Raw genomic sequence first — 576,716 nt, 5'->3', positions numbered from 1 at the left:
GTGGCCGCACCAGACACCAACCAGTCTCTCCACCAGTTGCTCCCAGGAGGCAGACCACCAGAGCTGCTGCCTGGCCTCAGGGAGTGGGGGTGCTATGTGACCCCAATACATCACCCTGTTGGTCAGCTTTAGGTCTGTCCTCTGGTCGGGGGTGATGTGCCATTCCCATACCATCTGCAGCAGGTGGTCCAGGACTGTGACCCCAGCCTCTGCTTCTGCTCTGCTCTTTGCCCCCACCCACCTTGCTCAGGCCAGTCCTGGAATCACAAACACACCTCCCCAGGGCCTTGCCCCTGCTGTCCCTTCAGTTCTTTGCTCCTTCTGGTCGCCTCCTCAGTGAGACCCTCCCTGACCTGCTGGATGCTGTCTCTTCCTCCCTTACCTCTGCCACAACGTGAAATTATCTATCTGTGGCATCTCCTAAGATCTGATTTCTTTATTTTGCTTTCCATGAAATCCAAAGCAAGGGAGCTGAGGAGAGAGAGGTGAAATCACAGGGACCCTGTGAGGCCAGCAACTCGTGAACGGCACCCTGCTCTCCGGCAGAGCGTCTGCCAGTGCCCTGTGCCCAAGTAGGATGACCAGGGGCCCCTGGCAAGTGACAGGGCAGGTGGAGGGCCGCTGTGCCCCACGCTTTCAGTCAGCCTCCCGTCATCAGACACATCCCAACAGCCAAGCCACACATCCCTGCTTGGCCACCGTGGGGACAAGCTCCTGTCTGGGCAGGTGCCATAGGAGGGCAGACGAGGCCAACAAAGCAAGCTGGAGGCCGAGCCCTCGGACCCTGGAGAGGTAAAAGGGAGGCAGCCTCCCCACTAGAGGCCTCGCCGGCTGCACCTCTGCCTCCTCAGCTGTCAGGCCTGGCACGCACCAGGCACAGTATGCTTTCCTTCCACGGAAATGTCCTGCGTTCCAAGAGAGCTGGAAAGGCATCAGGAACATGTTGGGGGTTCAAAGCACAGCTGTGCACAACAGCGTGGATGCACTCAGCACCACTGAACTATACACTTACAGACCATCCAAGAGACAAATTTGTGTTACATGCATTTTGCCACACTTAAAAAAAATAAAATATGATAGGGCAAAAACAGAAACATTTACCTAACCTTAAGTGACATAGAATGGAAATGTAAAAAAGTATGACAAGCGATTTTATTTTCTTTATACAATAATGTATTTTCTAGAAAAAAATACCAGTTTAACGTTAGAAAAGTTATAAACACACACTGGTATCAGAATTCTTTAGGACTTCCTTAAGAGCAAAATTCTGTGCAGCACCTATAAATCTTCAGTTGATAATACAAAACTCTAAAAAGTAAGAACATAAACTAACATTGATTCAGTAACCCCCCCCAGCATAGCACTGTAGGAAGCGCTTTTCATTCACTCATGCCTGCTGGACTCCTTGAGCACCTGTTAGGAGCTAGTTCTAGGCACAGCGTAACCGCAGTGACCAAGTTGAGGTCCAGGCCTTCCTGGGGCTTCCTTCCCACAGATAAGCAAACCAGAGGGCATAACCAGAAAGTGTTATGCAGAGCAAGAATGCAGGTTGAGGGGGTCAGGACATGCCAGGGACAGGGTGGGGGTATTATTTTAGATATAGTTCTGGAGATACGCTCTTTGATATGGTGGCGGTCGAGCTGAGACCCAAGGGAAATGAAGAACCAGCCATGAGGCTAGCTGAGGGTGAGGCATCCCAGACAGCGGGAACAGCACATGCCAAGATCCTGAGGCAGGAGCCACAAGGGACCCAGGGGGCTGGAGGAGAGGGGGAAGGCTGGAGACAAAGTCAGGAGCCAGTTCACACAGGCTCTTAGGGGCCAAGACCAGGATGTCAGGCTTCATTCTGTGAGATGGGAAGCCATCAGAAGTGTGGGGCAAAGGGGTAGCACAATCTCACACATTTTAGAAAGCATACTTCTGGCTGTTGTACGGCAGAACAGTGGGCAAGACGGGGCATACCCTCAATCACCTCACTCTCACCCTATCAGGGGTCAGCCTTGTGCACATGGCCGCTGACCTGACCAGTCCCAGCCCCACTACCAGTGGACAGTGAGCTGGGAGCTGAACCTCGACGGCCTGACCCCAGTGCTTCCCTAGCAGTTCAAAGTGGGGGCTCTGAAGACCCAGGTTCAAGTCTCAGCTCTGTCACTTCCTATCACGAGAATTTGGACAAGTCAGTCAAGGGCTTTGGGCCACAGCTTCCTCGGCTGCTAAATGGGTCCAAGAAGAGCTGCCACATGATTTTGAGGCATCATTTGAGCTGTCAATAAAGACCATTATCAACATGAATAGGCTCCCCTGGGATTAAATATGCAGCCACGCAGTGAAGTCCTAAAGGCTACATGTGCCCAGACTTACTGAATCTTGTCACTAAAGCCCACAGCAGCAGTTTCGCGAGCACCTACTAAGTGCATGTCCTGTGCCACAAGCTGGGTTAGAGAAGTGACCCTCAGGACGACAGAAATGACAGTCCACTGTCTGCAGCTGTTCACGACTGATCCCATTTAGTGATTTAAAACAGGCCTTTCTTCCCTTTTTTTTTTTTTTTGGTTAGTAGAAGTATTGTGAAAATGTATTATTACCCCCAGACATCCAATGACATATCTAAGTTGCATGTTCTAATTAAATTTTCCTAATGTCACATCTGCTTTGCCCACTGCTATTAATTATTAAATAAGACTGTCCTGTGAAGCCAGGTTTCGTTTAGTCGGCTTTTCCTCTCCCAAATCCCCTCCGCCCCCCCCCCCCGCCCTCTCCAGCCACTGTTTCTGCCAAGCTCATGCTTGGCTCCCTGGGCCCTAATGGCTCCCTGAGGATGGATCCCCTTTGAGAGAAGGCCCTCACTATGGAGGAGTAGCCTTGGACAGAGGGGGCGTCAGTCACCACAGGAGAGAAAGCAAGCATGGCCGAATAAACCTGCTGACTATGGTCATTCTAACAGGGCAGTGCTCCAGAATGCCGGGACACTGCCCTGCAAGGCCTCCTCAAGGGGCCCTTCCCACGTGATGTTGTGGCTGTGGTGCGGAGACTATGCCCAGTGGGCATTACAGCTCAATGAAAGCAAGTTCCACATGTGTGGGATACAGGTGTATCAGTAGCCGTAATCTGGGCTGAGACACTGTGTGGTGTGGCCGTCAGAGCACAGGCTGAAGCCAAGATGCTTGCCTTTGAATCCTGGCTATTGTTAGTCTGTGACCTTGGACAAGTTCATTTACCTCTCGGCACCTCAGTTTCCCTATCTGCAAACTATAGGTAGCACACTAGCTGTGTCATAGGGTTATCACAAAGATTAAGAAGGCTAGCATGCGAAGTGCTTTGGTGAGTAGCTGGCACATTAGCAAGGTCTTTCTTTCTAAGTGTCTGCTTTTCCTATTCCTCAGGGAAATCCTCACTGAAGACCCACTTTCAAGCTGAGACCAGGCAGCAGAGAGGCAAGAGTTGGCCAGACGAGGGGGAGGATGCTCAGGGCAGAGGGTACAGGGTGTGTGAGGGCTGTGTTCAAGGAGGCATGGCATCTGGGAAGAAATGGAAGAAGACAAGGAGACTGGGTTAGGGAGGTGGGGAAGAAGTTGGTGAGGACCAGACCTCGGAGGGCCTTGGGCCATGTGAGGACCTTGAACTTTGACCTAAAAAGCCATGGAGGGTTTTTTTTTTTTTTTAAGATTTTATTTATTTATTTGAGAGAGAGAGAATGAGAGACAGAGAGCACGAGAGGGAAGAGGGTCAGAGGGAGAAGCAGACTCCCTGCTGAGCAGGGAGCCCGATGTGGGACTCGATCCCGGGACTCCAGGGTCATGACCTGAGCCGAAGGCCGTCGCTTAACCAACTGAGCCGCCCAGGCGCCCGCCATGGAGGGTTTTAAGTAGGCATTGACTAGATGCCATTCTGACTACTACATGGAGAATGGGTTGACAGGGAACCAGTTAGGAGACTGTTGTAGCTGTCAACATGAGATGGCCCTAAGACAACATGCAAGGCCCTAAGAACTGATGGTGGAGATGGAGAGAAGTTCACAGATTTAAGAGACAGGGAGGACATAGAAGAGGCAGTGCTTGGTAAACAAGTAAGTATGTGGAGTAAAGGAGAATAGAAGTAAAAAATGATGCCAGGGTGCCATACTTGCTTGGGAGATTGGGTAGTGGTGCCATTCATTGTCTTCACATGAAGCATCCTTGAGAGGACATTATCTGTCCTGGTCATGGGGCATCCAAAGGTAGAAACAGAGCAGGGAGTTTAGATAGGGGGATTTTTGAACTCACAGGGGTTGACAACACAATGCATGAGCTGTTGAAACTCTACACAGAAAGATTCTTTATTAAATTAGGAAATGGCCATCATGGCACTAGCGCCTGCTAGATACCAAGCCCTATGAAAAGCACCAGGATTTCAGAGATGAATAAACATTGGGGTCACAATCTCATTGGCCCTGCAGTCATTCTCAATCTGCCTTCATGGTGCAGAATAGCTGAGGTTCTTGAGGAACTTACCAGAAAACCCATGACTCAAGCCCCAAGCTTGCCCGTAGAGTGCTAAGAGACTTTCTCCACTTCCTTATCATGACAGACAGATTCCATTAAAGTACCCACAGCCCTGAAGCTCTGCTTCTCCCCCACTGCCTCCCCGCAAGAGGCAAAAGAGGATGATTAAAAATTACAAGTGCTATCCTCCACACTCCATCTCCCAAACTTCATTTCACAATGGCTGCTGACATCAATAATGTCAGACAGGATAATCAAGTTTGCATAATGTAGCAGCTCTCCAGGCCCCTCTGCACAAACACCCCTCCCAGCATTAATGCTGGGTAACAGACAGACCTTAGATTCAAGAAGAGAGGCCCTTAGACTGCAAGACCCAAGAGTCCTTCACCATCATGCCCATACGTGATTTTACAGGCATAAGCCTCAGTTGGAAAAGCTGGCTTCTCATCCCAACTTGACCCCTTATTAGTAGGGAGGCCACAGACAAATCATGTGATCATCCTGTGCCTCCATTTTCCCTGCTTTAATATGGAGATAACTGGGGAATTCTAGAAGAATCTAGATGTTGGATGTCATATTATATTCTTGTTGAAAGAATAAATTTAAGGAGACAGTTAAATAAATTATTTCATTGATTTGTCTGTTAACATGTCATTATCAATTGTTCATCTGAGAAATAACTAATCTTCAGAAAACTAGAGCAACACAGAATTGCTGGGCTCTGGTATATCCTGACATGGACTCTAGATAAAACATCATTAAGAATTCAAAAATTGGTGACACTCATGGGAAAATTAGGTTTAAATTGTTGCCTTTTGGTAAATTGTACTTATAAGATGTAATTATCTGTGATTTATTACAGATCAATAGGTTGGGCTCCATGCCACTGACATGCAGTTTAAGATACGGAACAGAAAATGATAAGCCTGCCTAACTGAGCAGATCTCTGCAAACTCTGTGCTTCCCCTAGCCAGGCTTTGTGTGACACACTAGATGCCTTCCCCCTTGCTTGTTTCCTTCTCCCCACCTCCCAGCTGTTCTAATAGTGAATTCCTGTTCATCTTTCTGGAGGCTCCAGGATGGCTTCCTCCAGAAGCTCTGCCTGACCATGTTTGCTGGCCTAACACAGTGTCTGGCCCAGGGTAAATGCTTATATAATTCCTTAAGCCAATGAATAAATGAAATGATTGATGCAATAATAAAACTTGACATTCAGTGAATGGCCAAAGCTTAGCATTTATGACAGGGGACCCAGAATCCTCCTCTTGTGGCAGTCAGGTAAGGCACAGCCCTGAGGATGCACACATATGAAATTCCACACCGTGCCTTTTTCATAGTGCTTGGGAGAGACTCGGAGGAGAAAATGCTTGTAAAAGCACTCCGTGAACTATAAAACACTGCCTACCCCATGGGGAAATAGCCATCCCCCAGAGGAAGTTCCAGAACACCTTTGCAATACACGCTAATACACACCAGTGCCCCACGTGGCCCAGACTTTGCATGGAATCACATTCGAGGAAGCACATCCCAACAAGTAAAAATGATTACAAATTGCAATCTTTTCTTGCTTCTCTCCGCAAACATCCTATTAGTAACCCAAAAGTGTCCCTTCTCCAAATTCCCTTTCTTCTCCAATTAGTTCGTACCTTCCAGATTTCTCACCTGCCAAACCCCAAAATACACGTCCTGACACCCCAGAATAATCTTCTCTTGCTCTCCTCTGCCTCACCCTCCTTATATAGGTTCCCCAGCCCCTGGGACACTGTCCAGACTCCTGTGTGTGTTACCTACAACCCAGATTCTGCATAACAGGGGAGCCTGGAGACTGCCCCTTTTCTGGGTCCTGATTTTTCAACCCTGGATCCCAAGTTGTGGGGAGGGGAATAATTTGGGTGAGCAAAAGCTAAGTCATCTTGAGTGGGTGGAGGATGCAGGGAAGGGGAGGTCTGGGAAGGCCTGAGCCCCAGGCCCTCATATCCCGTGCCAGCCCTGCTTCCAGCTGCTGTGAGGAAGCGCCTTCCATCATCTGTGTGTGTCCGGACCAAACCTGTGAGGTAAGGCCCCCTCTGCCCCATCTTCTTATTTTTAATTACAGTTTCTTTTCCAGGTGAGGAAGATACAGGAAGCAACCACACAAGAGTCACAGCAAGTGGGGACAGAGCTGGATTCGACCACGCAGCCTCTGACCTGGGCCCTGCTTGTTACCCATTTCCAGCAATCTGACACTGTTCACCCGGTGAGTTGATGCTGCTCAATCAGCCGCACTTTAAAGATGAGTAAACTCAGGCTTAGAAAGGGAACGGAGCCTGCATGAGGTCTCACAGCCAAGGACTGACTAACCATCAGGCCTGTGTTCTTGACCTCTGTGACATCTCCTTCTGTTCTTCTCCTGTGATATATGTATGACTGAGAATTAGTGCTACCTGATTCATTTCTCTGTTCTCTGCTTTGGGTATAGAGCTCACCCTTGAAATATTAATGAAGGGGGAAAAAAAGTGTGTCCTTCTCAGAGCTTCCTTCCATCCATGTACCCCCTGGACAGTGGCCTCGCACCTCTTCTTGCACACCTATCACTCTGCTCTGGAGGCCACAGTCACCCGGAGCTCCTCGTTCAGAGCTCACCACCCTCAGGCTGTCGGGGTGGGACCCGGTGCTAGCAGCGGGGAGCCGTGGGCTTCTCCACCACCACCAACACCAGGTGAAGTTCAAGACCTGGAGCATTCCCAGAGGGCTTAATTGTATTTGTATGGCCTCAGATGTGTCCCTAGGTCTTCGGGGACTTCTGTTTGATTAGACAAGAAGCACAAGCAAGGTTGATTTTCCTCTTGACCTCAGCAGCAGGACAACTTAATGAGGTTACCCTTGGATTCAGACAGACGCGGATTCAAATCTCCGCTCCTTCCCTCGCACCCCGGAGGACCTTGGGCAGCTGCACACCCTCCCACACTTCGGGTCCCTCTGCAGGGACGCAGAGATGGAGCAGGGAAGCAGGTGAGGGGCCAAGATGGGCCTCCCCGTGTGGCAGGAGAGCACACATGATCCCCACAGGGTCGGGGGCTGAGTCCAATCAAACAGAATCCTTTCTGTGTGCAACAAACCGCGTACACATCCCTCCCACTCCTACACCCCAGCCCCAAGGACTGAGACTCTTCGGCATCTCTAGCCTCTCCCCTTCCTCCGCCCTTCCTCCTTCCCAGTTCCCATTGTGCTACTAATGCTCGGAAGTGTCCAGAAAGTCTTTTCTTCCCCATCAAATGGGGAGAATTCTAACATCTTAAGTCTGATGCTGCCTGGCAAGGTCACCTGGTGTACACCCCAGGCTTCAGATAACCGTCACTTTCAACTGATCCAGACAAATGGGAGCTTTCTTGACACATTTGCTTAAAAAGGACGTTCCTTTCTCTTCTTGTGGTTTAGGAGGAGGCTAATTTTAACACATCAGAAGAGATATTTAAAGGACCGAGCAATCTGCAGTCAAATGTGCCAATTACGCCCGTGCACATTCGCAGGTAATGGCATAATGAGCAGGCCACCTTCCCAGGCCCAGCCCGCGAGGGGCAGCCTCTCTGGGTCTTGATTTTGTAAAGCAGATGTACCTATGCTGCATGTGCACAGAGGGGCCTGGAGGCATGATGACTAAATGGTGACAGATTAGATTGATCTCTATACGGTAATTCTAAAAGAGAGCCCGGCCATTGTAGCTTTCTGCTCAGAGGCACGTCAGCTGGTCAGCCTCCTGAATCGTGAGCACCACTTTCCACAGACAACGGCCTCAACTCTCCTGTATCTTTATCTTATCATGGGAACACCTCAGAAGACACAAAACAATGAGGAGAAGGAAATAACATCTGGGTTTCCCACCCTGGAAGAGAGAAGCTTTTCCCGAGGTCCGGCGCCTGCCTCTCAGGGAACCCTCTGACCCTGAGCTGAGGGCCCCCCGGGAACCCAGAAGCACGCCGAGCCCATAAGGCCAGAGCACAGGGAAGAAAGACGGGGGTCTGTGTCTGAAGCCAGAGCCCGGCATCAGAAAACCCGGCTCGGGAAGGAGCCTTTCAGGGGACAGTGGCTCAGGGGCCAAGATGAGGCTTCTCCTGCTGCCGGCCCCCGCCCGCCCCCCTTCCCCGGAGCAGGACCTGGGTGGAGCTCACACCTCTGATGGGAGGTGAGCCAGGCCCTGAATAAAGGCCCCCTCCTTTGCTGGAGTTCTGTAGGTCTTTGTTCATGCTCTGAATGGTCTGGTCCTGGTCTGCATCTCACTGTCTCTGAATGGGTCTCAACTCAGGGCAGTTTTGATTTCTGGGGACGTTTGTCTTTGTCTGCAGGCATCTCTTGGTGTCACATGTAGGGGGTGGTGTGTTACTGGCACCCAGTGGGTAGAGTCCAAGGATGCTACCAAACATCCTAGAGGCACAGGGCCTCCCCACAGCAGAGAATGATCCAGTCCCAAATACCCATATGGTTGAGAAATCCCGACCTGGAGTCTTTCTTGAGATACTTAAAATGACTCATGCTGGCCCTTCAAAGTGCTGACAAGGCACCACTTTTGGAAAATGTGCCTGGGAAGTTGCCCCTTCCCTGGCTCCCAGCCAGCCGTCCCACAGGTCAGAGGCCAGTGACGGGGAGGGAGGCCAGGAGGTTGGCGCCAGCTGGAAATGGACAGAGCTGTGCAAAGAGAGAGGGAGATGGCCAGGCGCTCCTGCTCCCAGCATACGAGGCCCGACACCACACGGTGCAGCAAGGCCAAGGCCACGTGGAACCACCATAGCTGGACATGCTGTCCTCCACAACAGAGGCTGCGGGGATAGCATTCTGTCTCCCTGTGTTGTTGCTCTGAAATGGAATGAAAGTGGATGAATGTGACTGGGGGAGTGTGGGAAGCAGAGCAGGGGCGATGCATATATAATTGAGGCAGGCGGGGAGCTCTCCCAGACACACAATTGTTTGATTAAACCAAGTCACCACCGGCGGGTGCTGACAGAACTGATGGGCCTTGTTCCAGCACGAGAGGCCGGGAAAGTGAGCGCTGGACTGCTCGGGCCTCGAACAGTCAAACACACTTCCTCTGGGCTTCAGCTGCAGGGTGTTCCGCCAGTGCCACCAGGCCCACCATGGTCTGAAACATGGCGTCGGGGCACAGGATTGCAAAAACATTCGTGTAAGGAGAAGAGAAGTGTGTGAAGAGCAGCTCCGTCAATCTGCTCTCCTCTGCCAGGCGCGAGCCCCTGGCCTGCTGGCTGCCTTGTGCCGTGGGCCCTGGGGAGGACAGGGGAGGAACGAGCCCTACAGGGGTGAGGTCTCTGCCTGAGGAACACGCTGAAATCTGGACATCTTTCCTTAGAATTTATGAGCATTTGCATTCTACTCTGTACTGTTTGAAGACAGTAGTTTCCAAAACCTGAAATTGCTCACTCTGGAGGAAACTGGTGCTCTGGGGCAGCACACCAGTCTTCTCCGGTAGCTTTACCCAGCCTCTGACCTCAGCCCTGCGCCCCCAGTTGGAGAAGCTCGGCTGCGGGATTTAATGCCCACGCAGCAAGAAGGAGCTTGCCTGGCTCCAGCAAGAGGAAGCATAACTGCACCCCTCTGGCCCCGAATGGTATTATTCTGATAATCATTAATGAATGAATCAATAATGAATGTTTACTAGCCACTTAATAAATGCAGTGAGCATTCTACATGCTTTTATCACATCTGATGCTCCTACGATCGGGGTAAGTAGTGTTGTTATGCCCCCTTTGCAGATGAGGAAACTGAGGCCCAGGGAAGTTAAAGGGCTGAACCAGGATCATGTTGCCAAACCCCAGGTGTACACAGGCACGGTCAAGTTCATAGCCCAAGATGGCATTAGCTCTCACAGTGCTCATGAGCTCCTTGAAGGAGGAAGACTGTGCATGAATCTCCTTCACTCATTCATTCAGAACCCGTCCACTGGGGGCCCATCCACACAGACTTGTGCACTAGATGCTGGAAAAGTGGAGACAGTGAGGCGCCATCCTTGGCTGCAGGACATGCTCTCTAACTGGGGCTAAACAGAAGCTTACACTATATGCAACAGAAGAAAGAAGGCAAGACCCATGGGTTGGGGCCACCCCGAGGCTTCAGGCAAAAGTGAGCCTTGAGGGGAATCCAGGGGTTGAGAAGCAGGAAGAACATTTCAGCCCAGTGGTTCTCCACGTGTGTTACTGGGACCAGCATCAGCATCACTAGGAACTTGTCTGAAATGCAGACTGTGAACCTGAAACCCAAGTCCTCTGGGTGATTAAGCTGCACACTCAGGTTGCAGAACCTCTATTTTAGGAAAATAAATTAAAAAGCATGGAGGGAGCACAACATTTGGCAGATCTGGAAAATAGGGAGGAGGTCCTGGCTGCAGAGCCCGCTGCTTGTCTTCCTGCTTTTGGAACTCTCGTGTGTGTGAGCACCAAGATGCGTAGGAAGGGTGGATGGATCCTGCCTGGTCTAAGCCAGCATCTGCCTTCGAGGGCTAAGGGGAAGGAAATCAGCTGCGGGTTTCCAGGGAAAATTGTGCAGTTCTGGGGTGTTGAACAGTGGCCTCCTGAAACATATGTCCACATCCTAATCTCTGGAACCTGGGAATGTGACCTTGTGTGGAAAAAAGAGCCTGGTCTTTGCAGACATAATTAAGTTAAGGATCCTGAGATGAGACCGTCCTGGATTTTCCAGACCAGCCCTACATTCGATGACAAGTGTCCTTCTAAGAGACGAAAGGAGAGGAGACACGGACACAGAGGGGCTGCAACCACCCACACAGCTTCATACCAGGGCACGTGGCACAGACAACTGAGGGGGACGAGTATAGAGCCAGAGTGGCGAGAAGGAGACGATGACATCATCTGGCATTTATTGAACACCTACGGCGCACAGAGCCCTGTGTTACCCAACTCCGAGCAGCCCAAAGAATAACAGCCAACACTATCTGGCGTCGCCTCCAACTCTAAAAAGAGGATAAATAGGAAAAACGAGTGTAAACACGATAGGACACTGAAAAACCCTTCTCCATCTTTAATTGAGAAACCAGGTAAAAATGAAGAAAGGCAGCAGAGAAGGAAAAACCATAAATGGTGTGTTGTTAATCTAACAGGTACCCCCTTCCCACCACTCGGCTTTGTAAGATGTCACGGGTTTTCTTATTTACAGCAGACCGTTTCGGTTTAATGAATAAAATAAAACCAAGACATTTGAGCGACCATTTCCATTCCTCTTCCTCCTCTCCTGTGGAAACCCAGATTCTTAAAGGTGATGAATATTCTTCCCTTTGGATAATATACGTGCATCCAAAAATCCTACATGGCATTGTTTCTGTGTTATTTTTACACAGATTGCATCAAAATGGACTTTTTTTTTTTTCATTTTCTTCTCCCTCCCCTGATACTTAGTTTTTGAGAATTTTCCAGCCTGATGTGGGGAGAACTAATCTAATCACTTCAACTGCCACAGATTAGTCTTTGCATAAACTACCTCCGGTCCCCCCATGAAAAGCACTTAGGTCATTTCCAATTTGTTAGCCAAACCAACACTGCGGTGGAAATCCTGGTACATATTTCTGTGCTCACAAGAGTGTTTCTCTAGGGTACAGATACTGAGTGCACTTGTGGAGTTATAAGGTATAAATGTTTTAGACTTAACTGGATATTAACAAATTACTGTCCAAAGTGGCTGAAACAATTTACACTCTCAATAGTGAGTTATGAGTTGCTGCTTGCCAGAGTCTTATTTTCCCAAACCTTCAAGGAGCTGATCATTCCTACACTCTTTAAACAATTCCAGCACATGGGGAAAGACAAAAGTCACTTGACAGTTCTGATGAAGACAGCATTAGCTGGATGCCAGGGCCTGATATAGAATATCATAGGAAAGGTACTTTAGAGGAGGTTCAGGCAGAAAGCTTGAATAAAGTCTTAGCAAATAGAAGTAAATAATACATTGTGACAATGAGTAACTGATGCACACAGTCCAGGAACTATTTAGTTTAAGAAACTTCTAAAAACACTTTTACCATGTTAATAGAACAAAGGAAAAAGAAGCATACAATCATTTATTTTCTTAAATACCATAAAGACATTTCATAAAATCCACTTCTGATACTTGAAATTGAAATGGTGGATACCTTCTTCTGAAGATTTTTAAAAACACACATTTCAATCCAAAAATTACCATCATTGAGAAAATACTAGAAGCATTCCATTTGTGTCCAAAAAAAAAGTTCTGAGTCCCCTTTATCACTACAATTGTGTAACACTGTTCTGAAAGTACTGAGCAGAATTAGACAAAAATATAAAAGCAGTCATGATCACGAGAAGGGGCAAAACCAACCATGATTTTTTTTAATTTTATTTAAATTCAATTTAATTAACATATAGTGTATTATTAGTTTCAGAAGTAGAATTTAGTGATTCTTCAGTTGCATATAACACCCACTGCTCATCACATTACGTGCCCTCCTTAATGTCCATCACCCGGTTACCCCATCTCCTACCTACCTTCCCTCCAGCAGCCCTCTGTTTCCTAGAGCTAAGAGTCTCTTATGGTTTGCCTCCCTCTCTGTTTTCATCTTATTTTATTTTCCCCTCCCTTCCCCTATATTCATCAGAGGTAAAGCCAACCATAATTTGTAACTAATGAGGGTATGCTTCTGGGAAAACCCAAAATAATAGAAAAAATATTAAAATAATAAAAACACAGTAGTATGATCAATTATACAGCAATCAGTATAATTTACAATTTCATATGTAAATTATAACAAGTTAGGAAATACATGATTTAGAAAATCATTTGGAATAGAACCTAAGCCCTATAACACCTAGAAATAAATTTAACAATAACTGTGGCAGACAGATATGAAGCAAAACTAAGTTTCTAATGAAGATCATTTAAAATAATTCAATAAATGGAGAGTCATATCTTGTTTTATTGAATAAGAAGACGTGCAATAAGGATGTAATTTTTCCTAAGGTAGTCTTTAAATTCAATATGATCCCAATGTGGGATATATTTTAGCTTGGAAAAAAAAAGTAATTCTAAAATTTATCTGGGAGTGTTTTATAAGATGTTATGTAAGGTAAATTATGTTTATCTTATAACAGCCAGGAAAATTCTTTAAAAGAGTGGTATTGAGGAACTTGTCTTGCCAGATATTAAAAATGTATTCTGTGACCACAGTGAGTAAAGCAGTGTGGTTTGGCAAAGGGATCAAAAGACAGCTCAAAAGAACAGAAACCAAGATCATAGTTATAGTCCCAAGTATGTAGAGATTTTAATGCATGGGACAGTGGTCATTTCTAACAAGGGAGAAGATGGAATAGCTGAATAGCCATTTGGGAAACATAAAGCTGGACCCCAAATTCATTCCTTACTGTAAAGTGAATTCCTAAAAGACGAAAGGTTTAAAGGAAAAGAAAAACAGAGACCAAAAAAAGCTAGAAGTAAATATGAGAGAATATTTACATAATCATAAGGCCATTCTAAACATGTTATGAGATCAGAAAACACAAAATAAAACAATTTAATTTAACAACATAAACATTACAACATCTAAATGGCTTAAAATATCATAAACCAAACCAAAAGACAGCAATAATTTTTATCACAAATATCCCCCATATACAAAAGAGCTCTTGAAAATCAGTAAGAAAACTGGGCACCTGGGTGGCTCAGTTGGTTAAGCGACTGCTTTCGGCCCAGGTCATGATCCTGGAGTCCCGGGATCAAGTCCCACATCGGGCTCCCTGCTCGGCAGGGAGTCTGCTTCTCCCTCTGACCCTCTCCCCTCTCATGCTCTCTCTCTATCTCATTCTGTCTCTCAAATAAGTAAAAAATCTTAAAATAAATAAATAAATAAATAAATACCTATAAAAAAAAAAGAAAATCAGTAAGAAAACAAATCAATATATCAGTAGAAAAACTGGCAAAGGATTTGAACAGCATTTCATAAAAGAAGAAATACAAAAGGCTAATAGGCATGTTCAAGGTCATTATCAATCAAATAAATAAAAATCTCATTTTTCCCCCTTTCAGATTGGCATCTGCAGTGTAGATAAAAACCAGTCATAGGAGTCCCTTGGGAAAACAGGCACTCTCGTGCAGTCTTAGAGAGAATGGAAGGTCATGCCTGGCCGCTGAGGCAGTTTAGCAGGATTGGATGACGTTGTAAAATGCTCACAACTTCGGACCCAACAATCTGATTTCCAGGAATTTATCATCAGGAGACTATTTCAAAAGTGAGAAAAATGCACCCACAAGAAACCTTCCTAAGCGCTGTAAACTGAGTATTTGTGTCCCCCCGCCAAATTCAGATGTTGAAACCCATTTCCCCAGTGTGATGGTGTCGGGAGGTAGGGCCTTTGGAGGAGATTACGTAACAAGGGCAGAGCCCTCATGGATGGGATGGGTGCCCTTATAAAAGAGAGCCCAGAGCTCCCTTGACCTTTCTGCCATGTGAGGACACAGCAGGAAGACAGGTGTCTATGAACCAGGAGGAGAGCTCTCACTGGACCCTGGATCTGCCGGCACCTGACCTTAAACTCCTCCATCTCCAGAGCTGTGACAAACACAAGCCACCCAGTCTAGGCTATTTCTGTCACAGCAGCCTGAACAGACCAAAACGCGGAGTTTCCACCAGCAGGTGATTGGTTAAGAAAATGCTCAACAGTTGTTAAACATGACAATAGTGAAATACATTCATTGACTAGAAATGTCATCTCTGACATTTTAATTGAGTGGAAAAGGCAAGTGTCAACATACAATGTGATATCAGTATATAAAATTACATACCCACATCTTCATCTTTATTTATAGAGGCCAAAAGGTTTTCACTACAGCTCTTCCCCGAAACCAGCATGTTTCCCTTGGCTCTTTGGGTCTCGTTCTTGAGAGGCCTTCTGCACAAACAGGCGCCTTGTGGACCTCTTCTTTTCATGGTGGCCATGGTCAGCATCTGAAAGTACCTGTGTGTGTCTTCATTTTCTTGTTCACTTGTGTGCTGCCATGCCCACCAGAAGGTGGGCACCAGGGGAGAAGAGTTTGCCTCCTTCATCCCTGGGCCTCCAGAGCCTAAACAGCACAGACCTGGTAAATACCTGTTGGCTGGGGGCAGTCCTGTATGGCAGCATTTTCCAGGGCACGCTCTCTGGAGAGAAGGCAAACCTTATTATGGGATAAGGCATTCCATGCACAAGTTGGTTTGGGAAACATGACACTGGACCAAGCCAAAGGGTTTATTTACTGCAGAATTTCTCAGACCCTCCACGTGTTTCCCAACCAACATGACTTCAGAGCCCCTTTTTTCTTGGAGCATCTTTGGAGTGACCTGCATCTTTTTTTTTATTATTAACATATAATGTATTATTTGTTTCAGGGGTACAGGTCTGTGATTCATCAGTCTTACACAATTCACAGTGCTCACCATAGCACATACCTGCATCTTGAGACATCTGGGATGGAGCATGTCCAGGAGAATATGCAGCAAAGCATGAAATTGGGGGAATGAGATTCAGGCGGCCCCTAATTTATACTCTTTGTGTTCGAAATATTTACAGCAAGTGAACATTTATCATTTTGTAAACACATAGTTACTTGCAGGATAAAAGAATAAATAATTTTTTCTTTTTGCTGAGATCATACAGGATTTATTTTCTGTATTTTCTGGATTTCTTAAACATCAACAAAAAAGCAAGATTATAGTCGGAGAGAAAGGTAGCTCCACCTTGAGAAAACATTTTTAGGAAAAAAATTGGAGAAAAATATATGTAACTATATATTTAGTTTTATAATCAATGCAATTTCTTTGGTTTATAAAGAAGACACTCAAAAGTTTTATGAATGGAATCATTAATTTTGTTTTCTGAAAATGTTTTCTGTGTACAAGATTGATATACGTTCACTGATACAAAATATAGAACATCATGCAGAAAAAACTAAAACCATCCCTAATTGTACCACGCAGATAAATAAACTATTACATTTGTGGTGTGTTCCCTTCCAGGCTTTTTACCTTGGGGAAAACATTGCAGAATGTGTACCAGGGTGTGTGCACACAAATATTTTTAAATGCACTCATTTGCCGATCTCAAAACCAACTTTGTTTTACAAAACCATGAGTTCAGTGAAAGTTGTTTTGAAAGATCAAAGGCCAACTCAAACCAAAGTAGAACATTTTGTAAAATAATAGTAGAACCAGCTCTTCTGGACTCAGATTCGACCTTCACCGTATACTTATTGAGGGACTTTGGGGAAATGACTTCACCTGTGAATCTCAGTCAGTAACAGGAGCTACCTCATAGTGTCATGGGGGCTCGGGGCAAGAGCACGCACTAACATTCCCAATAAACACTAGCTATTTCCACTGTTATTAATATTGACGGACCCAAAATAAATTGTAACATCTACATATGTCTGAGTGAAACGTATTCAATCTGCTCAAGGGCACCCTCTCCACACCCAGACCCCTTAAGACCCAGGGCTGCCCCTCACTTGCTGGAAAGCCCGCAGACACAGGCTTCAGATGGGTCCTGGGTTTAGTCCCACAGACATTCAGCAAGTTCTGTGCTGGTCTCCCTTCCGGTTATGTGGTTGTGTCCACAGTGGGGGCTGCCGGGAGGGGACGGGGACACCGAGCAGCATTCAGGACCCCAGCCCAGGAAAAGCCTTGGGGGCACACGAATGCTGAGGAGTCAGTTCCTACAGCTGGGTATTCTGTTTGTTTATGGAGCGGTTTTATTACCATAACATCTGGATTCCTTCGATGATACCCAGGAAAAGCAAAGATTAGGTTTAGCTGTCTGGTGTATTTTAAGGGATGTAGCTTTTATTCTGCATGATTAAGAAGTAATTAACAGCTTAAACTTGATGCCTTCACTCAGAGTTGATTCCATGAGTCTCTCCCACTGTGGGAAGAAGAAAGTGGTAGAATTTTTTTATTAATAATTTCCCATTGTCTACCCCAAATCCTTAGGTTCGGTGCAGCAGAGCTTTCTGTCCTTCTGTTGAATAATTGATCACGTGAGCTGGCTTCTTCCTGGGGCCCCTTGATTCTTGGAGAGGTAAAATGGAAATCATCACAGCCCGAGACGGTGTCCGGTGGCCTGATCTATAGTCTGTGGCCAGACACCAGCACAGCCACCCTCCAACAAGCACGACAGGGAGGTACTTGGAATGAATAAAGGAAGCAGGAAGAAAAACTGAAGTCCGAGAATAGCGTGGGACAGACAGGGTCACGCTCACAGCTGGGCTGATCTGTTTGGATCCCATTTCAGAGCCATGCTGTCCTCGTCTGCAGAGTGAGGGAGTGTGCCAGCACTGGCCGCCACCGTGCTCCCCGCGGAGGCCACGAAACAGTTCCCGTCAAGGGCTTTGCACCGAGCCGGACACACCGTCACCCTCGTCTTGCCGCTGCCTTCTTGACGATGATGGCACACAACATTTCCTCCCCGCAGGTAAGAAAAGACTTGGCGAGTGATGGGCTCTGGGAGGGGCGTGCCTGGGGAGGGATGCCCAGTGGCTGCCCAGCTGGCTGAAGGCTGTGCTCGTTCTTTATCCGAGTGTGGGTCACAGCTGTTCACCTTGTGAGTATTCATGACGCAGGGCCTTCACACACGCCTTTCTCCGTGTGTATAACGGTCCGACAGCCTTAAAGCTTAAAAGATGTTTAAAGAACAAAGTTCAGGGAGATAAAGCGACATGACCAAGGTCACCCAGAGAACTGGGAATAAATGTGGATTTGGAACCCATTTCTCCTGAGGTGACGTCACCAACACGGCCCTGACTCCCACTTCCAGCAGCAGCCACACATGCGGGCCCCTCCGGCATCTGGAATTCTCCAAGCTCACCCACGTCATTTTCCTTCCACATGCGTGTGCACACACATGGGCCCATGCCTGTGTGCACGCATGCACACCAGCGCACGCACGCACACACAAATGCTTAGCACACAGTAAGAGCTTAAAACGGCAGCACTGATTTCATTGCTGACATAATGGCATGACAACGTTCTTAATGGAATCGCTTCGAATGAGGAAGTCTGCCGTGCTGTCTGTGTCATGCAGACTGAGCACAGGCCCAGGCGCATCTGTGTCGCCCGCCTCCTCTGTGTGATGGGGTTAAAGCGGGGGACCCCCTGCAGGACTTCCGGGAAGGCCGGATGGCAGCAAGCACGCACCCACGGCATGTGGATGAGGGCCAGGACTGTCACACAAGCTCTCATTTAGGTCATTACTGTTATTGGTGTTCTTGCATTAATCTGGTGTTTACTTACAAAACCAACGAGTGTCAAACTCTCCCCATCTCACCCTTTGGAATGTGCCCGTTTGCTTTCAGCCAAGAATAAGTTTTGCCAAGAAATGCTCTTGCTCTATGTCTGTAGAAAACCCAGCCATGACCTACCCTTGGCTTTGCACCACAGGCCAAGCTCTGCCTCACAGTGCACCCACAGCCCTCCCCACGGGAGAGCCGCTGGCCCCTACCGAGAAACCCCGAATTCTAGAGGTGGATTCTCCCAATCTTCGCCAGATAGAAAGGATTTTAATTTTTTTAACTGAAGCTCATCCGTTTAAAACCCTTAAGTGTGATTCTGCTTGCTTCCCTGGCATTCTTGCGAGAGAATGAGATCAGGAAAAATATAATTCTCCTTCTTGAGGAAAGTCAAATTACACATGCACCAACTTTCTTCAGGTGACACAGCCTCAGCCCCATAATTAATATCACCACCATCCACAGCCTCATAATGAAACATGAGATGCACGGGCCTGGTGGGGAGTCCCAGGAAGGTGGGAGGTAAATCACCAGGCTGGTTTCTGCCACCCGGTTCCCGGGAGCCCACCAGGAGGGAGGGGGGCCTTCAGGGAACAGGAGCGGCCGCCAAGGGAGCTGGAGGTTACAGGGGCCCCGTGGATCATTTATTTCCCAGGGTGGCCTGTTTCCAAGGTACTTACGGAGCATTCGGCAAGCAGTACCTGCTAATGGTGGCTGTGTCTTTGTCCACCTCTTCACGCATATGCCGCTTGCAGCAGACACAGCCACTCCGTCCCCGGGGCTGGCGCCAATACAGAGGAAGTGGAGGATTTGCCCTGAGTCCTTGCCTGCATTCAGTGTGGACATTAGTTTCTACAAGTTCACACACAAGGAAAATCCAGCAGAAACCGCAGAGCTTGGGTCTGTGGGCGCGACCCCTCCCACTCTGGGCTCTGGGCCGAACAGATCTCCCTACCCCCACCACTCGCCCCCACCCCCTTAGCATCCTGTCAGCCTCTGTCTCCCAGACCGCCTGCAGTGAGGTGAAGCCAGTGACTGGTTGGGGCAAATGGACCATGAACACAGGCAACACCTGTGAATTCCAGGCCGTTCAAAGCCACATGCCTCATTTTTCTCTCAACTCCTCTTCTTTGGCAAATCTTTTGGGCTACGTTGTTCAGATCGGGAGGCTACAAAGTGGCAGGGCCCCCTTGGGGCTGGAGTGTGGAGAGCAGAGGTCCACACCCATCCACACTGGGTGAGTCATATGATCAAGAAGTAAACCTTTCTGAGATAAGCCCCTGAGGTTTTTAGGGTGAGATGCTGCTGTAGCTAGTAGTAATCACTCCAGCTAAAATGAGCACCGACTATGTGCCAGGCACTGCATGGGACATTCAGCAGCAGAGTAGGGGAAACAGGAAAAATAAGCAAGTAAATATATATTAAGAAGCATGACCAGTTCTGTGTAGGGCATGAACAGAGTGATGGCACGGACGATAATAGAAGCAACCTACCAATGTATTTTGCCGAAAGAAGGACTTTTTAAAGAGTAACAATAGGTGAGATCATGAATTTCAAGGAAGAAGCCATGGCAAGTGTGAGGCCAAGAGCAGGGCATTGCAGGGGGTGGGCCCAGCTTGTGCAAAGGCCCTGTGCTAGAAGAGAGTTGGGAACTCTTTGAGGAATAGAAAGCAAGCCGGTGTGGCTGCCAGTGGGTATTGTGAGTGGACCAAGTGAGACGGAGGGACAGGTGGGGACCTATCACAAGGACTCATATTTTTCATGGTGTAGTGGGAACCCATTGGAGGATTTTATGCAAGGGAAAGACATGACATGACTAACTTTTGAAAGGATCAACCTGGTTTCTGGGAGGAGTGGGGGGCTGCAGAGAGGCAAGAGAAGCAGCAGGGACATGAGAGCGGAGTCATGGCTTTCACCCCACCAAGGCGTGACAGTGGCCCCAGGCCATGGCCAGGGAGAAAGGGAACAGGGCCGATTTGAGAAGCTGTCACAGTGAATTACTCATGTGCCACCAGACACATCCACACGATCACAGCCCCATCTGATAAAAGGTTCGGGGCTGAGGTTCCAGCCCCCAGCCCAGTTCCCTGAGATCCAAAATATGCATCCCAGCAGAGGACACTGGTGTCTTGACCCTACAGAGAAACTCCAGGTCCCGTGAGTCAGGAGAGAACACATTAGAGGCAAGAAGTCTCTCAAGTGGCCACCATATCATAGCCCATTTCAGGTGATGTGTGGCTTTCAAGCTGCACCTTCCCAGAGACAGATCTTAACGTGATCTGCCCACCAGCACTTAACTTTCTATCTACCGCCCCTTTGTTCCCTTCTGTTTGAACGTTGGCACATGGCCTCCTGCATTTTCTCTTCTTTCAAGCTGATTTTTTCTGCTTGGAACACGTGCTTGGCTTCCTGAGAAAATGATTCTCAAATATGATTCTGCCTCGGAACCACCTGTGAAAGCTTTGTAAACATGTCCATTCCAGGCTCCCGTTGCAGGCTCATCAAATCAGACATGCTCTGGAAGGGGCCCGGGCAGCTCTTGTTTTTAAAAGCCCCTTAGGTGGGGCAGTGGGTTTAGAAAGCCACTGAACTGAAGTGCAGACGTGTGGAGATGCCTTCCTTCCCTCCTCCCCTGACCTGGCTTGGAGGGACTGCCCACAGCGCACACTTCACAGGGTGGGGCAGAGTCCCCAGTGCTTGGGGGTTCCTGGGACAACTGCACTTCTGACCATCTGGTTATACATCTGAGGGTCCCCCAACCCTCTCAGGTGCAATCATTGGCCACAAGGACTCACAGAACTCAGGGAGGTGCTATGTTGATGAAAACAGTGTTATTATAGAGGATACGATTGAGGACCAGCCAAACAGAGGGGCCAGGGCCACGTCTGGAAGGGTCCCGAACTCAGAGCATCTCCCTTCTAGCATGTTGCTGTGCATCACCAGCTAGGAAGCTCAACTGTGCCTCGGGGCCCAGAGCTTTCCACAGAGGCAGGATGGATTGAATTGAACCTCCGCCACCATCCCCCGGGGGTCTGATGTCCTGTGGGTCTGAGCCCCAGCCCTCTGATCACAGGCTTGGTCTTTCCAGCAGGACCAGCCCCCATCCTGAGTCACCTCCTCAGTATAAATCCAGGGAAGGCCCCAGGGGCCCACCGTGCGCAACAAAGATAGTCCTATCAGCCAGGAAACTCCAAGGATTTAGAGGCTCCCTCCCAGAAAGCAGGGACAAAGGCCAGAAATCCTTTATTATACCATGGGGACATTAGGGCTGGACTCATGCTGGTTACTGAAGGACAGCCATGTATGGATTCAGAACTCCAGCAGAATCAGTTGGGAATGGCTCTCTGGCATCTGAGGATCCCCCCCGGCCTCCTTATCAGTGGCCCAAGATGCCAGGAGCAAAACAAAGACAATAATGGGTCTGGCCTCTTATCAAGGGGTGTTGGTTGCTATGGAGACAGAGGGAGTTGAACTGGGAGAGGATTTGGAGAAGATTCTGGAAGGAGACTATAGGCGGTATATGTGAGTTTCGGGGAAAGCCAGCGTGCCCAGGTGCTCTCCTGGGTTCCTGCAGGGCAGGCCAGGCTCTGTGGTCTCCGTGTGGCTCCAAGACCGCAGGCAGGCAGGGCTCAAAGGTGAAGGAGTAGAGGATTGGCTGGGTCTCTATTCAAGCCTTGGGCTGATGTGTGGAGTTCCAGGCCGTGTTTCCATAGCAACTCCAAGCCCCTGCCCCATCCCAGCCCCATCCCAGCCCCACCGAATAAGGCTTTAAATGGGCAAGTGGAGAAGAGAGGATAAAATTTGGTTTTTTTGTGCACTAGGGCCATGATCTGGAATTAAATTGTTGCTCTTGAAGGCCATACTCTTGCAGCCCCATGGGGAGAGGCACTCTCACAAATTAGTCTAAGCCCCCAGAATGAGATAACTCCTCGGAAGCAAGAGTCCAGCTCCCTCCCCAGCACAAGGCCTGGGCCTGCACATTGAAGATGCTTTCTGCTGCCCCAGATTCAGAGCACGCCCCTCCCTCTGGGCCTTTCCACATCACTCCCAACTTCTCTCAAAGGAGAAAATTCTTCGCAGTCTGTCCCGAGATGCTGCGAGATCCATAGAGCCGTCAGCTTTCAGAGCAGCTGCTTGGGCCAGAAAACATGGAAAAGGGGGAGTTCTCTGTGTGACTAATGGATTCCAGATATAGCCATTCCCCAGTCACTGCCACCACGTTGAAGTGAATTTCCAGGGGACAGTAGTCATCAAACTCTAGAGAGCTGGATGCAGGGACAGCCGACAGGCTGAGCTCACAGACGCCTGGGTCAGCAAGTTCCAAGACAGCTACTCAGCAATTCTCCAGTCTTCCAAGAAAATCTGGGCCTCTCCTCCCATCTCCCTGCCCCAGGAATGAATCTGGGGCTACAGGTGAGGGTGCCCCCCCCCCCCACCGCTGCGTCCCTGCTCTGCCTCCGGGCACCCAGCTGAGTAAATTCAGTAAATCTATTTGAGCTCATTTGAGGCGTGCGGGTTTTCCTGGTCGGCCTGACCTCTGTGAGCACCTCCAAAATAAGATTTCTATTAGGGAAAGTGACTTCAGAGTTTTTAACTTCTTTCCTGCCCCCAAGTGCCACGGTTTTAATTAAGAATCTCACCGAGCGGCTGTCCCTGGCAGACGGTGGTGATGCAGGCCCAGGGAGGCCCGAGGAGGAAGGAGCTGAGCGTGAATCCCACTAGCACAGAAGCTGCATCTCAGGGTAGAGGGACTACAAGATGAGCTTTCAGGCCATGAACATACTCTGCCAGAATCCAGGGGTCTTTCAGCTGCCAGGCACCGCAGGCAGGCATGGCTCGCCGTGATGGACAGGCAAGCACCAGTTTGCTGCAGGAAAGTCTGCAGCCGGCTCCCAGGCGGGCCGGGCAGCACTGCGGCACAGCAGACACACCAGGCCTCTGGCTGAGAGGGCCAGCCTCGAGAAGATCAGTCGGCTGTGGCTCTGATCCATGACAAGGGCTGCTCACCCACGACAGGCACTGTGAGGGGCCGAGCTCTGCACGCCGGCTCCGTGGTGTCCTCGGTCATGACCAGCCTCCTGCCGCAGCCTGGCTGCAAAGTGCCCGCCCATGGCCTCCCAGGGCTCCTGCCCGACAGGTCGCAGGGGGGTCCCTAAGAGAGGGTTTCCAAAAGCCACAGCCAGCAGGGTTCTTTGGGGGCATTTGTGGGGTTTTTTTTTTCCTGTTAATCACAAAAGAAGGCAGGGATTTATCATGTCAGGTGTCAAGCGGCACCTGCTTTCTCCCGGCTTGACCTGGCCCACTCACATGAGAATGACACCCAGCAGGTGAGAGCCAGTCAGATGCAGGTACACCACATTGTCCATACATCATCAATTCCTGGAAACACTTTGGAGAGTAAATTTGCAGGCATCAGAAGCTCATATCCCATTAGGGGAAGGGGAAAGAAAAGAGCACATTCGCAGACCATCCAAAACCCCCCAAACCAATGTTCCAAACAACACTAAACCATTCTTAACCACCTAAGAGCAAAACACTGAGGATGTTTGTGTAGGGCGGGCATGGGAGATCCCCACTTTCTGATTAGCCCACACCAAATGAACTTACAACGGGGGGTGTCTGTCTGCAGACCTTCATAGAATCAGATCTGAATGCCGGCTCCCTTCTGCACTGTGGGGAGCACGGCCCACAGAAGAAGAGGTTCAAACGGGGTCTGAGTTGGATTCAGGTGGGGAGAGCCTGCAGCCCCTGGCAGGAGCAAATAGCAAACTTTCTGTGTGGCAGCCTCACGTTTTAACACCCGTGCCTCCCGGGGCTCCTCACCCACAGGCCCCCATGTGTGTGGCAACTTGTCGCAGCTGAGCATGTGTCACAAACATCTTCTTTACAACTAGGGAACGTGTCCCATTACATTTCCTGAGGACCGCTCATTGCTCTGTGCTGGTCTCATTTCCAGGTCCCCACGCTGCCCTCCCCTGGTTCTCAGTCTGCCTCTCCCGGCCCTCAGCTCCTGCTGCGTGGGCTCCTGCTTCCCCAGAGGCTGTCGGGGGGGCCTCTGGTGGCTCCCCCCTCATGTCAGGTGACACAGGAGGCCCAGATAGCGAAGGAAAGGCCGAGGAACAAAGCCCCCACACACAGCCACTTGGTGGCAGAAGGAGAGCCTCCGGAAGGATGTGAAATCCCCCCTCACTTAACAGCTTAATAAGGATTTGAACCTGAGTCTGCGAGGAATTGTCAGTTTAACTCTTTTGTCAGATGTGAAGAGCACATCTCATCTCGGCTTTCTAGCACACCCCACGGGGACCGCAACCTGCTGGAGATGCGGGGAGGGAGGCTTGTCGCAGGCTCTATCTGGCCTGAGCTTCCCCGAAAGGCCCCAGGAAACGGCAAAGGGCCTGGCTAGGCCTGGGGGGCTGGGGGGCCAGGCAGGGAGCCAGATATGCAGGAGAGGCGGGCAGCTACCCACGAGAGCCCACGCCTGCAGGAGAAACGATGTCCGGGAGACAGTGGGCTTGGGGACCTTTGCAGCTGCACTGGGCAACCTGATCCACCTGGAGGGAGGGGCTTCCGGAATCCCAGGGTCTGTGAAGCTCAAGAACCAAACCCCAGTGACCTCGCTAAGTGGTCAGGTTGAACCATGTGAAATTGCTGCGTTTGGCCATTTGGGCAGTTCCACACTCTCTATGGAGCAGAATCCTGACCCCTGACCCTGTGTACAGGGGACCAGACCCCTGCCACCCCCTGCCCGCCCCTCCCCCTCATGTATTCAGCTCAGCCGCGCTGGCCTCCTTTCTAGTTCTGACCCGTGGGAAGCCCATCCCACCCCCAGGGTTTGCCCTGTCACCCCCATCTGGACTGCCCCCGCCAGGCCTTCCCTGACCACCCTCCTAACCTCGTCGCTCGGATCCCACTGCCCCTCGCTTCCTGTTCTCCTGTGCGCTTACCTTTCTCATACCTGGCTCAATCCCACTTTATCCTAACTCCTTCCCAGGTATTTTCTGTCTCTCCCGCTGGAACGTGAGCTCCCTGTTAGTCATGGATCTAGTGCGAGCTTCTCACTGCCAGCCGGAACCCTGGACGGGGGCCAGGCACACAGTCGGGGCTCCATAAATACTCATGAAATGACTGACTGAGGAATCACGCCCACCAGAACCGGCCCTGCGGAGTTCCGTGGTGGTCGACAACCCCCAATCTAATGACAGGGACACGCGGCCACCACTTCCATCCCCAGGCCTTGGTGCACCAGCAACGTCTCTGCGGCCAGGGAGCAGAGAGAAGTGGCCGATCCTCTGCAAGAGGCTGACACGTGGGAACGGGAGGGCATCAGTGCCCGCTGGGAGCAAACGGGAGCCCCTGGGTCCTCCCTGCGTGCCAGCCACAAGGCCAGTGCCCCGTTTGTTTAGAATCCTGCTCAGAATAAAGGAGGGCTCTCACACTGGAGATCTCTTCATACAACCACGGAGCACCACGGGATTTTCAGCGGCCAAGGCTACCCGCCCACGGGTGGGCCACAGGCTCCCGTCCCTAGCTTGCTCCTGCCATCTGCTGGCCACTCAGGAAAATGCATCCGAGAAAAGGGGTTCCAGTCTCACGGATGCGCTTGTTTCCTTCAGGGAGGAATTCATTGCCAACTTTCTCTCCTGGCAAGAGCCAGGAGCCTGGCTGACCCATCCCTTGAGTAGGGCAGACTCTAGGTGGGTGGGGGAAATCACCTGGCCCCGGTCCCATGACTTTTCTGCGTTTTACATATATTAATTCTATTAAAATGTCAAACCTCTGAGTAAGGGGCATTATTTACAGCTGGTGGGAGAGTTGGGTGAATGCACACCCCTGCCCCAGGACCCCCACCCCCAGTGCACTGGAGGGAGGGCTGTGGGGGAGTGGAGGACAGAGGAGAGGAGTCCTGCCCTCTCCCACTCACAGAGCTAGAGAAGCCTCCATCTTCTGATCTGGAAAATGGGAGCCCTGGACTACATGGTTTCAAGGTTGCACACAGGGCTCTCTGGACAGGACAGAGAGGCAGCACAGCTTCTGTGGTCAGACCCGAGCTGAAGACTGGTGCTTCTGCTCACAGGCCCTGTGAACAGAAGAGCAATTGTCTGTGATCGCTCCACCCCAGCTACTCCTCTGTGCCTGCTGATGAAGACAAGTGAGGTCACACGCAAAGCCTCCAGCCCTGGGGTGGCTCAGGGCGAGTGCTTACTAAATGTTACCCGTCATTACAACTCTACTGAAGGCTCTGGGAAGTCCTGCAGCAAGAAGCCTACTTAGCTTAGCTCAGCCTGTACCCAAGCTGGCTGCCTGCAAGCCACCGCGGGGCTCTGGAAGATCGTCACTCCACATACCCCGTTTGCCCTCATCAGTTCAGACTGCTTCCTTAGCGGGATGAGAGCCTCAGGCCCCACTGAGAGCACAACCAGGTGGGAACCCAGGCCCATGGCTCCCAGCTCGCCACTCTCCTTCCCACAGCACCTCTCCACCCAAACAGCAGTCCTCACGGCAGTAAACAAAAGAACCACGAGCCATTCTACCAGGCTCCCAAAACTGTTTCACATTTGTCAGCTTTACAGATCAGAGGCAATTAAAAGCATAAGGCCAGGAAGGCTGTTCTTAATAATTCTATCATTATTCGCAATTTTCAGCACCGCCACACGTGAAAAACCCATTTCTAATTTCTTTAAAGGTGCTAAATGGCTTTTGCACTGCATTGTGAAAGCTTACCATCAGCCAAGCAGCTGCAAAGCAGGCTCAGGCTTTCCAGCCCCAGGGCCATAATAGCAACTGGGTTTGGCTTGACCCACCGGGGCAATGCTCTTTCTTTCAGTGTTTCATGCCCAGGGCAGGTGACTTGGACACTGTGGACTTCTGGGCATACTCTGCGTTGTTGGGTATTGCTGTCCACTGGGGTTTCACAAGGCCTCGGGCGCAGTGGCTCAGCCTGCTGAGGCACAGCAGGAAGTGAACAGGAAACCCTGCTTTCCTTCTGGACCAACACCCCGGAAACCGATGGAGAAACCTAGTGACCAGCCTCGCTGACAGTGAGCAGAGGCGAGAAGGGGGAAGTGAGTCAGCATCGGAGGCAGGGTCTGCCCGCTGAGGAAAGAAAGGGTGCTGGGACCCACTGCAGGGGAGGGGGTGCGTTTTCTTGTCAGGGCACTGAAGTGCTTAGAATCAAAAGCCAGAGGTTTTATGAGAAGTGACAGGCCTGGCTGCAGAAGGCAAGAGACCCTGCCCTTAACAATGACCATAATAGCACCACCAGGTGACCGGTAGGGAGCGCTTACTGTACACTGGCGGCCATTCTAAGCATTTGCATATGGTGACTCTTTCCTTTTAGTGAGGCCCTTATGAAGTACCGCTATTAATGCACCCCCATCTTACAAGTGAGGAAACAGATACAGAGAGGCTAGTAACTCGCCAGCATCACACAGGGAGGGCATGGCCCTTGGATGCTGTAGTGAGCAGCATTAACAGGGTCCCTGCCCTGATGTTGCTTACACCCTGCTGGGAGCTCCAAACATTAAGCAGATAAGTCACGGACGCCCTTGTGAGACACATGATAGAACAGAAGTGTGCCGCATTGAAGAGAGAATGCAGGGACCTCGCCTGGCTGGTCGGGGAGTGAGGGTCCTACTTATCCAGCAAGGGGCCTAGAAGCACCTGTGTTGTATACATAACAGTAGGGTCCCCACATGTGCCCCAGCAGCTACGTGGTGGGGCAGATCGAAGACCACAAGTGTGGGTGGAAGTCCCCCCCTCAGACACACAGCCACTCTTCATGGAGAGCAGCCCAGCTGATTGTGTGTGTGTGTGTGTGTGTTCTGCATAATGTTTAACTTAGTTAAAGGATCTCCAAGCTCCCTTCCAGCATGGGTGCTTCATAATCTAGTACAATGAGTGTGGTGATAAGCATACAATGGCTAGTCAATAAATGTTCATCAAGATGTACTGATGAGACAAAAGTGGGATAAGATACCTAGGCTGCAAATGAAACATCCAAGAGATAAAGCCAGCCCCCTACCACCCCAAATTCAGACAGATAATCAAGGAAACAAAGCTTATTAGTATGAAATGACCAAGGACACTTACCAAGTAGTATTGGACTCCCTGAGGACACAGCTGCTGCTGGAATACATGTGGGGGGGGGGGTGTGTACTGAAGAAATAATCTAGCAAATTCTGCATGCCTGAAGCAAATTTAAGTACTTTCCCTAATGTTTTGGCTTAGTTAGAGGTAATATCCTCAGGGCATATTTTACTATATTTCTTTCTAGTCATTTATCTATGCTCATACAGATATTTTGTTGTTTTTACAAAACTGGGATAATGTTTAAAAAGCATATTCTGATTTTCCTTCAAAATATCATTGTTCGTATTCTATCATAATGATAAAATATTTAACATTTTTAATGACAGCATATTATTCCACTCTCATGGATATACTATAATGCCTCTTTTATTGGGGTTAAGTTGCTTCCGGTTTTTCCATGTATATAATTTAGAACGGTGGAGTGCTCCTTCCAGCAGGCTAAGGTCTTTGAACCAATCCTCTTACTTAAAATACAAGAAAATAGGGACAAAAATTTTTAAATACCTGCTTGAAGTTAACAAAACAGTGAGACTGTGTGGAGCCAAATCTGGGAGAAAAAGAAACCCATGATATGGGAACTGAGCATCTGATACCTCATTTCCCCTAAAGGTGATTGCCAATTCCAAAAGCAACAATCGAAAGGCTGAGAAGTTGAATAGAGTTTACAACACTCCCATAAGGCTAGGGGACAAGTGTTAGAATTCAAGGGCTGCTGAGGAGGACAGATTCTAATACTCCTGAGTTTGGGGCTGGGATTTGGACAGGCTCTGCCTTAAGGGGCAGTGTTGACTGGACAGCAGTCCTGCCCAGGAGAAACTAAAGTCAGCTTCAAGTCACATCAAACCATAATCATGTAAGGTGTGGTCCTCTGGAATGGCTGCTTGCCAAAAATGAAATCAATGCCTTTCTGAAGGAAGATAACATCTTTCAGAAAAACTGCATGTGAACTCAAGAATTTTTTATTTAACAATGTCCAACACTGGGGCGCCTGAGTGGCTCAGTTGGTTAAACATCTGACTCTTGGTTTCGGCTCATGTCATGATCTCACAGTTGTGGAATCAAGCCCCACATCAAACTCTGCACTCAGCATGGAGTCTGCTTCAAATTCTCTCTCCCTCTCCTTCCCTCTCTCTCTCTTTCTCTCAAATAAATAAACAAATCTTTAAAAAAAAATGTTCAACACTCAATCAAAAATAACCAGGCATTTGAAAGGTTTTGTGACCAAAAATAAAGGGGAAACAGAAACAAAAATCAGATCCTAGGGAGATCCAGATAATGGAGATATGTTTTAATAATATGATCAATGTCTTGAAAGAATTAAAAGACAAGATCAATCATTTTGGTGTAGAACTGGAACCTATAAAAAAGGAAGCAAAGGAAATCACGGAACTAAAAAATACATTAAGTAAGTTTAAGAGTGCGTGAGATGAGTTTAACAACCAAAGACAGAATTTGTGAACTGGAATATAAATCAGAAGAGTTATCCAGACCGAAGAATCAAGGCAAAAAGAAGTCAAAAATAAAAATCATAAGTGATATATGGGCCATGGTAGAAAAGTAATGTAAATGTTATCGAAGATCTGGCAGTATGAGGAAACAGGAAGATGCAATATTTGAAGAGTCAAAACCTGAGATTTTTATCATTGATGAAATAGATCAAACCATAAATCCAAGAATCAGTTTGAATCCCATACAAGACAAATGCAATGAAAACAAAACTGAGGCATGTCATGGTAATACTGTTGAGAGCCAAAGCCCAAGAGTAAATCTTAAAAGCAGCCAGAGGAACAGTCCTATTACCTTCAAAGGAGCAACAGTAAAAGTACAGATGAACTCAAGGAAGGCAAGTGAAGCCAGAAGATAATGGAATAATACCTTCTGAAAGGAGACAAATGCCAACCCGGAATTCCATACCCAGCCAAAATATCCTTCAAAGGTGAAAGTCAAACCAATACCTTGCTGACAGGATCAATCACCCACTTCTTGGCATGGGGGCCTCCAAGCACCCCGATTGCCATTCCCCCCAGGATCATAGATGGACACCCAACCACATATCCATGGTGTGATACCAAAAGTGGAGGAATGGACGCAGAGAAGACAAAAAGAACACATGTATATTGGGAGTCTCAAGAGAGTGAGCAAAGAGAAATGAGATTCTGTGGCGAAGACACTTACCACACACCAGATATCCATTTGCACCCCTACCTCCCCAGCCCCCGTTTCAGTTAGCACCCTAAAGTTTGTTCTGGTCAGTGTGCTGCAGGCAGAATTGATGGAGCCAAAGCATGGAAGAGTCAGGATGGGAAATGATGCTCCAGGTCTCTCTTCCTTTGTAACAGCAACTAGAGAGACCCCATGTCCCGGGTGGTGCAGGTACAAGATGGTGGCTCCTTCATCAGTCCATGTATCCAGTTGACTAAAGTAGAGCCTCCCTGCATACGTGCATACATGTGTTGTGCTCATTCCATGAGCTAGAAATAAACTTTACATTAAGCAATTATGATTTACAGTTAATGTGTTACTATAGCACGGCCTAGCATCAGTCTGACTGGAACAGATAGAATAGTAAAGGGACAAATAGACATGAGTCAACACACTTCAAGTTAAGGGAAACTAGCATGAGAACATATCCTGAATTCTGGATCACAAGCCACAGTGCAGACATTGCCAAGGCTTCTGGTATGATGTCTCTAATTCACAAAGAACTCAGTCATCGGCTGCTCATTTGTTGGACCTATTCTGAGCTCAGTCATGCAGAGGGGGGTATGGAGAAGGAACAACATAGAGCCCTGCCCTCAAGATACCTGCATCCCAGGTGGAAAGCAGACAAGCATTGTGGAAAGAGAACAAGGCTGAGGGCATATCTAAATGGTCTGACAACAGGTGCAACAGAAATTAGGACACAGAGAAGGTGAGCTGGGCTGAAGAAGGTGGGGTGCTATGGGGCAGCTACCTTTAGACAGGCCTGGGGGGCTGGGTAGAGCAGAGATTTCCCAAATAATGGGATTTCAGCCTTGGAGAAATGATTCTTTCAATTTTATACAGTTCTTGTGGCTTCTCTGACTCCAGGCTGTTAAACACCTTTTGTGCACACCACTTAGCTCTTTGCTGGGCTGACATCTTCATTTCTTTATTTGTACATGTCTCCCAGGGAAATGAGGGTCTTCTTACTGCCCCCTCCCAGAGTCACCTGTAGCTGGCACACTGCATGGTTCCTGGTCCGCCCTACCTCCCCTGCATGTAAGCTCCTTGGAGGCAAGGTCCCTGCCCCCCACCCCCACAGAAGTTCTCACTAAAGGAAGGAAGGAATGAACAAACGAACAATCTAACAAAGAAGGAGCAAATGGACTGAACTTGCAGGGCCTTTTGGCCGAATCCTGCTCTGCCTCCTGGAGCATTTGCATCTCTCGCCAGGTGACCCCTCGTTCATCCTGCTCTTTTAGAAGCCGTGTGCAGGAAGCAGGTGCTTGTTGGTGCTGGCTCGGTGTGTTTGCATTTAGATCACAGAGTTTACTCAATCAGGAAATAGAGAGCAAAGGAGACTATCTGGCCGACAAAACAAAGCAAGGAGAGGGAAGGAGGCCTAGGGCAGCTTCTTCCTACTCTTAGTCTTAAAGAAATCACCAGCTTCCCTATGACAGGTTTCCCCCTTCAGGCTCATCGGTCTGCACACACAGGACAGTCTGACCTCTGGCTGCGAGCTTCCTGCGAGATCCCAGTGGCTACAAGGATGGCCCACGTGAGTCTGTGTGGACATGTCTGTAGTTCACCTTGTTGAATGTTAGGTAAGTAGTTATTTAATCCTTACAAGCCCAGTAGGTAGGTAGGAATTGCTACTGCTTGCATCACGCAGACGGGGAGGCTGAGAGCCAGAGAGATGATGCCTCTTGCTCAAAGTCACACAGCCACAGGGGCCAGAGCCCGGATTTAAACCCCTGCAGCCTAATTCCATAGCCTCCGTCCTTGATCAGCAGCTGGTCCTCATACACCAATAAGCTGATTTCTAAGGAAATCCCAGTACATTTCTGCCATATTTAATCTGCCTACCATTCCCAGCGAATGTATGTGCTGTGGGCTTCATTTAATGAAAACTACTGTTGGAAAGATACACCACGATGATCCATTCTTTAAACAGTGGGGATGAGGCTGCAGTTGCATCATGTTGTTTTGAATCAGGGTGGCCCTGGAAGAGGGGTGCCAGTGAGGGGCAGCCCCTGAAGAGAATTCGCTGAGGGGCATGGCAGTTTGGAGGCTGTATTGGGCCTCGGCGGGCATAGAAGGTGTGCAGGTGTGTGGGTGTCAGACCTGGTGGGGTTCCAAGACCACCCTGGATAGAGGGCTGGGCTAAATCTCTCTGAGACCCACCCCCTGCTCGGAGGTGATAAGCCCAACCCAGGATCTCTCCTGGAGCTGGTGGCAGGGAGAGAGCAAGGGCGAGCCCCTGACACCCTCCTCGGGCTGGGACTTCTGGCTACGGGTGTGGGATGGAAGGCAGGCCTTCTGGCCTGGAGCAGGCAAACAGTAGGTGCTGCAGGTAACTTCCGCTAGTTTGGGCCTCCCTGTCTTTGATGACAGCACCCTGATTTCCTGTTAGGGAACAGCCCCTCCTCTATTATGGGAGGTCGTACTGGGGCCATCCCAACAAGGAGCCCACCTTGCCCAGGGGGTGGGCCCGTGACCTGAGCAGGACCATTGGACCCTCTAGGTCCAGGCCCCCACCCTTGAGCAGACAGACCCCAGGATGGAAGAAAGGGCCAGGTGCCCATTCATTCTGGCAGCCACGCTCTGAGGTCTCCCCAACACCGGGGACTCCTGTGTTCCGGTTCTCTAGGTCCATTTCTCCAGCCACCACTCTGAACCTATGCCCTGGGCAGGCCCCTCCAGGAAACTCCCTTTCTGTCACACTAGTCAGCGCCATGCCTGCTGCTCGCCACTCCAGGACCCCAACCATGCAGAGGCCGCACGACCAACTGCTGAAGCAGTGGACAGATCATATCTGAGAGCTTGTGCTCCCAGCCAAGGTGACCCTGGGCAAGTCTCTGACTCAGTGGGCCTCAGCATCCCCCCTCGGAGTGATGTCAGCCCACAGCACTCCAGGACGAAGTCTCCATTCTGAACGTCCTTGCTGGGCAACCTTTTTGAGGTGCGTTGCTTCAACTCTGAAATGGGCACAGTGCCAAACTTGAGGGGTTAGACACGAAGCAGGTGAGACAAATCAGCACCCCCAATGCATGGGACACACAGCTCTGAGCACTGGAGATGATTTTTTGAGGTTCAACGACAGCAACATGGCGAAAGGTGACTTTCTTTTTCTGAGGCCCTCTTCTGTGCCTCTGGTGACATAAATCAGGCAAGTCTCACTCACATCAGTACCTGCATCTTTAACACATCCCGAACACTTGCTAAATATCCTTGTAATAAAAAGAGTACAGGGCTCAGCTCAAAGCCCTGGGCAGGCAACACTATCAACCATCATTCAGTTATATATTATATATTATATATATATACGCACACACACATATATATATATTAAGATTTATTTATTTTAGAGAGAGAGAGAGTGCAAGCAGAGGGAAGGGGCAGGGGCAGAGGGAGAGGGAGAGAAGCAGACTCCCCACTGAGCACGGAGCCTATGTGGGGCTCAATCTCAGTACCCTGAGATCATGACCTGAGCTGAAATCAACATTTGGACACTTCACTGACTGAGCCATTCAGGCACCCCCTGTGTATTTTTTAAGTAGACCTTATTTTTTAGAGCAGTTTTAAGTTCACAGCAAAATTGAGTGTAAAGTAGGATGGAACAGATTTCCCACATACCTGCTGCCCCACCCCCCCCACACACACACACCCTCCCCATTATCAGTATCCCCATAGCCAGGTCCATTTGTTCGGAGTGATGAACCTACATTGACTTGTCCTCACCATCCAAAGGCCATAGTTCACATGAGGGTCATGTTAGGCGTTGTACATCCTATGGGTTTGGACAAATATATGATGACATGTGTCTACAACTACAGTATCCTACAAAGTAATGTCACTGCCCTTAAAATCCTCTTTGCTCCACCTGCTCATCCCTCCCTGCACCTAATTTCTGGCAACCACTGATCTCTTTACCGTGTCCATAGTTTTGCCTTTTCTGGAAGTCGCATGGTTATCATACATACTGTCTTACAATATGTAGACTTTTCTGATTGGCTTCTTTCACTCCTTTCACATAGTAATATGCATCCAAGATTCCTGCATGTGTTTTCATGGTGTTATAGCTTGTTTCTTTTTAGCCCTGAATCATATTCCATTCTCTGGATGGACCACAGTTTAGCCATCACCCATGGGAGGACGTCTTGGTTGCTTCCAAGTTTTAGCAATTATGAATCAAGCTACAATAAGCATCACAGGCAGGTTTCTGTGTGAACTTAAGTGTTAACTCCTTTGGATAAATACCAAGGATAGTTGCTGCTGGATCATATGGTAAGAATATACTGAGTTTTGAAAGAAACTGCCAAAGTGTCTGCGCCATTTTGCATTCCCGGTGGCATGAGTGAGCTCTTCCTGCTCCACATCCTCGCCAGCATCTGGTGTTGATGGTGCTCCAGATTTTGGCCCTTCCCAGAGCTGTGTGGTGCTATCTCATAGACAACATAGATTTGGGTCATGTTTCTTGATCCACTTTGATAATCTCTGTCTTATAATTGCTGTAGTTAGACCATTGATATTTAAAGTGATCACTGATATAGTTGGACTTGTTACTTTTCTATTTGTCACCCTGTTCATTGCTCCTGTTTCTGTGTTCCTTCTGCCTTTTGTGGTTTTAACTGAACATGGCACATGATTCCATTTCTCTCTTAACATATCAGTTATACCTCTTTGTTTTACTTTTTTAAGTAGCTGCCCTAGAATGTGCAGTGTCCATTTACAACTAATGCAAGGTCACTTTCCACAGGTAGCGCTATACCTCATAGCTACAGAAACACCTCACGCCTCTCTCCCATCCCTCGCGTCATACTGTTACTCACATCACTCACACAAGGAGATATGTGCATGTAGACACGTAATTGAACATGGCTGCTGCTACTGTTTTTTGAAGAAACTATTATCCGTTAGATCAATTAAGAATAAGAAAAATAGGGGCAACTGGGTGGCTCAGTCGCTAAGCATCTGCCTTCAGCTCATGTCATGATCCCAGGGTCGTGGGATCGAGCCCTGCATCAGGGTCCCTGCTCGGCGGGAAGCCTGCTTCTCCCTCTCCCACTCCCCCTGCTTGTGTTCCCTCTCTCGCTGTCTCTCTTTCTGTCAAATAAATAAATAAAATCTTTAAAAAAAAGAATAAGAAGGAACAAGTGAAGATCAAATAAAAATATTTTTCTTATTCTTCCTTTGTTTCTGCACATCCGAGTATCTGACCTACGTTATTTCCCTTCTCTCTAAAGACCTGCAAGGCAGGTCTACTGGCAACAAATCCCCTCAATCTTTGTTTGACTTTCACTTTTGAAAGATATTTTCACAGGGTGCAGAATTCTACCTTGGAGTTTTGTTTTTTCTCCTATCAACACTTCAAATACTCCACTCTCCTGTTTGCATAGTTTTTTGAGAAGAAGCAGGACATTAATTCCTATCTTTGCTTATCTACAGGCATTGTGTTTTTTGCCTTTGGCTTCTTTTTTCTTTACCTTTGATTTTCTGTGATTTGAAAATGATATGACTAGATTTATTTTTTTTAAGGCAGCTTATTGTGCTGAGTGTTTTTGAGCTCTTCCTGGATCTGTGGTTCCGTATCTGACACGAATTTGGGGGAAATTCGGAGTCATTATTGTTTTAGATAATTCTTCTGTTCCTTTCTTCTCCTTCCCAAATTCCCATTATGTGTATGTTATACCTTATGTAGTTGTCCCTTAGTCTTTGGATAGTCTGGAGTTTTCTTCTTTTGTTTTTGGTTTTGTTTTTGCTTGGTTTGCTTTGCTTTGCTTTTAAGTTTGGCTATTTCTGTGGAGATATCCTCTAGCTCGGAGATTCTTTCCTTACTTTTCCTTAGTGTCCACTCTACTAATAAGCCCATCAAAGGCATTCATTGTTTCTGTTACAGTGTTTTTTATCTCTAGCATTTTTTTTAATTTTTTATTGTTATGTTAATCACCATATATTACATCATTAGTTCTTGATGTAGTGTTCCATGATTCATTGTTTGTGCATAACACCCAGTGCTCCACGCAGAATGTGCCCTCTTTAATACCCATCACCAGGCTAACCCATCCCCCCACCCCCCTCCCCTCTAGAACCCTCAGTTTGTTTTTCAGAGTCCATCGTCTCTCATGCTTCTTCTCCCACTCTGACTTACTCCCCTTCATTCTTCCCCTCCTGCTATCTTCTGCTTTTTCTTTTTTCTTAACATATGTTGCATTATTTCTTTCAGAAGTACAGATCTGTGATTCAACAGTCTTGCACAATTCACAGCGCTCACCGTAGCACATACCCTCCCCAATGTCTATCACCCAGCCACCCCATCCCTCCCACCCCCCACCACCCCAGCAACACTCAGTTTGTGTCCTGAGATTAAGAATTCCTCATATCAGTGAGGTCATATGATACATGTCTTTCTCTGATTCACATATTTCACTCAGCATAACACCCTCCAGTTCCATCCACGTCGTTGCGAATGGCAAGATCTCATTCATTTTGATGGCTGCATAATATTCCATTGTGTATATATACCACTTCTTCTTTATCCATTCATCTCTCGATGGACATCTTGGCTCTTTCCACAGTTTGGCTATTGTGGACATTGCTGCTATAAACATCGGGGTGCACGTACCCCTTTGGATCCCTACATTTGTATCTTTGGGGTAAATACCCAGTAGTACAATTGTTGGATCGCATGGTATCTCTATTTTCAACTGTTTGAGGAACCTCCATACTGTTTTCCAGAGGGGTTGCACCAGCTTGCATTCCCACCAACAGTGTAGGAGGGTTCCCCTTTCTCCGCATCCCCGCCAACATCTGTCCTTTCCTGACTTGTTAATTCTAGCCATTCTGACGGGTGTAAGGTGGTATCTCATTGAGGTTTTGATTTGGATTTCCCTGATGCCGAGCGATGTTGAGCACTTTTTCATGTGTCTGTTGGCCATTTGGATGTCGTCTTTGGAAAAATGTCTGTTCGTGTCTTCTGCCCATTTCTTGATTGGATTATTTGTTCTTTGGGTGTTGAGTTTGATAAGTTCTTTATAGCTTTTGGATACTAGCCCTTTATGTGATAGGTCATTTGCAAATATTTTCTCCCATTCTGTCGGTTGTCTTTTGGTTTTGTGGACTGTTTCTTTTGCTGTGCAAAAGCTTTTTAACTTGATGAAATCCCAAGAGTTCATTTTTGCCCTGGCTTCCCTTGCCTTTGGCGATGTTTCTAGGAAGAAGTTGCTGCAGCTGAGGTCGAAGACGTTGCTACCTGTGTTCTCCTTTAGGATTTTGATGGACTCCTGCCTCACGTTTAGGTCTTTCAACCATTTGGAGTCTATTTTTGTGTGTGGTGTAAGGAAATGGTCCAGTTTCATTCTTCTGCATGTGGCTGTCCAATTTTCCCAATACCATTTGTTGAAGAGACTGTCTATTTTCCAATGGACAGTCTTTCCTGCTTTGTCAAAGATAAGTTGACCATAGAGTTGAGGGTCCATTTCTGGGCTCTCTATTCTGTCCCATTGATCTATGTGTCTGTTTTTGTGCCAATACTATATTGTCTTGATGATCACAGCTTTGTAATAGAGCTGGAAGTCTGGAATTGTGATTCCACCAGCTTTGCTTTTCTTTTTCAATATTCCTCTGGCTATTGGGGGTCTCTTCTGGTTCCATACAAATTTTGGGATTATTTGTTCCATTTCTTTGGAAAAAGTGGATGGTATTTTGATGGGGATTGCATTGAATGTGTAGATTGCTCTAGGTAGCATTGACATCTTCACAATGTTGGTTCTCCCAATCCATGAGCATGGAACGTTTTTCCATTACTTTGTGTCTTCCTCAATTTCTTTCATGAGTATTTTATAGTTTTCTGAGTACAGATCCTTTGCCTCTTTGGTTAAATTTATTCCTCGGTATCTTATGGTTTTGGGTGCAATTGTAAATGGGATCGACTCCTTGATTTGTCTCTCTTCTGTCTTGTTGTTGGTATATAGGAATGCCACTGATTTCTGTGCATTGATTTTATATCCTGCTACTTTACTGAATTCCTGTATGAGTTCTAGTAGTTTTGGGGTGGAGTCTTTTGGGTTTTCCACATACAGTATCATATCATCTGCAGAAAGTGAGAGTTTGACTTCCTCTTTGCCGATTTGGATGCCTTTGATTTCTTTTTGTTGTCTGATTGCTGTGGCTAGGACTTCTAATACTATGTTGAATAGCAGTGGTGAGAGTGGACATCCCTGCCGCGTTCCTGACCTTAGGGGCAAAGCTCTCAGCTTTTCCCCATTGAGAATGATATTCGCTGTAGGTTTTTCATAGATGGCTTTTATGATATTGAGGTATGTACCCTCTATCCCTATACTCTGAAGAGTTTCGATCAAGAAAGGATGCTGTACTTTGTCAAATGCTTTTTCTGCATCTATTGAGAGGATCATATGATTCTTGTTCTTTCTTTTGTTAATGTATTGTATCACGTTGATTGAATTGTGGATGTTGAACCAACCTTGCAGCCCAGGGATAAATCCCACTTGGTTTTGGTGAATAATCCTTTTAATGTACTGTTGGATCCTATTGGCTAGTATTTTGGTGAGAATTTTTGCATCCATGTTCATCAAGGATATTGGTCTGTAATTCTCCTTTTTGATGGGGTCTTTGTCTGGTTTTGGGATCAAGGTAATGGTGGCCTCATAAAATGAGTTTGGAAGTTTTCCTTCCATTTTTATTTTCTGGAACAGTTTCAGGAGAATAGGTATTAATTCTTCTTTAAATGTCTGATAGAATTCCCCTGGGAAGCCATCTGGCCCTGGGCTTTTGTTTGTTGGGAGATTTTTGATGACTACTTCAATTTCCTTAGTGGTTATAGGTCTGTTCAGGTTTTCTATTTCTTCCTGGTTCAATTTTGGTAGTTGATACATCTCTAGGAATGCACACATTTCTTCCAGGTTATCTAATTTGCTGGCATAGAGTTGCTTATAATATGTTCTTATAATTGTCTGTATTTCTGTGGTGTTGGTTGTGATCTCTCCTCTTTCATTCATGATTTTGTTGATTTGGGTCATTTCTCTTTTCTTTTTGAGAAGTCTGGCCAGGGGTTTATCAATCTTGTTCATTCTTTCAAAGAACCAGCTCCTAGTTTCGTTGATCTGTTCTACTGTTGTTTTGGTTGCTATTTCATTGATTTATGCTCTGATCTTTATTATTTCTCTTCTCCTGCTGGGTTTAGGCTTTCTTTGCTGTTCTTTCTCTAGCTCCTTTAGGTGTAGGGTTAGGTTGTGTATTTGAGACCTTTCTTGTTTCTTGAGAAAGGCTTGTATTGCTCTATACTTTCCTCTCAGGACTGCCTTTGCTGTATCCCAAAGATTTTGCACAGTTGTGGTTTCATTTTCATTGGTTTCCATGAATTTTTTTAATTCTTCTTTAATTTCCTGGTTGACCCATTCATTCTTTAGTAGGATGCTCTTTAGCCTCCATGTATTTGAGTTCTTTCCGACTTTCCTCTTGTGATTGACTTCTAGTTTCAAAGCATTGTGGTCTGAAAATATGCAGGGAATAATCCCAATCTTTTCGTACCAGTTAAGACCTGATTTGTGACCTAGGATGTGATCTATTCTGGAGAATGTTCCATGGGCACTAGAGAAGCATGTGTATTCCGTTGCTTTGGGATGGAATGTTCTGAATATGTCTGTGAAGTCCATTTGGTCCAGTGTGTCGTTTAAAGTCTTTATTTCCTTGTTGATCTTTTGCTTAGAAGATCTGTCCATTTCAGTGAGGGGGGTGTTAACGTCCCCCATTATTATTGTATTGTTGTCAATGTGTTTCTTCGCTTTTGTTATTAATTGCCTTATATAATTGGCTGCTTCCACGTTAGGGGCATAGATATTTACAATTGTTAGATCTTCTTGTTGGATAGACCCTTTAAGTACGATATAGCGTCCTTCCTCATCTCTTATTACAGTCTTTGTTTTAAAATCTAATTTGTCTGATATAAGGATTGCCACCCCAGCTTTCTTTTGGTGTCCATTAGCATGGTAAATGGTTTTCCACCTCCTCACTTTCAATCCGGGGGTGTCTTTGGGTCTAAAATGAGTCTCTTGCAGACAGCATATAGATGGGTCTTGTTTTTTAATCCAATCTGATAGCCTGTGTCTTTTGATTGGGGCATTTAGCCCATTTACATTCAGGGTAACGATTAAAAGGTATGAATTTAGTGCCATTGTATTGCCTGTAAGGTGACTGTGACTGTATATTGTCTGTGTTCCCCTCTGATCTATGCTGCTTTGAGGCTCTCTCTTTACTTAGAGGACCCCTTTCAATATTTCTTGGAGGGCTGGTTTCGTGTTTGCAAATTCCTTTAGTTTTTGTTTGTCCTGGAAGCTTTTTATGTCTCCTTCTATTTTCAATGACAGCCTAGCTGGATATAGTATTCTTGGCTGCATATTTTTCTCGTTTAGTGCTCTGAAGATATCTTGCCAGTCCTTTCTGGCCTGCCAGGTCTCTGTGGATAGGTCTGTTGCCAATCTAATATTTCTACCATTGTAGGTTACATATCTCTTCGCCCGAGCTGCTTTCAGGATTTTCTCTTTGTCTCTGAGACTCGTAAGTTTTACTATTAGATGTCGGGGTGTTGACTGATTTTTATTGATTTCAAGAGGGGTTCTCTGTGCCTCCTGGATTTTGATGCCTGTTTCCTTCCTCACATTAGGGAAGTTCTCTGCTATTATTTGCTCCAATATACCTTCTGCCCCTCTCTCTCTTTCTTCTTCTTCTGGGATCACAATTATTCTAATGTTGTTGCGTCTTATCGTATCGCTTATCTCTCGAATTCTGCCCTCGTGATCCTTAGTTGTTTATCTCTCTTTTTCTCAGCCTCTTTGTTTTCCATCATTTGGTCTTCTATATCGCTGATTCTCTCTTGTGCCTCCTTTATCCTAGCAGTTAGTGCCCCCATTTTTTATTGCACCTCATCAGTAACCTTTTTGATTTCAACTTGGTTAGATTTTAGTTCTTTTATTTCTCCAGAAAGGGTTTCTCTAATAACTTCTGTGCTTTTTTCAAGCCCAGCTAGTATCTTTAAAGTCATGATTCTGAACTCTAGGTCAGACATCGTACTAATGTCCGTATTGAGTAGGTCCCTGGCTGACGGTACTACCTCTTGTTCTTTTTGCTGAGGTGTTTTTTTTCGTCTTGTCATTTTGTCCAGAGGAGAAAAGATGAATGAGAGAACAAAATGCTAACAGGTTAACAACGTCCCCAGCAAATACACTGTATACAAATCAGAAAAGACCTGAAACCAGGGGAAAAGAAAGGGAAAGAAAGAAAAAAGAAAGAGAAAAATAAAGATAAGAACAAAAACAGAACAATACAAAAAAAGCAGAATATGATCAAATATGATCAGGCTAGTGCATAGATCAGTGCCACACACCAGATTTTGGGTGTATTCTGGCCTGTTAGATAAAAGTGCCTCCTCAAATTTCAAAGGAAGAAAGACATATATGTACAAAATAAGGGTTGGTACAATGAAGGGATGGAAGATGACTGTAAAGATGAAAGTTATAAAAGATTTTATAAAAGAAATTGATAAGATAAGTTCTTTGAAAAAAGAAAGAAGATTTAAAAAAAATAAAGAAAAAAGGGAGAGAATGTGATCAGGCAGGAGACTAGAACAAAGCCATACACTAGTGATTTAGGGTATATTTTGATCTGTTAGAAGAAACTGTATCTCAAAATTTTAAAGAGAGAACAACTTATATATATATGCCAAAAATAAGGGTAACTACTATGAAGGGATAAAATATGACTCTAAAAATGAAAAATAAAAAATGTTTTTTTTAAAAAGGGATTGATAAGATGTTGGTTGAAAAAGGGAAAAAGAAAAATAAAAAAAAAACAGTTAAAAAAATTAACTTTGATGAACTAATGAATCATGGTAAAAAAAAAAAAGCCATGAATTCTATGTGCAGTATTCCCCTAGCGCTGGCATCCTCCCGTTCTCCTTGATCGGTAAACTTGGTCTTGGCTTGCTGGCTGTTCGTGCTGATCTTCTGGGGGAGGGCCTGTTGCCGTGGTTCCCAAATGTCTTTGCCGGAGGCGGAATTGCCCCGCCCTTGTCGGTCCGGGCTAAGCAAGCTGCTCGGGTTTGCTCTCAGGAGCTTTTGTTCCCTGCAAGCTCTCGGTACAGCTCTGGAGGACCAGAGTGAAAATGGTGGCCTCCCAATCTCCACCCGGAGGAGCTGAGAACTCGGGGCCCCGCTCCTCAGTGCGCCCCCAGAGAAAAGCAGTCACCCCCGTCTCCCTGGTCTCCGGCCGCACTCCGTGCTCACCCGGCCTGTGACCGAGCATTTCTATCTCTGGCACCTGACCTCGTGTGGGGTCTCCAAACCATCAGATCCCTGCGGTGCGCTCCCGCGCCTCTCTTCCCAGGGGAGAATGGGGAGTCTCCCCGGCTCTGCCGCTTGTTGGGTCCCTGCTGGTGGAGCAGTGGCCCGACTGGGCCGCGGATCACAGTTTATGGCAACCCCGAGCTGAGAGCCCGCGCCTTGGCTCCGTCTCTGCAGCCGGCTTCCCCGCTCCGATACCTGGGAGCTCTGCTGCACTCAGGCACCCCCGGTCTTTCTGTGACCCCGAGGGTCCTGAGACCACACTGTCCCGCGAGGGTTCCACCCCCCGCTTAGCCACTGGAGCGACGTCCCTCCGCGGAGCCGACTTCTAAAAGGTCCGATTTTGTGCTCCGCGGCTCTAGCACTTGCCAGAAGCGGCCGGCGGAGGCCCCTCCCCCGCCGTCTATCCTCCCAAATATCACCTCGGATTCACTTCTCCACACGTCCTACCTTCCAGTAAGTGGTCGCTTCTCTGTTCAGAGAGTTGTTGCTACTCTCCTGTTCGATCTCCTGTTGAGTTCGTAGGTGTTCAGAATAGTTTGATCCCTATTCAGCTGACTTCCTGAAACCAGACGAAATCCAGGTCTCCTACCCCTCCGCCATCTTGCTCCGCCCCCTCCTATCTCTAGCATTTCTTTGTGGTTCTTTCTTAGGATTTCCATCTCTGCTCACGTTGCCCATCTGTTCTTGCGTGCTGTCTACTTTATCCTTTAGCACTCTTAGCATGTTAACCATAGTTGTTTTAAATTCCTGGTTTCGTAATTCGAACATCCCTGCCGTGTCTGAGTCTTGTTCCGATCTGTCTTTTCTAATTGTGTTGGTTGTTTTTGTTTTTTGTTTTTTGTTTTTTGTTTTTAGCCTTCAAATATGTCTTACAATTTTTTCTTGATGTACTGGATGAAAGGCATTGCACAAATAGGTCTTTAGCAATGCCGCAGTCAGGTGTGGGGAAGGGAAGCGTTCTGTAGCCTGCGATTAGGTCTCAATCTTTTAGTGAGCCTGTGCCTCTGGACCATGAGCTTCACAAGTGTTTCTTAGGTTTTTCCTCTCCCTTTAGGTGGGACAGGATGAGTACTATGGGCTGGAGTTGGGCATTTCTCTTCCCGCAGGTCAGTTAGGTTCTGATAAAACCCCAGCAGATTAGGCTCTGGTTCACTAGTTTCTCCTAAGGGCAGACCTTGTTAAGAAGAACAGAATGCTTTGGTGTATTTCAGCATGGTTCTTCTTCCCCTTCCCCTGCCAGAAACAAGGGGATATTTCTGATATTCACTGTGAAAACCTGGTCAAGCTCCTATAGGTGAAATTCACAAAAGTGTTTTGGGCCCTGATGACTGGGTTGTCCTGGAGTTTTGATGTCTCAGACTTTTCCACACTGAGCCTCCAGCAGTTTCTCAATTAAAGTTCACGTGCCCCACGCTGGCTCAGGTGGCTGTGCCTGTGGGTTTCAGCTTGTTTTCAGTAGTTGTCGGGGAAGCCCTGTTTCAGTAGTTGCCTGTCAGTGTCTCCAATTTAGGGGGCAGGCCTTTGCCCTGTAACTTCACTTCTCTGATGGATCTGAGAAGAGCTATTGATTTTCCAATTTGTTCAGCATTTTACTTGTTAGGACGGAGCGCCGTCTTCCAGCAGCTTACATGCCAGACCGGAAACGACAGGTCTCCACATTTTTTACATCTTATTTTTTATGGTTTCCTCCCATTCGTAGCAAACGTTACTAGTTTTCCATTTAGAAGAGATTTGTGAGGTTTACTTTTCAAGTACATCTATTTTAAGGGAAAAATTAGTTGGATTAAAAAAAAAAAGAAAACGTGTTGCACAAACATGGCAGAGATCTTGAAGGTGGTATTTGAACCAGAGAATCTGGGGAGGCCAGAGGTAATGGATGTAGCACAGCAGGACCACAGTGAGCGTGGTGTAACCCAGAGCTGTTGCCGTTGTAATTATTAGGCCAGTGAGCCATTCCGGGGTGAGCAGAGGCCACTGTACTGACCCACTTCTGGCAGCACCCTTTGGAGGAGGGATTGGCTGAGAGCAGTGGGGATAATTGCACAGGGACCCATGCCACCGTGCCTGGTGACTAATTGCCTGCTCTCCCCAAAGCTTGCAAACCACCCTGCTGATGGTTGTAATCAAGCCCCTCGACTCAGGTCTTCCCTCCAGCCATGAAAAGTGCCCCTTCTGCCTCAAACAGATGCTCCTCATGTTTGAGACCACAAGAAAATGAATGGACTAATTCGTCCTCGCTCCTCTGATGAACAATATTTCAGTTCTGTCAAAATTCACCAACTCCCCACTGGCTGATGAGACTGCCCACTGCTCAGGAGACCCCAGGAGGCACATAACATCCTTTTTCCTGTGATTGTTCAGTGGAGCCCTGGGGTGCCAGACCCAGAGACAGGACAGCAGGCAGCGCTCATGCTCAGCCCTGTCCCCACGGTGGCACTTCTTACCAGACAGGCTGCACCCCCCCACCCCCCACCGTGCCGGGGAAGCCCTGCAGCCCTCAGCCACATCGGCCATGAGCTGGAGCTGGAGACAACATTCAAAACACACCTGGATAGGGGAATCCACACAGGCTGGTCCTCGCGATACATGAAAACAAGATGGTTTCATTTACATGAAAACAAAATGAGGCAGAAGCCGGTGAAGTGTGGCATGGACTGGAGCTCAGGGATATCAGCCTCCTGACCCAAGTGTTGACACCACTGCCCAGCACTCTCCTAAGAAAACCATGTGCCTGGGCATCCCGAAAGGGGCTTCTGATTATAATTTGTAAATGTCCAGGAGTATCCCAGTTATATGAGGACGCCGTTGAAGCAGTGAATGGATGAGGACAAACGTGGGATCCAGGTGAGGAAGTAAGAGACGTGGGGACTCACAGGGAGAGGAGAAGAAAGGGAGTCAGATGGGGAGAAGGGAAGGAGAAAAGAAAGAGATAAACAATGTTTTAGTCAGGACCCTTTTGATTGCAAGTGGCAACAACCAAAATGAACTGCATTAACAAGAATTACAGGACTGTTGACTCGTGAAATGGGAAAACCAAAGGTGTGTAGGCTTCGGGCAAAGCTGGATGCAGGAGTCTGAGCAATGTGATCAGCACACAGCCTCTCTCCATGTCCTGGCTCAGCTGCCATGTGCATCTCTAGTGGCCCCCGTGGCCAGCCTTGCTCCACCCACCCGATGGGTGTCCATCACCCTACAGCCCAGGACCCTGGGAAGGAGAGGGACAGCATCCCTATCAGCCCTCTCAAAAGACTCCCACAGGCTCACTTGGGTCACATGCCCACCCCTGGACCAAGCACGGGGTCGGAGAACAATGGGGTACTCTGGCCAGGCTGGGGCCAGTCCGACTAACAACCCCACCAGAAACATGGACAGAAGAGGAGGGAAGTTTCGGAAATGAACAATAAGTGCTTGGAAATATTTTTTTTTCACCAAGTTCATCCTCATCTTAATCCTGCAAGGTAGGCATTTTTATCCTTATTTTACTGATGAGAAAATTACAGCAACACCCAACTTCTCCACCTTCAGTTGTGCAGATGTGTCAGGTACTAAGTTGGGGCAGTGGTGGGTGGGCTCCTGAAGCCCTGGCCTCCAGCCCACCACCCAGGAATAGTCCCCTTCATGAGCCCCAGTTACACCCCAGTGCCTGCCTGGCCCGGTGGGTCAGGCAAAACCCAGACTCAAATGCAGCCCTTAGAATCTTCACAGGTCTTCTATCCCAAGCAGCCACTGAGCCATTAGCAAAAATCCCTTCTGAGCCCTACCATATGCAATGCACTGTGCCCGGTGCTGGGGACATGCAGTGAGCAGAGGCACTTCCAGTCCTTGGGGAAAGTTAGAAACAAACGTTTGTAAAAATATTTTAGAGAGACAAATCTGGGAAGGCCTCAACTGCAAGGAACCTGCCAAAAAATTTAGCTAATCCAGGAAGTCAGACTGCTCTGGATAGCTAAGGTCTTACCTCTTTAAGAATGAAATAGGGCAGGGAGGAGAGGGGTGCTCTTTGTCATAGCTTTAGCCTTCGCCAGTGGGAATATCTTCACGGCAGTGCACACACTTCATGACTACCTGAACAGCATCTGCTGCTTCACAGCTGAAGCCTCCTTGCTGGTTCAGGGTCATCATGATCAAACGTGAGTGGGGACATAATGAATCAAATGGCTTCACAGCTGACCTGGCAGCTCAGGAGTAAGCACTGGAACAGTAGTGAAGGTTCTCAACATGTGGGGGAGATCTTACAGGTAGATTGAAAAGACTGGGGGATTCTGCAGGGATCTCAGTAGGGGGCGATTCTAGCCCCCAGGGGACATTCGGGAATGTCAACGGACATCTGTGGTTGCAACCAGGGGCTAGGGGGCTGCTACTGGCATTTAGCAGGTAGAGGCCAGGGATGCTGCTAACTAACACCCTACAGTGCACAGCACAGCCCCCACGACAAGGAATTATTCTATATACCTGAAACTTACACAACATCATATGCCAATAATCTCACTAAAGCCAGAAAGATGTAAGATGATCAAGTGTTCATGAAAATGTTGAATGCACAGTTGGGTAACAAGTAATAATGGGATAAACCAGCTTTGTAGATTTGTACTTGCATATAGGTATGCAATAAGAGTTGTCACTAGACAATTAAGGATGATCGTGTTTGTCTGGACAAAACAATGAATCATATGTTGAATCAAAATAGGCCATTTTTCCTTAAAACAAAAAAAAAGGAATTACTCTGCTCCAAATGTCAGTAGTGCCAAGGTTTAAAATCTCTGGGCAGATGGAAATTGGTTTGTGGACAGTCCAGACAAATAATCCACGTAGGAGCTGTTGGATGTATTCAACATATGTGGTGCTGTCATCCCCATCATTATCGTGACACCATCCCCACCACTATCACCATCTTCACCATGACCTCCATCCTCACCAGAACCTCCATGGTCACAACCTCCGTGATCCCACTACCTACATCCTCACCAGGACCACCATCATCACCATGACCTCCATCATCACCATGACTTCCATCATCACCACAACCACCATCATCACATGACCTCCATCATCACCATGACCTCCATCACCACCATGACCACCATCATCACCATGACCTCCATCATCACCACGACCACCATCATCACATGACCATCACCACCATGACCACCATCATCACATGACCTCCATCATCACTATGACCTCCATCACCACCATGACCACCATCATCACATGACCTCCATCACCACCATGACCTCCATCATCACCACGACCACCATCATCACATGACCTCCATCACCACCATGACCACCATCATCACCATAACCTCCATCATCACCACGACCACCATCATCACATGACCTCCATCACCACCATGACCACCATCATCACCATGACCTCCATCATCACCACGACCACCATCATCACATGACCACCATCATCACATGACCTCCATCATCACCACGACCACCATCATCACATGACCTCCATCATCACTATGACCTCCATCACCACCATGACCACCATCATCACCATGATCTCCATCATCACCACGACCACCATCATCACATGACCTCCATCACCACCATGACCTCCATCATCACTATGACCTCCATCACCACCATGACCACCATCATCATCACGACCACCATCATCACATGACCTCCATCATCACTATGACCTCCATCACCACCACGACCACCATCATCACCAAGATCTCCATCATCACCACGACCACCATCATCACATGACCTCCATCACCACCATGACCTCCATCATCACTATGACCTCCATCATCACCATGACCACCATCATCACCATGACCACCATCATCACCATGACCTCCATCATCACTACGACCACCATCATCACATGACCTCCATCACCACCATGACCACCATCATCACCATGACCTCCATCATCACCACGACCACCATCATCACATGACCTCTATCATCACCACGACCACCATCATCACATGACCTCCATCATCACATGACCTCCATCATCACCATGACCTCCATCACCACCACGACCACCATCATCACATGACCTCCATCACCACCATGACCACCATCATCACCACTATTTCTACTTCCATCATCATAGTTGGGTTTTTTGGTTTTTTAGTTTTTGTTTTTGTTTTTACTTTTAAGGACACTTTGAACCTTCAAATCCTGTAATTTTTTATTTCCTATCTCTGTACCATCTCGGGCATTCTGACGCGCCGGTTGATCTGGGTCAGACCTTTATCATCATGCCATCTCTGACTCCTGAGACCCCCTTCAGGAGCTGAAGAGTCCCAGCTGTAACATGGATGCCCAAATGCCTATCCTTTTCAGGATGTCCTTTCATGATGGGGGCAGGGCTGTGTGTACAACAGGTTTTTTGCTCTGAATTGCTTTTAACTTCACAGTGAAAAACCAGGATACACATTCAAGTAATTCCCATGTTCCTCCACGGTCATTAGTTCCACTGCTGGAAAACCACAGTCGTGACCCTGATTAAGCTTCAGCTGCAGTCCCTCCTGTGTAGTCTTCCAGCCCCTGGACTCACCTTGTCCTTCAGTGCCCAGGCAAAATTACGTACTTCTGCACATCACACATCTCCCTGGTGCATTCAGGCCTCTCCAGAATATTTCTGAGTATTCTAAGAAACAAAGGAAGGTAGGGGGGGAAGAGGGCACATATTTTCCAACAGTGGCCTGTCCTCTCATCTTGCCTTTCTCCATGACCCTGAATATCTTGTCTTTGTTGTGGCTGCGACCCATGCATAACTCCATTTTGCCCCAAACATGAACATGGCCTCTTTCCTTCTCTCCTCAGTCTATCACCCTCCTAAGGTTCAGTGAAATTAGTGGGTATAAAATAGCATGATGGTTTTGGGGTGGGAGGGGTGTGATGAAAGCATATTCCAGCCTAGGGCTGAAAACAAAACCAGGCATCAGATAATACCCGCATAGTGCATCAGCTATGTACAGCCCAGCAGAGGAGCCTCTAACTGCTCTCTCCCCAGCCCCCACTGGCTCTGCCACCCACACCCACACGGGGCCCTGTTCTCCAGCTTCCCTGGTGCGCCATGGCCTGCTTCAAACCTCTTTTCTCTGGGGCCTACCAAATGAATTGAATTCAGGAGCCACTGCTTAGAGGAGCAGGAAGTGTAAATTGCAGTGGGGACTATGTCCAACCCAGAGTGAGAACCATTTCACATTGGAATGTGGAGGACTCACATTTATCTCATTATGCAAACTAATGTGACTTTCTTTGCGAAGATGTCCCCATTCCTGGCCACACCATGTACTTTGCCGGCCGTGACAAATAGGTCCAACAAAGTGTTCTCTTAGGCAGAAGAGCCATTATATCAGGCGATGAATTTTCCTTCCACTTCCTAATGCAACCTAATGCATGGATTATGTGCACTTTGGAACAGGACTTCTCCTGGTCCTGCTATGCTCTCTTTCAGAGCAAATGGCTGTGGCTGTCCACTTCCATGTTGGGAGTGGTTCAGATGACCTCGGGCCGGCCTTTCTTCTGGAAGCTGCCCAAGAAGCTGCTAATCCCCTTGATCTTGGTCACAAATCCGTCATCTCCCAGATTGTCCTTCTTGGCAGATGTTCAAAATGTGCTAAATTTTAAAACCACTTTCCCTTTGGTGTCAACACCTTGTGGGTTTGATAGGGCCTCTTCAGAAATCAGTAGGGGGAGTTTGTTTCCTTTCTCATCTGCTCTCCAAATCCTACTTTGAAGTCTGTCCCTCAAATAGAGATAAAACTCATGTGTGAGTCACGCTTCTGACCTGGAATGGTGTGGCTGGGTGCCATAGCCTCAAAATTTACCAGATCGCCACTGCAGGAAGAGAAAGCTCAAAAAACAGCAATTCTCTTGCACTACTGGGTGTTTACCCCAAAGATACAAAGGTAGTGATCCGAAGGGGCACCTGCATGCCAATGTTTATATTAACAGTGTCCACAATAGCCAAACTATCAAAAAAGCCTAGATGTCCATCAACAGATGAATTAATAAAGAAGATATGGTATATATATACAATGGAATATTATGCAGCCATCAAAAAATGAAATCTTGCCATTTGTAACAACGTGGATGGAACTAGAGGGTATTATGCTAAGTGAAATAAGTCAGTCAAAGAAAGAATTATATGATCTCACTGATATGAGGAATTTGAGAAACAAGGCAGATGATCATAGAAAAATGAAACGACGAAACCAGAGAGGGAGACAAACCATAAGAGACTCTTAATCTCAGGAAGCAAACTGAGGGTTGCTGGAGGGGAGGGAGGTGGGGGCGATGGGGTGGCTGGGTGATAGACATTGGGGAGGGTATGTGCTACGGTGAGTGCTGTGAATTATGTAAGACTGACGAATCACAGACCTGTACCCCTGAAACAAATAATACGTTATATGTTAATAAAGAGAAAAAAAGAAAAAGAAAAGACAGCAATTCTCAGATTTAAGCACGGTGAGCCAGGCTCTGCCCTTCAAGTAGAGGAGCACTGGTTTCCCAGAGTGAAGGTCACGTCCTCATCTCCCTGCAAAGTCAATATCCGGAGGCCACAGGCCTTGCACTTGAGGGGAAAGAAGGGAAAGAAAGAGGGACGCTGGGCGCCTGGGGGGCTCAGTTGTGAAGCATCTGCCTTCAGCTCAGGTCATGATTCCAGGGTCCTGGGATCGAGTCTCACATCGGGCTCCTTGCTCAGCGGGGAGTCGGTTCTCCCTCTCCCTCTGCCCCTGCTTGTGTTCCCTCTCTCGCTGTGTCTCTCTCTGTCGAATAAATAACTAAAATCTTAAAAAAAAAAAAAAGTGGGACGCTGCTTCCGTCTGGGCTCTGCCTGTGGATGAAGCATCAGTCACTGAAGCACAGTCGTAACCATTTAGTTATAAAAACTAAAATGGTTTTGGGGCGCCTGGGTGGCTCAGTCGGTTAAGCGGCTGCCTTCGGCTCAGGTCATGATCCTGGGGTCCTGGGATCAAGCCCCGCGTCAGGCTCCCTGCTCAGCAGAGAGCCTGCTTCTCCCTCTCTGCCTGCCTCTCTGCTTACTTGTGCTCTCTATCTCTCTGTCAAATAAAATAAAAAATCTTTAAAAAAAAAAAAAACTAAAATGGTTTTGTTTCCCAGCAGCTGCTACTGTGCTGCCCACACCCTTTTCCACAAGTAACAGATCAGTCGGGTTTGCTTTTCAGTCACTTTCAGCTATTCCTCCAACTGTACTTTGCTTTGGAAAACTCCATCCCCCTTCTTTTAAACATTCCCTTTCTGAAGTCAGTCAAAGCTCCCCACCTTGCCCGGCACTGGGTGGCAGGGTGCCGGGACCACTGCTGTCGAAGTGCATCTTCTTGGGACTGCCGATCCTAACCTCTGGGAAGGGTCAGGGAAACCTGCCTGCCCAGGCCACTTGACTGGGGTAAACCAGCGCCTGCCTCCTTTCAACGAGCTGGAACCACCAGGTGCGCTTGTTAAAATACTGATCACTGGGCCCCACTCCCAGAATTCCTAATTCAGGGGGCCTGCGGTTAGGGCCTGAGAATTTAGGTTTCTAACAGTTTCCCAGGTGATGCTGATGTTGCTGGTCCTGGGGCCATAGACAACAAGCTTTGTCAATAGCTCTAAAGTAGCTCAGTGGTTTTCAGACTTTAGAACATATATGAGCCACCAGTGAGAACTTCTGAATAGTGAAGATTCTAGAATAGCAATCCAGGAGAAAATGTGAGCCCTGTGATTTTACTGAATTCATTTATCAGTTCCAGCGGTTTTTTGGTGAAGTCTTTAGGGTTTTCTCTATAGAGTATCGTGTCATCTGCAAATAGTGGAAGTTTTACTTCTTGCTTGCCAATTTGGATGCCTTTATTCCTTTCTCTTGTCTGATTGCTATGGCTAGGACTTCCGGTACTCTGTTGAATAAGAGTGGTGAGAGATGACAGTGGGCATCCTTGTCTTGTTCCTGATCCTAAGGGAAAAGCTCTGTTTTTCCCCACTGAGGATGCTCTTAGCTGTGCATTTTTCATACATGGCCCTTACTGTTCCCTCTAAACCTACTTTGTTGAGAATTTTTATCATGAATGCATATTGTGCTTTGTCAAATGCTTTTTCTGCATCTGTTAAGATGATTATATGGTTTTTATCCATAATTCTAAGTTTTCTAATAGCTGTGTATTTTACTACAATTAAAAAATTGTAATAGCCACATTTTAAAACGTAAAGGTCAATAGGGAGATTAATTTTTAAGACTTACTTTATCCCAATATATCCAACATGTTCTGCATGTTTCATTTCAACATATGACCAGTATACAAATGACTAATGAAATCCTCTCTTCTCTTTTGCTTATTCCAAGTCTTCCAAATCAAGTGTGTATGTTACATGGCAGCACATCCAATGCAGTCCCTCACATTTCAGGTGCTCAAAGACCATCTAGTGGGATCTCGAGACTCCCATTCTGCAGTTCTAGAGCCTTCCCTTTGAAAACTCGGAAGCTTCCCTTCCTGCCCCCTCCTGCCTTGAGCCACTTCCCTCCAGCACCAAAGTCCATCCCTACTTTCTCTAATCCAGTGCTGGCTGCACATTGCAATCAGCTAAGAGGCTTTAAAACATCCTGACACTGGGATCTCCCCCCTCCATCCCCCAATGTTCTAATGTCCAGGGTCTGTGTGCAGCCTGCACAGAGCGGGATTTTAATCTCTCTGGGTGCTCCTAGCATCCAGTTCCACCCATCTGCGGGGGCTCATGGTCCCCTGCAGGACTGTCCACACTGAAAGACCACAGCTCAGCACCTGCTCTAGAACCCACATTGGCCACCACCAGCTGGGATCTGGTTAGAAATTCAAAATGTCGGAATCCCATCCAGACCTGCCAAATGAGAACCAGTGATTTAATAGGATGCCCAGGGGTTCCTAAGGATAGTGAAGTGTGAGAAGGGTGTACCCTCTGGCCTGGGGTACACCTGGTGCAGCTCCTCAAAAAGGAGGGGGAGGCTGTACACAGGCTACCTCACTGGACGTCATGGGGCTTGCTCCAGCTGGCTGTTAACACCTTCTGCCCTATGCCTGAGGAACTCACTTACCCTCACTGAGCCACAATTCCCACAGCCAAAAAAGAGGGACAGTGGCATGGTCGGAAAAGGAAATCTCTTGACCTGCCAAAGCATTTTGTTTGGTTAACAGCTTTCAAATATTGGATTTGTTCCTAACACGCAAAAAAGGGAATTTTGACCTAAAATACCAAAATTCTAGTTTCTCCTGAAAAATTAAGAGACTCTGCTTTTCTTTTTTTTTAATAATTTTTATTGTTATGTTTAATCACCATACATTACATCATTAGTTGTATTTTTTTTGTGGTGACCTGTTCTTTTTTAATGTTTTTTTAATAATTTTTATTGTTATGTTAATCACCATACATTACATGATTAGTTTTTGATGTAGTGTTCCATGATTCATTGTTTGTGCATAACACCCAGTGCTCCACGCAGGATGTGCCCTCTTTAATACCCATCACCAGGCTAACCCATCCCCCCACTCCCCTCCCCTCTAGAACCCTCAGTTTGTTTTTCAGAGTCCATCATCTCTCATGGTTCGTCTCCCCCTCTGACTTACTCCCCTTCATTCTTCCCCTCCTGCTATCTTCTTCTTTTTCTTTTCCTTAACATATATTGCATTATTTGTTTCAGAAGTACAGATCTGTGATTCAACAGTCTTGCACAATTCACAGCGCCCACCATAGCACATACCCTCCCCAATGTCTATCACCCAGCCACCCAATCCCTCCCACCCCCCACCACTCCAGCAACCCTCAGTTTGTTTCCTGAGATTAAGAATTCCTCATATCAGTGAGGTCATAGGATACTTGTATTTATCTGATTGACTTATTTCACTCAGCATAACACCCTCCAGTTCCATCCACGTCGTTGCAAATGGCAAGATCTCATTCCTTTTGATGGCTGCATAATATTCCATTGTGTATATATACCACATCTCCTTTATCCATTCCTCTATCGAGGGACATCTTGGCTCTTTCCACAGTTTGGCTATTGTGGACATTGCTGCTATAAACATTGGGGTGCACATACCCCTTCAGATCCCTGCATTTGTATCTTTGGGGTAAATACCCAGTAGTGCAATTGCTGGATCGTATGGTAGCTCTATTTTCAACTGTTTGAGGAACCTCCATACTGTTTTCCAGAGTGGCTGCACCAGCTTGCATTCCCACCAACAGTGTAGGAGGGTTCCCCTTTCGCCACATCCCCCCCGCCAACACCTGTCATTCCTGACTTGTTAATTTTAGCCATTCTGACTGGTATGAGGTGGTATCTCATTGAGACTCTGCTTTTCTAACAGGCTCCTGGTTGATGCCAGTGCTGCTGGTCCAGGGACACACTTTGAGGAGCCAAGTGTCAGAGTGGTCACGAGCTCTGCGTGAGACCTCCACAGTCTCTCTTAAGTCTAATGGGCAGGAGTTTGCCCAAAGTTGCACCCATTGTGAGAGACCCCTAAGTCTGAAAGAGTCTCAGCAAGTTCCACTAAAACGCCATGAATTTCCATGCCAACCACGTACAAAGCCACAGTGAGAAAGGCTGCAGGTGATCCCATTGGGTGGTGTGACCACCACCAGACTGCTCATCCACTTTGGCCAACAAGGCTTTGCTGGTGGTCACAGGTGGCCCAGCTACTGCAGAGTTGATGCTTGCCTGCCCTGGGCAGGAAGCAAGTTCAGGTAGAGACCTTGGCAATGTGAACTCCACTCCCCACCACCCATGTACAGTGGATCAAGGGCTTCACCTTCTTCACCTTCCCAGCAGACCCAGAGCCCCCCAGACTGTGATCTGGGCATTCCCACTCACCCCTTCCCCCCCGCACCTGATGCCGCCTGATACACATGCTGAATGGGTGAACAAATGTGCAGTTTTCACAACACATCATCTTAAGTTGGTCTCCCTTGACCATCCAGACCTTCTAGGGCTCCCTGTTATCCCTCCCACTGTTTACTTGTGAGTGTGCAAGGACCACGACCCACGTCACCAGTGTACTCAACACAATCTTGTTAGAAAAGAGCCTGTTGCTCAAAAGCCACAGGCATGGCTTTTTGAGGCAAAGAAGGAAGGGGAAGGGCAGAGGTTCTCAAGTTCCAGCAGGCATGTTAAATGCGGAGACCCAGGGCTTCAGCTTAGACCCCAGCATCTGCATTTTAACACACTACCCATGACATTCTGGTGCATGGGAGCTTAGGTTTCCTCTGTCACTACTATCTATCTCTCTGCCTTCCTTTGTTAGTGTGAACCAGCAAGGGGCTTTGTTCACTCATCTGTTACTTCAGCCCACACTGATGAAACACCTACTTCATGCCAGGTGCCAAGTTATGTATGGAGGCCATGCAAGAGGATAAGACACAGCACGTGTCCCCAGAGGGCTTGCCTACAGCAGAGAGGGGAGAGTGGACAATCCAGAAAGAGGTTTATGTCCCCAGTGCCACGTGAAGGGCTGGCATGAGGAGCTGTGGGTCAGAGGAGAAGTTGGCCCGGGACATTGGCCAAGACCATCCCCACCAGCAATGGCAGTTTGAGAAGGGTGCAGCCAGGAAAAGCCCAGTGTGGCCAGGATCTTGGATTTCAGCCGGGAACACAGCATGTGAAGTCTGCAGCAAGTGTGAACTGCCCACATTCCGTGAATACAGGGTAAGATGCCCTGGGAAGCTTTGGAATATCACCCACTCTTTAGAACCTAAATGAGTATCGCCCATCTGAAGACAGTTGGCAATAAAATAGTCTTTACAGTTATTGAGAGTTTGCCCTGATCCTGCCAACCCCCATGCTTGATTTAAAATCCCTCTATCCAGAATTATTAGTTAAGGGCAGTTTATCAAAGTAAAGATGGATGGTGTAAGCAGATTTTGCTGCTGGCATTCAGGAAAACGTGTTATCCCCTCTGCCGTTCAGCAGAAGTTCTTTAATCATGGTTGATTGAAGGTTACCAGCCTTGAATTATTAGTTAATGGCATCACTGCAAAGGAGTGATTCATTGGACAAGTAAACTTTGCAAATGAACAGATCCTGAGTTGCTGGATTTTTCATCCAAAGCTGAAATGCGCATTATTTTGACTATCTGTCTTCACAGTGCAAACAAAATCCAGAGCAGAGGCTAACATTTAGCCGTGATCTCAGCTCTCTCTGTGCACTGGAGATGTTGAGAAGACAGAACCCAAGGTGCAGTAGAGTCCCCAAATGTTCTGGCTCACCTGTGCCTAGAGAGCTCCCTCATAGATGGCCTTGCCCTGTGGGGTAGCCTGCCTGTGCAGATTCACCTTCTGGGTGGAAGGAAGCATGATTTCAGACACTGTAGCTCAGTCACCCTTCACTCAGCACCTATCCCAAAACACCAGCCCAGCCTGGGCAACACCACTGACCATCCCTGGGGGATCCGGCTGCCATTTCCTTGGTACATTTGCTTGAAAGCAAATTATGTTTGTTCCAAAGGAAAAGACTATTCATTTTATCACCTGCTACTGGGGGACATCCTCCCCCTTTTCCCTCACAGGGAGTCTGGTTCATCCTCAAATCCTCTGAAAGGCAAGGTCAGGGGAAGCAAGATTGCTGTGGACTCCTCAGCCCATTCCCCAGCCTCATGGACCCGCCTGCCTCCTGCCATGCTGCTCCCTCAGCCTGTGGCACTGCCTCCCTCCTGGTCACTGCTCAACTCAGCAGCACATACTGGGGCTTCCCCACCCCCCAGATTAGGCCAAACCCCCTGTCATCACAGCCTCCCTTCTATAGCAAGGACCACAGCCGTGTGTATGTGTGTGTGTGTGTGGTCGTCTGATTAATTCTTGTCTTTCCCTCAAGTTGTTCTGCTCCACTAGAACAGACATCATTGTTTCTGCTCCCTTTGACATCCCAGGTATCCAGTGTTGGGGTTTTAGTGGGTTACTAAGAACCACCAGAGAGAGGCATGAGGGAGGTGGGCAGGTGGGGAGCAAAGTGTCAGCTTTATGTCCACAAGGAGGGAGGCTGCCACCCAATGGGCTCGCCAGCCCGCCCTGTGTGCTATATGGCCTGCAGACTAGACCCTGGGCAGCCCACCCTAGGCAAAATCAGGCTCTGCTTGCCCTGGCCTGCTGCCTCCTGAGTGGAGAGAAGAGAACAGAGAATGCCCAGGGCCCTAGGCATTCGGGAAATAGAAAATACAGGTTGACTGCAGCCATAGATCATTCCTCCCATGGAGAGTGCAGGCAAGGTGTGGTTAGCTGTGCCAAATTAGTAGTGGTCCCCCTTATGGGAAAGTGAGGAGCTGGGGAAAAGGGTCCCCCCCAAGACCTAGCACAGGGCTTGGCACAGAGCAAGAGGTGAGTGGATGGAGGAATGAATGGATTTGATGGATAGGTGGGGTAGATGACTGGGTGGATGGTTGGATGGACAGACAGGTGGGTAGATGGGTAGGTGAGTGGGTGGTTGGATGGGTGAATGGATAAATGTGTGGATAAACAAGTGGATGGGTGCATGAGTGCATGGGTGGATGGACGGATGGACAGACAGGTGGGTAAATGGCTGGGTGGATGGATGGATGGATGGATGGATGGATGGATGGATGGATGGACGGACAAGTGGGTGGAGTAGATGGGTGGATGCATGGGTGGGTGAACAGATGGGTGGGTACTTGGGTAGGTGGATGGAGGGATGGACAGGTAGGTGGGTAATTGGCTGGGTGGATGGAGGGATGGACAGATGGGTAGGTGGTTGGGTGGATGCATGGGTAGATGGCTACGTGGGTGAGTGTGTGGGTGGATGGATAGGTGAGTGGGTGGGTGGATAGATGGATAGATGGACAGATGGACAAGTGAGTGAGTGAATAACCCAGGAAAGGACAGAAGAAAAAGGTATGGTACTCAGTAGACACAGTACAGACAAAGTCAAGGCATGGGGACAGCCCTTCCTATGCTGGGAATTATGAGCAGCTGGACAGTGACCTTCAAATAAGTTCTGAAGAAGCAGCTAGGGAGGGATCACTTAGGGCCCTATAGGTCAAGTCTGAAACTCTGGGCCTATGAAACCTAAACCATACTGTCATTTCTCTACCTAAAATCTTCAAGTAGTTTTCCATGCCCAGAGAAATCAGCCCCCATCAACCTCTCCACCCCCTCTGCCCTGGCCAGTGGCCTCCAGCCTCTATCCTCCCTCCCAGTCTGTTCCTTGAGCCAGGGTACCCCTTTCAGCCAAGCCTCACTGCTGCTCCTCTGCCCAGGGGGTGCCCTGCCCCGGCTGGCTCCCACAGGCCTCTGCTCAGCGTCACCCCTCAACCCACACAGAGCACTCCTACACACAAGTGGCTCGTGCATCTGTGCATGTCGTTTGCTGTCTTTGGCCCTTAGACCTTGGCCCCTGAGTGCAAGAATGTTCTGCTCTGGCCAGGGAACCAGATAGAGCGCCGCATAGAGGACGCTCGTCATTGCCAGGGCAACAAATAGGAACCCCAGAGACCACAGAGTACCACTGGCCATCAGGGAGATATAGCCAAACTTCTGCCTGGAGGAGAGTGTAAGTACTGAGAGCCTAGAGGATCAGAGCCTACAGGTGACCAGGGGAAGAAGAGAAGGCTTCCATAGAGATGGCTATGGAGGCCGGAGAGTTCCACAGGTAGGATGGGTGACAGGACTCCAGGAGAAGGGAACAGCATGAACAAAGGCCTAGAGGGGGCCAGGGAGGTATTTGGTGTAATGACCGCTAACTGGGAGTTGCTGGAGTTTCCGAGAGGGGGAGATCAGGGTCAGGATTTGAAAACCGTTGAATGGAAATCCGTAGGCGCTGGGGAGCCACTGAAGGTTTTCGATCCAGAGAGAGTGTGATGGGGATGTTAGCACCCGATGGACCAGAGATACTGGAAGCAGGGAGACATTTCAGGGAGGAACATGGCAGAGGGGCCAGGCTCTGTGATGCTACATTCATCACAGTGTGGCAGCTTAATGTCTGGAGAGAGAAGGAGGAAACAGTGACGGTGACCAAGGATCAGCGATGGGCAGTCTCAGTCCCTCCAGCTGCTCTAATGAAACGCCACAGACGGGGGGGCTTATAAACAACAGAGGTTTAATTCCCACAGCTCTGAAGCCTGGGAGTCCACCATCAAAACACCAGCAGATTCAGTGTCTGGTAAGGGCCAGCCTCCCTTTGTTCTCCATGTCTTCCACATGGGGAAGGAGCCTCTTTTATAAGGGGCCCATCCATGAGGTCTCCACCCTTGTGACCTAGAGCTTCTCGAGGGCTCCGCTCACAGCTGCTATCACATCGGGAATTAAGATTTCACATCTGAATCCGAGGGAAACACATTCAGTTGGTAGCACAAAAGATCAGTCATATGCGTGTAAAATTTGTGGCCAGTAGGGGAGGACGTCTTGTAAGGCCAAGTTCAGTTTGGCCAAGAGCAGGAAGCTCTTCTCATCCCCTTTTAGACCCCACTCAGAAATCAATGTCCTTCTAAAGCCATAAAGGAAAAGACTGATCTATTTGGCTACATGGTGCTTTACATTTTTTTTATTTATTTATTTATTTATTTATTTATTTATTTATTTTTATTCATTCATTCATTCATTCATTCATTCATTCATTCATTCATTTATTATATTAAGTTAGCCACCATACAGTACATCATTAGTTTTTGATGTAGCGTTCAATGATTGATTAGTTGTGTATAACACCCAGGGCTCATCACCACATGTACCCCATTCCCCCACCCCCAGGCCCCTCTGAAACCCTCAGATTTTTTCCTGGAGTCCGTAGTCTCTCATGGTTCATCTCCCCTTCTGACTCCCCCGCACTTCAGTTTTCCCTTCCTTCCCCTGATGTCCTCTGTGCTGTTCCTTATGTTCCACAAATGAGTGAAATATGTGATAATTGACTTTCTCTGCTTGACTTATTTCACTTAGCATAATCTCCTCCAGTTCCATCCATGCAGATGTAAATGGTGGGTATTCATCCTTTCTGATGGCTGAGTAATCTTCCCTTGTATATATGGACCACGTCATCTTTATCCATTCATCTGTTGAAGGGCATCTCAGCTTCTTCCACAGTTTGGCTATTGTAGACATTGCTGCTATGAACGTTGGGGTGCATGTGGCCCTTCTTTTCACTACATCTGTATCTTTGGAGTAAATACCCAGTAGCACAATTGCTGGGTTATAGGGTAGTCCTATTTTTAACGTCTTGAGGAACCGCCATACTGTTTTCCAGGGTGGTTGTACCAGCTTGCATTCCCACCAATAGTGTAGGAGGGTTCCTCATTCTCTGCATCCTTGCCAACATTTGTTGTTTCCTGCCTTGTTAATTTTAGCCATTCTCACTGCACCAAAGACCATAAGATACCTAGGAATAAACCTAACCAAAGAGGTAAAGGATCTATACTCTAGAAACTATGGAACACTTATGAAAGAAGTTGAGGAAGACACAAAAAGATAGAAAAACATTCCATGCTCATGGATTGGAAGAATAAACGTTGTTAAAATGTCTGCTGCCCAGAGAATCTATACTTTCAATGTCATCCCTATTAAAATACCATTGGCATTTTTCAAAGAGCTGGAGCAAACAATCCTAAAATTTGTATGGAACCAGAAAAGATCCCAAATTGCCAGGGGAATGTTGAAAAACAAAGCTGGGGGCATCATGTTGCCTGACTTCAAGCTATATTACAAAGCTGTGATCACCAAGACAGCATAGTATTGGCACAAAAACAGACACATAGATCAATGGAACAGAATAGAGTCTCCAGAAATGGACCCTCAACTCTATGGTCAACTAATCTTTGACAAATCAGGAAAAAATATCCAATGGAAAAAAGACAGTCTCTTTAATAAATGGTGCTGGGAAAATTGGACAGCCATATGCAAAAGAATGAAACGACCATTCTCTTACACCATAAACAAAGATAAACTCAAAGTGGATGAAAGACCTCAATATGTGAGACAGGAATCCATCAAAATCCTAAAGGCGAACATAGGCAATAACCTCTTTGACATCAGCCACAGTAACTTCTTTCAAGATGCTTTGAATTTCCACATGGAAAAAAATACCAACACATGACACATTGGGAAAATATTTGTAACACATGAGTGACAGAGTTAATAACCTCGTATATAAAGAACTATTACAAATAAATAAAAAGGACCACCAACTCATTAGAAAAATGGGCAAAGAAAAAAACCAGGAAGTTCATAGGAAAATCCATGGCTCATAAATATTTTCATATGCTCAACTCATTTCAGTTATAATGAAAGACATGAAAATTAAAAGTACAATTACAAACATTTTTTAAAAATTTTACTCAGACTAATAAAGATTAAAAATTAATGGTTAACACTATTGATGGGAGTGTTGGAGGACAATTTGCCAACAGGTATTAAAATTTAAAAGTGTACAGCCCATTAATCTAGGAATTTCACTTTGCGCATTTTACCTGAACAATCTATTTGTACATGTGTATAAAGAAATGTGAGTAAGAATACTCTTGACAGTATGGTTTGTTGTAGCAGAAGGCTGGAAATCACCTGAATAATCTCAGCAGGGAAGTGCTTATGTAAATTACAATATAATCATACAAAAGAGCAGTATGAAACCTACCTCTAAAAAGTTAGATAACAATGCATGTGTTGATAAGGTGCAATCCTTGAGGTGGACAGTTATGTGAATAAATAAAGGTTTTGGACAGTTTTCGTACTTATTAAAATTAAAGAATTGATATACATACCTATTCAGAAGATACAGTGAATCATAATCACTTCTGGGAAGGAGGACCAAGGGACTGGAATCTTGGAGGGAAAGAAACAGCCTCTTTACAGATTGCTCTTTCAGACTGTTTAAGTTTGACTATGCCCTTATTACACCTCCTTTTAGTCATTGGCATTTCCTTCCCTCCTGGTGCTTAGGGCCCCAATCAGCCTTCCATCCAACTTCTAACTGCATCAAACTTTACTCTCAGCAGCCATGACTTAGAAATACTGTTGAAAAATCTATTTCATACTAAAGTGTTGATGACTTCCACAAAGATGCCACGCTGTAACAGGAATAACGGCAGGATTTCAGGCACTGGGATCTTGCCAGAGAGAACTGTCAAGGGATAGAAGGAAGCTGTCTACAGTTCTCAAATCTCGCTACCTGCCTTGTTCCTCTATGAGCAGGACAGCCAGGCAGGTGTTGAGAGCTTCAAGAGACCCATCTTTCAGCACTGTTGGGGTTGGAAAAAGACAGCCTGCTCCAGAGAAGGGAGGGACCCCCTGGTTGTCTAGAACGGAGCTATTTGAGTAGCTTTCTCAAGGGTTGCCTCCTGGCACGGGGCTTAGCTGCACACACTGGGCACCTGACCCAAGCCCCAGCCCCTCCCTTCCCGTGAGGAATGCCTCACCACCAGGAGCCCCTCGCTGGCCCACCTCAACCCTGACTGTCAGTGCAGCTGTTCTCGGGGGAGGTGGAACAGGACATGAGGGGGACCTGTCATCTCCCTCGGCCACAGTTCTCAGCTTTCCTGAGCATCCAAACCCTCAGGGGGACTTCCTGAGACAGCACGCTGGTCTCCACCCACAGTTTCTGATTCTGCAGCTCTGGGGCTGAGCCCGAGAATGTGCATTCCAGTGAGCTCCCAGGCAAGGCTGATGTTGCTGGTCCAGGGCACCCCACTTTGAGAACTGCTGCTCTGGTGGGTGAATGCAGGTTCTGTTCTAGGACAAAGGTCACCAGGAGCCCTGGCTAACACCCCAGGGGGATCAAAAGTATGGTTTCTATTTCAGCCACAGGATCCTGGCCAAATCCTACCTCAAAAATAACCGCTCCCAGGATCATGGCCCGGAGAGCTGGTGCCATGAAACTCAGTCCCACTGGGCAAGGGCTACCTGCATGCTCAGCCCTGGGAGGACGAGCCCAGGCAGGTGAGTGGAGTGTCTGAGGAGTCCAGGGCCAAATGCCCACTGTCCCGTGACCAGCCAGCTGGGTTAGCCTAGGCAGCCTGCCGTGGCCCCAAGCTTCAGCATCCTCGCGAGTGGAACAGAGGCAGTAGTGGCCCTGCGGGGGGCACTTGCTTTAGTAAGTCCTTTCGTAAGGATGAAACAAGACCACACCTGGTGCCCAGCCCGGGCCAAGTACTCAGAGTAGCTGCGGTGAAGAATCCTATTCAAGGGACGCTTGACCCAGTTCTGCCCCTCGCAACTTACTGTCACTCAAAGAGACAGGACTTGTGGGTGGATTAGTTACGGGACGGTTGTGCGTGTCTGTGTGGTTTCCCAGAGCCCGGTGCCTTCCTTGCTCATGGCTGTGGCATTCATCAGCCCCCACCGCAAGGCTGATGAGGAGGTGGAGCAGAATCTGCCCACAGCCCCCTCCCCAAAAGAAGTGATTCAGTTCCTGCCCACGTCTGTCCCTCCTCAGAAGCCCAGACAGGAGAGCCTGAGGCCACATCCCAGGCTTGAGTTCTACTTGTGGCTTGCAGTGATTGGAAGGGGAGCCGGCCCAGAGCTGCTGCAGGAGCGTTTCAGAGGTGCCTCGGGTTAAAGCCCCGCCTCTTCATTCCCAGCCACCCCAGCACAGACTTGCTGTTAAGATAGTAAAAACAGGGAGGTCTTTGGCTGCATGGCTCTGAAAATCTCTTAAGCAAAGGAACTGAAAGTGGTATTTCATTTGAGCCCAAGCACTAAGAAAGACCTGGCAGAAGCTCAGATCTGCAAGTGTCCCAGGGGCTAGCTGACCTTTGCAGCCGGGCGGCCCGCCTGGTGCCCGAGTTATGGTCGGCTCTTACCCGAGGCCGCCTCTGGAAAGCAATTTTCTAAATGTAATCTTGTAGGCCCATCACCAAGGTATTTTTAACCACTCTCTGTGGTGGCCGCAGCTGAGGCTGTAAGCAGGGACTTCAAGGCCAGGGCCAGAGAACATTCTTGTATCATGGGTCCCTGCTCTGGGCTGGGCCAGTTCCCATGACTAATTTAGAACTTGCATGGTTTCCCTCGTGACCCTTCCCCCAGAGGACACAGCTCTTCCCAAGCAGTCGCAGGACAGAATGTGGCCCTGCGGTGGCTAATATTTGCAGCATGTGATCTTGTCCGTCTCACGGCAGCAGAGGGACACCGTTGACCCCGCTTGGAATGGGCAGCTTTACCGACAAACGGAGCCATTCACACGCAGATGGACGTGAAGAGTAGAGCTTCTAGGCTGGAACAGACAGACACGCGCTCTGGCCCTGGAGTTCCGGATCCTCAGCTCCCCTGGGCTTGCGGCCTTCACCATGTTCACACTTCCTCTTATACTCTGCGAGGTCACGTACACGGATTCACTTTCTCGGCCTATGCATTCACTGCAGCTGCATCCTAACAATACCATATGTTACGTCATGAGCTTGACAGACCACTCATTCTTTTTCTGGTATGCCTCAGAGGAAATTCTCTTAAAGTTTGCAGAAGAAAGGAGGAGGTAAAGAAACTCTTTTGTGTACCTTTGGTAAGCTGCAATGAAACTAGCCGAGAGGACATCACACTTGAGGTGTGTCGGGCCAGGGCCAGTCACAACCAGCAAGGAACTGTGTACTGCCAGGCCAATGCACATGTCATGCCTTATGCCACGTTCTCCGTTCTCTCCCTCCCTTTCTCGCCCCCCCGACACACACATACCCTTTGTCCTCCTAGATGACTGACTTGACCTCCGGGGAGATCTTTCCCAGGCCCTAGCCGCCGAGCCTCCAAGAACAAGCACGTACCCCCCACCCCATAGCCCTGACATGGCTCCACCGCTGTGGCCACCTGCGTGCTGTCCTCCGTCAGCTCCTGGAAAAGACCCTTTTTTGTAAAGGGGTGTTAGGAGTGTGAGCTCTGGACCCTCTTCCCAGCTGTGACCTTGGACAGGTCACTTGTGCGCTTTCCCCAAGCTCCATCGTCCTCCTCTACAGAATGGGGTGATGGCATGAGAATCAGATACAGTGGCAAAAGACCTAACATGGCCTGGAGCTCCATAAATGCTCAATAAATACTCGGTGTGCGCATGAATGAATGCAGTCAGTATACAAGACTGCGCTTACACAATAATGCACGGCTTGTTTAAGAGCCACTGAAAATCTTACTAAAAATACAGGTCGTCAGATGCCAGCCCGACTTCCCACGTCAGGCCTGCACCTGTACTCATGCAAATTCTCCACGTGATTGTTCGGGAACTTCCACAGGGACAGTGCTGGGCCATTAATGACCCCCAAGAACCCACAGACGTCTGCACAAATACGAAGTCGTATCAGCCAGTAACTTCACAAGCTTATGCACCGTGCAAACGCAGAGCCGGCTTCTCTCTGAAACCAGGGCAATAGGAGGGGGCAGTTAGCATTCAGAGACCATTCCACGGGAATGTGGTTAGGCTGTTCAGGACCCTAAAAAGCCAGGTGTGTTGACATCGTTGCTGCTGCTGGTGGCCCTGCTGATGATAGCGATGGGGGGAGGAGGGAAATGCTGATGATTTCTCAGAAAACCTGTGAGAGAGGCATTACTCTCCTCCTCACTTCACAGACGAAGCAAGCAACAGAGGCTCGAGGTGGAGGCCCACGCGCAGGAGGAATATGGTGGAGACGTAAGTCCTGGCTCCCTCCCAAAGCAAAGCTGGTGTTCTGAACACCTATGTGCATCTTCACACGCTGTGTTCCCATGGTCTGTGGGACCCTGGGGCTGGAGACAGCACTCTAGGTTAGGGCCACATTCAAGTCTTCATAATCCCACCGTCTAAATCAGAATCTCGACTTTAATTTCTGACTAAGGAGCGCAACAGCAGAAACCCATCCGGGGTGGTAAAGGGGCTTTACTATCAGCATGCCCTCCTCCACCCACCAACCTCCCACAAAGACAGATCGTGGCCATGGGGCCAGTTCTGGCCGACAGAATTCAAGAGCCACTGTGCCTCCTTCTCTTTTCTTCCACCGTGAACTTGGGGGTCCGCTTTGTTCAGTGACCAGCCTTTACCTTCATGAGAAATAGGCCTTTACTAGTTAAGAGAATTTGCGGATGTATCTGTTAAAGCTACCCACATTAACTTCCCTGACTAATACAGAGATTAATTTCAGGGTTAATTTCTCCAACTTCTGCCACCCATTGCAAAGCTCAGAGCTTTATGGTGGCATTTTAATAATTATGGGTATTGAATTATAATACTGTTTATTATTATTATCACTATTATTATCATTATTATTATTATTATTTCCAGCCTGTTTGGCTCTGGAGGAAGAACTCAGTCTTGTTCCATATTAAAAACTGACTTTTGGAAAGAGGCAGGTTTACACTCAACGTCACCAAGGCTACTGAAGCTAAGAAAAGCAGACAGCTCCTGTTGGGGTCTTGATTTACAAATCACATGATAGATTAAGTCAATATGCTTCTAAAATGGATAAAACCTTCAAAACTCAAATCCAGAAAGTGAAAAAACAAAGACCATGGTCACCAGCCAGCTCCGGATAAACACCCAGCAAAAGCTCAGAGCAAGGGTGGTGTAAGTAGCCCTCTCCCTGGGGCCCCTTCCCACTCTGTCCGCCTTTCTTACAAAGAACCTTCATGCGCCATAAAGCTGCTCAAAGAATGCAGCAGAATCATATCAACTGCTGGAAATTACAAACAAAATTTCATGAATATGATACTCCTTTCATCTAAAGAACCTGAAGAAGTTTTTACAAATAATTTAATTCAATTAATCCTCAAGTATTAAATTTCAGATGCTGGAATCTATAATTGGATCTCTTTAAGGAGGAGAAATCTATTACATGCATACATATAGAGAGTCAAACCTTCATGGTCATCAAGAACTTTCTCAAAAGGGGGAGCTTGAGTGGAAGCTGGGGTTTCCACCTCCCCAGCCCGTGTGGCTCTGGACTTCACCACTGACTCAGAGATATTCCCCTGCGGCCCCTGCCCAGCCGGCCCCCTCACCAGCGTGGTCTCTGAGGATGCACAAAGCAGGGACAGCTGCTCCCGGGAAGGGTTCTCTGGGAAAGCTTGGCTCCCAGTTAAAACTTCTAAAGAAAATCATCTCATGAAAGGGAATGTTTTCACTCAGGCTGGCTTCTAGAAACCAGAATCAAGCACACAGGGAAATGCACTGTGGTGCGGGTAACTCTGCCCAAGGGGGTGGCTTCACAAGCACTGTCATGAGGACCCAGCCTCCGTGCCCCCCTCATCTCAGCAGCCCTCCACGCTGCCCTCATCCCGTGCCTCTGCCCACGCAGCTCCACGCCTTCCCCTCATGGTCCCTGCAAAGTGGCTTTATCTGCCCCTGCACCTAACACCTTCCCAGCTTCCCATCCCAAAGTGTTGAGTAGAACTCCAGGGCCTGACCCTCACTGGCTCTGCTTGGGTGATAGACTCCTTTCTGAGCCAATCACGGCGGCCGGGGGGAGGGGCTAAGCATTTTGGCCCTTCAGGGTCCTGCACCCTGGTGCCCACAGGGGCTTCCACAGGGGCTTTCTCAGAAGAAGGGTGAAGAGCTGCTGGTGGGAAGGCAGACAGACAGACCCCTGCCAGATCAACACACCAAAGCTCCTCTGCCGTAGTTGATTCCGGAGCAGGATGACGTCCCAGGAACACTGAGGCTGCCGAATCCATGAAAGGAACCCTCAATCTTACACCTTGATGCTGAGGCCCCGGCCTGGGAAGTGCCAGCAACGGGGAGGCAGAGCCCCACCTAGCTGTGAGCTGGACCCTCTTGTGGGCCTTGTGTCTCCTTGCGGTCCTGTGCCTGGCACTGGGCTCTGCTAGCACCAGTTTCCATGTCCACCTCCTGCTAACCATGGTGTTGAGTGGTGGGAGTTCATTTTGCCGGATTGAGAGCGTTCAACCTATTCTGGCTACTCCGGTTTGGTCTGGATCAGGGGCAAGCAGCTCCTGTCTAATTATCTTTGTTCTATTTTCAGCCCCCAGTGAGCTCAAGAGTGCTTCCATAAAGAGACAGTGTCAGCCCAGAGGAAGTGGCTGAGGGGCCAGGCACCTGGGGAGAGTGGCAGTCCGGCCCCGAGTTAGCACTCTGGATACACATTTCACTCCGTGGCTTAATAGTCCCTCTCCCAGCCCATCTGAGAGAGCATGTGAGTTTTGTTTTGTTTTAAACTGAGATCATCAGCTTCTTGGCCTCTGAACCGTATTTCACAGGGGGCTGTGTGGGTCTGTGGCTGGGTCTCTCCACCCCAGCACTACCGACATTGTCTGTGGTGGGGCTGCCCTGTGCACAGTGGGATGTTCAGCCCCATGCCTGGCCTGGCCAGCGCACCCTCCTCCCCACCCTCCCCCACCATTGTAACAACCGAAAGTGTCTGCAGACATCACCTCATGTCCCTGGAGGCACGGTCGCCCTGGCTGGAACCACGGACCTACGGAACAGCCCCTGGAGCTCTCAGCAGAGGCCAACTCAAACATTCTCCAAACCGAGCTTCTCCCCCGGACACTGGCTGGTGTAGAGTAGATCTGAACTGTCGGGTGGGGGGGTGCACTAAGGCAACGTGAATAAGCATAGCAACAAAACCATTCTTTCTTTTCCCTCAATTGGGTCATGATTTAGTTAAAACGGAGCCTGCAGGGTCTGGGAACGGGAACAGTGGCCCCAGCGGTGTGGTTCCTAAAACCTGGGATCTACTCACCGACCTTCCCCAGGGAGGGCCTCCTTCCTGGGCTCAGATTCACATGTGGCGTTTTATGTCTCCACCTGCGTGACCTCACATCCTCGAGAAATTTCCTCTTGGTTAAAGCAAAGACCCAGTAACATCGGCTCGCTGGGTCCATGCACTCCTTCAGCCGCGGGAGCCAAGGGATCTGACTGTGAGCATCACAAGGTGACAAGTGTAGAATGAAGCTGGTGGCCTTAACATAGACATAGCGAGAACTCAGAGGGCAGGTGAGCATGGTCAGCCCACCCCGTGGCACTGCCCAGGGATGCCCAAGGCTCCAATATCTGACAGGACCTAGGTTCTGCCTGGTCCGGCCACCTTCACACCTACTCCCAGCTCAAAACAGAATCACTGAGGCCCATCACTCACCTGCTTACCGAAAAGTGTCCTGAATGACTTTTGGCAGTCAAAAATCAAATCCAATATCAAAAGGATACGGTGTAGCCAGAGAAAAGGATATTTTTAAAGGATCTGCCACAGGATAGTGACATTTGTAAAAAAAACTTCAAAAACATATTAAGCAAAAATGTAGCACCTTATAAATCCAAAACAGTCATTGTACAAAAATTTGTTTGAACATAATGGAGAAAAAAATCTGTTTAGTGAATCGAATGAATGAACCAAGGTAACTACCCTAAAGCGTCACACACATTAGTATGCCATGGTTTTTTTCTATGTATAGGTTGGTTTGTTAGGTCATTTAATTTGGGTTGCTTAATATTCAATTTGGCTGTAAGTTCCAGACACAGTCCCCCAAGAAACAGTGACCTGTGTTTATTTTTCTCTCTTGTTAAAGTGCGCCGACCCAGGCTCTCACTGTCTACCAGCGTGAGGGACCAGGCTCTTCCTAACACATGCTGCACAGGGGGAAGCATCCATCCCTGTGTCCACCCGAAAGTCCACCTTTACATTTGCACTCCAGGACTGGGTCACCTGGTCACATCTAGTTCAAGGAGGGGCTGGGAAATGTTTTCAGTTGGGGAAGCTATACTCTAGGTAAAACTCAGGGACTTGATTTCCTAGGAGGGAGGAAAGAAGGGGCAGGGGTGGGGGAGTAGTCTCGGCTACCGTCCACACTTTAGCCACCCACGTACCCGTGCACAGCTGTGCGATTTGTTTCTTGGCCTTCATGTTGGTGGTTCCAGGGATTGCTCTGGGGTTGGACAATCACAGACTCTTCCAGACCAGGCTGCGGTTTCTTTGGCAGAGCATTTATTCAAAAACGTATAGACTTGTTTCCATACAGCTCTGTCGAGGCAGTTTCTATCCCTAAAGCATCCAGCCTTGGCTTGTTGGCCTCCACACTGGGCTGAGCCCTCCTGTCTCCCAGCACAATGTCCTGCCCATCCTGAGCTGCTGAAGCAATGGGCTTTGGCTGCAAGCTTCACAAATTGGTAGGATGGGGCACTAGTTTTATTTTCCGCTAAGCATGCTGCTTGGCAGAAAACCATCTCGGTTACTAATGTCATCTGAGAGACACAGCAGTTACTTTTTTAACCCTGCAAGGCTCCAAATTACCAAGCCCTCGGTCAACTGCAATTACAGACTACAGGCAGAGCACATCTCCATTAGCACAGCTGCATCCAGCTCATTCCGCTCCTCCAGCCGCCCGCAGCCACGGTCCCTGTCTCTCTTGTAAAGCTCTGCTAACAGCAGCAAGAAGCAGCTACCACACTTCTACATTATGGGTTTCTCCTGTCATTTCCTACCTCAATCCTTCACAGAACATGGGCTGCTTTTCAAAAACCAATAGGGACCTGCTGCTATGAAATGCTTCATTTCTCCGCAGTCACCGCCGCCAGGACTGCAGCCCACAATATCTGAGTCCCTGCCACCTGACCCCATCATTAAGCCAGTGCCAAATGCTTCAGCTCTGCTTCTATAGCTCACTGCTGTGGGTCCTTCATTTTGTCATCAGTTAAGATTAGATTTGCCCGTGAGCGATAGACGCAGAAAATCCAAAGGAGCAGTGGCTTAAAGAAGACATTTATCCTCCCTCCTTTTGAGCCCAGAGGAAGGTGGTCCATGGATGGGTCCAGTGGGGCTCCGTGGCAGCAGGGACCCACATGTGTCCTATCCTGTTGATGTACCGGGTACCACCTCTGATGGCAATGTCCAGGATGGCTGCCCCAGCACCAGCCATCCTATCCTCATCCCAGCCAGTAGAAGAAGAGGGGGAAGAGGGGCGGAGCAAGATGGCGGAGGAGTAGGAGACCTGGATTTCGTCTGGTCTCAGGAATTCAGCTGAATAGGGATCAAACCATTCTGAACACCTACGAACTCAACAGGAGATCGAAGAAGAGAGTAGCAACAACTCTCTGAACAGAGAAGCAACCATTTTCTGGAAGGTAGGACGTGCGGAGAAGTGAATCCGAGGCGATATTCGGGAGGATAGACGGCAGGGGAGGGGGCCTCCGTCGGCCGATTCTGGCAAGTGATAGAGCCGCGGAGCACAAAATCGGAACTTTTAGAAGCCAGCTCCGCTGAGGGACGTCGCTCAGGTGGCTAACCGGGGGGTGGAACCCTCGCGGGACAGTGTGGTCTCAGGACCCTTGGAGTCACTGAAAGACCGGGGGTGCCTGAGTGCGCCAGAGCTCCCAGGTATCGCAGTGGGGAAGCCGGCTGCAGAGACGGAGCCGAGGCGCGGGCTCTCAGCTCGGGGTGGCCATAAACTGTGATCCGCGGCCCAGTCGGGCCGCTGCTCCTCCAGCAGGGACCCAACAAGCGGCAGAGCCGGGGAGACTCCCCTTCCTCCCCCGGGAGGAGCGGCGCGGGAGCGCACCGCAGGGATCTGCTGGGTTTGGAGACTCCACACGGGGTCGGGTGCCAGAGATAGAAACACTCGGTCACAGGCCGGGTGAGCACGGAGTGCGGCCGGAGACCGGGGACACGGGAGTGACTGCTTTTCTCTGGGGGCGCACTGAGGAGCGGGGCCCCGACTTCTCAGCTCCTCCGGGCAGAGAGTGGGAGGCCACCATTTTCACCCTGGTCCTCCAAAGCTGTACCGAGAGCTTGCAGGGAACAAAACCTCCTGAGAGCAAACCCCAGCAGCTTGCTGTGCCCGGACCGACAAGGGCGGGGCAATTCCGCCTCCGGCAAAGACATTTGGGAACCACGGCAACAGGCCCCTCCCCCAGAAGATCAGCACGAACAGCCAGCAAGCCAAGACCAAGTTTACCCATCAAGGAGAACGGGAGAACTCCAGCGCTAGGGGAATACTGCACATAGAATTCATGGCTTTTTTACCATGATTCATTAGTTTTTCAGAGTTAATTTTTTAACTGTTTTTTGTTTTTTTTTTGAATTTTTCTTTTTCCCTTTTTCAACCAACATCTTATCAATCCCTTTTTTAAAAAAACATTTTTTATTTTTCATTTCTAGAGTCATATTTAATCCCTTCATAGTAGTTACCTTTATTTTTGGCATATATATATAAGTTCTTCTCTCTTTAAAATTTTGAGATACAGTTTCTTCTAACAGATCAAAATATACCCTAAATCACTAGTGTATGGCTTTGTTCTACTCTCCGCCTGATCACAGTCTCTCACATTTTTTTCTTTTTTTTAAATCTTCTTCTTTCTTCTTTCAAACAACTTCTTATCAATTCCGTTTATAAAACCTTTTATAAGTTTCATCTTTACAGTCATCTTCTATCCCTTCGTTGTATCAACCCTTATTTTGTACATATATAAGTCTTTCTTCCTTTAAAATTTTAGGAGGCACTTTCTTCTAACAGACCAAAATACACCCAAAATCTAGTGTGTGGCATTGATCTATGCACTAGCCTGATCATATTTGATCATATTCTGGTTTTTTTGTTTTGTTTTGTTCTGTTTTTGTTTGTTTTTATCTCTTTCTTTATCATTTTCTTTTTTTTTCTCTTTCTTTTTTCTTTCTTTCCCTTTCTTTTCCCCTGGTTTCAGGTCTTTTCTGATTTGTATAAAGTATATTTGCTGGGGACATTGTTAGCCTGTTAGCATTTTGTTCTCTCATTTATCTGTTCTCCTCTGGACAAAATGACAAGACGAAAAAAATCACCTCAGCAAAAAGAACAAGAGGTAGTACCGTCTGCCAGGGACCTACTCAATACGGACATTAGTACGATGTCGGACCTAGAGTTCAGAATCATGTTATTAAAGATACTGGCTGGGCTTGAAAAAAGCATGGAAGGTATTAGAGAAACCCTTTCTAGAGAAATGAAAGAACTAAAATCTAACCAAGTCGAAATCAAAAAGGCTATTAATGAGGTGCAATCAAAAATGGGGGCACTAACTGCTAGGATAAAGGAGGCACAAGAGAGAATCAGCGATATAGAAGACCAAATGATGGAAAATAAAGAGGCTGAGAAAAAGAGAGATAAACAACTACAGGATCACAAGGGCAGAATTCGAGAGATAAGCGATACGATAAGATGAAACAACATTAGAATAATTGGGATCCCAGAAGAAGAAGAGAGAGAGAGAGGGGCAGAAGGTATATTGGAGCAAATTATAGCAGAGAACTTCCCTAATGTGGAGAAGAAAACAGGCATCAAAATCCAGGAGGCACAGAGAACCCCACTCAAAATCAATAAAAATAGGTCAACACCCCATCTAATAGTAAAACTTATGAGTCTCAGAAACAAAGAGAAAATCCTGAAAGCAGCTTGGGAGAAGAGATCTGTAACCCTTAATGGTAGAAACATTAGATTGGCAACAGACCTATTCACAGAGACCTGGCAGGCCAGAAAGGACTGGCATAATATCTTCAGAGCACTAAACGAGAAAAATATGCAGCCAAGAATACTATGTCCAGCTAGGCTGTCATTGAAAATAGAAGGAGACATAAAAAGCTTCCAGGACAAACAAAAACTAAAGGAATTTCCAAACACGAAACCAGCCCTCGAAGAAATATGGAAAGGGGTCCTCTAAGCAAAGAGAGAGCCTAAGAGCAGCAAAGATCAGAAAGGAACACAGACAACATACAGTAACAGTCACCTTACAGGCAATACAATGGCACTAAATTCATACCTTTCAATAGTTACCCTGAATGTAAATGGGCTCAATGCCCCAATCAAAAGACACAGGCTATCAGATTGGATTAAAAAACAAGACCCATCATGTGCTGTCTGCAAGAGACTCATTTTAGACGCAAAGACACCCCCAGATTGAAAGTGAGGGGGTGGAAAACCATTTACCATGCTAATGGACACCAAAAGAAAGCTGGGGTGGCAATCCTTATATCAGACAAACTAGATTTTAAAACAAAGACTGTAATAAGAGATGAGGAAGGACACTATATCCTACTTAAAGGGTCTATCCAACAAGAAGATCTAACAATTGTAAATATCTATGCCCCGAACATGGGAGCAGCCACTTTTATAAGGCAATTAATAACAAAAGCAAAGAAACACATTGACAACAATACAATAATAGTGGGGGACTTTAACACCCCCCTGACTGAAATGGACAGATCATCTAAGCAAAAGATCAACAAGGAAATAAAGACTTTAAATGACACACTGGACCAAATGGACTTCACAGACATATTCAGAACATTCCATCCCAAAGCAACGGAATACACATTCTTCTCTAATGCCCATGGAACATTCTCCAGAATTGATCACATCAGGTCACAAATCAGGTCTCAACCGATACCAAAAGATTGGGATTATTCCCTGCATATTTTCAGACCACAATGCTTTGAAACTAGAACTCAATCACAAGAGGAAAGTCAGAAAGAACTCAAATACATGGAGGCCAAAGAGCATCCTACTAAAGAATGAATGGGTCAACCAGGAAATTAAAGAACAATTAAAAAAAATCATGGAAACCAATGAAAATGAAAACACAACTGTTCAAAATCTTTGGGATACAGCAAAGGCAGTCCTGAGAGGAAAGTATATAGCAATACAAGCCTTTCTCAAGAAACAAGAAAGGTCTCAAATACACAACCTAACCCTACACCTAAAGGAGCTAGAGAAAGAACAGCAAATAAAGCCTAAACCCAGCAGGAGAAGAGAAATAATAAAGATCAGAGCAGAAATCAATGAACTAGAAACCAAAAGAACAGTAGAACAGATCAACGAAACGAGGAGCTGGTTCCTTGAAAGAATGAACAAGATTGATAAACCCCTGGCCAGACTCATCAAAAAGAAAAGAGAAATGACCCAAATCAACAATATCATGAATGAAAGAGGAGAGATCACAACCAACACCAAAGAAATACAAACAATTATAAGAACATATTATCAGCAACTCTATGCCAGCAAATTAGATAACCTGGAAGAAATGGGTGAATTCCTAGAGATGTATCAAATACCAAAAATGAACCAGGAAGAAATAGAAAACCTGAACAGACCTATAACCACTAAGGAAATTGAAGCAGTCATCAAAAATCTCCCAACAAACAAAAGCCCAGGGCCAGATGGCTTCCCAGGGGAATTCTATCAGACATTTAAAGAAAAATTAATACCTATTCTCCTGAAACTGTTCCAGAAAATAGAAATGGAAGGAAAACTTCCAAACTCATTTTTTGAAGCCACCATTACCTTGATCCCAAAACCAGACAAAGACCCCATCAAAAAGGAGAATTACAGACCAATATCCTTGATGAACATGGATGCAAAAATTCTCACCAAAATACTAGCCAATAGGATCCAACAGTACATTAAAAGGATTATTCACCAGGACCAAGTGGGATTTATCCCTGGGCTGCAAGGTTGGTTCAACATCTGCAAATCAATCAACGTGATACAATACATTAAAAAAAGAAAGAACAAGAATCATATGATCCTCTCAATAGATGCAGAAAAAGCATTTGACAAAGTACAGCATCCTTTCTTGATCAAAACTCTTCAGAGTATAGGGATAGAGGGTACATACCTCAATATCCTAAAAGCCATCTATGAAAAACCTACAGCGAATATCATTCTCAATGGGAAAAAGCTGAGAGCTTTGCCTCTAAGGTCAGCAACACGGCAGGGATGTCCACTCTCACCACTGCTATTCAACATAGTATTAGAAGTCCTAGCCACAGCAATCAGACAACAGAAAGAAATCAAAGGCATCCAAATTGGCAAAGAAGAAGTCAAACTCTCACTTTCTGCAGATGATATTATACTGTATGTGGAAAACCCAAAAGACTCCACCCCAAAACTACTAGAACTCATACAGGAATTCAGTAAAGTAGCAGGATATAAAATCAATGCACAGAAATCAGTGGCATTCCTATACACCAACAACAAGACAGAAGAGAGACAAATCAAGGAGTCGATCCCATTTACAATTGCACCCAAAACCATAAAATACCTAGGAATAAATTTAACCAAAGAGGCAAAGGATCTGTACTCAGAAAACTATAAAATACTCATGAAAGAAATTGAGGAAGACACAAAGAAATGGAAAAACGTTCCATGCTCATGGATTGGAAGAACTAACATTGTGAAGATGTCAATGCTACCTAGAGCAATCTACACATTCAATGCAATCCCCATCAAAATACCATCCACTTTTTTCAAAGAAATGGAACAAATAATCCTAAAATTTGTATGGAACCAGGCGAGACCCCGAATAGCCAGAGGAATATTGAAAAAGAAAAGCAAAGCTGGCGGCATCACAATTCCGGACTTCCAGCTCTATTACAAAGCTGTCATCATCAAGACAGTATGGTACTGGCACAAAAACAGACACATAGATCAACGGAACAGAATAGAGAGCCCAGGAATGGACCCTCAACTCTATGGTCAACTCATCTTTGACAAAGCAGGAAAGAATGTCCAATGGAAAAAAGACAGTCTCTTCAACAAATGGTGCTGGGAAAATTGGACAGCCACCTGCAGAAGAATGAAACTGGACCATTTCCTTACACCACTCACAAAAATAAACTCCAAATGGTTGAAAGACCTAAACGTGAGACAGGAGTCCATCAAAATCCTAAAGGAGAACAGAGGTAGCAACCTCTTCGACCTCAGCCGCAGCAACTTCTTCCTAGAAACATCGCCAAAAGCAAGGGAAGCCAGGGCAAAAATGAACTGTTGGGATTTCATCAAGATAAAAAGCTTTTGCACAGCAAAAGAAACAGTCCACAAAACCCAAAGACAACCGACAGAATGGGAGAAAATATTTGCAAATGACATATCAGACAAAGGCTAGTATCCAAAATCTATAAAGAACTTATCAAACTCAACACCCAAAGAACAAATAATCCAATTAAGAAATGGGCAAAAGACATGAACAGACATTTTTCCAAAGAAGACATCCAAATGGCCAACAGACACATGAAACAAGTGCTCAACATCGCTCGGCATCAGGGAAATCCAAATCAATACCTCAATGAGATACCACCTCACACCCGTCAGAATGGCTAGAATTAACAATTCAGGAAACAACAGATGTTGGCGGGGATGTGGGGAAAGGGGAACCCTCCTACACTGTTGGTGGGAATGCAAGCTGGTGCAACCACTCTGGAAAACAGTATGGAGGTTCCTCAAACAGTTGAAAATAGAGCTACCATAGGATCCAGCAATTGCACTATTGGGTATTTACCGCAAAGATACTAATGTAGGGATCCGAAGGGGTACGTGCACTCCAATGTTTATAGCAGCCATGTGCACAATAGCCAAACTGTGGAAAGAGCCAAGATGTCCATCGACAGAGGAATGGATAAAGAAGAGGTGGTATATATACACAATGGAATATTATGCAGCCATCAAAAGGAATGAGATCTTGCCATTCGCAATGACGTGGATGAAACTGGAGGGTGTTATGCTGAGTGAAATAAGTCAATCAGAGAAAGACATGTATCATATGACCTCGCTGATATGAGGAATTTTTAACCTCAGGAAACAAACTGAGGGTTGCTGGAGTGGTAGGGGGTGGGAGGGATGGGGTGGCTGGGTGACAGACATTGGGGAGGGTATGTGCTATGGTGAGCGCTGTGAATTGTGCAAGACTGTTGAATCACAGATCAGTACTTCTGAAACAAATAATGCAATATATGTTAAGAAAATAGAAGAAGTTAGCAGGAGGGGAAGAATGAAGCGTAAGTCGGAGGGGGAGACGAACCATGAGAGACGATGGACTCTGAAAAACAAACTGAGGGTTCTAGAGGGGAGGGGGTGGGGGGATGGGTTAGCCTGGTGATGGGTATTAAAGAGGGCACGTTCTGCGTGGAGCATTGGGTGTTATGCACAAACAATGAGTCATGGAACACTACATCAAAAACTAATGATGTATGGTGATTAACATAACAATAAAAAATTTAAAAAACAAAGAAGAGGGGGAAGAGGCAGGCACATCTCCCCTCATCAAGGACACTTCCTGGAAGTTGCTTCCGTTGGCCAGAATTGAGTCACATAGCCGGAACTGGCTCAATGGAAGATGGAAAATCACTCCCATTCTGGATGGCAGAAAATTCAAGATTCTTTCATTACAGAAGGAGAGGTAATGGATATTTCAGTGCCAGTATTTCTCCTGTTCCCCTAGCTCCAGGGTTCTCGCTCCTCCTCCTCCTTTTTTATGGCAGTTTTTTGGCCTCTGACACACACATTTTCGAGGAGACAATGAGCAGACAAGGTGTGCAGTCTTCCAGCCCCGTGTCTTCCTTGAGGAGGGAGCTGTTGGTACACCTACTTCACAGGGACATAGAGTGAGAGTTCTTTGGCTAGTGTTTCAGTTGGGGAAGTTCTAACAACTGAGAGAGTTTCTGTGTTCAGTATATCATAAAAGTAAGCAAAACAAACACCTCCGATGAAAAGCACCATAAAACCGATGAGATTGTTAATGCAAATGGGAAACCAAAATTGATGAAATGCAAAATAAATATTTAACTTCTCAGAGGGCAGCTATCTTTAGACTGCTAAGTAATTCGGAGGCTAATGTTCTTAATACAATCACATTTTCCCTGAAAATATTTACTATTTCTGTTTTATTGCCTTCTTCATTGCCATTAATAAGACTTGATTTAGGTCACAAATATATGTCAGTTCCACTAGAGGCAACATTTTCACCAAAATCTCCTGAGGCTGACATATCTAATGGAAACTTTTTAAAGCATGTCCATAGACTTGAGAATGAACTTGGGAGAACATCCATGAACACTCCCTGTAGATGTCAGTTGGGGAAAGTGATGATATGTAATATAGATGAACATCCTAAAGGGAAATGCTGTATGCCAGGTGTTTTCATAAACATACCAATGGGGCCATTTTCTCCACTGGACAGTATACCCCCAAAGCCTGAGACCTATGAAAATGGTCAAGATCTGAAAAAATACATATATACTGGCTTCAAAATTCACTAATGGAGAAGCAAAATTAATAAATGTCTAATTAAGTATCTACAAAATAGAATACTTTGTTCTTGTTAATTGTTAAATTCAGCATTCATGAATTTTTCATCAGTATTTTATTACTCTTGAAAACAATTAGTTGCGCAGCATCTCATAATGCAAGAATTCACAAATATTCACAACTGCCAAGATTTCATAATCAGTAGTAAATGAAACAAGCTGCCCATAGCCGAAAGCAAACTCACTTAAAACCTTTCAAAATTTGTATGACAGTGTGTCTGTTTTTAACCCAGGGTGTAGATACATCTCCGTATGTTTGATGTGATATGGAGTTTCAAAAAAAATAAATAAATAAACAAAAGCCTTAAACAAGGGGTTGGCATATTTTTTTCTGTAGAGGGCCAGAAAGTCACTATGTTTGGCTCTGGGGGCCATACGGCTCTGCTGCGACAGCACCAAAGCAGTCATTGATGACACATAGACAATGTAAGAGCAGAGCTGTGTCCCAATAAAACTTTATTTACAAAATCAGATGGTGGGCCATATCTGCAGCACTGCCGTGGTTTTCTGACCGTTGCTTCAGATCTAGAAAGGTCTAATGACCACCTACTGATCCCTGTCAACAATTCAGTCTCAAAAAGTATGGTTCTCTAAAAATTGACTTTTATCCCGAATTACCCAGAAAATGCCCTAGACTCTCCTCCAAATCATTCCAGCATTACACACTCCCCTGTCCTGTTGATGTCCCAATGCTTCAGAGATGATTTTTCTTCTTTTTCAGTTACCCAGAACACTTGGTGATGAGTGAAGTAACCATGTACAAACACTTGTGATTTCTTTAAAGTAAATATCTGCTCAGCTTCTTCAGAAAGAAAGGGAAGTTGTAACCCTGAGTCAGCTCAAACTGCTTAATGTAATACTTCACTGATTGGACAGAAAAGGTGTGTTTCCCCTGATTGATCCTGGGGTGTGAGAGGGCACTCACCAAAGATGATGCCCATCAATTATATAATTTTTTTAGAATTTGGCCATGGAGTTTTAGATATCCAATGTATTTGTTCAAGTGTCCTGATAGCAAAATTTACAATTTTGCTTAGCTATTGACTAAGTAAAATTAGACAAGAAAACCCTCTTATTTTTATTACGATCTATTACCATCATTATCATTACATCACTGTTACTATCGGGTCACTCGTGGCCTTCTCCGGGTGGTCCTTTCTTTCGGATCCGTTAAGATTAGATTTGCCCGTGTGTGGGAGAAAATCCGAAAGAGCAGTGGCTTAAACAAGACGTATTTAAACCTCCCTGATCTTGAGTCCAGAATAACGTGGTCAGGGGAGCGGACCTGCGGGGCTTCATGGTATCAGGGACTTGCACCCCCTTTGTCCTGCGTCATACATCTTTTACTCAGACAAGAAAACTCTTTATAGGACACATATCCCGCTATTTAAATTTTTTTTAAAAGAATTTTAAAAGAAGCTCCTCTCCCCAACACACACACTTAAACTAGCAGTAAGTGGACAAGTAATAACCCAGTTAACATTTGGGTTTTGTTTAAAGATAAAATCTAATTGGAATTTACTCATTCACTGGCTACTAAATTCTTTCACGTCCTTAATACATGCAGATTACATTGTGTCCATTCATGTGTTAGAGCGTGTACTGCTTTTTAAAATGTTTTAAAAGTGTTACGCATTATCCTTTGTCTTAGAAGATATTTATTTACTCAAAAAGTGAAAAAGAATCTATTTATTTCTTGGCAACCACTAAAAATACTGATCACAAATATTACAAAAGACATTCCCCTATGCATCTATTTTATTACTTAAACTGAAGCAGAATCATAATTATAGAAAGGTACATAGTTACTAAAAGCAATCCATTTTCATTTTTCCCCAGTATTACCTGTTGTTACCAAATTGCTATATAATCTATAAGTTATCATTTCATTTCCCCTCAGAGCAGGGCTGCTAATAGAAACAAGGTATTACACAATTAAGATTTCTGTAAAAATTCACATTAAAAAAAGCGCATGACCTGTTGTTTTGCTTTGGTTCAAGACTCCTGCTCTGAAAATATCAGAGCATTTAATCCAGGCTTGTAGTTACCCTCGTGTTAAGGAGAGGAGGGTTTTAAGGAGGAGGAAGGGGGGGGGAGAAGAATGTCCTTGAATGGTGATTACCCTCCATGAATGATTCCACTTCTCCAAAATGTGCTTTTTTAGGAAAGAACACTTGACTTAGAATATATTTCTTCAAGTGGAGCAGCCTTTGAAGCCCACAGGTCCGGCTCTGAGAAGGTAAGAGAACTGAGGCTCTCTGCCCTTTCACACTCTCCCTCCTCCACGTAGACGTGCGGCGGGTCCCCAGTGTCACCTGTGAGCACGTCCGTGCCACAGCGCTTCTGGAGAAAAGCCAGGGAAGGAGAAGGTAAGCACTGGGTCCTTCCACCCCTGGCCCGCCCTCTCCAGGCTCCCCTGGAGGGACCCCTCAATGCCGTGCAAATGGCAGGCTATTCTCTGCCCCCCGCTGTCACAGACTCAGAAACGGCAGCCCAGCCGAGGGGAAAGAGAGCCCCTGCCCACTTCCCAGCTGCTTTCTGGGAGGGAGCTGAGGCAATTTCATCCTGGCTTCCCACCCCCTCCTGCCTTCTCCGTCTTGACCCCTCCGTCACCCGGGCCCTGATGTCGCCCCTCCTGGCATTTGCACCTGCTGTCCCTTCCCCTTGAATGACCACCCCCACCTGCCAACCTCCACTGAGCAAACTCCAGCTCATCCTTCAGGACCCAAGTCATCTCCCCGTGAAGATTTTTGTGGCTTTTTCTGGTCTGAGGGACTCAGTAAACGTTTGTTGGATGGACATACCAGATTAAAGGGCTTTCACCTGCTTACTTTTGAACACCTGGAGAAGAATGCAGTCTGAACCTGAACCACGCATCAGCCCAGGTGGGAGAGGGCATGGCCAGAGTGTTCTAGGCTGTCACTCACTTCTGAGGGGAGGAGCTCACAGAGGGCGTGAGGACGTGCAGAGCCGAAGGGCTCAGGGTGCGAGGGGGCGGGAGGTGGGGGAAAGTCGGAAAAAGGAAGTGCTGGAGCCCTGGGGACCACCCACGTCCCCGAGCTCCCAGCCAGCTGTCCCCAACTTCCTCGGGCTCCAGGAGCCCCTCCTAAGCTCTGTTTTCCAGCCCTGCGTCTACAGGTGGCACAGGTAGGCCCCCGCATGCGTCTGCGATCGCTTTGTTAATGGGTGTATATTATAAATGTCACTGTGCTCAAAATGGGTACTAATAAGAAGCTGCTCTTATCTGTTTTTCTTATAATGACGTTCTTCCCACGATCTCATTTGAACAGAAGAATTTTGCTCCTGAAAAGGTTTAGGAACAAAATCAACCAGAGGGCCTCTGTGACCCCCTTAGCTCAGAACTTCTGTAAGCCTACAGAGAACACAGAGGAACATTCAGGCCTTGGCCAAGTTCTTAGCAACTCAGCAGCAAAAAGAATCTGCCAGGGACTGAAAAACTCTACGCTTCCGAGTCTAGATGTGTGTTTTTTAATTACTTCTAATTCATTTTTCCACACAGACCTCTCCTTTTATTTTTATGTTGGGTATATTTTTTCACATTTCTAATTTTCAGGGCTTCTCACAGCGGTTAGCAAGGTAAGGTAACCCTTTCCATAGTGACACCTTCACCTGTACTTACAGGAGTAGAATATTCATTTCTTACTCCTCTTGGCTCAAAAAGCATGTCATAACCCTTAAATTTAAAAAGGATGAAAAATACATAAATAAGTAAAACAAAAGTAACAAGGATGAGAATGTTACTGGTTTCATATAAATTACCCAAGGATGCAGACATATGACTAGAAATTCTTGCAATCATATTGCTTTTAATTTCTGCACTAAAGGTACCATAATTTTCATGAGCATAGCTATCCGTAGCAAAAATCCATGGGCAAGCTTTTTGGTTGCTTGGTGGGGATGGAGTATGAAAATTTGAGATTTTCAAGTCCCATCTTTGGTCCACAAAAGCCCAGTAAGCCCCACGTTGTGCCATGGGCATGGCCTCAACATTTGTGAATGAGGTAAATTCATTCCTAGGACCCAAAAATGGCTACATAATTTGCAGTAACCAGTGCAAAATTAAAAATGTGGGACCATTTGTCCAAATATTAAAACTTTCAAGATGGTGACCATAGAGCTTTAAACCAAGCATGGGGACCCGTGTGACTGCCCAGGTCCATCCATGCCCATGAAGCCAGCCCTGCCAGGGCCAAAGGGACACATTTATGAATGCATAAGCCCTTTCAAGGGTGGGTTCACAGCATCATCTTTGTGCAAAAAAGAACAGCATGTTTTTATTTTAGCTCAAACACAGCCCAAGGAAAGGTAATGAAATTATAGAGATCTTGAATTCTTTTTTAGAAGCTTTCCATCACAAAAATTGTAGCTTTTTGAACCTTGAATATCTCTTTTAGTAACTGTCAAAAAATTTTACATTTTTTTGTTAAATTAGTACCTATTTATACTGGGGGAGTCCAAATAAGGTCTCTATCTGAGACCTCTATTAATAGTGTTACACCAAAGTCAGTTTTCTAGTTTTGATAAAGTATTATGGTTATCCTCGGGGAAAGCTGTGTGAAGGGTACACAGGAACTCTCTGACCTATTTTTACTTCTTATGAGCCAAATTATTTCAGAAAAATCATTTCATTTTTTTAAAGATGTTACTATTTAAAGTAAGAGCCATGCCCAATGTGGAAATTGAACTCATGACCCCGAGGATCAAGAGTCACATGCTCTACCAACTGAGCCAGACAGTCACCCCCAGAAAAATAATTTTAAAAATCAGAGCAATAGTTCTAGAATTTGTCATAGAGTATATGAAGACATGATGCAGGAGGATGTTAGGGCTTAGTTGGCAGGAGGGCTGAAATTTGATTGGGGCCAAAGCCATGCACTTGTAACCTTACAGATGATCTCAGGTCCCCTCAGATGGACATGAGAAAATGTATTTATTTGTGGGTGTTCTAAAAAGCATCATATTTGATCAGAACTATCAAATAACAACTCTTTAACAACCAACAATAACCTTAGCTAGGTACATAAGTGAGAAGGTTTTCATTGACTTGTGTTTGTTCTACTGGTATCACAGAATCTTCTAGAAGGGCCACCCCTCAAGGGAACCAACTGTCAATCATTAGGGGACTTACCACAACAGGTAGTGAACTTCTGTAATGCACCGAAGTCCCCGAGACAAAGTATTCCTTGTCCAGTGCTCTTGCTGCAGGTGGTAACATGTCCTGTAGATCCTAGGGGGAGACACTGATTTACTCAGAAGATATGTGTCCTTACCACACCTTTCCCTTGCTCTGTGCTCATATGCACATAAAAGCTAGCATTTTGATGAGAGGGAGAATGGGAGTGGAAGAGGGAAGGTGGACAGATGCAAGAGAAGACTCGAAACAGAGCACGTGGCCGGCCATGACTGTAGGCGGGGACTCTAATATTCCATCTGTAATGCCGTAGAGCCGCGAACATGGAGTATGTGCATGCATAAGACCTAGCCAGTGACGCAGACAAATGAAACTGTCTAGATTTAGGGATGAGGCTGTCAGCAATTTCTGCTTTGGGTGTCTATTATTTTATGAGTTCCTTCAATAATGAAACAAAATTTCAAAGAGAAAAAAGCTGGCAATGGATCTTAACAATGGTTAAAGATAGTCCATGCTTTGCAGCATGGATTTTAAAATATCAGGTTACCCAATAAATCATGTGACAACTTAACTTAGGGAAGGTGTGTAAATGGTAGCACAGTTAACCAGGTACCATAGGTGCAATTTCTATCCGCGAGGTGCAGTGAAGGGAACACAGAGACACATGGAGAAATAGGAACCAGAGACCTTGGCTTCCTCCCCGGTAGATGGGGAAAGGCAATTACCCTCTCCCAGGGGTTCTGGTGAAGTGTCCGTGAGATGGTGCTTGCAGGGTGCACACCCCAGGGTACGGTCAGTAAATCAGAGCTGTTTTTGTGTTATCGGGAGCGATTCTTTTGGCTTCTGGGAGCTAACAGACCAGTCAGGGAGGAAGTACCACCAGCCCAGCTCACACAGTGTCCATGTGCAGGAGAAAGGGCAGTCCTCCCCCAGGAGCATGGATTGGTGGGCGGAATGCCCGCTGGGCCTGCCCCTGCTCACCCGCAGCCAGGCACCTGCTCAATGATTTATGGCAGCCCTGGATTAACTCACTGTTTTTGAAGTGGGGTCATCTACCCCGTAGAGAAGGGAGGGTTTAACCAGTTTGGGAACACGGGCTTAAATGACGTTGAATTGCATGGTGAGAAAATTATTCCCCTTCTGACTCCTCATCCATACTCCTAATGATGGAGGTCTCCGTCTGGTACCAGCATGGCTTTCCCATCTCTGCCTTCCTCACAGACCCTGTGCCTTTGGCAGGTGGCGTTTTCTACCCAGAATTATTGGGCTCTATTTCTGTTGTGTCTATTTCCCACTTCCTAGCTCTGCACGGTGGCAGTATCGTAGCCAATGAGGTTTATCCGAGGCGCGATTATTGCTATTTTCCACTTCCTTCTCTGTTCTTCATACCAGTAAAACTGTTTTTTTGTTTGTTTGTTTGCTGCTGAAATATAGAATACACTGTTTAAAGAAAGGTACTTCATTTGGACAGAAGTCCATTTAGAGAAAGAAATACGGTAGAAAGTGCACTAGCATCCGTGGCATATGCACGCGGCAGAAAGTCGTGACAGTGGCACTGGCCAGGCTGAAATTTGGGCCCGGGGTCATCAGATGCTGTTGACCTGTTGGGTTGTGTGGCGTCATGGGGCTTTGCAGGTGAGGCTGGGGTGCAGGCAGGCGTGGAGCCGGCTTGCACAGGGACCTCATGGATGTGGGGGCAGGGTCGTGTTCACTGCCATGGAAACCCTCCGCAAATCCACCTCTCTGTCCAGACCCAAGCAGCAAATAGGCTGCGCTTACCTCAGGACCCAGCTCAGCCCCGGCCTCAGCTATGTTGAGCAATAGGACTGGCACCTGAGCCCTGACATCTGGCCTTTCCTGTGGGACACACATGGAGAGAAATACGATGGGGTTGAAATTACAGACAGCAGAAATAAAAGCACAGAGCAAGGAATGACATCCCAAACACGTATCAGTGTCATCACAGAAAACATCCAGACCCTGGAAAATACACCTATCCCATAAATCCAGAGGACTCCTTTGGAATTGCTGGTGGGGAGGTGGAGTTTCTTGTGGATCTGTGTCTCATGGGGAGTGATGGTAAAAGAACTCCTATTTTGATAGGGTCTCAGAATCTAAAGCTCATTATCTTCCAAGCCTGGTGGCAATGTTCTCGAGGTCCCCAGGGTTGGGTGGTGCCATGTGTTCATTCTTCAGTGAACACACATCTACCAAGGGCCCAAATGTTGCTGGGGCTGGATTTCTCTTCTCAGAGGGGAGCATCTGTGCAATTTTGCAGACATGACAAGGTGGTAGAATCATCAGTAGCATCTTGGATGAAGTGAGTCCTCCCAAGAGCACAGAATGTCCCTGGGTGTGCGCATATGCATGGAATAGTCACATAAGATGGATGACTGAGGAGAAGTGTGTTCGCTTTGAAATGGCCTGACTTACCAATGGTTACAAAGACATAATTAGTAATTACTGTTAATAATACTAATATTGGCAGCCACTTTTATTGCATGCCTGCCAATGCCCTAGCCTGTGCTAAAGATTTCAGATGTTGATTAAATCGTGCAATAAACCTGAGAGAGAGAGAGCATTATTAAGCTCTCTTTATATATGAAAGCCAAGGATTTGTTAGCTTCTGTGTTGGATAAGCCACAGTTTTGGGATCCAAACCCAGATTTGCTGGATCCCAGGCGCAGAGCCTCGAGGATATGATGGTAGAAGCAAAGGCATGTCCCGAGCTGTGAGTAGGAGACAAGGGGAAAACATCTTGGGACAAGAAGGGTACAGAGGAAGGCTCTCTCGTCCCTCTGACAGCTGGTCCTTGACCGGTGCCATCTTGCCACCAGAAGCCCCCCCAACCTGCCTGGCCCCAGCCCTGCAACGACCAAGCCACCCTTCCACACCCTCTGCTTCTCTAGCTGCTTCCTTCTCCCCAAGACACAACCACTGAGCCACTGGCCAATAAGAAGAGCACCCGAGCCCATCACCACCTCTTCCACCTTGGCTATGCCCGCAGACGCTGCTAGGGGAGGCAACTTCCCCACTGGTCTCCTCTAAGCTCAGCTGCCTCAGCCCCGTCCCGTCCCCACACGGGAGGCTGAGCTCAGCCCCTGGGCCCAGGAGCCATGTCCATTTTCCTGGATGACTAAGCATCAGAGCAGAGTGAAACTGCCCAAGGCAAGGGATCCTGTCTGCCTCACGGAGCACTGCTATTTGTTAAGATGGTTTCCTTCTCAAAATTACACAAACGAAACAGTGAAGTGCGGCTGTCATTGCTGGGGTGGGGGAATTTTTCTGGGGGTCCAGTGTCTGGAGAGTTTGGACTGTACCTCCTGCCTTCTGGACCCCACACCAGGAAGGGCTCAAAGCAGGCCCGCCTGCATGCACACCCCTACCATTGCCCAAGGCTGTCACTTCCCCCTTCCATCATGCTAGGAAGGAAGAGAAAATGTGAGAAGGACCCAAGGGGTCTTAGCCGGCCCCCAGCTTCTCCAATCACCAATCACTTTTTAGAATATCTCCCTATCTACTCCAACATAATGCCAAAGTTAATTGGACTGTCTTTTCTCAAAGTCATCTTACTTGCTGTAACATGTCTCATCCTTTCAGGAGAAAATCGTGGGTGGAGATCTAAGACAACAGGATGGGGCCACCTGTATCCTCCGTGCAGGAAAGACTGTGTTCCCTTTGGACATTTCTTTGGCTTTCAGTTTCTAGACCAAGCACCCTTAGTTCCAGGTGAAGACAGACTAGAGAGCTCACAGTGCCTTCATCTGGTTGCCCGGCTAACCCCAGCCCAGGACTGTTGTGAGGATACACGGCAAGGTCAGCATCAGCAGGAGCAGCTTTGAAAATCCATCAGTTACCTGCTGATTACCTTGTGTCTGGGGAAGGGTGAGAGGTTTTCATGGGCACGTCGTCTTTGATCAACAGCCGATCTGTTAGGTGGGTTTTTATCCTCCTTGGTTCACAGGGGAGGATGTGGGGCTGAATGACATGCTCAATGAGGTGAAGCTAATGAGAAGCAAAGCCCAGGTCTTGTCCCTGCCAGACCAGCGAGTTCTGTGCCCAGCCTCAGCCGGGCAAGGTTAGAGGGGCGGGCGCTGCCTCACCACCACCCCAGGCATTTCATTAGTGAGCCTGACACACTGCCATCTAGAGAAAGCCCCCTGGTGAACAACATCTCCCCCTAAGCAAGGCTTCTCCACCTCAGCATTGCTGGCGCGTTGGGCCAGACCCTTTGTGCTGGGGCCGTGGCCTCTCTGCATCCACTGGAAGCCAAAACCATGTCTTCCCACCCCAACCAAGTTGCCACCATCAAAACTGTCTCTAGACATTGCCAAACATCCCCTGGGGGGCAAAATCGCCCCCAATTGAGAATTACTGGCCTAAAATAATCATTCAATTTAGTTGAGTTGGACAGTTTTCATAGGAATCTTTTTCCCATTTGCTACTCAAATATAAGTGAGCGTGAAGAAGTGACAGGGGACTCGATGGGTGGAAAAACATGTGCATGGACTACAGACATCACTGTCAGGAAACAGGAAGCATTAGTCTCCACTACCTGGGTTGAAATGGCTTTGCTCTCATCGTTATACATGTTCAGAGTCTGCAGGCCTTCCTCAGAGTTTCTGAGCCTGACTTCGGATACAAAATAGTATCGCAGCAGGAACAGCAGAGTGGCTATAATGAGACAGAGCAGGGAAATGAGTTGGGCAGCTCATCGTCATCAGAGGTTTCAACAGGATCTTGTTCTGATGACTGGTAACTCAGCCATGAACAGACATGGTCAGCTGTGTCTTGATCATCTCCATAGCTATATAATGAGTGTGGCTTGGGGCACAAGTCGGTGCTAGATAATTATTGGTTGAATTGATCAATACCATGTGACCAATAACATTGTATTGTTTATTTGAAAATTGAGCTTGCTTATTCGTGTTCTGCAAGCCCAGGAGCCTAGATATCTGCACATTGCTGCCCCCAGTGTTACTGCATGCAAACCACAGTGTTCCTCTATGGGGTCCATTGCTATAAATTGCTGTCCAATGAATTTCTAGTAGCTGCTTTTGCCAGACAGGTAGCATGTCTGAGTCTCTGAGACTCTGATGAGCCTAAGGGTCATTCTCAAGGCACCCCACTGATCTCTGCCATCTTCTGCTCCCTGGCCCAGAGGACTCCACACTGCTAGCTTACAGCCTGGGAAGAGGAGCCACATCCCCAGGACAGCCGCTGCAGACCACTGACCTGCCAGAATCATGAATGCTGCACAGAGAGGGGCCAGGGTGCCCACGAGGAGCCCAGTTCCTGTGACTGCGACTGATGCCTCCACACACGAGACTCCACCGGGACAGAAACAGACCCTTACATGGACAGTCTGCTTCTGGGAAAGTCCCTGTTTGTCTCTGATGACCAGTGGCACCGAGTAATTACCCAGTGGGAGGCTTCTCAACATTAAAAGTTCAACTGACCGACCTGCAAAAGAGAAACAGACTTTGCATGTGTTGACTTGCTCATTTGCCCATCTACTCAACAGAGATTTACTAAGTCCCTCCCATGCACCACGGCTCTGTACAAAAGTTAGCCAATTTTGGACTTAGAGGGAACAGTCACCAAGACCACGCTCACTTCTATCTGACACCAGCTGTGTGTCCAGGGGTTCTCAAGACCGTGCTCAGGTTTGAAAGTTCCCTAGAAGGACCCATAGAACTCACTGAAGGCTGTGCACTCATCATTATGGTTCATTGCAGCAAGAGGTTATGGATTAAAATCAGCCAAGGGAAGAAGCACAGGGAGCAGAATTCAGAGAAGCACCAAACACAGAGCTCCCAGTTCTCTAGCAGAGTCACGATAGTGTCACTTCCCACATCAGTAAGTGACATAATGCTTAGAGTGCTGTCAGCCAGGGAAGGTCCCCTGAGCCTTGTGTCCAGGATCTTTATCAAGACTCAGTCATGTGAATCTGGTTGGCCATCCAATGGCTGACCTTGGTCTCCAGTGTTGCTGGATGCCCAACGGATGCCCACGTGACCCAAAGCCCCCACCCTAAACCACATCTGTATCTGGCTGGCACAAGACCAAGGTAAACAAAGACATTCCTTTCAGGCAAGACATCCCGAAGGCCTAAAGCTCACCTCCCAGAAGCCAAGGGCAAAGGCCAGAGCTCTTTTGGGGCAATGTTCAATGGCTTACTACATACTCTGGGGCTGGGAACTGTAAACATGAGCTCATAGTTTCATCCAAAAAATATGCTACATTCTACAGACACACTGATAGAAGCTCAAAGGAGAATGTTGACAGCAGATGCCAGTGACTTCCTGGTAACAGCGCCCCAGTTTTCCTTTGGGAGAGCCCCCACCTCCTGAACCAGCCCATTCAGATCAGGAAATGTGAAGCCCAGACCCCAACAAGGCCCAGCATGGGCTCCGAACCAGCCAGTCAGCATATCTGTCCTCCCAGTTCCCATCCACAATAATTCATGGGGCAGCTGACCAAAGCCACACAGTGATATAAATCTTCTCGCCAGGTGCTAGGATGAGTCCTGGGGATGCCCAGCAGCCACCCTGCTACCCCGGAGGAGAGCCTGCCTGAAAATGAAGGAACTCAGGGAAAGAGAGAGCCACAGTACGAACATCTTCTAGGGATATCCCTTGAGCACCTAGACCCAGCTCTGCTATAACACAGGCTTACTGGCATCTTTTCAGTTACAAAAACCAATAAATAATAATAATTATTATTATAGGATACTTATTAATAATAATTATAGGATAATAATAATTATTATAGGATGATTATTATTATTTTGCCTGGGTCGGTTAGAGTCAGGTCATTTTCAGTCCTTTATCCCTGCCCAATACCAAAACTCACCCCGATTTTCCCCCAATTTCCATGTGTCTCCTGCACTTTCCCACGAATTGTCCAACTCAAATGTAAAGGGGTCTGCATAGGGCTCCAGGTCACCATCCTCCGCTTGGAGGAGGAGGGTCTCATTCAGTGCAGACTCACAGACTTCCACATATCGAGAATGGGGATGGAGAGCGGGGGCGTTGTCGTTGACGTCGGACAGGAAAAGCATCAGGGTCCCCGTCCCAGTCTGTGGCGGGAGGCCTGGAAATGGGGGAGTTCCAGGAAGGATTGCTTGTTAATTAAAGAGCCTGCTGGATGCACACAAACCCCCGGAGAATGAGCAGTATCATCCCCCGAGGAAAGGAGTCATTGTGCTGAAACCATTTCCCTTTGAAGGTCCTAGGCTTTCCTCTAGGTGCTTGCTCTGTTCTGCTTTTTTGAAAATTCAGAATATCTGGGAAGGGTAAGTTAACAAAACACTTACCACCTCAAGTCATTTGTAGAACCAGGTAGAATATGGAATCATTCGTTTTTCCCGGTGTGAGCCATGCCAGGTGTAAAGAAGGGGGTGGGGCAGGAGTGAAATGGGTGTGACGTGGTGATGGAGATGTTCGGCCTCTTGGCTGTGTCCACGTCGGAATCCAGGTTGTCACCAGGCACTACAGTCTTGCAAGATGTTCACCAGTAGGGGACACTAGGCAGTGGGTACTCTGGACCTCACCACATTGTTCCTTCAGGTCCCTGGAAGTTGGACCCCCACCTTGCTCTCTCCCCACTTAAGACTGATTAGGAACACAGATTTAACATCTTCCTAACCAACATTCTACTAGTTAGTCATACAAATGGGACATACACCTACATTTCCCTTAAAACCTGGGCTTTAACTCACAGATTTCCTTAAACACAATTATTAAAGTTGAGAGTTGTTATTTATTCATCTCTGTGTTTTTGCAGGTTTCAAAGTCCAGCCTTGGGAGATCATAGAGAAAAGTGTTGTATCGTGCTCAGAGCGCTGCTCACCCTGGTTTATCACAAATTTGTCCCACGCAATCATGTTCACCAGAGCCGATAAGCCATTCCAAGTACAGGGAAACTGTGCTAAATATTTATCACACACCGCCAGCTTTGAGGAAGAGCTAGAGTTGTTTTATGGAGGGATGAAACAGACACTGGGTCTGATGGCAGCTTCCTCATTGGCTCAATCGTCTCTTCTGAATGAATACCGCCTCTCTTCCCATGGCACTGGTCCTTGGTTTGCCATTTCAAAAATTATCGTGAAAAAATAGTTGCCAGGATGGATGCATAGTGCTGAAAAGGTTTATTTTATGTATTTTTCCCAGTTGTGCTGACTCTCACTAGTGTTATTTTCCCTCAGGAAACAAGGAAATACACTCCTCCCCCCCCCAATTTTGGGTAAACACTTACCATCATCAACAGCATGCGCGATGATTATGTAAAAGCTATCATTTACATAAGGGGATTCTCGGTCAATTTGCTGCCTGGTGGTCACTGTTCCTGAGAGTTCATCTATGGTCACCCAATTTGCCAGATCATAAGCCAGTTTATATCTTGTAGAAGGAAACACAGGCAATTTTTAAAATTAAAATTTACATCAAAAGGCAAATCAAAATATATCATAGCAGACACAGATCCTATCACAAGTAGTATGGGAAATTGTAAGTGGAATCATATGGAATTTGTCTTTTTGTGACTGACATATTTCACTTAGCATAATGTCTGCAGGTTCATCCACGTTATAGCATACTGAAGAATATCCTTGGTTTTTAAGGCTGAATAACATTCTGTTACGTATATATACCATGTTGTGCTTATCCGCTCATCCTTCAGTGGACACTTGGGTTGCTTTGTCATTTTAGTTATCATGAACAATGCAGCTTTGAACGTGGGTGTACAAATACGAGATCCTGCTTTCAATTCTTTGCATAGATATCCAGCAGTGGAACACTATGGATCATATGGTGCTCTACTTTGAATTTTTTTGAGGAACCATCATCCTGTTTCCCTCAGTGGCTGCACCAACTTATATTCCCACCAACCACGCACAAAGGTTCCAATTCCTCCACATCCTTGCCAACACTCGTTTTCTGGTTTTTTGATAGTTGCCATCCTTATAGGTGTGAGGTGTAGTTTTGATTTGCATTTCCCTGATGATTAGGAATGTTGCGTATCTTTCATGTGCTGATTGGCCATTTGTGGATCTCTTTTGGGGAAATGTCTGTTCAAGTCCTATATCTGCTTTTGGATCAGGTTGTTTGTATTTTTCTCATGTTGTGTCTTAGGAGTTCTCTATATATTCTGGAATTAGTCCCTTATCAGTTATAGGACTTGCAAATATTCTCTCCCATCCTGTGGGTCACCTTTGTACTCTGTGAATAGTGTCTTTTCATGCACAAAATGTTTTGATTTTCATGAGGTCCAATTTGACTATTTTCTCGTTTGTTATCTGCGTCTTTGGTGTCACATCCAAGAAATCATTGCCAAATCCAGTGTCATGATGCTTTTGTCCTACACTTTCTTCAAAGAGTTTTATTGTTTTTGGTCTTACATGTAGGTCCTGATCCATTTCTAGTTAATTTTTGCATATGGTGTCAGGTGACCTGTTTGCACATTCAGATCTCCAAGTGAGTCTCCTGTAGAGGGCATGGACCATGTGTTTTATACATTCTGCCAGTCTCTGTCTTTTGATTAAAGAGTTTAATCCATTTATGTATGAAGCAATTCTGACAGTAAGTCCTTCATCAGCCTTCTCCTTCCTTGTTAGGTTTTCTGTCTCCTTATTGGCATTTCCATTTTGTTCACACACTGTTTCTGGTCTTCCTCCACATCCTCCTTTAGGTCTTGGAGCATTTGTAAGACTGTTGTTGGGAAAGACTTCATCTAACCGATCTGCCATCAGGTATTTTTCAGGGGCAGTTTCTGTTGATCTTTTGTTTTGAATGGGCCTCACTTTCCTGTTTCTTTGTATGCCTTGTGATTTTCTTCTTGAACGCTGGGCATTTGGATCTAACCATGCGGGAACGCTGGAGATCAGATTCTCCCCCTTCCCAGGGTTTTCTGTTTTTCCTTATTGTTTTTGTTTTTGTTTTTTATTTTTGTTCATTTGTTGGACTGTCATGGGCTGTCTCTGTGCTGAGGATCAGCTTCTCAACTTAATGCCCTCTCAGGCCTTTCCTGACCTTTTCCCTGGGCACACCGGCCACTTTCTGATTTTCCTCCTACAGGTGGTTGTTGTGGAATTGTCCTAGCCTTTAATGTCTGGCTCCCGAAATAGGGAAAAGCAAACAATGAAGAGGGGAAAATGCAGGCACCAGTCCATCCAATCCCCGGAAGCCACTTCAGCTGGCGGGGGAGGGGGTCTGCCACATCAACGGAAGGGCAAAACCAATGGCTGCCTTCCTCTTTGGCTGCACCTCCGGGAGTGAAAGCAGCAATCAGCGAGCAGAGCACTGACCCCTGATATTTGGGGGACAGAGATTTTTTTTTGCCCACTCTGACTCCTGCAAACTCTGTTTGGCCATTCCAGGAACAGGTGCACAGCTGCTGGCCACCGGCCGGGGATAGGGAGCAGTTGCTGCTACTGTGCTAAGAGCCATAATTGACCAAAATTAACTGCAGTTTACCATCCAAGCCTTTCTCTGGCAGTTGCAAGCCTTCAACAGAATCCGGAGTTCCAAAACAGGTACGTGAGACAGATTCTTCCCGTGCAATTGTCTGGGTGGGGAGAGATTCCTGATGCTTCCCACTCTGCCATCTTCCTAGGGATTATGGCAACTCTATGGCAAAACACTGAGCAACCCAAGTGGACGCCCACAGGTGGATGGAAGAACACAGTGTGGTCTGTACGGACAGTGGAATATTATTCAGCCTTGAAAAGGAAGGAAGGTCTGCAACCTGCTACCACATGGATGAACCCAGAGGACGTCATGCCAAATAAGCAAACTAAGGCAGTCACAAAAAGACAAATACTGTACAATCCCACTTCTATGAAGCACCTTGAGTAATCAAATTCACAGAGACAGAAAGTAGCGTGGTGGTTGCCAGTCGGAAGGAAGAGAAATGGGGATCTTCTTTCATGGGGACAGACTTTCAGTTTTATAAGATCGAAAAGTTCTGGAGATGGACAGTGGGGATGAATGTGCAACAACATGAATATACTTAATGCCCCTGAACTGAACACTTAAAAATGGTTAAAATGGTAAACTTTGTGTTAGATATATTTTACCACAATTAAATTTAAAAAACCCCACTTCTGTTGCCCAGAAGCCAGAGGGCTGCCGGTTTACAACTTTTAGTAAAAAGGGACATAGAAACACATAACAAATTATTTTAATATAAGAAAAACGGTATAAAAGCGATGTGTGCTAAGTGCAAGGGGAAAAGAGCAGGTGTGCTTCCCCGGGGGGAGGGGGTCAGAGGCAGCTCTGGAAGGAAGAAGGCACTGAACGTGGGCCAGCGGGCCTTGTCCTGGTGGCTTCTGGTATTTTCATAACTGAGCTGGAGTCAACCTCACCTGCCCGCCAAAGGGCAGGTTTCCACCAGGAACACCCATGGGTAGGGGGCTGGTTCTGTTTAAATGACCACACTCCCCATTCCTCTCTTCTCACCTTATCCGGCCAGCAGCTCTGTCTGGATCTGTAGCATTGAAAATTCCCAGCTGAATTCCAGGCCTGGCACCGTCGACCTCACTGACGACAAAGCTCCTGGGGTGAAAGGCTGGTGGGTCATTGACGTCCATCACCTGCACACTCACAGTGGTGCTCACCACCGCCCCCCGGGGCCCCTGGACCTGGCCCCCGTCACAGAGGAAGAGCGGCTCCTCGTTCTCCACGGTGATGACAAGGCTTCGTACAGGGTGAGTTTCATAATCCAAGGGCTGCGAGTCCCAGAGAGAGGGTTTCATGAGCACCTGCTGCTTCTCTGGCTGGAGAAAGCTCAGTATGTGATCACGCGCACCCAGAGTGCATGGCTTTTGCAATTCATTTATTATTTACACCATTTTTGGTAATGACCAAAAGACAGTGGCCAGCCCATTTTCAAATCACTTACGGAGTTCTGGTTTGTTTTTTTTTTTTTTCCCTCCCCCTCTCCTGGTTGAAAAGAGCCACCATCCATCAGACAGTAATGAAAAATGTAACAAAAACCATAACCTAATGAAACATTAATGTGGCAACTCTGCTGCAAAAAAAACCAGGGGAGCTTAAGGAAATACAGAAATTAATGATCACAGTTACTCAGGGTGCAAAGTGGGCAGTGACTTAAAATGACTGAAAAGCTAGGAATATTTGAGATATTCAATCCCAGGCATCTGGCAAGGAGTACCCCAGAGCCTTGCTGTTCACAGCATGGTTGGGGCCCACGGGCATCACCCGGTACTTTGTTCCTCTGATAGGCAGGAGCCCAGGCCCCATCCCAGACCTTCCAACCCAGGCCTTTCAACCTGATCCCCACATTGACTCACCAGCATGGCACCAGGACACTGGTTACTCCAGGGTCTAGCTGAGAGCAATTAAGACTAAAAACAGTGGAGTCAGACCACCTCAGTCAGAACCACTCCAGCTGTGTGACTTCATGTAAACGACCCAACCTATCTGGGCCTTGTTCCTTATCAGTGAAAGGAGAAAATAATACTTTTCTGCAGGGCCAGCTCCTCATTAGGCACAGCAGGCGAAGTGCCAGGGGCCCACAAGACTTTTAGGGGTCCATGCATACCTTCTAATGTCTTTTAAACTCAGAAGGAAAAAAATGAACTTTCAGGATTAGAGAAAATGTCTGAAATATTTTATCACATCAGAAAAAAAAATAAACATTTTAGGACCTATATAAATCTATTTTGTCTCAAACAGAAAAAATTAAATTTTGAAGAACTTGGCACATTGTCAAAAGTAATTTTCAGTATTGATATTATTTTGGTGGGGAGGTTCCACAAAGGCAAAAGGGCCAAGGGCCTGTGGCAGCCGGCACTCATAACACAGCCTGCCCCCTCACTGGGGGCCACTGGGACACACAACACACCACACCTCACGTGTGTGGCACAGCGGGCACTCCCCGACACTGGCTGCCATCTCCCTATCGGGACTCCTGCGGAGAGGGGCCCCAACACTGCAGCCACCTGGCAGGTGTGCCTTCCCCGATAGCTTTACCTTGATCACATTTAAAATCCCTTCATTGGTCTCAGGGTCAGTCAGAATGTCAAAATGTCCCTCTTCGTTGCCATTCAGTATGTGAAATTTTACTCTCCAAGCTGATGTAAATGGCAAGTCACCATCTTGGACCAGGAGACGCAACACGCTCTGGCTTGTGCAGCCTTCAGAAATCTGAATCCTGTACTGGGAGAGGCAATCATCATGTCCACACCATGGGGATAAAGACACACAATTGAAAAAGAAAGCAAGAAAGAAAATGTAAGTCCTTAGCACAAGAACATGGATATATGCTATTTAACTTGACCTCAAATGATCTGAAGCTCTGCCTGACCCATCACAACAAGCATCTATTCCTTCTCCCTGTGACTTGTGTCTACAGCTGAATAACTTTAAAAGTCCTCTTAAATCCAACTCGATGCACTGTTTTTCTAAGAATCTTTAAAATAATAATGCACACCCTAGTTTATGCTGCTAAAAAAACCTAAATCTTCTAAAATAGAACTCTTATAGTGACTTAGATTAAGACAATCATTTTTCTAACACATATAGATCTTTAGCTTGTTATTCAGTGCTTTTGGCAACAAGATAATTTCTCTTTGACAAGTACATGGAAACAGGGTTTATTTTCCCCACCCTTAGTTTTGAGAGCAGAGCTTTTTACTAAGCCAGAGAAAGATTTCAAAACAAGGTTCAATATATTTCAGTTATTCTGTACTGTTTGGTGAGGTGTTTTCATTTGAAAACACTTCAGCTTTTCTCTATATAATTTTTTTTAAGATTTTTTTGAGTAGGCTCCACGCCCAGCATGGAGCCCAACGTGGGGCTTGAACTCACAACCCTGAGATCAAGACATGAGCAGAGATTATGAGTCAGACACAACCGACTGAGCCACCCATGCACCCCTTGTCTATACAATTTTTTAAATTTTATTCAAACAATACTTTTCGAAAATAATTGTTTGTAGCATTTATTAATATTCAACAAAGGCTCCAATGTGCCAGATTTTGTCTTAGGAACAGGATGGCCAAAACTCCATCCCCAGGGAGCAGATGATTAAGAGTGTGTGTGTGTGTGTGTGTGTGTGTGTGTGTGTGTGTGTGTGTGTGTTGGATAGGGACAGGAAGGAGGGGGTGGATGCTGTGTGGGGGATTGAACTTGGTCGTCGGGAAAGGTCTCACTGAGAGAGGTCAGGAGAAAGAAGTAAAATAGATATTTTTCTTTTAAAAAATGCATATGAGAGAGCAAAAATATAAAATAGGAAACAAATCCTGAGTGTTTTTAGCAATCTTGCATATCTCAAGTGGTGTGGCATTTCCAAATGATCTGGAATGTGGGTTTCAGTGCTTTCTTCAAGCATGTGGATTGGTAGCATTTGAAATCCCGTGTGGAACCCTGTATATAAATCAGGTGATCTGAGAAAGGCTCAGCCAGAGCCCACCTACTCATCTTCCTATTCTAGAACTCCAGATGTTGTGAAAAAGCGCAGGTCTAGATCTCACCCGGGGGCGAACCTGCCCCCCAGGGGACATTGGGCAATGTCTGCAGACATTTTTGGCTGTCACGCCTGGGAGGTGCCCTGGTGTCTAGTGGGCGGAGGTCAGGGATGCTGCTAAACATCCTACGGTGCACTGGGCGGCCTCCCCTGGTCCTACAACAACGAATTTCCCATCCCCCGTCAATAGTGTGGAACTGAGAAACCTCCATGTAGAGTGAGCATGGATTCTGTATCTTCCCTGTGCCTCGGCTTCCTCGTCTGTAAGACAGAAATCATGTGCGAGTCCCAGCACCTCAAAATGAAAGCATGCACGTGAAAGCTCTGAGCACAGTTTCTGGCACAAAATAGTAAAGAAACGTAAGCTCATAAGTCTATTATTAAATGATTCTGTATCAGGATGGTTGATGTCTTCATCTAGTTTAAGTGATCTTGGAGAATGACACGTATCTTTGGTGTTATGGAGAATTCCCTCAGTAAAACTGAGCCTAGAACTTGGGGCCATTTATGCAGGGCCATGGCGTCTGAGGAGGCCCAGGTGTCTTACATTCTCCTGGGTAAACGTGGGCCTGTGGTTGTTGCCTTCTTGCACGTTCACATGAACCATGGCCGTGGATGTCAAGGGAGGTTCTCCCAAATCCTTCACTCCAACTAGTAGTGTAAACCACGGAGCAGTCTAGGCGGGAAGGAAAAGAACAGTCAAGCCCTTCAAATACAGCAAAGGGAAATATTAATAAAGTAATAATCCATTATAGCAACTTCAATAGCAAGTCCAGCCACAGAGGGTTTTCCACTACAAACATAAGTCCTAAGTCTGGGGCTCCAAGATAGAGAACACATTTCAGTTTTTAAAAATAATAAAATCCACATAACCTCATAATCTAAGCATCCTGAGAGTTGTATTTCTCCACTAATACGGTCAATCTGGAAGCCACTTTCTTTCAGTGACGGTGTTTGAGAAATAAGGAAATAAAGGACTTGAGAATTTGGAGTATTTTCTTCATCCAAATCAACTGTTAACATCTGGAAAATGGGTTGACCTGGAAAGAATTGTTTTAACAGTTACTATTGACCAAAAGCAGCATATCAAACCAATAGAGTGATGATACTTTGCTAAATGACATGAAGGCATCCACCAGAATGGACCGAATACTTAAATATAAAATCAAACTATAGACACACTATAAAAACTAAAAAGGGATATTTAAATAGTCACAAGAACTTTCTTTTTTTTTTAAGATTTTATTTACTTGAGAGAGAGAGAGAGAGAAAGAGTATACATAGGGGGAGAGGGAGAAGCAGGCTCCCCGCTGAGCAGGGAGCCGGACGCAGGGCTCGATCCCAAGACCCTGAGATCATGACCTGAACCAAAGGCAGACGCTTAACTGAATAGGCCACCCAGGCGCCCCTTAATAATCACAAGAACTTTCTAATCACAATTGCAAATGCAGAAGACATAAAGGAGAGAATTGATAGATCAGACAGATTTTTAAAGGTGTGCCAAGAACTATATAGACAAAATTTTAAAAGAAATGATAAACCAGGAAAACATTTAAAATATATATGGCAGACATAAACATTCTTAATACAGAATGAGAAGGTTAAAATCAAGAAAAATGACAAGCACAGGAACAGAAATGGACCAAGAAAGGAACAAGTATCTGGTACACAGAAATGGACAAGAAACCTATCAACATACGTAAGCACTTAATAATCAAAGATGAACCCCATGCCAGGCCCCCCAGATGTTGCCGGTAGGTGAGTAAAGCGGAACACTTAAATTGTATGGGCAGTCAGAACCAGCCATTCTGCTCTTCTAAATGATGCCAAGTAAATAATGCTTCAGTGGACACAGATTTAGCTCAATATGTTCACTGAAGCATATTTTGTGAAGATAACAAAAAGTGGGCATGGCACATAAATGTCTAACAGTAGGAGATTAAGAAGCCTTGAAGCACATCCATGAAATAAAATATTACACAATAGGATGCTGAAGGAGAACACTTTTGGGTTACAAACAGTAAATTTGCCATTTTAGAAAAGAAAATTCATAAATATACACATATGAAAAAGCACACCCATACATTTGTAAATATTTATTATATACCCATATATATTTTGCACTATGATAAAGATGAAAAATGCATTTGTAATTATATATAAAATCAGGGAATATATATACACATAGATAAATATACAGTGTGTGTACACGCACACACATACAAAATTGGAAGAAAAATACTGAAAGAATATAAACTAAAACATTAATGGTACTTATCTCTAATTGGAAGTATTAAATAAGCTTTCTAGTTCAGTCTTAATGTCTTGGAATTTTCCAAATTTTCTAAAGACTATTTTGTGAAATAAATAATGTTTTTCTGTTATTAAAATAGATGCACATTCTAGTGAAAGTGGTTTGGATTTAAAGACACAGAATCTATAGCTCAGAAACTTTAGATGTCATCTCGTTGCCATTTTACAGGTGAGAAATTTACAGAGATATTCAGGAAGGCACTGTTCAGCTCTGCCTTTCTCCCTCAGTGCATCTGACCTATTTTAGATTGGTCTTTACATATCAGCTCTTGCCACAGACACAATTTCCACCTCATTTTATTGTCAATACAAAACGATACTTACAGACCTCCAAGCATTCTGCTCAAAACCAGAGCCTGCCACCTTCGGGATGAGAAGAGTAAATTTTCTCCCTAAAGACAACGAGGATCAGGCACCACAACATCGAAGCAGATGGACCAGAGAGGACCAGAGGGGAGAGGAAGCCCCCGCACCCCCGCCGCACGCACCTGCAGGGTGGTTCTCCTTCACACTGATGTTGAATTCCTTCTCAGGGAACTGGGGTGCGTGATCGTTCACATCGCCGATCCTAATGTTGAAAATCAAGGAATCATCCATGACCTTTCTTGTTAAGCGATCCACAACATCAAAATAAACCTAGGAAGCAGAGAACTGTGTTAATGTTGCACGTTCATTTACTTGATGTCATGTTATATGTTCATGTCATCACACGGTTTGCATCCTCTCCTGCATTAGCCAGAAAGTTTCTGAGGGCAGGGATCTCATCGCTGTCCTTCACCTCGTGACCCCAGGGACTGAGCACAGTGCTGGCACAGACGAGGCACTCAGTAAACATTCGTTATGATCAGGTTCTAATCTCAGTTTCTCTACCAGGGTAAAACATAGCCAGGTTGCTCAGGAGCCTCAGTTTCTGCTGTTGGTGCTGTCATGAGAAATACAGATGCTAACCAACACTCCTGCGACGCTGCAGAGGGCAGACCCTTGAACGTTTTAGGGAAAGGAAATGCTCAAAGTAACTAGCCCAGCTGTTGCCATGTCGTGGGTTCTGCAGTGGTTAGGGATGTCACTTCTGTGTTTGAAGAAGGAGGGTTCGCTCATCTCAAACATGCAGCGGGAAGTCTTTCCTCTCAAAAGGTCTCAAAGCAATACTTTAGGCTTCTTGCTTTAGTCTCTTAAGAACTTTAAACAAAGGAGCAAATCGGGGCGCCTGGGTGGCTCAGTCGGTTAGACATCGGACTCTTGATTTCAGGTTAGGACACAATCTCAGGGTCATGGGATCCAGCCCTGTGTGGGGCTCTGCTCAGCTGGGACAGAAGGAGTTCAGAGTCCCAGAAAAAGGAGTGGGAAGGGGTGACATCGCGCGGAGGAGCTCTCCGCTCTGGAAACGGTGCTTTCTCAAGGGTTGTTTGCTTGCAGGTACAGAGCCCTGCTGGGGGACCCTGAGCAAGCACGGGGTTTATTCCAGGAGAAGCAGCTTCAGTGAGGCCCAGGACCGAGCTCCTACATAGATCACCTCCTTCCTGCCTCACAGAAGCCTTAGAGGGAGGCATTCTTGGTGCCCTACTGTGGACCACGGAGAGGTTCCATGGCTGTCCACTCTCAGCGCAGCCCAGATTCAAGTCCAAGTAGATGTAGACTTGACTACACCATCACTCCCCTCCACAGCTACCCAGAGCCCACAGCAGGCAGCTTCACCAGCCAGGGGTCTTAGCACCTTGCCAGTTTCAGGCAGAAATCTCTCCTTTCCCCAGAGCCCACAAGAGCTCCGCTGCACCCACCTCCCTGGGCCTCTTTCCTGCAGACTTGTTGGCATCCACTCATCAGCCTCTGCCACGGTGGTCCCGCCAGCTGTCCTCAGTGGTGGCCTGGGCCCCAGGCTCTCCGGGTTCATCTGTCTCCTCTCCCCTCAGGACCACTGCACTGGTCTGCTCCCGGGAGTCCAACATGCATTTTTTTTTAAATTTCTGTTCAAGCAAATTGGCTTTCTCCCACACCATTTCCACATGCTCTTCTATAATTTATGACTGTGCGGGCATCTCTACTCCCTAATCCCGTGGACTTCTGGCCCCAACAAAGTGCCAACTGTAATCCTTCCACTTAAAAATAAGAACCCCATGTATGTTTTATGTTTATTATGTTATATTCCATTTATTATCCTAAAAGCTACATCAGAGATCATCAGTTCTGTTAGATGCCTGAGAGGCGTAGTGCTGTTTATTCTTTGGCGAGATGCTAAGAATTTCCGGGGACTCAGAACTGCAATGAAGAAAAGAAATGTCATGGATATTTTCTGCACTTGGAAAGGATTTTCAGCCTTTGTTATAGCCTTAAGATTTAGATCCTTAGGTGACACACCACAGTGTGGTGACATGATGGAGGGGCATATGACCACTGAAATGGCACGTGCAGGATATGTACTCTTAGTCACACGGGAATACTTTAAATGCCAAACACGCAAGACAAAGTCACTTGTATGCATAGGTTTCAAGTAGGCAAAGATGAGTGCATTGGCATAAAGATCCACAAATGATGATTTTGAGGAATATAAAAGAATATTAAAGAATGACTTGGGTGCCTGCGTGGCTCAGTCATTAAGCGTCTGCCTTTGGCTCAGGTCATGGTCCCAGGGTCCTGGGATTGAGCCCTACATTGGGCTCCCTGCTCAGCAGGAAGCCTGCTTCTCCCTCTCCAATTCCCCCTGCTTGTGTTCCCCGTCTTGCTGTGTCTCTCTCTGTCAAATAAATAAATAAAATCTTTTTAAAAAAAAAGAATGACTTCCCTGAGTGTATTTGTATCCGATGAAATTGAGCATATTTTAATATAAACAGATGAGACTCCTACACAGAAAAAGTCAGACTTTTCCCCTTTCCAGCTGTGTTTTAAATCTTCCGGCAATTCTCAGCTGGTGACACTGCATTCTTTGCAGGCTTACGGAATTAACAAGAAGTCAGCCCTCCCCACCCCACCCCCACCTCCCAAACACAAGTTTTTATATGTTTTGGCTAATTTTCGTGACTCCTTCACTATTCCCCAAGAACATAGCAGTGGTACTGGGAATGCCTTTTGGCCAGCCCTTGGGCTGACTTCATTCCTAATACATCCTGGCTTTATGCACAGCCAAAACCCGGTAGCAAGCATCCTTCTGCAGAAGCAGGAGGCTGAACCAGAAGGCCCCGGCCTGTGTGGTGTTTCTGTGACTCCTTCTTAGCCCGCTTTTCACAGCTGGTAATCCCTCTCATCAGCCTGTTTCTTGTCTTCCTAGCAAGTATGGTAACCCCTGCTTGCCAGTTTCCTCTATCTGCTGCAACAACTGGGTGCCTTACAACAAAATGTGTTCTCTCACGCTTTTGGAAGCTACAACAGGCTTGGTTTCCTCTGGAGACTCTGAGCCTCTCCTCCAGCTGCTGGGGGGCTGCCAGCAATCGTGATGTCCCCCGCCTACAGATGCATCACCCCCGTCTCTGTCTCCAGCCTTCTCCCCTCTGTCCTCTGTGTCCAAATCCTCCTCCCTTTATAAGGATGCCAGTCGCCCTAATCCAGTATGACCTCCCCTTAATTTGATGACATCTACAAAGACCCTATATCCCAATAAGGTCATATTCACAGGTACCAGGGGTAGGACTTGAACCCATCTTTTTGGAAGGCACAAGTCAACCCACAAAACCCTGGAAGCAGAGACTACATTCTGCCGTGCTCATTCATTCATGGAACATAATTGACTGAAAACCTACAATGCGCAGAGCCCTATTCCTGACTCGGGGGAAATGCGTTCCAGTGGCGAGATTGACCACCCACAGAGAACCAAACACGTTTCAGGCATACAGTTCAGGTGGTGAGAAGTAATAAGGAGACAGTAAACTGGGATCATGAGACAGAGAGCCACCGGTGGGGGCACGCCTCCAAATCCCCACCCTGTGTCTTCCCTCGTGGAAGTTCCCAGTCAAATGAGGGGCCAGCTAGCAAGTGATTGTAGAGTCTGGTGTAAAACGACGGCTGTGATAACAGTTGTGGGGATCAGATCATGGGCTTGAGCTTACCCAGCAGGTCCAAACACAGGTTTGGAAATCCTGACGGAGCAGGACCCATGGGGATGCCACTCATGCTCCCACAGTTTTCCCGCTTGCTCTAACTGTTCCCTGGGACCTCTGTGTGACATGCCAAGCTTTTCCACTTGGGCCTCATGTGTCAGAAAACAGTCTCATGGGTTTGGCTTAGGCATTATCAGCTTCCAGCAAAAAGTCCCATATTAAACCTCGTGAAAGCCAACCCTTGAAATGTCAGTGAAGTTGTTAAAAAGCAAACAACAGCAGGGGCGCCTGGGTGGCTCAGATGGTTAAGTGTCTGCCTTTGGCTCAGGTCATGATCTCAGGGTCCTGGGATCGAGCCCCGCATCAGGCTCCCTCCTCAGTGGGAAGCCTGCTTCTCTCTCTCTCCTTCTACTGCTCCCTGCTGCTTGTACTCTCTCACGTTCTCTGTCGAATAAATAAATAAAATCTTAAAAAAAAAAAGGCAAACAACAGCAACCAAACAACAACAACAAAACAAAGACCACAAGCACGAAATGTTTTGCTCTGTCCTTGCACAAGTCACGCCCACTACTATCTGTCCTGGACCCTCCGGACCCTCTGCACTCAGCACATGGCAGCCGAGGGCCAGCGCAGCACCCTCTCCTGGGAGCTGGCTGGAGATGCAGAGTCTCGGGCTCCACCCTGACTTACAGAAACAAATCTGCATTTTTACAAGATCCCTTGGTGATCTGTTTGCTCACTCAAGATTTAGCAGGGCTGCCCAGGGTCACCCTCAGATCACTCTATGTTCCTTCTATCTAATAGACATTGCACATTTACTAGATGAGGCAAGGGTTTATGTGAATATAGTGAAGACCTGCAGAGTCATCTCTACATGACTTCTGGAGTTTGGGGAGAATTTCTCCCTGCTTAAAAACTAGAGATTCAGAGCCTATCAATAAGTTAAGGACGGGCGCCTGGGTGGCTCAGTTGGTTAAGCGACTGCCTTCGGCTCAGGTCATGATCCTGGAGTCCCGGGATCGAGTCCCACATCGGGCTCCCTGCTCAGCGGGGAGTCTGCTTCTCCCTCTGACCCTCTTCCCTCTCGTGCTTTCTCTCTCTCATTCTCTCTCTCTCTCTCAAATAAATAAATAAAATATTAAAAAAAATAAGGACATCCATTTTATTATGTATATAAGTATTTTGAGGTCATTAGAGAAAAGGTATATAAATTACTTCTTTGAGGTGTTCTTTCCCACCCTGAAGAAGTTAATGTACCACCAAGCAGGCCCGAGAACCAGCTCAGTTCCCAGCAGAAGTCAAAACAACAAAGGCTATATAGCATCCTGAGCATCCCCTATAAGGTGAGGCTGGTAGCCTAATACACCACCATGGCTTAGGCATTTTACTTTATCGCTTCCTTTCCTGGTTTTGAACCTGGATTTCAAATTCAGAGTAGACCATGGTGTTGGGGTTTAGGACATCCTAAAGAACACGGGGAGTCACAAGAACAAACTGACACCGGGTACGTAATTGCTTGTTCATCAGGTGTTAGGCAACCGAGGGGTCTGCTTATAGCTTCTGTCCACACATTTCAACTGTGACTCAAAACCAAATTAGGCCATTTTATAAACATTCTATAGCCCTACCCCCAAATGCTTTCAGATATCCTGATGGTGCTGGGAATCCGGTCATTAGAAGGAAGATCTGTAGTGGCTCACATAGCTCATCACAGTGTCCAGAACTTTAAAAGAACATTACAAAATTAGCCTCCCTGCCCATGCATGCTTTTAAAGCTTGCCACAGTGTATAATGTGCAGTCTCCCATGACATGGCATGTGGGCAGCTTAACTAATGCTTGCTGAATACAATAGTCCCGCAACAGCTTTACAATAAATCCAAGCTGAGAGTATATCAAATGTTAGGTACCATAAAAGATGGTGTTGTCTCTCGATCGACAGGGCGGTGAACATACACTCGTCCGTTCCTGTGATCTACAGAAAACAAACCAATCTCCGGATATTCATCCACACCAGGTCCACTGATTAAATATATTAATGACATGTTATGAGACATATCATTGAACAGCTGCAAGGGAAAAAACAAAGGGGGGGGGGAAAGAATGAGAATAAACCACAAGGCACGCCAAATATCAAGGCTAGGATTCAAAGACATTTTTAAAGCACCACACCTCACAATCGCTCATCTGAGGGTTTGTCCAAAAGAAACAGAGAGACAGGCAAAGAGGTGGGAATGACGTTTGTCACAGTGAACAAGTGGGAAGAATATGCACATGTCCTTCCTAAGGGAAAGACTCCTAGCGCAGTACCCCCTTCATGGGGCAAGGGCCCCCAGTCTTTAGGACTTACACGCTCTGCGCCAGAAAGGGGGCCGTGCCTCACTGGTAAACCAGAAAGGCAACTTGCAGAACGATATGTGTAATGTGATCCCATTTTGTCAATATGGACTCACCTTGGTGAGACTATAGAGAAATACCTGGAAGAGTACATACCGATGTGTTAATAGGGATGATCCCTTCGGGGAGAGAGGAGGAACACTCGCGAGGCTGACATTCAGAAAGGGCTTAGCGGGAGCCAGCTGACTACGTGCCTGACTTGTCTTAGCCTATTTAATCTTTAAAACGACCCTATAATGTAGGTACTGTCGTTGACAGCACCGCGTGGTGGGGAAACAGCAAGGATATGGGACTCCCGCAGCAAGGGTACGTTGCGTCTGCGGTAGGAGCCCACCGTGTCCCCCAGACTCTCAGGAGTAGATCGTTTCAACCACTGAGCCTTGAAAACTTTCTGTATTTTTTTTATAGTAGGCATCTACTATTTTTATAAACACTGCAAAAATATAAATTAATTTTTTTGTCCAGAAATCGTTGGATGTCAATGCTGTAGGGATCTAGTCACTCAGCATGTAATTCACAGGTCCATTGGGTCAGGAGTGTCATGGAAAGAATGACAAGGGCCACGTGCAAAAATTCCAGCATCCCAACATGGTCACGTGATAGCTTCGACCTCAGAGGGAGGGAGACGACAAGGAGTCGGGGGACTGTGGGAACAAGCCCCATCCAGTTGTTGCCACGTGGGAACATAGGCTCCCTGTGGGCAGATCTTCCAACTTTCAGAAAAGCCGCTAGAAGTACAGAATTTCTACTACAATCTTCCTGTCGTTTCCATCTCCTTATGGTAAAATACACACAATGTAAAGTTTACTACCTTCATCATTTTTAAGTGTGCGTTCAGGCGGGACTAAGCACACGCACACTGTTGTGTGGCCGCCACCACCATCCGTGACCAGAGCTCTTGTCATCTTACCAAACTGATGCTCTGTCCCCCTCACACAATGAGCCCTCATGACCTCCTCCCTGGCAGCCCTGGCAGCCCAGCTTTGCTTTCTATTTATTTATTTTTTTAATCTCCCTTTTGCCCCCACCTCCCAGTCTCTGGTAACCACCATCTCCTTATTTTTAAATAATACATTTGCATGGGCCAAATAAAGCAGGCTTTGTCCCAGGGGACTGATGTTCTCGGCACACGCTCACATGAAGTGACTTGCCCGAAGCCCCCCAGTCAGGTAGAGGTAGAGTGGGTTCTAGAACCCAGGACAGCATTCCTCTTTCCACTGCACGCCCTGGCCTCCCAAGCACGTAGCCCTTCAAGACTCGGTCCTCCTGCCATACGGGGCGTGCCTAGTCAGAGAGGGTGGCAGGGGCCTTCCTCACCTCACCAACAAGTTTGGGAAAGGGTCCTTGATCTTCCTCCTCCAGTTCCAGGGTGGTAATAACCCATCTTCTCTTGGATCGCCGTAGGGGCCGGTGGCTCTCTCCCTGAAATTATAGCGACAACCATGAGGATGATGGTGACATCGATGTAGCAGGTACGGATGGGCACTTGATTGGCATTATATCCCCTGTCCTCATGACAGCCTCCAATGCTCAGATATTAAAAGTGCCTGTTCTCCTGACAACTGTAGAGGTGTTTCTAGACTTTGGGACATGGGCAACCTACTGATTTTACACGGATCCTGAGATCTTTAGGGGCTATGCAGACATAACATTAAAGAGGATTGCCTACTGTGTGCCAACACCTGTGCTATGGCAGACACGCACACAGTTGCTGAGTGAATGAGAAGGTTACTCCCTCCTGTTTCCCTCTGTCTTTCTAAAATAGTCAATGAGAACGTCTCCATTCAGTGCCAATAGGTCTTTAATGCCTCTTCATCTACTACTTTCACTTTTAACAGGAAGAGACTCAGACCCAGACGTTAGGCTCAAATATTTGTCAGGCAAGAGACCAGAGATAGACAGTTTAACCATCTATTTATTACAAGCAAAGCTGCTTTCTAGCCACGGTAGTTTTTATCCACAAACATGTAAGCCTTTTCAAAAATTATAGTTGACTCTTGAACTATGCGAGGTTGGGGCACTGCCCCCTGGGGTAGCCAAAAATCCCTGTATAACCTTTGACTTCTCCAAAACTTAACTGCTAACAGCCTATTTTTCACTGGAAGCCTTAGTGATAACATGAACAGTCGGTTAACACATACTTTTTATGTTATGTGTATTATATACCATATTCGTAGTGTAAAGTCAGCTAGAGAAAAGACAATGTCATTAAGAAAATCATAAGAGGGGGGCGGAGCAAGATGGCGGAGGAGTAGGAGACCTGGATTTCGTCTGGTCTCAGGAATTCAGCTGAATAGGGATCAAACCATTCTGAACACCTACGAACTCAACAGGGGATCGAAGAGGAGAGTAGCAACAACTCTCTGAACAGAGAATCGACCACTTTCTGGAAGGTAGGACGTGCGGAGAAGTGAATCCGAGGCGATATTCGGGAGGATAGACGGCGGGGGAGGGGCCCCCGTCGGCCGCTTCTGGCAAGTGCTAGAGCCGCGGAGCACAAAATCGGACCTTTTAGAACTCGGCTCCGCGGAGGGACGTCGCTGCAGTGGCTAAGCAGGGGGTGGAACCCTCGCGGGACAGTGTGGTCTCAGGACCCTCGGGGTCACAGAAAGACCGGGGGAGCCTGAGTGCGGCAGAGCTCCCAGGGATCGGAGCGGGGAAGCCGGCTGCAGAGACGGAGCCGAGGCGCGGGCTCTCAGCTCGGGGTGGCCATAAACTGTGATCCGCGGCCCAGTCGGGCCACTGCTCCTCCAGCAGGGACCCAACAAGCGGCAGAGCCGGGGAGACTCCCCTTCCTCCCCCGGGAGGAGCGGCGCGGGAGCGCACCGCAGGGATCTGCTGGGTTTGGAGACTCCACACGGGGTCGGGTGCCAGAGATAGAAACGCTCGGTCACAGGCCGGGTGAGCACGGAGAGCGGCCGGAGACCGGGGACACGGGAGTGACTGCTTTTCTCTGGGGGCGCACTGAGGAGCGGGGCCCCGAGTTCTCAGCTCCTCCGGGTGGAGACTGGGAGGCCGCCATTCTCACTCTCATTCTCCAAAGCTGTACCGAGAGCTTGCAGGGAACAAAAACTCCCCAGAAGAAACCCGAGCAGCTTGCTTAGCCCGGACCGACAAGGGCGGGGCAATTCCGCCTCCGGCAAAGACATTTGGGAACCACGGCAACAGGCCCCTCCCCTGGAAGATCGGCACAAACAGCCAGCAAGCCAAGACCAAGTTTACCGATCAAGGAGAACGGGAGAACTCCAGCGCTAGGGGAATACTGCACATAGAATTCATGGCTTATTTACCATGATTCATTAGTTTTTCAAAGTTAATTTTTTAACTTTTTTTTTTATTTTTCTTTTTCCCTTTTTCAACCAACATCTTATTAATCTCTTTTTGGAAAAAAATTTTTTTTATTTTTCATTTCTAGAGTCATATTCTATCCCTTCATAGTAGATACCCTTATTTTTGGCGTATATATATATAAGTTCTCTCTTTAAAATTTTGAGATACAGTTTCTTCTAACAGATCAAAATATACCCTAAATCACTAGTGTATACTTTCTTCTAGTCTCCTGCCTGATCACTTTCTCTCCCTTTTTTTTTCTTTTTTTTTTAGTCTTCTTTCTTTTTTCAAACAACTTCTTATCTTCTCAATTCCTTTTATAAAATCTTTTATAATTTTCATCCTTAAAATCATCTTCCATCCCTTCATTGTATCAACCCTTATTTGGAACATATATGTCTTTCTTTCTGTAAAATTTTAGGAGGCACTTTCTTCTAACAGACCAAAATACACCCAAAATCTAGTGTGTGGCACTGATCTATTCATTAGCCTGATCATATTTGATCATATTCTATTTTTTTGTTTTCTTCTGTTTTTGTTTGTTTTTATCTTTTTCTTTTTTTTTTTTTTCCCTTTCTTTTTTCTTTCTTTCCCTTTCTTTTCCCCTGGTTTCAGGTCTTTTCTGATTTGTTTAGGGTATATTTTCTGAGGACGTTGTTACCCTGTTAGCATTCTGTTCTCTCGTTCATCTATTCTCCTCTGGACAAAATGACAAGATGGAAAAAGTCACCTCAGCAAAAAGAACAAGAGACAGTACCGTCTGCCAGGGACCTACTCAATACGAACATTAGTATGATGTCGGACCTAGAGTTCAGAATCATGTTATTAAAGATACTACCTGGGCTTGAAAAAAGCATGGAAGGTATTAGAGAAACCCTTTCTGGAGAAATAAAAGAACTAAAATCTAATCAAGTCGAAATCAAAAAGGCTATTGATGAGGTGCAATAAAAAATGGGGGCACTAACTGCTAGGATAAATGAGGCACAAGAGAGAATCAGCGATATAGAAGACCAAATGATGGAAAACAAAGAAGCTGAGAAAAAGATAAACAGCTACTGGATCACGAGGGCAAAATTCGAAAGATAAGCAATACGATAAGACGAAACAACATTAGAATAATTGGGATCCCAGAAGAAGAAGAAAGAGAGAGAAGGGCAGAAGGTATATTGGAGCAAATTATAGCAGAGAACTTCCCTAATGTGGGGAAGGAAACAGGCATCAAAATCCAGGAGGCACAGAGAACCCCTCTCAAAATCAATAAAAATAGGTCAACACCCTCACATCTAATAGTAAAACTCGCGAGTCTCAGAGACAAAGAGAAAATCCTGAAAGCAGCTCGGGAGAAGAGATATGTAACCTATAATGGTAGAAACATTAGATTGGCAACAGACCTATCCACAGAGACCTGGCAGGCAGAAAGGAATGACATGATATATTCAGAGCACTAAATGAGAAAAATATGCAGCCCAGAATACTATATCCAGCTAGGCTGTCATTGAAAATTGAAGGAGAGATAAAAAGTTTCCAGGACAAACAAAAACTGAAGGAATTTGCAAACACAAAACCAGCCCTCCAAGAAATATGGAAAGGGGTCCTCTAAGCAAAGAGAGAGCCTAAAAGCAGCATGGACCAGAAAGGAATACAGAAAATATACAGTCACAGTCACTTTACAGGCAATACAATGGCACTAAATTTCTATCTTTCAATAGTTACCCTGAATGTAAATGGGCTAGATGCCCCAATCAAAAGACACAGGCTATCAGATTGGATTAAAAAACAAGACCCATCGATATGCTGTCTGCAAGAGACTCATTTTAGACCGAAAGACATCCCCACATTGAAAGTGAGGGGGTGGAAAACCATTTACCATGCTAATGGACACCAAAAGAAAGCTGGGGTGGCAATCCTTATATCAGACAAATTAGATTTTAAAACAAAGACTGTAATAAGAGATGAGGAAGGACACTATATCCTACTTAAAGGGTCTATCCAACAAGAAGATCTAACAATTGTAAATACCTATGCCCCTAACATGGGAGCAGCCAATTATATAAGGCAATTAATAACAAAAGCAAAGAAACACATTGACAACAATACAATAATAGTGGGGGATTTTAACACCCCCCTGACTGAAATGGACAGATCCTCTAAGCAAAAGATCAACAAGGAAATAAAGACTTTAAATGACACACTGGACCAAATGGACTTCACAGACATATTCAGAACATTCCATCCCAAAGCAACAGAATACACATTCTTCTCTAGTGCCCATGGAACATGCTCCAGAATAGATCATATCCTAGGTCACAAATCAGGTCTCAACCGGTACCAAAAGATTGGCATTATTCCCTGCATATTTTCAGACCACAATGCTTTGAAACTAGAACTCAATCACAAGAGGAAAGTCGGAAAGAACTCAAATACATGGAGGCTAAAGAGCATCCTACTAAAGAATGAATGGGTCAACCAGGAAGTTAAAGAAGAATTAAAAAAATTCATGGAAACCAATGAAAATGAAAACACAACTGTTCAAAATCTTTGGGATACAGCAAAGGCAGTCCTGAGAGGAAAGTATATAGCAATACAAGCCTTTCTCAAGAAACAAGAAAGGTCTCAAATACACAACCTAACCCTACACCTAAAAGAGCTAGGGAAAGAACAGCAAAGAAAGCCTAAACCCAGCAGGAGAAGAGAAATAATAAAGATCAGAGCAGAAATCAATGAACTAGAAACCAAAAGAACAGTAGAACAGATCAACGAAACTAGGAGCTGGTTCTTTGAAAGAATGAACAAGATTGATAAACCCCTGGCCAGACTTATCCAAAAGAAAAGAGAAATGACCCAAATCAACAAAATCATGAATGAAAGAGGAGAGATCACAACCAACACCAAAGAAATACAGACAATTATAAGAACATATTATGAGCAACTCTATGCCAGCAAATTAGATAACCTGGAAGAAATGGGTGCATTCCTAGAGATGTATCAACTACCAAAATTGAACCAGGAAGAAATAGAAAACCTGAACAGACCTATAACCACTAAGGAAATTGAAGCAGTCATCAAAAATCTCCCAACAAACAAAAGTCCAGGGCCAGATGGCTTCCCAGGGGAATTCTATCAGACATTTAAAGAAGAATTAATACCTATTCTCCTTAAACTGTTCCAAAAAATAGAAATGGAAGGAAAACTTCCAAACTCATTTTATGAGGCCACCATTACCTTGATTCCCCAAACCAAAGACCCCATCAAAAAGGAGAATGACAGACCAATATCCTTGATGAACATGGATGCAAAAATTCTCACCAAAATACTAGCCAATAGGATCCAACAGTACATTAAAAGGATTATTCACCATGACCAAGTGGGATTTATCCCTGGGCTGCAAGGTTGGTTCAACATCTGCAAATCAATCAATGTGATACAACTTATTAACAAAAGAAAGAACAAGAATCATATGATCCTCTCAATAGATGCAGAAAAAGCATTTGACAAAGTACAACATCCTTTCTTGATCAAAACTCTTCAGAGTATAGGGATAGAGGGTACATACCTCAATATCCTAAAAGCCATCTATGAAAAACCTACAGCGAATATCATTCCCAATGGGGAAAAGCTGAGAGCTTTTCCCCTCAGGTCAGGAACGCGGCAGGGATGTCCACTCTCACCACTGCTATTCAACATAGTATTAGAAGTCCTAGCCACAGCAGTCAGACAACAAAAAGAAATCAAAAGCCTCCAAATCAGCAAGGAGGAAGTCAAACTCTCACTCTTTGCAGATGATATGATACTTTATGTGGAAAATCCAAAAGACTCCACCCCAAAACTGCTAGAACTCATACAGGAATTCAGTAAAGTAGCAGGATATAAAATCAATGCACAGAAATCAGTGGCATTCCTATACACCAACAACAAGACAGAAGAGAGACAAATCAAGGAGTCGATCCCATTTACAAGTGCACCCAAAACCATAAGATACCTAGGAATAAATTTAACCAAAGAGGCAAAAGATCTGTACTCAGAAAACTATAAAATACTCATGAAAGAAATTGAGGAAGACACAAAGAAATGGAAAAACATTCCATGCTCATGGATTGGAAGAACAAACATTGTGAAGATGTCAATGCTACCTAGAGCAATCTACACATTCAATGCAATCCCCATCACAATACCATCCACTTTTTTCAAAGAAATGGAACAAATAATCCTAAAATTTGTATGGAACCAGAGAAGACCCCGAATAGCCAGAGGAATGTTAAAAAAGAAAAGCAAAGCTGGCGGCATCACAATTCCGGACTTCCAGCTCTATTACAAAGCTGTCATCATCAAGACAGTATGGTACTGACACAAAAACAGACACATAGATCAACGGAACAAAATAGAGAGCCCAGAAATGGACCCTCAACTCTATGGTCAACTCATCTTTGACAAAGCAGGAAAGAATGTCCAATGGAAAAAAGACAGTCTCTTCAACAAATGGTGTTGGGAAAATTGGACAGCCACATGCAGAAGAATGAAACTGGACCATTTCCTTACACCACACACAAAAATAGACTCCAAATGGTTGAAAGACCTAGATGTGAGACAGGAGTCCATCAAAATCCTAAAGGAGAATACAGGTAGCAACCTCTTCGACCTCAGCCGCAGCAACTTCTTCCTAGAAACATTGCCAAAGGCAAGGAAAGCAAGGGCAAAAATGAACTGTTGGGATTTCATCAAGATAAAAAGCTTTTGCACAGCAAAAGAAACAGTCCACAAAACCCAAAGACAACCGACAGAATGGGAGAAAATATTTGCAAATGACATATCAGACAAAGGGCTAGTATCCAAAATCTATAAAGAACTTATCAAACTCAACACCCAAAGAACAAATAATCCAATCAAGAAATAGGGAGAAGACATGAACAGACATTTGTGCAAGAAGACATCCAAATGACCAACAGACACATGAAAAAGTGCTCAACATCGCTTGGCGTCAGGGAAATCCAAATCAAAACCTCAATGAGATACCACCTCACACCCGTCAGAATGGCTAAAATTAACAAGTCAGGAAAGGACAGATGTTGGCAGGGATGCGGAGAAAGGGGAACCCTCCTACACTGTTGGTGGGAATGCAAGCTGGTGCAACCACTCTGGAAAACAGTATGGAAGTTCCTCAAAGAGTTGAAAATAGAGCTACCATACGATCCAGCAATTGCACTATTGGGTATTTACCCCAAAGATACAAATGTAGGGATCCGAAGGGGTACATGCACCCCAATGTTTATAGCAGCCATGTGCACAATAGCCAAACTGTGGAAAGAGCCAAGATGTCCATCGACAGATGAATGGATAAAGGAGATGTGGTATATATACACAATGGAATATTATGCAGCCATCAAAAGGAATGAGATCTTGCCATTTGCAACGACATGGATGGAACTGGAGGGTGTTATGCTGAGTGAAATAAGTCAATCAGAGAAAGACATGTATCATATGACCTCACTAATATGAGGAATTCTTAATCTCAGGAAAGAAACTGAGGGTTGCTGGAGTGGTGGGGGGTGGGAGGGACGGGGTGGCTGAGTGATAGACATTGGGGAGGGTATGTGCTATGGTGAGCGCTGTGAATTGTGCAAGACTGTTGAATCACAGATCTGTACCTCTGAAACAAATAATGCAATATATGTTAAGAAAAAAAAGAAGAAGATAGCAGGAGGGGAAGAATGAAGGGGTATAAGTCGGAGGGGGAGACGAACCATCAGAGACGATGGACTCTGAAAAACAGAGGGTTCTAGAGGGGAGGGGGTTGGGGGGATGGGTTAGCCTGGTGATGGGTATTAAAGAGGGCACATTCTGCGTGGAGCACTGGGTGTTATGCACAAACAATGAATCATGGAAGACTACATCAAAAACTAATGATGTAATGTATGGTGATTAACATAACAATAAAAAATTTAAAAAAAAGAATTTCTTCATGTCCTTTAACTAAACAACATTTACAACAGACGGAGAGCAGACTCAGAGAGGAGAATCCAGCCACCTTCTTTTAGAACAAGAGATTTGCAAGAATATAAAACAGTGCCACTCTTCACGCTAAATGGAATTTCTTTTAAAATATGGTTATATTTCATAAAAGCATGTGACATATACTCACATGTACTGGGTCTAGTATTATCTTTAATGAACTGAGAAAAGCTTCCAATGCCCCACTCCTAATTTCTAACATGGTAAATCATAGTACACATAACCCACATCAGCACGAGCTCGTTGGGCTCTCAGTAATGTGATATGTGTAAAGGCATCCTGAGAGCAAACGGTCAGACACCAGCTACTCTAGGACTTATGCCTCAGTCTCCAGGACAGGTTGAGTGATCCTGAGCCCCCTTGGTCCTGGTCACCTTACACCCGTAAGGGTCTGTCCTTGCTGCAGGGCACACGGCTGCCCGATGGGCTACGTGTTAGCGGTTTCACAGAAAATGAACACACGTTCTTCATGTGTCCTTCCCTTGTGGCCAGCCACCCTCCTGGTGGGGGGCAGACATCACTGGCTTGTCTTGTTTTGTTAACATCAAGGACGATGATATTTCTTTCCTGCTGCAGACTACATTTCTATTTACTTAAAAAAAAAGAATTTTTAAAGTCTTGGAGTTCCAAAATCTCAAACAATGATTTATTCAAACATTGAATCCTTCTTGATTCGTGTCAGTGGTTTTAAATGAAGGACCTAACCAGGTGTATACTTTTAAAATGGAGAAGATCACAGTTCTTGCAAAAGAATGAAGAAATTCATTCCATTTCCAACACAGATCTATTCAAAGGTGGCTCAGATCACTAACAAGGAATACATCGAGGTTTCACCTCATCGCTGGCCTCAGTTTCCCCTTCTGTAAATGAGGCCCTTCAAGGGCCCTTTCCACACACAAGCTCTGTGTCTTCAACTCAGTCTGTCAGCACTTGAACAGCTCAGTCAACAGCCACATGCGAACTGTGGGTGCCGGGGTTTGCACACCTGACACTGTGTGTTTCACATCCCCCCTCCACGCATGCCTTGAAAATTGTGTGATCTTGTCTGGCTGTCACAGGAAGACCAGAAAAAGGTTATATTTGCTGAAATGATTTTTTAAGTGTGCTTATTATATTTCCCATCCCTGCCAAGTTTAGGCAGGTGGTCCAAAGAGGATACCATTTACAAAAGGTGTACATAATGTTTCTGTAATGTGAAGGGAGAAAAGTTTCTAGAGGCTGGCATCTCTGGCTACAGTGTCCACCTAACACTCTGTGGCAGGCGGGCACATCATCTGACAGGATTGTCCAGGCTGGCCTGGTCGAGCAGCCATGGCGTCACTGAAGCGAAATAACCTAGGTACAGGAGGGCTTTGTGTGTGCAGAGGATGCTAAGGAAGTAAGAAGCCTGCGTGGAAATAATTCTTTCCTGAAAATATTTCTTTTTTTGATTGCAAATTTTCATTCAAGGAGAATTTTTTGGAATAGAGGTGTAATTGGCATACGCCATTGTATTAGCTTCACATGTACAACATCATGATTTGATATTTGTACATAATGAGAAATGATCAACTACAATAAGTTTACTTAACATCTGCCACCACACATAATTACAGAATTATTTTTCTTGTGATGAGAACTTTTAAGATTTACTCTCTTAGCAACTTTCAAATGTGTAATACGGTATGATGGACGATGGTGCCACACTGTCCATTTCTGTTGTTCGAAGCCATCCGGTTTGTGGCATTTTGCCATGGCACCCCTAGGAGATGAATATACTGCCCAAGTATGTTCTCTATACAGAAGCTCAGGTGATCTTTAAAAGTGCAGACCTCATCATGTGCCTGGGTCCCCAGGGCTCTCAGGACAGAGTCTAGCCTGCTCCATCCCTGCCGAGTACCCAGCTTCCCGCACTCCCCACCCCCCACCACACCATCCCTCGCCTTCTGCAAGCCACTAACTGTTGTCTTTAAATGGGGGCTTAGCAAATTAATCAAGCAGAGCATCAGTGCTGACAGTTTTTTAAAGATAAGTCAATTTAGAATTTCCCAGGTTAAAAAATAGCAACGACAACATAACAGACTTTGCTTACCATTCGATTTTGTTGTGTCTCAAACCCTCCCTCCTCTCTGATCTTGGAAGCCTGCCACAGCCCAGAGCGGAGGATTCATGAATCCTTGGCACCAGAAATTACCGTACGAGAAGGGCAGGACTCCCCTTCCATGACTTATCACTGAATCTGGATCCAAGATGAAAACCTGCAGGGAGTCACAACTTTGTCACTTGCTTTGTGTCCCCCAGACGGCAAGGGTGTGGGGGCAGAGGAAAACTGTTGTAGACAGAACAGCACTCCCAACAGGACAGGGACTGGCGTTAAATGTAGAGCTCAGAGGAGGGCCAGTGGGCACCTGTTTTGGGTGTCCCCCGAGATGGCTGGAAGCCAACTTTGGGGCCAACGAAAGGAGTGGGAAGGAATGGGTTATTTAGAGCCTATTCAGCAAGGGACTGAGCACCCACTGAGCAAAGAAAGCTCTTTGGCCCATTAAGAGTCCAGGATGGGGACTGCAAAAAAACACCTGATTCCTTTTGTAGCTCACTCTTTTCCTTGTCTCGATCCCCTGGAACCGGTCTAAAGCTGCTTTCACCAAACACTGAATTACCACCCCCCGTCCACTCCTTGCTGCGTGACCCCACTCCAACACCTCCTCAGACATGAGTCAACTCGGCTGGGCTCTGTGCTCACACAACAGAGCAGAGGAAATGCACCTGTGTTTTCTGACGAGCCCAGTAAGGGGCAAGGGCAGGAGCGAGAGAAATAGGGGAACAGGGTTTGACGATTGTGGGGCGCCTGGGGGGCTCAGTCGTTGGGCGTCTGCCTTCGGCTCAGGTCACGGTCCCGGGGTCCTGGGATCGAGCCCCGCATCGGGTTCCCTGCTCCGCGGGGAGTCTGCTTCTCCCTCTCCTGCTCCCCCTGCTTGTGTTCCCTCTCTCGCTGTCTCTTCCTCTCTGCCAAATAAATAAATAAAATCTTAAAAAAATAAAAAAGGCTATTGACAGGACTCGACAAGGTATGGGAGATAAAATGAGAGTGCTGTTTGATTAAGGGCATTCACAACCGGAAATGGCAAAAAGGGACTGAGAAAATTCCCCAAATGCCAAGCAACTGGTGCCAAACAAGGCACTCGTGGCAGAAGCAGGCCTCCACGAGAGCGCTGGGTCATACACGGGCCCCCCCAACTTTGTTTACTCTTCCATCCCCTGCGTGCGGCCCAGAGCAAGTGGCAGATGTATGTTGCCAACCATTCGCCGTGGCTGGAAATCCAGAAGGACAGGGATGTATGGGCACACAGGCCAAGCCCACCTCTTCCTTCACAGGACAGGGAAGAGCAAATATTAGCTCCATTTCCAGGTAAAGAAAATGAAGCTTAACAAGGTCAGGTTAAAGCCATAAGGCCCAGGCCACCCCACAGATCAGCTCCGTCTGAACCTCTGGGGAAGGTGTCCAGGCCTCCGGAGTTCAACAGCTCCCGAGAAGAGTCCGAGTCAAGCCGAGGTGAGGACCAGGGTCAGTGGTCAGCCCAGACTGCCAGCCGGTGGCGGACCAGCCAGCTTCCGACGCCGAGCAGCCTGGTCCTGACCGACAGCTGGCCCTGGGCCAGCCACTCCAGGAGAACTGCACATAACAGTGTTGAGATCGCCCCACCCGTCCTCGAAAAGCCGTGGAGTTGGCAGCAAGTCAGGTGCAGTCCTTCCATCTGAGTTGTGCCCCAGGGGTGGGGGCAGGGGGGCTAAGTCCTCCCCCCTCTCCGTTTGCTCAGATTGTCAAATCACAGCTGAGATGGTCTCAGTCTTACGTGAGGTGTGAACGGAAGTACCCTTAGAAAGTTTGGGTCAACACAAATCTAAATAAAAATGGTATGAACTCTATAAACCAGTTTAAGATGAGTCTCCTTCCCCCGTCTCCAGCACGGCCCCAGACAGGTTGTCACCCTACACCCCTTCTGCGTATACGTTCGGGAGCCCCGCTGCTGATGCCCCACTACAGCTGTGCAGACCCCAGGCTCCCCCCGACACCTGTGCTCCTCGTGGGGCACGGCCCGAGCGCTCTCCTCAGTCCCTCTGCCTGCCCGTCACCCCAGCAGCGGCACAGCCAGCAGGAGCGGTGCCGTCAGTCATGGACCTTCATGCTCACGGGTCCCAGCCCAGGTTCCGGGCACCTGCTCCAGCTCACCTGCAGCAGCAGAAGCAACACTGGAAGCAGGAGCAGTGAGGTGTGGCCACTGGAGCCCATGTCCATGTGGGGACGCATGCAGGTGACCAGAGGTCCCCCAGGCGGCCGATGTCCCCCACAGCCAGGCCTCCAATCACCGATCACCTCCTTCCCAGCCCAGGTCTCCTGTTGCTCCGGGGACACTCCTGTCCTTGGCACTCTGGTCTCCTCTCTCCCACCCTCTGTCCCAGCCGCACTTGTATTTATTAGAGTGGGCTAGGCTGAGCCTTGAGCTTTAACCTCACGGTGACAGCCGAGTTCCCAGGAAGGGAGTGGAGAGGAATGAAACACCCTGCTCACATGCACAGACTCAGGCTGGAACCCAACCCCGGGGGAGTACCCGAGCCTGGGGAATGTGACACCAGCGCCTGTTCTTCGTTTGTTTGTCTTTCGTTCCAAGTAAAAGTCCCCACAATCTCTGTCTGAAGCAGGATATTTTAATGACTCTTTCCTATAACCCCTATGATTTGAAAGGAGAGCAGTGAAAAAGGACTCCAAGAAAGAAGGACTTGAGTAAGGAGAGAAACCCAAATGCTTTCACTTTCCAAAGCACCAGCGGATCTTCATCCCAGCTATGTCTCAGGGCTCTGAGATTTCTACCCAAATCTCTGCTAAGTTAGCTGACTCTGCCCTTGTGACTTTGGGATTGGAGGATGGAGAGATGGAGAGAGATGCCCTACAGGTGGGGGCCTCTCTGTGCCAAACTGGGGGTCTTGGCACTAGAATACCAGGGGGGAAAAGGCAAGCAAGGATTCTACGCAATCGACACTTAAGGTCACAATGACTGAGTTTAAAACAAAGTCGGAGATCCAGTAACCAGATCACCTGAACATCATAGTTTGTTACCACATCTTGTTTAAAATAACAAACAGTTCTTTAGCAGATGGAGAAGGTAGGAGAAGGGAACCTTCCTTCCTGTGCATTCACAGCTCTGTGAGATGCTGCTCAACACTGTCATTTGAGGAATTTGTCTGAATCTGAATCAGCAGCTTATTATTGGAAAGAGGAACAAATGCAATTTTAAGGTCTCTATTTCACGTGCATAAATAGAAATGGAATAATAATTATCGAATTTACAACTTCATGCTTATTTTCCAAGTGGGTATTTTTATTCCATGGTAGTCTACGGAAAATTTGATTAAGTTAGAATCGTTAATTCAGGATTCATAGATCAGATAAGCTAAACCATGTCGAATGTTTGTGGGAGAAAAAGAAGATGCAGGGTAGGCAGCCCTTCCATGGAGTAGTGCTGAGAGAGATAACATCGAGCGAGAAGGACAGTAAGCCGGCCTCCAGAGATCTGGAGAGGGGCTGGGGATGTGAGGAAATGGCTCTATTTTTACATGTCTTGCAGTTGGAAGAACTTGGTCTTTCCATATATTAGGAACAGCCAAATTTTCAACAACCTCAAACACTGAAAAGTAACGGAGCAAGATGTCGGCTTCCCCTAAGGCCGTCTTTCTCTCACTGGGGCTGAGCGGTGGTGGGCTTCACCTGCCGCAGGGCACGTCTCAGGTGAGTGTGACCTAGAAGGTGTCAAGGTTCCCTCTCCATCCTGAGCATCTGTGATTGCAGACTCTAGTGTTCCTGTGTCCTAGGACGTGCACTAATACTTTGCAGCCACAAGGGGGCAGCTCCCCGATGCACCGAACCTGAGAGACGCAACGTAGGTGCAAGCGGTGGAAAAGGAAGGAGTGAGCGCTAATTATCCGGACTCAACAGCCTCACCTCCAGCTCTCAGGATTCTCTATAGCGACAAGCACATCATGAGTGCTGCTGAGGATTAATTTTGTCTCGAATCATCCATGATAGGCAAGGTTCCTGCCAACGCCAGGCACTCGCTGTGTCATTTTTTCGGGATCCTTAGTGAAGGCAGCTTGAACACATTGTTCCTCCATCTCTGCAGGGTTCCGGGAAGACTTCTACTGGCCTAGGAATTGGTGAGTAGGACCTTAACTGAAAACGAGGTAGCATCACATTCACGACATTCTAAGAGACCCCAACAATTAAGACCAGACACTTTAGGACCCCCAAAACATGGCAGAACTGGTCCCGTCACACCCACCCACCCCCAGCCCGCCCTCTGCCACTGTGGCCGTGGACGTGAGGGGTCCCGGGGCCGGGGATCGGCTGCTTTCTGCTCGCCTCATTTGTAGCTGGAGCTGCCCTGCCCCGCCCCCCCCCCCCCCCCAACTGGGGAGGGATGGGAAGCTTTCTTTCCATTTCGGGCAGTCGGTGGGTTGGATTTTTCTAGGGAATGGAGTCCCTGGTAATGGGTGGGGGTGACTGCAAGGCTGGGGGCCTGGAGCCCCATCCCAGCAACACTTGGACAGCGGTCGGGCTGAGCGGGCCCACGCGCAGCTAAGGAGAAGGGCGCTGAGGCAGACAGCAGGACCTCGAGAGGGTGCAGGAAAAGTGCCCAACGCTGCCTCCATCCTGCGGGCCAGGAGACAGACCTTCCCCTGCCGGTCAAGTAAATGTCAAAGAAGGGGCGTGGTGAGCTGAGCCTTCTTGCTGCTCCCGAGAGGGCTGCTGTGCGGGGAGGTGCAGACAGGCCCAGAGTGTGACGTCTGGACACCTTCTGCACGGGGCGAACCAACCTCGGTGGAAGTGTGGAAGGCGGTCACAGAAACACGGAACACAGCCGCACATGCGCTGGAGAGCGAGCAAAAGCAGCTGGAAATGGGGGGGGGGGGTTGCGGAGCTGGAAGGTGGGGGGACAGGGCGGAGAAGCCATGAGCGGTGGCGTCCACACAGTGAGCATGTGGGCGTTCACTGTACAAGCCTTTCAACTTCTCTGGATGTTTGAAAATTTTCATAACATGATGCTGGCGGGAAAAAAATCGGAAAAGTGAATCTGACTCCAGCACTGAAAAACCCAAGTTGTTATTATGTGTACTCTGAGCCTAGTGTCTCCTAGTGTGCATCTAACACATGTACCCCAATACCTGACATGTGTAAGAGCTGAAGTGTAGACCTCCCGTGAGAATAAAACAACTCCTCACTTGTCTTTCCTGATTTGCTCTAAGGGACCGAGACATTTTCATCTGCCCCACATTGCTGCTGCGGTAGCCACACGGGCCGAGGAGAAAATGTGGTCCTTGTTTTAGTATTTTGTCAGCCACCAAGGGCTGCCCGGAACATTTCCTTGGAGAAACGTTAGTCTCGTGCCCCTATTTGTTCAACTAGTAGTTGTAGGTGAGCAAACGGGGGTGGGCGGAGGGGGAACACAGCAAGTATAACAGACTGGAGTGTTTCTCGCTTTTTGCAAGTATATTTTATACTAATTATATTGATAGTGGAAGCACCGAGCTCTTTTCAGTTATTTGTGTATGTGAATGTTTTTATGCTTTTTCAGGGAAGAAAGGAGAAAAGGAGGGGAAGAGAGAAATTTGAGGCTACTTAGTGTATAGTGTATCTTCTCACGTCAAAACTGTCCTGAGCAGGGGGAAAAATACATACTTCTTTTAATTAGAACATCTTCAGCTGAACCTGGTAGATCATTCTTCTCATTATTGTATAAGACCTACAAGGAAAAAGCATTTCATTCCAGTAGTTAGAAAAGTGAGCAACACGGGACCAAAGCACAGCCCCTTCCCTTACTGTATGAGGGCGGGTGTCTGGTGAACTGCCAAGGGTCTCGTTCAGATGCAGACTTTTATACTATAGGGGAGGTAAAATTTGACCTTTACCGTCAAAAGAGAGGGAACATAATTTTACTTCTACCCTTCTAGGTTCTCGACTGAGACCTCCCGTAAGAAAAGACAGATTCACAGATGAAAAACAAACAGAAGTTTAATAACACGTATGCCCCCTGTACATGTGGGAGACACCCCAGGAAGACCAAGGAACTCCCTGAAATGGTTCATGCTGCCTCCTTAAATACCACCTCCAGCTAAAGACAGAAGATGTTCATTTGTTTTGTTTCTTAAATTCCACATAAGGGAATGGAAGGAAAAATAAGATGAAAATTGAGAGGGAGGTGAACCATAAGGGATGCTGAGCTCTAGGAAACAAACTGAGGGTTGCTGGCGGGGAGGTAGGTCGGGGGATGGGGCCACTGGGGGATGGGCACAAAGGAGGGCATGTGATGGAATGAGCACTGGGCATTACATGCAACTGATGAATCACTGGATTCTACCCCATGAGGTTACCAGGAAAAGCACAATAAATGGGTACGGCTGTTTCACAGATTTAATTCCATGCCTTAATGAGATAAGAGTCGATAAGCATCTCTAGGGTCCTTCCTCTTCTGGTACAGAGAGAGAGAGACATGCCCCGACACACGGGGACCCCCCTGTGCATCTCTTACACTCAGCTTTCAGAGTTTCTCCTGTGGCTGTGCTGTCCCTTAAAAATATTTTGTGGTGGCAAACTGCTCCCCTGCAACCTCTTTGGGTCCTTTTTGGCTGGTGCTGAGAATTAAGTCGACGTAAGACAGATCAACAGGAGGAAAAAGCAGACCGACTGTGGAATCCCAGTTCTGCAAGACGCAGGGGCCTTGAGAAGGAATGAGGGCCCGGAGAAATGGGGGGAGTCCCCAGCTTTGCTAATAGGTTGAACAAGGAGAGGCAGTTGCAGAAAACGTCCTCGGCTATGTGGGGAGACTAAGGAAGATGAGAGCCTCCTAACAAACAAAATCGGTGCAGAATTCCTCTCGGTCACCGCTTCTCATCCCCGGCAGTAAGAATGTTTCTTTCTTTCTGGCACCAGGAGGACTTCTCTCCTACAGGAATTTCATCTCCTGCTTTGAAGAGAAAGAAGAAAGGTAAGTGCTTTTCTTCGACTTGCTGTTTTTCAAGTGCCTTTAACTCAAGGGAGGCAATGTGCCGGGCGGCGGATTTCAGGGCGGCGTGTTGGGAACTCCTTCACCTGCAGCAGGTGCCAAGGCAGGGCTCACCCCGGGAGGAGCAGGGCCACGGAACCGTGCTGACTGCCTGGGATCACAAGTGAGATGTGCCTTGGCTTTCTCTAAAATATCATTTGAGCTGGGACAGTTCTATTTGTGACTACCCCATTTTTAAAATTCCACATATGTTTCCCAGTGTTATCACAGTTAATTCCTTCAATAGCAAATTGCTGAGGACAGGGATATTTGGACCCTATTGTTTGAAGCAGGGTCTCTAGGAAGATTTTTACAGATTAATGATCTATGTTCCTCCACTGACCGTTATTCTGTGCTTAATATAGTTGTATGATCTTAATCAAACAAGGAGACATTTGGACTGAGGTGGTTTTACGTTAGGTCGAGAGGTTTCATTGCCACCTTATGGATAATAAAACAGCAACATCCAAGAATAACCTACCATTTTATGTACAAATTTATGATTCAAAACCCCCAACATGGTTAATTTTCCAACGACCAGGAAGTTTACTTTTAAACCTGCTGATAAAAAGACCACAGGCCCACATGGGGTGACTTTGCCCAGCCGGCCACAGAACCCAGCCTTATTCGGAGCTTGGGCTCTCCCAGAGCGGGATCTTCAACCAGGCAGTCAGGAGTCACCCAATCAGCACTAGGGAGGCCATTCACCTGGTAAGACCCTGGCCACCCCCAAAAGGAAAGTGAGCTTGCAATCACCCAGCCACCTTCTTGCCCAGTACAACTTCCATGTGCCCACTCCCTTCTGTCTTTAGAAGTCCTTCCTTTTGCCCACTCCTCGGAGCTCCTTTCCACCTGCTGGCTGGGATGCTGCCTGACTCATGCATCATTAAATAAAGCCAATGAGATCTATAAAATTTTCTTGGTGGGATTTTGCTTTTTAATGCCCCCGGAATTATGTTTAAACTACCACTATTTGGTAGACTCAAAAGAATGCCCCTTCTTGTCAGAAGGGAGTTTAGAAAAAGGAGGAAGGGGCCTTTGCGAATGTTCCCGGCTCCAGGTGCGCTCCCGGAGAGCGCGGGCGCTCAGTCCGGGAGGGGCCCGTTGGCGCGTGAGCTCCTCTCCTGTCACTTTACTGTTAGTGAATTTCCGTCCTGCCTCCCTGACTGTTGGACACCTTCAGGGGAACAAGAGGAAGAGGGCCTCGGGAGAACACCGGTGGTGCTTCTCAGATGCACCCAGTCAGGTCGGCAGGTGCGCTGCTGAGTGTTAAGAAAGGACACGGCGCAGTCTCCTGCCCAGCGGATCTGTGAGATGAACAGGCAGAAATGAGACCAACTCAGGAAGAGAACTGCACGAAAAGCAAAACAAAACCATGCCTGAAAAACCAGGCAACATCTCCTACTGTTTAACTGACCTCAAGAGAGGAAAAATCCAGCTTCACAAAAACTTAGATACGTTTCGTTTTATTATGTACAAAACCAAGCATACAATAATTTAACAGCAAATAACAAACATGCTCGATTGGGTCAGGCCATTTGAAATGGACCTCTGTACACGGACATGAATAAATCATAAATACTGCTTCTCTGTTACCTTGAAACACAGTACCATCTAGAGTTTTCTATTTTTAACTACCTAAGTAAGTGAGCATAAAGAGGAAATACAGCATTTACATCATGAAAGGTGGAGATTGTTCCGTCTTTTGGGAAACTAGCCTACTGGCTTAAGAACCAGGACAAGCCTTCCTCCTTTCAGCCTGTAGCTGCTGTGAGACCAACGATCTTTGTCATCAGAGGAACCCACCCTGCCCTGTCAGTCAGTTACGAACCTTCAGCCAGTGTGGTCCTTAAGGAGTTGAGAAATAGTCTCAACCTAAAAGAACTGTAGCTAATACTGACAGGTTTTTGCAGTTTGTTCTTGTATGTTTTTACAACTTTTTCCATTAACTGATTCTAAACCTTCAGTAGCTCTTAACTTTCTCTACACCTTTTTTTTTTTAAACCTTGGATTATTTTAGTTGGTTTAAACACAACATGTATGTCAACAACTCCCAGAAATGAGAGGCACTTCTCTGAAGACAATGATGTGTCCCCAGACTAGCAGGACACTGGGTGGCTTAGACGCGACCAACCGCAGGAGGCCAGGACTCCACTCTCGGGCGCTGTCTGAGGGAAAGCGGCAGGATTCTTGTCTGCAGCATTTAGAACAGGAGGCTGTGTCAGGGGTGGGGATCGGAAACCGTGGGAATGAAATTGTGCTTATGTTCTCTAGTGAGCCCCTGCTGTTCATCAGGAGCTCTGATCCAATCGCAAGAATCCTGGTTAAAATAAACCGTCAACCTGAGGCAAAAACGTGAATAAGCAAAGTCACTTTTTCAGGCTTTTCAAACTGTCGTAACATGTGACATTGTAACTGCTCCCCAAATTAGGCAACCGACTTCAATTCAGAGAGCAAGGAACAAATGTGACATCCGAGGCACCGCCTCTCAATTTCCTAATCAGGATGGTCTTTGGCTCAGACGTCCACAAGGCAAAGTGAACACGGGGCCTTCACCCAGCAGGGCCTCCAAGGGGACCCACACACAGCATTCCTGGAGAAGGCAGCAGCTCACCGAAACCCCTTAGTATTAATAACGGGCGTATGTGTACGTATATGATGTGCTTATGGAGATTTATCAGCCCTGAAATGTTCTAAAGAGCTACATAAACATGGTAGCTGAGAAAGCATCACGAATGAGGGGCCGTGCTGGCTAGGTACAAAGGACTAGTCCCCCTGCGTTCACAAGGAGGGGTGCAGGCAAAGGGCACAGGGGACGCCACGCAGCAACCACAGAAGGGTGCAGTCAGGGCAGTGCATACTGCCTGTGCATACACTGCAGTGCATACACTGAGTAGATAAGTTACAATATAACTGAGAATTAGGGAAGTAAGGCCCACTAGATGTGCGTTTTTACCCACATAATAAAGGTACAAGATCTTCATGTAACAGCATGCTCTCTCCAATAGGGGGGTGTGAAAGGTAAAGAACGTAAGACAGAATCTGTGAAGATCTAGATGTCAAGTCCTGGGAGAAAAGAAAACGGCCCTAAAAATCTGTATATGCTGTCTCATATTTGTAAAGTCAGATTTTAAAACGGGATCTTAACATTTAACTTGTGCGCATCATTTCATTTACAAATGTCTCTGGTCGTTATCCTACTAACTGAAAGGCCTTCGATGACATTGTCTGTTTGGTGGAGTCTGCAAGCTAGTACGCATTTCCAGAGGAAAAGTGCCAGCTTCTTAATTTGCCCTAAAGGTGAAAAAATAGAAACACGTATGGATGAAAACAAATACCTCATTTAAAGAGAGAAAATCGGCCACAGTCATTAAAACATACTGTATATCCAGTGGTCAACCAAAGGTTTTAAAGATATTTACAATATCAGCAGAAACCTCACAGTGTGACTAGAGGCGCACATAGACCTGGCTTAGTGGTGGTTACATAAGAAGCATCTAGAAGAGCAGGGGAGCCAGGGGACCCGGTAAGGATGTTAAGAAGACACTCCCCGCTCCATCTGGAAATGTGTCCTCACGCCTCTGCCCTGAAGCAAGGTGATAAAATCCTGCTCTTGCAAAGTAAAATGGATTATGTCAGCTACGGACAGCAGGACCCAGGTCCCAAATCAGTATGAGATGACTGTGATGGTCACAGTGCTTTCATGTCTATCTGTGGTGGCAGGCCTTCCCTGTACACACTCCAAACGGTGGCTTTACTGCACACCTTTTCCAGAAGCCACGCCTACGTCAGAAACACTCAGGGGCCAAAGGTTCCACTTTGGGCTCCCACCAGGCAGGAACGGTCCTGCTGAGACCCACTGACTCACACCTGGACCAAGTCTGGGCTCTGCTCTAACCTCGGGGTAGAGAACACAAAGGTGCACTTTACCACCACCTCTGAGTTTAAAATGCCTTAAAAAAAAAAAAAAAAAGACCCCAAACTATGAAAGTATTAGATTCCATTGTCTGGAAAGAACGAGCAGCTCAGTGTTCATGACTTTGCTCCTAGGAGAGGCTCCTGAACCTGAGGAAGGGCTGGAGCCTTTCCTGGGCCTGAAGTAGACAGGACTTCTGTCTGGACAGTTTGGAAGAAGGACACCAAGAACCCTATTTCAAACGTTTCAGAGTCTACGTTGAAAGCGGTATATGCACTACCTTCTACCTGTGGGTGCGGGTGCGCGGCTGTGGGGAGCTGGACAGCGCCACGGGCCGGGGTGCGGGGCTGGCTGCTACGTCCAGTTTACACCTGTCTCCCCGTCATTGTATGTCGTTATATGGCGCAGACCTGGGTTAAGTGTTATCTAAAGGGCTCTCATTTGCTTAAGATGGTCAACACAAAGAAAGGCTCATTGAAAGCCACCTTTCTTTGGAAAGAAGCCCAGTGTGGCTGGGGTGAGGTGAGGCTGCCCCCACGGGACCCCTCGACGACTCACATGTGGGTCATCAGAAATTCACAGTATGCTAACTTTCGGAAGAACTCTGACGTTTAGCTATCGGCAGGGCCTTGCAGTGCATCATTTCGGTTCTTACTTGAATTTGTATGTGCTTTGCTTTACTCCATTGGCTTTGGGTTTCTTCTCGCTGGATGTGGTGGCGTGGGCGCACCTGCTCGCACCGCCCTTCTTCTGCAGGCCCGCGTGTGCCTGCGGCCTGGGGGGCCCACCGGGGTCGGCGGAGTCCCGAGCGGTCACCCCCTGCCTGGGAACGCCAGGGCCACCGCCATCACTGCAGGGCAGGTCCCAGCGCTGGAGTCTGGGGCTCTTACTCTCTTTCTTTCTCTGCTCCTCGGCCGTCATGTCGAGGGCTGGCTTCCGAGAACTTGGCCGGCTGCCCCGTCGAACGTGGAGGGCTTTGGGGGTCGTGTCAAACGCGTAATAGGAGGGCCTGGCTTCCTCGCGGGGCAGCTCCTTCCTCCGGGAAGCGCCGGAAGCGCCCAATTTGTAAGCCCCCTCCTGGGGAGGCCTGGCCGGAGCACTGGCCCCTAGTTTGCTTCTGCCGGGGCTTTTCAGAGCCCCGGACGTGGACAAGCCGGGGGCGGTGGGAGGCCTGGCTTTGGCGCCCTTCCCCTTCTCGCCCTGGACGGTCTGCATCTGTAGCCACTCGAGCTGGGCCAGCCTGTCGATGTACCTGGCCAGCAGCCCTGCGGCGCCGCTCCGACCTGCGGGCCTGGGCTCAGTGCCGGGCGGCACAGCCAGGTCGCGGAGGTCCCAGGAGCTGAACGGGGCGGGCAGGAAGTCCGCATAGTGGTAGGCGGGCTGCGCGCTGCCCTGCGGGTCCGCGTCGGGGTCCGGACCGGGGTCCGCGGCGTCAATCTCCTCCGCGCGCAGGTGCAGCTCCGGGGGCGCGCGCGAGGACGGCGGCACAGGCACTCGCTCGGAGTCCGACAGGTCGCTGGCGCTGTCGTCGTCCTCGCCCGCACCCTCCTTCAGGATTTTCACGCAGGGCAGGTCCAGAAACAGCTCACTCCCCGAGGCGCCCCGCCGCCGGGGGCCCAGTGGGCTCCTTTCAGGTTTTCCTTCCGGGAAACCGCTTTCCTGGAGTCCATCCGCAGGAGGCTCGGAGGACACGTGGGGCACTTGGAACTGACTCCGCCTTTTTCCTGAAGGGTTTTTTGAACGTTGTACTTTGTTCCAAGATGGGCCAGCATTCATATTGCTGTGAGAAATAAAACTGTAATTCTTAGTTCATAGGACACAAAGAGGTCTGGCTGTGATTAAACAGACTCCTCGGGCTGCAGTCGGCGCTGTCCCTGGGAGGGGCAACGGGCCACACCGGCCTCTAGTCAAGAAACGCTTATCAGTACCCTTTTTATAAAAAAAGGAAACAATCATAGGACGCAGGTGCCAAAAGGAGATGCATGGATTCTGTTTCATATCAAATAGTATCATTTAAGAAAAATACTGACATTTCTTAAAGTGCTTATAATTTTAGACCAGTCATGTACACTTTAAACAAAACAAACACCAGTTTGGAGAAAATCTGTTGTAAACTCTCAATCTGTTCTGCTATTGATGAACGGTGTTTAATGACACTAGCGAGTAAAAGCTACAGCTTTCTTTTTCTTTCTTTTTTTTTTTTAAGATTTTATTTATTTATTTGACAGAGAGAGACAGTGAGGGAGGGAACAACAAGCAGGGGGAGCGGGAGAGGGAGAGGCAGGCTTCCGGCTGAGCAGGGAGCCCGGTGCGGGGCTCGATCCCAGGACCCTGGGAGCATGACCTGAGCCGAAGGCAGATGCTTAACCAACTGAGCCACCCAGGCGCCCCTACAGCTTTTCTTTTTTTTTTAAGATTTTATTTATTTGAGAGAGAGAGAGAGAGAGAAACAGCACGAGAGGGGAGAAGGTCAGAGGGAGAAGCAGGATCCCCGCTGAGCCGGGAGCCCGACGTGGGACTGGGTCCCGGGACTCCAGGATCCTGACCGAAGCCGAAGGCAGTCGCTTAACCAACTGAGCCACCCAGGCGCCCCCCTACAGCTTTTCTTTTTCAAGGCTGTTTTCCATGAAAAGTAAACAAGGTGTAAAATGCAAGTTTTATACAACTTAATCACGATTGGTGGTGTTTCTGAGCCGTCTAAAATCTTAATATCAAAAGTGTAGTACAGACAACCTATACCTCAAATCAAAAGCTTATTAAAGTATTTTCAAATAGGAAACACTCAGGAAAACAGTTTAAAAGGAGAGAGAAAAAAATCATATGGTGCCTTAAAACAGAGAATGAATGAAAACATAAGATTACTGCTGTCTTGTGAATGGTGGAGAAATGGGAATAAGGACTAGTAGAGCAACTGGGTTCCCCCAGGAGGATTCACTCTGAGGCAGGATCTCCTATCAGAGTTGAAAATACTTTCTTTGCTGTGTGTTTACCCAAAGCATAGCATCTCACTAGGATTCATAATACTTCTCAGGAATATAAGTCAGGTAGGGTAAAAGAAAATGAGTGGTCAACATGCTTTCTGGAAACCTCAGAGGTTCACTTGCCCAGTGGTTTCTACCACAGTAAGCAATCGTTTGAAAATACGTGATTTCTTAATAAATACAGAAGATGTTGAATCATGGTGAATAGCTAACACATGCTCAGTATATGTTGAAGAAATGGATAAAGGAATTGTCCTTATTTGGAACTCATAACCAATCCTGTTTTAACTTTTGTTGACTCTGTCAGTGCACATCAATAAAAGTGATGATCAGTATCCTCTTTATAAAAAAAAGGAAACAATCATAGAAGGGTGACTAAGGGGCTTACCCAAAATGATAGACTCTGCTAACAGTTAACGTGGCAGAAGTATGACCTCTGGAATTTTTACTAACTCTTAATGTTTAAAACCACTCTGCCCACTCATTTCTGCCCACAGACATTATTTTATTTCCAGCCACACATATTCAGCCTGGAGAACTGATATAATGTGCCTTTTGCAAGATAAAGCAATTAAAATCATTTACCTGCTTTTCTGATGAGATTTCGTCATCCTATTCCCTTTCTTGAAAAAATCAGATGGCCGATCATCTTCTAGGGTTTGCTGGACTGTCTAAAAAACCAGACATGGAGTAGTAAATACTGTGACAACAACATCATACACACACACACACACACACACACAAAACAGCAGAACAAATCTAGTAAGATTTTCCCTCAAAATTTACATCACCTTTTCTGTAGTGCTTGAAATATTCTTGCTCAATGTGTTGGCAGATGATGACAGCTGGGGAAGTGACTTCTTTATTCCTCTTATATTTGGAAAGGACTCCTCACCACCAGAACTGGAAGCAACAGAACACTGTGGGTAAGTATGGGTTGCAAAGGCTTCTGCCCCCAGTACTGGGCTTACTTTCACTGGTTTGTTTTGAAATATTTGCATAGTATTGAAATGTTGGGGGGGGGCTGGTACTGCCTTCGGTTTACAGTTTCATCTTTTCTGCTTGTTTGTTTTTCACAGTGGATATTAGATACAAAATCACACTGCTATAAATGTTGCCAATGGAACGAATCCTTCTCTTTCCTTACACACACACACACACACACACACACACACACACACACACACACACAGCCGCCTCGGAAATAACACCTTCAGGAAATGTGTAGGGCTAATTAATAATTAAGGTCGGGTATTACTCCAATCTCCTATGTCCATTCATTCATTCATTCATTCATTCAAGTAATTACAAGAGAACCTTCAAAATGGCCGGGATTATGCGCATATCCCTGCTCTCAGGGAACAGGCACTCTATTGGGGAAGCTCCCCTTTAATTCTCCTGCCTTCAGGATCACATCAATCCATTTAAAGATCGTCAATATAGTAATACAGATCATATAATGTTATCTCTGTGAAATTCTGTTGACTCATATCAAGAATGCTGCTTTCCCTGATTTTGAGTGGGTGGCCTACTAAAAGGGTCCTGATTGAAAAGTGAATACTTTCTTCCATAATATCCCCTATCTGTATCTGTAAAATAGACAAGAGGTGGGATAGAAGACTTTTTTCTTCCTGAAACGCTGCTGTATTACTTTTCATAAGCGTGTATGCCTTTTTAGCCAGGGTACACAGGTTCTCACAGTTAATGACTTATACCCCAGGCTGGATTTATGTTAGATGTAGAGAAGGTTCTTTGCCAACCCCCCTCAATAGTTTGGTTTTCCTTCTGCTTTGTCCCTCTGTACAGTAAAAAGGAACCCTCCAAGATGCCTGGCCCCAAACTGCTGTCTGGAGAGCGCGTTTCCACCTTTCCCACTTCATTTCACCTGGCATGCTTTACACTGTAAGAGACAGCGTTTTGTGGGCAAGTTACAGAGTGAAATAGGCAAAGAATGCTTGCAGGGTCCTAAGATGCAGAAAGCAAGCTCGCGGTTTCCCTGATGGTTCAGGCTTGCAGCGGAACAAAGCTAAAAGTCTGGGATTCTGGCTACAAAAATGCTTCCCCAGCGCCAGCGGCCGATTAAGGGCAGTGGCATAATTCATCACAGGGCATTAACTCTGATTCCCACATCCTCCTCTCGGGCCAGGCGCCAGGAGACTGACAGCTGCAGCACCGCCCCCTCCCCACCCTCCAGGGAACTGGCGGCGGTCCGCGGCAAAGCATTGTGGGTGATGTGTGGTCAAGACGCCAGACCTCTACGCAGCGAGGCTCCCGCGGTCTGGCCGGGGCTTCAGGTTGCAGTGCAGACGTCCAAAGAGCTGGCTAGCCTACAGGCTTCAAATTAGCCAGGGACCAGCTTCTGGAAAGGCCAATTTTTGCGCACCGCTCCACCCCCCCCCCCCCGCCCCAGTAACCCAGAAATCCAAGGGCCCGCAGCATGCATTTTCCTCGTCCTCGGTTGGTGCAGACACAGATCCACGATCGATAGGTGCAGGGACCCGGCAGATGCAGACAGAAATTGATCAGACCTGTTCGGCGATCGCCGAGGACACGTGACGAGGCCGCCCGCCAGCCTCCCCGGCGCCGGGCGGGGAGGCCGGACTGCGGTGCGCTGCGGCAGGGCAGGGGCGGCGGCGGCGCGCGGCGCGGCGGGCTCCCCGGCTGTGCCCGGCCGGCGGGGACGGCGCGCGCCGGCGTCACGAGGGGCGGGGCGCAGGCTCGCCAGGAAGTTGCTCCGGGACAAGTTGGAGCCATGTAAGTAGCGCAGCGGGCGGGGAAGGTGGGAGGGGCGGCCCCGTCGACGCAGCCTTCCCCCAAGAACCTCGGAGGAAGCCAAAGGGAGGCGCCACCCTGCGCTCCCGGGGGTCCCGGAAAAGCCTCCCCCCCGAGAAAGCACTCATCTCTCGGCCGACGATCTCCTTTCTCGCTGCAAGAGGCGGAAGACCTGCGCCAGGACTCGGGGGGCGCGGTGGCGGACGGGGGGAGCGCACAGCCGGCCCCAGAGGCTCCCTGCAGGCCGCGGTTTCGGTGGACACCAGGGAATTCTGAACACGGCGGGGACCCCAAGGTAGGGAACGCCGGGTCCGGAGAACGCCTCTCGGTTCCGCCTCCCCGTCGCCCGACAGCCGGCCGGGCCATGTCCGGAGGCTGGGGCTCGGCGGCCCTGCCCCCCGCGCCGGGGTTCCGGAAGCCCGCCCCGCGGAGCCTCAGCTGCCTCTCAGACCTGGACGGCGGCGCCGCCCGGGAGCCGCAGCCCTGCAGGCCCCCCGGGAGCCCGGGCCGCGCGCCACCTCCACCGCCGGAGCCGTCAGGCTGCGACCCCGGCCTTCGGCCCATCATCCTGCGGCGGGCGCGCTCGCTGCCCAGCTCGCCCGAGCGCCGCCAGAAGGCCGGGGGCGCGCCCGGAGCCGCTTGCCGACCAGGCTGCAGCCGGCAGCTCCGCGTGCGCTTCGCGGACGCGCTGGGCCTGGAGCTGGCGCAGGTCAAGGTGTTCAACGCGGGCGACGACCCGTCGGTGCCGCTGCATGTGCTGTCGCGCCTCGCCATCAACTCGGACCTGTGCTGCAGCAGCCAGGACCTGGAGTTCACCCTGCGGTGCCTGGTGCCCGACTTCCTGCCGCCCATCGAGGCCGCAGACTTCGGCGAGCGCCTGGGGCGGCAGCTCGTCTGTTTGGAGCGCGTCACCTGCTCGGACCTGGGCATCAGCGGCACGGTGCGCGTGCGCAACGTGGCCTTCGAGAAGCAGGTGGCGGTGCGCTACACCTTCTCAGACTGGCAGAGCGCGCACGAGGCGGTGGCCCGGTGGCGCGGGGCCGCGGGCTCCGAGGGCACAGAGGACGTCTTCGCCTTCGGCTTCCCGGTGCCGCCCTTCCTGCTGGCGCTGGGCTCGCGCGTGCACTTTGCGCTGCGCTACCGAGTAGCGGGCACCGAGTACTGGGACAACAACCATGGCCGAGACTACAGCCTCACGTGCCGCAACCATGCGCTGCACATGCCTCGCGGGGAGTGCGAAGAGAGCTGGATCCACTTCATCTGAAGGCGGCCGCAGTGGTCCCCTAGCTGGGCTCTCCAGTCCATGCGGCTACTGTTTCGCACACCCCCAACCCCAGCCTGAGTCTTCTGACTTCACTTCCCACTTCAAGTCCCTGGGCGGTGGCCCTTCCCATTCTCTACTTGAAATGTCTGTGTCACTAGCTCTACAAAGTAGCCTCAGGTGGCCGGGAGGCCAAGTTGTATAATGCGCTGGGGGAGGGTGCGGGGTGGGTGGATGCATAGCCGTGTCTACCCCTCTGGAGAGGGTCCAGGCAGGCTGGGTTGGTTGGTTGCTTGGTTGATTTTTTGGAAAGGTCTGCATCCTCCTACTAGGAAAGCCTGTGGCTTTTGCATGTGTCCTGACTGGGTCTCTGTAAACGTAGCTGTTATTTATCATTGTGATGTTGGAACATTTTACCCTTATTGGATGCCTTCTCAGGAACTTTCTGGATTTAAGAAGCTAAAAAATAAGTCCTGTGTGTTTTGTGCGCATTGTAAACAGAATGTATGGTGTGACTCCCATCATGGTCCCTTGAGGCATTTCTGCCCTGGGACAAGGAAAACCTGAGACTAGGTTTGGTTGCCAATATCTGTAGACTTCTGACAGTGGGGAACTATTAATAGGCAAGAAATTTATGCCTCATCAGTCATCACACAGCCATTCCTAGGAGTTCAGGCTGCCCTGGTTAGGCCGTGTGTCTTCTACATCAACAGCCAAGGAAGGGGGAAAAGCTTGACTTTGAAAACTAGCAAAACAGTCCCTTCTCTTGCAGTCTCTCCTCTCACTTCCTGTGTTCCCTTTCTTGTCTTTGATAATTATGTATCTGCATGTTATCGGGCCATTCTGTTTAGGTTTGAGACTACCTAAACATTTTAAGAAATTTTGCCTTAAGTTATTTCCATTTTCAGGCAACTCTGTAGAAAAATTTCAGGCAACAATGCCCTTTGCAATACCTTTTTGACGACTAAGGTGACTCTTTTTATGTCTGCTCAAGTGTCAGAAAATTCCAGCGGCCAAACTTCAGAAGTCAGGTTATCAAGTGGAACTGGCAGGGGTTTTCATCAATAGCTGGAGCCCTGGAGGAAAACTCACCAATACTTACACTTTTTAATCATTTTAAATTGTATTTATATATTTCCAGTTTTATCAGCTACCTGCCAACTTTATTCTTTGTGCCTTCAGACAGGAGAGTTTCTAACGTTGTCTGGACTCCCCACCCCCCCGCCCCAGTTTTTAAAATGTTAAATGCTTTTCCTTTTTGTTGTTTGTTTTTTTATCTCCAATCAAGAAGTCAAGGCCTTTGTCCCCTGCTGAATGCCAGGATGACTTAAAACTCCCAGCAAGGCACTGATGATTTCTTTTGGTGCTGAGTGGTGGTCTCTCTGACAGCAGGTGCTAACACTGAGGTGTGAAAACCCAGCCATGATGAACAAGGCCTTGTGAAGTTTGGTTCTGATGCAGTTGAAACCAGCGTCATTAATTTGTGATAGCTGTCACCAATGAATTAACTCTAAAGTTTTGAATACTTATTGACACTTGTCAAATCACTATGTAAAAGATGTGTTTTGCCTTTTAACCAATTTATTTTTATAATTGCGACTTCCGTGTTTCTAAAATTCCAAGAAGAGGGATCTCTTTCTTTGGTACCTTTTGATAATTACACTGAATTTTGATTTAAAGTATTGTAATTCAACTGGACAACCTTTGGCTATTAGCACTGTGCACTACATTGACATGCAAGAGAGACAGAAGCCTGGTTCCATTTCCTCCTGTTTAATAAAATGTCCAATTAGGTCAGCAAGCCTGTCGAGAGCCATGGCTGTTGTGTCCTTGGCCCCAGCCCAGAGCGCACGACAATTGTCCAGAGCATTCAGGTATAAGAGTTAGAGCTGCCGAATGTATTGTTGGGTAAAGGCATGTAAAGAATCATATCCATGTTAAAGTCACTTGTCAAAAAAGGTTCTGGTCATAGAATATACAGTAAATGTTTTACCTTCGATACTAAGAGAACCTCAGCGTGCCTTTAAAAAAATCAACATTTAAAAATTTAAAAACTTAAATATACCTGCCTAGTTGATAAAGAAGTTGATAAAGTTCAGCTTAAGGAGAACTTTCAGATCCTAAAATAGTTATACTGCTTAGATGTTAATATTTTGCAGTGGATTGTGCAATTGTGGGGTTGTCTCCCCAAACATATTTTAAGGTCATTGAAGATGATTTCACTCAAGCCTAAATATTAAAGTATGTGCATAAATTGTTATCTGAGATGTGTTTTTCTTGTGGTCTAATTATAGAAACAAGACTTTGGAAACTTCTTGTTTAAATCATTTCATACATAAGTCTTATTCTTCCTAGAACGATCAAATTTAGCGCCTTGCCAAAAAAAAAAGGAATATTGTAGGATTGCACCTCAGCTTCAGCAGCACAGTCGTGTATGTCCTTGAGAAACTGAAATGCAATCTTTTAGGCCAGAACAGCGTTAACATCTGATGAAAGCTCTAAGAGAGTGTCGGGTATGGGATAGTGATTCTTTCAATGCTTACTGAATCCTGTGTGTGGAGTAATGAGTGTGTTTCTGCCTTCCCCTGGTTATGTCCCTCACCCCGTACAAAGCCTTGCACTTACGGGAAGGAATGTGGATGTTAAAGGATGTGCTTGTTAAATTTAATTGGAAATCCAATAGTGATTGATTGATAAGGTTTTCCATCTAACACCATACTCTAAAACCCTGTTTAAGAACAATTCAAGTAAGATGATCTGTTTTTATCTTCCATGTGGTGGTTTACTAAACAATCCCCATGCTTTGCAGATGGGTGACTCCACAAAAAGCATTCCTAGCATTTTTCTTCTCTACTAAAAAGTGGCAAGATGAGAGATCGGTACTTTAAATTCTGAAGTGCTTGTCTGCTGTATCCGTTTGTGAATTGCTTCCTATTTCATGCAAGCATCCAATGATCTTACCATTTAAACTTATAATTCACGTGGAAATGCTCGAAAAAGCCTCGGATACATTGTCGATGACTGTGCTCAGTACCGCGCCGGATACATTGTCGATGACTGTGCTCAGTACCGCGCCGACACGGCCTCAGCCTAACGTCCCCCAGGAGTCTGAGGTTTAAGGGAGACAGCGGACGCCCGCACCGCCTGCTTCTAGGAAACGGGGTGGGGGCGCGGCGTCGGGGGCGGGGCTCCAGGTGGGCGTGGCCAGCGCCGCAGGGGGCAGTCCCAGTAAATTGGGCAGCGCGGCGCGGGGCTCCAGGGGGACCCGCCTGGCCTCGCTAGGCCATCCTCTGCGGGCCGCAGCGTGGGCTCCGTCGGGGGGAGTCGGGCCCTCACACCCTCGCAGGTTCGGCAGGTGTCCCCAGGTTCTCGCGACCCCGTCCAGCCGTCGCCATCCAGGGTGTTTGTGGGCGGCCCAGAGGTCTCCCCGGGACCCGCCCGCGCCCTCCTGCCCTACTGGCCAGAGTCCTGCAGAGAGGCAAGTGGGGCGCCCGGGCGCGTCCGCACCGCGGGAGGGCAGTGCGGGGCCAGGCAGGGACGCCGGCACCTCCTCTGGGGCGGGGGCCGGCGCAGGGGTCGCGGCCGCAGCGCGGCAATCCACTTACCCGGCCCGGCCCCGAGCCGCGCCCACCGCGGCGCCGCTAGCTTCGGCCTCTGGCGACCCCTGCGTCGCCGACGGGTACGAGGGGCGGAGCCTGGACTGCGGGCCGCGCTGATTGGACGCGATTCCGAACGCACGCGGCGCTGATTGGGCGGGCGCTTCCCGCCCACCGTCGGCCGCCTGAAGAGCCGCGGCGGTCGCGCAGGCCAGAGACGCGACTCGAGGCGGCGGCCGTAGCGGCGGCTCTCGGGGCCGGACGGGGAGGCCTCCTCCAGCCGCAGGTAGAGCCGGGCGCCGGGCCGGGCCTCTCTGACAGCGGGGCTGCGTGGAGGGGGGCCGCGACGCCGGGCCGGTCTCCGGCAGCGGCGGGTGGGCGAGCGGGCGGACGGCCAGCCTCTCGACGGTTGAGGCGGAGCCGTTGTGGAAACGGCTGGGGCGGCGCGGCGGCGGGGCCGAGGGGACGACTCCGGCCGGGTGGGCAGGGCGGGCCTCGCACCGGTCGCGGGGCAGGCAGGGGCCGGGGACGCGGATGGGGCGGGGCGGCGGGCGTGAGCGGCTGGCAGCGGGCTGTGGGCGGTGCGCTCTGGGCAACGTGGTGCGGACACGCCGGCCGGCCGCCGCAGGTGTGGCGGGTCCAGGCCCCGCCCCCGCCGTCCGCGGTTGGCTGGGGCGGCGGGGCGGGGCTTGCGGCGCTTCCACCTGCGGCGGCCGCGGGGGCTCCGCAGGCTGAGCTCGGAGCTGGCCCTGCCTCCCGCACCGCGGCCTGCGTTCCTGAGCGCCGCCGCGCCGGGCTCCTAATAAAATGGCTGTGTGTGCCGGATTCCGCGGCGAGGCCGTCACGGTGTTCGCTGAGCTCAACGGCGGGTCCTTTCTGGTGAGGAGGGAGGCCGGTGTTTCTCCCTGGTCCTCGTCCGGGGTCCAGGTTGGCCTCCTGTCCGCGTTTGTAAACATGAGCGGTCGGTGCGGTGCTGGAGCGCGGACCTTGTACTGATCCACTGGGCTTTGGGGGAAAAGGGTGCGCCTCCTATTTGTCAGGTTGTCGGGTCGTTGTCAAAGCCCTAATCCTTGTATTTGCCTGCATATATACGCATTCATACCCTCACATTGAATATAATTGTATTCAAAATGTACTGATTTGAGTATATTTTCATCAAAAGCATGAAATAGTGTAAAAAAGATTTTAGCCCAGGGTTCAAAGCTTGCTTAGACCGAAGCACAACCCCACAGGCCTCTTGGGTAAGTCTGAATCTGTGCTGCGTTTCTTAGGTCATCTCCTGTCCCTTGTTCTGTTGCATAGCGCTTCTTAAGGATGCTTTAGCTTGTTTACTCTTGGTGTAGATGAGTGTATGGCTTTTGTTTCCTTCTAGAGTTATCCTTAACCTCTCAATCGCAAATATTTGACCTGTCCAGTGAAGGGTGCTAAGTTTTTGGTTCTGTCGAAGCTAGTATGTGGTCAGCCTTGGGAGGGAGGGGGGACTCCCTGAATGGTTTATTTTCCTTACTTTTTTTTTAAAAGATTTATTTATTTATTCATTCATTTGAGACACAGAGATAGAGAAAGAGAGAGCATGAACAGGTGAGGGAGAAGCAGGCTCCCCGCTGAGCCAGGAGCCCGAGGTGGGGCTCGATCCCAGGACCCCGGATCATGACCCGAGCCGAAGGCAGACGCTTAACCATCTGAGCCCCCCAGGTGCCCCTATTTTCGTTACTTTCAAGTCTGCCTAATCAATTTTCCTTTTCCTTGGCCGACTTCTTGCAGGAAGGTAGTCTGGGAACTAAACCATTCTCGTTAGCATTTTTGTGTCTCTTGGCCATAAGTAATTCTGTGCTATATTTCATGTCTTCGTAAATTACCTGTTAAATTCAAATTCATATTGTTTTAGTTGTGAAGACAGAAAAGTGTAATGAAGTGGGCCTGCCTGTCCCTGCAGTTGCTGGCCCTAGGAAAAGAGTACACATTGATGTCCCAAAAATATATTTTAAGTATTTAAATTTTTAATCAAGTTTTCACATTGTGAAATAAAATGTTCTAGTCTTTTACAAACATCATTGCAACAAAGTAGACCAATATGTGTAAAGCTATTTTCATGACTGAATGCTGGAAAAATATCAAAGATAACTGAATTCACTTATTACGGATATTTGATGATTGGTGAATTTTGAATAAGTAATAAAATATTTACCTATAAAATCAGAAATTAGTATATAGTCCATAATTTTATTTTCATTTTAACATAATTCATTCATTCAAATTCATAATTAACATATTACAATCAAGACTTTTGTGTTCTATAGACAGTATGATTTAAGCATTAAAACAATATGTAATTGTATTCAAAATATACTGATTTGAGTACATTTTCATCAGAAACATGAAATAATATAACAAATTCTTTTTTTTTAGGGGTGCTTGGGTGGCTCAGTTAAGTGTCCTTGACCTCAGCTTGGGTCTTAATCTCAGGGTCATGAGTTCAAGCCCTGAATGGGACTCCACAATGGATGTGGAGCCTAATTTAAAAGAAATTTTTTTCCTTTAAAATTTTTGGAAATATTAAAATCTCTTAAGATTAAGTATGCATTATTAATGAACATTTATCTTAAATAAAATTATTTAAATAATACTGAAGCTATTTTTAATAATTAAACTTGTTAAATGTTTTTATAAACATAGTCACCATCCTAATGTTTACTTCTCCTCTGCCATTGTAGAATCCATATTGTGTTCATGCAGTTTATGTCTAGATTTACATGTGTACAAGTTAATAGTATGAATGGCTTAGAACTACAAAATGTTCCTCAGTCACCATGTGCAACTGTTGCAAATACTGTGTACTAAGTTGCTAGTACTTCCAGAGCCACAGGTTGGAATGCAAAGAAAAGCAGGAAAATGGACATTTGGCACGATTAGGAAGCAGTTCATTATGCAAGAAGCAACTGTATTTTTTTCTAAAGATTTTATTTATTTATTCATGAGAGACAGAGGGAGAGAGAGAGAGGGAGAGAGAAGCAGAGGGAGAAGCAGGCTCCCAAGGAGCAGGGAGCCCGATGCGGGACTCGATCCCAGGACCCTGGGATCATGACCTGAGCCGAAGGCAGACGCTTAACCATCTGAGCCACCCAGGCGCCCCAGCAACTGTATTTTTGCTCTGCTAGAGGAAGGATTTGGCAGTGAATTAATGTATTTTCTCATACCTGACCACTTAGGTTTCTCAAATTCTACCTCCATTCTAAAGCATAGAGAAGAATGTCAGTATTGGCACAACCTACAACCTTCTCAGCATTGTTTTGGCCTCCTCTTCCCCTTAAACTTTCTCTTTAAGAGATTTATTTAGGGATGCCTGGGTGGCTCAGTCGGTTCAGCGACTGCTTTTGGCTCAGGTCATGATCCCAGGGTCCTGGAATCGAGTCCCTCATCGGGCTCCTTGCTGGGCAGGGAGCCTGCTTCTCCCTCTGCCTACTGCTCCCCCTGCTTGTGCTCTCTTGCTCTCTCTCTCTCTGGCAAATAAATAGGTAAAATCTATTTTAAAAATTAAAAAAATAAGATCTATTTAAAAACAAATAAAATAAATTCAATAAATTAAAATTTAATAAATTAAATAAAAATAAAAATAAATATTCCAGAGAGAGAATGAGCTCTGGGGGGGCGGGCAGCACGGGCAGAGGGAGAGAATCTCCAAGCCAACTCCCTGCTGAGCATGGAGAGCCCTAAGAGGGGCTCAATAGCATGACCCATGCGATCATGACCTGAGCTGAAACCAAGAGCCAGATGCCCAAACTGACTGAGCCACCCAGGCACCCCAACTTTTTTTTAATAGAAGTTTTCTAACATATACAAAATAAACAATAGTGTAATTAACTGAAGTCCCCTTTCAAAGGCATAGTCAAGGAAAATGTTTCTCTGGGGCCTGAAGGTTTGAGTTACAAGAATGAATGTATGTGTTTATGGTTAAAGGACTTGCTGGGCCGGTTGTGGATTCTGAGTGAATAAAGATTCCTGTGTGCTCCTTAATAAAATTGTGTGTGTGTGTGTGTGTGTGTGTGTGTAGGAGAGAGACAGTGATGTACAAAAATTCCTATTTTTATGCTTTGTGTTTTCCATGTCTTAAATCCTTCTGTATTGCAAAGTCATAGAGCTATCCTCCTGTATTCCCTTCTAGTAATTTTTAAACATTTACTTATTACATTGGGTAATTAATGAATCTATAGTTTATTTTTGTGAAAGTGGGAAATAGAGGTATAATTTTTTTTCATATGGTGAGTCGGTTTTCCTAATACCATTTATCAACTAGTTTACCTTTTTCCCTCTGATTTATAAAGTCTTATATATACATGAACTTACAATATATGTTTGAGTATGCATTTGGACTCTTCTGTTTTACTGATCCATTTATTTCCTATTCTTAACACTTTTTTTTTTTAGTAATTGTGACTTTGTAAAATGTCTTAATATCAAACAGGATGATTATTCCCTTTTTTACTTTTTTTTTTAATTTTAAATTCCAGTATAATTAATGTATGTTATATTAGTTTCAGGTATACAAGATAGGGACTTAACAGTTCCATATATTAGGGCTCATCACAATAAGTGTAATCTTAATTCCTTTCACCTATTTCACCCATCCCCCTACTCTCCTTCCCTCTGGTAACCAACAGTTCTCTATATTTAAGAATCTGGTTTTCGTATTTTTCTTTTTTCTTTGTTTATTTCTTAAATTCCACATATGATTGAAATCATATGGTATTTGTCATTCTCTGACTGACTTATTTCACTTAGCATTGTATTCTATCTGTCTATCCATGTTGTACAAATGGCAAGATTTCATTCTTTTTTATGGCTGAGTAATACTTCATTGTGTAGCTACACCACATCTTCTGTGTCATTCATTTATTGATGGACACATGAGTGTTTCCATAATTTGGCTACTGTAAATATTGTTGCAGTAAACATAGGGGTGCATATATCTTTTCAAATTTGTGTTTTTGTATTCTTTGGGTAAATAAACAGCAGTGGAATTACTGGATCATATGGTAGTTCTATTTTTACTTTCTTGTGGAACGTCTGTACTGTTTTCCAGAGTGGCTGCACCAGTGTGCATTCTCATGAACAGTGCACAAAGGTTCCTTTTTCTCCACATCCTCACCAACAATTGTTTTTTTTTTTTTGAAGATTGTATTTATGTATTTGCCAGAGAGAGAGAGAGCACAAGTAGGGGGAGCATCAGGCAGAGGGAGAGGGAGAAGCAGGCTCCCCAGGACTCGATCCCAGGACCCTGGGACCATGACCCGAGCCAAAAGCAGATGCCGAACGACTGAGCCACCCAGGTGCCCCAACAATTGTTTCTTGTGTTGTTGATTTTCACCATTCGAACAGCTGTGAGGTGATATCTCATTGTGGTTTTGATTTGTATTTTCCTGATGATGAGTGATGTTGAGCATCATTTCATGTGTCTGTTGGCCATCTGTATGTCTTCTTTGTAGAAATGTCTGTTTATGTCTTTTGTTCATTTTTTTAATTCTACTTTTTAAATTATATTTTTAGTTGTATTTTTTTTGGTATTGAGTTGTATAAGTTCTTTATGTATTTTGAACACAACCCCTTATCAGATATATCATTTGCAAGTATCTTCCGCCATATTCAGTAGGTTGTCTTTTTGTGGTTGATTGTTTTCTTTGCTGTGCAGACTTTTTATGTTGATGTCCCAATAGTTTTTTTGATTTTGTTTTCTATGCCTTAGGAGACCTATCTAGAAAAATGTTGCTATGGCTGATGTCAGAGAAATTACTGCCTGTTCTCTTTTAGAATCTTTATGGTTTCAGGGTTTACATTTAGTTCTTTAATCCATTTTGAATTTTTGTGTATAGTGTAGGAACGTGGTCCAGTTTCATTGTTTTCCATGTGGCTGTCCAGTTTTCACAGCACCATTTGTTGAAGAGACTGGCTTTTTCCCGTTGTATAGTCTTGTCTCCTTTGTCATGGATTAATTGACCATATAATTAATCATGGATTTATTTCTGTGATTTCTGTTCTTTTCTGTTGATCTATATGTCTGTTTTTGTAAAAGTACCATACAGTTTTGATTACTACAGCTTTGTAGTATATCTTGAAATCTGGGATTGTGATACTTCAAGTTTTGTTCTTTTTCAGGATCGATTTGGCTATTCTGGGTCTTTGTGGTTCAGTCAAATTTTAGGATTATTTGTTCTAGTTCTGTGAAGATTGCTGTTGGTATTTTGACAGGAATTGTATTAAATCTATAGATGGCTTCGTGTAGTATGGACATTTTAACAGTATTTGTTCTCCCGGTTCCAATAGCGTTCCATTTATTTGTGTCATCTTCAGTTTCTTTCATCAGTGTTTTATAGTTTTCAGAGTAGAGGTCTTTCACTTCTCTGGTTAAGTTTATTCCTAGGGATTTTATTATTGTTGGTGCAAATGCAAATGGAATTGTTTTCTTAATTTCTCTTTCTGCCACTTCATTATTAGTGTATAGAAATGCAACAGATTTCTGTATGTTGATTTTGTATCCTGTGACCTTACTGAATTCATTTATCAGTTCTGGTAGTATTTTAGTGGAGTCTTTAGGGTTTTCTATGTATAGTATCCTATCATATGGAAATAATGAGAGTTTTATTTCTTCCTTACCAATTTAGATTGCTTTTATTTTTTTCTTTTCTGATTGCTGTGGCTACGACTTCCAGTACTGTGTTGAATAAAAGTGGTGAGAGTGGACATCCTTGTCTTGTTCCTAATCTTAGGGGGAAAGCTCTAGTTTTTCACCATTGAGTATGATGTTAGCTGTGCATTTTTCATATATGGCCTTTATTATGTGGAGATATGTTCCTCTAAACCTCTTCCCTTTATTTTTGAATAGTATTTTTTGCTGGTATAGAATTATGGTTTGTAGTTTTTTTCTTTCAGCACTTTGTAATTTCTTCCTTTCTTACTCTCTTTCTTTCTTTTTAGCACTTTGTAATTTCTTGTAGTGTCCTTGTCTGGCTTTGGTATCGGGATAATGCTGACTCACGAAGTGAGGTTGGAGGTATTCCTCCTCCTCTGTTTTTGGGAAGAGGTTGAGAAGGATTGGTTTTAGTTCTCTAAATGTTTGGTAGAATTTACCAGTGAAGCCATCTGGTCCTGGACTTTCCTTTGTTTTTGATTACTGATTTTGTCTCCATACTAGTGACTGATCTGTTCAGATTTTCTATTTCTTCATGATACAGTCTTATATCTCTCTAGCTTATATGTTTCCTCTAGGTTTCATTTCTTCTAGGTTGTCCAGTTATTGACATGTAATTGTTCATTGTCTCTTAGGATCCTTTATATCTCTGTAATTTGAATTGTAATGTTTCTTTATGATTTTGAGTCCTCTTTTTTTTTTCTTGTTAATTCTAGCTAAAGAGTTGTCTATTTGTTTATCTTTTTAAAAATCCAGCAATTTTCATTGATGTATTGTCTTTTTAGTCTGTCCTTTATTTCCACTCAGATCTGTGTTATTTTCTTCCTTCCATTAACTTTGGGCTTAGTTTTCTCTTCTTTTTCTAGTTGCTTGAGGTGCAAAGGTAGGTTGTTTGTTTGAGATCTTCCTTTTTTCTTTTACTATAAACATTTTTCACCATAACCTTATTTTTTAAAACTGCTTTTGCTATACTCGATAATTTTTTTGCTATGTTGCTTTTCCATATCATTTGTCCTCAGGTATTTTTTTTTATTTCTCCTTTGATTTGTTGGTTGTTCAGAAGCATGTTGTTTTATCTTCACATAATTGTAGAATTTTTGGTTTTCTTCTTGTAATTGATTTTTAGTTTCATATCCTTGTGGTCAGGAAAGATGCTTGATATGATTTCAGTTTTTTAAATTTATTAAGACTTGTGTTGTGGCCTAACATATGATTTATGTTGGAGAATTTTCCATGTGTGCTTGAGAAGAATGTGTATCCTGCTGCTGTTGGATGGAATGTTCTGTAGATGTCTGTTAGGTACATCTGGTCTAAATATACGGTAAGTCCAGAACTGGGCGGAGCAAGATGGCGTAGGAGTAGGAGACCTGGATTTCATCTGGTCTCAGGAATTCAGCTGGATAGGGATCAAACCATTCTGAACACCTACGAACTCAACAGGAGATCGAAGAAGAGAGTAGCAACAACTCTCTGAACAGAGAAGCAACCACTTACTGGAAGGTAGGACGTGCGGAGAAGTGAATCCGAGGCGATATTCGGGAGGATAGACAGCAGGGGAGGGGGGCCTCCGTCGGCCGCTTCTGGCAAGTGCTAGAGCCACGGAGCACAAAATCGGACCTTTTAGAAGCCGGCTTCACTGAGGGACATCGCTCCAGTGGCTAAGCGGGGGGTGGAACCCTCGCGGGACAGTGAGGTCTCAGGACCCTCGGGGTCACAGAAAGACCGGGGGTGCCTGAGTGCGGCAGAGCTCCCAGGTATCGCAGCGGGGAAGCCAGCTGCAGAGACAGAGCTGAGGCGCGGGCTCTCAGCTCGGGGTGGCCATAAACTGTGATCCGCAGCCCATTCGGGCCACTGCTCCTCCAGCAGGGACCCAACAAGCGGCAGAGCCGGGGAGACTCCCCTTCCTCCCCCGGGAGGAGCGGCGCGGGAGCGCACCGCAGGGATCTGCTGGGTTTGGAGACTCCACACGGGGTCGGGTGCCAGAGATAGAAACGCTTGGTCACAGGCCGGGTGAGCACGGAGTGCGGCCGGAGACCGGGGACACGGGAGTGACTGCTTTTCTCTGGGGGCGCACTGAGGAGCGGGGCCCTGAGTTCTCGGCTCCTCCGTGGGGAGAGAGTGGGAGGACACCATTTTCACCCTGGTCCTCCAAAGCTGTACCGAGAGCTTGCAGGGAACAAAACCTCCTGAGAGCAAACCCAAGCAGCTTGCTTAGCCCGGACCGACAAGGGCGGGGCAATTCCGCCTCCGGCAAAGACATTTGGGAACCACGGCAACAGGCCCCTCCCCCAGAAGATGAGCACGAACAGCCAGCAAGCCAAGACCAAGTTTACCGATGAAGGAGAACGGGAGAACTCCAGCGCTAGGGGAATACTGCACATAGAATTCATGCCTTTTTTACCATGGTTCATTAGTTTTTCAAAGTTAATTTTTTTAACTGTGTTTTGGTGTTTTTTTTGTTGAATTCTTCTTTTTCCCTTTTTCAACCAACATCCTATCAATCCCTTTTTAAAAAAAACATTTTTTATTTTTCATTTTTAGAGTCATATTTTATCCCTTCATAGTAGTTACCCTTATTTTTGGCATATATATATATATATATATATATGTATATATATATAAGTTCTTCTCTTTTTAAAATTTTGATATACGGTTTCTTCTAACAGATCAAAATATACCCTAAATCACTAGTGTATGGCTTTGTTCTAGTCTCCTGCCTGATCACAGTGTCTCCCATTTTTTTCTTTTCTTTTTTCTTTTTTTAAATCTTCTTTCTTCTTTCACACAACTTCTTATCAATTCTGTTTATAAAACCTTTTATAATTTTCGTCGTTACAGTCATCTTCCATCCCTTCATTGTATCAACTCTTCTTTTGTACATATATAAGTCTTTCTTCCTTTAAAATTTTAGGAGGCACTTTCTTCTAACAGACCAAAATACACCCAAAAATCTAGTGTGTGGCACTGATCTCTGCACTAGCCTGATCATATTTGATCATATTCTCTTTTTTTGTTTTGTTTTGTTCTGTTTTTGTTTGTTTTTATCTTTTCCTTTTTCTTTTTTTTTTTTTCTCTTTCTTTTTTTTTTTCTTTCCCTTTCTTTTCCCCTGGTTTCAGGTCTTTTCTGATTTGTATACAGTATATTTGCTGGGGACGTTGTTAACCTCTTAGGATTTTGTTCTCTCATTCATCTGTTCTCCTCTGGACAAAATGACAAGACGAAAAAAATCACCTCAGCAAAAAGAACAAGAGGTAGTACCGTCTGCCAGGGACCTACTCAGTACGGACATTAGTACGATGTCGGACCTAGAGTTCAGAATCATGACTTTAAAGATACTGGCTGGGCTTGAAAAAAGCGTGGAAGTTATTAGAGAAACCCTTTCTGGGGAAATAAAAGAACTAAAATCTAACCAAGTCGAAATCAAAAAGGCTATTGATGAGGTGCAATAAAAAATGGGGGCACTAACTGCTAGGATAAATGAGGCACAAGAGAGAATCAACGATATAGAAGACCAAATGATGGAAAATAAAGAGGCTGAGAAAAAGAGAGAGAAACAACTATAGGATCATGAGGGCAGAATTCAAGAGATAAGCGATACGATAAGATGAAACAACATTAGAATAATTGGGATCCCAGAAGAAGAAGAAAGAGAGAGAGGGGCAGAAGGTATATTGGAGCAAATAATAGCAGAGAACTTCCCTAATGTGAGGAAGGAAACAGGCATCAAAATACAGGAGGCACAGAGAACCCCTCTCAAAATCAGTAAAAATAGGTCAATACCCCGACATCTAAGAGTAAAACTTATGAGTCTCAGAGACAAAGAGAAAATCCTGAAAGCAGCTCGGGAGAAGAGATATGTAACCTACAATGGTAGAAATATTAGATTGGCAACAGACCTATCCACAGAGACCTGGCAGGCCAGAAAGGACTGGCATGATATATTGAGAGCACTAAACGAGAAAAATATGCAGCCAAGAATACTATATCCAGCAAGGCTGTCATTGAAAATAGAAGGAGAGGTAAAAAGCTCCAGGACAAACAAAAACTAAAGGAATTTGCAAACACAAAACCAGCCCTCCAAGAAATATTGAAAGGGGTCCTCTAAGCAAAGAGAGAGCCTCAAAGCAGCATAGATCAGAAAGGAACACAGACAATATACAGTCACAGTCACCTTACAGGCAATACAATGGCACTAAATTCATATCTTTCAGTAGTTACCCTGAATGTAAATGGGCTAAATGCCCCAATCAAAAGACACAGGCTATCAGATCGGATTAAAAAACAAGACCCATCTATATGCTGTCTGCAAGAGACTCATTTTAGACCCAAAGACACCCCCAGATTGAGAGTAGGGGGTGGAAAACCATTTACCATGCTAATGGACACCAAAAGAAAGCTGGGGTGGCAATCCTTATATCAGACAAAATAGATTTTAAAACAAAGACTATAATAAGAGATGAAGAAGGACATTATACCTTACTTAAAGGGTCTATCCAACAAGAAGATCTAACAGTTGTAAATATCTATGCCCCTAACATGGAAGCAGCCAATTATATAAGGCAGTTAATAACAAAAGCAAGGAAACAAATTGACAACAATACAATAATAGTGGGGGACTTTAACACGCCCCTGACTGAAATGGACAGATCATCTAAGCAAAAGATCAACAAGGAAATAAAGACTTTAAACGACACACTGGACCAAATGGACTTCACAGACATATTCAGAACATTCCATCCCAAAGCAACGGAATACACATGCTTCTCTAGTGCCCATGGAACATTCTCCAGAATTGATCACATCCTAGGTCACAAATCAGGTCTCAACCGATACCAAAAGATTGGGATTATTCCCTGCATATTTTCAGACCACAATGCTTTGAAAGTAGAACTCAGTCACAAGAGGAAAGTCAGAAAGAACTCAAATACATGGAGGCTAAAGAGCATCCTACTAAAGAATGAATGGGTCAACCAGGAAATTAGGAATTTAAAAAATTCATGGAAACCAATGAAAATGAAAACACAACTGTTCAAAATCTTTGGGATACAGCAAAGGCAGTCCTGAGAGGAAAGTATATAGCAATACAAGCCTTTCTCAAGAAACAAGAAAGGTCTCAAATACACAACCTAACCCTACACCTAAAAGAGCTAGGGAAAGAACAGCAAAGAAAGCCTAAACCCAGCAGGAGAAGAGAAATAATAAAGATCAGAGCAGAAATCAATGAACTAGAAACCAAAAGAACAGTAGAACAGATCAACGAAACTAGGAGCTGGTTCTTTGAAAGAATGAACAAGATTGATAAACCCCTGGCCAGACTTATCCAAAAGAAAAGAGAAATGACCCAAATCAACAAAATCATGAATGAAAGAGGAGAGATCACAACCAACACCAAAGAAATACAGACAATTATAAGAACATATTATGAGCAACTCTATGCCAGCAAATTAGATAACCTGGAAGAAATGGGTGCATTCCTAGAGATGTATCAACTACCAAAACTGAACCAGGAAGAAATAGAAAACCTGAACAGACCTATAACCACTAAGGAAATTGAAGCAGTCATCAAAAATCTCCCAACAGGGTGGGAGGGATGGGGTGGCTGGGTGATAGACATTGGGGAGGGTATGTGCTACGGTGAGCGCTGTGAATTGTGCAAGACTGTTGAATCACAGATCTGTACTTCTGAAACAAATAACGCAACATATTTTAAGAAAAAAGAAAAGGAAGAAGATACCGGAGAGGAAGAATGAAGGGGAGTAAGTCAGAGGGGGAGACGAACCATGAGAGATGATGGACTCTGAAAAACAAACTGAGGGTTCTAGAGGGGAGGAGGGTAGGGGGATGGGTTAGCCTGGTGATGGGTATTAAAGAGGGCACATTCTGCATGGAGCACTGGGTGTTATGAACAAACAATGAATCATGGAACACTACATCAAAAACTAATGATGTAATATATGGTGATTAACATAACAATAAAAAAAAATCTCCCAACAAACAAAAGCCCATGGCCAGAGGGCTTCCCAGGGGAATTCTACCAACCATTTCAAGAAGAATTAATACCTATTCTCCTGAAACTGTTCCAGAAAATAGAAACGGAAGGAAAACTTCCAAACTCATTTTATGAGGCCACCATTACCTTGATCCCAAAACCAGACAAAGACCCCATCAAAAAGGAGAATTACAGACCAATATCCTTGATGAACATGGATGCAAAAATTCTCACCAAAATACTAGCCAATAGGATCCAACAGTACATTAAAAGGATTATTCACCATGACCAAGTGGGATTTATCCCTGGGCTGCAAGGTTGGTTCAACATCCGCAAATCAATCAACGTGATACAATACATTAACAAAAGAAAGAACAAGAGTCATATGATCCTCTCAATAGATGCAGAAAAAGCATTTGACAAAGTACAGCATCGTTTCTTGATCAAAACTCTTTAGAGTATAGGGATAGTGGGTACATACCTCAATATCATAAAAGCCATCTATGAAAAACCTACAGCGAATATCATTCTCAATGGGGAAAAGCTGAGAGCTTTTCCCCTAAGGTCAGGAACATGGCAGGGATGTCCACTATCACCACTGCTTTCAACATAGTACCAGAAGTCCTAGCCACAGCAATCAGACAACAAAAAGAAATCAAAGGCATCCAAATTGGCAAAGAGGAAGTCAAACTCTCACTCTTTGCAGATGATATGATACTGTATGTGGAAAACCCAAAAGACTCCACCCCAAAACTGCTAGAACTCATACAGCAATTCAGTAAAGTAGCAGGATATAAAATCAATGCACAGAAATTAGTGGCATTCCTATACACCAACAAGACAGAAGAGAGACAAATCAAGGAGTTGATCCCATTTACAATTGCACCCAAAACCATAAGATACCTAGGAATAAATTTAACCAAAGAGGCAAAGGATCTGTACTCAGAAAACTATAAAATACTCAGGAAAGAAATTGAGGAAGATACAAAGAAATGGAAAAACGTTCCATGCTCATGGATTGGGAGAACCAACATTTTGAGGATGTCAGTGCTACCTAAAGCAATCTACATATTCAATGCAATCCCCATCAAAATACCATCCACTTTTTTCAAAGAAATGGAACAAATAATCCTAAAATTTTTATGGAACCAGAAGAGACCCCGAATGGCCAGAGGAATATTGAAAAAGAAAAGCAAAGCTGGCGGCATCACAATTCCAGACTTCCAGCTGTATTACAAAGCTGTCATCATCAAGACAGTATGGTACTGGCACAAAAACAGACACATAGATCAACGGAACAGAATAGAGAGCCCAGAAATGGACCCTCAACTCTATGGTCAACTTATCTTTGACAAAGCAGGAAAGAATGTCCAGTGGAATAAAGACAGTCTCTTCAATAAATGGTGCTGGGAAAATTGGACAGCCACATGCAGAAGAATGAAACTGGACCATTTCCTTACGCCACACACAAAAATAGACTCCAAATGGTTGAAAGACCTAAACGTGAGACAGGAGTCCATCAAAATCCTAAAGGAGAACACAGGCAGCAACGTCTTCGACCTCAGCCGCAGCAACTTCTTCCTAGAAACATCGCCAAATGCAAGGGAAGCCAGGGCAAAAATGAACTATTGGGATTTCATCAAGATAAAAAGCTTTTGCACAGCAAAAGAAACAGTCCACAAAACCCAAAGACAACTGATAGAATGGGAGAAAATATTTCCAAATGACCTATCAGATAAAGGGCTGGTATCCAAAATCTATAAAGAACTTATCAAACTCAACACCCAAAGAACAAATAATCCAATCAAGAAATGGGCAGAAGCCATGAGCAGACATTTTTCCAAAGAAGACATCCAAATGGCCAACAGAAACATGAAAAAGTGCTCAACATCGCTCGGCATCAGGGAAATCCAAATCAAAACCTCAATGAGATACCAGCTCACACCCGTCAGAATGGCTAGAATTAAGTCAGGAAACGACAGATGTTGGTGGGGATGTGGAGAAAGGGGAACCCTCCTACACTGTTGGTGGGAATGCAAGCTGGTGCAACCACTCTGGAGAACAGTATGGAGGTTCCTCAAACAGTTGAAAATAGAGCTACCATAGGATCCAGCAATTACATTACTGGGTATTTACCCCAAAGATAGAAATGTAGGGATCTGAAGGGGTACGTGCACCCCGATGTTTATAGCAGCAATGTCCGCAATAGCCAAACTGTGGAAAGAGCCAAGATGTCCATCGAGAGATGAATGGATAAAGAAGATGTGGTATATATACACAATGGAATATTATGCAGCCACAGAAAGGAATGAGATCTTTCCATTTGCAACGACATGGTTGGAACTGGAGGGTGTTATGCTGAGTGAAATAAGTGAATCAGAGAAAGACATGTATCATATGACCTCGCTGATATGAATTTTTAACCTCAGGAAACAAACTGAGGGTTGCTGGAGTGGTGGGGGGTGGGAGGGACGGGGTGGCTGGGTGATAGACATTGGGGAGGGTATGTGCTATGGTGAGCGCTGTGCAAGACTGTTGAATCACAGATCTGTACTTCTGAAACAAATAATGCAACATATGTTAAGAAAAAGAACAACAAGATAGCAGGAGGGGAAGAATGAAGGGGAGTAAGTCGGAGGGGGAGACGAACCATGAGAGACGATGGACTCTGAGAAACAAACTGAGGGTTCTAGAGGGGAGGGGGGTGTGGGTTGGGTTAGCCTGGTGATGGGTATTAAAGAGGGCACGTTCTGCGTGGAGCACTGGGTGTTATGCACAAACAATGAATCATGGAACACTACATCAAGAACTAACGATGTAATGTCTGGTGATTAACATAAGAATAAAAAATTAAAAAAAATATGAGACTAACACATAGGGTAACTCCAATCTTAAGGCACTTTAAAAAAGATACTCTTCTAAGTCTTCTGCTTTCATAGTTTTGTTGGTCAGCTATCAGTCTTATTGATACTACTTAAAAGTAATCTTCTTTTACTCTCTGGTAGCTTTTAATGTTTTTGTCTTTCTCAGCAGTTTCTGTAGTGCACCTGAGTATAGTTTTCTCTTTCTTTTTCCATCTGGGGTTAATGGGGCTTTTTGAATCTATAGTTTGATATCTTTTATTGGTTTTGGGAAATTCTTTGTCATCATTTCCTAGGAATTATTTCTGCCCCATTCACTATCTCCAAGGTTTCAGTGCCAGATACATAGGGCTTCAAACTTGTCCTTTGTGTTGTTCTATCTTCTAGTTTCCCTCCTCCTATTTTTGTGTATCTTTGTTTCTTTCTGGATTTTTTTTTCTGATATAACTTCTATTTCTATAATTTTCATCTATATGTCTTTCCACTTTATTCTTATTTTGTTAATTGACTATTTTTGTTTCTAGAATTATATGATTCTTTTTCAAATTTTCTGTGGCCTTCCTTACTCCCCACCCTAGTTTCTGGTTATTTGCCAAAGTTCTCAGTGTTTCTGAATAATCTTTATGTACACAGTATTTATAGTTACTTTAAAGTATTTGTTTAATAACTTTACCATCTGGAGGTCCTATGACCCTGGTACTTTGGGCTACCTCTGCTGGTCCTCATGTTTTCATAGATTCATCCAAGTCTATGGATTGCACTTTAAGTATTGCTTTGGTTGCATCTTAAAGGTTTTTGTATGTATACATATTCACTTAAATATTTAGTCTTTTCCATCTTTTTATATCCTGCAAAGGAACATATTTTAGTTTCCAAGTAAAGGGAAAGTTTGAAGCTAACTTTGTAGCTGATTTCTAAATTTATTGTGAGAACAGGGTATCTATTACGTTATTCTTTTGCATGCTTTTGTTTGTTTTTGCTTTTGTGAGTTAAGATTTTCTCTTTTATTATTCAGAAATAACCTCACAGTGTTTGTAAATTTGTCTTCTTTGGTATTCTGTGGACACTTTAAATGTGTGGATGTCTGTTTTTATTTTGGGAAAGTTCTTGGATGTTATTCAACTGTTGCTACCCCATTATTTTTTTTTTTATAATTTTTGGAATTCTTATTGGGTAGATATTGGAATGTCTGCATCTGTCTTTCATATCTCAACTTTTACTTGTATGCATTTTATCATTTCATTTCTTTGTGATATTCTGTATCATATCACCCAAGAAATAGTTCCTCCTGCAGACAGTTACCCTCTTAAGCTTCAGGCTTATGAAAATAGTGCCAGTAGTGGATGCTTAAGGTTCTAGCCTACATTGTTTCTCAGTAATCAACCTTTTGTTTGTTGACTTCCAGTATTTACTTCTTACCTCTGTATTTGAGATAATACTTTTCATATCCCTCCCCCCACCCCATTTTCTATCTATGAAGCAAGTCTATATATGTTAAAATCTTGTAACAGTGTGTGATATGACATTCTCAAACAGAACCAGTCTAAATTTCTATTTCTGTGATGGCCTGGGGAGAATTAAGGAAAGAGTGAAGCCAAGTAGAAAATAGGCAAACCCCTTCTTTGGAATTTGGGAAGCAAAGAGTAGGTCCCTGAGTTTCCAGTATTTTCTGGGTCAGAGCTCTCTGAGTCAGGCAAAATGACAGAATGACTACCAGCTATTTAGAGATCTTAGAATCATTGTTGGTATACTGAAATTCCCAGCTAGCCATGGGCCTAGAATTGCCCCTTTAGTATATAGGCCAAAGCAGACAAGCACAACCAGATGGGGCATAATCATAGCTAGGCCCTGAATAGGTTTGGATGGAGCAGTTGGACTTCCCAGCTACTTAACTGTGGAGGCTGGCCTTGGTCATTTTCATCCCCTCACAATAACCCAACCTACATTTTACCAGTCCCATGTTTTGGATCCCACTTACCTGTATTTTGGCAAGAATTTATTGTACTTTTAAAAAGGCATGTAAACATAAATACAGATAAAGCTTGTCTTTGACAAACAGCAATTTACAGTCCTGTGCAACTCACTACTCTTCCACCCCAGTGAGCTGACAAACTCTCCCAGCAGAGTCTCCCTCTGCCTCTCTCCCCCTTGACCTCCACATAAATACACACACAGACATGCACGCACACACACACGCACAAGCATGCACAAATATGTGTATACTTATTCCTAAAGATATAATCATAAATAAGACAGTGTTTCTTTTTTTTCACATAAATGCCATTACACAGTATGTATCACTTGGCAACATGTTTCTAATTTAACTTAAAATGGACTGCAAATATCTAAAATTCTGGTTCATCTGTTATGTTTACAAAATTGATTATCATATACCACATTTTATTCATTCTTCACCTTCCCTCCTATTCCTAACTCCTATCTGGGTACTTTTGAATTTTTGCCACTCAAAACAGTGCTGCAAAAACATCTTTAGACTTGGCTCCTTATGCACATGGAGCAAATGTTTCTCTGGGGATCGATTTTTTTTACCCCCTAGAGTTAATTTGAAAATACAAGAGATTTTCTTTTGCTCATGGCTTTTGTCTACCTGAAATGTATGCCCTCATTGGCACTTAAATTTCTCTATTAGCACATCTGCAAGAGAGTAGGCTGGGACTAACACCACTTGTTCAAATGAATACGTAGTCCTGTATTCATCTTGGGTTAATTAATTACCTCTCTATGTTGATTTCCTGGTGTTTCTATTATGAAGCTTTTCATAGTACAGATTATTTTTAAACTGTTCCAGTTATAATATCTAGAAAAGATGCTCTTTCTTTTCCTTTATAGAGCTAATTGCCAAATCACACTTGAAAATGGTAGATGCTTTTGTCAAGATGGTAGGTGATGTTGGGGCGCCTGGATGGCTCAGTCGGTTAAATGTTTGCCTTTGGCTCAGGGCCTGATTTCAAGGTCTTGGGATCAAGCCCCACTTTGGGCTCCCTGCTCAGTGGGGAGTCTGCTTGTCCCTCTCCCTCTGCCTCTCCTCCTGCTCTTTCTCTCTCATATAAATAAATAAAATCTTAAAAAAAGAAACATGGTAGGTAGTGCTAAAGCGTAACCCTGTTGATTCCTGTTTCTACTCTTTGAAGGGACAGTGTGCTTAGGTTTTCTTTTCCTCTTTTCATTGCATATTTCTCTATTCTCATATAGCCTAGTCTTTGGCCATACACTTGCATATTCTCTCCTTCTTAAATATTATGTTACTAGACTGAATTTCATTTACAATAATTCAAGATTATTTTTCTTCTTGTTCCCAAAGTTGGAACAAGTATAGCAGAAATTCCTAATGAGAGAGGTCCAGGTTTGTATTTTTTCACTAACTAGTTTTGTGGCCTTTGGCAAGACTTGCGATATTTATTTAAGTAATCTATAAAAAAAGAAGGCTTGAATAAATGATCTTCAGGCTTTCCTCCAGAAACTTCCTTGCCCAGGTTCACATGTGTAATTTCATAAACAGTGAGGAACTTGAAATTATTTATTGCCTTTGGTGTAAGCACCGATGCTTATTTATGCGTATTAAGATTTTGAACAATAAACAAACAATAGATTGTAAGATACTGAAAGCATATGTTTTGTTTTACAGGTGTTTGTTTTGCCTTGCTGTTTTAAAATTAAATCAAAATGCCCATAAGACCAGATCTCCAGGTATGTAGTCCTAGACCAAAAGGAAGGAAGTATTTTGATTCCTAAAATCACTTTTGTTTGTTTATAGGTGTTAAGTGCCATATTTTTAGGGAAAATGAAGCTTATTTGTTTTTATGAAATGGTCAAGAGTGGAATAATTTAAAATGTTACTCTTTCATTTTTTCAGTAGGTTTCTTTTCAAAATCTGTTATTTATGAGGTATGAAAGATGCTGATGATTTACATATGCCTTTTACATTGAAAAGAATTATGCAGTCATTCATGTATAATTTATGCCTGGATATTTTTATGTCAGGGCATTTTGGTAAGAAGTTTTAATATATCTATTTAACATGTATGCAATTTACCACCAAATCTGGTGATCAGATTATAGTATAAAAATTCCTTATTAGTGATGTTATACTTTAGTAGTAAGGATGGTGGGTTTTGTAAAGGTTATAAATGTATAATATAAATTATATATGTAAATCTTAAATTATATTGATATAGTTTCCAATCAGTGCTTTTGTCTCTCTTTATGCATTTTTTAAAACTATTTAAACCTCATTAAGAAATTGATATTCAGATGTGTTACGGTTTTATCCATGATGTTAAGTATTAGTTACTATAAAGTTTATTTCTTTCATTAATAGGTTTCTTTTTTGAACTCGACATAATGATGACTTTATAATAAAGGATATGAAGTGGAAAATTAGTAGAATATATATGTATTTTTAATGTAGAATCTTGCTATTATGAAAGAAGCTTGATCTCTCTCTGTTTCTCCAAATTTAGTAGTGGACAGCTTTTTTTTTTAAAATAAGTGAATTGATATAAGCTCTTTTGAGAATTTTCATGGGACAACAATTCTTGAATTACTGGATTGCATACGGTGACTAATTTTGGTTTTGATTCAATCTCTGTGCCATTACTGTATTTCTCTAGCAGTTAGAAAAATGCATTGATGATGCTTTAAGGAAAAATGATTTCAAGCCTTTGAAAACACTTTTAGAAATTGATATTTGTGAAGATGTGAAGATTAAATGCAGCAAGCAGTTTTTCCACAAGTTGGATGACCTTGTATGCAGGGTAAATACTCCTTTTTGTTGAATGATTGTTAAAATTATTGGATAGCACTCTTTTTAGGAAGAAATACTCCTTTGGGAGAAATGAATAAAAAGGCTTTGGCAAACTTGCTTATAATTATATGAATAAGTGCTAATTTTTTAAAAAATCTGAAGAGTCCCAAATAACATATTAGACTACTCTTTTCTAAATACAATATACAGAAAGTTATGTTTACATAGCATTACCATTACTAAGTGTGGCCTAAACTGAGGAAAAATAGTTTACCTGTTTGAAGTTTGAAAAACTTTTTAAAAAACCTCTCAGCATATTTATGTTATGGAGATGGTGCTTGGTGCTTTCAAAAATAAACAAAATTTATCCAAAATCCTGGACTCGATTTATTATATGTAATGTATTTTTATGCAGGAGAAAATGTGATTATTGACCATCTCCCACCGTATCTGAGATTTGTTATGAATCTAAAAGATTGAGTAAACATTTTTTATTTCCGTTAGTTAAATGTATGGAGCTGTTTAGAATGGAAGGTAACTGATTCATTGTACCATCATCTAAAGTTTCTTGAATTTACACAAATCTGCATTTTTATACTGGATTTGTCATTCACAGGCTGGTGGCTTTAGGCCTTGTTTCTCTAAAGCGCACTTCCATATTTTGCAATATGGAGATGGTGGTAGGAGCTAACTTTGAGGATTTGTAAGGATTACAGTACTCCTAAGCACAGTGCCAGTTCCACACTATTTTGTATTTACAGATGTTTAAATGTATATTTTTTGTTTTAGGAGCTTAATAAAAAGGATATCCAAGCAGTTTCAACCATTTTGGTTTCTTTTGGAAGATGTGGCAGAAATATCACTATATTGGGGCAAGCTGGACTTACAAATATGATAAAACAAGGACTGGTCCAAAAGATAAGTACAGAATATGTAATATTTATGTGAGGGGAAATAGTATTCAAGGTGTGTTTTCTAATAAAATAAATGTTCAAACTGTTGAAATATACATTTGGGGACTTTACATAAAGCTTTAGGTAAAATAAATAGTTTTGTAACCTGAGGTCTATGTTACAAAGATAAAGATCAAAAGGACACCCTACATACCAGGCTCCTTGATGATCATGTGAATTTAAGGTCACAAGACTTCCTGAGGCCTTTATTTTCTCATCTATTTACTGTCTCACTTTGTTTTGCTTTTTATATTGTTTATTATCTAATTCCCATGCTAGAATGTGGGATATTGATTTTTATTTGTTTTATTCATTTCTGTATACCTAGTGGTAAGAACAGTACCTAGGATGTAGTATATTCTCAAATATAAGAATTAATTAAAGTAAAATAACATCAAACCTTTTCAAATAATAATAATGCCAAAAGAGTGTAATTTATGATAATTTATTTTCATCTATTAATGAGTGTACCTGAACTAGGAATTTGAAAGGGGAAATCAAGGTCTTCTGCCTAGAATTAGGATTAGTTCATCCATTCCCATCTAAAGAATGTTAAAATATAGTGAGTTACCAAAAAATGAAAACAACAAAGATGTTTAAAAACACAAAATTTCTTTTCATATAATACTGGAATTTTTATTTTTAATGTTTCTTTATTCCTAGGTTTACTGTTTATGCAAGATAAGTACATTCTTAAAATTATTAAAATTGAATTCAGAGTAACTAATGTATACATTTCTTTTTTTACATGGTTGCCTGGTTTGAAAAATCAAAGGAGATTATTCTCAGTCGAGGAAATTCAAAAGATGAGGCAGTTATAAATATGATAGAAGACTTATTTGATCTTCTGATGGTAAAATCACATTGGTTAACCAATCTTACAAGCATGTGTTTATTTAAAATACAATTCGTGTTCTATATGTCCAGAGCCTAAGTCACTAACAGATTGGTTAGTGGCTTGATTGGATTAGTCTGTTCAGATTGTATAAAGCACTTATCCTGATTAATAATTATTAATATTTATTTTAATTTATTTATATTTATATATAAATTATATATAATTTATTTATATATAATTTAATTTATATTTATATATAAATATTTATTAATATTTATATTATAATTAATAATTAATAAAATTAATAAAATTAAATAGTTAATAAATAAAAGTTAATTACATGGTGAATTCAAATGTGATCTGTTACTGTAATACTATTTTAATATTTACTACTGTATCAATACAACATAATGGTTTATAATACAAGATAATAAATACAAATTAAATATTCACTTTTTTTCAGGTCATACATGACATCAATGATGAAGGTATAAGAAATATTTTATTTCTTTTAAAACAATAATTTGCTATTAGGGTTTTAGTATGACTTTGCAATCCTCAGAGTATTGTCCTAATATTAGGAAGCTAATTTAGGGATCAACAACCTTTTTCTGTAAAGGACCAGATAGTAAACATTTTAAGCTTTATATTAGGGCCAAGCAAAAGAGATCAAGGATATTATATAGGTACTTATATAACAAGAAAGAAAACAGATTTCCACAGATATCTTATTGATACAATTCAAGATACTACAATAATTGAATACAGTGTTTTTGTAATATAGGTCAACTAATGAGAAAGCACTCTTTTGAGGGGATGACATTTCATTTAATTAAGGCTCAGAGTTAGTTTGCTCTTAATCAGAATTGGTTGCAAATGTTCATTTTTTTACGCTTATCTGTAATGAGATTTTATGTAAATTGCATTAGAAAATATCTTTTCATGCAGATAATGCCAAATACTGATACCAATTCATGAGCTTGATTTTTAATTGAGCATGTTCATCACTTGGAAAGCATTTATGGAATTATATTAGATTCTTAATATTGCCTTTTAGAATGTCATTGCATCGCAGATGAATCACTTACAACTGAAGGCTAGGTGGAAGCCCTCAGCTGAACATTTAAATGGATTTTGAAATATGGAAATTTCCTTTGTACTTCATCAGTGTCCAGAAATGCTGCTGAACCTGTAATTGGAGCTTAGAAAAACATACTCCTATAAATTTGGGTGGGAATGGAGATGTCACTCCTTGTTTTAATTTTTGACAGCCTGGGAAATGTATAAAACAGTTTGGCATTACTTATGATTCAGATAACCTTACTTTCATTGAAATGACTTCAGGGAAGTATAAGTTTCTCATATAAGAATGATTTTTGCCTTGTAATTTTGGTTTGAATTGATTAAGAAACATCAACTCTGTAGCCCATGCTAATTACTGAAGCCATTCAGTGGTATCTGATACTGGTTAAGTACATGAGAATAGAATGAAATTCACTTTGATACCGCTGGTTCAGTCATTCAGATATTTCCGTAGAGTACCTGCTGATGAATAATAGAGCCATACAAAATGGGCAGTGGTGTGGATTTGGTTTGTGGGCCATAATTTGCCAACTCTTGATCTAATGAGACAGAATTTTTACTATGTAGAACACATAACAACTCATCCTCACTTGTGAATGGTCATTGTTTTATGCCAAGCAAGTACTCCAACAAATTATTTCTGTTGGTTGAAGAAGAATTACCTAGGATTGGTCATTGAGGCTGGTGAATTGTTTATAAATAAAGGAACAGTTTGCCTTCAAAGCCAAAAAGTTTTAAAACCTCAATTGCTATTTTAATGCTACCTTTTCATTGATTGCTTTATAGTTGACATATAATCTAGCTTAAATTCCTAAGTTTTTAGGGAAGAAAACAATCCTAAAGCACCAGTGAATATGAAGTAATCCAAGTGTTTTTTTTAAGTAAATATATCTTTTTACCTAATTGAGTGATTTTGTTCTCTTTTTTACCTTCAGTGTAGTCACTTTGGAAAGTTGTGTATTTTCGGTTGTAGTATTGCCATTATTTAAAATTATTTTTTAAATTTGCATTATGAAATAGCATGTGGCAAATTCCTCTGAATCTATTTAGTATTGATAAAGCCTTGTCTTTTGAGAATAGGGTTAACTTTAGAAAAAAGGTCAAGATATTTAGATCTTTACGTCGAGGAGTGTTTATGGCCGTTATGGAACTTTCGATATATGACTAAATCAGTGAGGCCAGTTTTCATTAAGAACTTAACGATAGAACTTTCCGCTTTTGAACTATGTTTATTTCATCTGAAAAAGTCCTACCTTAGGGCTTAAAGGAGAAGCTGAATCTGAAGTTATGCCTTTGCCAGAGTTAAGATGAGTCACATCTGTTGAAAGGTATTTTTTCAAAGCCACGTAGCTAGTTAGTGGGAGAGGTAGGACCTGGGTTTCATGTTTCCTGCTGCTGCGCAGGACAGTCCGCGGGCCTCTCTGAACTAGTACACTCTTTCATTAACGCATACAAGATTGCCATTTAAAATGCACATTCATTAATGATTTAACACTTTCAGGTAAAAGGCAAGTGGTGGAAAGTTTCGTGCCTCGAATCTGTGTCCTGGTTATTGACGCAAGAGTGAATATTTGTATTCAGCAGGAGGTAAAGTTATTTGTTAGATTTTCTTTTAAACCTAAAAACAAGAGAGTGAAGCAAATTTAGTAGCGATTCGTCAAAAGGAATAATTATATTTTCTTGGTACTAAATTAATTATGTAGTGTATTTCTGTTGTCTTAATTCATTGCCCGATGTGATAACTATGTTACCCAAATATTTATTGAAAATTCATAGCTATTTGTGTTTATGTATGCATCTAGCTCGTATGAAAATAAATTATACCATCCAGATATTAGGAGTTCTCAGCTTTTAAATGCTAAAAATAACTTGTACTAGTATATGTATGTGTGTACGCTTATATAAACATAAGAATAAATATCAGGTAATAATTTTTGCTTGAGTTGTTATAATAGAGTAATAAGCGTATGTCTTATTGCAAAGAGTGTAACTGGAATCATGTTATGTTTAATTCTTGATATCCTTTGTTTCATGTTTTTTTGTATTCACTATTTTTATACTTCATATTTTTTCCTCCACCCTTTCCAATTCCCTGCATAAAATGCTGTGCTTAAGAAAAAAAATAGGCTTCTAAGTTTGTATACCTAGAATATTTATCTAAATAATGTTTCACTGGATATATAAAGTTAATGCATTATCTTTTTTTCTTTTCTAGACTCTAAAAAAAATGAATGCTATGCTTGACAAAATGCCTCAAGAAGCCAGGAAAATACTCTTTAACCAAGAAATGTTAATTCTCATGTAATAATTTGTACTATGTTGCTTTAATTAGTGGTTCTGGTTAAGAATTTAAAGGATATTTTATAAGGCTATAAGACAACCATGAGTTGCATTAATAATTAAAACTGATAAACTGTTGTAGATTTCTAATATAATTTATGGCTCTATTTTCTGCAAAAGTCTGTGATACTAGCCAATTGTAAATTTTAGTGAAGTTTTCTCCCCCCAGATATGTGGGTTTTTTTATTTAATTGGGACTAGTTTGGTATGTAATCTATTATTTTGATTTACAGGAGTAGTTTGGGAGAAAGGATTTTAGATGCTGGAGGTAAGTATGCTTTCTCAAAATGTTCATATTTGAAATTATTCCAAATTTATTAATAGAATATAATATCTCTTTAGTCAAAATAATATTAACATGATGTAGTGAGATTATGTGAGGAAATTATAAATTATGTACAATCAAGCAATTTTTAATTACTAATAGGTGATTAAATGATCTATATCTGTGAGACTAAAATAATAATTAAACATGACAGTAAGAGTCTTCACATATAAATTGTGCCTAATGGTAGATTTATGAATAATAACTTAATTTTCTAACATATTTGAACTACTTTCCCTAAGAAATTCCTCAAAAGGTATTTCATGAATTTGGAGGTTTAATATTTGGGGGGCTTACAGATTTGTTTTTAAACAATGTGTTTATTAAAAGAACTCAATCTTTTCGAAGTTTCATATGAGAAAATTTTGGTGTAGTGATTTACATATAGAACAAACCACTGGTTAAAATACTTTGGAATAACTATAACCATCATATAAAGTAAAAGTTTCTGTGATTTATAGACTATCATGTGAGTTGTTTTGCAATTCACAACTCTAATAATGGAATGGCCTAGTCTTTGAATATTTAGGAGTTTCTTTCAAATATCCTTTAAAAAAAAAAGTTTTACTCCTTTCTTCTATTAGTAAATTTGTTATTTGGGCTGTATTCATTTCTGAGCTGATGAGATCTTTCTAATCCATATGAACAAAATGGCAAAAGATGAGTGAATGACACTAATATTTTCTTCTTTCTCTTGCTTGTTCTAATTCCTTATAAACAATGACTTTTATAAACTTATTTTTCATAATTTCCAATAATACATTAACAATTTTTTTTAAGATTATGACTTACAAGTAGGTATCGTAGAAGCACTATGTAGAATGACTACAGAAAAACAAAGACAAGAACTGGCATGTCAGTGGTTTTCAATGGATTTTATTGCTAATGCATTTAAAGGAATTAAAGACTCTGAATTTGAAACGGTAAGTAGTATAAAAACAACAAAATAACAACAGTTTTTTTTTTATTACTATACTTTTTAAAAGTCTCTTTTTTTTAAAATTAGGATTGCAGAGTATTTCTCAACCTTGTAAATGGCATGCTTGGAGACAAGAGAAGGTAAACTTAATACAGTAGTCAACCATTTACTGATAAAGAACTAGCTCAAAAGGGAGAAGAACACAGTGTTGAACCTTTAAAATTTATTTTGTCTTTTGGGATGTAAAATACACAGGGATATTTAAAACAATATCTTATTATAACACCATGTAATAACTTGCTACACTGGTAGACTGAAATAATCTCCCACTGGTCTTATTTTACTTTGTACTTTTTAGCAGAATTTTGAGGAAAAATAAAAATCTCATATAAACATTATTTGAGCTACCTCCTTCATCCACATACTGGAATAAAAATATATAGCAAACAAATTATCTTTTTTTTTTATAATTAATGCACTGTAATGCCAACCTCTTTCTGAGGTTATTTAATCTCAGGAATGGGCATGAATGAAAGATAATTATCACTTTTGATAGTAACAGAGCAGTATTTGCAGTTCATTGCCTGGCACCATATTATAGATGCTCAGGACATCTTTTTTGAATGAATGAGTTCACATTTACTTTACTTACTAAGGAAACAAAGACGGGAGGGTTGAGTGCAGGGACTCATGTTATTTGGATTTGAATCATAGGTTCCCCTCTTTCTATTCTAATGTTGGGCAAATTATTAAACTTAATTGCCTCAGTTTCCTTAGCTGTAAAGTAAGAATACTAATAATATCTACCTCATATGTTTGTTGTAGAAATTAAATGAGATGATTATATATTAAGTGCTTCTAATAAAAAGTATCTAACCAAGAAATCGTTCGGCAAATTCAGTCATTTTTATTAGCTGTATTATTCATTCCTACTCTTCTTGTCCCATGTAAATCCTATGGGAGCTTCCATTATCTTAATAGTATAAGCTAAATTAGGAATTTCTACTCCTAGTCAATAACATAAAAAGTAAATTGGCATAGTCACTGTAGTCAGAATGGGAGCTTGAGTAGTATCCTCAAAATAATATACATTTTCTACAGAAACAAATTTCCATTAAACTCATAGTTTTGTTTAGAAGGAGATATGATTTTTATTTAAATCATTAGGACCACAGCCTGATTTCCTTTTGATCCTAGACATGATTTCTATGGCTAGTCAAGATTACAGTGTGCAGGCTTATTAATATTTTTTAATGCAAACTACTTTATATTTCAGGGTCTTTACATTTCCTTGCATATCAGCATTTCTTGATAAATATGAGGTAAGTTTTAACTTTAACATGTTTTAGTTATTGGATGAACTTTGATACATGGTCTAGTAAATTACAGGTTACAAGTTGACAGGAATGTTCAAAATAGTCATAACTTGATCACAAATATAGCTGGTCTTGTATTCTGTGTATAAGAGCCATTTTATGAAGTGACATTTTTGTAGCCCGGGGTAACTGAAATATAAAGCCTGCACTTCAGATTTTCTTTTTTTTCCTTTAAGTCAAGCCCATTATTGATTTACCATTCATTAATATATTCAAACTGATATTTTCAACCTTTATTTGTACTTGGAATATTTGTGATTTCTTGGAGCTAGCTAATTTCTGTGTAAGGTATTAAAGCAGCATTTCTTTTGATTGTTTCTAAATTGGTTTAAATGCTCTACTTGTCCTCTTTTCTTTAAAAAAACAAAAACTAAAACAAAAACTCAACCATGAGTATAACATAGTCATGCTGTTCTATTGTCACTTTTAAAATCATAGTATATAAAGTTTTTTATGTGTGTTTTATCAGTTGCAGATACCTTCAGATGAAAAACTTGAGGAATTTTGGATAGATTTTAATCTTGGGAGCCAGACTCTATCATTCTACGTTGCTGGAAATAATGATGTAAGCTTTATTCTAGCTAACATTTTATGTTTGTATATGTGTATATATAAAATGTTTTAATTTAAGAATGTGGATTTTTGTATGTTTATTTTTCCAGCTATTTTAATAGAATTCAATATTAACCCTATAGTTTTGATTAGCATGGTAACCCATTCAGTTAATTACAAATGAAGGTTATTTCAGATGTTTTATTGCAACAGAAAAATTAATGCTAGATTTTATTTATTTTTTTAAAGAATTTTTTTTATCTATTTATTATTTGAGAGAGAGAGAATGAGAGATAGAGAGCACGAGAGGGAAGAGGGTCAGAGGGAGAAGCAGACTCCCCGCCGAGCAGGGAGCCCGATGCGGGACTCGATCCCGGGACTCCAGGATCATGACCTGAGCCGAAGGCAGTCGCTCAACCAACCGAGCCACCCAGGCGCCCTAATGCTAGATTTTAATACTAGTTTTTTAACCTAAGATTTTTCAGAAATAAATTACATGTTAATGACATAACATTTAATAGTCATATGAACATATGGACTGGAATCTAGAAAAGATACCAGTTATTCAAATGTGAAGGCACTCATTTAAAAATATTTTAACAGATACTGACGAGTGGTCTTAACCATTCATAAAATCTATTTAAAAATAGTGAGGTATTGATTCTTATGGGAGTATTTGGAAATGACTTAGTTCTTTATGTGCTGTATAGTAACTGTATTTAAACCTTCCAACCAGATGGTATGTTTTCTACTGACTTCTTTTTAACCTGAAGAGAATTCTTGAGCCATTGTTTCCAAATAGCTACCACTTAGTATTTAGTCCATGGGCATACTTCGAGTCTGCACTGTATAGTCACTTTGTAAAAATCCAACTAAGAGTTGATCTGCATTTACTAATATAATTGTAGTTGCTGATATTTTAATGAGGATCTAGTCTTTTTAGTCTGTCTCTTGTAAAATCCTGTGTTTTGTTCCAGGTAAACTATAGATAGACATTAAACAAATGTCCCCAAGGATTTCCACATACCATTATTTCTTTTTATTTAAGAGCACCTTCATAGAATGCTTAAATCAAAATTGAGTTCCAAATATTAGCAGTACTCCTCAGGGTTACTGATAGTTTTTAATGGTGTATTTATTCCAGCAGGGTTTGTAGGAATATTTTTTAACTGGGCTTTCTTTAGAAATGAACTTTAATTTTGGGAGAAGAGGATAGAATAGGGTCAGTGTAGTCCCTGCCTTCACTCAGTTTGGTCTAATGGATGATTCCAACAAGAAAATAAGCAATTATAGTATGATACATGGTAGGGATAGTATAAAATGCATTTAAAAATGTTAAGTGCCTGCCATATGCCAGAAACTAACCTAGAAATGCAGGGAGATTGCTCCAAAATATGTACTTAGAACCCTCTCTCCTGGATTTCTGTAGCAGTAGAACATTGTCCCTGTATTCTCTCTGAATTTCCTAAAAGCCATTCTCCAAGGAGTCACGGCTTATAAAATCCTTCTTTTGTCTCATTGTGTATGAAGGTCTTTATGATCTGGCCCCTAGCTATTTCTCTAACATCTCAGACCATTCTCTAGGTTTACCATGTTCCAGCCACATTCATTTTTTTTTTCCTATGTCTTTAACAAAGATCATGCGCATTTCAGATCTTTCTACTTGCTGGTTCTTCTGCCCAGAAACTTCCAGATCTTTGCATCTCAGTTTCTTCCCATTTCGATTTCACTATAAATATTGCTTCTTTATAGAGATATTCTCTGGTAACTCAATCTAATGTTTAAAGTTGCCTCCCAACCATATGATCCTTGCAATAGATGCAAAAAACAAAAAGATTTAACAAAATGCAGCATCCTTTCTTGATTAAAACTCTTCACAGTGAAGGTATAAAGGGAACATACCTCAATATCATAAAAGCCATTTACAAAAAGCCCACCGTGAATATCATTTTTAGTGGGGACAATCTGAGAGCTTTTCCCATAAGGTCAGGAACAGGACAGGGATGTCACTCTCACCACTGTTGTTCAACACAGTACTAGAAGTCCTTGCCTCAGTAATCAGACAACAAAAAGAAATAAAAGGCATCCAAATCGGCAAAGAAGAAGTCAAACTTTCACTCTTTGCAGATGACATGATACTCTATGTGGAAAACCCAAAAGACTCCACCCCAGAATTGCTAGAACTCATACAGGAATTCAGCAAAGTGGCAGGATATAAAATCAATGCACAGTTATCAATTGCATTTCTATACACTCAGAAGAAAGAGAAATTAAGGAATCAATCCCATTTACAATTGCACCCAAAATGGTAAGATACCTAGGAATAAACCTAAGCAAAGAGGTCAAGGACCTGTACTCTGAAAATTATAGAACACTCACTAAAGAAATTGAGGAAGACACAAAGAAATGGAAAAACATTCCATGCTCATGGATTGGAAGAACAAATATTGTTAAAATGTCTTTGCTACCCAGAGCAGTTTATACATTCAGTGCAATCCCTATGAAAATACAATTAACACTTTTCACAGAGCTGGAACAAGTAATCCTAAAATTTGTTTGGAACCAGAACAGACCCCAAATAGACAAAGGAATGTTGAAAAAGAAATCCAAAGCTGGTGGCATCACAATTCCGGACTTCAAGCTCTATTACAAAGCTGTCATCATCAAGACAGTATGGTACTGGCACAAAAACAGACACATAGATCGGTGGAACAGAATAGAGAGCCCAGAAATGGACCCTCAACTCTATGGTCAATTCATCTTCAACAAAGCAGGAAACAATATCCAATGGAAAAAAGACAGTCTCTTCAGCAAATGGTATTGGGAGAATAACAGCCACCTGGAGAAGAATGAAACTGGACCATTTCCTTACACCGTACACAAAAATAAACTCAAAATGGATGAAAGACCTAAATGTGAAACAGGAATCCATCAAAATCCTTGAGGAGAACACAGGCAGCAACCTCTTCGACCTTGGCCACAGCAACTTCTTGCTAGACAGGTCTCCAAAGGCAAGGGAAACAGGCAAAAATGAACTATTGGGGTTTCATCAAGATAAAAAGCTTTTGAGGAGGAGGAGCAAGATGGCAGAGGAGTAAGAAACCTAAATTTCATCTGGTCCCAGGAATTCAGCTAGATAGGGATCAAACCATTCTGAACACCTATGAGCTCAACAGGAGATCGAAGAAAAAAATAACAGCAACTGTCTGAACAGAAAAGCGACCACTTTCTGGAAGGTAGGACGTGCGGAGAAGTGAATCCGAGGCGATATTCGGGAAGATAGACGGCGGGGAGGGGGCCTCTGTCAGCCACTGCTGGCACGTGATAGGGCCACGGAGCACACAATTGGAACTTTTAGAGGTCGGCTCTGCTGAGGGACATCGCTCCAGTGGCTAAGCAGGGGATGGAACCGTTGCTGGGACAGTGTGGTCTCAGGACCCTTGGGGTCACAGAAAGACCTGGGGTGCCTGAGTGCGGCAGATCTCCCAGGTATTGGAGCAGGGAAGCCGGCTGCAGAGACAGAGCCGAGGAGTGGGCTCTCAGCTCGGGGTGGCCATAAACCATGATCTGTGACACAGTCGGGCCACTGCTCCTCCAGCCTGGACCCAAAAAGTGGCAGATCCGCGGAGACTCTCCTTCCTCCCCCGGGAGGAGGGGCACAGGCGTGCACCGCAGGGATCTGCTGGGTTTGGAGACTCCACATGGGGTCGGGTGCCAGAGATAGAAACGCTCGGTCACAGGCCAGGTGAGCACGGAGTGCAGCCAGAGACCGGGGAGACGGGAGTGACTGACTGCTTTTATGTGGGGGCGCACTGAGGAGCGGGACCCCGAGTTCTCGGCTCTTCCGGGGTGGAGATTGGGAGGCCACCATTTTCACTCTCATCCTCCAAAGCTGTAAGGAAAGCTTGTAGGGAACAAAAGCTCCGGAGACCAAACACGAGCAGATTACTTAGCCCGAACCCAGCAAGGGGGGGCAATTCCGCCTCCGGCAAAGACATTTGGGAACCACGGCAACAGGCCCCTCCCCCGGAAGATCAGCAGGAACAGCCAGCCAAGAACCAAGTTTACTGATCAATTAGGCAGAACGCCAGCACTATGGGAATACAGCACATAGAATTCATGGCTTTTTTCCCGATTCTTTAGTCTTTCAAAGTTAATTTTTAAAATTTTTTTTCTTTTTCTATTTTTTTTAAGTTTTCTTTTTCCCTTTTCCAACCAACATCTTTATCAATCCCTTTTTTAAAAAATCTTTTTTATTTTTCATTTTTAGAGTCATATTCTATCCCTTCATTGTAGTTAACCTTATCTTTGGTATATATATATAGGTTGTTCTCTCTTTAAAATTTTGGGATACAGTTTCTTCTAACAGACCAAAATATACCGTAAATCTCTAGTGTATGGCTTTGTTCTAGTCTCCTGCCTGATCACATTCTCTCTCTCTTTTTTTTTTTTAATTTCTCCTTCCTTTTTCCAACCAACTTTTTATCTTATCAATTCCTTTTATAAAATCTTTTATAATTTTCATCTCTACAGTCATATTCCATCCCTTCATCATATTTACCCTTATTTTTGTACATATATAAGTTTTTCATTCTTTAAAATTTTGGGAGGCAGTTTTTTCTAACAGACCAAAATACGCCCATAATCTAGTGTGTGGCACTGATCTATTAACCAGCCTGATTATATTTGATCATATTCTTTTTTTTTTCTTTTTCTTTTCCTTTTCTTCTTTTTTCTTACTTTTCCTTTCTTTTCCCCCGGTTTCAGGTCTCTTCTGATTTGTTTAGTGTATATTTTTCTGGGGTCGTTGTTACACTGTTAGCATTTTGTTCTCTCATTCATCTATTCTCCTCTGGACGAAATGACAAGATGGAAAAACTCACCTCAAAAAAAAAGAACAAGAGGCAGAACCGACTGCCTGGGACATAATCAGTACAGACATTAGTAAGATGTCGGAAGTAGAGTTCAGAATGACGATTATAAAGATACTAGCTGGGCTTGAAAAAAGCATGGAAGATACTAGAGAAACCCTTTCTGGAGAAATAAAAGAACTAAAATCTAACCAAGTCCAAATCAAAAAGGCTATTGATGAGGTGTAAATAGAAATGGAGGCTCTAGGGGAAGGAAAGATGGTGGAGGAGTAGGGGACCCTATTTCAACTGGTCCCCAGAATTGAGCTGGTTATCTACCAGACCACTCTGAGCACCCACGAAACCAGCCTGAGATGTAAGAAGACCTGGATCTCTACAAACAGAATATCGCAGGCGGTTGGTTTTGAGGTATGAAGCGGGGAGCCGTGATTCTGCGAGCAGATATCAGAGGATAAACGGCAACGGGAGGGAGCCTGTCTGTGGGGATCCTGCACCGCCGGTGAGTGACACCCTCGTGCCCTGGGGACGGGCACAGACCGGTAGCCACAGGGAAGGGACTTTAGGGCAGCCCCCGGGGTGGAAACCCTGGGGCGGCAGGCTCGCACCTGTGAACTGGGAGTGGCTGGCGGTTTTAGAAGCACAAAAGGCAGAGACGTGCCCTGACCTGGAGGCAGGACTGTGGGTGCTGCGGAGGGGCGCACAACCCAGGACGCTGCATTTTATAGCAGCACGGACAGAAACGGAGACGGTGTGGCCTGGAGAGCTCACTGAAGAAAAGACTGCGGTCTCTCTGCTCTGAGGCAGAGGGTTGGAAACGGTCTCTTCTGCTCTGACTCGAGGAAGGGACATGGAAAGTGGCCAGGGAAAGATGCCAGAGAACAAAAGCCCCAAAAACTTATTCCCGCTGAGCCCATCCCCTGCCACAGGGGGTCAGGGCAACTCCGCCCAAACAGGGTTGCCTGAGTAACAGCACGGCAGGCCCCTCGCCCAGAAGACAGGCTGGAAAAACAAGAGGCCAGCAACCCTAAGGTCCCTAGAAAACAGGTGCATCTTGCTTGGGTTCTGGTCAATAATTTGGACTCTATACATCCCTCAAACACCCATCAACAGAATGACTAGGAGGAGGAACCCTCAAAATAGAAAAGACTCAGAGATCATGACTTATGCTGCAGATTTACAAATGGATACAGATATAACCAAGATGTCGGAGATGGAATTCAGGCTAGCAATTGTGAAGACAGTGGCTAGAATGGAGACATCAATTAATGGCAACATAGAGTCCCTAAGGGCAGAAATGAAAGCTGAATTGGCAGAACTTAAAAATGCTATCAATGAGATCCAATCCAATCTAGATAATCTAACAGCTTGGGTAACTGAGGCAGAAAAACGAATAAGCGACCTGGAAGACAATATAATAGATAAAAAGGGAAAAGAGGCCAGGGAAAAACAACTTAGAATCCATGAACATAGAATCAGAGAAATAAGTGACACTCTGAAGCATTCCAATGTCAGAATAATTGGAATCCCGGAGGGAGTGGAAAGAGAGTGAGGACTAGAAGATGTATTTGAGCAAATCGTAGCTGAGAACTTCCCTAATCTGGGGAATGAAACAAACATTCGCATCCTAGAGGCAGAGAGGACCCCTCCCACAATCAAGGAAAACAGGCCAACACCCTGGCATGTAATAGTAAAACTTGCAAATCTTAGAACCAAGGAAACCATCTTAAGGGCAGTTAGGGGAAAGAGATTCCTTATCTACAGAGGGAGGAACATCAGAATAACATCAGACCTATCCACAGAGACCTGGCAAGCCAGAAAGGCCTGGCAAGACATATTCAGGGTACTAAATGAGAAGAACATGTAGACACTACTTTATCCGGCAAGGCTGTCATATAGAATGGATGGAGAGATGCAGAGCTTCCACCAAACGGCAGAAACTGAAAGAATATGTGACCACTAAGCCGACCCTGCAAGAAATATTAAGGGGGGTTCTATAAAAGTGGAAAGACCCCAAGAGTCATATACAACAGAAATTTACAGGGACAATCTATAAAAACAACGTCTTCACAGGCAACATGATGACAATTCATATCTTTCAAAAATCACTCTCAACGTGAATGGCCTAAATGCTTCCATAAAACGGCACAGGGTTGCAGATTGGATAAAAAGACAGGACCCATCCATATGCTGCCTACAAGAGACTCATTTTGAACCTAAAGATACATCCAGACTGAAAGTGAAGGGATGGAGATCCATCTTCCATGCCAGCAGACCTCAAAAGAAAGCTGGGGTAGCAATTCTTATATCAGACAAATTAGATTTTAAACTAAAGTCTGTAATTAGAGACACAGAAGGACACTATATCATTCTCTTTTTTTTTTTAAGATTTTATTTATTTATTTGACAGAGAGGCATAGCGAGAGAGGGAACACAAGCAGGGGGACTGGTAGAGGGAGAAGCAGGCTTCCCGCTGAGCAGGGAGCCCGACATGGGGCTCAATCCCAGGACCCTGGGATCATGACCTGAGCTAAAGGCAGACACTTAACAACTGAGCCACCCAGGCTCCCCGACACTATATCATTCTTAAAGGGTCTATCCAACAAGAAGATCTAACAATGGTAAGTATCTGTCCCCCAACATGGGAGCAGCCATCTACATAAGGCAACTGTTAACCAAAATAAAGAGTCATACTGATAACAATATGTTAATTGTAGGAGACCTCAATACTCCCCTTTCAGCAATGGACAGATCATCTAAGCAGAAAAATCAACAAGGAAACAAGAGCTTTGAATGATACACTGGACCAGATAGACCTCATAGATATTTACAGAACATTCCACCCTAAAACAACAGAATATTCATTCTTCTTGAGCACACATGGAACTTTCTCCAGAATAGAACACATACTGGGTCACAAATCAGGTCTCAACTGATACCAAAAGATTGAGATTATTCCCTGCATATTCTCAGACCACAATGCTTTAAAACTGGAACTCAATCACAAGAAAAAAAATTGGCAGAAATTCAAACACTTGGAAGCTAAAGACCACTCTGCTCAAGAATGTTTGGGTCAAACAGGGAATCAAAGAACTCAAACAATTCATGGAAATCAATGAGAACAAAACACATCGGTCCAAAACCTATGAGATACTGCAAAGGCCGTCCTAAGGGGGAAATACATAGCCATCCAAGCCTCACTCAAAAAAATAGAGAAATCCCAAATTCACCAACTAACTCTACACCTTAAAGAACTAGAGAAAAAGCAACAAACGATGTCTAAGCCATGCATTAGAAGAGGAATAATTAAAATTAGAGCAGAAATCAATGAATTAGAAACCAGAAACACAGTAGATCAGATCAACGAAACTAGAAGTTGGTTCTTTGAAAGAATTAATAAGATTGATAAGCCACTGGCCAGACTTATCCAAAAGAAAAAAGAAAGGACCCACGTTCATAAAATTATGAATGAAAGGGGAGAGATCACGACTAACACCAAGGAAATAGAAACAATTATTAGAAATTATTATCAACAACTATATGCCAATAAACTGAGCAATCTGGATGAAATGGAGGCCTTCCTGGAAACCTATAAGCTGCCAAGAGTGAAACAGGAAGAAACTGACAACCTGAATAGGCCAATAACCACTGAGATTGAAGCAGTGATCAAAAACCTCCCAAAAAGCAAGAGTCCAGGGCCTGATGGATTTCCTGGGGAATTCTACCAAACATTCAAAGAAGAAATAATACCTATTCTACTGAAGCTGTTTCAAAAAATAGAAACAGAAGGAAAACTTCCAAACTCATTCTGTGAGGCCAGCATTACCTTAATCCCCAAACCAGGCAAAGACCCCATCAAAAAGGAGAATTTCAGACCGATATCCCTGATGAATATGGATTCCAAAATCCTCAACAAAATCCCCAGCTAATAGGATCCAACAATACATTAAAAGGATTATCCACCATGACCAAGTGGGATTTATCCCCGGGATGCAAGGGTGGTTCAACATTCGCAAATCAATCAGTGTGATAGAACACATTAATAAGAGGAGGGAGTAGAACCATATAGTCCTCTCAATTGATGCAGAAAAAGCATTTGGCAAAATACAACATCCTTTCCTGATTAAAACTCTTCAGAGTATAGGGATAGAGGGAACATTCCTCAAGTTCATAAAATCCATCTATGAAAAACCCACAGTGAATATCATCCTCAATGGGGAAAAGCTGAGAGCCTTTCCCTTAAGATCAGGAACACGTCAAGGATGCCCACTCTCGCCAGTATTGTTCAACATAGTACTAGAAGTCCTAGCAACAGCAATCAGACAACAAAAAGAAATAAAAGGTATTCAAATTGGCAAAGAAGAAGTCAAACTCTCTCTTTTCACTGACGACATGATACTTTATGTGGAAAACCCAAAAGACTCCACCCCCAAATTACCAGAACTCATACAGCAATTCAGTAATGTGGCAGGATACAAAATCAATGCACAGAAATCTGTCGCTTTCTTATACACTAACAACGCAACTGTAGAAAGAGAAATTAGAGAAACGATTCCATTTACAATAGCACCAAAAACCATAAGATACCTCAGAATAAACCTAACCAAAGAGGTAAAGGAGCTATACTCTAGGAACGACAGAACACTCATGAAAGAAATTGAAGAAGACACAAAAAGATGGAAAAATATTCCATGCTCATGGATCGGAAGAATAAACATTGTTAAAATGTCTATGCTACCCAGAGCAATCTGTACCTTCAGTGCCATCCCGATCAAAATTCCAATGACATTTTTCAAAGTGCTGGAACACTCCTAAAATTTGTATGGAATCAGAAAAGACCCCAAATCGCCAAGGAAATGTTGAAAAAGATAAAGCTGGGGGCATCACGTTGCCCGATTTCAACCTATGTTACAAAGCTGTGATCACCAAGACAGCATGGTACTGGCACAAAAACAGACATATAGACCAATGGAACAGAATAGAGAACCCAGATATGGACCCTCAACTCTGTGGTCAAATAATCTTTGACAAAGTAGGAAAAAACATACAATGGAAAAAAGACAGTCTCTTCAATCAGTGGTGCTGGGAAAATTGGGCAGCCACATGCAGAAAAATGAAACTCGACCATTCTCTAACACCATTCACAAAGATAAAGTGGAAGAAAGACCTCAATGTGAGACAGGAATCTATCAAAATCCTAGAGGAGAACATAGGCAGTAACCTCTTTAACATTGCCCACAGCAACGTCTTTCAAGATACATCTCCAAAAACTAGTGAAACAAAAGCAAACATGAACTTCTGGGACTTCATCAAGATAAAAAGCTTCTGCACAGCAAAGGAAACAGTCAACAAAACAAAGAGGCAACCCACAGAATGGGAGAAGATATTTGCAAATGACACTACAGATAAAGGGCTGCTATCCAAGATCTATAAAGAACTTCTCAAACTCAACACCCAAAAAACAAATAAGTCAAAAAGTGGGCAGAAGATATGAAAAGACACTTCTCTGAAGAAGACATACAAATGGCTAACAGACACATGAAAAATGTTCATCATTAGCCATCAGGGAAATTCAAATCAAAACCACATTGAGATACCACCTTACACCAGTTAGAATGGCAAAAGCTGACAAGGCAAGAAACAGCAAATGTTGGAGAGGTTGTGGAGGAAGGGTAACCCTCTTACACTGTTGGTGGGAATGCAAGTTGGTACAGCCACTTTGGAAAACAGTGTGGAGGTTCCTCAAAAAGTTAAAAATAGAGCTATCCTGTGACTCAGCAATTGCACTCCTGGGTATTTACCCCAAAGACACATGTAGTGAAAGAAGGGCCATATGCACCCCAATGTTCATAGCAGCAATGTCCGCAATAGCCAAACTGTGGAAAGAGCCGAGATGCCCTTCAGCAGATGAATGGATAAAGAAGATGTGGTCCATACATACAATGGAATATTACTCAGCCATCAGAAAGGATGAATACCCAATTTTTACATCAACATGGATGGGACTGGAGGAGATTATGCTAAGTGAAATAAGTCAAACAGAGAAAGTCAATTATATGGTTTCACTTATTTGTGGAACATAAGGAATAGCAGGGAGGACATTAGGAGAAGGAAGGGAAAAATGGGGGGGGGGATTGCAGGACGAGATGAACCATGAGAGACTGTGGACTGTGAGAGACAAACAGGGTTTTAGAGGGGTGGGGGGAAGGGGGATTGGGTGGGGGGAAGGGGGATTGGTTTGCCCGGTGATGGATATTAAGGAGGGCACGTACTGCATGGAGCACTGGGTGTATACGAAAAACAATGGATCGTGGATTACCACATTAAAAACTAATGATGTATTGTATGGTGACTAACATAATATAATAAAATTTAAAAAAAAAAATGGAGGCTCTAACTGCTACGATAAATGAGGCAGAAGAGAGAATTAGTGATATAGAAGACCAAATGATGGAGAATAAAGAAGCTGAGAAAAAGAGAGATAAACAACTACTGGATCATGAGGGCAGAATTCGAGAGATAAGTGATACTTTAAGACAAAACAGTATTAGAATAATTGGGATCCCAGAAGAAGAAGAAAGAGAGAGAGGGGCAGGGCAGAAGGTATATTGGAGCAAATTATAGCAGAGAACTTCCCTAATTTGGGGAAGGAAACAGACATCAAAGTCCAGGGGGCACAGAGAACCCCCTTCAAAATCAATAAAAATAGGTCAACACCCTGACATCTAATAGTAGAACTTACAAGTCTGAGAGATAAAGAGAAAATCCTGAAAGTAGCCTGGGACAAGAGGTCTGTAACCTACAATCGTAGAAACATTAGATTGGCAACAGACCTATCCACAGAGACCTGGCAGGCCAGAAAGGACTGGCATGATATATTCAGAGCACTAAATGATAAAAATATGCAGCCAAGAATACTATATCCACCCAAACTGTCATTGAAAATAGGAGAGATATAAAGCTTCCAGGACAAACAACAACTAAAGGAATTTGCAAACACAAAACCAGCCCTACAAGAAATATTGAAAGGAGTCCTCTAAGCAAAGAGAGAGCCTAAAAGTAACATAGAACAGAAAGGAACACAGACAATATAAAGTAACAGTCACCTTACAGGCAATACAATGGCACTAAATTCATATCTTTCAATAGTTACCCTGAATGTTAATGGGCTAAATGACCCAATCGAAAGACACAGGCTATCAGATTGGATAAAGAAACAAGATCCATCAATATGCTGTCTGCAAGAGACTCATTTTAGACCCAAAGACACTCCCAGATTGAAAGTGATGGGATGGAAAACCATTTACCATGCTAATAGATACCAAAAGAAAGCTGGGGTCGCAATCCGTATATCAGACAAATATGATTTTAAACCAAAGACTGTAATAAGAGATGAGGAAGGGACACTATATCATACTTAAAGGGTCGATCCAACAAGAAGATCTAACAATTGTAAATATCTATGCCCCTACCATGGGAGAAGGCAATTAACAAAATCAAAGAAACACATTGACAACAACACCCCCCTCACTGAAATGGACAGATCATTAAGCAAAAGATCAACAAGGAAATAAAGACTTTAAATGACACACTGGCTCTTGTGGACATTGCTGCTATAAACATTGGCTGATGAATCATAGACATGTACCTCTGAAAAAAATAATACATTATATGATAAAAAAAAAAATAGTAGGAAGGGAAAAATGAAGGGGGGGGAATCGGACGGGGAGATGAACCATGAGAGAATTAGTGATATAGAAGACCAAATGATGGTCTTGGACTATGGACTCTGAGAAACAATCTGAGGGTTCTAAAGGGGAGGGGGGTACTGGGATGGGTTAGCCTGGTGATGGGTATTAAAGAGGGCACATATTGAATGGAGCACTGGGTGTTAACACGCAAACAATGAAGCATGGAACGCTACATCAAAAACTAATGATGTATGGTGATTAACATAATAAAAAAAAGGCACACTGGACCAAATGGACTTCACAGATATATTCAGAACATTCCATCCCAAAGCAACAGAATACACATTCCTCTCTAGTGTCCATGGAACATTCTCCAGAATAGATCACATCCTGGGTCACAAATCAGGTCTCAACTGGTACCAAAAGACTGGGATCATTCCCTGCATATTATCAGACCACAGTGTTTAACCACAAGAGGAAAATCGGAAAGAACTCAAATACATGGAGGCTAAAGAGCATCCTACAAAAGAATGAATGGGTCAACCAGGAAATTAAAGAATTAAAAAATTCATGGAAACAAAATGAAAACACAACTGTTCAAAATCTTTGGGATGCAGCAAAGGTGGTCCTGAGAGGAAAGTATATAGCAATACAAGCCTTTCTCAAGAAACAAGAAAGGTCTCAAATGCACAGCCTAACCCTACATCTAAAGGAGCTGGAGAAATAACAGCAAATAAAGGTTAAACCCAGGAGGAGAAGAGAAATAATAAAGATCAGAGCAGAAATCAATGAAGTGGAAACCAAAAGAACAGTAGAACAGGTCAGCGAAACTGGTAGGAGCTGGTTCTTTGAAAGAATTAAGAAGATTGATAAACCCCTGGCCAGACATATCAAAAAAAAAGAGAAGTGACCCAAATAAATAAAATCATGAATGAAAGAGGAGAGATCACAACCAACACCAAAGAAATACAGACAATTATAAGAACATATTATGAGCAACTCTATGCCAGCAAATTAGATAATCTGGAAGAAATGGATGTATTCCTAGAGATGTATCAACTACCAAAACTGAACCAGGAAGAAATAGAAAACCTGAACAGACCTATAACCACTACGGAAATTGAAGCAGTCATCAAAAATGTCTCAACAAACAAGAACCCAGGGCCAGATGGCTTCCCAGGGGAGTTCTACGAAACATTTAAAGAATTAATACCTATTCTTCTGAAACTGTTCCAAAAAATAGAAATGGAAGGAAAACTTTCAAACTCATTTTATGAGTCCAGCATTACCTTGATCCCAAAACCAGACAAAGACCCCGTCAAAAAGGAGAATTACAGACCAATATCCCTGATGAACATGGATGCAAAAATGCTCACCAAAATACTAGCCAGTAGGATCCAACAGTACATTAAAAGGATTATTCACCACGACCAAGTGGGATTTATCCCTGGGCTGCAAGGTTGGTTCAACATCCGCATATCAATCAATGTGAACATTACATTGATAAAAGAGAAAACAAGAACCCTATGATCCTCTCAATAGATGCAGAGAAAGCATTTGTCAAAGTACAGCATTTCAGAGTGTAGGGATAGAAGGTACCTACCTCAATATCATAAAAGCCATCTATGAAAAACCCACAGTGAATATCATTCTCAATGGGGAAAAACAGAGCTTTCCCCCTAAGGTCAGGAACATAGCAGGGATGTCCACTATCACCACTGCTATTCAACATAGTATTGGAAGTCCTAGCCACAGCAATCAGACAACAAAAAGAAATAAAAGGCATCTGAATTGGCAAAGAAGAAGTCAAACTCTCACTCTTTGCAGATATGATACTTTATATGAAAACCCAAAAGACTCCACCCAAAACTGCTAGAACTCATACAGGAATTCAGTAAAGTGGCAGGATATAAAATCAATGCACATAAATCAGTGGCATTTATACACACCAACAACAAGACAGAAGAAAGAGAAATTAAGGAGTCGATCCCATTTACAATTGCACCCAAAACCATAAGATACCTAGGAATAAATCTAACCAAAGAGGCAAAGAATCTGTCCTCAGAAAACTATAAAATACTCATGAAGGAAATTGAGGAGGACACTCCATGCTCATGGATTGGAAGAACAAATATTGTGAAGATGTCAATGCTACCTAGAGCAAGCTATACATTTAATGCAAACCCTATCAAAACACCATCCACTTTTTTTCAGAGAAATGGAACAAATAATACTGAAATTTGTATGGAACCAGAAAAGACCCCAAATAGCCTGGGGAATGTTGAAAAACAAAAGCAAAGCTGGCGGCATCGCAATTCCGGACTTCAAGCTCTACTACAAAGCTGTCATCATCAAGACAGTACGGTACTGGCACAAAAACAGACACATAGATCAACGGAACAGAATAGAGAGCCCAGAAATGGACCCTCAACTCTATGGTCATCTAATCTTCAACAAAGCAGGAAAGAATGTCGAATGGAATAAAGACCATTCAACAAATTGTGTTGGGAGATTTGGACAGCCACATGCAGAAGAATGAAACTGGACCATTTTCTTACACCACACACAAAAATAGACTCTAAATGGATGAAAGACCTAAATGTGAGACAGGAATCCATCAAAATCCTTGAGGAGAACACAGGCAGCAACCTCTTTGACCTCAGCCGCAGCAACTTCTTCCTGGAAACATCGTCAAAGGCAAGTGAAGCAAGGGCAAAAATGAACTCTTGGAACTTCATCAAGATAAAAAGCTTTTGCCCAGCAAAGGAAACAGTCAACAAAACCAAAAGTCAACCAACAGAATGGGAGAAGATATTTGCAAATGACATATCAGATAAAGGGCAAGTATCCAAAATCCATAAAGAATTTATCAAACTCAACAACCAAAGAACAACTAATCCAATCAAGAAATGGGCAGAAGACATGAACAGACATTTGTGCAAAGAAGACATCCAAATGGCCAACACACACATGAAAAAGTGCTCAATATCACTCGACATCAGGGAAATCCAAATCAAAACCTCAATGAGATACCTCACCCCAGTCAGAATGGCTAAAATTAACAAGTCAGGAAATGATAGATGTTGGCGAGGATGCAGAGAAAGGGGAACCCTCCTACACTGTTGGTGGCAATGCAAGGTGGTGCAGCCTCTCTGGAAAACAATATGGAGGTTCCTCAAAAAGTTGAAAATAGAGCTACCCTACAACCCAGCAATTGCACTACTGGGTATTTACCCCAAATATGCAAATGTAGTGATATGAAGGGGCACCTGCTCCCCAGTGTTTATAGCAGCAACCTCCACAGTAGCCAAACTATGGAAAGAGCCAAGATGTCCATCAACAGATGAATGGATAAAGATGTGGTATATAGGTGTGTGTGTATACACACACACACACACACACACACACACAATGGAATATTATGCAGCCATCAAAAAACCTGAAATCTTAGAATTTGCAACGACATGGATGGAACTAGAGGGTATTATGCTAAGCAAAATAAGTCAATCAGGAAAAGACATGTATCATATTATCTCACTGATATGAGGAATTCTTAGGAAACAAACTGAGGGTTGCTGGAGTGGTGAGGGGTGGGAGGGATGGGGTGGCTGGGTGATAGACATTGGGGAGGGTATGTGCTATGGTAAGCGCTGTCAATTGTGTAAGACTGATGAATCACAGACCTGTACCTCTGAAAAAAATAATACATTATATGTTAAAAAAAAAGTAGGAAGGGAAAAATGAAGAGGGGGATTTGGAGGGGGAGAGAAACCATGAGAGACTATAGACTCTGAGAAACAAACAGGGTTCTAGAGGGGAGGCGGGTGGGGGGATGGGTTAGCCTGGTGATGGGTATTAAAGAGGGCACGTCCTGCGTGGAGCACTGGGTGTTATGCACAAACAATGAATCATGGAACACTACATCAAGAACTAATGATGTCATGTATGGTGATTAACATAACATAATAAAATTTTAAAAAAAGATAAAAATCTTTTGCATAGCAAAGGAAACATTCGACTAAACCAAAAGACAGGGTATAGAATGGGAGAAGATATTTGCAAATCTCTTACCAGATAAAGGGCTAGTATCTAAAATCTATAAAGGACTTATCAAACTCAATACCCAAAGAACAAATAACCCAGTCAAGAAATGGACAGAAGACATGAACAGACATTTCTGCAAAGAAGACATCCAAATGGCCAACAGACACATGAAAAAAATGCTCCACATCACTTGGCATCAGGGAAATCCAAATCAAAACCACAATGAGATACTACCTCACACCAGTCAGAATGGCTAAAATTAACAAGTCAGGGAATGACAGATGTTGGCGGGGATGTGGAGAAAGGGGAGCCCTCCTACACTGTTGGTGGGAATGCAAGCTGGTGCAGCCACTCTGGAAAACAGTATGGAGGTTCCTCCAACAGTTGAAAATAGAGCTACCCTATGACCCAGCAATTGCACTACTGGTACTTACCCCAAAGTTACAAAGGTGGTGATTCTGAGGTGTACCCGCACCCCAATATTCATAGCAGAAATGTCCACAATAGCCAAAGTATGGAAAGAGCCCAGATGTCCATCGAAATGAAATTAGAGGGGGAGAAAAACCATAAGAGACTTTTAATCATAGGAAAAAACTGAGGGTAGCTAGAGGGGAGGCGGGTGGAGGGATGGGGTAAGTGGGTGATGGGCATTAAGGAGGGCATGTGATCTAACAAGCACTGGGTGTTATATAAGACTGATGAATCACTGAACTCTACCTCTGAAACTAATATACACTATATGTTAATTGAATTTAAGTTAAAAAATAAAAATAAATAAAAATTATGAAAATTTCCATAATATAAAAATTTCTTAAAAAGGAAGGCGATAAACCAGGAAGCATCACTTTGAAGTTAACAACCATCTGACATGTGCCTCAAAGGAGCAGGTGGTTTTACACATAGAAAATAAGAAGCTGCTCAAAGCTTTTGGGCAGAGAAAAGGATAGCAACACTTTCCCCCTGACCCTGAGGCTTTGAGGTATGGGAGAATTAGCACCTTAACTGGAGAGATGCCATAATGCTAGTGGTGCCCTCAGCATATGGACTGGTTTCAATTAAGGCAAAGAAGTGGAGGGAGTTAGTGAAGAGATTGAGGATTCAGGCGAATTTCTGTAAAATGAATTGTCCTTAAATAACAAAAGAAGGGGGTCTATTTTCCTCACAAGATTAGTGGAAGGTTTTAGGATCTCATCTTTTAGGAATGATATCTAATTTTTCCTATAGCTTTTTTTGTGAATTCAGTATTATTTTATTGAGTTATACAAATTTTCAATGAAAGCATGTGGAAGGGGGAAGGGGGAAATAATGGTGATTATTCATATGCATTCAGTGTTTAAATCTAAGGACAGTCAGTCTGTGAGTGGGAATTGAGGAATGCATAGGATTTCACACTATTTCCAAAGCATAAATGACAGGATTTGGTAACATTTTTAAAAAGAATATCCTCTAATAAATATTAATGGTAGTAATTCCTTTTTTGGTCAAAAACAAGAAATTATACCATTATACTATGAAATCATACCAGTATTTCCTTCGTAAAAGTGAGCAAATAGATTAAATGTGACACATGTAATGTATTACACAATCAATTGATGGAGCAAGAAATGTGTTACTTAGTGATAATAAAAAATAACTATTGTTTGTATAACTTTTAAGTTTTTAAACTGGTGTTTAAAGAAGATTTAAAGCGGGAGTAAATTATTTATGGTCAAACCTGTTTTTAAATTTAAGGATCATCAGTGGGAAGCAGTGACTGTGCCTGAGGATAAAGTACAAATATACAGCATTGAAGGTATTTAACTTGTTTCCTCTAACTCTCCTCTTGACTCTGATCACATGGAGTAGCAGTTGCATGCTCTCTGGGGAAAAAAATAGACTAATGAAAACAAAGTCAACATTTTCATATATTCACATTCATAAATTTGATAGTTCAATATTCCCCCTGAACCCACATTTCCCCCACCCCCAATTTCCCAACTCCTTCCTGAACTTTTCTTTAGTCTAAAACTTATGATCAATCACTTTCTTGTCAATATGTTCAAGGCCCTTGCCTTTTATACTATTAGTTTGATGAGATCCAAACATCTAGTTCCTGCACTAACATAACTGGAATTGTATAACACTGCTGGCAAAGTCCTACAACTTGGCAGACTGGTACCACTACACATTCAGATATCAAGATAGATTTTAGGCATTTCAATGGGGATGTGGTATCTCATGATAGTTTTTATTTGCATATTCCTCTTGACCATAAATATTGAGCACTTTTGCATTTGCTTGGTGGCCATTGATATATACTCTTTGTGAAGTATCCGTTTAAATATTTTGTCCTTTTTTTTTTTTCTAGGCTGTGTTTTTTTAATTAAGTTTTTGAGTTCTTTCATAAGTGGGTATCAATTCTTTGATAGATGTTCTATGTGTATTTTCTCCCCGTCTGCATCTTGCTAATTTATTTTCTTAGGGGTGTCTTTAATGAGCAGAAGTCTTTAAATTTGAAGTCCACTTGATCACTTTTTTCATTGTGCTTGTTGCTTTGTGTGAACTAAGTAATTTTTGACTACTACCAAGTCACAAAGATGTTCTTTCGTTTGTTTATAAAAACTTTGTGGTTTTAGCTTTTATGTTTGGGATTATGATCCATCTCAAATTAACATTTGGTTATGGTATGATACAGGAGTTGAGGTTCATTTTTTTCACATGGACATGAAGTTATTCCAGGACTATTTGATGAAAAGACTTTCCTTTCCCCACTGGATTTCATTGATTCCCTCTTTGAAAATCGAATGACTGATAGAAGTGCCCATCTTATTTCTTAAAGCTGTATTCCATCCCATGGATCTATTTGCCATTCCTTATGCGAGTAGTACCACACTGTTTTAATTTTTGTAGATTTATAGTTAGTCTTGAAATCAGATAGTGTAATCTTCCAACATTGTGGTTTTTTTCAAGGCTGTTTTAGAAATTCTAGACCTTTTGTATTTCCCTATATCTTTTAGAGTTGACTTATCAATTGCTATAAAAAGCCTGCTAGATTTATGATTGCAATTGTAGTTTGATATGGGGAGAAATAACATTGTAACAATAGTATTTCAGTCTACAAACATGGTGTATTTTTACATTTATTTGGGTCTTTAGTTTCTCTCAACAATACCTTGTTTTAAGTGTAGAAATCTTACATATCCTTTGATGAACTTATTCCCAAGTCTTCAATCTTAACCTTATATGATTGTGAGTAGAATTGGTTTTTAATTTCATTTTCCAGATATTTTCTGCTGGTATGTAAAAGTACAATTGATTTTGAAATACCTACCTTTTATCCTACAGTCTTGCCAAAGTCACTATTTAGTTCTGGTAGTTGTAGCATGGATTCCTGGGGATATTCTAGACAGTCCGTCATGGTATCTGCAAATAGAGATAGGTTTTACTTCTTCCTTTCTGATCCTTATGGCCTTCCTTAACGAACTTCTTTCCTTTATCCCTCTCCCCTACCTCTTCTTCCTTCCTCTCTTTATTTTTTCCTCCCTTTATTCCTACCTTTGCCTTACTGCGATAGCTAGAACTTCTAGTACAGTATTGGATACAAGTGGTAAAAGTGGTCATCTTTGCATTCTTCATGATCTTTGCTTAGGAAAGAACGTGTAGTATTTAACCCTCAAACATGATGTTAGCTGAAGGTTTTTTGTAGATGACCTTCCATCAGGTTGAGGAAGTTGGTGAGTCTTCACGTGTATAAACACACATGAAACTGTTATGCAATTCAAGGTAGTAAATATATCCAGTCCCCCTAAATGTTCTTTATGCTCCTTTTGATCTAGCCCCAGGAAGATCTAGCCCCAGGAAGTCACTGATGTTTTCTCTACCGTGGACAAGTTTACATTTTCTGCCGTTTCTATAAATAGAATTATACAGCATATACCTATATATATATATGCGTATTTATGTTAGTATATGTAATATGTATAATTATATGTACTCTGTGTAACATATAAAATATACATGTAAAATATATGTAATACATACTTTATATAAATGTACATATTTTATACAAGTGTAATATGTACGTTTATATATGACATTTGTATATTTTTTATATAATATGTACATTTAGATATATATTTTTATTTAGCCACATTACATGTATTAATAGTTTATTCCTTTTTATTGCTGAGTGGTATTCCATTGCATGGTTGTACTTCAATTTGTTTATCCATTCACCTTCTGATGAGTATTTGGAATGTTCCCAGTTTTCAGCTATTATAAAATGCTCCTGTGAGTATTCATGTAAACTTATTTTCATGTATGTGTATATATATGCTTTTATTTCTCCTGGGTAAATACTTAGGAGTGTAGTGGCTGTGTCAAAACATAGGTATATGTTTACCTTTTCCAGAAACTTCCAAACTGTTGTCCCAAGCAGTTTTATCATTTTACATCTTCACCACCAGTGTGTAAGAGTTCCAGTTCACATCCTTGGCAACACTTCATATGGTCAGTCTTACCTTGCCTTATTGCACTGCCTGGAACCTTCAGTACAATGTTGAATAGAAGTGATGAGAGTAGATGTCTTTACCTAGTTTTTGATGTTAATGGGGGAAGCATTCCTTTTTTTCACCATGATGTATTTATGGTGACAGTTTTTCATGTGTGCCCTCTGTCAAACTGAGGAAATTGTCTTATTCCTAATTTGCTGCAAGAGCCTTCCTTGATCACAAACATTGTTGGATTTGGGGAAATGCTTTTCCTGCCTCTATTGATATTATATATAGTTTCTCTTGTTTGGTTCCTTAATAGAAATACATTGATTTTCAAATGTTAGACCAACTTTGCATTGTTGGGATAAACCCCACTTGATTTTGGTACATTATCCTTTTATATATCATTGGAATTGATTTATGAAATTTACTTAGGAATTTGGTATTCTATGCGCTTAGAAGGTCTGCAGTTTTCTTGTACTGTCTTTCAGTTTCAGAGTGAGGGCAGTATTAACCTCATAAAAATGAATTGGCAAGTTTTCCACCGTCTTCAGTTTTCTGTAAGAATGTGAATGGAGTTGATACTGTTTCTTAAGTATCTACTAGTGTTTGCCAGTGAAGCAGTCTGGGCTTCCACCGTTCTTTGTTGAAGACTCTTAATAACTACAAATTCAGTTTATTTAATAGAAAGTGTTTCAGGTTATCTGTTTCTTCTTGAGTAAGCTGATAATTTGTGTCTCTCTAGTAATCTGTCCATTTTATTCAAATTTATTGGCATGAAGTGGTTTATTATGGTCCCTTAGTATCTTCTTAATGTCTGTAGACTTGTTATGATGGCCATTCTGTCACTCCTGATGTTTATAACTTGTATATTTTTTTCCTAATCAGTCTTATTGGTATTGTCAAAGAACCAGCCTTTGGTTTCATTGATTTTTCTCTGTTGTTTTTCTGTTTTCCATTTGGTTGATCTCTGCTCTTTTGTTTATTGTTTTTTTTTTTTTCTGCTTTGGTTTTAATTTATTTTTCTGTTTCCAGTGTCTCAGGGTAAAAGCTGATTTTATTGTATCTCCTTTGTTGGCTTTATACCCCCTTTAATTAGTGGTTGATTTAGGATTTATTTTATTCATTTTTAACTTCATAGTGTGTATATTCAGGTAATATTACACCCTTTTATGTGTAGCACGGGAACCCTGCAACAGTGCACTTGCACATTTGCTTTCCTGGCTTTCATGCCATTGCTATCAGTATACACAGAAGGTTTTTGTTTGTTTCGTTGTTTTGTTTTGCATGTGTCAGAAACCTTGCAATATGGTGTAATGATTTTTTGCTTTATGCAGCCAATTAGCTTTTAAAGAGATTTTTAAAATGGATTAAAATGTATTTTATATTTACCTACACGTTTACCATTTCCAGTGTTGCGTTTTCCTTTGTGTGGATTCAGATTTCTACCTAGTGTTGTTTTCCTTCTCCCTAAATGACTTCTCTAGTATTTCTTGTAGTACAGTACCGGTGATGAGTTCTTTCAGTTTTTATATATCAGAAAAATCTTTTATTTTGTTTTCATTTTTGAAAAGTACTTTTGATACATATCGAATTTTAGATTGCCTGTTGTTTTAGTTCAGTTTACTTTAAAGATGTTACTCTACTGTTTCCTGGCTTGTGTTGTTTCTGATGAGAAGTCTACTGTCATTCTCTAGTTTGTTCCATTTTATTTAAAGTCTTTTTACCCCTGGATGCTTTTAAGATTTTCTCTTCATCACTAGTTTTAAACAATGCCAATTTCATGCTTTAGTGTGATTTTCTTCATGTTGTTTGTGCTTGGGGTTCATTGAGACTTTTGTTCTGTGGGTTCATAGTTTTCATCAAATTTAAAGTTTTTATCCAGTATTCTTGAGATATTTTTTCCTGCTGATTCTTTCTTCTCCTTCCCTTTGGAGAGTCTGATTACACATACACTAAGCTACCTGAAGTTTTCCCACAGCTCACTGATTCTGTGGTTTCTCCACTCCTTCTACCCCAGATTTCCACCCCCTTTTTTTTATTTGAATACTTTTCTATTGCTGTATTTCATGGTCATTAATATTTTCTTTAGCAGTGTCTAATCTGTTGTTGGTTCTATCTTGTATAATGTTCACCTCCCGTGTTATATTTTTCATCTCTGGAAGTTTGATTTGGGTCTTTTTGTAAGATAAATTTTTAATTTTAGAATAGTTTTAGATTACAGAAAACTTGCCAAAATGGTATATAAAGTTTCCATGTACCTCCTCACCCAGTTTCTCCAATTTTTTAAATTGTGGTTAAAAAACAAATAAATACAACATAAAATTTACTACCTTATTAAGTGTATAGTTCAGTAGTGTTAAGTATTTCACATTGTTGTGAAACAGATCTCCAGAACTTCTGTCATTTTGCCAAATTATAACTGTATACCTGTTAATCAACTTCCCTTTTCCCCCCATCCACTCAGCCCCTGGTAACCACCATTCTACATTTTTCTTCTGTGAATTTGACTACTTTAAGTGGAATTATACAGTATATATCTTTTTGTGACTGGCATTTTTCATTTAGCATAATGTTTTCTCCCATACTTTTCTTTTTTTAAGATTTTTATTTTCTTTAATCTCTACACCCACCCTGGGGTTTGAACTCCCTAGATCAAGATCCACTGACCAAGCCAGGAGCCCCTTATTTTTTAACTTTTATATCTTTTTTTTTTTAACATCTTACATTTTTATGATACCTCCGTTATGGCATTTTAAAACAAAAAGCTTACTTGGATCTTCATCTTCCTCCAGTTGTCTCACTTTTTTTCCATTCATAGCCAATTTTGAGAGAGAGTTTTTACTAAATCTTTTTTTCTCCTGCTTTACAGTCCTGCTCTTATTACCTTGTTTTCCATCCCACCCCACTGAAATTTTAGATGTCAAAATAATAGTTTATTATTAATATCAATACGCACACTTTCAGTCCTTATACTTGACCCTTCCCCCACATTTGACACCGTTGACTACACTTTCATTTTTTGATCTTTTTTCCTAATTTCTCAACTAAGCTCTATATACTCATCCATTATTTCCTATTTTGACAAATGGTATGATAAAACTTCCAGGTCCCCCAATATAGAAGCCATTCTTGACTGTTTCCTCTCCCTCAGCTAATCATTTTTCATGTTCATGTATTTCTCTTAACATTTTTTGAATTTCTTTACTCCCCTTTATTTTCATGCTAATCACTGCCTCCACTTCCTAATAAAATTCTGTCTTTTGCATCTTGCCAAACGTAGTTATGCATAATTGGGCAAAAAAAAAGTTATTTTCATTGTTTTAATAGCCTAATTGATTTTTAAGATTTATTTTCCAATACATAACTCTTCCTAATTTTATGAGGACACTTTTATAAAAAATTAAGTTCTTTATGTTTAGATTAAAAGGGCTTTTTTGGAGCTTCCTGGTTGGTGAATAATAATGAATCTTCATGCCAGGAGGGTGGTGCACCCTAAACTTCACAGGGACAGGAGCTCCTGTGTGCCGGACCCTTCCAGACTTCACACTGTGTATCTCTTCACCTAGCTGTTCATGTGTATCCTTTAATATCCTTTGTAGCAAAGTGGTAGTCTAGTGTAACCTATATGGAATGGGCAGTATCTGAATTTTTACATGAATAACAGTCATGGAAGTAAAAAAAAAAAAAAAAGGAAACTGGAAGTCAATTAATATTTCTAGTGAAAAAGAATTTCATTAGTTGCAGGCAGAGTGGATGGGGAAGCAGCAGCGTGATGGATTGCAGACAATTAGACCCTTTTATATGTAATATGTAAGAATGTATAAAATGAAGGCTCCACGGGCAATCTTAAAATTTTTTTAAATGCCTTCACAGAAGAAAACATTATATTCATACAGTGTACTAGAATCTCATATAAATATGTTTATAAATACTTAGATTTTTTTTTTTTTAAGATTTTCTTATTTGAGAGAGAGTGAGAGCACGCTTACGCATGCCCGTGCATGTTGGGAGGAGAGGAAGAGGGAGACAGAGTCACAAGCAGACTCTGCGCTAAGTGTGGAGCCCATCATAGGGCTCGATCTCACAACCCCGAGATCATGACCTGAGCCAAAACCAAGAGTCGGATGCTCAACTGACTGTGCCTCCCAGGCACCCCAAAATACTTGGCTTTTTAGCAAGCAACAAAATAACTTTTCTGGTATCATAGTAATATTGCTAATTAAAAGCAAGCTATGATATAGTCCAGGAACTAACAAAAGTTTCGACAAAGTTGAAACCTAACTCTAACAAAAGTTAGGAACTAACAAAAATTTCAACAAAGCCCACAATAAAATATAACAAATATCAATAAATTCTTTATAGTCACAGTATATGTGGAGAATACTTTGTACAAAAAGGTACAAAACATTCAGGAATATTTGAAGTAATTCTAATATGTTTATGTAAGCAGTGAAACAAATATTGTATTTACTATAAGTTTGTGGCAAGCTGCAGAAAAACCTATCAGAGCAATATAATAATCAAAAATATCCATAAGGATTATAAATTTTCTAATATTCGTCAGAATTCAAAACATTATTGGCTTCAAAGTCACCCACACTTTCATCTCTAAAGCCTGAAAACTTGTTACTTTTGAAACATTTGACTATTTTTTCCCAAAATAAAACCACCAGCACTCTTTGAGTTAGAAACTGTCACCATTGTCTTCAAGCAATTAATAATTCTTATAATCATCAAAGGACTTTACTGCAGAAGTTTGTCATGACCATATAGTTGCAAAAACAAACAACACATATTCTGCTTGAGTAAGTCTCATAGGAATCAGAATTATTTGTCCTGTAGATTAGGTCATGAAGTAGGCAGCAGAGCTTTTCTTCATGTAGAGACAAATTTTTTTTACTTGGTATGCTCCATCTCCATCAGGATGTAGGATTTCCTCCTGCCCAAAAATATACACTGGGGGCAGGTGTGGCGACTTGTCAGTCATCAACAGGAGTACCATCAGAAGCACAACAGAGCCATAAGTGGCCTTTAGTCCATAATACAGGCACATTAATTGGATGCCAAGGGATTCTTTGGTGAATTTTTAGAGGAAGGGAAGTGAATACCTCTTATAAGCTGGCACTTACAGTATTTTCAGTGGATTGGCGAATTAATGGAGGAATTGCCCCGATTCTTCTTTAGTTTCCCGGCACTCAAGGTTTTTGACGGCTGTTTACTGTCAACTTGTTTGTAACAGCTGGATTTAAGAGAAATGTTTGAATGGATGCTTATGCCTAGAAATAATAGTTATTTATGGAATTAAGGTTATTTTCTTTGCCTCTTTTAAATTAAGCAGATAGTTTTCTTAGATATGTTCAAGGAGTATTTATTAAGAACCTGTTAGTGTCCACAGCATATTTAGGGCTTTAGCTCATTAGTTATTGTATTAGCTTGTAATTTATAGATCAATACACTGAGACTCTGAAAAATGAATTGATTGGTTTGCATAAGTAGTTAGTACTGGAATTGATTGTTAAATCCTAAAAGTTAATGTTATTTCACTTCAATTTAATTAATACACTACATGACTTATTTATAACATACCTGGAGAGTGGTATCATAGAAATGAATATAAACTAATCGGTGTGATTTGTTTGTATACAGTGAGAGAATCGAAGAAGCTGCTGACCATAATTCTGAAAAACATAGCAAAAATTAGTAAAAGAGAAGGGAAAGAATTGCTTTTGTATTTTGATGCATCATTAGAAATCACTACTGTGACACAAAAAATTTTTGGTGCAAATAAATATAGGGTAAGTGTTTAAATTCTTTTCAACATTTATTTTCATAAGATTCTTTTAAATATTTATTTTCATAATTATGGAAACTTTTGGTTACCTGGGGCTATAAGTTTCATTTTTTTCCATAGAATTCTTAAAATGACATGTTGATTTTTAGTTCTTTAAATTTTTATTGTGGAATAGCCGTCAGATTGTTAGCCATATCCTTGAGACACCTGTTAGAATCTCAGATGACAAAATAAGCTGCAGTATTCAAAATATTTAATGAATTCCTGCTAGGTGTTTAAAAAGTGAATTGAGACAAGACCACGTTTTTAAGATATTAAACATTGTGAAAATTACAGAATCTACCTCAGAAGAAGTAAATAAGGGGCAGGTATAGAAGGTGAGAAAAGAGAATGCTCATTAAGAGTCTGATATGAAGGAAAGGCTGTTCAGATGGGACTTGAAATGGCCTTGGAAATTGCTGGGTGAAATTTAGAGAAGATGCGTTCTAGGACTGTGGAAGACATGATGAGTCAGTAAGGTGATGATTCATGTTATGTTTCAGGGAGCTACTCTGTTGACAAGCTTGGATAGTGCATTCTGTAGTCTGTTCAGGCTGCTGGGGCGCGAATACCATAGATGGGGTGGCGGAAAATGACAAACCTCCTTTCTTTCTGTCTTTCCTTTTTCTCTCCCTGCCCATTCACTTCCATCTGTCTCTCCTAGCTCTGGAGGCTAGGTGGCTACGACTGGCAGCAGCAGACATATTTTCTGGCGAGGCCCTGCTTCCTGTTTCACAGTGGCTGTCTTTTCACTGTGTCCTCACATGCCAGAAGGGGTCAGGGAGTCCTTTGGGGTCTCATTTTATAGGGGCACTGATCCTATTCACAAGGACCCTGCCCTGATGAACCAGTCACCTGCCAGAGGCCCCACCTCCTAACACCATCACCTTGGGGTGTAGGTTTCAATATATGAATTTGGGGGACACATTCACTTCATAGCAGTGCAGAAGATTTATGGTGAAGAAAAATAGAGACTGTGTGGAGGAGGGTATTTATATATACAAAATAATGATTTGAGATAATTTGGGAGTTTTGAAAGGAAATGCAGGAAATGCATTAACATGGAAAGAACTGGGAGAACATGACATCACTTTGAATTAATTTAATTTTAGGAATTTACCAGAAAACAAGGTATTTCAGTTGCCAAAACATCTGTGCATATACTTTTTGATGCAAGTGGATCACAGGTATGTGTCTGACTTACTTGATTTTTATCACTGAGCTAAGTTGAACCCTAAATAATCGCACAGTATTATGTTGGATGGTGAATATCTGAAAAATGAATTGTCTAAACATATAGTGCCCCACTAAGGTATATGATTTTTTAAACGTGTTATTAAAGATCATTTATTTTAGCACAGAAGATAGTTATTAATATCATTTTGGTAACTTTAAAAATTAGGCATATATGTCCTGCCACTAATGCCAAAGCTTGTTTTATGTCTATGGAGATTTGAAAATGTGGGTGTTTTTTGTTGGGTCACTTTGTAGGACTAAGTACATAGAAAACAAAGAATTGACTTTTGTAAGTGTGGGATGAATGGGCGCTTTACTAAGACATCCAGTGATTTTTGAGAACTTCCTGTGGTTTGCAGTTTGAAATACTTTTCTCCATATTCTCCAACAGATTCTAGTGCCAGAAAGTCAAATCTCACCCATCGAAGAGGAACTCATTACTTTGAAAGAAAAACCTAACTCCCAAAAGGAATTTGCTAAACCTCCGAAATATATCAAAAACAGTAATCAAGGAGACAGAAAGAATAGTCAGCTTGAGGTAAATATGGTGTCAAAATAGTTGTTTATAGGGGCGCCTGGGTGGCTCAGTTGTTAAGTGTCTGCCTTCGGCTCAGGTCATGATCCCAGGGTCCTGGGATCGAGCCCCGCATCAGGCTCCCCACTTTGTGGGAAGCCTGCTTCTCCCTCTCCCGCTCCCCCTGCTTGTGTTCCCTCTCTCACTGTGTCTCTCTGTGTCAAATAAATAAGTAAAATCTTAAAAAAAAAAAAAAGTTGTTTATAAAACAGCATAGATCAAATCATTGCTACATATAATTACAGAAAAAAAAGCATCTAGAATTTTACCTTAATGGCCTTCATCAATAACATTCAGAGTATTTCCCTTGCCTTTTACAAATGCAAACAAAAGGTAGTGTTTTAGCAATTGTGTTTGTGTAGGGGTAAGAGGGTTAAGTAAGACATGGTATAGTATACACTTGTAAATTCCAAGTTAGAAATATGTAAGAAAGTACCACTTGTTACATTTATCCTGTCTATTTTTGCTTTTGGCTGTTATGTAGAATGCAAATCTATAATGTAGCGTTCTCTTTATTTACATAAGGAAAGAAAGCCAAGTATTAAGTACTTTTTCCTCCTCCTCCTGCTGGTGGAGGCTCTCCTCTGGGCCATGTTCAGCAGAACCAGTTCTCAGCCTCCTTGTCTTGTTGTGACACTTGACATTGCTAACAGCCTTGTCTTTCTTAATGTCCTCACCTTCTTTGATTTCTGTTAGCCTTTTAGTTCTCTTCCTACTTCTGTTACTACATTAGAGATACTTTCTTTCCCCGCATCCTAAATGTCGATTGGCTCTGAAAGCTTGACTCAGCTTCTTGAACATCTCTACGCCTTCTCCCTTAAAGAGCTTCCTTCATGTGAATCGTTTAAGCTCTTGAAATGTACCAGACCTCTTTTCAAAGTGCTGCAGCGAAGTCTCCATTTACTCTTCGAATGTTTCCTTTTGTATGTCTCGTTTTCCTGATCTAACCTCAAACTCTTATCTTTTGCTTCAAATTTGCATCTGCCTCCATACTTCAGTAATGCTACCATTAACTTTCTGACGGTGTCCTGAATCCCGCCCCTCTCCCCGGACACCTAGGAGCAAGGTGCTCATGATGGTTCTTTCACAGGTTCCCGCACGTCCTTCCCTCCTCATTCCCTTCGCCCTTACTCATTTGAGTACACCCAGCTCAATACGGCAGCCTCCTCTTTGGCCTTTGACTCTGTAACTACCCCATGTGGTGTTCCTTCCCCTGGTTTTTCTTAATCTCAGAGTCCCTGTTGCATTCTGGTCAGAAAGTTGTGGAATCTCTGTGTTTATCTTCCTGCATCAAAATTTTAACTCAATTCTGAGACCTACAAGTTCATTTTACTCTACATACTCACCACGTTAGTAAGGTTAACTGCTTTCCTGCCTCTTTTTATGTCACACTAATCTTGCCTCTATACCTTCATTCATGTTGTTTGTCCTTTTTTTTTTTTACCTTCCCTCATTTAAAGTGCCCTTACAATTGCAAGTCTTGATTAATTTTCACTTTTCTTCATGGACCTTTTCCTGTTTTAGTTTTTACTAATTTCTCACCTTTCGGCAACTTTAACTGTCACAGGCTCTTCCGTACATTTTGTCATGTTGATGTTACTCACTGTTTTTTCCCCATTAGTCTTGTGTCCTTCGTTAAATGAAAAATGCCATCTTCTGTTTTCCTTGGACAATTAAATTATAAAAGCCATTTTCTATGTTTTTATATCAGGGTCGTAACACGAGTACTTATTTGAAATGCTAATTCTTAGGGCCCTCCTACCTTAAATTTATTGTCATAAACTCTACGAGTAAAAATCTCTAAGAAACAGTGCACTGTTGTCAAATACCACTGTGTTTTTGTTAAGGATTGACTGTTTGAAGCATTTATATGAATAGATAACTTCCCAGGCCCCATTCACTATGCCACTAGGAACTGTCTTTTCTTGAAGAATCCCATTGGTTCAGTAGTTTGTTTTCTGGTTAATCGTAGAATTCCTCCTTTTCCTCTCCTTTCCAGCCTTCTCCACAGCCCGTTTACAGAACTATTAAAAACTCCTGCGGTATTTTTTTCTTAGTCTTAGGGGCAGGTGCGTTTTGAAAACCAGATCTCCTTTGCATCTTTACAGTTTGTCACCATCTGCTCCGTTCCATGGCGTCCTCTGAACCTCTTTTCCACCTCTATTCAGTGACTCTAGGATGAAGTTAGAAAATGCACATCTTCACTGGAACCACTGGCTCTGGTGCCACTGAGGCTCTGAAGTCCTGTAGCTACTTTTTACTCCAAAGCCACTTTAGTCCTCACAGAATATTAATACAGATTTTTAAAATGTGTGAAAGTTTTGAAGAATTCTAAACATTATGAAAGCATTCCCAAACAAATGTATATGAATTTACATAACTATGTATCCAAATATCATACACTGAAATAGAATAAGAAACTGAGCCATTGGTTATAGATACATTCAGTATCAATAAAATATTTTCAGCTAGCATATAAGGTGCTATATTTCATATGCATGGGTATTCTATAAATACTTTTTAAAACAAGTTTTGGCTACCTATTCAATACTAAATATTAGGGTAAAACCTTTCAAGTCAGCCTAAAACACAGAAATTTCTGGTTATCGTGTTGTTTATAAAATACCGTATATCAGGGCACCTGGGAGGCACAGTTGGTTGAGCATCCGACTCTTGGTTTTGGCCCAGGTCATGATCTCACGATCCTGGGTTTGAGCCCCACATGGGGCTCTGTGCTCAGCACGGAGTCTCCTTGTTCCTCTCTCTCTGCTCTCCCCCCTGCTTGTGCTTTCTCTCTTGCTCTCTCCATCTATCTCTGAAGTGAATAAATAAAATCTTTTAAAGAAGTACCATATGTCTTTTGTGTGTAGTCAAGGTAAAATGCTATGGATAAAATTAGAGAATATTTAATTTCAAAACAGAATGTGTGTTTACTGTGGCTGCTTCTTGTGGTTTCAGACAATTACTCCTAGCAAAAGAAAAATGTCCGAAGCATCAATGATTGTTCCTGGCACAGACAGATACACTGTGAGAAGTCCAATACTTTTAATCAACACATGTAAGTTTTGTAGTCTTAAAAGACTTTTAATAAACATTTTTTAAAAATCAACATTTTTTAATTCAGAGATATTCTGGGCATAATTTACGTAGAGGATAAGTTGGGGATATAGAAATTATTAAGATAGGAACCACAAATGTCTTCTAATTGTCAAGAAATTTCAAATTTCTAAGAAAGATATATTGGTTATTAGCATGTAAACATTATTCAAAGTATTAATACCAAGCATTAATAACTTATTGTAATTTGAGTGGGAGTCAGCTGTAACATAGTGGATAAAACATTGAATTAATCAGGATGCTTGGACTTATTTCCCTACCCCCAGGTGTGTACTTTGTACAGATTATCCTCCAGGTAAGTTTAGAACCAGTTTTCTTTTTATAAAATGAAACTAAAGTGTCTATCTCATCAAGGTGTTTAGAAGACTAAATAAAAATCATTCACTCAATGAGAAATATTATGAAACATTTAGACAGTGCCTGGTACATACTAAGGACTAAATACAAATCAAAAAATAGTACTATATACTAGCTGCTATAAAGCACAGTCTTATTTAGTATATATGACAATTTAATAGTGACGTTTTGTTCCCAAAATCCAATTGCCTACTGGATAGTTACCTGAGGTCTAGTAGGCTTCACAATAAATTCATCTTTCCACCCTGTCTGCCAGTTTTTTGTCTCTTTCTTACCTTGGTAAATGGCATCTGTATCCATTTATTCATCTAAACCAGAAACCTGGGGCCCATCCTAGCACCTCCCTTTTTTACCTTCCTCATCTAAAAAGTACCTCAATAATAGCAATATGTAATTTTAGAAGCTCTATAAATGTTACAGTCCTTTGTCCTCCTTTTTAGCAACACCACGAAGAGGAAGAATTAAACCACCACTGCAAATGATGAGTTCTGCAGAAAAACCTGATATACCTAAAACATCAGAAAGTGGAGTGGATAATGCTGTATTTCTTATATCTAGACCATCTGAAGGAAGAAATAGTGGAGATAATACAGACAAAGTAATTTTACTTTGAAAACATTTTTAAAAATTAATTTTATCAGTCTATTGTAGAAATACATATTGAGCTAACTTCTTTTGCAAGCAGTGAGGGCCTCACTTTGTTTAAAGTACCATCACACATATATGTACATATATATGTGTGTGTGTGTACATGTATGATTTATTGTTTTTGAAAGTCAGTTCCTTCGACAGGGCCTCCTTACTGTGCTAACAGTAAAATTGAGGAATATCCATTCAGTATAACTGATTTATGTATTCAGTAGGAGAAATGGACTTGCCATCATTCTTTAGTTTATTATACAATTTAGTGTCTGATAGAAATGTAAGATACACATGGACTGTGTCCTTAAGTATCTCAAAGTCTAGTGTGGAAATTAAATAAATTAATAAGATAATTATAATATCGTATGAATGTTCTCAGATTGTACATATAAGATGCAATAGGAACCTAGTGGAGGGGCAGGTGCCTAGCCCCAGAGCTGGAGGGGAGGGTGAAGATCAGGAGATACTCTTTAAGGAGATGGAGAGTGAGTGGGTTTTTGAAGGGTCAGTAAAGGTTAGTCCAATGGGCATCAAGGAGAAGGGCATTCATTCCAGGTAGTTGAAGGGACGGAACAGAGAGTAGCTGAGAGAAAGTTATTTCTTTGTGAGATGAGGTGGTCAGAGACACAGATAAGTAAGTTTGTAGATGAGAAATGCCTAATAGCTTTTGTTTTCATTGAAGTATGAGGTGAACATGGTGAATTTGTCTTGGCGATATGCTGAAGTAAAGGGCTCAAGGGTGTAACGACTTGGAACAGTTACTAAGATAATGGGGAGGGTGAGTGAAGGATGATGAAGAGTAAGTAAAGTTGTTAGGATGAGGGCGCTTTCAATTTAAGACTGTGAATTTTATGTGTCATTTTCTCCAACAAAGCACAGTAAAAAGGAATAGGTGGTGGATTTTTAAAAAAATGGTTATGGGGCGCCTGGGTGGCTCAGATGGTTGGGCGTCTGCCTTCGGCTCAGGTCATGATCCCAGAGTCCTGGGATCGAGTCCCGCATCGGGCTCCCTGCTCCTTGGGAGCCTGCTTCTCCCTCTGCTTCTCTCTCTCGCTCTCTCTCTCTCTGTGTCTCTCATGAATAAATAAATAAAATCTTTAAAAAATAAAAAATAAAAATAAAAAATAAAAAAAATAAAAAAATGGTTATGTGGCCAAAGGATGAATGGTGCAAGAGTTGAAGATACTCAGAAGAAAAGTCAAAAGTAGGGGGGGGCGGAGCAAGATGGCGGAGGAGTAGGAGACCTAGGTTTCGTCTGGTCTCAGGAATTCAGCTGCATAGGGATCAAACCATTCTGAACACCTACGAACTCAACAGGAGATCGAACAGGAGAGTAACAACAACTCTCTGAACAGAGAAGCGACCACTTACTGGAAGGTAGGGCGTGCGGAGAAGTGAATCCGAGGCGATATTCGGGAGGATAGACGGCGGGGGAGGGGCCTCCGCCGGCAGCTTCTGGCAAGTGCTAGAGCCGCGGAGCACAAAATCGGACCTTTTAGAAGTTGGCTCGGCGGAGGGACGTCGCTGCAGTGGCTAAGCGGGGGGTGGAATCCTCCCGGGACAGTGTGGTCTCAGGACCCTCGGGGTCACAGAGAGACCGGGGGTGCCTGAGTGCGCCAGAGCTCCCAGGTATCACAGCAGGGAAGCCGGCTGCAGAGGCGGAGCCGAGGCGCGGGCTCTCAGCTCGGGGTTGCCATAAACTGTGATCTGCAGCCCAGTCGGGGCACGGCTCCCCCAGCAGGGACCCAACAAGCAGCAGATCCGGGGAGACTCCCCTTCCTTCCGAGGGAGGAGCGGTGCGGGAACGCACTGCAGGGATCTGCTGGGTTTGGAGACTCGGCGCCGGGTCGGGTGCCAGAGATAGCAACGCTCGGTCACAGGCCGGGTGAGCACGGAGTGCGGCCGGAGACCGGGGACCCGGAAGTGACTGCTTTTCTCTGGGGGCACACTGAGGAGCGGGGCCCCGAGTTCTCAGCTCCTCCGAGTGGAGATTGGGAGGACACCATTTCTGCCCTGGTCCTCTAAAGCTGTACCGAGAGCTTGCAGGGAACAAAAGCTCCTGAAAGCAAACCGGAGCAGCTTCCTTAGCCCGGACTGACAAGGGCGGGGCAATTCCGCCTCCGGCAAAGACATTTGGAAACCACAGCAACAGGCCCCTCCCCCAGAAGATCAGCACAAACAACCAGCAAGCCAAGACCAAGTTGATCGATCAAGGAGAATAGGAGAACTCCAGCGCTAGGGGAATACTGCACATAGATTCATGGCTTTTTTTTTTTTTTTTACCATGATTCATTATTTCATCAAAGTTAATTTTTGTTGACTGTTTTTTTTTATTTTTCTTTTTCCCTTTTTCAACCAACATCTTATAAATCCCTTTTTTAAAAAAAAAACATTTTTTATTTTTCATTTTTAGAGTCATATTTTATCCCTTCATAGTAGTTACCCTTATTTTTGGCATATATATATAAGTTGTTCTCTCTTTAAAATTTTGAGGTACAGTTTCTTCTAACAGATCAAAATATACCCTAAATCACTAGTGTATGGCTTTGTTCTAGTCTCCTGCCTGATCACATTCTCTCCCTTTTTCCTTTTTTTTTTTTTTAATCTTCTTTCTTTTTTCAAACAACTTATCGTACCAAGTCCTTTTATAAAATCTTTTATAATTTTCATCTTTACAGTCATCTTCCATCCCTTCATTGTATCAACCCTTATTTTGTACATACATGTCTTTCTTCCTTTAAAATTTTAGGAGGCACTTTTTTCTAACAGACCAAAATACGCCCAAAATCTAGTGTGTGGCACTGATCTATGCACTAGCCTGATCATATTTGATCATATTCTGCCTTTTTTGTATTGTTTTGTTTTTGTTTTTATCTTTCTTTGTCTTTTTCTTTTCTTTTTCTCTTTCTTTTTTCTTTCTTTCCCTTTCTTTTCCCCTGGTTTCAGGTCTTTTCTGATTTGTATACAGTATATTTGCTGGGGACGTTGTAAACCTGTTAGCATTTTGTTCTCTCATTCATCTATTCTCCTCTGGACAAAATGACAAGAGGAAAGAAATCACCTCAGCAAAAAGAACAAGAGGTAGTACCGTCAGCCAGGGACCTACTCAATACGGACATTAGTACGATGTCGGACCTAGAGTTCAGAATCATGACTTTAAAGATACTAGCTGGGCTTGAAAAAAGCGTGGAAGTTATTAGAGAAACCCTTTCTGGAGAAATAAAAGAACTAAAATCTAACCAAATCGAAATCAAAAAGGCTATTGATGAGGTGCAATCAAAAATGGGGGCACTAAATGCTAGGATAAATGAGGCAGAAGAGAGAATCAGCGATATAGAAGACCAAATGATGGAAAATAAAGAGGCTGAGAAAAAGAGAGAGAAACAACTACAGGATCACGAGGGCAGAATTCGAGAGATAGGTGATAGGATAAGACGAAACAACATTAGAATAATTGGGATCCCAGAAGGAGAAGAGAGAGAGAGAGGGGCAGAAGGTATACTGGAGCAAATAATAGCAGAGAACTTCCCTAATGTGGGGAAGGAAACAGGCATTAAAATCCAGGAGGCACAGAGAACCCCTCTCAAAATCAATAATAATAGGTCAACACCCCGACATCTAATAGTAAAACTTACGAGTCTCAGAGACAAAGAGAAAATCCTGAAAGCAGCTCGGGCGAAGAGATATGTAACCTACAATGGTAGAAACATTAGATTGGCAACAGACCTATCCACAGAGACCTGGCAGGCCAGAAAGGACTGGCAAGATATCTTCAGAGCACTAAACGAGAAAAATATGCAGCCAAGAATACTATATCCAGCTAGGCTATCATTGAAAATAGAAGGAGAGATAAAAAGTTTCCAGAACAAACAAAAACTAAAGGAATTTGCAAACACGAAACCAGCCCTCCAAGAAATATTGAGAGGGGTCCTCTAAGCAAAGAGAGAACCTAAAAGCAGCAAAGAGCAGAAACGAACACAGACAACAGACAGTTAACAGTCACCTTACAGGTAATACAATGGCACTAAATTCATACCTTTCAATAGTTACCCTGGATGTAAATGGGCTAAATGCCCCAATCAAAAGACACAGGCTATCAGATTGGATTAAAAAACAAGACCCATCCATATGCTGTCTGCAAGAGACTCATTTTAGACCCAAAGACACCCCCAGATTGAAAGTGAGGGGGTGGAAAACCATTTACCATGCTAATGGACACCAAAAGAAAGCTGGGGTGGCAATCCTTATATCAGACAAACTAGATTTTAAAACAAAGACTGTAATAAGAGATGAGGAAGGACGCTATATCCTACTGAAAGGGTCTATCCAACAAGAAGATCTAACAATTGTAAATATCTATTCCCCGAACATGGGAGCAGCCAAATATATAAGGCGATTAATAACAAAAGCAAAGAAACACATTGACAACAATACAATAATAGTGGGGGACTTTAACACCCCCCTGACTGAAATGGACAGATCATCTAAGCAAAAGATCAACAAGGAAATAAAGACTTTAAATGACACACTGGACCAAATGGACTTCACAGACATATTCAGAACATTCCATCCCAAAGCAACGGAATACACATTCTTCTCTAGTGCCCATGGAACATTCTCCAGAATTGATCACATCCTAGGTCACAAATCAGGTCTCAATCGGTACCAAAAGATTGGGATCATTCCCTGCATATTTTCAGACCTCAATGCTTTGAAACTAGAACTCAACCACAAGAGGAAAGTCGGAAAGAACTCAAATACATGGAGGCTAAAGAGCATCCTACTAAAGAATGAATGGGTCAACCAAGAAATTAAAGAAGAATTAAAAAAATTCATGGAAACCAATGAAAATGAAAACACAACTGTTCAAAATCTTTGGGATACAGCAGAGGCAGTCCTGAGACGAAAGTATATAGCAATACAAGCCTTTCTCAAGAAACAAGAAAGGTCTCAAATACACAACCTAACCCTACACCTAAAGGAGCTGGAGAAAGAACAGCAAATAAAGCCTAAACCCAGCAGGAGAAGAGAAATCATAAAGATCAGAGCAGAAATCAATGAACTAGAAACCAAAAGAACAGTAGAACAGATCAACGAAACTAGGAGCTGGTTCTTTGAAAGAATTAACAAGATTGATAAACCCCTGGCCAGACTGATCAAAAAGAAAAGAGAAATGACCCAAATCAACAAAATCATGAATGAAAGCGGAGAGATCACAACCAACACCAAAGAAATACAAACAATTATAAGAACATATTATGAGCAACTCTATGCCAGCAAATTAGATAACCTGGAAGAAATGGGTGCATTCCTAGAGATGTATCAACTACCAAAATTGAACCAGGAAGAAATAGAAAACCTGAACAGACCTATAACCACTAAGGAAATTGAAACAGTCATCAAAAATCTCCCAACAAACAAAAGCCCAGGGCCAGATGGCTTCCCAGGGGAATTCTATCAGACATTTCAAGAAGAATTAATACCTATTCTCCTGAAACTGTTCCAAAAAATAGAAATGGAAGGGAAACTTCCAAACTCATTTTATGAGGCCAGCATTACCTTGATCCCAAAACCAGACAAAGACCCCATCAAAAAAGAGAATTACAGACCAATATCCTTGATGAACATGGATGCAAAAATTCTCACCAAAATACTAGCCCATAAGATCCAACCGTACATTAAAAGGATTATTCACCAGGACCAAGTGGGATTTATTCCTGGGCTGCAAGGATGGTTCAACATCCGCAAATCAATCAACGTGATACAATACATTAACAAAAGAAAGAGCAAGAATCATATGATCCTCTCAATAGATGCAGAAAAAGCATTTGACAAAGTACAACATCCTTTCTTGATCAAAACTCTTCAGAGTATAGGGATAGAGGGTACATACCTCAATATCATAAAAGCCATCTATGAAAAACCTACAGCGAATATCATTCTCAATGGGAAAAAGCTGAGAGCTTTGCCCCTAAGGTCAGGAACGCGGCAGGGATGTCCACTCTCACCACTGCTATTCAACATAGTATTAGAAGTCCTAGCCACAGCAATCAGACAACAAAAAGAAATCAAAGGCATCCAAAACGGCAAAGAGGAAGTCAAACTCTCACTCTTTGCAGATGATATGATACTGTATGTGGAAAACCCAAAAGACTCCACCCCAAAACTGCTAGAACTCCTAGAGGAATTCAGTAAAGTAGCAGGATATAAAATCAATGCACAGAAATCAGTGGCATTCCTATACACCAACAACAAGACAGAAGAGAGACAAATCAAGGAGTCAATCCCATTTACAATTGCACCCAAAACCATTAGATACGTAGGAATAAATCTAACCAAAGAGGCAAAGGATCTGTACTCAGAAAACTATAAAATACTCATGAAAGAAATTGAGGAAGACACAAAGAAATGGAAAAACGTTCCATGCTCATGGATTGGGAGAATCAACATTGTGAAGATGTCAATGCTACCTAGAGCAATCTACACATTCAATGCAATCCCCATCAAAATACCATCCACTTTTTACAAAGAAATGGAACAAATAATCCTAAAATTTGTATGGAACCAGAAGAGACCCAGAATAGCCAGAGGAATACTGAAAAAGAAAAGCAAAGCTGGCGGCATCACAATTCCGGACTTCCAGCTCTATTATAAAGCTGTCATCATCAAGACAGTATGGTACTGGCACAAAAACAGACACATAGATCAACGGAACAGAATCGAGAGCCCAGAAATGGACCCTCAACTCTATGGGGTCCATTTTTGACAAAGCAGGAAAGAATGTCCAATGGCAAAAAGACAGTCTCTTCAACAAATGGTGTTGGGAAAATTGGACAGCCACATGCAGAAGAATGAAACTGGACCATTTCCTTACACCACACACAAAAATAGACTCCAAATGGTTGAAAGACCTAAACGTGAGACAGGAGTCCATCCAAATCCTAAAGGAGAACACAGGTAGCAACCTTTTCGACCTTAGCCGCAGCAACTTCTTCCTAGAAACATCGCCAAAGGCACGGGAAGCCAGGACAAAAATGAACTATTGGGATTTCATCAAGATAAAAAGCTTTTGCACAGCAAAAGAAACAGTCCCCAAAACCAAAAGACAACCGACAGAATGGGAGAAAATATTTGCAAATGACATATCAGATAAAGGGCTAGTATCCAAAATCTATAAAGAACTTATCAAACTCAACACCCAAAGAACAAATAATCCAATCAAGAAATGGGCAGAAGACATGAACAGACATTTCTCCAAAGAAGACATCCAAATGGCCAACAGGCACATGAAAAAGTGCTCAACATCGCTCGGCATCAGGGAAATCCAAATCAAAACCTCCATGAGATACCACCTCACACCCGTCAGAATGGCTAAAATTAACAAATCAGGGAACGACAGATGTTGGCGGGGATGTGGAGAAAGGGGAACCCTCCTACAGTGTTGGTGGGAATGCAAGCTGGTGCAACCCCTCTGGAAAACAGTATGGAGGTTCCTCAAACAGTTGAAATTAGAGCTACCGTTCGATCCAGCAATTGCACTACTGGGTATTTACCACAAAGATACAAATGTAGGGACCCGAAGGGGTACGTGTACCCCAATGTTTATAGCGGCAATGTCCACCATAGCCAAACTGTGGAAAGAGCCAAGATGCCCATCGACAGATGAATGGATAAAGAAGAGGTGGTATATATACACAATGGAATATTATGCAGCCATCAAAAGGAATGAGATCTTGCCATTTGCAACGACGTGGATGGAACTGGAGGGTGTTATGCTGAGTGAAATAAGTCAATCAGAGAAAGACATGTATCACATGACCTCACTGATATGAGGAATTCTTAATCTCAGGAAACAAACTGAGTGTTACTGGAGTGGTAGGGGGTGGGAGGGATGGGGTGGCTGGGTGATAGACATTGGGGAGGGTATGTGCTACGGTGAGCGCTGTGAATTGTGCAAGACTGTTGAATCACAGATCTGCACTTCTGAAACAAATAACGCAACATATTTTAAGAAAAAAGAAAAAGAAGAAGATAACAGGAGAGGAAGAGAAGGGGAGTATGTCAGTGGGGGAGACGAACCATGAGAGATGATGGACTCTGAAAAACAAACTGAGGGTTCTAGAGGGGAGGGGGGTAGGGGGATGGGTTAGCCTGGTGATGGGTATTGAGGAGGGCACGTTCTGCATGGAGCACTGGGTGTTATGAACAAACAATGAATCATGGAACACTGCACCAAAAACTAATGATGTAATATATGGTGATTAACATAACAATAAAAAAATTTTTAAAAAAAAAAGAAAGAAAAGTCAAAAGTAATTGTTCAAATTAGTCCGCTGAGTGTTCCTTTATTAGGGTGCTGCTGTTCAGTGGTGTGCTGTAGTCCTGGGTGTGGTAGGGTGGTGGGCATACCAGACCTGGGCTTGCTCGTTCCAGTCAGGGGAGCCCTTCTGCCATTGTGACAGCCAACACGCACCTGCATGCTCTCCTACTGCTCCTGTCCTGGGATGGAGAACTGCCTGCTAGACCAAGTAGTGAAGACAGCCAGCATGGGGCACTGTGTCTTAGCCAGGAGGGCATGTGTTTCTGAGTGATGGCAGATTGTCATCAGATCTGTGGCTCTGAAGAGAGGGAACCTTGGTGGAGGCAAGAAGTTACCTGTTCAGTGGCCACAACTTTACAGAATCCTTTAATATTCTAGAATTTCCAACTCTTGTGTGTGTGTTAGTGAAAAGACAGAATAAATGCAGGCTGTGAGATCAGCTGCAGTAGGAGATGTGCCATGGTGATTCTAGAAATTGATAGTTACAGATGAGAATGGAATTATTGTACTAGCTATGGATGAGATCAGAAAGTTTGTAGGCTCTTCTGCCTTGTCTAATGAAAATTATTTTCTTATGTTTTAGAATAAGCAGCATTCTGGAATGGGCATAACCTTTATGAAACAATAGAAATACTGGGTGGCTCAGATGGTTAAGCAACTGCCTTCGGCTCGGGTCGTGATCCCAGAGTCCTGGGATCAAGTCCCACGTTGGGCTCCCTGCTCAGTGGGGAGTCTGCTTCTCCCTCTGACCCTCTTCCGTCTCATGCTCTCTATCTCTCATTCTCTCTCTCTCAAATAAATAAATAAATAAATAATAAAAAAAAAAAGAAATACTATCCAACTTTTAATAGCAAGGCAAATTATTTTAAAGGATTTAAACTTTAATACTCTGACTTTTTTTTTAAAGATTTTATTTATTTATTTGAGAGAGAGAGAGCACATGAGAGGAGGGAGGGTCAGAGGGAGAAGCAGACTCCCCGCTGAGCAGGGAGCCCGATGGGGGACTTGATCCTGGAACTCCAGGATGACCTGAGCCGAAGGCAGTCGCTTAACCAACTGAGCCACCCAGGCGCCCCTAATACTCTGACTTTTAAGAGTTGTTTTCATGTAATGCCTTGATTTAAATTTACATTACCATGTCTCCTCTGTGTTATAGCATAACAAAATGGCTAAAGTTGTAAAGAAGACAGAAAATAAGGATGTTGAATTCCCAAACCAAAATATTAGTAAGTACTTTTTTGGTTTAATTTTACCTTCTCTTTTAAAAAATGTATACCCTTCCTATTTCCCTTTAACTCACTGGCTTTCATTGATTTGAAAAAGAAAGATTTATAATGAATGCATTTGGCTTTATGAAAGGAACTTAGAGGTTACAAGGAAATATAATACAGTCTCTATTTCCAAGCAGATCAGTCTCTGTATCCTAATATGTGAATCTTGATTAACTTCTATACCAACTCCCGTTTTACCCTGCCAACTGCACAAAAAAGTGAAAATGCCATAATTTTTATTTTATTTAGATGACCTGCAGGATATTGTTCCAGATTCCCAGGCAGTGGAGAAAATAGATAAACCTGTGTAAGTATGAAAAAACCATCAAATAAGTTAGTATATACTAATGTTTTTATATAAATGTAATACATTTAAAAGAAAAGGCTTTTATATTCTTAGAATGTAGTATTGGCTCTCGCACTAATCAGCTCAAGTATTACTGTGATTGCACAATGGGAATAGTCTGTGTTTTTTTCATAGCCACCAACATTACTCTTTTCCAAATTGAGACTTAAAATGAATGAAATTTTTAAAATAATAAAGAATGTGAAGAAATTTAACCTAGTTTAAATACACAGTAGAACATGTAAGATATGTGAGATATATTTAAGTAGATATCAAATAATAGCAATAATGGAAGTTTTTAATAATAGTTTTTAATCTGATCTGTTACATAGTAAGTTTTAACTTTCATAATGACTTACCAAAATATTTTCATACTTGACTAATGAACTGCTATCAATAAACATTGACTAAACAAAAAAAAAAAAATCAAGGTCTCATGTCAGAGTCATAGGCTAATGTTTTGTAATACGTTAAGCAAGTTATTTTATTTTCCAGGTTACGTGGTGTTTTGGACAACATCTGTGGAAATAAAATGCCCTCCAAATGGTCCTGCTGGACTCCTGTGACAAATATTAATCTATGTAATAACCAAAGAGCAGATACTTCATCAGGTGACACATTCAATCAAGGTGAAACACCGTTTTCTCTGTGTACAATAGTAGCTCAGGGAAATACTCATTTCTTGCAATGGCTGATAAATATCTTTGATTTTAACAAATTTTTGTATTACCAGTTTATTAATTTAATAAGGATTGGTTTTTTATTTTTCCACTAGATGTTACTGTGAACAAAAAACTTAGGAAACAAAAATCATCCTCTTCAATATCTGAGGATAATTCTGAAGAAACGGAAAAGGTGCAGTATAAGAAAAAAACAATGCAGCATAACAAAATAGAGAAAGCAGAAGTAGGAGTGTGCAAAAGAGACACTCAGCAACGACTAAATCATGCTAAACATTCGGAGCAGAAAAATACTGAAAATACCAAGCAAAGTGATTGGCATATTGAATCTGAAACTACTTTTAAGTCCGTTCTCCTAAATAAGACAGTTGAAGAATCTCTGATCTATAGGAAGAAATACATACTGTCAAAAGATGTGAATACTGCCATTTGTGATAAAAGACCTTCTCCTAGGAAAAATGTGAAAAGTCATAGAAAATCAGGGAAAAGATTAACATCTGAACTTAATTCCTGGGATTTGAAACAAAAAAAAATGGTGAGCTTTCAGTGTGTTTGGTTTCTGCATACCTATAATATGCCTACCTAATGGCATAAGACAGTGAAGGAAGCTTGATGGATTGCTGCAGATTTAACATTTGTGAGAGCTTGTTCTTTAATTCAAGTCTCCAGTCTGAGAGTGAGTGCCTCCCGAATCCCTCACCTCACCCTAGTCCCTGCCCCCACCCCCAAACCAGTGTGCCCACAGGTGTGTAAAGAGGTGTGGTGTGAATGCACCCTGCAGCTCCTGGTGTCCTCCTGATGGTTTTCTTCCACTCTGTCTGGCAGATGCTTTGAGCATGTATACAGAACTGTCTGTACCTCTCTTATGGCGCTTACCTTTCTCTTAATGAATGGTTATTTGTGTCTGTTTTTCTCCTTGTTATAGCCTGTTAGAGTGTAAAGACTGTGTTTATTCATCATTTGTTTTCCTGCATGGCCTAGCTCAGTTCTGCACATAGGAGCATCTGAAACCATTTCTTGGATTACTGCATTAGAGTTTGACAGGTTTTTTCAAAGAAAAGGAAAAGATGCAGGTGGAGTGCAGGAGACCGTCTTCTGCTGTCCTGTTGCTCATCCCCGTTGGAGCCTTTCCCTTCTCCTTCAGAGTAGTCACCTGTAGGACATCTCTAGGACAGTTTTAGCTACTCTGCACCATGCTTTAGACCAAAAGTTTACTTTTTTTAGTAGTTACTGTAAATATTTTTTTTGTCATTGCTATCAAGATGCAGATTAAGAAAACTTTTTAATTAGAATACATTCCACTGCCAATAATAGAATCTGTTTTTCACTCTTGCTTAGAAGATGCAGGTCTTATAGCCTTCTATTTTCATATATCTTCCAGAGTGGTATTAATACCTGGACATAGAGTTGATGTAAAATGTCCATGTATTGGAGCATCTCGATATGCAAATGAAATACTTAATAGATAATTTGTAATTGTTGTTTATACTTAGACATTATTTCATTCGTCTTGACCATCCTTTTTATTTTGTCTTTAATCTGCAATTCACTTTCTGTGCCTGATTTGGCTACATTCTTCTTTAACCAAATCCTTTTGAGTCACTTTTTCTTATTTCTTAGTATGCTATTTTTCTTTCTAGCCTTAGCTGCTATTTAGTTCTTCAGACGCAGGGGAAGTAAGTTCTTTTTGTCTGAATGCTGAATGTTCTTCAGTTTTTATTTTAAACTGTTTCCTTTGGAATTTAGAATTACTCCCTGAGCTAGTCAGTGGTTTTTTCCTGGGATTATGAAAACTGATCATCTCTAAACTGTGCTCTGATTTTTTTAAAGCCCAACTTCCTGTTTCCAGAAGTTCTCTTCAGTCTTTCATAGTGTTGCTCCCTGTGTTATCATACGTGACTTCCTGCCATTCACAGTGTGATGACTCTCCTCTGAGGTAGTCATCTGATCCTGTTTCCTGTTCACTAGATTAACCCAGAGAAACAGAACCTCTGCAGCTCAGCGATACAGATTTCCCAAGTTGGCTCCAATTATGCTGGAAGTTCTTAAATCATACACTCGCTATTTTAGGGGAGGTTCATTTTTGCTACATTTTTTTTATTAAAATTTTTTTTATTATTCATGTGAGAGAGAGAGAGGGATATGAGCAGGGGAGAGAGGCAGAGGGAGAGGGAGAAGCAAACTCCTCGCTGATCCAGGAGGCTGATAAGGGGCTCGATCCCAGGATCCTGAGATCATGCCCTGAGCTGAAGGCAGACACTTAACCATTTGAGCCACCCTCGTGCCCCTATTTCTGCTACATTTTTATCAGCCAAGTAAAGTAATCTCAAGAAAAGACAGTAAATAGTAACTAATGATCTACTACATATAAAAACATAAACTTAAAAATGATTAAAATAGGGCACCTGGATGGCTCAGTCTATTAAGCATCTGACTCTTGATTTCCGCTCAGGTCATGATCTTAGGGTCATGAGAGCAAGCCCTGCATCAGGTTCTGTGATGGGCATGGAGCCTGCTTGAGATTTTCTCTCTCTTTCCCTCTCCCCCTGCCCCAACCCTCCCTACCCCCACTCTGACTCGCAAAAAAAAAAAAAGTAAATTTTTTGTTTCTATTGTATTTTACCATAATTTAAAAAAAAATGCCTGGTTCCCAGGAAAAGGTAAAACTAATGACTAGAATCAGGAGAACTCATATCTTTAAGAGTATTGTGGGGAGTTTTCTCTTAGCCAAATTACCGAAAATTATGCAGATGATAATGGTTTGTAGTCCTTCCATTTTTAAAGTATTAGTATTTTTTACCTTTTTTTTTTTTTAAGTAATCCCAACACCGAACGTGGGGCTCGAACTCATGATCCTGAGATCAAGAGTTGCACACTCCACTGACTGAGCCAGGCAGGCACCTTTAAAACAATAGTATTTTTTAGAGCAGTTTCACGTGTACAAGTACACTGAGAGTTCCCTTATCCCCTTCACCCACACCCCAGTTTCCCCATTATTAGCATCTTACATCAGTGGGTACATGGGTTACAAATTATGAACCAGTATCAATACATTATTACTAACTAAAGTCTATAGGTTAGAATTCACTCTTTGTGTTGTGTATTCTGTATGTTTTGATAGATGTATAGCAACAGGTATTTACTATTACATTATCATACATAATAGTTTTACTGCCCTAAAATTCCCCTGTGCTCCCTACCCCCTCACACTCCTGGCAATCACTGATCTTTTTACTGTTTCCGTAGTTTTGCCTTTTCCAGAATGTCATGGAGTTGGAACTATATAGTATGTAGTCTTTTCAGATTGGCTTCTTTCACTTAGCAATAGCAATGACACTTACTCCATGTGTTTTCATGGCTTCACAGCTCATTTCTTCTTACTGCTGAATAATATTCCATGATATGTATGTACCAAGATTTGTTTAGATGTTCACCTATGGAAGGACATCTTAGCTGGTTTCTATGGTTTGACAGTTAAGACTAAAGCTTCTGTAAACTTTCATTGTGCAGGGTTTATGTGCACATAATCTTTCAGCTCATTTGGGAAAATACCAAGGATCATGATTGCTGGATCATATGGTTAGAATGTGTTTAGTTTTTTAAGAAACTTCCTGTCTTCCCAAAGTGGAAAAAATGGCTGTACCTTTTTTGCATTCTGAGCAACAGATGAGAGAATTCCTGTTGATCTATATCCTTGCCAATATTGGGTGTTGTCAGTGTCTTGGATCTTAGCTATTGTTATATGTGCTTAGTGGCATCTCATTTTAATTTGCAATTCCCTAATGACATATGAATTTGAGCCTCCTTTTATATTTTTATTTACCATCTGAATGTCATCTTTAGTGAGTTGTCTGTTCAGATCTTTTGCTCATTTTTTAACTGGGTTCTTTGTTATTGTCAAATATTAACAGTTCTTTGTATAATTTAGATATAGGCATGCCATGTTTTATTGCACTTCATAGATACTGCATGTTTTTATGAATTGAAGGTTTGTGGCAGCCCTGTATTGGGCAGATGTATTGGTGCCATTTTTCCAACAACATCTGCTAACTTTATGTCTCTGTCACATTTTGGTAATTTTCATAATATTTCAAAGTTTTTCATTATTTTTATATTAGTTATAGTGATCTGTAATCAGTGTTCTTTGATGTTATTATTGTAATTTTTTGAGGCACCATGACCGCACCGATAGGAGGGCAAACGTAATGTGTGTTTTCTGACTGCTCCACTACCTGGCAGTTCCCACATCTCCCTTCCTCTCCTCAGGCCTCTCGGTTCCCTGAGACAGAACAATATTGAGATTAGGCCAGTTAACAACCTTACAGGGGTCTCTAAGTGTTCAAGTGAAAGGAAGAGTCACACATCTCTCAGTTTAAGTCAAAAGTTAAAAATGATTAACTTAATGAGGAAGGCATGCAGAAAGCTGATATAAGCAAAAACCTTGGCCTCTTGTGAAACAGCTTTATTCTGGAGGAAGTCTGAGTGGCCTGGATAGAAGCTCAAGCCAGCCACAAAATTCTCTTAAGCCGAAGCCCACTTAAGAGCAAGGCCCTAACTCTCTTCAGTTTTATGAAGGCTGAGAGAGGTAAAGAAGCTGCAGAAGAAAAGTCTGAAGCTAGCAGAGACTGGTTCATGTAGTTTAGGGAAAGAAGCCATCTCCATAACATAAAAATGCAAGGTGAAGCAGCGAGTTATCCAGATGATCTAGCTAAGATAATTAATGAAGGTGGCTACACTAAAGAGATTTTCAATGTAGGCAAGAGAGCCATATATGGGAAGAAGATGCCATCTAGGAATTTTATAGCTAGAGATAAGTCAGTGCCTGGCACCGGAGCTTCAAAGGACAGGCTGACTCTCTTGTTACGAGCTGATGCAGCTGGTGACTATAAGTTAGAGCCAGTGCTCACTGACCATTCTGAAAATCCTAGGGGCCTTAAGAATTATGCTAAATCTACTCTGCCTGTGCTCTATAAATGAAACAGCAAAACCTGTGTCACAGCACATCTGTTTACAACATGGTTTGCTGAATATATTTTAATCCCACTGTTGAGATCTGCTCAGAAAAAAAGATTCCTTTTTAAAATATTACTTCTGACTGACAGTGCTCCTGGTCATTCAAGAGCTTTGATGGAGATGTACAGGGAAATTAATGTTTTCATACCTCCTAACATAACATCCATTCTGCAGCCCATGGATCAAAGGGTAATTTTTACTTTCAAGTCTTACTATTTAAGAATACATATCATAAGGCTCTAGCTGCCATAGATAGTGATTCCTCTGATAGAGCTGGGCAAACTAAATTGAAAGCCTCTGGAAAGGATTCACCATTCTAGATACCATTAGGAACATTTGTGAATGGGGCACCCAGCTGACTCATTGGGTTAAGCATCCGACTCTGATTTTGGCTCAGGTCATGATCTGAGGGTCATGAGGTTGAGCCCTGTGTCGGGCTTCACGCTGGGCTTGGAGCCTTACTTAGGATTCTCTCTCCCTTCTCCCCCGCCCCCCAAAAACCTTAGTGATTCATGGAAAGAGGTCAAAATATCAACATTAGCAGGAGTTTGGAAGAGTTGATTCCAACCCTCATGGATGACTTTGATGGGTTCAAGACTTCAGTGTTGGAAGTAGCTGCAGATGTGGTGGAAACAACAGGAGAACTAGAATTAGAAGTGGAGCCTGAAGATGGGACTGAATTGCTGTGATCTCACTATAATAAGCCTTTAACGGCTGAAGAAGTGCTTCTTATGGATGAACAAAGACCATGGTTTCTTGAGATGGAATCTACTCATGGTGGAGATGCTGTGAAGACTGACAACAAAGAATTTAGAATATTACATAAAGTTGATAAACATAGGCAGGGTTTGAAAGGCTTGACTTCAATTTTGAAAGAAGTTCTGCTGTGGGTAAAATGCCATCAAGCAGCATTGCATGCTACACAGAAATCACTCACAAAAGGAAGAGTCAGTCAATGGCGGCAAATTTCATTGTTGTCTTATTGTAAGAAATTGCCACAGCCACCCCAGCCTTCAACAACCACCACCCTGATCAGTCAGCAGGCATCAACACTGAGGCAAGACCCTCTACCAGAAAAAAGATTACAATTTGCTAAAACTCAGATGATTGGCATTTTTTAGCATTAAAGTATTTTTTAATTAAGGTATGTACTTTTTTTAAAAGACATAATGCTATTGTACATTTAATAGACTATAGTATAGAGTAAGCATAACTTTTATATGTGCTGGGAAACTGAGTTCATTTGACTCACTTTAATGCATTATTTGCTTTATGACTCTGTTCTAGAACCAAAACCACGGGATCTCTGCAGTATGTCTGTACAAGTCCTTTGTCAGATACGTGTTTTACAAAATTTTCTTTCTGTCTATGGCTCGTCTTTTTATTTTTGAAACAGTGGCTTTCACAGAACATAAGTTTTTAATTTTGATGACATTCTACTCAATTTTGTCTTTCATAGATTGCGCTTTTGGTGTTATACATAAAAAGGCATTGCCAAACCCAAAGTCAACCTAGATTTTCTCCTTCAAGGAGTTTTATAGTTTGCATTTTACTTTTAGGTTTATGATCCCTTTTGAGTTAATTTTTGTGAAGGGTGTAATTTCTGTGTCTAGATTTGTTTTTTGTTTTCTGTTTTTGTTTTTTAGCATGTGGATGTCCAGTTATTCCATCGTCATTTGTTGAAAAGACTGTCCTTTCTCCATTGCATTGCTTTTGCTTCTTTGTCAAAGATCGGTTGACTATATAAATGAGGGTATTTCTGGGCTTTCTGTTTGCTCTCTGTTTTGTTTTATTACTCCATTTGTCTATTTCACCAATACCACTCTATATTGATTGTTGTATCTTTATAGTAAGTCTTAAAGTATGGTAGTGTCAATCTTCCAACTTTGTTCCTCAGTACTATATTGGCTATTCTCGTTGTTTTCTCCATGTACACCGTAGAATCATTCTGTTGATATCTACAAAATAACTTGCTGAGATTTTGATTAGGATTGCATTGACTCTGTAGTTCAAGTTGGGAAGAACTGACATCTTGACAATATTAAGCTTCCTGTCAATGAATGTGGAATTTCCTTCCGTTTATTTAGTCTTTGATGTTCTTCATTAGTCATGTATAGCTCTTGTACGTGTTTTGTTAGATTTATACCTAAGTATTTCATTTTGGGGAGTACTAATGTAAATGGAATATAATTTCAAACTCTGGTTGTTCATTACTAGCTTATGAGAAAGCAGTCAACTTTTGTATATTAATCTTATATCCTTCAGCAGTGCTATCACATTTGCTTTTTAGTTCCAGGAGTATTTTTGTTAATTTTTTGAGATTTTTTTTTTCTACATAAACAATGATGTCATCTGCGAACAAAGACAGTTTCATTTCTTCCCATTCTGTATTCCATTTATTTCCTTCTCTTGTCTTACTGCATTCATAGGACTTCCCAGTTTGATGCTGAATAGAAGTGGTGAGAGCCGGCATCTTTCCCTTGTTTCTGACCTTGGTGGGAAAACATGTAGTTTTTCTCCATTAAGTATGATGTTAGATGTAATTTTGTTTTTTTGGAAGATGTTCTTAAGCTGAAGACATTCCCTTCTGTTCCTAGTTTTCTGAGAATTGTTATCATGAAAGGGTGTTGGGTTTTCTCAAATGCTTTTCTTATATCTATTGATAAGATAATACGATTTTTCTTTAGCCTGTTGGTATGATACATTATGTTAATTGATTTTAAAATGTTGAATCAGACTTTCATACCTTGAATAAATACCATTTAGTTGTGGTATATAATTCTTTTTAAACATTATTGAATACAATTTGCTAATATTTTGTTGATTTTTTTTTTATCTATGTTCATGAGAGATAGTGGTCTGTAAGGTCTATTTCCTATCTTGTATTATCTTTGATTTTGGTGTAAAGATGATACTAGCTTCATTTAATGAGTTAGGAAGTATTCCCTCTGATTCTGTCTTCTGGATGATTGTGGAAAATTGGTATAATTCTTCCTTAAGTATTTGATAGAACTCACCCGTAAACCCATCTGGGGCCTGGTGCTTGCTGTTTTAGAAGGTATTAATTAGGGACACCTAGGTGGCTCAGTCAGTTTAGCAGCTGCCTTTGGCTCAGGTCATGATCCCAGGACCCTGGGATTGAGTCCCGTGTCAGGCTCCTTGCTCAGTGGGGAGCCTGCTTCTCCCTCTGCCTGACGCTCCCCCTGCTTGTGTGCTCTCAGTCTCTCTGACAAATAAATAAAATCTTAAAAAAAAAGAAGAAGGTATTAATTATTGATTCAATTTCTTTAATAGATATAGTCCTATTCAGATGATCTATTTCTCCTTGTATGAGTTCTGGTAGATTTTACCTTTCAAGGAATTGGCCCATTTGATTTAGGTTATCAAATTTGTGGGCAAAGAGTTGTTCATAATATTCCTTTTTTTTAACCTTTTAATGTCTATAAGAGTGACAGCCTCTAGTTCATTTCTGATAGTAGTAATTTCTGTCTTTTCTCTCTCTCTTTTTCCCTTAGCTAACCTGGCTAGAGATGTATTGATTTTATTGATCTTTTCGAAGAACCAGATTGTAGTTTCCTTTAGTTTTTGATACGATTTTTTTCCCATGGAGAGAAATTTTTATTTTGTTCTCTACAGAGCACTCTGCACCATTCTGTAAACTGTTAAATCTTATCCTGTGTTGTTTAATACCTAACAAAGTCCAGACTTCCTAAATAATTTCTTACCTCCTTTATTTCTCTTTGTAGTTATATACAGAACCAGATTTTTCTTAACTGTTCCTTTATTTTCCTTTGAAGGATTACTGGTAGAGCTTTAAAGTAACTTCTAAATTGTTTCAGAGAGGAAAGTCAAAAGAGAAAGGATTTACTGATGCAGCAGAATCCTTGATAAACCAAATTAATAAGAGGTATAAACCAAAGGAGTCTACAAGAAAATTCAAGGAGTCTTTGATTGACAGGTATGTTCTTAAACTTTAGACATAAATTTTTTTCTGACAGATACAACTAAATTATTTTACACCATTTTAAGAAGGTTAGTTTTGAACATGTTCAAGTTATACAATTTTCCAGTAGAAAACACCTAGTTATTTACTTTTAAAAACAGTAGCTGTTTAAATTATACAGGAAGGGAACTGACTTTGAAATTAGTCATTGTAGTAGGTGATTATTACATTTTATAAAGTATCAAAAATACCATATTGATACAGCATACCATTTTGTAAATAAATCTTTAGGATATAGACATTTTAAGATTTTTACTGAGCCTAGTGATGAGTAAAACTAAATATATTTAAATATATTGCTTAATGAAACATGATTTAAATGAGCTGAAATGAGTTACTTTTATATAGTAAATATATATTTTTTCATTGGCAGTCTTTCTGAAGGTTAGTTCTTTTCTTATTGCAAAATGTTTCTTTACAGGTTGATTGGTGGTTAGTTCATATTTAAATTAATTCTGGCCTTATGATAAGACACAAAACAATTTCTCCCGGCAGAACCATTCATTTCCAATTGCTGAGCACCTCCTACTGCATGAGTGATTCAGCTTATTAACAGTTAGTGTTGCTATTTACTACAAGTGAAGTTGCAAAAATATTTATATTTATATTTATTTTTATAGCATATTATAAATATATATATTTATAATATATATATTTATATTTATATTTATAGCATATTGAGTGTAAACTTAGTGACCCAAATGTTTTACCTTATATAAAAAGGCTTTTATGAAGAATATTCTAATACTGAATTGCTTTTTTAATTTTGACAAAACCTTTCTTATAGTGGTTTTTCAAACAAATCTGATCTACAGCTCAGTAAGGTAGGTTTCATTTATTTAAATATCAATAACCAAATGTATAGTCAAACTCTATATGATATTTGACTGTAAACATAAAATAGAATCGCAGCATAGGGTAGAATTAGTGTTTTCAGCATGTTGATAAATGGATAAACAACCGACAAGTTTAGTGGCAACCACTCAAAATAGTCCTCTTTCTGTTCGGCTTTTCAAAAAGCAATGTTTCTTTTCCATATGTGAGTGTGATCTTTTCATTTTCTGGTACCTGATTCAGTGAATCTTTATCTTCATTTTTTTTCCCTAGTTAATCCCATCTCCTCTGACAATAAGATCCTTAAGTCTCTGTTTTTTGTTTAAAAAAATTACTATTTATTCAGGTTTAAAATACCAATTATCTTTGATTTCTTCTTCACAATTACTTTCCATTTAATTTCAAGTTTTGAGGTTCACCTTCTGTATGTTCCTCTTAAATCTCCCCTCTGCTGCCTGTGCAACTCATTTTTCCTAGTTTGAGTTCTAATTTCTCGTCCCTAGATTATTGCAATAGCTTTTATGTCATTCTTTTTGCCTCTAGTATTTCTCTTGCCAGCCTGTCATTCTCTTCAGTATGAGCTTTTTTTCTTTTTAAAGCTCCACTCAGGCCATTCTCTTGTTCCAATTCCTTCTTTGGTCCCTGTTGCTTACTAAGTGGAGACTCAGGCTGGCTTCCTGGACCCTTTGAAAAGTCCATCTTTATTTCCTAGTATTAGCTCCCTATGCATGTCTCCTTTCGCTGAAGCAGAAGAACTTGAGATTCCCTGAAGTGTCTTTCCCAAGTGTTTATTCTCTTCTTCTTCCCCTCTTCAGAAAAAAATTTGAACTGAGTCAGCATGCTCTCACACTCTTTTCCGGTCATCAAAACTTGATTCCTCCTTGCAAGTCTTGCTTCAGAGTCTGCCTTCTTTTTAAAAACTTCCAAGGTGTCCTGCCTCAAAATCCAAACGGGCAAGAATTCTGAATCTACACACCTGATTTCTTTGTACCATTTTTTGATATTTTACTCACTGTTGCAGTTCTTTTTATCTTTCATTAGCATGTGTCTGCTTAGAATCATCGCTGTATCTTATATAACACTTTCGCTCCCTTCTGTGTCCTTTTTAATATTTTGGCTTATTTTTGGTGTCTTCTGTAATACCTAACACATGCTAGCACACAATAGATGAATTGAACAGGTGTATGTAAATGCTGGTAAAAATCCTATTGGAAAGGATAATGGAGATAAGTGATCAGAGGAATAATATATTAAGGGATAAACTTTTTGAAATAATACAAAATATATAAAACAGCCAAAATATATAATAAAATTTAATATGAATAACAACTAAAATGAATAGTTTTAATATTTCCAACTTATTAGACTTCAGAGTATTTCTGTTCAGTAATCAGTCATTTAGTGATATTAATAGTGATTTTACGTAAACCTTAGTCTCTCCCCAGGTTTTTGTATTTACCACTTTAAAGCAAACGAATCTGGGGAAAAAAGCATGCTTGTTTTGTGATTCTAAAATCACTAAGGTTCAGCTTGTAGGATAGCATTTACCTACGTATACGTACAGGAGTGTCAGTGCAAATAAAGATGTAATTTACAGTCCTTTCAATTATGCTCTTAGATTTTATATTTTATATTTAATCTATCTTTTATATTTAATTTTATGTTTACATTTTATATTTAATTTTATATCTTATATTTACATTTTATATTTGATTTACAGTACTTTCAGTTATGCTCTTAGTACTTAAAGTCTTCAAAATTTTTATAGGTGTGGATGTTTAATACTTTTATTCAGTTTACATTAAGGAAATGGTTACAGATGTAAAACATGAGTAGAAACAAGTAGAAAATATATGAAAATATAATTGCATATGTTTGTTTGACAACTATACTAATGTACAAGTTTGAATGTTATATAAACTTCTTTTGCATTTAGGAAAAGGTTCAGAAAAAAAGTTATAGACAACTGAAGACTACTCTTGTTAATGTTACTTCTGAATGCCCATTGTAAGTAATTTTCCATAGATCTTAGTTTGATTCATATTTGAAGAAAATTTATTATATAATGGAGTTAATATTTCTCTTCATTTTTACAGGAATGATGTTTACAATTTTAATTTGAATGGAGCTGATGAGCCTATTATAAAACTTGGAGTAAGCTAGAAATCAGTATTTTGTATTTAGTATTTATTTTGTATTCACTGTATAGTTATTACAGTGTTTTTTTTGGTTTCCATTCTCTTATAGATATGCTTTAAAATATTTTAGAATTTATTTGGCACGAACTTAGGTATATTTGGTTTCCTTTCAAATCCTTTGGACTGAAGTAGAGAAAAATGGGTAATTGGGGTATGGGGGGACTCACACTACTACATTAAGAAAATCACCTTCCTTCTTGATACAAGAAATTTTAAAATCTATTTATTTTGTTTTTATTATATTTTATAGTATTAGCTTTCTTCTTAAATATATAAAAATATTTTAGTAAAATTAATTTTATTAGATGCATCTTATGATAGGAAGTAATAGAAACCAGATTTTATGTTTATTTTTTTTAATTTTTGTTTGCCTTATTTCAACACTAAGAAGAAATTTTTAATGTTTATTCACAATATAGATCCAGGAATTTCAAGCTACAGCTACAGAAGCCTGTGTGGATAATTCAATAAAATTGTAGGTGCTTTTATTATAATTAGATGGATCAAATTAAAATAAACTTCTCAATTGTTCTTTTTCTTCAATATTTCCTCCCAATTTGAGAGTTTTTAACATATGAGAAGAATGAATAAAAATGCTACTGGCATGATTCCCCCCATTATATTTCTAATATTTCAGCCTTTGCTTCTAAAATTAATATGCAGATTCTATGTACTTTTAATATTAGTTGTGTCTCTTAGATGACAAAGCTGAAAGGACTTAGTCCTTTCATCTGATCTTGTTATTTTTACAATTAACTGAGGTCAGAGAGCATAAGCAACTTGGCCAGAATTATATAGTGAATTAGTAGAACAAGGCTGAAAACCCCGGTCTGACTGTCCGGTGTATGTTACCTTAAGAGAGCAAATAATAAAGTTAATTAAAATTAATGCATATTTTTGTTTAAGGATAGGTTTAAGGAATCATGATGAACTTGAAACTTCTCTCAAAACAAAAGATAAAAGAGTAAGTTATATCCTAATTATTTTAAAAATAATTTTCCAATGCCAAAGATGATCACAGATCTAGAAAACAATTATTTGGATTTTTCCCCCCTCTGTGAGATTATCCACTTGCCTGCTATGACCTTGGCATGGTCTCTGAGCTATTTGCAATCATCTAGTAAGAAAAGATATGATGGCTTTAGTTACCTTCTTTAATGACATTGGCTTATGTCCCTGTGGTCATAAGTGGTTTTAACAACAACAAATTAAGAATCTCAATCTCTGATCTGGATTTCTGAGTGACTTTCCAGGTATGTTTTATGCCTATGCCAGGTAAATTAGTATGCCAAAAAATTAAGAAGTTAGTTTTTCTGTTCCTTGGGGTTATTTTTTTTTTTTTTGGCTTAATTTACCTTGCATAGTATATAATGAGACACATTTCTTCATCTATTACAAGGATTCTTTTTTTTTTTTTATAGACTGTAACAAATCCTAAAAAGAAAAATCTCTTTAGTGATACTGACGCAGAATACAGATGTGATGACAGTAAGACTGATGTTAGCTGGCTAAAGGAACCAAAATCAAAACCACAGCTAATAGACTATAGCAGAAATAAAAATGTGAAGAAACCTAAAAGTGGGAAATCAAGTAAGAAATCACTTTTAGAGAAATGTTGCAAATGATTTTACCATTTCAACTATATGAAATGTTTTGTTGGTTGATAAGTATATTTGTATATGTAGTTAGTATTTATACCTACATAGCCTTGTGAATAGAAAAGAAGAGCAAATACACCACAGCACTACAGTGGTTTTGTTTTTTGTTTTATTATTTTTAGTAATATGGTTATATATAAATTATTTTTTTACTGGGGTCTTAGAGACACAAAATATGATTGTCATATTTTCGGTTCATGCATACTCTCATCGTTTGTCTACTCATGGCTGTTACTCAGTTATTTAGCAATTATCGTGAATGATATATTATTAAGTATTCATGAAACCAACACTCTAAGCAAAAATCAAATCTTGCACATCCCATTTCCTGTCATACCCAACCCATATACTTTTTAGGAATTCACATAGAATTCATATAAAGATATACTGTAAAGAAAACAATTTTCTTGCAGAAATATTTTTGCCTAAATCTTCCACAGATTATCTTCCCAGCATATGGCTTCTGCTTTGTCTAGTGACCCTCTTGAAGTAGCTGGATAAGAGTTTGCGGTATGGGTTTTCAGCTAGACCAAAAAATGACCATTTTCCGGGATTGTTTACTAAAACAAAGATTTCATATATTTCATTTTTAAAAGAAGACAACATAACTCTGAACTTTTAAATTGATATGTATTTTAAGGGAATCAACTTTTAAATTGATACATACTTTAAGGGAATCAGCTTTTTTATGTCAGCATAAGAATAACCAGTCATAACATTTGTGCTTGTGTTGGGGGGACCAGTGATGGCTTAAGACCGAAGTAAAAATAGAAATATGGAAATGAAGGTTGGCATGTGTTCGTAAATGAGGCTGAATCTTGAAAACAGAAATCAGATGAAGCCTATCCTATATATGAGGAAGAGAAGCAGCAGTATTATCACCTATAGAAGAGACAAGTCTGAAAGAGCATCACATTGCTAGTGCAGGGAGTGCAGTATTGGGGTACTTGGAACACAGATCACACTTGTGGGAAGATGCTGAAAGATGTACTGCATCTGGTGACGTGTCTGGACTTTGAAGCAGTGTGTTCTAAGCCAAGGGGAAACATAAGATTCACATGCTCTCAGGGAGTTTACAGTCGTTTGTAACAGAGAGTAGAATACTGTCATCAGTAAATACTTCTTAAAATTGAACTTGCGAGTGAATCGTTTAAATGGCTGAATGACTACAAGTCAATATGTAGGGGCTGGCTTATTGCCAGGATTGGAAGCTCTTTCTCCCAGAACTTCATTGCTTCCTTGGCTTGGATAATCCCATTTCTTAGGTTTCAGAGAATATTTAGAAAGTTGATTGTGCTTGAAAGGCAAAAAAGGGAATAGAAACTAAACTAAACTATTCTCAGCAATATGGATGAATCTTAGAAACAATGGTGAAAAGCAGATCATAGAATGTTACCTATGAGATGATACTATCTTATAAAGTTCACTATATTTAGGGATATATGTGAAGTAAAACTTTCTTTAAGACCAAATGAATGAGAAATAATTCAGGATAATGAAAATATTCCCTTTTGGCAGAGGGGATATTGAGCATCACAGAGAATACACATAAATAGATACATAATTTTTCATAATCCAGCTCTTAAACTGAATGTTAGATGTATATAGGTGTTCACGTTGTAACTCATGTATTCTCTTGCACGTTTAAAAAGTTTTAGGATGTAAAGGAGGAGAAAGGAAACTGGTAATTCGTATCCTACCAAACATTATAAAGTTATCAATGTCAGTTTAGCCTCAAATCTCTTGTAATTTAAATTTTTGAATGAGTTTAAAGATATATTCTTGTTATGATTTTTACTTCTATGTAAAATATTCTAATAAATTTTAATTCCAGTTCTTACCTATTTGAAAACCTTATTTTCTTGAATTGCAGAAGCATCTTTAGAAAGGGGACAGCCAAGACCTAAAGTGGTAAAGCCAAGAAGCTTGTCTTCAAACATCACTCTAAAATGATTTCTCTTTTGTCATGTAAAAAAATTCATTTTTCATCTCATAATTTTATCCTTATTGTTACTTGTTTTTCCATAATTGTTGTCACCTTTGCATGCGTCCTCCTACCTTCTGCCTTTTTGGATCATGTTGGCCTGTTTTAGGTCTATTTTACTCTGTGGTTTTAGGAACTTTTCATATCTCCGCTTCTCTTTTTTCCTCTCCTTCTCTTTTTTTATGTAAGTTAGGTAATATATACCAGGCCTCCCAGAGCTTTAATGACAGGGATAAAAAAAAAGGTATAGAGAAGATATTTGGGCAGAAAGATAAAATCCTGTCTTTTAAAAATGTTAAGAATCTTATTTATTCCTACAAATATTTTATGTATTTCTTGTCACAGTGCCAATTTTATAGAAAATAGCTTGTATTTCTTATATCTCAAATATTGACCTAATAATTCAGAAATTTTTCTCCTAAAGACACCCAACAAAAACATCACCAAAAAGGTAGAGGAGACAGTTCCAGATGGGAGAACCAGACTTCCACGAAGAGTGGCAAAAACCAAAAAAAATTATAAAGATCTTTCAAATTCAGAATCAGAGAGTGAACAAGAATTTTCACATTCGTTTAAAGAGAAATTGCTAGTAAAGGTAAATAGATACAATTCAGATTAATAATTTCTGAAAAGCCTGTGAAAATACTAAATATAGAATATATTTTTGCAGAAATGTCAAATTTGTCACATTTTAAGATTTAACCTTCTATATGAGAAATTTTATAGACTGAAAATTGATCTTTAGGCAGTATTTGTGGTACGTTGGCATTAGTGTTCCAAAACAGGCGTTTGACTCTGGGAAAATGATAACTTGAAGATAATATCTTTAAATTAGAAAAATGCTTGATTTTTCCAAAATTTTACTTCAGAAAAGTACAGACTGTCGGGAAGCTGTGAATCTTTCTCTCGAATGGACCTGCGGTTCTTCCCATACACTGCCCACCTGTGTCCGTCCCTGGTTTCTGTCTTGTGATGTTACCGACGTATCCATAACCATCTGTGCTTTAAAGCTTTTTTAACAAAGTCAAAAACAAAACAAAACAACAACAACCCAGTGCTTACAGTGGGCCAGGTGCTATGCTAACTTAACTTCTTACAATGTCTGAAGTACCAGAGGTGACTAGTACTCTGTCGACATCTCATTTTACAAATGAGAGATTGAGGCTCAGAGAGAGAAAGGTACACTGTTCTCACTTCCCAGCATTGAACTTCCACCTCCCCTGTTCATAACCTTGCTGCCCTTTACTTGGAAGACTTTAAGGACTTTATAACGTATCTCCACATTTTCTATCACTTCTTACTTTCATTTACTATACATATAGCTGGCTAAGTCTTCCCAAGCCCCCTCTCCTCTTATCCCTCTTCAAAGAAAAACCCTGAAAATCTCCATATAGTGAAATATTCAGTGCATCAGAATACCTCTGCAAGCTCATTTCCCTAGTTCCCTGGTATATACCCAGAGCTGAAACAGATGGAGTATCCTGTGACTCCCAAACGGGACCTGTGATGTGCTCGCTTTGGCAACACATAATACCCAGTGAGACCCGTGACTCTCCACTTCCTGTGCTCTCTCCGGGGTCTCCCCTGGCCTTCGGAGGTCTTCCTTCACCGTCTGCCTTTACAACTCCGAAGCATGTCATGTACCATGAAATCCAGGAGCTCTTTCTGGTTTCCCCAAACTGAATATAATTTTCTCCTTACAGCATTTTGTTTGTATTTCTTAAGCTATTATAGTCCATATATTATATTTTCCTGTGAATTTGTCATATGTCTTCTAATATATTAGAAAGCCCTTCACTACTCATGTTGAGGCCCCTGTTATGCCTGTAAATAGTAATAGCAGATATTTAGTATTTCAGCACAATTTGTTTTATGTGTCTAAGTATAAATTATTTGTATTCAAGTATGATTTGAAAGTTATCAATACATTTAGGAGGAGAATATCCATTCCAGAAGCAAAACCATGAAGCTTTCAAAGAAACAACAGAACACCTTCTCTGCTGAAACACAAAAGGATGTATCAAAAGAATGGAAAAATTCATCTCTCCTAAAAGATGCTATAAGGGATAACAGCCTTGGCTTATCTCCTATATCCTTATCTGGGAGCCCGTCATCTATAGAAGTAATGAGATGTCAGTATCATTTTTTCTTTTAAATATTCAATAAATTTCTATTATGACTCTGAAAATACAGTTTGAAGATTAATCTTAAATATGCCCTTCAGAATTATAGGTAGTCAAAACTTCATTTTTTGAACTAGTTAATGCTGGTAACTTGGTCTTTGCGAAATAGACATCGGGACAGTGTCCCTGTGACACTCGTCTTTCATGATAGGAAGTTAAAGATCAAATGCTTCGGTATGGAAAATATTTAATGTATATTTACAAATTATAATGTGAAAGCTGAATAAACTTTTAGGTTTTTAATCCCCAAATATATTTAATAACATGAAAATAAAGATGGGGATTTCTACTTTTTTTTTTTTTTTTTTACATTTCATTGACAAAAGTCTCCAAGGAATATCATGGTCATTCTGTGGACCCATAGCAGATTATCTTCATGATTTGAGGTTTACTTTTATTTAAAAATAACGGACAAAAATTTATATTCTTTGGAGCTCTGGTGTACACACACACACACACACACACACACACACACACACACACACACACTTTTCCAGCATAGAAACTGTAAGTTTGTACTTTTTATCTTCTTCACTTCCTTTTAAGGATATTTTAAAGCATTTCCAAGTATCCATCTTTTCAGTTAAAATTCAGGATTTAAATAAGTTAACATATACTTCCTCCAAAGTAGCTATATTGTTCTTTTCTAGAATATTTTCGTAGTGCTCAGGACCACTGACATGTCAGATAACCACATACTAGAAGACAGATGCACATGCCCTTATTCAACCTGAAAACTCTTTGAGAATTCATTTATACAAAGACTTATTTTGGCTATGAATTTCCTCAGCTATATATGAAGGATGTAGATAAGATGATTTCCCAAGCCATCTCCAACCAGAAAATTCTGTGACTTTACTATTTGACTATATTGGCTATGATGTCAAAATACTCAAGATAATACTTAGGCTGATCATCACAGAGCAGCTCATACCATAGTTCTTATGATTACATTTTAAATTAAACTATATTTTTCAGAGTCTTACAAATTTGGTCTTGATTTATTAAACATTTACCTTTTTAAATATAGATTAAGATTTGAGGATTTGATTAATCATTATATTCTTAGAATTTAATTGTACTATTTCTGAAGCAGACACCAGTGATAACACCTGTCATCTGTTTTTTGTGTTTTGTGAGGCAATACAGGTACAGAGAAAAGAGAAAGGGATGTTCCTCAGGATTATGACCGTGTAACAAAATCCCTATCACCTTCTCCAAAAACTTCATCACCTGAATCCTTAGGCAGTAAATACAGAGTTGGAGGTCCAAAAAAGTCACCTAAAAACAGTGACAGAAATTTATGTGCAAGAGAAAGTTGCTCGCCAATTCCACAATCCTTCTTGTTGGTAAGAATATACATTATTTTTTTCCTTTATCAGATATATCTGAAGGGGGTAAATCATTTGCCTCTTATCTTAATCAAATATACATTGCTTATCCACCTAACATAGAGTTCTGGGTTTGGTCTGCGGGAGAAGAATAACCTACCGATAAGTAAAATAGCCTCCATGAACCTTCTAGATTAATGAGTAGCTCTACGGGAGGAAGGATGTGTGGTGTGGGAGGTACTGAGTGCTACTAGGAGTATTGGGATAGCGATGATCACCCCCACGGTGGCACCACTCACTTGTCTATACGTCCAAATCACGTAGTTCATGAAGGAGTATTAACAAATTTAATGATACATGAAAAATTATCCTTCCTCTTTTGTATATTGTTATATGTACCATTTTTTTTAAAGATTTTATTTATTTATTTGACACAGAGAGAGAGAGAGCACAAGTAGGCAGAACAGCAGGGAGAGGGAGAGGAAGAAGCATGCTCTCCGCTGAGCAGGGAGCCTGACGTGGGGCTCGATCCCAGGACCCTGGGATCATGACCTGAGCCGAAGGCAGGCGCTTAACCGCCTGAGCCACCCAGGCGCCCCTGTACCATTTTTTCTTAATATGTAGGTATGTTCACAAGGATTGTAAAAAGACATTAAAGATACAGGAGTCAATTACGGTCAGAGTGAGGGAGGGTAATAAAACTGTCATGCCTGCAAGGAATAGTTTTAAGTTGTGGGTACTTTGGTACCAGTTTTCAAACCCCACCCCACCTCCTCTCCCTTTTTTTTTTTTTTTTTTTGACTTGGGTTGTATAAATGGCTTAAATTAGAGAATTTTAAAGCAGTAATAAAGTTATAGAACTGACTGCCAAGATAATATAGCTTACTATAACCAGGTATAGTAGAAAGAGTTTCGAGTCAGACAGATTCGCATTTAAATCCTGGCTCCACTCTTTACTGACTGTATAACATTTTATAAGTTAATGAGTCCCCCTGCACCTCAGTTTTCTCATCTGCACAGTGGGGCCATGAAAAATTAGTCTGATTGCGCACGCATTACTACCCGACACGTAGTAAATACCCAAATACATTATTCTCTTGTTATGTACTAACCTCTGTACACAGAGATGGAATTAATGAGAGTTCAGTACACCTACAGCCACGGTCTAAAATCTCTAAACCAAACTTCTGTCTTACCATTTTGAACTGAATGTTTTTATTCCTACAGGCTTTTAAGCTCCTTTTATTCTGTTTAGCAAGTAGTCTTTACAGAGCATATTTTTCTAACAAAATCTCTCATGAAAGCACCAATGTGCCAAACAGATAAAAATAGAGCTACACTATTTAAAGCCGGAGGTCTGCACCCTAGCCTACTTGGCCTCCCTCCCCAGTAACCCCATGGCACCTTTGCAAGACTCAGTTTCTACAGACCACAGTTTGAACACCAGTTTCCTCCTAGATCATCATCCCACCAGCCTTTGTCAGTATTGCTCTACTGTCCTTGGTTTCCCTGAACCCTTTCTCCCCTCAGTATTCCATCTTGCAAATCTCAAAACCTAGATAATCCCCCACCCACTTTCTTTTATGCTACTCGGTGCTAGTTGGAATTTTAATTGTCACATACTTATTGGCCATTTGTTTCCCATTTACTGTTGACTTTTAGATATTAGAAATTTGCTATATCAGCTTACACTCCAACACTGCTACGTGATAGTGCCCATTTCTCTACAGTTTTAACTTAAGCCTGTTTAAAAAAAAATCTTAAAAAAAAAAGATGGTTCTCTTTTTGCCAATCTATAATTATAGTGAGGAACTTTATTTCTTTTAAGATTTTATTTATTCATTTGAGACACAGAGATAGAGAGCATGAGCAGGGAGAGAGGCAGGGGGAGAGGGAGAGGGAGAAGCAGACTCCCCACTGAGCAGGGAGCCCGATACGGAGCTTGATCCCAGGACTCTGGGATCATGACCTGAGCGGAAGGCAGTCGCTTAACGACTGAGCCACCCAGGCACCCCAGTGAGGAACTTTAATCTGCATTTTACTGATTAACAGCATCAGTATTTCATGTTTTTTGGCCGGTTTCTGAATTGCCTATTTTTTTTTCTAATTTTTTAATTGCATCCTCTGATTTTTCTTATAAATTTGCAGGAGTTCTTAAAATATTCTAGATACTAATTCTGTATTGGTTACATACAATGAAAACATTCTTTTTCCAGTATGTTATCTTTTCACTTAAATAAAAAACTTCCATATGACAAAAAAAAAATGATACCATAAAATTTACCAGTCTCTGTGTTCAACAAATCCCTCAGCTAGAGTGAAATAAGTCAATCAGAGAAAGACATGTATCACATGACCTCACTGATATGAGGAATTCTTAATCTCAGGAAACAAACTGAGTGTTACTGGAATGGTTGGGGGTGGGAGGGATGGGGTGGCTGGGTGATAGACATTGGGGAGGGTATGTGCTACGGTGAGCGCTGTGAATTGTGCAAGACTGTTGAATCACAGATCTGTACCTCTGAAACAAATAACGCAACATATTTTAAGAAAAAAGAAAAAGAAGAAGATAACAGGAGAGGAAGAAAAGGGGAGTATGTCAGAGGGGGAGACGAACCATGAGAGATGATGGACTCTGAAAAACAAACTGAGGGTTCTAGAGGGGAGGAGGGTGGGGGGATGGGTTAGCCTGGTGATGGGTATTGAGGAGGGCACGTTCTGCGTGGAGCACTGGGTGTTATGCACAAATGATGAATCATGGAACACTGCACCAAAAACTAATGATGTAATATATGGTGATTAACATAACAATAAAAAAAATAAAAAAAAAAACTCATAAAAAAAAAATCCCTCAGCTACTCTCATATTCCTTTCTGGTAAAAATACTGGTTTTGATTCCTTTTACCTTTAAGGTTTTCAATTTTTCTAGGATTTCTCTTTGCCCTTGGGTAGTGAATTAGTGCAGCATCATGCGTGAGGTACCCTCCTGTCTCCATCGTTTGCAGTGCTCTTCTGGGCACAGCCCCGGCAAGGAGGGGGACAGCTGGGAGGCGGGCTCTCTGCCCTGAAGCCACATCGTCAGTAGGCCCTTACAGGGTGCTTCACCACACCACACCTCTCTCATTCTTGGCCCTCTACTCATTCATGTAAATTATGCAGTTTGTCTAAGGGAATTGCCATTTTCCAGTATCGATACTGAGCCTTCTCATCCACATATTTTTCTTTCTACATTTTGGTGCTATTTCCAACAAAATTATGCCAAATCTTCCACAAAGAAAATAGATTAATTCCTGTGTTTTATGTATTTTCCTTTTTCTGTATTAAAAAGACAATTTTCTGGGTTTTTTGCTTTTGTATAGAAACACTATTGATTTTTATATCCCCAACTACCTAGACTAATTCTATCATAATTCCCCGCCTAGGGCCTCTTGGATTTTGAATATAGACAATTACTCAATGATAATTTTTGCATTTTCCATTCCAGTCCTTATACTTAAGTTTTTTATTGTTAAGGTGATGATGACCTCAGGGGCAGTGTTAACTAGATACCATACCAGTAGGCGTGCTTATTCCGTAGTTTTTGGTGGTTACTTTTATCAAATTAATGTTTTAGTTGTCTAAGGATTTTTTCCCCTTTAATTGTGAATGGGTGTTGAATTTTAGCAGCAAATGAATTATTCCCTCAAAACACACATAGTTTTGGTTTCATATTGTTGTGTTTTGGCTTTAAATAATTTTCTAATTTCCTTTGGGCTTGCATATGTCTTGTTCATTCATAGCCCAGGCATACTCCAATTAATAATCCTGCTGTGAATGGAAAAAATATAAATCCTGTGGTACTTACACAAGATACAATTGCAACAGGTACTCAGATGTAAACAATATTTATAGTTCAGAGAAAAGTTGATGGAAGTTGAACTTGCAAACAACAATGAAAATCCTATACAAAGCAGTAGAGGTTTAAAGGGTAGTATAACCATCCAACTTAAACTAAGACTGTTCTTACAAGAATCAGATTACTGGCTTTTAATAACTATATTTTAATATTTTTAACTGTTGCTGAAAATCTGACGTTTAAAGTATGCAGGATGGTTTGATCATGGAAAAAAGTTGAAATTTTTTAAATGAGAAGTTGTAAGGTCTTAAATAGTGAGGATATAGCTGCTGAATATAACTGGGACTTTCTGGTTTCATTATATAGAAATTTGGTTGAGCTTTGTGCCACTGTAGCAGTCCGTCAGTTCATCATCAAAAATATTGTAATAACCTGTAAAACACAGAACGGTAAGGCAAAATTTTATAGCTTGGGGAGGGCTTGACCTCCAGCTCAGTAGATAGGCTTCTGTTCCTTCTCTGCTTGGTCTGGATCTACTACCTAATAAGTAGAGGAAGGCACTGGAGTGGGCATGCATTTTCATGGAATAGGAAAATGACTCATTTGACTGGAATGGAGAAACTTGCGTACTGAAACAGGAAAACACCAGGTTAAATGAAGAGGCGTGGCTGAAATGCAGGTTGAAAGAAGAGTTTTTAGACTTTTGTATGGCTTCCCATTCCCTGACTCAAAGAAATCAAAATCCTACTAAGGAAGAATAGTTGAAAAAGCCAGCTGAAGACTATTGCTGTAATTTAGGATTGAAGTGAACAGAGGAATTTTCATTAATGTGTGGTTGTGTTAGAGATGCACAGGAAGGGGATATAAACGAAACTATCTGAAAAAGGAATGGACCCCGTTTGCAATTCCCTTGCTTTAGGGTTTGAGAAAGATGGTCAAAGGCGAAGCCAAGAGCACTTACAGAATTTGTTTCCAATTGTTAATATCTGTTTTAGGGAAGTCATTCCGCATCTCCACTGTCCCCGTCTAGTGAAGGAAGAGAGCAGACATGGTGTGACATGCCTTGTGAGTCTCCTCATGTGTCAGGTTTGTAGTCCTACACTGCTTTAAAAACAGTATTACTGAACTACTGTGCATCTAAAGGAATTCTAGTTGAAGTCATAAAATTTATTCAGTTTAATTAATGTCAAATGGAAAACAGAACTTAATGCACAGTTGCCTAAAAACAAATAACTGAAAGCCTTTCTTTTAATAAAAGCAAGACAATTATTAGGTATTTTTAATCAAGATTGTAGCACTATTGTTTTTTAACTGTACCTAAGGCCCTACACAGCATCTCAGTCGCAAACGAATGTACATAGAAGATAATCTAAGTAATGCTGATGAAATACAGTTGGAAGAAGAGGAGGAAGGGAGAGTATACTTGCTTCCCAAAAAACTGTCTAAAACCGAAGATAGAGATCATCACACTTACAAAGGTAGGTAGATCAGATGCCTTTGTCAAAATGCAATTATTGTGGAACATGGTTTCTTAGATCATGAATGATCCACAAAATAATCCCCTCTGTAAAGAGAATTCTGGATCAGTCTAATAAGAATGCTTTATCACAAAGTTCACTTTATGTGAAAAATATGGCAGTAAGGGTCTGTTTGTACCCATAAATCTCCTTCTATTATTGATTACCACATATAAGCTTTACTGGAATATAAATCTACTGAGAGATTGGTGTGTCATTAAATATGTGGTTATTAACATGGAAATAGTTAAAAAATAATCAGTCCAAAAATGTTCCATCCCAATGTTACCATTGCCAAGAAGATTTTTTAGAAATCAAAATATTTTTAAGTTGAAAAATAGGTCTTTTATGTCATTCTTAGATCATACATAGAATGTGAAAATAAGATTTTGTTCTCAGCTTCATGAGACTTCTAAACTGCATGAAGTTTAACTTCAGACTAAATTTGTAATAATGCATATTTTAACTTTACCTGATTGTCTTCGTTTTTTAGTGTCTGGAAGTGTATCTCCATTATCAACAAATGACTTTTCTATCCATGGGGAGAGCTGGGAAAGTGAGATCTCAGGGCTAGGGGTGATGTGCGAGAGCCTCGACACAGAATTTAGAAGGAAGTTTCATGTGAGTTACCATTCATTAAATTATGATTTATACCCAGAAATGTGCTAAGATACTAGCTTTCTCCTAGACTATCAGCTGGGTTGATCCTTTGGCAACAAAATACCCATTTGTTAACTCCCTTGGTCCTCATGGACTGGTGAAAAGTGGAATGATTTGTCTTAGGAGCCAGGTTTCTCTTCAAAAATTTGTCCGTTATCCATATTCTTTCTTTTGCTAGATTCTTTCTCTTTGTCTTATTTCCCTTTTCAATTTGTTTACCATTTGGACTCTTGGCATGATTTTTCTTTTTTTCTGAACAATTTTCATGCCTCTCTTTATGGCACAGAGAGGACTTCTAGAGAGGGTGCCATCACAGAGCATAAAGGACGCAGCCCCTCTCATTCTGTGTCACCAGGTCTGCACGCCTGCGGAGCCTTAGCTGCTGAGGCTCCAGTGAGGTGATGTTTACAAAAATACTTTCTAGAACAATTTTTAATTCACATGCCTGTGTTTAGTTCTCTTTGCCTGCTGTTAACTTTACAGAAAAAAATCTTTTATCATCAGTCCCATCTCTTCCTTGTCTTTTTCTTCTCTCTGAAACTAAGAATTTGTATATTTTATTTTAATTATCAAAGGTCAACCTAGTCTAAACAGAGAAGCCCTGATTTATATATTCTGTTGTGCATCTGGCTAGATCTAGCAAATATGTTTTCATGGAAGATGGTAATTCTGAGTGAGCGTTACTTTTAGGCTCTGTTCCTGAAGAGAATTAGAATCAGTAGCTTTTTTGTAGATAATGTAGACAGTGGTGTCTTTACAAAAACAATGATCAATTAAACCCTTAGTCAAAACCTTCTTGATGGAACCAGATGCTGCTCTGACTGAGCTAATTAACACTTGGATTTAAATCACCAAGTTTTTCATTTGTTACTTTTCTGAGTTCTTAGTCATTCACATGGTAAAGCCTTTGTTCTTAACATAGCCTGGGTTAGATTATTTTGTAAAGGGTCTTCAAGTTAAAAATTAGTATTTTTCAGATCCGCCAAAAAATGATGGATTATTTTACTAAGCAATCTTGGAAAACAGCTCAACAACATCTGAACACAATGAACCATCAGATTCAGGAGTATAGGTCTGTAATAAAAACCTCTTTTGAAATCTTCTGAATGCTATAGTTTACAAAAATAACCTCATTTTGTTTCTTTAATAGGATCAAAAAACTTGATAAGTTCCAATTCATTATCATAGAGGAGCTGGAGAATTTTGAAAAAGATTCACAGTCTTTAAAAGATTTGGAGAAGGAGTTTGTGGTTTGTGCTTTTAAAAACTTTTTTAAAGAGCTACACTCGGGAAGACTTTTTGTTCTTGAGAAAATAATTTTAGATTTCATATACACACACTTGTAGACTGAAGCTTATGATAAATACCTTTGATAATAAGGGGAAAACCCTGAGAGAGAGTGTATAATATCTAGAATATGCTTAACATATAGCCACATTGTGTATTTAAATTAGGAATATAGTAATTCTCCAAGAGTTAATTTTTGTATTTTAAAATTTAGGATTTCTGGAAGAAGACATTTCAGAAGTTCAATGCCTATCAAAAAAGTGAACAGCAGAGGTTAGTGTGATGTTCTTTATACATTTTTAATTTTTAATCTAAAAATCGAATCACTATATTATAGCAATTTAAAATAACTACAAAGGTAACTCCTTTTGTTAGGCTTCATCTTTTGAAAGCGTCACTGGACAAAAATGTCTTCTACAACACTGATTACGAAGACACTGTTTTTACATCTGAGGTACCAGCTTTTACACGTTGATATATCATCTCTCAATACCTCTTTGCTGTGAAAATTGTACAGTAAATTTCATAGATGAAATATGTATTTATAGATGTGTTCACTGAAAGAAAACATGAAAATGCTGCAAGACAGGCTCCTGAAGGAAACGGTAAGTCCACTCTCAGGTCAGGGTTTCACGTGGACCGGCCACCAGTCAATGACAATTCTGTCACAGGCTTTTCTTTCTTTTTGGATTGAGAGAGAGTTTTAGCCCAATGATTTTTAGTTGTTTAAATTAGAATAATGGAAGCAAATTTATAGTAAAATATTAATAGAGGTGATTAAAATGAGTCCCTCCTAAGGAAAAAAGGAATATCAGTTTGCAGATTTTAAAATGAGCTAAAGAATGATTTCCTTGTACTGTATCTAAGCACTTTACACTGCAGCGGACCTCTGCTGTGCCTTCTGAAGGTGTGTCAGGACAGAGCTACCCAGAAGGAATTACTGTATACTTGGACAACAGGACTCCATTTACTTAGATTTGAGGATAGAAGTAGTTGACTTTCCCGAGGTCCAGTAGGCCAGCAGCTGCATTCTGGGGGAAAGGCTCTCCTGGTGGGTGGGTGGTCCAAGTGATCGTGTCTTTGGTGTTGTCTTAGAGCTGGCAGACATTCTTCTGTATACTGTGATACATCCTGCCCACAAAGATCAGTACTAATGCACTTAATTTTAATAGAAGCTCACTATGCTGGAATAGTAGAAGATCAGGACTTTGTGGCTAAGCCACCTTAGCTTGAAGCAAACAAGCTAACTAGACTGGTGAATGAAATTCAGTCTAGAAAGAAAAAATGTCAACAATTTGGTATTTGAAAGACTGGATCTCTAAGTTGATCTAGAATATCAGTGATGATCCCTGAACTCTGTAGCTAGCTAGGAATAAATCCCAGGGGGCGGGCGGAGAGGAGTTAGATAGAAGGAGCACTGGTACGAAAGAACCTTATGAAAGGGATTGTTTTAAAAAGAAGCCCAAGTAATAGCTAGCTCTTTTTTTTTTCCTGTTTGTTTGGTGGTTTTACAGTGATAATTTAAAATCTAAGTGTGATTTTTCCCCCCCCACCGGCTATAGCAAGAAGAGGAGCTTCTTAATGTTCGCAGAGGACTGATGTCATTATTCATGGCTCATGAAAGAAATGTTCGTGTGTGATGTCTAGTTGTTACCGAGTTTTATCCACTTACTCCTTTTTGTAACAGGAAATACCAGAGTAGCCCTACAAAGAGAAAAATACACATGTCACCCAGGCAAGAGTGCTTTTGTAGGAGCCTCCAAATCCAAAGAAATGTCATCTTATGGATGAGAAAGAACTACTTTAACATGACTCCAACCTCAAGAGACTTCTTTCTCTAGAATATTACTCTTCTTTTAAAGAGAAATTTTTGGGGAACCAAACAGTAAAAGGAATTTGCTTGTTTTTGTAGTAATATTTACATTGCACAAATCTTACCAAGTTAACTATACTCATAAAACTAGTTTCTTTAATAAACTATAAACTAAAGTTTATCGTATAAAATATATTTAAATGAATACAGTTTGTACTAAATATAAGGTATTACTAGTTCAGAATATACTATATGTAATAAAAATTTAGCCATGCTGAGAAAGGGGAGAAGGCTCGGATTTAAAATGGTTCCCTGAGTGTAAGTCAGTCAGTACTTTGAGCACATTGTGGGAGAGTGTGTTTATTCAGTTATGGCTCCAGTTGTTTTATTGTCTGAACATCTTAATTCACGACAGAAGTCTTCACTCCTAAGCAGGCTGTTTTGACCAGTACTTTTTAAGCTCCTAATAGTCATTGTAATAGTATCTTGCTAAAATATAAACTATACATTTAATTGTATAATATATTAAAGTTAAAATAAATACTATGTGACTTGAATAAGTATTATAAATAGACAGTTATTTTATGAACATTGGATCAAACAAAACATCCTTCTGCCATCAGACATCCGAAGCAGGATAGTAAGCAGCCTCACTCCCTAGTGCTGGCCTGCGGAAGGGTAGCCAGGTGTGGAATACTACCAGTATTTAAGTACAGTGGTAAAAGTGGCTTTCTTAGTCTAGCCAAGCAGAGGAATTCAGGTATTGGGAGGGCAGCAGGGATTCTCTGTCAAGAGACAGTGACCGCTCTACTCGAACAGTAACTAATACTCGGGAGTTGAAAGTCCATGCTGCCCTGGGAGACGACCCCTCCTGTTTGCCTCATGTTTGGCCACGCAAGTCCCCTAAATCATGTGTCACCTGCATTCCCCTACCGCACTGTGTGTGTGTGAGACCCAGCCCAGGTCCCCACTGCCGCCTGCTCAGTAGCTGCCCCGCTGAATCTCCCTTTCCAACGTTCTTTTCACCCGACCTCCCCCTGGCAGCTTGCTTCCTGGAGTAGTCCCGGGCCATTCGCTCCGCCACTGTTCAGCTGTGCCTGTTACCTTCCTTGTCCCTCTTTCCTTCCCTACCCACTATAGATCCTCTAGTCAAAAATAATACTCTCTCCCCCCTTCTCTCCTCTCACTGAGTCTGCCAACTCACACCCCTCACTCCGCAATCTGCACACCACTGGAGAAAAGTTACAATCGGGCTTAACTTTATGACCCGCATATTTCACACGGCCACGCAGCAGTCCTGCCTCCGCCCCGTCTGACTTGGCCACATCTCCAGAGTATCACCGCATATCAGTGCCACATACTGTCCATTCCTTGTCTCTTTCCTGGCTTCCGTTTTCCCTCTTACTGCGGGGCTCATTCCTGGTCTGTCACTTTTCTTCACTCTGTACTTTCTCCTCAGGTAACTTCACATGGTCCCATGGAGTGGCCGTCTCTGTGTTGATGGCCTGCAAATGCATACAAGTTCTGACCTTTATTTGGGACGTTAGCATCGCACACAACACTGCTTTTTTGACAGTTTCTACTAAGCATCTCAAGTCTCAGAACAACCCTTGATTTCTCTCCCTCGGGACTCTTTCTCAACACCAAAGGGAGACAAAAAGACCTTGTCTCTCCATCTCTCTTATCCACCCAACTGTGCAAGCCAAAACCTAGGATTCCTGGTTTCTCTCTTTCCCTTGGCCACTTAGTTGATCAAGTCCTGCAGATTTTACTGCCAAAATGTTCCCCGTATGTGTAATTTCTGTCACACCGTCACTACTATTGACAGTCAGTATTTCTCACACAGACAATTGCACCAACCTCCTAAATGGCTTTCCAGCATTTGTACTTGCCTTCTACAACCCTTTATTCACTTCACAACCAAGATACTCTTGCTAAGTCATAAATCCTAGCATGCCTCTTCCATACGTAAAACTCTCCAGTGACCACAAACTCTTAACCAGTGGGTCAAAGAAGAAGCCACAGGGAAATTTGAAAATACTTTGGGACAAATGAAAAAAACATCCTGAGACTTAAGTGATAGAGCTGAGAGGGAAGTTTATAGCTGTAAATTTATATACATTAAAAATGAAGATCTCAAATCAATAAACCAACTTAAACTTTAAAAACTAGAGAAAAGAGCTAACTATACCCAAAGCCATTAGAAGGAAGGAAATAATAAAGATTGCAGTGGTGATTTAAGGAAAAAAACCAAAGTGGAATAGAAAAACAACAGAAAAATCAATAAAACCAAAAGTTGGTAAACTAGGAAACGTTGGTAGAAACTAAACACCTAAATAAGTGGAAAGACCTCTCATGGTGCTTGATTACAAGACTTACTATTGTTAGAAATGCAGTACTTGGAAGTAATTCACAGAGTTAATGCAATCCCTATCAAAATCCCAACAGCCTATTTACAGAAATAAAAAAGCTGATCCTAAAAATCAAACGGAAATGAAGGGGATCTCACATAGCAGAACAACCTCAAAAAAATAATATAGTTGGAGTACTCACACTTTCCAATTTCATACTTACTACAAAGCTGTGTTAATCAAAACTTCCTAGTGCCTCAAGAAGGAAGAGACATCTAGACCAACAGAATAGAAATGACAGTCCAGAAATAAACCTGCTCATCTATGGTCAACCGACCTTCATCAAGACTGCCAAGACCATTTGGTGGGGAAAGGAGTGGTCTTCAGCACATGGTTTGGGGCAACTTGATAGCCCCATGCAAAACAAGGTTGTGCCCTTACTTTACACCATATGTAAAAAAATAAATTGATCAAACACCTAAAAGAGCTAGAACTATAAAACTTAGAAAAAAGCATAGGAGTAAATCTTCATGACCTTGGATTTGGCAGTGGATTCTTAGATAAGACCAAAAGCACCAGCAACAGGAAAACAAAACAACAAAAAACCCAAAAGGTAAATTAGACTTTAAAAACAAGAAAACCTTTGTGCAAAGAGTACTTTCATAAAAGTGAAAAGACAACCTATAGAATGGGAGAAAATGCTTGCAAATCACATATCTGCTTAGGATCTAGTGTTCAGAACATATAAAGAATTCTTACAGCTAAGCCACAAAATGACAAATGACCCAATAAAAATAGGGGCAAAGGATTTGTATGATCAGTTCTCCAGAGAAGATGTCCAAATAGCTAACAAGCACATGAACATGCACGGAATATCATTAGTCATTTAGAAATTGCAAATCACAACCATAGCAAGATGCCGCATCACACCCACCAGAACGGCTAGAATCAAAGGACTGAAAATAAATATTGGCAAGGTGGTGCAGGACTCGGAACCCTGTGGGTTTCCAGGGGGAATAAACACTGCAGCCCCTGTGAAAACCAGTTTGGTGGCTCCTCCAAGAGTTAAATGTGGAATTATCCTGTGACTCCATAATTCCACCCTCTGGCAATACACCCACAGAACTGAAACCAGCTATTCAACAGATACGGTACAGGAATATTCGTCCACAGCAACACGAGTCCTGACAGCCAAGCATGGAAACGCCCTGAATGGGCACTAAGTGAATAAGCGCGGGTTGTGCGTCTATACCTGAGCTGTGCCTCGGCCATAAAAAGGAAGAAGTACTGATTCATGTTACAATGTGGATGAACCTGAAAAACATGCTACTGGGAAAAAAATAAACACAAAAGGTTACACTGTAGGACTGGATTTCTATGTAATACCCAGAATATGTCGATCCACAGAGACAAAGCCGGTTGGGGGTTGCCAGGGGCTCAGGGAAAGGGAAGATGAGCAGTGCCTACTTCAAAGATAGAGAGTCTCCTTTGGTTATAGGATGAACCAGCCGGAAACAGTGGTCGGCTGGCTCCGAGTGTATTAGACGCCGCTGAAGTGCGCTCTTGGCATGGTTAGCTTCCTGTTCTCGGCACTTCACCTGAATTTACTTGGAAAAAATTAATGAAAACCCACAAAACCTCTCTAGAGGTGTCCTTTGCGCTTAAAACCCAACCTTTCGATCAGGGCCTGAAAGTCCCTCCGTGAGCTGGACTTTGCCTCTTTCCCCACCCTAGCTTCCGGCTCCTCTCCTCTTCCTCGGCGGACTGCCAGCACTGTGGCTTGAACAATCCTGTTCCTGCCACGGGGGCTCTGTCCTTGGGCCTCTGTTCCCACGGGCACATGCTGTCCTCTGGGACTCACGTGCGGTCCTCCCTCACAGTCCTATCCCTCCAGAAATTTCTTTCTTCCTCCTTTCCATAAACCCCACTGCTGTAAATTCTATGAGAACAGGAACCTTGTCTGTCTGATTCACTTATGAGTGGTAACTTAGGTCACTATTTCCAGAGCCTAAAAACGTGCCTAGAGAAGTAAGCCTGCAACAGTGTGAATGAGTGAGGGAACGAATATAGCACTTCTAGGCAGGAATTTACCGAATTCAGGGAGGGCGGATATGCCTGAAACTCTCAGATCCTCAAATGCTGTACAGTTGTTGCATTTCCACCAAAACGGATAACGAAGTATTAGTCAATCAGCCACCTGCGTATCTATTATGTGTCCCATACTGTGCTTAGCTGTGGATGCAGAGATAAGAAATGAACCGTTTCCTTGTACTTAAAAGGAACTTAGCTCTCGGAAACAAAGTGAGTGTTGCTGGAGGGGGTGGGGGTGGGAGTGGGGTAACCAGGTGATGGGCATTAAGGAGGGCACTCGAGGGAATCAGCACTGAGTGTTCTATGCAACTGATGCATCACTGATCTCTACCTCTGAAGCTAATACTACACTATATGTTAATTGAATTTAAATAAATTTTTTTAAAAAGATGATTTTAGAAAGATGTGACGTGTGTATCCATGTTTTGTAAGAACAAGGAGCATGTGAATTTCAAAAAAAGTAATCATAAAGAATTCTATGGATTTCCATTTTATTGGCCCCTTGGAAGAATTGTGTAGGTGTGTCAAATGTACATAATAGACTTTATTATCAAAGAAGATACAATGTTTTTGATGGTTATATTTGTGATGTTTAGTTTTGGGTTTTTTGAAAAACAGTAGGGCTCAGTCGGTTAAGCGTCTGACTCTTGATTTTGGCTCAGGTCAGGATCTGATGGTTGTGAGACTGAGCCCCTCATCAGGCTCTACACTGAGCGTGGAGCCTGCTTAAGATTCTCTCCCTCTCCCTCTGCCCCTCTCCCCCCCACTCCATGCTCTCTCTAAAAACAATTCATTAAAAAAAATGAAAAACCGTAGGTCAAAAAAAGTCCATGGAAATATTCTAAAATAATATCTAGAGGAAAATAATTCAACATTTTTTCAGGAATACAGATGTTTTGAATGAGATCTATATGTTGCACTGTCTTGAATTTTAATTTAGATACTATAATTTTGGTTTATGCTGCTGTGATAGCAATAATTTTAAAAGTACAGGGAAGCTGGAGCAGTGTGGGTTGTCATACTAATGAAATGCTTGCCTTTACCATCAATAAAGCCTTTATTATTTACCTCATAAAATGTGAATTTTATGCAACTCTCCTACTGTCAGTATGAGTTTATAACGAACATTGACGTTTGGGACAGATTTGATGTCAAAAAATTTTAAGCATATTAAAAAAATGTAATTGCTTGACTTTGTTCTGTGTAATTCATTTTTAACATTTTATATATTTATTTACACTTAAGAAAAATTAGAGCAGGAGTTGGCAAATTATCTAAAAGACCATAAAAAAGTGTTTTAGGTTGTGTGGGCCAACAGGTAAATTGGAGACTATATGTAGGTACTTGCATAAACATGTAAGAACCATTCTTGGCTTGCAGGCCATTAAGAAAAAAAAAAAAAAGGCAGGCCTGGTTGGTGGGCTGTCATTTGCAAGACCCCTAGTGTAGAAGAAAACTTCTAAAGATCAGATCTCTCTCTTCTTTACTATACAATGTATTTCTCAATTTATCTCACTATTTAACAAAAATAGTGATTTAAATCAATTTTGTATTAGCAGAGCCTGTTACGTGAGTTAACTAATACAGCCAGAACTCCTTGATTTTCCTATTTCAAACATATTAAAAATAAATGAATCATTCTAGCCAAAAATTTGTATTTCTTACCGGGGTTGCAATTTAACACCATGTTGGTGTAGGCTTATCACACTTCCTCAACCAAACTGAGCTGCAAAGTGGCAACTATTCCAGAAGAACATATGGGAGAGAGAACAAATTTTGCATCATTAGTATAACCAAGCTGAAATATTTCTTAAATACTCAACTCTAGAGACGTTACTACAGAGATGTCAATGCCACCAAATTCTGACCCACGGATGCCTAGCAGATCCTCTGAGCCATAGTGGGCTGTGTGGTTTTCATTCCACACTTAATTCCACAGTGAACTGGCAGTCTACGGTGACAAAAGTCTGACGACTCCAACCTCAGTGCAGGGTGTGAAGCTCATGGTTGCTGGAGCCAGCTCGGCAACCACCTGTCACTACCACCTGTTAACAGCTGACCCACTCACCGTTACTGTCCCTGGATTCCTATGTAGCTCCTGAACACATCGAAGGAAAAGTTAAAGCAAGCTTGGAAGGAATCGTAAATGCTATGAAGAAACAACTGAAGTAGAATGTTGATCACAAGAACAGAGCAGGAAATAATGGCAACAAACGAAGCTAAGTTGGAATGTTAAAAACTGGAGCAAGGTGTTAGATGTTCCTGAGACCACTCTGTGCCACACCAGGAGTCACCACTGTAACCAAGAAGTTCTCCCGGTGGAAAGCAGGGGATGCACCATCCGTTTGGGGCACACACCTGTGCATTTGCAGAACATGCATCTTTGAAAAGGGGGAATAAATTGCATTTAGAAAGCAATAATGTGCATTTAAAAGCATGGTTTTTCACTTTAAGAATTATTAGTGTTTACACCATCTCCAGATTTTCTAACCATGGCTTATTGTCAAGAAAATGTGATTTTTAGAATTTCCCTGTTCACCTTCTTTAAAGGGGATTTAACTGCTGAAAGACTTAAAAGTTACTTTTTATTACTCTAAACATAAAATACCATTGTTTTCATGAAGCTGTGGGAATTTGTAACTAGTAGCTTTTCCGTTGTTCATTCTAACATTGTCTAAACATGAACTAGTTGGGGCGCCTGGGTGGCTCAGATGGTTAAGCGTCTGCCTTCGGCTCAGGTCATGATCCCAGGGTCCCTGGATGGAGCCCCGCGTCGGGCTCCCTGCTCTGCGGGAAGCCTGCTTCTCCCTCTCCCACTCCCCCTGCTTGTGTTCCCTCTCTGGCTGTCTGTCAAATAAATAAAATCTTAAAAAAAAAAAAAAACATGAACTAGTGATATGTTCTTATATCATCAATACATTTACAGAGAAATTAATTTATGGTGATTCACTGTTTAAAAATATTTTCATACGTTCAGTTTGAGTCTCAACATGTTGTTTCTTAATGAGCATCTTCTCATGTTTCTTTCACACGAAAGACTGGAAAAAATCTCTGGAAAAGAATGGGGTTTAGATTAGAAGCATGTGAGACTAATAATTTTAACAACATAATAGAATTCTACATTTCTGGATTTGAACTTGCTATTAAAGAACTTGGCTTATTTGCAACGACGTGGATGGAACTGGAGGGTGTTATGCTGAGTGAAATAAGTCAATCAGAGAAAGACATGTATCATATGACCTCACTGATATGAGGAATTCTTAATCTCAGGAAACAAACTGAGGGTTGCTGGAGTGGTGGGGGGTGGGAGGGATGGGGTGGCTGGGTGATAGACATTGGGGAGGGTATGTGCTACGGTGAGCGCTGTGAATTGTGCAAGACTGTTGAATCACAGTTCTGTACTTCTGAAACAAATAACGCAACATATTTTAAGAAAAAAGAAAAAGAAGAAGGTAACAGGAGAGGAAGAATGAAGGGGAGTAAGTCAGAGGGGGAGACGAACCAGGAGAGACGATGGACTCTGAAAAACAAACTGAGGGTTCTAGAGGGGAGGGGGTGGGGGGATGGGTTAGCCTGGTGATGGGTATTAAAGAGGGCACGTTCTGCGTGGAGCACTGGGTGTTATGCACAAACAAATAATCGTGGAACACTATATCAAAAACTAATGATGTAATGTATGGTGATTAACATAACAATAAAAAATTTAAAAAAAAACTTGGCTTTTCACCTCTAAAATTTAGACTTGTAATTACTACGTATTTCCACAAGATGGACTTCTTGATGTTAGGGTTTAGGGATTGCTTTTATTTTTTTTAGCCATTTCAATTGTCTAAAAATTATTTAGGTAATATAATTTCAAAGTCCTTTTGACATGTTTAAAAATGTCCTTTTTACAGACTTACAATGTACTATTCCCCCTATCATGCCAGGTTAAAACTTGATACTTCTAGAAGTGATTTAATTTCCTCTCATAAAATAATCAGTTATGGTTTTTACATCTTTTAAACTCCTTAAAAACAATTTCTTTAAGGACTTCATATTCACTGTTACTTTAATAGTTAATCATAGTTTATTTTGTGGAAACGAGAACAAATGATTTGTGAAGTTAACGCATAAACACCTAATGACTCTTGGTGGTGAAGAATTGTGGTAATTCAGATGTTGTGACTGTTACTGAATGGGGAGGCAGCAGGACGTTTTTTCTAAGTCTTCAGGCTCTTAAGTATATACACTTTCTCTTCAAATTTACAGAACATATGTAAATGTATATACAGAAGCGTGTGTATCACCCATACCATGAGATTTATAAGCTGCTTTTTAATTTTGTTCCTCCAACTAGGGTGAGGGACATTCGGGATGCCCAACAGAGCCTCCCTCAGCGCAGGGTTAGGTGTACGTAGTAGGTGCGGAGTGAACACACCTGACTCACAGTTTCAGTTGCTCTCTCGACTTCTGTAATACTGGATAAGGACGTGAAATATGGAAATACAACTTAAGGGAATAGATTTTGATTAATAAAAATACAATAGAGAAGTTAGATACTGTTGCTAAATATTTTGGTTGCAATGAAAAGGTCTTCTGGTCTTACGATATCTTAGAACCCTTAAGCCTGAACCAAACCAAACCCTCCACTGGGTCTCCTGTAACTTATTTCCATTTTGAATTGTATTTATCCATTCGTTAATGGAATTTTACTTGGGCAAAAAACCTGAAAATGTGTCCTATCTGCCAAGTTACCTCTAACCAGGGGCCCAGCTTCCAAGCAGTACTGTTCCTTTTGGCCTTGGGGGCCAGCATGGTTTCGGAAAAAAGCACCCTTTTCCCTTCTTTGTTTCGTAGTAAGTGCATTGATATTTCTATGTGAAAGAGATTGAAATCTTACTTTTACATAATTTGGGCTCACACTTAATATTCTGAACTGAGTAAAACAAAATAGGGAGCTGCTAAAATGTAGTTTAGAATAGGAAAAAAAATGAAAGTTTCCTGGAGGTTGGCCACAAATAATGGGTTATGAATAGAGTATACGTATGTATTAAGTACACAATATATAAACATACACATGAATGCTTGTAAAATTAAAGAACTGGGTTCGAGTTAGAAAAGCTTTAGATGTCATCTCATTTCATAAAGAAATTGAGGCTCAGAGAAGTGATGCAGTTCGCAGAAGCCTGCACAGCAAGGAAGTGGTAGAGTTGGAATTTTCCCACCGTAACGGGGATTTCTTTTAGAGAGTCTAACTCAACCAACTGACACCACGTTCGCTAGCATCTAGGCTTGATCACAAGTCCTTCAGGACGAACTGCTGCCACAAGGGTTGAGCAGTTTCCATGGGCTCCTGACCCACTTCAGTCTTAAAAGAAGCTGAGCAGGAAAGGTCATAGAAAGCCATGAGGTAGGGTGCGCAGTGAGGAGTCACGGAGGACATGCACCTGCTCCAGGGGCTACTGGCAACCCCACCAGCGGCTAACGTTTACTGGAGGTGTAGAATGTGTTGGTCACACTCATCTCCTTTAGAAGTTACAGCAATATTCTGAGAGAGATGATCTTCCTAGAGAGAAAATAAGTATCTTGGTGAATAGCGCAGAGCTGGGATTTAAGCAACAGGGTCTGCAAGCTCCTAAAGTCAGGCTCCAAGCCACGGGGCTTCCTGCCTCACCACGTACCAGGCGGGAGGGCGGGCGGACAGGCTCACCTGTGAGGATGCTTTTCCAAAGGCCAAGGAAAAATACCTTTCGGGGAACATTATTTTTTTTATTTATTTATTTTCCCCCTTTGTGCCAACATTAAGTTTTACCTTCGTGCTAGGGTAAATGTCCTCTTCGTAATCTGCACTCCATCTAAACCTTTGTCTCTTATAACAGAGTTTTCCATAATGTTTGCAAATGTGAACCTAAAAATACTCAAAGACAGCCTAATTTTCATCGTGGCAGAGTTTTCCACCAAGTTGTTGCTCATCTCTGGGTTCATTACTCAATGATACATGAAGTTAAATTAACTTGAAAAAGATAATCTGATTTTCTAAGGCACAGGTACTAACAGAATTTACAAAACAAAACACACAAAAAGTTGGAATTCTCTTTTATGTGTCTGGATCTGATGGCTCGAAAGGACTAAAACTCGACTTATTTCGCAGATCTCCGCTCTCCTCCCAACTCCAAAAAAACGTAAAACCCAGGTTCATTTCCTGCAATAAGTAGTCATTTAATTAAAGAACAAAATTAACAGGAATCAAAATGTTGCAGCTGTATTTTTTGTTAGACATTATATAAAAAAAAAGTATAATACAGTCAATAATTCTGTGGAACATGAACTTAAAGAGTTCTCAAATTAACTGTGATCAGAATAAAAATGTCTTTTCCAACAGAATCCCGAACGCCGCTGCGCCGCACGTCCTGCGTCAGAGGCCCGGGGGTGCGCCCGCGCATGCACGTCCCCCGGCCCCCGTTTCACTGCAGAACTGTAAGACCAGGTTCGAAGGCAAATGGCCGTTTTCTTCTGGGAGAGCAACTCCGGGTCTCCACTGGGCCCAAGAGTTTCCACTCTGCAGACACCAGAGAGCGAAGGGCGTCCTCCGGGCTCCCCGCGTACAGGCGAGCTCAGCCCAGACTCCACCTGCCTCAGTGCGCCCGCTCCTCTCGCTGACGAGGCAGGGAGTCATGAGCCGAACTTCAGGAAAGTTCCCTGATGAATATTCAGTGTTGGTATCAAAAATTAAACACAAATTCTTCTCAGAAGAAAATCTCTATGGCCTGTGGAATCTAGGAATTATAAAAAGACAAATAGTGTAAGCTCATACGTTCCTAAGTTAAAATGGTCAAAACCTCCCACAAATGTATGTGTGGCTACTGAGAGCTGCTCCGAGAGCCAAGATGGAACACAGAAGGAGGCGCCCGCCTTGCTCCAGGCAGTGGAGGGCCTCCGAGGGCTCCCGGGCCTGCGCTGGACCGCACAAGGGATGATGGGCTGAGCTCTGCCCAACAGCCGGAAAGCTGCTGCTTAAGCTCTTGAAGTGTGCAAGGCCAAGGCTTTGCGACAACAGGAGAAGTGATGAATCGGTTAATAAAACCACCTTTCGGAAATGAGGGTTACCGTTTTGTTTTGTTTTTGTAAGTTGGTAATGCGCTTGTGGTAACGTGTAATACATGTAACAAAGTCTCGGGTGACTAAAAATCCTGTTCTTCTAAAAACTGATACTAAGTGCTAAAATGTGGTATAAAGACCTTAAGAATTATTTCCTGATGTCCAAGTTTTGGGCCAGCTCTTAAAATTCTATCATCCAAGAAAGGTATTAAAGACTTAGGAGAGAAGATGCATATCTTCAGTAAACAACTCTTACTAACCAGTAATGGGAAAGTGTATTCGCTATTTTGACATTAACACACGGAACACTATGTAACCACTCTATCCTTCTTTTAACATGGTAAACATGAAAAATAGCTTTAAATGTTTCACTGGACAATGTTGATTTCCTAAACATTTCCGAGTGTTCTGGATAATCGAAACTAAGATGATCTATTCCTGCCCAAAGGTATGCCAGTCACGGGGACCTTAACAACTTCATAAACTGTTTACTTGCCGTCATTTCCTCCTCTGCTCTTACGGCCGCCTCTTCCTCCCTTAATATATTCACCCCGAAACCGTCCTGGAGGATGGAACCCCATCACACCCGGTTCTGCCCCACAGCCACGCCGACCTTACAGAGTTCGTCTCCTAAACCACCACAGGGGCCACTTGGGGACCAACCAGAAAAGGAAAGGACTCTGCTATTTTAGTTTAAGGCAGTACCCATCCTCAGGATCTCCGTTCTCTCAGTGTTTGGGGCTCCAGCGTCTCTAGGCCAAGGGGCCGTGGCAAAGGGCCGAGGAAAGAACATCCCTCCCAATAAGCAAGGGGAAGCCAGTCTTGCCCCCGCCGCCCCCGCCGGAGGCCCCGTGGCATCTGTGGACACCAGGTCCACAGCACACATTCCCCACAACGACGACAGGACGGCTTGGTGCTGGCACATGGCCAATGTGTCCCCACCGCAACAGAGGCTCCCCAGAGCGGGGGCCCCCTTGACCTAACGCCTCGCTGCTGTCTCCACGCCTGGCATGACCCCTGGCATGCCACAGGGACTCCAGTATTTGAGTCTGGGGGAAGCATCAGCTTGTGTTAAAGATGCGAATATAAATGCAGGGAAGACAGGAACGGGTGAATGGAAGGGGCTCGGTGGCCTCCTGGCGGCACAGACGGGTGGGGCTCTGAAACGAGAGGTCTGGACACTACAGGAGGGGCGGCCGACGGGCAGGCAGGTCACGTTCACTGCGCATGAACTCCTTAAGGCCTGGACCCAGTAACACGGCTCTGCAGCCCGCCCGCCCGCCCGCGCCCCTAGGAAGCCGCGTGTTCCATCCGGCTCTCTGCAGAGACGCTGAATTTGTTCACCCAGACCCGCAGGTCTTTGTCTTTCTTTTCGTTTTTTAAAGAAACATGTGGTAAGTACCACTAAAGTCAGACACACAGAAATCCGACCTTGTCAGATGCTTGCTTGATGCGTGTACTTCCATCTCGTTACTCTTGTATTCGTTGAGCTCCTTACGAATGGCTGCCTGAAATTCAAAAACAGGACGTTAAAAAATGAACACAGGAAATCAGTACCCAGATTGTGGATGAACAGTAGTTCCTAATCTTCACTGAGTTCTGTCGTGCCGTAATCTATTTCAAAAGAAGAAGAAACGTGGTTGGGCCTAGCACAGCCTCTGGCACTCGGTCGCAGTCACCCCCAGCCAGTCCCCCGCCGTGTCCCAGAGAGGCTGGTGAGGCCGCCCACAACCCCCACGGCACACACCACCACCGCCGCACCGAGCACACGCTGAGCCACCTGACGAAGGAGGAACAGCAAAATAATGCGGCAAGTTCGGCTTGGGGCGAACTCCCGCGGAATTCTGCAATGAGTTCATTTGGAAGCTGTTCTCATTTGGGCACGGGGTATGGCTCTGTGTCCTGTGACAAACAGCATCATAGCGCCTCAGGCCTGTCACCAGCCCGCAGGGACCCTGCGCTCCCTTGGAGGAGCCCTCCGGGGCCGGCTAAGGGCCGGGGAGAGGCTCTGAGTCAGGACGCGGGTCCACACGTATGACCCAGGACAGGCCTGCTTCTCACGGGGATATTCTGGGCCTTACAGGAAGCGATGCTGGACAGGCGGGATTCAGAGACTCCGTCCAGGCAGAGCGAGGCTGGGGGAGGGCTCACTCAGCCCCTCCGCTTCCCCCACAGCCTCTGGGACCTGCCGCTTCCTCGCTCCCTCCCCGCGCCCCACACCAGTCCCTTCAGGCTGCTCCGGAGGCCCCCAGAGACACCGCACACCTGAGCGGTGGGGACGGAGCCAGAGCCGCCTCTGTCTACACTGCCCGTGTCACTGCAGCAGACTCTGCCTGAGCCCCGTCCTCTGCCTCTTTTCCACCAGAGTCTCTCAGCTCCCACACTCCTGACATCGGGGACTGGCTCGTCCTGGGGTGGGGCATCATGGGGCGTTCAGTGGCATCTCTGGGCTCCACCCCCCCACCCCCCATTTCTGACACCAAACATGTCTCCAGACACCGCCAAGGGCAAAACTGTCCCCTAGTTGCCAACAGCCATGAGCCCGGATCAACTCTGTGAAGCCGACATCGGGGCAAAGCACAGCCACAATTTGAACATCTGCTGGCACCCCCCCCCCCCGGCCCCGGGTCCAGGAACAAACTCGCTGGCCCGCCGTGGTCTGCCCTCGCGTGGTACGCCCCCCCACCCCCGCCCGCCGCCCAGCATGGTGGCGCCGTCTGTACCTTGTCGGCCGCGGACAGTCGCGTCCAGGGTTTGTCTGCCCGTCTGTCATAGTCCTGAGCTTTGGCCACTTCCACATAATCGCTGAATCGGATCAGAATCTTCCTGTCTCGCAGTTCATCCACCGTGGGTCTCTGATTCAGCTGAAATCAGAGATGGCCCGTGAGCCGCCCACGGCCACACCAGCGTCCTCGAGGACTCAGGCAGACAGCACGTGTCTACAGGGACGCGGGACACTCGGGAACTGGGAGACACATGGCCAACACCAACAATCGCCCACAGGCAGAACTGAATTCCAGCCCCCGGCACATTCTGTGCCGGCGGCCCAGGCTCGGGGGAAGCTCGCTGAGGAAACTCGGGGGACGCGTTTGATGGCAGCAAACACTTGCTCCGACTCCCCTTAGACACGCCCAAGTCAAAGGTCCAGAGAGAGAGGATGCTGCCCGGAGCAGCACCCCGAGGTCAGCCTCAGGAAGGACGCCTGTTCACCTCCGGCGGGGGGAGGTCCCCTGCCCGTCCTTGCTCCGGAGCACGGAGAGCGGGCCGGCTCGCGGGGCTGTGACCTAGGCTGGCTGCGGCCGGTCCCACCTTCACCCCGCGGGTCCCACACCAAACCCTGGAGGCCAAGAAAACTTCTGCCACTGGAGCTTCTGGACAAGCTGAAGGTACCAAGGAGCCTGAAAGGTAAGTGAACGCTGACACCCAGGGATGCTCTTCCTACGCTCTGTGTGAAGATCTCAGGTACACGCAGGTGATGCCCAGTCACCGTCTGGCTCCCTGGGGATCCGTGGAAATGTCATCGGGCCTGACCTGCCGCACAAGCTGCTTCCCCCCGACCCGGGGCGCGGAGGGCGACACCAGGAAGGGCAGCGGTGCCACCTTCCCAGCGTCTGGGGAGCGAATTCGCTGCCATCCAGGAAGACATCACTGAGCGACACAGTGAGGCCCTGTGTCACCTGCCCTCCCCTCACCAGTGCACCTGTCACCTGTCCCTCAAGATCCAGGGATAAGACACTGAAATCATAGTACCTTTCTTGTCAATCTTTGCTTGATTTCTCTTCTTTCTTCCTGCTCTGTCTGATCATTCCTTTCTGTGAAAGATTAAAACAGAAAGAAAAAAAGAAAGAAAAACAGGTTGAGACTCTCCTCCTTTTGGCGGCTGAGGCAGGCTATCAGGGACACCCCATGTCACGGCTGGTCTTCCTCCACTTGGCCGGCCACACTCAGACCGTGGTCTCACTGCCATACAGAGACGCTGGCACCAAGAGAAGCTTCGCCCACGTTCCAGCCCTTCTCCTCGGCTTTCTCCGTGCTGGACTCAGCACAAAAACTCAGCTGCGCAAATTTATTTGCAGGAGAAACAAGAAGCAGCCCTCCCTCCCTCCCTCTGCCCCAACCAAATATCTACCCTCTGTCTGTATATTTACATCCAGGAGTATAGATGACTCGCACAAATACTTTCAGCAGGGTAAGTAAACGTGCACATCCGTGACTACTAATACGTACCACATACGAATATCATATATGAATATTAATAAACTGTCACTGCTTTTTTTTTCCCTTCTGCTTACTAGGTATACATACAGACTTTCAGCCAACCAACATACATAAGGAACACCCTTCTCCAGACTCTGGGCAACATATGCTTGCCTGGAATTCATACTTTCAGGGCATATTTCACATCTAAAGATACCATGCACCCAGCTGACTCTCCCCTGCAGGAGCGAGCTCACTCAGATGGCATAGCCTTTTAAGGGAGCCTCGGTGCTTCACTAAACTCGGCTTCGCCGCTGAGTTGTGACTATTAACATTCAAGCTGTGTTCATACCTACACGCGGGAGCTAAAAATAGAGAAGTCAGAGCCGTGGTGTAAAATGCAGGCTTTGCCCTGAGGTACAAGATAACGGATGTTCTATTTCTGGCGCTCCGGTTGCTAAATAAAGCCTCAGGTCCCAGGCTGTAGGAAGCTCCATTCCTGGGAAGGGAGGCTCATCTGCTGGCACAGACTCCTAGAAACACGGCTGGCTCGAGAAAGGGGGGCCCTGCTGCTTGCACTTCACATAATCTCACATCATCCGCCTTGACTTACAACATTCCACACATTTGTGCATTTGGGGGATTGGGTTCACGGGTGTTAGATATAGGGTACTCTTCAGTAACTTTTTTTAAAACGAAGACTTATCTTGCATTTGAATGTTTTAGAAAAGGAAATGAAGCCCTTTTATGTTCTTGGTTCCTAATCTAAGTGATAAAGCAGGAGAAACCACACGAGGAAGCTCTCTGCAGAAAGTTGATGAGGCAATCAAGAAAAAATTGTGGAAGTACCAATATAAGGCCGACCATAAGGGATTTCAGTGATGACATGACGCTAATTCTGCGGATTTCTTAAAAAATAGGCCCTGGACAAAGGCCAAGGGCCGCCTCCATGTGAAAAGGGTAAAACAAAACCAGATCTTTGTCTTTAATGACCAACAGTGTCATTACCAAGGTCACATGAGTGCCGCAGGTGCTTTGGAGAGGTGGCCAGCAGGGGCCCCTCTGGAGCAGGTGCTCTGTTGGGAGCCAACCCCCCCAAAAGTCCTTCCCCAAAGCTTGAGCCCACGGCTTCTCTCTGAGCAACACCTAGTGATGGGTTTGTGGACCTTCGATTCCCAGACCCAAAAAACGCTGTGCCTTCTACAAACTAAGGGATCCACGACCACAGCCTCCCTACCCAGATGTTCTAGAAACAGAGCCAGCAGCTTGGAAGCCACGTTCGAGTCTTCTGTAAACCATCAGAGATGCACTGTTGCTTCTAATGCAGGGGTTAGAACACAGCCCGTAGAGCTGGGCAACCTTTGGCTCTAACTCCTTGCCAAGATTCATGTCAAAAAGCTGTATTACTCCTTTAGTTAGCTTCCTTACCAGGCCAATGGGGAGTGCGGTGCCACACCACACCAATTCAGCGCAGGTGCATAAGCAAGCCCTGAGTACCGTGGCTGGCACAGCGTGGGTCTAACGTGGGAGCATCGGGTTTGGGGTCGTCACCTGCAAAGGGGCCACTGTCTTATCCACAGATGACCCCCAAGCCAAGTTCCGAGTGTCCGTCAGACCTGATCGCAGTGAGTTGTGAGCCCACACTTGCAGATGAGCAGATACAATGTGACAACATTCTAAGGATTGATTATAGGCAGAAAATGCCCTAGAGCAGGAGGGCTTGAAGCCTGTGTCAGGGGCCTGTGATGATGCTGTTCTACGCTGGACCACACACGGCTACTCTATTCTCAGCTCCACAGAACAGAACAAAACAATCGTCCACTGAGAACTAGCAAGGAAATTCGCAGACACTCCCACTTGGGGCACTTGAGATGCTCCTGAGCGGACGCACCTGACTGGCTCAAGAGTGTGGAAGGGACCGCCGTGGCCTGTGCGGAGGAAACCCACTCTCCCCTTCTGTTCACTGCACATGAGTGCATCAGTCCCAGTTAACCACTCTGCACCTCCACTCACCAAGCACTGGTGCTATTTTTAAGGCTCCGACGTTTATTTGCAAAGACTAATACAATTGGAGGTGCTTACTGGTGTGGGGACGTGGCATCCCCAGGAGCGGGGCCGAGATCCATGCGGAGCCGAGCCTGCTCACGGGGAAGCCCCGCCGCCCGCTGGGGCAGCAGACCCCTCTGCTCCAGCCCGCCCACCATCTCCTGGGCTGTGGTTTTGGGGGCATCTGTGAGGTCATTGCTTTATAAATGAGTGGTGGAATTTTTAAACATTCAAATACTTGGTGACTGAAATAGCTTGACTCTTCTGTCTCCTGGATCAAGCAGGTAGAGTCCACGAAAGGTTCTCTTTAAATCCTCAGAGGAGACCAAGTTCACACAACACAGAAGAGGAGGGGGGAGCCTCTGTCCTGGAGCCAGATCTTGCGTGCCCCGCCTGCCCCACCCAGCCCGGGGCAGGTCAGGAGCCCTCGCCCCTGGGTCCCAGCCAGGCCTCGTCGGGGGGCAGGCTCAGGTCTCACCAGACATCAAGACGAGCATCTTAAGTCTGACATCAAATACACGGAATCCCTTCCCTAAGGGTGAATTATGTCCCACCGTCCAAAATGGAGGGGCCCCGCTCACGCGGGGCGTGGGGTGGGGGGGAGGACAGGTAGCAGCCAGGACCAGCAGGGGGCTCTGCCACCCACAGGCTTTCTGGCATAGCGTCTGCTGGGGCGCTGCCCTAACTTCGGGAAGAGCTCACAGAATAAAAAAACCAAACTCAGAGAATATCTGCAGTGTTCATCACGTAAAGAGGAAAAAGAATGAAAATGCTTTAAAAATCCAGGCTCTTCGAGGACACCTTTTGTAGAAAATGTTTTGAAAACTAAAGTCTGCTGGCCAGACAGAGAACTCTCCGAGAAACACTTTTCAAGGGGTTTTACCACCCCCCAAACCATCCATGGCGTCCTCTGCACCGGGGAGGTTGTTTGGGGGCACTGTGACCACACACCTGCTGGGGGAAACCCAGGCCACATGGAGCCAGATGGACAGTCCTGCAATGGCACAGATGTGAGCCCCGGGGCAGGTTTCCCGGGGTTTCCAGGTCCCTGGAGCGGCTGGCTTCGCCTCGCCTAGCTGTGGCACCCCAGGGCTACGTGCTCCTGCCCTCGGGTTTCTGACGTTGTCCACACCTTGCCTGTGGTCCCTGTGCCCATCAGGACCCCCCTCCCGAACTGCCAGGGAAACCTGCTCCAAACCCAGAATGCAAAGAGGATACTGAGCCATTTCCCCTAGATCTACAGGGCTAATTAAATAACCCGAAAATAGGGATATCTTTACGCCGCAAGGAGAGCTTTCTCTCTCTCTCTCTCTCTCTCTCTCTCTAATTGTAAAAGGGGAGATTTCCAAGCGCATCAACTTCAGGGCTTGCTTCTGCAGCCAGACTTCACAGGGCTCGGGGAGCACCCAGACCGCAAAGCAGGCTGTGCAGGGAGAACCCGCCCCCCAGCCTCCACACCGGAGCCAGGGGTCCCCAGCTACTCACGTTTCAAGATGTTTCTTCTCTCCAGTTCCTCCACGGCCGGTCTTTGGCTCAGCCGTCTGCGGAAAAACACTAGAATTACATTTTGCACCATGCTGGCTGCAGATTCCGCCTGGTCTCTGCCAGGGGCAGAGGTGGCCGGAGCACCCCCGAAGATCGCGTCCCCAAAAGCTGGAGGAGGGGAGGGGACCCCTGGCCACGGCTTCTCGCTGGCCAATCCAGTAAGATCCTGCACAGGACGGAGGTCGCCCTCTGTCACGGAGTTCCTGGGGCGGACCCCTTGCCACCTCGGGATGTGCGGCTCATTTCCAGACCTGCCGATAGCAGCCCCCCAGCGGGACGCCCCCCAGGCCGAGCTCCGCCACTGCCGCCCGCCGCTGGGGCGGCACCTGTCCCGCTCCTGTCCCAAGCAGCCTCGCCGGCAGCCCTCAGCAGGGGGAGTGACAGGGAGCGCCGCCTCCCAGCCAAGCGGAGCCAGCCGCAGAGGGAGGGGCGCCCCCACCCGTCCCCCCTCCCCCCCCCCGCCCCTGCCCGCCCCCACCCCACCCGCGCCGTCCCGGCAGAGGACCAGGCTTTCCAGCCGGGTTTTGAGTTGAAGGAGTCGGAGGATCCAGCCAAAAACAAATACATAAAATAAAGAAAAGGCTTGTCAGGAGAGAGAGGCATAATTAGCCAAATTTAGTGCCAAGTGCTCATTATTCTTGTAACTCTGGTACTGTTGTCCTTGGGTCAGAGCCAGGACGTCCCACTTCCGGCCCCGTTACCCCCCCCCCCCCCAGAGACAACAAGGCTGAGCCTGTGAACGCCCAGAACCTGGGGCCACCACACGTTGCCCCAAAGAGGATGCAGCCTCCAGAAACATTTGTCTCCTCCTCACAGTCCCTGTCCCAGCACAAAGCCGAGGGCGTCCCCAGGGCTCCCCTGCCCCTCCCTCCGCCGAGCGCACCACGGTCGCGGGCTTTGTGCGCCCCTGGCTCTGTGGGCGGCTGCTTCCACGGCTCGTCTTGATGTCTGGGGAGACCTGAGCCTGCCCCGCGACGAGGCCCGGCTGGGACCCAGGGGCGAGGGCTCCTGACCTGCCCCGGGCCCGGTGGGGCAGGCGGGGCACGCAAGATCTGGCTCCAGGACAGAGGCTCCCTCACCCTCACCGAAAGAGCCCCGATGCCCCTCACACGCTCCCTCAGCAAAGGACCAGGGAGGCGGTCCCACGCCTCTGGACGCAGCGCTGAACCAGCTCCCGCTGCCCTGGAAAGCTCAGAGTCTAAGGACGAAGGTAGACAAACCGTAAAAAAATGAACAAAACCATTCCAGGGGGTGTAACGCCACAGAGGAAATAGGACAAGGCATGTGACGAGTGAGCAACCAGGCGGGGGCAGGGGCGGGAGGTTTCGGGGAAACCCCTTTCCTCTGAGGCCCTCACGAAGGGGAGGCCAGCCACGGGAAGATCACACCTGTCTAGCCGCAGTGCCCCTAACTGCTCACACACGGGGCCTGAAGATGGCGGCGGGGGGGGGGGGGGGGCTGGTGATCATGGCAGGCTTCGTGGAAGAGGGAACTTCGGGCAGAGTTGTGGAGAATCTATAGGGGGCAGAGCCTGGTGACAGGCGACACCTGAGGACTGAGGCCACAGATTTCCTCAAACCTGGAGAGTATCCCGAATCCCCACCGGCAACGCCTCCGCACCCCCGAGCCTCTTCTTGCTGGAGGCCTGTCTTCTCTTCCAAAATGAGAACCCATCACAGACTTGCCCAGAAGTGTGAGAACTGAATGAGGTAATGCACCGAGTGTCTGTGAATGCTAGCTTGGCACAGGGTAAGCTCTCAAAAATCATCTCAAGAAAACCCAACCTGTCAGCTGCCAACTGGCCACGGATCGAGTACCCAGAAAGGCCCGTCACCCAACTCCTGCATCTCTGAAAAGCATGGACAGCTCACCACCAGGATCTATGCCACTGGGCCACGTGAAGGTGGGCCGGGCCCTGCCCCGCACCGCGGGGTCCTCCCAGATGCCACCGGGCTAACGGCACAGCTGGCCTCCAGACCACCTCCGACCCGGCTAGAATGGGCAGTCCTCTGGGTGGACGCAGCCCGGTCAGGGACACCGCTACGAGCAGAGCGCAGGCACCGTCACTCACTGACCCTCCCCGCAGAGACAGCCCGGGCTGGAGCAGAGGACCTGAGCCGCTCTGTGTGGTTCTTTCCAGGAGAGAGGATCCCAATCACCGGGGATGGGGGAGGAGGGGGCCCCAAGGGCAGTGCTGCGTGTCCAGAGTTCCAGTCTAGACTCACCCCTACCCAGGAGGCCACCCAGTACACAGGATCCCACTTCATGAGACTGTGAATTTCTGCCTTGGGTTCGCCCGACCTTCCTTCATCACGTTCTGGGAGCCCCTACTCATGACACGAGGAGCCCTGGGGACAGGGTGGTGAGATGTGGGACCCAGTCCTGTGCCGGGGCCTGCAGGCTCTCCTGGGGTACAGAGACTCACTCTGTTATCACGCAGCACAAGGACAAAGCCTAGGGTAGGTGGGCTGACATGGACAGGGCCGGCTCCCTGGAAGATGCTCCTGGAGTTGAGATCCAACAGATAAGTGGGGATTGCTAAGCGAGGAGGTGAAGGAAGAGCAAGTGCAAAGGTCCTGAGATCAGGAAGAATTCTGCAAGTGCTCTTTAGACTGAATGGAGGTGTGTGAGCATCTCTGGGGCAGGAGAGCTGGGTGGGGGCACAACCTGGAGTCCGGTGAGGAGTCTGGATTCGTTCCAGGAGTCTGAGAAGGCATACGATGGTTTGAAGCAGGAAAGGGTGGGGCAGGGTTGAGGGGGTGCCAAGGTCAAGTGTGCCTTGGGAAGCCCTCTCTGGACCCCTCCAGGCTGCTGTCCAAGAAAGGACAGGGCAGAACCCACCACAAGGAGACACCAGCCTTCCCAGGGCCAGGACCCCCGTCAGACAGGAAGGACGGGTGCTCCGGACCCGCGAGTGGCCAAGGGCTCTGTGAAATGTTCACGGCACCAGAAAGGTACTGGCTCTGGAGTAAGAACAATGCAAACTCCAAGGTAGTACCCATTAGACTAAATATATAAACCACAACATTCTGTCCACTTGCTGCCTGGAACTTGGCTCAGCTCTGTGTGGGCTGAGGCTTCCAGAAGCAGGAGTGACAACGACCCCACTTACTGTCAGAGGCAGACAGCGATGAGACCATGAAGGCCCATAGAGGCAAACGTGACCAGGTCTTACCGCCCAGGAAGACCCCGGGGCCTGGCGCCTGTGACCACACACAGTGAGACCAGGCGGCAAATGAGAGCACAGAGACCCCTCTCCCTATGCGGCCCCGAGGCAGGGGATGCTGCTGGAGCATCTTCACTTTCCTCGGTGGCAAGGGGCTGTCAGAAGGACCTGCAGACACAGCCCCAGGGTGGCTGGGCTGGGGGCTGGGGGGGTCGGGGGGGCCTTGGCCTCAGGGAGGGCGTGGGTGCGCTCCAGCCCCCAAGGGTTCCCAAGCTCCTCCTGGAGGCTCCTCCTTCTCGCGATTCAGAAACGCACCCCAGCGAGCGAGGAGTGAGGGGCAGGTGCTGCTGGGGAAGATACGTTCTATTTCTGACTCTTCCCACGGAGAAAGCTGGAGTGTGGTGGCTAATTATAGCGCCACGGGGGGGGGGGGGGCGGCAGGAAAAGGAGTGTCAGGGTAGAGAGAGGCCCCTGCCCGCCTCCTGGCCCGGTCCCCACCTGTGCACACAGGAGACCTAGGGAGGCCGTGGGGGCTCGAATGGGAGGCGAAGGTCTGGAGCACCCAGCGAGGGCAAGGTGAGGGGTGTGGTACCCCACGGGACAGCGTATGCACACGTGGGTCCCCATGAGGGCCCTGTCACCAGCTCGTGCCCCTGGTCCCACGGGGCCCTCCCGCCTCTCCACTGAACAGACACCCCACACCCGACCCTGTGCTGCGAACACGGGAAACAACAGAGGATGGAGGAGACGAAGAGCGGAGGGTGTGTGGCCAGCCAGGATGCCTGCGAGGGCCGCAGGAGAGAAAGGATGCAGTCGCACCGTCCACGAGGCTCTGGCTCTGCACAGGGTGGTCATGTTTCCATCCCGTCCCCACCAGCACCGAGGGCCACTGCACAGGCACAGGGCCTGAAGTCGGGCCTCAGCTCTGCCACCTGCCAATGCCCTCCCGGACCTGAGCCTCGGGTCCCCAGCAGTCACCTGCCCCAGTGACCCCTCGGGGTTCTGAGGGGTGAGGGCACTAAAGACAAGGAGCTGGCACACAAACAGGGGACACTATTGTTACTGATACCCACAGTGCTCACCCGGTGTGCTGAGGCCAGTTCTCTTCCAGCCTCAAACGAGGGAGCTGCAGTCTCTAACCTGTTGGCAGCCTCTGTGCCGGCCAGGATCCCCAGGAAACACTCCTCCATCAGACACTCATTCATACCTTCCTCCATCAGACGTACTCCCTCCCTTCCCCATCAGACACTCACAGGCCTTCCTCCATCAGAGACTCGCTCATCCCCTCCTCCATCAGACACACATTAAACACTTCCCTCCATCAGACACACACAGGCCTCCCTCCACCAGACACTCGCTCATCCCCTCCTCCATCAGACACACATTCATACTTCCCTCCATCAGACACACACAGGCCTCCCTCCACCAGACACTCGCTCATCCCCTCCTCCATCAGACACACATTCATACTTCCCTCCATCAGACACTCACCCCTCTTCCCTTAGACACTCACTCACCCCATCCCTCCTCCAACAGACACACACAGGCCTCCCTCCATCAGACACTCACCCCTCTTCCCTTAGACACTCACCCATCCCTCCTCCATCAGACACACACAGGCTTTCCTCCATCAGACACTCATTCACCCCCTCCTCCATCACTCATTCATACCTTCCTCCAACAGACACACTCCCTCCCTCCCCCATCAGACACTCACAGGCCTTCCTCCGTCAGAGACCCATCTATCACTCACCCCCCTCCTCCATCACTCACTCACCCCCCTCCTCCACCAGACCCTTGGTGCCAGGCTCACACCAGCACAGGCACAGGGTGGTGACTGAGGCCCAACCATCTGCCACCTACAAGGAGGTGACCCGGCTGCACCATCACACAGCGCCCACCCCGTCCTACTGCCCAGTGACCGTGGGCTCCAGCAGCTACCCTGGGCCAGTGGTGCAGGGACCCGGTGCTCACCAGGGTCGGGGGGCTCCCTACACTTCCCCGCCCCCTGCAGCCAGGCAGGGCTATGCGGATGGTTCGGAGCAGTGACTGGGAGCAGGAGAGCTGCTGGGTCTGGACTGAGCCTTGGAAGTGGCGTGGGAGCTTCCGCGGGCTCCCCTCCCCTCCGCAGGCGCCTGGGCCTCACCCCAGATGGCAGAGCCTCCAACCTGAGAGGTCCAGGCCCACCTCCGTGTGAGGCCAGCTGCCCTGGAGGCTCGCCCTGACCATGATGGACTCTGCATGGGAGGAGTACACCTGTGCTGCGTGGGACCACTGAGGCTGGGGCTGTCACCACAGCGCCGTCTGACCTCGGGAGGCACAGCTCGGGCCACAGCTGGCCGTGACCCTGGCTTTGGCCCCAGGGCACCATGCCATATGGGCCAGGCCTGGCCTCCCACCTCTGCCTGCAGCCTGGACCAGCCCAGAGCCTTCTCCAGCATGGGGCCAGGCCCAGGGAGCCCTGCAAGGCCAGGTGGACCGAAGGTGTAGGTGCTCCTCTGCCCCACACCATCGGGGTCGGGGCACCAGACCTTGACACCAGACCCATCAATGCTCCACACTCCAAATACAGCAGGCAGGCGCATTTTTGGCTCACAGGATACTTCAAGAAACAAGAACATGAAGGAACATTAATCGATTGGGAGTTTCACTTTCAAATACCTGTTTCCTGACTTTCCTGGGACATACAGAAGAACTGGCTACTTGGGAGCACACCCCTGACCTCCAGGGATGGCGTGGGGCAGAGTGGGCACCCTGGTGCCCGGCAGTCCCTGCGGCTCACCTCCTTCCAGGCCCGGTCAGCGGTCCTGCCCAGGCCTTGGCCAGACCCCAAGACCAGGGCCCCAGAGCTGTCCAAGGACAAGAAGCCATGATGTGGGCCAGACCCTGCTCGGCGGCTGGAGGGGAGGCTGGCGGGGAGGCGGGGCAGGAACCTGTGTGTGGGCAGTGCCACCGAGAACAAGAGACACCTGCACACCCACCCCCGGCCTGCGCTTGGGGGGCTCTGAGCACGGACCCCACCCACCCCCGGCCCGCGCTTGGGGGGCTCTGAGCACGGACCCCACCCACCCCCGGCCCGCGCTTGGGGGCTCTGAGCACGGACCCCACCCACCCCCGGCCCGCGCTTGGGGGGCTCTGAGCATGGACCCCACCCCCCCACCCCCCCACCCCCGGCCCACACTCCAGGGGGTCTGAGCACGGACCCCACCCCCCACCCCCCACCCCCGGCCCGCACTCTGGGGGCTCTGAGCACAGACCCCACCTCCCACCCCCACCCCGGGCCCGCACTCTGGGGGCTCTGAGCACAGACCCCACCCCCCACCCCCCACCCCCGGCCCGCACTCTGGGGGCTCTGAGCACGGACCCCACCCACCCCCGGCCCGCGCTTGGGGGGTCTGAGCACGGACCCCACCCCCCACCCCCCACCCCCGGCCCGCACTCTGGGGGCTCTGAGCACAGACCCCACCCCCCACCCCCCACCCCCGGCCCGCACTCTGGGGGCTCTGAGCACGGACCCCACCCCCCACCCCCGGCCTGCACTCTGGGGGCTCTGAGCATGGACCCCACCCCCAGCCTGCTGCTGCTGAGGGGTGCGTGTTGGGGTCTGGGGAAGTGTCCGACTGGTACCCCTCTCTCCAGAACCATGAGGCCCCAGGCTTCCATGAGCCCTGTGAACCCCAACTCTGTGATGTGCTCCTGTGCTCGCCACCTATCATTTGCCAGGGAAACTGAGTCACAGGAGTCAAACTCCAGCTCACCCTGACCCCCATACAAGGGCCACCTTCCCCACGCTCGCTGTTCGTCCTCTTTGACCTGCACCCGCTCCGCGGGTCGGGCTGTCCCGTCCACAGACAGCAAGGCTCAGCGCGGCCCTCTGGCTCACACCGCCCTGCCTGTCCCCATGGCCCCGTTCTCACCCGCGGGACTTGCCCAGCCCGCCCTCTGCCTCAGACCCTATCACCCACCGATGAGCACCCTCTGCCAGATACACCGCAGAACCCCCAAACAGGTCCTCACAAACAGTTCACAAAACCCCAGAGAAGCCTCTGGAACCACGCTCTGTGGGCTGAGCCTTCCCGCCCTTCACTGGCCCAATTCCCTGGGGGAAACGGCTCCTTTTTCTGCAGAGCGCGGAGCACCCGGGGAAGGGCCCTGCTGGGACTCAGCGACCGGCCCCGCACGCCTCACGGCAGGACCCCGCGCCCCCCCTCACGTGCCCTGTCCCCGGGCGGCTTGTGTCGGGGGACCAGCCGCACACTCCGCCTGCTGCTGCACTTCCGGCCCCGTCCAGCTTGCCCTCGCGTGCCCTGGCTCCCCACGCCCCCTGTGGCCTTGGGCCCCCACTCGCCACACCTGCTGTGCCTTCACCAGGCTTTCCGAGAAACCCCCCACCCTGGTACATCCGACCCGATTCACTTGCCTAGAGAAGGCCTTTCGGGGTGCAGCAGCCGCTGCAAGGTGAAGGGCGAGCACCTCGGCCCAGGTCCCTCTAGATCTTCAGTCCTGACCCCGCCACCCTCCAGCTCCGTGACATGGGCAACCCCCTGGGCCTTCTGAGAGGCACTTTTCTCCCCTGAAAACGGGAGGACGACCACCCACCTCTCGGGGTTGCTGCTAATGAAGTGAACCGGCCCAGACGCCCGAGCCCAGGGCCCGGCACACGGCAGGCCCAGGGCTGTGGCAGTTCCCAAACAGTCCCCGCACGGCGCTCGGGCTGCAGGGAATTGGGGGTGCAAAGGGACAGTAGGCCTGGCTCGGGGGGGATGTGGTTCAGAAGCAGCATGCCCCAGCCTCAGGCTTGGCCCCACTTCGTACCGGAGCCCCAAACCCCACTCCGTCCATGGCTGAGGTTCGAACACCACTGACGTCACCCCGCAGTGTCAAGCAAGAACTGAGAACCGAGTCCTTCCAAGGAGGCAGAGTGCCTTTCTGGAAAGGGAAGCCTCAGCTGCCGAGCAGACAGCTTCACACCCACGGGCCGCCGGGCTATTCTGGGAGCTCCTTCCCGGGAACGCCGCGCCTGCCGCTCCACCAGCCTGGAACCACCAAGGCGTGCTGGCATCCCTGCCCGGGACGGATTCCCCCGGCGGGGCGGCGTCTCTGCAGTCATTCCGCGGGGATTCCTCCCGCCACACACAGGCCCGTGCTGCGCGCTGACTTTGGGTAGCTCCCCCGGGGCGCTGTCGGGGCAGCAGACCCACAGGGGCTCGTGGGCCAGCCTGAGAGAGAGGGTCAGGGGGGCGAGGCCACTCGAAGGGGTGACCCAAGAACCAGGCCACAGAAAGCAGGGACAGGCTACGGGCTCTGAGGGGGTAGAGCCTTCCACGATGGGGAAGAGCAGCTCCCCCAAACCAGAGCCCCGTGTCCTTACAGTCATCCCACGTTGGTACTGTCCTGTGCTGTGGGGTCTGCGCCCAGCCCGAGGCCACGGCATCCATGGTTAAAGGAGGCGGGGCACGGGGGGGGGGGGCGGGAGAAGAGGTGGGGAGGAGGCAAGGTAGCAGGACTGTGCCAGGGACGGGAGCCCGAGGCCCGGTTCTGACCCAGCAGTGCACAGCCTGAGGTTAGCTGCCGTCCAAGCCCAGCAAGGCCACCCCCACGCCCCCTCCTGCTGCCCACCCCTGGGGAGATGGGGGCAGTGTGCGCACACCCAGAACGAGGCAGGCAGCTGGCCTGTTAGGGACCCAAGTCTCCCAGGGGTGGGGCCTTCATCCACCTGGCCCCTTTCCTGCCCCTGACTTCCCACGGCCATGGCCCCTGCCCCAGCGCCTCCTGCAGGGCTGGCCACTCAGCCGGGGGTCCTGGGACGTGCTGAATCTCCCGGGGGCACCGGCAGCCGCTGTGGTAAGCGGGTGGAGCCCAAAGCCACCATCCCCCCAGATCCCACTGAAGTAACAACACAATCACAGGTCACTGTGTCACGCGCAGAACGGCGGAGGGCCAAACGGAGGGAAATTCAGGGTTGGCCAGGGTGTAGACCAACGGTCCTCCACCCCCCTTCAGTTGGACGTCAGCGCCATCCACCAGGATCATAGATGCCCATATCCTTGGACCCAACGATTCCAGCTCTAGGTGGGCAGTTTCTGAAGTGCTCTTACGGGCGCCGATGCGTTACAGCAAAATGCAGGGCAGAGGCTTTACGCCCATTTAGGGGCTGGGCAAAGAAAGCAGTTGGCCAGCAACAGAACTCTGTGCAGACATGAAAAGGACAGGGTGCATCTACGCTGGCCTTTATTGGAAGGCTCGTCCAACTGGACTCTGGGAAGAACAGGCAGAAAAGTGAAGACAGAAAATGCAAAATCATGTTGTGGTTAAGAATCTGGGCTCCGAACCCGGCTCGGCTGGGATTCTAACTGCTCCACAAATCAGCTATGGGATCTCCAACATGCTCGCGAACTTCTCGCTGCCTTTTGCTCAGTGAGAAGTGTCCACCTGGCAAGGCAACGGTCCCCAGGTGTTCCTTCAATCCCTTATCCAGGTGCCACAGTGGAGGTATTTTGTAGATGTGAATACAGTCCACAATCAGGTGACTGTATGGAAAGGAGACTGTCTTGGATGCTCAGGGTGGGCCTGGTCTAATCACCTGAAAGGCTTTGAGAGCTGGGCTCAGGCTCTCTGGTGAAGAAGGAATTCTGCCTGTCGACAGTGGCCTCTGCCCATGTCAGAGGGTCTCAGCCTTTCCCGATGGCCCATGTCATGGATGCCAGACCTGCCTAGCCAGCCCCACAGTCACCCATGCCCACACCTTGCAATAAATCCCTTATTTGTCTCCTAGTGGGTCTGTTTCCCTGGTGTCTGACCGACACTACCTCCTTGCCCATAAATGAGGATGGCAATACTATGGGAGAAGCTCTCTCCTGTGTCCCCACTCACCGACTCCGGATGCACCAATGCTCCCAATCCTGCAAGGCCAGAGCCCAGTGACCATGCTCAGCCTGCAGCGGATGCTCCCCAGCCTGTTCTCAACAGTGAACTCTGCGCCCATCGGGAACTGCTCCCTTTGTTCCCAAACCTATGTGTACCAGGTGTACTTATTTTTGTGATTAGCTAATTTAATTAAGTTTTATGCACACTGATTAAATGCCTTAATACGGGTGTGAAAGGAAAATTCTGTGAGAACAGGGTTGAAGGCTTGGAGTCAGGAAAGTGAAGATGCTAAAAACAGTGCTGTTGGCCTAGTGTGGGGGAGGGAGCAAAAACGATGGGAGGGAATCGAAAACTCTGGGAGGAGGCTGCACTTAGGTCCTTCCAAGCGCCTCCAAATGCTCACTCCCCTTCAAAGAAACCGACGCTAGAAACCGTACTGGAGGCACCGCACCTCTGTGTCACGAAGAACACTCCAGTGTACATCCTCCCTCAGCGGAATGTTCTCCATTCTCACCTGTGTGACTCAGGCTAAAGGAGCATTTAGAGCGAGAACAGATCGTGTTTATAATTTCAGCTTTTAACCGTCTTTCTGATGCATTGCCGGTGTCTCGCCCTGTCCTGTCTCCCCGTGGGCCTGGGAGCCATGGGCAGGGGCTGTGGACACGGGCCCAACCTAGACGACGCAACACCAAGGCAGATGGGAACCAAAGCTCCACTTGAAACCCTCCTCCACCAGACTCCACCCCAGAGGATTTCTACGGGACACGCAACCCCATCAAATGCACTCAGGAGCACCTGGACCTCACAGCCCGGGGGGAGCGGGGAGGGAGGGCAGGCGTCAGGGACTGGGGTGGGGCGCAGGACCTGGGCAGCAGCACCCCTGTACCTGGCATGCGGGGAGCATGTCCGTGTCCCACCACCCCGTGCTGCATGTCCCTGCACCTCTTACACACTCGCGTAGCTAACCCCCCTCCCACCCGCCCCGCCCCCTCGTCCAGAAGGCACTGCCTCCATCCTTCCCCATTCCCCGGAGCTCGGAGCAGAGGTGGTGCACAGTTGCTCAGGAAGTGTGTCCTTGAACTGAGAGGCCATCAGAGTGGATAATCACTGAGGAAGGGACAACAGCATCTGTCCACGTCACCCCAGCTTCCTGCCACCTCCCGGCGCTGGACCGTACGTGCGGCACTCTCCTGAGCCCACGGGGGCTCCACGGAGACTCTGCGGGCCAGATTGCTTTAGAAGCTGCTGCTACCTAAGATGGAATGTTTCCATTCCCTCGTCCATCTGTTTGCTCATTCCTTCCCTCTCTCTTCATTCTATCTACACGACAAAATTAACTTGAGCACCCATAATAGCACAGACTGCTAGTTTCCTGCCTGATCTCTAGTCTCCCTTCCCATGCAGCACCAGAAAGCTGATTCTGCTCAGGGCAGCCTCTTTCCTAGCCAAACCTGGCCACATGGAGGGGTTCTGACCAAAGATATGCCGAGGAGCCTCTGGGAAGAGCCGATTCAGCTGGGATGTATGTACCTTTGGGACTTAAACGTGATGTCTGGTGCTCCTGCAGCCATCTTAGACCATGGAGGATAAATGCCAGTGTGAGCATAACTGAACAGGAAGACAGAAGGAACCTGGGCTCTCAGTGACTTTGGAATAGTCACGGCAGACCCAACAGTCTGCAACTATTCCACGAAGCAGAGTGGCTCTAGGCCCGGTGTTCAGAGCCAGCCTACCTGGGTCAGATCTCAACTAAGTGGCACCCTACTTGTGTGACTTTGAACGTCTACCTAACTTCTCTGAGCCACTGTCCCCTTAGCTATAAAATACAACAAACATAGTACTTACATCTTGGGCTTCAGCGAATGCAGGCCAAGCAGAGTCCACAACACATAACACAAGTTTAAAAAACGTTACACGCTACCGTGTCACTGACAACTACAGCCACAACTCACATGAGTCAAGCCCCGATTGCAGGTAGAGCAGGGCCAGGTGCATTCAGTCCCTGCAAATGCCAAGCAGGCAGGAACTACATACCCATTCCCTAGGCTCAGGTGGGTAAAGTGATGTGCCCTGCTGAGTCTCCAAGTCCCAGCCAGGGGACCTTTAAACCACCAGACCACATGCTCCCCTGCTTTGGGATTCATGTTCTATTGGTACTGAAGGGAGTTGATGTCATTTTGCATTTTCTTACAAAACATGCTGTACTTCCTTGACAGATTTCCAAGCAACCAGGGAAAACAAAGAGCAGCTGACCCTGGGGCCGGCTCAAGGCTCCAGCCTCCCTGCACAGTGACACAAACAAGGGAGCCTGAGTCCCACACACTGGTGCTTCCTGAAAACTATGAGCTCCACCCAAAGACCAAGATTTACATTTATGTTCTCCAAAAATTAGATTTGTCAAACTTTTCCTGATTTGGAAGCTCTATCTTCTGTTGCTTAGCTACCTCCATCTAAAAGCAGAATGTACAAGATCTACACCTTAGACGCCGCTCTGACCGGACCCCTTTGGCCTTGCCTGCTGCCCAGGCCTTGCGGGACCTCGGAGCACCCTCCCTCTGGGGCAGAGGTCACGTCTTACGCTCCCCACAACACCCCACAGGGCCTGCTCACAGCCCTGCCTCTAGCGTTCCTTTTGCAGTTTTGCAATCAGTCCTAGAGAGCGCCCTCATAGATGGGGGCATTCCTGACTTTGGAGGCTGTGTAATATTGGAGGCCGGCCCCTCACCACGGCGGTGGTGCAGGGAGGTGCTGCCAAGCTGACAGCCGAGAGGGTTTGGCAGGATAAAGTAGACCTGCCCTCCCGGCATCTTGAGCTTTCTAAACAGAAAGAGAAGCAAATGGGCGCCTGGGTGGCTCAGTTGGTTAAGCGACTGCCTTCGGCTCAGGTCATGATCCTGGAGTCCCGGGATCGAGTCCTGCATCGGGCTCCCTGCTCAGCAGGGAGTCTGCTTCTCCCTCTGACCCTCCCCTCTCTCATGTGCTCTCTCTCTCTCTTTCTATCAAATAAATAAAATCTTTAAAAAAAAGAGAGAGAGAGAGAAGCAAAGCCCCGGGAACATGCCCAAGACCCCTGGGAGCACTGAGAAGCGCGTCAGGGAAATCTGCTTCCCCCAAAGTGGAAGAAAGGCAGAGAGACTGCTAAGCAGCAGGGTCTGTGATGCCCGTCCTCCCACACAACGCCCCCCATCTCTGCAGATCTGGCTCCAGGGGAGGCCCCTGACCGGGCTGTGGGTGTGGGTTTCAGCCCCCTAGAAGATGGATGGAACCCAGGGACATCAAGGGGCTGAGGCCAGTGTCCCCTAAGTGCTTCCTGTGCATGAGACTGGGCGTGTTAGCGACCCTGCCGAAGGCGACCATGATGAAGGTGGTGACAGAATGAGGACGGGTAACAGAGTGATGAAGACCCTGAGGAAGATGCTCAAGGTCTGATGAAGGTGACGGTGAAGAAGATGGAGATGCTAACACGTGCTGACGTTCGGGACCAGCCTGTACACACCGTCGCCCCCGATCCTTGTGGCAATAACGCGAACACATGCGGTGCCCGTGGGGCCCCCGCCTGGCCCAGGGATCCGTATCGGGGAAGGGCTGTTTCTGGTGGGAATAGAAACGTTCTAGAACTGGCGGTGGGGGCCCACAATGGTACAAACACACAGAAAGCTGTGAACCGCGCACTTTGAAAGGTGAGCTAACCGGTACAGACACTGTAGCTCAATGAACTGTTAAGACAGAAAAGACAACTCCCTATCCCTGTGGGAATCCTTACAGGGGCTTCCTCCCTGCCAGGCAGCTCTAGGCATCTCCTGTGTCCTGTCATAGGGCCTCCATTCTGCAGCCCCGCAGGATGGACTCTTCTGGGAGCACTCCCATTTTACGGAGGAGGAAAGGGAGGTGCAGGCCAGGAAGGTGTCCGCCCGTGGTCATGCAGCTGGAAACCAGGACCCGGATGGCAGCCGAGGCCTTCTGGACACAGCTCAGCCACAGGGAAATGCCGTCCGCGATCGGGGTGAGCAGGGGTCCTACCCCAGCTCTCAGAGCGCCACTGCACCCTGGCCAGAGGAAGAGGAAGGTTCCACGGGCATTGCACAGAGCACTGGCGACTACCCTCTGGGCCTTGACGCTTCTGCTGCCCACAGCCGGATTAGATCCTGGTGCGTTATTTCTCTACGGCAACTCTACAGTCGAAAACCCCCTACGCTCAGCACAAGCAAGAAGGAGCTTCTCAGAAAACAAGCACGCAAGGGATTTTATATCACAGGTGCAAAGAGGTGGCCCCAGGCCAAATATGGCCCACAAATGTGTTTTATGGGGTCTACACGTTGTTTTTTAAAATGTGAATAGGCTGCCAACATTTAACCGAAGGAAAATTCACATAAACATCCCCAGTTTCTCTTGAAAGATCCCACCACACTGGTCCTGCATTCCAGAGGTGACATCCACACTTTGCTGGATAGCAGCTGCCCCCTTCAGCAAGGACACGGACTCCCCACCTGCCACAGATCCTGCCCGGCCCTTGTCCCTTTGGAACACGAGGGCTGGGATTTCTCTGTGGAGTGAGCTGTGGAGACACAGTCCGACTTCCCCTCTGGAGAATCAGATGGTGAGTCTTTGTCACTGCAGTAAAACTCTACTCTTCCTCCTGAAAATGCTCAGGGAGCTTTCGGAGCAGCCCTGTCATCTGCCGGCCTTCCGGGGATGGTGTGGGGGAGCGTGGGGGACTCCCACCCCAGGGCCCGAGGACCTGCAGCCCAGGTGAAGCCCAGTCTGGTCAGCTGGTCTGGGGGCAGCCCTGCAGCAGGAGATGCCCTGCAGCAGACCCTGGTGAGGGCACGCCCTGGGACAGAAGCACACTCCAAAATTAGGAATGCCCAGTGTGGCTCTGAAGATGCACATGACTCACAGATATGCTTCTGAATGTGTTGGTTACACATCAAACTGGTGAATGGAATCATTGCTTAAAGATATCCAAAGACCCCACTATGTAAAGGACGTCATTCATTCAATACATATTTACTTTGTGGAATCGAATTCTTACTGAATTGCAGCCTACCCACTCTGTGGGGTCCACCTTGATGTCCATCCATCCAACCATCCATCTACCCACCCACCTAACTACACCACCACTTAACCGTCCATCCTTCTATCCATCTGTCTGTCCACCCACCCATCCACATAACTATGCGTCCCTCCACAGCCCTCAGCTAAGCCCTCCAGCTACCCGTCCATTCAACAGTTGCTGGCTGGGAGCCTGTTTTGTACCAGGCGGTAGGGCAGGCACTGGGGTTAAAGCATCAAAGAAACAGGGTCCTTCCCTTCTCTGCCTCGGTGGAGAATCATACGAGCAAATCAGTGGTCTTGAACCAGGGATGGCCCATGGTGCATTTCAGGGTGCTGTCATGGGGCTAAGGCTGTGGGTGCTGAGGACTCGGATCGGAGCTGAGCCGGGCAGGCTCAAGCTCATGTCCTCACACAGCTACTCCCTGGCTACGAACAACTCTGAGCCTCAGTTTCCTCACAGGCAAAATGGAGATGGTGAGATCTATCACCTAGGGCTTAGCTACCATGACATCATGAGGTCCTGAGCCCAGACAAGCAGTGGCTACACAGGTAAAATTCTAGTAATGTTTGCATGTCCAGGATGCATACAGCTTGCCTCCGATTCTTAAATCCGTGACCTTAAAGGTTAATAATCATGGACATGACGCTGCATTTTGCAAATTTGGGATTCACAGTGAAAAAGAAAGCCCATTATGGCTCCAAATGTATGTTCCCCACATAGCTGTGCTTCTTTTTGCTGAAGATGCCCAGCTGTTAAGTTTTTTTGTTCGTTGTTTTTTATTTTTGTTTATTTTTGGTTTTTTTTGTTTTTTGCTCAAGACTGATCTTGGGCACAATGAGTTCTTTATGAATTTACTCATCCACCTTATTCCCTCCACTTTCTAAAAACTCCTTTGGAAACTGACCCATTGGCAGCTTCCGACACTGAGCCAATGAATGTGATCTGATGCATCAGGGAGCTGAGCTCAGCCTCTCAGGGTCCTTGCCGAGGGGTCAAGCTGGTGCTGGCAGAGTATTCTGCCACCAAGGGGGGTCCTCAGCCTGAGACCTCTCCTGACTGAGTCCTAGGCCAGCTGCTCAGACTCCACCTCTGATGGATCAGGAGAGCTCACGCCCAGCCCTCCTCGGCATCTGAGGAAGAGCATAGCCTTCCCCATTGCCCATTTCATCCAAACAGAAACACTCAGCTCCTAATATGCCCGACCCCAAATCCCAAACTATTCAGCAAGGGCCAAGAGCTCGAGCCCTGCAGGCTTTCAAAACAGAGAAAAGTGGATTCCAAGTCCCCTGTATCTTGCTTTGCTTGCATTTAGTGCTGCCCCATTTCCAGGAGATCAAAAGGCTTGCTCTGTCCCTGGAGGTCAGGGAGAAACTGCTGGCCACGCGCTCGCTCTCTGTGAAAGCAGCGTGAAGTCAGAGGGAAGATACCTGGTAGGAAATGAACCGACAGTAACGAGAAACACACGATCCTATGAAATACCATGCCGGTCCCTCAGTGTCCTCAATCCTGAGCTGGTGCTGCTCTTGACCACAACCAATCAGTTCCAGGCTGCCAGCAGAGGCTCCCCACGGGGTCTCCCCGACCTCCTGCCGGCTCCCCGCGCGGTCTACACACCCCTTCTGCAAGCTCACCTGCACTTGTGGATTAACCACTGCTAAACATGCCAGGGACCTGGACGTGCCAGGGGTCCCACCAAGGCTGTCCAGACCTGGACAAAGAACCTCCCTCACGCCTCTCCCTTCCTCCTTCTTGGGTCCCCTCCCTGGGGGGCAGAGCATCCAGATCCATCCTGGTGGGCGAGCGCCTCAGGCCCTCACCCTCTCCCCCAGTTCTGCTCCTCCCCTCCCGTGCTCTCAAGTCCACACCCCTCCACCCCATGGCCCATGTGACGGTGTCCACCTCCTTGGCCAGCAGCACCTGTAGGACCAGCGTCCACCCGCCCAGCCTGCTCCCTGCACTCGACCCCCCATGTGTCGGCAGAGCGGTCTTCCTCAGATGCCTCTCACCCCACTGCGCTCCTGCTTGTGACCCCTCAGGGGTGGCTTGCCGCCTCTTGCAAAGACCCGACGACCTCTGTTCACTGCTTAGCACCAACTTACTGAGCACCTACTGAATGCATCAGGGACACATTAGTGACCAGATGGGCAGGATCCCAGTGTCCTGGGGAGGGGGCGGGGGGAGGGAGACGGACCGGGAAGAGACAAAGAGGCAATTTCAGACAGCAGGGTGATGAGGAAAACAATAGGGTGATGTGACTGGAGAGTCAGGGAGAGTAAGGGGGAGGGGTGGTCATGGCAGGTCCCTCCGGGGAGGTGACCCCTGAGCTGAGCCAGGGACAAGCAGATGCAATTACCTGCGGATGGGGAGCATGGAAGGCCCACCCCTGGCCCCGCTGGGCCCTCTGGTCCCGGGCCCACCACGGCCCTCCACAGGAACACCATGTCCCCACAGCCACACTGGCTCTGGACTTGGTGCTTGTTAGCCGGGAGAGGGGCGGGGGGAGGGGGGTGGTCCTCTCAGCCTGGAACACCCTTGTGCTCCTGCCCGCAGGTTGACGGACGCCTACGGAGCCATCAAAATCGTGCTCCGAGCCACCCACTCTCAGATGCCCGTCCCCCATCCCTGCCTCCCTCCTGCCCAATCCCCTCTCCCTCCTAGACGCTGCAGCTCCGTGGTGGGGGCCCACGCCTGTCTTTGTGCATCTCAGAACAAGACTTTTCATTCCTGCCCCCCGGACCTGGACATTTCTGTACTTGGGGGTGAGCACTCTGCTGCGTCCACGGGCATTTGGAACTGCTGGAAAAACCAGTCCTGCCAGCACGCACGGTGGGGGCTGCAACCTGGGCCTGCGAGTGATGTTCTAAGGGCTGATGCTGTGACAGGTGCTCGGAGTCCCCAGCCACACGGGACCGAGAGCAGAGTCCCAGGGCTGCCGCCGCTGAAGCAGGCAGACTCAGTCCGGCTGAGGGGACGCTGGCTGCTGCATTAACAGGACACGTACTGGAGGCTTCAGCAGCAGGTCGGCAGCTTTCTACACCGTGTGCAAGATGGGGGCAGGACACCCTGGCATCGGGTGGGGAGGCCCAGTGGTTGGGGGCAGGGGCTCTGGAATTTACTGTCCAACGCTAACTGTGAGACTCGGGGACACCACGTTGCCTCTCTGGGCCTAGTTTCCTCATCTGCAGAGCAAAGACAACACTCCCGGCCCAGGACTTCGGTCAGGCCAGAAAAGCAATCGGCTCAGCAACCCACCAGCAGCCAGGGGCCAAGATCCTACTGTTGCCGTTATTACCAGGAAATGGAGTCACAGACACGTGTGTGGAAGTGAGACTCGGGGGCCATGCAGGTTCAGGCACAACCCCGCTGTGGAACAAAGGCCCCGCTTACCCCGGCCGGCCTCGCAGCCTGAACTGCTGCTCACTGAGCATGTGCTGTCCCAGGCCCTAAAACAGAGCCGCCTCACCTCCCACAACTGCAGGATGGAGATGCCTGGCGCTCGGCTGGCACGCTAGGTCCCTGCGCCAGGGGGCGAGGCACGGGCACCACGGGGCAGCTGTGCAGCAGAGTCTGCACCCACGGCGACGCCTTGCCCCCACGAGGCTGGAAATCACAGCAGGTGTGCCGGCAAAGGTGAAGTGGGAAGACAGTAGCCAGGCTCTCGGGCACATGTGCTGCGGGCATCCTGAGTCCCTGTCACCTGCGCAGATGCTGGGGGCAAGCATGGTTAGGGCCCCCAGGCGGTAGGGGGAGCAGACTGGGGGTTGATGACCTCCCCGGGGCTGCACAGCGTGGTCTGGCTGCGGTCAGCCTGACTCTGGGCACCCTACTCCGGGGCCGGGCTGGATCCGGACCCCCATACAGCAGTGGGTCACATGCATCAAGTCATTAACATTTGCTCCGATCGGGGATCTCGGTGCCGACCTCGTTGTCTTGATGGGAAGGATGGGCCAGGACAGTGTCTCCCACAGAAGCAGCCCGCGTGCCATCTGAACGGTGGGAATGCCCGTCTCTCTGCACGGTCCTGAAGGCAAAGAGGCCGGAAGACTTGGAGGGTCGACAGATGCCTCGTCTGCTCCGCAGCGGCCCCAGCACCACCACCCAACCCCAGCAAAGCAGAACCTGCTGACGGCAGAATCATCGTGTTTCCTTGGGACCCAAAGTTAACCGTCACAGCATTCTTCTCCTCTGTCTTTCATCAGAAACTCCCAGAAGTGGAATGTTCAGTGAAAATGCACTCCACACTGGCTGCTCACTGAGTCCCAAGCCACGCGGCTGCCACAGAGGAAAACGCGTGTGAGCCGCCACCTCACCGGGGCTGCGCAGGATTCTGCGGCTCCTTACTATTACTTAGGTCAGTACAAACGTTAGAGAGTCATATTTTAAAGTAGTATTCTTTGAAAGTTTTGCTGTCATTTTAATTGGGGATGAAAAGTTCTTTGTTGTTAGGAATTTCCGCATCTGCAGTTCCTAATGAAGCTGAGAGCTTCCCGTGGGTTTGCTTACCACCTTGGCTCCCTTCTCGCGAGCCACATGCGCTTCAGGCTTGCTCACCCGTGCACCTGCTGGGGTCCGCCTGTGTTCCCTGACAAGTGGCCTCACCCCCGAGTGACGGGGACGCCGTCTAATTCAAGGTGGTTTTCCTCCTCCTGCTCTTCTTGCTTTCCTTCTCCTCCTGTTTCTGGAAACGCAGCTCATGACAATAATCCATAAAAAGGAAAACACGGATGTGTGAAAATGAGCCCTGTAGTTTTACTTTAAAAGTACAGATCTTGAGGGAAACTCCCAGTCTCTTGACTGTGGGAGGGAAGAGCCAAGCTAGCAGATGCATCTGCTCCTTTGAGACGAGACATTACTAAAAACCAACATTTGAATTCTGTGTCACACTACGGAAACCCTTCTGACAGGATGCTAACGTGGCATAATCTCATATTTGCTAAGAGGGCCTCCCTAAAAAAATATGTATTTTTACTTACTTTTTACAGTAAAATCTAGAAATAATTTTGGAATCATGTATAGAAAAATATATGCCATAGAGATAAAATGAAGAGTTGAGGAAATCCAGGCAAAGGGCATACAAGGGAAGGTCAAACATGGACCCACACCTCAAATGATAAAACAGCTTTGCCACAGGTAGCTGCACACTTGGCTCTGAGCGTCCTGGCGGCCAAAGCAAAAAGGGAAACACAATTAATTACAAAGTGTACATTCTCTCTCTCTCTAAGTAGGTTCCACACCCAGCATAAAGCCCAACATGGGGCTTGAACTCACAAGCCCAAGATCAAGACCTGAGCTGAGATCAAGAGTTGGACGCTTAACTGAGCCCCCAGATGCCCCTAAAGTGTGCATTCTCCTTAAGATACTAACAGGCAGCTGTCATGCAGAACGCAGTTTATTGGGATCCTGAAGCCTCAGAGAACAGTCTTCCCAGGGTCCCGAGGAAGAGACACAGTGCATCTCAGGGCAGCTGGGACACTTGAGGAAGAAGCACCCTGTTAAAATAGAGATCCCTACTCAGGAGATCTGGAGCAGGGTCCAGGAATCTGTATTTTCACAAAGCTCCCTAGTGATCCAGATGCACAGTCAGAGATGGGCACTGGTGTAACCAGAAGACCAGTTAGCCACCCACGTTTCCTGCTGTGCACCCATGGGCAAGTGACTGCACTGTTCTGAGCCAATTTTCCTCATCTGAAAAATAGGACCATTGATACTAGCTACCCCAGAGAGCCCTTGTGAGCCTTCAAGGGGAGAATATTCAAGAAGCACTCCACAGGAGGCTGGTACGGAAAAGACTCTGAATAAACGTTAGCAACGACCATTATATGACCGTCTTGCAGGATGCCTGTGGGACTGGAGCCGAGTCACTCAGGATGAGCTGGGTTCCCACCCTGCAGGGTGGGGGGAATGGAGCAATACTTCTTCAATTGGCAAATATCTATCAATGCCCGGCTGCTGTGAGGAGCCCCCACACCCCCCCCCGCCCCCAGGCAATGAAGCTTCACCCCCGCCCAAAGGAATGGCTTCGTTTCCAGCAATGAAAAATCATTTATTTTTCTGGTTAGCCCACAAAAAAGAAAGGTTTCTGTATTTTTGAAATTCTGTATCCATAGAACGGAGACCCTGCAAGGGACTCTCACCACCCTGAGGCTTCAGTGGACAGAAGGTACCAAAGCTGGTACTCAGGTCTAGGCAACCCCACGATAAAGCAGGTGCCAATCTCCATCCCTCAAAGCATCCAGCTTCTTCCTTCAAATTTTGCGGATTTCGAGGCGACCATGGTGGGTGGGGGCAGTTGCACATTTTTTTTTTCCCCTGGGAACCTTTGTTTCCATGGAGGCTGAGTGGTGGCAAACTGTTCTGGATAGAGCTGAACAAAATGTACAAAGAGACAAGCTCGAGGATCATTTAACTCCCGTGTTAACATGCTAAGTACCAACGCCCAAAGGACAGTACTGAGCCTTCATCAGCTTCTCAGGACGTGGCCCCGGAGTGGAGGGCCCCCCACGGGACAGTTAATAGAAAGTACGTGCATCACCCAGGCCCCTCTGTCCCAGGCAGATTATACAGCAGCCACAAATCAGAACGAATGAGAACAGCAATCACATTGGCATTAACAACGATGCTGATGCTACTGTGCGACCTGCAGGTGAGTGTACAGGGGATGCTTGCAGAATCCTCCTGTGCAGGTGACCACTAACCCAGGGGGGCCCCTAGCCAAGCGCCTACCAGCAGCAGGTCCATCCCCCTGAGCACCTCCCGCCAGGAACATGCTTTCTGTTCTTGCAAGGACTAACCAGGGGGAAGGTGCTGCCCTGTCTCCATCTTACAACCAGGAGGAGACTCAGAGATGGCAGGCTTTTCCCAGTTCCCACCACCGTGACGGGGAGGCTGGGATCGAGCCTGCCTGCCACATTTCCCCAGAGCCTGTGTATGGCTGAGGGGCCCTTCCTGGACATTATGAACCCCGCACTACTCCACGGGGCGGGGGGACACTGCATCATCTCTGTCCCCCCACCTGGACAGGGACAGGAAATACTCTGTGCCCAGGGGCCGGACGTGTTGGCTGGAAGCCCCCGGATGCCCCCTGAGAGAAGTAAGCCAGACCACGATGAGAAAACGCAAGACCCTGAGATAAAGGAGGCAGAACTCTCCCAGAACGCTTCCCCTGGGCCTGGGGGTGGGGGGGTTCCAGGAGACACACCTGGAACCGTGGGACCCCGAGCAAGTCACTGAACCTCTCCTAAAGGCTTAGTGTGCTCATCTGTAAAATGGAGATAAAAAGGGGGGAAATCGGAGGGGGAGACGAACCATGAGAGACGATGGGCTCTGAAAAACAGACTGAGGGTTCTAGAGGGGAGGGGGTGGGGGGATGGGGTAGCCTGGTGATGGGTATTAAAGAGGGCACGTTCTGCGTGGAGCACTGGGTGTTATGCACAAACAATGAATCACGGAACACTACATCAAAAAGTAATGCTGTAATGTCTGGTGACCAACAAAATAAAATTAAAAAAAATAATCGGAGGAAAAAAAAAGGAATACCTATTTTACCCAGTTCCTGCAAGGATTAAATTAAATGAAGGAAAACAAGCAGAACTTACTGCACGGGGTCGGCCCTGACAAATGAAACCTCCCAGGCATCCTTAATTGCCACGCCCTCTATATGGTGCACAAGTCCGTGCCTTTGGGCATGATTTCCAGAACACACCTACTGTGTGAAATGCAGGCACTGTGGGTCCCTAACGTGCTGCCTGCCTCCAGGTGGACACGTTTCAGAGGTGCACTGCCCTCCTGTAGGGAGGGAGGCCTGTGACTTCACAGAGTCCCCAGACCCAGCGCACGGAGCCAGGGACTGTGACTGCTTCACCAATAGCCCTGGGAGTGCCCCAAAGATAAAGTCTTCAAGGTCTAGAAATTAAGGAAAATAAATCAAAACAAAAACAGCCAGCACACTGGAGGGGGACCAGTGGATGGCGTGCTGCCATGGCAACCAGGGCTGAATTATTGAGAAAGTGTTAGCAGAAGACCCTGGAAGGAGGCAAAACAAAGACAAAGGGATCCAATTAAACCATTTCTGCGGGGAAACAAGTAGCTGACCTTCCGGGACGCAACTTCTCAACTGCCACTCTCTGGAACCCCAGAACTAGACCCGCTTTTCCGTTTTCACACCTGGTGATGAATGCCCAAGGAGCTGCTCTTGTCCAAGATCTAAAATTAATTACAGACTCAGCAAGTAATGGGCGAAACCCAGTCCAGGGTGTGTGTTCGGGGTGCCTCTCCAGGCCCTCCAGAGCTGTTCCTGGCCCCCACCGACAGGGGTGGGGGGGCTCCCTGGACTTCTCTTACTCCAGGCATCCTCGTGATAATTTTGTCCTGTGTTTGAACTACATATACATCACCGTTCACTACTTTTCTCTTTTTTTTAATAAAGATATTTTTTTATTTGAGAGAGAGAACAAGCACGAGCGGGCAGGAGGGGCAGAGGGAGAGGGAGAAGCTGACTCCCCGCAGAGCAGGGAGCCCGATGCGGGGCTCGATCCCAGGACCCTGAGACCATGGCCTGAGCCGAAGGCAGACGCTTAACGACTGAGCCACCCAGGCGCCCCACTATTTTTCTCTTTAAATCAATTCACTTAATACTCTATTTTGAAAGAGAACTTGGTTTACCAAATAGAAAACCATTATCAGTTGGCAGAGCTAAAAGTCAGCCAAAAAATAATACGGTTGCTTCTGGGTAGGGAAGGATTTTTTTGAACATGACACAAACAGCATGAAACATAAAGTATATTAGAGGTCGGCAAACTATGCCCTGTGGGCCACTGCCTACATTTGTAAATAAAGTTTTATTGGCACGCAGCCAGGCGCACTCACGCCACACGGCCTACTTGCTGCGTTAGTGCTGTGATAGACTTGTGTTGCTACAACAGACACTGTCGGGTCCACGAAGCCGAAAATATTCACTCTCTGGCCCTTCACAGAGAAACCTGTGGATGCTCGAAGCATGATTAGTAATCCAATGACCTTCCGGCACACAGGAAAGTGTGAACAAAATGAAAATACGAGCCCCCAAATTGAGAAAGGAATGGAAACCACAATTTCCAAAGTACACTCCTAAAATTACTAAGACAAAGAAGGCAGCAGGTTAAGTACGTGAAAAGAAAAAGAAACCAAGTAGCTGATAAACACTGAGAAAATGTTCAATCTCACTAGAAATAAGACAACACCAAACCTCATGTGAGCGCACATCCCATCAACAAGACCAGCAACAACGTACATCAAGCTTTTGACTAATGAGCATGTTCTCTTGGCCACAGTGACTGGCTCAGGGACGAGCATGTGACCCAAACTTGTCCAACCAGCCCCCTCTATCCCCTTGGTCAAGGTGATCGCTTCAGGAATGGGCTCCTGTATAGATGTAAGCCTGGAGCTTCGGGGGTTAGGACGTCCGAGTGAAAGAGCCAGAGAATGAAGTCACACAGAGCACAAAAGAGTCAAGAAACAGAAACAGACCAACTCCTGTCAATGCCATGCAAGCATCTGGATCCAGCCCTGCCTGTAGCACACCCAGATGCTGCAAGCCCCACAGGGCAGACAGTGCCTCTGTATTGTTTGCTATGACACCCTAGCACCCTGCACGGTGTCTGGCACATCATCGTTATTCAGCAGGTAGCTGCTGAGGCACGACTGCATGAGTACGAAGCAGTTTGCAAAGAAATGGAGGCAGAGAGAGGATCAAGACAGGTCGTTCCATCATGACTCCAGCGTGTGGCAGGAGGCTCTATTCATGGCACTCCCCTCTTCCCATGGCTTCTCACGTGAGCCTTAGAACACCCCGGTGAAGAGACAGGAAACCTCCTTTATCATAAAAACAATATGTAAGTAGAACATGGGGCTCATGCTTCAGCAGCAACACTGACAGGAGACTGAAGGCTCGGTCCCTCGGGGGTCTACAGACCTGGAAGCTCTTGTCACAGCCCCCTGAACAGTGCTGTAGTTTGGGAAGCACAGACTGTCCCGTTCTTCACGTGACATGCTGGAACTGGAGCCCCGCGAGAGACGTGGTCCACCCGTGCTCAGTAGCTGCTGGGACTATACCATGAGGGCCGGATCCCCGCAGCCTATGATCCACTGTGGGGTCCGGGAGCCTCACCTGCCTATGCAGGCTGTCAGGGCCACACCAAAGCATTAGCCATCCAAGTCCCCCCAAGGTGGTAACACCATACCCCCAACCTCATCCCAGGATGTGGAGACCGTCCCCACCACCTCCCTGGTCCTCAGTCTAATATTCCTCCCACTACACCAGTAACTCACCGGGGGGGGGGGGGGTGGTGCATGAACTTCCCCTACCCACTGTGGGTGAGGTCTGGGCACGTGGGTCTGGGTGGACACCCCACAGCCCCCCGGAACACCTCCAGCACAGCTGAGGCCAGAGCGATGCCAGGAGTGGCACTGCCCACGTGGCCATGCACGTGGCCGTCCCAGCACCCAGGAAGAAAAGGCCTCCTGGCTGCACACACTGGAGCAAAGATGCCCCGCCTCCTCTTCTAGAGCTGCACCTTGTGCTGTGGCATTAAAGGCTCTGATGTGTCCCGTGGCAAACAGACCATTCTCGTAACGGTTCCCAATGCCTGCTGGTCTTTAGGAAACGCTGGTCCACACCCCCCTCTCCGGAGGGCCTCTGGGAGACCACGCCCCACAGCAGGCGCTGACCCTGGTCTGGGGCTCCGTGTCCTGACCCTGTCCCCTCCCCTGCCCTGGGGCATCCATGCCTGTGCCCAGGCCTCCTCTCCTCTCCGTGATAGCTGAACCCCTCAGGGATCCATGCATCTGTTTCCCTCCCCCCTCCCTCCTGCGTGTGTTTCTTGAGCATCTTCCCTGGACCAAGCACTGGAGTGGGCGTCAGCCACACGGGAAGGGGTCTGAGGCCGCTGCTGTTCTCCAGGAACTCCCGAGCTGACGAGAGTGACCTCCATGGCCCGGGCCTGTATCTCTAGCAACTGCCACCGTGCCCACCCCTCACGAGTAAATTAAGTCCTTGCTGATTGACCAGATGAAGTGATAAATGCTTGACGGGTATCACAATCTCACTGCAATCAGGCTAATATGGTCCAACACTGGGAGGTTCCCTCACCATGCATTATCAGGCAATTGGTTAAAATGTTCTGGTCTCAGGTTTGGATGGGGCTCATGGATCTGCATTATAAGAAGCTTCCCACGGGGTTCCTGAGCCCCAGGTCAGCACCAAGCACCCTCCACCACACAGCTTTGAGCCGATGCAGGAAGAGGACCCGGCTCCCAGAGGTCAGCAGCCCAGCCTCGAGCACCTGCCACATGACGGGGCTCTGCAACATGCCTTCCTTATGCGATCTCCCTGAAACAGACAATGACCTTGGAAGGTCAGCACTCCATTTTACAGATGAAAAAAACAAGACCCGGGGGAGGGGGGTAAGGTCACCTAGCGCATCAGTAGAGAGAATTCAAATGCAGGTCTGCATGATTCCAAGTCCTTAAGACACTGGCTTGGCATCCCAGAGGCCTGCAGTAACGTGTGCCATGCTGAACCCGCCCCTCCCCCTGCCATGGGCCTGGCAGCTGGTCTCATCCCCATTTTACAGGCGAGAAAACCAAGGTGCAGAGACTCACAGCACCCACCATCTGGGCTTCACCCATGCACGCTCCTTGGCCTCCACCCTGAAAACACTCAGTAAAGGATTTCAGTAGAAGGTGGGTACACTGGGGTCCATGCTTCTCAGCACAGAGCAGAAACAAGGGTTGGTCCACTTGAACACAGAGCCCTGGGCCTCAGGCAGAGGAAGGACTTCCTGGAGAAGAAGTCCAAGGTGACCTTCAGATCAGTGCATGTTGACCAGGACGGATTCTGTCCCCCAGGGGCCACTCAACAATGACTGGAGACATTGTAGCTTGTCACAGCTGGGCGGGTGGGGGGCAAGAGGAGTATCTTTTGGGTGGAAGCCAGTTTGCTGCGGAATGTCCCACCAAGACCCCACAGAGTTATCTGGCCTCAAATGTCAAGAGTGCCGGGGTTGGGAGATCCTGCTTGAGACCTTCGTTACTGCACATGTGGCCCACAGACCGGCAGGAACGGCATCCCCGGGAGCTTGTCTAACACGCAGACCCTCAGGCCTCGCTGCAGATCTGCTTCATCAGAATCTGCATTTTCCCATGGTCGCTGCAGGTGACCTGGGTGCAGGGGAAAGTGAGAAGTGTGGGTCAAAGGCAAATCAAGGGTGGGGCCCAGGGACAGCTGGTGTAGCTCATCAGCATCAGATTGTCTCTTCCTACTCTGCAGGACCAGCTTTGGGGTTTAAAGAGGGAATGGGTGGGCTAGAGGGGATCCAGGACACCGTTCCTTCAGCCCAGCCTAGCCGATACGCCACAGGTGCCCAAGGTCGGGGAGATGGCAACATGTGGGCGGCTGAGTGCAGCACTGGGTGCCTGAAAGCCCATTAATATTTCCTCTCCAACACCCACATACAAATCTTGGGGCTATGATTTGGCCCCTCTCTTTGGGAGGATTGGAAGAAGCAGAGGCCTAGCCTGCTGGAAGAGCCTGACTCCCAACAAAGCCCTTTAGTCCAAGCTCAGCTCTGGGCTGGCTTCGTGGCGGGGGACGCCGGTGAGAGCTGGGAGGCCCAGTGTGCTCTGGGTTCTGGACCCCCGTGACCTCAGTTCCTGGAAAGCAACCTAGAGTCAGCCAGCACTTGAAACCGCCACATTGTCCCAGTCTCTCCCCCTCCTTACAAAGCATCCTTTCGCAGGCCACATAACGATCCCAACAGACCTCAGCCGCAGAGACCCACAGCTGCATGCTGCACTGGTCCGCAGCCCAAGGCACCTCCAGCCGGCCAGCCCTGGGGACCGCCAAGGGGAGCCTGGGAGCAGAAGGTGCTCACTCACGGCTCTGGGACACAGCCAGGTGGCAGATGGGCCCAACTCAGTGCACATACTGTGCCCCCAGTATAGATTTACAGATTTCTTGAACAACTTAGAGGATCTGGCAATACTGACTGCAATTCTTGCAGGAAAATGATCAGGTGGGACCCTTCTCTATGCCCTGGACACCGACAGAGCACGTCCTCCCCACTCTGTCACTGTCTCTCCCCACAGTGACCCCCTTCACTCCTGCAGGCGCCCGCCTGGATGCTGTAGACCAGAGCTTCTCCACTGGGGGGGGGGCAGGGGATGTGCTCCCCTCCCTGGGGGCATTTGGAAACGTGTGGGGACAGTTCTGATTGTCACAGGAGGATGTCACGTGTAGAGACCCAGCTTGCTGCTCAGTACCCGAGGGTGCACGGGACAGCCCCCACAACAAAGCACTGTCCTGTCCCCCGTGCGGAAAGTGGCGAGGTGAGAAGCCACCGTCAGAGCCCCGTGAGGGCACCCTGAGACAGCGCGGTCCTGGGAAGGCAGGGCCTCCAAGGGGCTCGGGCTGCCCAGTGGGACACAGCCTCCGCTTGTGGGGACGCGCCACTACTCACTTGGAGAGTTTCATCTCAATCTGCTGCCGGATTTCCTGTCTCTCTTCATCAGTCCTCCTGGGGAAAATATTCCTGTCTTCCAATTCCTGCTTGCTGGGCCGATTCCTCAGCTTCACCGCCAAGAGCTCCTTCTTGCATTTCCTTGGCAGTGTTCCTGAGCGCCACCAAAGAGGGGGAGAGAAGGGGAGAAAACACGTGTTAGTCAACCGCTGGCTGGCTGATATAGCCACCCACCTGTTGGAGGGAGGCTTCAGCATCAGAGCCGTGGGGGTGCCTTTGTCAGCTTGGCGAGCCCTCCAGCGGGAACACATGGGCAACACTGGGACAAAGGGCTGTCACCACCCATGGGCCACACCCTCCACGGGTGAGCGATCGATCACACATCCCAGGCCTCCAGGGACCGTCCTGGTCAACACCTGTTGCCCCGGGGTGATTATTAGTGGCACCCAGGTTTTCTTCTGAGTGTGGACCATGACTTACAGTTTACTCCCCACATGGCAGCCCCCCTCTCCCCCTTCCCCACATGGTCCACACTCCCTACTGACCACTACCCTCTGGCCACGTGGGTCTTCTTTGAGTCCCTAGAACATCCCACCTCAGGGCCTCCACTGCCAGTCTGCCCTCCGCCTGCCACCCTGCTCTGCTGGACCATCCACGGCCGGCCCTGTCGCCACAGCAAGCCTTGAACCTTCCTGAAGAGGCCCAATGGGGCTCCAAACACCAGCACACCACACAGTTAATCCCCCCCGTATCTCATCTCTTCCCCGTCAGTTACTTTATTCCGGCTCCTGCTCGAGACCAAGTTCAACGGCAGTCTGCCCTCCCGGGCCCCAGATCCGTGCTGATGCAGCATGTTCCCAGTGAATACTGTTGAATGAAGGAATGGGGAGGCTGACTCAGGGTCTCCAGGCTGAGGCTGATCTTTATTTCCACACATGTCTAGGATCAGCTGAGTGGAATCAGGGTGCGAGTAAGATCTCAGAGAATGGAATGTCTAAATTAAAAGAAGTGGGGTTTGGCAGTGTTCACGAGCAGAGAAGGATCATTCATTAGTGGGCTATTCGGAAATGGAGGTGTTCTGGTTCGTTGAGCTTTCTGAATGAGACTCCCCACCTGCCCTGGAGAGTAACTGCGAAGTACAATGCAGGGTGTGTGGTTTTGTAGCTCTGTTGGGACACAGGTTTCAATTATGGGGCTCAAACCATCATCCACCCGTGGGTGGAAGGAAAGGTTATTTCTCAAAAAAAAAAAAAAAAAAATGGCTCCTGAAGACAGCCAATGTCCAGTGTCAAAGATGGGACACAAAGTGAGAAATGAGTCTAATAACGTGATAGTTTAACAGAAGTTTGGGATAAAGTGAGACACAAAAATTGGGGCTCAGCTGAGATTTGAATTTCTAATATGAGCTTGTTTGCTATGTGTTTTATAGAGACAGAGAAAAATAGTGACTCCATAAACCATTTCAGCAAGGGCTCCAGCCTGAATTTATTTTAATAGCATTATAAATGACTAGAGCCCTATATTTATAGGGTCATAAAAAGCCTGAAGGAGTCACATGCATTTCCCATTAGTCTTTACTGTGTGTTCTGGGAGAAATCGAAAGCTATGGTGGCATTCATGAGTTAAGGGAGCCTCGAAGGTCTCGGGACAAATCTTTCGTGAATGTCAAGGGTCTAATACATGGCAAGGAGGGATTGCCATTTTCGGAGAACCAGAATGTGCTCAACCATGAAACAGCCCTAAATGCGGTTTAATCTTTTTAGCTTTTGATAACGAAAGTCTTTTAAGCCCATTGCAAATGTCTTGGGTTTCTTATTACAAACTTTAATCATATTTGTTCTTCACTGAGAAAAAGCTCCCCTCATCAGAGATTTCCAGATGTAAATGAGAATTCGCTCTGCACCGGGAACAAGCGGTTCTCCCAGCCTCCCAGGCAGAGCCTGTGCACACAGTAGGGCCAGCACAAAAACTTAGGGGCCCACTTCAGGTCTTCTCCAGAGTGTCAGCATGTTACTAGGTTTTGTTACTGAAAAGTCAAAAAAGGAAATTTCCAGACAAATAGCTTAAAATGAGCCTTTTCATAAATTTGCCCGGCACGTGCACCTGACCATCAGCATCAGTGTGACTGAGCACGCGTCCCAGAGTGCAGGCGCTAACACAGAGCAGGAGGTGAAGCTGGGAAACAGCGGCTGCGAGACCTTTCTGTCCAGACTGTGGGAAGCAAGCCAGCTTCCCTCCCCAGGTGCCCCGGGGCATACCTATGTTCCCGTGTTCTGACCCAGAAATCCCACTTCTGGGATTTCTCCCAAAACAAGTGGCACGAGCACATAAAAACACATAGAAAGGTATTCACCCAGCATCATTGATGAAAGTAAGAAATTACACACAACCAAAAAAGCCAAGAAAACACCTGTCAGATTACAGTGCATCGTACCACTGGACCATGGCAAGCCCATCAAAAACGGTGGTGTGTAAGCTACTGAGTGCCAGAAAGACATTCACGGGATGCTTGTAACGTTTTGTAACAGCAGCTTGCGCGAAAGTATGTACGTCATCTATAGAAATATATTTGTGTATGTGTAGGTGTCTAATTTTGCAAATATATTACAAATTGGCACAGAAATGTCAGGAATTGATCATTTTATGTATTCATTTGCTCTTCTGTATTATATTTTTTTATCACATAGTTCCCTTATACGAAAATAGATAATTATTTAAAGAGAAAGAACAATGCTGAGTGACATCAGCAACACGCTGGAAAATTCTCTCCTCCGTAAAAGCAACAAGACAACTGGCAAAAATGTTCAGGATCCACTTTTTCGGGACTCTGTAAACGCAACACAGGGAACATTTATCCAAGGAAAAGAGGCTGACTCTCTGTAAGGAAGTTTCACTCTGTCCGGCACCAGACTCCTCCTCCTCCAGCCCTGCGGCAGCCTTGAACTCCAAGAGTTTGCATTCTCCTCGAAGACCAGCCTCCCAGCAGTCCCTGGAGGGCACAGCCAGGCCTGGTTCCCCAGGAACTGCCATCCTCTGACCCGTGTGCGGGCTCCCCAGATGCCCCCACGTGCAAGGCTGGCCACGCCGGATCCGATCAGAGCTCACCCAGCCCAAAATGTCTTTCCCTGGGTGCATTTGTTGAAAACTCTATTGTCTTTCCAAGGCCAAGACTCTCATGGACCTTTAGACCAGTCCTGCTCAATAGCCTATGGAGTTCTATATTGGCAAAGCCAATAAAAAAAAAAAAAAAAAAATCAACGTATAGACCAAAATATTAAGTAAATTAAAAGTGAAAGCCTGATGTTGCCACATCCAGTCCAACACCAGCAAACGCTGGGGGCACCTTTCCAATGCGCGCAGCTGACAGGCAGGGCATGGGAGGTAGATGGGGTGATGCTGCTACCTCTCCCCAGGTACCAGAGTGGCACCGGGACAGCCACGGAGGAGCAGAACGAGGGCTCCAGCTCAGCCAGCAGAAGGCAGCCTTGCACACGCCTGCTCACTGATGCCCCAGCCTGTGTGGCACCCCCAACATCCCCCAGGCCCCTGTCCCGTCAGCTCCCATTACCCACCCCAGCAGAGCAAAGGAGGCTCTTGGAGAACTTCAGGCCGTCAGTCACTCCCTTTTTTTGTGAGAGGCTCCCTTGTCTTTCCCCACAAGCCCCCGCACCGGTCTGGTGTCCTCCCGCCTCGACGGCTGCACCTCAGTCTTCTTCACTGGTTCCTTGTCATCTCCCCAGCTCTGCATGTTGGGGTACCCTGGGACTCAATCCTCAGACTCCTCTGTCCACACCTGCTTCTCACATGACTGCCTCTGTCCCATGAGAAACTCCATCCCCACTATTAATGGCTCGGGATTTCCCCAAGCAGCCACACCTTCTTCTCTCCTGTACTCCAGACTTGCTTACCTACTGCCTTCAGGATGTCCCCACCTGGGTCCCTACCTGGCATCTCAAACGTAGCATGTTCACAACTAAGCACCTGCTCTCCCGCTGAAGCCCAGCCTGGCTGAGCGGCATTCACGGATCTGCTCAGGGCAGCCAGGCACCGGCCATGCTGCGTCTATTCCACACCCGGCACCGAAGTGAGGGCCGTGTGGTGTGTGTGGCTGAGCCTGCTCAGGCGAGGGAGGGAAAGGGGCAAATAAGCACCTATAATGACCAGAAACACAGGACGTGTGCCTTCTACGTGTGCATGCTCACAGCATATCCGAACTACCTGTTTGCCCAGCTCTTTCCCTGTGGTCGTGGCATGAGCTAGAGACATTTTCACTCACAGAGAAAAACAAATCTGCCAGGCTCATCCATGGAGAGGACTGTCCCTTGTTCAATGTTTCCCATACACAAGTTCAGAAAGCGCCTGCTGACTTGCATAGCACCAGAGAATAAGCCACAGAGGAAAGGGGCATGAGGTAGAGCTCAGGAAAGGCTTCCTAGAGGAAGCGGGATCTGAGCTGGGGCCTGAAAGCGGCTCCCCACCCCACCCGGGGACATGTGGTCCCAGAAGCTAGGTTCACTCCATTGGAGGAATGTGCCAGGGAGATCTGCCTTAGCCTCCGAAGTAAAAGTGACGGCATGGACTTCTGCTTCTGGCCAAGACGGAAAATGGAGACTGGCTCTTCCTCCCAAAAAGAAAACAAAAAAAAGTCAAGCTACACGAAACGATGGTGAAGGTGCTGGAAAGCACAAAGATCCTGGTGGGACAGGAACCAGGTAAAGGGAGCCCTACAGATGCCCCACTTCTGCCCCCTCCCCCAGTCTCTGGGCCGGGGACGGGGTGGGGGGGAGAGAGGAACTGGGAGGAGCCTGGAAGGTGAAGGAGGAGACCAAGGACCCCTGAGTCTGCCGCATGGAACTGGGGGGCAGGAGGCCAACCAGATGCAGAACCGAAGATCTGGATTTTATCAGAGGCTGGATTTAAACCTAAGTAAGAATTGCACTCAGTGCAAATAGTCTGAATACCCTCCTTAAAGGCAGAAATGCTCAGAATGGATAACAAAGCAGGACCAAACTAGATGCTGCCTACAGAACATACATGTTGAATGCACAGTCTTAAACAGCCTAGAAGTAGCAGGGGAATGATGCAGCGCTCTAAGCCCGACCACAGGAAGGCTGAAGGGGCATGTGAACAGAAGACACAGTTGGTTTCCCAGCCAAGAACCCCATCAGGGATAAAGGAATGATCTGAGTGATAAAGGGGCAACTTCATCACGAGGATGGAACAATGCTAAGTATTTGCGAACCTGGCAAGAGATTCAAAACCATAAAGCTAACCTGACAGAGAGTAGAAAGGATAAATCTAAAGGGAGAGTTGAAGGTTTCGAGACTGCTGTAAGTAACTGTAAGAACAAGTGAAGGAAGCGTGCAAGGATGTGGAAGACACGGACACCACCATCAAGCAGCTGGATCTGACTGGCGTTTAGACTGTTTATAAAATCCCCGCACAGGAGATCCCACTGCTTTCTGAAGCGTATGTGTGGCGGCTGCCAAGATAACCACGGGCTGGGTTATAGTCCAGTCTTGACCGATTTAAAAGCACTCCAATCCTATAAGACACGCTCTCCGATCAGAGTGAAATGAAACTGGGCACTGGTAACAAAAAGATCTCCAGAAAAGTACCCAAATCTTTGGAAACTACATTAAAAAAAACTTTGGAATAACCCTCAGTTCCAAGAAGAAATCAAAAGGGAAATTAGAAAATATTTTGAAGTAAATAAAAACAGAACATATCAAAATGGTGGTGGGGGAGATTTTAAAGGCTTTAATGCCTGTCTTAGAAAAGAAGAAAGCCTGGGGCGCCTGGGTGGCTCAATTGGTTAAGCGACTGCCTTTGGCTCAGGTCATGACCCTGGAGTCCAGGGATCAAGTCCCACATCGGGCTCCCTGCTCAGCGGGGAGTCGGCTTCTCCCTCTCGTGTGCGCGCACGCTCTCTCTCTCTCTCATTCTCTCTGTCTCAAAAAAATAAAAATAAAAATCTTTATAAAAAAAAAAGAAAAGAAGAAAGCCTTCAAACCAATGACCCCAGGTTCCATCTTAAGAAACTAGAGAAAGAAGAGCAAATTAAACCCACGGAAGTAGAAGGAATCATAAAGATCAGAAGAGAAAGTGAAATCGAAAACAGAAGCAAAATGAAAAAAAACAATTGAAACCAAAAGCTGGTTCTTTGAGAAGAGCAATAACATTGATAAAACTCTAGGCAGACTTATCACGGGAGAAAGAGAAAGCGGGGGAGGGAAGGGGAGGGAGATGCAGGGAGGGCACGGGAGGGGGAAGGGAAGGAGAGGGAGGGGGGAGAAAATACCAACATCAGGAAATAAGACAGGTGATCTCTCCATCTGATTCTATGCAAACTACCAAGGCTCACTCAAGAAGAAATATAAAACCAGAATAGACTTTTATCTATTAAAGAAATTGAATTTGTAGTTAAAAACCTTCCCCCAGGGGCGCCTGGGTAGCTCAGTCAGTTAAGCATCTGCCTTTGGCTCAGGTCATGATCCCGGGGTCCTGGGATCGAGCCCCACGTCGGGCTCCCTGCTCAGTGGAAAGCCTGCTTCTCCCTCTCCCTCTGCACCTTTGCTCCTGCTCTCTCTCTGATATATCTTAAAAAAAAAAAAAAAAACAACTTCCCCCATAGAAAAAAAACCCCTACAGGCCCAGATGGATGCATTGATGATGAAACATGTAGTAAATAATACCGATTCTATTTTTTTATTGTTATGTTAATCACCATATATTACATAATTTGTTTTGGTGTAGTGTTCCATGATTCATTGTTTGTTCATAACACCCAGTGCTCCACACAGAATGTGCCCTCTTTAATACCCATCACCAGGCTAACCCATCCCCCCACCCCCCTCCCCTCTAGAACCCTCAGTTTGTTTCTCAGAGTCCATCATCTCTCCTGGTTCGTCTCCCCCTCTGACTTACTCCCCTTCATTCTTCCTCTCCTGCTAGCTTCTTCTTTTTCTTTTTTCTTAAAATATGTTGCGTTATTTGTTTCAGATCTGTGATTCAACAGTCTTACACAATTCACAGCGCTCACCCTGGCACATACCCTCCCCAATGTCTATCACCCAGCCACCCCCTCCCTCCCACCCCCCACCACTCCAGCAACACTCAGTTTGTTCCTGAGATTAAGAATTCCTCATATCAGTGAGGTCATATGATACACGTCTTTCTCTGAATGACTTATTTCACTCAGCATAACACCCTCCAGTTCCATCCATGTCGTTGCAAATGGCAAGATCTCATTCCTTTTGATGGCTGCATAATATTCCATTGTGTATATATACCACATCTTCTTATCCATTCATCTGACGATGGACATCTTGGCTCTTTCCACAGTTTGGCTATCGTGGACATTGCTGCTATAAACATTGGGGTGCACGTACCCCTTCGGGGCCCTACATTTGTATCTTTGGGAATAATACTGATTCTATACAAATAATTTCAGAAGGTTGAAAGAAGCGTGAGCACTTTAAAGCCCATCCTACGAAGCTAGGATGGAGTGATGTTAAAACCAGAAAAGATATTTGAATCAAAGAAAGACTTAAAGACTGCCACACCTCAACAACACTGATATAAAGTCATAAACAATTTTAGCAAATCAAATCCGAGAATTTATAAAAATGAGAATACACCATGACCAACTGGGAGATAACCATAGGGTTATCTCAGTAGACTCCCCTGTACCTACGGGGAGCTTGCCCGGTCAGAGCTGGAAGGGGCCCACCAGGCTCCCCCCGCCCAACCCAGGGAATGCCCTGGAGGGATGACGAGGCTCAGGGAGACCAGAGCTGTCCCAGTCACAGCTGAGCACAGAGCCAGCAGGCTGCCTTCTGGCTGTGACAAGTAAACAAGGACATTCACTTGCTCAGCTACAAAAACATGTCCTTGTCGCAGTTTCAGCTTAAAGCAGTATTAGGAGGGAAAATATCCCCTTTCCCGCCCACTTCTCAGCTCCAGAAGAAACCACTACTATGTTTTAGATTTACTTCCAGATCTGCTTCTATACAATTAACAACTTACCCGCACGTCACTCGTATGTTTTATGAAAGTGGGATCACGGCGTACAGGGCACCCTGCCTATGTGGTCCCACTCACACATCTGGCTCTGGTCCAGATCAGGGTGAATCAACCCAGCTCCTGCCCTTTAAGGGCCGCCAATGATCCAAGACTGTGATGGTCACATAGCCCGTCGCTTGCTGATCCAGACCCCCAGGGATGGACACCCACGTGTCCATTTTTGCTCTTTCCCCAAAGCTACAGCCTCGTCCCTGGGACAGGAGACTCCTGAGCCACAGTGGGGCCAGTTTCACCTCCGACAGGTGCTCCTTTCCCCACCCTGCCCTGCTTTTCTGACCCTCCTGGGAAGGAGGAGGAAATGTAAATGGGGCTGTAGATAAATAAGAACATATGGCTGAGAAGCTCTGCAGTTAAAGATAAACTCGCCATGAGATAGCTTTTTCTCAATCGGTGGCACTTTGGAATTTATCCTAAGGACGGAATTACAGAGATGCACAAGTCTTTGCTCCGAGGATGCACCCCGTCACGTTGCTAACACGGCCCGGACTGACCATCCCAGCTCCCCCGGGGGCTCCGGCCACAGGAACTGAGGCTGGGAGGCTTTGGCGGAAGAGAAGCAGCAAGCTGGGCTGGGTGCCAGGAGAGAGAGAGGATGGCAGGGGTCCCCCGCGTGCGCCGGGGCCCGGCTGGTGCACGAGCCCACGTGAGAGGGGCCCTCCAGCCTGTCTTGGCACAAGCAGTGACAGGGTGGGGCCGTTTTTCATCAGCAGTGACGCTGTTTTAGCTATTACACACTTTATCCATAGAATTTGCATTCAGTGCTCTTTTATAGTTTTTTTCTCTGCTAAGATTCTCCATCTGGTCATTCATCCCATCCTTTAAGACCCTGAACGTACAACTGCAGGTCTATCTGGCTTTGAATGCAGTCTGGGTGGGGTCCCCCTGCCCCCCTGACCTCCAGCACCCCGGCCCAGGCCTCCCTCCCCCAGGTGACCAGGGCTGAGCCTTGTGGAGCCCTGCCTGCTCAGGGCACACTCCGGCCCCTGGCTCGCTCAGTCTCCCCGCCAGGGTCCGGGGACCCCCTTCACACGGCTCATCTGTTCCAACTGCCTGCCCTACAAATTCCAGCTGCTTCGACAGCCCAAAACACCCCCTACACCTCCTCGTCCCAGTGAGACCACCTCCCTGCCCCACCCACCCAGGCAGATGCCCAGGAGGAAAGCCGGACAACCTGCATGGGGCTCACCCCATGGGTCCCCTGTCTAACGGGGGTGACGGTCCTGCCTGCGGTCCAGTGCCCCCAGACAGTGGCTCCCACACCCAGGCCAGGTCTGTAGCTGCCCAGGCCCGAAGCAGCAGGGCTGGACCCCTTCTAAAAGCAACAGGGGCATTCATAAATGCTGCCACTGGACTCCCAGAGCCTCAGAGGCAAGGACTTGCTCCTACCCATCTCTCTCCCCAATGCAGGACGCAGGGAGGGGCTTGCATTTCCTGAATGAACAGAGGAGTTCTGGGAAGACGGGGAGGGGAGGAGGCAACTGCCGGAGCTTGAATTCCTAGAAACACGGCATGGACACGATGGAGAACGGAGACCCAGGAAGGCGGGTGGGTTTCCCACTCGAGGGGACAGCACTGGCTTCGGCTCTTACAGAGCTAGGGGGCAGTCAGGGCATCTACAAGGGTACGAGCAAGGACAGGACCCCTGGGGCTTCTGTGCCGTGAAGCCCTACAGCCAGGGAGGAAGGCCGGCCACTCCCGGGGAGAGGCTGTGGGGACGGCGCGTGCCGATGAGCTGGGAGAGCCAGGAGCTGGTGGGACATCCAAGTTATAGGGGCAGGCCAGGGACAGGAACCGAGAGCAGGGAGCCAAAGAAGGCAAGGAGCAAGCCGGGCGGGGAGGCGGCAGGGCCATGGAGAGCGAGTTTGAAGGTCACTGAGCCACGGGGACCACAGAGGAGAGACTGCCAGGGTGCCCAGCCCCTGCCATGGGGCTGCAGGGAAGGGGGTCACGTGGCTCTTGCCCATGGGGCCCCCGAATTCCTACAGTCGGCTGTTCCTTAAGATTACTGCTCTTCTGCATCTAAGAAACCACGCTGTGGACCCACCTGCCTTCTAAAAGGATTCCAACCTCCTTTTCCCCATCCATCTTGTTCAAAAGGAGGCGGCAGGCCCAGCCCTTCATAAGAATTCTCAACCTGACGGGGGAATCCAGAGGCCGGCATCCTGGGCTGACAACCCTCCCCAGGAAGAACACATTTTTTGGCGTGTATTTCAAACGTGAGCTGGGACAGCAAATCTAAGCGAGTGATTCTGTGGATCCCCCGTTTTCACGTCCCCAGGGCTCTCGGAAGCCTGGCTTCTGGAAGAAGCAGGGTGCTCTGCCCCATCTAGCAGCTGCGCTCACGTGGGAGTCGGGGCAGGAGTCGGGGCCTGTGTCCAGGGCCACCATCAGCTGGCCACACAACCCCAACCAGCCACGTAATCTCCTGGGCTTCAATTTGTCGCTGGTGAGATGGGCTAACAGCCCAGGTCACATCACCTCTGTCATCACTGAGGACCTACTAGGTGCCGGCACGCGGTTGAGAATGGTACAGAAACGGGGCATGGGAGGAGTCTGCGACCACTCAGCTGCCACACACACACACGGACACACGGACACTGTGTCAGCAGAATCAAAGCCCTCAGAGGTGTCCACTTCCTGAGCCCAGAAACTACGAATGTGTGACCCTGGATTAGCCAGGGGCGGCCAACATCATCAACGGGGTGAAAGATGGTGGCAGGACAGCCAGTGTCAGAGGGACGTGAGGAAGTCTCTGCCGGCCACTGCCAGCTTTGAAGGTGGGGCCGCGAGCACAGGGCACGGGCAGCAGGAGCTGGGAAAAGCAAGGAAGCGGTGCCCCCTGGAGTCTTCAGAAGGTGCAGAGCCAGCTGGCGGCTTTAGTGTGGCCCAGAGCGACCCTCAGGAGTGTAAGCTAATGACGTGACTTACTAAAACCAAGTCTGGCAATTTGTTACCGCAGCAAGAGGACAAAACAAGTCCCCGAAACTCATCCCTGACCAGTACCCTCTCCGTCTTTATGTGGCTCCATCCTGGCCCCAGCGGGCCTTGGGTTCTCCAACTGTCCAAGGGAGGAGACCACATCCTTCTGAGGGGAAACTGAGGCTCTCAGAGAAGGGGGAGCCCAGGGCCCCTCCCCCTGCAGCAGATGAGCCCCCGCTGGGGGAGGAACTGGGATGGGGGCACAGGGGGCACAGGGAAAACAGTGCGTCACCTTCATCACCACAGGGGAAGAAGGATATTCAGATCTCTGAAACAAACGGCCTCTGAGACTCAGAGGCTACGTGAGGCTTGATGACCCGCGTGAATGAACAGAAATGTCATGTGTCGCTTGGGTCTCGCTGGAAGTAGGGGATGAAGAGGGAAGGTGGGAAACAAGACCAAGTAGCCCTGAGGATCACCCAGGTACACAGGCTCACCTGTCTCCCCCAGACGTCCCCTGGCTTCACTCACCATGCATGCAGGAGGCGCTCAATAAATGCTCCTGAGGGACTGTGGGGTCCCTGGTTGATCATGAGCCGGTCAGGGCTCCCCTCATGAGCTCACAGTGCAGGGAACCCCTTCCTCTCCCCTGAATTCTCTCTGAGCCGGTGGCCCCACCAACCCCGCTCCTGCCCACTTCTCCTCTCTGACTCAGCCTCCCCCCGGCCCCACTGCTATAGACTGAGGCGTGTCCCCCGAAAACTCATGGCCCGATGCCCTACCCCGATCTGGGCCTGTATCAGGAGATGGGGCCTCTGGAGGGGATTAAAGTTGAGGTTGTAAGGGCGGGGCCCTGACCCGATCAGACAGGGGTCCTGAGAGGAGAGGAGAGGAGAGAGACCCCGAAGTTGCCAGGCCTCCCCTCGTGCTCACAGGAGGACACGGTGAGAAGGTGGCTGTCTGCAGCCAGGAAGAGGGCCCTCAGCACAGACCACCTCTAAGACCTCCCACCTCCAGAGCCGTGACACGAGAAACGCCTGGTCTCCCAGCCGCCCCGTCGCTGGCATCCTGTTCCGGGGCCCATGCCGGCTGGTAGCCCCAGTCAGCCCCACCTTTCCCCGCACCCAGCCAGGGCCCTCCTCACAGCCCCCATCTTCCTCCCCCTGCCCACATGCCGCCCCAGCCCAGGCACCTCCCTGAAGCAGGCGGGTCAGGACCAATGGGTCCACGGTCTCGATGTACTTCCTGCGGGGGCGTTGGAGGGGGTGGCGTGCATCAGGGCGTCCCAGAGCATGCAGCTGGCCTGCGCGCCAAGGCTTTATGATGTGGAAATCCACACGTTCTCAGCTGTGCACATCCTGGGACTCCTCCCTCAATCCTGAAATTGCCTCTCAGGGGGGCCTTCCTCCTCACGTGTGTGGGCTGCCTGCAGGCTGGGCATTCACAGCAGTGTGTGTTTGCTCGTGAATGACGGGGGCACACTCACATCCACAGAGCTAGAGAGGCCTGGGTTCACAGTGGCACATTCCTAACCCCTCTTCGCCTTGATCTCAAAATGGGACAATAGTAGTCCCTGCGCCCCATCAGGCTGCCATGGGGGTGAGGGGTGGACTGCACGAGAAGAGCCTGGGAGAACCCTGGCAAGAAGTAATGGCTCAAAGATACAGTTCGGCTGCTGTAGGTCATCACGGGTCTGGGAGTCCGCCCCCCGCCCCCCAGTGACTGCACTGTGTCCAGCAAGAACCACCCAGACCCGAGACTCCGCCACACAAGGCCACCAGGTTGTCCCCAAGCCTGCCCTGGAGCATCCTGCCTCCCAGTGACCATCTGCAGCACCACCTGGCGTCCGCGTGGGAATGGCGGGGGTGCCAGGCCGGGCTTCCAGCAGAGGCAGGGAGCAGGTGATCTGTGAATGCGTGCCGTGGGGAGGACAGGTGAGCCCTAACTCAGGACAGGTGACTTCACAGGACTCCTTGCAAGAAGGTTTTCAATACACGCTCTGCCACATCTGAAATGGGATTCTATTAACATAGTACATTTTAGCTTTTGCTTTTCACAATGTGTCCCCCGGGAAAGGGTCCCGGAGCCCGCAGAGAGGGTCACCTCTTCTTCCAGCTCAGGCAGTGCAGGAAGTGCTCAGCCGCACCTCTGCGCACACCTACGTCCACATCCGTCCAGCCCGGTGTCCTGGGATTCCTCGCCCTGACATGGGCCTCTTTGGACTCCTTGCCTTTACGCTGAAAGGCAGCTTTCCAACGTAAGCAGGGAGCTCCTCGGATAGTCTAGTTTGTCCTTAGAATCCTCAGCCCAGAGCTAGGACATACAGTACTTCTTGAATAAACAATAAGGCATATTTAGAAGCTTTAAAAAAATTCTAGTTCTTATACCATTTTACACCAAGGATAAACTCTGGACCCAGGGCGTCAGAGTCACCCCCACCCCACCTGCGGGCTCTGACACGCTGACTCCCAGGATTCTGTAGGTCAGGCTGTGGCAGGAGATGTTAATACTTAGTGGCCATTCCATGTCCTCCCTCCTCCGTTACTCTTTCTGTGTACATTTTATGATGTTTGCAGCATATTTGAATGGTACCACTCATGCAGTGTACAAATATCCGGATTGTACTTTTTCCCCCTGGCTACTGGGGTGCACCATCAGAAAACTGTCTGAGCTTCTCTCTAGATCATTGGCGCTAAATCTGGTCACACTCCCCCCGAGAGTCGTTTGATAGGTCCCCCGTCCTCAGGGTAAAGTCTAGCCCCTGTCACCACCTGAGGAACCCACCACAGGAGTTCTGTCTCAGTTCAACGTATCATTTGGATTCACAAGACTATCACCGCCCCGATGTCTCCCTCATCTGCTCAGCACAAATGGCAGCCAAGGAGTTCAATGGGTGGGTCCCAGAAGCAGCTCACATGGCTCCCCAGAACCGCCCCCAGAACCCCCCGGGTGAGGCGGCTCTGGTGGGAGGATCAGGCAGGGCTGGGAGCCGCCCCACAGCTGCTCAGGGGAATCACTTCATCCTAGGACAGCTCCCCGGGCTGAGTTGCCAGGTTCCCCTCAAGCCTCACTACACTTGGGAACTCAAGGGTTTATTGCTTATTTATTGTCTTTTCAAAACAGGTATGATTTGATGATCAGAGTCATCTTTTCACCATTAGCAATACTGGCTGGTGATGCCATGGCTGGTATTCCTAGTCTTGTCAGGTTACTTGGGAACCCGGAAAGCGATAGAGAATAAGACCCTCACATTAACCCTTGCTCCATTAACAAAAACCCTCCCGCACACACACGCCAGGCCCCACACAGCCCATGCCAGCTTCCTAAGTGCACCTTCTGTCCTGTCTGAGACTTCACCCACCCAGCAAACTCTCCTTCGTCCTCCAAACCCCCGCTGAAGCCTCCTGTGCCCTCCCCATCACGTCCACCCACCACCCACCCCGCTCCCAGCCTGTCTGCCCCCTACTGCAGGCTGTCAAGCTCTTATCACCTGTTCCGTGTAGTCCTCAAGGCAGGACAGTGCCTTCCCAAAAGTGGCGATGGTCTATTTGTGAATGATAAAAGTAAGACAGGCTCATTCTGAAAGGCCAAGCAGCATAGACAGGTGGAAATTTTAACAACTATCTTAAACCGCCTGCAACCCCTTCCTCTCCCTGCCCCTCCCATTCCCAGGAACGGATGCATGAAGGCGCTGGGGGAAATGGGTGCTTCCTGCTCTGCCTGGGAAGGGGATGTCAACACGGCCCCCCCACAGTGCTTTCCCCACCAAGGGTCAAGTGCAAAAGGCACATACATACCAACCTGGCATTTACTTCCAGGACTTTCTCCTAGGGATGCATTCACAACATTGCCTGAAGTGGGGAACAGACTGGCCAGACGTGATGTCCCACGCCCGAGGACAATGATCCAGATGCACACAGAATTCTCTGTTTCTTGCCCGCACACGCACACGCGTGCGCACACACACACACACGCCCTCTCTGTGTGGCCTGTGTGCCTGTGGGAGACGCCCTCGCCCCCGGCCCTCTCTAGGACCACCTGCAACTCTGGGGGACCTCCTGGAAGAGGCTCTGCCCTCACACGCAGACACATCTCTCTCTGTTAGCCCTGTATGCGCACAAATAGCTGACTCTTTCCTAAGCAGATTTGGAAAGAAACAAACAGTAAAAACTACACTAGTTCTTGTTATCCTTAACTTTGTAACGAGCACAAAGTAAATGTACATCTCTAAAAGTCCCTCATAAGCATCACGATCAGCACTCTAACACTCCTGAAGAGGACACTGCTTTGTACTCATTACAAAGTTAACAAGTACAGTACCATAGGTTTTACTGTTTCTCCCCTAAATAGAATCAAAAAGAAATAACCGTGGGGAAAGAGTGAGCACCCGCATCACTTTGAGCAGCACCTCAGCTCTCACTCCCCGTCTTCTAGAACCTGAGCTGGACGCCACAAAAGACACACAGTGGGCGTGTTTCCTGCAGGGGCCTGGGGCTCGGGCTAGAAGACCCCCATTGAGGTCCCAGCCCGGGGCAAAGAGGAGTGCACTCATGTGTGCTTGGACCTTTGGCATTCCTGTTTCACCTTGAAGATGATTAATACGCGTATACACCGGTTTTCTATTTCTGACTTTCATCAGCAGCTTTGACTAAAATGTAATTGGTTGGTCCTGATCATACTGGGTAAGAAAATGTCTGCTTCCTCATTTATTCTTTCTTCCTTATAATATAGAATATGGTTGTGTGTGCATATTTACATAGTTAACAAAAACAACCATTTTCAAGTTCTATCACCTCCCGATACACCTTGGATGCACTTCATGCTCAAGCCGGAACATTTGGTCGAATGCCTGTGCCCACTGCAGACACGGGATAAAACCTGACTGGTCCCCGACTGATGCCCACTCGGAGCGTTTCCAACTTTCCTGTCACAATTATTACACGTGAACATCCAGAGGCATCAGCGCTTCTCCACCAAAGGCAGCTACTCTCCTCCGGGGACATTTGGTAATGTCTGCAGGCATTTTTGGATGTCACGATGGGGGGTGGGCTGCTCCTGGCGCTGAGGGTGGGAAGGCCAGGGATGCCGCTACAGTGCACAGGGTACCGCCACCCACAGCAGGAACGCCCCGGCCCCAAATGTGACAAGTACCAAGGTGGAGAAACCCTGGTGCATATAAACCTTTGTGCATGAGTGCTAGGAGAGCCACGGGAGAAATTCCTGGGAGCAAAGTTGCTGGAAGAGAGAGCACAAGCATGGACAATTCCAACAGCTCTTTAGGGGGGTCCCACCCCTCTGCCGTGACCCCAAAGCACACGCAAATGCGGACTTCCCTCCCTGGGTCTCTGCCCACTGTCTTGTGCTGCTTTGGAGTCCGAGGTACCCGGGCTGCATGCAGTCCACCCCCGGCCACCTTGGGCTTCTCTTTTGACCTTGACTGTCCCCACAGAATAGCCTTTGGGGTCAGCATGCCTCACCGATCACTGCCACCAGCCGGTGCTGAGCACAGCTGGGGAATAGTTACCCCTGGGCCACTCTTCCTACGCTCATGGACAATCTGATAAGCGCTCACTGCTGACGGTCAGCAGCTCGTCGCCCCCGGAGCGGAACACAACCAGATGTGCATGTGGGGTTCAGCGAACACCCAACAGCCCTGCAAGTACTATTAGGGCATGGAGCAAAGTGCACAAGTTACTCCCTGTACTGGTTACATCTCAAGCAAAAGCCGGTGGGCTGTGCATCCCTCCACCTCCTCCTCAGAGGCCCTGTCCGCTGCCACCACGCTTAGGGCAGGTGTGGTGCCTCAGAGGCAACTGCTAGGTGTCAGGGACATTACGTGAGGGCATACAGGATGCCTGCAGTTACAAGGTGCATGGGCATCAGGATCTGGGGGCTCTGACAAACATGATTTCACATTTTCACATGAAGGGGAGTGATGAGAACACAGACGATGGCAGCCACCGCGTGAGCCCTGCAGGTGGTCACAGGTGATGCCTCGTCAGTCCCCTGGCAACCTGACCAGGCAGGCCCAACTGTCACCAGGTGTTACAACAGGGAAGCTAAGACCTGGGAGTCCTCCCTCCCAGTCAGGGACAGGTGGTTCACAGCAGGTGCCACCAGAGGCCTTCTCAAGGCGTTCTTCCCCAGTGCAAAGGGCCCCTGAGCCTGTCCTGCCAAATAGGGCACCCAGCAATTGTTGATTCTCCATGTCCTTGTTCTATCCTAAAGCCATGTCCAAGGACACAAATGTATGGATTACATTTCCCAACAGAGGACATACCTGTTTGGCCACAGGGACGCTGACACTCTGGTTAAACTAACGAATTGGCTGAGGGAATAAGGAACAAATCAGCTACAGAATATCAATAGAACTGGAGGCGAAACTCCTTCAGATCCCGGGCATGGTGGCACTCGGGCTCTCCCCTGTTCTTGCCCACTTGTCAGTGATGGCGATGATGATGGTTATTAGTGCAACACCACTCGGAGCACAGGGAGTCAGGACTCCGCCGGGTGAACTGTCCCTTTTAACCACCAGGATAACCCTCTTATCACTCCCATTTTACAGATGGTGTATCTGAGGCCCAGAGAGGTTAAGGGAGTCATCCAAGGTCACCGAGCTAGAAGGGATACATCCTGGCAGGTAGAGAGACTGCAACTGCTACAAAGTCTCTCTGTGCACGCAGTAAATCCAGAGAGGAAGGTGCATCTGAATGCACAGCCAGCCCTTAACCACGAAATTCCTGATGCTCCAGACTGAGTATGTAGGATGGTGCTAGGAGGTGCTTAGGTCATGAGAATGGAGCCCCTGTGATGGGATTCGAGCCCTTCTTAAACAGACTCAAGACATCTTGTTCCTCCCTCTGTCCCTCCACCACTGAGGACACAGCAAGGAAATGGCCACCTGCTAACCAGGAAGGGGGCCCTCACTAGACCCTACATCTGCTGGCACCTTGACCTTGGCCCTGCCAGCCTCCAGAACTGTGAGGAATAAATGTCTGTTGTTTAGGCCATGGAGTCTATGGTATCTCGTCACAGCAGCCCAAACAGAATCACACACCCGACGTGGGGAGAGCGGGGGCACCTGCTCCATCCCAACATGAATGCCCTGGCTCTGCAGGTTCACCGTGGTGAATACCCAGGGCAGAGACTGTCGGCACGAAGGGACAGGTGGCCCAGGTTGCTGAGGATGCTTTGGGACAGGTGCTCTCCCACACTGGTAACTCCTTCTCCTGCAGCACTGCTTGCTGTGAAGCCCATCCGTCCTTTGCTGTCCGCCCCCACCCCCTGCCCCGGTCATCCAGCAATCTCCCAAGCACCTGCTATGTGCCATCCACTGGGCCAGTGCAGGGACAGTGGACAAATGAGACAGATGTGGCCCTGAGTTCAAGATAGGAGAAAAGAGGAAAAACAAATTTCTTGACAGATTTTAAGTTTGAATCTTGGGGTGGCAACAGCATAAAAACTGTTCCTTATAAAATTCACCTCTGAGTGAGCAAAATGTGCTTTCCAGGTTGGCATACAAGGAACCTGGAAGTCACCACCCTGTTCTAACACCAAGTAAAAAGCTGAACAGACTCAAAATTGCCACCGCTTCTTGGATCTGAAAGAGAAGGACGACACAGGGCCAACCACCGCCCCGAAGAATGGAGACGGACAGGTGAACACTGAGTCACGGGTTCCAGAGCAGCGACTCGCGGACAGAAGCCTCCACGGGAACCAGCGCCGGGGCGGGAAAACCTGAATGGTAATTGAGGACTTGCTGGAGGCTCAGGTGGACAAGTCCGAGAGTTAGAAACTATAGTCAAAGTCACAGGGGCCCCCCACTGTACGGGGGGTTTTACCACCAGGAGCCTGACCAGGTTCCCACAGTGAACGTCAGAAAAAGAATCCCCTTCTGCTTCCCTCCAGCCGGGGAAAGGGGAGGAAGCGATCTGAAATACCCCAGAACCTTCTGTTCTCCTTATCAAGGTCTCCCTCTGGGGAAACTAGTTCACCAGAGCCTAACCCACTGGGGTATCATCAGAACTACATGACCTGGCAGAAGGGAGACACCCGACTCCAGCCCACAACAGCCCTCCAGTCCCACCTGAGGTGGAAAATAAAACCGAGAAACACTTGCGAGGTTCACAGTCCAGAGACATGACTCACGGACACAGTGAGACCCGGTCACAGGCTACAGAACACGCCCCCTCCTCACACCTCCCCTCCGCGTTACCAAAGCCCTGTTTACAGCAACTCCTTTTCCCCGAGGCGTCAAGTCCAGCTAACAGGAAAACATTACAAGGCATCCCAAAAGGAAAAATCAACCAGGTATGGCAGGGATGTTGGAATCATCAGCAATTTAAAACAACCCTGATTAACATGCTAAGGGCACTAATGGATAAAGTAGACAGCACACAAGACCAGGTGAGCAGCATGAGCAGAGAGATGGAAATTCTATGAAAGAAGAACATAGAATGCTAGAGATAAAAAACTGTAACAGAAACAAAGAATGCCTTTGATGGGATTATTAGTAGAATGGACACAGTTAAGGAAAGAATCTCCAAGCCTGAGGACATCTCAATAGAAACTTTAAAAACCAAAAAGCAGAGAAAAAAAAAAAACTTAAAACAGAATATCCAAGGATTGACTGACAATTACAAAAGAAGCAGCATTCACATAATTGGCATACCAGAAGGAGAAGAACGAGGAAGGAACAGAAGAAATCTTTAAAATAATGTCAGAGAATTTCTTCAAATTAATGTCAAACATCAAACCACAGATCCAGGAATCCCAGAGAATACCAAGCAGGGTATATGCCGAAAAGAAACAAAACAAAACAAAAACTATGCTTTGGCATAACATCTTCAAACCACAGAAAGTCAAAAATAAAGAAAAAACATTCTGTAAGAAGCCAGAAGTAAAAACATAGACAGAAGAATGACAAAAAGATTTCTACCCAGCTTCTCCTCAGAAACCATGCAAGAGGAGAGTGAAATGAAATATTTAAAGTGTTTAGATAAAAAACCCACCAACCTAGAATTTTATAGAAAGTGATAAATCATCCTTCAAAAGTGAAGGAGAAGCAAAGACTTAGTAAGACAAACAAAAATCAAGGGGATTTGTTGCCAATAGATCTGTCTTGCATGAGATGTTAAAAGAAGTTTTTTAGGGAAGGAAAACAGTGCAGACCAGAACCTTGGATCTGCATAAAGAAAGGGAGGCCATCAAGAGGAAATAGGTAAAGGTGACAGAAAAACTCTTATTTTTCTTATTCTTAATTTATCTAATAGTTTATTCAAAATAATAGTAACTATGTATTCAATCACATATACTTATGTATATATCAAACATACTATATGTTTATGCTTATGTACATACCTCATATGTATATATGTGCTTTTATGTAAGTGAAAGGAGGTTCAAAAATGATACAAAAGACAGAGGAAGGAATCAGGATGATCTTGTTACTATAAGGCACTCATGCTACCTGTGAAGTGGTCTAGCGTTATTTAAAAATGGAGTTGGATTATATGTATATTATATAAAACACATAAACTCAAGGACAACCACGAAGAAAAAGTATAACTGCTACGTAAAGAAAGGAGAGAAAATGAAATTATACAAAGTTCTGAATTAAAACCACAAAAGGTAGGGATTGCTGCGAAGATGGCAGAGTAGGAGGACCCTAAACTCACCTCATTCATGGATACAACTAGATAATATTCACATCAGTATAAAGAACCCAGAAAATTCTAAGACTGGCAGAACAAACTCCTCCACTAGATGTAAAGAAGGCCCAGAGTAGGGAGAGAAACAGACTATCACAGCAGCGAGCCTGCACAGGGAAGGTGGTGATTTCCCTATAACCTCTGGCTCTGAAAACCAGAGGGCTGAATTTTTTGAGTTCTTACAACCAGTGGGTCTTAAAACCTGGAATTTTAAACATCATGAGGCAGGAGAAAACTGAGTCCCAGCCCTTAAAGGGACAGGACATCAAACAGTCCATGGAGATAGAGCATAGAAGCCTCCTGGGGCATATCGGAGGGAGTGTTATTTACTCATCTCAGAGCATGTTCTAGAGGGACAGAGATTGCAGGGAGACTCCTCCAGCAGCAAAGGAGCTGGCAGGAGCCGCCTCTCTCCCCTGCCCCACAGCATAAGAACACTGCCAGCTGTGGGAACCAGCACAGCACCAATACTCACTTCCTCACTTGCTTATCCATGCCCTCTCCCTGCCATGCTTCAGTGGATCCACCCCTCCCCACCCCGGCCAAGCGTGCCTCAGCCACAGTGCTGCAGGTCCCCTCCTCCAGAAGACCAACGCAAACCTTGCTAACACTGCATCTCACCCTGCTTGCTTTGTGGATCCACATCCTCCCATATGCTCTTGGCCAGAGACCATCCAAAATGATGCCACAAGCCTGGCAGTGCCTAGGCAGCCCTGACAGGGACCAGTACCACTCCAAATAGACTCCTGCCCCAAGGAGAGGGAAAGATAATCACACACACCAGTCACACTGCAGACCCCCAACAGTGGGCTTGGGGTAGACATCTGGTCTGACTACAGGCCCTGACCACCAACAAAAGCATCTCAGGGGATGACATAGGGAAAGCACCCTGCAGTTTGGTACTACTGCATCTCTGGCAAATTCCTGGTCTGACTCAACGCAAGCCCAAGGAGGCCCCAGACTGGCCCACTAATACCACAGGTACCAAACACTGCCCACAACAAGCCAAGAGAGTGACTGCAAATGACTGGACTGAAGGAAAAAGTGGCTCAGCCACAATAGCAGGGTGCAATGCAACACACATAGGAGACACCACTGAGGTATTAGGTTCTGGTGAACAGGGGACACTGCATTGCAGGGCACTACAGGACCTCTTCTTCATAAGGCCACTATGCTCAAGAGCAGTAGACAAAGCAGAATTTCATAAAAGGGAGTTAGAAAAATGAGGACACAAAGGAATACATCCCAAATGAAAGAACAGGACAAAACCACAACAAAGAGACCAAACGAAATGGATGTATTATCTCTGGATAGAGAATTTTAAGTAATGATCATAAAGACACTCCCTAAACCTGAGAAAAGAGTGGAAGATCTCAGTGAGACCCTTAACAAAGAGATAAAAAAGAACCAATCAGAGATGAACACAAAAAATGAAATTAAAAATACACTAGATGGAATAAACAGCAGGCTAAGGGAAGCAGAAGAACAAATCAGCAGCGTGGAAGACAGAGTAATCGAAAATAATCAAATTTAGCAGGTGAGAGAGAAAAAATTTTTGCAAAATGAGAAAAGACTCAGGGAACTCAGTGACACTATCAAGCATAGTAACATTCATATTATAGAGATCCCTGAAGAAGAGAGAAAAGTGAGCAGAAAATTTATTTGAAGAAATAACAGCTGAAAACTTACATAATCTGGGGAAGGAAACAGATATCCAAATCCAGGAGGCACAAAGATCCTCCAACAAAATCAACCCAAGAAGGACCACATCAAGACACACAGTAATGAAAATGACAAAAAGTAGAGAGAGAGAATTTCAAAACAGCAAAAGAAGACAGTTACATACAGGGGGAAACCCCATAAGGTTAACAGCTGATTTTTCAGTAGAAACTTTGCAGGCCAGAATGGAATTGCATGCTATATTAAAAATGCTGAAAAGGAAAAATCTGCAGCCAAGAATATCCAGCAAGGCTATCATTCAGAATAAGGAGGAGAGATAAAGAGTTTCCCAGGTGAACAAAGGTTAAAGGAATTTGTCACTGCTAAACCAGGCCAACAAGAAAAGTTAAAGGGGACGCTGAGTGGAAAGGAAAGACCGTAAGTAAAGTAGGAAGCACAAAAGCAGTAAAAACGTCTGTAAAAATGAGTCAAGGGACTCAAGGGACAAAATAAAAGGATGTAAAGTATGACACCATATACTTAAGACATGGCAGGAAAAGGAGTAAAGAATGGATTTCAAGTTAAGTGATGTTCAACTTAATATAGTCTGCTATATGCAGAAGAGGTTATATACAAACTTAATGGTAACCACAAATCAAAAACAATAGATATGCAAGCAATGAAGAGAAATGAATCCAAGTACATCACTAAAGAAAGCCAAATAATCATGAGAAAGGAGAGCAAGAAAAGAAAGGAAGAGAGAGGAACTATAAAAACAGCCATAAAACAAGTAACAAAATGGAAATACATACTATCAATAATTACATTGAATATAAGTGGACTAAATGCTCCAATCAGAAGACCTAGCGTGACAGAATGGATTAAAAAAAAAAAAAAACATCTATATGTTGCCTACAAGAAACTCATTTCAGACCTAAACACATCTGCAGATTGAAAGTGAAGGGATGGAGAGACATTTATCATGCAGGATGTGATAAGAAAGCTGGGGTAGCAATACTTTTATCAGAGAAAATAGACTTTAAAACAAAGACTGTAACAAGAGACGAAGAAAAACTCTATATAACCATAAAGGGGACAATCCAACAAGAAGATAGGACAATTGTAAATATTTATGCACCCAACATAGGAGCACCCCAATATATAAAACAGCCAACAACAAACATAAAGGACCTAATTGATAATACAGTAATAATAGGGGGCTTTAACACCCCACTTACATCAATGGACAGAGCATCCAAATGGAAAATCAACAAGGAAACAATGACTTTGAATGACACACTGGACCATATAGATTTAACAGATATATTCAGAACATTCCATGCTAAAACAGCAGAAAACACATTCTTTTCAAGTTCACAAGGGACATTTTCCAGAATAGATCACATATTAGGGCCACAAAACAAGTCTCAACAAACAAAAAGATCAAAGTCATACCATGCATCTTTTCTGACCACAATGCTATGAAACTAGAAGTCAATCAGAAGAGAAAGTCTGGAAAGAGCTAAAATACATCAAAGTTAAATAACATGCTACTAAAGAATGACTGGGTTAACTAGGAAATAAAAGAATTTAAAAAGGACATGGAAACAAATCAAAATGAAAACACAACAATCCAAAATCTTTGGGATGCAGCGAAGTTCTAAGAGGGAAGTTTACAGCAATACAAGTGTACCTCAAGAAGAAAAATCTCAAACAAGCTAAGTTTACAACACATAAATGAGCTAGAAAAAGAACAAAACCCAAAACCAATAGAAGGAAGGAAATAAAAAAGATTAGAGCCGAAATAAATGACACAGAAACTAAAAGAAAAAACAAAAAAATGAAAAAACAAAAAACAATAGAATTGATCGATGAAACCAGGAGCTGGTTCTTTGAAAAGATTGACAAAATTGCTAAGCCTTTAGCCAGACTCATAAAAAAAAAAAGAGGACTCAAATGACAGGAGAAATAACTGGTAATGCAGAAATACAAAGGACAATGAAAAATTTTACACCAACAATTGGACAGCCTAGAAGAAATGGATAAATTCCTAGAAACATATAACCTACTAAAACTGAATCAGAAAGAAATAGAAAATTTGAACGGATTACCAGCAAGGACATTGAATCAGTAATCAAAACACTCCCGAAAAACAAAAGTTTGGAACCAGATGGTCTCATAGGTGAATTCTACCATACATTTAAAGAAGAGTTAATACACATTCTTCTCAAACTACTCCAGAAAATAGAAGTGGAGGAAAGCTTCCAAATTCTTCCTAGGAGACCAGCATTACCGTGATACCAAAACCAGATAAAGACACTACAAAAAGAGTACAGGCCAATATCACTGATGAATATAGATGCAAAAATCCTCAACAAAATATCAGCTAACCGAATCCAACAATACATTAAAAAAATCATTCACTATTTGAAAAAGCACAAATCCATTCATGATTAAAACAAAAACAAAAACAAAAACCCTCAACAGGGGTGCCTGGGTGGTTCAGTCAGTTAAGTGTCCAACTCTTGATTCTGGCTTGGGGTCGTGAGATTGAGCCCCACGTTGGGATCCACACTCAGCACAGAGTCTGTCCCTCTCCCTCTGCTCTTCCCACCACTCATGTGCTCTCTCTCAAATAAGTAAATAAATCTCAAAAAAAAAAAAAAACCACTAAACCCTCAACAAAGTTTAGAGGGAACACACCCCAACATAATAAAGGCCTTAAACAAAAAACCCACAGTGAACACTCTATGGAGAGAAACTGAGCGCTTTTCCCCTAAGGTCAGGAAGAAGACAGGGATGTCCACTCTCACCATTTTATTCAACGTAGGACTGTAAGTCCTAGCCACAGCAATCAGACAACAAAAAGAAACAAAAGGCATCCAAATAGGTAAGGAAGAAGTACAACTGTCAGTATTTGCAGATGACATGATACTGTATAGAGAAAACTCTAAAGACTCCATAAAAAACTACTGGAACTGAAAATGAATTCATTAAGGTCAGAGAATATAAAATCAATGTACAGGAATCTGTTGCAATTCTATACACTAACAATAATGTAGGGGCGCCTGGGTGGCTCAGTCATTAAGCATCTGCCTTCGGCTCAGGTCATGATCCCAGGGTCCTGGGATCAAGCCATGCATCGGGCTCCCTGCTCCGCAGGAAGCCTGCTTCTCCCTCTCCCACTCCCCCAGCTTGTGCTCCCTCTCTCACTGTGCCTCTGTCAAATAAATAAATAAAATCTTTAAAAAAAAAAATCATGTAGCAGAAAGAGAAATTTAAAAAAAACACAATACCATTTACAATTACACCAAAGATAATACCTAGGAATAAACCTAACCAAGGAGGTGAAAGCCCTGTATACCAAAAACTAAAAATCACTGATGAAAGAAATTGAAGATGACAAAAATAAATGGAAAGACATTCCATGCTCACAGATTGGAAGAACAAATATTGTTAAAATGTCCATACTACCCAAAGCAATCTACAGAGTTAATGTAATCCCTATCAAAGTACCAACAGCATTTTTCACAGAACCAGAACTGTCCTAAAGTTTGTATGGAACCACAAAAGACGCCGAATAGCCAAAGCAATCTTGAAAAAGAAAAATGAAGCTGGATGCGTCACAATTCCAGATTTCAAGATATATTACAAAGAGGTAGTAATCAAAACAGTATGGAACTCGTACAGAAATAGACACACAAATCAGTGGAACAGAAAAGAAAACCCAGAAATAAACCCACGATTATATGGTCAATCTTTGACAAAGGAGGCAAGAATATACAATGAGAAAAAAAGAGTCCCTTCAACAAATGGTGTTGGGAAAACTGAACAGCTACATGCAAAAGACTGGAACTGGACCACTTTCTTACACCATACACAAAATAAACTCAAAATGAATTAGGGACCTAAATGTGAGACCTAAAAGCATAAAAATCCTAGAAGAGAGCACAGGCACTAATTTCTCTGACATCAGCCATACCAACGTTTTTCTAGATAGGTCTCCTGAGGCAAGGGAAACAAAAGCAAAAATAAACTTTTAGGACTACGTCAAAATAAAAAGCTTCTGCACAGCAAAGGGAACAACCAATAAAAAGTAAAAGCATACTGAATAGGAGAAAATATTTGCAAATGACATACCTTATAAAAGATTAGTATCTAAAATCTATACTTATACAACCCAACACCAAGAAAGCAATCCAATTAAAAAATAAATAGAAGACACAGACATTTTTTTCTAAAAAAGACATAAAGATGGCCAACAGACACATGAAAAGATGCTCAACATCACTCATCAACAGGGAAATGCAAATCAAAACCACTAGATTTCACCTCACACCTGTCAGAATGGCTAAAATCAAAAAACATAATTGTTGGTGAAGATGTGGAGAAAAAGGAACCCTTGTGCACTGTTGGTGGGAATGCAAACTGTTGCAGCCACTGTGGAAAACCCTATGGAAGGTCCTCAAAAAATTAAAAATGGAGCTACCATATGATCCAGTAATCGCACTACAGAGTATTTACCCGAAGAATACAAAAATACTATATTTGAAAGGATACATGCATCCTCATGTTACTGCACCATTATTTACAATAACCAAACTATGGAAGCAGGTCATGTCCAGCAACAGATGAATAAAGAAGAAGTGGTGTACACATACAATATATATTATTCAGCCATAAAAAAGAATGAAATCTTTCTTACCATCTGCAACAAAATAGATGGAGCTAGGAGGTATAATGTTAAGTGAAATAAGTCAGAAAAAGACAAATACCATATGATTTCACTTATGTGTGGAATTTAAGAAACAAAATAAATGAACAAAGGAAAGAAAAGAGACAAAGCAAGAAACAGACTTTTAACTATAGAGAACAAACCGATGGTTACCAGGAGGGAGGTGGATGGGGATGTGGGTTAAACAGGTGATGGAGATTAAGGAGTGCATTTGTGGTGATGAGAACCCGGTGATGTCTGGAAGTGCTGAATCTCTATACTGTATACCTGAAACTAATATAACACTATATATTAACTATATTGGAATTAAAAGGATACAAAAAAATAAAACCACAAATGGTAGAATAGAAGAACAAAGAATAAGGGCAATAAATAGAAAACAGTAACAAATATGGTAGATATTAATCCAACTATATCAATGGCCTAAATACACCAATTAAAAGGCAGAGATTGTCAGAATGGATCAAAAAATAAGACTCAACTCTATGTTGTCTAGAGAAACTACTTTAGATATAAAGACACAGAGATTAAGAGTAAATGGATGGAGAGAAATATACCATGATAACACGAATCAAAAGAAAATAGGAATAACTACATTAATTTTAGAAGAGCAGATTTCAAAGCAAGGAAGGTTGTCAGGGATAAGGAAGGGCATTCCATATGATAAAGGGGCCGATTCTCAAAGAATGCATAACAGTTCTTAACAAGTGTGCACCTAACAACAGCACGTCAAACTATTTGACAAAAACCGAACTGCAAGGAGGGGTAGATTAACACACTATCATAACTGAGACTCCAACACCCTTATCTGAGAAGCGGGCAGATCCAGGAATGGAAAATCAGTAAGGACTTGGTTGAACCCCACAGCACTGACGACCAACTGGGTATAACTGACACCCATAGACTACTTCATCCAGCAAGAGCAGAATACACATTGTTCTCAAGGTCACATGGAACATTCACCAAAATACACCACATTCTGGGCCATAAAACAAACCCTCACAAATTTAAAAGAATACAAATCATATAATGTCTGCTCTCAGAAAACAATGCAGTTAAACCAGTAAGCAGTAACAGAATGGCAACTGGAAAATCCCAATATATATGGAGGTTAAATAACACACTTCTAAACAATACATGAGTCAAAAAAGAGATCTCAGCAAAAATTTTAAAATATTTTGAACTAAATGAAAATGAAAACACAACTTATAAAAATTTCTGGGATATGGTAAAAGAGCTTAGAGGGAAACTTATAGCATTGAATGCATGGATTAGAAAAGATCTAAAATCAGTAATCCAAATTTCTACCTTAGGAAACTAGAAAAAGAAGAACAAATTAAATCCAGAGTAAGAAGAAGGAGGGAAATAAGGGAGCAGAAATCTGTGATATTCAAAATATCAATAGAGAAAAATCAATGAAACCAAAAGCTGGTTCCTTGAAAAGATCAATAAAAGTGATTAGCCTCCAGCCAAGATAACTAAGAAAAAAAAGAGGCCACATATTACTAATATCAGAAATGAAAGAAAGAACATCATTACAGATCCCATGGACATTAAAAGAATAAAGAAATACTACGAATCACTCCATTCCCACAAATTGCATGACCTGGAGGAAATGGACCAATTCCTTGAAAGATACAATCTGTCCAAAATCACAAGAATAAACAGATGATCTGAACAGGCCTATATCTATTAAATAAATTGAATCAATAATTAATAACCTTACAAACAGAAAGCACTAGGCTAAGATGAGTTTACTGGTGAAATCTGTTGAAATTTTAAGGAAATTATACCAATTCTGTGCAATCTCTTTCAGAGGACAGAAGCTGAGGATAGGATGCTAACTCATTCTGAGGCCAGCATTACCCTAATAAAACCAGACAAAGACATTACAGGAAGAAAAAACACTACAGACCAATGAACACAGATGCAAAAATCCTCAATAATATATTAGGAACAATTATTTAAGCTGTTAAATAAGTTTTAGGGGCGCCTGGGTGGCTCAGTTGGTTAAGCGTCTGACCTTTGATCTCAGTTCAGGTCTTGATCTCAGGGGTCATGAGTTCAAGCCCATGCTGGGTGTGGAGCCTACTTAAAAAAAAAAAAAAAAAGTTTAAAAATGCTAAATTGTTAAATTGTAAATGTTTATGCTAAATTTAAATGAAACACAAAAATTCTAAATTAAGTAAATTTTAATTAGCAAATTAGCTAGACCTGGACAGTCACATGTTAAAAAAAATAAATCTTGACACAGACTATATAACCTTCACAGAATAGGTCACACACCTAAATGTAAAATTCCAAGCTATAAAACTCTTAGAGGATAACATGAGAAAACCTAAGTGAGGTTGAGTATGGTGATGTCCTTTTTGAAACATTGCCCAAAGCACAATCCACGACAAAAATAATAAGCTAGACTCCATTAGAAACTTCTGCTCTGTGAAAGACGATGTCAAGAAAATAAGACCGGACACAGATTGGGAGAAATATGTGCAAAAGTTACATCTGATAAAGGACTGTGATCCAAAATATAAAGAGCTCTTAAAAGAAGAGCTAAGAAAATAGATAACCTGATAAGAAATGAGTCCAAAACCTTGACACCCCACCAAAGATACACAGGCAGCAAGTGAGCATATAGAGAGATGCTCCACATGATAGGTCTTCAGGGAAATGCAAATTAGAACAGTGAGATAGCACCCTACAGCTCCGAGAAAGGCCAAAATCCAGAGCACTGACGACACGAGACGCTGGCGAGGATGTGGAGCAGCAAGAGTTCGTTCATGCCGCCGGGAATGCAAAATGGCACAGCCACTTTAGAAGACAGCTTGATGATTTCTTACAAATCTAGACATAGTCTGACCATACCAATCTGGCAATCTCACTCCTTGGTATTTACCCAAAGGAGGTGAAAATCATGTCCACATGAAAAACTGCACATGGGTTTTTATAGCAGCTTTATTCATAATCGCCAACACTTGGAAGGAACTAAGATGTCCTTCAGTAGGGGATGGATAAACCATGGTCCATCCAGACAATGGAATATTACTCAGCACTAAAAAGACATGAGCTATCAAGCCGTGAAGACATGGAGGAAAACTTAACTGCACGTTACTAAGTGAAAGAAGCCCATCTGAAAAGGATACACACTATATGACTCCAACTATAGGACATTCTTGAAAAGTAAAACTACAGACAATAAAAAGATCAGTGGTTGTGGGGATGGGAGGGATGAACAGGGGGAGCACGGAGGATTTTTGGAGCGGCGAATGAATGCTATGATCAACACAAGTCATTGTACATTTGTCTAAACACACAGAAGGCACAACATCAAGAGTGAACCCTTCGGGGGATAAGGGGTCAGTGTAGGTTTATCATTTGTAACAAAGGCATCACTCTCGTGAGTGATGCTGGTATCAGGGAGGCTAGGCAGGTGTAGGGCTGGGGATGCACATGGAAGTCTCTGTAACTTTCTCTAATTTTCCTGTGAGAACCTACAACTGCTTTTAAAAAATTAAATCTTAGGGCGCCTGGGTGGCTCAGTTGGTTAAGCGACTGCTTTCGGCCCAGGTCATGATCCTGGAGTCCCGGGATCGAGTCCCACATCAGGCTCCCTGCTCGGCGGGGAGCCTGCTTCTCCCTCTGACCCTCTTCCCTCTCGTGCTCTCTCTCTCTCATTCTCTTTCTCTCAAATAAATAAATAAAATCTTTAAAAAAAAATTAAATCTTAAAAATTCACCTTTGAGGAGCCTGAGAACGTTCTTGGTGTCCTGTTTTTACCCAGCACTGACTGCACACACCTGTGAAGGTACCTGTGCACGCTGCAGGCTGGCACAAAACATCACACGTGGTCTGTCACACATCTTGCTGTGTTGACCAAGACATTTTATTTGCTCTGCACAGAAATCCAACTGTCAGACTCAGAGTACAACAGATACATTTCTCACTACAACTAGTCAGGTAGGACAGCCTTCCAGCTGATTCACAAGGTAACCTGCCTTGGATGAGGCCACCACCAGCTCTTAGAAATGAAATTCTAACATTGATGCATAGGATGCCACCTCATCAGAGAATCCAGGGTGACACATCTTTGGACTGTTCACATGGCACAGGCCAATGCCCGCAAAACCTCTTGAACCCAAGAGAAGCAAATAGCTGATCCTTGCCGCCATCATCCCACCAGGCAAAGAATACGTTCATGGGCCTTTCCCACTGAAGTAACAGTCCTTCCAAAAGTAACACTTCTAGACTTTTTCTAGAACCAAAATAGAATTTTTTCCTCCAAGTGATTTATCTGAGAGGTTCTTAACTTGGAGAGAATCACGAACACACAGGAGAATGTGTAAAAGCAAGGAAACCACTTTCCACACTGGATTTCCATGCTTTGGGAACCCCGTATCAGGCACGTGGGAGGAGCACCCAGAGGCTCAATTTGTAGAAGACTGGAATCTCCAGATATTCCTGATGGTGTGTGCAACAAGCCCAGCCCACAGCAGGATGTTCTTAGGGTTGAACGTGAGGCCTCGATCATGAACCCAGAACACTGGTGTGCACGGGGGAGGGGACCGAGGTGAGGATGCTCCGCTCAGGGTTTGCAAGTGCAGCACATTCCCAGGCAGCTTGGCCGTGAGCCTGCGCACGCACGTTAGCAACAGTGTTTCTAGGAGTTCTACCCTCCCTGCTCCCATTAGACCACAGTGGCTCAGTGAGGAGCATGTTATGCCATCGGGAGTGGCTGGAGAAGGTGGAAGGGTGGCCGCAAAAGAAACGTGTACCCTGTTTCTGTGAATGTGACCTTATTTGGAAAAAAGATGCAATTTGTCTTCCTAGATGTAATTAAGGATGTCAAAATGAGGAGAGTCATCCAAGATTATCCAGATGGGCCCTAAATCCAATGACTAGTGTCCCTGTAAGAAAAGGAGAGGGTATGTCTATGGCCATAGCACCCTGGACATGCTCTAGCTCGCCTGATCGTGGTAGCCAAGTGGGATGGGGCGTGGTTAGTACTTGGATGGGATGAGGGAGAGGGCCCAGGGAGCAGAGGAGAAAGGGATGTGACCACGGAGACAGAGACTGGGGGAAGCAGCTGCCAAGCCCAGGAGAGCCTGGAGCCGCCAGCAGCCGAAGAGGCAGACAAGATCCACCCCTAGAGCTGGAGGGAGCATGGTCCAGGGGGGTAGAGGCCAGAGGTGCCGCTAAACACCCTCCAAGGCACAGGGCAGCCCTCCCCCCAGAGAATCACCCAGCATCACTGGTGCTGAGCCTGGGGGCACCTGCACCAGCCTGGCATCCTCGTTTTCACCCGCCGTTCTCAGACATGTCCCACATGACCCCATCCCTCAGAGGCTGACAGGTGTTCAAGGAAGAGAGTTCTGGGGCTGGGTAAGCTTGGGAAAGTCCACAGGCTGCAGGCTCCTCTGACACATCCAGAGTCCCTCGGCCAACGGCTGGCTCCAAGTTTCTGGCTCAGTGATCAAAGTCAGCCTCTTCCCCATGCACAGAACGCTGGTGCTCCTCACACGCTATGGCACCCACCCCTAGAAATGCCTCGCTGGCCGGGGTGGAAAAGGCTCAGAAGTATGCAAGGGGACAAGAAGGCTGACAGCCAGAGCTGCTAAGCCTGAGCTCCATCCACCCGGTCACGGTGGCTGATGCTCACATCCCTTCAGGACAAGCCAGGACCAAGGTCAACGTCAGCCCCTTCCCCATTTGCCACCCGACACCCAAGGAAGAAGCAGCTTGCCTGGCTGGGTCCCTGGTGCCTCCACCCAGAGTCCTCTGCCCACGGTGGTGCCAGCATGAGACTGAGCCCCCGGCACGGCGCCGGCACTCAGCACAGCCTGCACCCTCCCCGGGCTCGCTTGGCCTGGCCTGCACCTCCTCTCCCTTCACCACGGGCCCTGCGATGCTCTAACTCCCTGAGCCTGAGTCCTCGAGGTAGGACGGAACGGTTACTCCGACCTTCAGAGCAGGCTGTGAGGACAGGCCTGGAGCTGGGCTTCCGACGGCCTTGGGCACATGCGTTCCCACACAAGCAGGCACTGCGCCAGGGATGGCCGCCGGCTCCTTCTCCCCCTCCCTTCACCTCATCTAGCTTTCCTGGCGGCAATCTCTGCTCTATTTTCCAAACGCTGGACCTCCGAGTACCAGCTGTACAACTTTCTGCCGTGTCTTCCTAAGCAGCGACGCTCTCAAAGTTACTCACGGAGCCTCTTTTATGTGTTTTCAAAAACACACGGAAATCAACATGCAGTTACCAAAATAAAACGGGCTCACTCAGCATCTCCTAGTCCCGGCCCAGGGCCCGTCTGCGGGCGCCCCTGCTCATCCTCAGAGGTGCAGGCCCCCGCCCCAGCCGGGGGGAGCACCGCCTCCACCGGGGCCCCGCACCCCGCACCCCGCGGGCTCCGGCCTCCCCTCACCGGAGATGATGGAGTCGTTCAGCGCCTCTTCATCCTGATACACCAGCAGGTCGTCCTTGAGCTCCGAATTCACGATCAAGTTCTCCTTGTTCTCCTCAGACCCCTTGGCGGCAGCGCGCTTGCTCTCCGCGACCCCGTCAAAGCTCCAGGCCTCCTCCCTCTCCTTGCCCCGCTCCACGCTGGACGTTCTCGACAGGCGGACGTCCACCCGCTTCTTGGGGGACGCTTTACTGTCCCTTCCTTGAAAACTGAAGCAGAAGACAGTTTGGGTTACGCGCGGTCCGCTTCCCCGCAGGACCCAGCAAAACCGGCCTGGGGGCTTGTGAGGATGCTGCAAAGGCGGTCCCCAACTGCGTGCGGCGCCCAGCTTCTGTCCTGAACGCGCAGGACGAGCAGCCGCAGACGGCGCATGCGCGGTCCCGAGGCGCGGAGGCATGCGCGTGGGAAGCCGGCCACGCTGCGCACGGCACGGGTGCGGCTGCGGCACTCCCCGGGAACCGGGAAGGGCACTGCGCTCGCAGGGCTTCCGCCAAGCCTTACGTGCGCCCCGTCAGCGGGCTGCTTTGCCCTCCATCGATCACTTCTCTTTCTCTATGGCCACGTGAGGTCAAAGATAAAAGAGTAAGCTTCAGGAACAGGCTTTGTCCTCCTGCTAACGGAAACTCAAAGTCTTCAGGGCCTGGGACAGCGTGACAGCTACTTCTCTTCCACGGGCGCTCGGTCCCCCGGGGAGAAAGGCAGGGGCTTTGGGGCCAGGCTCCCACCCGTGAACGTCCTCTCCCAGAATGGGGCAGCCAAGACCAGAGCCCGGTGCGAAGTAAAAAAGTGGGGCTCTTGTCCAAAAATTAACAATTTCAGGACAGTGACAGCAATGCACGGAGCCCAGTCCGGGGGCCCCGTGACTACACAGGGTACACCACAAGGCTGATGGGGATTCGGGCACACAGGTCTCCTTACCGGCAGGGAGAGGGCCTCACCTGTCCTGGCGATGCTTGGTGGCCAGTGCCCTGTGCAGCTCCTCAATGACACGGCTGGGGGGCAGCGGCCGGTGGACAGTGGTGAGATGTGGGGACCCCGTGGGCGTGGAAAGCTGTCCTCGGAGGGGAGGGTCAGCACTCTTCCCGCCAGGGCCCTGGAAGAGCGCAGGCTGGCCTGGAGCGTGAGAGGGACCAACGAGAATGTAAGTCTCTGGGAGCCGGGAGGAAGGACTCTGCAGAAAGACAGAAGCCCGAGAGCAGAGGACACAGCCCCCTGGCCGGGGGACCCTCACACCCTGTTCCAGACGTTGTGCCAGGTCCCCTGCGCCCAGAGCCAGAGACAGGGCTCACCTCTGTCCAGCTCCATCCACGGGGGCCTCCAGCCTCCAACCCCGGGAGCTGAGCTCTATAGGCTCCCTGCAAGGTCTCAGGCACAGAACGCCCTCCTTCCTGACGCTCTGCTACAGATTTGGCTTCCCGAAGCCACACTTCCTATCGTGGAAACAAGCACAATCCCCCCAGCTCTGCAGGGTCTGCAGGGGTTACTCAGCCTGGACCACCATGGTCCCTGCTTCTCCACATCTCCTCCAACCCTCTCCCTGTACCTCACCGAGTGGGAGCTTTTGGGAAAGTGAGCCTCTCCCCTTCTCCTCGGCACAGCATCTGGGCTCTTGGCCCGGGCCCTGTAGGCTGCCCTGCTCGGTTCTCTGGCTTCATCTCCTCCATTATCCCCACCAAGCTCTCTTGGCTCTAGAACAGGAGGATCTTTCCAATCCTTGAGGGAACCACACTCTGCTCTGAGCCTTTGCACAGGCTGTTCCCTTTGCCTGCAATGCTTTTCCCCTCCCCTGTCTGTACCAATCTCACTTCATCAGGGAGACCTTCTGTGAATCCCCACCCTTGTGCAGAGCCCACCATACCTGCCCGTAGGACTCAAGGCAACCCTGAACACCCCTTTCCTCCCACTTGGAATGAATTACTTCATCAGGTCCGCTCTTCTCACCTGACTGTGCACCTCTGGGCAGGGCCTATGCCTGCTGTATCCCCGGGCCTGGCACTTGATGCGTGTGCAACAGGCATCCATTTACATGAAATGAGTCTGAAGACTCAGAAGAGATTTGCTCAAGTCCATCCTAAAAAGGTGAGGCTTCCCTCCCTAACAGATACTTCCTGAGTGTTCACTCCAAGTCCTGCACGGCGTCAGGTGCTCAGGGAGGCAGAAAGCATGAGTTTTTCATTACACAGATCTGGCCTCCAGGCTCCATCTGCTACTTACCAGCTGGAAGACCCCCATAGGCAAGTCCCCTGAACTCTTGAAGCCTCAGCCTTCTTATCTGTAAAGTGGGCCAAGAGCTCCCTGACAGGGCCAGCAGGAGCCCAGCTGCTGGGGTGGGGCCTGGCACCTGTAACATGTCGCTCCCAAACATGTCTCCGCAGAGGCAGCCTCCAGGCTCCCCCAATTTGTTTGACTGGGTACAAATAAATCAACTCCCTTTTTAGCCTCAACAGGGAGAGAGAGACACACACAGATCTAAACCACTCCCTCAAAGATAAAGCCTTTCTGATGTAATCCTAGAATGTGGACAGTGTCAATAAAAAACAAACAACAACAACAACAGCAACAAACCACATATGCACAACTAGAAGAAAAACTAAGTCCCATTGAAACAGGTGATTTCTTTCTTCACAAGCACCTGCTTCTGTGAGCATAGCCAGATAACACCAAACAGCCCAGGCCTTGCCCTCGATGGGCCTCGAGGCTGGCCGGATGAAACCAGGAGAGGAAAAGCAGACAGAAAGCCAACACAAGAATTTTAGGGAGAGCTGAGCCAGGCAGGTGGGCTGAGCACACCTGAGATGGGGAGCAGGTGGGCTGGGCTACGGAGCTCAGGCGAGGCTTCTCAGCAGAAGGGCCATCTGATCTGACACCCAAGGGATGAGACGGTACCAGCCATATGCAGGGCAGAGCAGACGAGGGCTCCAACCCGAGTGTGGCCCCCAGAACCATTCCAGTTCTCTACACTCTGCCAGCTCCACCCCTGCTAGGGCAGCCCCTGCTCATCATGGGGATCACCTCCCGAGCGCGTGATGCTCTGCCATTGCCTGGAATCCTCCCTCTACACTTGCTAGGAAGGCCCCACCAGCCCAGGGAAAGGGAGGTGACATGGCTTTGCCTGGGCTCACTCAGCCTGGACTCTAAGTGCTTCCCACATGCTGCTCCACCAAGCACTCGCCCTGGCCCGCCTCGTCCAGCCTGGCCCGCCTCGTCCAGCCTGCCTAGGGCACCTCTTACCGCTCCCGTGTCTCAGGTGAGCAACCAGGCTCCAAAGCCAACTCCAAGTTATGCCTCCAGGGTGTGGCAGGGGCCGGGATTGGAACACCTTTAAGGGTAGTTGGCAGAGGCCGCAGGACCCCCTTACAGAGGGACAACTGTCCCCCAGCCGGGCAGGGGAAGCTTTGCCCTGAGGGGGTTAACTCACATGGGTCCTGGGTCCAGGCAGGTGAGACACAGGTGAGTCAATGAGCCTCATGCAGTTCATACAAACAGGGGGCGAGGGTTCCAGCAAACACAAAAGCACCAGCTCACCTTAATGGGCTGGTGGGACTCAGGGGGCTGCCAGATAGGAAGACTTCAAGAAGAGCCAAAAATTTGGATTACAGGTAAAAGTTACATGTTTGACACATGTTAATATTTAACACACATATTTGAATGTTTAAAATGTTGGCAACCCATTAAAACAAATTAAACACCATTCAGACCCAGCAAGGCAAGTCTGTGAGTGGGCCTGGGGGCGGGGGAGACGAGGCCCTGACCTCTGGTGGAGGCTGGGGGCACCGTCGAGACAAGAAAGAGCCCCGTGGGGACTCCGCTTGTGCATGCTGTCCAGCTGGGTCCCAGTTAAGCCCAGGTAAGGGGACTTTGTCCTCTGCTGCCACCTAGCGCTCACATGCTAAAGCAAACATTTCCCCCAAAAGAGAAGGAAAAAGAGGGAGAATGGAGAAAATGAAGACAAAGGTACCAAAATGGGGTCTCAGCTGTTAAAAAGAGATCCAGACCAAAACCACCCTCCCGTGCTCTCCCTGTTCCTAATCCAGTCCCCAGATTAGTCCCCCATACTGGGGGTTCTGGAGCTCCTGGGAAGGGGAGGGCGGAAGTCAGAGGCACCGAATATGAGGCCCTCGGGACCCAGAATTTCGGCTGTGAGAACAGGCAGAGGAGTCACAGTAGGGGAACGCGTGCAGCCTGAGGCCTGATCCGTCCCAAGCACAGGGGAGGCAGGACATCTCGGGGCTTACTGAGTTACCCAGGGACCAGAACAAATTATGCGTGAGCCAGAAGAAAACGTGGTGGAGGCTGCCTGATCAGATGGATTTCCAATTGTTTCAGGTCCCCGTGGATGGAGAAGAAAATCATCATAAGAACAGCAACAAGATGCAGGACAGTTTGATTCTGCTCAAAACTTTATCTGTGCAGCCCTCTCACTGACACACTGCAGGCTTGGACTCCTTCCCAGAAATGTAGAAACAGGCAGGCCGGGCTCAGAACACGCATCTGCTCCTTCAATCGCAGCCACACACACTCGCTGAGCACCTGCTATACGCCAGGTGGGGACTTAGGCTGGTGTCTGGGATCTGGTGGGGTCCGGCGGGGTCCTAGCCTGCTGTCACCAAGTCCCACCAACTGGGCAGCTCAGAACAACAGGACTTCATTCTCTCATAGCTGTTGAGGCCAGAAGTCTGAAACCCAGGTGTCAGCAGGGCTGGAGCCTTCTGAGAGCTGAGAGAGAAACATGCCAGGCCTCCCTCCAGCTCCTGGTGGCCGCTGGTGACCCCTGGCACCCTGGCTTGCAGACAGGCCACTCCAATCTGTCTCCACCTCCGCATCATCTTCTGTGTCCTTTTGGGTCTCTTGTAAGGACATTCTCATTGGATTTAGGGCCCACACGAAGGCAGGATGATTTCATCTTGTTCCTGATGTAATTATGTCTGCAAAGACCCTTTGCCAAAGAAGGCCACGTTCTGAGGTTCCGGGTAGATGTGAATTTTGAGGGGACACGGTTCAACCCACTGGGCAAGGTGAAGTGATGTGGCAAATACCAGAAGGCAAGACGCATGTTGCTATGGGGTTGGGGTTGGGGACAGCTCCCCTCAAGGAGGGACAGAGATGCCCAGGCACTGACCGGGTGAAGCAAGGGGAAGAATATTGGAGCAGGAAGAGCAGTGGGAGGGTCACAAGCCTCAAGCCCAGAACTTGGGTCGAGTGTCATTAGCTATGGGACTTGGGACACGATGCTTGGAGCCCCCGAGCCTCTGTCTCTTTAACTGTGAATCGGGCACACATCCCCCCCCCCCACCCCAGAGAGACTGGCCCGCACATTAGGAACACGTGGTGTGTACTTGGGCCTCCTTGTGGCCCAGCAAGAGGGACGGAGCAGTATGGCGGGTGGAGGTCAAAGCTGCTCAGGTCTGCCGTCCACATCCTCTCCATGCCCGCTGCCCTCAGAGGCCACAGGCGAGGATTTACATTTCAGAACAGTCACCGTTAAGAACGTAATGGCCTGCTTCCCCCCAAGACCAGCCATGTCTCCTGTTGCTACCCATGATGGGACAAGAAATGCCCAAACTCCAAAGGTGAATGTCCCGACTTCCTGGGATTATTCAGCCAGTGTGGCCACAGCTACGGAAGTGGATGCTTTTGGGGGCCTCCCCCCAGCCGAGCTCCCCTCTCTGATCACCACCCTACAGGCCAGAATTTATCTCTGGCTCTGCCTTGCAGGATGGAGCTCACTGGGGAGACGTGGTGAAACAGAGATGAGCAGAGACTGTGAAAGTGAGAGGTGGGGACAGAGTGGGGAAGGAAGGGGAGAGGGAGAAAGAGTAGGAAACAGAAAGACACCTGAACATCCAGACATATAGACAGACAGACAAAATCCTCATCCTGGGGGCTGGCTGCATCTTCTGCATTCAGGTTCTAGAAGACACTTTTGACTCCTGCCAACAGACTGCCCCATTTGCTCGAGGGAGCCCGAGGGTTCTGCTCCTGACAACCAGAGCTCCCTGCTAAGAACTGCTCTCCTGTCTCCCGTTTTGCTCCCCTGGACCTGCCCAGAACCCTGACCACAAAAGCAAAGGGTGAGAACCAGCCTGCGGTGGGCACCCCACCAGGATGAAGGTTTGCATGAATGAATGGAAGGATGTATACATGAGGACCCACCTGTGACGTTTTTCGTGGTTTTGGAGCCTGCCTTGGGCGGTGGGGTGGGCAACAGCGGGGGGCTGGGGAGCTGGCCCACGGATCTCTCCAGGGGTCTGGGAGGACTGTCCAGGGAGTCAGACCCAGCTAAGGCTTGAGAGGGTTCGTCGGTGGTCGGCGGGAGGTTGCCAGCGGCGTCTGCTTCTTCACCTCTGGATGTGGACGGCATCTTGGCTGGTTCAAAGGCAAAACAGAGCATTCACAAGCCATTCTTCCTCTGGCTGGGGTGGATGGGAGCGAGGACAGTTAAGGCAGCTTGGGCTGGGTAGGATTGTGAATAGGAACAGGATACAGAGGGGACGTTTCAAATACAGACCTGACTTCTTGTGAGTTCAGAGGTCAATGGAACTGTCAGAAGCAGACAGGGGGAGGGGGGGAAGTAGGGGAGGACGGGGAGGGACGGGAGGGGAGGAGGGGAGAGGGAGGAAGGAATTTCAAGAGCACAGATAATGTTGTCCCTTTTCCCACTCAACAGGTGGTGCCAAAGTTCCTGCTCCCGCCTGACCTGGGGATGGTGGCCATCACAGGTTTTGTAATGAGACCTGCCCAGGCTCCCATCAGCCCCTGCACCGGGATCCTGGTAAATTACTAAAACCCTGGTGCCTCCATTTACCCACATGTGACATCTGACAAACACCAACAGTCCCTCGTGGGATTGTTGCAAGGTTTAAATGGGAAGTAACAAAAAGATGAGTAACTCAGCAGCTGTTGACTTTACAGGTCTGGTTTTCCACAGCCCTGGCCCCTGACATGGAGGTCCCCGCAGGCGGTACGGGCGGCAGGGAGGCCCAGCTTTGCGGAAGGGTCAGCCTGCCCAGAGCCCCGTGCCCGTCCCCTCTCCTCCCTGCTGCTCCCTGAGCACCATCCCTGAGCCTGTCTACCCCTCGGCCTTCTCCCAGGCCGTGGACACTCCCTTTTCACTTCTCCCTTCATCCGGCTCAAGTTCTACTGATCGTCACTGCACCACCTACCCCACTGACACCCCCAAGTACTCTGCCTCAACTCCTTTCCATTTAGCTCCCTGGTGAGACCTCCGCACCCCCCCCCCAGTTCCCAGCCCGTGAGTGCTGCAGGAAAAGATGATGGAGGAACCCCGGTGTCTGCCCCCTCAGGACTGCCACAGTCGGGCTCAGCTCTGCCTCAGACTCTTGCCTCCAGCTCCTCACCTCCATCCTCCCAGGGGGCCTCACCACCAGGGGAAACTGAGGCATTCAGACAGGGGTGGGGGCACTCTTCTTGGATGCCTGACTCAAACACAACGGTCCCTGAAACCCCAGATCCTGATACAGGATCCCCATGCCCACCCGGGATCCCAGCACTCCCTGCCTTCTCAGAGCATGCCCCAGGTGCCCAGCACGGTACCTGCTATACATCTCATTTTTTAAGACCAGCTGCGGAGGAAGATACAAACACTCATCAGGAACAGCTTGGTAGAGCTGGTCCTAAAGTCACAGTGTGGGTGGGATTCATCCATCAGGAAGGGTTCTGGAGGGGCCTGATGGGCGGGGCACTGTCCGTGGTGCTGAAAGCACGGTGCCAGCCCCATCCCTGCCCTTCAAGAACTTCCAAAGAAACTTCAGAAGTGGACACTGCACATTCCACGGATGCCATGTTATTACCATTTCTGTTCTTTTACTATCCATGGCTGACTCCACGGCTGGGACACTCTCGTGGCACAACATGGACAGGCCAGTTCCTCCCGCTGGGCCCTGGAGGTCTGGACAAAGTGAGCAGTGTATGACCTAGACTCCACAGGTTCCCTTGGCTGTGCTGCCAAGGGAAAGGCTAACAGGGAGACTGAGCAGCCCAGGTCAGGGTCCCCACACCTGCATTGGCCAGGGCAGGTCCACTTGATCTGTCTCAGCTGTCCTCTCAACACGTTCCTCTTCAGCTTCCAGACACCTGTTCCCTGGTTCCCTCCAGTGACACTGGCCACACTTGCCCAGCCTCTCACCAGCTCCACGTGGGCTGCCTAAGACCCAGCCCTCAGTCCACGGCTCCAACTCTCCCATCCAGTCCTCTGGCTTCAGAATCAATCCCATCTTTCTGTCAACCCTTGACCTTCCCTCCAAGCTCCAGACTCGTACATTATCAGCCACTGTGACATCTCCATCTGGAGGTCAGAAAGGCAAAATGAAACATTCCCAAACCCATCTCTTGATTTCCCAGGGGAAAGCCCTCCCCAGTCTTCTCCTCCCTCACTCTCACCCATCCATCATCCAACCACCCATCTTGCAAACGTCCTGGCACAATTAGGGGTCCAGGCCGCCTTCCAGGAGCCACAGACAAGTCACTAAACCAGACAGATCCTTCACCAGGCTTCCTACACAGCTCACCAGCTTTGCAGCCACACTGGATACCCGGTACCTTGCCCTTTGTATATAATTCATGGATAAATCCTGTGTGATGTACTTCCAAAATATTTCCCAGCCATGTCCACTTTTCCTCCCTGTGCAAGCTTCCAAGGCCTTTGCCTGGACCACAACAATGGCCTCCAGGCTCCGTCCCTCCCTGTCACACCCCCACCCCAAATCCATTCTCAAAACCAGGGGTTAGGAAACTTTTTCTATAAAGGGTTTTGCAGGGCAGAGTGTCTCTGTTGGTGCGGAGTCCAGAAGGCTGGCCAATTCAAACAGCAAAACTCCCCTGTGTCCAAAGCGGATATGTGCCACCCACAGAACTTTCTGAGATGCTGGACAGATTTCCTCCCTGTCCATTTCAGCAGGCCACCAGCCATGTGTGGCCAACGAGCAACTGACAAGTGGCCAGTGTGACTGGAAAGCTGAATTTTTATTTCATTTAGTTTTAATTAATTTAAGCAGCCATGCTGCTAATGAGTACCAAGCTAAACAGGGCAGCTGCAGACTTCTGGGAGGGAGTCAATGGTCACAGCCCATACCCCCTCAATCAGAGAGAGACTGCAGGGTAAGCTTCTAACAGTTCCATGGAAATCCTCTCTCCCCACCAGCCCAAGGTGGAATGCAGGTCCCCCACCTCTGCCCTCGCCCCAGGGCCTAACACACCAGCAGATCTCACTAAAATCCCCTCGAACACCTTCCCACAAAACTCATCCAAGTTCATCACACATGAACCCCTATATGTCCCTGACCTGTCTGGGGCTCCACAGGCTGGGAAAGAGGTACTCCAGCATCTTTTTCAGCCTACATCTCCCTCTACAGCTCATGTGAGTGTGTAGCTACCATTATAGTTTGGAATCTTGTTGAAATTAGAACATTAACATCCGGGGCGCCTGGGTGGCTCAGTAGTTAAGCATCTGCCTTCGGCTCGGGTCATGGTCCCAGGGTCCTGGGATGGAGCCCCGCATCGGGCTCCCTGCTCGGCAGGAAGCTTGCTTCTCCCTCTCCCGCTCCCCCTGCTTATGTTCCCTCTCTGTCTCTCTGTCAAATAAATAAATATCTGTCAAATAAATGTCTGTCAAATAAATAAATAAAATCTTAAAAAAAAAAAGAACATTAACATCCATTAAAGTCTTAAGTGCTAGATCAGAAAAAAAAATGGAGAACACAATGTCAGTTTTCCAAGTTCCCCGCATTTGGGATCCTCCCTCGGTGAGGAGGGGAGGGGGGCAGGGGTGCTGTTCATGCACTCCCCTGACCAGCAGAGGTCACTTCTCACCAACTGAACTCTCAGCCAAGACTCCTGTGTCATCCTACAAACCTCAGCGTAGGGCTCAGTAGATGAACAGAAGTGACTGAAGCTGAGCCAAGTTTGTACATCCATGACTTACTTGCACATTTTACGAAACATTCCACTGACATGCTTCTGTGTGGCCCCCACGTACTCCCTTGGGCAGGGGCTGATAAACTTTTTGTTTATGTCCAGGGACAGAGAGTCAATATTTTAGGCTTGGCAGGACAAGAGGTAAACCCAAGAATATTATGTAAATGTTTCTGTAACAAGAGAAAAAGCTCTCCCTGCCCTTTAGCCTGGGAAGTGCTGCCCAGGTGGTAGGTATGCTTTGAGCCCATTTATCACCTGCTGGATACATTCCAAGACCAGGAGTGACCAGTGCTACAAGAGAGTCCTGGTGGGCTGGGGGGCAGCTACTGTGTCCAGTTTCGCTGCACCCCAGTGACACCTGGCATGTCCTCGGTCTCAGGTTGGACAGCTAGCCATGGGCTCGGCAACTGGCGGAGTCCCAGGTGGAGATGGGACGAGCCCCGATTCTGAGCAGTGGGGAAGGGTGGCCACCGGTCAGGGAGGGGCAGTCTCCGCTTGGACTGGGTTTACAGTCCCGGCACCCTCGAACGTGCCATGCAGACACAGGTGGCAGCCAGATCTGACCTAAAGCCTGCAGTTTGCCATCCCCTCCTCTACTTCAGAAACAACCCGCATTCCGGAGCATTCTAGAAGCAGAGTGAAGGGGTATCCCCTGCTTGACGCTGTTTTGGGCTATAGAATATTATGGTTAAAAACATGTTTGGGATCAAACTCCAACTTGCTGCTTCTGGGATCTGTGGTCTTGAATAAGCAACAGCCTCTCTAGGCCTCTGCTTTCTCAGCTTAAAATAAAAAATTGGGCTGTTAATACAATGAACATAGTACATGCTTTCTGAATGCCACTTTCCTTTAATTAGCACACTCATGGGAATGAACGCCAGAGCCAGCCCCTGCCCAGCAACAAACACTGAACAGCCACTGGTCCCGTTCAAACCCAAAACAACAGATCCTTCCAGGCTTCTCAGGGAATGCTGTGTTGCTGGTGTAGCACCATCCCAATAAAACCAAGAAAAACAAAATCACCCCAAATACAAGGGTCCAAAGTCAACCCAAACCACCAAACTCAAACTGAGGGTCAAAGAAAACAATGGTCAGAATCTTTGACAGCATTTTCTTCCTAAGATGTTTGTGATGTTTGGATAGAACTCCCGCCGCTCCCCTCCAAACGCACACAGCAGTTGTGGGCACGTGGAAGCCGCAGACCCAATTTGGGTGTTCCCACCTGGCCATGGAGCTGTCTCTCTGAAGCTGGGAGCTTCTTGACACACATATGGTCCCTCCCTCTCCCCCAGCATAGTCTGCAGAAGTCCACTATTTAAAAGAAAGCAGCTAACCCTCCAGGACACAGTGAACACCACAGCAGACGTCCACAGGGTGTGCCCGAGGACACAAGGTCATCCCATTCTGGGCCCCCGGACATTTCCAAGAATTTCCTGGGGCCAAGAAGAGAGCCCAGCACAGTAGCTGCCTAGAATCCAGCTTTCTCTGTTAGGCATTACTAACAGCACAGAGGGACGGGCCGGCCCACAAGCAGGTGGCTCCATCGGGTGCTGACGTGCAGGGTGTGGGGGCAAGAATGGCAGAACAGCGTTCGATCACAGCTGGTCACCCCGAGCTCCGCATCGGGCCCTGCAGACCTGGGACCCCATCGTGCTTTAACTACAGCAGCCCCCCTTCATCTTTAGGGGATACATTCCAAGACCGCCATGGATGCCTGGAACCATGGAGAACGCTGAACCTGACAGGTCTTGGGTCTTTTCCTCTAGATGCCCGCCTAAGACACATGCAATTCATAGATTTGGCCCAGGAAGAGATTAACAGTAACTTGTAGAACAGAACAATGATAACCACATCCTGTAATAAAGGTTCTGTGAATGTGGTCGCGCTCTCAAAAGATCTTACTGGACTGTATTCACCCTTCTTGTAATGGGCGAGGATATGAGCCTATGTGAGATGTAGTGAGGGGAGGGGCACAGGCCTGGGGCTGACCACTAGGTTACTGTCCACCTACTGACCGCACATCAGGAGGAGACGCATCTGCTTCCACACAGCGGCTGATGGGGGAGGGGGGGCTGAAACCACAGAAAGCGAGGCCACGGATGGGGGTGGGGGCCACTGCATTCACCACATAAGGATGAAGCCCAAAGCAGGTCACCCCCGTGGCAGCACAGAGGTGGCTCCGCAGACCAGATTCCTGACCTTCACAGAAGGGGCCGGGCAAGGGCGGACAGGTGAGGCCATGTGGGGGGCAGCCAGTGGCCATGGCTCTGAGGGAACACCAGCTCGGGGGGAAAGGGGGATGACACGTTGATGGCTGGAAAGAAGCTGGCTGCACACGAAGATTTAGGTGAAATCTCCTCGTTTTTAAATGTTGACTTGCAATTATTTTTAAGCAGGGAGTTTAAAGTCTGTTAGATTTTAATGTGCTCCCTCCCCAAGGGGTTTTGCTCAAGCCCAGGCTTCTCCAACAGAGACCTGGGCCCCAGGGGTGGCCAGTGTTCCTGGGGCAGAACTCCAGGCCTACAGGGCTGCCAGAGACCCTGGTGGTGGCCTTCCCCTGCCCACCCCCCCCACCGCCCCGCTCAGTAGCAAAACGCAGGTGGACTCACATCCCCAAACATGCATGCTGACAGAGGCAGGAGTCTGGGGCATCTGCAGGCAGCTGAATCCTGCGTGTCACATGCCTTTGTCCCCAAGAGAGGCTTTTACTGTGAAGACGGAGTACTTGGGGTGTGTCAGGACGGAGTTAGGGGATTCCTGGGGATTCCATAATTTTAGCAACTCTGAGAGGTGGGGGTGGCATTATCCTCATTTATAGTTGACAACACAAGCTCAGAGAGATTGAGTGACTTAACCACTGTCACACAGCTTAGTTGAGCATTCAGCCGTGTCTCAAACCCGGGTTGGCCTGCTATCAAACACATTGCCCGAATTCCCTAACTCCATACCTTGGGTTAAATGAGCTAGCATATGTGTAGTGCTTAGAATGGAACCCTGCACACAACCTGTCTCCGTTAGAGATTTCAGACTGTTTTCCGTGTTCCTGGCCTTTGTTTGCTGTGTTTTCTTCTACGTGAACAAGTTTTTCATTTAAACTTGTTTATTAGGAGAACAGCCCTTCACTACCCTCCATGAGAAACCCGTTCCCCTTGTGCTAATGAGAACAAACACCACCGTTAAAAAGTTTTCTAGTGAGTCGCCACATGCCACCTACGTGAACTCTTCTACCCTAGGGACACAGGACCCCACTGAGGGCAGGGACGCGGAGTGCAGCTCGAGGAGGACATTGTCACGGCCCCACATAGACCAGGCCTGGTGGTCTGGCTCACTCCCCAGGCCTGCTGCCCCTCGCACAGGGCGCATCCACGGCCGCCCCCCCCCCCCCGGGGGTTCTAGCGGGGCCTTCAGCTCCTCTTTCTCCATCTCACCCTGGCTCTGGCCACACATACAAACCGTTCATCCCATGGAAGTCCTGTGGTCTGCCCTGCTCCCTGGCTAACCACAGCCCACCGAAACCCAGCCTGCGGGCTGCTTCTGCCAGTATGGTTTGTGGGCACATAGCCACGTGCTTTTGTTTGCACATCTTCTGTGGCTGCTCCCAGGCTACACGGAGGAGGGACGTGGTTTCATCAGGAACCTTCTGACAGAAAGGCAACCATAGTTAAGTGGCCCTGTGCAGAAGCAGCTTGTGGACCCTGATTTCAGTCTTTGCAAAAGTTCTTCCCCTATCGGGGAAGCTCTTTCCCTCCCTCTCTGCCTGGCCAATGCTATTCATCCCTGGGCTGCCCCAGCTCCCAGGCTCAGGGAGGAGCCCCATGTGCATGCCCACCATCATGGACTTCGCTGAAGAGGGTCGGCAGGTTTGCTCACCTCCTCCCATCACTCTGGAGGACGAGACCCAGACATGTTTGCCATTATGACCCCCCGACCAATAGTACATCCTGCCCAGGAGAAAATCCTTAATACAAACCTGTGGTCTCCATAAACCAACTCTGCTCTCAGGAATTCTACCCCTCCACCAAGCATGCAAAGAAAGAGAGCACCTGAGGTTGGGGAGGGGGGAGGCAAGGGCAACAGGTATAGTCCTCCAAGCTGAGCAGGCAGAAGGAACCAGCCACGGAGAAGTGCCCGGCCCCAGCGGCGAGCCCTGCAGAGCGGGAGGCTCCGTGGCCAAGGGCAGGGCTCGCCTGCAAGGACCCCAGGTGGAAACACACCAACTACCACCCTGACGGAGTCTGGTGTCTGGGGACACCGGGACTGTCCCAAGGGTCACAACCCTTCAGACCCCAAACTCCTACTTCACGCTGGGGTGAAACCGGAGAAGCGCAGCCACCCCCAGGATGGGCAAAGCAGACCTCTCGGCAGGGGCCTGCCGACCCTGGAGGGGTTTCACTGGCCAGGGCCGCTGGTAAAACACGGAGCCATGAGCCTTGTTGGCAGAAGGAGGCCGCAGAGACCAGATGCCTACCTGGCTCTGAAGCCAAAGAACCCGGCGGGCCCGTGCACAGGGCCTGGACTTCCAGCCTCCCACACGTGTGGAGACCGCCCAGCTTCAGTCCCCACACTGTGCCTGACATATTTTTGGCTGGCTACTTTACGAGGGAAAAATGCTTCCAGCTTGACAGTGAGGTCCCCCTGAGTATTTCTATAAAAACGCTGCTAATGGGTCCGAAAAAGAGGGGGTAGATATTTCAAAGCACCCAGGGACTCATTTGATGGGTTCATGTCTTCCTTTTCTCTCCACCTTTTTCCTCAGCCAGCACCTGTCCTGGTCTAGTCAATTAAAACCACCACCACGAACCCCACCGTCCCCAGTGATAACCCAGTGCAGCTCCTCCTGCCTTTGAACAACCCTGAATACGAAGGACTGCTGTTCCCATTTCCCAGAGGCTGGAAATGAGGCTTTGAGCAGCACACCCAGCATGCCCCACGGAGACGCGGTGAGGAGAGCCCGGCACGCAAGGAGCGAGGCATTCGGCAGCCCTGCCAGCACCCCGAGGCTCCAGGTGCCGTGTGGCAGGCACGGAGGCCAGGCTCCATGGAGGAGGCAGCCCTCTGCTGAGGATTTAGGCCACTGGGAAGGTCCCTCTCCCTCGTCCTGCCCCACAGTCTTGGGCTCAACTAAGATGCTCCCACTGGACACTGGCTCCCTTGGAGAGCATTTTCCCGCTCAGAGGTTCCCAGCAGCAAGCAACCGCATCCCAGGAAGAATGTATATGGGGAGGCCACCTGTGAATGTCTTCAAGCACCGACACCTCTGGGCTGTGCCAGGCTTGGGAAGAACAGTAGAGAAAAATGCTCTGGCAAATGTTGAAACCCAACCACAGGGCCGAGCACGGCAGGGCCTGGAGCCCAGAATGCTACCCAGGGGGCCACCCAGGCCAACGGCTGTCCTGACAGCAGCTCAGCCCTGCATGGTCTATGGCCAGTACCTGCGTCTTCAGAATGGGAGTCCGAGGACACCGGCTCGTCCAGGGAAGACTGGTCTGGCCCAGTGGCCAGAGGGCTTCCGGGCAGGGCTTCTTGTGAAGTCAGCGTCTCCTGCTTGGGGGTGGAGGGCTCGCTCTGTGCGGCCCGGGGCCCTCCATCAGGGCTGCAGGCTTTGCTTTCAGCATCTGCAAGGAAAGCCAGCCGTCAGCCGAGCCCACACCTCCCTTCCTACATGCTTTCACTCGTGTAAGGGGCCTTCCTGGGAAGCGAGCCACCCCAGGCCCCGGCATGGTACCCCCATGTCTCTTCCCCACACCTCCCGGGACTCCCTCTCCACATCCAGGCTTCCTAAGGAGGCCCAGGCACTGTCACGCCCCCAGTCCCCTGGTCTGTCCACTGCCTGCCTGTGGGAGACTGGCCAAAGCCTCCACCCACATCGGTACCCCCGTTCCCATGCTGGCCTCCGCCCTCTGGCTTGCTTTGGCCAATGGGGCCATGAAGCAGCAATGCCTTCAAAAGTGCCCGCACGCTCCCACAATCGAGCCGCCGCCTGTCCTCGCTGCCGGGACGCGCCAGGCCAGCAGGCTGGGGATGGAGCTGCTCCCGTCCGGCCAGCAGAGGCCAGCCCCAGATGGGCCCACACATGCCGACGGCTGTCTGCCCCGAGGTGCTGTAGGTGTTATGGAACATTCTCGTGGCTACAGGTAACCAATCTGCTCCCGCGCCCACCATTCCACCATTGGTCCCCTGGCACGCAAACCGTTCTCCACCGCCCACGGTGTGCCTGGGCCTGCATCCACCCCCGGGAGAAGGCGAGGAATAAGAAGAGTCAATCCCTGCCCCCAGCTGGCTCAAGCTCTGAGGCACTGCAAGCCAAGGACTGAGGGGGCTCAGAGCAGGGAGTCCCTGGGTGTAGACAGGTGGCCTTCTCCGAAGAAATGACCCCAGGCTCCCAGCAGGGCTGAGAGGAGGACTCAGTGCCTCCCCTTGCTTGGGGCTCAGTTGCTGGAAACTTTGAGGGTCTGGCCTATGATGGATTGATCATCTCCAGTGTCCTATTTTACCGAAGAGGGGCTTGGTGCTCAGGGGCATAACTGGTCCCGTCCCATGGCCACCAGATGGCAGGTCTGGGCTTGGAGACACAGACAGCTGATAACAATCACCACTTCCAAGATGCAGAGCACAGACCAGCACGTGGAACACCCCCACGCCCCACTCAGATGCCACATCCCGTGCACAAGGCCACCCTGCACAGAGCAGCATCGTAGGGTCACCAGCCTGGCTCAGGACCACTGCCTCCCATCACTGTGGGGCATGGGGGGTCGATCTCAGAGTTCCCTTCACCCAGGCCAGTCTCAAGCCCCACCTGCTGCCCTCCGGTCCTCCAGCAACATCCCTTTCACCCCAGAAGTGGACTGGTTGGACGAGAAGTAGAAGGTCAACCTCCCCATGGGCCCCATCCCACGGCAGACCTCTCTGGCGTCCACTTCCTCACCTCGGAGACGGGGAGAATGGCATGGCATCACTACGTGCTTCCTGGCACCCATGTGGCAATTAAATGTGTTTATCTACACAACACGCCAAGCAGAAAGGAGGCCATGTGCTTGCAATCATCCTTACTACTACTGATGAACTCTGACGAGCAGGACAGACGGCCCGGCCCCTTGGCTGGGCGCAGGTGCCCAGGTGAAAGCCACAGGCTTCCTCGGCGGAGCCCTCACCGCACCCAGGACGTGGGCCCAGCCCACGGCGCGTGACCCCACAGGGATGGAAGTGGTCACCATGGCCCAGCACGCCCCCCAGGGCCACAGCCCTCTCCCCAGGAAGGGCAGAAAGGTCAGCCAGGCTGGAAGTCTGGAGATCTGGGGCTGGGAAGAGCTCATCTCTGCAGCCGTGTCCCCTGACCAGAGGGTCCTGAGGAGGGTTCAGCAACCTTTCCCAACAAAGAAACAGAAGGCCAGTATTTTAGACTTTGTGGGCCACATGCCATCTGGCCCATACTGCATAGTCTTTTTTTTTTTTTTTTTTTTTTACAAAAAACACTTTAAAGTTTAATAACCATTACTCAGCCCAAGGGCCTTCCAAAAACTGGTCCTGGGCCAGGAACAACCTGCAGACTTGCATTATGGTTCGTCAACGAACCCCGACCCAGGAAAAGACCCAGATGCCAGCCAGGAGAACACACCCAGTGGGTACAATGAAAGGTCACAAAGCTCAAGTTCAAAACCGTACTTCCTCCCACCTTTGCTCAGGACTGCTTTACACGTCCTCCCTGTATGGTTGGGACGGGCTCTGCCACTAGCTTACTTGGTCCTTGGCAACAGAGGACAGAGGACAGCCAGCCCCACCAGAGACACGGCACAGGTACCCCGCAAGCACCGTGTCAGATGAATGCACACCTTCACCAGGTGAGACTGCAACCCACCGTTTACAGAGGCGGACTCCGAATCTTAGAAAGGAGAGGCCATTTGCTGCCAGTGACGGACACCACCCCCCCATCATCATCACCAACAATACAGTGGTCAGAACACTGAACCTGGAGGGCCCAATGGTCTGCAGCCTGCCACCGGCTCGGCAGAGGCTCCACCAGATAGGCCGTCGGAGCATCCTCCACCCGCGTCCCAGCTCAGTGCACCTGTAGGACTCTTCTGGACCATGCTCAGAGCCCCCGTTCACAATCATGTTCAATGAAAAGTTACAGTTCCCAAAATAGCGCTGGTGGCAGGGCGGTTGCTAAGGAACACTGGCTGGGGCGGGGGGAGCTGTGGGTGGCTGTCCCCTGTGCCTCACTGTTCAGCCAGCCCTCCCTCCAGGCCGATCTCCATCGGATGCCCATCCTCCCTGAGGGCTGTGGGGGGAGCACACAGCGGAGCACCTAGGTTACACGGAGCAGCCGCGGTGACCGGGAACATGCCGCAGACACGCACACACTGCCCCCGGCATGCCTGCCACACAGAAGCCACACGCACTTGATTTGTCACTCTCCACCCCCACCCCCTCCAGGAAGGAAACCTCGTGCCTCTCAGGTCAGCAAACACAACACCAGGGGGACAGCGATCTCTTCTATCCCATGGTAGAGGACGAAATTCCTTCAGTTAAGAGAACGCCAGGCAGACACCTTCGGGAAGATGGAGGAATGCGCAGGCTCCTTACTTGCTGCCTTTGGGTGAGGACGGAGTGGAGGGGCCGGTGGGGCACTGCCTTGCCCCCACCTGTCACTGCTGGATCAGAGGAGTGTGACCAAAGCAGGGAAGACAGAGTGGGGGAGGGGTCACCTCCTCCCGCCCCACCCACACCTGGTCCAGGTCCCATGTCTCTTAATAGCACCCACAGGTCCTTCCCAGGTTCCGGCAGATGACCAAACTTCCCAGAACAAGAAGAGGGGTGGGTCAGGCTAGTTCATAAAATGCTTGGGTTCATAGGATCACAAAACAACACCCCCAGAGAGGGACATAGGCTTGCCGCCCCCCCCCCCCCCCCGGGACTCTCTCCTGCCGGCCAAGCCCCGGAGCCAGCTCGCACCGTCATGCTGCTCAGCTTTGTGGGCAAACTCCCAGGTGACAGACATGGGTGGGGGGGGGGGGCGGCAAGCATGCATGTGGGTTTGTCCTGGCCAAGGAAGCTCAAGTGTGAGGTCGGGGGCAGCTCTGCAGGGTCTGTGCCCGAGCCCGTGGGGGCCTCTCTGGGCCCCACGGTCACGGTCACCCACACCCCCCAGCCAGGTGCCTACTGGGCGTGAAGTCCTGGGGACAGCCCTGGGCACAGGCTCGGTAGCACGGCCGGCCGCAGGAGGTGCTCCGGCTGCAGACACGTGCCTGGCTGAGAACAGGTGGTGGCAGACCAGGAGTCCATTCAAACCCAGGAGGGACTCACCCCTGCACCTGCACCAGACAAAGGCCATGGGAGGGGAGGGGAGGGGGCTCACAGCTCAGCTCCCAACCCAGAGCCAGGAGGGGGCTCCACACCCCCACCAAGGATTCCTAGCAATGAGCAGGAATGCTGGTTAATCCAACACCAGGATGAATGAGGGGACGCACATGGCCTGGCTGGGGCTGGCCTTCACCCCCAGCGGGAAAAGGCATTTTCTAAGCAAGCGCATGGCAAAACACCAGTGCGGGGCGGCCTTTACCCCAGGGGCCTGCTGCCAAACACCATCTTAGATCCCGTTGTCCCTGCACTCAGGGGAGGGCACACAGGCAGGAAAGAGTTCCACAGAACAAGAGCACGTCCCCCTCCTCTCCCTGACCCCAGACCCCTTCCCAGAAGCACCCTACTACCCTGCTGCTAACACGTCACCCTCAGCAACTCCCCCGGCAGGCTCGCTGCAGACCCACTCAGCCCACACCCCTGTACTGCCCTGGGCTTGTCACCCAGCAGCTTCTGGGGGGTGCAGGGAAGATACCAGGCTCTGTCGGACCCGGGGCCCCCTCCCCCTTTCCAGTAACCCTGCACCTCTCCCACCTTCTCCCCTTCCTCCGTGGGGCTCTGCTTACGCTGCTCCTCCCGGCTGGAAGATGCGCACCACCTCCCCGCACTCTCTGCTTCTCAACTTTGATGTCACCAAAGCTGGAGGCAGCTGGGGAGGTTTATAAAGCACAGGTGCCTGGGTCCCGCCCCCAGAGTGTTTAATTGACACGCTCCCCAGGTGATGCCAGTGTGCAGCAGGCTCTGAGAACCAGCCTGTTCTCCTTTGCCCTGGGGCCCCACTGAGACATCACGCCCTACCCCTGCCCAGGCCGGGACCCCATGTCTCGTTGTCCGGATGCTCAGCTCCGCTGTGACTTTCTGTTGCTCTGTGGGATTATCTACTATGGCATCAGTCTGTGAGCGCATTTCCAACTCTTGGGGAAGGATGCTGTTTGTTGGACCCACCTGGTTTCCGGCTCATAATCACTCAGCAAGACAGAGTGTGATCTAACGTGGGGGTTGGCAAATGACACGCTGGGAGCCAAAGCCAGACACCGCCTGCTCCGTGTGGCCCGTCAGTCCATCAGACAATGTCTTTAACAAAGGCTCAGAGTTGAGGAAAAGCAGAGCCCCCCTTCCATTCTGCACCCACCCCTTTATTCTTCCGACAGGAATCAAATCCACACCTCTGTTCCCTCTTCATTCACCAGCGATGGTACTGTCTGTAAGGATGATAAACAGGCCTTTAATGTTGTTCTCATCTTCCCCGCCCCTCCCCAAGGTCCAAAGGGAGGTTTGTTGGCAACATATTCAAAATGCAGAGTTTGGAGCTGCGTTTTCCCATCCCGACTAAAACAGTCCGAATTTCCATCAGCAATGACACTCCCCGAAACCTGAGGGTCAGACTTTCAAGACCAGAGCACCACAGCACCAGGGACCAAGCGCCCCATTCACACGCAAAGTTCCATCACCCAGAGTAAGCACTTTCGTGCCTGGTTTCCCAGGAACACGGCATCATCGAAGCCCTTCCCCCTGCAGCTGAAGACAAGGAAGGAGAGCAGAGACCACCATGGGTTTGAGAGAGGCCAGAGGCAGAGCCTGTTACACATCGGGGTACCCCGGCTTCCCTAGTCCTGAGACCTGGGCCAAACCACACAAGCACTGGACACGGAGACAGGAGTTCCACAGGCTCGCACAGCCTTGGGGAATTGACGCCACGAGGCCAGGCCCCCCAGTCGGGAGGCAAGAGCGTGGCTGGGCTGTGGAGAGAGCTCCCGGCCGCGGCGAGGTCCGCCGACACCGGAGTCTCCGGAAGGACGAAGCACGGAAGGTGTGCATCAGGACCCGAGTCTGTGCCTCATCGTCACCGAGAGCACAAGACCAGGGAGGGAGCTCCAGAACTTTGTGAATGAACGGCGAGCGGTAACAGCCAGTGTCAGCCATGGGCAGACACCCCCGTGGTGAGACCTCCAGAGCAGAGTATGGACGGCGGCTGGGCCCTGGGATGCATGACCCCGGAGTGGCCCCTCCTGGACCCTCACGTTCCTCATCTGCAGAGTGGGGTCAGCACGGCCGGGGGGCTGGGGGTGCAGGGAAGGGGTGAGGCGGGTCAGCGCCCAGAATACCATCAATACTTCCCAAGGGGTGACAGGGTACTGGGCCGCGTGAGTCAAAATAACCTGCCCGAATTGGGGGTCATGGCCAACAAGGAGGCCAACACCACCAGCTCGGGGGACGCAGGACAGAGCGCCAGCCCGCCCCGTCACCTGACAGGTGACTGCTCTCAGCTCCATGCCCTGTGCACAGGTGGCCCGGAACCTCAGGATGGGCCAACGGGGAACAGCCACTGACGAGGCCTCCTTGGGCCCAGCCCCTGCACCTGGACATTGGGCGCCCCTGATCACTGCTCCGCCCTCAACGGGCCTCCGGGCCCCACTTACCCCGCTCCATCATTTCCAGCAGACCCTTCTTGATGAGCTCCTCCCGACCTTGCCTGCCGGCCATCTTCTTCTCCAGCGCTGCACAACACAAACATGCTGGTGAGTCAAGGGCACCACGGCCTGCCTGCACGCCCTGCTTACAACAGGGGCCTGCGGGGTTGGGGGCCATGGTGGGGAGGCGGGGGCTTGTCCAGGAATCCCAAGCTTTCCTACCATGGGGTCTGCCGAGCGTTGCACAGACGCACACCGAAGGAAGCCCATTCGGCGGACTACTTAAGGCAATAATTTCTGTGATTCATCTGAAAAGCGACGCCTCGGATAACCTTCCCTTCCCTAAGCTGACTTCCTGTCCATTCCTACCCTTTGCCAAATGCTCCTTAATGTCCCCACCTAGGACCGCATCTTCTCTCTGCCCCCAACACCCTGGGGCACTTCTCTGCGGGTCCTGTTCTCTTTAGCTCACTACATCCTGATGGCTCTTGGGGTCTGTCCACAGAATGGTCCTCTGTGTCACTGCCCCACCAGAGGTGCCTCCGATAAAAACCCCAGCTTCAAGCTTTCAAAGAAGTCACCGAACAGAGAGGGAGGGGCCAGCCTCCCCCACCCCAGACCCCACGGTTCCAGTTCTCCTCAAATCCTCCTCAGAACAGCCTTCCCGCTGGGCAGCTCACCCCAGACTCGAAGCAGGGGCCTCGCTCTGCTGGACAGCTTCTTTTCTTTATCTGTCCAGAAAACGATTTGCCTATACTAGAACTCGGTTTCCAAATACCACCCCATGCAATACCTTGGACCCCATTACAAACATGTAATGGCAATGAAGTTATGTATTTAAAAATATTTACTGAGCACCTACTATGTGCCAAGTGCTGGGTACGCACTGGGGAGTCCCTGGGGAGCAGAACCAACTCATCCCCTCTCCCTCCAGGGCTCTAGGGGCCTCTGGGGGGGGGGGGGGAGCAGGCAGTGATAACGGGGCTGTTCTAATGATGAGAACTAATAAAGCCTTTACTGAGCACCTACTTGTAGCAGGCATGGGGGAGAAAGAAAGGTACGGCCTCTGATCATGGGCATCTACAAATGGGCAAGTGGAATGACCCAGAACCTGAGGGCGTCTGGGAAACCGGCTGTGCTGGAATGTCAGGGCTGGCTTCCCTGCGGGTGTTCACACCAAGAGCAGAGCATGAACAGGGAAAACCCAAACATCAGGAAGAAGACATTTTCAGGCAAAGGGAACATAATGTCCTTTCTTAGTCCAACTTCCAGGAGCCGGAAGCATGCAAGAAACGGAGAAACTGAACCCTGACTTGGGGAGGTGTATGTAGAGAGGCCGTCGTCCGGTCTAACAGATGGGGGTGAGCAGAACCGGGGTGGAGGTCTGAAGAACCGAGGGACCCCATGGTCCGGCCAGCCCGGGGTGATGCTCACACATAGGACGGCACCTGCCCTGACTCCTGAGCCTCCCAATGACCCAGAGAGGCAGCTGCGAGGGTCTGCTGTCCCCATCTCAGGGGACTGCCCCCCCAAGCAGGTGCCGGCTCGGGGCCCCCTTCCCAGACCGCAGCGACGGGGAGTCATCCTCGTCATGCAGCCCATGCTCACCCTTCCTGAGCCACTGTTGGCTTTGTTTGTCTCTTTAAATCACCTTTAGATTTACTTCCTCATGCTAACCAACAATGCCTGTGAAATCGGGGATCGATACACTGAAATAAATGACATCCCACACTTTGGGGGGAAGAATGGTTTAGTGTAAATAAACGAAAGGCAGTCCTGTTCCTCAGATTTCCAAATGCCTGATAAAGGGCCCCCCCCCCAGGTGGGGCTCCCACAGGTATTAACCTGCAGACTTCAGTGCACCTGTAGGGACCCCCAGCATCCTGATGAACTTACAGGTCGCTCCCCTGTAGCACGGTGCTGAGGGGGCCTGGGGTGTGGAGTCCCGCAGATGCACAGCTCCACATTCCAATTCTACGAACCAGAGCACATCAGGGGCTCCCGAGGTCACAGAGGTCACCGTGCCCCGGCCCCCTGTGCCTTCCCCAACTCAGTGCCTTTGCATTCCCTCTGCTACGATGCTGTTCCCTGATTTTCTCAAGGGGCCAGTTACACCTGGGCTCAACAGTGTTCCTCACCTGAAACTTCTCAGATCATCCAGCCCAAAGTGAGACCCAGCTCCTCACGCCTCCTCCCCAGCACCTGCTCAGCTCCTCTGCGGCCCTGCCAGAGCCGTGATGTCTCCCGGGCTTGTGCACACGCTCCCTGGCCTGTCGCCCCCATCCCCACTGGGCAGAATGCTCTAAGTGCGCAGGGCCCGCGCCCCCCATCTACTCTGTGTGGGGCACACAGCAGGTGCTCAGGATTCCTGCAGTGACACTGATCTGCTTTCATTCTCCACATGGAGGACTGGTCAATCAGCTTCTTGGGGGGTTAAGAAATCATTCCTAAAACATATAACAAGTGTGACTGGAGGGCCTGCTGCTGTTAGCAGCCCCTTCCCCCCGCCCCCATCGGCTCTGTCTCTGCAGTCTGCAGGGCTCTGAGGCTGCACAGGAGACCGGGGCCCCGGGGACCGCTAGGGAGAGCAGCCTGAGATCAGCACTTCCCAGGCTGGTCCCCAAGGCCTAGACTGATTCCACGTGCACGGCTCCCTCACTAATGGTCTCCAGCCGTAGCTAACAGTATACCGCTCAGCAGTGTGGCCCAGGGGGAGCTGAGATGTGGTCTCCCCTGGGGTTTGCTTCTCGGAGCACCGACCTCCTTCCCCTTCACCAAGGACACCCTGTCATCCGGAGCCAGACTGGAGCCAGGCTGCCAGGGCTCACACCCCAGCTCTGGGGCCTGCTGGCTGCTCAAACCTGGGCCTGGCTCCCCCTACACCAAGCCTGCTGCCCCTCCCCAAGATGGGCGGGGTCCCAGGAAGAGCGCTAGCCCATGGGTTGGCCCTGAGTGTTCACTTGGTCACTACTTGCCATCACGGCCAGCAATGGTGTTGTCACCGCATCTGTCGTCCAGGGTCCCGGCCATAGTTCCTGGTGTGGATGCGAGGGGGCAGGGGCAACGGTACAACCCGCCGCAACCCAACCTCCCACAGAGCTGGGACTGGCAGGGTGTAAGGATGCAGCCCGAGGTGAGTGAGGGAAGGAAGCTTCTGGGTCCTCTGGTGGGAGGGCGTTGGGGTGGGAGGGCCTGATAACCAGCCTCTGCAGGAAGAGCTTAGGAGCTGGAGACGGCTGGCTCTGGTTTCCAGTAAGAGGGGAAGCCTCCAGGAATCCAGGCCAAGATGAGGGCCCGGACCCTCCCAGTCACACGCAGGTGGCTCCTGGGGAGGGCAGGCCCTGGCGTTCTCAGTGTGGTCAGCAAGAACAGCTTGGCCCAAGCCAGCCTCCCCGCCCCGGCCTGCAGGGACTCTGAGACTACATCAGCAAGGTCCCGGTGACTTGTGTCCCGTGGGTCTGGGCGGTGAATGGGTTGCAGGTGTGCCTGGTGCTGACCTGCCCCAGCCAGAAGAAGGCTGAGCAGCTCCTGCCGTCAGGGCCCACAGAGCTCAGCTGGCCCTCCAGTGGGGGCTGGGGAGACAACATCAGCATGGAGAAGCACGGTGACCGGGGCACCAGCTCCCTCACCCCCATGCTCACCGGACGTCGTCTGCTTCAGTTTTTCGTTTTTCTTCTTCCTCCATTTCCAGGGTTTGAAGATCCTGCCCAGGGTGGCCAGTTTGCTATTCCTCCTCACCGGGGGAGTTCGGATCCCTGAGACCAGATATTCGGAGCGCGCTGGGGGGGCTTGGTCCATCTCATCTGGGAGGGGAACATTGAGGAAGGGCTCACATGATCACCAATCCTACATGACTCCATGGCCGGGGGGTTGCTGAGGTGCCTCCGCTCCCCCAAGGGGCCACCAGTGACTCTCCAAAGCCTGGGGCTCATTCCCATGGGCAAGTGCCCACAGGTAGTATGTACCAGCACCTGAGTTCATGTGCTCGCTTCTATGGAAGCCCTCCCCGCCAGAACCCTTCTATGGCCTACTGGAAGCCCTCCCCCAACTTTGCATTTGGCCACAGCAATCTGAAGACTTCTCAAATTCCCCATGAAATCTCTCCCACCCCAGGACCTTTGCCCAAGCTATGCCCTTCGCCTGTGCTGTTCTCCTCGGCTTCTTTGCCCTGGAAACTTCAGCCACTAGGCTAAATTTGACTTTCTCTGCAAGTCTCCACCTTCTCCTGTCCCAGACAAGGTTCAGAGCCTTGCCCTCTGCTCCTGAAGCTACCTGTACAGGTATCAAGGAGCAGCAATGGTCCCTGGGTGCCTGCCCTCTAGCTCAGCTGTCAGCTCTCTGTCTCGGACCTCAGCACAGGCTTGGCCATGCTCCTCGCTGAAGAGCCATGGAAGGAGTCCGTCCATGAATGGTCCAAGGAAAGTAGCTCTCCTTTGGATCCTTTGTTCAGAAAACTAGGCCATTTTTGCACTCTGTGGGACACACACAGATGGACATCCAAGGACACTCAAGGTGCTGTTTGTCACACACAGGAGACTGGTATCATCGACAGGCCACTGGCTAAGTCACTGATCATCCCTCCCCTCTGTGACCTGTGTACAGACATGGAAGGAAATAAAGCAGATAGGCAACTTGGCCAAGATCGATTGCTAGGTCAAGAAAATCACGCACAATCACACAGCATATGCCAGCAACGTGCGTAAGGGGGTCATGTCCCTGCGCATGCTCTTAAGCGCAGAGAACACATCTGTGGGGCCCTCAAGCCACGGGGGACACGCGCTACTGGGGAGCCTGGGAGAGAGGAAGACATGAGCTTCACCACTGGCCCTTCAGGAGTTTACGATGTGTTCATGTTTAAAGAAAGAAGATTTGTTAGAATAGAAAACAATGCAATGGACAAGACCGAGAAATCAGAGAGCCACGTGAGAGGGACAAGTGTTGCTTCCACGGCTCACCAGGACCCCCATCCGCTGAGTGAAACTCAGACCAGAGCTCAGGCCAGTGCCGGGAGGATGGAGAAATAAGCTTCAGTTGACCCAAACCCCTCCTGGGACAGGGAAGGGACCTTTCTTCTGGCAATGATGAGGCTCCAAGTGCCCTAGTTTTAATCTCTCCATAGCCCTTGGGCGCATGTTCACAGACCCACCAGTGCTCCCAAGCATGGTTGCTGGCACACGTGCCCAACCTTGGCCAGGGCCCTCCATGCACACATGTACACACATGCTGCACAGCACACACTTAGCTCCACACCCAGTGGGTTAATTCACCTCACTGCTACCCACAGGCAGGGCGGGGAGCCCGAGTTTATACAGAGCTGAAAGGCCCCAGAGGGACACGAAGATGCTGGCAGAGCAGGGCTGGAGTGAGGGGATCTCAGGAGGGTTTTCAGCAGAAGGAGGCCACCAGAGGGGCCAGGCCCTGCGATGGGCTGGTTGCCGTCAAATCTAGCTCAGTGCCCCACGTGATGGGCGCCCCAGGGACATGCAGCCCTGGCGAGGAGCAGCCAGGAGATCCTCAGGGTCTGACACCTGTCAGTAGCCCAGGGCTCATGGCAAGCCCCAGCCCCTCTGAGCCTCGGTTTCCACATCTGTAAAATAAAGATAATGGTCATCCCTGATGCCTAGTGTTGAAAGAAAGATCCAGGGTGACCACAGGGTGGCCGCGGAGACTGGACTCTTAGGTAAAGACATTTAATACTAGTTCATTGACAGTATGTTACAATACATGTAAAATAATATTATCTACGTTTTAAGGCTCTATAGACCCTCTGGTTAACATACCATGCTAGCATGGTGTCTCCTGTAGAAATTTCCATGGTGACTTATATTATACAAGGAACATAAGAATTATGATGGAGTGAAAGTCAGTCCCTGCTTGTCTGGGTCAGGTACTATCTTACTTCACCCTCACAGTACATCTATGAGATACAGACTGATCATATCCACCTGATAGGTGAGCACACTGAGGATCAGAGCCGTGAGCCATCTTGTTGATTCACAGAGCGAGGAAATGCTGGAGGTCGGGAAGGACCTTGAGCAGCCTGACTCCAGAGACCCCCCCCCCCTTGTATCTTCTAGGGTGACTGTAAATTTGTGTCCAGAGCAGGACACAAATGTGTGAGACACCAACAAAAGGCATAAACCAGGACCGCCCCAGCCAACCCGGGTGTGTGGTCACTCTCTCTAGCTGTTATTGTTAACTGTAGAGCGGAGACTATGTCCACAGTGGTCAACAGAGCAACCCCGTGTGGAAGAACAAGCCTAGGGGGTGCCTTGTTTGAGAAAGCAGCTTAGTTGAGCTTGTTTTCATCTGTGTCCGCAGCACCCGGCCCCCAGCGGGGGCCCAGAAAGCGAGGGCTCGGGAGGGATGTGCGGGTCATGGACCCCTCCCGCCACCGTCTATCTCCCCAGCTCCACGCCCCAGGCGCAGGATGCAGACGGATCCTTCTCTTCCCAGACGCAGTTTATTCTGTGTTATTACCCTCTCCTTCCCTTCCCACCCACGGACACCAGATGGAGCAGAACTGCTAGAGCCACATGGCCCCAGAAGGCTGCTGTCCAAGGCATTTTGGCACAAGGGGGAGAGAACTGGCCAGGTCCCCCTAAGCCTCTAGGCTGGTTTGAAGATGAAGGTGAAGATCCCCAGAGATGTGCAGGGGGATAATGGACCATTGTCATCACTTGGTTTATAACCCACAAAAGATGGGTGGCAGTTACCAGAAACACAGGGCCCACAAGATAAGCGTCTGCAGAAATCCAGAGGAAGGGGAGTCTGGACAGGACCACAGTGTCAAGGGCTTAGAGACACCACATGGACACCAGAGGAGGGCACACACATGGTTCTGAGCTTCCCAGCAGCCAAAGCAAAAAGGGGCAGCACACAGAATAAACCACAAATTAGACCCCAAATCCCACCCCGTTGGCTACCCACACCACGGTGACCCCGGTCCAGGCCACCAGCGGCTCCCCCCAGATGCCTCACAGGTGTTCTAACCGGGCCTCCCCATGGTACCCCCACCCCCTTTACAAACACAGCTCTGGTCACGTCACTTTTCTGCACATTCCCTGCCCTTTCCCTTCTCCCACAGCACAAAGTGCTGGTTGATTGCCAAGCCCGGACAGCTCCCCAGATCGGCATCCCGCGCCCACCCGCTGTGCAGTAACATTTCGGGCACGCCATGGAAACCAGTACGGTGTGGCTGTGCAGAATGCAGGTGCTACGGCCAGGCATCTGGGCTCACATCCTGGCTCTGTCGCTCACAGATCGGGGCAGACGTGCTGACCCCATCTCCTCCCTGCACCCTCGCGCCTGCCGTGGCCTTGCTGGGGAAGTGAGGGCACGGGACTTCCCACGTCCTTGCCTGGGGCTCGGCCATGTGACTCCCTGAAGTGGTGGAAGGTGGGCAGAGGGGGCAGCTATCCCCCTCCTCCCCAGCCCCTCCCCCCTCCCACCATCACTACCATCTTTATTTGAATGCCTTGACTCCCTGCTCCCCCCACCCCACCTCTGCCCCTGTTGGCTGGAGCAGGTACAGGGTCCTCACAAACAGCCTGGAGCACAGAAGGGGCTGTACCCAGTGGCTTGAACTTGACCCAAAATTCAGCAGGAGCCACTGAGGGACCTTCACCTCCATTTACCAAATATTCAACACACTGGCCCAGGACAGACACCTTCACCTGAGCAACTCCTCGGGGGGCCTGCTGTCTCCAGGGGAGCAAAGCCCAGGTGGCAACAGGCTCCGGGGACTGCACCCGGGAGGAGCTGTCCTCTCCTCCCCGCCCCCCGCCACCTCCCCCAGCGGGCCTCAGGTACAGGGCCTGGCCCAAGGACAGGAATTTCAGAAGAGACGCTGTAGCATCCAGTGAAGGATTCTTTACCGGAACCTCCAGGGCAGAGACGACGTGAATGTGTTGCTGACTATGTGCGTGGCGGTCCATGTGAGCAAGAGGTGGGTGTGCGTCCGCCCGGGCACGGTGTGGCCCCACTCACTCAAGAGTACGCAGGAGGGGCTGGGGCCCAGCGTTCTGGGCGGGCACGTCCCCGTACGTGTGTGTCCGCAGAGGGTGTGTGTCCGCAGAGGGAAGGCGGGGCTGGGTGGACGGGCCTGCAACCCTCTGTCTCCAGCCCGTGAAGTCAGCGGTGTCTCTGGGGCTCGGGAGGAACCTACTCCCCGCGCTGGGAGGCTCCAGGAGGTGCAAACACATTAGCGGATCCCTCTAGCCTCGGAACAACACAGTGGTGCTATTCCAGAGCCACCTCTGCCACCTGCGAAGCATTAGCAGTTAATTAATGAAAAATGTTTCCCCACATCTGCGTGAGGAAGTAAAACATGCCGCCACAGGGCAGGCGGGGGCCTCCCGGGGTTTTCGAAGGATGGATGGGGCAGGTGGCCAGCCCGGCTGACAGCAGACAGCTAGAGCTGAAGGGGCAGGCCCCAGCCCTCTCCTGGTCCCCTCAGGGCCACATTGTCCCCTGGAGCCCGACGCTGCCCACCTCCCCCCACCAGTGGATCCCACAGACCTGCGGCCCGGCGCTGTTCTAGAACAAGGCAGGGAAGGACACCAACGCCCCCGTGACTGAGCTCACTGGGCTACCGGGCTAATTCTCACACCTGACCCGGGGCCAGCTCCTCTCTTCATGACACCCATCCATCCTGGCTCTGATGGCTCTAGGATATCATCCTGGGGCCTTCTGTTGATGGTGGTCATCTGTCTTTCCCACCGGAACCCACGAAGCTCTGTGAGAACAGGATCTGTGGCTGTCTTGCTCACCGCGAGCCCCTGCCCGTCTCTACTGGTGCCTGGCTCCCAGCCGGTTATTAAATAAACCCATTTGGCCTGTGTATCTGGGGTGTGGCACCCCCGCGGCCGGAGCCTGGACCTGGCCCCCATCCGTCTGACTCCAAAGTCCACTCCTCAGTGAGCTGGGGCATTCCTGCTTCCTCATCTTCTATCCACGGACCTCCTGTCTCTCTCTTCCTGCCCTTGGCCTTTCCCCAAAACACGGTGGGGGCCAAGCCCCACCCGCTGATTCCTGGGTGCTGCCCGCCATGTGGCTGGCCTCGTGGGGAAGGCAGGCGCCCTCCGCATCAGACACTACAAACGCCACTTCGGGCTCGTTTCCCCCACTCATTTGCAGGCTCGTTCGTCAGGTATGGGCTGTGGCCTGCCGGGGGCCAGGGCTGCTGGGCAGGAAGCCGACCTGCTCACGGAGCAGAAGGAAGACACAAAGATAGAAGCAAGGAGGGAACTTCAGAATATGGAATGACTTATGTCAGAGGCAAACCAGAACGGACCAACACAGCAGGGCCTCTGTTTCCTTAGTGAGCCTTCCTTGCCCAAAAGAATCCATCTCCCGATACTCAGTGACCACCTTCTGAGAAAAGCACCTGCCAGATGTGAGGCAGAACAAAGAGGTGCTGGACGCCCCCTGCCCTGGTAGGGCTGCTGACCACAAAGAAAACCAAGATGCCTGGAATCACCAGGAAGAGCCAAGTCAGGAGATGATGATACCTGCAGAGGACGCAATACTTCCTGCCTGGGGGGGCGGCAGTGGGGGGCAATGAGAACTCAGAGGGTCACTGGGGGGGCAGGTAACACTTGATTTGGGCCTTGGAGTTGAATAAAGGGTGCAAATCCATCAACATGCGACAGGACGTGGTGTCTGGGCAATGGGAATTAAGGCAGGGAAACATGATCTGATGTCCCCAGTCTCTGAGGTTCAGAAGAAGGCCAGTAAAATCCCCACATAGAAAACTGAGATCCACATAGAGATGCCAACTTTCTACGGTGCCAGTTAACAACCAACACATACACACAAGCACATGCGTGCACGCAAATATACCTACCCAAGACTACCGTCTATCATCACCACCACTGACTATACATACTAGGAAGAATATAATCTCAAAGTAAGAAAGACATCTTCTAGTTAGAAGTATACTGATAAGAGAAAAAGTAGCAATGCTGTGTCGTCCTTGGTGCTCCTCACTGACCAGCGTGGGTCTGTGCACTTGAATCTGGGAGCCCTCAGCGGGAGCTCGGGGTTTCTGGAATGGGAGTGAGAGCGGAGGCTGGGGCCTGGCCAAGAAGAGCCTCGTGGGGCTGAGATGGAAGCCCTGAGGGCGGGCAGGCGCTGAGGACCAGCGCTGTGGAAAGGCCTCGAGAGTGTGGTGTGGATGGCCGGAGGCAAGAACCTGGGCTGCAGGCAGGGGGGCCTTCAGAGAGGGGACAGGCAGGGGGAGGGCGGCGAGGGCCGGCACAGAAAGGAGGGAAGGGGGGCCCCTGGGTGGCTCCGTCGTTAAGCGTCTGCCTTCGGCTCAGGTCATGATCCCAGGGTCCTGGGATTGAGCCCCGCATCGGGCTCCCCGCTCCGCGGGAGGCCTGCTTCTCCCTCTCCCACTCCCCCTGCTTGTGTTCCTGCTCTCGCTGTCTCTGTCTCTGTCAAATAAATAAATAAAATCTTTAAAAAAAAAAAAAGAGAGAGAGAGAGAGAAAGGAGGGAAGGACCCAGAGATGTTGCTGAGACAGAGTCCTCATTCAAGCCAGGAGACCCTTCAACATGGGACGTGAAGACACAGGGAAGAATCGGGAAAACCTAGATCGGCCACAGCAGTACCTCTGGGGTACTTGCTGTGCTGTCCTGAGCCCCTACCATGAACGAGCTCATTCCATTCCTATCAAGCCCCTAGAAGGCAGGTCACTATTTTCATAACCCCCATCACAAGGAGGCAAACGGAGGCAGAGAGATGGGAAATAATTTTCCCAGGTCACGCAGCGAAGGTGAGAGTACGCCCGGAAGTCAGGACATCCACTGCAAAGGCCCTCATCCTAAGCCCTGCAACAGACCACGCGGAGCAGAGGATGACGTCACCGTTATCGGGGATACGGGCTTCGGGATGAAAGCCGCCTGGAGCAGAGAGCATCGTCAGGGCAACGCAGAGCCAAGTCATGGCGTTCAGCATCAAAAGACCCCTGGCTTGTGTCCAGCCTGCAAAAGGTGTGGCTTGACATCTGTCTACAAGGAGGTGCTGGGTATTTTAAGTGACCCATCACCAGGATGGGTCTGAACCTCCAAAACCAAATTTTCAAAATGGACTTCAAGTCTCCCGGATGTGAAAGTCCTTTTGGTTTGACGTCTCCACTCCTCCTGGAAAATTCTCAAGTGACAACTGAAGAGCAGGACACATGGGGTGTAGTGATCAGTACAGGCAGAACCAGGACCACACCCAAACACCATCCCGGAAGGAGGGAGGCACTCCACGTCATCACGGCTGGGGATGGTGGCGGGGACTGGCCGCTGGGGTGGGCAGGGGGCCGGTAGGGATGCAGTAAGAAGGGTGAGTTTATTCAAAAGGGGAGAAGAACTTCCAAGGGCTGATGGCTCTCTTCCCAGAACCTCTGCAGGCTTTTCCTACTGCTCTGCCAGCCTGCCCATCAGAAGGTGCAACCGATCACAGCCCCTGGGTGGAACACCGCAGCCTCCCCGGTACAGAGGCCCCGGGCCTCCACAGCAGGCTTCCACTCCTCCCTGGGCACCCAGCACGACGCCTGCCATGTGGAGTAAGTGGACGAAGGAGAGAGTGAATTAATGCATGGATGAGAGAGCTGGCTCCTGCAGCAGGAAAACGGAAGTGGGATCAGAATGCAGGTCACTGTCACCTCCGTGCCCCTGGACAGTGGGGGATAATGACGATTCCGAAGCCACGTCCAGGCTTTGCGCTGCCTCACCCCTTCTCGCAGCTGCCACCACAAGCAGCCCTTGACACAGATGGCATCTCCTTGCTGGGCCCTGCTCGTCAGTCGAGGGGCTAAGAAACCCAAGAGCCTGGCCGGCTGAGTTTCAGAGTGAAGAGCGGCCCCCAGAATATCATGAATTGAATGGATGCTTAATTGTAGAAGAACGCAGTTTTAAATGCCCGAGGGGAGCTGCCAAATTCTTTAGCACCTCTGTTCCAAGCAAACAACCCCAGGGGGACAGGGACTACCTTTCCAGCTCCATTTTACATTTAGAAAGAGGAGGCTGGGGGCGGGACCCGTGCAGGAAGTCACACAGCTGGTAAGTGGCAGGACTGACAAGGGAGCCCAGCGGGGCATTACACCAGTGTTCCCCAACGTACGTTCCATGGGACCCTAGCATGGGAGATGCTCCGTGGATGAAGGCACGGGGGAAAACACCGTGCACACTAAAAGTCCGCCACGTGCTTTCACCACATACTATCACAGCAAACAAAGGCTCTGAGAAGTCCTGCAGTCAGCAACACTCTATTCAGCTGTTCAGCTAACCTTTCCTACACAGATGGATCAGGCCTGTTTATGCCTTGCTGCCCAGACAGCCACAACCCCACGCAGGCTGGAGCAACAATGCATTTGGAGCAGGAGACGTGAGATTAAGCAGTCTAAATGTACTCCTGCTAAGAAGTGTTCATGACAATTTATTTTTGGAATATAAAATCTTGTTCCCAATACCTGTATTGCAAAGATAATGGGGATTCTCTAAGACCTTCGCAGAAGTTGGGCCTCGAAGCTTCCCACGTCCCTGAGCGTCCTCCAGCTGCCCCAAGTCCCTCCACAGCAACAAAGCAAATACAAAGACCAGACAATGAGCACCGTCTATACCCCAACACCAGTGGAGAAATCACGGCATCACTCAAGTGGCTTCTTTCTTCCTCACGTATATTGTGGAAAAACCAGCACATCTGATGAGAAAGCCCATCTGTTTAGCATCAACCCCATAATTCTGCCAAGGGTCGCTGGCGTCTGCCAGGCATATGGCCAGTTCTCCAAGTGAAAATCAGCTCAAATCTGTAAAAATCAAGTGGGTCTGAAACGGCTGTGTGGAGTTTGGAACCAGCAATTAAAGCATGAGGAGGATGGGATCAGGGAGGGAGAAAGGGCGGATCGGGGCAAAGCACCTTTGCCGTCACCAACTCTGGCAGTTGCTGGTATTGGGCTTAGCAGGAGGGTCTGTACTTGCATGTCAGCAAACGCTTACAGAAATTGTTTAGCAAGAAGCCCACAGATTCTGCAAAGACTAGAGGCTGCTTTTAGAGGCAGCCCCCTAAAGATCCTCTTCAACGGAGGAGAGAACAACGAGCGTTTCAGAGGGAGGCAAACCGTCAAACAACGCTCCGGGAGACACCAGCATCACACTGTGAATCCAGACAAATAATACCGTCCACATCGTCAAAGCCCAAGTTCCAGCCCAGACTTTCCAAACCGCAGTGTAAGATGAGGTTCTTGTATGCCAGTCAAAGCTTATGGACAAATGTTAATTCTTTAAAATATGCATGCGTTAGCATTTTTCCGAGGAATTAAACACGTTTAAATGCTGGGAAGATTCTGAGCCAATAGATTTGTATTTTGAAAATGTGTCCCACATTCATCTTGCTGAGGTCAGGGTGGGCAAATGTTCTCTGTAAAGGTCCCGAGAGAGCGTATACATCTCTGGTGTCGTGGGCCATACAATCTCTGTTGTGACTGCCCGTCACTGCATGAAAGCAGATGCAGGTGACACCTAAGTTAATAGGCCCAGATATATTTTAGTGAAACTTTATTTATAAAAACCAGTGGAAGGTGGATTTGCTCTGTGGGCCATAGTTTGCCGACTCCTGCCTTAAGCAGTCCCTTTGGAAATGTCTTCAGGGAAAAGGCACCACTGGACGCTCGGAGAAGAAAAAGGGTGAGAAGGAATGGTTTTGGCTCAGGATCCCTAACCTTCGCTCTCACTCCTGACTCCCGAGGTCCAGGCCGGCATCACTCTCCACCTCCAACTCTGCAGCCTCCGCTAAGTCTGCCCCCCTAACCAGACAGGCTCTGCGTCACTTCCCTGCTTAAGGTCACAGTGGCCTCTAGGATGACACACAAGACCCCAACAGTGACCCCAGATTCTAGTGTCTGCTTTCTTAAGCTTACCTCGCACCACGCCCCCTGCCTCGCCCCACTGATTGTTGGCTCTCCTCGGCTTCGCCCTGCTCAAGCTCTCCCAACATAAGGCTGCCCCATGCCAATCCCTCTGGAGGCAACACTTTTCCCTGATGAACTCCTACTCACTCCTCACGGTCCCATCCTCCATACCCCCCTGTTAGGCTTCCTGTCACGTTTTTCACCATAGACTTCAGTACAGTTTAGAATTAGTTGTTGATTTGCCTGTTCATTAGTGGAATGTCCATCTTGGCTATCTGACCAGAAGAGCAGGGACCAAGTGTGTCCCGTGTAACTGACTCCCCAGGCCCTAAAACAGCGCAGGAGGGCCCAGCAAGGGCTCCGCAAGTGTTTGAGGAGCAGGAGGAAAGGAAAAGCAGACTGCTCTGTGCTCGAGTTCATGGTCCCTCCCCGTGGGGAACGCGTGCAGGCGCATCTGAAGTTTATAATCCGACAGAACAAGACACGTTTCTCAGGATTTGCCAAGCTGGGCTCCTTCCTGAATTTGCTGACTTTTTAGCCACACTACGTTTTTGCCTGGCGCTGCCTCCTTCTGCCACCTCCGTGGTTGACTTGTGGCTGCCCCTGAGAGCAGAGGCCACTATGCCGAGAACCTGCAGTGTCCCTGCTTTTGTTGTCACCGTGGCTCCTAGCTTCGCCACAGGCCCCGTCCTGGCCCGGCTTCCCCCAGCGGCCGCTGTCACAGAAGCCACTGCAAGGTGGACACAGCCGGCCCCGCCCCACGGCCGGGCCCACCCACAGCCGGGCCCCGCCCACGGCCGGCCCCGCCCCACAGCCGGGCCCCGCCCACGGCCGGCCCCGCCCCACACCGGCTCCAGAGAGCTCAGGAAGGGATCAGGGAAGGCACGGATGCATGGACGGGGTACCAGAACAGAGGCACTCTGTGGGCGAGGCGAGGGTTGGTCTCCAACTCAGGTGAGGTTCCTGCCAACGTGAGGACACCTGATGCGACTCTCACACACCCAGCGGGAGGTGAACGAGCTAGCATCAATATGAAAGAAAAGCACTCCTCCACTGTATGGACGCACCACGCTTTGTGTCTCCTTCATCAGCGCTGCTACGAATATTCGCGGACACGTTTTCGCTGGAAGACCTATTTCCAATTCTTCTGGGTGTACACCTGGGAGGGCGATTGCTGGGTCTTAGTTCTATGTTTAACCATATTTGAGCAAAGCTAGACTGTCCCCCACGTGGCTGCACCATGTTACACGCCCAGCAGGAACGACGCACTGACACGCGCCACGACGTGGATGAACATCCAGAACGGGATGCCGACACAGAAGACGTGTCCACGGGTACGAAATGGCCAGAATAGGTAAACACCGATCAGTGGTCACCAGGGCTGGAGGAACGGAGACGGGGTGATTGCTGATGGGCAGGGTTCCTGTTTAGGTGATGAGAACGTTCTGGAATTAGAGGTTGCACAACCATATCAATGTACTGCATGCCACAGAAATGTACCCTTTAAAATAGTTAAAATGTTAAATTTAGGGGGCACCTGGTTGGCACAGTTGGTTAAGCATCTGACTCTTGGTTTCAGCTCAGCCTATGATCTCAGGGTCCTGGGATCAGGCTCTATGCTCAGCAGAGTCTGCTTGAGATTCTCTCGCCCTCTCCCCTGCCCGTTTGGTCTCTCTTTCTTTCTAAAATAAATAAATAAATCTTTTTAAAAAATTATAAAATATTCAGTTTAGATATTTTAAATGTTAAATTAAGGTCATTTTTACCTCTATTAAAACAAAAAGCATGTCCTGACCCAGTGGAGCTCTCTGTCATGTCACAAAGCCAGGGTCAGACTAATAAAACTGACCAAAAAGAACACTGGCTTCTAGGTAGGAAACGTAGAGCAAACAGCCTGCATTTTTCCATTCACCTGCATCTTGAGTGTGGCGTGACCTGGTGCTGAGGAAAGCTGGGTCCCAGAGAATAAATCATGCAATTATTCTAGCCCCAGCAGGTCTGCACCAAGGCGAGCAGCCTCCCTATGTACTTAACACCAGCTTGCTTCCCTGCCCGGGCTCCGCCTGCAGGCATGTCCACCCAGCCCTTCGCTGAATCAGGACTCTGGGGTCCAGAAGAAAGCCAGTTGGGATGCCGAACGATAACCCACACATACATCAGGACTGTGATTCATGTAGATCTGAAAGAGCCATATAAGCATAAAGTCTCATGCAAACTTTGCAATTACCCTAAATTAAAAATGTGTTAAGGATCACAAATTTCAAAGCATTCTGGCTGGGCTCACGCGATTGCCATGTGGAGGCACCACTTCGGCTGACAGAAACATGCTCCTGTGTCAGAGCCCACCAGAAATTGTGCAGCAGCCCTGTTCTTCAGGGCCTGAGCAGGCAGATGTGGGCAGGACACTGGACGTGAACTGACTCTGGGGCAAACTCCCCCTGGGTCCCCGTGGTCCTGACACCACGACTGCAGGTCCTCCTGGCTTCCCTGTGAAAGAGGGGGCAGTGCTAGGCATGGACACAGCCTGGCTGACCTGAGCCGGTGACTTTACACAAGTAAAGCCCAGCCCCCTTGCCTCCATTAGAGACAAACTCTGGGGAGCTGCTCAGACCCCAAGTCCCCTGTAGGGTCAGTGCAGCTGCCTGAGCTCCACCCGAGACCATGCCCCCTCGGCCCCTTCCTCTTCCCTATTTCTGTTTCTCCTGGGACCACTTTCTTACGAGTTACTCGCTCTCAGACCCACATCCTAGAGTCTCCTTGCAATAAACCCAAACTAAGACTACCATCCACTCTGTGCCAGGTGCTAGGGTGACATTGATAAGCAAAACTAGACATGGTACCTGCCCTCACTGTACTCACAGTCTACCTGGGCTCACGGCCTACCTGGGGTCACGGCCTACCTGGGCTCATGGCCTACCTGGGCTCATGGTCTACCTGGGCTCACGGCCTACCTCGGCTCACGGCCTACCTGGGCTCCCAGTCTACCTGGGCCCACAGCCTACCTGGGCTCCCAGGCTATCTGGGGTCACAGCCTCTCTAGGCTCATAGACACACATGCATCAATCAAAGAATTGAATTTATAACTGTACTGTTACAACCTAGGTAAGTGTTTTGAGGGAGAGAAGTATCTCAGGGCAGGGAATGGGGGATGGGACAAATGTCCTAGAAGGAATCTGACTGAAGCTCAGATGAGAATGAGTTGGGGTGAGCCCTTTCCATTCAGAAAAACAAAGTGTGAGGGGCGCCAAGGTGGCTCAGTCGGTTGAGCATCTGCCTTTGGCTCAGGTCATGATCCCAGGGTCCTGGGATCAAGTCACACATCAGGCTCCCTGCTCAGCGGGGAGTCTGCTTCTCCCGCACCCTCTGCCCTCCCCCTGCTCATGCTCTCTCTGTCTCTCTCTCTTTCGCGCATGTGTGCTCTCTCTCAAATAAAGAAATAAAATCTTAAAAAATAGAAGAGAAAAATGCAGTGTGTGAAGCCACCTGGAAAGAGGCAGCTTAGGATATTCAGTCACACCTTTCTCCAAAACATCTTCACTGCCCATTGATCTTGCATGTCCATCAGGAGCCATGTGCCAAAGAGACAAGTAGAACCTAGAAGGGCAAAGTGGCCCAGAATCACATAACACCGGGTGACGGCCCCGGACGTAAACATCGGGCTTCACATCTTACCAGGTGAAGATTTCTACACATCTCTGCTGCTCACCCACCCCCAAGACCAGACCAGAGTGTGACAAAGTGCACGCCTTGTCTAGCTGCTTTTGCAAACTCCACATATATTGTGGACCCCAAAATGTTCCCAGTTCTCCCCACTCAAATGCCTTTTAAAAAGTCATTATTCTCAAACTCCCTTTATAAACATCAAATGTTGAAAGGTCTTTGGTCACAGTTCCCAGCCTAACGAGTGAATCCCCACATGGAAGTTTAAATGCACTGTCGAAACTGAGTCCAGGGGGACTGCTCGGGTCTTGGCCTCAGAAATCATTTCTTTCCGGGCGCCTGGGTGGCTCAGTTGGTTAAGCGACTGCCTTCGGCTCAGGTCATGATCCTGGAGTCCCGGGATCGAGTCCCACATCGGGCTCCCTGCTCGGCAGGGAGTCTGCTTCTCCCTCTGACCCCCTTCCCTCTCATGTGCTCTCTCTCTCTCTCTCATTCTTTCTCTCAAATAAATAAATAAAATCTTTAAAAATCGGGTCTTGGCCTCAGAAATCATTTCTTTCCTCATCCATTAAGTAAATGAAGTGAAGCCTGAGATGCTCATCCTCCCAGTGGGTTGAAATGAACATGGGGAGGGAGAGAATGCAAGGACCCTGCTCCTGAAGGCGTCCTCACCCACAGGAGCAGAGAACATTGGATGCACTGTTTCACACGCAGCTGGGAGCTGGGGGCACTGTTCCCAGGTGCCTGGTTTGTAAATCGCCAGGGAACTGCTCAGGACAAGTGTGACAGAGTGTGTCAGAGGTGTCCAGGGACAATCACAAGCGTGGGTGAGGATGTGAGAAATGGCAACCCTCAACACACGGCAGATGGAATGGAAGGTGGGGCAGCTGCTGTGGAAAATAGTCTGGCAGGTTCTTGACCAGTTACCCAGAGTCACCCTCTGACAATTCCACTCCCAGGTATTTATCCTAAAGAACTGAAAATATATGTCCACACAAAGACCTGTCCATGAATAGTTATAGGGGCACTACTCACCATTGCCAGAAAGTGGGAAAGAACAATCCAAACGTCCACCAACTGAGGAACAGATAAATAAAATATGGTCTGTCCATACAATGGTCAGTCATATAAAGGAATGAAGGATGGACACCTGCTCCACACGGATGAACTTCGGAATCATACTAAGTCACAGAAGACCACATGTAGTATGATTCCGTTTATACAAATATGGTGATGGTGGCACATGCCTGGGAACATCAAACCACTAAATCATATACTCTACGTGGGTCACTTGTATGGCATGTGGATTATAGCTCAATAAAATTTACAAAAAATAAAAACACACATGCGGGGCTGGCCCGCATCCTCTCTCACCTCCATCTCTGAGCTGGTTGAGAGCCTTGGGGGTCTTTCCCAACCGCCCTGGATGGTAGTGTCTCTCACGACGGGTGGAACCCGGACCCAGGACTGCTGCCCACAGCTGTGGTCCTCGCCGCCCCCTGGTCAGGAGCAAGTGTGAGCACGTGCCAACATTGTCCAAAGCCGCCCGAGTTCCTCGTCCCACCGCAGACTCTCTCAGGTCGCCTAACCAGCTTCTGTAGCAAGAGCTCACTCCCTCCACCCACCCCAATTTCCATACTTGCTGTTCTACAATCCACTGGCTGCACAAAAGCAGAGTGATGGTCAAAACTACAAATCAGGCCCTGCCATACCCTGCTTAAACTCTCTAGTGGCTTCTCCCCCATTTGGGATCAAACCCAAACTCCTTGAAGACTCTCTGGCTTCCCTTGGAACCTTTTCCACCCCCTTCCCCCAATTCTGGCCACAGTGACCATACTCTGCATTCCTTGAGCATGCCCAGTTGGTTGCTGCCTCAGGGCCTTTGCACCAGCTGTCCCCTCTGCCTGGAACGCATTCCCCCGAACATTGCCACATTGCTGACTCCTCATCCCCAAATCTCAACTGCACCAAGGTGCCCTCCCTCCCCATCCACCTTCCTACACCTTTCACAGCTTACTCTGAGAACTTCCCTTTGTTTCACTTCCTTTGGGGCACATGTTGCTCTCTGATGCTGTGTTATATATTTACCTGTTTGCTTTTCCATTGGAATACAAGCTCCTGGAGCGTAAGGACTCTTTCTGTCCAGCATTATACACCAAGGGCAGTAGGGACTCCATAAATTTCTGTTGGACACCAATCACCCCCTGCTCCAAGTCAGCTGCTCTCAGGAGAGGAGCCCAGGAGGCCCCCAGGGCCCTCCCCATGGCATCTGGTCTTGCCTACTCTTGACCTCATCACTGATCACCCAACCAGACTTCGTGATTCCTGAGGTCTCTCTTCTTCTGCTTCAAGAACTCTACACATGCCTTCCTTTAGAGAACCTTTTTGCCCCGCACCTTCAGCTGGCCAACTCCTACTCTGGATCACAGCTTAAACTTCGCTTCCTCCCCAGATAAATCCCTTTGTGCACCGCTCTGTGCACCCAGCCTCTCTATCACCGCCGCCTTCCATCGTGTCTCACAGAGCATTGCTGGAAGCCTCCACCAAGCACAGAGCCACGTGGGTCCTGCTCACCACTACCAATCAGGGCAGACCCCTGCACAAAGTCAGTCCCCAGGAAAGGGCTCTGGGGTGAGAAGTGGCCCCCGCAGGCCCGGCCTGCACAGCTTGGGGCAGCAGCTGCCAAGCTTGGGTGCCACCCATGGCCAGACAGACCACTGTGGATGCAAGCTCTTGTGAACTGCCCGACTGTGGACCAGTCACTTGGCCTCTCGGGGCCTCAGAGTCCTGACATCTGTGCAGTGAGGATAATGCCGGCCCCCTCCGCACACGGGGCACGGCGTGGTGTCCGGCACATGGCAAGTCTTCACAACCACTGGCGCCCCCCCACCTGCTTCGACATCCCCTTCTAGGCCCCTTGGGTGGCCTTGCCATATCACGGTTGCTGGCACACAGTAGACACTCAGTGCATATCTGTCGAATGCCTGAGGACACCACAGAGATCCTGGGCAAAGCCACAGTTTTCCAGTGAATCACAAAAAAAAAAAAAATGACACTTTGATTAAGTCTTTACTTTTCAGCCATATGTCCTCAGGGGCCTGACAGAGACGCCACTGCCAAGTCACGCTCCACGGCTGTCCCCTCAGTAAGCAAGGGGATGGCAATGGAGAGACCTTATGTAACAGGTCACGGCCTCCACCTATTTCAGTCTCTACCTGCCTGTCCACATGAGCCTGTGGCCTCCTCGTGGCTGCTGGTAATGTTTACTGATGTGCGTGTGTCCACAACACAGGCCTGCAGGAGCCAGCAAGCCGCTGTGTGGGGTGGGGGCTGCCGTGTAGGCTGGGGTCACTGTGTGGGGTGGGGGCCACTGTGTGGGGTGGGGGCCACTGTATGTGGGGCTTACCCAAAGAAATGGGGAGCTTTCTGGCCAGGTGTGTTGGCCTCCTGGGAGAAGCTGTTTGGTCCTGGACACGGGGCCCTCCAAGGGTAACATGGTGGTGATGCCCCTTCCTCACTTTAGAAGCTGCCAGCACCAAGCACTTTCTTCGGTGCTCGTCACCCGCCTCCCGTGAAACACCAGAGGCCACAGGGACACAGAGAAAGTGAGAGCAGGGCCTGCTTTCAAGGAGCTTACCACAGTCTCATTCGGCAACCTGGAAAGAGCCAGAGCCTCAGAGCTGGGAGACGTGGGTTGGCTGCACGCTCGCTGGCCCCGTGGCCATGGTCAGGCCACAGGCCTCTGCTGGTCCCTCAGGGGCCCTCACCACGCCGGTCATGCCCATGACAGAACCCAAAACTGGGAAAGGAATCAGCCACTAAAACCCAGGCTTCGGCAAGCCAAAACTAACTCCCCAGCACTGTGTAAGCTCCCCCCAGAAGGGAGACTTGGTGGGCACTGCACATGAGATTCGACCATTTCTCTGGGAAAGGTGACCAGGCTCTTCCTGTTGTGGCCCTCAGGCTCAAAGGACAAAATCCAGTTCAAGCCCCCCACAGAATCTGGCAAACCTGGAATCACCTCAGAAAGGAGAATAAAAGGCAGGGAATTCCCTTTATAGATAGGCCACAAACAAGAAAAAGTGAGTTTCAGCCTGAGCGCAGCCGGTCGGCCCCACAGCCCCCAGGGGAGCCCCATCATTCACTGATTCATCTGCATCACCGAGGGCTACAAACTGATTTATTGAGGGAAAAAAAAGCCTCATGTAACTGTATACTTTGACACATTAAATTTTCATGAGATCTTCTTTTTTCTTCTCAAGGTAAGGAAGGAACCTCGAGATGACATTCCTGTCCCTTGGGCACGTGGAGGGCTTTCTGGTGACCGCGGGCCACGCGCAGGCCAACCGCTGGGCCCCACCCATGAGCAGCTGCTCGCAACACATGACAAAAATACGCTGAAATATGTTGACATCCTTCTTAAAATACAGAGCCATGCAAAGTGCTGCTCGGCATATTCCTCAACGTTCAATTTAATTTACTGTATTAGCTTGAACCATTCAAAACTACCGATATTCAGCTGTCACTGCCTTACAAAAATGGCAGTTTTATATACAGATCGACCTAATGTAAGTTACTAGATCTCGTTCTATAATGAAATAAACAGAGGTACGAATATGACTGGGGCTGTCCAAGGAACTTTTTTCCTACATCATCAATAGGGGCCAGACCAAAGTTTGAGGAACGAGGCTTTTTTTCTGCTGTAAATGGTCACCCTGTTCCTCTGTCTCAGGCACTGGCACGCGAGGAGTGAGTGTCCGTGGCCCGGGCAGGTGGCACCGCAGACCCTGGGGCAGGGTCCTGCTGGAGCTTGGCCACAAGCACAGCACCCATACTTCCCGCCACTGGGAACACTGGGGTGGGCAGCAAGAAGCCCCTTGCCCTGGGGTCATCCAGAGCCACGCAGGGACCAGGAGAGGAACCAGGTGGGCTTGGACATCACTCACGGAGCAGGAGAGAGCGTGCGGCCGGGAGAGTGTGCACCCATAAGGACACAAGTACCCCCTGGCAGGCCTTGGGGAAGCCGTTTCCGATCTTCCAAGTGAGAAACTCTTGGGAAGGAAGACAGAAAAGGGAAAATCTTTGCTCTCTGCCACCTCCCTGCTAGGCTGCCCCAGCCACCTGGCTTCTAAGAACATGGGAGGACATGGCAAACCCGGGTTTCTTACCACCTGGGATCTCTTTCCCAAACCAAACCTCGGAGGGACATCCACAACCCTGGATGGCAGAGCTCTTCCAGGACACGAGGCCACTGCACAGAGGACGTGACTCCACCCACCGCTGTACTAAAAGAAGATGGATGATACACGCATACATTCAAAGAGCTTCCTCTCAGAGACCCGGGGGCCCTGAACCTTTGCAGTTTTCCTTAGGCTTTAGACTTACAGAAGGTACTATTCTGAAGGAATACTCAGAAACACACCTTTCCAACAAAATTCTTTTTGTTACCCACGTCATTTTCTTCCTCAGCGATCTCGAACGAGGGACAGAGCCATACACTGTGGCTCACATCAGCCTGAGCTTCCGGGTGTGAGTCAGCTCCGCCGCGTGGTGCGTGCACGATGGGGCAGGTGACTTCACCTGACTAGCGCCCCGGGCTCTAGGACACGTGCAATGACACCATCTCCCTTGCAGGGCTCTTGTGACAATTACAGGAGACAAAGCACTCACGATAGCACCCCGAATGGGAATGAAAAGCTAACTGGCGTGATAAATTCTGGGGACTGTGTCCATGTCAGTATCCCCTATTTCTGACGCTGCCTGCAGATCTACAATGATCCCAGCACAGATTTTAAATAGTTAGCCGCTGTTTTCATTATTCGGATTGTTAATCCTGCCGAAAAGGATGCGGTGAATAAACACGCAAGGGTTCCTTCAATTTTTCATGAAAACAAAAAATAGCTGTCTCTATGTACTGTTGGTGATAGAAACAGAATGAGCGTAGGAACAAAGTAACTTCTGAAATAATCTCACTGTGATGACTGTTTCTGTCTTCCTCTGTGAGGGAAGCAAACTTCAATTACCCTCCCTTCATTCATTTACGCCACCGGTACTGGCAAAGCAGTGCGTGCTGGGCACGGGGACGCATGGTGGAAGCAAGCTGGATTTGGTCTTAATCTGCATTTCTGCATTTGTTTTTTTTTTGTTTTTGGCTTTTTTCATGTTTTTTTTCCCCCTACTAACGTCTTCCCAGAGTCCTTTAGAAACGAAGGTAAGAAGTGCACATTTATTGAGCACCTAGCATGTGCGTGGCCTTGCAGGGGGCCCAAGGACTTCACCGTTGAGCAGGATGAATAGAGCTCATGTCCCTAGGAAGCACCACAATGTGGTGAGAACAAGTACCATTAAAACAACAATAATCCCACGATTAAACTGCAAGTTTGTAAAGTGCTAGGCAGGAAGAGAATGGGGCTCTGAGCCTGTGGCCTCAAGAACTTCATTTAGCCTGAGTGGCCATATTACCGTCTTTTATTTTCTGTATTCTGATGCTCTGACATCTAGAGCTTTGCTGACCCTGGAGGGACTGCCCTCCCCACACTAGCAAAATCTTAGAGACAGCAAATAACTTGCCCACAAGCATGGTTGGCAAATACAAACCAAGAAACCTGAAGCCACACCCCAGTGTGCTTCCCTACGGGGTCCCATGCTCTGGGCCACTATCCACTTGCCCGAACACCCCAGGGCCAGGTCCCAGACAAGGGGCAGCGGCCCCCATGCCCCAGAACTCACTGGAATTATCCAAACTAGCCAAACCCAAGCCTGCTTCCTCTGCCTCACCTGTTGCTTCTCTGGGACACCACAGCGAAGGCTCCTGTGCACATCTTCCCCTCGCTCCCTGGGGCTCCTGACCCACCCCAGGGCTTCCCTCCTGTTGGCGTGGGTGTGCCCTTCTCTTGGGAACGGTGACAAACTCTCTTTCCAATGGCAACTGTTGGCCTTATTACACCTCCAAGTCTCCATTTATCTACTACATTTAGAACCGCAACCAGCCAAGCCCTCACTGAAGAAATGACCTTTCAGAATGCACAGGGCTCGCAGAGCAGGAAGTGTCCCCGAGGCCCGTGGCACACAGCACACCCAGAGCCTGGAGACACGGGAGGAGGTCCTTGAGCAGGACCGAGAAGCCAGAGAAGGGGTCAGGGCCAGCACAGGCCGGGGCCGGGGGGAACGAGGGGTCCTAAGGGCAGGGACACACACTCTCACCCTGGCGTTGAAAGCACTCCTTTGTCCTGAAGGTAAACTCCCTGGCACGCAGCCTCTGGGTTTGGCTCCTACGGGGCCCTTAATGCCCAGCAGAGGCTGGTGCCCTCAGACATTCAGGAGATTTTTGCTGAATGAATGAATCTTCCCACTAAGGGGAAATATGGACAAGCCTCTCTGCTTCTACCTGTTTTGGTTTTGCTTAGTTTGCAACCATCTGAGAAGGATGTCACCTTTTCTAAATCTTTAAGTATCTGCTAGAGCATCAGTCGGCTTGACAGCAAGTCCCTCTGAGCAATCTGGAGGAAGAAATAACATCAGCCTTGCAGAGAATGAAGGAAGAGGGAACCCATTTTATGAGGCCAGCACAACCTTCACACACAGAACCAGAAAAGGGTGCGGCTAGGAGCGGGGCAGGCAGGACAATCTCTCTCATGAACATCCCTACAGACATCCTTCACAAAGGCTGGCAAGTCAGACACACAGGTACGCAGGGAGACAAAGTATCACACATCTGCCCGGCTCATTCTAGAAAAAATCATACTGCTTTTCCCCTGGATTCGTTCAACATCCAAAAACCAGTCAGTGGAAATCTCACCATATTAACCAAATACCGGGGAAAGGTCATATGATCACTTTGATAAATACGAAAATAGCACTTGATAAAACTCCACATCCATTCATAATTAAGAACTGTTAACAAATTAGAAATAGGAGGGAACTTCCTTGATCTCGTAAAGAACAGATACAAAATATCTCCTGCAAACTCATACTTACTGATGAAACATTGAAAGCTTTCCCTCTGAGATCGGGAATGAGACAAAAAATGTCCTTGTCGAAAACTGCACTAGAGATATTAACCAGTGTGGCAGGAACAAAAAGTTTAAGTATGGGATTGGAAGAAATGAAGCTATCTTTTTTTTTTCTAGAGTAATGTTTTTAGAAAATCCAACAGAGTCTCTAAAATTAGAATAAGTTAATTTAGCAAGGTTATTACATAGAAGGTTCCTTTTCAAAAATAAATTATATTTCTATATGCCAGAACCAAAGATTTAGAAAATGATATTTAAATAATGAGATCATTTAAAAGTCATCAAAAAAATATAAAATACCCCAGAATAAATCTAGTGAAAGATGTGCAAGAGACCTCCACAGAGAAAGCATTCCTGAGAGAAAAGGGAAATAACCTAAATATAATGTGAGATACACCATGTTCACAGACTGAAAGACTGAACGTTTTAAGGATTTCATTTCTTCCCAAATTGATTCAGAGGGTCAGTGGAACCCCAATCAAAATCACAACAGTTTGTGTGTGTGTGTGTGTGTGTGTGTGTGTGTGTGTGTGTGTGTGTGTGTGTGTGAGAGAGAGAGAGAGAGAGAGAGAGAGAGAGAGAGAGAGGGAGGGAGAATTAATTCAAAATTTCATAATTTTTAAATGATAACTTTTAGGGAGAGAGAGAGCATGGGGGGAGGAGCAGGAGCATGAGAGATAATCTCAAGCAGACTCCCCACTGATTGTGGATCCCCATGCAGGGCTCAATCCCACGACCCTGAGATCATGACCTGAGCTGAAATCAAGAGTCAGATGCTCAAACTGACTGAGCCACCCAGGTGCCCCCAAAATTTCATAATTTTATACAGAAATGCATAGGACCAAGAATGGCTGAGGCAATCTTGAAGAAATAAAAGTAGTTAAGATTTACACTATCAAAATATCCTGACTGATTGTAAATCCACAATAACTATGACAATGTGCTGTTGGTACAAGGACAAAGAGGAGAATGGTGTAAACAGACCCACATCCACGTGGTGAGTGACTCAGAGCTACATACAGTATGCAGTAGGAAAAGGGTGGGCCTCTCAAAAATGTTGCTGAATCAATGGGATACCCAAACAGAAACATTGACTCTTGATCCTTCCCTCACACCAAATCAAAGTCAGTTCTGATTCTAAACATCACAGATAAAACACTAACACTTCTAGAAGAAAACATAGAAGAAAATCTTAATGGTTTGGGGATGAGCAAATATTCCTCAGACAAGAATGGAGAGTCCAAATTATAGAAGAATTTTTAAAACTTTTCATTCAAAATCCATATAAAACAAAGTCAAATGAGCTCTGGAATATATTCACAAGAAACGACAAAGGGTAAAATATTTTAATATACAAAGACCTCTTTAAAATCAACAACAAAAAAAAACAAAAGCCACCCCTTGGAAAATGTACAGAAAACTTAAGTAGTCTTTCAAAAAAAAAAATAAGTAAACAGCAAAAAAATGAGAAGAAAACCCAGTTTTACCAGTTATTCCAAAGAAGCCAGTTAAATAATGTTTCCATTTTTACCAAATTGGTAGTTGAGTTTTTAAAAACCAACTCATCAGGGTTTGCAAAGATTTGGAAAGACAAGCATACGGTACAAATGGGAGTATAAATTAACGCCACCTTTCTGAGAAGCACTTTGGCAATGTGTGTCAAAGGCTTTAAAGTAGTTTATATACCTTGGACATAATTATATTTCTAAAGAAATAATCGGAGATACACATAAGTAAACAGTCTAAATAGTCCAATAGCTATATTTAAAATCAGGACACATAATTAGATCTACACTATGGTATCAGTATTATATTTTCTGTGTGTACATTTGCATTAAAAAAGATGAATGGAATATATACAAATGTTTGCAGTGATTAACTGGCTCATAGGATTGCAGGTGATTTTCATGTTATTTGTAAATATTCTATAATAAGCATGTAACACTCTCAGATGCAGACGAACATTGCTCTTTTCGAAGTCTTCCTGAAGTTGTAGCACTTGACCCAGACCTTGAGGGTGGGGAAGAGCTTGCAGGGGATGGGAAAGCTGTGTTGCAGGGAGGACAGATGCGGGCTTGGGGGTTGAGGGGGAGCCATGGTGAGAGACGTGGGAGAGGAAGGACGGGCGCACAGACCCCAGAGGGACTTGGATGCTGAGCTAAGGGCTGATGAGCATGAAGATGATGGAACCGGAAATAAGGAAGTCACTGATGGAACCACAGGTTAAACTTGCAGCGCTGAAGGCTGTGTTGCAAGGGGCCAGGTGTTTCCAGGAACCACACAAGAATTGAAAAAGAATAAAAAAGCCTAATTGGAGACTGGGGGAGTCGAGAGTGTGTGTCTGCCTAAAAGGGTGGCTGGCAAACCCAGCTGTTACTGTGTCCATGATGCCCTGTGGATAGTGCTTTGAGCCCTCAAGTGTCTCCCACTGTCTCCCAAAGAACAAACCAGTCTCCACAAGTCAGGACCTAGTCATGATCCAAGGAGGACCATTACCATCTGGTGTCTCACAGATCCCATCCCTCCTGAGGTCCACTTAGACCGTGGGAGCATCCAGCCTGGGACCAAAACGGGGGGAACGCAGTGAACAAATGGGGCTGCTTCCATCTTTGCCATTCTTGTCCACAATACCCGAACAAATAGGATTCTCTGTGCTTCTATTGACTCGGGTGGTAAACCAGGGAGGATTTAAAGAAATCTTTCCAAAAACCAATCGGGAAAAGTAAAGAGAAAAAATATCACCGAACCAGAAAGACTTGATCACCAAACTAGACTCTGCCACTTACCAACGCCTTCCCTGAAACCCCACTGATTCTCCCCCCAAACGGGGACAGAGCTCAGCAGGTTCTGCAAAGCACCAGACCAGACTGGTGATAGAAGTGACAGGATCCCATAAAAGACCATGTCGCCGTGACTATGAGTAACCTGCACTAACCTGCACTTCAGAGATGCCGAGGACGGCTTTACGTAATCACAAAGGCACGGGAACCCTGACTCAGGGGACCTGAACCTGAGTCAGCCTCCATGCACCAGTGTCCCACTCACACCAACTTCCCCATCCCACCCAGAACCTCCACTGGCTTCTAAATGCATCAGTGACAAAGGGGATGCACAAGGCATGAAACATCCAGTTGCCTATTAAGACATGTTAAGGATAATTCTAAGTCTCAAGTAGATGCTCTCAGATTAGAAGCCACCAAATTCCCCCCAAGATGAAGGCAATATAACCAATATATATGGGAAAAGGCCCACCCAGATAATGAAGTCCAGCAGCACTGAACGAGAATCCAGAAATTCAAAGGTCTGCAAGATGGGGGAAAGCCCTCTGCTTCATTAACACAAACACCGACACAGAAAGCTTTGGGCGACAAGGACGCCTCTCCTGTCTCCCACCGTCCCACCTTCTGTCCCGGTCCCAGGAGACCCTGCCTTGTACATTTGTTTCCCTCTTACTAAATTTGGAAATTCAAATTGTCCTGCCAAATTTTCTCCGCCCCCCCCACCCCTTCTCCACATTGATGAGGGAGAGCTTTCAAAGCCAGTCTCCTCCCCAGCGGTCTCTAGAATCCCTTTGTATTTGAGTCTTGATTTGAGGGGATTCATTTCTTTAGGTAGTGCATTAGATGTGAACCCAGAAATGTCCTATGGCATAATGTCATAGCACCAAGTGGCACCTGGCTGATAGAATATGGTTGTTCTCATTATTAATCATTTTGTATCTTGCCATGGGTTGTCTAATAAAGCTCTTGTATCCTTTCGTGAAAAAAAAATTTTTCATTCAAAATCCATATAAAACATATATGGAGTGTACCCTGGCAGCGAGAGCAGCCAGGGACGAGGTATGAAAGGAGGAGAACTCACTGGGCCCCGGCTGGCCCACCCCTCGTTAAAATCCCGAATGGACTTACGTGGTGTCTAGTAAATCCTTTAACAGACAAAAGCGTTCAGCAAAGGGACCGCGGCTATGGCTCTTTTGTGGGCATCTGAAAACCTCAGAGCACCCCAAATCAGACTCACAGGAGGGCACATCTCAAACAGAATTGTAGGTGTGGCTGTTGGCAGATGAGGCCAAATAGAACCCAACAGATAAGCTTTGAGAGGCTTGTCTTGCCCAAACTCTCACCAGATAAAAGCAGCTACTGTGTGCTGCTGAATAAACGATCCTTGGACCTCACCCGCCAGGCTGAGAAAGCTGCTCACACCTCAGGAGCACCTTGTCTTCCAACATCTTCTCTTGACACAACCCACCAAGAACATAAGAAAAGAGGGTGTCCTAAGGGGTGGAGCTGGGGGGCGGGGGGCCGGTGGTTAAGAACTGTGCCCTGGGAGCTTGTCCTGAGGGCCAAACTGGATGTTTTATGGGCCATGTTTCCTGCCTCTATGGTCATGGAGACGCGTGTTGAGGTAGAGCCTCGGTCAAGCTGGGTCCCAGAGAACTTGCGTAAGCAGCGGCCCTTTGCTGTCCCACAGTCCGCATGTATAATCCGAGAAGAATACACATCACGGTTGTGAGTCCCTCAGATGTTTGGGGAGTGAGAGCAGCTAATCCTGACTAATGCTTCTCTCTCTCACCCTGTGCAGCCCCTTGTGCCCCAACAAGAATCAGCCCCAGGACGTTTTATGAAACTGCTGAGATTAACGTCTGTTTTCCCAAGTAAGGATTGCTGAACCTTGAGAATATGAGCCTGGGGCTCTAAAGAGCTATTTGCTACATCTTGGGGAGAGCCTGCCAGGGAGGAAGCCAGACCAGGTGGGGGCTAGAGCAGACCTGACAGAGAAGATTCCTGCCCACGAAGGACACAGCCGCCTGACCCACACGCTGGCTGGTGTTTCTCGTTTCTCACGGACACCACTCCAAGTCAGACCTGTTCCCTCCGCCCCCCTGAGACTCTGCATCTCCTCGGGAAGACAAGCATAAGATGCTTTAAGAGAAGCCCTGAGGAAAAGGGGCGAGGTGGGGAGCTGAGAAGTGGTGGGTGTTTTCAGCCCAGGAGACAAAGCTGAGTGGCTCCCCAGCCAGCGAGCCAGGAGCCTGGGCCACCGGGAGCCAGGCTGCGGACCGTTCCCCTTCTGTCGGTCGGGCTTGGCTCTCAAACCAAAGGGCCCTTGGTTGTTCTGGCCCTTCACGCCTGTGTGTGACCGTGTGTGTTCACATTCTAAGCAAAATCACAAGATCGGAACAAGCAAAGCAGAACAAACATTTCTTTTCCCAATTAACAGCTCTGGGGGAAATGGCTCCATTATGTTTGCAGGCCCACGCGGAACGTCCATTAGCACTAATGGGATCCAGGCAGGAGCCCGAGGAGCACTGACTTCTGGGAGCCAGAAACGCCTGGTCTCTGCTCTGGGAGGGTGAGGATGATCATCCTTTGGGCCCAGCCCCCTGGGTGGGGTCAGAGTGCCCTTCGTCACTATTCCCATGTTTGCAAGAGCCTCAGGAAAGGCTATCCGTACCACCCGAGAGGCACAGGAGGAGTGCGCATCAGAAACGTGCCGTGGTGTGGGAAGTTCTCTGTGCCCCATCCTCATGTTTTAATGAAAAGTCCCAGACCTCACTTGGCTTCCGAGGGGACTTGTCAGCATCACACGGATTCTTCCCATTTCCTGGGACATAAACCACAGTCTGAACTCGCAAGTGAACAGCACTGTCCTTCGTGGGCATCCGAATGCTGCAGGCTGGCTCTTCCCGCCGCCTGACTGTTTGGTGGGGGCCCAGACCCCGATCACAAACGGACCTGTTTGGCATCCTAAATTCTCTCGTGGCACCCCTGTTACTCCCCTGACACCTGCCGGCTAGATGTGCAGAGTGCTCACTATCTACCCGGCCTCATCAGTGGACAAGACCCAAGGGCCCCTGCCTCCACGGAGAAAGGAAAGTGCCCCTCATGGGAACAGGGACCAGGGAGAATGGCTTAGTGAGAAGGTCCAGGAAGACTCCCTGAAGGAAGTGGTTCGGAACGCACAGCAGTGAGCAGGATGGGGGAAGGGGAGAAAGGTCCTTATCCTGGCAGCGAGAGCAGCAAGGGAAGAGGTATGAAAGGAGGAGATCTCACCGTGTCGGTGGGACCCTGGGTCAGGAGCTGGTACAGGGACAAGGAGCACAGCATCCTGAAAATGCAGCAGGGGTGACAAGGATGGGCACAGCTGTCGGAAGGCTGCGGTCCAGCCCTGCGTGGCCACTTACCAACCAAGTGCTGATCTTTACTTATTTATTCTAGGATCACTGCCTGCAGGAGGAAAAGGCAGTTTAAAGCGGGCCAGAGGGCCGTTCTGCACAGAAGACAGAGCAGAAGCTGTGTCCGCATGAGCAACATCCCAAGCCGGGCCATTTGCATGAGCGCCGTCCCGAGCCGGCCGTGGACATTTACAGGACTGGACGCACGCCCTCCTTCTGGTGTTGGCCCTGTAGGCAGCTGGCGGATCGCATCTACACTCAGAGGACTGAGCCCAACCACCTGGAAAGCTATTTTAAATACTAAGAGTTTCTTAGGTAACTCATTACAAACGGAACGGATCCAAATCACTATTTTTTCCCTAATTAGTCAGCAATAATGACCCAGATAATTTAATACAGAACTAACAATCCCATTTGCAATAACTGATATATAGCATTGAACACACAGACCCAAAATTCCTAACACACTGTTGAACTCCTTGGGAAGAAGCGAGAAAATTTAAACAGAATTCTTTTTAAAAAGTCCCAAAGAGGGGAGAGATGTACCGGGTTCTTGAACAGGATGATTCAATTTGGCAAAGATGTGAATTCTCCAAAACTCCAAAATATAATGAGGTAGGTCTCATACTAAAAAATATACTGAATATATTTTAATTAATATGTAATTATAATTAATATATAACATAGAAATGTAATGAGAGAGGCTGGATATTAAAATACATAACCAGGGCGCCTGGGTGGCTCAGTTGGTTAAGCGACTGCCTTCGGCTCAGGTCATGATCCCGGAGTCCCGGGACCGAGTCCCGCATCAGGCTCCCTGCTCGGCGAGGAGCCTGCTTCTCCCTCTGACCTTCTCCCCTCTCATGTACTCTCTCTCATTCTCGCTCTCTCAAATAAATAAATCTTTAAAAAAAAAATACATAACCATATTTATTAAAAGGACAGACTCAGGTAAATAAAAGAAAGTTAAAAGTCCAGAAGAAGAACTTAGTATAAATAAAAGTGGGTATGTTATAAAACATGCATTTCATATCAGTGGCAATAATGGACAGTTCGAAGGATGGAGCTGGGTCTCTGACCTAACTCAGAAGGTCAGGGCCTCCCACCTCTTGCTAAATGTATTTTCTATGAGCTGAAGGTCAAATATAAAGAAAAGGAACCTAGAAAAGAACCAGAAAAAATAGTAGGTATAGCCACTGCCCTGACCTGGCAGGGGGAACGACCTTCTTAGGTATGAAAGCAACTAACAAAACCACGAAGATAAAAAAACACTAGCAGATTTGACCTAATAATTTTCAAAACTTCTGAACACGAAAACACATCACTGAAAACAAGAAAAACAACAATACCACCACAGCAGAAAACTACTCCCTGGAGCAAATATTTTTAACAAACACAACAGGAACCCACCTGGCCCATTAGAGTGCCCAGCCACTTTTCATGGGGCATACCCTGAGGAGCCACTTTATGCCTTGCTGAGGAGAGTGAAGCTTGGCTCCTTCTCTCTGGCGAGTTACTTAGCAAAAACACGTAAAAGCCTTAAAAAGTGTTCAGGCCCTCCAACCCAAGAATTCCACTTCTGAAGATGGACTGCAAGGAAATGAATGAAGGTGGTCCTGAAGACTGTGGCAGGAGGGGGTTTCCAACATGATTTTCATACAATGAGATGGCATTGCACTATTAAACATCGTGTTTTCAAGGAAATCTTAAAAATAAGGAATTGCTGGTATTTTAAATGAGAAACAAGCAGGATACAAAACTAAATACAGGGAACTACCCAAATTTGGTTTGAAAGATATGACGCATATATACTTAACTTGATTTCATTCAGTAATTGGCCTTGAGCTTCTCAGGGGTAGACAGACACTCTGGAGAATGACAAGAGAGACAAGGGGCCTGCCTCGTTGGTGTTTACACTCTGATCTGGAAGCTCTCTCTCTCTCTCACACACATACACACATGCGCACACACACACACACACACACACACACACACACACACACAGGAAATATACCAAAATGTCAATGATATCTGGTGGAACTTGGGTAATAATTTTCTTTCTTACACTTACCTGAAAATCTTTCCATCATGCACATGTCATACTTTCATAATTAGAAATGAGACTTTGGGTAAAATTCTCACAACTTCCTACCTAGGACACAATCCTTCCCCCATAAAAAGATGCAAGCACCTCACTGGCGTGTATGTAAAGCTATATTCTCCCAGCGCTGGCTGAGCATCATCTCAACTTCCTTCTCTGAAAATAATTTCCTTTGTTACAATCAAGAATGGGCAAGGAGAAAGACTATGAGACAATGATTTGCCTACTATATTTGAAAAATCTAAATGACCTTTCAAAAGACTTCGGCTTAAAATAAATGCATGACTCAGGAACAAGTGATCCCCAATGACTAAACGTCCTCACAAAAAATACCTTCAAACCATCCCCAACTGTAGATATTCCCCCCCCAAAAAAAGACCATTCATGCTCATCAGTACCTACAAGAAAATGGAAATTTTGTCAGAAAGTTTCAGGACCTGTTCAAAACGCACATATTTATGGCACCTATCAGCATGCCAGGAATGAAGACGGGCAGAATCAACATAAAAATCTTCCAAAGGCTACATGGATGGGAAGGAAAAGGCAAGAAGTCTCATTTTAAGAAGGATCGCTTTGAAATTGATTCTTGCAACGTGTTTGTGTAGAATGATACACCACTGCAGAGGGGGATGTGGGCCAAACTCCAGCAGAAGCCGCATGCAAACGTGTCATGGTCCCCCCAACAGCTCCCTGAGACAGGACCCACACCCCTGAAGATGGACTGGCCCATCCCCTCCTTAATGGATGAACTCCACCAGTGCAGAGGTGAGGCAACCAACTTGGGGAGCATGGGAGCAGTCAGACCCATCCATATCATTCACCCATCCATTCTAGGGCTGGGAGATGGGGCCGGGGGGGAGTCAGATGGGTCCCCTCCCTCTGCGGGGAGACAGGTAACAGACAAGCTAACAGATGGGACCATTTCAGGCAGTGAAAAGTATAATAAAGGAAATCAAAACAGGAGCCTGTGAGGGATTCTGTTCTGAAATTTTCGGAAGGGGTCCGGGAGGGCTTCTCAGAGGAGGTGTCATGGGAGCCACTTGGACCCACCAGGCTGATGGCTGGCCTAAGAGCCTTCAGGACAGGGAGAAGAAGAAGCGTGAGGTGCTGGTGTGGGACCCATCGTGGCACTGGGAAAGCTGGCCGGCTGCAGAGCGGAGGAAGAGGGGGACCCAGAAGGGGATGAAGCCGTACAGGGCAGTGAGGGCGGCAGGGCCCAGGACCCTTAGGCCTCAGGTTGTGAGGAGCACCTGGGTGGTGTTCCAGGTGCAGTGGGACTCACAGGTAAAATCTAACCTTTTTTTTATTACTATTAGTTTCAGAGGTAGAATTTAGTGATTCATCAGTTGCATATGAAAACATTTTTTAAAAAATGATTGTGCCAATAATAGGAAGCGAACTAGAGGCCCCTCCCCCTCAGTAGGGAAATGGACAAACAGTGGCATCTCCAGACAATGGACTATTCAAGGACAAAGAGAAAGGAGCTATCAAGACCTGAGGGGGCACGGGTGTCAGCAGCCAGTCTGAGCTGTGTGCACACAGTACGGTCCCACCCAGGCGACCTCCTTCCTGCAAGAGGAAGAGCGGGGGAAGGGGGGGCTGAGGGGGAAGGGAGGTGCTGAGAAAGGGAGGGAGCGAGGGGCAGGCGGAGACCAGCGCATTTTCAGGGCAGTGAAGCTACTCTGTCCGATGCTATAATGGTGGATACATCACACATGACACATCACAGAACGCCCAACACCAAGAGTGAGCCCCAATGTGCACGATGGACTTCTGTTCGTAATAATGTATCGGTATCGGCCCATCATGTAACAAAAAGTACTGCACTATTGCAAGGGGTCCAAACACGGGAGAAACGTAGGGGAGAGAAAGTATATAGGAACTCTGCTTTCCCTGTGAGGTTTCTATAACCCTAAAACTGCTCTAAAAAATAAAATCTAAAAAGGAGAGTTGCTGATGTAATGTTCCTATAATCCACCTGTGACTGTCCTGTCTTTCCCATCCTCCTGGACCCTACCTACTAACTAGACCCTCAGAGCGACTGATGCCCCCAGAGCCTGGCGGACAGGTGGCATGTGGAGGCAGCCGCCAGGCACAGGACAACCGGTCATAGGAGGGTGTCGCTTTCTTAGACGTCTGGTTCCCTGGTTCTGCCACCTACTTAGTCTCTCAGAACTTCTGTTTTTCATCTGTAAAACCAAACTAAAACTATGACCACCCAGACTCGTAGGGGTGCCCTGAGGGGTAAATGAGATGCCCGGGCACAGCACTGAGCCGGGTGCCTGGCACATGATGAGATTTTACTAAATGCAAGCAGGAAAATGAAAAAGCCAGGATAGCTCATCATCCAAGTTTGTTATTGTGTGGATCAGATGGTGAGACTGCTTCATACCTGACTTGAAAATTCCTGTTATAAAAAAGTATAAAGCACAGAGAACGGATCCGTGGACTGCCACATACCCATCCCCTACTTCCACAGCACAGATGCATGGAGATCTCTTCTTACACACCCCCTGCCCCCTAGCCCCCTGCAGATTGTGAAGCCAACACAAGGCATCATACATTTCAACTGTAACTGTGGCTTGAATTTAAACCAGAAACGACCTCTATTTTTAAACACTCTTCTTGACACAACTTTTAGAATGTCCGATCCACCTGGCTTGGTAAGGGTCAAGAAACAGAGTCCCTGCCAATTTCTGTGTGATTATAAATTGGCACAATATCTTTGCAGGTCAATTTTTTCATATCCATCCAAATGCAGTTACAATCACTAGAACACACGTTACAAATAAACCTGAACCCAAGAATGAAGATGCGTGTTCTTGAGGGTGAACACAGGTGAGAGTTCTTGCTAGAGCTGATTTTACTGACAAGCATTTGGAAGCAACCTCAGTATCCTGATCAGCAGGGCCCCGGAGAATATTTTGCTATGGGCTCTCCTTAGATCATCAGGCAGCACAGAGAAAGAACGAGGAAGACTGGCATGGACTGATATGGCATGCTCTACAAGAAATACTGCCAAGTAAGAAAAGGTACCAAATGGCGTGTACAAAATGCCATCATGACTGTGAAAAAGCAGGAACACACACACACACACACACATATGCATACATGCTGCATGATGAGTATATCTTCAAGGAGTCAAAGAAGAGGCCAGAAGAGGAGAATCTGGCAGACAATGAAGAGGAGGAGGAGGGGCTTCCCTCTCTAATAACTGATGATGATGATGGTGATGGTGAGGATGAGGGTGATGGTGAGGATGATGGTGGTGATGATGATATGTTGGTGGTGATGATGATGATGGTGTTGATGATGGTGATGATGATAGTGGTGGTGGTGGTGATGATGATAGTGTTGATGATGATGGTGGTGATGATGATGGTGTTGATGATGATGATGGTGGTGATGATGATGGTGGTGGTGATGACGATGGTGATGATGATGAGGGTGGTGATGATGATGGTGGTGGTGATGATGATGGTGGTGGTGGTGATGATGATGATGATGGTGTTGATGATGATGGTGGTGGTGATGATGATGATGGTGGTGGTGGTGGTGATGATGGTGGTGGTGATGATGATGACAGTGTGCACCTTCTCCTGCTGCTTCATTTTTTTCTTACCATACACATGCATTTTCTATTCAAATATTTTTAAAATAAATGTAAAGAGGAATGAGAAAGAAAGAAAACAATTTTCCAGATCGGGCACAAGACCCAGTGCCCACGGGGATTTAAAATGAATCATACACATAGGAGGCCAGAGTCAAGAAAACTAAGAGCAGAAAAAGGAATGCCAGGGCTTCACAGGTCACAGGGGCATGTGGAGGGTCAGCATGTTCCTCGGAATCAGTGGCTTCTGCTTTTGAAGCTGCTGCTTCAGGATATGTGTCCTGTAGCTCTTGGCCCTGAATCTAGAGGACGCCACATTGGATGCAGCCCAAGATTTAACAGAAGGACATGGGGCCATCTCCCGGCAAACCACACCCCCGCCCCACGCCTGCTGGCAGATAAAGACAGTGGCTCACGGCTTGGTGTGTCCGTCCGTTCCTGACTTGTATGTGATATTTCCCTGCTCTTTCTCTTCTTAAAAATAAGAAGCGACATCCCTTTCCAGTTAATACTCAAGCAATTTGCTGATGTTTTTAGAGCTCAGACATGACCTTGGACTTATTTTGGCCTTGGGAATTTTGGATCAGCAGGAACACGGGAACATCTGGGACAAATCGTGTTTCTGAATGTACATCCCAGGCACTGCTGGTCTGCTCTCCACATTCTGTGGCTTACATGACCCAGAGAGTGGCAATTTGAGTTCTTATCAAACGGAGAGAAAAAAAATCATCCGAGAGGAACACGATTAGAGGATTTATTTCCGTGCCAATGCTAGTGAAAGAACTAGCACCACAGACAGTTCTGGGGACCGTATACGTGATAAGCAATTAATAAGTGTCTGCTGAAAACATTCTCTAGGAGAAAATGACCTTACAAAAGTAAGGCAAATCAACCTTGAATTTAAAATACCACTCTTCGGCCCTCTCCTCTAAACTCCTCCTGAAATAAATCTCTTTCTTTTAAAATTGTTTCTTTAACTTCTCTGAATAATTAAAAAAAAAATTTAAAACACAGGGAGGGGCGCCCGGGTGGCTCAGTCGGTTAAGTGTCTGGCTCTTGATCTCAGCTCTCAGGTCTTGATCTCAGGGTTGTGAGCTCAAGCCCCACACTGGGCTCTGTGCTGGGTGTGGAGCCTCTTTAAAAATAAACTTTAAAATAAGTAAAAAATAATAAATAAAAGCACAGAGAATAATATATTAAACACATAGAACTGGTAGTTGTTAGTGCTGTTGTTTGGTGTGTATGTGCGATGACATATATGTATAATATTCACAGTGAGGCTCCCCGGGTAAAGCTGAAATTCTCCTTTACTCCTTTCACTGCCAGAAGGAATGATCGGAATGGATTCGGTTCGTGCCTTTTCAGCTCAGTACTTCAAGGGCTAGTGCACACTTGCTTGCACACGTGTTTGCTCACACACGCTCTCTCCTTCTCTCTCCCAGCCACCTTCCCACACATATTTATAATGTATGATATTGTTTATATGGGGGGTAGGTTTACAAACAAGATAGCACACTGTACATTTCTTGCAACTTGATTTTGTCATAGAAATTTAGTCCGTTGCTTTTAACTACTGCCCATCGTCCCAGGTAAGAACACACTAGTTCTGATCCCCCAGGCCCCTCACATAAGGTTATTTGGGTTGTTTTTAGTTACTTATTATTACCCACAAGGCCCTCATTGTAGGTACCCCCCTTGGCCTCCTTGCCCACATCTCCTTGCCTAGAAATAGATACGGGGCAGGGGGTGCAGGGGGAGCACATTTCCAATTTCCCTTGATTCTGCCAAACTGCCACTCCAAAATGGCCACACCAACCTATACCTGAAATGCACAAGAGCTCTTTCCCCACATTTTTGCCAAGCTTGACACTGTCAAAGATTTTCATTGTTTGGCCAATCCCTTGGGTGAAAAATGTCCCAAGCTTTCTTTTTTCTCCTGTCTTCTCCTAATTTTCTCTGTTCCTTTCTTGGCCAGTGCACCGCCTAAAGCATTGAGCACAATGACCATTTCCTTGGTCCTCGTGGGTAACTAAGCAATCACCGCCATCTGAGGCCGGGGAACGGTGTGTGACTTGCCAACACTCCCATGGTTAAGAAATGGCAGTGAGTCTCCAGCCGAGGCTCCTGTGGACCCATTAACCACTGCTTGATATTTGTTAGGGGCCTGTGTGTGCAAAGATGCGGATAGAGAAGTAGGTCTGCGCCACCATGAAAAACAAGTACCCTCTTCCTATTTCTATAAAGCCATGACATGAATCTGTGACACATCTGAATTGACTGTTGTGCAGTCATTAGTAAAACAGGATGCCATCACACACTGAGAAGAAAGGAGGTAAGGAAGCTGCCCATGCCTACCACCTTTGTGGAAGGCTCTAGAGAAGGCTCCTGGGCTCTTGTCCACCCCTGGGACAACTCACCTCAATGCTCTGAGCCTCACCTTCATAGCCTATTATGTGGGGCCATACGGCTCCCCCAGGGCCCTGCTGAGAACTGGTGCTCATGAGCGATCTTCATCACATCACCGGGAACTATTACCAGCCCTCTCCCTTCTCTGCCCAAATGTCTGGATGAAGCCTATCACACTCGGTCCCGCTCCAAGACCCGTCTCTGGATTACAGCTGATAGATTCAGTGTCCATCCACTTGTCCAACCAGAGACCAACCAGCAGGAGAGCTCAACACCTTCCAGTGTCCCAGTGTTGACTCAGGTTAAAGCAAGAATGAGGTGGGAGGAAGTTCAGTAGCCTCTAAGTCTCCCCAAAGCAGACCTGGGTATCCTGAGAGGCTGCTCTGGGTCCCGTCAAGCCGAAGGGGCCCAATGCCGGCCAGCCCCTCTTCCAGGCCATTGGCATTCTTTGTGGGCATGGCTGAGCCAGGGTGGGGGCACCTCCTTAGTATTCGCCAAGTCGCTCCAGCCTTCTGGGCAAAGCAGGCTGGAATACAAATGCCCCACGTCTGAATACACAAACTCTGCTTAGGTGTGGAGAGCACCCCAACAAAGTGAGGGTAGAAAACAGCCTGAGGCAGACGCCAGCATGCTTGGCCACTTAGGAAAAATGGGCAAGTCCCACCCACGTCTAAAGGAGGCAGCTCAGGCCATGACTCCAATCCCACACCCATTGTTGCCACCCTCCCGAGGCTCTTGGGAACGCCCTGAGAGAGGCTGGCTACCCACGGCCTGCTGCTAATTGATGCCGTGTTTACAGTCGTAGAGGGAGCATCATCGGACTGTTTGTAATTTATAGCCAGCCACTGTCGTTCTGAACACTTTGGAAATCCGTAAGTGCTCTCTGCTTTGACCTCCATTTAATTTTATTTTGTGCTAGTACCAAAGAATATAAAGCATTTTTTCTCTACATGTGACCTTCCAAGTACAGGTTTCTCTCGCTATTGAAAATAGAACATTCCTATGAAACCTTTCATAAGCCAAAATAACAAAGCAAAGAAGCAATCACCATGAATTTATATGGAAAAATTTTTTTAGCATGCCCGGTCCCCAAAAATAACCTCTCTTGGGCTTTTCTGATACCTGAGGGCACATCTTCGTAAGAGATGCACAAAACACATCAAGATAAAGCACGGATGCCCACAGACACGGTTCAGACTGGGGCAGCTGGAGGCTGAGAGGCTGCGTGTGGCTCCAGGGGAAGGAGCTGGGGGGTGCCACCCTCACTGCCCGGGGCCCGCTGCCTCTGCGACAGCTCACTGAATGTGTCTACAAAAATACTCTTTGGCTTTCTTCTGGTCAGTGGTTAGCAAAAACGGCTACTAACTAGGTCTTTCATAAAAGCGAAGTGGTCTGGGGTGTCTGGGTGGCTCAGTTAGTTAAGCGTGTGCCTTTGGCTGAGGTCATGATCTCAGGGTCCTGGGATCGAGCCCCACATCGGGCTCCCTGCTCCGAGGGGAGCTTGCTTCTCCCTCTCCCTCGGCTGCCACCCCTGCTTGTGCGCTCTGTCTCTCTGTCAAACAAATAAATAAAAAAATCTTAAAAAAAAAAAAAAAAAAAGCAAAGTGGCCTAAGACCAGCTTTTGGAAGGCAGGGGATACCTGTAGCCTAGTACACCATCTGTTGTAGTCCCAAGTAAATGAAACATATCTGAAAGTGCAAAGCAGACGGTTATGGAGCTCAGCTGAGTGCATTAGCTCGTTTAACCCTCCCTGAGGCAGAGCAAAATAAGCACCCTCTATGAGGTAGATACTGGTAAATCCTCATTACTGAGTTTAAGAGGTAAAATGAAAAATGCCTGACCCCCCAAATCCTCATTCAACAAGATATTCATGTGAAAATGTTCACAGAAATAATGTGGGGTGAAAAACACAGAATACAGTGAAACTAATATAACACTATAGGCTAACTCCACTGGAATTAAAATTTAAAAACTTAATAAAAAATCACAGGATACAGCATAAGCAGTATTTTGTTTATGGAACCTCTATTTGCACACATGAATAGGGGAAAACACTGTAATATGCTCGACTAAGACACCAACAGCATTCACCTCTGGGTAGTGGGATTATGTCTGGTGCAGCTTGTATTTTCACATAAGAGCGGCAGGGAGTTGTGGGCAGTGGGCGGCTAGGCCATCCACTCTCCAGGACTCAGTTTCCTCATCTGTAATATGGGGATAAATATAGCTAGCACCTGCCTCCAAGGGGTGCTGGAAGATTAAAGGGTTAATTCATGGAGAGTGCCGAGAATGGCATCAGACATGTTGTCCAAAACTATTAATTGCCGACATCAGCAGAATCCATCATTGCCTATCTTCCTACTCCACGAGGTCACAGAGACCCACGACAGAATCATGACCACACCGGCAGTCCAGGCCTCCAGCAAGGGACAGTCAAGATCATCATGGGCACTTGGCCAGATGCTATTTCTAGGCGGATGCTAACTCAGAGCAAGCACAAGCAAGGGCACCTTGGAACCCAGCCACGTGTGACCTTCTGGATTCTCACCTACTTCTGTTTATTGTGATTCTGGTCCCGTGGTCCTGCTGGGGCAACGCTTGCCAGGCTCGGTTTCCACCACTCGCTCCCTTGCTTGGGTACTTGTGAGATTTTTCCCACAAATTCAATGGAGCCACCCAACCCCTCTAACAGAACTTGCTTCCGACATTAAAACAAAGAAGTGGCGTTGGCTACACTGTAGCTTTGCTCACAACACTAACAGCAAAACACGAGATGAAAGCTGAATTCCTTACCATCCTTTCCTCTAAAATCAACCCAGCAGAAGGCGGCGCTTTCACATAAAAGAGCAAATTTAAATCAAAGGCAGAACCCTGGGTCACCTGCGGATGGAGCTCCTCCACGGCAGCGGGAAAGACCAGCTTTGGTTCATCACCAACACTCACTCAGCGTTGCCTCGATAAAATCACCATGTTCCCTCTAGCAAGTGAGAGCTACACCAAAGGCAGCAAGCATCCCCCCGGGGTTCGAACCCTGCAGCCCCCGTATGTCTAAAACCCTGCTAATGTTATCAGAGATTCAGGAGTCATACAGTAGATAAGCTAAAATTTAAATGAAAAAAAAAATAAACAAGAAACCAGAAAAAAAAAAACAGAAAGAGGAGTAAGGTATGAGGGAAACGAGATTTCTCTCTTATTAAGAAACATAATACAGTGATAATTAAAAACAATGCGGTTTTGTTACAAGAATAGACAGATGTCAATGAGACAAAATGAAAAGTCCAAACATAGACCTCAAATCAAATGGGAATTTAAAATATCTCTAAAGAATGAAAATGAAAATCAGAGGAAAATGGGATTACTCAGTACGTGGAGTTAAGACAATCGGTAGCAAATGGGAATAAAAGTAGGTTGGCTCCGTCCCTCACACTTTACACGAAAATAAATTCCAGCTTTATCAGAGCTTAAAATACACAAAAAATGAAAGCATAAGAAGAGTAAAACATTTACAAAATCATCTCAGGGTGGGGAAGGCCTTTCTAACTATGATACGAAACCCAGATGCCATAAACAAAAGAACATCTTAATAAATTCACCTACATAAAAATGAGAATGTGTGTATGACAAAAATCACGATAAGCAGTCAAAAGACTAGCCTCAAACCAAGGAAAAGTACTTGCAACTCATTTCTCAGGCAAAGAGCTGAATTCCCCTAATAGACGAGCCTTCAGAAATAGAGAGAAAAAGCAAACAAACAAATGATAGAGAAGTGAGCAGAGCACAAGTGTCCCTGTGGACACCCAGGGGAGGGTCCCCACTGCAGGCGAGGCCACGGTGCCCCCGATTTGTTCTGCCACCTCCTGAACAGGGACCCCACAGTGGAAGGCTCGCCTCTCTTGACAACATCCAACCCAGAGCGGGTCCTCGCTTCCTGCGTTCCTTCTAGAATCACCCAGCTCATGCCCCAAACCATACAAGCAGCCCCTCCCAGCCTTTCTCACAGGGAGGCTGCCAAGGCCCCCGAATGGCATGTCCTCCCACGCCGCAGCAAGTTCAATAAAACTCACTTTATTTGACTGCAGGAGTGTTGCTGGTGGCCTCTGGCTCATCTTTGGCAGTATGACCGACAGCAAATAATTCATTAAATAGTGATCGCTAGTAGTCGTGGCTACAGCAGAGACCCTTCTACAATACAATAGGTAGGGGCTCTGGCGACAGTGAACTGAAGAGGTAGGGGCTCTGGCGACAGTGAACTGAAGAGGGTCCCTTTTTCTGAGGACCCTGGATCTGAAACCACTCCCAACATGACGCTTCAGCAACGCAACAGAGAAAGGTTTACTAGGAGGACAATGAGGAGAGAGAAGACATTTCCTGCTCGAACCTCAGACTTCTCTGTGTGGCGCTTGGCCTCCGCACAACACTCGAGGTCCGTATCTGTTCTGCACGTGTGATGGTACCCTGGACAGGCACCTGCTAAAGACCTGGCACGTGGCAGCACGAAGTAGGTGCGCTTGGCTTTCATGGAGCCAACAGTCCAGTGGGTGAGAGAACCAGACAGAACCCCAATTCACCCACGAAGAGTAGGTTCTGGGTGTCCCAAAGGACCAAGAAGACGTGACGGATCCTGGTGAAGAAGTAGTTCTTGGACTGGGATGGGAAAGGGGAGAGGACTTAGCCAGGCAAAGTCCCAGGTCTGCATGTGTTGTGGTGCAGGTTATAGCACGTGTCAAGGTCCTGAGGCCGGAAGGACTGCCATGCTGTCATGAGGCCAGAAGGGCAGGGAGGGGCCAGACAGGCATGGGGAATGGGGAGGAGCTTGGGTGTTTTTAATCTTGTAAGTCATGGGCAGCCCCTGAGGAATTCTGAGCAAGATGGAAACATAGAAGAGGGGGCTGGAAATACTGCCATAATGAGATCTGAGGTTTAAAAAGATCATTCCAATTACCCAGCAGAAACCCAATTAGATGGGCCTATCAGAGGAAGTAGGGTGTGGGTCAGGATGCAGCTGCCTCCCCCAGACGAGAGACAAGGAGGCCTGGACCCTGGTGGTAGCTGGAGGTGACGAGAAGCAGGTGGATTTGAGCGGCACTCAGGGGAGAGTCTGCTGGCTGCGGGGCTATTGGTGGTGATGTGGGCTGAGGAGGGAAATGGGCGAGGCAGGTTTCTGGCTTCAGCAGCCGGGTGGAAAGGAGTGTCTTTCCCTGGGGACCCTGCAAAAGGATGAGGGGTTGCAGCTTGGGGCCCCTTCTGAGCCTCGGTTTCCCTCCACATCAAGTAACAAGGCTGGATTAACTGGAGGGGTCTTATTTCACCAGCCAGGTATGGACTCCAACCAATCCACACAGCACGCCAACCAGAAGAGAGGGGACAGGGTGGGGGGCACTCAGCCCAAAGAGCCTGGCGTGCCCCTCAATTCTGAGTGCGCCTGTGGGGCACCCCCACCAAATTCTGAAAGATCCCCCGGCAAGTGTGGGGAAAAAGCACAGACCCCAACAATTTGGTCAGCTTCTGCTGCTTCCGCCCCGCTCCACTGTCTGAGTCCGTCTGACTCATCCTTCCATCCGGCCCTTCTGGCCACGGGACCTCGTGGCCCTTCCAGAACCCGTAACAACAGCACCGGGGACTGAGCTCTGCCCTGCTCGAGACTGGCAGCTCTCCGCCCAGAGGTTAACATCTTTGCCCTCAGCCCTTGCAAACCCACATGGCAAGTCCCCTGGCACGATGATAAGCCTGCACCCTATAAAAAAGCTGGCTCTCAAGACGTGCGTTTAAAAATACCCATGGGATGGTGTGGGTATATATAGAGAGAAGGAAGCCAGGCACCTCAGCCCACACAGAATGCAAATGTGTGCCTTGAAGAAATCTATGTTGTATCTTAAAGAGAGGCCCGAGATCGGAGCGCCACAGACTAACAGAAACTGGCGTTCGGAGCGATCGTGACGGCACCCGGCCCCAGCCTCCGAGAGCAAGGGCTCGCACCCCGCGCCGCTCTGCCTGCTCCCTGGTCCTGACCGCTTCCGAGGACCTCCAACCACAGAGCTGCCCCCAGTCTTGCAGAGTCTGAGGCAAGAGTGTCATCATTCCTTATTTTCTTATTTATTCAATTTATTCATTACCCCCACCATGTTTCAAAGAGGAGGTAAGATAACTTACAAAAATACCTATGGCCGTTTAGAAAAAAAAAAAAAAAAGATAAAATAGATAGTGAAAAAATACATGATTCCATGGTTTATTTTAAAAAAGAATTTTTAAAGCATTTGTTTATTTGACAGGAAGAGAGAGAGAGAGAGAGCACGAGTAGGGGGAGCAGCAGAGGGAGAGGGAGAAGCAGGCTCTCCCCTGAGCAGGGAGCCCGACGTGGGGCTCGATCCCAGGAACCTGGGATCATGACCTGAGCCGAAGGCAGACGCTTAACCAACTGAGCCACCAAGGCGCCCCAGACTCCATGATTTAAATACACAAAACACACACTGAAGGATCTGTGCAGAGACCGGAAGTTTGAACTGAAGCGGGATGCCACGCTTCCCAGCAACCCCCATGAAGAAAGAAACAAGATCAGTTACAACATTCTCTGCATCCCCCAAAATAAAGCAAACCAGGCTTCTCTGGTACCAAGATAATGTCTCCCTGTGGTTTCTCACAAAGCAGGTGTTTGGGATGGAGAGAAGCCCACACAGCCCCAAATGACCCCCAAACGTCCATCCTGTGTCTATTCCCACTTCCCTTACCCTGCCTTCCACTAGAGTTCTCTGAAAACTTACCAAGAATCTTTCTTGTACCACTTTTACGAGATTTTTGTCAGATATGCACACTCAGCTACATGATAATTTACTGTATATTTTAAGTCAACTTGCTTTTGCACCTCAATAAATTTATCTATTAAGGAAACTTTATACCTCTGCTCTAATAAGAAAATCAGAATCCATTTCCAGAAATTTTAAGTGGCCACAAAATAAATACAATGGAAACGAGAAAATGCAATTATATTCCGGCACTGTACCCTCCAAGGGCCCCATGCCTGAGGCTGTTCTCCACTTGTCAGAGAAAGGAAATCAGCCACAAACTAAAAGTTTCTCCTTGATAGTCACAACCAGAAGACTGAAAGAGCATTCAAAGGGGAGAGCCATCTGACCATAGGGTTCTGGGACATCAAAGCCCCATCTGAGTTACACAGAGAACAGTGGTGCTCAAAGGGCATCCAGACCACCACCCACCTGGAAAGTGAGTGTAGCCATGGCAACCAGGTAAGGATCTGTCCCAGGTGCCAATCCACGCCCCTCTCTTCCCTTAAGGGCGAAGTGTCACAGTGCTTCTCTTCACATTAAAGAAAGTACCAGTTTGTAACAGACTGGAAATTTTAAAACAGGTCCTACTCCACAGAGGGTGTGAGATATGCTGCTGGAAAATCTCTGATACCTACTGGGGCCGTATCCACATTCTAGGAAACAAGGATCCTGCCATCGGCCTCAGGAAAGTTCAGGTGCGGTAAAGTTCATGAGTCTGAATTCATCTGATACCGTGAATGGGCCCATTCCTCCCTGGCAAGTGCCTGCTGTGTCCTTGCTCTCCTCTCATTAGCTCTGGAGTCCTTTGTCGAAATCTGCTCTATTCCACATTTTGAAATCTATTATAAAACAATTATCATCACCATCACCACTACCACAATCACCACCATCATCACCATCCCCATCACCACCCACGCCATCATCACCACCACCACCACCATCATCACCATCCCCATCATCACCACCACCATCCACGTCACCACCATCACCACCAACACCATCAACACCACCACAATCACCATCAACACCATCAACACTACCACAATCACCACCAACACCATCAACACTACCACAATCACCACCACCATCCCCATCATCAGCATCCCCATCACCACCCACGCCATCATCACCACCACCATCACCATCATCACCATCCCCATCATCACCACCACCATCCATGTCACCACCATCACCACCAACACCATCAACACAACCACAATCACCACCAACACCATCAACACTACCACAATCACCACCAACACCATCACCACTACCACAATCACCACCACCATCCCCATCATCACCATCCCCATCACCACCCACGCCATCATCACCACCACCATCACCATCATCACCATCCCCATCATCACCACCACCATCCACGTCACCACCATCACCACCAACACCATCACCACTACCACAATCACCACCACCATCCCCATCATCACCATCCCCATCACCACCCACGCCATCATCACCACCACCATCACCATCATCACCATCCCCATCATCACCACCACCATCCACGTCACCACCATCACCACCAACACCATCAACACTACCACAATCACCACCAACACCATCAACACTACCACAATCACCACCAACACCATCACCACTACCACAATCACCACCACCATCCCCATCATCACCATCCCCATCACCACCCACGCCATCATCACCACCACCACCACCATCATCACCATCCCCATCATCACCACCACCATCCACGTCACCACCATCACCACCAACACCATCAACACCACCACAATCACCATCAACACCATCAACACTACCACAATCACCACCAACACCATCAACACTACCACAATCACCACCACCATCCCCATCATCAGCATCCCCATCACCACCCACGCCATCATCACCACCACCATCACCATCATCACCATCCCCATCATCACCACCACCATCCATGTCACCACCATCACCACCAACACCATCAACACAACCACAATCACCACCAACACCATCAACACTACCACAATCACCACCAACACCATCACCACTACCACAATCACCACCACCATCCCCATCATCAGCATCCCCATCACCACCCACGCCATCATCACCACCACCATCACCATCATCACCATCCCCATCATCACCACCACCATCCACGTCACCACCATCACCACCAACACCATCACCACTACCACAATCACCACCAACACCATCAACACTACCACAATCACCACCAACACCATCAACACTACCACAATCACCACCACCATCCCCATCATCACCATCCCCATCATCACCATCACCACCCACACCACCATCACCACCATCATCACCATCATCACCATCACCACCATCAACACCACCAACACTACCACAAACAACACCACAATCCCCATGATCACCATCACCACCATCACCACCACCATGATCATCATCCCCATCATCACCATCAGCACCCACACCATCACCACCATCATCATTATCACCATCACCACCACCACCATGACCACTACCACCTACACCATCACCAAAACCATAACCACCGTCACCATCACCACCACCATCCTCATCATCATTATCACCACCATCACCAACACCATCACCACCACCACCATCATTATCACCACCATGACCACCATTACCACCACCATCACCTACATCACCATCACCACCACCACCATCACCACCACCGTGACCACCATGACCTACACCATCACCATCACCACCGCCAGTATCACAGCTGCTCCGTCTGACATAGCAATTACCATCTGCCAGGCACAGACCCTGTTTGCACACTTCTAAGTATCACTGACCCATTTAATCCTCTCAGCAACCCATGGAACAGGTACTACTGTTGCTTCCACTGTGCAGATGAGGAGGCCGAGGTAACCAGGGATAACAAAGTTGGCCGATGAACGGCAGGAGTCAGCATCACACGTGGCAGTTAGGCTCCTGGCCCTCTTCTCATCCCCTTCCTGCCTGATTCCTAACTCTGGGCTGTCTTGGGGAACCGGGTATCTGGCAGGTGTCTGCCACCTGGTAGGACATACTCCTGCCCTCAGGCTGGTGCTGGATGAATGCAGAGGAACAACTCACAGAGGAAGAGGTAGGTACAGGTGCAGCCCGCACCCTGGGCCCCCCATACCACGGTTCATGTCTGCATTCATGCCTTCATTCGTCTGTCCTTCCTCTTTCTTCCTTCCTTCCTTCCTTCCTTCCTTCCTTCCTTCCTTCCTTCCTTCCTTCCTTCCTTTCCTTCCTTCCTTCCTTCCTTCCTTTCTTTCTTTCTTTTTCTTTCTTCCTTCCTTCCTTCCTTCAGAGTCCCTGGGCCCTGCTGCTCTAGGCCCCACAGTGGAGGAAGCAGCAGGCAAGGTCCCCACCCCCGTGACGGGCCAATACTGGTCACTGCAAATACAAACCAAGGCATTCCGCACGTTGATAGAGTGTGAGAATAGGAGGCTCACTTTAAATGGGGGCCAGAGAGGACTGCTCTGAGGAGGTGACGTCTAACGTGAGACCCAGAGAATAATGTGCTGAGCAACTGACAAGCCAGGGACAAGTGCTCATAGCAAAGGAAGTGGGGAGCAACCATGGGAACAAGTTCAGCCTGAACAAGTTCGAAGGTCATGAGAAAAGGTCCCAGTGGCCGGAGCACTGGGCACAGTGTGGGGAGATGGAGCAGACACACGGCGGTGACCACGAGCAGCTCGGCTGCGTCGACTGGCTCATCCTCAGGACAACCCATGCAGTGGCTAAAGTCACCATCACCATCACAGGTGAGGAAAATGAGGAACCAGGCCATGAAGCAAGCACGCCAGGAGCCAGGCTTCAAACGCACACGGTCTGGGGCTCCAGGTCCATGTCCCCGACCCTGGCCACGGGGCCACGGCTCCACAGGGATGGAAGGTGACATCAGCGAGGAAGCCGAGGTTTCTATTCAAGGGCAACGGGAAGCAGGGATGGGATGAGCCCTGATCTGCACTTTGAGAGCCCCTCCCACTCTGGGCAGAGGGCAGCCCACAGAGGCCAAGAGGGGGTGCAGGGAGCCCACCAGAGGGCTGGTGCGGTTGCCCAGGGGCCAAGCGGCAGTGGGTGGAGCAGAACTTCGGCAGGGGAGCCAGAATGCTCACTGAGAGCTGTGGACAGAGGTGCAGGTGGTGAGTCCAGATTTCATACAACAGCGGGCCTTGGACGTACAGGCAGGACTCAGGGAGCTAGGCAAGCAAAGAGGACATTGCTGCGAAGATGTGGGGGCTGGGCTCAGGGGCCTGGAGTCAAGCAGTTTGCCTTCGGCGGCAGATTCCTTCCTCCTCCCATGCATTCCACATTCCGATATGTCCCCCAAATGCACGAGTTGGGCTGGGTGCGATGTGACCAGCCCCAGCAGCTCCTACTCACCAGGCGTCCCCAGCCCAGAGAAGGTGTCAGAAGCCTCGGGATTCCTGCAGAAGAGGCCGCAGGGACAAAACTGCCCAAATATACAACAGGAAGAACCTCAGAGGCCCCAAAACCTTCTATCACCAAGGGGGGCTGATCCTGTTTGCACACTTTTCGTGACAGTGAGCTCCCCCTCTCACCACCAGCCATTGGCAGGCTGCAGACAACACGGGGAGCTCCAGGCACAGCATTCTGGGCCACCCACCGAAAGGGACTCTGCAAGGACCCTTCCGCACACAGGCCAGCGCCCCGAAGCTGACCCACTCCCGAAAGCACCAGCGATGAGCAAGCACAGCCCCCTGCCGCCTTGTTCTCAAGCAGGAAAGGTCAGCCATGGCTCACCAGGCACTTGAGGAAAACCTGTCACATGAAAAAGAGACCACAATAAACAGACGGGAAAAAGAAACTCCCCAGAAGAAAGAGGTGAGTCAGGAGGCAGATTATTTAATTTAAAAATACAAACTCCAAGGAGAATTCTCAGAGAGGAAGTGTGTGCTCAGAGGGAATGGAAAGCTGGTTGTCTCCTCCCCACAGATCCCGGCGCCGCCCTCTGGAATTACGCGGGACAAATCCCACCCTTTCCTTCCAAGGCTGCCATCCCCCACGTCCGGTCTAGAATAAATAGCTGCAGCCCCCGCAGCGTTCTCGCAAATTCCAGTTTGCCAACGTACTTCGGAAAACACAGGATCCTAAAGTGAACTCAACTCCTAGCTGAGGGTCAAGCTGGACCCCAAGCTCCCTAACTCTGTACAGGGTCCAGCACCTCCCCAAGGGGTAGGCATAGACCTGAGGGTGATGAGGTGATTTTAGGGGGTTCAAGGACCCAGCTTAGTGGGTGGTGGGTGATATGATGATTCTGACACCTGCAGACATCTGTAGATCTAGGTGTTTGAACCTCGGCAGGAGGTCGTATCTAGTTTAAACTAAATGTTTTATGGTCATTGTTTTACAGTTATACAAGTGATATCAGCATTCTGCTTAAAGTCCTAACAAAATATTTCCTTTTAAAATGAGTTTAAGTAAAAATAAATAGAGTTGAATTAGAAGACAGTATTTACCAAATTATGCTAAGAGTGGCAGACAAATGGCTAAGGTGGGCGAGGACGTGTGGGTGCATGTTCAGTGCCTGTCCCACCACTGCCTCCGGGTGCAGAGCACCAGCCCCAGGCAGCACCCAAACCCCTCTGTCCGCACAAGCCCGTCCTGCTCCACCACCCAGGCAGGCAGGCCAAATCCCGAGGGGCACCCTCACCCTCCCTTTCCTGTCCACTCTGGAGGCCAATCTCACTGGCTCCACCTCCCACCTGCACCTGCCACGGCCGCCCTCCCTGGGGCCAGTCACAGGCTCTCCCCTGGACGCCACAGTGACCTCCAACCAGTCTTCCCCTCGCTTCTGCACTTCTCAGCTCTCATGCAGAGGCCCGGGTCCCTTAATCCTGAGTCGGATGCTGAGTCTCTGAGTTTCAAACCCTCCCACAGCTCCCAGCACACTGGGAGCAAAAGCCACAGTTAGGGTTGCACTCACCGCCCTCCCACCCCCTGGCTCTCTCCTGCCACCGCGGCTCCTGGCTGCTCCTGGACCCTCCGGCGGGCTCCCACCCGGGTCTTCACACTGGCAGCTCCTTTCCCGAGGCTCTTCCCCCTATATCCACATGGCTCCTTCCTCACTGCCTTCCAATCCTTGCTCAAATGTCACCTCCTTCGGGACGCCTACACTGACGCTCCATTCAATCCTCACTGCACTTACAGGATTCCCATACCTGCCCTCCTTCTCCTGTGCATTTCCCACAACACGTATCGCCAGCATGAGGGATGACTCTCTACTGGTTACGGGGCCTAGGTACTGTGTGTCTCCACCCCTCCCCGCCCTGCCCGGATGCAGGTCCCGGGGGGCCAGCAATCCTGTCTGTTGTGCTCACCCGTGTCCCATCCAGCAGGACAGTGCTCACACACTCTAGGGACCCAGAAGACGTGGGTCCAGCTCAGTGAAGAGGCCTGATTCCCACCCAAGTCCTCTCCTTGTTGGGCCTGGCACTGAACTTCATGAATCTAAGCTGGGTACTTGAAGTCCATCAGCATTAAACTCCGCCCTGTTGGCTCAGCCGCCCAAACCGTCTGTCAAAATATATATTTGACTCTTGAGTATGTTGGCCAGACTATGAATGCTTTCATCAATTTCTATCATCTACCCCGTTGGTTAACCTGTCAAGTTGTTAAAGCAAAGGCTAATGGTTCAGGGCCTAGAATGGAGCCCTGGCATTCCTTTAGAGATCCTGGGGTGGTCAAACTACCATTATCACAATGTTTTATGAAATTTCAACATACAGAAAAGTAGAAAAAAAAGTATAATGAACAATCGTATACATAGCACTCAGACTCTGCCATCAACATCTTGCATTTCCTTCATGTGTGTGTGTGTGTGTGTGTAATCTCCACCTAGAAAGATACCCTATAGGAAAACGCAGGGGTCAGCACACTTTCTCTGCAACAATCAGTCATAAAAAATACATCATGGGGATGCGTGCATTCCAAAAAACTTTATTGACAAAGCCCGGCAGCAGCCCACAAGCCTAGGGAAAAACAATAGTTTGCCCACAATGAAACTCTCTGAGCAGATCCAGCCACACCCCCACACGCAATCCTGAATGGCCAGGGGGCATCGAAGGCCCGTGGGACACAGGATGTGAAGCACAGAGCAGTGAGCCGCGCCGTCCGTTCGGGAGCTCACAGTAACTCCTCACCGGGAGGCGGAAGCCCAGAGGATCTGTCTCCAAGCTCTGAGGCTGAGCGCTGCCTGGAGAGGGTGAGTGGCCAGGGCCCAGGGCCAGAAGCAGAGCCCGGAACAGACTGGAAGACTCCCCATCCTGCCCCACTGTCTTCACCGCAGCATGGGGAAGAAAATGGGCTTAGTGTCAGTGGGCTCAAGATGGGATTAAGAGCAAGCTCCTTAAACCCCTAAGCCTCAGTTTGCCCGTCTGTAAGATGGTAGCAATGACAGGACCTGCCTCCCAGGCCCCGTGATACACTGCTGGGAAGGAACGGATGAAATGTTTTATTTCCAAGGGTGAAATTTAACACCAAGTTTCTATTGTGCCATTCTCTTGTAACAGAAGCCATGTGGAAAGAAGAAGAAATAAGGAGAGAAGGCAGGCATGGGAGTTTCTTCCTAAGTGGCCTGGTGGCAGCAACTCCCAGCCCGGGGCTGGTGGCCCAATCTCACACACACCCCAAAGTGCTTTTCCGCTACCTCTGAGCCCTGCAGCCGCAGCTCTGGGCTACGCCTACCTTCCGGGGGCAGAACTCTCTAGCTGGTACTAACTCTATCCATGTCTTTGCCCCCAGGCAGGTTCTGGAAGGGGCCTCAGGCCCTGCATTCAGGGAATTCTCCTGTTAAAAGCTGGGGGGTTAATTCACGGGGAGACACCCGAAGTCAGGAGCTTGCATGTCGGGTAGGAATCGGCCCCCTTAGTTAACCCCAGCTCCAGGAGAGAACTTCACACCAGTCCTAGTAAGACATCGTGAACCAGGTGCATCATCGCAGCCCAAGGACTAACAGGAACAGCGACCAACCGCACATCAGAGCTTCGTGTGTGCCACCCATGTGCCCGATACTCCCAGAGCCACTTCGCTCTGAACACCCACATTATCCTGACTCAGCCACTTTTTACGCACACACAGGAAAGCACAGCTGTGTCCTCAGACCTGTGATCGTTCTTAGCGTGTTAGTATGATTTTTGAACTTGCAGAAAAGAATTAAGAATAGTGTAATGGACACCCCAGGCTGAGCGATTACTAATATTTTGTTGCATGTGCTTCCTATGTTCACACGGGTGCACCTGTTACAGACCCTGGGCCGGGCAGAGCCATCTCAGAGGACGCTCCACCTCTAAGCATTTCACCCCCCTAAAGCAAAACAGGCACATCTAACACCACTAAGAACACTCCCCTCGCTCCCCGAATCCCAGTCCCTTTAGTAAATAAAGTTTTCATCTAAACTTTGATTTATTTCCCTATCATGTCCATCTTCAAACCACATGGATAGGATACACAGCCAATAAAAGCCTCCTGCTCTGCTGTCTGAATATTTCTTCAATTGGCTTGCCTTCCCCAGACAGAGGCATCTCCCAGCCCCTAAATCTTTACTGACCCTGTACTGTGATCTGGATCAGTGATTCTGAGCCGTGCCTGACCAGCAGCATCACCTTTGAACGTGTTAGAGCTGCAAACTCTCACACCCACCCCAGGCCCGCAGAACCCAAAACTCTGCAGGTGGAGCCTTCAGTCAGTGGTGTGCCAAGCACCATCCACCCCCACCTCCCCTACTGGGGATTCACAGGCAGGTTCTGAACCCTGAGAAGCACGGTCCCCATCCCCTGGGCTAACAGCTGGGATAATAGTCCCTCCCCTCAGGTGCTCAGGGCCAGGGAAATTAGCATAGAAACAAAATAAAAGGATGGGTTTTATTTTGCATGTACCTTTTGAAGTTAATTGGTAATATCTTAACTTCCCACCTGAGTAATAACAGTCCAATATGCTCAGGCAAAGACGATGTCTGCCCCACAAAACCCAGACTGCAGAACACAGGAACCTCTGCAAAAAGATGGGATTCAGCTGTGACATGTCAAATTATGTCAAAATACAATGAAGAAAGGGAGCTAAAAATAGCACCACAAGGCTGAGCGGTAAGGGCTCTGGTTCATCCACTCCAGGACTAGAAAGAAACAGCCTCCAGCCACTCCTCAGGTCCCGCGAGGCTCCAGGCAGGAGGAGCTGCTCTAACCATATGGCAGGTGCCCTCATGCCCACAGCACTGCGGTCTGCAGAGCGTGGGGCTCCAAGGGAGGCAGGAGCGAGCAGGTTGCTCCTGAGGAGGATATTTTATGGCTTAAAAATAGAATGTTCGGAGTGTGCACGATATGAACAGTCACCCCACGAGCAAAGCTATTGCATTATGTAACAACGATGTGATTAAAAAAAAAAAAAAAAACACGGTGAGACACAGGTTGCAGGTCAATAATGCACGTCAACTGCTCTGCAGCCCAAGAGTTCACAGGGAACAAAACACAGACACAGTGTCTCTCTCTCTTCCAGGCAGAGAGCTGCAGAGTGTCCTGCTACTGATGGGTGTGGCTCAGGGTGGGAAGATGCTGTGCGCTCCAGAAACAGTGCATTTTCCTACGGGCTTCTTATTTTAGCTCGCCCGGTGAAAGCCGGGAGATTAAACAACAGCCAATGTGCAGAGTGTCTCGCCGGCCGAGTTTGCTTCTGCTGAGGGCGGCACGTTCCCCTGTTCCTCTCCTCCATCCAACACTGTACCCCTGATGATTTCTGAATGAACTTGGAGCACGGTGTTTTTTTGATGATTGGTTATTCTTAGAGTTTGGAAAGCGGCTACCATCATTATGCATGTGCATAATTCTGTAATTCATCCCTGCAGAATAACATGCCCGGGGCTCGGCACCACACAACTGCTAAATTACCATCTTTTCTCCCCGCACACGCCCCTCCCCCAGGAAGAAAGCGAGCATTTCAGGGGAGGGAGGTTGGCATGCTGACAACTGCCCTCTCCTGAAGTCCTCGGGACTTCATTTCCCTCTGAGTCCAAAAACTTGCAGCTTAGAAACACAGCGGGGCACCATCAGGAACCAATTCTGCTTCCAGGAACTTCCCCTGGCCCATATTAACACTTGGAATCAGTTCCCCCATCCCCCTTGGTGGCCCCAACTCCAGATATCCAACCTCCCTAGCAAACTGTTTTTTAGAACCCCAAACTGACAACGGATACTAAATGCAAAAATCACAGAAAAGCAAAATGCACACTCCTCCCCACCTCTACCCTCCCGGGTCAGAGTCTGGTGGAGGGCCCCCGAGGGACAGTGACGTTTATTCCAAACACGAAATGAAGGTTTAAATCTCCACTGCGGGAAACCTCCCCTACTTTAAATTTTTACAAAACCTGGCTTTCGAATAGAACCCTGGACTGTCAAAATGCACATCGAGGACAATCTATTATTTCCTGGAAATTTTCATACAGGCTGGAGATGAAAAGGCATCCAGGTGGAATTTTTATCTTTAGCCCAGAAGTAATAGGGTCAAAATCACATTCACATGGAAACAAAAGACCTGGGCTCTGGGGCAGATCCCAGGCTCCTCGCAAATGCTGGGGTGCTCACCAGGGGCTTGAAAAGGGCCCGTCTGCGGGGAGAGGGGCAGCACGCATCCCTCAGCCCAGACTCCAGACTTGGACATTTGATTCAAGGGGGCGAACAGTGCCCTTCTTCCCTGGCTGACCCTGCTGCTGCTAATGTTTGCAAGAGGCCTCTCCCCAAAAGATGTCCGCTTCTCTCCCTCCCCAGCTGTTTCTGGGGGAATTCCACTTACCTTATGGTCAAAGAAGGGTTCTGAATTACGGTCCTCATCTTCCTAGGAAACTCTGTCTCCCTTTGGGCTCCAGGATCCCGGCTCCCCAAACCTCCCTTGGAGGTAATGCTTGGCAAAGGGCCCCCACAGAACCGGGGACTCGCTTAGCTTCCCAAAGAGCCTCCAACCCCCAGCCCGGCACGGCACTGCAATTGTCAGCAAGCTCTGTCTGCCTTTTGGGGCTGAACACCGTTATTATCTGTAAACATTTTTAAATATAGATGTTGCAGGAGTGCGGGCTCGGGGCGGGGGTGAGGAAGGCCACTTGGGGCTGAGGAACCAGCTCAGTGGACCAAGCACGACACGCACCAGCCCCCACCAAGCCCCCTGCTCTGCTCAGTGCCCCTGATTTGTCACACAGCACTGTCAGGACGCTGCTCAGGCCAGCAGCTGGCCGGAGCCTGGCAGAAATTGCCAAACCAAAGCCTTAAATCCCACCTATAAATAAACCCACCGTGCCAGCAACCTCTCCGGGCCTTAGCCAATCTCTCCGCTGAGTATGGGGGTGCTCTCCCTTCTCCTCCCCCTGCCTCAGCACGGCCACGCTGGCCTTGGGGAGAAGGCACCTTGGCCAGGCCGTCTTGAGCCAGCAGCAGCAGCCTCAGACCAGGGAGGCTGCCCGGAGCCAAGCGAAGGGACCACGGCAGAGAAAGGGTCTGACCTGTGGCCTCAGGACAGAGATGCTGAAGGCAGACGTCCAATGAGGAGGGGGCCCAGAGCAGGGTTTCCCCAGCTCAGCTCGGCACGGCTGCCATCTAGGGCCATGCACTTCTCTGTTGCGGGCCGCGCAGCACACTGGTCTCTCCCCACTAGAAGCCAGAAGCACCCCCCACCCCAGGGGTACAACCAGTGTCTCCAGATATCGCCGATGTGTCCTGGGGGCAGAGCTGCCCTGTTGAGAATCCCTGTGTTGCAGAAAGGCAGCTGGGGGTCTGAATCAGGAACCACATGACTGTGGGGACTTGGGATTTCACTCCTCTGAGCCTCAGTGTTCCCATCTGCGAAGTGGGGAGTATGGAGCCCAGGCCAGGGGCTAATTAATGGAGCTCTTACCCAGAGGGGCCCAGACCCTTCTTGCTCAGGAGAGGGGCCGGACTCTGCCTCCACCCACTCCCCCGTGGACCCCTCTGCTCATCACCAACCGTGCAAGGGCATGCGTTCCCCAGGCTGGCTGAGCGGAGTTGAGCTGTCTGCAGAGGTCCATCAGCACACAGCAAAGGCTCAAGAACCAGGAGCTGGGGAAGGGCAAGGAGAAGTAGGGGGGAGGGGAGGGGGACCAGCAGGGAGAGGGGCAATCCCAAGGGCAGGGCTCACAGGAGAGCCAGGTCCCCTCAGAACAGTCCCTGGGGTAAGTACCCTAACCCCGAACATTTTTCACAAGTTATTCCACATCTGGGGTCTCCCTGGAAACCTCTAATCCCAGGAGTCAGTGATTGGTTGCTTCTGCCTTTTAGAAAAGAGGGCTTGCCCTGCTAAAGGCAGCTCTGCGCGGTCCTGCCTGGGGCCGGGGCGCACTCAGCGCTGCGGCCAGTGACCCGGCTCTGCCCTTTCCGGGGGAAGGAGCGCAAAGGACCGCGAAGGACAGGGACCGCAGCTGACCGCAGAGGATGCAGCTCTAAAAGGGTTACTTCCCCTCACCTCCTGCTCAAGGTGTTTCTAGAAGGAGCGCTGGAGAAGCAGCACAGGGCTTCCAGGCCCCGGGAACAGCGGGGCTCCCTCTGCCAGGCACCGTGCGGAGGCCTGCAGTCTCACCTGGCCTCACCCTCACACACAGCGGTCCCAAGGGCAGGCACTTCTATGATCCCTCTGTCCAGTGGGGAAACCGAGGCTCAGAGAGGCAGAGTGATCGGCCCAAGGCCCCTCATTAGGCGGTGGCTGGGGGAGGGCGACAGAAACTACGTCTGTCTGCCTCTGGGCCTGGATGTGACCCTCCGCGCTCTAAGGCAGCAACACCCGGGGCGACTGAGTCATGGTCCCGGCTCAGAGACAGTCACAAGGGAGCACCGAACAAAGACTGGAGCAAGTCCTGATCCCGGGGAGCAGAATTCCAGGGGTGCCATCCCAGGTGCCTTTCCTCCCCAGGGGCCCCCAAGCCAACTGAGCCCAGAACTGGCTGTGAGCAGGAGCAAGAGAACCCACAGCCTTCTTCCCTGGCTGGGTCACAGCCGCACAAGGTTCACTGCAGAAACTCTGCTCAGCACAGTGCCAGGCTCCCGGGACACATTCAGCACCCCTGGGGCTAGCTTTCATGAGGATGGCCCATTACCAGATTCCTCCCATCGGTATTTCACGAGCCCATCTCTCTGCCAGGGACTTCCAATATCAGGTCTTCTGAATCCTCGCAGGAGGCCTTGGAGGGAGGGATTCTATCCCCATTCTACAGAGGGGGAAACTGAGACCCAAAGAGGCTCAGCAAGGCAGCAGGTTGACAGGGTCCTGGACCCAGTGTTAGGACATTCCTGCCCCTCTAACACATAAATCATGAAGACAAACGAATTAGGCTTGTCTCAGAAAGATGCCCCGAGAGCTCCAAGTTTACTGAAATCCATATACCATATTGACTCAGATGCTGGGACACACGAGCGAAGTGGGGTGCCCTCCTGCCCCCAGATACCTCACAGTGCGCTGGAACAGACACATCCGATCTATTGGCAACTCCTCCCGGCTCCTCCTCCAGGATCTCCCTTTCACCTCCACCCCAACCCCACTGGCCCCAGCCCAGACGAAGCCACGATCACCTGTGCCCTGGAAGCCCCACCAGCCTCCACTTGTCTCCCCACTTGTGGGGAGGCACCCAGGTGTCCATCCACCCCCTCAAACTTCCTGAATGCTCGCAGAGCGTGTGGGTCAGAGGGCAGACTTGAGGAGCAGGGATGATGGAAGAACAGGGATGGTGGCGGGTGGGGAGGCCAGGAGCTAGATTTTAAAGGGCACAGTTGCACCCGCACAGAGAGCCAGGGCCCACGGGGAGGAGGGGCAGGACGGGCTGCTCACCCGCCATCATGTTCCATGTGCCAAGTCCGGGCAAGGTCCATTCAGTGCTCACATCCCAGAAGGGTGCTCTCTCGCTCTCCCTGATGTCTAGGTGAGCAAACGGGCTCACTGAGGGCGAGCAGGATGGCTGAGGTCACCATCAACATGCACAGAGCGTGAGATGCCCCAGCCAAGGACCACTCCCTCCCCAAGAGTCAGAACTCTGCTCCTTGACCCTGGGTGCAGGGTATCTAGTTAGCATCCCCATGGTAGGGATGGGAAACTGAGGCAGCAGCTCGGTGGCACACAGTGATGAAATGGAGTTGGGATGGGAAGCCAGGGCACTGTGACTGTGGAACACAGCTTCTCAGTCCCCGCACCACGGACACGGAGGCCACATGGAGGCCACACGGTTCTCTGTAATGGGGTTGTCCCGTGCATTAGATGATGCTCAGCAACACCTGGGGCTCCACCCCGTCAACGCCAACAAAGCTTCCCTCCCAGGTGTGACAACCAAAAACGCCTCCAGACATTGCCAAAGCCACTCCCAGTCGAGAACCGCCGCTCTGGATGGAACACCAGGGGGTAGGAAGAGGGTGGCCTTTGCCTCTAGCCGGGGGCTGAGACTTCTTTAACCTGGAAGATGAATAACAAAAGGAGCATTACAGGCCCCTGCACACACATCGTCTTTCCCTTCCCTTCACACACGGCCACTTACACGGGGGCACTCCCCTGGCAGACGGCAACAAGTGCCGTCCGGCTGACCCCTCTCCAGAATGTGGTCACTCACAAGGGCTGTGCCCACAGCCGCAAGTGTCAAGGCTTGCTCCTGCAGAAGGTCAGGAAGCTTTATAGCTGCGGCCTGGAGCACCACAGGCCGACTAAAAGGCACACGGCTGTGCCCGAGAGGCCAGGCTGAGTACACAGGTAAGGAAAGGTGGCCCCGGGGTGAGTTCCCCACACAGGTGGTGGGCACGGTGGGTCCTGCCCGGAGCACGCAGCCAGCACGCAGCTGTCTGCTTTTCCATTTGTATTTACTGACCAGGGCCTCCAAGCAGGACTTTAGGCGAAGAAAACAAAGCACTGAACAAAACAGACAGAAACCTTGTCTATGTGAAAGGTACAGTCTGGAAGCCCAGCATTGCCAAAGCCCTGGGATTTTCAAGCCAAATGTTTGCGTGAAATCCTTCAACTTCTTTCTTTCTTTCTTTCCTTTTTTTCAATTTTAATTCCAGTTAGCTAACATACAGTGTCACATCAGTGTCAGGTGCACAATACAGAGATGCAGCGCTTCCATCCATCACCCGGCGCTCATCACGGCGAGCGCGCTCCTTCATCCCCATCCCGTTTCCCCGTCCCCCGCTCACCTCCCCTCTGGTGACCAGTGTGTTCTCTATTTCCTGGTTTGCCCCTCTCTCTCTTTTCCCCTTTGCTCATTTGCTTTGCTTCTTAAATTCCACCTATGAGTGAAATTATATTCACTCATTTGTCTTCTCTGACTTATTTCACTTAGCATGACACTCTCTAGTTGCATCCATGTCATTGCAAATGGCAAGCTTGCTTTCTTGTTTATGGCTGAATAACACTCCTTTAATATATATACACCATCTTCTTTATCCATTCATTAATCAATGGACACTTGGGCTGCTTCCATATCTTGGCTATTATAAATAACGCTGAGATAAACATAGAGGTGCATATAGCTTCTCCAATTAGTTGTTTTCATATTCTTTGGGTAAATACCCAGTAGTGGAATTACTGGATCATAGGGCAATTCTACTTTAAAATTTTGAGGCACCCCATACCCTCTTCCCCAGTGGCTGCACCAGCTTGCATTCCCACTAACAGTGCATGAGGGTTCCCCTTTCTCTGCATCCTCATCAAAACCTGTTGTTTCTTGTGTTGTTAATTTTAGCCATTCTGACAGGGGTGAGGTGGTATCTCATTGTGGTTTTGATTTGCATTTCCCTGATGATGAGTGATGATGAGCATCTTTTCATGCATCTATTGGCCATCTGGATGTCTTCTCTGGAGAAAAGTCTGTTCATGTCTTCTACCCATTTTTAACTGGATTATTTGGGGTTTCCTGGTGTTGCGTGTTATAAGTTCTTCATATACTTTGGATACTAGCCCTTTATCAGAGATGGCATTTGCAAATATCTTCTCCCATTCAGTAGGTTGCCTTTTAGTTTTGTTGATGGCTTCCTTCACTGTGCAGAAGTTTTTTATTTTTGATGTAGTCCCAACAGTTTATTTTTGCTTTTGTTTCCCCTGGAGACATATCTAGAAAAATGCTGCTATGGCTGATGTCAGAGAAATTACTGTTTGTGCCCTCCTCTCAGATTTATATTGTTTCAGGTCTCATATTCAAGACCTTAATCCATTTAGAATTTATGTTTGTGTGCAATGTAAGAAATTAGTTGTTTCATTCTGCATGTAGCTGTCCAGTGTTCCCAACACCACTTGTTGAAAACTGTCTTTTCCTCATTGAATATTCTTGCCTCCTTTGTTGAAGATTAATTGACCACATAATCGTGGGTTTATTTCTGGGCTCTCTATTCTGTTCCATTGATCTACATGTATATTTTTGTGCCAGTACCGTACTGTTTTATTTACTACAGCTTTGTAGTATATCTTGAAATTTGGGATTGTGATACCTCTAGTTTTGTTTTTCTTTTTCAAGATTGCTTTGGCTATTCAGGGTCTTTGTGGTTCTGTACAAACTTCAGGATTATTTGTTCTAGTTCTGTAAAAAGTGTAGTTGGTATTTTGATAAGAATTGCACTAAATCTGTAGATTGCTTTGGGTAGTATGGACATTTTAACAATATTTGCTCCTCTGATCCATGAGCAGGGAACATTTTTTCATTTGTTTGTGTCATCTTCAATGTCTTTCATCAGTATTTTATACTTTTCAGAGTACAGGTCTTTCACTTCCTTGGTTAAGTTGATTCCTACATATTTTATTACTTTTTATGTAACTGTAAATGGGACTGTTTTATTAATTTCTCTTTCTGCTACTTCATTATTAGTGTATAGAAATACAATGGATTTCCATATATTGGAAATCCCTCAACTTTTAAATCTTCATTCAGTTACACACACACACACACACACACACACACACACACACACTTCACCAAATCAAACAAGTCTATAGGTTAACCTTGGGCCGTGAGCTTCCTGTTTTGAACCTTGGGTTTCTACCTTCCTTTCCACCAGATTTAGAGAAGAACAGGGCCAGGCCACCTCCCTGGACTGCTTCTAGACTTGGTGGCTTCCAACCCAGGCTTGAGAGAGAAAAGAGAAAGCATGATGGCTTCAGGGAAAGCGTGATTCTACATTTGACTTATCCTGGCCAGGAGAGGGGAGGCTCATCCAGCATGGAGCTGTGCCCCGGCTCTTACCATGAAACATATGGAAGGTCAAGTCTCCCACTCGCCTGGGCCAAGGAAGCCACTTAAGGAAGGCCAAATATTCTGGAAATCTCTTCCAGTTGGCTCCCATGATTTTCCATGCTGGGAAGTGAAGCTAAAAGAAGGAGAAAGCTCTGAATAAGCAGAAGGAGAACCACGTGGCTCTCCATGGACCAAATGTTCTCTCTCCCTGGACCAGGGGAGGAGCTGATGGGTAGAGGGGCAGCCCGTCAAGGTCACTCAGAGCACACACCATACACCTCCAGCCTCCGGCTTGGGAGCAAACATGTGAGACAGCAAAGAAGCAGGAAGACCAGCAGGGAGGCCACTGCACTTGTCCAGGTACAAGGAGTGGGTGGGTCAGTGAGGATGGGAACAGCTGGGCATATTTGGGAGATACGTTAGAGAGAGAAACCACAGCTGACTGCAATGGAAGACAGCATGTACTGCAAGCTATAGACATCACACACCCCATGCTGTTGAAGGTCAGCATGGTACACTGACCACCGGCCATCCAGAATGGAGACACAGAAGGTGCCCACTCCAGCAAATGCCCGCCCTCCCTTCCTCTCCCCTGAGAAGGCCAAATGCAGAGAAAACATGGAGGTCGGGTGGAAGGTGAGTCTATGTTGTTGCCCTTTATACCCAAAAGTGTCCAGGATACGTGGTGCTAGACTACACATGAGGCTGTTTCACAGGGAGTAATAAGGGCCTTTTGCCTCAAAATTCTGCCCAATCTCCAGCCCTGGGAAGGCTCATCCACCCGTCTCTGAACCTGACCCAGACCAAGTGTGGGCTCTGCTCACACCCCTTCTCGGAGGGAGCCTTCCCTGACAACCACATCAGAAACAGACCTTGTCACTTGCCTTGTCTTTGCCCGGCTTGGCTGATCCTGGCATTCGCTACCCCTGACGGATCACACTTCTGCTTGTGCACTGGTCACAGAACGTGCCCTCCCGCGACAGCGAGGGGTTCATCAAGTGTCTCACAGAGCACTCAGAACATGTTAGGTGCTCCATAAGTATTCGTTGGATGGATAAAGAGATGGACTAAGGAACCTTAAAACAGAGACAGATGGATATCCACATGAGAATGTTGTGAAAGGCAATTCAGGTTGAAAAAGAGTAGGAACAACCCAAATGTTCGTCAGCTGATGAATGAATGAACAGAATGTGGTCCATCCACACAGTGGAACATTAGTCAGCCACAAAAAGGAACGAAGCACTCAACTCCCTACAATATAGAGGAACCTCAAAATCATTATGCCAAACAACAGAAGCCAGTCATAATGGCCACAGATGGTAAGATTCTATTCATCTGAAATGTCCAGAGAAGGCAAATCCACGGAGACAGAAAGCAGATTGTTGGCTGCTGGGTGAAGAAGGGGCTGGGAGTGATTCCCGAATGGGCCCAGGGTTCCTTTCCTGGGGAGGGGGGTGTTCCAAAACTGATTATGGTGCTGGTTGCACAATTCCGTGAATTCTGAAAACCACCAAACAGTATGCCTTCAATGGGTAAATTTTATGATATGTGGTGTGGACTACATTTCAATAAAGCTGTTACCAAAAAAAAAAAAAATTAAAGAAAATTTTGGGGGCACCTGGGTGGCTCAGTCAGTTGAGCCTCTGACTCTTGATTTCACCTCAAGTCATGATGCCAGGGTCCTGAGATCGAGCCCCACATTGGGCTCTTCACTGGATGTGGAGCCTGCTTAAGATTCTCTCTCTCCCTCTGCCCCTCCCCACCCTACTCCCTATTTCCTGGCTCGCATGCACATGAGTGCACTCTCTTTCTCTCTAAAAAAAAAAAAAAAAAAAATTATTAAAAAAAGAAAGAAAATTTCCAAGGCAGCTTATCCATGGGTCAGATGCTCCCAATTTGGAAGCCACATCCTAAGTATAAATTAGGCAATAAGGAAAGCAGCCCTAATTATTTTGCTTCCCCAGGTGATTGGTAATTAACCCCATCTTTAGTTGCTAAAAAAACAAGATGTTTGAGACCTGGAATGCTAAGAAATCTCATGGCCATGCATGCTGTCATCATTGGCTTTTACTGATACCTCCTCTGTGCAAGGGCGCACTGAGAGCTCTCCCTGCCCCCCTAGCGGATAGAGTCTTCGTCTTCAATTCACAGAGGCTCAGAGAGGTTGAGCTGCAGGCTGAGGGCACAGACACCTCAGTAGCAAGTCCATTTTATCTACCTGTGCATGTGAGCTGCGACCAATGTCCTTCTCTCCCCTTGAAGGCCCTCCTCGCCTTCTCTCAGGCCCTGGTGTTGGAGCCACAGTGGACTGGATTCATCTTTGTGATTCTCTGCTTACATCACCCCACATCCCCACCATCTTTGTCCAACATCCGCCTCCTCTGAAGCTCAGGACCTGCAGCTCTACCAGCCCCCATCTCTGTCCACCATCAGCCTGTCCTGGCCATGCCCCCAGCGTTCTGGGAGCCCAGCCACTGTCTTCTGTCTCCTCCCAACCATCCCCCACATGAGGACCAGTCCAGCCCCTAGCATCATGTGTCCTTGATGTTCTCAACACCAACCCCACCTCCAATCACCATGACTGTGGCCACCATGGAGATAGCTTCCCCCAGATCTGCCCCCCAACTGAAAACATGAAGCCCCTGTGTCTCACCTCCCTCCTCGCAAGACCTCCCATCCTTCCATCCACAGGGCCCTTGAGGCCACAGAGACTCTGTCTCCTGCCTTCAGCCTCTCAGCTGCCTCCTCCCAGGTGTTACTTCCATCCAGTTCAACCTGAGCCCCCATGGTCAGCGTGTCCGACCAGCACCCTAGGCTCAGTACATCTCTGCCCCTCCACTACAACCTCCTTGCCCCTGCCATCTGCTTTTTCTCATTTTTCCTCCCAAGCACACAGCTTAAAAGCTGCTGGAGAAAAATCACAATACCGTGCTCCACAACAAATTCATTTTATTTGACTTCAGCCGGGCATTGAGTACCTTCAGGTTCTCTACTCATTCCCAGATGATTTTCTATCCCATTTTCCAGTCCTCATGGGGGTGCAGTGAAATCACACCCCTTTGTGCATTGCTGCTAGCCCTGGAAGTCAGCACATCCCTACACAATGGCAATCCTGCATTATTTTTTGAGAGGCATAGAACATTTAACTTCTTAAACTCATGTCTCAGACTCTACGCTGAAGAAAAAAAATCCTAAATGCAGAGAACACTACATGCATGAAGGCTTTACCATTTTATTAGTACTCACACTGAAAAATCTGAAGCATTGAAAATATCCAACAGACGGAGGACCAGTTACATAAATCTTACTGAAATGGGTACTCTACTGAAACACAGCCTATGCCAACATTTTGGAAACGAAACTTCAACTCAGACTACTTGAAATAAATTCTTTTATTTGATTACCAAATAAAATAAGACAAAATGAACCAGGTACAAAGTAAGCGGACTGTACTCTTAGGGCAGAAGGTGAGAGCAAGCACGGAATGCACACACAAGGGCAGAGAACATGAAAGTGGCCGGGAGAACCCACTTCCAGACTGAAGCGCTTAGTTAGCAGGAGGACATTCACTCTCCTCTCATGAACATCAGGGCAGAGGCTTCAGAGATAGGGTCAGATTCTGGGACCTGACTTGTGAAAGCTGGCCTCCACATGGTTGGCAGAGGATGTCTGGTACTTCCAGTGAGTGCTGGAGGTAAAGACTTGAACCAAGGTCTTAGCACCTTTGCAATCCCGCGATGTACAAGAAGCTGGGCAAGCAGCCCTTTGACCTTGACTGAGGTTGAGGGATGGATAAAAGCCTGGTCATGTGACTTCTGCCATCAATGAGGAGCCAGCTCCCTAGGACTGGAAGAGGGATGTTTGGAGGTTGAGGATGCGGGCTGCAGGTCAAGGCTGAGATCCAATGGAGAGTGAGGCTGGGTCTGGTCCTGGGACCCAGACTAGTTCAGCGAGGCAATTGGGCCAGGAAAGGACTATAGGGTGAGAAGGAGGAGGGCCAGGCACAGGGTCATAAGGAGGTGGAAGGCAGGCAGGACTATACCAATGAGCTGGCTGCTTGAGTTTAATTCTGGAGGAAGAGTCCTTCTGGGTGATATAAGGATCAAGGGTAGGACCATGCAGGTGGGTTGCTGAAGGAAGCCAGCTAACAACTGGACTTCTCAGATCAATCAAATTAAAAGTTCTTGGTCACTGCTCCTTTTGTGGATTTTTCACTTCCTTGCCCTCTTTCTAGAGAGGAAGCTTATTGTTTTCCTTATTCTTTTGCTTATTATTTATCCATCAAGCACCATTTTCCCAGACTACTAAATAAAGTATACCCTTAGTAAATAAGAATCTACAATTAAGTGGGGTTTTTCTGTCCTAGGTGTTCAGGAAAGGAAGAAGAATCACAAGAAACCAAGCACTTGTCAATAATTGGCACTGAAGAGTAACATGGAAGTTTGGACAAGCATCACATAATCACCGACAACCTCTTGTTTCAGGTATTTGGTAAAATATAAAATAGAATCCTCATACATAATTCCTCCATTAAAGGTAAAAACAAAACAAAAACCACTCTGCCGAGCACTTTCCAGCATTATATGGTTCTTTCCATGGCACTATCCCTGTTTTTGTCCCCACTGCACAAAGGAAGCAACTTAAGCTCAGAGGAGCTCAGGTACACACAGCTAGAGAGAGGCAGAGCTGGTCGGTGCTGAGGGGTCAGCCGGCCCCCCTGCGATACAGCACGGAACCTGCACCGGGTGAGACCTCGGTGGTCATCACACTATTGAAAGTGTACAACCTTCATGGAATCGAACCTACGTCTGCATAGCAGTTTACAGAACAGCTTGCACTAAGTAAGGGTGAGCTGAAAGGGTTTCCATGTAGAACAAAACAAAAGGTCAACCCGAGGTGCAACAAAGACTGTCGCTCCACCTGGTCATTCACCCACGCCCACGTCAACATGCTTTCCAGGCTCAGTGGCCCTGCCGTCTTCATGCTGATATCTGTCTATCCTACATATCCACCCAGTCACTCAGCCAGAAAGCTGGAGCCACCCTTCTCAACTCTTCCTCCAGCAGTCCCCCCCTAATGTCATGTCTTCCTGGAACCTCAGAAGGAAACAGCCTGCTCACCCTCCCACAAGCCCCTGGCACACACAGTTCTCTCGCCTGAACACTGTCCTGATCCTTCCTTCATCTCCCACCAGTCACTCCTCATCTGGGGAATGTTGCATCTCCTGGGAGGTCTCAGGGACAAGGCTGCTTCCTGGGGAAACCACCTCTGTCCCACCCCCACCCCAGACTGGGTCTAGTCTCCCTGCTAGGTGTTCCACCATATCCTGAGCCTCTTCACATAGTCGCATGTGTAACTGCTTGTTCACCATCCATCTCTCCTCTAGACTACAAGGCTCCTGAGGGTAGAAGTGGCTCCTATTTGCCCCCATGGCCCCAATGCATCGCACGGAGTCTAGTACATAGTAGACGTACAACAGATAGCGGCTGAGAGAATGAATGAATGAATGAATGAATGAATGGACATAGATGCACACAGAAAGACCCTGGAGTACAAGGTTTATGTCTCCAATGGTGTCCTCTGCAACACTGAGTAAAATATGCCTCCATGATTCCCTTTTGCAGGGGTCAAGAGAAACGGATCCAACTTGAAGCAATCCAACCAGAAGACGAGGGGCCTGCAGCAAGGAGAAGACTGCTCATGGTCACCATTGGATGAGGGAAGCCAAGACAGATTTGTTTTGCACCATCTAACTGCTGAAGCCAGTCATGCAAACAGGTCAGATTTCCATCTGATTAGACATCCTGAAAACTCCCACTGAGAGGCAGGGCTGTCACTCCATGGCCAGTCTGAGGGAGCCAAGGTCACAAGCACATAGGAAATAACATGTATGGGCTTCTCTGGCCACAGAACACCCTATGGAAGGCCAACCCAGACACGTTTCCAACACAGTTAAGAAGATTTGGGCAACACATTCACTGACACAGGCTGCAGGCATGGGGGCCAAAGAACCAAGTCCTAAAACAAGGATGCTGGCAATTATCCAGGGACCGTTACGATGGAAATCACCACTTGGACTTGTCCTTACTATAGGGAATGACTTTGGAATCCCATACCACACACAGCAATAAAAGAACAGCCCAGCTGGAAAAGACCACTTTCTCTGGCTCAAACTTCCTTAATTCTGGGCAAAGTCACAGTACCTGGGTGAGGCTGGCAGATTATGCCCTCAGTCCTGAGCCCAATTTTCCTGCATGACTGGATAATAAGAGGCTTTGGAAAACCTGGACAATCCACTGTTCACTTGAAAATTTTGAAATTTGACATTAGGAAAACAAGAATCACAGTGTGAAAAGACATGGTCAAACAGACCCTTAGGCTGCCACCTTCTCTTCCTCATCCATTGGAATTTTGAAAGACTAAAAGACGTCAGTAAGGCAAATAAAAAGTATCCTCCAGAGATGAAGTCATGATCCCCTGAATTCCCTTCTCTATAATTTTCTCAGGCAAAGCAATGACTATTGTAGCGTTTTGGTTTTTTTGTTTTGTTTTGTTTTTTTTGACTAAATTAGAGATGTTTCTTAAAGCAACTCACTTTCTGGCTCTCCAAGAGAATGAACGTATATGCAGTGTTTACATATGACTAACATGAGTATGAAATTCAGAGAATGGAAATGAGTGATAGAAGATATTATTTAAGGAGTTTGGCAGCTGTCTGCTCTCAGCCCTGACAGCACAATGACAGAATAGGAGGAAGGAGAGACTCAATGATATTTTAGTGAATTTCTGATGGCCAGGTAACAGATTAGAATACGAAGAAGCCTGGTCTCCGACTGAGTTTTCACCCACTGGCAATTCTTTCCCACAGGTAAAGCAAGAAAACGAAAAGACCCCTGCAATGTGTGAAGCCTCCCCCCAGTGAAAGACAGCAGTCCCCTGAAAGTGGGGGCCTGAGGAGGAAACTCAAGAGAAATCCATCCAAGAAATTCCAGTTTTCAGTCATTGATGTCTGGGGGCATGGGAATGTGTGTAGCAGGGAACCCCATCAAGGCATCGCAGGCCTTCACTAAGTATAAGACAGGTAGGAGTCTCCAAAGTCAGGAAGCAGCATAGCAGGACATAAAATAACACTCTGTGACCCCTACTTCTGCTAGCTAAGCTGTGACAAGTTTCAGAAGGCTGGCAGGTAAAGCACTAGAAAACTTAGTGGTCAGAGCTGAGGTAAGCACTTGCTGCTGGTAGTGAACCAAATCAAAATAAAGCCACAGGAGAGTCCAGACTCAGCTCAACTAAAAACAAGCTTGACTCATGGCTCAGCTCCAATTTTGATAGCCTGAAAGAAGGGAATATACTGTTATTGATACAAATGTTGGATGTGTAGTAAAAAATAAGATGTGTGAAGAAGCAATAAAATTTTGATGCATGATCATTAAAGGAAACAGAAAATAAAAGAAGAACCTAAAATAGTTTAGCTATTGAAGTTATCAGATAGGGACTTTAAAATAACTATGATAAAAATTCTAAAGAATACTGTGTGAAAAATAGTAATACGCCTCAAGAGATGGAGAATTGAAACACATAGAAACTAAGAGAAAAATGCAAATGGAAATGCTAAAATGAAAAATACAATATCAGAAATGAGTAATTCATTAGGCTTAATGGCATACTAGGCAGAGCAATGGAAATTATCAGTGAACACAAAGACAGGTGTAGAAGGCCAGTAGCTAATAGCAACAAGATAAATTGTAGGCCAGCTAGTTCATCAGAAAAAGAGCTAAGAAGAGCCTTCTTAGCCAAAAATTAGCCTCAAAAATAGCAAAGGGGCCCAAATTTAATTGGCTCAGACTATAGAGGAATATAAACCCCTGTGCACTGACAAAAATAATAGAGCATTCAGCTGGCAATTAGTGTACCCCAACAGCTTGGGGGGATAACAACAGAGGCAAACAGACTAACAGAGAAATTAGGGGGAAAGGTCAGCCATCAAAGAGAGACCTGCTAAAACTACTGTCCTATCAGAGTGCCTGTGCACACCCCCAAGGCTGCATCCTTTAAGAAGAAACACCAAGGGCTGTGGGGAGAAATAAACACCAAAATAGCCTATCTAAGTCACAAAACATAAACAAACAAACAACAAGCTCAAGGGAAAGGGAAATCAATATCCAGAGTTGCTAAGGTATATTATCTAAAACATCTAATTAAAAAAAATACCAGATGTGTAAACAAACAGGAAAATATGACCAACACATAGGAAAAGAGCAGACAATGGAAACAGCTTATGAAAGAGGCCAGATGTCAGACTTAGCAGATAAAGATTTCAAAGCAGCTTTAAGAACAGGTTCAAAGAACTAAAGGAAACCATTCTTAAAGAGAAAATGGGAGGTTTAATGGCAATGTCATATAAAAAAAAAGAATGTCAAAAAAACAGACAATTATTTAAAAGAATCAAATGAAAATTCTGTAATAGAAATTTACAATAACTAAAACAAAAAAAATTACTAGAGGGGATCAACAGGTCTTTGAACCTGCAGAAGAAAAAATTGTCAAACCTGAAAGTAGACATTATTCCACCTGAAGCACAGAAAGAAAAAGAGTGAATAAAACAAACAAACAAAAAAACAAAGACAGAGGCTCAGAGAATTTGGAGTCACCAGAAAGTGCACCAAGATACGCATAAAAGGAGTTCCAGAATGAGAGGACAGTGAGACAGGGGCAGAAAAAATACTGGAAGAAAAAATGACTGAAACTTCCCAAATTGGATCTAAAAAAGTAATCTATACATTTAGGAGGCTCAATAAACTCCAAAGAGGACAAATACACAGAAATCCACATACTAATGTTGAAAGATAAAGACAAAGAGAATACCTTGAAAGTAGCAAGGGAAAAATGACAAGTGACATACAAGACAACTCCATAAAGATTAACAGCTAACTTCTCATCAGAAATAATGGGGGCCAGAAGGCAGTGGGATGAAACTCCTACTTTCAAACAGTGGAAGGAGACAACACTGTACACCACGAATTTTATATCCAGCAAAACTATCTTTCAAACTTGAAGGTGAATAAAAGACATTTCCAGATAAATAAAACAGAATTCACTGCTAGAAGATCTGCCTTATAAAAAATTCTAGGAGATTTTCAGGCTGAAAGTGACACTAGACAGTGATTCAAATCTACATACAAAAAAAAAAAAACAACACAGTCAAAATGATTATGTAATTATAAGAGATAGCATGAATGCATATTTCTTCTGCTTTCTTCTGCTAACTGATTTTAAAAACCAATCACACAAAATGCACACACACAAGTATTATTGGGTCTACAACTCACAGAAAGGTAATGTGTTTGACAATAGATACAAAGGAGGTACATGGGACAAAGCTGCATGAGGGTAAGGAAATCACATCAGAGAGTAACTTGAGTCCACGGGAACAAATAAAGAGAACTAGAAACAGTAAACAGAAAGGTTAATATAAAAAAAAATACTCTCTTAGCTTCTTTAAAAGACATAACTTCATATGAAGTATTAATTATAACAGTGTATCATAGGAGTTTTAACATATAACATGTAGTATGTATAATAATTATAACACAGAAAGAGAGAAGGGAATGCAGCTATATAAGAGTAATGTTTCTAGACCTGACTGAAATTAAGTCAGTATAAATCATCTGAAAAGGTAGCATCCATATAGTAGGCCCTAGAGTAACCCCTAAGAAAGTAAGTTTAAAAAGCCATTAAGGAAAGAGAACTGTTACACTAAAAAGTATTCACTAATGCAAACTAAAGCAGTAAAGGAGGAACAGAAGAACAAAAAAGATATGAGATATAGAAAACAAAGAATAGAGTGGCAGATGCAAATCCACGTGTGGATAACATTAAATACATTAAATGGATTAGACAATTCAACAAAAGGCAGAGACTGTCAGATAATAAGAAATCAGATCTGGGGTACCTGGGTGGCTCAGTTGGTTAAGCATCTGCCTTCGGTTCAGGTCATGATCTCAGGGTCCTGGGATCAAGCCCCACATTGGGCTCACTGTTCAGCGGGGAGTCTGCTTCTCCCTCTCCCTTTTCCCCTCTCCCTGCTTGTGTTTTCTATCAAATAAATAAATAAAATCTTTTTGAAAAATAAGAAATCGGATCTAGCTATACACTGTCTACAGGAATATACTTTTTTTTTTTTTTTTTATGAGAGAATGAGAGAGGAGAAGGAGTAGAGGGAGAGGGACAAGCAGACCCCGTGCTGAGTGCCGAGCCTGACATAAGACTCAATCTTGGGACCCTGAGATCATGACCTGAGCTGAAACCAAGAGTTGGACACTTAACCAACTGAGCCACCCAGGCGCCCCTAACAACATACTTTCGATTCAAACATATCACAGGTTGAACTCAAAAGGATGGAAAACAGCAACCGTAAAAAGGCTGGAGAGGTTTACTAATGTCAGACAAAATAACTTTAAAACAATGTTTCTAGAGACAGAGAGACATTTTATAAAGATAAAACGGTCAATCCATCAGGAATGCATAACAAGTGCAAACATACGTACCTAACAACAGAGCTCCAGAATACACAAAGCAAAAATTAATAGAGTACAAGGGGAAATATATACCTTCATAACAATAGTTGGAGATGTCAATAGCCCCCTTTCAGTCATGAATATAACAACCAGGCAGCAGTTCAAGAAGGGACAGAAGAACTGAACAACACTACAGACCACCTGTACCATCTACAATATGACAGACATCTATAGAGCACTCTACCCAGCAACCGCAGAATAGATATCCTTCTCAAGTGCACATGGAACATTCTCTAGGACAGGCCATGTGCTAAATCACAAACTAAGCCTCAATAAATTTAAAAGCATGTAAATCATAAAAAGTATGACTTCTGATCACATGGAATGAAATTAGAAATCCTTAATAGAAATTGGAAGAATTCATAAAAACGTGGAAATTAAACTACATGGTCCTAAATAACGTATGAATCAAGGAAGAAACCACGGAAAGTACTTCAAAATGAATACAAATGAGGGAAGAGCAAACCAAAATGTATGGGACACAGCTAAAGAAATGCATAAAGGGAAGTTTATAGCTACAAAATGCCTATATTAAAAGAAAAATCTCAAAACAATAACCTAATGCTCCAGCTGAAGACAGCAGAAAAAGAAGCATAAACTGAACCTAATGCAAATGGAAGGAAGGAATAGAGAAAGATTAATGCAGAAACCAACAAAATAAAGAATAGAAAACAACAGAGAAAATCAGTGAAACCAAGACTTGGTTCTTGGAAGATCAAAAAAGATTTACAAATCCTTAGCTGAACTGCTGAAGAACAAAAAAAGAGAGAAGGCTCAAATTTCTAAAAGAAGGAATGTAAGAATAGCCTTCACTACCAACCTTGCAGAAATAAAAAGGATGAGAAGAGAATACTATGAATTATTGCACATCAATAAATCAGACAATTCAGGAGAAATGGACAAATTTCTTGGAAGTCACAAACTACCAACTGTACAACAATACGAAAAACCATTAAAGTATACACGTTAAATGTGTGACTTGTATGGTATGTGACTCTCAATAAAGCTGTTTTGTAAAAAAAAAAAAAAACTAAAAAAATCATAATAAGTGCCAATTCCTATTCACCTGAATGGCAAAATTAAAATGACAGACAACACCCACTTCGGCAAAGGGTGTGAAGCAACTGGAATTCACATCACTTAGAATTATCTTAACTTCTTTGTAATGTTAATTATATACCTACTCTACGTTATAGCAATTTCACTTCCCGAGAGATATAAAAACATATAGCCACAAAAAGAATTGTACAAGAATGTTCACAAGCAGCTTTATGTACATCAGCCAAAAATCAAAAACAACACAAATGTCCATCAACAGAAGAACAGACAATTATGGGATATTTATATAAGGAAATACTACTCAACAATAAAAAAGGAACAAACCAATTATATATATACAAACACACACACACACACACACACAATATGGAAGAATTCCTAAAACATTATGTTTAGTGAAATAAGCCAGACACATGCACGATGCCATTTAAGTTATAATCTATGGTGAGATCTATGGAAAATCACTGTTTCTGCAAGTAAAGGTGGAATTGAGTGGCGGAAGAAACTAGGAAAATTTCCGGAGTGATGGACCTCTTCCACATCTTGTTCCAGAAGGCAGTTAACTTGTTAACATTTTCCTTTAGCCCCCATTTTTCCTGCAAGCTGGTAGTAAGGTCAAGAAGCTTGATCATATTCAGGGTTAATTTTTTTAGGCAAGAACCTGTTCCAGATGGTGATGTGTGTTTCCAGTTGTGTATCAGGAGGCCTAGCATGTGTGGTTGTTGTACTTTGAGAGGGGTGAAATGAAATCAGTTGATCCAAGTTATATCTGCAAGATTCGTCCATTATACAATTCCCCATCGATGCATACCAGAAATGTTAATACCCAGTGATGACAATTGCCTAGACCTGTTAATTCACTAGGGTTGTCAAATGGTAAAATTTTCAAATTGTATCTTTCCTTCTGCATTTATTAATCGGAATTTTTCTCTAAAGAAAAACGTTCTATCACCAACTACTTGGTTACCCTGAAATATAAGCCAAACAGGAAGGCAGAAATGTATGACTCTTTCTCCTTATCTAGTGGCTGGCAGAATAAGGAGCTGGTGCCCTGGCAACATACAATGGTGACCAATTATTTTTTGAAGTATCATTCTGGAAGGCATAGATTTTTATAATTTTGAAGTGTTTCAATTAATTCTAGTCATTAGCTTGTTTGATATGCAAGTATCTCAACTTAGCTGGTGGAGAATCATTCAATTTAATTCCTATATTCTTCTGACATAATCCCATTAACCTTTGATAGCTTCCTTCCTTTCTGGTATGATAAAGTATCCACACTAGGAACCCGTGATTTGTCCAAGTGAGGCACTCTTCGTTCCATGGGAAATGGTATTTAGCGACCAAACTCTGGGCAGTAAGGAGTGTTCACTGCCAAAGTGTTATCACTGCTTCTAGCCCTCTTCAGCATGCAGAGTATGATGGACATAGTTTGAAGAGCAAAGAATGTAATGAATTCATCTGGATATTTCCAATTCAAAGTTAATTATGATAGGACTTTAGGTAACTTTGAAAAATACTCTTCCTCCCCTCTGTTCTATCATGCTAAGAATCTTGATTCGCTTATTTGCTTTCTCTAAAATTATTCCTGGGGCGCCTGGGTGGCTCAGTCGGTTAAGCATCTGTCTTCAGCTCAGGTCATGGTCCCAGGATCCTGGGATCAAGCTCCACATCAGGCTCCCTGCTCAGCGGGGAGTCTGCTTCTCCCTCTCCCTCTGCCACTTCCCCTGCTTGTGCTCTCTTTCTGTCAAATAAATAAATAAAATCTTTAAAAAAAAAATTATTCCTATAATGATCTCAAAGTAACAATATCAACATTATAGCTAATGAGACTAACAAATGCTGTTTATGATCTCTTTGTGTGTATATATGCATATGTATCTTTATACCCCACTAGGGATGGACAACTAAAACACTGGGTTTTAAAGTCACTTGAAGGCATTATTTTCTCTCAGGCAATGCCACCAAATGGATATACAGTTAGGTTCAATTATTATACATCTTTCAGTTTTTTTCCCTTTTTAATTTAATGTTTTCAATATGTAAAGTATTGACGTTTCAAAACTCAAAGTTCAACCACCAAGTGCATTAACAGAGGCCTCACTTCTGCACCTATGCCCTTCAGCTCATAGGTTTCCTCTATGTGCAGCTATGTTTCTTAGGTTTTGCTTTATACTTCCAGGGTTCCTTTTGGACAATCTAAGCATACACAGAGGCACACGTGCATACACACACACACACACACACACACACACACACACACACACACACACACCCTCCTCCCTTTTTATGCAAAAGTTAGTATACGCTAAACACTGCTCTGTAAACTTGATTCTTCTCCCACTCAAGGATATATCCTGAGCATCGCTCTTTACTGCTATAGAGTGCATCCTCACTTCTCTTGAGAGCCACCCAACACTCCGCCATGTGGATATACATTGTTTAGCCAACCAGTCCGCTATTTGGTAATATGTGGGTTGTTTCCAACATTTTGCTGTAACAAATAATGACAAAATGAATAGGCTTTGCATATGTGCTATTTTATATTTTGCCAAGATACTCTGGGATAAATTCCTAGAAGTGGGATTAATGGTTCAGAGGGTAACTGTATATGTCATCCTGCTAAATATAGCCAAATTTCCTTCCATAAGGCTGACAGGGCTAGTTTGTAATGGCAATCTAATATAGTATTTTAGTTTTTCTAACTCCTATTTTTATATTTTTTTTTAATTAATACACACTGGCAGGATATTTTGGCAACCAACAATAGTTTATAATTTACTATATACTTCAGTGGCTTGACTGATTCTAGTTTCTGAGATAAAGAATTCTACTACTTTAAAAAATGCAATCTGAATGTGTTGATTGCTTTTGAATAATACACAGGCAACAGAAAATAAACACGCATGCGTCCAGTGGCCAGAATTAGCAAAGATTAACATCTTGACATAATTACTCAAAATAGGTTTTCTTTTGGGGTGCCTGGGTGGCTCAGTTGGTGAACCGTATGTCTTCAGCTCAGGTCATGATGTCAGGGTCCTGGGATTGAGCCCCGTGTTGGGCTCCCTGCTCAGCGGGGAGTCTGCTTCTCCCTCTCCCTCTGCTGCTGCCCCCTGCTTGTGCTCACTCGCTCTCTCTCAAATACATGGATAGAATATTTTTTTAAAAACGGGTTTTCTTTTTATTAGGAGAAACAAGCATTACAGGTGGAGTTAAAGCCCCTGGAGTAATCTCATGAGCCCCCATGCATCACCTGACCCTGCCACCTCCAGGCAGTGGCTGTAGTGGTGGGCCTGTGGATTCTCTCTGCCATGATTTCCCATTCCTCTGTTACAGCCCCTCCCATTTTTTCCTCTACTGAATCCATGCTGTGATAAACAGCCCTGGATAACTCTCCTGCTACTCAGGGATGCGATTTTCTCCAGGGCGAAGGTTTGGAGCATCCTTGCTGGGGTGGTATTTTGACTTCAAGGAGACATGCTGTAATGCTCTCCAAAGTGGTCAGACCCATTTATGCTAACATCCACAGGACTTAAAGTTCTTGTTTCTCCAACTTTCACCAATATTTCCCATTGCTACCTGCTTTTACTTTTGCCAGCTGGATGAGTCTAAATAGCATCTCATTTTCATTTGCATTGAATGAAATAACATTTTAAAACAACAGTATCTTTCTTTAATGGGAAAGCTTACTTTCAATTGGCTTTTTAAAATTAATTTTTATTCCCACAGGAACAATCAGCACAATGCAAAAGACAGAGAACAGCTTCATATATATTATTTCTCATCACTAAGAACTTAGCTTCTTTTCACCTGCAACCTTTTCTGTAAATCTTAGATATGTGCAGATACATAAGCCATATAGTTTATTAATTTTAGAGAAAACACAAGCATAAGCATGCAGATCCATTTGGAATTTCCCCTGATTTGCTTTTTAATTGATGGTCCTCTTTTTAACTATTTCTTTGCTTTGTTTCACAGCAGAAACAGATTTCTAAGAACCCTATCTTAGAAAATATGAACAAAAAACTCTCCACATTTTATATTATGAGTATTATGCTGTACCCAGAGCCTAGTATTTCATTCTTTATAGTTTGATTTGTTTTATGCTCATTTGCCAAAAGGAAATCCTTCCCAGGTCCCTTTATATCTGTTTGTATACCCATAAAAATTAAACATGTGTACATCTATAAATTATTCATCTACATTTTGACAGATGTTGCAAATTCACCTTTTGACCTTCAGGGGAAAAATATATACAGGAAAATACCAATTGACTTTTAACACTGAAAATATTGGAAACCTACTAATTATCAAGTGTGCAACAAGACCTCTAAAATAACTCAAGTAAGTCAGACGAAAGCTAATTTATAAAAGCATATCTGCACTGCAAACGAAGATAATGTGGAAAACCACATTACAAGGTTTTTGCTTCTTATTTTTAACATGTGAAGTCAACAGTAATTGGGTACTTATGGGACAATTTGTATCTAATATGGAAGGCACTCCAATCTATAATGATACTTTATACTACAGGCATGACATCACTGAATATTACTGCGCCATGAACTGGTAAAAAAATGTCTTCAAAATAATTAATTTGTACTGGCATCTGAGTTCTTCATGGGAAAAAGCATTTCTAACTGGGATTCTAACAGGATGATCCTTTATAATAGGCTGAGGTACAGAGAAATTCTTTAAACCCAAATAACAATAAATAGACAAGTACCCAAATATCCATCTTATTACCACAAAAATCCATCTTGAATAATGTAGCCCCTAACTTACAACATGAAATACATAGTATATTGTCTCCCTCTCAGAACCTTCCTGCCTCTGCGTTCGGACCTCGCTGCTCCAGCCTCTGGGACACGTCCCATCCTTCCAGCCTGCGGTTAGCAGTATAGAAAAAAAAATTCCCTATCATTTTCTTGCCCCGTACACACCTTGAGGCAAGCAAAAGAATTAAAAATAAATTTTAACAATGAGGGAAATCGTGCATATCCAGGCCGGTCAGTGTGGCAACCAGATCGGTGCCAAGTTCTGGGAGGTAATCAGTGATGAACACGGCATCGATCCCACTGGAACCTACCACGGTGACAGCGACCTGCAGCTGGATCGCATCTCCGTGTACTACAGTGAAGCTACAGGTGGCAAATATGTTCCTCGTGTTATCTTGGTGGATCTAGACCCCGGGACCATGGACTCTGTTCGCTCAGGTCCTTTTGGGCAGATATTCAGACCAGACAACTTTGTTTTCGGTCAGTCCGGGGCAGGCAACAACTGGGCCAAGGGCCACTATACAGAGGGGGCTGAGCTGGTTGACTCAGTCCTGGATGTGGTGAGGAAGGAGGCTGAGAGCTGTGACTGCCTGCAGGGCTTCCAGCTGACCCGCTCGCTGGGTGGGGGCACAGGCTCTGGAATGGGCACCTTGCTCATCAGCAAGATCCGAGAAGAGTATCCTGACCGCATCATGAACACCTTCAGTGTGGTACCCTCACCCAAAGTGTCTGACACGGTGGTTGAGCCCTACAACGCCACCCTCTCCGTCCATCAGCTGGTAGAGAACACGGATGAGACCTACTGCATTGACAATGAGGCCCTGTACGACATCTGCTTCCGTACTCTCAAGCTGACCACGCCAACCTACGGGGACCTGAACCACCTCGTCTCGGCCACCATGAGCGGTGTCACCACCTGCCTCCGCTTCCCTGGTCAGCTCAGTGCTGACCTCCGCAAGCTAGCCGTCAACATGGTGCCCTTCCCACGTCTCCACTTCTTCATGCCCGGCTTCGCACCTCTGACCAGCCGTGGAAGCCAGCAGTATCGGGCCCTCACTGTGCCCGAACTCACCCAGCAGGTCTTTGATGCCAAGAACATGATAGCCGCCTGTGACCCCCGCCATGGCCGTTACCTCACCGTGGCTGCTGTCTTGCGTGGGCGGATGTCCATGAAGGAGGTAGATGAGCAGATGCCCAACGTGCAAAACAAGAACAGCAGCTACTTCGTGGAATGGATCCCCAACAACGTCAAGACGGCAGTCTGCGATATCCCCCCTCGTGGCCTCAAGATGGCCACCACCTTCATCGGCAACAGCACGGCCACAGGAGCTCTTCAAGCGCATCTCGGAGCAGTTCACGGCCATGTTCCGGCGCAAGGCCTTCCTGCACTGGTACACAGGCGAGGGCATGGACGAGACAGAGTTCACTGAAGCCGAGAGCAACATGAACGACCTTGTCTCCGCGTACCAGCAGTACCAGGACGCCACCGCAGAAGAAGAAGAGGATTTCGGTGAGGAGGCCGAAGAGGAGGCCTAAGGCAGAGCACCATCACCTCAGGCTTCTCCGTTCCCTCAGCCTTCTTCCTCAGCTGCCCCTGTCCTCTCCCTCAGAATTGCATTTTCTGCCTCTGTCTCATTTTATTTTGTTTTGTTTTCCTTTTTTGGAGGGGGGGATCCTAGAACAGTGCCTGGCACATCATAGGCGCTCAATAAATATTTGTTGTTTGTTGGAAAAAAAAAAAAGAAATACATAGTATATGTAAAGAAAGACATCATGGGGTGGGGGGATGGGTGAAATGGATAAAGGGGGATTGAGAGGCACAAACTCCTAAGTATCAAATAAATAAGTCATGGGGGTAAAAAGTATGGCGTAGGGAATATAGTCAGGAATATTGTAATCATTTTGTATGGTGACAGATGGTGCCTCTGGCGTGTGCAGTTTGTAATGTAAGTCATTGTTGAATCAATCACCGCACTGTACGCCTGAAGCTAATATATTATATGACAACTGTACTTCTGCAAAGACAGAAAAGTCTAACAGAACAAAAGGAAAGCAAGCAAGGACGGGGCTACTGCCCGAGGTCACTCTGTTGAACTTGCTTCATGAATACATGTCCCTGTGTGGGAAAAAAAGCACATTAAAATGGGTGCCTTGAAAAATCTTTTAAGAAAAGATACATTTCTCTATCTTGGTTGGAATCTCTATAACCATCAAGCATTAAATAGAGTTGTTTTGTTCTCACCATTACCCTAATAACTTTTCTTATAACAATTTCATAGATGGGTTATTCCCTACTTGCTTTTCAATCTAGTTACCATAAAATTTCCCTTAATTAGCCCTTTTTTTTTTTTTAAATGTGAGGCCAAGTCGTAGAAAGAAAACTCAGAAATTAACTCAACTAAGTAAACAATTACCCAATGTGTAAGCTCTGGGGCGACAAACAGTTTGGTTCTTTAACATACTTCTGAGTCGACGACACTGAGCTGGACAGAGCCAGGGGTATAGAGTTTCTATGTCCACCCTTCATGGCTCATCATTTCCACACTGGTGTCTCCACACAAAGGGGCATGAGGGTTCCCTCATTCAAGCAGGTGTCTTGGAGGAGGTGGTTACTGAATCACCCCCAACCCCCTGGTGAAGCAGGCTGTCTGCGCTGCTTGGGGGATGGGGGTTTCTCTAAGAGCGAGCTCCTCTCTCCCACTCCCCCCACACTGACTCACATCCACCCAATCTATCATTCTACTAATCCAATGTGTCCTCTTTCATTACTGCCAAAGGACATGACAGTGATGGACGCTGGTGAGCTGAGGAAAGGACAGGGCCCACGTTCATCAACAAGGTCAGGGCAAGTCTGTTATTGGGAAGCAGAACAAGGGGTATCATCAACCCCCAAAGGTCAGGCTTTCCAACTCCTTCCCCCCACCCCCACCCCCACCCCCACCCTGGTCTGCAGGATAATGAGATTCAAGCCACCCTCTCAGTGGTTAAGCAATCACTGGGAAATTTTAGAGGAGAGATTTCTAAAAACACTGAAATTGACATTTACCCCCCTACACCCTTTTCTGGTGGCAACCCCTGGACGTCCCTTGGGGCACCCATCCCTTGCCCATTCAGTCCATAGGATTTCAGAGACACGGACCATCCCCAGGCCAAGAAGACAAGTTCCTAGGGTTTTGTTTTTCACCTAGCAGGAAAGGGAAATCCTCCTCTTTCCCAGAGCTGGCTGGAGCCTGGAGGCTACAAGAGCCCCCCGAGGAGGACGAGCAGCCTAAGAACACAGGTGAACATAGAGAATCTAGCCACGAGATGGAGAGGGAGCCAGTGTTGGGGCCCTAAGGAGACCCCCTGCATCCTGGGGCCTGAAGTCAAACTCTCCCCAGACTAATCCAATCTGTAGGTCCCTAAGTGTCTTTTACGGGGAAGCCAGTGTGGTTGGATGGGTTTCTCATGGATGAGAAACTAAGGGCAACTAAACCACAGGCAACTCAAAGAATCTTGCCTGACAAGATGAAGCCCCTTCTGGAGGAAGGGCACCTCGCCTGTGTCATCCATCAATTAATCCAAAGAAGTGTTCTGATGTCAGCAGTCTATACAAAACAGAAGCACATGGAGCGTTTCAAAGCTGGAAGGGAAAGGAGAAATGGAATAATCCAAATCCCAGATTGCACAGATGAGGAAGCCCAGCTGAGAAAGGCCACTGAGGGCATAAGCCCATCAGCGGTGGGGCTAGAACGTGGATTCAGGGACCCCAATTCTTACTACATTCAGGAAACCAGGTTAGGAATGCGGACGCTGCAGGAGATGACTTCCTACAGGGCATGTGTGTCCACACAGTACTGCGTGCACTCCTAACACTCCTTGCCTTTTGAAACCGAGGAGCCTGTTGGTCAAAGGGATAAGGGACTAGTGGGGGAGGGGAAGAAGGGTATAAAAAGATTAAAAATAAAAAGACACTGTCTCTGGGTCAGGGTTTCTATTGGAGACACGCCTTGGGGTCTTCTCAGGAAATCAGGAGCATTAAGATCCTGGAATTGCCACAGGACTCGGAAGGAGCTTCCCACTGTCATCAGCTCCACGCTCCGGACCGTGAGTCCTCCTTGGTGAGCCCGAGCACCAGTGGTGGCTGGCCGTGGGTGAGGGTCCTAGGCTCAACAGCCTCATGAAAAATACAACAAAGTGAATTCATTCATTCATTCATTCAAGTTATATTTAAGCCTTCAGTGTGCTAGGTGCCAGGTGCTGGAAAAGACTGTCTTCATTTTAAATTATATTCTGGTAGTGTACACAGGCACTGGTGCACACATGACTACGTATCATCTGCGCACATGTTTGTACCTTATATATAATTAGTAGTCAGTGTGCATAAATAATGTATTTCTGGATGGTGCTAAGTGTGCTCAGGAGAAAATACAGTGGGATGAGAAAAGGGAGTGATGGTGATGATGAGGGAGGGGACAGCATCTGAGCGACAGTGGCCAGAGAGGGTCACCTGGAGCTGAGACATATATGATGAGGGAACCAGTGGTGTTAAGAAGAGGGAAGGTTATTCTAGGTGGGAACGTCTTCCCTCCTTGCTTCCTCCCGTCCTCCCCCCTCTTCCCCTCTTGAGTCTACAATAGGAGGTGTGTTGGTTCTAAAAATACTGAGCACCTGTAATCTGGAGATAATATGGAGGCCAGCCCAGCCCTGGTAAAGTGACCGTCCAGCACAGCCGGGCCAGCCAGGTGGGGTGCAGAGACAGTCCAAGGGATGGACAGGCTGGGAGGGCTCAGGATAGCCTCCAGAGAGCGTGGGGGGGGGGGGCAGCCTGGGCTGTGATCAGCTCTGGATAAAGGTGCCTCTGCCCAAAAGCCCATCTCCAGGCGCTCAGGCCACACCACAGCACGAGATGAGCTGTGTCTCATGGAGTCAGTATGTACACCTGTCCATCCTTCACACACCAGGAGCTACTACATGCCAGCCCTGCACGAGACCCCGGAGTCCCGCCTGGAAACAAAGTAGACTCAGTCCCACCCTCCCGGATTTTACAATTTAGTGCACGTGCAGTTGGGGTCAGAGACTGGGAAAGGCAAGAGTGCGTGGACACCGAACAAGAGAAATCGTAGCCATTATTCTATGTGACCCACTTCATTCGCTACCGCAACAGGTAGAAGTGAATTCCAAACTGTTTTCACCTCAAAACATAGCACACGTTGTTTGTCCAGATATACACTCGGCTCCCTTTTCCATGACAAACTGGCTGGAGACCGACTGATTAGCATCTGCCTGCTCCATCTGATGGCCAGCTCTGTTAAGGAAGGGGGACGTCGTGCCCCTTTTGCTCATCAGGGTCCCCCGGTCCCTACGTCTGTGCCTGCACACAGTAGGCATCTGATGAGCCTTAGCTTATTAAAGGAGCCTCCTCCACCCACTCATCCTGCCACAAATGTCTGCAGGTGGATGGTGCCTGCCATGGAATGTTCCAGGTCGACTGATATCATTGAAAGAAAAGCTGTTCAAGACCCAGGGTGTCTGATCTACCTCCTTCCTCAAGTATCGCCAGGAATGTTCCCTGACAAGCTTACAGAACACCACCAAGCGGGACTTCGTCCCTCCTAAGGGCTACCCTCGCGATCGGACTATGGAGGACGTCACTGCAAGGATGCGTACCGTTCATCCTCTTCACCTGGAAGTATTTTTAGACAAAGTGAAGGGACTGCGTCAGCAACACCTATGCATTTGTCTGCATGCTCCCCGAGGTCAGGGAGCACCACTCGCTCCCACTCACTCCTCCCCACTGCACTGGGCGTCACCACAGCTTGCCTGCACTGCCACGAAAGACAAGTTCTCCCGCTGGGATTTTATTTAGATGCATTTTAACATGCACTGTTGCCCTTCTAATTTTAGAGTCCAATTATCCTGTGAAGACCAAGGCAGATGTCTACTTTCCTCTTGGAGTAAGGACACAGTTTCATGCAGAATTACTCAAATAAAAAATAGGCAAAAGTTAGCAAAATTGGGAGGATCACATTAAATCATGATGCCTAAAATAATGATAAAAAGAGATCGGTGTGTGTGTGTGTGTGTGTGTGTGTGTGTGTGTGTGTGTGTGTGTGTGTGTGTGTGTATTTCCTCAGTGCTTTGCAGGTAAGGCCAATTTAAAGAGACCAAGAAATCAGTTATAAACTTAATTCTAAGAGATGGGGGAAATCACCATAAATGAAGAAACAAATCACATTCATTTAATGTACACTGTGTGCTGGGGGGGCTGTGCCAAATGCTTTCTCATCTACTCATCCCCAACTTTCAGGGGTAGAATTACATTTCTTGAGGCTATTTGATTCAGCCAGATAGCCCATTCTCTCCACAAACACCTGAATGCCTCCAACCTTCATCCCTTTGACTCAGGGACCCTGCTTCTAGGTATTCAACCTAAAGAAATCACCAAAGATGTACACAAAAAGATATGTAGTCTGAAGTCCACCACAGATTTATTTATTATAGCAAGAAACAAAAAGCAAACAGAAGTGTCAAGCCAGACTAAGTTTCCAATAAAAGAGAATGGGCAACAAATAAACAAGTAAATTTTGGCAAATTCATATTGTGGAAAGCATCATGAAACCATCACAGACTGAGGCTTCAAGTATGCAGAGAGATGTAGAAGTGCTTATGATATGCTAATTTAATAAAGAATATATCGATTAATCCCAGTACAGTAAAAAAAAAAAAAAATTACATAGAAAACAGGCTGGAAGAAAACACAAAAAAGTAGTAGCAAGAGTTATCTCTGGGTAGGGGGTGGGGAGCGTGTGAATGGTGTTTATTTCCTTCTCAGTATTTTTCTGTGTTTTCTGAATTTTCAATAATGAATATATTTGTCTCTGTGATCAGAAAAAAAGTCTAAAAGAAAGATATGAAAAGACATTAGAGGGGTAGCTCAGTCGCTTCAGTGTCTGCCTTCAACTCAGGTCATGATCCCAGGGGCCCCGGAATCGAGCCACATGTCAGGTTCTCTGCTCAGCGGGAGTCTGCTTCTCCCTCTCCCTCTGCCTCTACCCCTGCTTACATGCTGTGTGTGTGTGTGTGTGTGTGTGTGTGTGTGTGTGTGTGTCAAATAAATAAATAAATAAATAAATACCCAACACCCCCCAAAATCCAGGATGCCAGAGAAAGAAGAGTCTGGGCAGTGTACCATGTCTCAGTTCCTTTGATCCAGACCCCTTCTTTCCAGAGCCTAGCTCTCTACAGTCAGCCTGCCCAGCCAGACACCAGCAGCCCCACGCCCACTGCCAATTGTAGGACAATAAAACTGCCAGAGACCCAAAGGGGTTGGTCCCCAAGGAAGTTGTCACATTCTCCCTAAGAGCTAGAAGAGCCATCGGTCATCCGCTTGGTTTCCTAAGTGACAGGGACCTGATTTTCACAGGAGGAACTGGGACTCCCTGAAGTTTAATTGACTTTAAACAGACTAAGAGTAATTAATAAGATCAGACTAAGGTATCAATGCTGCATAATTTATTTGTACATAAAGAGACACTGGAAACCACCAGGTCAGAGGTAATCGCTCCCTCAAGGCTGTGAATCATCCTTGACGAGATAATTATATATTATAAACATAGGTACACACATACCTACAGATATCTATATATAGGCATGCATCTATCTATTCATCCACTTAAAGAGAGACAGAGACAGAAACAGAGGAGGAGGAGGGGAAGGAGGGAGGGACAGCATAGGGGAGGGGGGAGGGAGAGAGAGAGAGAGAGAGAGAGAAACAGGAGAGGTAACAATAGAGTGCCATACACTTGATCACGTGTCCCTGCTGGTCCCTTTTTGGCCCATTTTTATAACTGAGAAGTCAAGTGCTTGATTTCCAAAGATGCATTTATGACCCTTTGCCATGACAGGTGCACCCGTCCATATTCTCCATATAGCTCGTCACATTTACAAGGTCCATCGTCTAAGGTCGCACTGCATTCCTCCAAGGTGCAAGGTGAGAGTTCACAACCACAAGAGAGTCATCTGTGTGATCTCTCTCGAGAAACAAAACTTGTGTCCTCACAGCGGCTGCCTTCTCTCCCGCTGGCTGACAGACTCATCACTTGGGCCGCTCATACTTTTCCTTTCCTTCTGTCACTTCTCATCTCTGCCTTCTACACTGTGAGGCAAGAAATATGTGTAGTGTGTTTTTTAAAAAAAACAAGAATTGAAAGCAAACATTTTTAGAGTCAAGATATTCCATATGAAAATCTCAACTTTCAAGTTCTCTTCAAAGCCACAAGCCTGGCGACCTTGAGCTCATATTCCCACATAATCACAACGAGCTGGCCTCACAGCAGCATGCTCTTCATACAGGGGCAAGGGTGCTCAGGAGCCGCAGGCCTCACTGCTCCCAGGGTCTCCCAGCCCCAAGCTGGAGGCAGCGGCTGCATCTCCCCATGCCTGGGGATGCCTGCCTGGCCCCAGAGCATTTGCATCCTCTGCCTGCGCTCTGAGCCCAGCCCGTATCCAACCAGGCTCTCTGGGCAAGTCTCTCAGACCGACTCGTACAAGGTGCTAAGGCATTCTTACACTCACTGCACTTGGTCCCACTCACCCTCCAAGGCTGGCGCTGCAGGAGGTGAAAGCCTGTCCCAAGACTGCTCAGCTGGTGAGTGGCTGACCCAGGCAGGTATCAACCCACCTGCTATGCTCCACTCCCCTGCTGCACAGACCACGGGCTCAAACCCGTGTGCACAGGACCAAGGACACCGGCTTTGCCCTGTTCCACAGGAGGCCCTCTCCCCAGGCCAGGGCTGGAACCAAGAAGGACTCTGCCAGTCCCCAGGGGGCACTGTGGCTGGGCTGTTGAGTTCTTTGGGTTTTTTTGTTTGTTTGTTTGTTTTTTGCATTCTAATGGATAATATGGGGGATGGGCATTAAGGAGGGCACGTGATGTAATGAGCACTCAGTGTTATATGCAACTGATGAATCACTGAACTCTACCTCTGAAACTAATAATACACTAAATGTTAATTAAATTGAATTTAAATACAATTAAATTTTTAAAAACTAATGGATAATATGGAGGACAGAGAGAATAAATCTTAGAAAGTAAATTCAAACATAGTACATCTCTTCCAGGATTTTTTTTTTAAACGGAAACACAGAGAGTGAAATGGGAAGTACATAAAGGAAATGGGCACCTGCTAGACACCCATTTTGGGCTGGCGGTTCTCCATGCGTACATGTGCCCCTCCCCCTCCACGGACCCACAGGCCGGCCTGATGATGTGCACACCGAGGTTCAGAGAGCTGAAGGAACTGGCCCTAAACCACACAGCTGGTACTCAAACGTACGTCTTTCTAGTGCCAGTACTCTCTGTGGCTGCCTCCAAAGATACTTCGAAGTTACCTTTGTGAATATTCTCATTTCAATCAGCCAGCCCAGAAAAGTCCCAAGACAGGAAGGTGGAGGATGAGGTTCGAGCTGAGAGATTCGAGCCAGCTGGAGGCCAGAGATGTGTCTGTGATGGAGCTTTATGGGTCAGGAGAACCTTCTCCTGAGTGTAACCAGACACCGCTGTGAGGGTATCTCGGCCAAAAGGGAAGAAAAGACATACATGCAAAGCTCTTCCTCCAGGTGCTTCTTTCTCCAGAAGCTGAGGGCAACAAAGCTGGGGGACCATGAGGGAAATCCCCTCATTCCACAATATGACTGCTTCTTTAAGCATCTGTCCTTGCAACTGCCCATCCTTCCGTCCCCATCCATCCACGCATCCATCCGCCCCCCACTCACTCATCCATCCATCTATACACCCATCAACCCATCCACCCATCACCCACCCGTCCCCCCACCCATCCCCCCACCCGTCCATCCATCCATCCACCCAATCTACCCATCACCCACCCGTCCCCCCACCCATCCCCCCACTCATCCATCCATCCATCCACCCAATCCACCCATCATCCACCCGTCCATCCATCCACCCCCCCAACCACTCACCCACCCACCCATCATCCACTCATCATCCAACCATCCATCCATCATCTATCCATCTGTGTGTTGATCCATCCCTCTATTCATCCATCCAGCTGTTACTGAGACCCACTGTGTGTGCAGCTGTCTTCACAAGTCTATGGCTCGGCCTATAAAACAGACTTTCAACTACCAAGTTCACAAAGAACAGTCAAAGCGCAGTTTCGGTGAGTGCTACAAAGCCACTTTCCAGATGCTAACAGGGCTTATACTAGAGGGCTTCACCTGGCTGGGGTGGGTGGGAGGAGGTATCTCCATCTAATGTAGACCTTGGGGTTGGAGGCAAGATGGCGTAGCCTCAGATCCCGGCTCGGTGACCATGCTGCTCTGAGGGCACACAGCCTCACTTCCCTGGGTCTCAGTTCCTTTATATGCAAAATAGGGAGAATAATAGGGAATCCCTGAGGGCTGTCATGAGACTTGAGGGAGGTAAGTGGGTGAAGAGCTAAGTGTGGTACCTGAGAGAAGAGCAGTCCATCAATAAAGATGTTGCTGCCATCACAGACCCATCACTGACCCTACCTTCTAGCAACTTCTCCACAAGAAGAAAATGCACCCAAACCAACCACAATAAGGAGAACGTCTCTGCCAAAGGAATGAGTCAGCATTGTCTAGGCACCGGGATAGACAGATCTGCCAAAGGAATGACTTTCCCCTGCTGTTTGATGGGCTTTTTTCCATTGTGGAATGTCGGTTGGTTTTCAGGCTCATTTCTGATCTGTTCAAGGTGGGCACCACGGTTGGGTTGAGGACGGGGACACTCAGGAGTCAACAACATGGTTCTTACCTTTAAGAAGTTGTCATTTCCAAGAGAGATGCGTTCATCACAGACACAAATTTCCATGGAGAGTTTAATCCCTGGAATTTTTACCAGCAGTAAACTTGGACCAAGGGAAAGCTAAGATGTCATAGCCTGGCCAACTCCGTAACCCCAGGAGAAGGTGGAAGACCCCTTCTGGATTGGAAATGAGGGTTACTCTGGGACGTGCCCACAGACCAGGCCACCGGTCCACACTGAGGTCTCTTGCCTACAATGCAAAGGCCAGAGCCATCCCTGGACACAGGTAGTCAAAACTGGGAAACCACAGGCACCAGTTCCGGCAGCCTCAAGTCCCACTTCTGATGTGGAACAGGCATCTCATCATCAGATCCCACACACAAAAACATACCCACCAGCTTGCAAAGGTGTGACAAACCAGGGAGGGCAGTGTCAGCCACCCGGGAGGCTGGGAGAACGGGCTGCTTGTGAAGCACGGTGATATTCTTGCCTAAATGGATCGAAAATGCTACTGGCTGCAGTGGATTGGCTCCTGGTCACTGTGGCGGGGAGGTCTGTCTTGGTGAGACCATCGAGGGCCCATGAGGAGCTTTCAACAGTGACCTTGGGCGGGCAAAGTTTGCACCGTTAGTTAGGTTACAGAATGTGGAAATATACATTGCAACATATTAACGAAATAATGACAGCTAATACCCAGGTAGGTAGATGTTCTAGACACTTTTTTTTTAACTTTATTTATTTATTTGACAGAGAGAGAGACAGCGAGAGAGGGAACACAAGCAGGGGGAGTGGGAGAGGGAGAAGCAGGCTTCCCACCGAGCAGGGAGCCCGATGCGGGGCTTGATCCCAGGACCCTGGGATCATGACCCGAGCTGAAGGCAGACGCTTAACGACTGAGCCACCCAGGTAGACACTTTCTATTCATCATCTTCACTCCATGTGTTTCATCATTGTGCTAATAATTTTTGCTGATAATACAGATAGAAGCCACCATTTATCATTGATGAGGTATAAGGAACGATGCCAGGGCCTTTACACACTTCTCCTTGAGACAAAATCATCCTCAAAACAACCCCACAAGGTAAAAAAATCTGGAATCCCTCTGGGAGCTGTGAAACTCTGAGGGGCCACCTAATTTTGCCCAGCCAGAAAACCAGTAAGTGAGCCCTACTCCAGCCGGATCTGCGCTGCCCCATCTCCCACACCTCCCCCTGCACCGCGCCTCCCTCTGGGGGCTTGAGGAGTGTGAACCCTGGGGGCAATCTGTTTAAGTCCAGACTCTGTTGCTCAGTTGCCTACAGCTTGAGAGAGCTCAGTTTCCAATACTGAGATAATAGTGCCTGGGTCATCAGGAATGGAGGTGCCAACACCCGCAAAGTGCATAGTAAAGCTCTCATTAAATACGAGCTCCTATTAAAGTCGGCTATCTGCAGACCCAACACACGCCCCCACCAAACTGCCCAAAGATTCAGGAACTGGTTCCTAACCACTGGCCCAACCCAGAAATTACAAGGAGCAAGAGAAATGACCAGAGATGTTTCCAAGCAGTGATGTCTGGGGACACATCTTATTCAAAGTCAAAGTGATACAAACACAAAGAAGTCATTTCTGATTGTCAGACTGACAGAGGTCAGGAACATGAGCAAGACTGAGCATTAAGTAATGTGGGAGAGAGCAGAAACTTCTAACACATTTTACAGGAACATAAACTTGATAAAAGTCTCTTAGGAGGGGTGCATGGCAACTCTGTACGAATGTGAAAAACAAAACCACAAAGACACTTTAGAGCAAGGGCAATCATCCCTGGACTGCTTACAAAGTCTCTAACCACGACCAGCCCGAAGAGCCAGCCCAAGAGGCGGTCGCACCACTGAGACTCTTACAGACGTGGATCACAATCCCATGGGGCTTTATGTGTGCATCTGACCTATGGGCAGAGTAGGGTGGCACCCCTGGGGACGTTTTCACCCCCTCTTCCACAGCATGCGTATATATGAGAGTTTTAATTAACTAAGGCTGAATAAAATGCAATAAAGACATCTCTGGGTAGCTACTCAATTCTGCCACTATAGTGTGAAAACAGCCACAGACAGAACATAAACAGATGAGTGTAGCTGTGTCCCAATAAAACTTTATTTATAAACACAAGAGGCGGGCTCCCGGGGCATAGTTCGCTGACCTTCGCTCTAGTGAATACTAGTATTACCATCATCACCCTGTGTGGGATCCCACCTTAGGTGCTCCACCTGCATTTTCTCACTTGACCTTCACCACAACCCACACGGGTTAATACTACTAGGATCTCCATTGTACAAAGGAGGAAACGGAGTCGGAGATGTGAAGTAGCCAACACACATGCAGAGGCTCGGACCCACACCCAGGCCACCCTGCCCCCAGAGGCTGCACATGTAGCCCTCGGGAGAACGAGATGGAGCCTCACAATTTCATTTCTGGCTCTACAGCATTAAAATATCACTTTGTGTGGCAAACCTTTCCAAAGGCTTCATAAAGTCTGAATCTATGGTCCGTGTTTCACAGGTAGTAAAATGAAAGACAAAAGCTCTGAACTGAAGACCTCTGGAATGATAAGAACACCAATATTTAAACCTGGCAGAGAAATAATAGAAAAATTAGACGTTCCCCAAAATAACTTTATCTAGTTGGGTGATTTTAGAGAAAATATTCTTTGGAAAATTCAAAATAATAATTAAGTGAGGAACCTGTTAGTTAATCTGTTACAAAGTCTTTGGTCTTATAAGAACCTCCTGTCTCCGTGTTCTAAATAATGCATTGTGTCATCCATTAACCGCGAACTCTTACACCACTCAGAGCCAGAGTGGAAAGCCACAGGAGGAAATAAGCGGTGAGCATGGGTGTCTCATTATTAAAATGAAATACGTCATTAGCAACTCCTGAGCATACCCTTTGCAGTGACTTACAGCGACTGGATGTGACACGCAAGCCCGGACAACATAAAAGTGTCTGAGCAAACCCCACTTTCATGAAAAAAACCTGAACCCCCAGCACCTGCTACTACATCAGGAGTCATGAGGTCCTTCCAACAGCAGAGCCACTGACAGACGCCTCCTGTCACAACCCCATCCAGTCCCCCAGTCCTCCAGACACTCCCGTGTGAAAAGCCCCAGGAACCTTCAGTTAGGCAGACCCGGTGAGGACTGGTGGGCAAAACCGGTTATGTTCTGGAGTCCGCTGGGCCTGCGGAGGTGCTTGGAAGGACAGAGAGTGCAGTGTCGGGGGAGAGGCCGGGCACTGGACTCCAGCCCTGACACACCTGTCCCGGGATCTGGGCAAGGGCCCTTTCCTCCTCTACGTGCTGCGATCATCAGAGCCCTTCGCTGCGAGTGCAACCAGCTTAAGCATCACAGGGAGTAACTGTTAAATTGAGAATCCAGCGTCCACGCTGCATCCAGGCTGAGATGATGCCGGCAGGAAGTTGCCCTCACCTCTTGGACCCATTCTCCAGCAGGTCCCCCCTGAGCAGGTTGGGAAAGTGGCCGCCAGCACTCCAGGCTCACATCTTAGGAGCTTAGTGATGTCTTCACGAAGAGAAAACACCTTCCCAATGAAGCCCGGGAACAGACTCCCAGGGGTCAAGCCTGAATCACGTGTCCACCCTAGCACCGCTCACTACAGGCAGAAGGGCACCGCGGAGGGCGGTATTCAGTCCCACAAGGATGGAGAAAGGAGGCGCTTCCCTCCCAACCGGGTGGTGAGGAAAAGCAGGGCACTCCCGGGACCTCCTCCAGCTTCGGCACTCAGCCCCGACACCACCCAGGCTGGGGTCTCAGCAAACCAGGCTGGTGAAGCCCGTGGCTCACAGTGGCCTACGAGGGACATGGAGGAGAGACCACTAGGCAAAGGCCCAGAGCCGAGGCAGCGCCGGGATGGTGACCTCCGGGGAGGGCAGTGCGGGGGGAAGGGGCCCTCTGGCTCCCGGGCTCACCCAGCCCAGACTATTCCTCCCAGGAAAGGTCAGAGCAGCCCCACAGGTGCCATGCAGGGCCTTCCGGGGACGCTCTCACGGCTCTGAGCACCACAGAAATGGCCGATCTTACAGCTACAGCCCCAATCCTCAGCCTGTCCGTCCCTGCCAGTCTGTGGTGACATTTCCCAAGACCCCCAAGTGAGGACAATGCCGCAAAGCACTCTTAAGGCTAGCGGCACCTACTTTAAAACACGGCCCTCTGCCGGCGCGATGAGCCTCCCTGCTTCTTGGGACTTTGACTTCCATTTCTTTCAAGAAATACCTGGGGTCATAGTTGGATGTTTCTTTTTTTTCTTCATTGTTGTCCTTTTGTTTCAAAACATCTCTACTTGGCCAAAATTATAAAGTCGGCAACCTGGGCCCACCCTTCCCTCCAGGCTGAGCCACATTTAACAAGTGACTAACCTTTAACACCATGGCAAAGTGCCCCGTCCCCTCCTGCCCTCCCAGCACTCCGAGGACTCGGGGCTCTGCGGAGCAAACCTCATGTCACTGGAGTGAGGATGGCGGCAAGCTTCCGTGGGGGCTGGGGGCTTGCTGGCTGCTTGCTGGAAATGCAGAGTCTCAGGCCCCATCGCAGACCTGATGAGTCAGAATCCACACCGTAACAAGGTCTCCAGGGCATCTGTGCGGGTGCACACAGAAGTCTGAGAAGCAGGGGGCCAGACTTTATCGGAGCAAGGACCTCTTCTCGCTAATGAGGCCACTAGAGGGCCCCCGAGCATGGGCATCTGCCCCTTGAGTCCATATTTTCCTGAGAACTGCTTCTCTCCCCGGCGGGGGCTACACCACTCTATTAGCTCTTCTGCAAGCCCACACCTTGACTGCCATTCAACGACAACGGGCCAGGCGTCCCAAAGCCTGCACCGTGACGGTCACCTCCACAATCCCCACAGACCCATCTCCTGTCCTTCATGAAGCTTCTGCCAAATGCCTCCACACACCCCCATCTACACCAGGCATCTAACCTTCCTCCCTGAGTCCCCCTGGGACCAAGGAGCTTATCCAGGCTTAGCAAGTTCCCTGTCCCTGTGTCCACGTCTCCTGTGTTATCCCTTCCCTCTTCCAGACTGTAAGCTCCTGGAGGGCGTGCTGGCCCAGGCCCCCTCCTCTGCACCTCCTGAACCTCCCACAGCACTTCTCCTGGACGGGGGGCTACGGGACTCTGCACAATGCAACACCTCCCACATTTCACTAGCTTGGCCACCACTCCCAAGAACTCTGCCCTAATAAAACCACTTGGCCTATAATTAATATAGTTTTAACGTTCTCTTAAGTAAGTTTAAAAGGAAAATTTGGCATCTACTTTAATGGAAACATTGTATTTTTCAAATAAAAAAATTAAGCAAAGATACACACTCTATACAATATTTGTCACCTCCTAAAATCACATATAGACTGCCAGGAGATCAGCATCCTACTGGGCTGACCGGCAAGTGGGTGGCCATTGGAACATCCTCACAGGGATCGAGCATGTACACCCCTGCCCAGAGCTCGTAAACTCTGCACAGCCATCTCTCCTTTCCTTGGGCCGCATGAACGTCTCGGTCGGTAGCCACACCCACGTGGGTAATCCCCAAGGTCATCACCAGCTGGGATGCTTTCTCTATGACTTCCCATCGGTCATGGGTGTGAACGCAGGTCATAGTTGTGAATATAATCCTGGGATTCTCATCCTGTGTCACCCACTGGCATTATTTAGAGGACAATAATTGGATTGAGAGGTGGCTTATTTTCTTTGTATGTTCTGAAGAGCTCACACAGAACCACAAGAACAGATCTCCGATGCCAGAGGAGGAACTATGTGTATTCTGGTCCATTTTCTGACATGGGACAGAAGCTGCCTGCTGAAGGTGACCCTTGACAGCCTGAAGCCTCAGGATGTTTGGGGCCGGTGTGTAGCTCACAGCCTGTGAGACCTTTCTTGGCAAAGAGCACAGAGGCAGGACAGGGGCTCAGGAAGTAAAAGCGGGAGCTGAGCACATCCCTCTCTGGCTGAATGATAAAGCATGTTTACATGAACAGGGGACATGGGTGAGAGTTGAGTCTTTAGGGATTAATGATAAAGCATCATGACATGACCTGGAGTCACAGAACCCGGATCCCAAACACTTTGTTCGTTTCCTCAAGGATGTTTTAAACTTGCTTCTAAGCTGCTAGCTCCAGAGAAGTGACATTTGAGTTGTGGTCTGACAGTGACAAACATCAACAAAGATGACACCTAACATTCCTTAGGCATATTGGAGGCACAGTTATGAGTGCTTTGCTAATAAATAATTCCGATAGGTTGGCATCACTGCTACTCTCACTTTACAGATGAGGAAACTGAGGCACAGCACTGACCAATTTACTAGCTAGTATGTGGTAGAGCTGGACTTGGACCCAGGTGGTTGCCCCCAGAATCTAACCACCACATCCCACCACCTCTCGAGGTTGTGCCAGCGCATTTCTATGATAAGAAGGACTGCTTTGCTCAGCTCTTCAGAAGTGCCGAGCCCCACGTGCCTTTCCGTGGGTCGTCCCACGAAATGATCACAACGAGCCTGTGAAGTGAGGACCATCATCCCATAAGTAATAACTGAAGAATGGCCAGGCCAGGAAGCTTAAGTAACTTGTCCCAGGCAAAACCACTGTCTGAGAACACGCAAGTCGCTGTCCAGGTGCTGGCCGATGCCGCGGGACGGTGCTGCTAGGATCTCTTCCTTCCTGGAGCTCTTGATCAGGATGGAGGAAGAGGGAGAGGGAGATGGTAAAAAAAAAAAAAAAAAACCCTAAAAATATGTAAGTTACAAATGCAGAAAGTTCAATGGAAGACAAAGAATGGGATGTTGGGACAAAATGCTGAAGCTCTGGGAAAGAAAAGAGAAGGCATGCAGGCGTTTTGGAACCCAAGGTGGAGACACTTCATGGGGACGGCGGTAGCTGGTGGCAGGAAAGTTGCACCTGGCACAGCCGAGGAGAACCACCTGGAACAGAGGTTGGGCGTCTGTCCTCGGAGGCTCGCCACCCTATCCACTCAGTGGCCAGCACATCCCCACTTCGCCCTGCGCCCTGCAGCACCCCATTTTTCTTCTGAGGACGACCCCATCTCCGTGCATGGGCTTCAGTGGAGCTGACCTACCTCGGGTGCCAGGGGCAGGCATGTGACCGGAAGGAACCAACCCGGACCACAGCTTGATCTCGAATCTCCAGCCTCCAGAACCACAAGAGAGGACACTTCCGTTCCTTAGGCCACCAGTCTGTAGGGCTCTGTTCCAGCCGCCCCAGGAAACCACCGCAGCCCCAGGAAGGGAAAGGGACACAGGCAAGTTAAGGTCCTGGGGCAGCCCTTGCAGAAGGGGGGAGGGTCCTGAGCTTCTTCGGTGGGAAGAGGGGCCCGCCCGGGACCAGCAGCGGCCCTGAGGCCCCAGTGCCATCACAGGAACCACATGCTTTCAATCTAGAAGTCAAGTCTCACCTGTTTGTGATAAATCTGTAAATGTAATAAAATTTCACACAACTGACACCAAGAACATGCAGGTAAAGCGCGGTGACATCGGCCCTGGCCTCTGGTCTGGTTAAGATATTGCACCAAGGGCAGTCTCCTGCTGTCCATCAGCATACTCTGCGAGCCACAGCGTTACTACTTTTTGTGACTTCCATGTGAGTTTAAGATTATTTCAAAATAAAAAGTTTAGAAAATGTAAAAAAAAATTTAAAAAGCAAACTCTTGCCTCTTTCAAGCTGCTCACAGGCCGCCCCTTTCCTTTGTCTTATTAACATCAGGCCTACTGGTCTTCCCCTCGAAGCCAGCCTCCATTCAGCCCATCTGCAAATAAGTTGTAGGGAACCTTCCAGAACACTCATTCCCCCACAGGCAGGTCTGGAGGCCCACTGGCAGCCACAGGAGAAAATGAACCAATCGTCTCACCACTTTGCATTTCTTTGTGTTTTTGTTCGTTTTGTCAGCCAGAGCCCCAGGAGGGAACAGGGCTGGCTTTCTCCCTGGGACTGAGAGAAGCCAGCCTCAGAGGCGCAGCCAGAGAGCAAAGGGCTCATTCAGGCGCAAGCACGCCGGGGCTTGCCGTGGAGACAGGGCGCGGGGCTTGCTTTCTGTGAAATGCCTAATTTTAGTTTCTAGCCATCATTTGCTCTTCCACAGCATCCCCTGGCCTGCCTCAATGGCGGGCCTTGTCCACGCGGAGCACAAAGCCGCCTTTGCCTGGGGAGCCAAGAGGAGGGAAGCTGCAGCTGAGGTGGGGGCATCCCCCCACACTGACTGGCCCCATTCTTCCCCAGCACGCTGAGGGCTGCCCTGCCAGGGGACGCACGGCTCTGAACTCCCAAGTGCCTCTCTCCTGGCAAGTGGAGAGTGTAAATAAATCTTGGGGTGAAGAAATGGGAGAGGAGCACAGTGCCCAGATGACACTGTGCTCAAGTGGTCCCAGGAAACTTCTAAGCGGGATCCTGAGGAAGTAGGGACTTGCCTGTCCCTGGGGGCATTCAAGCAGGGGCAAGGCTCCATCTGGGCAGGAGTGCCAAAGACGGGTTGGAGGGAAGCAAGAGATGGACGGATGGACGGGAGCATGATAGACAGGTGATTCACAGACACCAGATATACATAAATAGACGGTAGGCAGGTAGATAGATGAGGTTGATAGATTGATGGATGATCAATCAACTAGTAGAGAGAAAGACAGATGATGTGCATACAGACGGTGATGACACGTAAACAGACCACGGATCATAGACAGAAGGTCAGCCCCCTCTCGAGTGTCAGCTCTGGAAACTAAGCCCAAGCCCCCAGCTGGGCCTCAGCACCTCCCCAGCATCCCAACCCTGCCTGCCCAATTCTCATTGGCTCTAACACCTCCACTCCCCCCATCACTCACTGTACTTAAGCCTCCTGGCCCCCTTGTTCACCAACACCCCAAGCACACGTCTACCTCAGGACCTTTGCACTTGCAACTCCTCTCCCTGGAGGGCTATTCTGCAAGGCGTTTACATGACTAATCCCTTCACTTCGGCCTTGTCTCTCTGGCTGTGCTACCTAAAAATAGCCCGCCTCCCCTCCCTACCACTCTCCCTCCTCCAGCCAGGCTTTGGGGCATTTATAACTGCCTAGTGTCACACCATACATCTGTATCATTCTGATCTGTTTCCCCTCATTCTACAAGATGATTCACTCTGTGAAAACAGGCACAGCGTAGTCTTTACTGCTGGATCCCCAGCACCCAAAACAGTGACGGGCACAGAACAGGTATCCCATAAATACTTCTTACTAATGGCCGTCAATCACAAATTCCAGGGAGAAAGTTCAGATTGATTTCATTTCCAAGCTCCCCACAGGGGATTGCAAAGAACACTCCTGGCTCAGGATACTGGAGTTGAAAGCCCTTCAAAACCCAGCCCAGCCCCAGGGTCCTCTGATGGGCTGGGCTCTCCCCAGCCCTACACAAGCCCTAAGATCTCCCTGTTACTGGCTCCTGGGATAGAAACCTTCATATCCATCAACACAGACCAGGTGCACATAGTCACAGATGTAACAGATGCACCCTCCAAACTCAAGGCAGACCCAGAACCAGCCAGAAACAGAGAAACCGTATTGAAAAGTCAGTACCTGCCCAGCAGCTTGGAACAAAGGACCACAGTGTAACTCCAGGAGAGAACTAGCTCCCAGGACCAGTGAGAGTTTGTATCTGTTAGCTATCAACACGTAACAAACCACCCCACATCTCAGGGGCCTATTTTAGGACTTCACTGTTCACTGCTGTGGGCCAGAAATGTGGGCAGGGCTGGGCTCACTGGTACCACGGTGCTCAGCTGGGAGCCTGGCCTGGGCCGGCGTCATCCAGGACGGAACCACTCACCAGCCTGGCAGCTGGCACTGGCTGTCATGGGGCCACCTCAGTTCTGCCGCGGCAGGATGGCCCAAACAATTTCACGTGGCCGGCGAGAGGACCACAAGAGGGGCCACAGGCTCTAAGTTCTAGGCCCACAAGTCATACTGTGTCACTTCTGCTGTCCCTGTTGGTCAAAGCAAGTGACAGGGGACACAGGGGGCAGGAGACGGCATCCCTCCTGATGGGGGACACAGCAAAGTGACACTGTCAAAGGGTGGGTGGGGTCAGAGGTAATCGTCGTGGCCACCTTTGGAGACACCTCGAATCCCACTGTTGTCCCCTTTTTGCAGGTGGAGGAGAGCACAGAGAGGGCAAGCGACTTCCCTGCAGTCAACCAGCCTCAGGACTCAAAGCCACACAGTCTGACCCAGCATCCCCCCTCTGACCCATCCCTCCCAGAGTTTAAATTCAGACCTGGACACAAGCCACCTGTGTGGCCAGACCAGGTCCCCCAGCCTAGCTCTGAGAGGACAGGGAATCTTCTGGGTGGGTGGGTGGGTGGGCAGACAGCGGGCTGACTGGCCAGGGTCCCCCAGGGTGACCCGAGACAGGAAAGAGTCTGGGTGACCTTTGAAGTCACTCCCCAAGTCCCACACCCTGACTGTGAAGGAAAGCACAGAGCCTCGAATTGGCACACCAGCGCGATTTAGCTCTCTGCCCAGCTTACACACCCAGGTCCTTTCTGGTGTCTGTCCCAGCCTGTCTCCTAAACCCAAGCTCTTCTCCTTCGCAAACCTCTCTCCTCAACCTTCCCATCTGATGGCCCAGGTCCCCATCTGGGCATTACCCGCTCCCCCCCCCCGCCCCGCCCACCGAGTGCCCATCCTGTGCACCTCACCTCCACCGACATCTCCCCATCCTCTCGGGTAACGACCTCCCACACACACTCAACCCATCTATCCCCAAAGCAGAGGCAGAATGAGTCCTCCCAGTTCCAGACCAATGGGTCACCCTCCCATACAACATTCAACAGCTCCACATCGCTCATAGGAAAAAGACCAAATCCTCAGTGGGGGCTTCCACACTCTGCCTGGGCTGGCCCCCGCCCCTCTCCCCACCCCCACCAACAAGCCATCTGGCCCCCACTCGCCCCCAATGCCCTCTTCTGCCCCGGGGCCACCGCACATGCTGTTCCCTCTGCCTGGACAGCCCCCTTCGGATTCTGGCTCGTTCCTGCTTAACTTTCAAATTTCGTATCTCTATCTCCAAGACACAGCTTGAAGAGGAAGAAGTTTTAAGAGGGCAATGGGGAAAAGATGATAAGGAAATAATGCAGAGAAAGTTTCTGAAGGCACATGCAAAAGCTCATCGAGGCTGTCTCTGGGAGGAAGACCAGGAGCACAGGGGAGACCCCATGTCCGGTACAGTGAGACGAGTCAGTGCTGGCTGAAGGTGCGCCATGCATCGCTGAATGCCCACCGTAACCACACAGTGCCCCCAGTCCACAGGTGGGGAAACTGAGGCCCGGAGAGGACAAACAGACAGCTGGCCAGAGCAGACCACAACCCAGGCCTGATGACACTGAGCCAGCACCCGAGCCTACTCCATCCTGTCTCCCGCTGTCACAGAGTTTTCTCAACATGGGCACGTACTACTTTTCCAGTCTTAAAACCCTGTTTGTTTTTAAAAGAACAAGATCTGCCATCTCCCAATGGAAAACGTTTATTTTCCCTTTCCTGCCTATATTTCCGAGGCGGGGAGGGGCACATTATTTTCCAAGGCTTACACCACTGATGAAAACATGCTTCTGAGTGTTTGCTAAAGATTTTCTTGGTCAAAGCTAAGGTGATAAAAATTAGTGCAGAAAGCCTCCTCAAAATAAATGTAACAATGGGATTGCATATTAGCTCGAGTGTTCTCCTCGAACAAGGTGAGCTCAAACTGCTCTAGACGGTGGCTCATGGCTTTCAGGAAGGACGCAGGGGTCCTGGGACAGAGTAAGAGTGCCCGGCCCAGAGGGCTCTGGCTGTGTGCGCCCTGCTCCCTGTGGGACCCGCGCCCAGCTCAGTCCCCAGGAGAGCTCTGAGCCCTGCCCGTCCTGCAGCCGGAGGGGCGACAGAGACATGAGGCTTTCCCATGCACGGTGAGACATGGAGGGTTTCTGAGGCCACGCCAGCAACCGGGGAGCACCGCCCTCCACAGTCAGGGCAGCTCCCCCAGAGACCCACCACCCAGTGGGAAGCAGGAGAAGGGTGTTATTCCACAGGGGCCTCGCTGCCCCCGCCACCGGCTGACACTCATGGGCAGGCACCTGCCGGCCAGTTACAGCTGACCTACTGGGCGGAGCCCACACGCCTCCTCCGAGGCTCACAACCTCTCCAGGAGCGTAGAGCTGACATTTCTCCACGCACGAAGGAGGACACTAGGCACGGCCTGATGCAGGCACCTGCCGAAGCCAGCCGGGGGCAACGGGCAGGGCTGGAAGCCTGGAGCTCTTCACAGGCCCTGAGCACTGCCTCCCGGTCTCCCTCTCCCTCGCACGCAGGTGCACACACGTGCACGCGCAGCCCCTCCCTCCGGGCTTCCTGTTGCTTCTGCAGGAGCAGTCAACCCCCCACTCTGCCCAGGAGTCCCTGGTGCAGGCTCCTGGTCCCTCCTCGGCACCATCCGGCCACACTCCCCCCTCCTCCCCACCCTCCAATCACTGCCCAGCTTCAGTCCCTTGAGCACCCCTCACGCTCCTTCCCACCTCCTCCCCCCAGAAAACCCTGCCCTTCCCACTCGGGCTGGTTCCCTCCAACCCACCTTCTGGCCCTCAACCCAAGTGACGCCTTCCCTGAGCTCCTCCGGCCTGCAGGCCCCTTCCCAGCACCAGGGCAGCCTCACCCTGGTGGGACCAGTGTCTGCCTGTGGGATCACCCAGGCCCAGCCCACCCCTAGTGAGACTAGCCCATGGCGATGGGTCAATGCCTCTGCTGTCCATGCTGTCCCCATGCCTGCTGTCACGCCTGGCCTAAGAGAAGGCACTCAGTGTGCCAGATGGGAGGGAGGAAGGAGGGGAGGTGGAGGGGAGTCCCCACTTGCAATGAGCCCCCTGGTGTGCCTCTTCTTTTCCCAACCCAGGCTCTCTCACTCTTGCAGGGAGAAGCCATCTAACACCCTCTCTGCAGCGAGCAATGTCCCACCCCATGAAATGTTTGGTAACTGGGCTCCTGGGTGCCAGTGGGAGGGGCGACCCAGGTCCCCTGGCCCAAGAGTCCACCAGGTGAGATGCAACGTGCGCTCCACCCGGGGTCAGAAAAAGGAACCAGAAAAACAAGACGGGTGATTGGAGTCTGTATTTCCCTGAGGGAACAGCTGTTCTGGGCTAATGTCCTCCTGGAATAAACTGTCATTAGTTCATTTAAAAAACCACACAGAGACTAATTATTAACAAATCTGTAGGCTTCTTTTTAGGAGCGCGTATCACCAAGAAGTTGTGCTCCGAGCGGCTGCCCTTCACACCTGCTAGGGAAAGACCATTCACCCCAAAGTCCTCATGCCCTGCTGTCACTGCCTTTCTTGGGGGATTTTTCCCCCCTCGATTTTACTTTTCCTGATGGGTCCCTGCGAGTGGGAAGAAGGGGCTGCATGGTGTCATTACCATACGCTCGAGATAAAGCCAGCATTCACTGAATGTCCCTGGAGCAGGGACATTCTGGAGCTGACAGCAGAACAGTGGACAACAGAAATCCTTACAGAAAAAAGGTACCAACATAGTTCCCAGGCAGCGGGGAAGAGTTGGGAAGATACGAGGAAAGGTGTCACATAAAGATGTCACCAATGTTCACAGTAATGACCTTAAGGAAAGGCGAGCCCCACCAGATCCCCCGGAGGACATAAACGAGAAAGGGCCTGTGCCCCCCCCCCGAGCCCCCCGAGGGGCTGCCCAGACAAGCAGAAGCACGACGCAGACTCTTAGTTTGTTCCATGTTTGGGTTATTGAACAGCCCCCACTACTCACCCTTCCCACTAAAGCAGTGAGACAAAATAATACATCATCCCTAAATCTTCTGTTGCTTCATATTAAGGCAGAACCAGCTACCCATGAGGACTGGGGGGGCAGGGACACCCCAGTGTCCCTGCCCAGACAAGAGGAGCAGGAGGGCCCCACGGTCCACGTGCCGGCTCCTGAGCCCAAGGCCCACCTCAAGCATCATCAACCCAGCATGCTCACGGTGTAACATCCCGGCTGGGGCTGTGACTTGGCCTTTGACCTTGCCCTTTGACCTGGGCCTGTTACGTCCTGACTTCCCCAGCCCCGCTCCCCAATTAGGAAGATAGGCCCAGGGCATCCAGAGGAGTGCCCCTCCCATACCAGCGACCCCGTGAACCAACCCCAGGGCCAACCAGGGGCAAGGGTGGGAAGGTGGGAAGGGATGCCTGATTATCGCCTGGTGGTGCTGATCTCAGGCCAGGAGGAACTCTTTTGGCAACATCATGAGGGCACCAGTGGGAGGCGTGGGTGGCAGAGCCTCAACCCTGCACAGGATCAGAGCCCCCCCCCCCCACCAACCCTGTCACTGGCCAAAATGCTCAGGGGCCACCAAGAGGCCTTGGGTGGAAACTTCTCCATAGTGACAGGCACTGTGCCAAACGCTTTACAGAAACTAACCCACCTGATCCCCACAGCCACCTTCACGGTAGGCACTGCTACAAGTAATCCTCATGTTACAGATGGGGAAACTGAGGCTTGGAGATGTTAAGTGGATCTGTCAAAGTCATGCAGACCCAGGCAGTCTGACATCGAAGAGTCCACGTACCGGCCAGTCCCCCTCCAGACCTCCCGGGGTCGGGCTGCCATGTTAGTGGAGCAAGAGACACTGACATGAATCTGACTGAGCCAAGTCTCTGGGAGCTCAGGAGGTCTCTTGTATCTACTGTGACCTGCCTGCTCCTTCCACCGAGACATGGGGTCTATTTCCCTCTCCTTGGCCTTAAACTGCCCCGTGCCCACTCTCATAGAATTGGGCAGAAATGCAGGTCCTAGACCCAAAGAGGCTCCATGCATTTCCACCACTGCCACGAGACAATGTTGCCGGGTCCATGGACGGTAAGGTACACATGGAGAAGAGGCGCTAGCAGAGCCCAGCCTGGGTCCTAGACCTGCCGGCCTGCAGACACCTACTTGCAGACCACGGATCGCTGGTAGAGAATGAGCTAGACACAACACAGAAGGGGACCAATCTGAGAAGTCCGGTGCTTACAACACAGGGATCCTGTCATCGTACTTGTGAACGTGGTACCGTCAATGTGGCTCGTCAAACTGTGAGCTGGCCGGGTGGGCGATCCAGCTCCCCACATCACGCTCCCCGCACACAGCAGTGCTTACTGCGTCAGCAGATAAATGATCATCAAAGAGTCACAAGCCCAGGATGATAATATATAGCATTTCCCCATCTCCCTGAAACTGACACCCCCTGTGACCTTTGTGACCTTTGCTATGTCTGTGTCTCCTCCTGTCTCAGTGCATGACCATGGCTACTTTACTAATGTCCTAAGGCCATCTTCTGTACATAAATAAATTTGGTTTCATATAGATCATATACGATCACTCTCTACGGAGAACCTGTATCCCCCACCACACCTGGAGTCTAACAAGAAAATAAAGAATGTGGGGCAGGGCCAGGTGACCCCAGCATGGCAGCACCCAGGCACTGAGACAGTTTGGATGCTCGCAAGTGCTCAGAAGCTTTGCACAAAAGACCCTGCTGACAAATGTGCCAAGGTCAGCAAGAACGTGACTCATGTGACTGCAGAAACACAGTCATCCCCGAATTAACATTGCCCGAGACAATGTTTTCCTGCCAAAGGGAAGCAAAAAGATAATTTCTGGCACTTCTCTCTAACTTGATTCAAATCCCCTGAGCTGGTGATTACAAGGCAAAAATTTTTCTGCACGTGGATACAACTTCCAAGAAGTAGTGGGACCAAAAACATAAAGTAGTAACACAACTCATTAGTAAGAGTATTGAGACAGATGGTAACTTTAACAAAGTGTTACATTTAAAACAACTGCATGACAATATATAATAAGTGTATTTATTAGGCCACATGGCTACAGTCCTCCACTTGCGTCTTGGCGGATTCATTCTGTAACCATCCACTGAACAATGTTGGCCTATGTGTGCCGTGCCCGTTAGATAAGGTGCACTGCCAAGCTACCCATCCAGTGACTTGCTCGAACAAACAGGGACACCACCCCAGCCCATTAAAGAGGAAACCTTCAATGACTCTGCCGACAGCTAATTCACTGCCATCACCTTGCCTGACTTTCAATAAATAAATCTCATCCTGGTGGCCATTCTGGTTAAATGAACTGGGAAGTGAAAGAGTATGTCTGCGTCTGTGTGTTCATATGACTAAAGATACATACATGGCTATCAGACGGATTGCCTGAGCCAGGAAAGGGATGAAACACAAGTACCTGTTCCATCTAAGAGACTGAAGCCCTTCAGGTAAGATGTATGAAGGGGCGCAGAGAGAATGGGCCGGGCAGGCAGGGAATAGGTGGGGCAGAGTGGGCGGGGCAGAGTGGATGGGGGAGACAGAGTGGGTGGATGGAAAGGGGTGAGTGGGGCACGGAGTGGGTGGGGTAGGAGGTGGGCGGGGCAGACGGTGGTCTGGTGGGCGAGGCATCAAGCTCCCTGGATTCAAGCTCCTCCCCCAGCCACCTCTGCCTGTATATGTGCCCATGGGTGGGACACTTGGTCTCCCCAGCCCTCCGGCGCTACCTCAAGGGTTTAGAGGAAGGGGAAACAGAAGGAAGCATGATGGCCCCGCGTGGAACACAGAGTTGACAACATGCACATTTTCACTCCAGCTATCAATAATTTACCAGACTGTCAGCTCTGTGAAGGCCAGTGACCTTGTCAGTCTTGTATCCGGGATAAATATTATCAAATAACATTTGGATGGACATAATGTTCAGGCTTAGATCACACATCTTAGTCCAACCTTTAATTTCTTGGTAAAGAAATGTCATGAAACATAATAATTGCTTCAGTCTTCCGGAGATTCCTTCTGCACAATTCTCAAAGGGCAGCCTGCAGGCCACATGCAGTCCCAGATGCGTGGTTTGAGTTGGGGTTTTGTTTGTTATTAGGTTGGTGCGGCAGGGGCCGTGGCTGATTACCTACAGCCACTACGACTATCCCCTCCTTCACCTGCTCTTGTAGGGGTAGCCATGCACCTACCCAAAACAAACAACCAAAAACCAACCAAACAAAACCCCACATTTCCCAGCCCCCCAGCACCTGCCAAGGAGGCATCAGTGGATTGTCCCTGGGTAGGACTCCCAGGAAAGCAGGGTCATGACTCAGCAGGTGGACACCCCTCAACCTGTCACCATCCCCTTCTTCCTGCCCATAAGGTGCCGCACCTCTAGCAGCATCCTGCCACCAGTGGCTTGCAAGAAAGTTGCAGAGCCTTCGACCCTGCAACCAGAAAGCAGGTGTGCTGTCTGAACTTCTGTAAAAGAAAACCCCAATCTTATTTTAGCCAGCGCTGCTTAGCTTTCCTATTACACGAAGCCAAACCAATCCCTAACCGATAAACTTGACAATATCTAACCATCATATTTCACATAAAAATCTGGATGTCCAGCCTCCGGATATAAATAGCGCGATCTGGCAGCCCTAGGTCCGTGCTCCCACAGGGCCCTAATGGGCTCTATGGGAACAGTCCGATCCCTGACTTGCCTGCTGGCCAGGGTGGGACTCCTATAGACCCTGCAGCTCAGGCCCCATGTGAGACAATTTTATAGGACATGGAATAGCTCCCACCTCGCAAATGCAAAATAATAAGTCCCAAATCCTCTGATGTCTATTGGTTGCATTCACACTTTCTCCTTTTGCCTCTCTCCCTGTGACATTTTATGTCCACTGCATAAACGACAATCTGGTTGAAGCACTGGTGGGCGATCCAGAACATTCTCACCCTTCACACCCTCACGGGCAGCTGCAGCTGGTGTGACCACTCCACAGCCCTAAGTGTTACAATGGCTCAGCCATGTCCTTCCAGAAGGTGTCCTTCCCCAAAAGGGCCCTCCAGGCAAACTCACAAAAGTGAAACAACCCCCTCCTCCAAAATACACATTCAAATCTTATTTCAAGACCACCAAGATGCTGTCCCAGAATTATAGCACCAGTGTCAGTAACTTCGAGAAGGTGAGAGGACCCTGGGTGGACTGCAGGTCCGGGGAGGGGTCTGGCAGGCAGCTGGGGAGCAGCGTCTGAGGAGGATCCTCCTGACGAGCCCCGCTGGCTCAGTACGGGCTTACCCACATTCACAGGTGGGGGAAATGAAGCGCAGAGAGGCTGACAGCTTGGCCTTGACATGGACCCAGTTATAGGAGGGGCTGCCAAGGGCCCCGGGAGCTGTCCCTCCCATGCCCCCCCCCACTCTCTCCACAGCGTTCTCTGCCTCCTGCCTTTATTCACAGAAGATGGAATCATCTCGAGGTGATCAGAGAATGTCTGAGGGGACATTTGCCTCCTCGAAGCTGTGAAACCAATGACCGGTGTCTCAAAATTTACTCACAGTCATAGATAATGGCTCAGTAAGCCTCACCTGCCAGGAGTTAGGGACAACAATTACCACCATGTGACATAAAGGAAATGGATGTTCGGAGAAGTGAGGTGACTTGCCCAAAGTCATTTAGCCTGTGTGTGGCAGAGCCAGGACTTGGACCCATCCATCCGGCTCCAGACAAAGTATGTTTGGAGGTCATTGTTCTCTTAGTCAGAGAGCGCCATCCAGCAAGAACCAAACATGGCGTATTTTAATTCCTCTGGGGAAGCTCGCTGAGTTGAAATAAATTAATCTTGTGTGGATAGGAAATGGTCTGTTTGGACACCCTCCCCACCTTTTTTTAAAGATTTTCTTTATTTATTTGAGAGAGAGAGAGAATGAGAGAGAGAGAGCGCGTGAGAGGGGGGAGGGTCCGAGGGAGAAGCCGACTCCCCGCCGAGCGGGGAGCCCGATGCGGGACTCGATCCCGGGACTCCAGGATCATGACCTGAGCCGAAGGCAGTCGCTTCACCGACTGAGCCACCCAGGCGCCCTGGACACCCTCCCCTTAACAACATGAGAAGATCAGACTGAAGGAGGCCAAGGGCCTCTCTAGCATGAGAGCTCTGGACCATGACAATCCCACTCTGGTGAACTCAACCAATTAACAAACATTCACTGGGAAACAGCCAAGTGTAACATAACCAGGAGGACACGGGACAAGGCCCAGCCCTCGGGGGGCTTGCGGTCCAGAGCAGTGCTGCCCAGCACTGTGGGGATGGAATGTTCCAGATCTGCACTATCCAACTTGGCAGCCACCAGCCACATGTGGCTACTGAGTTCTTAAACTGTGGTCAGTGCAACTGAGGAAAGGAAATTTTAATTTTAATGTATTTAACTCAGATTTTAATGGCCACAGGTCGCTAGTTACGGTACTGGACAGCGTTGTCTAGAGGGAGAGACATAATAAACTAGGTTATCAAATAAATCAGTGAGATCACGTCAAAGAGTGACAGAGAGAAGGCAATTGGCAATGGATCAAGAGGGGCGCAGGGTGGAGAGGGGGAAAGCCGGGGCCCTGAACTTGGTGGCTGACCTCCTCATGCCGACAAAGCCCTCCCTGCTCATGGCTTCTGTGTGGCTTTCAGGTGGGAAGGGGGCGGGGAACAGAAATTTCAAAAGTATCTAATCTTTTTCTGTGCAGTACTTTTACCATCAGAAAAAAAAAAAAAACTTTAAGTTTTTAAACTCCGTATCTTTTTAAAGCATGCAGCTTTTCTTTTTAATAAGCCCAAAGAAGCTGACAAGGTAATTACCGCATAGCTCTGCTGCTAATTAAGCCACACGGACACTCTGCCAGGGGCCACAGGGACGTCCCCAGGACTCGGGACTCGGGAGGGGAGCACCAGAGCAAGGAGCCGTGGGAGAGCCACCAGGCGAGAAACGGGGAGCATCTCCCTCATCACCACCGGGCCCTGGGGCTGCAGCAAAGGAGACACCAGAGGGGGCTTACACTTCGGAAAACTTCCTGCCCTGCCTTTTGCTGGACCAGGCAGGGGTACGAGAAGACCTGGGACTCAGTACTGAGGGTCCAGCCAGGAGGTGGCAGGGGCTCCCAGCGGCCAGTGACAGGGAAAAGGAAAGCAGCAAGAGTGCTCCCCAGGGAGGAAGGTGGATGTGTCTGTGTGTCAGTGTGCAGCTCAGGAGGGCACAGGATGCTCTGAATGGCTTCTCTCCCTCTAGACGTGGATCTGCCCCTGCAGAAGGCTGCAGCTGCTGGTCCCCCAGCCACCCTTTGGCTGCGCCTGAGCTGCTTTTCCACGGGGGCCGGTCCAGCTGACCAGCCACAAGCCTCGTCAGCTAAGACCCTGGTGTCTGCTGCCTGCATCCATTCATTCCACAAATGCTCGCTGGAGCCTCCTGCATGGGAGGTCCGTGCTGGGCTCTGGGCCGAGAGGGGGACACGCCACATGGATGACAGACCCCGAGATCCCAGGCAGAGAGGAGCGCCACGAGCAAATCAGAGCTGAGGGACGGGATTGGGGCTAGTTGGGGCAAGGCATCTCCTTTAATCTAGCCGGGTGGACAAGGAGGGCGTTCTGAGGAGGTGACATCAGCCCGAGACCTGAAGGATGGGAAGAGGACAGCAAGACACAGAGGTCCGGAGCTCAGGAGTCAGAGAGGTCAGGGCAGGGCCCCCCACACACTCACGCAGGGACACGCACACGTGGAAGCTGTCAGCAGAGACACTGAGGCCATGGCTGAGTGCTAGACTCAGGGGCTCCCCAGGTGAGCTCACCTGAGCCATTTTACCCCCAGGGGACGCCAGGCGATGTCTGAAGACATTTTTGGCTGTCATAACTAGGGGTTGGGGAGCTACTGTCATCTAGTGGGTGGAGGCCAGGGATGCTAACCATTCTACCTACAGTGCGCAGGACGGCTCCTACCACAGAGAGGGACTGGCCACAAACGTCCACAGTGCCAAGCCTGAGAAAGCCCACCCTCAATCAAAGGTGCCCCACCTGGCTGGCCCTCCAGAGCAGACTCTTTGTAAAGGGAAACGGCCAGGCCCCGCGTAAGCGTTTTAAAAGGCAGCCCCAGCTGACTCTTAGGCCAGTCTCTGGTCCCGCACTGGGGAACCGAGGAGACACCCAGAGGGCAGGGCATGGGGAAAGAAGGCAGCCACGGGCCTGCAGGGACCCCCAGTGTGCTATGCCGGGAAGAGGGGAAGGAGCTGGGGGAGGAGGGAGCCCGAGAGGGAAAAGCAGCAGAGTCCGGGGGAAGGGAGGGTCAGAAAGAGGGACAAGCGACGGGGCAAGGACCGTCAGGGGACGAGACGGAGAAGGCTGAGTAGTGGCACGGGTTGGACAAGGAGGAAGCCTCCAGGTGGGACCACGTCAAGTCCCCGTGAGTAGGAACTCCGCGGAAGGAGGAAAGCTTATGTGTGTGCTGCCTTCCCTTGTTTAAAGCGCAATTTGGGGAGAAGGCCTGGCCACGCCTGTGGGTACAGAGTAGAGATTCACAGAGGGGAGTGTGGCAAAGATGCACACAGAATCCCTAACGCAGTGATGGTGCGACGGAGAGAGTTAGAAGGATGGGCCCTGGGGAGCACCGTTCGCCCCGACACACAGCCCGTGGCCACAGACGTGGCCACTTGAGAGATCTGATGCACTAATAAGGTCACAAAAAGCTGCTCAAGCTCACCGGCAATCGAGGAGCCACAAATTAACACAATGAGCCACCACTGGTCACTCTTTGTGGGGGGGGGGGAAGGAGACTGATGACCTCAGATGTTGGCAAGCCATCAGAGAAAGGGCACTCTCAGAGATTCCGGAAAGAATGTCAATTGGTACATTTTCCAAGGTGCAGTACCACAGAAAGAAAATGTGGGTCCCCTGTGACCCAGACATCCCACAAGATGGGACACACCCTAAAGGAAATGTACACAGGAGCACAAGGAGACTTTGCCTGGGTACCCACAGCCAAGGGGATTGTGATGGGCAAAAACTAGAAACAACACAATTATAGAAACTGAAGAATTTATTCCTTGGCATACTACGCAGGTATTAAAAGAGAGGGAGATAGAGATACACCATGTGACAAGAGCTCCAAGACCCAGTGTGGAGTAGAAACACGAGCTGAAGAACCTTATACACAGGGTTTTCTTAATGCCTTCTTCCAAGAACATGTAGCTATAAACCTACAGGAAAGGTCCCGAAGATCTCCTCTAAACTCATCACGGTGGGAACCTCTGAAGAGTGACAGAGGGATAGTTTATCTTTCCGAGAATGTTCTGAGTTTTTACTAAGAGAATACTGATGCATGAAAAACACATTCGGGGGGGGGGGGACACCTGGGTGGCTCTGTCTGTTAAGTGTCCAACTCTTGATCTCAGGGTTGTGAGTTCAAGCCCCACACTGGGCTCACTAGGCATGGAGCCTACTTAAAAAAATGCATTTGGGGGGTGAGGGTAATGCAACCTTGGGCTGTTTTATAAAAATCTAGAACCCGGACGAAAGGAGGCAACTCTTCTCCTTGACTTTGTACTGGGTTATTCCACAGCTGGTGCACCAGCTTCACCTTTCAGGAGTAGATCTTTAGAGCAGCAGGAGGACAAATGAAGAAATCCTGAAGGGAGGTCAAGATGAGGGCTGGGACTTTTCAGCCCTACTGAAGAAAAGAGCAGATCAGTGTGATAACTGCCCTAAAATAGCAAGCTCTCTGAAACCCCCAGCAACACACACCATGAGACGATCCCACCAGGACTGATGGACTGCAGCCTCCAATAAGCCATCTGAAGAATTTTTAAATAGGTCTGCCCAAAGCAAAGCATGCCCCGCACCAGAAAGAAATGAGTTCCCCATCAAAAGAGGTATGCAAGCATGCCAAGCCAACCAGGCAAGGCTGTTAAAAGAAAATGCTCCCCTAGTCCACCCTTCCTGCTTCAAGCTCCCGGGCTGCTTCCAACTTGAAGGTTTTGATTCTCTTTCTGCCAGAACTCCTCTGCTTAACACAATCCATAAATACTTAATTGCTTAGTATCTTTAGCAAGGTTCTACCACTCACAGAATTATACATGCTATAGACTCTTCACCGCAGACATCTGCTCTCAGGGTCCCATTTTGACCATCTGAGCCAGAGACTAACTCAGGCGTTTGCCCTCCCACGGCACCATGTAAGCACCCAAGCCCTTCCACCTCTCCCTGGTGGACTGGCCCCAGCCACCTGCCGAGCCCACGGTTCCCACCCACGGAGGCATCAACTCACAGACAGCCAAAAAGCTAAATCCTCCATAATTTCCGTTTCAAGTTTGCTTCCTTTTACTGCCAGGGAGACAAAAGGAGCTGGGGAGGATTCTCTCGTGACGAGCCACTCAACTTCCATAATTGGAACAATCATGGATGTGCATCTCCAACACAGAGAAAACCAATCCGTCATGGAGTGCTGAAGGCTTAATCCCCGATTCCTAATAAAAGGATTAATTAAAGCCTTAAGGGTCGGCTTAGGGCAGGCTCTGCTTGAAACTCCAAGGAAATTAACTTGCCCTCCCAGATGTAGAAAAGCCAGGGATTTCCTCTGGCTGGTACCTTAGTTTGACCAAATGACACAGTGTCAATAGTCCTAACAAAGAAATCTTACAAGCCTTGCATGGGTTTATTGTTTAAAATTTCAAATTGGGCCGTCGTGCCCAGAGCTGCCTTTAATAGGTCCCCCTTTGTAGTTAGAGAGTAAAGCTCCTATGTGTTCCAGTTAAGTGAAGGAATCCCTCCCCACAAAGCCTGCGTTCACCCCAGCCCCGGGGATTATCTTGATTTTGATGCCCACTGTTTAACGTGATCAAGTCCCCATCTGGGGCCGGTGCATTTAGAGAGAATAAGTCTTCTAAGGAAGGTAAGGGCAACTTAGGGTCGAAACATCATCTATGAGGGGATTGTGCTTCTCTAAGATAGGAAATTGAGTCCAGCACCTTGATACCAAAACATCAGCTTTGATTCTTTTTTTGAACCCTGCATTTCAGAAGCTCAGACTTCTCTCTGTGAAGTGAAAATTGCCTTCTGGTGGAGAAAGGTTTTAATGATCACTTTGCTTCCTGCGTCTCCATGGTGACAGGCCCCGCGCAGCCCACCCCCTCCTGCTTTATTAGGCCTTTCTTCCTCTCTGGAAAGTAATCAATCAAGCCATATAGACGCCTTTGTAACCGGGTTTATCACCTAAACAATCGACGCTGACGCGGGGGCGGGGGAGCGGACAAAGTCCATATAATGTAATGAAACCGGGCTCCGTCCTGGCGCACGCCCTTCATCTCCCTGCTCGCCGCTCCGCCGGGCACACCTGTCCCGAGAGGCGGGCGGGCGCGCCCAGGTGCGCCAGGCCCCGCCGGAGTTGGGCGTCCAGCCGAAGCCCCCGTGCGCCGCGGCCGCGGGAGCGCTGCCCTGCCGGGCCGGGGCCGCCGGGGCCTCCGCCCCGGAGAGGGAGGCAGAGCTCGGAGCCAGCGCTGGCAGAGGCGGCCACAGGTCTGACTCTCTTCCCCCAACTGGTCAGCACCCAAGGCAGGGCAGCCCCTCGGAGGGGACCGCGGAGCCCACAAGCCTGCAAGGAGGGCCGATGCGGAGCGCCCGGCTCTGCCCGGGAAATCGGTTCTTTTCCGGACAAAGGGCTCCGCGGCGCCCCGGGCGCGTTCCTGGAGACGCGAACTGCGGAGCCCGAGCGCCCGGGTCCTGGCGCGGCTCCCCGATTGCAGAGCGCGGCGCGGAGCGGCGCCGGGGACGAGCCCAGCGCCGCCTGCCCCCCGGCCTGCCCACCTGCCCGGCCGCCCTCGCCCGGCCCGGTTACCTGGGTTCTCCCCGGCGTCGGCGGAGGAGGTGGCCGAGGAGTCGGTGAGAACGCTGGGGTCACTCTGCGAGCGGCCCCGCGACACGAGGCAGCCGCTCCCGTCCTCGGACGCGGCCATGGGCCTGGCCGGCGCGGGGGCAAGGTGCTGGAATCAGAGCATCCGCGGCGGCCAAGGTCACAGGCGAGGGGGCTGGAGGGGGCGTCTTTTTAAAAAGGAAAATCAAAAAGGACAGGGAAAGGGAAGGAGCCGGGGGACAAGGCCAGACTGGCTTCAGGGTGAGACAATGGCCTCGCGGCTGCAGCCAGCCGCATCCCGGCGCGCGCGGCCTCGCTCTGCTATTTATTCGTGTTTATTCCCATTCTTCAGTCTATATTCCAGGAAAAAAAAAAAGTTGAACCAGGAAATAAAAACTTTTTCTTGTCAGTGTTTATTGCGTGCTTGGGGCAGGGGGTGATGTCCAGGAATTTCTGGGGGCGCTCCCTCCCCCCACCCCACCCCCCACCCCCCCGGGGGAAAAAAAAGGGAAAAAGGAAAATCTTTGCTCTTGCAATTGCTTTAATCTGAAAGCTGTTCTTGGAGCATCTGTTGGAAAACATTAGGATTCTCCCATCATGCCGTGCGAGAGGAGCATGACGTCACGAGAGAGGGGAGTGAGAGCCAGCGCCGTGATGGGGAGGGGTCTCATATACCTGGGCTGCCTGCCGCCTGCCCAAGGGAGGTGGGGGGGCTGATCATGAGTTATGAACTGCCTACCCCCCACCCCAGCAGAGCTCTAGAAACATGAACGCTTCCAGTCCCACTTCCTCCCCTCCCCAGTGGCAGGGGAGGAGACCCTGAGGGTGCCTCCCTTGGAGGCAGGGCCTAATCTCCACCAGCAGCTTCAGGCAGCTAGCTTGTCTCCCCGCCCTCCCTCTCTTGGGGATATGGAGGCCAGTAGGTCCTCCTGCCCAGACTCCACCAGGGTGGGGGGGTGCCCTCCAGAGCTTTATCCCTGCAACCTTAACCCCTTCTCCACTGCCCACCCTGCTTCCTCCAGGCCCTCAGCCCCCTGCCTGGGAAGAGACAGGCAGCACAGGCCCCTGGTGCCTTCCAGGGACGCCTCCCCCAGATGCCTAGATGGAGTTGATGGGCCAGGCAGTGAAGGTGACATCCCCTAGGACTGCCACTTACAGAGGTGCCCTCCAAAGTGCTAATGAGCAATTCTCACCATTCCAGATAGTGGCATGGGGGGGGGGGGCACAGGCAGCTCCAGCGTCTCCCGCTAAGGCCTGGGGGACAGGAAAGGTAATGAAAAGAGGAAAGCCCAATAAAGGCGCAGGGAAGGATTGGGTGTGGCACAGAGCCAGGCCTCGGAAGGTGCCCAGAGGAGGGGGCATTTCACCAGGGACACCGCGGGAGGCTGCTCCCGCCGAACACTGGCCGTGTGCAGAGGCCGAGCATAGACGCTACCATGCTGTGATCCAGTCTCAGCCCCTCAGACAACTCCAGGGGGCAGGCCCCGCTGCAGAGGAAGAAACTGAGATCAGAGGTGGGGCTCGCCAGGGGTCCCACGGCTGGCGACAGCAATGCAGGGCCTGCGACTTTCCGGGGGCTGTTCCTCCAGATTTGGTCAGCCCCTAAAGCAGGACTGGGGTGTATGGGGAGCACCCTGGCAATGTTGGATGAACCCCAACGAAGGGCCAAGGACAGAACCAAGAAGTGGGGAAATAACATGGATGCTCGCTCCACACACAGCTTTGGACTGTCAGCAGCAGTAGCCTCCAGAGCAGGCATGCATGCGTGCATTCATTCATTCATTCATTCATTCCAATAACCCGCAGAGAGTCTAGTGCATGCTGGGCACCACATCAGGCATTACGAATCCAGCAGTGACCAAATGCAGAAACAGCCCCCACAGTGGGTCGTCCAGGATGAGAGGGGAGGGTGGAGCTGAGAATGATCACCAACAAACCAAGGGATGCCCCCCAAAACAGTTACAGTTGACAATACCATGAAACAAAGAGGAGACGGGGAGGACACTTTCCTAAATACTTTTTATCCACATAGAAATGTGCCAGATAGTGATGTGCCCAGCTCTGGGCTGAGCACTTTACTCGGGGCATTGTTTCTTCCTCAAGGCACCTGAGGAGGTGAGAGCAACTAGAGTCCTCACCTCAGACATGAGGGCAAGTCAGAGAGGTGAGTGGCCTGCCCGGGTCACAAGCCAGAACTGGCAGGGCCTAGGCCTACTGGCCCAGGGTGTCTCCAAGTGGGTCTTCAGGCAGCCCCCCAAGAGCCAAGCTGAGTCCTGGCCCCACGGGTGGGCTTTCGAACCCCCTACCAAGCACACCATCAACACCTCCCACGCGGAGGTGAGAAAGTCAGCAGCAGGCAGAGATGGAGCAGCGGGGTGGCAGGAGGATGGCAGCCCAGGGGTGCGTCCCAGAGAAGAAAGAGGGCACCAGGGCCTCCAGCTATCTGCCGACCCCCCACCACTCTCAGAACCCGTGCTGCTACTGACATTAAGAGTTTGCTTTAAATCAGGAGCGCCTGGGTGGCTCAGATGGTTGGGTGTCTGCCTTCGGCTCAGGTCATGATCCCAGGTCCTGGGATCGAGTCCCGCATCGGGTTCCCCGCTCTGCGGGGAGTCTGTTTCTCCCTCTCCCTCTGCCTCTCCACCTGCTTGTGTGCTCTCTCCCTCTCTCAAATGAATAAAATCTTTTTAAAAAGATGATTCTTTAAATTAATTCTTGGCACTTACATGCATTTTAAAGGAAACCCTCACCGCTGCCCCAGCACCAGAGGTGGCCTCCCTGTCATCTACAGGAAGGACTACAGTGCTGACTGGGACCCGCCAGCCAGGTCCACTATGGGCTCCAGCTTCACTGAAAAGGGAGATGAGCAAGGGTGGGACAGGCGTTCAAACACTTAGGACCAAACAGAGATGTTCTTAATGCGACCAGAAGGACACAGCACGGAAAAAAAAATTTTAAGGGAGCCAATGTTCCTAAATGCCTGTCCGTGCACCACCCAAGATAATTTCTAGTCTCTTCAGTTGGTCTTCACTGCAATGCCATTCCCAATACCCCCCCGAAACGTAGGGGCAGGACACCAAAGCACATGATGGGGCGCCTGAGTGGCTCAGTTGGTTAAGCGTCTGCCTTCAGCTCAGGTCATGATCCCAGGGTCCTGGGATCGAGCCCCGAGTTGGGCTCCCTGCTCCGTGGGAAGCCTGCGTCTCCCTCTCCCTCTGCCTCTCCCCCTGCTTGTGCTCATTCTCTCAAATAAATAAAATCTTTAAAAATAAAAAATAATTTAAAAAAATAAAAGCACATGAAAGAAGATTTGGCATTTGCTCCAGGAGTGGAGAGGCAGCAGACAAGAGTGACAACCAAGATTTCGTTTCTTAAAAAATATGCTTTAGCAAAATATTGTGATTTGTCAGAGCTGAGGAGACATGCAGCTTGTCGTTGTATTTTTCTCCGGCTTTGAAATGTTCCATGATAAAAATAGCTTAAAGGTAAAAAAGAAAAAAAAAAGGTGACCACTGCTACTGGTCAAAAGAAACTAGTCTGCTGGCTAAGTGCCTTCAGGAGAGACCGACCTTCCAAGTGAGTCAGCCCCAGAGCAGGAGCGGCCGGAAGTCTGGGAGGATCTGGCCCATGAGTGGCAGAAGGCCGCTGTCCACAGGAGGTCCCAGCCTCGAGAATCCTCAAGGGATCTTTGTGAACGTTACCAACTATCCCTCCTCAACGGGATCCCTGTAAGCACCTGCTGGAAACCTTACAGGAACCAACAAGGCCGCATAACACATAAACAACCCCAAAGCCCATCCACTGATACATGGATAAATACGACGTGGCGTACCCACCGTCACATTATTCAGCCCTAGAAGGGAAGAGAACACAGATACCTGCTCTAACATGAACGGACCTTGAAACGTCACTCCAAGTGGAAGAAGCCAGTCACAAAGGAGGACATACTGCATGACCTCATTTACGCGACATGCCTTCAGAGACAGGCAGATGAGTGCTTGCCTTGGGCTAGAAGTTTGGGGGGGGATGCGGAAACAGTGCTGAGTTTGGAGCTTCCTTTTGGGGTGACAGAAATGTTCTAAATGTTCTAAAGTTAGATTATGGTGAGGACTTCACAACTGTAAATATATTAAAAACCGTTGAATGTTATACTTTAAACAGGTGAACCTTATGACACATACATTATTGCAATAAAGCTGTTTTAAACACACACACACAGCAGATAAAAATACCTAGGCTGGGCTTTGGATTTGAAGATGACTGGGTTTGCTTCTCACCTTTGCAGAGTGTAACCATACCTAAAACCTCTCCTGTCTCTGCCCAGAGCTTCAAATCAGGCTAAAGTCCTGTCCGGGGTCATCCTTCTGGTCCTTAATCAGAAAACCCAAAGCTATTTCTTGACTCCAGCAGCCATGATAACCCCAACATAGTGGCCTCCAAGAACTACAAAGAACCAAAGTCAGTTAAATTTGTCCCTTCAACAAACACTAAGTGGTGAAGGCCAAAGGAAGGTCTTCCTCTACCTGGGGCAGTCAGGAGGGACATCATGGTGTAGGTGACCCTGGGCATGGCAGAGACGCGCAGGAAGTGTAGGAAGTGTCCACTGTCATCAGGAAGTAGGGGAAAGGGGCTGCAAGGAGCCCAATCTCACCCACACATGTCTCTAGAGTTGGTTTTATTCTCATACAGTGTGCAGATTAAGACCTATTTTGTGCCAAAACACATGATTTTCCTGGAATATCACAATGAACAAAATCTGATTGGTCCGTGGCTTCGTGAAGCTTGTGATCTTGAGAAGACAGGATTCACACCTAAGCCATCAGTCAGTCCACGGATGTCAGTGAGCGCATTGCTGGGCACACCTCACCTGGGCAGGGAGGAGCCCGGGCTGAGGAAGTGATGCTCCTCCTGAAGCTGAAGGCTCCGTGGGGATTAACCAGACAAGTCAGAGAGGAAGCGGGACCCAGGCAGAGGGACCAGTCTGGGCAGAGGCCAGGAGGTGGGAGCAGCATGGGGCTCTGAAGTCCCCAAAAAGAGGCAGAGTGAGGGGCTGGGGTGCAAGCCAGGCTGGAGAGAGGGGCAGGATACAGACCACGCAGTATCTTGTGCTGCTCCTTAGAGTCTGGATTTTGTTCCAAGGATGGTGAAAAGCAGCTGATGGCAGAAGTGAGTCTCCAGAACTCACTCACTGGCTGCTGATGGAGAAGGGACCTCGGGCAGGGGAGAGGGACGAGGGGGCCGGCAACCATCCAGGCGGGCATGGGGGTGCCGAGGCCAGATTCCGTGTGCTGCAAAGGTGGTCCCAGCAAGTTGGCAAGGGAGTGGCTATGGAGGGATGGGACGTTGCGGGGGGGGCACAGGTGACTCCCAGACTGTTGACTTTTGATGATTAACTGGATCTGGGCTGCAGGGACGTCAAGGTGCCCGTCACATCTGATATTGACAACGAGATGGGCACAATGCTGTTTCCAGGGTGCAGAGGGTCACCGAAAGGCCAGAAGGGGGCAGCCAGACCAGGAGCCCCATTTGGACGAACTGCATGAGACATGATGTGGAAGAGCCTGCGGCCTTGGCTCAACACCCACCGAGACTCACGGATACCGTCTGTTCCTTCCGTGAAGGGACACGAGCTCCAGGGTCCCGCAGACCCTCTGCTACCAGCCACAGCCCCAGTGACACCTCATCTTAGAATGAGCATGGTCACTCCTGCCTGGCTGCTCCACGAGGGTCATTCCAGGGGTCCGGTGGCAAGTGCTGACCCCACCCTATGGTGCCTCTCCCAGGACCCCCTTGCCCCGTTGCCTGTCCACCAAACACACGTAAAAGGCACCCAGAGGGCACAGCAGCGGGGCAGTGAGGCACAGCCAGCCACCAACATGAGGCTACAGTCAGCAGGCGCTCAGATGGTTACACCAGCACCTACCGGCTTCTTCCCCCCGCCCCTCGTGCTTCCAGGAGCCCCAGAATCTGGGCGGCTGGGGTTTCAGCACCATGAGCTCAGGGATCTTGGTCAAGTCTGCTCACCCAAGAACGTGCCTGGCATGTCGCGGGCACCCAGGAAACAAATACATGTTGGCGGAGCTAATGCACAGACGCACACGGTGGGCGTGAGATCCCGACTCCAGGGCGGAGGGCTCAGCCTCCCCACGGCCCGCATCTGTAGGAACAGAATCATCTTCCTCTGACTGGCTTATTTCTATTAGCATGATACTCTCTAGATCCACCCATGTCGTTGCAAATGGCAAGATTTCACTCCTATGTGGAATTTAAGAAACAAAACGAATGAACTAAAGAAAAAAGAGAGAGAGAGAGAGAGAGAAACCAAGAAACAGACTCAACTTCAGAGAACGCACTGATGGTTCCCAGAGGGGAGGTGGGAGGTGGGTGGGGCTGGGGGCTGGGGACGAAGGAGTGCATTTGTCACAAGGAGCACTGGGTAGTGTGTAGAATTGTTAAAGCACTATATCGTACACCTGAAACTACATAAGTCTGTCTGTTGGCTACACTGGAATTAAAATTTTTTTTAAAAAAAAAGGAACAGAATCAAGCCAGCAAACTCAATCCCTTACAAATCACAGCTCAAGCCGCCGTCTCTGTCCAAGCTCTTAGGGAACCAAGGGAGGAGGGACAAGAGGGCCAACCCCAGGGTGGGGACTGGAGGCCAAGGGACCAGCGAGGGACCAGCCAAATGCATCTCGGGCAGCAGAGCCCGGCAGTAAGGAGGGGAGCAGCGCCCTCTGCTGACCACTGGAGAAGCGACACCCAACGCGTCCCCCGAGGGGCCTCCTGGACCTGGCCTGGGGACTCAGCCTAGCACTTGGTTTCTTCCGCCCTTTGGCCACATTCTTGATGGGGTCTGCCCCTGCAGCCATATCCATAAGGCTGCCCAGGGTGGTACTTCAGGCAAAGCCAGCTAGGGCTCTTTTTAAAAACACATGCAACTCTTTTAAAACAAAACCCTCCGTTTTACCAACCATGCTCTCCGTACCGAAAGGCGCCGGCAGCCAGAGCTGGCCTGGGAGACCCTCGACTTCCCAGCGATGCCCCCAGCCCTCCTAAGAGTACTGTCCACTCTCAGACTGTCCAGCAAAGCCCTTCCAAGCAGGAGCTGAAGACCCAGGCATGAGACGGGGTTCAATGGCTTCCCCTGGGTGGCCTCAGGTTTGCCACACTGCCCCTGTGCCCCGTGTTTTGAGTGAGGGGACAGCCTCACTCTCTGGGTCTGGGCATTGGGCACAGTGCCCAGCACCCCGGACACCTCCATATGTGCTATAGCAACGCACCGTCTGGGGCAAGACTTCCGATATTGTCGAAGGCGCCCCACGCACATGCAGGTAGCCAGGGGTCAGCAGGTAGGTGGCGGCGATGGATTTGGGGCAAGAAGCACAACCAGGGGAGAGATGAGAGCACTCCCTACAGGAAAGCAGAGAACAGCGCAGTGGGCTCTGGCTAATCCGGGCCAGGGGTGTGTGGGCAGCACAAAGCTATGACCCTCGGGGGAGCTTTTCTCCAGGCACTGCACATCCTATGCATTTCCCTTGCTGCGTGTGTTTGGTGGGGAGGTGGGGCACGCCCTGTCTCCAGCTGATGAACAGAGAGGGGCCGGCTTCCGAGGCCTCCGGGAAACACTGCTACAGACCAGAGGGCCACTTACAGAAAAGGCATTTGCTGTTGGGACCGTTGCTGAGAGCTGGGCTCCTGCTTCCTGCCTCGGAGTGTCCTGTGGGGTCTGCAGCCTCGGCAGCCAGCCCGCGACCCTGCAGTACCACACGTACGATGGCATGCCCGCTACCGCAGACAGAGACCTCAGGTGGCCTCCCTCCAGATCTTGTGTGCAGAGAGCGAACCTCCTACGACTCCTGCCACTGCTCCTGGGTTTTCAGTTACTTTACGTGTAGACCTTAGTCTGTGCCGTTCTAAGCACTTTATAATTACTAATGTGGCTAGTGCTAAAAGTCACCAAATATGGGAGGTCCTCCTACATTCCCATTTTGCAAGTGGGACGCAAATTGCTTAGTACTTGCCTGGAGAGCAGAGGCAGGATTTGAACCCAGGTCCTCTGCTCCCGAGCTCAGGCTGTTACCACATCAAGCACAGCCTCAGTGGCACACGCAGGGACTACCCGCTTTCTCAGTCCCCCAAAAGCCACTGACTTGACGATGATGACAGAAGATTTAACAACTGCATTTCTGCAATCATACGGCTTACCGAGAACCTGACATGCGTGATTCACAATCCTGGGAGGCTGGCATCACTGTCCTCTTTCTAGGAACCGTGAAGGTGAGCCCCCGAGAGGGTGTGACTTACCAAAGGTCCCAGAGCTAAAAAGTGACAGCGACAGGACAAGACCCCTAGCATCTTTCCGCTGTGCCCGCTCATCCCTGATGCCTCCCATCCCGCCCGATAACTCACCGTGACCCCAGCCTAGCCTGAAGCCATTTGCATGGGCAAACACACTCAGAACCCAACTCCAGTCCTGGCCCCATCGGGCTTGCTGACAGACCAGCTAATGCCGGAGCAAGAGGGCTGGCTGCCTCTGCCAGGACGAAACCCAACCTGTCCCTCACACAGCACAGACATCCCCTGTCATCTACTCCACGGGGACCCACATGCACAGGAAGATACAAACAAGGCAGATAAAGTGAAAACAACCTAATGTCTCTCAAAGCCTAATGGCTGATCTTGGATAGATCCAAACTGGGGGGTGTGACATAGAGGCTTTTTTTTTTTTTTTTTTTTAATGAAATGAATCTGTGTGTGGTTACTTCCAGGGCAAGTGGATACATTGCATACCAACAGTGCCAAATGCCAGAATCATGCTGCACGTGCTTAGACGTGGGGTTCTGGGCTGCCCCGTCCCCTGCTGCCCAAGTGGCTGCCTCCAGGAGCGGCTGCTCACCCAAACTCCCCACCAGAGGTGCTCTCATTTGTGTGGGGAGAAGGAGATCATGAAACGTTTGTGTGATCGTCACGTAAAAGATGAATAAAAGGGCAAACCTCTACCCCTGTTCTGCAGCTATGCTTTTGCTGCAGGAACCGTCAGGTCATTTCACTCTTTGCCTTTTAAGAAAAGGTAATTCATGTTTAACTAATGGTCTTTGTCACCCAAACACTTAATTCTTCCTCCAAAAAAAGTGTACATTTTAATATGTTCACCAGATCGATATTCTGAAGAGAAATGTTTCTCTTCCCGTGGGAGACGGCAGAGCAGGGCTGACTGACCTAACCGTAGAACAGATTGATATCACCAACACCCTGTCATAGAAATGGCAGACGGAGCGCTTTACACCGTAACAGTCCAAACACAGCACTGAGTTGATCTATAAATTACAGAAAATCCATAGCGCTAGGTTTATAGGTAGTACTTTAAAAATACATCCTAAGTCCCGTGGCTGGAGTGATAATCCCAAGAATCCACTTGTACAAACCCATAAATAATGCTGATAACGTCTGTATTTTCAGAGAAGCCGTGATCTCTTTCAGAGGCCGGCGCTCATTAAAACTGATGTGAGTTCTCAAGCCGGTGGGCCGACAGGGACTTCGAACATGAGGGAGCAATCATTTAGGAAATCAGACTTCAGCATCCCCACCAGACTCCTGCCAATCCCACACCAGTACCAGGGATTTCTGCAGCCTCTTGGGGGGACAGCACTGATTTCTGGGTTTAGCAGAGGACACTTCAGTCAGCCCCTGGGGTACAGCAGCTACTCCTGGTGTCTCACAATGGAGTCTGGAGAGTTTCTGACCCTCTTGGTTCTTTTCCAGGGCTACTCGGGGGACCCATGTGTCTACTCATGCCGTGGCATAAAAGAGAACCTCAGAGTTTTAGGACAATGGGCCTGGAAGGCTATCAGCAGGAGGGAACAGAGGTGCAGGAATCTCAAGTGGGGTTGGCCCTGGCTCCCACCAGGACCTACAGGAGACGGTGAGGACGAGAATCTGGTCCTTTATTTAGATCTAGGCAGGGGCCCAAAGACCACACAGATCCACCAGGCTTGGTCTGAGAGAAACATCCTGGAGAACATAAGACCCTGTGTTGGGTTTGATTGATTGATTTGCTCATGCATTGATTCATTTGTCACTCATTCATAGTATGTGAAAGGCATTATGCAGGGGGGCCGGGGAGCGTGCTCCTGACAATAGCATGTGCAAAGGCCCTGAGGTTGGGCAGTTTGAGCAGCTGGGAAAGGGCTGGGTAGCAGGGAGTGGGTGGGCAGAGAGGCCCGAGAACTCAAAGGGCCTCGTGACCCATGGGGTGGAGCATGAATTTTATCCAGGGAGGAACAAAAAAAACCCAACAGGGTCTCCAGACAGGACTGAGACAGGATTTAACTTCTCTCAGGACATTATGGGGCCACTGGGTGGAAGGTCAAGTGGAGGGAGGCGAGAAGGGGCCAGGAGACAAAGGGCTGCATGGGGACCGCTGCATCCAACATGGAGGATGGGGAAATTCAGGGCAGTGTGCAGAACCAGATACACTCTATATTCTGCCAACTCCTCATCCAAATGTATCTTGCAGCTACAACTGTAATAAAGAAAAAAATCCTATACACCATCACTATTAAAATACAGATAATTAACAACGGATTTATGTGCTAAGTTAGAGGGAGGTTTCTGTTCCAGTGTTAGGATTCCTCCAAGCGGGACTCAGCCGCCCAGCCCCCACACGCTCGTGCAGCTGGGGCAAGGTGGTCCCACGAACTGGAGTCACCTCACTCACCCCATCCGTACTGAGCAGCTCCCTGTGGGCCAGACCCTGGGCTAATCTACTTACCCAAAGTGAGGAAGGCAGGATGCTAACCCCCCCGGGGTTCCCGACCCCCAGTTACTCAATCAAACACTCCGCTAGGCCCTGCTGTGAAGGCTTTCGTGGACGGAATCAGGGCTACAATGAGCAGACCCGAAGACGGGGAGATTATCCTGGATGATCCAGATGGCCCCGTGTCATCATTGGAGCCCCACCACGCAGAGGGGAAGGCAGGAGAGGAAGGGAGGCGGGGCGGAGGGGAGGGAGGAGGGACTTGAAGCTGTGAGGGGGAGTCAGCCCCCACTGTTGGCCTCGAGGAGCCACAAGCCAGGGACCAGCGGCCTCCAGAAGCTGAGTGATCCCTGCCAACAGCCAGCAGGAAAACAGGGAGCTCGGGCCTACCGCCTACAGCCTGGGAGCTGAAACCTGCCAAGCAGCTTCGTGAGCAGGAAGCAGAGTCCCCCCCAGAGAGTCCAGTAAGGAGCGCAGACCTGCAGATCCCTGATCTCGCCCTGCGGGACCCAGGGCAGGGGCTCAGCCAAGCCCACCGGACTCACACCCAGGGAAGGTGGTGAACATAAGTGCGTATTACTCTAGGCTGCTCACCGTCCTTTCAGCAGCCATAGGAAACAAATACACACATCCTCTCTTCCACCCTCCCAGGCGGCTGAGGACACCGGTCCTGGGGTCATCCTCCAGCATGACTAGAACGGGGGAGGTCACGCGGGGAGACAGCGGTGCAGGCGGAACCAGCCATCCACCTGACTCCAGGGGTCCTTCTCCCAGCTCTGCTCGGCTCTGCACCCCTCCGCCCTGCACAGAGGACCACAGAAGAGAGACGCACTCACCTCCAAGGTCAACTCAAGGCTCAAATAAAGGGAAGAGGCTGCAGAGGCGGACGGGTATGGTGGACCCTCCCCCCCCCCCGCCGCCATCCCCCTTGCAGGGCACGCACTGTGCCGTGTGGGGAGCATGGCTCTTTCCTGCCACCAGCCTCCTTGTTTCCAAAGCAGGCACCTCCAAGGTGCAGCTGGAATTGGGTCATCCATTAAAGACTCTCAAATTAGGCACTAAAAACTAGTACTGCCTTCCAGAACAGACGGGAGAGAGCATAGATTTCGAGAGTCAGGATAGCAAATGGCTGGGAATCCAGAGTTGGCCAAAGAAGACCACTCAGGTTCAAAGGTAGCCCCACCAGCTGTGTGACCTTGGGCAAGTGATCCGATCTCTCCAAGGCTGGGTTCTCCTCATCTGTCAAATGGGGTCATAGCTCCTCTACAGACGTGCAGATGGATGAGCAGACTGAGTACAGCACTCAGCCTGGAGTCTGGCACTGGCCGGCGTGATGACCACTGTCCCCGCAGGGTGACTTCACGGTGGCTTCTCTCTGGTTCCACACCAGGGTGACTCCCAGGCAAACCCAATTGCAGGTGAGAAGCGTAAGGTATGTGGCACTTTTACCCATGACCATAATTCTCCAAGTTGGAGATCCCTTTAATCTACAAATAAGAGAGGTATGTCTTTTTATTATCCCAATGTTTAACCCAGAGGTAAAACTTTGCCATGATTTTCTGTGGATTATAGAAAAAAGCACAGACAACAAAGCCATTAAAATAAAAATAGAAATAGAAATTTGCAGCAAGCCTCTGCCCTACCGGCATCCTCGTTATCTGAGTGAGTGAGAATTACAGTAAAGAGACTCGCAGTCGGCGGATAACGCTCCATTCCTACGTGGTACTAGACACTCACAAGGGGAGAGATACAGCTCTTACCTCGTTTAGCAACCTCATCTAGTGCAGCCTATTTTTAGTTCTTACTCTTTGGGGAAGTGGCAGAGAACTCCCATCAAAATCTGTAATGCACACTCCTCAGGCAGTGGGACTCTGCCCACCTTCCCAGAGACCACGTTTGTGGCCAGAGGAATGGGCCGAGGGCGGCGCAGCGACAGGTGAGGACACTCTGACTATGGCTTCGGTAAAGGCGGCTGCCAGGTGTCTTTCAGGGAACTTGCGCACAGAACATGGGGTCGGTATGGAGAATAGGGCCCCATGGTCTACACACACCCATTCACGTTTCCTTGTAGAAACGGTATGTAAATCATTCGATACAGTCTGAAAATACGGTGCGTGTTCAGGAGAACATGGGAGCCACTCAGAGACCCATATGAAGAGGCCGCCAGGCTGCCTCCTGCCCTGTGAAGGTTAAGTGCTACTGAATGTGGGGATTCGAGGGCCTCATGGTGCCCCCTTTAGGGAGAAGCTGGAGGCTCTGTCAGAACAGAGGCCACCCGGAGGAAGACTCTGCTGTGAGCTCTGAGGATGGCTCTCTCCATGGGGCCAGGAGAGAAGATGTTTCCCGCCACCAACTGCCGCTCGTGTGCACAGTAGGGCCACAGAACTGATAGTGCACCTACTATGTGCTATGCACGCCAGGCACCGAGCTGTGTGCTATGCACATCACTGCTGCAAGAGCAGGGAAGACGGGTCATTAATGGGGGAGCAAACACGTGACTCTTGCGTGAGGACCACCTCCAGGTTTGGGGAGTCACCAGGGGCCCAGACACAGTCAGATGCACAGCCATGACTTACTATATCATAGTGAAAAGACCACAGAGCACCATCAGCAAAGGGAAAAGGTGTGCGGAGTGAAGCCCAGGGGAAACCAGGCACAAGCTTCCAGAAATCGCTCCCAACAGAGGCATGCTGACAGCACTCACGTCCTCCTTCTGACAACACCTGTGAACTTCTGTCTCCCAGGGAAGCCCCTCAGAGACCCAGCACCCACAGTTGGCACCAGGGGCTGGTTCTGCAGATGCGCTCTGCCTGGCGCACACCAAGAGGCCCAAGAAGCAGGTGCTCAGCCTAAAGCACGGTGTGCAGACAGCTGAGAGCAGCGAGCCACTCTGGTCCTTCAGAGAACTGTGGGACCTGTCCCGAAGCCCAGCTGCTTGGGCACCAGGTGAAGGCCAGCCTTGCAAGCAGGACTTTCTAAGGAGAGCAGACAGGCTGGCTCAGTTAACCCTTTTCACACAATTACACACTGTGGTGAGGGCTGCACAGGAATTAAGAAGAGCATGTGTTAGGCTCGGAACAGCAAGAGGAAGGGGTCGTTCAGACAGGGTGGTAGATGCTAATTTCCAAATATGGCCACAGCATCGTCCCACCTCACAGGTCCTTCCCATGTGACCTTGCACCTCCCCCACCGAGGGGTGGGTGTCAGCTTTCACCCCTGAGTCTGGGTGACTTCCAGGGCCGATCATTAAAGATGACAGAACTTGAGCCTGTTTCTCTTAGGATGCTCCCTCTTGGGACCCCCATTCCCCTGTGCAGCCCATGTAGCAAGGATCTGAAACCCACAGTCCCAGCTGAGCTCCCAGCTCCAGAAGCCCCAACTTGCAGGCTGGTCTGGACTGAACTGTGTCCCTTCAAAATTCATACACTTACGCCCTTGACTGTATCTGGAGACAGGGCCTTCAAAGACGTAATTAAGATAAAATGAGGCCGGTAGGGTGAGCCCTGCTCCAGTATAACTAGTATCCTTAGAAGCAGAGGAAATGTGGACACGCAGAGAGCCACCAGGTGCACGCGCACACAGAAGACAGAGGCCATGGGAGGAGGCAGCCATCCACAAGCCAAGAAGAGAGGCCTCCAAAGGAACCAATGCTGCCTGCACCTTGATCTTGGACTTCCAGCCTCCAGACCAGTGAGAAATCAAATTCCTGTTGTTTAAGCCCCCCAGTCTGTGGTGTTTTGTTATGGGGACCCCAGAAAACTAACATATCAGCTGTATGAGTCATGGTCCCCAAAGAAACAGGGCAGGTGACTAGACTTATTCCAGGGACTGGCGCATGTGCATCACAGAGGCTGAGAAGTCCAACAATCTGCCACCCGCAATCGTAGACCTGGGAACACCTGGGGCAGAGGTCCAGCCCACACCTGAAGACCCAGAGCCGATGTCCAAGGGCAGGAGAAGACGGGCGTCCCAGCTCTGAGGACCCAGGACTGCTGGATTCCACTCAGAGCAAGGCCTTATGAAGACACACATATTCATGCATACCCAGTGACAGGTGGAACCAGTCACCTTCCCTGGAAACGCAGCAATTACACAAAACAACATCTTCCCGGGTAACGCAGGCCACCAGCCTACAAAGGGCAACACACCCCCACCCCCGTCCTCCCTGCCCGAGACCAGAGAGTACACAGTGTGGGCCTGAGTCAGCCAGGAGCCTGCCGGGCCCCAGTCATACCATCCCAACCAGGCTGCCAGGCTGGCTCGGAGAAGGCTGATGCGAGGGGCGCGGGCTGTTGTTATTTTTCCTTAAAGCTGAACTTCCTACAACTGAATTTTGGTAGAAATCCCAAATGCGGCAGGTTGTCTTAATGAAGCTCAGACAAAGGAGGGGTTTGGGGAATCCAGTTTACTGACAGTGAGTGAGTGAGTCATGAGGATGCTTGTCTGGGCGGCACACGGGGAGGGTCTCCTTCTGGGGGCCTGGCCGTGGAGAGCAGTCAGGGCGGCGAGGAGACACATGTAGATTTTTCTGAATAGTTGGCCCCTATGAGTTGCTGCTTCTCAAAGGAATTTAATTAATGAATAACCACATGGTAATCATATCAACAAAGTCACATACATTATGAAATCAGAAAACAAACTCTTGCCCAAAATCTGCTTCCATTTATGGTTCAGAAGACACAATATGCTTCGTGAGCCTGGGCAAAGTAAACCACCCGAAGCCCCCACCGCCCCTCCAGACCATCTCTCCTCCCTGTGCGTGAGCAGGACACGTCCCCCAGAATCCACAGCTTCCTGGATTAAGCATTTTGACTCTGGGAATCCCTACTAAAAATCTGGATCCTACTGCATACTATTCATGAAAGTGAATTACAGGGGATTAGAAACATAAATGTAAAAAAAATACCTATTCAGCTATTGAAAGGAAACATGACGTATATGTTTATGACCAACCATCCTGGTTTGCCCCGGGGAATGAGGAATTCTCAGGACACGGGACTGTCGGTGCTAAAACCAGGACCCTCCCTGGCAAACTAGGGCAAGATGTTCGCTCTTAACTGGAAGCAGAAAAAGATTTCTTAAGAAACAAAAAGCAAAGACATCAAGAATCAGCTTGATAAATTTTACTACATCAAAACTAAAATCTTGGGGATGTCATATACAGGGTGGTGAGGGTGATAACCAGCTCAGGGCTGCAGATCTGAAAGTTGCTAAGAGAGTAGATCTTAAAAGTTCTCATCACAAGAAAACACTTGCCACCACTATGTGAGGTGATGGATGTTCACTAGACTTACTGGGGGGATCATCTTGCCAAATATACACATATCAAATTGTTAGGCTGTACACCTGAGACTAATATAATGTTCTATGTCCATTGTATCTGAAAAGAAAAAACCAACCTAAAAACTTCTACTCCACCAAAGACACTATAGACAAAGTTAAAAGACAAGCCAAAGAGACAGCAAGTAGAGGATTAGAACTCAGAACACAAAAATAGTTCTGACAAACTAAGTAGAAAAAGACCAACAACCCCACAGAAAGACTGGCAACTGAGAGGCAACTCACAGAAATTAACCAAATGGTCAATTAACATAAAAAAACCCCTGGAGGGGCGCCTAGGTGGCTCAGTCCGTGAAGCATCAGGTCATGATCTCAGGGTCCTGGGATCGAGTCCCATATCCGGCTCCCTGTGCAGCGAGGAGTCTGCTTCTCCCTCCGCCTCTCCCCCTGCTTGTGCTCTCTCTCTCATTCACTCTCTCTCAAATAAATAAATAAAATCTTAAAAAAATAAACCCTCCAAAACAATCTAGGGAATGGAAATTAAACCAAGGAAGTTCCTTTTTTTTTTTCTGTAGAATTGAGGAAAGGTGAGAATCTGAACAGTTTAAGATAGCTGGAGAGCAGGACCTGAGACACTGCCGTTAGAAGCGACATAGCCTCTTTGGGAAACAATTTATCCGTAGTACCAAATACAGTTTAAAATGTGTGCATCCACTGCCCCAGAAATTCCGCTTCTGACAACGCGCCCTACAGAGGAACGCTTGCCCAGGTGCACCAGAGAGGCACGCGGGATGCTCACCGCAGCCCCGCCCGAGACACGGGAGATCTGAGAGCGACCTCCAAGGCCAGCAGCAGCAGAAAGGCTAAGACAGCAGTGGAATATTCTAAAGCAATTAGAAAGAATCTATTAACCCAGATATATCTCCAAGATACCTTGGTGCACGAAAACAATATGGTTCAGGACAAGATGTGCTGTCTTCAGATGCCATTTCTTGAAAATACTTACAGGAAACCATCCAGTACATTTTCCAAGCCCTGCACACACGTCCAGACAGTCTGCTGGGAATCCCAGGAAACAGTAATATAGGGGTTACCCCTGAGGAGTAAGGGAGAAGCACAAGGCGTGGTGCGCCTCTTACTTGTAATGGTTGCACTTCGCACTTGGACAAGGCAGTCGTGATATTCTAGTGTACTTATAGTTTACCCCAAAGAAGCCTGTTGCCTGGATAGGAGAACACACTACGTACATTTCATCCGACAAATATTCACTAGTGCTGACCAGAGGCCAGACCTGTTCTAAAGCCTGAGGGTCACTCAGTGCCCTTAAAACAGAAATGGAGTGATCAATGATGTCGTTTGGCCGCGTTCATCAGCAGAGAGTTATCCTTAAGGTAACAGGATGGCCGATACCTGCAGACGAGGGACAAGCAGGGAGAAGGCCCTGGTTACCTGGGCAGGTGACAGGAGCAGAGCAAAGGTCTTAAGCTGGATCGCAAACCCTAGTAGGGCCTCAGCTGCCTTATGGTCACAAACTGCCTTTTGTCTCCAAGCACACACTTGTCCCGGGAGAGAAGGCTGAGGCCCACAGGATGGCTCCAGACCCATAATGGGTTCCGCAGGACGGGTGAGCCCAGGCCTGGGGCTCCTGCACTGCTGGGGGGCAGCTGGAGATGGGCTGCTTGGTGTTTGCGGTGTCCGGCACCCACTCTCCCTCTTCTGAAGACATCCCCCTGATTTCTTCTGGGGGTCTCGAGCCTGCTTATTGAGGGATGTGCATCCATACCTGGCCTCTACCATCCAACCCCCCGCCTGTTCCCAGGCCACAATGACAGGTGCAAGGGCAGGTGATGTGACACAGCCCGAGTGCTGCACAGTCTCTCGAACTGGCAAGCACCCCTTTTGCTCCTGAGGTCTAGTCACTTGCTAGCCCCAAAGCCTCCCGTGCACTGCTGGCCATCATTCTGATTTCAACAGAACTGGGCAACTCTGATCCTATCCACGTCTTCAGGGTCACTGCCTCGGGCGAGCCTGGCCCAGGCCTAACTCTGAGCCCCGAGCTGAGCCAGGGAAACAAGGCATCATATTTCCAGCTGCCTTGCGCAACCCCTAAAGCCACAACTTTTAATGAGCATCAGCTGGGGCATGTCATGATATCATCGATCATGCCTTCCCCTTCAAAAAAAAAAAAAAAAAAAAAAAAACCTCTTTGGTGCAGAAATACCCCAGTAGGAGTCAGAGCTTCCAAATCAGACTTCGAAGCCTGGAAGAATGAGTGGCTAATTTGTTCCTAAATTAAAGCAGCAGCTCTGGGCATGTAAATAACACATTATCCCTTTGAGGTTGGGAATTAGGATCCACCCGAAGCAAGCTCCGGGAAGTAGCCGCACAAATCAAGGGAGCTGAGCTGGACAAATCCTCCGGCTCCTTGCTCCCCCAGGTCTGGCCGTCAGAGCACACAGCTGTGGGCACACAGCCAGGCTCCACCCTGGCTCCCTGGACCCTTGCTCCAAAGCGAAATCGGTATTTGGACTGTCCTGTCTGATTCAATACTGAAACCCAGAAACTCGGCCCCGCTCTGCCTCAGGCCCCTCCACCTCCCAAGGGACGTCCTTTAGGTGAAGCCTCCACCCTGATGAATCTCAGACTGAAGGCTCCAGGCCAACCGACGCCCCAAACTCCAGACTCAGATATGCCACAGCCCAGGCCACACATCCTCTCGGATGTCCACAGGCCCCTTCACACTAGAGAGGCCTCTGCCTGCCAACCTTCTCCCCGATCAGCCTCCCTCCTTCGATGCCTTTGAGGGCCCTACACGGAGCCACCACCACCCTCCCACCGCCCCAGACACAGAGCCTATGGGCTATCCTGCATCTCAGCCGCCAAGACTGTCCACATTGCCCACCTCTGTCCCCTGGGCGGCAGGCATCTCCCCTCCCCACCAAGAGCCAGGACAGCGAACGAGCTTCTCCCAGATACAGCAGGTCAGCCAATTCTGCTCAAAGGCTGCCAGTGGCCTCTGACTGCACAGGTTAAAGCCCCCCGGCTGCTCAGGGGGTCCGGGGCCTACCTGCCCGCCTTGCCAAGTACAGCTCCCCCCTCTCCCCCTGCTCATGGGTCTGCAGCCTCAGGGACCCTCCTGCTCCCCGTTTCCACCAAGCTAATTCCCATCTCAGGGCTGCTGCCGCGGCTTTTCCTCCTGCTGGGAATGCTCACACCCCCTGCCGCATTTGGCTCCCTGCTTCTCCCCATCATCACACCTGCAGCCAAATAGCCCTCTTCCAAGAACCTTCCCTGACCACCGCCCTCCTCCAGCAGAGCCCTCATCCTCAATCACGGCCTCTGGGTCCTAACCTTCTTCTCAGCCATTCTCAGCCAGGGATTATCTTGTTTTGTTTTCTTTGCTTCCAGGCCTGTTATGGGTCTCCCTGCCACTAGAATAAAAGCTCCCTGAGGGCAGGAAGCTGACCTTGCCCTCAGGCCCAGCATCTAGGTCAGCACCTGAACCATTTTCAGTGATTCATAAACATCTGCTGACCCGCTACCTGAGCAGTTGGCTTTCTCCCTGGGAAAAGTGGGTTAGCAGAGGCTGAGCCCTGCCATCCCTCAAGGCCTACACAGAAGCCACAGGAACTATTTTAAAAATGCCCACCAATTGAAATGAACATGTGGGGCAGGAGTTGCGTAACGTCCACAGGGCAGCTCATATACTCGTGAGGGCTCTGAACGCACCACCAAGATGCTGGAAGTCAGGACTTGGATTGTCCTTTCTCAAAGTCCAACCCCAAATACACCTGGCTGTAAACTCAGTACCCAAAGGTGGGGGGGGGGGTTGGGGAGGAAGCCAGCACTGTGTGCACCTCCTGTGTGCAGGCATGGGGTGAGGGGGTGCGGGAACTTCTGTCCCCATTAGAGGGCGAGTGCCCTGGGGGGGGAGCATTCCACTCTTGGTTACTGCTGTACCCCCAGAGCTCAGCACAAGGTCTAGGATTAGTGGGTGCTCAGAATTCAGGAGGGATGGATTCAGCAGTGGAAGGGCCGTCCATCCTCTGTGCTGGGACTCTAGATGCTCCATTAACCACACGTAAGTGCCCCAAAGCTTCAGCCATAGGCTTCTCGCCCTCAGGCCATCACAGAGGGCCTGGCAAAGCTGGCTCTCATAGGACACCTGCTGGTCCCCAAACCCCAGCATCGCTGACTTCTAGACCCCCTGACCCTGTGTACCTCAGTTTCCCAGCCTCGGCACGACTGACATTGCATACTAGATCATTCTCTTTTCTTTTCTGGAGGGAGGGGGGAGGCTGTCCTGGGTATCATAGGATGTTTAGCAGCACCTCTGGCTTCTCCCCACTAGATGCTAGTAGGAATTAGGGGGGGGGAGTTGTAACAACCAAAAATAGGGCAGAGAACCACCCCTGCTGAGAGCCCCCCCATAAAGTGCTACTGATGTTTCCAAGCCAGTTTCCAGACTGGCTTGATCACAGAATCACCTGGGGCACTGGTTAAACATATAGATTCCAGGGGGATCTGAGAGGGAGGCCTAGGGTGGTACCTGGGGGGGGGGGGGGAAGCTGCTTGTGACAGGGGATTCTCACCACACCGCCAGTCGGCAAACACTGGTCTAAGTTTCCTCTGCCTCAACGGTGCTCAGCCCTCTGGGCACCAAGTGCACCAGCGGCAACTGTGGACAGACAACAGCTCTCTGGCCTCCTCACCTGGACAGCTAAGCCCCCTCCCACTCCCAGCGTCTCTTCCCTGGCAGGTGGTGCTCTCAACCTTTCCCAGCCTCCTCAGCCCCTCTCCTGAGATCCTGCCCCTTTAACTTGGCTGGACCCGCTCCAGGACCAGGTGTCTGCCCACAGGGGCCCTGGCCTCTCCTGCCCGACACAGGTGGTGGCCCGCTGTCCTCCTTAGGGGGGGAGGGGGACAATGGAACGCGTGTGGAAACTCTTACTGGGTTGGGGGTGCTGCCCACGTGATCCCACCTACTGCCCCAAGACTCAAACGCTGGATCGCCCCCATTTTACAGATGCGGCAACGAAGACAAGTGCCCTGAGCACAGCACACGCAGCTAGCAGAGGTGGGTTCCCAGCCCCGACGGCCGACCCCAAGACCCCAAGGCCAGCGTTGGACCACTGCGCGCACTGCCCTCCTCTGGGGACAGAGTCGCCCGCCTTGGCTGCAGCGACAGCCTGAGCCAGGAGGCGCCCACCTCTGTGCCGGGGGCGCCGCGGGCGTCCTGGCCACCCCCGCTGCGGCCGAGGGCAGGGGGCGGGCTCCCGGCGCGCTCGTTCCCAAGGCCCGCGCCCCCCGGGCCCCCGCCCCTCCCCGCGGCGCGCGCTTACCTTGCGCGGGGCCTCGGGCGGCGGCGGCGGCGGCGGCGTCCCGGGTCCCGAAGGCGCGCAGCAGCGAGCGCACCCGCGCCGGCCAGCGAGCGCGCCCCCCGCCCCGGCCGCGCATCGCACCGGAGGGCCGTTCGGGGCCGCGTCCGCCGGGGGCCGCTGAGCGCCGCGCAGAGCCCGGGGGTGCGGGAGACTGGGCGGGAGTGCGGGCGGGAGTGCGGGCGGGGGCGGGGCTGCGGGGGCAGGGGGCGGGGGCCGGGGCGGGGCTGCGGGGCCCGGCGCGGGCGGGGGCATCACGCGAGCCCGCCCCTCGGCCGGGCGGAGGCGCCTAGGGGCGCCGCCTTGACCTTGATCTCCTGCGACCCGCCGGGTGCCCCAGCCCGGGTTTCGGGACCTCAGTGCCAGGGGCGCACTGGAAGGGTTAAAGGGACAGCGGGCAGGAGGGGCAGCCGCAGTTCATTACGGCGTAGGAGGCTGCCCAGTAAGAGCCGCTGTGGGACCGTCTGAGCGCCAGCGTTCTGGGGTGTAAAATGGACCTGCGGAGGGGGAGATGGGACGCGGGTGAGTCTAGACGGTGCTAGCGCCCGACTCTCCAGGGTGGGAGACGCCTTGGCTGCCTTTAATATACCTGCTAAAGATGCAGAAGCCATTGTTGTGCTAATACACCAGGACATATGTAGTCTATCTTTGTGAAAAATAAAATGAAAACCATAACTATTTAGCTTAATGCGTACTGTATGTGGGACACCCTCGTAGCCACCAACTAGCTCAAGAACTAGAACTGTGCCAGCGCCCCTCCCCGCAGTCCCTCTGAGAGTTCCCACCAATCACAGCCGCTCCCCCAGCTAGTCTTCAAAGGGCTCCAGCAGCCTCTGCTTACTTTGGGGGTTTGCCTTTGAGGCAGAGTCTCTGGCCTGAGATGAGCTCCGGACCCTCATCAGCAACAGGGTCATCTGGAGAGGTCCTTGTAACCATCAGATTGACTGGCTCAGTGTAACACGCACAGGTCCTCAGAGCCCCAGAGGGACAACACCCCTCCACCCCCACCACTGAGCATTTTCCAGGTGCAGCTCTGCCCAGAACCCTCCTGTTCAAACCCTAGCAACTCCATGACCAGGTGCAATCATGTCCATTTCACAGATGCACAAGGGCAGGCCTCATAGAGGAAGGATTTGTCCATGGCCACAGGGCTGCTGAGTGCAGGGCTGGTCTTGGATGCTACTGGGCATCCCACCCACCTGCTTCTAGCATTTCCTGTCCTTGGGTACATGGCTGCCCATGCTTCTAGCATTTCCTGTCCTTACCTCTCCTGATCTTTAGAACTCTGTAATAATAGCAACAACAATTAGCAGCTAATGCTAGGTGCCAGTGTATGCTTATATTCATATAATCCTTAGGACAACTCCTTGAGGAAGGTACAGTTATCATCTCCACTATATACATGAGAACTTCATCCCCAGCTTCCTCCTACTTTCTCCTCCAACAGCTCCTATAGGGAGGCACTATGATCACCCCACTTTTTAGAGGAAGAAACTAAGCCTCAGAGAGATGAAGTAACTTACCCTAGGAAGTTAGGATGGGAAAGAGTCAGGATTCAAACCCCAGTCGATGTCTCAGTGCCTTTGTTCTCTGCCCAGCCCACTGGGCATGTCCTGGCGAACTCCTACTCATCCTTCAAGACTCAGCTTAAGCATTGCCTCTTCTCTGAAGCCTTTCCTTCAGCCTCCCTTGCTTCTCCTCCCCATGCATTTGGTTCCTGCTTGTCCATGCCCCCAGCACTGTGGGCATATTACATTGGGCATGCACCACATGACAGTGCAGCCACGTACCCACACATCAGCCCCACGCCCCACTAGGCTGGGATTATAGAGGACAGGAGTGGGCCCTGGTCACTGCCTTCCCAGGCCCACTTACATCTGTTTTGCAGCCTCTGTCCCCCTCTGCTGGTAATAAAATTTCTCTTTCCCTCGGGGCAGGTTCCTCCTTAACACCAGTGGGGCCAAGACATCTCCCTAATGCCAAAGGTGGGTGCAAGACCCAGTCTGACCAATCAGCATAGTCCATTCAGCTGGCCTCAGTGACTGGTCAGGAAAGTTGGTCCAGGGAAGCGCACACTTGGGACTTTCACTGGACTAGGAGAGAGAAGCCCTTTTAATCCACTGGCCCTGAAGAGGATGGTCTGGGATTCTGGAGGTCATCACATACTTCAGAGTTCCAACAACGTGGAAGACAGAGGATCCCAGAGACGGAGGTATACTGGGACTGGTGGATTGTCTGAGCCCCTGGTTCCAGCTGTGCCTGAATTCTCAGTCATAGTCTCCCTGACGTTTCCTTTCCCCTGAGCCTGGTGGGAAAGAGGGAGTAAGACACAGGCCTGATACCATAATCACAAATCAAAGGTGTTCCATGGGCAACCCAAAGGATTGGAGAAAATATTTGCAAATCTTACTCATATCCAGAATATCTGGCGAACTCCTCAAACCCAACAATAGAAGAACAAACAACCCAATTCAAAAATGGGCAAAGGACTTGAACAGACATTTCTCCAAAGAAGACATGCAATTGGCCCATAGCCCATGAAAAGATGCTCGACATCACTCGTCACAAGGGAAATGTAAACCAAAACCACAATGGGATACCACCTCGCACCCATTGTATTTTTAAGAAATGAAAAAAAACACACACACAAAAAATAAGTCTTAGTGAGGATGTGGAGAAACTGGAACCTTCATGCACTGTTGGTGGGACTGTATAATGTATAACATAACTGCACAGTATAAAGTATAAAATGGCACAGTGGTGGGAAACGGTATGCAGTTTCCTCAAAAAACTTAAAAATACAATTACCCTGTGATCCAGAAGCAATCCCACTTCTGGATATATATAGAAAAGAACTGAAAGCAAGGTCTCGAAGATACCTGCACACCTATGTTCCCAACAGCATTATTCACAAGACTAAAATGTGGAAGCAACCCGTGTCCATAAACAGATGAGTGGAGAAGCAAAATGTGGTTTATCCAAACAATGGAAAATTCCCAATCTTAAAAAGGAAGGGAATTTTGAACTTGCCAGAACATGGATGAACCCTGAGGCCATGATGTGAAATAAGCAACAAGACCACCACCAAGGCAAAAACACAAGCCCTGCAAATACTGGATGATTCCAATTTTTTTTTATTTTAAAGATTTATTTATTTGTTTTAGCGGGGGGGGGGCAGAGGGAGAGGGAGAGAGAGAGTCTCAAGCAGACTCCCTGCTGAGTGTGGAGCCCGATGCAGGGCTCGATCTCATGACCCTGAGATCATGACCTGAGCTGAAACCAAGAGTTGGAGGCTTGACAGACTGAGCCACCCAGGCCTCCCTGATTCCGTTCTATATGAGGTCCCTGGAGGAGTCAGACTTGTAGAGACAAAAGTGGAAGGGCAAATGCCAGGGAATGGCGAAGGGGAAATAGAGAGTTAGTGCTTCATGGGAACAGTTAGATTTTGGGAAGATGAAACATTCTGGAGGTGCAGTTGACAGCACAACATTATGAATGTGTTTAATTCACGGAGCTTCACATTTAATACTGGTTAATTTTGTATTTGCAACTTTATTGAATTAGTTGATTAGATCTAACAATCTTGGGGGGAGTCTTTAGGGTTTTCCACATATAAAATCATGGCAACTGCAAATAGAGATAATTTTATTTCTTCCTTTCCAATTCTGATGCTTTTTTTTTCTTTGCTTCGTTGCTCTGACGAGGGGTTCCAGCTCCATGTTAAATAGGGGTGGTGAAAGTGGACACCTTGTCTTGTTCCCAGCACTGAGTATGATGAGAACTGCCACATGATCCAGCAAATATCCGAACATATATCCAGTATATATCTGAAGGAAATGAAATCGCTACACCAAGGAGATATGCACACCCCCATATTCGAAGCAGCCTCACCCACAAGAGCCAAAACATGGAAGAGATAAAAATGCCCATCAGCAGATGAATGGATAAAGAAAATGTGGGGGATATTTAGTGGAGTACTCTTCAGCCACGAAAAAGAAGGAAATCCTGCCATTTGTGACAACATGGACGGACCTTGAGGGCATCATGCTAATGAAATAAGTCAGACAGAAAAAGACAAATACTGTGTGATCTCATTTCTATGTGGAGTCTAAAAAACAAAAACAAAAAGCCAAACTCATAGAAACAGAGATCAAATCTGTGGTGACCAGAGATAGGGAGTGGGGAGTGGGGGGCAGGAATTGGAGGAAGGTGGTCCAAAGGTGTGGACATCCAGCCCTAAGATAAATAAGTCCTGGGCAAGTGATGTTACAACAGGAGGACTATGGCTAACTGCTGTGTGGCGTATCTAAAGGTTGCTAAGAGAGTAGATTCTAACAGTTCTCGTCACAAGGGAAAAACATTTTTCTTTCTTTCGTTTCTTTCTTTCTTTCTTTCTTTTTCTTTCTTCCTTCCTTCCTTTCTTTCTTTCTTTTCTTTCTTTCTTCCTTTGTATCTCTATGAAATGATGGATGTTAATAAACTTAGTGTGATCATTTCACAATATATACATACATCAAGTCATTGTGCTGTGCACTTTAAAACTTATATAGTGCTGTGTGTCAATTTTATCTCAGTAAAACTGAAAGAAAAGAAAATACAAAGGAATTTTAGTGACAGTTGCTCTTTTAAGATGAACTTTGAATAAAGAATGTTCTAAAAAGTAGAAATAAGCAAAATGATGACTTTTATATGACATGGATTTTTACCTCAATAGATTTTTTTTTTTAAGAGAAAAGCAGCATTCCTTCAAAAAGTAGCAGTCACTTCGTGTACCTTGGCTGAAGAAGAGAATGGAATCTGGAGAAGGTACACTGAGCCACTGTGTGGGTGTGTGTTTCTCTCCTAGCCACTGGGAATCTGTTTTCCTTCCTGAAAGCGAAAGACGGAGATTCTTGATGTCCAAACCCAAGTCAGAAGAAAATCAGTGTGTGCCCTGCAGTGGTGTGGGACTGAAATGATTAAGTTCTTTTAAGTCTTTTATTTTATCCTAAAATTCCGTTCCCTGCACACACATAAAATCTCCTTCCAAATGGTCCAGGGGAGCTAATGCTGGGGGAGCAGGCACTCAGCCCTGTGGCTGTCCTGGAGCAGCAACCTGGGATTCGGGGATGTGAGGAGCCTAGCACTGTGACCAACCTGGAGATGACTTCTCCAAGAACAGTCCACTTCTCCCCCCTGTCCCTTGTCCCGAGACACATGTCATGCCCCTGCTCTCCTTCCTTCCTTCCTTCCTTCCTTCCTTCCTTCAGGACACTGGGCATGGAGACCAATGCAGGGCTTGAACTCAGGACACTGAGATCAAGACCTGGGCTGATAGCAAGATTCCAATGTTTAACAGACTGAGCCACTCAGGTGCCCCTCCCTTTCCTTTCTCTTTGCACAATCTTGTCTCTCTGGTCATCGGGAACCCCGAGGCCCAGCTCAGAGTCACGTCTCTTCTGCTGCTGAATTTTGTGAGTGACCCTAAACTGCCCCAAACCCTTTTTGAGTCAAATGCAAATATAGAGACAGCAGTGGCTGCCATTTCTGGGGCACCTGCTGTGGCTGTGTGCTGGCCCTATCCCCTCCCTCAGGTACCCCTCATGGCCCTGCTTCTCAGCATCTTACAGAGGTGGACACAGTTTCAAGGTCATTGGAGTGGCCACAGAGAGGAGGTTTCAAGGCCAGACTGCTCTGGGGTGAGCTTTGCCTCCAGCTGTCAGATTCTCACCCGTCATCTCTTTTGTCCACATGCTGATTTAGGTTAAGAGTCTGAGCCTGTTGCTGTCCCCTGAGGAAGTTTTGCGGTGAGCACTAGGGGTCAGCATTGAAACGGTGGCAGCATTGGAAAGAAAGAAACTCAGAAACCAAGTATTTCCAGGAATGTGAGACTCAGGGAATGGGCGGGGAGCCCTCTAGTGGCCACTGGGATGGATGCAGTGGAGCTGGTCCAAGGTTCCCCAACCCAGGGGGCTGAAGGTGACTGGCATGGATGGAGTATCTGATGTTTGGGGGTTGGGGTGGAAATAGCCCACAAGAGCACCATGCAGGCAGCCGATCTCTTTGTTTTCTAAAATTCACCCAACCTGCCATTCTAGCCAACATTGGTCCATATACAATCAATATTTCCTTCTTCCGTTTTTCACTGTGTTTTAGGTATAAGTGTAAGCCTCCTCAAAATCTTTGCAAAGCATTGCGGGGATATCAGTCAATAGTGAAAAACAAATCCTAATAATGCAAAATGGTGCAGGCACCTTGGAAAACAGTCTAGTAATTCCTCAAAAAGCTAAGCATGGAGATGCTGGATGACCCAGCAATCGCACGCCTGGGTGCCTGCGCAAGGGAGCTGGATACATGTCTCACCAAAAACCCTGGGTTGGCTCTTCATGGCAGCGTTACAACTCACAGTAGCCATAAAGTGGAAATGACCCAAATATCCATCGACTGATGAGTGGATAAATGAAATGGAATGCATCCACACAACAGGCTCTTACTTGACAGTGAAGGGAAATGACATACTGACCCACGATGACCAGAGGAGTCTTGAGACCACTGTGCTCAGTGAAAGAAGCCAGACACAGAGTGCCACCCAGTGTGTGGTTCCACTTAGAAAGAAATGAGCTGAAGAGAAAAGGGAGGCAGATTAGTGGTTGCCAGGGGCTGGGGAGTGGGGAGTGGCGGGTGGTCACTAATGGGTATGAGGTTTCTTTATATGGTGATGAAAAAGATCTGGAATTGGATGGTGGTGATGGTTGCACAACCTTGTGATTATACTAAAAACCACTGAATTGTATACTTTCAAACGGTGAATTTGGGATACATAAATGACATCTCAATTAAAAATACAGTTCTCCAACAGCCGCCTCGTGGAGGACCAACCACATGCCAGAGTGTTCAGAAGTAATCAGTCATCCCCCCCCCCCCACTCCACACCCCTGGCAGTTGGGGAAACGAACCTGTTTTATAGCAAGAACACTGAGTCAAGAAAGCTACCATGTTGGGATTGGGACCAGGCTCCATGTCTTCCATCGGTGTGGGGAGGAAGCGGGGTGGGCGTCCCTCAAGAACCAGCTTTGTGAACAGCCCAGCCTCTGGAGCTGAAACAGCAGGGGAAGAGCACTCACTGGGATTCATCCACCCATGCATCCATCTGCCCACCCAACCGTCCATCCATGCATCCATCCGTCCACCCACGCATCCATCCGTCCACCCATCCGTCCATCCATGCATCCATCCGTCCATCCATGCATCCATCCGTCCACCCATGCATCCATCCGTCCATCCATGCATCCATCCGTCCATCCATGCATCCATCCGTCCACCCATCCATCCATCCATGCATCCATCCGTCCACCCATCCGTCCGTCCATGCATCCATCCGCCCACCCAACCGTCCATCCTTCTGTGCGTTCGTTCATCTTCTCCCTGTCTCTCTCCCTTTTCCTTCCCTGCTACCTCTGGGTCTCCATCAGCTGCGGTCGCTCGGACTCTCTCCTCTTGCCTCGCCGTCTCTCCCTGTCTCTCTTCCACCTTTTGCTCTCCCCACTCCCACCACTCTCTGCAGTCTGCACCTCTCTTGCCCTGAAGCTGATGTGGTCTGGGGGCTCCTTCTCCACGCCCCACCCTGCCCCCCCGGTGGAAGGAGTATCCCAGGACCTTTTCCTCTCCTCTGATTCCTCTGTCTTTACTCCTGACAGGAAGATACCCCAGGCTGGAATTTAGGGTGAGCAGCAAACTGGGGGCACTCCTTCCAGGCTTCTCTCCAAACTTGGAATTCAGCAATTTCCATCCACCCCAGGTCCCTGCACATGCATCTGGAGTGGCCCCAGCCCTCCCTAGAACCTGTTTCTCCTTATCCCCCAAACATACCTTCCTTAGAAAGCCCTCCACCACCCATGTGGCCTTCTGTGCCTCTGCGTCCTCCCGGGAACTGAGCCCGCTCTGGCTCTGAGGCTCAGCTGAGTGCACTGTCCTCCTCTTCCTAACATCTGGAAGGCTCCTGCCTCCTCCCCATTCCCAAACTGAGCTGAGGGAGGCAGACCCACAGCTGGAGCAAGGGAAATTGCAGGGAGGCCACCCATTGTTGGGTCCCCCAAAGGCTGAATAAGGAGGGATAGCAGTTACTTATCCTATAACTGGACACTCGCCAGAATGAAAAGAGGTGCTATCTCAAGACAACGAGGCAACAGGGTACTTGGGATTGTCCCAGGCAATCAGTGACACAGGGCCGCCCTGGGTTCTAAGGGGCACCCTCAGAATGGTCCCTCTGTGAGCAAAAGAAAATAAAAGGACTGCCACCATCTCAGAGCAGGGTCCCATAGCAATTCTCGGGGTCTGCAGGGAGGGAGGCGGGGGCAGCTGTGAGACTCCTCCAGCTGCTGGAGCTCCAAGACACTCAGGGGGCCAGGTGCACTCCAGGCAGGATCTCTGCGGCACAGGGAGGAAAGGGTGCCCCAGAACCCAGTCCCCCATGGCCAGAAACCTGCACAGTTTTGGGAGCATATTCTGCGCCCCCCCACCCCCGGCCAGTCCTGCAGGCCTCTGTGGTGGTCTTAGTCATGAGAGACCGCAGTGGAGGAGTAAGTTCTGGTGGCAAATGATTCTCCCTCTGAGGCCAGTGATGGTGGCAAAGATGATCTCATGCTCACTCTTGATGCTGATGGCACCAGAATTGAGAACCTTGGTCTTTCTCAACAACAATTTGCATTGGGGTGTCTGGGTGGCTCAGTGGGTTGAGCGTCTGAACTCTTGGTTTCAGCTCAGGCTGTGATCTCAGGGTCGTGAGACTGAGCCCTGCATCAGTCTCCATGCTCAGCAGGGAATCTGCTTGGGATTCCCTCTCCTCCTCTCCCCTCTCCCCTGCTCTTGGGTTCCCTCTCTCTCTCTCTTTCATATAAATCAATCAATCAATCAATCAATCTTTTGAAAAAACAATTTGTTTCTTTTGATGGAGTATATGGGTCACAGCACTGATTACGTGACCCTCTAGTGGCTGCAGGAAAGTGGCAACAGAGTCCCAACATTTCTGGCAGAGACCCTCAACTCAGAAAGGAGAGGGAGGCCCTCCTTGAAGGGAAAGGGTCTGCAGCTGAAGCAACAGGCAGCAAGGGTTTGTTTCGGCTCATAGAAGCACATGAATTTTGCACTCTGCTCTCTTTGGGTTAATATAAAACAGCCAGGTAGGCTGGGGCGCTCCCTTGCTGAACATGTGCCCCTAAGGACGGGTCATGCCTGGCCAGTGTGACCATATGGGACCCTGGCCTCTCCTCTCCCCTGTGCTGCTAGAGCTGCCAGATGTCTACACAATGGGCTTTGGGACAGGGACAGTTGTCAGGTCTGTGACCACGCCCCCCAGTGGACATGGGACTGCCCTTTCTGTGCTTGTTGTCCTGGTATAATTATTAATAGCACTCCCTCTCACTCTCAAAAGTATCCCCATTTGGGTGATAAAAGTCTCCCTGGTGTGATGTTAATTTTCTATGTCACCTTGACTGGGCCATGGGATGCCCAGATGGCTGGGAGAATATTATTTCTGGGTGTCTGCGAGGGTGTCTTGGGAAGAGATGTTTGACTCAGAAGACTCAGTAAAGAGGATCACCAATGTGGGTGGGCATTGAACTATCTGTCGATGGCCTGGAAAGAACAAAAAGGTGGAGGAAGATGAGCTCCTTCTCTATGCTTGAGCTGAGACATCCATCTCCTGCACCTGGACGTTGGCACCCTTGGTTCTTGGGGTTTTGGACTCAAACTGGGGTTCTACCATCTGTCCCCAATTATCGGCCTTTGGACTGAATTACACCACTGGCTTTCTGGGTCTCCAGTTCATAAGTAGCAGATCATAGGACTTCTTGTTCTCCACACTTACGTGGATCTAATTTCTATAATAAATCCCCTCATATAATATATATTATACATATAATTGTTATATATAATATATATTTAATTCATATATTAATATTATATAATTATATACATATTATACACACACACACATTCTCTTGGTTCTGTTTGTCTGGAGAACTTTGACTAATACAGATTTGGGCCCTGGGATTTGTTCTAGAGGAACAGAATGCTAAGGATGAGCTTTCTGAATTGGTTCTGGGTTTCTGGAATTGGTTCTCTGGTCTGATCCTATTTAAAGACACTAAGGGAGGTGTTAGATGGTGGAGGAATAGGAGACCCTAAGTTTGTCTGGTCCCTTGAATACAGCTAGATAGTTATTAAATCATTCTGAACAACTGCAAAATCAATCAGAGATCTGAGACAAGAAATGCTGCAATTCTACAAGTAGAAAAGTGTCCACTTTTTAGAAGGTAGGAGGTGCGGAGACTTGAATCTGGGTGGTACAGATGAGGACATGGTGGGGGGGGCTACCACAAAGTATTATGAGCAGCAGAGTGCAAAACTGAATCTTTTAAGAATCTGCTGCGATGGGGGATGTCCCTGGCTTAAGGGTGCTCAGGTGGCAAAATGGGACAGAATCCCAGATGAGACAGCTTGGTCTCAGGATCCCGGGGTCACAAGAAGAACAGGGGTGCCTGAGTGCAGCAGAGTTCCCAAGCATTGGAGTGGGGAAGCCAGCAACAAACAGCAAGTCTAAATGCCTGCTTTCTGCTCTGTGTTGCAGCAAACTGCTGAACTGTCCTGCAAATCCTCTTCTGGGAGGGAGCCAGCAAAAGGCAGAAGCACATGAGACCCCTCCCCCTCTCTTAGGAGGAATAGCTCGGGTCCACACCGCAGGAGTCCATAAAATATGGAGTTTTGAAACTAAGTCCTGTGCCTGAGATAAAAACGCCCAGTCATAGGCTGGGTGAACACAGAGTTAGGATGGAAACCAGGGAGACAAGAGACTGATTTTCTGGGAGGGCTCACTGATAATATAAAGTTTGTATAATGGGAGTCCCAGAAGATGAAGAGAGGGAGAGAGGGGCAGAAGATGTATTTGAACGAAATATAGCTGGGGAACTTCCCTAATTTGGGGAAAGAAACAGGCATTCAAGTCCAGGAGGCACAGAGATGTCCCCCTAAAAATCAATAAAAATAGGTCAACCCCTCAACATATAATAGTGAAGCTTGCAAATCTCAGAGATAAAGAGAAAATCCTGAAAGCAGCTGGAGACAAGGGGTCCTCAACCTACAAGGGTAGACACATGAGGCTGGAAGCAGACCAATCCGCAGAGACCTGGCAGGCTAGAAAGGGCTGGCATGATTATTCAGGGTACTAAACAAGAAAAAATATGCAGCCAAGAATACTTTATCCAGCAAGGCTATCATTCTGAATGGAAGGAGAGATCAAGAATTTCCAGGACAAACAGAAACTAAAAGAATTTATGATCATTAAACCAGCCCTGCAACAAATATTAAAGGGGAATCCTGTAAGTGAGGAGAGAGCCCAAAAGTAACAGAGACCAGAAAGGAACAGAGACAATATACAGAAACAGTGACTTTGTGACAGGCAATACAATGGCACAAAATTAATATCTTTCAATAATTACTCTGAATGTAAATGGACTCAATGCTCCAATCAAAAGACATAGGCTAACAGAATGGATTAAAAAGAAGAAAGACCCATCAATACGCTGCTTACCAGAGAACCATTTTGAACCCAGACACCTCCAGATTGAAAGTGAGGGAGTTGAGAACCATTTATCATGCTAATGGACATCAAAAGAAAGCTAGGGTAGGATCCTTATATCAGACAAACTAGATTTTAAACCAAAGACTGTACCAAGTGACATAGAGGGACACTGTATCATACTTAAAGGGTCTATCCAACAAGAAGATCTAACAATTATAAATATTTATGCTACTAACTTGGGAGCAGCCAATTATATAAACCAATTAATAACAAAATTAAAGAAACTCATTGATAATAATACAATAATAGTAAGGGACTTTAACACCCCACTTACAGCAATGGACAGATCATCTAAGCAGAAGATCAACAAGGAAACAAGGGCTTTGAATGACACACTGGACCAGATTGACTTCACAGGTATATACAGAGCATTCCATCCTAAAGCAACAGAATACACATTCTTCTCAAGTGCACCTGGAACATTCTCCGGAACAGATCATATAATGTGTCACAAATCAGGTCTCAACTGGCACACCAAAAGGTTAAGATTATTCCCTGCATATTTTCAGACCACAATACTTTGAAACTTGAACTCAATCACAAGAGGGAATTTGGAAGGAACTCAAATACTTGGAGGTTAAAGAGCATCCTGCTAAAGAATGTTGGGTCAACGAGGAAATTAAAGAAGAATTTTAAAAAATTCATTGAAACAAATGAAAATGAAAACACAACAGTTAAAAACCTTTGGGATGCAGCAAAGGCAGTCCTAAGAGGGAAGTCCATAGCAATACAAGCCTTTCTCAAGAAACTAAAAAAGTTCCAAATACACAACCTAACCTTACTCCTAAAGGAGCTGGAGAAAGAACAGAAAATAAATCCTAAACCAAGCAGGAGATGAGAAATAATAAAGATTAGAGCAGAAATCGATGAAATAGAAACCAAAAGAACAGAACAGATCAATGAAACTAGAAGCTTGTTCTTTGAAAGAATTAATAAGATCAATAAACACCTAGGGAGACTTATCAAAAAGAAAAGAGAAAGGACTGAAATTAATAAAATCATGAATGAAAGAGGAGGGATCACAACCAACACCAAGGAAATATGAACAATTTTAAGAACATATTATGAGAAACTACATGCCGACAAATTAGGCAATCTGGAAGAACTGGATGCATTCTTAGAAACATATAAACTACCAAAACTGAAACAAGAAGAAATAGAAAACCTGAACAGACCCATAACCAGCAAAGAAATTGTATCAATAATCAAAAATCTCTCAACAAGAGTCCAGAGCTGGATGGCTTCCCAGGGCAATTTTACCAAACATTTAAAGAAGAATTAATACCTATTCTTCTGAAACTGTTTCAAAAAATAGAAAAGGAAAATGTCCAAACTCATTCTCAGGCCACCATTACCTTGATGCCAAAACCAGACAAAGACCCCTCTAAAAAGGACAATTATAGACCAGTATCCCTGAGGATCATGGATGTCAAAATTCTCACCAAGTTACTAGCCAATAGGATCCAACAGTACATTAGAAGGATTATTCACCACGACCAAGTGGGATTTATTCCTGGGTGCAAGGGTGGTTCAACATCTGCAAATCAATCAACATGACACACCACATTAATGAAAGAAAGGACAAGAACCATATGATCCTCTAAATAGATGCAGAAAAAGCATTTGACAAAATACAGCATCCTTTCTTGATAAAAATTCTCCACAGTATAGGGATAAAGGGAACATATCTCAATATCATGAAAATCATATATGACAGACCCACAGTGAATAGCATCCTCAATGGGGGAGAAACTGAGAGCTTTTCCACCAAGGTCAGGAACATGACAGGGAAGCCCACTCTCACTACTGTTGTTCAGCATAGTACCGGAAGTCCTAGTCTCAGCAATCAGACATCAAAAAGAAATAAATTACATTCAAATGGGCAAAGAAGTCAAACTTTCACTCTTTACAGATGACATGATACCCAAAAGACTCCACTCCAAAATTGCTAGAAGTCATACAGGAATTCAGCACCATGGCAAGACATAAAATCAATGCACAGAAATCAGTGGCATTTCTATACACTAACAATGAAGCAAGAGAAAGAGAAATTGAGGAATCACATTTACAATTGCACCAAAAACCATAAGATACCTAGGAATAAACCTAACCAAAGAGGTAAAGGATCTGTACTCTGAAAACTATAGGACATTTATGAAAGAAACTGAGGAAGATGCAAGGAAATGGAAAAACATTCCATGTTCATGGATTGGAAGAAGAAATTTGTTAAAATGCCTATGCTACCCAAAGCAATCTATACATTCAGTGCAATCCCTATCAAAATACCATCAGCATTTCTCACAGAGCTGGAACAAACAATCCTAAAATTTGTATGGAACCAGAAAAGACCCTGAATAGCCAGAGGAATGTTGAAAAAGAAAAGCAAAGCTGGTGGCATCACAATTCCGACTTCCAGCTCTATTACAAAGCTGTCATCATCGGACAGTATGGTACTGGCACAAAAACAGAGACATAGATCAATGGAACAGAATAGAGAGCTCAGAAATGGACCCCCAACTCTGTGGCCAACTAATCTTTGACAAAGCAGGAAAGAATATCCAATGGAAAAAGGACAGTCCCTTCAACAAATGGTGCTGGGAAAATTGGACAGCCATATGCAGAAGAATGAAGCTAGACCACTTTCTTACACCATACATAAAAATAAACTCAAAATGAATGAAAGACCTCAATGTGAGACAGGATCCATCAAAATCCTAGAGAACCCAGGCAGCAACCTCTTCAACTTCGGCCACAGCAACTTCTTTCAAGACATGTCTCCAAAGGCAAGGGAAACAAAAGCAAAAATGAACTATTGGGACTTCATCAAGATGAAAACTTCTGCACAGCAAAGGAGACAGTCAACAAAACTAAAAGGCAACCTATGGAATGGGAGAAGATATTTGCAAATGCCATATCAGATAAAGGGCTAGTATCCAAAATCTATAAAGAACTTCTCAAACTCAACCCCCAAAAAACAAAAAATCCAGTCAAGAAATGGCCAGAAGACATGAACAGACATTTCTCCAAAGAAGACATACAAATGGCCAACAGACACATGAAAAGATGCTCAACATCACTCATCATCAAGGAAACGCAAATCAAAACCACAATGAGATACCAACTCACACCCGTCAGAATGGCTAAAATTAACAAGTCAGGAAACAAGAAATATTGGTAAAGATGCAGAGAAAGGGGAACCCTCTTACACTGTTGGTGGGAATGCAAGTTGGTACAACCACTTTGGAAAACAGCGTAGAGGTTCCACAGGAAGTTAAAAATAGAGCTATCCTATGACCTAGCAATTGCACTACTAGGTATTTACTCCAAAGATACAGATGTAGTGATTTGAAGGGGCACATGCACCCCAATGTGTATAGCAGAAATGTCTACAAGAGCCAAACTATGGAAAGAGCCGAGATGTCCATCGACAGATGAATGGATAAAGAAGATGTATATCTATCTATCATCTCTCTATAATGGAATATTACTCAGCCATCAGAAAGAATGACATCTTGCCATTTGCAATGACATGGATTGAGCTAGAGTGTATTATACTCTGACTGAAACAAGTCAGTCAGAGAAAGACAAATACCATATGATTTCACTCCTGTGTAGAATTTAGGAAACAAAACAGATGAACATAGAGGAAGGGAAGGAAAAATAAGATAAAAACAGAGAGGGAGACAAACCATAAGAGACTATTAATTCTAGGGAACAAACTGAGGGTTGCTGGAGGGGAGGGGGGTGGGGGGATGGGGTAACTGGGGGATGGGCATTAAGGAGGGCACCTGATGTAATGAGCACTGGGTGTTATCTGCAACTGATGAATCACTGAATTTTACCCTGAAGCTAATTTAAATACAGTATATGTTAACTAAGTTGAATTTAAATAAAAAATAAGACACTAAGGGTTGTTTTCCCTGGAGTAAAGAGCATGATAGTCCATAGCATGAAGTGTTTACAGATGCACAAAACACCTTCATTGGATCCTTCCAGTCAACCCCTAGAAGAAGCAAGGAGCTCAGTGGCTCTGTATGTGGTGCTTTTGAACATTTGGTAGGAATGTAAGGAATAGAGTGATGTGAGTTGGTTGCTGTTAATGTCACTGAACAAACCAGTGGGAGAGACAGCCAGGGTCCCTGCTGGAGCCCCTAGCTCAAGCACCGGTTCTGTGAGCTCCCTGGTGTGCCCTGAAGGAGACCCTTACTTCCTGTAGCCTCAGGGCTGAAATCATTGAAATCCAATGCAAAGCCCATGCCGCCTGGCAGGGTGCGTGCGGGTACCCGGAAGGCACAGGCTGCAAAGCACGGGATCTTGTGAGTCGGGATGGGGATACCCAGGAGACCCGGAGGAAGCCATGAGGCTGTGCCGGTGTGCGTGTGGGTGGGGGGCAGGTGTGTGCCGACCCTTGTGTGAGAGACTGTGTGTCTCTATGTGTCTCTGTCTCCAGATTGTGTTCCATGTCTCTCTCTCTGTCTCTGTCTCTCCCTGCACGTCTGATTTTGCTCCCTGGTTCTCTGAGTCTCCCTCCTACGGACCCTCTTTCTCTCCACTGATGTGTTTTATCACACAGCCCCCCACCCCGCCACTTGCCCAGGTCAGGTTCAGGCAGGTAAGGCCCTGTCCTCCCTCTGCCTGGGCTGTGTGGACTCATCATCTGCATCTGAGTTGGGGGTCGAGGTTCAGAGCCCAGGGCTTCTGCAGGGGAGGGAAGAGGGCCTCTTGTCACCTCTTGGTACCAAGGCAGCGGGACCTGGTGGCCTCTGTTCCCCCAGCTGATGGCAGTCTCCACAGGGCCCAGTCCAGCTCTGCAGCTTCCCGAGGTGACGACAAAATGCTCACAGGAACCCAGGCTTGTGGGTTGGGTTTCACGACACCCAGATCTGACTCCCTCTAGGGACCATAGATAATTCGTAGCATTTAGTCTGCAATTTTTTCATCAAATTATTTTTTTTTTAAGATTTTATTTATTTGACAGAGCAAAAAATGGAGAGAGAGAGCACAAGCAGGGGGAGAGGCAGAGGGAGAGGGAGAGAGAATCTCAAGCAGACTCCCCAGTGAGTGCACAGCCCGACTCGAGACTTGATTCCAGGACCCTGAGATCATGACCTGAGCTGAAGGCAGATGCTTAACCAACTGAGCCACCCAGGCACCCCATCATCAAATTATTTTTAAAGATAGAGGCTGAGGGACGCGTGGGTGGCTCATCGGGTAAGTGTCTGACTCTTGATTCTGGCTCAGGTCATGATCTCAAGGTCATGAGTTCAAGCCCCACCTCAGACTCCATGCTCAGGGAGGACTCTGCTTGGGCTTCTCTCTTTCCCTCTCCCTCTGCCCCTCCCGGTGCTCACACTTCTCTAAACAAACAAGGAAGCAAACAAACAAATAAAAGACAGAGGCTGAAAGACCCCCATCCCCGGGGAAGCCCCAGGGCCCTGGGCTGAGCAGAACAGAATTCCTGCTACCTTGGTCTCAGTTGTCAAAAAGCTCTTTGTGAATCTTCCAGTCTATTCTACACTCTACTCTTATGGATTTTGCTCAAGTATAATCTCTGCTGAAGGTAAGCTCGTGACTTCCGTATGCAAATATAAATAAACATGTGTCAGAGATGTGATTGTAGTCATTAAGAAATGGAGGGACCAGTAGGGAGCTAAAAGCCAGTTCCAGGGAGAATCCCAAGAACAGCAACGAGGAGACCACCGTCAGGGAGCTCACTCAAGACGTGCACTGGCTTCTGCAAGGGCCCACGGTTCCTGCACCGCAGCCCCCTGCACATCTGCCGGCCATGAATAACTCACACTCCCATCATTTTCTCCATTTGACCGTGTTGTAAAATAGCTCGAAGACAATGAAAGGCATAGAAACCCCATAGCCCAGACGGCCCAGCTGGGGAGCTGGAGATGGAGGCTCCTCTACCAGGATCCCCAAATACCTGAGATAAGGAGTCCAAGTGGGTCTGGAGGGGCTGCAGGGGTGCAGCTGCTGGCCTCCTGCCCAAGCAAGGCTCCGGGCAGCTTCCACCGTCCCCGAGAGCCACACGTGCACAGCAGGAGGTGCCCACAGTGAGGCACATGCCGCAGTTCTGCCAGTGGATAATCGAGAGCTGTGTAGTTACCCATCACCCCTGCCTGGCGAGTTCAGTAAGCCAGGCTGCTACAGCGGGATGGGGCCGAGAGACTTCATTCTAGGCCGCAGACCCACACGTCTAAGTTCGCCTTGGCTCAGCTCGACCATCCTGTCTTGTACTGGCATGTTGTGGCGCTGGGCACAGCACAGCCTCCGTAGGAGAAGACACCGCCCCCCCCCCCGCCTGCCCCACGAACCTCCAGGCCGGAGGAGCCCTTCCCACTTCCCTGGGGAGCCCCCGCCCCTGTTGTTTCACCAGACCCTTAACCCAGGGAGGGAAGTCACATCCTGAACGCGGCTGATACACCCTCAAAATTACGCTCCGCGTTGAGTTCAGTGACATCAGCGTGGGGGTGACCGAGGGCAGCCCTGCCACCACCTGTTCCTCGGTAGGCCAGAGAAAGCCAATACGACTTTCCTATCTGGGGAATGGACGGTCAGTGACAGAGTCAGTGATGACACCTGGCACCACGAGGCCATTCAGCCTGGGATGGTACCTTGTTGGCTTCTAGGTCCCGGGGGGGGGCCTTTTGGATCAGCCAGCCTGGGCGGCTAACTCGTGACAGGGTGCCTAACACTTCCGTCTGCAGCAAGTCCTGAATTAACAAAGCACTGCCCCCCTTCCTCCCGGCACGCAGGACCGCCTGCTGGGTTCGGGTACCCGAGGTAGCTGGGAGGGAGTGGACACACCCCCCTGTCATGACTCCCATTCTTTGCTGAGGGCACATGGTCGCTCAAGCTCAGTGATTCTCTGTGCCACAAGCCGCCAAAATGTCAGTACCTCTAACGCTCTCCGCTGGGGGGTCCACGGTCCCCTGCCCCCCACCCACAGGCGTATCAGCCTCTGTCTGTCATGGCTCATCATGTTTGCCCCAAGACCCCCCAGTGTCATCCATTTAAACCTACCCTGAGGGGGCCTGGGAAAAGCGTCCTGTGAGCACCAGGACAGAGAGCCCAGGAAGAGTCCGAAGTCCCTCTGTTATATCCTGACAGGAGTGAAGGACCACGGGCCCCAGGTGGGGACCCGGAGGCCTCTGTCCCTTCTCTAACTGTGCCACTGTGCCCCAGAGACATATGGGTCTGCAGTGTCCCTTTTCAGCAAACACACACCACCCAGGCTGCAGGGGACTTCCTGGCTTTCATCGCTGTCTGTCCTCTAGTTTATGGATTCTGTTCTTTGAGATGGGCCTCCTTTCAATAACTGTATTCTTAACTACCCCCTCAGTGGTCTTGTGTAGAGTGAAATCATCTCTGCATGAGGCCCCTGAGTTCCCTTGGACATCGTCTGCGAGCCCTGGGACACCACAGGTGTACCCCATGTCCAGAGAGCACGTCCTCAGCCCATCCCCCCCTGGGAGCAGGCACGCCCTGGGGCACTGGGGCTGAGGAGCCCTTCTGTTTCCACCAAGCCCGGGTGGGCTCCGCTGGTGACCTCACTCACTGCACCAAACTGCCCAGCAAGTGGCATCTGTTCCTGGCACCAGGAGCAGAAGTCAGAAGTCTTCTGCCCGCTGCATCTTGGTGTCGAAGTGACCAGGGAAAACAGAACACAGTGAGGTGCTGGGTAGAGTGAGCTTTCCCCACAGAGACAAGAGGAATCAGCTCCAGAAGTGGGCATCGCTTCCCCGGACCCACGAGGCCCTTCCAGTAGCAGACACGGGGCCATTGGCCTGCACTCACCCGTCTTGTGCGGCAGCAGAGGGACCCCGTGCCCTTCGCGCAGGGGACAGAGAGAGCGGTGGGTGGGCCGGGCGCCATGTGGTGCACACACTGAAGCAGAACACAGGAACACGTGGCGTCAGACACAGGGGCCGTTGTTGCACGGCGAGGGGTGAGCCCAGCGCAGGCTGCGAGGACTCTGCCTCCTGGGGAGGGGGTGCTCCGGGCCCCCGGCCCATCCCCATGTGTCTGAGTCGGGCTCAAAAGCCTGCACGTGAGTTGGCCTCTCCCAACAGTTACCATGATCCAGCAACCCCACTTCTGAGAACAAACCCCAGAGAATGGAAACAGGGTCTCAGAGAGATATTCACACACCTGAGTTCACAGCAGCATGACTCGCAATAGACCAAAGATGGAAGCAACGCAGATGCACATCGATGGGTGGCTGGATAGACAAATGTGGTGTAGACACACAGTGGAATGTGATCCAGCCTAAGAAAGAAGGAAATTAATATCCATGTGGCTGAGCCTCAAGGGTGTCAGGCTAAGCAAGCCAGTTGGGAAAAGGCAAATACAACACAGCTCTTCGTCCAAGCGTACAGAGAGTGGTCCAACTCTCAGCACAGTGGGGCTCCTGGGGCTGGGGTGGAGCTGTTCAGTGGGGACAGACTTTCAGTTTCTCGAGATGAAAAGTTCTAGAGGTCTGTTATGCAACAATGTGCATAGAGTTAACACTACCGTTCCCTTAAAAATGACTACGATGGTAAATCTTATGTTGCGTGTTTTTATCACGTTTAATAAAAAGGAGCACTTCTGGGTTGACTGTCCTAAAACTGCTGTGTTCAGACCCCAGGGTCTGACTTGTGACTTGGCCTGTACCGTGTCAAAGGACCATGGCCTCCCAGAGAGGCCCAAGTCCTCCGAACCTGTGAGGACAATAGGTTAGGCGAGGGGAAATTCAGGTTGTAGATGGAATTAAGGTGGCTCATCAGGCAACTTTTTAAATGGGAGGATTGTCCTGGATTGTCCGGGTTAGCCTGTTGTAATCACAGGAATCCTTAAAATAGGAAGAAGGAAGCTAGAGAGATCAGAAGGATATGCCAGGAGGAGGAGTCATCCTGTGCTGCGGACGGAACTGTCTCCCCCCAAAATTCACCGGTTGAAGCCCTAGTTCCCAGTGTGACTGTCACTAGATCTAGGGACTTCAGGAGGTAATTAAGGTTAAACTCAGTCAACAGGGTAGGGCCCCAAGCCCATGGGACTGTGGCTCAAACTCTCTCCACCACAAGGGGAAAGTGGCTGTGTCCAGCCAGGGAGGGGGGGTGGGGACACTCTAGAAACCAACCCAACAACACTGCCATCTAGGACTTCCCGTCTCCAGAGCTTTGAGGACGTTATGTGTCTGTTGTCGAAGCCCCCCAGTCTGCGAAGGCGGAGCTGACTGGTGCTGGCTTTGAAGATGGAAGAAGGGGCCAGGGACTCGCAATGCGGAAAAGCAAGGACACAGATTCTCCCCTAGAGCCTCCAGAAGGAACACAGCCCTGCCAACACCCATGTCAGACTCCCATGCTATAGAACCATGAGAGAACAGATTTTACTGTTTTAAGCCACTAATTTTGTGGTAATTTGTTATGACAGCAATAGGAAACTCACCCATATGCCAAGAGTGAATGAAAAAGTCTGGACTTACTCTAAGCCTAACATCTGTGGTTTTATAGACTCTAACATTTTCTCTTTACCTTTCTAGAACTTGGCAGACTAATGAGTCCAGTTGTTTTTAAAGTCTATTATAATAACCCCTAATTGTTTTATATCTCTTCTCCTAGGTCTTCCTTCTCCTCCTTGCCCATGGACACAGTGAGGGAAAATACCCACAGAACTCAGGATTCAGTTGTGTAATGGCTTTGGGTGAGGTCATAATGATGTTTGCTTTGTTTCCAAAATTGACTTCATTATGGTGCTTACCCAGATGTTATTAGCTGTGTTAGTTTAAAGGCAGATAAAGCCAATGTCTGTGGGAACAATATACAATTGCTCTTTATTGCCTTTATAACTGATTCCTCATAGTTACTGTGTATGCAGATTTTGGGTTATGTATTCCCTAAAATATGAAAACGTAACTGAGGCTCGTCTGCCATCTTTTAACTGGCTTACAGGGCATGGAGGAATTTGCATGCATTTTGCCACCTGGAAGAACTTTACATCATCTATGAAGTGGGATATTTACCAGCACACTCTCTATTTAGCCACACTGTAATATAATTTTAAGTAGACACCAGCCCTTCCACTTAACACTTAATTATTTTTCATCCAAGACAAAATCAATTCATGTCTATTGAGTTGTCTAGTCCTAATCCAGTTCCAGTTTAGGACAGAGCACTTCCCATTTATCTCCTCACCGATACCCCACCTCATCACCACCAATGGTAGTTTGATAATAATCTCCCTGTGGAAACTTGAAGGAGCTTTTACTTTTACATATTTTGAATCTATGTTATTAGGTGCATATGCATTTATATTGTTATATAACTTCCTGGTGGTTTGACCCATTTATCATAGTGAAATGACTCTCTTCATCTCCAGTAATGTGTCTTAACTTAAAGTCTACTTCATCTGGCAGTATCAGTATAGATAAGCCACCTTTTCTCTGGTTAATATTTCCATTTATCTTTTCCAATAGTCCACTTTGTATTTTCTCTGCCCTTAGGTTTAGGTAGTGTATCTTGAAAGCAGCAACAAGTGTGTATGGTTTTCTTTTTATCCAGTCTGACAATCTTTGTCTTTTAATCGGATTCTTTAACCCATTTATGTTAAATAAAATTCACAATATCTTTAGATTTACTTCTTATCATCTAACTATTGGTTTTCCTTCTGCCCTACATTTATTTTCTCCATTAATTCTCTTCATTCTTGTCTTTAAAAAAATTAATCAAGTATGTTATATATTATATTCTGCCCCTCTAACAGCTTGGTGGTTATAAATTATTTGACTATACTTCAAGCCAAAATAAACAATCCTTGTAGAACAAACCCATTTTGGAGTCCAGAAAGCAGTCAAACTAGGAGATACTGGTCTTGAAGCATCTTTTGATGGTGGAGTGAGGACAGGCAGTGGCAATTTTGATGAATTTTCTGGCCTGTAGTTTGAATGACTCTGGGGATAGCATTGGATGTTCTTATAACTGAACCCAAGTCCATCCACCTGATGCACAGAAAAGCCCAATACTGAGACATCAGATATGCAGTAAGGAAAGAGTTTATTCGAGGGGCAGCCAAACGACGAGATGGGAGGGCAAGTCTCAAATCCACGTCCCCAAAGGGGGAGAGAACAAGTTTTTTATAATCATAAGAGATAAGATTATATACATATTCATGTAAAGGTCAAGGGAGACATGACTATCCATGAGGAAGGTAGAGCATGCACGTGGAGCAAACACATATGTAATTGACACCGTATGTTCACTTTGGGGTGGAAACTGAACATCAGAATGAGGCAAATTCAGCCCCTGACACCTCCTTAGGACAAGGAAAAGGGGCCATGGGCATGCTCCAAAAACCAGTGTAAACTGGATGGGGTCTTGAGCTCCTTATCTTGGGTCTTAAAAAAAAAATTAGGACACACGATACACTGTTCAATAACCTACAAGGGTGTGCTATAACTTTTATATTGAAACATAGAATTCTTTCCTTACGATTACCCCCATTTTCATCAAAGATAAGAGATCAATTTGTTTGCAAAACAAGTCAAATTTCATTAAACTTGGCCCAATCATTTACATAAGTTCAGCAAGAATAGTGATTGACCATATAGACCCTTTTAATTTTGCTTTGCTAGAGTTTTATAAGGAAATTCATTTGAATTTTTTTCAAAGATTTTATTTATTTATTTGACAGAGAGAGACACAGCGAGAGAGGGAACACAAGCAGGGGGAGTAGAAGAGGGAGAAGCAGGTTTCCTGCAGAGCAGGGAGCCCGATATAGGGCTCGATCCCAGGACCCTGGGATCATGACCTGAGCCGAAGGCCGATGCTTAACGACCGAGCCACCCAGGCGCTCCCCTCATTTGAATTTTTTTTATCAAGACCTTAGTTTTTTAGAACAGTTTTAGGTTTACAGCAAAATGAGAGGAAGGTCCTAAAATCTCCCATATGTGCCCTGCCTCCCATACAAACAGTCTCCCCCATTATCAACATCCCCCACCAGAGGGGTCCATCTCTTACAATTGATGAACCTACACTATCATCACCCAAAGTCCATAATTTACATTATGGTTCACTCTTGAAGCTGTACATTGTATGGGTTTGAACAAATTATGACATGTCTCCATCATTATGGTATCGTACAGAGTATGTTCACTGCCCTAAAAATCCCCTGTGCTCTGCCTATTTATTCCTTGTCCTTCCCCACCAGCCTCTGGCAACCACTGATCTCTTTACTGTCTCCACAGTTTAGCCTTTTCTAGAATGTCATATATTTGGAACTAAACAGTATGTATCCTCTTCAGATTGGCTTTCCTCAGTAACATTCATTTAGGTTTCCTCCTTCTCTTTGCATGGCTTGATAGCCCATTTCTCTTTAGTCCTGAGTAAGAGTCCATTGTCTGGACGGACCACAGTTTATTTATCCACTCAGCTACTAAAGGGTGTCTTGGTTGCTTCCAAATTTTGACAGTTATGAATAAAGTTGCTATAAGCATCCATGTGTAGGGTTTTTTGGTCATTATGCTAGGTGTGTAATGATACCTCATTGTTGTTTTAATTTGCATTTCCCTAATGAATATGATTGTTTGCATCTGTTTATCTTCTTTGGTGAGGTTGGGATGTTTGGGCCTATTCTTCAATCAGGTTGTGTGTCTTCTCATAGTTGAGTTTTAACAGTTCTTTGTACACTTTGGTGACAGTCCTTCCTCAGAAGTGTCTTTTGCAAATATTTTTCTCATAGTCTGTGGCTCTTCTTCTCATTTGTTCATTCCCACTCTTGAAGACTGACCCAGGTGATGGCCACTGCTGAGTCCCAATTGGCCAACACTAAATCTCCAATATGACACCATTTCCTGGGCACTTGGAGCTCCTCATGTCTCTGACTCAATAGGCAAAGAAGGGAGTTATAGTGTTGGCTGTGGTGATTGACCCTGACCACCAAGGAGGATCTGGACAGCTGCTCTACCATGAAGGTGAGGAAGAACATGTCCAGGATACAGGAGATCCCTTCAGGGGTCTCTTGGTATCAGTGTGCCCTGTGATGAAGGTCTGTGGAGAACTAAACCCAATCCAGGAGGACTATCAGAGGCCTAGACCCTCCAGGAATGAAGGTTTGGGTCCCCCTGCCAGGAGAGCACCATAACCAGCTGAGGTGCTTGCTGAAGGCCAAGGGAACGCTGAGCAGGTAGTGGGAGAAGGTAATTCTAAGTACCAGTGATGACCACGTGACCAGTTGCAGAAATGAGAGCTGTAATTGTCATGGGCTTTTCCTCCCCATCTTGTCACAGATACCCTTGCACGTATACACACTTATATCAGGCAAATACCCTTGTTTTCTTTCCTCTCGTATTTCCTTATCATGTAAAATAAGCTTTATTCACGTTATATAAGTGTTTAAGTATCGTTAACTTTACATCACAGTATTTAAGTTATGAGCTATCAGGAGAAGAGTAAATATCACTCAAGGACTATCTCTCCTCTTCTGGGGAAGCAATTAGTGCATTTCTAGTGTATGCAGGATGGTCATATCATGTTAGGCAAAATTATGACCTCCTTAGAGATTAGGTTTGGTTTAAGGGGATGCATGTGGGTGCCCAGGCAACAAGCAAGGGAATGGTGATTAATTTTACAGGTCACCTTGACTGGCTAAGGGATGCCCACATGGCTGGTGAAACATTATTTCTGGGTGTGTCTATGAGGGTGTTTCCAGTGGAGAGTAGCATGAGAATCAGTAGACCAAATTAAGAAGAAACCCTCACCAGTGCAGGTGGGCATTATCCAACCCACTGGGAGCCTGAACACAACAAAAAGGCAGAGGATGGGAGAATGTGCTCTCTCTGTTTGAGTGGAAACATCTATCTCCTGCCCTAGAGCATCTGTGCTCCTGGTTCTAGGGCATTTGGACTCAGACTGGGACTTAGCATCACCCCCAACACTCAGATTCCCGGCCCATCTCTGCCACTGAATCAGACCACCAGGTGTCCTAGGTCTCCAGCTTGCAGACAGAAATGCTTGGACTTCTCAGCTGCATAACCGCATGAGCCAATCCTGTCATAAATTTCCATCTATCTATCTATCGATCTACCTATCCATCTATCTATCTACCTATCCATCTATCTATCTATCATCTATATATCTATCATCTATCTTCTCCAGTTCTGTTTCTCTGAAGATCCTGACTTAGCAGGATTCTTGTTAAGTTGTACAGTGCACAGACAAGGATTCTGGAAGTCAGTTCTAGTTGCAAGAGTCCGTGGGAGCTTGGGTAGAATTTGGTCAACAAGGGCATCTTTGTTCCTGCGGCATGATACACGTGTGCTCGCGTGTTCAATAGCCATTATGTCTATGATCATTTGTTTTGCACATTAAAAATCGATACACTGCCTAAGATTCACTTTGCTTTTTGGTGACTTTCTGTTTAGTTTTTCTGCCTTCTGATTACACATCATGAACACCTGGCAAACTCCCTGTGGCTCTTCTCTGGATCTGGCCCTTTAGACCTCGCTGACTTGGCACTCCTGACTTCCAGTTTTTGTCGTTCTAGGCCTGTGGGATTTCTAAAAACTCGGGTGGTTTGCTGCCTCTTTGCAGGGACCCGGGGCTCTCAGGCTTACCCTTGTGTCAGGAATCAGCAAATGCCTGAAGGGAAGGTGACAGCCCCATGTAGGCTCCCACATCTCTTCTCTTTTCTTGCAGATATTAGCCCCTAAATTTCTGGCCACCTGACAGCTCTCCGGGGCATCACACAGACTTTCCTTGCCTTTTTTCCAATGCTCTCCGGCAGAGTGTTAGACCTGCGGAGCTGCTCCATCCGAGCCAGGAACAGAAATCTCCTGATCCTTTATTCTTAACCTCCTGCTACATCATCTCCTGAAGACAAATAATAAATATAGTGCAAAGTCCGAGTAGTTGTGGGGCGCCTGGGTGGCTCAGTAGGTGAAGCGTCTGCCTTTGGCTCAGGTCATAATCTCGGGGGTCCTGGAATTGAGCCCCGCATCGGACTCCCCGCCCAGCGGGGAGCCTGTTTCTCCCTCTGCGTGCCACTCCCCCTTGCTTGGGCTCTCTCTCTCTCAAATAAATAAATAAAATCTTAAAAAAGAAAGAAAGAAAAAGTCAGAGTAGTTGAAGGGCTTCTGGTATTTGTCCTAGTTTTATTACATTACTTCTGTAGATTCTGAAGTTCAGGGTGTCTCATGCGGTGTCTGCAGATATCATGAAAGTATTCCAGAAGGTCTCAGAGTCCTCAGACGGTTTTTCAAAGTTTTGTGTTTTCATTTCCAAAATAGTTTTTAAAAACCTATCACCAGTGAGTTAAAAAGAAAAAAGTTCCTCTCTCAGCGTTACTTGCATTTGAGAACGTGTTCCTAAAAGACCTTGGATTTTTCTGCCATAATTTCACAGTCTGGGGCCACATGTACTCTTAGGGGACGGAGGACACTTTTCAGGGTTGAGAGAGAACTTTTTTCCTTCAGAGGAAATCCCACACTAGGCACGTGGGCACGTGTGACCCAAACAGGCGTACGTCCCTGAAGTCAGTGGCTCCTGGGTCATTGAGAGAGTCTGGCCCAGGACTTCTCTAACCTTAATGCTGATATTCCCACAAGGAGAGATGACCCTTAATAGGTTCTCCAAAGGGACTGGAAGGGGTAGCTAGTTCAATATGATGCAACACCGTGGCCAAATATTAGTAATGCAAGCAATCATATTTTTGGTGTCCCTTGTCTATTCTTGAAAAATATTTGCCTTTTGCCATCTACTCAGTATCCTTGTTCTTCTTTTAGTATAAAAGCAATCATCTGCACCCCCTGACGTCTCAGGGCAGGTATGACTTTTATACTAGGAATGTGGAGAAGGCTCCGGAGTGCCCTTGACCCTGGGGTGGCCTTGCCCTGGTGGCTGCCGGGCTAGGCAGTGGTTCCTGGCCTTCATGGCCGGAGTCCCCAGATATGGGGCAAACCCACGCTGCCACCTGAAACTCCCATGAGCTCACAGTCCCCCTCAGCTGGGGCGAGGCACAGGCGCCTGGGAGAGCTCACGCGACTCTTCTGGGAGCACAGACGCCCTCATTCCTGTTTGACCTCCCAGCTGTGCTCCCTTCCCCCAGCGCCCCCTGGTCACCCACCCAAGTCTCAGGCCTCGTCACCTCTGTTCCTGCCTCTCCTGAATGCTGCCGACCTCCCCCGTTGGGCGCTCAGCGTCAGGCGTCTGGCGCTTTCTGGGCACCGCCTGTGCAGGCTCTGGGCCAGCAGCGGGCACCTGACAATGAACAGCATAGACACAGAGCAGGTGCACCAGCAGAGTGGCCCATGGTGGGGACAGTGTGACCGCCCTGTGAGAGCAGTTAGCTCCGTGGGCAGCCGGAGCACTGCCAAGAGGAAACCTAACTTAGGGGATTGTTTGGGGCGGTACAGAGTTTTGTGATGGTCGTGAAAGAGCATTCCCGAAGACCATCAAAGGCCTTGGCAATCGCTCCCTCCAGGCCCCTTAGCAAACAAGCCGCCACCTGTGATCCAAGGACAGGAGCCTGTCCCTGATGCTTGCAGGCACTTCTGATGGGAGCAAAAGAGGAGGCTGGCGGGGGGCATGGAGCGCCGGCTAGCGTCCGTTGGTGCACCTGCTGTGACCTGGGAGGTTCAGCGCCCACCTCTGTGAGTGACTGGAGCTCTGCCAGCTCACTCAACTGTCCGGCAGGTGTGATAATGGTCAGATCTCCCAGCCTGGCCTCCACACATGGCGGGAAGCCCCCAGCCATGGACGCTCCTTCCTTCTATGTTTGCATTATTTCATAGCCCATCTTACTCTAAGGATAGCTTAAAACGGGTCACATGGGCGCAGAAAAAGCAGGAGCAAAACAGGTGTTGCGAGCAGATGGGTCAGAAAGACAGGACCAGGAGGGAGGGAAGGACAGTTCGGCGGAACGGGGCCAGGGCTCTGGTCGCGTTCCCCGGCTCTCCTCTGCCTATTCCTTCAAAGTGGGGCCGTCTGCCAGCCCGGCCCCGAGCCCAGGCACTCCTGAGCCCCTCGAATAAAAATCATGCATTTTCCTGGGATATCTGTTTTACTCAGATTTTTTTCAGAGGAATCTATTACTTTGATATTAACACAAAAGTCAAGAATTGAGTAGACGGCAGAATTCAAATGATCTCTGATATTTAAGGGTTTACGAGGGGTAACATCATTAATCAGGGGGCTTGCATCATCAATGCCGGGGTGCCCTGCCCTCTCCTCCATCCTGAGTCCTTCAGGGCACCTGTTCAAGAGGTTTTGTGCGAAGTTGGAGGCCCGTGCACTTCTGCTGTCAGCCACTAGAGGGACCCGTGCCAGAACCGAGCAGCAAAAAACACCTGTCTGAGCTTCTGGGCGGCGCTGACCCTGCAGGGTCCTGCCTGGGTCACACCTGGGTGTCCCCGGAGAGCTGGTCTGCAGTGTAAACATACTGTTCGGGGTCTGGGTGCAAGATGACAAGAAGTTTCATTTCAGACTCACCTTCAATCAATTGCAGGGAACACTGCAGACAGGGCGGCTTCCTGATGCGCAGAAGTAGAGATGTTTGAGGTTGCCTGGTGACGTGTCTCCTGAAGGTGAGAGAGTGCAGTGGCAGGGGCTCATCCTCCGAGATCCTTTAAGAAAGGGGCGCCTGGGTGCCTCAGGGGGTTGAGCAACTGCCTCCGGCTCAGGTCGTGATCTCAGTGTCCTGGGATCAAGTGCATTGTGCTCCCTGCTCAGCAGGGCGTCTGCTTCTCTCTCGGCCCCTCCCCACCACCTGTGCTCTTGCTCTCTCTCAAATAAACAAGTAAAATCTTTTTTATAAAAGATACTTTAAGAAAACAGGAGTTTATAGGCGGGATGAACATAACAAAATTGGCCAAATACTGGACACTGTTAGGGCTTGGAGGAGGGCATGTGGAGATGTATTTTCCTATTTTCTTTACTTCTGAGAGGCTTGAGCTTTTCCAGAGCAAACAGGAATATTTATACTCCTCTGCTTTTCTCTTGGAGACCCTCTGAATCCTGGATGGGCTCGCATTTCCCTCTGGTGGCGGCTGGAAACGCCGCGGCTGAGGTCCCGCAAGCTGGGTCGGAACCCCGGGGCCGAAACGCACCAGGTGCCCGGCAGAGGGTGTGGGCTGGGCCAGCACGGGGAGGACCGGGCGGCTTCCTCTTTCCATGTCTTGGAACTTTTCGTATCAACTGCTACCTAACATTTCCAAGTCAATTGCTTACATAGGGATGTTTGGTTAACAAACATCAAAATGGAATTTTAAATTTTCAAATGTTCGAGGTAAACAGTCCTGCAGGTAGGTCTGTACCCCAAGTTCACATAACCTCCAGCCCAGGCCTAGGACCCCGGGGTTGGGGAGCGACCCTCACACGAGAGCCATGAGCTCCGAACCCACGTGGGCCACGCCGTGCAGCCGGTCCCAGGACTGGGTGGGTGACCTGAGCCTTGTCCAGGTCTGTTTCATGCCCTGGCCCTTGCGTTTATTCCCTCCCCGGCCCCACTGTCCTCCTCTCTTGTTTACGGGCTTTCTGAGCCCCCGTAGCCCTCCATGAGAAGAAAGGAGCATGAACCAACACCTGACAATGGCGGTGTGATTTTAAATTAGCTTCTATTTATGGAGGACCCTGTGGGCTGTGCATACTCTTGCCATCAACATCAGGTGCACGGAAGGTGGGGGCCACACTGTCCGTTTGCAAGGGGACACAGGTGTGCATGGAGGTCACATAGCTGCACTGGATCCAGGCACAGGGTGCTCTGGGGTCCACCGCCTAGGGATGGAGGCACAGCACATCCTCAGCTTGCCAAGTGCCCGGGGACCCTCCTGGGGCACACACCTGGCCCCACGGAGCTCTGCCTGCAGCTCTTGGTGGGGTCCCCAGGCCCCGGGGGAGAGCGGTTATGATCCACTAGTGTTGCAAGGGCCAAGGACGTCGACGAGAGCATCACAGAACCCTCATCATCAATACGGGGAAAAGAGGTCTTTCTCTAGAACAATCAGTTTGCTTCTACCTTAGGTTCTGGACTTGTGTAACTCAGGCTCTCTCAGATGGGCATCTGCAGACCCCGTGGGGACAGGGAGGATGTGTTTGGGATGGGGAAAGCATGGGGCACTTCCCAAGAAGTTTTTCACATGGAAGAGTTTTGTTTGGTTGGTTGGTTTTGGTGAGGAAAAATGTAAACCAGCAACAATAAAAAAATTGGTGTTAACAGCCTAATGACAAAACCCCCCGTTGCAGTTCTAATGCACCACTGAGTGAGGTTTCGTAGTCCAGAACCTCAGATTCTTAAATCCGCATTTTTGAACCTCATGTCCTCAGACGTGGTCTGGGGGGCTTTGAGAACATTCATTTGTAGTGAACCCGGCTCATGTCAGGGAACACAGCAGGAGGCAGTCGGAGCTCCCCCTTGTGGCCACTAGAAGAAAGACGCCTTCTGCTTCTCCCTTTTTCTCCGAAACCACAGTTCTCGAACATTTTGGTCTTGTGTCTCCTTCCGGTCTTAAAAAATGTTGATGATCCCAAAGAGCTTTTGGTTTATGCAGAGTGGACAGGTAGGTAGCTAGAGGGGTTTCCTGTGCTTGATATAAAAATTTGCAGTTTAAAAATATTTCCGTATTAATAATAATAATTAATAATAATAAATCGAGCCACTGCATTGCTGGTGAGGATGTCAATAGTGTAGCCACTTTGGGAACTGGATGGCAGCCTCTTCCGTAGTTCAGCATCTATTGATCACCGACCCAGCAACTCCACTCCTGGGTATTCTTCCAAGAGAAACGAAGACACGTCCACATACACAAAATGCAGGCCTATACTCATATTCAGCATTATTCACAATAACCAAAATTGAAGAGACCCAAATCTCCTGTGATTGGTGAATGGATAAACACACTGTGGCACATGCAAACAATAAAAATGAACAAAATATTAAAACAGACACCAACATGGGTGGGCCTCAAAAACTCCTATCTCTAATATATAGAAAAGTCCTAAAATCTGAGAAGAATTCAAGCAAAACTCAAAGTTTAAGAAACAAGCCAAAGATACAAAGAAGTCACAGAAAAATAAGTGCAAATGGTCCTTAATCATATGAAAAGTTACTCTCCCTCGTTTACGAGAAATATAAATTAAAAGGGTACTGAGATGTAATTGTCACTTAAATTGAAAAAAAAAAAAAAAACCCAAAAGTTTGTAGCACGCTGCTGCTGGTAACACTGTGGAGAAACAGACATGCATGCCGCTGCTGGGGCTGCACGTCCCCAGTGGAGGGGACTTCGGCAGCCCTGCGGGAAGCTACCCTCTGACCTGTCCATCTTCTAGGACTCTCCCCAAAGAAACACAGGAAAAATAGCAAAAGCGGGCATGCAAACAGTGCATACAAGTGCATCCACATGTACACTTCCATTACCGAAGTGGAACAATGGAAATGCAAACAGAAATCTAATAAACTCGGTGGTCTGTGGGGGCGGAAAGCGCTAGAACAGAGGTGGCAGGGATGATGCACACTTCTCTGTGTGTGATCTTCATATAGTTTTGCTTTTGAAACTGTGTAAATATTTTTGTATAATTTCAAGAAAAGATTACTAAGTTTAAAAAGAAAAAAAAGCAATCCTTAAATTTTTAAAACAAAAGGAAACATCAGCCCAAAATTCTATCAGACTGGTAGCATCACAATGCGGAGAAAATCATTGGTTCAATTGACTTTAAAACACACTTTTGGATATATATTCCTAATAGAATGTTCTAAGGACAAAAATGCCTCAAAGAAATTTAAATCAGAGTTCCTTACTGGCATGGTTATTTTGAGACTATTATAGGTATATTATAGGATAAAGCAAATGATTCTGTTAAAGTGGTTAGGAGCCAAGATTTTTAGCCTAAGGGGACATTTTAAAATCAAAGAAGTTAAGTAACTCTCTGGAATCTTAATGTTCAATTGAAAATATCAGCATAAACTTACAAATTTTCTTTGAAATAATTTCTTTCTTTGTTTAATAAAAAATATTTAGAAGAATACGACCCAGTAGTATTTAAAAATGAGATTGTACTCCCTAAATACCAACTCCATCTTATTATCTTAAAAAATTAGTAAATAACAAGGTAAAATATCTACCTTGACTATTCCATAAAGTTGTGCCTGGGTGGCTCAGTCAGTTAAGCGTCTGCCTTTGGCTCAGATCATGATCCCAGGGTCCTGGGATCGCATCCCCCACTGGGCTCTCTGCTCAGCGGGGAGCCTGCATTTCCCTCTCCCTCTGCCTACTGCTCTGCCTCCTTGTGCTCTCACTCTCTCTCCATCACATAAATGAAATCTTTAACTATCTCATACGGACTTGAGTCCAGAGTAACCAACTAGGTGCCGAGAGAAAGGCTTCTTTTGGCCAAAATGCCAGCTAATAAATTCAGGGGGAATGACAGATTTTTTTAAAAATTACCCTTTTGATTCCCTAATAATAGTGGATCTAGGCAATTGCCATCCATGGGCACTAAAACCATGAAGTGCAATGTCAATGGGTACCATCACACTGGCTCAACCAGCTAACAATGTGTGAGCCAACTGTTGTTTCAAGTTCACCATCATGGAAGTGAGACAAGGAATCAGACCCCACACAACACAATACCCGCCTGTGGAAGCTTCTTCCCTTATATACTGAATCCAGTGATATTTCCACATTAGATGTCTATTTGTATGTACTACAAAATACAGAGGAAACGTTGCAAGTACTACACAAAGGAGCCATCAACCAAATCCAGCATGTGAGTCATTCCAACCACTGTGTGGCAGCGTCTGCTCCAGAGTGGGGTGGGGTCTGTGCAGGGGGACAGGGGCCAGTTGTGCAACACAAGGGAGTTAGGAAAAGCACAACAAACGCAAAAGCAAATGGCCCTAAAAAAATAAACAAATACAGGTATAACTTTGCTTATAACAAAAGAAATGCTGATTACAATGCATTGGAATGGCGTTTCTCTTTGGTCAATTTGCCTAAGAACCAAAAGTGTGGCTCCTTCTCTGTTGGCAAGACTGTGAAGAGGCATTCCCATCAGCTGCTGATCGGAAGGAATCATAGTACGACTCCTGTGAAGGGGAATGTGACATGTCTCTGCTTAGAAAAGCAGTATGTACATTTCCCCTTGAATCCAGCAATCCAACCTCCGGGAATTTATGGTAAGGATTCATGGGCATAAAACACAAAGAGGCATGTGCATAAGGTCAATCCAGGCAGCTTTTTTTTGCAAAGTTAAACATCTGGAAGTCATTCAAATGTCCACCAAGAGGGGGCTGGTGGATACAGTGTGGGACAATGGAGCAGCGTTCTGCCAATGAAGGAAGGAGCCGTGTTTTCACACACTGCTCTGGAGTGCTTCTGGGATGGATTACTCATCAAAAATACAAGCGCAGAAAAGTGCGTGCAGTATGCTACTGTTTACCCAAGAAAGGGGGTCACAAATGTGCATGTGTGTGTGTGCTTATATATACTAAAGAGGAAGGAAAATGTTAAAAATATGAGTCTACTTGGCTTCTAGAAAGAGAAGGGACCAGCGTGGAGGAGACTAGACTTGTCATGATGTATCCTGTTTGTAGGTAGGGTTCTGAAGCCAGGTAAATATTTTTATATAATTATACAAAATTAATTGTACCTACATAAAATTAACAGTAAGTAGCAGTAAAATCATATAATTATACACTAAAATTTTATAAATATATAGGGATGATTATTTTTGAAAACTAATCCCTACTACCCACAATGAAAATGAAGCAACTAAGCCTCTCTGTATATCACGTTGGTAGAATAGCAGCACAAGGGAACTCTCTTTGCTGGTTTTAAAGCAGGTATTTGACAATATAGACCCTTAGGATATTATATCAAAAGGAAAAAAAATTACTGGAAAAAATCTTAAACTGATTTTGGTAACCCGAATTTTGCCGGTAGTGTTGTGTTTTTATTCTGAGAGTGTTTGGTGTATGTCGTAGGAGAAACCAATCGAGTGATTAGTCTGACGCTGGGGGCAGGAATTCTTAGGCTGGGAGAAAGAAGGTACAGATGTAGGATCAATGAGGTCAGTAAAATTCCTACAAGTCTGAAACTGATTTGAAAGTATCAGTGTGATTCGGAAAGCATTTCGTCTTTAAGATATGCATATTTCCTAGTTCTGTCCTGACAGAAGTCCTGGGCGCCCCCAGCCCACAGATGGTGGTCTCTACTCCCCCGACCTCGAAAACGAGCCAGAATTCCTTGGAGAAATAACGAATTCCAGGTCTGGGGCAGGACATGTCACAGATGATCCTAGAATAATTACATTATCAAAGCCTGCTAAGCTCGTTTAAGAAAGACTTAGGTACCAGCTTGAATGAGCTCTACCCAAAAATGGACTAACAGAAGCATCAATACGTATAATGACTGCCATGAATTAAAATATACAATGTTTAAATCTACTAAATCATGATGATGCGAAACAAGACCAAATCTGTCCTGTGTTAAGGATGCTAGGAAACCAACTCAGTATTTTGAAAACTGGTTTAAAAGAAACAAGATCCACCCTTTTTCTGCCTTTCCAATACAGACTGCACCACAGGGTGACCGAATAGTTGGCGAGGGAAACCTACCTTTATAAAGTACTTCAGCAACAAGTCATAAATGAAGAAATGATGGATTTAGAACACGCTGCAGCCCCTGATGGAGTAACAGATTTGGGCAATAGCCATAAACGGCTCCAAACATCATAAAATGAGAGACAGACATCGTGGGCCCCGGATGGATAGAATCAAGTTCTCCTATGAAATACTCGTCCCCTGGTTCCCCAAAAACTAATCAAGCCTAGCTGTAGCTATCAGTTCACAGGAAGTTAAGAGAGACAGAGGACAGAGGGGCGTGCTGGAAGACCACGTGGGGATGCAACCAGCGAAATCCAGGTTGTGGGACACTTTCCAGACAAATGACCAGACTGCGAACAAACAGACAGCAGGAGGCTATGGATTGTGGATTAAGAGACTGAAGAGACATATAACCAATTGGGATGAAAGTACCTTATCTGGGTCTTGATTGGAATGAGCAACCACGCGGCAAAACCACTGGGGCCAACAGAGCGTGTGGCCGCTGACTGGCGGAATAACACCCTTACCCCCCAAGGATGCCCGTGCCCCGGTGCGCAGAAGGGCTTGAGGTCACACGGCAAAGGGAATGAGCCCTAAAGGAGGGAGACTGTCCCACAGGATCAGGTGGCCCAGGGCTACCACGAGGCTCCGGAAAAGTGGAAGAAGGAGAGGGAGGAGTTGGTGTCGGGGTGCCGAGCCACAGCAGACCGCCTTGGGAAGATCGCCAGCCTCCAAGACGGAGGATGGACCAGAAGCCAAGGAGTGCGGGCACCTGCGGAGGCTGGACAAGGCCAGGAAATGCTTCTCCCCCGAGCCTCCAGAGGGAACCAGCCCTGCCCACACCTTGACTTCAGCCCAGTGGGACGCCGTTCAGGTCTCTGACCTTGAGACCCGTAAGGTTAAGCCAAGTGTGAGGCAAACTGTGACAGTAGCCATGGGAAGCCCACACGGATGTGGACGGGGTCGTCCGCTGGGGTAATGGCTCTTCTGTGCTGTAAAGGGAGTGACTAGAGGCTTAGTAGCTTAGAGAAGCCCTCATCATCTCGCCAATCCTGTGGGCGGGCAGTCTGGGCACGACTTAGCAGGGTTCCTGCTCGGGGTCTCACGGCCTGTGGTCAGGGCGAGCCAAGGCTGGGTTCTCAACTGGAGGCTCAACCAAGGGGGAGCCACTTCCAGGCTGCCTTGATGTGGCTGTTGGCAGCGGCCTCTTGACGGCTTCTCCCTGGTGGCCAGCTGGAGGGGGTCCTCGGGCCCTAGAGGGGCCCACGGAGCTCGGCCGTGTGGCCTGCTGTGTGAGCCATGCTCGATGGGGCTTCTCACCTCTTCAGGGCCAGCAGAGAGTCTCTCTCCAGCCTGCTGTATAACGTTACCTACCCGAGGCAATGACACCCCCTCATCATTGCCATATTCTGTTGGCCAGAATCAAGTCACAGATGCCCCACACTTAAGGGGAGGGGATTCTGCCAGCATAACACCAAGGGTGCTGCCGGCCATGGGGCTGCTAAGAGATCCCCGTCTGACCACAGGGGGGTGGGTGGTGCTTCTGGGCACGCGTTGGCCCGAGATGGCAGCTCTTACGCAAGGCCATCAATTGAAGTGAACAGGGTTGGGGGGCTCCTGGCTGGCTCAGTCGGTAGAGCCTGGGAATCTTGCTCTTGGGGCCGGGCGCCCAAGCCCCATACTAGGTGCAGAGGCTACTTTAAAAATAAATAAATAAGTACCATGAACAGAATTGGTTGTTTTAAAAATGTAGTTGTCCAGTTAACGCTGGAACAATTAAGTAGAATGAATGAGCACCAATATATCCGAAGGCAGGGCCGTGTAACTAATACCCAACCAGGGCGGCTCTGTGGTTCCCGAGGGTCTGGGATGCTGCAGGGCATGGGGGGGGGGGGCAGTGGCTAGGGCACGAGACAGCACCCCAGCTGATGTAGCGGGGGGCATGGAAGGAGAACAGAGGTGGCCGATGAGAGAGAGAACAGAATTCATGCAAATGGATCAGGATGAGCTGAGCTCGGACCAGTTGGTTTTCTTGTCTCTTCTGGGCACTGAGTCCTCTGGGAGCGAGCCCTGTGAGCACGGCAGGGCAGGACTCCACTCCCCACCCAGGGCCTGCTGAGGCGGCCACAGCAAACCCACGAGGAACCTCAGCATCCAGGGTGGGGTGCAAACATTTCGATTCTTAGAATTGCTTTTGTTTTGTTTTCTATTCTAAGGGATTTTCTCATTTTCTCCCTGTTAGAGGCCTGCTCTAAAGGCCAAAAAGTGGTAGATGACATATAATGTGGCAGGTTTTATTCTAAGAGCTTAGAGGTGGAAGATGTGTCAGGTACGTCTCTGGATCCTACCTGGGCCACAGGTGAGGGGAGTGTGCACAAGTGCCCCGAGGTCGAGTGCTAAGCACGCGCGTGTCCCAGCCGTGGGTACACACTCACCCAGGCCTCACCCTGGCTCCTCCCCACCCCCCGCCACCACACCCAAACCCTTCTCTGCTTGCTCTCCTGTGTGCCCTGTGGAGGGCCTCTGAAGCCTTCAGAAGGAAGAGACAGCCCGGAAAATGCCTCACAAGGGTGGTTTGCTTGGACGTGAGCTCGCAGTTCTTGCTGTCACCTCCTGCCGGGACCCAGGTTTAACCTCAGGATTACCTGGAGCCTCTAACGTGCTTCCCCAGGTCCTCCTGCAGCCCCACAGGCCGGAGGGGCCTCCCGGGGGCTGGGCCATCCCAGGCGTCTTGCTTTCTCTTAAGAGAAACGTCACAGTTTTTCTTACACATGCTTCACAGTATCTGTTCTCCCAAACAATACAACTGCATTTGTTTTAACAGTGAAAGTACCAGTTTTCTAGAGATTTCAGGAAAGAGCAGGGTGGCCTGGCAATGTCTAGTGTCTAAGCCTCTCTGCATGTGTGGTGACCGGGGGCCCCTTCCACCACCTCAGGGCACCACTGTCTCCCCGTCTGTAAAACCGTTGTCATGAGCAAGACCGACGTGAAGGGCTGTTTCACAGATTTGATGGGGAAACTCCAACAGAGGGACACAGGGGAGTACCCAGCCCAGTGCGAAGACCCCAGAAGCATCTGCTATTACTGTAATCCTCCAGGAGATGGGTCCCCTCCCATCCCAGGACGTTGTGGCGCCCCGGGAGCGTGAGGACCCTGGGTGGGGGTGCACTGTGGGCGGAGGGAGGGGTAGGGATGGCGGGGGCGGGGCACGGCCTGCAGAGCTGGGTGCACTCTCTCTCCACTTTAATACGAAATGGGAGTTCACTCAGCCTTCTCACCACTTCCCATGTTGAAGCTCTTGCTTTATTTTAGGTCCCCACAGAGGCCCTCGCTATGACCATTTAGAAGGAGGTGGGATGCAGTTACAATGGATTCCCTGCACTGAGGATCTGCTCCCCTTGTGCCAGGCTCAATGCCCAGCGTCTGGGCTCCTGCCACATGCCTCCAAGTGCAGATGGGGCTGGTGGTACTGTCCCCATGTCAAAGGCTCAGAAAGTCATGCAATCTACCCCACTCTACCCAGATCCTGGGCGGCATTCCTGGGTCTGTTGGTCCGTGGGTCCGTCCACCCATGCTCTCCGGGGGGTGGCAAGAGTTCCAGACAGGCGGGGAAGGGGCTGGGGGTGCAGCAGTGAGCGAGGCGGACACAGTCCTGCCATCCCGGGGCTCACAGCCCAGCTGGGAGGACACACAACCAGTCCCACAAATTAAGAGAAAGCAAAGAAAGAAACACTTTCCTGAGAGTGTCCAGCAAAGTGGTCTGACCTCAGGAAGCTTCCCGACTGCAGGAGCCGGAGCCCAGACGTGGGGGACGAGAGCGGACATCGGGGGTCACAGGGGTTCCTGGGGTCGGCTCCCACTAACTGCTGAGTGCATGTGGCTGCTCGCAACTCGGGGTCTGCGTGTCCACTCGCAGGGCGAGGGATCGCTTCCACGGTCTCTGAAATGTGTGTGACGTTAGAGGTTATCCGTTTCTGGTGAGAGCGGCGATCCCTTGTGGCTTTCGACAGCTCACGCAGAAACAGGTCTCCTCACCACCAGGTGTTTTTAAAGGCTGCCAGCTAACTGTAGAGACCAGCCGCGGGGGACGTGGACCCAAACCGTGGAATGGAAGCGGAGGGTAACAGACATGCCTATTAACAGTGAAAACGGACTGTAAGGGAGGAACCGCGCAAAGGGAGGAACGAAACAGGGATGGTTTTGCTGCCGGGCAGTAGGTTTGGTCCTGCTGACAATCGCTGGGGCGGGGAGCAACGGCATCCCCCCGCCCCCCAAGGATGCAACAGGGAGAGCTGCCCACTGTCCCAGCTCCTCCGTCCACCGTGGAGGGACCCTACGGAAACCACTCAGGGTGCCCTGCACGGGGTGGGCATCCGGATCGAGGGCTTTGGGGCATTACCTAAATGGTTCTGAATCATTCTGCTTCATCCTTCAAACTCCATGGAAACGTCACTCATTCCCTTACAAAACCTAGATACATTTGTGTTGAGTGAATCGATCCTGTTTTTCATTTTCTAATTGGAAGGTATAAGGAGCCTCGGGTGCATCCCTGACGTCACCTGGTTCCGGCACAGGGACAAGGCACCTTCAGCATCTGAGAGGCCGGGGCCCCCCGCCCAGTGGGCAGCCTCCGGGCCAGGCCAGGCTACACCTCACCTGGTCCATCTCCTGCCCTGGCTTACCCCACATTTCCGTCTTGCTCTGATGTGCGTCACTCTGCAGAGAGACCCCTGCAGACAAGAGGGCGTATGAATAAACGGGCAACAATGGAGATTTGATTAAGTCAAAGCTCCCGCGGACGAGGTGCCTGCTGTGTGGCCAGAGCCCGTGTGAGGCTGTCCTCCTACTCAGTCCTGCAAAGGAGACGCTGGTTAGTATTTGACAGAGGACACGGTGGCCAAGATGCTTAACTAATTTATGAGTGGTCACACAGCTGCCCCCGCATCATTCATCCTGCCCGGTTGGGAGCTTGGGTCCTGTCGTGTTTGGGGCAGAGGTTTAGTGGGTGATTATTCCCATCTCATGTGCCGACCCCCTGTCCCTTCCTATGCCAGGAACTGAGTGACAGGGCTGGGTATCAGCCTTGTACTGAGCCCCCCCCCCCCCCCCCACTGCTAGGAGAAAATAAACCCAGCTGTTCAATGACAGCCATGATCCTGGGGTCTTTGGCTGGAGGACAGGGACACAGGCTTAGGTGGCCCATTCTAAATGGTGACCCACAGCCCTGACCTGAGCCCCACAGGGGCTGCGACCGTGCACCAGAATGACCAGGACGGTTGCATGGATCGAACAACAAGCAATGATGATATTAAGAATTGCATGCATGGAGTAGTTGCATTTCTCCGACAACATGTTTCCTTTTATTTTAGGAACATAGTAAAACCTGTCGCAAGAATTGTTGATTTAGTAGTGTTCTGTGGCATGTTGAATTCTGCTCCTCCCCTCCCCAAATTCATATGTTGAAATCCTGAAAACCCCCAGTGCCTCAGATGGCGACCTTGTTTGGAAATAGGATCACTGCAGATGTAATTAGTTAAGGTGAGGTCATACTCGAGTAGGGTGGGCCCCTAACTTAGTAAGATTCACGTCCTTCAAAGGAGGGACATGGACGGGAGACAAGCCAGCAGGGTGTGAGGGTACAGGGAGAATGCCGTGCGAGGGAGGCGGGCCGTCCACGCCGGAGGCTGCCAGAAGCCGGGAGGGAGGCCTGGGACGGGTTCCCCCCGAGGCCCTGCCAACACCTTGACCTCGGACTTCTGGACTCCAGGCTGTGCACGGCACGTTTCCATGGTCCTAAACCACTCACTTGCTGGCACTTCGTCCCCTAGCAGACGAACCGAGCTCCAGACCCGCAGCAGCACGCCAAGTGTCCTGGAGGGAAACTCCCCACACATCACATGTTAAAAAGACTTCCTATCAGCGAAATGTTTTAAACTATCTTTCCAAGTATAAAAAAATGACCCTGAAAAATCCCAGTGGAAAGACATTTTCACAATTTAATATGTTATATTCTTAAGTGGAGGTTTTTAACACTGGGATCTTCAGATCTGTCCTGAGGGTTTTAAGGATTATTTTCATTCGGAAGTGAAGTGTCACAGGTTTGAGGAATACAAGTGTTTTCCATGAGCTTCCCCTGGGGCAGGGTACCAGCTGGAAAGACGGGTTCTGGGGCCCAACGTCCGGCTTCCAGCCCCAGCTCCACCTCCGAGCAGGTTACCTGACCTTTATATGCCTCCATTGTCCCATCTGAAAAGTGGGGCTATTAACAGTGAATCTCATGATGTGTTAAATCTGTTAATAGAGGCACCTGGGTGGCTCAGTCGGTTAAGCGTCTGCCTTCGGCTCAGGTCATGATCCTGGAGTCCCGGGATCGAGTCCCACATCGGGCTCCCTGCTTTGCGGGGAGTCTGCTTCTCCCTCTGACCCTCCCCCTCTCATGCTCTCTCTCTCTCTCATTCTCTCTGTCTCTCTCAAATAAATAAATAAAAATCTTTAAAAAAAAAAAAAAGTAAATCCGTTAATATATGTGTGGTTGGCTAACTAATGTCCCCTCCAAACATGCCCACGTCTTCATCCCGGGGACCCATGAAGGTGGCCTTACATGGAAAAATCATCTGTATGGATGTGGTGAAGTTCAGGATCTCGAGATGGGCGATTATCCTGGACCATCCAGGTGGACCCTAATGCAGCCACATGTCCCCGTGAAGGGAGAGGCATGTTGGACACACAGACAGAGCTCCCGGCCTCTAAGGCAAGAGTGACAGGTGGGGTCACAAGTCGGGCCATGCTGTGGCCACCAGGAACCGACAGATTTCACAGCCCATTGGCAGAAATATCCCCACCCAGAACCCAGGGCCCAGGCAAAGGAGGTGCCCACAGGTGAACGTGGGGGTCTGAAGAGGAGGCAAAGAAGATGTCATGAGAGACCCTAGAGCAAAGTTCAGAGCTGGGTCCCCTGTGAGGAGGGGGTCGGCGTGTGGCTGGAGGTGGGCCAGAGAGAGGGATGTATGTGAGAGGGAAGGCGGGAAGCAGAGAGGGAGCATGTCCAGGGCCCTGCCCCCGGACCTCAGAACTTGTCCCCCGGGGCTCCCGACCATGGACAACCACATCTGGATGGGTGACCGGCTCCTCTGGCGAGGTGAACGGGTCCATCTCAGTGCACATGGCCCAGGGACGGCTGGCTGCCAGGGGCACTGTGTGGCCAGCAGGGTGCTTCCTTCCTGGGGGGGGGGGGGTGTGATGCTGGCTGTCTGCTCCCGGTGGGGGACGGGGGGCCCCAGCAGCTCCTGCGCACTGCGGGGAGTCAGAACGACCCGAACTTGTGGACCAGTCCGTGCTCGGGGCCCTCTCTGTCCACATCGGTCAGGCTCTCTAGGCTACAACTCAGCACGAGCGTGGGCTCAGCTCCATCCCCCAGGAGAGTGACCCACAGCCAGGTTGCATGACTGGTAGGAAGGTGGCCCCTTCCAGGAAACCCCAAATCACAAGGCATCAAAGGGAGGGAAGTAGGAAGCCCTGGCCCCAAACTGACTTGAAAACAAGGAGTGTAACAGCTACAATTCCAGTAACCGAAACCATGGAGAAGAGTCACGCGCTGCACCATGGCCGTGCCCTGCCCCCGGGAGCCCCAGGAGCGGTGGCGGTGACGCAGAAAGCCTGCTGCAGAGATCGCACTGAAGCGTCACTGATTTTCTCATCAAAATCCCCCTGAGCTGAACAAATAGAACTCACCACCACCCCTGCTGAGTTACGGGGTGAGGGCACAAAAGCATTCAATTTTCTTCATTTTTCCCTTGAGCTTTAAAATTAATGGAAATTTCATGTTTACTCCCTAATATGGGCATGTTTCTTTCAGTATAAAATAATGGTGCTTTTGAAATCTTGAAAGTTTCAAGTTAAGATGTAGCTAGAAGATGGGCCTTATGGCACCCCATCCGAGGCCAAGCGACCCAAGGGTGAGGGGGACATCGTCTGAAAGACACAGGCTCAGAGTGCAGCCCAAGGCAGCCTACACCCGGCGGGTCTGGACAGGACCGGGAGGGCCACCTGGTCCTCCCCCTGCCTTGCGTCCGTTGCCTGCTTTCCTGTTCACCCTACCTTTCGAGTTTACATCAGTTTGGGACTTCTGGACCTCTCTCAGAAGGGGGAGAGGACACAATCAAACGCATCACAACGATGGTTTGATTAAAACAGGAGCTGCTAAATGTGTGCAAACTCCTCAGTTTGGGACTTCTGGACCTCTCTCAGAAGGGGGAGAGGACACAATCAAACGCATCACAACGATGGTTTGATTAAAACAGGAGCTGCTAAATGTGTGCAAACTCCAAGTACCCTCTAGGAGGTCTGGACAGGACCTGACCCAGGGCCATACAAAGTCACACATTTTTGTTATTTCTCCAAACCACACCAAAGTTGGTATTCCATGCCCAACACAACTGCAATTTGTTTAAATGGAAAATCTGCTTTTTATGGGACTTCATATAAAATGAAATCCTCCTGGAAACCAAGGCAGCAGAGTCTATGGGCATTAAAAGCACTGGTCTGGGAGATGTGCATCAGGGGTCTGAATCCTGTCTCTGCTTTTCATTTGTTCTACTTTTAACACCCTGAGGAAGGAATCTCATTGTGCCTCAGTCTCCCTACATCGCCAATATCAGATGGTAGCTCTATCTAGCCACAGGACTGTTGCATTTAAAAAGACATAATCCATACGCCATACGTAGACTCCTGCCTGGACAGAGTAGGCTCTGGGTACAACTGTTAGTGATTCCTGGATCATCAGAAGATGCACCAGCTCATCCCATGGCTTTTGCAGTTCTTGGCATGTGGCCCAGGGCTCCCTGCAGGACCCACTCCCGTCTGATGAGAATGAGCTTAGAAATAAATCAGCAGTCCCTCCTGACAAGTATGTATTTCTCATTCCTGCTTTCAGTCAATGGTACTCTCCACTTTTCCCCCCTTTGTCTCATTTTTAACTTTCTTTACCACCTGTGCCTAATTTTTGTTTTGTTGCTATGTTTTCTATTTCTCTGGGACCCATCTTACTCCAGCTTCAAACAGCAGTGGCTTATCTTTACCAAAGGTCTGCCTGGCATGGCACTGGGTGATCCTGTTCATCGCTCCTCAAGAGGAGAGTCTCGGGGAGAAATCGTGGCCCACGTTCCACAGCAGTGGTCAGCGTGCCCCCGCAAAGCTTATGCAATCTACCCTCAAACATGTAACTATAACTACTAGCGATGAAAAGTAGAGGGAAAAAAACCACTGAGCCCGTTATGCGCATGAAACCAAAACAACAGGGCACAGCAAGGGAGTAAAGAGCCTGAGCACATCAACGGCCAACATCGGGACGAAAAGAGAATGCTTCTGTCACAGACGCTGAGCAGGTGAGAAAATATGATGAAAACCCTTGTGCCAAGAAGCTCGAAAATTTTGATAATGGGCAATCTATTTTAAAAGCCATGTTATTAAAACCGACACAAGAAGAATCAAAAAGTCCGGACAAGCAGCCCAGGCCCCTCCCAAGAGTGATGAAGTCAGAGTCTCTGGGTGTGTGGCCAGAGCACCAGGGTTTCCAGACTCTTCCTGGTGACCGGCAGGTGCAGCCGGGGCTGAGGAACCCGGGTCCAGAGGGCAGCCCTCCCTCGTGTACAAAATCACGTGCATCACATGCCTTGAAGCTAGGGTGACCCACCCTGTGGGCTTTCAGGCCAAAACTAGGTGTGCAGACCGGGACAGGTGGTCACCCCATTTACAGTATGACGGAGAGACTGCAAGGGTGGGATCACAGGAAGGCCCTGGGGGGCCGGGCTCATGCCCACGTGCTTGGAACTTTCCTGACTTGAGCAGGGAGAGTCCAGTCCCGGGCCGACTGGGTGGCTGTTGTCCCAACTGGCGCCCAAGCTGGTGGGAGCAGAGAGGAGGAAGAGAACCGTAGACATAACAATGACAAGAACAGAGAAGGGTCATAAGATGGCGCTTTCCTCTCTCGCAAGGACGTCCTGGGATCTCCAGGCAGCGCTTCTCAGTCCTGGCCTTGTGTTGGAATCACGAAAAAGAGGAGGAAGGGCTTTAATGCCCCAGCAGGCAAGATCTGCCCCAGCTCCCCCGCACCCCAGCGTCTGGTGGTGGCTGGTGCTCTCTGGCATTCCTTGGCTCACAGCTGCCCCACCCCAGGCTCTGTCGTCAGGGCCTTCTCCCTGGGTGCCTGTGTGTCTTTTCCTCTTCTTCTAAGTCCTTGACAACCACCATCTACTTTGTATCTCTGTGAATGTGACGGCTCTAGGGATCTCCTGCAGGTGGAATCATCTGGTATTCGTGGCTGGCTGGTTTCATTTTGCATAATGTCCACAAGGTGGCATCTTTCAAAATAGACTTTTCACATCCAGATTCTTAATGAAAAGATGTCCTGCAGCTTTACATCACCCCCCAGCACATTGACAGGGACCTCTGGGAGTTAGGGGCCCAGGAGGCACAGGCCTGAGCCCAGCATGTGGCCCAGGCCCCCAGGCACAGCCTGGGTACCCACCCTACGTCCTGTGTACCAGCCCCACCCAGGGCCCACGTAGCATCCTGGCCCTGTGTGCATTCCCCTGGCAGCCCTTCTTCTCCCTGCTCCAAACCACAGGCTTGGTCTTGCTGCTCTAATTTATGAGCCATTGTGAGCCCAAGGGGCCCTCTTTGAAATGAAAGGAGTGTGTGAATAAACCCCTAACAATGGGGACTTGATTAAAATGCTAGCTCCAGCCATTGAGGGCCCTTCAGATCCCTTGTGATGGACCCCACACACCCTCTCCCGTTCCATCCCACACCAATGGAAAGAGGAAGGTTTATTACTCTCATTTGATAGAAGCCATTATGGCCCTAAAAGGTTAATTAATTTTCAGAAGGTCACACTGCTAGGTTGAGATGAATCATTCTGGCCACATCCAGGGTGGAAGAACAGGAGCATCACCCAGGTTTGGGTGGTAAATAGACTGTCCCTGGGTCCAGGCCCATGGGGGAAAGACGTCTGCAATGGAATAATGATGCTGGCCAAGGGCAAGGGAGGGAGATGGGCCCCTAACAGATGACCAGCCATAATGGTGTGCCCAAGACTGGGGAGTTTTCTGGGGGCATTTGGATGAATAAGGGCTTCCCAAGGTATACACATCTTAATCCCTTGAATTTGCAAATGTTGCCTTATATAGCAATAGGAGTTTGCAACTGGGATTAGGTTAATGGTCCTGAGATGGGGAGGTTATCCTAGATTATTCAGGTTGGCCCAGTGGAATCACAAACGTTCCTGTGAGAGGGAAGCAGGGTCTCTGAGTCAGAGATTGGAAATGCCACGGGCTTTGAAGGTGGAGGAAGGGCCAGGAGCTGTGGATGAAGGCAGGTTCCAGGAGCTGGAAAAGACAAGGAAATGACATTTCCCCTAGAGCTTCCAGAAGGAACACAGCCCTACTGACACCTTGGTTGTAGCCCAGGGAGACTGATTGGAGGACATGTGACCTCTAGAACTCTAAGAGAACACATTTGGGTTGTCTTCAGTCACTAGGTTTGTACTTTGTTCGAGCAGCCAGAGGACATCCCATGCTGGGACTTGGCAGCTTCAATACTAACATCAGGAAGGTCTGGGGCACAGGGGACCAGCTGGTCACTCTAGACCCCAGGGGCTTCCGTTAGTTGAGGCTGGTTTGGAAAGGCAGTCACTGTCTCTCCAGGGACTCACGGGGGACGCCGGGCACGTGGCATTAAAGCAGGTCTCACGCTGGGCGCTTGGAATGGCAGTGACAATAACAAGGCTGAGAACAGCGTGGGCTCCAAAGAGCTGCCCCATCCCTTCCTCCTGAGCATGTGCATCCCCCTCACAGGTGCCGTGAGCCTGGGATTCAGTGTTCCCCACATCTGCATGGACCCCTGTGGAGACTTTTCTGGAGGGAATGTGCCACCAGAAATTGAATTGTCACTTTCTTTGCTGTGGGAACCTTTTAAAAAGAACTTTACAAAAACCTCTCGATTAGAGGGTTAAGGCATAACCGACTGTAGCTTACGCTTCCAATTCATACATCAGTGTTCTCCAACTGGAGTTTGCAGTTCTGACCACCCTGGGGATCAGTGTCCTTTGGGAATTTGCTCAGGTTGGAGAAACAGAGGTAGCACTCAGTCCTACCCTGTAGACCCCACGGGTCTCAGAGCTGTCTCTGCACCTCCAAGGGCCACCAGAAGGGGACGGGCTGGCTGCCCGTGAGCTCTGGAGTGCTCAGGAGCAGTAACATGCCAGTAAATGCCTAATGATTGGCTGTCCAGAAAAGAACAGGCACGCAGATATGTGCATATATATTTATGTTTATTACAAAGTTTGCTGACGTAAAGGGTATGTAGCAACAACCTGCAAGTCGTAAGTTACAATGCTCTATTGTAAATTCCACACAAGGATAACTTCCGTGTACATTGTATTTCTTGCAAAATCCATCTTCAGCTTTTAAAATTCTATTGCCAACAATAGAGTCACATTAGCAGGCTGTGAATGAACACTTGATTGATATCTGATTCAGCAAAGAATTCAGCTCACATCATTGACAAACAATTATAGTTCCGACCTGAATGCTGGTTGATATTTTCATTTATGTTAGCTAGTAAGACAAAAGTAATATTACAAAGACATATGTCAAAACTTCACTCATTTGACAATGATGTGAGTAACTTCCTTGCTGAATTAGATAATAGTTTTCAAATACTGAAAGAATATTTCCTCAGTGTTTTTGTGCTATTCACAATGTAACAGCCACAGACGTGACATATTTAATGTTAATTTGCATTATTAACATGTCTCTATCCCTTTATTAAGTCTAGATAATCAACAAAACAATCTAACAAGGACTGCCTTCCGTGGCGTAGATACTCCCATCAGAAATGATTACAAGCTGCTGACAGCTGTTTGGGAAGAGATGCCAACCGCAGATAGTATTTCTATCTCACAGACACCCTAGACATAAATGACCCCAAGAACAAAGATAACAGCAAAATGTAATTAAAACATTTGGAAGGGATGCCTTCTGAGTAATTATTTGTTTTGTTTTTTATATCATTTAAGTTTGAAATTTTTAATTTTTAATAATGGTTGTGATTTAAAAGCAGCTTACAAAATTCCTGAAAATTTAACCATTGGCTCTGATGAGCCATTACTGGGTAGCCCTCATACAAGATTGGAGGAAGTAGCCTAAAGTCATTGACTTAAGCACCATTTTTTTTTGAGGTGCCTGATAGTCCCCTAAAATACATTTAGATGATATAATCATTGGTTTTAATGTAAAGATTGTTTTTCCTTATCTTTGGTGAAATTGGACCTGGATAAAATTGAGTGGCAGAGTATAATGGTGAAGAATACCATCCTATGCTTTCCCTTTAAGAAGCTATAAAAATTAAAATTAAAATTAAATTAAACCCACCATAACGAGACATCACTTCACACCCATTAGGGTGGCTATTAGCAAAACAAACAAACAAAAAGTAAGTGTTGGTAAGGATGTGAAGAAAATGGAACCCTTGCGCATTGTTGATGGGAATGCAAACTGGTGTAGCCACTGTGGAAAATAATATCGTCATCCCTCAAAATATTAAACATAGAATTACCATATGATCCAGAAATTCCACTTCTGGGTATATACCCAAAAGGAGTGAAAGCAGGGTCTCAAAGGGATGCTTGTATACCCATGTTCATTAGCAGCATTATTTATAATAACCCCAAACTAAAAGCAGCCCACGTGTCCATGGATGGATGAATGGATACATGAAATGTGGTGCATCCATACAATGGAATATTATTCAACTTTAACAAGGAAGGAATTCCTGACACCTGGTATGACATGGATGACCTTGGGGACATTATGCCGAGTAAAATAAGCCAGACGCAAAAAGACAAATACTGTAGGTTCCACTTATGAGGTTCCTAGAGTTGTCAAATTCAGAGACAGAAAATAGATAGTGGATGCCACAGGCTGGGGGTAGGCAGCAACGGGGGTGGGAGGTTAGTGTTTGGTGGGTGTAGAGTTTCAACTGGGGAAGACAAATGGTGGTGATGGTTGCACAACAGTGTAAATGTACTTAAAGCTATGTACTTAAAAAAGGTTGAAATGGTAAATTTTCTGTTATATATATTTTACCACAATAAAAAAAACCCCAAAGTAAGTAGATTGAAGGAAGTAATAACAGTAAGAACAGAAATTAAGAAAAAAGAAAATCTGGGGTGCCTGGGTGGCTCAGTCATTAATCGGCTGCCGTCGGCTCAGGTCATGATCCCAGGGTCCTGGGATCGAGCCCCGCATTGGGCTCTCTGCTCGGCAGGAAGCCTGCTTCTCCCTCTCCCACTCCCCCTGCTTGTGTTCCCTCTCTCACTGTCTCTCTCTCTCTCTCTCTGTCAAATAAATAAATAAAATCTTAAAAAAAATAAAGAAAATCTAAAAACGACACAAAGACACCAATTAAACCAAAAAAAATCTTTGAAAAGACCTATAAAGCTGGTAAACCTTTAGCTAGACCAATCAAGAAAAAGAGAGACACAAATGACCAATATCAAGAATGAAAGAAGAGAGAAAATGTGGCTTTGTGCACTTCAAAACGTGTTAGGAAGGTAGATCTCATGTTAAGCGTTCTCATAAAAAAACAAAAACCAAAGGGACACGAGGAACTCTGGAAGGTGGTGGACGTGTCTATGACCTTGACAGTGGGGATGGCATCATGGGAATTTGCATATGTCCAAACTCACCAAACTATACTGAGATATGTGCATTTTTTGTATATGAATTATAACTCAATAAAGGTGTTAAAAAAGAGAGTACGCCATCAATGTTAAATAGCTTTATGCTGAGACATTTCATGAATTAGATGAAATGAATGAATTCTTTGAAAGAAAAAAATGGATTTAAAAGGAAGTAGGAAAACTAAATAGCTCTATATTAATTAAGAAATGGAATTCACAATTAAAAGAAGGTCTTCTGAAATCTGTAGAGGGATTGCTTTGAATCAAGATATAAAACCGATGTATTTCTACACACGAGCAAACAACTGGAAAAGGAAATTTTAAAATACCATCAAAAAACATGAAATAGTTGGTGATAAATTTAACCACACAGATTCAAGATCAATACCCTGAAAACTACAAAATCTTGCTGAGAGCAATTAAAAAGGACCTCAGCAAATAGCTATACTGCATTCATAGATTGAAAGACGTGATATATGTCTGTAGATTCAGAGCAACTGCAATCATAATCTCAGCAGGCTTTTTTGTAAATTTAACAATCTGATTCTAAAATGTATGTGGAAATACAAAGGACCTAGAAGAGCCCAAATGGCTTTGAAACAGAAAAAAAAAAAAAGTTGGTGGACTTAGCCTGTCTGACTTACGACTTCTTATAAAGCAGTAATCAAGACAGTATGGTATCTCATTAAGATAGACAAACAGATCAATGAAAAAGAAGAGTGAGTTCAGAAATTGATCCTCACGTAGACGGTCCAGTGATTTTCAATAAGGTGCACAGGGAATTCCACAAGAAAGGATAGCATTTTCAAAAACTGGTGCTGGAAAAACTGAATATCCATATGGGGGAAAATATCTTGATACTCTTAACATATAATACATGTAAAAATAAGATAAGCTGAAATTTGATCAGAAATCTAAATACAAAAGTCAATATCACCATGGTCTAAAAAAACAACAACAACAACAACAACAACAAAGGAGCGCCCAGGTGGCTCAGTTGGTTGAAACTCCGACTCTTGATTTCGGCTCAGATCATGATCTCAGGGTTCCGGGATGGAGCCAGCTCCAGGCTCAGCAGCGCGTCTGCCTGAGGATTCTCCCCTCCCCCCTCTGCCCCTCCCTCTGCTCATGTTCTGTCTCTTCTCTTTCTCTCTCTCACATAAATAAATCTTTTTTAAAAAAAGAAAACAAAGGAGAAAATCTTTCTCATCTCAGTGTAAGTCTTAGATCTGATACAAAAATCATGGACTATAAATAAAAACGGACATATCTTTAATTTTAAAGATGAGGTCCAATTCAAGTGTTCACCTAAGAAAAACGAAAGCCAAGTCAACAGAAAGCACACGAATGTTCCTAACTTTATCCATAGTAGCCCAAACTGGAAACAACCCAAATGTCCCTCAACAGATGAAGAGTTACATACCCACGCGCTTGAATACTACTCAGCAGTAACAAATAGAACCAATTACAGATACACTCAAAACATGAATGGATCTCAAAAACACTTTGCAGGATGAAAGAAGCCAGACACGGAAGCGGCTCCATGAGTCCTTTTAGGTGGAAATGAAGAAAATGCAGAATTATCTATAGTGACAAAAAGGGGCAGGAGTGAACATCTTGAAAGAGATGAAAACATTTATTATCCATGCTATTGTGGTCACGCACATGTTTACCTTTGCAAAAACTTGCTGAAAACTGTATACTTTCCACGGATAACCTTCACCGTATATAAATTAATTGGAAAGGTAGAGTTGGGAAGAGCTTCTGTGTTGGGACAGGTGTAATCTAAGAGGGGTGTGTGTGTGTGTGTGTGTGTGTGTGTGCATGTGTGTGTAGAGTGCATACTTGGGAGGGTAGACAGAAAGCAGAGTCAGAAATGGCCCCAGAAGGCACTTACCGGAAAAGACAGGGACCCTTTCTGTGGGCAGAGAAGAGGTAAGAGCTCTGGCTATTCCAAATGGAAAATGACAGCCAGAAATGGCGCCCAAACTGGTCAAACTGAGGAAAGAAGAGGTAAGAAAAATATTATTTGCAATAAGAAATAAACAGGTATGGCCTACTCCCGAGCAAATGTTTTATTTCTGTCTCACGGGCATTGGAAGGAACCACTTGTTCCTCTAGTGGTTGCTGGGGAGATTGCAGGCCCGAGTCCAGACTCCCAACACCTGGGGGGTCCCCGGGTGGCCTGCAGGGTTGTGGGTGCTCACCACCAAGGGGTGGGGGACAGTGCCTCTACTAGTCTGAATTCTTGTGCTTTGTCTAGCGATTAAAATTCATAAGAATTTCATCTTTCAACACAGTGACACATTTTTTTAAAAATATAAAAGTAATTACATTCTTAATTTTCAAATGGTTAAGTTAAAAGATGCCCCGGGTTTGTCCTGGAGCTTCACACAGGCCCATGCACCTGGCCAGGATCCCTGGATCTTAGAGCCCAATGCGTGACTCATGCACCCTGCTGGACCCACTGCTGGGCCAGCTTGGAGCTCACTTCCACTCTCCTACCCGCCCCAAACTGCCCACTGCTCAGGTAAAGTGCCATTGTGAGGCCTCTCTGAAAGAAGGAGAGTGTAAATTCATCCCTGACAATAGCAATCTGATTAGAATTAGCTCCCATTTACAGAGCACCTATTATGTGCCAGGTGCTGGCTAAAGTGCTCATGCTCCCTCCTCCTAACACTGCCCGGGGTTGTTTGTCACTCTGACTTCACAGAGGACACAGAGGCCCCAAGAGATAGTCGGTAACACAGGGTCCCACGGCTAGTCAAGGGATTCTGCTCACTTCCTGGGGAGCCAGTACCAGCATCACAGTGCTGGGGACAGGCCCCCATTCAGCCGCTACTGCTAAGCACTCGTGGACACTAACTATACACACACACACACACACACTCCACAGCATTCCTTTCCCAAAATGCATTTGCCTGGTGCTTTCCAGACCCCAGTGTGACCCTAACACCTGTCAGGACAGGGACCAGCCTCTGAAGCCCCCACTCAGAACCCCTCTCCTTTCCAGCTTCCTTCTCTCCCTTGCTCTTTATCCTCGACTAGTCCTGGGTGGGAGGTGGGAGTGGGGGGCGGTGCATCCTGGAGCTGCCCCTGCAGAAGGGAGACACTCTCCATTCTACATCGTTACCCCTGCCCCTAGGACTGACACGGGAGTGCAGAGGGAGGCAAAGCACAAGCCGGAGCCTCTGGTGGGCTCCTTGGGGGCCGTGGTACCATCAAATAGGTTGGGGGTCAGAAGAGAGACAAATCAGTAAAGGAAGTAAAGCAGGGACCCACACAGCCTGTGCGGCATGACACAGTAATCAACAATAGCAGCTTTAGTCAAAATCAGGAAAAATGGTGTGAGTGATGTTTCTTTTGCTTTTTTCTTTGGGGTCTTATGAATCTTGGACCTCATGATCTTGCCCTCCGGTGCCATCAGAAATCACACAGCTGGCACTGCCCCGTCCACCCAAGGGCAGGGAGCAGTGTGGAGAGGGGTGAGCAAACGCTAGATGTTTCTGAAGAGCCTCGCTTGATGTTAGGAATGTAAATGATTTTTCAGTCTACTTCAAACTTTATACGTTTTGGTTTAAAAATAAAAGTCCTATTTAATGCAATCCCTATCAAAATACCAACAACGCTCTTCACAGAACTAGGAGAAATAATCCTAAAAATTTGTATGGAACCCACATGGCTAAAGCCATCCTGAAAAAGAAGAACAAAACTGGAGGTATCATATTCCCAGATTTCAAGTTAGACTACAAAGCTGTAGTCGTCAAAACTGCATGGTGTTGGCACAAAAGTCAACACAAAAATGTTCATGGAACAGAATAGAGAGCCCAGAAATAAACCCACGATTATGTGGTGGATTAATCTTCAACAAAGGAGGCAAGCATGTCCAACAGGAAAAACAGTCTCTTCAACAAATGGTGTTGGGAAAACTGGACAGCCACATGCAGAAGAATGAAACTGGACCACTTTCTTAGACCATACACAAAAATAAACTCAAAGTGGATTAAGGACCTAAATATGAGACCTGAAACCATACAAATCTGAGAAGAAAGCACACAGGCAGTAATGTCTCTGACCTTGACCATAGCAGAATTTTTCTAGATATGCCTCCAGAGGCAAGGAAAACAAAAGCAAAAATGAACTTTTGGGACTACATCAAAATAAAAAGCTTCTGCACAGCAAAGGACACAATCAACAAAACTAAAAGACAACCTACTGCGTTGGAGAAGATATTTGCAAATGACATCTCTGATAAAGGGCTAGTATCCAAAATATATGAAGAAGTTATACAGCTCAACACCAAAAAGCCAAATAATCCAGTTTAGAAAGTGGGCAGAAGACATGAACAGACATTTCTCCCACGAAGACATCCAGGTGGCCAACAGACACATGAAAAGATGCTCAACACCACTCATATCATCAGGGAAACGCAAATCAAAACCACAATGAGATACCACCTCACACCTGTCAGAATGGCTAAAATTAACAAGTCAGAGAAAGACAAATATCGTACGATTTCACCCATATGTGGAATTTAAGAAACAAACGAACACACTGATGGCCACCAGAGGGAGGCAGGTGGGGGTGATGAAGAGTCCACTTAGCGTGATGAGCACTGAGTCATGTATACAATGGTTGAATCACTATATTGTATGCTGTATGTTAATTACACTGGAATTTAAATTAAAAACTAAAAATAAAAATTGTATATAAAAAAATCAATAGTTCAGGAGGACACACTTTACTCCACCTGGCGCTTCCTTCTCTCCCGTTGTCCTGAGGCTGTAAGCGGATAACGCGGGCTCTCTGCTCCCTGCCCACTTCTCGGGGGTATGTGGACTTGAGGGTGGGCGTTCCACATATGGGTCTCATTTGTGAACCCACCCTAGGTCCTTGCCCTTGTTTTCCTTCCCTGTTTTTAATTTCTCCTTTATTTTAAATTCTGTTCTGCTGCTGGGCTTAAAATAATGATAGCCAATATTTATCACATACTTAGGACTAATCCACCCTCACCTTTGAGATGGAGACTATTAATACCCTCTGTAAAGAGAGTAAACTGAGGCAGGAGAGTCAAGTGACAGTCCGAGGCCACAGGTGCCCAGCAATACAGAGACCAGAAGGCCAGCAATGGGACAAAAGCCTCAGTTCCGGGCGGTGGGGCCCTTCGCCGCTCACGCACGCGTACGCAGTACCGCTCATGTGACCCGTGTCAGCAGAAGCCGCCTCAAACTGTGACACAGAACGGCATGTCGGCAGCATTCACAAGAGCCCCGAACCCGTAACAATGCCAGCGTCCATCGACTGTAGCCTGCACGGACCAGGACGTGTCCGTGTCACATTGTAACAACAACGAAATGAACGAATCTCACGGACATAACGGTAAATGGAAGAAGCCAGAGACAAAGAGATACGCATCCTGCATGATGCCTCTTAGAAAGTTTCAGAAACAGTGAATGGGTACCTTTGGGGATGGGAGAGCAGAGGAGCAGGCGAGGGTGCAGGGAGCCAGCTGGGCCCCGGCACGTTCTGCGAGCGGCTCTGGGGGGTGGTGGGTGCGCGGGTGCGGAGACAGGCATCGTGCTGGGCTCTGTAAGTGTGCGGGCGGCAGAACGGCCCCAGAGACGGCCACGGCCTCGTCTCCGGCACCTGGGAATGTTATGTGACCTGGCAGAAGGGACTTTAGGTTACAGACTGTAAAACAGGGGGGTTATCTCAGACTGTCTGCATGGGCCCCATGTGCTCTCAGAAGCCCCCCAGAAAAACACACTTTCCCTGGGTGGAGAGGTTTGAAACATATATTCATTTTCAATTGTTGCTGTAACAAGTTGCCACACACTTAGCAGCTTCAAACAAGGCAACCTTACCGTTTTGCTGTTTCTGGAGGTCAGAAGTCCAGGTGGGCTCCGGGTTCTCGGCTTGGGGTCTCTCCAGGTCGAGATCCAAGTGTCAGCCAGATGCTCTACGCTGGAGGCTGGGGGTGGGGCTCCCCTCTCCCAGGGCCCAGAATCCTCCCCCCTCCCCAAAAGTGCTTTCCAAATTAACCCAAGGCTGCACCCCTCAAAGAAAGCTGGAAAGAAATGCATCTATTCCGCAGGACCAGAACGAGCAGGGTACAAATCTCAGGCAACGAGGTTGAGACGAGGTCCCCGAGAGTGCACACCCCCTGTGAGCTTCCTGGGGACTTACCCCACCTCACCCTGGTCCCGGCCGTGCTGAACAGACCCTGGGTATTCAAGCAGGAGAACCAACCTCCCGGCCACACATCATTGCTCCTAGGGCTTAACCAAATGAACGAATGCTCACTCCGTCCCTCCCTCACTCCTGAGTTCTGGCCCCAGGTGGGTTCTTCCTTTGTGCCTGGTGCTGTGCTGGGGGGCTGGGACCCCGGCCGAGTTACCTGCTTCGGCTGGGGTCCCTCTTCTGAGGGGGGTCCTGCACAGAGTTGCTGCATTTAGCAAATAAAGAAATTCAGGGTGCCCCGTTCAGTTTGAATTTCAGATACATAACAAAGAATTTTTGAGTAGAAGTATGCTCCATGTAATATTTGGGTTTTACTTAGAATACAAATAAGTATGTGCTGTTGTTTGACATTCAAAGCTACCTGGGCACGTTACCCGGGTCACTGTGGGGCCTGGCCTGCCCCAGGGTCCCCCCTGCAGGGGACAGCTGACCACACAGGAACAGCCATCTGCCGGGAGGTGGCCGGCCACCTGCATAGCCCTCGTGCGGTCCTGCCCAGCATGGCTGCTAATGAGGCTCTGGGTCCCCTGAAACCCAGGATCTCCAATGTGGCCGCCCAGGGAGATCACCCAGTTTCGGGACCTCCCGCCACCCCGGTGCCACACCAGGGATTTGGACCAAATTGGCCTGGGGGCAGCCTCGGCATCAAAAACTCTCAAAGCTTCCTGAGGGATCTGATGTGTAGTCAGTCCTGACTCAAGACACCTGTCTGAGAACAAGCCTCGAATGAGAAGCAGCGTACCTGACTGTGGCTGGTGGGCTCCAGTCCTGCCTCTGTTGTTTTCTAGCTGTGGGGCCTTGGGCAGTAGCCTCCACTCTCTGAACTCCAGCTTCCCCCTCTGTCTCTCTCTCACGAGGCTGTTGTGAACGTCAATCAAGACAGCAGTTCTCAAAGCTCCCCGGACCAGCCACATCAGCAGCACCTGGGACCACGGGAGAGACGCAAATTCTTAGAAACTTGAGGGTGGGGCCAAGCAACCTGCCTTTTAACGAGCCTTCCAGGTGATTCAGATTCATGCCCAGCCACAGGTATAAGATGACAAGTGTTAAGGGCAAGACGCAGAAAGATGGATAAATGAGAAATAAGCTCCCAGCACTGATTCCTGAATCTGGGGGCTCCCTCTCACCACCAGGAGCCCCCATGATGTTGCCCTTCCACTGCTGCCTGCAGAAGTTCAAGGCTGTTCATTAGGCAAGGACTTGCCGGTGGCCTCAAGCGTCCGATGTCTTTCCTCCCCGGCCCAGGAATGCTCACCTGCCACCTCTGAGAGACTGAAGCTCTACCAGGCCCTTGCCTCAGTCCCTCCCTCCAGGCTGGTAATCCTGCAGCTGTGCTCAGGGCCGGGTTCCCTCCTCCCCCACTGCCCCTCACTCCCCCCAACTCTAGGGCGAGAACTTCCTGCCCCAACTGTGCCTTGCAGCCATGGTGCTCCCCTGAATTCTCCAGATTCTGGAGTTTGGGCACACTTCGGGGAGAAAGGTTCCCATTCACCTCCCAAGTCTTTAAACCCTGCAAGCTGTCTACTGACTGAAAATAAAAATGTAGAGTGATTGCTGATTGTGAGCTAGAACTGAAATAATACCAATTTTCTTACTTTGGCTAAGTTGAAATAGCTTCCATCTTGGCCCGGGGCTTTGGAATCACAGAAGCCCTGTGCTCAGCCCAGACTGTCTGGACCTGTTGACTTCTCTGAGTCCCAGTTTTCTCTGCTCAAATAATGTTAATAATTGCTTTTACAATGACCAGGATAATAGTAGGGTTTGTAAGGGCTTTATCTTCCTGGCCACTCTCCGAGGCAGTGCAGCCATGCAACCAACTTGGCGGCTCATTAGACTGCCTGGGGAGATTCTAAACTCTAGACCCCCAGGGCCACACAGGGACCCAGAGAAGCTCAGGTGGCCATGCCAACTGCGTTTTCCATCTCCCCCCACGATTCCAAAGTGCAGCCATGTTGGGGAGCCCGTGGCCTGGTAGACAGCCTTGATTCCTGCCCATGGGGCCCACCTTCCCCTTCTTCAGGGAACAGCACCCCTGTTTTCTTTTGGGGGCCCCCTCCTCCAGATGCACGCTCCTCTGGGGCTCCAATGTGGGTTACATAAACTACTGCAAAGAGGTCGAACTGAAGTCAACATATGGTGACTTAAAGAACGATTAACTTCATTTAAGAAAAAAAAAAAGATGACTTTTTGTTGAGTTTAAAAAAAAAAGAGCAACAACAGAGCAAGCCTGTGTCATTAACTGGAAGCAGATGGCGGCCTCTGTGGATGGCCTGCGTGCAAGTTCATCCCCATTCCCCCTCCAGCCTACCCGCACCGAACGCTTCATTCTTAACAAGGCTGGGCCCAGCCCGCCATAGTGCAGAGCTGCGGGCCCTGAGCCCCCCCTGCCTCAACTTCCTGCAATCAGGAACATCTGCCGTGCTGAGTCTGCCCTGTGTCCCCAGGGCCTGGCAGGGCCATTAGTCATCGTCTCATCTGGCGATGTCACAAACGCCCCCTCACTCTCCGCGCTCACTCCAGCTGGTCCAGGGGGCCCCCGAGGGGCTGAGGGGCGGGGCTGGCTCCAAGGCCCCCTCCTGCCTCTGCATCTCCTGAAGCCAGGTCCCTGAGTGACAGCCCATTGGCACAGGCCCAGGGCCATGTACATGCACAAGACTCTTCAGTGATGGAGAGGAGGTTACATCTCTCCGGCTGGCTTTCTGAGTCTCTATAGATGGTTTCTCTCCCTTCCCATGAGGTGGGCCCAGGCAGCCCCCTGGCCCAGAAGACGAGGGTGGGGTTCCTGGTGCATATATTTTTGTTAAAGCCCCTGGACTGATGAGGGCTTTTTGGTTACAAGGAGACCCAACCCACACTGGCTTGAGCAAAAGGCGGATTGGTTGGCTCATTAACTGAGAAATCCAAAGGTTCTTGGCTTCAGGCATGGCTGGATCTAGGTGCTCCAAATACGCCATAAGGAGTGTGACGGCCTCCATCTCTCAGTGCTACATTCCTCTGTGCTTGCTTCTGTATTTGCTGCCTATCACCATGTAGCAAATTACCACAAAATGTATCTGCCTAAAACAATGAACCTCTGTTATCTCACAATTTTTGTGGATCAGGAACTCAGAAGTGGTGTCATGGTTTGAGGTCTCTCGTGAGGTTACAATCAAGATGTCAGCCTGGCCGCGTCTTCTGACGGGTTGAATGGGGCTGGAAGAGTGGCTTCCATGATGGCGCACGCCGGTGGCTGTGGGGAGGAGGCTGCAGTTTCTTGCCATGTGGACCTCTCCACGCGGATGCCTGTGCGTCCTCACAACATGGCCACGGGGAGAGTGACCAAGGAGGAGGCTGCAATGTCTTTCATGACCTAGAAGTCACACTTCCACATTTCTGCAATCTTGTGTTGCTAACACCAGTCGGCTTTACCAAGGGGACTACATAGAGCAGGGATACCAGGAGGTGAGAATCGTTAGGGGTCAGGGGGGCATCTGGAAGGCTGGTGACCTCGGTTTCTTTCTCAGGTCTCGCAGAAAAGCAATTTGAGGCAGCACACAGCCTTCCTATACCATGCCCTTCGCTAACCAAGGTATCGTGACTCCAACTGGCCAGGCTGAGCCATGTGCTCATCGCTCTGGTCAGGGAGGGAGGCGGGTCAACCCTATCCAAGCCACATGGACCGAGAGTCTGAGAGGAGCTCCTCCCTGAGCGGAATCGGGTGCACTGGTCCAGAGTAGACGAGAGCAGTGGGTTGCCCCACAGACGGAAGTGCCTCTGTGCTTTGGGGAGGTGTTACCAGGGGCGTGGGCAGGGGTGCCTGAGGGATGAATGGTGCAGGGTAGGCTTCTGGAGAGACAGGGAAGGCAGCAAGGGTACACTTGGGTTTTCCCTGAGCCCCTCACCTCCTGGGTCCCCGCCCCAGATGGCCCGGTGTCTCCCATATTCCCTCTCTCAGAGCAGAGGCCAGTGAGAAAGTGGGAGCTCCTCAGCACCCCACACCCCGGCCCGGAGGGACCGTTCAGAACACATCTGTGGCCCAAGCAATTCTTACATGGAGGCCAGGATGTGGATGGTAACATTACTCCCAGTAACTACTGGAGAGTGACGGCCAAGAGCTGAGGCTCTGGTGCTGGCAGCCTTGAACCCTGGCTCGGCTATGCTCCTGCTGTGGGGCCTCAGCAAGTCTCTCAACTCCTCTGACCCTCAGTTCCCTCATCTGTGAAATGGGGATGATAACTGGACCAAGCCCCAAACAGCTGTGGGGGCGCTGAATGATGCCAGGGGAGGTGCCCGGCTGCGTGCCGGCACGGAATGAGCACTCAATGACTGCGTCGCTTGGTTCCCATTTCTGGAGGGAGGCGGGGTGTAAACCTGCCCCCCAGAGCGGCAGGATGACCTAGCAGCTAAGTACAAGATAAAGGGTCAGTCAAGCCTTTGGTTTAGAAACTGAGTCTGCCATTTCTAGCTGGGTAGACCTCCCTGTGCCCCAGTTTCTGTATCTATAAAATGGGCATCCTATAACCTCCCCCTTGTAGTGACAATTGGGAAAGAATGCATATAAACCACTTCACACAGTCATTTAGAAACATAATGAGCCACTTAATAAACAAAGCAATTATCATCACAAAGCATAGAGGTTAAGAGCTGGGCCCCCAAGCAGAGTTCAAATCCTCATTGCCGTGTGACTGCGACAAATTGCCCAGCCTCTCTGCACCTCCGTTATTAATACCCACCTCGGGTTGTCGTGAACACTCGGCCTGGACACGGTGAGCGATGGAAGCATCAGCTGCCTGCCGGGTGAGCATGGGCCCCATCGCTGTGGGTGTTTATCGGGTCCTGGGTGGTGTAGGAGGGACGGGATTGCTGCCCTTTCCATTTACAAAATTCGGGTTCTGGCTTTCAGTAAACCGCGTTTGCCCTTCACCCTGGGATAATGACCTAAGGTGCTACTTTCTAGTAATGAATGAAGGCGAGTGGTTCTCTGCAGGGGTCACAGAGAGCTTGAGAGTGGAGGGCAGGGGTGGCGCCAGCCACGGGGTGAGGCTGGGGAGCAAGCCCGGGACAGGCCACCCAGCTCTCCTGGCTGACTCGCATCTTGGGGCCCCTGGCAGACTGAGAAAGGGGGCCCAGGGCGGGGGCCGGGGGCCCGGCGCAGTAGATCACAGGGCATGCATCACCCCACTCTGTTGTCTCCTGAGGGGTGGGAGGGGGCTTCAAGGGGGAAGAACTCCCCTGTCTTTTCAGGCATTGTGCAGGGAGACTTGGACAAATAAACAGACCCCCCAGGAAAGCCTGGCTCTCTGGACTTTTTCAAAGCAAGCCGCACACCAGTTTCCCTGGCTGGGGTGTGCTGGGGAGGTGTCAAGCCAAGGTGGGCTCCGCCGGTCAGCCCCTGGGACGGCAAAAGACCAGAGCAAACAAACCCTGGATCATGTTAAGGGAGGGCTGGCCCTGAGGGGACGGGCTGGGGGTCCGGAGGAGGGGAGCCCTGGGGAGGGGGGCGGGCTTCTCCAGCTATGGACGCTTCAGAGGCAGCCTCCTTGTCCCCCATCATCGCTGGTCAGAAGGAAGGGCCGCCAGGTCCCGGGGTCGAAAGGAACCGTTCTGACCCGCAGATAGGAGGGGGCAAGCGGAGGCCGCCTTCACTTCCCTGGGTGAGCCCTGCTCTTGGCCACACACCAACAGCACACCCTCTGAACTCTGGGTGCAGGTGTTCTGAAACCCCAGGGAAAGTTCTAGAGGAAATGCTGCTCTATGACCAGAGGGGGTGCTGTTGCCTCACAAATGAGCTGCCCGAGCAGGCAGATGGAAAAAAATTTCTCTCTGCAGTCCAAAGACTCTCAGAGAAGTTTCCATCTGCAGATAGCTTTGGAACAGAGCCTGAATCCTGACAAATCCCGGGCCTTTCTCCTGCTGGTGCCCTCGTTCCAGGGTAGGGCCCCTCTGTACTCTCACAGGTTGCAGGGAGAGGAAGAGACTAGCGGAGGGAGGGGACACTGGCATTCATCTTGCAAGGTGTCCCCCCCCAACACACACAATGTACCAGAGCCCACACTTTGTGTGTGTGTGGGGGGGGAGCCATCATATTGGAGGGAGCTATGTTGTGTCCCAATGTAGGATGGTCCCCCACCCTGCAGACACGGCTCAGCACTTGCCTGAGCTCACGGGCGCCTCTTCAGTGAGTGAGCTGCCCGTGGCTCCTGGGTCTCTGTGGCTCAGCACAAAGGCTCCTCACTACTCTATTCTCTGGGGGCCGGGTGGCGGTTGGGCCTTAAGGTCCAGAGTGGCACTTCCCCTCACCAACTGCATGTTTCGTTCTGCCGAGGGGAATACGTGGCTGATGGCCTGACCGCGGCTGTGGCCGTGGCCGTGGCCGTGGCCGTCTCTCCCGACTGTACTGCAAGGGGCTCTCAGTGCCTCCCATGCCCTGGAGGGCTCTGGCGTGTAGAGAACCCCTGGAGAAATTTCCATTAAACCATCAGCTCGGGCCAGATGCTCTCAGTTTTTAAGCCACATTTTTTTATGACCTAAGAGGGACACTTTGGTCATTTTTTTCTGGAAAAAAAGACCATAAGTGAGAAATTTCAGTTCAAGCCGGCTGGTGTATATGGCGGTGCTGGAAGGGAGGCCGAGGTGGGGGCCCCCAGCTTCAGCTGAGCCAGCAATAAGCCGCGTTCGAGCCCATGAGTCAGGCAGGGGAAGATAGGAGAGGAACGATATGTTTTCTTTTCACATTTACGCATTAAGGAGAGAGCGATGGAAAGTGGGCCAGGCGGCCATTAGCACGACTCCTCCCGCGCCCGGAGTTAGGGAAAAGCATACGTCAAGCCAATGTCCACAAAAACGGGCTTTTTTCCACCGTGAACTGCTCTGCCAGCGAATCTGGTCTGTATCTCAGGGCCACTCTCCGTTTTTGTAAATAAAACCAATGAGGACCACTTGTAAAAATGAGCATTTTTCGGGGAAACTTGCTAATTCGATGCCAACTGGAATTAATTGGGTGTACTGACATCCTGGGGGCCTTAAGATGACACTCCGGATGGGGTTTCTAAATGACCTGACACCTGTCCAGGGGTGCTTGCTCGACCCCAAACAGGGTGGGCGGTCAGAGAATCTGGGTCCACATCCTGGGTCCCGAGAGCGTGGACAAGGCAGCCGCGGAGAAGTTCTTGGCATCACGGCCTCGAGGGTCCCGGTGGACCTCGGCAGGCTCAGCTCAGCACACTTGAAATGTATACAGGACACACATCTGTTCTGGGTCCTTTTCCTTACACTTCATTGGCTTTTCTCGATGCTTCTTCTTACTGCAGCCGCGAGCCAACCAGTGTGGGGCCGTTGTGCACAGTGTCCCCCACCTCTGCTCCCTGCTGGTGATTTTCCAAGTCCTCACCTCCCTCCCCGCTGGGGTCACCTGGGAGTTCTTCCCACGGAGCTGCTGACCTCAAGGGAGGGGCTCTCTGGAATCCAGACCAGGAAAGGTCTTCTCCCTTCTTCGGGGGCTATGTGATGTCATGTAGCATATGTGCACCATAATCCAGGGGCTCTTAACTGGGGGCCAAGTCCGCCCTCCAGGGGCATATTTGACAACATCTGGAGAATTTCTGGTTGTCACGACTGGAGAGGGGGATTCCTGGTGTAAAGTATGTAGAGACCAGCGGTGCTGCTAAACATCCTAGACTACATGGGACAGCCCCACCACAGAGAATGATTCAGTCCCAAATGTCAGTGGTGCTGAGGTTGAGAAACCCCGCCATAATCTCAACCCACCCCCTAGCGATGGACATACAAAAGTTCCAGATATTTTGCTGTTACAAACGTTGTTGCAAAGACTGCTTTATACCGAGGTTACTCTGCCATGCGTCAACACCGCTAACAGAAGTACGCAGTGCAGCACCACCTGAGCTCAAAGACGTGAGAACACACATCCCATCCCCAAGGAACCTCCCCAAGATGACACAAGAGGGCGCTCCTTCGGGGCCGAGAACTGAGGGAAGCAGCCACCTTCAGCTCCGGCTCTGCCAACCACTGGGCCCGTTTTGGTCCTTCCTGATCCAGGGAGGATGAGAAGGGTCGGAGAGGGGAGCCGGAGGGACCGGGACTGGACCGCCCGTGTCCCGAGGGCAGACGCGTCTCCTCCCTGCATAACTCTGCCAGCTGTCCAGCTCTGGGTCCTGCTCAGACCCAGGAAACCTGGCTCAGCCGCGTGTGGCCTCCCCAGCCAGGTCCCCTGCCTCACGGTCGCCCTCTGCCCCACCCCCTCCTCTGGCTGCCCCCCTCTGGGACCCTACCGTCCCCCCACGTGGGCTGGCAGACCTTGCCTCCGCCCTCTGCTCTCCTCCCGCTCTGCCTTCAGGAGGGAGCGCCAGCGCCCCTGCTTTGGGGCAGCCTGCCCTGACCATGGGCTGGCCTGGCGCCGTGTCCCTCCTTCGTCCTCACCCATCTTGTCATTTTGTATTTTTGTGTGTGATCCTGCCAGCCGTCTCTCCCCCGCAGATGGTAAACTTCACGAGGGGGTTCCATGGGTGTTCTGCAGGGACACGCACAGTACGCGGTGCAGAGGAAGTGCTCCAACCCGCCTGGTGCCACGAGGCATCAGCAAGGCTGCTCCCATAGTGGAGGGGCCTGGACCACTCCCAGCCCAGGGATCCCGACAGCATCACTCATTTGTGTTCTCGAGGAAGACTGAAAACTTTCTCTCTCCTCTTCAGACTGGGACCTGCCCACGGGCAGGACTTCCCTGTCTTGTTCACGGCTCTGTGCCCAGTGCCAGCCTGGTACCTGGCCTGTGACAGGAGTTCATAACGGATGGATGGATGGGTAGATGGGTGGGTGGATGGATGGGTGAGTGGGTGGGTGGGTGGATGGGTAGATGGGTGGATGGTTGGTATGATGGGTGGGTGGATGGATGGATGGGCAGATGGGGGGATGGGCGAGTGGGTGGGTGGGTGGGTGGATGTGTGAGTGAGTGAGTGAGTGAGCAAAAAGGAAGGGAGCAAGGACAGCTGGGGACAGACAGGCAGGCTAGACATGATACCAGCTCTTTGTACCTACATCATCCTCCATGTAATCATGACTCTGCACGGAAGCATATTAATCCATTTTACAAACGAAGAAGCTGAGGCCTATGGGTGGCTTATTGTGCCCTCTGATTACCAAAGCCAGCAAATACTGGTGCCTTTTCCCACCCGCCTTTTCTCCACATTCAGCTGCCTTTTGAAAACCATTTGACAACCAGGGGGTGAGACTCAACACCCGCTTGAGAAGCCCAGTGCTAATTGCCTCTGTGCAAATGCATCACAACACATATGAGGGAAAGTCGTAAATTCATCCCTCCCCTCCCTCCCCAGCTGCATGTTTATTCCAACTCAGTCTGAGCACAACTCTGTCCTCGGGAGAGAAAGGAGATCCAAATATCTCCATGCCAAGAGCAATCATCATTTCCTACGAAATTTGAAAAACGCTCAACTTCCAAGTGTCATTCCATCCTCCGGCATTATACATCACGGCACAGCTCATCCCACTCCTCGGGCTGCCCCGGGGCCGGCGCCCGTGATCCGAATGCATCAGCGTCCCGTGAACAGTGACTGACGGGGGCCCTTTGCAACTATCAGCAGCTTTGTTGCTGTTGCTGTTGCTGTTTTGGAAGCAGTTGATTTGTTTTATGTTTCAGATATTGTTGACACTTTAAATCTTAGCTATTTCAGAGTACAAATGGCAAGTATGTGTTTGGGCTTTGCTTGCTCAAAAAGAGGGAGAGAGAGGGCGGGAGCGGGAGCGAGGGAGAATGAGAGAAACAGTATCAGATAGAAGGCTGAGCAGGTGTTGGAAGCGATGTTTGAGGAGCGCAGGGAGCCTGAATCTGAGAGCAGGCTAATAGTCCCCCCGGTACACTGGTGGAAGAAACCTTTACTTAGCGCTTAGTTTTAAGAACCTTGATAATAAAACACTTGTGCCTGACAGCTGTGTTATCTACAGCCAACTTTTTAATTTCACTTTGCCAGGTTCCTCATTCTTGAAATGTGTGTTCTTTATACCCAGAGGAATACTTTCTATTTTCCAAACTTCAAGAAAGCTGTTTGAATAGAAAAACAGGGATCTTTGAGCCAGGCCATCAATAGCTTTTTAAATTAAAGTAGAAGCAGCAGCAAGAGGAGTGGGGATAAGGGACGTTTCCCAAGGCTACCTGTGGATTTGTGTGACGTTTATGGCCACCGTGGGGTTGCTGAAGATGCTCGCACGATCTTTCCCCATATCAGCTCCTGGTTTTCAATAACGCATATCAATGAGGGATTTATGCATCCCCCCATATGCTCCTCTGCCAATTAATTTATTCAGCGTGAACTGAATAGCACAGTGTTCATTACATGCAGCCATGCTATCTAGGGCGATGAAGTGATTTTCCTGGTCCTGCAAGGGATGCCTCTTTGTCTTGCAGCCCATCCCAGGGAAATCACACCTGGGCTTCTTCACCTTTCTTTTCATTTCCAGAAAGTCAAGAGGAGGGAAGGAAGGGGCTACAGCCCTCACATACTCCTCAGTCTCCTCCTACACAAAGAAGCCTCACCTTCCTTGTCTTTTCTGCCTTTTCCTTGGTTTTCCCAGTACAGCACAGTCTCAGGAACGGTGATGGTGAGGAGAAGCCCCTTCCCCGAATTAACCTTCTGTGCTCTCTCATCCAAGAGCGAGGGGCACTGTGCTGGCAATCGGGGACTTCCACCTGGGTCAAGGGCAGCCAATCTGATGGTCTCCTGCCAAACTTCTAACACCTGCTCAGGGCCTTATGGCTTGGTCTCACCCCCAATCTGGTCCAACCTTCCTACCCCCTGGAGTGAGCCCTCAACAGTGGAGATTAGCTCACATCCCGCTTCTGTTTAGAGCCTCTGTTGACCTCCTGCTGCCTCCACGTGAAATCTAAATCCTTAGCATGGTTTTCAAAGCTCCTCATGAGTTTGCCCCAACCCAACTGCTCTCTCCCACCTCTCCACACACAGGAGTTAGCCGCCTCCCCCTCACCCCCCGGCCCCACACCTTTGCTCCTCGTGTGCCCACAATGGCTGACCGCTTCTCCAGCTCTCAGTTTGTCCCAGCCCACCTCCCCTGCACCACTTCCCTGGGGGGTCCCAGCCCTTTTGTTCCTCTCTGGACACACAGTCACTGTCCCTTGCTAAATTGCGAGCTCCACGAAGATCCAGGGCATCTCTCTCCCCGATGTCCCCCGTGTTTAGCAAGGACTTCACACTCAGCAGGAGCTTGACCAACGTTGATTCTCAGTGAATGAACAAGAGCTCTCTGCTTGTCTCTCTATTGTGTGGACCAGCGTAGACAGACTGTCCAAGAGCCATCCATATATTCGAGATAGAAAACTCATTTGTTCCAATTTTTGTGGGAGTTACATGTTTGTTTTTTTTTTTAATTACATAGTTGACACCATTTTCAATGGCCATGCTGTCCTTCGGGATTTATTTCAGGGGCCTCTCAGGAGGCTCTGAAGGTCCCATGACTTTATGGACATAAGTCAGGTCCCTCTCAGAGAGAAGAGGACAATCTCTTTTTCACTTTTCTTTTCAACAAAGCATGCTTATTAATAGCCGTAATGAGAAGGGCCATCCTGTGCCCTTCATGTCCGTCCACCGAATACCAAGATCCAATGACACTGACGTCGCTGTGACCTCCATATTGTACACATAAGGAATTATCACACACGGGAGCAGGTACAAGGAAGAGCCGGGACACTGAGCTCTGCTTTACCCTTTACCCTCTGCTTTCACATCTCCCCTGGCCTTTGAAGTCCTCAACCACCTGGGAAGTGGGCAGAGCAGGGTCAATCATCTCTATCTTATAGCTAAAGAAATGGGGGTTCAGAGAAGTGTGGTGATTTTGGCCAAGAGCACCCTGCTAGCTGGCTGCAGCATGGCACTCAAAGCCGGTCTGTCTCGACACATCACCAGCTCGCTCAGTGCCCAGAGCCTCACTATGGGGCGCAGCGATGTGGTGTGTGTGTGCGTTTGTGTGCATGACTTACACCAGCATTTCGCAGGTGATGGGCCTCACCTAGAGGAAGCCCGGCACGGTATCTGCTGTGTGATGCTTCAGCAATTTTATCTGCAGAATGTTGCTGGCCTTGGACTATGTTAAGCCATTTTTAAAAGCATCTAGTACACCGTTCAACACACATCAGACTCCCATTCAATAAAGTGTGGTTGCCCAACTGGCTGGAAGGCATTAAAGGAAAACGCCCGGTAAGTCACAAACAGCAGAGCCTCAAGAGTTAATGAGAACCATGGGGCGCCTGGGTGGCTCAGTTGTTAAGCGTCTGCCTTCGGCTCAGGTCGTGATCCCAGAGTCCTGGGATCGAGCCCCGCATCGGGCTTCCTGCTCCGCGGGGAGCCTGCTTCTCCCTCTCCCACTCCCCCTGCTTGTGTCCCCTCTCGCTGTGTCTCTCTCTGTCAAAAAATAAATAAAAAAACTCAAAAAAAAAAAAAAAGAGTTAATGAGAACCTGACTTGGGGAAGTAGCACGCTCAGGCCAGCTGGGCTCTGCCCTGGGTTTCTTTTCCAACCCCCTTTAAGGCCGGCTCTCCATTGAATTTTTAAAATACGATGCTGTGCACTGGTTGACTCCTGTTTATTATATCCCTGAAGATAGACTTTAATTGAGTCTATGACTTTCATTATAAGTATTACTGTTTTCCTGACTACATGTTCTAAAAATAACAGCTCTGTGTCGTGAGCCATGCACCAGAGCCCACTTCATTTCCTTCGGTGTCAGAGTTCAGGGTTCAGATGATGGGTCCTCGGGGAGTGTTTCAGCCTGAGCAGAATGACATTTTTATGAAGACCAGGCAAAAAAATGAGTGGTCACAGTTGGAGGGCAATTTGGGGTTTTTCAAGTCTATGTGAAGAGCACACGTTCCGGAGCCTAGTGTCTTCAATTAAAGGGCCCAAGGAGAAAGCACTGAAGACCAAAGAGGACATTCTTTGAATTTGTCCTTGTTCAAGTCATTTTCTCTCTAAGTGTGGACTTTGATGGTCTTTCAAGCAGAAAGTGAGCTAGAGATGGGGTGAGCGGGGCCGGCCTCTCCCCCAGCCTTCAGCAGAACCTTTGCTCTCACACGACAGATGCAGATCTCAACAGGCTTCTATTTTTCCAGCACCAGGACGTGATTGGCGTTGCTATTTCATGCTGAAACCTAAGTGGTGAGCCCATCAGCCCCACGTTCCATTCTCTCCCATTTTATATCTCCTCTCTCTTGGAAGTTAAGAGAGAAAGGACTTGTGGTAAAGCCCTTTGTTATCCATTCGCTTCTGTGATCTTTGTTGATGGCACTCGCCTTCTGCGACTCAGAATTCTGTCATTTTCAACATTTGGCAGAGACACAAAAAGCAAATAAATCAATATTGCCATGGAGACTATCATTTCTGAGCCAGACTTAATTATGAATTATTAAGAATGGTTCAGTTGAATTAAAAGAATTAGCAGGGCTCCTCTGTTTAATGCAGGCCTCAGTGATGCGTGTTAAGTAGCAACCAGGTTCATTACCAAAAGTTAGATTCATTAGGTTATATAATTTGCAAGTTTCTATTCTTAATTTCTTCTAGCCAATTCCAATTATTTTCTTGAAATAGCATAATTAGTGGCAGGGAAAAAAAACACATTAACATGACATGAAAATAACACATTTTTCTTTCCATTTGGTTACAAAAATCTTCTGAATGTGTTTTTGGCTCCCATATAATAGCACGTTTAGGTACACAGACTTATGCCACAGAGGTGGGTGTCTCTTCACATTCCTACACAAGACTCACCCACTTAACCTCAGGAAGCATTATCAGCAACAGGTATTCTGGGTAAGCAATTTTATCTTAGCTTTGGAAAAATCTTAAGATTTGCATTTGCCTTTTGGTACCTAATTAAAATTTCCACAGAATGTCTTGGTGCCTTTTTTTTTTTTTCCACCCGCTTTTCCTTTCATGAGAAAGTAATTGAGGTTCCAAGTGAGCCTTGTGGACCTGACCTTTGCAAACACCCACATTTTGCATGTAGCACTGGAAATTTTAAGGAGGCAGCGGAGGGGAAAGAATGCAGAACCTTTCGGAAATGATTTTAAATTAGATCCCTAATAGGCAATTTTATAACCTGTTTGTCTTCTAAATGCTTCTGTGGCTTTTGGTATTTCTTATTATCTTGCGTGAGTAAGCATTTAGCTCAGGTAAGACACTGCTTGTTACGAAGCAGAGAGAAAAACGGACAATTAGCCAGTTGATTTCAGCTATATAAACAACTGAACTGGAATATTCCAGCCGAGAAATGGAGGAAGGAGGGACAAGCGGAGGAAGGGGGGCTGGAGGGGGAGGGCGAGGGGGAGAGTGAGAAAGGAAGGCGGATCTAACAATTTGTCCAGACTTGGGGGGACGGTTGCCATCTCGTCTCTATCAGACTTTCTCTTTATTTGGACCAGATGTATTCCAAATGGCTTAGTCTCTGTAGCTTTGCCCTTTCCAGACATGGACTCTGCATCATGGTGGTCAAGGGGGAACTTGATGGCTGGGTCGTGTCTATATTATCTGGGAACTTTTTCATGCCCAGTGCATTATACTTCTAGACAGCTTTGCCTCTGCATCTGGGAATGGCTTTGCCATGGGACAGAGGTGCCCCAGTGAACACACTCCTGGAATTCCAAGCCTGGATACTACCATGGCTTCCCCCAGATGCATGGAGTCATTTACCCACAGGAGGGAACGGGAAAAGCATTAGGTCCATTCCCAAGAAGGCAGGAATGAGTAATAAGGAGCATGGAGGTGATCTTTCCCCTAAACTCACAGAGAAGAGTAAGTGTCCGTTTCCTGTAAACTGTATCATTCCAATGTTATGCCTTTCTTAATTTCAGAATCCTCTAGAAACTTTCTAACTCCAGGAGAAGGGAAGCATCTGGTTGAAAAAAATGGCACCGTATGTTCACTAACTTGAATTTAAATTAAAAAAAAAAAAAAAAAGGCCCCCTTTCGGGGCACCTGGGTGGCTCAGTAGGCTGGGCATCTGACTCCTGATTTCAGCTCAGGTCTTGATCTCAGGGTCTTGAATTCAGGCCCCGTGTTGGGCTCCATGCTGGGGGTGGAGCCTACTTTAAATAAAAAAAGGCCCCCTTCAATGTTGTGTTCCCACATTTAGAAATTCGAATGGTCTCTCTTCTATTTCAAGCCAGGCTCTGGGTCAGCTCTCCATGGCTCAGTGACCTGCTGGAACCTCTGCTTAGTTAGTTACCCGACAGCTGCAGAGCCCCCGTGCCTGGCTAAGTCAGGAAGCTCACAATCAATCTTGTTCTCCAAATTAGAGCAGCCTTGAAAATATTTCATTTACAATAAGAGACAAATGCTTGTTTTGCCATGTTTCAACAAGATAGCTGAGCTGAAGAGGCACGTGATTGGATTTAATCTTTTGGTCCATTAGGTGGGTGTCTGGAAGTATTTTTACTGGCCTTTTCCTTCTTGCAAGAAGAATTATATGGGTCAGCAAGATGGAAATGTGGGGCACGGGGGGGGGCCTCTGGAGAGGGAGTGGAAGGTCTTTTTTCCCCAGCTTTATTGAGGTACAATTGATAAGTACACATGGTATGGATTGAAGTGTACAATGGGACACTTTGCATTTACATATGCACCATGAAATGATTTCTCCAACCACGCTAACTGGCTTATCCACCACCTCACACATTTACCTGTTTAATTTGTCGTGCGGTGAGAACACTTAAGATCTACTCTCTCGGCAAGTCTCGAGTGTACCATGCACTATTATTAACCATAGTCATCCTGCCGACGCTCTTCTTGTAGCAGAAGAACGCCTCCCAGTGCTGGAGCAGCACCCCCAGGAGGCCATCTCCCCCACTTTGCTCTTTCGGGTATTCCACACAGCCTTGGGGAGCCTCAGGGAAACAGATTTGCATGAATCCCAGGTGATCAGGACACGCAGTAAGCAGTTTCCTGCCTTCCCTGTGCTTATTCTCTTCATTTGCCAAAGAGCGTGGTGAATCATGGACGTTTCATCCTAATTAAACCCATGCAAACATATGCGAGCTGAGAAACGAGGTAGAAACGGGTCCAAAGATGGAAGAAATTGAACCCAAGGAAGAGAAAAGGCAAAGGTTATTTTCAGCGTGGGAGCCCTCTTGGGCCCCTCTCTCGAGGAATTTTTTTTTACATCCACTTCCATCTTATCAGCAGGAGGATCAGAGTCCAAGAATTCTGAGCTCCGGGGTCACCAACTGACCTACACTCCTACATTCCTAACCTTTCTGCCTTCCGGAAAAGGTCACGGAAGCTCTTTAGGAGAATGTGTTGCCCTGAGCCGCTCAGCTCCAGGGAGAGAGGCACCTTTCTGTGCAGAAAGCTGGGCCGCGTCCCGCTCATGACTAAAGCCTCCCAAGGAGGAGACATGACAACCCAACTCCCAGGTATAGGGTCTTCCCACCCACAGCTCTTCAGAGGGTTCCGCTCCGGGTTGAGACAGGAAGCTAAAATGTCAACACCTTCTGATGAGAAAGTTCTAGAAAATACATGTGAAGTAAATTGCTCCCCAGGAAGAGAGACCCTCTTTCCAGGTCTTTGCTTTTGAGCCCCACACAGGAACCACAGGCCAGTAATGTCACCATGGTTAACAATGACACCAACCAACACGCAGGTAGCCGCCCTCCCTCCCCGCACCAACACTCGCTGGTCTCGTGACACCACTGGGAGGGTGGTATTATTATTCCCATTTTACAGCCAAGAGCCCAGCGGCCGACGGGCTAAGCACTATTAACCTTGGGGACCACCACCCGAAGACCCATGGCCTTTGGGATTTTGGATTTCAGGTCCGTCTGCACTCCCCCTCCGAGTCGGCCTCCTGGGCTGTTTCCAGCACTGTTTCCAACGGATCTGGGCCTCAGACTCGAGAAACTAGGGCCGGCCGGGCCCCAGCTCCAGCTGCGTATGAAGCAGAGGCACGCGCTGTGACATCCCTAATCATTGTCATATTTAATTTGGCTGCTGCAAGACTGCTGGAGACATCTGAGGCCTGATGGACGGGAAAGCTGAAGCCAGAGGCTTCTCTCAGATGTGAAGACACAGACACGAGTCTACTTGGACCATGAAAGACAAGAGTTGCTCTTTCAAAACATCGCCTTTCTTTCTAGTCTGGCAGGAAAAGAATTTTTTCCAACTTCCCAGACTGCCTTGCCTAGTTAGAAGTGAAGACTCGGACTAATTAGAAAGGCATTGTATGTACAGGGCAAGCATTCCACGTTAGAAACTCAGTGAAGTTTGCATCAGGCCCAATGCACAGTCTTCATGGGCCTTTGTCTTTTAGGGACCCATAAATACCATGGCTTTGCAAAGCACGTTGGTGAACTGGGCAACTGAGCGTCTCTCTCCTGCTTCTAGACGGCCAAATGTTCTGCCACCGCCTCGTGGTGAATGAAAATATTTCTAATTAATGCAGCCCCCTTTGGGACGGATTGCTTCCGAACATGCGGGGCCGCACTTTGTTAATGAGGCAAGTTTTCCACCATGTCTGTGCTGCCCGAAACCTTTGAGCTGCCATTTATCAAGGCATGGCTAACTAGACACAAAACCAGATGGCTCCATTTCTTCCTGGGGAAGTCATATCAGCAGCTATCTCAGGGACCTTGATACATTCTAGAAGACCCCAAAATACACCTTGGCTTGAAGAAAGTTCCGCAAATATAAACGGAATGCCTTCTCTTTCGGTGGCAGGAGAATCTCAGAAACAAAGATGGTAGAGCCCACCCCGGTCCCCGTTCCCTGGCTGACGCACCTATGCCCCAGCTGCTAACAGCTCACCCTTGCGCCCTGCCCCCCCCAGAAGATCGCCACCCGCCGTGGGAACCCCACCCCTCGAGGTGCCTGAGGAGACATAACCACAGTCTCCCCAGGGGCATCGACTACTGAACTATTGAATGCATGAATGAACATAGTGAATGTCAGATGTGGGGATCAGTCTAGGTCTCTCACCTCTGGGGGGGGGGTGAAGGGGAGGGGAGAAAACTTGGAGGAGTAACTCATCTCCAGAGTTCCCTGTGGCATTAAGTTGAGACTAATTGCCCTGAACTCACCTCTTTGATAAGCTCCTCCCCCGTCCCATGCCTGACTGCCCGACAGGTGACAAGTGTCTACAGAGAGCATGCCTTCATTGCAAGAATCCCCTGCAGAGGCTCCCTCCAGGGATTCCATCCGAGGACACACGCCTCCGCAGCTCAGTCACCCATTTATTCCACACTGAGTTTGCCTGGAGAACTTGGCATGGGGTAGGAGTTTCAACAAATGTTGCATGGAGCTACTCAGCCTGTCATGTTCATACTAGAGATGCGCCCTCACCTGGCACAGGTAACAGTGGATGGAGCAAAGGAACAGGAGGGGATTGGCCGGGGGCTACACGGTGGCCCACGGTCCCATCTACACAAGGGGAAGCAGAGACACAGAAGGTCAAAGGCCCTGCTCAAGGCCACACAGAAAGTTGGTGGCCAAGCCAGGATGAGAAGCCAGATGGGGAGAAGGAGGGGAGTCTTCAAAGTGAAACTTCTGGGCTCACAGTCGGCTTTCCCTGTGAAGCAGGACATCCCATTTTTTAAAAGATTTTATTTATTTATTAGAGAGAGCATGTGCACACAAGCAGGGGGAGCAGGAGAGGGAGAAGCAGGCTCCCTGCTGAACAGAGAGCCCGACACTGGACTCAATCCCAGGACCCTGGGATCATGACCTGAGCTGAAGGCAGATGCCCAACAAACAGAGCCACCCAGGTGGCCCAGGACACCCCATTTTTAAGACCAAAATCCAACCACAGAAAGAAACTGAGCAAGTGACCTGGAACCTGCTGACAGGTGGAACCCACCTCAGATTGGGACTCTGCTCCATCTTCGTTTTGAACCCCTCCCAACATTCTAGAACATTCCCTAGCTCTAGTCACCAACCCACCCCCTCCCCCCCACACCCTCACCTGTCCAGCAGGTAATGACCTGGAAATGGACACTTCGATTCTCTGGTTAGTGGAATCATGTGGGCAACCCCTGTTGGGAGTCCAGGATTCCTTTCACACGTGAATAATCCCTACTGAATTTACCCTGTTTTATAAACTGTCTGTCCCTGGGCTGAGATCTAAATGAACAACTTGTACCATCCTGTGGGATGTTCTGCAGTGAGGGAGATGCTCTACATCAGTGCTGGCCAGTATGGGGGACACTGGCCACATGTGGCTATTAACCACTTGACATGTGGCTGGTGTGGCTGAGGAATGGAACTTTAAATTCAACTTTAGCTAATTTAAATATAAGTAGTCACCCCTGGCTGGTGGCTGCTTTGGGTGGGGGGCAGTTTTAGACAGCAGGGCATACGGGCCGTAGAGACTTAGGACCCAAACCACCTGGGTTCCAGTCCCTTTCACGAAGGTGTGACCTTTCAACTCCTTTGTGACTTAGTTTCCCCATCCACAACTTGGAGGTGACATGACCCGTTCCTTATTGTGAGGATTCAAGAAGGCGATCCCTGAGAGGTGCTTTAGCATAGAAGTCAATGCTTCAGCAAACCTCAGCCACTGTTAGATTGTTCCAGAAACACTGGCTTCTAGGACTGGCCCAGTCAAGACTGGTGTGCACGCGGGAGGCAAGAAATTCCTGGGGCTTGGGGTGCAGGGTTGTTCAGTTCATCCCAGTACCTGCTAAGAAAACCAATTTCTCAAAAACATACTTTATATACTTTCTCTGTAATCCTCACCGCAAATGGGAAAAGAAGGCATCTTTCTCCCCACTCAGAGTGAAGGAAGCACAGCAAGGCAGAGGGCCAGACCACTGGCCAGGGCCCCCGCCCCCGCCCCTGGTACAGCCGCTACCCCCGCCTCAGGTCATGCCAGCCTGAACTCCCAAATGCAAGCCCATGGCTGTCTCCCTCCTAATCTGTGCCCTTTCCCCCTCTGAGGCTGCAAGCATTCATCAGGACTGATCTGTGCCCAGTGGCAGAGCACAAGATAGAGCCCGCTATCATCCTAAACTGGATTATCAAGATCAGATACAAAGGAAACCTACAAAGCACCACTACAACACGGCAGATCAGACAGCAGTCCTGCCCCCTCCCTCTCATTTCACTCGAATACTCTGGATTTTTTCATCCTGGGCACTTGCAATACTTCACTTTGGAGCACCAACCTCCCCCCCCGCCACCCTACCCCTGCCACCCACCTCCCGGGAAGCATGAATCTCCTTCCCAAAGGGGCCCCAGCCTAAAGCTGCCCCAGGTCTTCTGGGCTTGGCATTTTCCAAATTTCATCTAATTGTCTTCATCGTATATTTGATTTCCACTTTAGAAGTTCTGAAGAAAACATGTTTCTGCATATGGTCTCTGGGATGACATTTTTGTGGTTGACAAAATCTGGATTCAATATATTGGATAAACTGTGGCTCCAGAGACTTTTTTTTTTTTTTTTTTTTTTTGGTTACATCTTGAAACTTTCATTCTAAAGCGGCAAAGTCTACAGGATTGTCATAACATTGCCCTTAGTCCTGAACTTACTTTTCTAGCATTTATCTGCCAGCAGAACCTTAAAAGTACAGTTTGATGTGGAAAAGATTTGGTACCAATTTCTCTGTGCCTGTGTGTCTTTAAAACATTTTTCCCCCTATCATGCAACTTTGAGTGAGATGCTTGAAAAGAGAGGGGTGAGGCTTTGCTTTTTTTTCCTTTTTTTCTGTAGAGTTCTCCCCTGAAATCAAGGCCTCCTCCCCAAGCCCCCAAGCCAGGTCAGTTCACAGGGAGATGAGCGACGAGAACCTGGCTGTTGTTTTTAAAATTTTCTGGAGAAGTTTCCAGAGGTGGTTGTGATGGAGTTGGAGGAGTTAGGGCTGAGCCGGATGAAGGGGACGCAGAGGCAAAGTGTGTCGTCCCTTGCACATGGCATATAAATATTTACCTCCTTAGACACTGGAACTAATAGCAAAACATCACATTTGCATCAAGAAGGCAATTAAAAGCCCATCACAGAAGAGAAAGAGGGGGCTTTCCCTGTGCCCACTTGAAAGGGATGAAGAATAATGCATCTCTGCCGCAGGGTTGTGTGTGCGCGTCTGCAGGGGAGAAGAGATGCAGAGGCAGCCCGTCTTCTCAGAAAATATGTAAATGAGTTAGTACATATGGCTTTCAAACGCGTTGGAGATGTGATGGAAGGAAGAATAATTCAGGAGCATTTCTCTGGTAACCTTTTCTGCATGGGAAATAAGAGCCTCTCTCTCTTCCCTTTTATGTGCACTTCTGTCCCGCTTGCATTTTGTGGAGTAATTAATTCATTTCTAACATCCCTTGACTTGTAAATCTCGTTTGAAGGTTAGGCAAGGCAGAGTCCCTGGGGCTTTCACAAAACTATTATTAAAGCCGGAGGAAAGGTAGATCGGCTGTGTTTGCATTTGAGAGGCGGAAGGTCTCTTGAAAGGCAAAGAAAATCACTCCTCCAGTCACCCTAAGAGGTACGGGTTTCCCCAGGACTGAAAAGTGGCACCACATACACGCACACGCACATGGACCCCGACATACAAGCGATTTCCACCAGTGTGTGTGCGCGTTTCTGGATAAACGACAAAAAACAATATTTGGAGACGCCTTGTTTAAAACTAAAATGTGGGGCGCCTGGGTGGCTCAGATGGTTAAGCGTCTGCCTTCGGCTCAGGTCATGATCCCAGGGTCCTGGGATCGAGTCCCGCATCGGGCTCCCTGCTCCGCGGGAAGCCTGCTTCTCCCTCTGCCTCTCTCTCTCTCTGTCTCTCATGAATAAATAAATAAAATCTTAAAAAAAAAAAAAAAACTAAAATGTGTATTTTTAAAATGCTTAGGGAGGTCAGCAGGATTCTCTCAGCTCTGCGAAATTTACCAGTCACTCCAATCCAGCTGTCTGTCATTCAGCACCAAGCTGAGAAATTTATGAAGGCTGGGGCTGAGGCTCGTTCCTGCTGATCCCAGGCGACTAGCACAGGACCTGGGCAATGGTGGTGTGGAGAGGTGGAGGGAGAGGAAAAGGGGCACCAGTTTCGAGAGTCAATCTTTTACTTGTTTTAAGTGAGGAGCACTGAAGGACAGCACTAAGTGTATGATTCGGGCTGTCTTTCCACAGCAAGAGTGTCTGAGCACATGTTTCCTGAGTGCTCATGTCCACAGCCAAGGGAAGGACTGCCTCCCTCTCCATGGGGAGGATGCCCAAGTGTCAGAGGGTCAGTGCCCCTGGAATCAGCCCTCCACCAGCCACGGGCAGAATTGGAGGGTACATAACCTGGCATCTCCCATCTCAGGAATGACGACCTCATGTGCTGCCCGGTCTCCCAGAATTACTTGGGGGCTAACGGCTTACACCAGTACCACCTGGCCTGCTTGCACAGCACGTAGGGGCTGCCTTCCTTTCCTGGTCTCCCTTTGTCCGCCCCCCCCAACCCCAGCGGTGTTTCCTGAGACCAGCTTCCGGGTAAACCACTTGCACGGATGCAGAGAAAGGGGAACCCTCGTGCACTGTTGGTGAGAATGCAAACTGGGGGAGCCACTCTGGAAAACAATATGGAGGCTCCTCAAAAAGTTGAAAATAGAGCTACCCTACAACCCAGCAATCACACAACTACATGTTTATCCAAAGGACACAAAATACAGACTCACAGGGGCACCCCTATGTGTATAGTTGCATTATCAACAATAGCCAAATTATGGGAAAAGCCCAAGTGTCCGTTGACTGATAAATGGATAAAGAAGATGTCGTATTTGTGTGTTAATATGGTATTATACATCATGTATCTGTTATATGTATTATATTATATGCACACACACCATGGAATACTACTCAGCCATCAAAAAGAATGAAATCTTGCCATTTGCAAGAACGTGGATAGAACTAGAGGGTATTATGCCAAGTGAAATAAGTCAGAGAAAGACAAATGCTGTATGATTTCACTCATATGTGAAATTTAAGAAACAAAACAGATGAACATAGGGGAGAGGGGAAGAAAAGGGAGCGAGAGGGAAACAAACCTTAAGGAACTCTTAACGACAGAGAACAAAAGGAGGGTTGCCGGAGGGAGGCGGCCAGGGGCGGGCTAGGTGGGGGATGGGCGTTAAGGAGGGCACTCGTCGGGATGAACACTGGGTGTTGTATGTAAGTGACGAAACACTGAATTCTACCCCGGAAACCAATACTGCATTGTCGGTTCACTAAGTTAAATTTAAATAAACATTTGAAGAAAACGACAAATGAATAAACCACTTGCATTCGGTTCCTAGTGTCAAGGTCGGCTTCTGGCAGAACCCAACATGAGACCCAACAGCAGACGACATGGTCCAGGTGGCATCCCCCTGGGGCTGCCCAGCCCACTGCGCCGCCGGATGTGGCCGCAAGATGTGTGTCAGTCTGGGGTCAAAGCTCTCCAGAGCAGCTGTGCCTCTCCTTCATCTTCTCCACCCTCTGCCCCCACGAGCCGGACACTGAATGACCAGGCTGACTGTGGAACCCAAGTGTAGATGCCAGAGTCCCTGCCAGTGTGGGAATACACCGTCCCACTCAACAGCTGCCCTGCACAGAGCCTCATCTGAGTGAGGAGCAAGTGTGTACGGCTTCACATCACTGATTATTACTGGGTCTCTGTCACAGGCTCAGCTCTCTAGAAGCAGATGCTGAAGCGGAGGTTGACTAGGAGTCATTTATTGGGACCAGTGCTCATGCAAGGCCAAGGCGGCACTGAGCTGAGGGGAAAGTTAAGTCTGGATCACAGGCTCTGGCTGGCAGCAGGGACGTGGCAGGCGCAGCCCCGCCGGGGCATTTCACGTCCATCCAGAAGGGCCGGGCCTTTGTGTCCTTGCCTGGCTGGTCCCCGGATGTTGCCCTGGGAAAGCAGCCGAGGCCACCCCCCACAGGGACAGACAGCCCGAGGCACCTGCTGACCACCTTCTGTGCAGCAGGAGGAAGGGTTTCCCGAAGGGGGCTCCTGGGGGACATCCTTTGGCACGTGGGAGGGCACAGTTGGTGTCACATCCTGGGCAGCTTGCTGACACCCTCTGGTCCCGCCCGTGCTCCATCCTGGGCCATTTCTACTCGGTGACAGCTGCTGTTGGGCCAGCTCACCCCTTGGCTTGGTAGGGAAAGGACGCAGCTCAGATGGACCGTCATGATCTCGTGGTCACAAGTGCCCCTGGCCCAGTCTACCAGCCCCAGGGCATGCCAGCAATTTTGCACGAGGTGTAGACTTCTCCTCCAGTGGAGATGGCATGACTTGGCTCCCAGATGCTGGGGCCTGCGTGGTGAGTCTCCCACAGGGCTCACCTCAAACGCTGCACGAGCCCTTTCCCCCACCCTGGCACCCCAACGCCTGCTCTGGGCCCCCCTCGAGGAGCTCCGCTTTGTGCCACAGCAGTGCCCGGGGGCGGAATATACTGTTCCCAAGACCTAAACAAGCTCCCTTCGTGGTCAGAGGTGCAAGATGCAACACTCCATCTTCTATTTGGAGAGAATGTCTGGGCACATTTCCAAACTGCTGGAGGCCCCGTCAGTGTAACAGAGCCCAGAACCTTCACAGGGTCTATCTCAACCCCTCGAAGTGTGTGTCTTCTTAAGGCCTTCCACAGACTGGCTGCCTCTTGCTCTTTTGGCTTGGTCAACATGATATCATCAATGCAGTGGATAAGTGTGATGTTCTGCAGGTGTCCAGAAAACGCTGATTTTCTGATGATGACACAGGGTGGGACAGTGAGCTAGCCCTGGGTCAACCTGCAAATGTACACAGTTGTCCATTCCAGATCAGTGCAAACCATGTCTAGGCTTCTTTTCTGATTGGGATTGAAAAGAATGCATTTGCCCCGGCAATGGCTGCATACCTTGTACCCGGGGCTGAGCTAGTTTGCTCTAGCAAAGGTAGCACTCTAGCATCAAAAGTGACCGGGGCACTGCTGTACTATTGGGTAGGCTTCTGGTGGTCCACCAGGGCCAGATAGAAGCATCACGTGGGGATGCGAAGGGGCCCCTCATCCCTGGGTCTTTTAGCTCTTGGAAAGTGGCACTGATCACCACCCCCTCCTGGGATGTGATATATGGGCTGCAAGGCACAAAGTTTCAGAGTTCTCTCTCGACCTTCTCCAGGGAGATGACCCAATGTACCTACCATGTCAATCCTAAATGGGCATCAGGGAGTCAGGGAGCTGCCCCCTGGGTAGGTCCATGGGCTCAGTAGCCCCACAATAAGCCAGAGTCTGGCCGGGACTCCACTTATGATCAGGGGCGCATATCCCCTCCCTGCCCAGACAGAAACCATTCAGAGACACCCATGGTCGCTGAGCACCACCTCAAATGTCAACGAGACAGCGTAACTGAAGTGTGTCCTGTGGCCCCACGGACAGATGGACATGCAGGGGAGCCTGACAAAATCAGCAGCTTGTTGTGGGGCAGGTGCCTAGGCCAGGAGAGAGCACGGCACTCCGTGGTCCCAGTGTGCCGGGCCACACCAGGTTCTCCCAGCCCACAGGCCTCCCTGGACATCTGCCACCTGACTCCGGGCGGTGCTCTATACTGGTGGTCTACAATTTAACCAGCAAGTTTGGAACAAGAGATTAATGTGCTCATGGCTTGGAAAATTGGAGGCAAAGGTATTTTCCAACCCTGGGATGGAAAAAGGACCCAGCTAGCCAGTTGGGATCAGGACAGAGGCAGAGGCAGAGGACTGGAAGGAAGCGGGGTGGGTGAGGGTGGAGCGGTGTCACCAAGAACGGGGGCTACGGGGACACGGCGGAAGATCCGCACTCGGGTCTCCCAGCGCGGAGGGAGAGCACAGGTTACCGCCGATGCCTGCTCGGGGCTGTTAAACCCAATGTCTCTCTCCCTGCGTGAAAGACAAATGAAATTGTTTTTGTGATTATCTCCGAAGAAGAAAGGGAAACCGAGAGCAAGCTTGACAGCCAGAAGGGCCTTCGCACTGGGCTCTGGCTACAGACGCGAGAGGTACTTGCAAGGAGTCTTCCCGAGGCGGCTGAGCTTCAAGTGGGCCGTCTGACGGCAGAGCACGGCCGCGAGGACTCGGACGCCCGACGACGGCGCACGCCCTCCCGGCGCATCCGACAGAGCCCACAATTGAGATAAACCTGCATCCCTGCCGTTCTGGGTCTGGAACGGAGCCATCCCCTGCCCAGGGCAGAGTCCTCAAGATTGCAAAATTCGCCAGGAGATAAGCATGGGGGGAAAGTGACGGCCTGAGGTGGTGGGGTGTTTCTTTGTTCTTTGGTTTTGTTGTTGTTGTTGTTGATCCTTTCCACGTTCTCGACCTTCCAGCACCAAACTCACACCAGGTGTTTTTCCTAGAGCTTCCCCACTCTCTCCCCTTTGAAAGCGGAGACTCATTTCTTTTTCCAGGCAAGCTTCTCAGGAAACTTCACATTTGCCATTATTAAAAGAAATGGAAATACACAGACATTTCATTTTCATTTCATTGTCTTACAATCTGGTTAAATAAAGCTGCTGGGGCCGCCCGTCAAAGGCCCCAGCGGTGGCCCCGGCCAACAGAAGCCACCCCACCTGAACGCGAGCCCCCTCCATCGGCACCGACTGAGCAGAGGCAGCTCAGCGCGCCTTCTGGTGTCTAAGCTACCGAGCCGCCCACCGCCCCCCCCCCCCCCCCCCCGCGCCCCTTCCCTCCGTCTATATGTCACTATATGTCAGGGGATATTACAGCGTTCCACCGTGGAGCTACGCTGTTCCTTTTCAGTTTAATTATCAAGCTCTAATTACTGACCCTTTGTCTGTTTTATTAAGATGTTGTTGCAGATAATGAATAATTTGAGAGGGGAGAAATTCCAATTTCCTGTCTAGCTGTCTCTGGATGAAGTCCCCTCCAGGATGGTAATGAATGACACAGTGAGTGTCTTGTACCCACCCTGTTTGACAGACTCGCGCCGGCCTGAGCCTCACCTCCTGCTCTGTGGCCTCAGATGAAGATAAATACATTGATTATTTCCGCAAAAACATGAAGGGCACAAGTGGGGGCCAAATCCCCACCACACCAGCAGCCGGGGACCTGGGGCTGTCTCAACCGCAGGGGCTTGGAATTGGGAATAGCTGGCTCTACCCAGTCCCTTCGTGAACTCCCAGGAGGGCGCCTCTCTGTCTCAGGATGTCTGCTCCCCCCGGGATCTCTGCTTCCATTGTGAGGGTTACTTCCTACCCACCCCAACCTTCCTTCTGACCCCCGGATCCAGGAGAGGCACTCTGGACATAGCAAATATCATTCATGTTCTTACACATGCCCCTGTCCGACCCTTGGACCCCATTTTCACACGAATAAAGTCAGTGCAGAAAACCCGATTACAAGAGGGAGCAAATGAGATGAGCTTCATGAGGTGAGTCTGTGACGCTCCATTTCAGCCAGGAATGATCGCGTCTTCCGGTGCATCTTCAAATCGTTCACCAAAATGTATTCATTTACACAGAAGGCAGGAGGCAGGCCTGATGGCTTTGATCTCTCTGACGAAGAAACTGGGAAACCGGGCACAGGGCTCTGGGGAGCTCACACGCTGTTGATTCTTGTTGTCTTTTTGGTACCAGCATCTCTGGAAGCAGGTGCAAGAAGGCAGGGGCAGCACGAAGGAGAATGAACAAACCTGCCTGCTTCCAAGGTCCATGGAAACTTCTACCCCTCTTGACGTCAGAGAATTTCCTCTGCCGCATGGTGTTCGTTGTGCAGCAGGGAGAGACCCGGCGTCCTGGGGGGATCTCAGGCTGCAGGGAGAACTCTTGGAGCCCATGCTCCTCCCTCCTTCTCCCTCATCAGCCCCCTGTCTCTGAGCCTCATGCCTCCTTCCGACACCCCACCTCACCTCAGCTACCCGAGGAGACACTCAATAAAAAATCTGTCAGAGGGAACCGAACTGTTCGAGCAAGAAAGGTTAGCTTCCTTGGGCCCAGCGGCCCGCCTGTGTGCGTCCAAGGCAGGAGGTGCTGGGGCCTGCTCACCCAGATCCATATTTCAATACAGTTTGCCTAAGGTTAGCATTTCAACTTCCATTAAACAAAAATAAGTCGGTGGTTTGGTTGCCTAAAATAGAGCCGAAAGATACTAACTAATGAACCCTCAGTAGGAAAGGTCCCCCCTTCAGCAAAGAGGGTTGAAACTAAGACCCCAGTTTCACCACCCAGCAAATCTGTACTTTGAACGCCCGGGGTCCGCACGGCCCCTCCTCCTCTGTTTCTAGGGCACTACATGTGCTGCGCAAGGGTGCTGAGTGGGGGGGATGCTGGCTTACCGCCATCGAGCAGCACTTCACCTTGGGCCAGATAACCCCATGGTCGGGGCTCTCCATGCACCGTTCAGCAGTGCCTCTGGCCTCCACCCACGTTGCACCCACAGCACCCCTCTCCCTAGCAGCGACAACCCAACATGTCTCCAGACACCGTCACTAGGCTGTGGGAGATGGCAAAACCAGGCCAGTTGGCTACCACTTGGCTACAGATGCCAAGGAATGAAGCCTTCAGATTAATGTGGGCTATTCACTTCGAGTTGACAACGGTGCGTAAATAGCAAAGCACGTTCATTGTGCTTCCATTCGCGTTTCTGTTCTCAGGACTGATGATATATTTAATTAGATCTTCATCGGACTCATTGGTGACACCAAGGCTAGTGACACAAGGCTGTCAACCTGGGGGTGAGCTAGGAGACCTGGCGCACCCAGCCAGACCGAGGGTTGACACACACCCAACTTGGTGGGGATTGTTTGGCCCTGTGGGAGTTCAGTGGGAGCAGAAGGCTCAGTGGGGGCCCTCGTATCTGAGCAAATCCGTCCAAGTTCTGGTTCTAGTTCCCAGAAGAAGGGCCCTGGGCAAGGACCCCACACTCAGCAAACAGCACACATCCAGGCAGCCCCCTTCACCACCCACGCTTCAATTTCCTTGTCCCCCAAATAGAGATGTCACTGCCCCTTTTTGGTCTATCCCACATGGTTATGGCCAGGCTCTCGGCAGATTATTTATATGAAGGCACCTTGAGGAATAGAACACTTTGAGCAAATGAAAGGCTTTTTATTATTCTTTGTCTGGGTCCCATCCTTCACAGACCCTGGATGGATACCAGACTCTGCAGATGGCATTTCCTGTTTAATCAGAGAGAACTCTGCTTCAGACAGCTTAATGGTCTAGTAGTAAGGAAGGTGTCGCATTGCAGAAGAGAGTTTATCATCTGCCACTACTGAAATCTAACAGAAGAGTGACTTGAGAAATATTTCTGAATACAGATCCTCATGGCTGGATTTTAAAGCAGTTTCTCTGCATCGGACTTACTGGCAGGGCTTAGAGAAAAGGAAATAGAGAGCCGAAGGTGTTGCATTATCTAAATAATGCAATTGTTAGGAAAATGCTTTCTCTTTGAGCCCTTTGAAAGGATGCCAAACCCCGTTAAGTTGTATGTGAGGGCAAAATATTTCTTCTTAACTGTGGATTGGCCTAATTGCTTTAAAACGCAATGAGGCAGAGGTTCTCAAACTTGGGTGGACATCCAAGCCCCTGGAGGGCTCGTCCACATTCCCCTGGCATCATGTCTACGGCTAGGGGCTGGTACAGCATCCCTGCTGCTCACCACTGTGGGACACACTAGGTCTGCAGAGGAGGGATGGAAGGACAGAGAACTAATTGCCCTGGATGCAGCCCTTAGCAATTATAGGCGGCCCGATGGTGCATAAATACCCCGGGTTCCCTGCCTCTTAGATGGGGTCGTTCTGAGCGGTCCTGTTCCAAGGGCAGTCCCCACCCCAGGGCTGGCTGGGTCCTTGAGCTGCTTGTTGTTACCAGTCTCTGATGGGCCAAGGACTGACATGCGAGCATTTAGAAACTTTTATAGCAATGTGATACAATAATTTTATGGCTATTGAAGCTAATAATTTTAAAAATGGGGATTATATTTTGTACGTCTTTGTTGCCATTTTTATTGTGCTCTACAAAAATATCAGTCTTTCAAGACTTGGCAAGAAAAAAGAATTGGGGTGCCACAGATTGTTTGAAGCCGCAAGCAGCTGTAACTGAGCCCCCTTGGGATGAGACTTTCCAATTTTGCCACATCCTCCACCACTCCCTACTGTTTCCCCGAGGTGGTGCTCCCTGCCAATGATCATTTAGGGGCAGGATGTTTTCCTCGCATTAGAGAAAAATTTCCTTTTATTCTAGTCTGTCAAAAATGAGAAAGATAAATCAAGAGAACTGTATGTTCTGAGTCAAAGATGGTGGAAAACACATTTCTACACAGGCACGAAGAGTCTTCCCATGTGTCGCACAAGAACAAAGACTCTCCCCACCAGCTCTGGCCTCTGGGGGTGTTTGAGCTGGTTTCCTCGGGGCCTGGAGCTGAGACTGCAGCTTCCGCCTCCAAGGGATTATCAGGTCAAATAGGTGGCAGGTACTCTGAGGGATGCCTCTGGGATTGAGCACAACCAAGATGGTGTGAAGGTCTTTGGGGGGTGCCGTGGGGTGTGTGGATGAGAAACCTGCCTTGTCTCACATGACAGAACAGACCTATCTCCTCAAGTCCCTTTTTGTCTGATGAGGCCTCAGACCCAGGGACAGTGCTCCTTCTCTGAAGTCTGCCCTGTGGCCTTGGACCCTAGCAAGATCACCGGTGGCCTTCTTGGATCCAGTGTCACCCCCCACTCGTCATTTGGTGGTAAGAACAATATCCTCACTGGCTGGCATTGAGCAAAGTGAACGATTTTACATGAAGATTTTTCTATGAACTTTCTAAATGTTGGTTAGTAGTTGTAGGAGTAATGTAAAAAAAAAAAATATATATATATATATATACTTCCAAATACCCCTTGTTCCTTGCATCATAGTTACCTGAAGAGATTATTACACATTGTAGAGACGGCGTCGTTGCTCAAAATACTTCCCTCTAGAATCATGCTGTAAAGGGGGAGGGCTGACGTTTTCATTTGCTTCCCTTCCTTGTCTCATGCATTTTTATTTGTCATAAAGATGCAGTTTTAAGACAAAACAAGGGGAGATGTCCTTCCCTCAGAATCCCACAAGCCTGACCTAATTGCTATTTTCCCAAAAGGTAAAGGCACCTACAACTTCGAGGTCTTGGGTTCTTTTTTAAAAATATTTATTTATTTAAGTAATCTCTACCCTCTACGTGGGGCTCGAAATCACAACCCCGAGATCAAGCGTCACGTGTTCCTCAGACTGCGCCCACCAGGCACCCCTGGGGGTCTCGGGTTCTTCCCACACTCTCTCATCAGTGTTTCCATGTGTTGGGGCAGTCTCTATGACGTCTGCGTGGGGGGCCTGGGCGCAGGAGGGCTTGCAGACCCTCTCAGGGGCATCGAGGTTATTTTCGACTTTGCCTGCTTGTTTATTTATCCAGCTATTACTATAAGCACGCCCGAACACATTGGCATGCAGGCAGCATGGTTTTGTTGGGTTTTTTTTTTCCCCCTTCTTAGGTATGCTTTCCTTCAGATAAATAACCAGGAGAAACAGCACCCCCGGGATCAAAGAATGGGAGCTTTTGAAGGTGCACAAGAAAATCTGCCTCAGGACTTTGGTGATTTGCTTCATTGTCCAGAATTTAATCTCAGAGCATCATCTTCCCGGCTTATCACTAACTTGTCTTAGCCCTAATGACTTGTTTCAAAATATCCAGCCCTCCCTCAAAGAAGGTAAATATGTTACCACAAAGAAGTCTGAAAAATTATGCCAGGGTTCTTGGCTCCCGAAAGGAAAGGTGGGCCCTGCAGAACGACGCTCGGGCTCCCAGGAGCTGGTGTTGGGGGCGCACTTCCCAGGGAGCACCCCCACCCTGGGACCCTCTTCTTGCCCACGGGCTCCGACTGCTTCACACCTGTCACTACCGGCCGCAGCCACCTTTCCCGCCACAAGGAGGGCTCTGACATGAAGAAGCCGTGCATAAAATCCTACCTCTTTTTTGTTTTCATTTCCAGTAGCACCAGGGATCACCCCCAAATCAACATTAAAACGACAGAAGACTCCAGAAACCCTAGTCTTTCTGCAGTAAAAGCCTAGAAATTACATTTTATACAATTAAGAAGATAGCATTTTAAATATAATTCTATCAATTCAGCTAAATGCTCTTAAACTATAAGATCCGCTCTCTGAAACAAAGGAATACGTCTTTCTAATCAATATAATTACATTTTTAAATGAAATTTTTAGAGTACCCTTTCCAGGAGGCCTATCAATTGTTTCCAAATGCCTGATTAGGTTATTAATCTCCTTCCCCTCCTTAGCAATGCACTTCAAAAGGCTACTTTATATCAAGTTCAGATTAATGAAACAATTAAGATAATTTAAGGTAATATATCATTTCAAAAATATATGATTCCAAATCCCTGAAAGCATCTTGTAAAAAACCCAAGGATCTCCTTGCAGAAATGGACCATCAAAATAGAATTAGGTCTCGCGGTATTTGAAGGACTTGGAGATTCTTTCCACTTTGGGTGTTTTTGCCATAGCCAGTGTTATTTAAAATAGTTCTTTTATTTCTTCTTCCCCTACAATTTTCTGGATTCCCATGGACCTGAATAATCTCCAAGAGAAGTGAGGGAATTAAATAAGAAAATGTTTCTGGGATAAAATACTGCAATAAACACAGATCAGATGGTGGGTGCCTGGGGAGGAACTGGGATGCTGTACCAGAGAATCTTCTGGGGGATGGGAACACTTAGCACATGACAAGCATTCATCCATACATTAAAAAAAAAAAAAAATCAGTAAGATCTTTGAGCTTTGCTGTTTGCATGTTATACATTAATTTAAAAGGGAAGATAAATAATAATTAAGAGAAAAACAGGAAATGCCGGCACAAAGTCATTTGCCTGAGCAATAGGGATGGAGACATGGAGGGACGGGCCAGGTATAGCAGCCAAATTCTATAATCGGATCCAGCCACACAATTTGTGGGGCCCGGTGCCATGAAAAAACAGCCCTCTAGTTCGACAATTGTTAAGAATTTCAAGATGGCAACAGCCCAGAATTAAACTAAGTGTGGGTTCTTCTGAGCTCGGCGCCCCGGTACCCCCCCTCCATGAAGCCCTCCCTGCCTGTCATCTGTCCCCATGGCCAAGAAGGGTCTGCTGGATCCTTCAGGTGTTCCTTTTTTTCTCCCCCATTTTAAATTTCAGCCTAATATAATTGCTCGTTGCCATGGTTAAGTCATTGCTGCAATCTGTGCCCCTATTAAATGCAAATTAACCTCTGTATGGAGCCATCCCTTAGTTTTCAAGGACCTGCAGGGGTCAATGAGGAGGCCAGGGAGGGGTGGGGCAGGAGAGTCTCATCTACCTCTGAGTTTCTAACTTTTGCTGCTGTCCTGGCTGCTGAGACCCTCCTGGTGTCTCGGTGCTTCAGCTGTAACATGCAGGAGCTCCTGGCTTTGAGAAACAGGTCTCCAACGTGCAGCTTTCCATTAAGCATCTCCAGAATCTTCCTGGGAACCCCTGCCCGCGTTTCTTTGCCAAAGAGTTGCTTTCACAGAGGGACTGTCAGCAAGCACCTACTGAGCAACTCCTTTTTTGAATGCTCAACGAAGGGCAGCCCACGGGTCTGAGCAGAAGGCAAGTCTGAGCAGGATCCCTGGCGTTGAACAAGAGGTTCCAACCTCCCCTGAAGGCCCTGTGACTCCATCTCTAGGCTGCAGTTGTTTAATGCCCAGTGCCCCCTGTCCCCTCCATGGTCCCTGCAGATGGGAAGGTCAGGTGGCAGTGTCTCTTGCAACGCACTGGGTGGCAGAGCAACGTCTGCTCTTTCCCACATGGCTGGACTCCGCCAATTTGCTCTGCAGTGGCCTTCGTGAGTGCTGACATGGGGCCACAAGTGCATTAGGTTCCTTCTGTCCGGAGTCTACCAATACATGGTTCCCAGGGACGAACTCAGACTCCAGCAGCGATCCTCTGGGAAGGGCTTACTGAGCAACTACTACAGGTCCTGGTGCAGGCAGGAGGTGCTGCTCCCAGCCCTGCCACAGCTTTACAAAGGATTTTTGGCTGCAAAAATTTTTGGAAAGATTTTGATAATGTGGCTTTTTCAATTATTTGGAATTTTACTCCCCCCATAGAGTCAGGCATTATCTGCATGTGTCCTTACAATTTTCTTATGTTTGATTTTGTATTGGAAGACACATCGGTTTTGTTCATTTTGTTCTGGTGACTACGTGTAAGAGATTTGCTGCTGAAACAATTTCACCTTGTAGGTACTAATTACACATGTACTCATCCATGTTTGCTGCTCTGTCTTTAGCTTTCAGAGTTTAAGGAAGGCAGGTAGCTTAAGGGACAGCCCTCGGGGTCTGAAGCATTAAGGACACTCTAAGAAGGACCCATCAGAAAAGGCACCCAGACTTGGCTCATGGAGTGCCTCCTGCCTGCCTTCAAGGGCCAGCTCCAGTGCTGGAGACCCTTGACCCCGTTCCTGTGTGTCAGGGACGCTATCTGCATCCTTCCAGGCCCCCAACTGCCATGACGGCCAACCCAGTCGTCCAGCACCGCCAACCCGCAGGCTGCACCAAATCATATGGATAGAAACTAAAATGTCAGCTCGAAAAAGAAAAAACGCTTCTGCCTTTTTTCATCTGACCCTTTAGCCAAAGCAGCTAATAGGAATTATAAAACAATATAACGATTTAATAATTAGAACCAGCACACATGCGTTCTTCATTATGACAATGATTACTTTTCAGTAATATGAGGAAAAAACATGAATCTTAAAGTAATTCTCAATAATTAAATTAAGGTCAACCTTCCCCCTAAAGAGCTGTGGCTTTGTCTGGGAGGGATTTAGGAGAAATCCCGATAATACAGTAATAGGTATTCAGAACAGCTCTGGGAGACCATGCACTTTTCAATAGGAACCAGGGTGGTACATTTCATTTTTGTTTTGTTTTGAGAAAGAGAAAAACAACAGAGTTCCCAAATGTGTTAATTTTATTAAAACCCAGCTGTGGCTGAGCAGGTCAGACCCATAAGCATTTTCCATTATCCTCTCTGTGTGCAGGGCTTTATGATTCTTTCACATTTCAGCTGCAGTAGGGTCATTGGACCGGCCATTAATTCCTAGGTTCCGTGAAGCTAAATTAGTTTAATTTAGCGGGAGCTTAAATTAGAAAATGTGCCCTGTTCTCCCCAGTAAAGGGCAGCAGAGGTGGAGAAAACACTCCCTCCCTCTCGCTGGGCCCCACGGGCCATTCTCCCCCACCCAGGAGTGGCCAGCAGCTTTTTCAAATGGAAAGGAGACTCCCCCCAACTTCGGGCCTCGGCCCCTCAGGGCCCCCTGGACTCAGGCCACCCCCGCCCTGCAGCTTCATCATCTTCCCCTCCCTCCCTGCAGACAACAGCTCGGTCCCAGGCGGCCCTACCCCCCGCCGTTGGGCCTTCCCGCCCGCCGTTCTGGCACCCGCCACCCACCTGAAATGTGTCCTGTTCTCGCGGCCGCCCGCGTCCCTCTGGTCGGCCAGTCCCAGCCCCACAGCCACCTCCCCTGACCAGCCCGCCGAAGGCGCCTCCTCACCACTCCCTCACATCAGCCCTTGTCACCGCAAGAGAGGCCCTAATCGTTGCCCGTGTTTTCTTTCTATTTTTTTTCCGTAATCATCCCTCACCGACGGGTAGCCTCCACGAAGTTCTTGCTTCCTTAGTCAAGGCCAATCCCTCAGCATGAGGATGGTGCCCCCTACAGAGAAGGTGCTCCAAATCCTAGAGAAAAGGGTTGCTGCAGGGCATGAAGGCCCCACTGTGCAAGAGATGACATGCTTCGTGCACAGAAGGGACTATCTTCAGGGTTGGGGTCAGGACTCTGGGGGTGAGGGATTGTGAGTAGTGACCAGAGCCCAGGAAAACACCAAAGCTGGAAGAAAGGGCTGCTTTAGGAGGAGGAAGACAGATGGCTGCCTGGGGGAGGGGAGGCAGGGAACGGAACAATCCTCTGGCTTCCCCTTCAGAGCACCAGTCCTGGTGTACCTGAATCTCTGCCACATGCCTACAAGACAGACACGGTGATCATCCCCATTTCCCAGATGAGCTTTGGAGAAGTTAAGGACACTTCAAGGTTGCTAAACTCGAGCTGTTGCTTACGTCTGATTTGGGTCCTTGCTCCCAAAGGCTTCCTGTGGGATGGGGACAGGCCAGGGAGCTGCTGTGGAAGGCTGGGTCTGGGAGCCCACAGGCAGGTTACAACTAGGGATGGACACTGAAGGCTGTGAAAAGAGGGGTCCAGCCAGTAGAGCAGGATGCCCCCTTTGTAACCAGGACAGATGGCCACACGACTGTGGGACCATGCGGCTGCAGCAAGTCTGGGGAGAGGCCACACTCACAAGGGGAAGAGCCCTTCCTGCCCCAGTCACCAAGCTGCTTGCTCAGCCTCTCTCTCTGGATCCTTCTTTGCTCTCCATCCAAGGCCCTACGGCAGCTAGCAGCCCACCCAGCCCACATGCCCTCCACCATGCAGTGACCATGTGATTTTCAGAAAATCGGGCCCTCCATCCCCCAGGCTCCCAACCCCACCGACCAGTAGACAGAGACCCCTGGAGGTGTCTGATCTTCTGGAGGTCACCAAGTTCATGGCGGCACAGTGCGGCCGAGAGCAGAGGTCTTTGTGGCCAGGCGCACCCTGCCAAGTCACAAAGACTTTACTGTATATATTCCAGACAGAGTAGGAAGAAATTTCGGTTTTTCCACCCTGACAAAGTACTGTGGATTATTTGCCAGAAGTCTGGGAAATTCCAGAAGTCTGTTTTCAGATGCCCATTTGGCTGCTTAGCGTTTTGGGCACAACCCCTCATTCAGGTATGGAAGAGGGTGTGTTCTGAAATTGCCAGACCCCTTTCTCAACTCCCTGGATGGAGAGAGCCAGAGTTGGAGAGACTGCAGATCCGGAATCCTGCTGCCCATCCATCATCGCTCACGTTGCCCATAGGCTCTCCTGCCCCGGCACCGGACCCAGGCTCCCCGAGTCACCTGCCCCAATCCAGCACCCGGCTGGAGCGGGCACCCGGCCGAGTGCCAGCGTCTGTTTTATGTTACTCTAATTCTTCTCAGCTTTGTCAGCTCCCCTCCCTCTCCATCCCTACAACGTGCCTCGGCCCCTCCGTGTAAACTGTGAGATCAGATTGAAATTCCAGTTCACGGAGGTAAATTGTCCACGTGATTTGAGTAAAGTGGGACAAGACCCTGGCTGGTTATTTTTCCTGGATTCTCAGACGGGGCTCTTCACATGCTGGAAGGCGCTGGTTGCATCATTAGGCTCTTGCTCTTGGGTGAGCCCATATGTTGCTCCCGTGTGGAGGGAAAGTCACACAGGACCTCACGGGCGAAATGGGTGCCTGGATTAAGTGAACTTGTCGGTCGTACCTAGGAACTATTCATAAAGATATAGAAGGGAATTTGTAAAAATATACAAGTATAAGAAAACCTGAAACTTAAATCCTTTCTTCCCAAATAATGTGGATGAAAACCGAGGGAAATATTGAATATTTAAGAAGATGGCTATGGTAGATCATTATAAACATGTAATTATAATGTCACTCTGAGAGTTTTATAATGTAGGGGTAATTATTCTATTCCTAAAACTTTATTTTGTTCTTTGATGAAATAATTGTTATTTAAAACATTTTAAATACAGAAAAGTTCGAACACTAACAAAACAAACACTTAAGAACCCGCAACTGGACTCGGACAGCTGTTAATATTTATTTGTACTGCTCCAAATATATATTTTTTTAACTAAAGAAATGGAATTTTAGGATCAAGGAAATCTTACACTACTTACTCCCTACCTTGGACTCCCTCTCTTAGACAATCTCTGCCATGAACTTCAAAATCTTTCCAACCAAATATCTATGTTTGAAATATATATACATATATTTCACAATATACATACAATAATATATATATATCCCATATATATACACACAATATAAATATCACATATATATACATGCAATAATACATGCATATGTGTGTGTGTGTGTGTGTGTGTGTATATCCCAAAATAATATAGAGCAAGGGAGAGCTAACTTTTCCTACAAATGGCCTACTAATAAAGATTTTCGGCTCAGTGGACCATATGGTCTCCACTATAGCTACTCGTTTC

At 47.5% G+C, this 576,716-nt stretch overlaps 5 protein-coding genes, 1 long non-coding RNA gene and 2 pseudogenes across 11 annotated transcripts; 4 read left to right on the top strand and 4 right to left on the bottom strand.

The window, feature by feature from the left end:
- Positions 1-17,264: 17,264 nt before the first annotated feature.
- Positions 17,265-27,684, bottom strand: LOC114197958 (uncharacterized). The gene is made up of 3 exons (XR_003606994.2): positions 27,468-27,684; positions 26,668-26,823; positions 17,265-19,573 (listed from the first exon to the last, which is right to left on the bottom strand). It is a non-coding gene; the product is annotated as an uncharacterized LOC114197958 (long non-coding RNA).
- Positions 27,685-82,481: 54,797 nt separating this feature from the next.
- On the bottom strand, positions 82,482-119,747 carry CDH26 (cadherin 26). The gene is made up of 15 exons (XM_088026661.1): positions 119,697-119,747; positions 110,017-110,121; positions 108,213-108,371; positions 102,765-102,912; positions 100,837-101,003; positions 100,511-100,639; positions 98,469-98,654; positions 96,933-97,201; positions 93,733-93,875; positions 92,329-92,568; positions 90,709-90,936; positions 90,029-90,147; positions 87,253-87,330; positions 83,962-84,015; positions 82,482-82,664 (listed from the first exon to the last, which is right to left on the bottom strand). The coding sequence occupies exons 1-15, from the start codon at positions 119,745-119,747 to the stop codon at positions 82,482-82,484; spliced, it is 2,259 nt and encodes a 752-aa protein (XP_087882787.1).
- On the top strand, positions 86,774-86,837 carry LOC114197969 (U4 spliceosomal RNA; annotated as a pseudogene).
- Positions 119,748-126,061: 6,314 nt separating the features above from the next.
- Positions 126,062-136,652, bottom strand: FAM217B (family with sequence similarity 217 member B). 6 transcript variants are annotated; one of them, XM_088026821.1, is made up of 5 exons: positions 136,535-136,652; positions 134,798-134,909; positions 134,592-134,677; positions 131,681-132,805; positions 128,560-129,451 (listed from the first exon to the last, which is right to left on the bottom strand). In XM_088026821.1, the coding sequence occupies exons 3-5, from the start codon at positions 134,615-134,617 to the stop codon at positions 129,331-129,333; spliced, it is 1,272 nt and encodes a 423-aa protein (XP_087882947.1). In that variant the 5' UTR covers positions 134,618-134,677; positions 134,798-134,909; positions 136,535-136,652; the 3' UTR covers positions 128,560-129,330. The 6 variants fall into 6 exon arrangements, with proteins under 6 accessions (XP_027944943.2, XP_027944944.2, XP_087882947.1 ...); XM_028089142.2 differs by lacking the exons at positions 128,560-129,451; positions 136,535-136,652 and adding an exon at positions 126,062-127,031 and having other exon boundaries at positions 134,798-136,396; XM_028089143.2 differs by lacking the exons at positions 128,560-129,451; positions 136,535-136,652 and adding an exon at positions 126,062-127,028 and having other exon boundaries at positions 134,798-136,396.
- A 62-nt stretch (positions 136,653-136,714) lies between these two features.
- PPP1R3D (protein phosphatase 1 regulatory subunit 3D) lies at positions 136,715-140,299 on the top strand. The gene has a single exon (XM_028089148.2). The coding sequence runs from the start codon at positions 137,143-137,145 to the stop codon at positions 138,040-138,042; it is 900 nt and encodes a 299-aa protein (XP_027944949.1). The 5' UTR covers positions 136,715-137,142; the 3' UTR covers positions 138,043-140,299.
- Positions 140,300-160,852: 20,553 nt separating this feature from the next.
- Positions 160,853-242,555, top strand: SYCP2 (synaptonemal complex protein 2). The gene is made up of 42 exons (XM_088026660.1): positions 160,853-160,876; positions 161,800-161,943; positions 162,723-162,851; positions 163,635-163,739; positions 164,188-164,212; positions 166,309-166,394; positions 167,023-167,108; positions 167,381-167,415; positions 168,253-168,395; positions 168,479-168,531; positions 169,668-169,713; positions 170,237-170,332; positions 188,654-188,714; positions 197,044-197,192; positions 198,340-198,414; positions 198,855-199,001; positions 201,996-202,095; positions 202,952-203,109; positions 212,630-212,699; positions 212,994-213,051; positions 213,586-213,719; positions 213,866-214,305; positions 222,623-222,741; positions 223,574-223,610; positions 225,557-225,627; positions 225,717-225,774; positions 226,238-226,293; positions 226,725-226,782; positions 227,240-227,408; positions 229,350-229,387; positions 229,885-230,055; positions 231,394-231,592; positions 232,793-232,992; positions 237,805-237,895; positions 238,132-238,287; positions 238,820-238,947; positions 239,964-240,058; positions 240,137-240,236; positions 240,488-240,546; positions 240,649-240,727; positions 240,822-240,878; positions 241,836-242,555. Exons 1-42 carry the CDS (start codon positions 160,853-160,855, stop codon positions 241,911-241,913), a joined length of 4,383 nt encoding a protein of 1,460 aa, XP_087882786.1. The 3' UTR covers positions 241,914-242,555.
- Positions 242,556-254,360: 11,805 nt separating this feature from the next.
- Positions 254,361-461,122, bottom strand: PHACTR3 (phosphatase and actin regulator 3). The gene is made up of 13 exons (XM_028089174.1): positions 461,005-461,122; positions 348,887-349,048; positions 345,255-345,332; positions 338,910-339,092; positions 329,698-329,910; positions 324,483-324,657; positions 323,506-323,753; positions 289,979-290,132; positions 261,337-261,392; positions 257,359-257,420; positions 256,332-256,472; positions 255,040-255,116; positions 254,361-254,466 (listed from the first exon to the last, which is right to left on the bottom strand). The coding sequence occupies exons 1-13, from the start codon at positions 461,120-461,122 to the stop codon at positions 254,361-254,363; spliced, it is 1,773 nt and encodes a 590-aa protein (XP_027944975.1).
- Positions 425,565-427,243, top strand: LOC114197954 (tubulin beta chain pseudogene; annotated as a pseudogene).
- Positions 461,123-576,716: the final 115,594 nt, after the last annotated feature.

This window comes from Eumetopias jubatus, unplaced genomic scaffold (assembly GCF_037043125.1).
Source record: "Eumetopias jubatus isolate StellerSeaLion01/CBP00866 unplaced genomic scaffold, mEumJub1_p1.0 scaffold_9, whole genome shotgun sequence".
NCBI classification, from domain to species: domain Eukaryota; kingdom Metazoa; phylum Chordata; class Mammalia; order Carnivora; family Otariidae; genus Eumetopias; species Eumetopias jubatus.
This window is presented reverse-complemented; position numbering and strand designations above follow the sequence as displayed.

Bases quoted from the DNA above. Each gene is read 5' to 3' on its own strand.
- FAM217B (XM_088026820.1), bottom strand. From the start codon at position 135,007: ATGCAAATATTTCAAAACAAACCAGTGAAAGTAAGCCCAGTACTGGGG. The intron at 134,678-134,797 runs GTGATGTAAATT...CTGGTTTTTTAG, and splicing joins TTTCAAGCACTACAGAAAAG to ACAGTCCAGCAAACCCTAGA. The intron at 132,806-134,591 runs GTAAATGATTTT...TATTTCTCACAG, and splicing joins AAATCTCATCAGAAAAGCAG to CAATATGAATGCTGGCCCAT.
- PHACTR3 (XM_028089174.1), bottom strand. From the start codon at position 461,122: ATGGCCGCGTCCGAGGACGGGAGCGGCTGCCTCGTGTCGCGGGGCCGC. The intron at 329,911-338,909 runs GTACTGGCCATA...CCTTTGAACCAG, and splicing joins CTCCCATTCTGAAGACGCAG to CCAAGATGCCGTCCACATCC. The intron at 256,473-257,358 runs GTACTATGATTT...CTCTGATTTCAG, and splicing joins AGCAAAGATTGACAAGAAAG to CTGAATCAGAGACCCACGGT.
- CDH26 (XM_088026661.1), bottom strand. From the start codon at position 119,747: ATGGCTTCGAACAACAGAAATGGACAGTGTGGCACCATCGTCCATCAT. The intron at 108,372-110,016 runs GTGAGGAAGGCC...TTTCCCTTGCAG, and splicing joins TTCCCAAACTTGTTGGTGAG to CTGTTCAATGATATGTCTCA. The intron at 102,913-108,212 runs GTACCTAACATT...TCTGCTTCCTAG, and splicing joins AGACAACACCATCTTTTATG to GTTTATTTTGATGTTGTGGA.
- PPP1R3D (XM_028089148.2), top strand. From the start codon at position 137,143: ATGTCCGGAGGCTGGGGCTCGGCGGCCCTGCCCCCCGCGCCGGGGTTC.
- SYCP2 (XM_088026660.1), top strand. From the start codon at position 160,853: ATGCCCATAAGACCAGATCTCCAG. The intron at 167,416-168,252 runs GTAAGTATGCTT...ATTTTTTTTAAG, and splicing joins AAGGATTTTAGATGCTGGAG to ATTATGACTTACAAGTAGGT. The intron at 169,714-170,236 runs GTAAGTTTTAAC...GTGTTTTATCAG, and splicing joins CATTTCTTGATAAATATGAG to TTGCAGATACCTTCAGATGA.